This window comes from Bos indicus, chromosome 10 (genome assembly GCF_029378745.1).
Source record: "Bos indicus isolate NIAB-ARS_2022 breed Sahiwal x Tharparkar chromosome 10, NIAB-ARS_B.indTharparkar_mat_pri_1.0, whole genome shotgun sequence".
In the NCBI taxonomy this organism is placed as follows: domain Eukaryota; kingdom Metazoa; phylum Chordata; class Mammalia; order Artiodactyla; family Bovidae; genus Bos; species Bos indicus.
In genome coordinates, this window is record NC_091769.1 from 86,714,031 (window position 1) to 87,270,692 (window position 556,662).

The 556,662-nt window shown below is 43.7% G+C and overlaps 4 protein-coding genes, 3 long non-coding RNA genes and 1 other non-coding gene across 21 annotated transcripts; 5 read left to right on the forward strand and 3 right to left on the reverse strand.

The window, feature by feature from the left end:
- Positions 1-2,718: 2,718 nt before the first annotated feature.
- ERG28 (ergosterol biosynthesis 28 homolog) lies at positions 2,719-13,151 on the reverse strand. 2 transcript variants are annotated; one of them, XM_019969288.2, is made up of 5 exons: positions 13,000-13,151; positions 10,507-10,670; positions 7,827-7,917; positions 4,802-4,920; positions 2,719-4,675 (listed from the first exon to the last, which is right to left on the reverse strand). In XM_019969288.2, exons 2-5 carry the CDS (start codon positions 10,637-10,639, stop codon positions 4,596-4,598), a joined length of 423 nt encoding a protein of 140 aa, XP_019824847.2. In that variant the 5' UTR covers positions 10,640-10,670; positions 13,000-13,151; the 3' UTR covers positions 2,719-4,595. The 2 variants fall into 2 exon arrangements, with proteins under 2 accessions (XP_019824847.2, XP_019824846.2); XM_019969287.2 differs by lacking the exon at positions 13,000-13,151 and adding an exon at positions 12,812-12,833.
- A 15-nt stretch (positions 13,152-13,166) lies between these two features.
- On the forward strand, positions 13,167-330,980 carry TTLL5 (tubulin tyrosine ligase like 5). 12 transcript variants are annotated; one of them, XM_019969275.2, is made up of 35 exons: positions 13,167-13,297; positions 15,231-15,399; positions 21,297-21,403; positions 34,629-34,711; positions 35,995-36,101; positions 39,537-39,667; positions 44,836-44,918; positions 52,315-52,384; positions 52,809-52,893; positions 64,301-64,402; positions 66,179-66,270; positions 67,059-67,166; positions 78,811-78,892; positions 80,443-80,504; positions 81,972-82,066; positions 84,545-84,586; positions 94,020-94,133; positions 94,388-94,479; positions 108,930-108,992; positions 114,022-114,060; positions 119,606-119,763; positions 120,701-121,007; positions 126,157-126,277; positions 128,994-129,140; positions 130,239-130,342; positions 132,885-133,012; positions 136,245-136,328; positions 136,900-137,295; positions 144,274-144,461; positions 167,244-167,398; positions 229,013-229,208; positions 250,519-250,736; positions 275,820-275,902; positions 279,825-279,947; positions 330,328-330,980. In XM_019969275.2, the coding sequence occupies exons 2-34, from the start codon at positions 15,326-15,328 to the stop codon at positions 279,944-279,946; spliced, it is 4,038 nt and encodes a 1,345-aa protein (XP_019824834.2). In that variant the 5' UTR covers positions 13,167-13,297; positions 15,231-15,325; the 3' UTR covers position 279,947; positions 330,328-330,980. The 12 variants fall into 12 exon arrangements, with proteins under 12 accessions (XP_019824834.2, XP_019824833.2, XP_019824835.2 ...); XM_019969274.2 differs by lacking the exon at positions 13,167-13,297 and adding an exon at positions 13,458-13,613; XM_019969276.2 differs by lacking the exon at positions 13,167-13,297 and adding an exon at positions 13,458-13,613 and having other exon boundaries at positions 144,277-144,461.
- Positions 330,981-334,130: 3,150 nt separating this feature from the next.
- Positions 334,131-367,254, reverse strand: TGFB3 (transforming growth factor beta 3). 2 transcript variants are annotated; one of them, XM_019969289.2, is made up of 8 exons: positions 367,117-367,254; positions 357,722-358,933; positions 348,643-348,806; positions 348,018-348,147; positions 342,074-342,181; positions 339,309-339,474; positions 336,558-336,711; positions 334,131-335,383 (listed from the first exon to the last, which is right to left on the reverse strand). In XM_019969289.2, exons 2-8 carry the CDS (start codon positions 358,197-358,199, stop codon positions 335,225-335,227), a joined length of 1,359 nt encoding a protein of 452 aa, XP_019824848.1. In that variant the 5' UTR covers positions 358,200-358,933; positions 367,117-367,254; the 3' UTR covers positions 334,131-335,224. The 2 variants fall into 2 exon arrangements, with proteins under 2 accessions (XP_019824848.1, XP_019824849.1); XM_019969290.2 differs by having other exon boundaries at positions 357,722-358,551; positions 367,117-367,241.
- Positions 364,185-468,056, forward strand: IFT43 (intraflagellar transport 43). Its single transcript, XM_019969291.2, has 9 exons — positions 364,185-364,319; positions 367,190-367,282; positions 408,992-409,056; positions 439,436-439,468; positions 440,104-440,150; positions 466,735-466,807; positions 467,049-467,124; positions 467,603-467,665; positions 467,795-468,056. The coding sequence occupies exons 1-9, from the start codon at positions 364,266-364,268 to the stop codon at positions 467,912-467,914; spliced, it is 624 nt and encodes a 207-aa protein (XP_019824850.2). The 5' UTR covers positions 364,185-364,265; the 3' UTR covers positions 467,915-468,056.
- Positions 409,063-429,561, forward strand: LOC139185123 (uncharacterized). Its single transcript, XR_011568667.1, has 2 exons — positions 409,063-422,532; positions 429,162-429,561. It is a non-coding gene; the product is annotated as an uncharacterized lncRNA (long non-coding RNA).
- Positions 468,057-488,805: 20,749 nt separating the features above from the next.
- Positions 488,806-489,476, forward strand: LOC139185164 (uncharacterized). Its single transcript, XR_011568690.1, has 2 exons — positions 488,806-489,115; positions 489,261-489,476. It is a non-coding gene; the product is annotated as an uncharacterized lncRNA (long non-coding RNA).
- Positions 489,477-515,662: 26,186 nt separating this feature from the next.
- On the forward strand, positions 515,663-520,295 carry LOC139185386 (uncharacterized). The gene is made up of 3 exons (XR_011569019.1): positions 515,663-516,092; positions 517,467-517,555; positions 518,773-520,295. It is a non-coding gene; the product is annotated as an uncharacterized lncRNA (long non-coding RNA).
- Positions 517,245-517,317, reverse strand: TRNAW-CCA (transfer RNA tryptophan (anticodon CCA)). Its single transcript has one exon. It is a non-coding gene; the product is annotated as a tRNA-Trp (tRNA).
- Positions 520,296-556,662: the final 36,367 nt, after the last annotated feature.

The window sequence follows — 556,662 nt, forward strand, 5'->3', positions numbered from 1 at the left end:
ACATACATCACATCCCTTTTGAAACTCGCCCCATCCCACCCCTCTAGGTTGATACAGAGCCCCTGTTTGAGTTTCCTGGGCCATATAGCAAATTCTCGTTGGCTATCTATTTTACATATGGTAATGTAAGTTTCCATGTTACTCTTTCCATACATCTCACCTGCTCCTCCCCTCTCCCCATGCCCCTAAGCTCTATGTCTGCTTCTCCACTGCCGCCCTGTAAATAAAGTCTTCAGTACCATTTTTCTAGGTTCCATATGTGTGGACTAGAATACAGTATTTCTCTTTCTCTTTCTGACTCACTTCACTCTGTACAATAGGTTCTATGTTCATCTACCTCATCAGAACTGACTCAAATGTGTTCCTTTTTATGGCTGAGTAATATTCCACTCTGTATATGTAACAGTTCTTTATCCATTCATCTGTTGATGCACATCTAGGCTGCTTCCATGTTCTAGCTATTGTAAATAGTGCTCCAATGAACAATGGGATACATGTGTCTTTTTCAACCCTGGCTTCCTCATGGTATATGCCTAGGACTGGGATTGCTCGGTCATATGGTGGTTTTACTCCTAGTTTTTTAAGGAATCTCCATACCATCTTCCATAGTGGCTGTATCAATTTACATTCCCACCAACAGTGCAAGAGTTCCCTTTTCTCCACACCTTCCCCAGCATTTATTGTTTGTAGACATTTTAATGATGGCCATTCTGACCAGTGTGAGGTAATATCTCATTGTGGTTTTGATTTGCATTTCTCTAATAATCAGTGATGTTGAGTATATTTTCATGTGTCGGTTAGACATCTGTATGTCTTCTTCAGAGAAATGTCTGTTTAGGTCTTTTCCCCCTTGTGGGTTATTTTTAAGATGAGGCTGCAGAGGTTACACCTGGGCTATTTGGGGACCGCAACTCAGTGCCTAACACGGGACTGGGACTGCTTTCCACACAGCATCCACATGAGGACAGTGTGCCTGCTGCCAAGCGTGGACAGCGTCACCCGAGTGTGCCTGCTGCCAAGAGCCCACTGTGGTTTCTGGCTGTAACTCCCAGGGTGGCTGGCATGTCTGTTCTCCAAGCACAGCAGTCGTGCAGCAGACTGTCTGGGCCGGAATCCAGTTTTGTTTTCTGCAGTTCTGGATTGTTCCCCTTCTGTCCCTCTTCCCTTCGTAATGCATTCACCTTATGTGCATTACAGGAATGGGCTGCAGTCATCACTTTCCTGGACATTTCTTCTCTAGCGAGCTGACTGCATCTGGGGCACTCTGGCTCCCTCTCTGTCAGCAATCCTTAGGCAGACAAACAACGTTAGGATTCCACTTGAAATCACCTGGGACGGGAGCCAAGCCTGGGCTGTTTGAGAACCCTAATAGCCAGAGTAGCTGCCAAATACTCTGTTTCATTTCTGTAGATCCTCTGGGATCTTGCCTTTATTTATTTGGAATCACATTTCCTTGAGGCATACCTAGAAGACCCATATCGTCTTGTGCTTTCATTCATTCCTTTCTAATCTGGGCTCCCTGCAGGCCTCCATCCGAACATTAACTCTCTGTAAGATCACTGCTTTTCTTACTGCCTCCTACAACAGCTGGTAAGGGAAAGATAGTTTGTACCACGGAGCTCTTTTTCTAGGTGGGGACACGAGGCCTGGAATTGCTACAACCGCTTTTGGTACCATGAACGAAGCCAGCCTGGGAATGAAGCCAACACAGGAGGGCAGAGTCAAAAGAACTCCAGAGAAATGCAACTGAGTCCTGATCAAACCATTCCTGAAGCCTATTATCCTCTTTCCAGTTTTGTCAGCCAATGTTATCTTTATGGCTTCAGCTAGTTTAAGGAAGATTTTGTTCCTTTCACCTAAAGAGCCTTAACTGGTTGGGAATGCCCTTCACAAGCCCCCTGCTCCCTTTCCAACTCCTCCCTTTCACTTAGGAACGTCACCATTCTGTAGTTTAGTGACCTTAGTCCTTGAACAGACTAAGTGCTGCTAGGTCTGCCCTAGACACTGCCTCACATATGAAGACATATGACCTCTGTGATTCAACTCAGATCCTACCTCCTCAGATAGGCTTTTCCCAGTGATCTGAGTTCTGTACCTCCCTCCTCGTCCGAATCACGGTACCTGGTTTTCTAGAGTCTTAGCACTGTCTGGGGTTTTCTTTCAGGTGTGGGCTTGTTGACAGTCTGTTTCTTGACCCCAGGGACATTGCCTGGGTCATTCATTTTCCCTTCCCAAGTCTCTGGCATGGAGTAAGTGTTCAATAAACACTCGCTGAAGTGGCGAATGGGTTCTCACATCTATACACAGTGTGTGAGGGTCCAGCCACTGTGGAGGTGCTCAGGGCTGTATTTGGACAGCAGCCGTCTGCTCCAGTGCCTTGTCCTTGGGCTCCACTGTTCTTTTCATGCTCATACAGCTGTTTCCTGTATGTTGTCTGATTATGCTTTCTCAAGAACCTGTTTCTTCTTTGCGAAGGAAACTAGAGAGGGTTCTGGCTGTTCAGTTGTGTGCTCAGAATTTGGAAGGTGGGGATAGAGGAGGATTTGACTTCATGAGAAATGAACAAGAGACTAAAGGCAGCCAGGTTTACCTGGGTCTTGTGCTGTCCTACTCATTATGGTGTATTTGATCTGCAGAAAGCTGGGATCTTCCTCTGCTGGGCCTCAGAGGAGGGCAGGGGCACTCTGGGATTAGAGGAGGCCAAAGTACCAGGACGGATCAGAGCAGAAGGCTTCTCTATTTATTACAAGTCTCATTACACAAATACAGCTGACTGGAAGGTCTAAAGACCCTTCCAACCCTGATCCACCTGTAGGCACAAGGACAGGGGCCACACTCCCTGGCCGGCCAGCCCTTCTTAAAAGAACTGCTTGTCCCCCAGGTGGTTCAGAGTCTTGGGTCAAGCAGCAGAGAGGAACCCAACCTGGATGGACAACCCCTCAAAGCAGTCCTTGGTGGCAATGCTCTGGGCAAAGTAGCAGCTTGAAGTTTCAGTTTGTATCTTCCAACCATACCAGTCAACAGTTAGAAATAAAATGAAAAAAGGAGAAGGCTGGAAAAGTAGTGCTGGAAGAGGACGTGGGTGCGGGAAGAGCACACAGTGGGCTTCAGATATATTGGCAGTTCCTTGATTTGGACAGATGTACGTCATTCTAAAATGCTTCTTTCCGTTTAGTTCAGTTCAGTTGCTCAGTCATGTCCAACTCTTTGTGACCCCATGAACCACAGCACGCCAGGCCTCCCTGTCCATCATCAACTCCCAGAGTCCACTCAAACCCATGTCCGTTGTGTCTGTGATGCCATCCAACCATCTCATCCTGTCGTCCCCTTCTCCTCCTGCCCCCAATGTTTCCCAGCATCCGGGTCTTTTCAAATGAGTCAGCTCTTCACATCAGGTGGCTAAAGTCTTGGAGTTTCAGCTTCAACATCAATCCTTCCAATGAACACCCAGGACTGATCTCCTTTAGGATGGACTGGTTGGATATCCTTGCAGTCCAAGGGACTCTCAAGAGTCTTCTCAAACACCACAGTTCAAAAGCATCAATTCTTCGGCGCTCAGCTTTCTTCACAGTCCAACTCTCACATCCATACATGACCACTGGAAAAACCATAGCCTTGACTAGACGTACTTTGGTGACAAAGTAATGTCTCTGCTTTTGAATATGCTGCCTAGGTTGGTCATCACTTTCCTTCCAAAGAGTAAGCATCTTTTAATTTCATGGCTGCAATCACCATCTGCAGTGATTTTGGAGCCCAGAAAGATAAAGTCAGCCACTGTTTCCCCATCTATTTGCCATGAAGTGATGGAACCAGATGCCATAATCTTAGTTTTCTGAATATTGAGTCTTAAGCCAACTTTTTCACTTTCCTCTTTCACTTGCATCAAGAGGCTCTTTAGTTCTTTACTTTCTGCCATAAGGGTGGTGTCATCTGCATATCTCAGGTTATTAATATTTCTCCTGGCAATTTTGATTCCAGCTTGTGCTTCATCCAGCCCAGCGTTTCTCATGATGTACTCTGCATACAAGTTAAATAAGCAGGGTGACAATATACAGCCTTGATGTACTCCTTTTCCTATTTGGAACCAGTCTGTTGTTCCATGTCCAGTTCTAACTGTTGCTTCCTGACCTGCATATAGGTTTCTCAAGAGGCAGGCCAGGTGGTCTGGTATTCCCATCTCTTTCATAATTTTCCACAATTTATTGTGAACCACACACTCAAAGGCTTTGGCATAGTCAATAAAGCAGAAATAGATGTTTTTCTGGAACTCTCTTGCTTTTTCCATGATCCAGCGGATGTTGGCAATTTGATCTCTGCTTCCTCTGCCTTTTCTAAAACCAGCTTGAACATCAGGAAGTTCAGGGTTCACGTATTGCTGAAGCCTGGCTTGGAGAATTTCATTCTTTACATACATTTAAATGGCACTGACTTTCTGTATGCATGTAATATCTTAAAAAATTTTTAATTAAAGAAAAAAAACCCCAAATGTGAAAGGCTGTAAGTGGATGATGGAGCAGAAATGAAACTGAAGAGCATAGAGACAGAAGAGGCGAGTAAAGGCGGGAGATGACATCTTGGACATGGGGATGTTGGCCTCAGTTTCTCTTCTTCTGTCTGGATCCTGGTTCTGCTTCTAGGTGCCGGAGCCCCACTAGCATGCCCAGGATTGAGATACCTTAAATACAGACAGACAAGGTTAGTGGCTGACATAAGCACCATGCTTGCTTAGATTACTTGTATAAGGCTTCTCCTTAGGGCTGGGATGGCTCCTGTGGGAGTTCCAGGGTCACTCGATGCTTACTTGCCACCATGAGGGGTGCCATGACGCCAATCGTGGGAGCCGCGGTCCCAAATACAAACAACTCACAGAGGAAGTGCCCCAATGCGAGGAAGAAGGTCCAGAGCGTGATGTAGTAGAGCCTACAGGGGAACAGACAGAAATGGGATTGTAGGTACAGTTTGTTCAGTGTGGAGGAAGTAGTCAGACTTGAAACACACAAATTAAAACCCAGGAAATGACTACGGCTAAAGAAAAAGGAGACTTGGTCCCGCGAAAGACCTGGCTGCTGCTGCTGTTGCTGCTAAGTCACATCAGTCGTGTCCAACTCTGTGCGACACCACAGATGGCAGCTGCTAGATCACATCAATTTTATTCACCTCTAGGGCAAAACTGAAGCCTTCAACTGCTAAATCGAGAGGAGAATGACCCAGCCATCCAGAGTGGCTTTGCAAGTCTTAGCAAGGTGGTGAAGCCAGTGATAGCAGAGTCTGGACTACGGCAATCCTAGATAGTGTAGACAATTTTGGATCAATCACATTTATGTATTCTACTTACTCAAACTGGCTTGACTCTAGTCCAAGCCTGCTTTTCAAGTGTCTGGCCAGGGGCTGGTCAGTGCTCATCTGATGGATGCCACTGAATGAAGGGCATGAATGAGGAATGGGTAGCAAGGGCCTGTCTGGGACTTTTAGATGATTTTGCAACATTGGCTGCATCTTAAGATACTCTGCATCTTAACCTAGCAAAATGGTCAGATGGAGGACACAATGACAACCTCACAGGAAGATAACTTGTTCCTCAGTTTTGACAAGGAGGTGGAGAAGACAGAAGTTATAGGAAGATGGACCACTTTGATAGCTGGTATCTTTCTTCTTTAACTACGAAATTTAAAAATTATGAAATACTTCAAACATACAAAAAATCATTCATAATAGAATTTACCCCTATACAACCAATACCCTACTCCATCAAATCTCACTATCTTGACATTTTTGCTTCAGATACCTTTTTCCTAAGAAATAAAATATTACAGATTTCAGTTAAAACTTCCTGAATGTCTTTTTTCTTTCAAGTGAAAGTTGGCTTATTTAGAGAAATACCTATTAAATAGGAAAAATGCAGACTGTTTCAGAAAGTGAGAACAGCTGGGAATTGACTTCAGGTTTCTGGTTAGGGAGGGAATATGATCAGAGAGCATATCAGAAGCACAGGGACAAAAAATCCAGGCTTTACAAAAAAGTTGGAAATGGAAGTCAGCATTTCTGGCTGTCCTGTGTTGGGTGGAGGGGAAATGAATGGGTAAGAGACCTAAAGTTAAGTCTCAGCTGTCCCTGTTCATCCCCAAAGCACAACAAAGAAAAGATACACCCCTTCTACTTGTCAGTCATTCTTCATCATGGTAAAGGTCGTTAAAATGATTATGCAGTCCTTACTCCCTCCCAGTCACCCTGAGAGGAAAAACAGATCCACGAGTCTCATTTTATACATGAAGGGACTGAGATGCAGAGAAGGTCTATAATAAACTTGCTGTTTCAAAGCTATTACCAACAGAAATGAGACCAGAGCCTATTTTCTAATTTTCATTCTTGGGCCTCAGAGTGTTTCCACTAAACCTTGCTGCTTCCAAAAATACATATCAATCTAGAACAAGTAGACCATTGTTTCAGGTTCAAAAGTATGAAAAAATAAAGCTGGAGAGATCACAGTGCTAACAGCCCTCAAATCCCACTTGTCCTAGTCTTCTCAGTTTAAATGAACTGAGTCCCTAATATGCAGATCTACAGAATCAGCAACAAAAATCACTGCTTCCCAGGGCTACTAGGAGGAGACTTCATCAAAGTCATGTGGAAGCATCTGGTATAATAAGAGGGGCTCAATAAGTATCACCATCTCCTCTCTTGCCCAGATGCTGAGAGTCTGGCTAACACACAAGTATTTTGGTATGAAGTTCTTTTGGTGGCCTCACTTGGGGACCTGAGCAAACTTTCCACCTCAGTTGCGGTGATGATTGGTGTTGTAAAGACAGCTCGAGCCCTGTCCAGCGGCCAGTTCAGATTACAACACTGTCTAGCCCAGGGGCTGCGACCGCCTGCACCTGTTCCACACGAGTTGTATGACGGAGAATGAAATGGCAACCCACTCCAGCATTCTTGCATAGAGAATCCCGTGGACAGAAGGGCCTGGTGGGCTGCTGTTCATAGGGTCCCACAGAGTCAGACACAACTGAAGCGACTTAGCATGCATGCACTGGATAAGGAAATGGCAACCCACTCCAGTATTCTTGCCTGGTGGGCTACAGTCCATGCGGTCACAAAGAGCTGGACATGAGTGTGCACGCACACATGCACGCAGTCTGTGTGAGCCCTATGAAGAGGCAGAATACAGAGGAGTCCTCGGTTCTCTGTGACCCTCACTTCATGACTCTGTGTAAACAAACAGCTGTTTACTGGTGGGCTCTTGACATCATGGATCCTGATTTCTGTTCATCCCTGCCTCTCAAGGAGGAATGTGAGTATAGGTGCCATGGCCTCTCTAAAAAGAGCAAGCACACTACCTCTTTAGTGGAAGAAAGGCTGACCCGTTAGTACAGAAGTAGAGGGATGTGATGCAGGCCGCTGGATCACACATAACCAGTTTGCTGTGTCCATTTCAAAGAATTGTTAAGCTTTAAAGACCTTCAGGCCTGTTCTGTTTTCTAGCCCTGGAAGGGATGGTACCTAGTAATCTTTTATCTTCACATCTTAGGTTACTGTATCAAATCATAGACCATATGATGGAATCATAGTCCATCATAACTGCCTCTTGGCCCTGGGCATTTATTAGAATCAACTGAAGAAATTTTATCAAATTGCCCAGACCTGGATACCATATCAGTTAAATCATACACTCTGGAGACGGGCCCAGGAACCCCTGGTATTTTCTAAAGCCTTGCCTTGTTGATTTTCATGTACTGGCATTGATAAATAAGTCTCCGAGGGAGGAACACAATGGCTCTGCTTAGCACCCATTGCCAACGCAGGGAGATGCTGTTCCCTCCTTTACATACGTTTTGTTGTGAATGTCAATGGCGCAGAGGCAGCGAACCACTGATGAGAGCAGCGTCCAGATTCCATAGGTCCGAGCTTGGAGGCCATTCACTGTGCAGCAGAAACAAGCAGGAGTGTTGAGAAGGGTGCGTCAGGGTTCCCTCCAAACTCCTCCAACTTCACTGGAGGAGTCAGAGAGCTGAGCCTGCGATCCCCTTGGCTGGGCAAAGTACAGGCTCTGATGCTGTACGTGCAAACTAGAAGGGATGCAAAGAATTCCGGAAGGAGAACTGGTTCAGCTTCTCTTCCAACGCCTACAGTTGGGCGGGCGAGTTCCAAGAGTAGAAACCCAACAAACAGCCCACTTAGACAGTAACTCCTGGGTTAGTGGTTTATGGCTCTGCCTGGAAGCCGCTCTAGTATTGGTGAAGCAAGCGAGTCTGAATCAGGATAAGTGTGGAGGAACACGGTGGTGAGCGGTCTGTCAATACAAGATGCCTAGGAGGTCAGCAGACTTTCAGTGAGGCTGATGCGGGACAGAACACAAAAATACTGAGCAATACTGAGCCCTGTCTAGAGAGTCACACCTGGTCTTTAAGAGACCCAGGTCCCTGGATCTCCTGAATTCAGATCTATATTATGTGAATGAAGCCCTAATGAGGCTGGTTTCCTGTGCGTGTGGGAAGGGAACAAAGTTCCTGTGTTTGCTAGGGCCACTCTGCTCTTGCTAGTTTCATTCTGGCACTGCTGTGACAGTATCTTCTCCAGAGAGTGTGAATCATAGTCCATCGTAACAGTGCTTATTGACCCTGGGCATATATTAGAATCAACTGAAGAAATTTTATCAAATTACCAAGACCTGGATACCAGATCAGTGAAATCGTATACTCTGGAGGTAGGCTGAAACCCCCCTGGTATTTTCTAAAGCCTTGCCTTGTTGATTTTAATGTACTGGCATTGATCTACGGTGAAAAGCAAAGATACTTCCTTTGCTGGTCTCCTGAGCAAGAGAAATTTTAAGGGACAAGACTCACAACTGAAATGTCTTTCAGGATTTTCCTTTAAGGATTTTTGAGCCTTTGGAAAACCAGACAGAAACACCAAATTCATAACCCCAAAGATCTTTAGATGGTAGTCATTTTCAGAAAAAAAATCCCATATCCCAAACTAATATTTAACGGTTAGTCTTGAAGTGAAGTCGCTCAGTTGTGTCCGCCTCTTTGTGACCCCATGGACTGTAGCCTACTAGGCTCTTTGGTCCATGGGATTTTTGAGGCAAGAATGTTGGAGTGGGTTGCCATTTCCTTCTCCAGGGGATCTTCCCGACCCAGTGATGGAACCCAGGTCTCCTGCATGGTAGGCAGATGCTTTACCATCTGAGCCACCAGGGAAGTCAGTCCTGGAGGGCCATATATATTTTTTCTTTTTACACTCTTTATAAAGCATTTTGATAGCTCTTCTGATGGAAAGATAGGAAATTTCTCTATTCTACTTCTATATATCTCACTAAGGGTGAGATATACAAATGGAGTATCTCAGTAATCCTAACCAGAGTAGGCATCAGGTAAAATTCTTCTACTGGATGCTCCAGGGTCCTGGTATCACCAGCAAAGTACCAGGAGGTCCCGAGGGACCTATTTCCGGGCTGTGTGTGCATGCATGCATGCACAAACTAACAAACACACTTCTGCTCAGCTATATGCCCTTTGACAAATCACATAACCCCTGGACTTTTCTGTCTCAGCTTTAAATTCAAAGGGCTAGGTGAGATGACCTCTAAAAACCTGTGAATCTATACAGAGTTGCTGGTCCACTGGAGGACAGCACTGGAGGGTGAAAAGTGGAATTGTTTCACCCACTTTTCCAGGTTCTCTAAGCCTATTATACTTGAGCTTTGTTCAAAGTGAGGCTTAGCCTATTTACTTTCATTTTATACCCAAATGTTGCAGAAAAATGAGCTAGGTCAGAGCCTGAATCTAGGTTACCTATAAATGTGACATAGAATTGTCGCTACTATGAAACGGTGCTGCAGCTCAAGCCACCCCACGTATCAAAGCAGGGAAGCGCAAGCTGAAATGTGCAGCCACTCTCCAGCAGAGAGGCTCAGGACGCTGGGGAAAGCCATCGTGGGCCTGTGGAAGTTCATGTGGGAAACCAACCTGGAGGGATTTTGGATATCTAGTCAGGGTCTGTGTCATGGTTTGAGAAGACCTTGGATGAGTAATTCTCCATATGCAATGTAGGGTATAAACCATACGGCCCATGACCTGATTTCTGAAAGAAGCAACAGGAAAACCTTCATGGTTTCCTCATCAGGTATCAGAGTCATCAGAAGTCTGTCTCCTCACTTGTTCTTGTAATGGTATTTGTATAGACCAGCTGCCAAGGGCAGTGTAAAATGAAGGGAAAGGTATTCAGAGAAGCTTGTGGGCAAAATGGACAATTGTTATCCACCACATCTGTTACTCTAGTAGCTTAGGATCACTAGCTTAGGCAAAATCAGAATCACCTGCCAAGTTTCTAAAAAGAACTTCCTATGACACATCCAGGGGGTGAAAGATTCAATAATTAGGTCTGGAGAGGGAATTGGCCACCTGTGCTTTGTTTGATTTTAGTTTTTCACAGTTATTGTGATGTACAGCCAGGTCTGGGGACCACCATAAGCCACTACCACAAAGGATGAGGTGTTTGCTTTCTTACCCAGGTCTGGCTTGCCGGTATAGAGCTTTTCATAGAGAAAGGTGTGGTCTCGGAAGCTCTGTAGTGAGTTCCCTGCGGCTACGATGGATACCATCACCAGCCAGCTTCGTAACATGTTTAGGAATCGGCTCATGGCTCCCCTCCAACCTGAGAGGGCTTTTTGCCTTGGAAACAAAAGCAAAGGGCAGGAGACAATAGATGGTTAATATGCTTCTACCATAAGCTCTGTAGTTAACCTGTGTCCCATTCATGAGAGCTGTACTAATCCTACTTTGTCAGTGATTTCATAAACTTCTCTCCCAAGTGCCGGAGAATTGTCTATCCCCAGGCACCCTTTATAGGGTTGGCACACTGCCTTTAAATATCTACCTTAAATCAAAGTGTGCTGACCAGAGTAAAAAGACTAAATAATGCAGTGGGTGGAAATGACAAACCCAGTGGGAAAAATGGAAAGAAAGAAACAGAAGATAGGGAGGTGTCCAAACGTCACTACAAAGAAATAAAATGGAATTTAGTGTAAGACTCACAGAAATTGGTCTCAATATTTCATCATACTAATAGTGGTGAGTCAACAGTATACTCTGAAATAAGTAGCACCATGCTTATGTTTGTCTAAGGAATTTCTCCAAAATATTAGCCTAAATCAGTACTCTCTTCTCTTGGCTAGAATTAGTCCCCTGGGATCTTTACTTGTAACCTGGTGTTTCACGTCAACCTTTTGTACTGCAAGTAGCTCAAAGGTGATTATAAATCTACTGATAGATACCTGCCTGGCTACTGGTGAGCGATCCTTCCAAGGACAGACAAGCCTTCTATGTCTGAGTGGCATGTATGATTTGAGGGCATTATTAACATGCTTTAACTTTTCTATACTTTGGTTTTCAGGGACATCATGCTTCATAAATTAGGAGAACAATATAAAAGTTACAAATTAATAAATTGTTGTGAGTTCACAAATAGTAAGAAAATTAGATGGAGAAGGAAACAGCAATGTTGGTGTTGGGTTGCAGAAGAATCTACAGTTATTGAGGACTTGTATATGCCATGCACTGTGCCAAGCACCTATCATATATTATCTCATTTAATCCTTAAACAAAGTTGGTAGACACTATTAATATTTCCACTTTATAGATGAGGGATGGCATAGAGATGTTTAGTGACTTGCTTAAGGTTACACAGTCTATAGATGAAAGAGCTCAGATAAAAACCATGGTCTATTGGTCTCCAAGATGTCTCACTGAGCATATTTTGATGAAGTTTCCATTTCTGTGAGAGACAAGTGAGCCGTAGCCACCTGTCTTCAAGTGGTACAGAAAATACCATCAGGCTATGTATTTTTTATTTAAAAAACAGAACAAAATGTTCGATCAACCATGGCTGAGCACAGATTTCAATCATCTTGGTTTAAATAAAAACCATGTAGATAAAAATCAAATCATGGAAGTGCTTCTTCTCATCTTTGGTATGTGACCCATGGTTTATCTATTGTCTGGTTAATTTTTTGAACCTTAAGTGGCGATAAATTATCAGGCTTCCTTTGTCACTTTGACAGTAGGCCTTTTGGAATGGTCCTACATTACTCAGCTGAAACAAATATTAAAGTCAGTAATGGCAGAAGTGTGATGCACCAAAAAACACAGCAAGTTCCAGAGATAGAAGGGTCAGTGGATGAACCCCTCAGTGCAAATGGATCACAAAGCTGGACTCTGTTAAAGTCCAGAGAGAATGAAGCTCTAATGGAATCACAAGCAGTTTCAGCATGGGCCAAGACATACACACTCCACTCCCCCCACCATATTGTTTTCTCACCGTGCCTCACCAGGAGCCTTAAGCTCTCAGAGTCAGAAAAGCTGTATGGATGACCTCTCTCTTTGACAGAACTTATGCCCATTTCACAGAAATTCTCAGAAACTCCAGAAGATAGATGATGAAGGCAGAGCCTGAGCACTCTTCCAAACTGCTCTGCCAGTCCCTCAGCACGACTTCCTCAAAGCTTTTGAGGGCCTGTTAGAGTATCCAACGTCTATTCTCAAAATTTACCCAGGCACAAGCCAGCAAAGGTAAGGTGGTTTACTAGAGTCAGGTGAGAGTTTCCTTTCCTGGGCTCACTTTTCAGTAGCTGTGTGACTGTGGGGAAGTAATTTACACTTTACAGCTTAGATTTCCTTACCTGCAAAATGGAGATTAAAATTACCTATTCCAAGAGTTATTATAAGAATTACTTTAGAAAGCAAAGGTTCCTAGTATTGCGCCAGGCTCAGAGTGGCCACTCATTTGTTCATCGATTCACTCGTTCTGTACCTACCAAGCTTCCTTCATTTTCCCAGCTTCGTCTTCTCTTGGTCTCTGAAATCTCTTTTCCCCCTACAAGGTTGCCTCCCGGGTATCTTTCTTCTGTCCCATCTCCACTGCTTCAGGCTGTGCGGATCCTCTCCATTAGAAGCCACACAGACACCCACCTCTCCCCCCCACCCCGCCCAACATTCACCCTACCTGGCGACAGTACTCTCAGCACAGCAGCAGTAGTAGCAGCAGCAAAGGAACTGCCCTAGCACAGCTCCAGACCTGAGTCTACCTGAGCCACTTGTCCCCGCCCCCACTCTCAGCCCGGCTCCGGCATTGGTTTGTTGCGATCAGCCCTCGTTCTGATTGGCTGTTTAGGTTATGCTCGAGCAGGCGATGGGGCGTGAACCGCTTTACTGCCAATCAGCGGTTGCCGATCCGCAAACCTCACTCCCAGCACGCCGCCCTTGCAGTGAACCCTCCTGTTGAGCGCAGCGAAACACTCCAGGTTCGGAGTCAATCTTTTGGGGGCGGAGGGGGAAAGAGCAAGAAAAGTAAGTCAAGACTTCTATGGGGAGCGGAGCCCTGTGCCCGCTCGGCGCGGCGGTGACGACAATTGTACGCGCCTGAAGCTAAGCGTCCTCCGCGCCGGGGCGCAGGCGCCTGCGCAGTGAGTCCGAGCGGGCGGTTGCTGGTTGGTTGTTGTAGTAACGGGGGAAGCCGCCTTCGGCTGCGGCCTTGAGCCCGGCTGGGGAAGGAGGAGGGAGGTAGGCGCAGAGCGCTGTCCCTGCCTGCCCGCCCCGAGCGATGGGAAGATGAAACAGGTAAACGCCTGCGCCCGCGCTCTCCTCCCCGAAGAGAGGGGCGCCCCGAGTCCGGGCGGGCGCCGACCACTGCACTTCCCTCTCCCTGTCCGGGACAGCTGTTGGCTTCCGGGCGCGCTGGGCTGAATCGCAGCGGCTGCGGCTCCCCGCGTCCTTTCCGTGGGGAGCATCTGAGGACTTCCCTGGGAAGGGCTGAGCCATGGGTGTATCTGAGAGCCTTATCCCTTTAGGGAGAGGTCACTACTCGGGCAAGTGCCCTCAATCTTCCGATCGCCCTGTCTGTTACTGCCCAGCTCGCAGCCTAGGACAGGTTGGCATCCCTTCGTCGCTTGGAGGTTTAGTTTCTTTTGTATGAATTTAAGGGACTTCCCAACATTTTGGGAAATACTGAGAAATCCTGTTGGGGATACTCGGTAGAAAGCCTTGAGATTGTTCCATACTGCCCATTTCGCTGAACATGTGTAGGGAATCCTTGTCGGAGCTGGCTTTCCTCGCCCCCTGTTTAGATTATCCCATATATTAATGCGGAGAAGGCAATGGCACCCCACTCCAGTACTCTTGCCTGGAAAATCCCATGGACGGAGGAGCCTGGTGGGCTGCAGTCCATGGGGTCGCTAAGAGTCGGACACGACTGAGCGATTTCACTTTCACTTTTCACTTTCATGCATTGGAGAAGGCAACGGCAACCCACTCCAGTGTTCTTACCTTGAGAATCCCAGGGATGGGGGAGCCTGGTGGGCTGTCGTCTATGGGGTCGCACAGAGTCAGAGCGGACACGACTGAAGCAGCTTAGCAACATAGCAACAACATATATTAATGCATAGAAAAATAAGGTTTGGAAAGATTCAATGGTAATCTTTGAGTAATAGGATTATGGTCATTCAAACATTTTCTTATCTGTTATTTCTAGTCCATCCTCAAACATACTATGAAGTGTACCTTTTCTCTATTAAAGTATTATAATTAGAAATGGGCTAATTTTAATGTCTATTCGATATTCGGATAATAGTTTGTGGTTTTCAGTAAGGGAGAATAATTTTTGAGAGCGTTTGTAAGGACAGACCCCTCTCCCCTCCGCCCACCCCCGCTGCTATTTACAACCTTGATTCAGCAGAATATATTCATTTTTTGCTTGTATTTATTTCAGTGGAATCATGATCGTATTTTATATATACTCTAAAGAAATATTTGGAAGGATCTTAAAAGTTGTGTTTTTCATTTTAGCTCATGTCAGGTTTTGCTATCAAGGAACCTACGTTTTAGGTAATCAGCCGCATACCTCAGATTTTCCTAAAAGTTAAGTAACCCTATCATTTTGGTGCACATTAGATTTAGTATGTAACTACTGCATACTACATAGTATGTAACTTTCTTACATACTACATTTAGTATGTAAGAAACACAGGAAACTTAATAGCCTCTCTTCAAATACACAGAGGACAGACAAAAAAAAATCTTGATCATTGTGCCATATGTGAGGCACTGTGAAAAAAGGTAAGTTTCTAGAGGCTGGACCCTATTTACATAAATATCTGTTTTAGTTACATAAAAGATCGCCGTTAATAATGAACATAAAGACAGCTGGGTTATGTTTCAGATCCTTTGTCTCTCTTGCAGGAATCTGTGCCACCCAAATTGTTTGATCCAGTGAATGTGCAAGGAAAGGTCTCTGAGGCCCCCGTCTGCTGACTGCATGACAAACTCTAAAGGAAATGCCAGTTGTGATGGCCCGGGACCTGGAGGAAACAGCATCATCCTCAGAGGATGAGGAGGTGGTAAGCCAGGAGTAAGTAATAGCAAGCCTGCTTTTGACCCTTTGCCTTCATGTTGGAAGATAGTTCTCTCTTATTTTACTCCTCTCCTCTTTTACCAATATCCTTCCTTTGGTGTTATCTGACTCTGGTTTTAGTCTCCATACATGGTCTAGTTTGGGATCTTTTTTGTGGGGACCATCAGCTATCTGAAATGAGATAAGGCTCTGTTTCTGGCGTCATGAGTGAACATCAGCCCTAGATGGTACAGGTAATAGCTCTTAATCAACTCTTGATCAGAGCTCCTTACATAGGAGATTTTGAAATTTTTAGATACCTAAGAAAAATAGGTCTCCCAGCACTGTGACATTGGTTATTTTCTCCAAAGCCTTTAGGATGATAATAAGTTATTTGAATAAGTGTGGGACAGGCCATTAGAATTCTGAGGCCTGCACTGTCCATGGCTTTCTCAAGTTCTTTTAGATAAGAGTTAAGTTTCTTCATTGCTGGATTCTCACAAGAATATAAATGAAGACAGTGCTAAGTGTAGCTGCTATAGGTGATGGTAAGGGCTTTAACTGCTGTATCCCATTTAACAATAACATCTGAAGATTTTATTATTCCCATTTAACTAAGCTCAGCCCCATACATGTCAAAGAACTTCCTTAGGGATGCATAGAGATTAAGTGATAGGTTGAGATTTAGACCTAGATTTCCATGATTTTGCAACTCTTAGATATTTTGCCTCCTTTAATATTATTACATGACATAGACAGCAAAGAGAGAATCTGGCTTAAAGATAAGGTTAGTTTTTAAGATTCTGTATAAGTCCACTAGGATTCATGTGCTATGTCATTTGAAAAGTGGAGATAATTTCTGCCAGGCTAAATCGAGTAGAATGGTTAGTTCAGTCGCTCAGTCGTGTCCGACTCTTTGTGACCCCATGAATGGCAGCACGCCAGGCCTCCTTGTCCATCACCAGCTCCCCCAGTTCACCTAAACTCATGTCCATCGAGTCGGTGATGCCATCCAACCATGTCATCCTCTGTCATCCCCTTCTCCTGCCCCCGATCTCTCCCAGCATCAGAGTCTTTTCCAATGAGTCAACTCTTTGCATGAGGTGGCCAAAGTACTGGAGTTTCAGCTTTAGCATCAGTCCTTCCAAAGAACACCCAGGACTGATCTCCTTTAGAATGCACTGGTTGGATCTCCTTGCAGTCCAAGGGACTCTCAAGAGTCTTCTCCAACACAGTTCAAAAGCATCAATTCTTCGGTGCTCAGCTTTCTTCACAGTCCAACTCTCACAGCCATACCTGACCACTGGAAAAACCATAGCCTTGACTAAACGGACCTTTGTTGGAAAATCAAAGTACCTTTAAATTATAAAGTGCCATACAAGTGATAAAGCATTATTCCTGCTGGATTTAATATTGATTTTAAAGTATATTTCTTATAATCCAGCAGAAGGTTATATTATTTAATTAGAAAAAAATTATTGAAGCATTAGTAAAGCTTTGGGGAAAGGCTTTTCATCACTGTTAGGTCATAGAAAATAATAAGAGATTTGTTATTATTAATGTATTTGGGTCATTCTCATTCAGGATAATTAAATGGATAATTTCCTCTGGGCACTTTGCCATCTTGTGACTTTTTCTGTGTGCTGCCTCTTAGCCGTTTCTCCACATTTTTAACTTCTTCTGCAGGCATCCGTCTTTCTGATTCAAGATCTTCTTTTAACTTTTACTTCATGACTGTCCTTTTTATTAGTGGGCTTATAGGTTGGGCCCAACAAGTATCAGATTGGATTGTATAAAATTGCTATTTAGGTAAGTCAAACACAGTCAGAATATTGAGAGCTTTAGATGCTCAACATGATTTCTGTTTATTTTAGATGACTCAGACTAATTTTATTCTAGTAGGTGCTCAATAAATACTTGCTGCCCGAATGACTAAATGAATGAATATATGGCATGTTTGTTAATGTATTTAGCAAGATCATTCATTTAGAAGGTAAAACCTAAATTTTGCTTTCTAAAGACAGCGACATGAGGACTGTTTTTAGTTTGCATAAGCTCCCTGTCCTTGGGTTGTGTCTGATTAACACTTGTAAGTGGAGGATACAAAGGGATATCATAGATACCTAGACCACCACTGGGAGCCTTCACCATTTGGTAACTGAATGATTGCTTGAGGGTAGAAGCTTGCCAGATGTGGTCCATCCTCATTATACCAGATGAGAAGACTGTAATCACAGGGGATCTAGTGGCAGTTTTAGTAACTGCCATAACTTGAAAGTAGTGATAAATGTCAATGTTATTTTGAGATGTCTGCAACAAATGTCATATGGTACAAAAAAGCTATCATTTCAGATGGAGTCGAAGGGGCAGGTAATGCTAGTAGTACTGTGGTTTGTTGCCTATATTCACAATTGAGAAATGCTAAATTTCTAGTAGAAGTTAGTGAAAATACAGGTGTAATCCCACCCCACCTCACCCCAGTTCAAATTGATGGACATTTGCTCCTCTTACTTTTAAACTCCTACTGTTGAGTTTTGATTATTAATGTTCCATCAGCTCATGTCTATGAAACACTTGTTTTATACTTTAGGAATCTTAAAGTCAATCTTGTTCACACTTGGAGGAACATGCTTACATTTCTAAAGTTTTGCAAGTTCAAAGGTCTTAAATCATCTAGGATGTTGACTTGATCCCAAGATGTCTCTCCATGGACATCTGCTAGATCTGCTCAGATCCCCAGGCTGTATTAAAGTATTCATGCTTTGCAATCCTGGACATTAGAGCTAGAAACTGTCCAGGCATCCTTGTTTTGGACGACATTCTTTGCAATAGTAAATGTAAAGGGGCTCTTTTTCTATATTTTCCTTGGGGATCCCAAATTATAAATTTATACATATAAATGTGGAAATGTTCATTTGGTATATAGGTTCTTTAGTCCTTAAAAAATATCTAATTCTGATTGTAAAAGCTGGCTTTACATCAGTTAAAAAGATCTTCAACAAATGATGGGCTTCCCTCATAGCTCAGTTGGTAAAGAATCTGCCTGCAATGCGGGAAATCTGGATTTGATTCCTGGATTGGGAAGATCCCATGGAGAAGGGAAAGGCTACATACTCCAATATTCTGGCCTGGAGAATTCCATAGACTGTATAGTCCTTGAGGTCGCAAAGATTCAGACATGACTGAGCAGCTTTCATTTTCAACAAATGATTATACAGCGAGTGCTACAGTTCAGAGAAATACATCTCTGTGGGCTGCAGGAGCTGGGGAAGGCTCCAGGGAGGTGGTGAGATGAGCTGGGCTATAGAGAGTGGGATTAGGTGAACAGAGAAAGTGGGGAAGGCATTTCCAGCACAGACATTGGGATGAATGAGGCTTAGAGGCTTTGAGTTATGTAGGCTGGATCCCAAGAGTGAATAATATCTATTCCTCATGAAATAACTGTTTAAAAACCAAAATGTTCTTAGGCTTTCAATAAAGTAAGCCATAAAACTAGTCTACTTTGGTTACTAATCCAAGTTTTTTGTTCTTTCATGTCTGTAAAAGTGTAATTTCTTAATATGTCCTGGTTTCTGGTGTAAATGAATATTTAAAGTCCCAATTTTCAGTTTCCTAATCACTTTGAATCTTTTCCCTTTAGCGCCAACTGGTGGGAACGTGCTTTTAGTGACAATGCAGTGCCTGCCTTAAGTATTTTTAGTTTGACCTTACTGAATTAACAATTCATCTGCTACCTGTTTTCTCTTTTCAGAGGTTGTAAATGAAAAGATTCTCTGTCAGGGATGTGACTTTCTACAGACAGTATGATTCAGGCCTTGGCTCTTGTTAGCTGTGTGTGCTTATTGTGTTCCTGACTCTTGTCAAACATTTTTACCTTTTATCAGTAATGCATCATTTGTAGGTGCTAAGGCAGATTGGTGCCAGTTTGCAGTTAGAGGTGGATTGACAAGGAACTTTAGTCCATTTCCAAAGTTTCTATCTAAAGCTTGATAGCTCAACCTGCTTATTTTTACCTCTATCCTCTGACTTAGATGTGTAGCGGGAGAAAAAAAAAAAAACATTGAAAGGGATCATAGGAATTATCTGGTCCCTTTTACAGGTGTTTAAGATGGTACTGTGCTTAGTCGCTGAGTCGTGTCTTACTCTTAGTGACCCTGTGGACTGTAGTACACTAAATTCCTCTGTCCGTGGGATTCTCCAGACAAGAATATTGGGGTGGGTTGCCATTTCCTCCTCCAGGGGATCTTCCCAACCCAGGGATCAAACCCAGGTCTCCCACATTGCATGCAGACTCTTTACCATCTGAGCCACCAGGGATGTTGATTAAGATGGAAAAGAAAGCAAATCACACACATAGATACACACACAAATCCTTCTTGCACCCTGTAAACACCATTTCTCTCAAATGGTCACTGTCACCCAAGTCAAATTGCAGCAACATTAAACATGCACTTTCCATTTCTAGAAAACAGGGAATGAACTAGGTGTAGCAGTCTCTGCTTTCTTCACTAAATCTCTTGGCAACTCATCCTAAGTGTAAAGCTGCCTCACTTCTGAGAATGGTAGACTGGCAGCCTATACATTCAAAGCGTGGATCTGTTTCAACCTGTGTTGGGAGTGTCTAACTTGGCCCTGAGGTTTGTGGTATGGCTTTTTTAAGGGGTGTGGTCATGTGAGTTTTTGAGAGCAGCCTGAATCTTTGGATTAATGATAATAATAATAATAAATGGATCTTATTCCATACAAGATACTGATTAATTTCAATTCCTCAGGGGTTCAGTTTAAAATGTTTATGCAAAATATCACTGAAATGGGATTATGGAGATAGAAGAGTGGAAAGAACACAGACACTTGGGTCAGATGCCTGTTCCCTTGCACAACCAGCTGTATGACTCTGAGGAAATTACATAACCTCTCGGAGACACCTTTTCTTCGATTCTAAGTACTGGCAAGAGGATTACATGAGATAATTTGATAGCTCTTAGTGTAATTCTTGACACATAAGAGGGATCCAGGCCATTTCTTTCCTTTCCTGCCTCCCTGCACTAAGGCAGTTGAAGATTTTTCTAATCTGTGAATAAATACACATTTGAGATTGATTTAACAGAGATTCTGGAAGGTAAGAGAAAGTTAGAGGTCCTCTTCTGGAAGAAAATATTGTTCCATTTAGTATAGGCTTGCTTTCAAACATATAGTCTTAATTGGAATACTTGTATTTCTTTAGGTTTCCTAGCTCAGACTGTTAGGATGGGTCCTCAAATTGGCTTAAAAAGGGACTATACGGTGTAAAAGGGGTATGTCAGTTATTGTGATTATTTTAGTTTTTAGTTAGGATTCTTGTCTGTCCTGGGGACTAAGACATAAATTGTCCTAAATAATAAACGGAGTGTGTTAACTCATATTTAGGAAGGACTTGATTCTGTACCTGCACGTTTGCCACGCAGGGTCTCATCTCTCTCATTCAGCCAGGCTCCCCCTGACTTTCTCCTTTGCTCACAGTGACAACTGCACTTCCAGACCTCATTCTCTTACACCGTCAAGGGGAGGAGGCCATCTCTCTACAGCTGCTGCAGAAGGGGAAGAAAGCATCGCTCTCCTAGAGGGCCATACTGTCTCCTAACACACTGTCTCCAGCTGCTTCATGTCCTCATCCCTGAACCAGTACCTATAACTAGGGTGTGGAAAACCCTGATTGGCTGACGTCAATCGAGGCCTGTCCCTGCCCCAGGGATGGAGTTCATCTGGAACGGACCACGTGATTGAGAATGGGAGAGAACTGGTTTCCCGCAGCGCTTTTGGAATGCTTGTTCCAGAAGAAGGGGAAAGTTGCTAAGCAGCCAACCCCGGTGATCTGCTTCAATTGTCAATTCAGAGTTTGAGCTGTGAATTAATAAAGCCTTCTGTTACGGTTGTAGAGATCATCCATGCATCATGTGGACTGGAGGCTGCAGGAGAATTCCAGTTTTGGTATTCCATGCTGAGGCTATTCTGACAAAGGACAACAATATTCGAGTAATTGGAGGTAGGTATGATTTTCCCCAGAGAGGGCAGGGCTGGTCATGGCCCTGATAACCTCGCCTTGGAGAAAGTGATAACCACATTTAGGGAAAGGGCCTTGGTCAGGAGAAGACTCTCATGATGTTTTATACTTGAAAGGATTATTTATGATTCCTTAAATTGTTTTCTGCATATTAAATTTTTTTCCTTGTTTTTTGTTTTTAGAGTTATGTGTACAAGTGTTTATTTATGTTTTTTTTTCTTTAGAGATCATTGACATACAGCACTGTAGAAAGTTTAAGGTGTGTGGCATGGTGGTTTAACTTACATGTATCGTGAAATGATTATCACACAAAGTTTAGTGATAATTGTTTTCTTCAATTATGGTAAAATACACATAATAAAATTATTGTTTTCATCGTTTCAGTGGACAACTCAGCGGCATTTGGTACATTCGTAGTATTGTGCCGCCGTCATCATTTACTAGTTCTAGAACATTTTCATCTAAAAGTAAACTCAGTATCCACTGAACAGTCATTCCACAACCCCCTCATCCCAGCTCCTGGAAACCACTGGTTTTTCTGCCTCCATGCTGTTACCTAGTCGGGATATTTCTTATAAATGGTCCCACACACCATGTAGCCTCTTGTGTATGGCGTCTTACACTTAGCATAATATTTTCAGGGTTCATCCATGTTGTAGCATATATCAGAACTTCATTCTTTTTGTGGCTGAATGATATTCCATTGTACAGACATGCCAGATTTTGTTTATCCATTCATGAGTTGATGGATAAATATGAAAGTAAAAGTCGCTCAGTTGTGTCCAACTCTTTGCAACCCTGTGGACTGTACGGTCCATGGAATTCTCCAGACCAGAATACTAGCATGGGTAACCTTTCCCTTCTCCAGGGGATCTTCCCAACCCAGGGATCAAACCCCGGTCTTCTGCATTGCAAGTGGATTCTTTACCAGCTGAGCCACAAGTGAAGCCCAAATAATATTCCGTTGTACAGATACACCACATTTTGTTTATCCGTTCATCAGTTGGCGGATAAATGTTTCCATCTTTTGACTCTTGTAAATAGTGCTACTGTGAACATTCATGTACAATCTTTTGTTTGTTTTCAGTTCTCTTGGGTATATACCTAGGAATGGAATTGCTGGGTTGGATGGTAATTCTGTGATTAACTTATTAAAGAACTGCCAAAGGATTTTTCACAGTGACTGTACAATTTTACATTCCCACCAGCAATGGTGTGAAATGGTATCTTATTGTGGTTATGATTTGCATTTCCCTATTACCGTCATTGAGCATCTTTTCATGTCCCCTTTGGCCATTTACATGTGTTCTTTGGAGAAATGTCTATCAAGGTTTTTGCCTATTTTCTAATTGGGTTGCTTGTCTTTTTGTTGTTTAGTTGTAAGAGTTTACACATTCCGGATACTAGAACCTTATCAGAAAAATGATTTCCAAATATTTTTTCCTGTTCTGTAGTTTGTCTTTTCATGCTCTTGATAGTTTTCTTTCGTGGCAAAAGTTTTTCATTTTGATGATGTTCAGTTTATCTACTTTTTCTTTTATTGCTTATACTTTTGGTGTCGTATCTAAGAAATCATCGCCTAACCCAAAGTCATGATCCCTATGTTTTCTTCTAAGAGTTTTATAGTTTAAGCTCTTACATTTAGAGTTAAGCAGTCTTTTGATGCATTTTGAGTTAACTTTTTTTGCATACTGTGAGATAAGGGTCCAACCTTCATTCTTTTACGTGTGGATAATCCCTCACATGGGTAGTTGAAGAGACTGTTCTTTCCTTGTTGAATAATCTTGGGACTATTGTTGAAAATCAATTGACTATTGAACGTATGGGTTTATTTCTGGACTCTTAATATTCTGTCATTCTGTATGTTTATCCTTATACCAGTGCCATGTTATTTTTCTGACTGTATCTTTGAGCTAAGTTTTGAAACTGGGAAATGTGAGTCCTCTAAGTTTGTTCTTCTTTTTTAAGTTTTGTTTTTTTTTTTGCTACTCAGGGTCCATTGCAATTCCATGATTTTGGGACCAGCTTTTTCATTTCTGCAAGAAAGGCTGTTTAGATTTTGGTAGGGAGTACATTGAATCTGTAAATTGCTGTTGGAAGTGTTGCCATCTTACGTTTAAGTCTTCTAGTCCATGAGCATGGGATGTCTTCCTATTTATTTAGGTCTTCTTTAGTTTCTTTAGCAATGTTTTACAGTTTTTAGTGTGCACGTCTTATAGCTCCTTGGTAAACATTATTCCTCGGTATTTTATTCTTTCTGATGCTCTTGTAAATGGAATTGTTTTCTTAATTTCATTTTTGAGTTGTTCATTGTCAGTGTATAAAATACTATGAATTTTTGTATACTGATCTTATGCTGAACTCATTTATTAGCTCTGATACTGTGTGTGTGTGTATTCTTTAGGATTATTTCTATGTAAGATCATGTGATCAGTAAATGGAGATTTATCAATCCCTCCGTCCCTCCCTCCTTCCCTTCCTTCCTTACCTGCCTAGAACTTCCAGTACAGTGTTGAATAGAAGTCATGAAAATGGGCATCTTTGTCTTATTCCTAATCTTACAGGGAAAGCTTTCAGTCTTTTACCATTCAGTTTGATGTTAGCTCCAGGGTTTCATAAATGCCCTCTATCATGTTGAAGAAGTTCCCTTCTATTCCTTAGTTGAGTGTTGTCTTCATACAACACTATTGGATTTTGTCAAATGCCTTTTCTACATCAATCAAGATGATTCTATGTCTTTTTTCCTTCATTTTATGAATGTGGTATGTTATGTTGATTGACTTTTGTATACCGAACCAGCCTTGCATTCCTAAGCTAAATCTCACTTGGGCATAGTATATAGTCCTTTTAATATGCTGCTGGATTTGGTTTGCTAGTATTTTATTGAGGATGTTTGCATCTATATTCATAAGGAATATTGTTTTCTGGTTTTCTCTTAATGCCTTTATCTAGCTTTGGTATCAGGGTAATGCTGGGCTCACAGAATGGGCTCCTTCCTCTTTGAAAGAGTTTGAAAAAGATTGGCTTTAAATGGTCATCCCTCATTGGTAAAGAGTTCCAGTTGGTAAATAATCTACCTGCAATGAAGGAGACCTGGGTTCAATTCCTGGGTCAGGAAGATCCCCTGGAGAAGGAAATGGCAACCCACTCCATTATTCTTGCCTGGAGAATCCCATGGACAAAGGAGCCTGGCAGTCTACAGTCCGTGGGGTTGAAAGAGTTGGACACTACTTAGTGACTAAATCACCACCACAGTTCTTTAAATGTTTGATAGAATTCACCAGTGAAGCATTTAGTCCTGGGCTTTTCTTTGTTGACAGGTTTTTGATTACTGGTTCAACCTCTACTTGTCTGTTCTGTTTCTTATTGAGTCTGTTTTGGTAATCTGTGTGTTTCTCTGGGCTTTTTGCACATTTTATTTAGTTTATGTAATTTTGTTTGCATATAGTTGTGTTCTTTTGTAATCCTTTTTGTTTCTGTTATACAGTAGTAATATCCACCCTTCATTTCTGATTTTAGTGATTTGAATCTTTTCTTTTACGTCATTCTAACTAAAAGTTTGTCCACTTGGAGAATCATTTTAAAGAGTTAGCTTTTTATTTTGCTTATTTTTGCTATTGTTTTTCTATTATTGTTTGTTGCTTAGTCGCTAAGTCATATCTGACTCTTTGCTACCCCATGGACTATAACACGCCAGGCTCCCTGTCCTTCACTGTCTCCTGGAGTTTGCTCAGATTCATGTTCAATGAATCATTGAGTCAGTGATGCTATTTAACCATCTTATCCTCTGCCACCCCCTTCTCCTTTTGCATTCAATCTTTCCCAACTTCAGGGTCTTTTCCAGTCAATCAGCTTTTTGTATCAGGCAGCCAAAGTATTGGAGCTTCAGCTTCAGCATGAGTCCTTCCATTGAATATCAGTCCTTCCTTTATGATCGACTGGTTTGATCTCCTTGTAGTCCGAGGGACTCTCAAAAGAGTCTACTCCAGCAGCACAATTAGAAAGCATCAGTTCTTTGGCACTCAACCTTCTTTATGGTTGAACTCTCACATCCATACATGACTACTAGAAAAACCATAGTCTTTATTTCATTTACCTTCACTCATCTTTGATTTTAAGCAGTGCTCTGAATCCTGGTCTTAGCCTGTAGCTGTCTGCAAAGGTCACATCCCACACATCTGAACTTTTGTTGTGTGATATAGTGGAAAGCATCTTTACATGGGTTCTGAGTCAATACTTCAGATCCCAGCTTTGGCATTTACTAGTTGTGAATTTTGTGCAATCACTTACAGTCTCTCAATCCATTTCATTATTAGTGAAATGGAGATAATAGCTACCTTGCAGGCATTGTGAGAATGCGATCACGTTATGTTTAGCGCATAGTAGGCACTCAGAATCTGTGCTGCTTACTCTATTTGTTGAACAAGATCTACTCTACTGTGAGTGACTCTAACGTCTGTCCTTGCCCCACAGTAAGCCAGAGTTCAGAGGAGGATTAGCACCTGCTTCTGGGATTTGAATTTTCCTCCCTCCCCAAGGGTCCTGGCATTCTAATCCCTTCAGCGAGTTGCTAGGTTACTACTTGAAGGCACGTGATTCATTCATGTTCACAGAAGTTGAAGTCACTGAAGATTTACTAACGTTTGTTGAGAATCTCCCTCTAAATATGGTTAGAGTCAAAGCATCAAAGGTAGGTTAAAAACAGCAGAAGTAAATAATCCTTCCCTCAAACATGTTTCTTTTTGGTTTGCTTGTCACACAAATGAATCCATGTATTCTGTAGCAATAGGCAGACCCTTCTTTTCTAGAATACCTAACATTTATTGGACATTAGCATCCATTGATGTAATCATGCCATTATTCAAGCAGTCGCAATTTTCTAGAACCTATAAGTTTTTAGATTTTTTTCCTATGTTTTAAAAAAAGCCACTAAACTTGTTTTGTCAAACATTGATTTTGAATTTTCTATATATTCCTAATTCCTTGAGGTTTAATAATTTTCTTCACCTTCCTTTATGAAAAGACCAATTTGAATGAGTTTTATTAGTTGCTTCCTGAGATTTCTGGGTTGCTAAACACTCTTGGTCTGTTGGTGTTTTTTTTTTTTCCCTCTGTCTTAAAATATAGCTGACATAGATCTGCTCAAATAGTAATCCTGGGTTAAATCCCCTTGAGAAGTGTATCTGGGGCATTAGTTATCTCCTGTTGATCTTAGAGTGTGAGATTCCAACCTTTTTTTTTCTGTTATTAAATGTTTTATTGAATTCACTGTTAATATTTTTCATACAATAAGATTTCATATGCTTTATTTGTGAAATATTCCAGGAATATGTTTTTACTCACCATATCCATGTTTTTCCCAAAATTACATGCTTTGAATATTTAAGCGGAATTGCATTTTAGAGGCAACAGATATTTTCCCTTTAAAGTAATCTTTTCCTGGAATGAAGCATTTTGTGTTCTGTCCCTGAATGTGTCATTTTCATCAGTTTGCATTTGTGTAGACTAGCACTGTCCAACAGAAATGTGGTGTAATTCTTCAGTAGCTTTATTAAAAAAAAAAAAAAAGGCAGAAACAGGTGGAATTAACTTTAATAATGTATTTTATTTAATCTGAAATATCATTTTCACATTTGCTCAGTATAAGAAAATTGTGACGATATTTCACATCCAGGGTGTATTTTGCACTTTTAGTACCTCGCCATGTGGTACAGAGTTCTCACTGGAAGCATTTGGTCTGTGTTTAGATTTCATAAATGTTATAGTTTGAAATTATAGTAAATTCCTATGCTCAAGTTGTTCCAAATAAGTTTTCCAACTTGTACTGAGACCAAACTGAGTATGAGTTTTAAAATTAAAAATTAATTAAAGTTAAATAAGATGAAAAATTCAATTCCTGTGTCATACTAGTCACCCTTGCGGTGCTCAAGTTACATGTGGCTAGTGACTGCCAGAGTCAGTAGTCCAGGTAAGGACCTAGTCTTCTGACAGGGAGGCAAAAACACACTGTGTTGCCATTGAAAGGGTTATTCTTGAATTCTAAAGTAATTTTAAAAAATGTTAGTTTTATCTTCCTTCTAGTTCCACAGACTCCTTAGGGCACATCACTAGGTGCTTCTGAGCCGGCAGTTAGATTATAGGCTCCTTGTTTGTCTCTGCTGTGCTGCAGTTCGTTCTGGGACTTGCCGGTTGTCCTAGTCCTTCAGATTGTCTTTTGGGATGCATGTGAGTGGTTGACGAGACAGTTCTACAGTCTCATAGTAGAATTGATGCGATGTGTGTTAGAGTCTTAGGTGTTGGATATTTGGCAGTTTGCTCGCCCTGCCTCTTGTTTTTATATGGAAGAAAACATGGCTGAGGTCGTTGTGACTTGAGCAGTTGGTAGATTCAGTTTAGAGTTGCAGTTCTCCACTGGATTCTGTCTGGGGAGAGGAGCCCAGGCTTATCAGGTATTGCTCTTTTATTTATTTATTTTTGGCTGCACTGGGTGTTCATTGCTGCTTGCTGCTGCTGCTAAGTCACTTCAGTCGTGTCCAACTCTGTGTGACCCCATAGACAGCAGCCCACCAGGCTCCCCCGTCCTTGGGATTCTCCAGGTGAGAACACTGGACTGGGTTGCCATTTCCTTCTCCAAAGCATGAAAGTGAAAAGTGAAAGTGAAGTTGCTCAGTTGTGTCCGACTCTTAGCGACCCCATGGACTGCAGCCTACTAGGCTCCTCAGTCCATGCGATTTTCCAGGCAAGAGTACTGGAGTGGGTTGCCATTGCCTTCTCCCATTGCTGCTTGGGCTTTCTCTAGTTGCGGTGAGTGGGGGCTGCTCTCTAGTTGCGGTGTGCGGGCTTCTCATTGTGGCTTCTTGTTGCAGAGCACGGGCCCTAGGGGATGGGCTTCAGTAGTTGTGATTCATGGGTTTAGTTGTTCTGTGGCCTGTGGGATCTTCCTGGACCAGGGATCAAACTGATGTCCCCTGCATTGCAAGGCAGACTCTTAACTATTGGGCCACCAAGGAAGCCCCAGATATTTCAGAAGAAGCCCAAGTGTATAATTTACTATGTATTCTGTGTATCAGTATATATATTTGTAGCTATTTTGCAGTGTGGTTTTTCTTTTTTCCACTATACAAAATTTTTTCCTATGTATCAGCAAACTTTTTTCTTTTTCTTTTTTTGGCTACACCTTGTGGTTTGTGGGATCTTAGTTTCCCATCCAGGGATTGAACACAGAGTGAAAGCCTCAAGTTCTAGCCACTGGACTGTCAGGAAATTCCCTTATCAGCAAGCTTTCTTATTCTAAAAGCTCAACATGTATTAACTGATTCAATGCTTTTAGCTACCCTGGGAGATAAGTTCCTTTGTTATCAACCTCATTTTATAGGTGAGGAAATTGAGCATAGTGAAATCACATAACTTATTTAAGATGACAGGCAGGAAGTAGCAGAGCCAGAAGTTGAACCTTGGCAGTTTGACTCCAGAGATACTGTTTTTCCAAACACCTTACTGATCATCTTCCCTGTGGCCTGGGGCAGGCACTGTAGAGCAGGCGAGAATCAGGTGCAGTCCTGGTCCCCAGCAGTTGATGTGTGCTTAGTCACTCAGTCGTGTCCAGCTCTTGCGACCCAATGGACTGTAGCCTGCCAGGCTCCTCTGTCCATGGGGATTTTCCAGGCCAGAATACTGGAGTGGGTAGCCTTTCCCTTCTCCAGGAGATCTTCCCATTTTCCCAACCCAGGGATCGAACCCGAGTCTCCCACATTGCAGGAGATTCTTTACCATCTGAACCACTGGAGAAGCCCAAGAATACTGGAGTGGGTAGCCTAACCCTTCTCCAGGGGATCTTCCCGACCCAGGAATCGAACCAGGGTCTTTTGCATTGCAGGCAGATTCTGAGGCTTGGGCTTTTTACATGTAAAACTGGGCATGTCAGTGATCAGTTACTATAATGAAAAAGACCTGGTTTTCTTTCATTTTTCTGAACATTTTATTTAAAAAAATAAAACCTCCCACGTTATGAGAATAGTACAGTGAATTCATGTATACTGTTTCCCTAGTTTCATAATTATTAACATTATTATTAGCATTTTGTCATGTTTGCTTCTCTCTCTCTTTCTGTCTCTGAACCATTTGAGAATTAGTTCAAGTACATCACGCCTAAATACCTTATTCAACATGTTTATCCTCAGAACAAGGGATCCTCTCTATAACCAGAGTACATTGATAACCCTCAGGAAATCTGCCATTGCTGAAACTCTCTTATCTAATATATAGTCTCCGCCCAGATTTTCTTATTGTTCCAATTTTGTCCTTTATCTTGCCCCCCCCCCGCCCCCGCCTCCCAATTGAGTATCCAATCAGAGGTTGCATATCGTTGTCATATTTCTTGAGTCTCCTTTATTATCTACATCCATTTAGTGGATTTTTTTTTTTTTGTCTTTCATAGCATGGACATTTGTAAAGATTCCAGACTAGTTGCTTTGTGGATGTCCTTAAGTTTGGGCTTGTCAGATTGATTTCACATATTTAGATTCAGGTTAAAAAAGTTGAAAAAAAATTTTCAGGACTATCACTTAGTGAAGTCATGTGGCACTCAGTGTATCACATTAGGAAGCATATAGCATCATTTTATTGCATGATTAGTGATGACAAGTTAAATTGTTTGGTTAGATAGTGTTTACCAGATTGCTTCATTCTAAAGGTGCTCTTGCCTCTTGTTATAAGCATTCTCTGTAGTGATGTATTGAGATGTCTGAATAACCTATTCTCCACTAGCCTCTCACTCATTGGTGTTCATTGATTTTTGTCTGAATCACTTACTATCACAGTTTTTGTAAAATAGTGATTTTATATTTCAGTTTGTCCTGCTACATTTATTAGCTGGCTTTTCTGTAAAGAAGAGCTTTCCCTTATATGTAGACAGAATAATAATCTTCCAAAGATGTCTACTTCTTAATCCCCAGAACCTGTGAAAATGTTACCTGACTTAGCAAAGGGGAATTGAGGTCATAGATGGAATTAAAGTTGCTAATCAGCTAACCCTTAAGATAAGGAGATTCTTTAAGTGGGCCCGATGTAATTACAAGATAGGCGTGGAATATACTGCTTTATCAGAAAGAGGACAGTCACTAAGGAGACGGAAGAAGCGTCACCCTGATGCAGTGTGAGAAGGACTAGGCCTGCCATTGGTGGCCTTGAAGACAGAAGAAAGGGACAACCAGCTAGGGAATGGGGGCAGTCTCCAGAAGCTGGAAGAGGAAAGGAAACGGATCCTACCTGGAGCCAGTAGAAAGGAACGCAGCCCTGCCCATGCCTTGATGACGCTTGTATTGGATTTCCGCCCTAGACAGCTAGTATAGCTTTCTCACCTTCTGATCAGTGTGGATTCATGGGTGGTTTTCTTTTTTATAAGTGAGTTAAAAATCTATTTCTGTCAGCATTCATTCTTACATTCCAATTGCCTCAAATTTGGCTTTGGGGAGCCCCTTCAGGACCCTGTGGCGTGTTCTCAGCCCTGTGACCGCCCTCTTTCTTGGCATAGCAGTGTATTCCACGCTTACCTCGTGCTTTCCTTCCCCAACTTGAAACCAGGACACAAACTCCAAAAAACCTTTTAAATTTATTGTGATCATTGTATCTCCAGAAACTGAATATGTACCCTGGATTAAGCTATGTCACAATCTTAATGAATATACAAAATTGAGAAAAACAGTATGAGTAAATTAAAACTTCAATAAGTAATAAACATAAAAGTAGAAAAAATAGAAATCCATTTCTTAATATATGAATTGTGCATTTACAAAATTAGTTGGATCGTTTATCCATAGTTGAATATTACTTATTGCTAGAGTGAAACAGTTCAGCTAATTCCTCTTCGTATTGATCGTTTTTATAGAGATAAGCTCTAGGAAACTTTAGAACACACGCTCTTGAGCATTGTACTGTGCTGTTTCTTATATTATACTTCCCACTGCTTTTCTTATAACAATATTGTAAAGACAATATAACAGTGATTGACCATTAGGAAAACTCCGTACCTGGGCTTTACAAGTTTGCTGTGGGAATGAGAAGTATGGAGTGTCTGGCCTTATGGTTCCAGTCCTCCTGTGTCTGCTTGGCACGGTGTTCCTGCTAGGGCTGGGCAAGTGGCAGCAGGGATTTATGAATGTTTTCACATAAAGTTATAAAAAGAAATGCTTATCTTTGACTCTTGAGGCTGAATTTTGTTCCAGAGCCTGTTCATATGTTTCTGTATTATACTCACTCAGAAATTGTTCAGTGTGCAGTCCTTTAAAAAAAATTCATTCTGCCAAATTCTTCAGTTCAGTTCAGTTGCTCAGTCGTGTCCAACTCTTTGCGACCCCATGAACTGCAGCATGCCAGGCCTCCCTGTCCATCACCAACTCCCGGACTTCACGCAAACTCTTGTCCATCAAGTTGGGGATGCCATCCAGCCATCTCATCCTCTGTCATCCCCTTCTCCTCCTGCCCCCAATCCCTCCCAACATCAGAGTCTTTTCCAATGAGTCAACTCTTTGCATGAGGTGGCCAAAGTATTGGAGTTTCAGGTTTAGCATCAGACCTTCCAAAGAAATCCCAGGACTGATCTCCTTTGGGATGGACTGGTTGGATCTCCTTGAAGTCCAAGGGACTCTCAAGAGTCTTCTCCAACACCACAGTTCAAAAGCATCAGTTCTTCGGCACTCAGCCTTCTTCACAGTCCAACTCTCACATCCATACATGACCACTGGAAAAACCATAGCCTTGACTAGATGGACCTTTGTTGGCAAAGTAATGTCTCTGCTTTTGAATATGCTATCTAGGTTGGTCATAACTTTCCTTCCAAGGAGTAAGCGTCTTTTAATTTCATGGCTGCAGTCACCATCTGCAGTGATTTTGGAGCCCAGAAAAATAAAGTCTGACACTGTTTCCACTGTTTCCCCATCTATTTGCCATGAAGTGATGGAACCAGATGCCATGATCTTCGTTTTCTGAATGTTGAGCTTTAAGCCAACTTTTTCACTCTCCTCTTTCACTTTCATCAAGAGGCTCTTTAGTTCCTCTTCACTTTCTGCCATAAGGGTGGTGTCATCTGCATATCTGAGGTTATTGATATTTCTCCCAGCAATCTTGATTCCAGCTTGTGCTTCTTCCAGACCAGCATTTCTCATGATGTAGTCTGCGTATAAATTAAATAAGCAGGGTGACAATATACAGCCTTGACGTACTCCTTTTCCTATTTGGAACCAGTCTGTTGTTCCATGTCCAGTTCTAACTGTTGCTTCCTGACCTGCGTACATGTTTCTCAAGAGGCAGGTCAGGTGGTCTGGTATTCCCATCTCTCTTAGCTAACAATTTATAGTGATGTGTAGAAAGAGATTGAATATAATGGGCCAGGGAAAATGTTAGTCTTTCGGGGTATATAGAAGCCTCACATGATTACAGACATTCTTCTTAGCCAGGAGTCACAAGCGCAGAGTGCTCTCTGGGGCCTGGCAGGAAATGGCTAAGGCAGGCCAAGTGGTGAAGGTGCTGAACCCTGGACAGTGAGGGTCTGTACTGACAGAAGCATGTGCACGTCTCTGCTTGACTGTTGCCTTGCCAAAGGGAGAGCCCAGGGTCACCAGGGTTTTCAAGAGAAGTCCAGAAATCTATATTTTTATATGAATTCCTCTAATTGCAAAAGATTAGAAAATAATTTAATTTTTTTTTAATTTTTAAAAAATATTTTTAATTCATTTATTTGGCTGCACGGGGTCTTAGTTGTGGCACACGGAATCTTCAGTCTTTGTTGTGGCATGCGGTATCTATTATAGCTCCCTGACTAGGGATCAAACCCGGGCCTCCTGCATTGGTGTGCATTGGTGGTGTGGAGTCTTACCCACTGGATCACCAGGGAAGTCCCTCGATTTTATTTATCTATTTTAACACATTAAAATTTTTTTTTTTTTTTTGGCTGTGCTGAGTCTTCCTTGCTGCACAGGTTTTCCTCTAGCTGGGGTGAGTGGAGGCTACTCTCTAATGGCAGTGTGCAGGCGTCTCATTGGGGTGAATTCTCTTGTTGCTGAGCATGAGCTCTGGGCCATGAGGGTTTCAGTAGCTGCGGCACAAGAGGCTCAGTGGTTGAGGCTCCCAGGCTCTAGAGTACAGGCTTCATAGTTGTGACACACCAGCTTAGTGGCTCTGTGGTGGCATGTGGGACCTTCCTGGATCAGGGGTGGAACCTGGGTCTTCTGCATTGGCAGGCAGATCCTTTATCCCTGAGCCACCAGGGAAGCCCCCCTCAACTTTTTTTTTTAAAGCACAATGAGAACAAAGAAGCCAGGTCTGCAGATTGGTTTCGATCCGCACATCACCAGTTTATCATGTCTCTGGTCTAAGATATGCTGGTGATCAGAATTGTTGCACATGGGGCTATCTAGAACAGGGCTTCCTAGCCTTTTTTGGTGTAGTGAGTGGTGTTGGCAGTATGGGGAAGCCTGTGGGTCTCTTCTCAGACTAATGTTTTTTAGGTGTATTTTAAAGATACACAAGACTACAAAGAAAATAAATTGTATTGAAATATAGTCTCAGAATATTTTTCAAAACCAAGTTTGTGATATGTATGCTTTTTATTAGTGTGCTAAATAACATGACTTAGTTGTGGGTCTGTTAACTCTATTAATTTTTAAATACTGTGAGAATAAGTGATTTTTTTGGGGGGCTGTGCCTTGCCGCTTGCAAGTATCTCAGTTCTCCAACCAGGGACTGATCCCAGGCCACCGCAGTGAAAAACCTAGAGTCCTAACCACTAGGCCACCAAGGAACTCCTGAGAATAAGGGGTTTTCTAAGATAACTGAACAACTGTAGAAGAATCTTAGAGTACTTGCTGTCTCTGGGCGGCAGGGTCACAGGCACTGCTAGTACCATTCCGCTTTGCTGCTTACATTCCTGATTGAAGGTACTGTTAAATTGGAACTAGAAATTACTGAAAACAAGGATGTCATTTCTCCCCCCACCTCCACCCCATGTTTTGTGAAGCCCCATGGACCTCAGGTTCTCTGGTTAAGATCCCCTTGTTCCAAAATAATCCACTTATTAGTAGCATAAGGATAGCAGTATAATGTTATTTTGTGTAATTACGATACGGCAGCCACCATATTACTGTTTATCTCTTTTATGCCTTTCTCCACAGTTAACTTTCCTGTTATTGAACTTGATTCTGTTTTTCTTTAGAACGTTATCACTTGTCTTACAAGATTGTACGAACAGACAGTCGCCTGGTACGCAGCATTCTGACAGCCCATGGATTTCATGAAGTAAGCTCATTTTCATTACCTTACCTGATTTGCTCAAAAGCTGAAAGTCCCAGCTACCTAACTGACTATGATCTAACAAGGCTAGCTCTAGAAAGTACATGGGACCCCTACTTAGAGATGATGCAGAATTTGCATTGACTTTCTGAGTGGCTTTACCATGAAATACATGGAAAACATTTCCACAAGATTGTGTGGGTTTGTTTTTTTTTTTTTTTTTTTAATTTTTTTCCTTGCTATGTTTTTAGGCATGGGCTAGAGGCAGAGATGTCCATAAGGAATTGTCTAATACTCAGTTAGAGCTCTTTGATTATAAGCAACAGAAACAGACTCTGCCTAACTTAAACCAAAAAGGAAAAGGAATTTGTAGTAAAGATGTGCATAAAGTGGCTAGCAGAATCAGAGGAACAGCTGAAAAAGCAGGCCTTTGAAAGGGAGACTGCAATAGCCCTAGGGATCTGGCAACAGAAGTCTTCAGGACCACCTTTGCTGCTGTGGAATTAATTGACTCTATTCATTGTCCTTATGCCTTTCTCCACTCAAGAGCTGTATTCTGGAGATGGAATGATTGGACTAGCTTGAGTCAAGGGTCCACTCCTTGGGGGAAAGGAGGGGTGGGCGATTGGCAGATCCTTTAAAAGAAAATTGGGAAAATGGGGATGTTGGTATCAATAGGGACAGGTAAAAATGCTGGACAGACTTTCATTGTAGATATTTTGAGACAATTGATAAAAGTCTAGTTGTTCACTTCTTATCTTACATTGAGATGTGAAGTAGACATTTTGAGGAAGTTCTGATACCAGTTTATATCCTGTCTTTGTTGATCTTTTATCTACAGGGTTTAAAGTGGTACCTGCTACATCAGAGGCAGAGGATACATAATTGTTGAATGAATGAACAAATGAGTTCTAGTGAATGAATGAATTCTGAGTTGGTATAAGGTTTTAGATCTGATATCACTTTATACTCAGCATCTGCAAGGACAGTCTGATAAGGGAGTCCTCATCTCTTACTTTGATATGTAATAATATTAAGAGGTATCATGGACTTCTATAAAAGAGTTAATTCTACTCTTTGTAGGTAGTACTTGCCCAACTCTCACAGTTCTTTAAACTTGCTTATGCCCGTGTTCTTACACTCAGCTTTTTTGTCTTACTAGGCTCAGATCCTAATGGGCCCACCCCCATGAGTGCTCTGTGGGTGAATAATCTCTATGGCTTTTTCTTCCATTTTTCTTCCAGGGGCTGTCTCTGGTGGTTCTTATCTTGTCTTTTTATCTGCCTTAGGTTCATCCGAGCAGCACTGACTATAACCTAATGTGGACAGGATCCCACCTGAAGCCCTTCTTACTTCGTACCCTCTCTGAAGCACAAAAGGTTAATCACTTTCCCAGGTAATGCTCTTGCAGCTACTTTGCTCCATTTAAAGGTACCTGACATCGAGGCATGTAGCCAGCAGAGCTAATTAACATCTTTTAAAAAAAAGGAAGTCTGTGATATAGGGCAGCTGTGTATAAATCAAACTGAGGTGTTCACCTTCTTGGATGTAGTTGAAGACTTTGTGAGGGCTCTGTAGGATGGATGGTTTTAAAATACACTACTCTGGATTGCAAATCCCATAGATTCTCTTTCCTCAAATCGAGCTGCATGTGAGCCCCTCAACGTGGCTAGAGTCTCACCTCTCACCTCCTTTTTCATTTACTGTTTTTCCCCTTTATAAAAGAATAGCCCACCTAGATTCTTAATATGTATATTATGCAGAGATGTAAAACTTTCCAGGGTTCCAAACATGGAATGAAAAAAATTGATGTTTACTCCAGATAATAGTATAATGAATCTTTTAGCCTGTTAGTGATTTCCATTTCTTTGCTTTTTAACAGAGTTAAAGAAGGACATGATCAAGTTGTCAGCTGATAAATCATTAAATATAAATTTTAATGATAGGTCGTCTTTTGGCTTTTGACTTATAATTAGTAAATAGTTCAAAGAATTGAGGATCATTGCTGTATTAAACTTCTTCCAGTCAATTAGGTTAATGTCAGCCTCGAGAGGCAATCCTGCTTGGTAGCTAGAAGCAGGAGCTCTGTAGCCAGGGTACCTGGGCCCCGATCTCAGCTCTGCTGACTGATCTTGGGCAGGTGAGCTTTCTGAGCTTCAGCTTCCTCATTTGTAAAAAGAAGATACTAATAACACACACTTTGTAGGACTATAGTGAGGATTTTAGATATCAAGATCTGAAGTGCTTAGAACGTCACATGCCTGCCTCATAGTAAACACTGTATATAAGTGTTAGCTATTCTGTTTCTCAGTGTTTACATCTGTGAAAGAGGAAACAGGAATAGAATTGATGCTGAATCCCCTGCTTTATTCTAGCAGTGAGTAATATTCAACGACAGAGAGATACATGGCCTGCTGGGGAAGAGGGCAGGTAATCTCATCTATCTAATGAAGAGATGCAGATCTAATAAAAATTGTGTTAATTGCTCAGTGGTTATGTTATATTTTATTTCCAGGACTTATGCCCCAGTTACTCACTCAAGAAGTTTTCTTTTCAATCACTTCATGTATTTTACTCCTCATTTTTATGAAATGAAGTTTTCTTCTTGATTATTCAGTTCTACTGTCTCATATTTAGTTAATGTGTATAAATACCCAGCTTATGCTGTCTCCAACATCAAATAATTTCTTCATCATCTTAGATAAATGTGTATTTTAAATCTTTTCAACAGGTTCCAGTTTTATTTTATATTTGAGCTTCATGGGCAGAAAATAGTTTAAACCTTAGTTTCTTCCTTAATGTCTGGAAGATGTGACTGGTTTTCTAAATGGGTGACTGGGTAGTTGAAGTAAATCAGATGCAGCTATTTTAAAGAAATATTTAAACAGTCTTAAAATAGCCCACAGTAGAGACTGCATTCCTAATGCCTGTTAGTAATATATTATTTATTTCAATAGCTTTTGAAATACGCTGTAGGTATATAGGAATTCCATCTCAATTTGAACTCAGTATTCATAAATTCTAACCTGTTTTCTTGACTCCTGTTTGAATTGTAGGAGCTCAGCTGACTCATGTACAAGAAGAATGCAAACACTTAAAATGTTTCCAATATTATTGTGCGCTCTTTTAATGTAACTTTTTATTCTAAATAATTGTAGACTTTTAGAAAAGTTGCAGAAATAATACAGAATTCCTTTGTTTTCTTTACCTGGTTTTCCTTTTGTTAACATCAGTTATAACCATAGTGTAATTATCAAAATGGAGAAATTGATTTTTGTTTGATATATATTATAATCAAAAGTTATAGTCTTTATGGTGTTTTGATGAATTGTGTACTGTGTTCCTGTAATGATAGGTCAATGTATGGATAACAGACACAGCCTTATGATCACAGGAAATTAAAAAGTATTAAATACAATTTGTATGCACATTTTTCTTATAGAAAAGGTATAATATAATGTAAAAGACACAAGTATTGAATCTGTTATGGTAGGCTAAGCTGTTTGTGGGAAATGTAATGGAAGAAGTAAACGGAAGGACAAAAGTGGGGAGTCATGTCTGGGTGGGAGTATGAGGGTGGCTTTTGGGGTGCTGGGAATGTTCTGTGCTCAGTGGTGGTCACACAGACTGAAGTTTAATGCTCTGCATTTGTGACTTGTTTATTTTCCTGTTTATATGTTAATTTCAGTAAAAAATGTAATATTTTAAAAAAGTGAAATATTTACTGATGAGGAGAGCCTTTCTTTTATAATACTTAGAAAATGCACAGTGGCTAATGAATCCTATTGTTATTGAGGTTCCCTTGAATATACTTAAAAGAATACTGTTATAGTTTTATTTTAAAACTATATTTGCCATTCGTTAGATCCTTTGGAACAATTTAAGTTTATGATGAAAAATCTTACATGTCAACTAAAAAGATATGTGGTTTCCCAAAATTTGTATCAGGAGTACCAAGCAAAAATGTTTGGAGACCACTAATACTGGGTAGCTGTACGAGAATGTGTTGTTTTTCTTATCCTCTGGTTTATTGTTTCTAATTGCTTAATGATAAGCGTCACTGGGGGTACATTACAGTCACAGGTCTTAATTGCAGATTCAAGGAATCACCATTTCCAGAGAAGGTGTATATTTAAAAAGCACCTTCCAGGTGCTTAATCTTTCTAGGTAAATATATTCCTAGAAAGTTATATATTTTAAAAGCAGTGAGTGATCCATATCTCAGTCAAGTTCAGAAATCACTGATTTAGACCAAATCAGTTTTTTGGACCATCTGTAGCAAAATCACCTGGAGTGCATGTTTAAATGCAGAATCCTAGACTTCATCCCCCAATTTTGGGAGATGTGATCTCGGAACATTCATTTTTAAGGAACTTTATGAGTGATTCTTATGCACACTCAAATTTGAGGACCTCTGCTCTAGATCCAAGGAGGACAGTGGGTAAGGAAGAAGTGTTGGTGATACCTAGATCTTGCAAAGAAACCTTTGATTTTAAGAAATCAAAGTGAAAATTTTGAACTGAGCAACAGATGGAATGTGTTTTTAATGGTTACAGCAAAGATTCTTGGATGGTCTTTAAATAGTGCAACAAACCAGAGACTCATGAGTGCGGTCATGGCTAACTGAAGCCCATCTTTGTAGTTTGCCAGATTCCAGTCCCTGATCGGTAGCAGTGATTGCCCTGGTTTTAAGGTGATCATTTCCTTGACAAAGTGATAGATTGGGGTATAAGACTGTCCTCAGTAACTGCTCATAAACTGGGAACTCTTTAACATAGGAAAACCTCTGAGTCATAGTTTACTGAAACGGCAATGCTTTTATGAAACTTAGGTCATATGAACTAACCCGGAAGGACCGACTGTACAAAAACATCATTCGAATGCAGCATACACATGGATTCAAGGCTTTTCACATCCTCCCCCAGACCTTCCTGCTGCCAGCTGAGTATGCGGAATTCTGTAGTAAGTGCTTGACTCCTGGTGCCCCATCCCTCATCCCCATTCCCAGCAACTGAACTTGGAGCAGAGTTATTTACTCCCAAGGGCTTTTCAAATGCTTAAAAAGTTGTTTCTTGAGTAAAACAGGTGCAGAGATAACTTTAACACTGTTTTATGCTGAGTATGTCTGTGTGTGTTTATTCTTAGTAAGCTTGTCAGTGTCAGGTATGTAAGGACACACTGGGGTGTCATATAAATGTGCTCCTGTCTAGCATGGAAAGTCCTTCTTCACTGGTGAGTTAGTGCCCATGTAAGGAAGAATGTACTTCTGCGTATGAACCACAGAGGCACCCTTTTTGGTATCTCTCTTCCTCTTGTCATTTAAGGAATGTTTGTCACCTCAACTTTTGGACATGTGTGACTTATGTTCTTCGGGGGTACAAGTATCACGCATCTTTTAGTGATAGGGTTTAGAGGTGCCAGTTTGTCACCCTGTTTCCTTGGAGTTTAGACTAATTGAAATATATTCATGGGAGTGAGATAGCAATGCGGATGTCTGCTGTCTTGCTGGTTAAGCTAGATAGGAATGTGTGGCCTGCATACAGGTGTCATTGTTTCTTTTGCCTTAAAGTGAACTTAGACCTCTTTATGTCCAGACAGAGGGGACAGGCTATTTCAGGTTTTGCTCCTTGGTGTGCAGAGCCTGTCTCTGCACAGGCTTAGTGCACAGAAGAGGCATAAGTACAGAGAAGGAGTGAGGCAGGTCTTTTGGGAGAGTCTAAATAGAAGCGAAGAGCTGACTCATTTGAAAAGACCCTGTGCTGGGAAAGATTGAAGGTGGGAGGAGAAGGGGACGACAGAGGATGAGATGGCTGGGTGGCATCACTGACTCAAGGGACATGAGTTTGAATAGACTCTGGGAGTTGGTGATGGACAGGGAGGCCTGGCGTGCCGCAGTCCATGGGGTCACAAAGAGTCAGACACGACTGAGCGAATGAGCTGAACTGAAGTAGAAGCAGTGATAATAGCTGATGAACATTTTCCTTCTGTTAAGCCCTCTTCTAAGTGGTGCCTTACTCTGAGGTAGGAACTGTTACTACTCCCAGCTTTGTAGGTGAGAGGACTAAGGTACAGAGAGGTTAAGTATCTTTCTGTAGATTATACAGCTGTTTGGTTCCAGAAGCCAAGCTCCTCACCACTGTGCCTTGTGGCTAAAGACACTGGGCGTGTGCACACAATGACCATCTCTCAATACCTCCCTTGAGAGAAGCCACTTCTGTGAGGGAGATCAGATTTGACACAGGATAGACGGATAGTTTTCTTCTCACTAAGTCTGAGAGAGAGACTCTTCCTCTATTATGAGGAAGCATGGAAAGAGGAAGAGAAAGTTTGCTCTAGACTTCCTGGCTTTGATTCTGTTAGCCTGTTGGACTTTGAGTCTGGTCTGGTCGCCCAGTGGGGTGTTCATCCTCTGGGACTCGCGTCAGGGGTGGTCACAGGCCTCCTCCTTCACCTCGGAGAGGCCGTTCCTCTGACAGCACCTGTTGCCCGTGCTGGGACTAGTGGCTCAGTGTTGGTCCACAGCAGGCTTTGGAATGGGTCAGAACAGAGAATTCAGTACATGAATTAAGGTAACTTCAGAGCAACAGTGTACTCAGAGCTGAACATTTGCAGTTAGGGATTTTTGTTAGGGGTTTTAGCCACGATACCAGAACCTCCTGTGTCTTACCTTTCTCCTCTGTTCAGTGGGACTGTTACCTGTATGAATGTTATAGTGCTGGGATGTTAAAGTAGCTTGATACATGGAAAGCACTTGGAGTGGGGCCTGATAGGTACATAACACATGTTCAATAATATTTCCTATTTCAAGTTATGTTGAGATGCATTGTTACATAAAAAAAGTAAAAAAATTATGTAGGAAGCCAACATGATAGCCTAAAAATGCCTCAGCTACCATGTCAGCAATGTAAAAGGGTTCCTGACAGTGAACACCTCCTGCTGTTGAATCCCTAATGAGAAATCAAAGTCTAGAATAATTCTGTATTAAACACTAAAGGGATATTAAGTTGAAAATTCCCTTCTCCCTCTCCACTAGTTCCTATTCTGTGGTTCTTCCCCACCCTTTGGAGGCCGGTTTGAGGGCTGAATGCTCATTCAGAAGGTTGGATAGAGTTAGAGTGCCCCATCTGTTCAAGCCTGACCTGTTTTTCAGTGGAATTGCTACTGCGTAATATTCTTCAAATTCTAATGGGTTCTGCATTCTAGAAGGGCAAGAGGAGTGTCACGTTTGGACCTGGTGTGGGTTTGAGGTGCCTGCCGGCTTCCACGTGGTGATGTTTTACAGGCAGTTGTAAGGGGAGTTTTGAATTTTTGCCAGGGATATAGATTCTTGAAGTTGTAGATGTGGAGGTGGATATGATTACCATGGACGAGAAAAAGAGAGAGAGGAAGAACCACAGAGAAATCAGAGGGGAGAGAGAGGTTGAAGATACGAGCAAAGGAATGAGATCCCAGACGAGACAGGAGAGAGTTTGATCAAGAGCGCGAGTAGAAGGGTGAGTCTCTCCCCTAAAAGGTGGAAGGAAGGAAGCTAAGTGGTCATCGAGATAGCACTTTTCAATGGGAGGGAAGCAGGTGAGTGGGTTTATGTTACAAATCACCAGCCTTCTTGGTGAGGAGGGCGATGAGGACACATACCAGGAATGAGGGGCCTAGGGATGGGTTTGGGTGTTTGAGGGGCAGAAAGACGTGTGAATAGCCTGCAATGGGCCTTTGGAAGAGAACTGGTGAGGAACATGAGGGCTGCCTGAAGATGCTAGAGATACCAGTCAAGGCGGGTCTCATGAATTTGTAGCTTTCTGTTCTTATAAGGGAAAACCTGAAATGCATCTTTGCAGAGCCCAAGCCCACAGACCAAACACTGCCTCAGAAGATGAAAAAGCCTGGATATTGCCAAACTGTTTCCAGTAATTAGAATGTGAGGCTTGGAATATACGGACCAGATCTTGCTAGATTCCCAGTGCCACTGCTGCTAGTGTAATGGTGTGTGGTACAGTTGGAGGTCTGTGACACCAAACATTCTAACCAAAAATCTTGCCAGCTGCAGCCTCATCCCCCGAGTGGACAACTTTTCTAAACAGGAAGAAGGAAACAGCAAGGCAGACAGGGTGGCGCCAATATCAGAAAGGCAGAGACCTTACCCTACAGCCCAGCAGATTCCTGGTTACTCCTCACGGGCCAGAATTGTGTGCTCTGGCTATCTTTAGATGTAAGAGAGGCAGAAATAATTCAAAGGAATGGGCAAAACTTTGATGTCAGCCAGTTAATTGCAGATGACTGGATTTCATAGCAATCAGTAAACTTATAGAATCCTAATAGTAGGATTATGAGAGATCTCATAATTTGAATTTAAAGCCTGCATTTTAAAGATGAGACTGGATAATTAGAGCTCAGATCTTCCTACTCCTGGTTCAGTGCTTTTTCCATTAGACCGAGCATGCTGCCACCCTAGGAGCTAGAAGGCACTGGAAAGAATTGCAGGCCCCTGGTCTAGTATATTTCGTCCTGACAGACTGCCCAGCTCTTTGCCCTGCCTCTGCTTCTGATGCACATTTTTGCAACCTGTGAAAGAAATCAGTCCTTGTTCTGAAATACAACAAATCAAGGAGAAACACCTAGCATAAAGGACAAATTTTTGGTATTTAAGATTTTGAGAATATGATAAAAGTGAAGCACCAATAGAAGCAGCAACTTCTGATAAGGCCCATCCACAAAGTAAGGTTTGTTAAAAGTGTTAGATGGCAGAAGTTGCATTTAGCTAGATTTTCCCTGTTCTGAAAACAAGCTTTTTCTTCATTCATTTGTTCCCAGAGGGTTCTGTCTCCAGTGAGGTGTGGTCATTTTCTGTGGCATTCCTGTGTTCCCCTCCTTCCTCTTTGTGAATGTCTGATTTCTTGCTTAGTGTCTGGCTTTCTGCTGGGCTAATCTCTGTGAAGGTGAAGACTATCTGCATTCCACACACTCGAGAACTGCTTGACATGTGTTGGGTACTTAGAAGTACTGAATGAATGAAGTTTAAAAAATCTTTTTGTTTTCTTTTAATAGTTCCTTTTGTTTTCAATCTATTGTAATCTCAGAATTTGGGGATAATGGCAAAATTTGGGGATACATATACATATATTCAGTGGCTTCACTTTATAGAGATTAATAAAGGTTAATTTGTCTTATAACTGTAAATATGCCATCCATTACAAGACTCTAAAATTACATAAATTATATTTTTTGAAAGGTAATATAGTCATGGCACAAGAGAAGTACAAAACGATAATCAGTGAAAAGCCTTTTTCCTCCTCTCTTTCTCAGTCATCTAGTTCTCCCCAGAAGTTATCAGTATAGTATTTATACATATCCTTCTAAAGATATTCTGAGTGCTTACTAGCACATGACTTGAGTGTGTTTGTGACCAGATGGAGTGTATGATAACCAGTGCCTTGCACTTGACTTCTTTTCACTCAGCAGCCTGTCTTTGAGCTCATTGCCTCTCATTAATAACATTCTCATTTGTGTGTCTGCTTAGTATTTCATTATGTAGAACAGGTGTCTGGAAACTCCAGCTTTTGTGTCAAATCTGGTCCCATGAACTAAAAAAATGGTTTTTACATTTTTAAATGGTTGGGGAAAAACAAATCAAAGATGAATAAAATTTTGTGGCATGTGGAAATCATAGGAAATTTGGTGTCCATCCATAAAGTTTTGGGGGACCCAGCCATGCCCCTTTGTTTACATATTCTTTCTGGTGGCTTTTGAGCTACAGTGACAGAATTGAGTAGTTGTAATAGATTGCATGGCCTGCAAGATTCTTGAAGGTGGTTTGTGACAGTAATAGACTAACATCTGAATATGTGCCTTATTTTGTCTTCATCTTCTCATTCAAGAAGGGAAATGATGGAAGAAATACATTATGTAATTTTGCTGTCTCCTTTTTTCTCCTTATCTCTTTCCCTTCTCTCTCTATCTTCTCATTTTTAAGGCTAGTCCAAAAATACAGGTTATTTTAGCTGCTGTCCTTCACTTGGAAATTTGGAAAATTCTTTGGGTACCTGAGTAGATAACCATGTTGAAATTTGAGATAATAAACTCATGTCCTTTCTTTCTCCCCCCACTTTTTTTTTGTCTTCCAATATTTTGAGCAGATTCATATTCAAAGGACCGGGGACCTTGGATCGTAAAACCAGTGGCCTCTTCCAGGGGGCGGGGCGTCTACCTGATCAACAACGTGAGTTTGTAATGGGGGCACACTTGACTCTGTTTGTTCTTCCCTTTGTGTTAGCTGAGTGTGCGTTCAGAAGTGTACTTTGAGGGAGGGCATGAGTCTACTGTTCACCTTACTGGCAGTAACCTCCTCCCGTGCCAGCAGTTACTCTACAGCTAATGTCACTTGATTGAATTTGGGGGGAGGGCAGCCTTTACTGTCAACAGAAAAGAAGTACTTTTTCTGCTTTCAGCATTCTGTCTTGCAAATTCCTCCACACTAAGCATTAGCTGGTAGCACGTACATTTAATTTCTATCGTGGGGAGAACTGTGGGTTCCTACCCTCAAGATCATCAAGCAAATTAACCTTAATTTAATTCGGCATGGCATCCTTGTTGCTCCTGCCAGCCCCCCTTCTTCCTCCTCATCCGCTTCTTTTTTCAGAAGTCATCAGTATCTTGATTCTTTGCCAGATCCTCATTAAAAGTTGTTTTTCAGTTGGACAGATATACAGAGTAAATAAAGTCTTAACCCCAGTCTCACTCATTAGACTTTTAACAGTAGTTAGTAACTCAGTACAGTTGATTTGTGTTTTATCTTTTCTCAACTTTACATTTTGTTTCTTAATTCTCAGTTTGATATTCACTGCACGCATATCGCCTCCTATCCTCCCTTCCACATTCCATCTCTAAGTTCAATTACTTTTTTATTGTTTTTATATTTTAAAGGTTTATCATGTTTACATTCTCTTCAATAACTGTGATTCAGTTTCTCTGCTTTATAAGTTGAGTAAAAAATTTAAACTTACGGAAATTTTACAGATGGGAATTCTGGAATTTAATCAATATTTCTGTCTGGGTCTTTGTTCATACTTCCTTCTGCACATTTGGTCAGCCCTTTCAGTTTAGAAACTAGTGATTTTTCTTTATTTCAGGGAAAATCATTCATTTTTGTCTTGTTCTCCTTCTGAAACTCCTTTTTGAAGCATTTTGGATCTTCATGTCAACTTTTTTCCATTTTAAACTCTCTGTCTTTTCCCATCATTATCTTCTGGATCACCAGTTTGAGTGCGATCCATTTTATCATTCATTCCATCTACTGTATTTCTATATTGGCTCTCATAATGTACAAAAACTCTTATTTTCCGATTTGCCTTTTTTTTTTTTTTTCTGGATAACATCTTGTTATTGCTTAATAGATGCAGTTTGCCAGCTGGTCTTTCTGACCATACGGATTGAAAGCTTTTTAAAGTTCTCTTTTGTTCCATGACTTTTCTTGGGCCCTTTTTTTTTTTCTCTTGAAATTGTGTTCTCTCAATTTTAGTGACCTTCAGTGTTGAGTCATACTAATGAACGGAAGAGTAGACTGATTGAAATTGACGGCCGGCCTGGGTTCCCCCTGCCATTGTATAGGACTGATTCCCTGGACAGGAGGGCGGACTGAGCTTTGTGGCAAGGGCAAGGCCTGTTGACTGTCAGTCTGCACCGTAGGTTGCTGTGGGTGAGGATCGTTGCCTCTTCCCTCTCCCTTGCCAAAACAGGACTGGTCTGATTGTGGATTTAAAGGAAGTAAAGGAGGAAACAGACAGAACAGGCTCCATCTTGAAAGCAGGACTCCATCTTGGGCTGGACTGTGGACTTTGAGCTCTATGCCCAGTATCTATGGAAATGACATACCAACTGGAAAACCAGACCCCCTGGATGGAAGAGCCCCAGGGCTCCTACCTAGACTCTCCCTCGCCTAAACAAATACCCTAATTATCTGTGTAACCGAATAGAATCATAAATTCTATTATGCTTATTGGGGTATGACCACAGGCCTATTGATAATTGTCCACGGTTAACTACCTAGGCTTAAGGCATACGAGTCACGAGTTTAAGGCATATGAATCATGGGTTAACTTTGATTGTTGCTTTCTTTTCCTTTGTTCATACTAGTTTCAGGGAACTTGGGGAGGTAGGTTTGAGTAAGTACACTTAGGATTTATAAGGTTTTCACAAAAATTGGTCGGGTTCCCTGCACTCCACTATCTGCATTGCCCTTCTGGGTGAGTTTGTTTCCCGGAACGCAAGGCTATAACAGAGGAGTTTGGCGATTTCCCTCTGGGGCGGCGCTGCCCTTCCCCTGTTTTCCCTTTTGTGTCTGCCACGGGGTTGCAGAGTTCCCCTCCTCTGTCAGATCCCTGCGCCCACGCACACAGACGTCCTCCCGTTAGGTTTCATTCTGAGGGCTAAGCTGTGGCTGTTGAAGGCCTGTTGGCCGCAGTGTTTTAAACACCATTTGTTAATTAATTATCCTATTCTTGTCCCTTGGCTCCCTCCTGCTCTCCATATGCGTGTTCACTGCCAGCTTGGAACATCTCAGATGCCTTCTTGGGAAGATCACTCTCCCCTCTGTGATATGTGGGGCTGGGTCTTCCTCTGCTGTTTTCTCAACCTGTTCCCATCTGCTTTCCGTCTTTCAGGATTTCCTTAAACCTTTGGTCTTTTGTTGGTTCCTTTAACTGTTTCTAGCTTTGTTATTTATCATTTCATTCTTTTAAAAATATCTTCTCTGTCCTTCGAGTGGGACCCTGGAAGGGAGGAGAGCTGGAGATGGATGTTGTGTGTGCAGTTGGTACACCGTCTCAAGTTTCCCAATTCTCTTTCTCTGCACACGATCTGAGCTACTTTCTATATGTGCAGAAACTGATTTTCTGAGGGGTCTTTCACATGGGAAAATCCTCAAATTCAGTCTGGACTAAAAACTGTACAGTAAACACTGATAGCCAGACCTTTTATGCTGGAGAAATACCGGATGTGGTTCTGATGCAGTAACTGTGCAGCCCCAGGCCCAGGCTACAAGGCCTGCTCCTTGCCCTTGGGTCACTCCGGAGGGCTTCTGCCCCGGGTCTTTTGTGGACAGAAGGCCCTGGTCATATGCCGCAGAGCTCTCTTTTCTTGTTTCTGTTCTGACCTTGGTGTGACGGCTCCTGTCCAACAGCTTTTCCTCCAGCTCCGCGCCAGGAGCTCCAGTGTTGTTTGAATCTCATAGACGGCCCTCGTTTGGGTTTGGGTTTGAGCTGCCAAATGGAATTGCTATTGAAAGTCAACTGTGGTACAAGTTAGCTTTTTATTTTCTTAGACATGAGTCAAAAAGAATAGGATCTATTCCCAGCTCATCTGGGACGTTTTTCTCTTGGAATGCTCTTTTGCCCTAGTGATTTGTTATTTTAAAATCAACATCATAAAGAATAGAAAAGTTAAACTTTCCTTGGTGGGGCTGAGAACCCCGTGCCCTGACTCTTCCCTGTCTCATAAAGGGGGTGACAAGTCTTTAGAGAAGGCGCGTTTGGCAGACTCTCCTCCTGCCTCCCACCTCTGCCTGGACTAACTCCCTGGAGACCCCCTGCAGAGATCAAAGTACTTGGCGGGACCCTTTGCCTGCCCCCTCTCCCTCAGTGAAGCTTTGGAATGAGTCTGATTCTTTGAGGTCTTTGGTGGAGGTGCCAGACAGAAGCCTGGGGAGATGCCAGCAAGCACCAGGGGAGCTGGCAGCATGTGGATGTAATGGGAAAATATTCCCAATTTTTCTCCAGATCTGGAATTTTATCACATCTTACCCAGACCTACAAACCATACAGTTAATACGCTCCTCTCCCTCCCTACACACACGCACACACACACACACACACACACACACACACGGCCTCACCATCTCCTCTGTTCCATACCTGGATCCTTTCCCATGGAATATGTGACCCATTAGCCAACTAGATGAAGTAACTCTTTCCAAGGCTGCTGCCTGCTTTCCTTTTAGACTCGAGGGGAATGGAGAGGGAGGGCTCTGCTGGAGGGTCTGTGAGCCCCACTAGTGTGAGTGGGTGAGGCGTGCAGGGTAGGGCAGAGTTAGGTGTGAGGGCCAAGTAAAAACACCTTCCCCTGTCTTCCCACTGGAGCAAGAAGGGCCTCTCATTAAAAGTTCCCCATAATAGTCATAACCTTTTGGAAAATATCTGCAAATAGCCACTTTTGCCATTACGAGAATAGGACAAAGGATAGGAAAAGCATTCCTTGCACGTAACACTGAAGAGAGAGGAGTGTGAGCTCCTACAGGTGGGAGCATCTTGGCTGGTCTCTGTGCTGGGCTCTTTAACTCTGGAAACACAGCATAAAGGAGCAGAGTCGAGTTTGCTCCAGCTCCTTCAGTAACCGTGACTAAATGCCATATTTTCCCAATTTAGTATATTCAAATCAAGGAGGGAAAAGATCTGGTGTTTTCCGATTAAGGTATGGATTTGATTATGGAAATCAAGTTTAGTCATCCTTGTCTCACACATTATCCTTGGTAAATACGATACGCATATCTTCTCTGAAATTTTGAAGTATCAGGAGAGTTATGGTTAGAAGAGTATTTAGGTCACTGTTCACCCCTCTGTTTGTGAATATAATTCTCCACAGCTCTCTTGTTTCTGTCTGCTCATACGCTCTCCATACGCTCATAGGTCTCACTGTTCAACAGATATTTAGGACGTCCCTGCTGCCTGCCAGGTGCCAGCCTGCCTGAGGAGTAGGATCATCTCCTAATTCTTATGACTCTTTATTGTGGGAATAGGGATTGTCTCCTAATTCTTACGTCTCTTCATTATAACTGAGTGCACTGAATCATATGAGTGGTATATGGCATGCTATGAGGCATGCTATTGGATTGTGGTACTCAGTAAATGGAACTACACAGATACTGTTGAGTTTGCAGTACTAATAATAACTGATATTCCTTGAGCATTTACTATGTGCCTACCACTGTACCTCCCAAATACAATCTCACTTAGTCTTTTTTATGAGAATCCTAAAAGGTCGTTACTATTCCTTCCTTAGTAAGTGAAGATTTTAACTCAGGCCTGCCTGGTTCCAGAGCATACCCTCTTGACCGCTGTACCGTTCTATCTTACAATAACTTAACAGATACCATGAGCTTTAAAGTCAAATTAGAAAAATGGATGTGTTTCCCGACAATTCAGATTCTTGCTTTAGCATACTTAGGAGGGCAATTTGAGCTTAGAATTTACATCATTTAAAATGAGTTAATTGGGGATGGATGAAAATATCAAGAAGATATTTGGATGAAAATATGAAAAAGGCTTGAAGATGTTAGAGATTTCATTAGTTGCTTATCTGTATATTATAGTATACAAAAAAAAAAAAAAAAAACTGTATTCAAAACCATTCTTGTGTGAACTTACAGTTTAATTCCTCATGCAGACAGAAATGAGAGGTATAGACCATTGAACAAGTTATCTGAACAGTGTAAGAGGTTATGTTCTGCATAACTCAAAGGACAAATGTATATAATGAGGAAGGAAAGAGAGGAAATGAGCGTGGACGTTAGCTAGAGTGTCATAGAGTGAAGACCATTACCAGTGTCCTCTCTGGTTCCTAGGAAAGCTGGGTGGTGAGATTGGGTGGTCAAGTATCCATTGTAGCCTGTAGGTGTTACTTAGTAGAAAAAGAGCTGCAATTGTTTACTTTTAGGTTTGGAACACAGCCTGTAGCTTGCTGCTTTGTACTGTGATTGCATCAGTTCTTACACCCTAAGCTGACTCAAAATAGAGATAGTCTGCGTGAGAAACTGATCAGGAAATGGTGTGGGTGACCAGAGCCAAAGCATGAATCAGTAGTGATGTTGTAGTGTCCGTATGATGCATAGAAATGGCTTGTGAAGTTGTGTTCTGAGTGAGATGGCAGCAGTGGGAAATGAGAGGGAAATCTTATCATCTTCACCCCGGGGTCACAAAATTATCCTTTTAAAAAAAAAACAAAACTGTAGTACTTAGGATAACAAATACATTTTTATAAAGACAACTTTTGAATTGGGGGGACAGTTATTTTAGGTCAGAACTTGGGAGAAAAGTTGAAAATAGTGCTTAAGAACTGAGTTTCTGAGGCAGACTGGGTTCAAATGGTGCTCTATCACTTCTTAGCTGTGTGACTTTGAGCAGTTTCCTAACCCTCTCTGACTCGCTCCTCATCCATAATATTTGGATGGTGTTAGACCTACCATGTGGGTGTTAGATGATGATTAAATGAAATAATACTTGTGAAGGATAAGAGCAATGTTAGCACATAGCAGACGTTCGGTACGCTTGTAATTTTTTTTCCTGCTAATGTTAATAGTGTGTCTGTTGCTGCTACTATAGTTGTTATTTTCACAATTATCATCAGAGACGCTTTCCTTTTCGAGTCCTTTTGTCCCGTACGGATTGTGGTGACTGACAGCTGATTTTTTCTGTCTTCATCTCACTTGGAGTTGTTCTGTTCCAGATCTTTAATCAAGAATCTACAGTAATTTCCTGTTTCCCACTATGTTCAATCTAAATTCCTCTTACCAGGGGTTTAAATCCCTTTGCCAGTGGGGTCTTCCTTTCTAATTATCTAACCATATTTTTCATTATTTCCCAATTGAATCTTTTAGCCCTAGGTCACTGAATCTGCCCACTCTCCTTTCTACCTGGGCTTTGTCTTTACACACCGGCCTCCTTTCCTTTCCACCGTGTGCTTGCTAGCTTTCAACACTCCCTTCTGAACCTACTCATCCTGAACCAGCCTTCCCTGACTGGTCCTCCTGGCAGGTCTGCATTTCCACTGGGCAACCTCACATCTCACACCTGTAGACATGCTGCTTTGTGTTCTTTTAAATTCTGTATTTTGCTCTCCCTCTCCCCAGTCATCAGACTCTTTGGGAGTAGAGCTTGGGCTCCGTGAGGGCAGGGATCTCATCTGTTTACTTCATCACTGTATCCCCAGTGCCTTATGCAGCACCCATCAATACTCATCATTATTTATTGTATAGGCAATTCTTTTTCATTGAAAAAAATCTTTAAGAGATCTAGTTCAATCTTTACTTACAGTGGCACAGTAAGCACTATTAAGTGAATCAATGAAACATCCATCCCATTTCACGGGGAAAATGCCAGAATCCTTTGTAGAAAGATCTGTAAATTTCTGAGTAACTTGATGAAAGCCTTCCTGTAAGAATAATGGTGGTATTTTAAAATATCCAATGTGCTTTATTTACATTGGGAGAATGCAAGTTTTTATTTATTTTTTTTAAGTAACTTTTATTTTCTTGGTATTTAAGTATTTAATATCATGTATAAAAATCTTTAGAGCTGTTTAGATTCTGTTTATTATGGGAGAGGTGCTGTGTAAATCCCTCCCCGCGCCACCCCCCCCCCCCCCCGCCCCAATAACTGGATTCTCACAATGTTTATGGAAGTGGTATATTATATGGCCAACTAATGTATGGGTAGCTTAGAGGAAAACTTTTCTTAAAGTTTTAGTTTTCCATATTATCATTTCTCAAAGGTTAAGAACTTAGCTTCTTTACAGTAAGCTAGGTTTCCTTTGCATTTTGACCTTTCAGTTTTCTCTTTGCTCAACAGCCAAACCAGATTTCCCTGGAAGAGAACATCCTGGTCTCCCGTTATATTAACAACCCCCTGCTCATAGATGGTGAGTTGTGATTAAGCCTTTGACTGGATTGGGCTAGATCTCACCAAATTTTTTTTTTTTTAACATTTTTATAGTCTTCTCTAGTAAGTGTTTATTAAGCTAGTGTGAAATGCTTGGCAACTGTGACTCCAGAGATGAAGCTGGTTTCTTACCTACCTCATGGGATTACTTTGAAGATGATTTTGAGATGATAAAAAACAGTGTGTTCTCTTGTTATAATAGTAACAGATATGTATGGAAACTATATATGTTTATGTGGTATAATCATTATTTATCCTCAAAGGTAAGGTGTGTGCACAGTGTTTGTTTCCTGGGGGAGAGGACTGTTTTTTCTTTCACATTTCTCTGTTACAGTTGTCCTGTTCAGTTCTGTAACAAAACCAAGAGCTTAGTTTTTCCCTTTGCACCCTGTTTTTTTTTCTAGATTTCAAATTTGATGTGCGCCTCTATGTGCTCGTGACTTCCTATGACCCTCTTGTCATCTATCTCTATGAAGAAGGACTAGCTCGGTAAGAGACCCTCGGGTGTAGGGTGTTGCTAATGTGAGTTGACCCACTGAAGAGTGTGTTAAGGTCAGGTCATCGTTCCTGTTGTATTCAACTCAGGAAAACAGGAGTGTCCTCAGAGGAGCTTCAGATTACAGAAATCAGTCTTAGTTTCATTCACAGTCTCACCCGCATATCCATGCACGTGAATAAGCCTGTATATGTACACGCTTACCTTTCCCAGCTGGGATCCAGGATCATATTGTGCTCTCATGCAGCGGTGATAAGGTAGGAAAATTCTCGGGCCACTATGCTTCACAAATGTTCTAGAAAGGAAAAAAAAAATCCCACATGTATATAGCTGTTATATACCGGACATTTATTGTAATGCTCACAACAACCTTAAAGTTGAGGTAATTTTGTAGCTGAAGGAACTGAGGCTTAGAGAGTTAAGGAAACTTGAAGTCACTTCCCTGACGTCTCCAACTGGTTGACAGTGGAGAGGGCATTTAAACCCCTGGATCTGACTCCAGAGCTGAAGGCTTGAGCTGTTTCATGACCTCTTGTATTTAAGAGAGGGGCATTAGCCACTTTTTTTTTTTTTTTAATTTACAAGTCTTTAATATATTTTTAGGGATTTTATACACACACACACACACACATATATTTTTGTTTTTCTTGAGGTACTTTGTAGGTTTTAAGGTAGTGTGACTTACAAAATAAAGTTCAACTTAATTTGAAGTTTCACTTCCTGTATCCATAAAATTTTACAGCTGACAGTGTTATTTTAGACCCCTTAAATCGTTTAAAATAAGGATAAATTTGGTGTGTTTGTGTTCTTTTCATATATATATATATATATATATATATATATATATAAAAGCTAAGTCGCTTCAGTTGTGTCCGACTCTGTGTGACCCCGTAGATGGCAGCCCACCAAACTCCCCCGTCCCTGGGATTCTCCAGGCAAGAACACTGGAGTGGCTTGCCATTTCCTTCTCCAGTGCATGAAAGTGAAAACTGAAAGTGAAATCGCTCAGTCGTGTCCAACTCTTAGTGACCCAATGGACTGCAGCCTACCAGGCTTCTACATCCATGGGATTTTCCAGGCAAGAGTACTGGAGTGGGGTGCCATCGCCTTCTCCGATATATATATATATACTTTTTTTTCCCCAAGTAGCTTGCTCTGAAGTTCCTTATATAGTGTAGTACTTTAGGAGGTGGTTTGCATCTGTAAAAAGCATGGCCTATACGTATTTCTGTGTTTTAGAAAATGTACTTCAAAGATGAGAAATACCATGAATAAAAGAAGGCTATCCATATAATTATTGGTGTTTTGACATATATTATTATATTCTGGTAACTGTTCTTTTAGAATCATATTTTAATTATTTTTTAGACTTAGACGTTTTTGATACATCCTGTGACTAGGGTCCGAGGGCGAGAACACTCAACTGGATTCTAACTGCTTGAGCCATGTCTTCCCTTTACCTCTAGGTGGCACTGACAGCATTTATAAGCCCGGTCATATTCTTTACTAAGATTTTTGAGTTTAAATCCTGGGAACACTGATGGCCACTGAAGCACCCTAGTTCTGATCTCTGGTTCCTTGAAAATTGAGGGGGAGAAAAACGAAAACATTTCTCAGTGTTTAGATAAAGGGCTGAACCAGGTATCTGGGCACAAACTACTAACTCTAATCATATTTTCCTGGAAAAGTTTTCTGTAGTGTTTTGAGACACTTATGCTCTCAGATTCTGATGTATAGGGATAAAAGCTGAGTATATTACCTAGAATGAGAAGACAGTGAAATGGGCCCCTGACTTCTGCTCAGGTGTATAAAGTGCTGAGGGTCCCTTTTGTAATCTGAGATGTCTGAGCTTCCCTCCTGTGTGTGTCATGAGCTTCTTCACCTCCACTCATCCTCATTCAACTTGTCTCCTGTACCCTTCTCAGGAACTGATTATGTCCTGCCATAAACTGGACTTCTTTTTTTTTTTTTTTAACTTTTTATTTTGTATTGGAGTAAAGCTGTTCAACACCCCACTCCAGTACTCTTGCCTGGAAAATCCCATGGATGGAGGAGCCTGGTAGGCTGTAGTCCATGGGGTCGCTGAGGGTCAGACACGACTGAGCGACTTCACTTTCACTTTTCACTTTCCTGCATTGGAGAAGGAAATGGCAAGCCACTCCAGTGTTCTTGCCTGGAGAATGACAGGGACGGGGGAGCCTGGTGGGCTGCCGTCTGTGGGGTCGCACAGAGTCGGACACGACTGAAGTGACTCAGCAGCAGCAGCAGCATAGCTGTTTAACAACGTTGTGATAATTGCAGGTGAACAGCAAAGGAACTCATTCTCCCCTGAACTCACCTCCCATCCAGGCTGTCACCTAATGTTGAGCAGAGTTTCGTGTCCTATAGTAGGTCCCTGTTGGTTATTCACTTTAAATACAGTCGCATGTATATGTCCGTCCCAAACTCCCTAGCTGTCTTTCCTCCTGCAATTGTAAGTTCTAAACTGGACTCCTTTTATTTTTAAAATTTATTTACTTTTAATTGAAGGATAATTGCTTTATAGTCCTGTGTGAGTTTCTGCCAAACATCAGCATGAATCAGCCATAGGTATACACATGTCCGCTCCCTCCTGCGCCTACCTCCCGCCTCCCTCCCCATCTCACCCTTGTAGGTTGTTACAGAGCCCCAGCTTGAGTTCCTGAGTCATACTGAGAATTCCCATTGGCCATCTATTTGATGTATGGTAATGTACTAAACTGGACCTCTTTTTTTTTTTTTTTTTTTTAAGAGGGTTCATGAGAGCCTATATTTGTAAATTTTAAACCAGCTGTGACTGTCCATCATCATATTTCTATTAAATGTCATTTACTGTGCTTGTTGCAGAATTAGGATGAGATGACCTGGGTAGACACCCGTGGCCACACAAAACAATCTTCGTGTTCTGACATTCTTGTTCTTTGGTAGTTGGGGGAGGAATCACATAGAGCGTGAGGAGCAGCACTGAATATCTAGTCTAGACTGGGCTTCTTGAATGGGGAGAAGGCCTCAAGGTTATGCTCACTGTTTCTCCAGGATCTCATCGCGCTGTGTTTTGCATATTATTCCAAAGGTATTTCACCCACAATATTAACACCCTCTCTATTGGTAAAATTTGGTGTCGTTTTAAGCCTCAGTCATTCGGATATGAAATGAGAGCAGTACTGATATTTATTATAGAGTTTACTACAGACATGCAAGTGCTTTGGCTGTTGGGTGTGCGTTGGAAGTCAGAAACCACTGACCTGAGTAACTCTTGTCTCTTGCCTCCAGCTGGAACTGAGTATATATATGTATATTTAAAAAGTGGACGCTCTTCCTCAGAATAATTTGGAAAACAACTTTGTAAAAATTTGGATTAAATTGAACAAAAAAAAAATATGAATTTTCAAGGCTTTGGCTTATTTTACCTGAAAGTATGCTGCTGCTACTGGTGCTAAGTCACTTCAGTTGTGTCAGACTCTGTGCGACCCCATAGACGGCAGCCCACCAGGCTCCCCCGTCCCTGGGATTCTCCAGGCAAGAACACTGGAGTGGGTTGCCATTTCCCTCTCCAATGCGTGAAAGTGAAAAGTGAAAGGGAAGTCGCTCCGTCGTATCCGACTCTTCGCGACTCTATGGACTGCAGCCCCCCAGGCTCCTCCGTCCATGGGATTTGCCAGGCAAGAGTACTGGAGAGGGGTGCCATCGCCTTAGGTGAATGTGAAATCCTTACAATGGTTCATTATGATAGGCTATTAGTCCTGGGAGGGTGCATATGCTCTGCACAATAGCTTCCATGTGCCTAAGTCCCTGTGTCTTAACCACTGTGTATCTTGGCATTCATCTGTTGCTTTTTAATCCTCAGAAGCCGTTTGACTGTGTCATTACATTCAACAATAGTCTACAGCATCTCCAGCTCTGCAGCCTCTAGTAATCTTGGGTCACGTGTGTTTTAAATAGACATTACTGAAGATAATCAGTTCGGGATGAGATCACTAGACCATTTTACTTTGAGGCTCAGCAAGAAAAACCATAATCTTTCCTAAAGAGACAGAACCAGTGGCAATGTAATTGGTTTCCTTCTTTAGAAAAGAATGATTTTATCCCTTATCACTTCCATTTGGGGCCTCAAAATTCATGTTTAAGTGACAGAAAGATTAAGTTCTTTTTGCAAGACAGTTCTGTGAAAAAAGAATTTTGTGTAAATTCTTTACATTCTTAAATTTGCTGAAGAAAAAGACCCAAAGTAGGTTCTTTCTAGGTAAATCATTTGATTTGTCCTTGCTTTGTTTACATAGGAAGTAGAAAAACTCTCATCATTTTCTTATATGTGAGCCAATTATTGAGACTTTAAAAAAAAACTGTGTTAGTGGTATCTGAGTCCAGCATTTTGCCCCGTCCTAGTTGTGAGTTTGACGTGTGTGTTGCTGTTTTGCACCAGCAGGGGACACTCAAGTTTCCAGAGAGGGGTGCAGTTCTCTACCGAAATGCTGTAGGTTCTTTTTCCTGTCAGAGGTGGAATCCAAAAAGCCTTTGTCCTGGATTTTACAGTTTTAGGTGGATCCAGTATGTGGTCTAAATGATTGGACGAGGCCCTTTTGGAGACAAAACTAATAGCCAAATTTTCACTGAAACAGGAAAAATAAAAAGTTAGGGGGAAAAAAAAAAACCTTAAAACCAAATTGAGTTGAAAACCAAATGTGCTATCCGGTGACCCAAAGATAGGTAGCGCTGGCCACTGGGGGGAAATGAAAGTGTCCATCCAGGGAACCAGGAAAGTTCCACTCACGCTCTGGCCTGGGAGGAGGGGACCCTGACAAGGCCCAAGTCGGGGACCGCCCCTCTTCTTCCTCGGCCATATTGTTCAGTGGAAATTGAGAAAAGATCCCAAAGCATTTGAGATGCCTCTCCCTTCCTCCCCCACCCCCAGTTCCTTCTTCAGTAGCCTTCCTTGCTAATTAACACTGGCTCCGCTGGGATATTTACCTTTTCTCTGCTGGATTCCTGTGGTTTTGAAAGAATTCAGGTACTTGCCGGTTGCCAAGGAATTCAGATTACCTCACAGGCTGCACACTGTCCAGAATCTGCCACCGCAGTGAGAGGGGGGGAGAGACACCAACCAGGGGGAGAAAACCCTCTCCAGCGCTCATTGTCACCCTCCCTGGCAGGCCCCGGCTGTTTGTGAAGTTTGAGTCATTTCTGGCTCCGAAGAGCAGAGGATCAGGCTGGTAATCCCCTCCCAGACGGCTCCGCAGGGCGCTGCCTAGTCATCGCAGCACTTTGGCAGTCTCCGGCCGCAGCTGGTTGACAGCAGATCAGAGAGCTGGTGGGCCTCTCGTTCTCTTCCATGAGATTTTTCTGGGTCAGGCCGGGATGAAACCCAGTGGCTTCTGGCAAGACTGCCCGAGGTGCCGTCTCTTCATCCTCCAGGCCTTTCTGGCTCTGAACGGGTTCCACCTGCTGAAAGATAACACGTGTGCCACAGCCAGGGTCTCCTGAGAGCTGGCCTCCTCTTACTTTGTGCAGTGGTGGTGAATGTTTGTTAGAATATGTAGCTATCAAAGCGGGGTCGGGGGTGCGGTTTTAACTGTCCTCCATCTGGATTCCCTGTGACTCTGACTACGGTGTCATATTCATAGAAGAACAAAGTAGTTTTTGAATGAGGGAAGAGAGTTTGCAAAAGACCCCACTAACTCTGATTTCTTTTCCTGTTTGAGTCCCATGTTGGTCAAGTTCCCAAAGGAGCAACTCCAAGTGTAGCTTTAGTTAGTGCTCATCAGGTACCTGCTATATGTCTAACGCCGAAACCCTTTCCTTCACATTCACACTCAGGAGTTTGAGACAAATTATTATCATTGTCTTGATTCTTACTGAGAAACATTAGAAAGCAAAAAGGAAATGTTTTTGATTTAAGAATGCATTGTCAGAATAAAGATTATATATGTTTTAGTGTCACAAAGTAAAAAAAAGAGAAAAGGGCATATAGTTCTCTCTTCATCTGTAGGTTGTGAAATAGTACCAGGGTTTCAGATTTGGCAAAGAAAGCAGACATCCCCCTACCCCACTGCCTCCCTTTTTGTTTTCTACTCTTTCTTTATTTTGGTTTAAAGGTCAAGGCTATGGAATTCTGTCTTGAGGTGGTGGTTTAGTTGCTAAGTCATATCTGACTCTTGCGGCCCCATGGACTGTAGCCTGCAAGGCTCCTCTCTCTGTCCATGGGATTCTGCAGGCAAGAATACTGGAGTGGGGTTGCCATTTCCTTCTCCAGGTTCTGTCTTGAGAACTGTTCCTAAATCTTGATTTCATTAAGAGGGAGGTTCAAGACTTAATTCATGATGTAAATTTCAGTATGTGTTAGGAGAGAAGTATTTATAAAGTTGTTGTTTATTTGCTAAGCCATGTCCAACTCTTTGCCAGGCTCCTCTGTCCATGGGATTTCCCAAGCAAGAATCCTGGAGTGGGTTGCCATTTCCTTCTCCAGGGGATCTTCCGAACTCAGGGATCAAACCTGCGTCTCCTATGACTCCTGCATTGCCAGGAGGATTCTGAGCCACCAGGGAAGCCTATCTAGTAGGGTAGTTTAATTCTAGTAAAGAAACTTGTTGAAGCTTTCAGACCTAAATAGAGTGAAGTTTGATATGTAAGAATCTAAATCACAAGTCACAAACCAGAATGCTTACAAGGACATTCACTGAGTAAGTTGGCTGGTTGGAGACTGGAGAACGGTAGATCACATGTCCCACCCGAAGGGCCTTTACTGTTTGTTCGTTGGCAGTAAGTAACTGATGTGCAGTAATGCTGGTACTACGGTCTGAATGTGATCTCCCAAGTTCATATGTTGAAATCCTAACCCCTCCCCTGCAAGGTATTAGGAGGTGGGGGCTTTGGGTGGATTAGGCCATGAGGGTGAAGCCCTCACGAATATGATTAGTGCCCTTTTATGAAAAAGGTCCTGGAGAGATTCTTTACCCCTTCCACCTTGTGAGGATACAACAGGAAGGTGCTCTCTGTCTGCCTGCATCTGGACCCTGGACTTCCAGCCAATGGAAATAAATTTCTGTTGTTTATAAGCTTCACAGTTTATGGTATTTTGTTATGGCAGCCTGAATGGACTAGAACAGGTGGTATTGCCAAATCTTCTGGCTGTTTTAAGGGAGGCTGAAAAAAATCTAGATTTTATTATTAATTATTAAAAATAAGAGAAACTTATTTTTGTTGATAAAAGTTTTTAGACTTTTAATTTTGAAGCCATTTTGATGTTATAGAAAAACTGTAAAAATAGTATGAAGGACTGCCTTTTCCCTTTCGTCTGAGAACCTCATTCAAATTTGGCCAACTGTCCTGATAGTTTTCTTTATAATACAAGGGTCCAAATTCTGGATCACACATTATATTTAGCTATCACGTCCCTTTAGTCTTTTTTGATCTGGAATGTTTACTCTGCCTTTCCTTGACTTTCATGACTAGCATTTTTGAAGATTTTTTTGTAGAATGGCCTTCAATTTGGGTTTGTCTGTTATTTTTTCATAATTAGACTCAGCTTATATATTTTTGGCCAGAATGTCACAGAAGTGATGCCATGTTCTCACACATTAAATCTGATGGTATATGACAATTATTTAGTGGTGTTTGACACTTAGGACAACATCTGGCAGATTTCACCACTGTAAAATTGCTTTGTTTTCCCCCTGTAATTGATACACATTATTATCTTATGAAGAGATACTTTGAGACCATGTAGGATGTCATTCCTCATCACATTTTCACCCAATTTTAATATTCATTGATGTTTCTTGCTTGAATGAATGATTACTATGATGGTTGTCCAGTGATGAATTTCTAATCCCATCATACTTTTACTTTTATTATTTGGCATTTTAGCCCCAGAAAGAGTTTTCTCTCCATCCCATTCATGTATTCATTTGTTTATATACACCAATGTGGACTTAAGGATTCCTATGTTACTTAATGGGTTATAATCCTTTACTCTCTTGATTTATTCTGATGCTGAAATTGCCACAGATTTGGCCAGTGGGAGCTCCTGTAAGCTGACTTTGGTGTTCTTTTGACGTGTCCCTTCATTCTTTAAGCACAAGATATTTCAGGCTCATCTTCTTTCTCTGCCCAGCCCTGAGTCAACCATTATCTCCAAGGAGCAATGATTGCTTTTAATGGAGGATCAGGTGTGTGCATGCTCAGTCATGTCTGACTCTTTGAGACCCCATGTACTGTAGCCCACCTGGGGCCTCTATCCATGGGATTATCCTTGCACGAATATTGGAGTGGGTTGCTATTTTCCTCCTCCACGGGGTCTTCCCTACCCAGTCATGTCTAACTACGACTCCTGCATCAGCAGGCAGATTCTTTACCACTGAACCATCTGCTGCTGCTGCTGCTGCTAAGTCACTTCAGTCATATCCGACTCTGTGCGACCCCAAAGATGGCAGCCCATCAGGCTCCCCTGTCCCTGGGATTCTCCAGGCAAGAACACTGCAGTGGGTTGCCATTTCCTTCTCTGATTCATGAAAGTGAAAAGTAAAAGTGAAGTCGCTCAGTCGTGTCCGACCCTCAGCGACCCCATGGACTGCAGCCTACCAGGGTCCTCCATCCATGGGATTTTCCAGGCAAGAGTACTGGAGTGGGGTGCCATTGCCTTCTCCGACTGAGCCATCTGAGAAGCCCCTTAATGGAGGATAGTATTTGGAAATCCAGATACAGGTGCTAGATATGCTCATAGTTCTCAGCTATGTCTACTCTTAGGTTCGTGCAATGCACAGACCTAGGAAATATGTGTATAGATATACCTACGTGTACAAATACATAGACATTTACATCTTTATTTTTTTTGTATATCTCTGTATTGAAAAGCAAGAGTTCAGGTGAACACCTCCAATTTTACCTCAAAACTACCGGATTCGTGCTCATTTTTCCCCTTTCCATATTTTTTGCCTTTTTTTCCAACAGCGAGGAATCTGACTTCTGTTATCTTCAACACACGTATTTACTCAGTTCCCTCATATGTAGCCAATCTCCAACCTTCCTGTTACCACTCCATTCAGATGCCCTCCTTGAGTGAACTTTGACCCCTGTCGGGCCACCACCCTGCTTAGATAACCTCCTCCTTGTATTGCCTCTGGGCTGCCTTCCCGTCCTGTCCACCATCTTCCTCACGTGGGCCCTGCCTGCCACTGGACTTGAGGAAGAAAGGTCTCAATTTTAAATGATGGCCAAGTTATTCAAGTTTTAAAACAAAAAACAATCTGTGTAGGTTGATCAGAACTTGGTTAGTAGGCCAGATCTGAAGTTAGTAGGACCTTTGGTCTAGAAATAAGAAGAAAATGTGGGAAAGTGGTTATCAGAGATGAATAGGGTCTGTTCCATCCTGCTTCAGTGAGGACCCTAAGAACCTCCTGGGACGGGAGGACAGAGGTCACGTGCGCCTGCCTTTCCTCTCCATGGTCTTCTCCTTTCCTTGTTCTGCTGACGGAAATAAACAAAGTAGCACTTTGGCCCTTTTGGGTAACTTCCACTGGGTTCAGGTTTTTCGTTTTTGTTTTCTCTTATTCTTACTTCTGCTTATGCTCTGTAGAACTGTAACATAAATAATCTTGTCCTTGCTGAGTTTTAGAACATAAATGCTCCAGCAAAAAGGAAGACTAGGAAGAAGAAAACTTTTTTTTTTTTTTTTTTTTTAGAGATGTAGTCCTACTGAAAAAAGGAGTGTAGGGACGACAGATATGTTGGGTACCAGTTTACGGTTGACTGCCAGGCCTTTGCCAATCTTTTCACATTGTTGACCAAATTAGATCAGATACTTGAATTTAGAAGAGGTGAAAAACCTCTTTCTCTGAAGCAGAACTTTTTTTCCTCCTTCTAAATCATTATTTTGGGGGAGAGATGGCAGGAGGTATGTCTCTGTGAGGTAATGTCTGGTTGAGGCAGGCTGCCTCTGCAGGGCCTGCATGGGCCCCCCTCACATTGCACAAGAATTCAGAGAATGACTGGTTCCCTCTTCATTGAAGAATCTCTGAAGAAGAAAGGCGGGGATATATAGGTAAGGTTTACTCACCATAGAATGACGTGGCTGAAGTTAAGTGATAACTACCGGAAGTTTCTGGAAAATCTGAAGTCCTTCTCACACAGTCAAACTCTTGTCCCTTAGCTGTGCATGCCTGGTCAACATTTTCTCTTTGTCCACATCCTTCTTCCTGGCCTCATGTTTGTTTATTTTAGTTTTGAGGGTTTGTCCTTTTTCCACTCTTCTTTTTTGGCTCTTGTATATTTCCAGTATGGGGAATTAAGGAACAGAGATAGTGGGTGAGTGAGAAGAAATAGAGGAAAGGAGAAATTTTAAATGTTGCCCTTTAATGTGGTAAAAATTCATGTTGACTTCATAGTCTGAGTAAGCACATGTAAATAATTTGCAAATCATATGAAAATAAACTTGTGGCCTTCCAGGATTTTTTTTCACACGCTTGGCTGTGCCTCTTGGGACAACTGCTTTAGTGAAGGGGGTGATATGGTTAGAGTGGTATGTAAACAGGGAACGATATATTTACCATAACCATTCAACTCGAGTGTCCTTTTGTTGATGTTGAGCATCACTGGAAAGTTTTCTCTCTCCTTGGCTACTTCCTTCAGAGGCACATATATTTTATACTTCAGTCTTCTTTTGACAACAGTCCAGAATATCGGATTGCTGCTCTGTTTTCAGTGGACTCCGTGTTTAATCCCTCTTTTTGCCTTCATTCCAAATTCAGGAATTAATCCACTCTATGCTTACATTTATGCCATTCTGTAGACCTAGCCTTTGTATGCTATTAATGCTGCCATTATTTTCTTAATTTTATAGATCAGTTTGTTTTTTTTCCTGTGGCTCTGAGTTCTAAGTCTATATATTATTATGTGTCCTTTTTTTCCTTTTGGCATAATGTTTTCCAAAGAATGCCTTAGTACCAGGTACTATTGTATAGACACTCAAGTGTTTCTTGACCAGCTAATGTGCCCTCATCTGTAGCATCCTATACAGTTTCCCTGATTGTGAATAAATTTGTTTTCATTTTAATCCTTCCTATCAGACTAAGATTTTATATCAGAAAACATCCATGGTTAAGAACATGGATTTTGGAGTCAGTGTGATTTGGGGCAAGTTACTTAATCTTCCAAGTCATATTTTAATGTTCATATCAAAAAAATTAGACATACCAGTCCCTACTTCAAAGAATCGCTTTAATGGTTGAATTAAATGTGATGTTATACATGAAACACTTAGCGCGGGAGTTGGCACTTAATAAGCACTCAGGGTTTGAGCAGATGCCACCCTCTCTTTATTAATATCTCATTGACCCTATGTTTTATTGAAACCCTATTGTGATATTTAACCTCTGTCTCTTTTATCAGGTTTGCAACTGTGCGATATGACCAAGGAGCCAAGAACATTCGGAACCAGTTCATGCACCTGACCAATTACAGTGTGAATAAGAAGAGTGGAGACTATGTTAGGTACTGACTGTGCCTGAGCTAGGAGCCAGGGAGGTCAGCCTCAGAGGCAGATGCTGAAGTGCACTGGAGGAAAACTTGACTTTTATATACTTGTGACTTAGAGTAGAGCTGTTAGAGTTGTTTCGTGTAGTTTTGAGGCTCACCTGCTATGGCTTCTCTATTGATTGCCCAGCCACAGTGTCCTGTTTCTCCACCAAAATATGCCTGCCTTCCCAAGTTTTGTCTTCCTCATTGTTAAGTTCCCTCACTTGACTTAGGGGTGGGAATTTTCTAGGCATATGGAACTTTTTAGAAGTCAAGAAGTTAGGTCATTTCAGCACTTGGCAAAATGTATCAAAAGCTTCAAAAATACTGTGCCCTTTGACCCAGCAATTGTATTTCTAGGAACTTAACCTTAAGAAATAACAAAGGGCATGCACACAGGTTCAGAGACAAGAATATTCATCCCTGTACATTGTCTGGGGGAAGAAGCAGGTTACTATACAGTGCACGCAATTTCACTTCTTTTTTGAATACATAGGATAACTAAAGCTGATTTTTTTCCCCCTTGAGGGAGTGTGGGGGAGAGAAGAAAACTAGAAGGATAGATTTTAAAATGTGAATAGTCCTTAACTATAATGGATGGGATTATGGGTGGAGGATATCTGTCGTCTTCTCTGTGCTTTTATGTATTTCCTAAGTTTTTCTAAAACATTTTTATGATCAGGGGAAAAATGTTAGGAATAAATTAAATAAGAAAAGAAATGAGGCCATCTCAGAAAAAGATTCAGTGGAACAGAGTACCAGCCCAGCTGTGTGGAAATATTCTTTCTGCTCTGTTTTCTTTCATCCTGATAATTTTGCCAGAAAGTGGAAAAATAAAAAAGAAACCCAAACAGTTACTTTCTACTGAGACTAAAAATAGGTCCCTAGAAGGTCCAAGGAAAGAAAGAAAGGAATCTGGAAGTGATGGCATAGTTGCCAGAGCTGTATAGATTTCATTGAGTGTCCTGTGACCGGTGTTTGGAATTGGTGGAAGGTACAGTATCCTGGACTTTGGAAGATGGGCAAAGATGCAACTGGTAGGTTGAGGGCTGGTGGTGGGGAATAAGGGGGCAGCTGTAAAATACAGGTTTCAGATTGCAAAACCCTTCCAGCAGTCTGGGAATGTACCCTGTTTGTGGCTGTAATAGTGGTGTACTTCATTGCTTCAGGTGTCGCCCTGGAGAGTTCTCCCTTGGGTGATACCTCAAAAGGTATCCCCAAAAAAGCCATGTCTACCACTTGACAGAAGGGAGCTTGCTTCAGATGCCAACACGGTTCTGTTCAGGGTTAGCTCATTAAAATGCTACACAAGATTAGCTCACTAGCCAAGAGACTCAGTTCTGGTCTGAAAATGGCATTAGAGGTGGTTTTGTGGGCACGTGTGACATTTACCTCAAAGGCCAGTTAGTATCCCAAACCATTTCAGTCTATCAATGCATTGTGACCATTCTTAAATTTGTTCACAGTCGCAAATTTGTTCTACTCATTCATGATGCATCATGTTTAGTTAAGGAGGATTTTGCCTTCTTTTTCCCCAACCTCCTTCATTAAGGTGAGCTGTTAATATATGCATTTTCATTTCGATAAAAGAAACTGGTACAAAGGCAGATATGACAAAAAAGCACCAAGAAAAAAAAAATGGGTGAATGGAAGTCAGCAAAGGGAAGATTTTTCTAAAGACTATTTGGAAACTCTTATTTCTAGAGGCAGGCCTAGTTGCCTCTGTGACCTTGATCCATGAATCTGTTTTAGCTGTGATGACCCGGAAGTGGAGGATTATGGGAACAAGTGGAGCATGAGTGCTATGCTCCGGTATCTGAAACAAGAAGGCAGAGACACAACTGGTGAGTGCCGGGCCTGTTCCTTCCTGACTTCGCTTCTTGCGTCACGGCACTATTGCCTCTTACCAGGAGTCTTTCTCTCTACTTCTGAAAGTGTCGCTGAGATGTCTAATGGGATCATGGTTCTTAGTGCTAATTTTTCCTGCCCTTTACAAGACAGAGAACAACGGGCTTACTTATCGTGGCTCCCCAAATCCCTTTTCTTGTTTCTAGTTTGGAAGACAACTTTTTCCTTAGTCTTTAGTGAGTTTGTCCTTCTTGACTATCAAAGTGCTCTCACTAAACTACAGTCAGCTTTTTAGATTGATATAACAAATTGTCCTACCTCTGCATTGGCCCTGAGTTCAGATTTTCCTCAGGCAGTCTCTCTCATTCATGTTGTTGAATTAGTGAATGGACGGGGTCAAGTTTGAGTACAAGGGCTCTGAATCAAAGTGGACACTATCACTGAGCCTTGAGCAGAATGAGAACCTGTGCCTGCAGGCCTGGTTCAGTCCACAAAGGGCAGGGCGCGAGGAGGAGAATAAGAAGAGGGGAAGGCTCCTTTTCCAGTCTGTCTCTTGTCGTTGGAGGCCACTTGAGTGCCTCCCCCAGGACCTCCATTCCTGCCTGCATCCCTCTGTTCACATACATGCCTTGTCCTGGAGCACCATTCACATGGAGCACCATTCACATGCCACGTGAAGACTTCTTTGAATGAGCACGTGTGCTTTTATAATTATACTGTGTTCTGGAATCCAGTCCTAATCCATGCATTATAGTGTTTTGTTTTTTTTTTTTTTCCTCTGTAGCACTGATGGCCCATGTAGAGGACCTGATCATTAAGACTATAATCTCTGCTGAACTAGCTATTGCCACAGCCTGTAAAACCTTTGTTCCTCATCGGAGCAGTTGTTTTGGTAAGAAGACTCAAGAAGCTTAACGTATTTTGTGAAAAGGGGCTCGGGAAGTTGGGATGGGATCCTGGGTAGAGAGGCTTAGTGATTCTACAGGACTCAAAGGTATGTGGTGGACTTTTGTTTCTTTTCTAAACTCACGTAGCATATGAAGAGGCCAGTGGCGAGCTTAGTTGGAGGTCCCCTGAGGACTAACCAGCTTTCTGTGTGGGAAGCGGGGATTGGAACTAAGAGTGTGGGTCTCTTTGTCAGAGTGCAATCAGAAAAAGTCTGCAACGGACTGTACAGGAATCCAGCTCTAACAAATATATTCCAGAGCTCTTTGGCAGCCAGACTGGGAACTGTTCCAAGAAGCTCTGGCTGGTACCAGTATGTACTTTCTCCCATTTTCCAATGACTCCTCCTCTTTGTTTCAGTCTTCTTTCTAGTGAGTTCCCCCCCACCCCACCCCACCCCACCTCTTCTTTCTTCCCTTTCTCCTCCTCCACCCCTCCCCTCCCACCCTTAATTCCCCGATTGCACAGAGAAGGAGCAGGAAGCAGTTCACAACTGCCAGACGGGGAGCCTGCTGCCCACTGACCCTCTAGCTGTGACTGTGGCACTGCGGGTGCCTGCACCCATTTGCTGTCTGTGCGGCTGTGACTCCTTGGTGAAGGCTGGTACGAGTGTCTGTGCAGTCACACAGACTTTCAGCAGGTGGCAGGCTGCGTTAGTCAAACACAGGAGGCTCATTGATGGGGCGGATAATTAAAGGAATACAGTAGTAAGACTGTGAGAGCCCCAGCTTGCTCCAGAGGCAGGATACCAGACAACTAAAGAACACGCGTGTTAGAGCCTGACAGACTGAGTTTGAGACTCATCTACACTCCTGATTTTCAGCAAATTACTCTAATCCTGTTTCCTCGACTGTAAAACGGCAATAATGAGGGTACCTACCTTCTGAGAATACCCTGAGATCGAATGAGATGACATGTGCCAAGCACTTGGCACTTATCAGCCCTTAATGTACTCCATAAAAATGTTTTTTTGTTATTTTTATAATTAGGCATTATAATTCTTGATCTCTTTAATATTAGATTATCATAGCAGTCTGTACTTGAGGGGCATTCAACAAAGGGAATACAAATTGAGACTCTGAATAGAAGATGGTGGATAAACTAGGACCTAAAATTATATAGGAAAAGAAGAGGTTACGATGTCTGTGTATCTCTTTTAAAATGCAAATATGTTCGTGTCTCCTAAAATCCTTTAGCGGCTCCCTAGACAATGGCAGCCCACTTCAGTACTCTTGCCTGGAAAATCCCATGGACAGAGGAGCCTGGTGGGCTGCAGTCCTTGGGGTTGCTAAGAGTCAGACATGACTGAGCGACTTCACTTTCACTTTTCACTTTCATGCATTGGAGAAGGAAATGGCGACCCAGTCCAGTGTTCTTGCCTGGAGAATCCCAGGAACGGGGGAGCCTGGTGGGCTGCCGTCTATGGGGTCGCACAGAGTCGGACACGACTGAAGCGACTTAGCAGCAGCAGCAGACCTAACTTACGAATAGAAACTTAGTAGGGCTTTGAAGTCTCTAAGGATCTGACTCCAGCCGACTTTTCTGGAGTATCATTTCCCCGCTTACACCTCAGAAGCCAATGGGGTCCCCGCGTACTCCGTTCCCTTGGGCCTCTGCGTAAGTGCCACTGTCCAGCTAGAAGATGCCCCTCCTGTTGGCCCTGCACACTCCTGTTTGTATCTTGAGACTCGACTTGACGTGCTCCCTCCAGAAATCCTGGCCCAGCCAAGCGCCCTCCCTGCTCATGCTGCTCTGTATGTGTTCCTCTGTGTTCTCTTCCTATCAGTAGCTGCCGAGCTTAGCATCTTAGTAGTCCCCATGTCTCCCCTTCCCCTCCGTCTCCGCTTCTGCTGAACCAAATCTTTTACCCTCTCCCTGGCCTTTGTGGCTCCTCTCCTCACCCTCTGCCTTGCACCTGCTTTTATCCTATGCCGGAAATATCTTTCTCCTGTTACTTTACCTGAAAGATGACAAAAGATGAAATGAATGATGAAAGATGATGAAAGATGAAATATCTTTCTCTTGTTACTTTACCTGACTTCTTTCAAGATGAAGTCAAGTATCACTTCTTTGGTGATGTTTTCCTAAGTCTTCCCACCACAATTAGCCTCCCTGACCCCAGTCTTCTGTTCAGTCTTCAGGAGCCCCTTCATGTCCTCTGCTTCTCCTTTATGTGTCTGTCTCCCTGAAGATGGCAATAATGTCTCCCTTGCTGTTGCTCCTTTTGTGCACAGCAGCATTTTTTTGCTATTGGAGGATGTCTGGAAAATGTTTGTTGAATGAATGATTGGTTCTTTGCTTTAATTGCCTTGTGGTGGCCCAATGGATCTGATGTAGTCAGGACTTAGAGCTCCTAGAAATTATTGCATTCTTTTTCAGGAGGGGGCATGGGAAATATAATTCCAACTGCAAACACCTTATTAGATTAAAAAAATAAGTATTTCTTTTCCATATCTATGTGGCTTTTCTATAAGAGTAAATTTCTAGTAGCTCTTATTGTGAAAATCTTGGTTCTAGAAATCATCAAAAGCTCTTCTGAATGTTTTCTATTTTATTTCATTACCTGATTGCCTTTTGGAAGCTTAAGAATTTCTTGATTTTAATGGCATTAGAAGTTCTGATGAGAAATGAGCAGTGACTTTCTCTGACTCAGTGAAATACCCTGTAAGACTATTTCATCAGCCATGGGTCTCCTTCCTGGCTCCCTGCTTGTGTTCAGTTTTAATAAACTGGGTGCATCTGGAGTTTTTTAAACTGTTGACTGTCTTCTTGGCTTTTGTGGTTCTAATTCCACTTCCTGTCAGCCCTGGGATTTTGTGTGCCTTATTAACCTCCCCCCATCAGAAGTGATTTTGTATACGTGTGTGTATTTGTGTGAATCTCTTTGCCTCCCACTGGTTCCCAACCTCCCCTGGGGTTTAAGTTACAAGGAATAATCTGGTTTTTTTTTTTCTCCTTCTCTTTTTCATTTGTTTTAGAGTAAACAGGAATTGAGAGCTTCCCAGAAGAATTTGGCTTGAACAGGGCATTGGTGTTTTAGAGGAAGCCAATAGTCGGGTGATGGGGTTCACTATATTCTTTGGGTGGTTGTTTCTGCCCTTCCGCATTATGTGATTCCTTGCCAAGAGCACTCCATTAGTATCTAAGTGTCTCTGGCCTATGACTGTAGTGTCCAACAATGTTTCCAGGTATCTTCAATATTCCCGTTCCTTTGTTTTCTTATGCTGGTAACTTTTCTCAGTTCCTGCTGTGTTCAAGGTGTAGATGATAAGGTGGTGGTTTAATCAAACCAAATTTTACATGAGACAACATACACAAATACCTGCATTGTGTTAATAGTATTTAAAAGTAGACCTAGGAACCTTCATAAGCTCCCAGAAACTTAGCCACTTGGTGCCTTTTAATAAATTTGTACATCTGGAAAGGACCTCAGAGAATAATTAGTCTGAATAAAGAAATTGGGGCCCTGAGAAATTAAGTCCCTTCCCCCTGGAGCTAGTGAATTGGAGAACTCAAATGAAAGAGACAGCTTAAGAGAAAAGGGGTCAGAAGAGGAGTTTTGGCAATCAAGTCATCTTGGTCATAGGGCTAATGGTCAATAGGATTTTTGATGCCTCTCCCAATAAAACAAACTTTTGACAGTCTTAATATTTGCTGCATTTAAGATTTTGAAAATGTGGTACCATGTGAAATATATGCTACAAACAACAACCCTTTAAATATGCTTAGGAAATTGGCAATGTGAGATAACTGGCTATGAGAACAGCTTTTTTTTTTTTAATTTTTTTTTGAGCAGTTGGAGAAAAGCAGCCAAGAACAACAGGATGTTAGCTATCCTTTAAAGATGCTGCTGCTGACAGTGGTTTCATCTGTGTGTATGAGGATGGCTGAAGTAACAAGCTATGACCCCGGTCCTCTCTAGCCCAAGAGCGTATGAACCAGCTGTTCTGCCACTTGTGAAATTGATCAGACTGGCCTCATTTAGGTCAGAGACTGGTGATTTCCTTGTTCAGGACTAACTGTGCTCAATATAAGGACTTCCCTCATAGCTCAGTCGGTAAAGAATCTGCCTGCAATGCAGGAGACCTGAGTTCAGTTCCTGAGTGGGGAAGATCCTCTGGAGAAGGAAATGGCAACCCACTGCAGTATTCTCTCCTGGAGAATCCCATGGACAGAGGAAGCTGGCAGGCTACAATCCATGGTATCACAAGAGTCAGACATGACTTAGCGACTAAACCACCACCGCCATGTTCAATATACCCTATTTTGTGGAATGTATGCTGGTTTGGCCTTTTATTGATATTGTTTAAGACTATTTCACAGGGTAATTATGCTGACGTTCTTTTTTTTTTCTTTTCCAAAATTTATTTATTTTTTGGCTGCACTGGGTCTTCATTGCTGCTTGGGCTTTCTCTAGTTGCAGTGGGTGGGCTTCTCTTGTTGATGAGCATAGGCTCTAGATGGGCAGGCTCAGTAGTTGTGACTCACAGACTTAAGTTACTCTGCGGCATGTGGAATCTTCCCGGACCAGGGATCAAACCCATGTCCCCTGCATTGCAAGGCAGATTTTTTTAACCACTGGACTACCAGGGAAACCCCTAAGCTGACATTCTTAAAGTAGGGCTGTTCATAAATATTTGCTGAAGGACTGACAGTGGGCAGCATACATTTTATAATGTAAACTACTTGACCAATAAAAAAAATAATGAAAGTCATCAAACAGTTCACTTTTTGAGATAATTTTCTTTTCTGGCTAATTGAATGCTTCTGTTTAGATGGGAAGGGAAGTTTACTGTAGAAGGAACTTAAAAGAAAGTACCTACTGTTTGTCAGGCACACTTCGTTGGCTATTTCCTTTAGTCCTCATAACAGTTTTGTTGGTATTTATTACTCATGTTTTATAGACAAGGAAAAAAGATTCAGAGAGGTTAAATAATTTGTCCCAGGTCATGCTGTTAATAAATGGCAAAGCCAAGTTTGAAAGCCAGGTCTCTCTGGCTCACTCTCCACCCACATAAATACAAGTTCTGGTGCGTCCAGCCATTTTTGGCACGCCTCATATCCTGGATTCTCCCTCTGCTCTCCTGTAACGAGATCTCAGGAAAAATGATATCATCCTTTTTAGCAGATCAGGCCTAAAAAAGGCCTCTTTCTGTTCTAATCAGCAGTGCGTGTGTACGTGCGTGCGTGCTCAGTCGCGTCCAGCTGTTTGTGACCTTGTGGACTGTTGCCCACCAGGCTTCTTTGTCCATGGAATTTTCCAGGCAAGAATACTGGAATGGCCTACCATTTCCTACTCCAGGGGATCTTCCCAACCCAGGGATCAAACCTGCATCTCTTGCATCTCCTACATTGGCAGGCAGATTCTTTACCACTACACCACCTTCTAGATACTCCCTTCAAGTCCACCTTTACATATGGTAGCCAGATACCATGTTGATTTATTGGACTAGGTAACAAATTGGCTCTGGGCTTTTTCTTTTATTTAGTTCATTTTTCTGTGGGATTTTCGTATGTTTTTTTTTTTCCCCAAATTTTCCTGCTGGACCCCAGATAGAGTCTTCCTTCTTAGATTTTTAATTCCAATCCAAAGCAAGGTGAAAAGAATTTCCATTATACAATAGCATTTGACTGACAGCGAGCACTGGCTAATGTCAGCACTTTGCAATTTCAAAGATTACAACTTCAGCTAGGACTTTTTTTCTGGGGAGTGTTAGTAGGTTGATTTCCAGAACTAATGGTATGACATGTTTAGTAATCTTCTTAGGACTTGGATGCACTGTTATTTTCTCTGTTAAATCTTTTTTTTCCTCCTCCCATTCTATGCCTCTTTTTATTAAATTTCTCCTTAATATGTAAAAATCTTAATTAGAATTTCTCCTATTTCTTTGTAATTGGTGACTTTATTATGAGTATTAAGTCTTCTGGTTAGGGTTATTTTTAGGAAGTAGCTGCAAATTATTTTGTCTTTCTCAAAAATTGTAGTGTTTTACATTAAAAAAATTTTTTTTCTTCTTTTTTTTAAATCATTATTTCTTGATTGCTTCCTGTGTGCTTTGTATAGTACAGGCTGTTTGATATAGAGCAGTGAATGAGACATGACCTCTGCCCTCAAGTGGTGGAGATAAGCAGAAATGAAATCACACATTTCAGGGCAAGTAGTAGAGTGACTCAGGTGCCCTTGGAATATCCAAGGAGTTACCAGCTCTATGCCTCGGGGAGCCAGAGAAGGCCATCCCTAGCAGAGGGAATATGACATGCAAAATGCAGTGTCAGGACAGGAAGTGGCATGTTTTGAAATGAAAAGTTCAGTGTGACTAGATGTAGCCTGAGTTGGATTAGGTGGTGAGAGACAAGGTTGTAGAAGTAGTTTAGGGCCCCTTTGTGAAGCACTGCGCTCGGTCACTCAGTCCTGTCCGACTCTTTGCGACCCCATGGACTGTAGCCCTCCAGGCTTCTCTGTCCATGGCATTATCCTGGCAAGAATATTGGAGTGGGTTGCCATTTCCTGCTCCTTATAAAGCACTGGCATGTATAAATTCATCCTGTAGACAATAGACAGCTATGGAGTTTTTTGAGCAGTGGAAAAACAGGATTACTATTTTTCCTTTAACTTTTATTATGACTTGACCTATAGCTTTGTATGACAGAATTATAACAGAGGGAATACTGTATAACATTATTGTGTTGTAGTTCAGTCGCTTCAGTCATGTTCGATTCTTTGCGACCCTGTGGACTGTAGCCCGCCAGGCTCCTTTGTCCTTGGGATTCTCCAGGCAAGAATACTCGAGTGGGTTGCCATGCCGTCCTCCAGGGGATCTTCCCAACGCAGGGATTGAACCAGTGTCTCCTGGATCCTCCTGCACTGTAGATGGATTCTTTACTGCTGAGCCGCCCAGAAAGCCCCATGAAATGACTATAGTCCTCCAGGAACCAGCCTGACATTAGAGTCTGTTGCTGGGCCAATTCACTGCCTGTCTTTCCATCTGACTGTTAGATTTGTGTCTTAGAACATAATTCTGATGGCCATGTGGAGAATAGACTACAATAGGGAGAGACTAGTGCTAGGGAAATGATGGGCAGTAGGAGGAACACAGTGACAGTATACACTTAGCCACATGACCCAGCACTCCCATTCCTAGGTATCTACCCAAGAAAAACGAAACCATATGTTCATGCAAATAGCTTTACACGAATGTGCGTAGCAGTTTTATTTATAATCGCCAAAAATTGGAAGCAGCCCAGATGTCTATCAGCCGTTGAATAGATAAACAAATTGTGGTCTATAAAATGGAATACTACTGAGCAGTAAAAGGAATGAATTACAGTATTGACATGTGTGATGATGTAGATAAATCTCACACGCCCAGTGCTAAGTGAAAGAAGCCACTCTCAGAAGGCCACGTACTTTGTGATTCCGTTTATTTGACTTTTGGAAAAGGCAGAAATCAGATCATGATTGCCAGTGGACCGGGAGAGAGCATTGACTGCAAAGGGACAAAGGGAACATTTGTGATAGAATTGTTCTACATGTTGGTGATGGTGAGTAACCATACATTTGTCAAAATTCATCAAACTATAATTCAGAAGGGTGAACTTTATTGTGTGTAAATTACACCTCAGTAAACCTGTCTTCAAATAAGAAATAATGATAGATGGATGAACCTCAAAAGCATACTAAATGAGAAAAGTCAGACTCAAAAGAGTGTATCCTGTATGCATCCATTTGTATGAGACTCCAGAATAGGCAAAACTGATCCCTGGTATAACAAATAAGAATAATAGTTTCTGGTGGTGTGGTGACAGGGAGCAGGGTATTTACCAGGAAGGGGAATGAGGGATCTTTCTGGGGTGATGGAAGTGTTCTGTGTGTTGATACGAATGTGGGTTTTATGGATGTATCAAGACTCATCAGATAGCACACTTAAGATCTGTCCATTTCATTAAATATGTAAATTTTACCTCAAAGGGGAATATAGAAAATAGACTAAAGAGAAACAGAGAAAGAGATATGATAATGTGTTGTATTTGGCAGGTGGTGAACAGTGTCTCTAGCACAGGTGACTAGTGTGTGGGGTTTTCCAAGGTGAAGAACAGTGGGAAGCCAAACAAAGTTTTGGGAGAAGATATCGAGCTATGTTTCGTTGAGCGTCGAGTACCTGTGGGATATCCTAGTGAAGTTGTCTGGATGGCATTTGGATTTACGGATTTGTTGTCCGGGAGACACCTGACTAAAGACAGAGATTGGAATGTCATCATCATAATATTAATTGCAGATATGAGAATACATGAGAGCAGCCAAGAAGACCTAGAACTTAGAAGGGAAGAGACCTGAGGATGCTACCCTGAGCAAACCTACCAGTAACTAGCTGGGCAGAAGAGAAGGGACGAAAGACAGAGAGAAAGAACAGTCAGACGAGAGCAGTGTCCTGGAACCAAGGGCGAGGAAAGTTCCAATAAGTAAGGGGTGGTCAGCAGTTTTCAGGTGCTTGGGCTGAAAGCAGCAAGGCAGTCTTTGGGATCATAGCGAGAACAGTCGGTTATTAAAGAATGGCAACAGAAGCAAATTGCTCTGGGCGGGAGAGTCAACAGGCATTAAGAAACGAATGCGGCTAAGTGCAGATTGCTTTCTAAGAAACTGCTTGGAAGAAACAGGGGGATAAGGGCGCTGATGTAAAATGTGATCTGGAGTCAGGCTGCTTCTTACCATGCACCAGTTAGATTTGCAAGTTTGTTTTGTTTTGGCTGGGGTTGAAGGAACTGTATCTCTCCAAGGAAAATTTTCTTGGGGAAACATTGTTGAGTAAGGTGGTAGCAACAGTCCTTTGAAGATACTTGTTTTTCGGTCACGATGGAGACAACACAGAGGAACCAAGAAAGTTAGCTCTCAGAACTGGAGAAGCCTAGTTTGCCTGCACCTTTTAATGACAGGAGCACTGGTGTATGTCATCATGGATAACTGAATTTTTGAAATTGTAGACACTGCTGCTAAAACATACATCGAAAGGTGAGGAAGTTTAATATTCTCCGTGCAACTTATTGATGCTTTTTACCTTTTAAAATCTGTAATGTCCAGAGAAAAGACTAAGCCTAAGTTAAAAGATTTGCTCTAAGGACTCTTGTAGCCTGCCAAGTAACCAAATGGTTTTGATTAAGCCGAGTTGATCGTTGTAAGAGATAAGCCTGATACGAGTGCTCTCTTTGTCACCCCGGTCCTCTCCTCCAGTTCCAGCCTCTCAGGTGACCTGGGCTTTGCAGTGTGCTACGATGCTGGCACACATCTGTACATCTGTGTGTACAGATGTTGGTTAGGTTCAGAGTTGATTCTGAGATCATTTGGCCCTGGTGGACTTTATTCACCTGAGTTGGCGATGGACAGGGAAGCCTGGAGTGCTGCAGTCCACGGGGTCGCAGAGAGTCGGACAAACTGAGCAACTGGACGGAACTGATAAAGGCTGTTGTCTCTCTTTGGGTTTTTTGTTTTTTTTTCTTTTCTCTTACTTTCCACATTACTGGTTTCTCAGCCTTTCAACTGAGAGTCTTGGACTTTGCCTCTAAATTTGAGAGAGAGTTAAGTAAATATGTCGGCTGCTTATTGTGAGGTGTTTAAATGACGGGTCTTACTGCTTGTTTTTCTGAGTTCAATTTGTGTTCATTTGTGGCTGATTCTGCAAATCTGATCGATATGTGCATCAGTCATTATTCTTGTCCTGTTCCTTAAGCTATTATTATTATTAATTTTACCAGTTTATGAAATAGTTGAATCCTGTGCTTCAGCTTTCAAAAACTGAAGAGAAGGTTTTTCTTGAATCAGACTCCTATTGTACTTTTCTCTGCTTGTGTAATGTTAACATGGATTTGTAGTTTTTGTAGTTTTTTCCTCTTAAATGCCTTTACTAGTGCTGTATCACAGAAAGATTTTTCTCAAATTAAAGGGGGAATATTCTATTAAATGATTGAGGATTGGATAAAATAGTCAGAAGAATGTACTGGCCATAAAAGCTACGAGTATGCTACCAAAAAAAAAAAGATAGGTAAAGGAGCTTCCTTTTCTTTACACCTTTAAAGTTTTGATAATATATGATTTTGGTGTAGTTACATGAGGGTGAATCCTGTCTCAGACTCTCTTATAATTTGTGATTATTTTTGTAAATTAAATGGAATCCTAAATAAGTACTATGGAAACCAACTCCTTCCTGAAAAACTTTTCCTGAGAGAGAATTTAAAAATGCATATCTACCTGAATCTATGTTGCATAAGTAGGAATTCTGTTTATACATTAACTGAGCATACAGATATCGACAAATGGTGATTGATAGAGGATAAGGGAAGCCAGAGTGTGCTAATAAATATGAGGGAGAGAGATGATCCTCTCAGGCTCCATAGGGAGTGAAGGGCAGGGTGGTGAGGAGGGCCTGGGTCCCTGGATTCCCATTGCACCACACTTCCATGTTCCAGAAGGAGTCTTTGGCATCATCTTTTTAGAAATTCCCATTTGTTCTTCTGTGTGTCTGAGAGGATTGAGAAATGGAGAAGTTCTTGAAGTAAAGAAATCTGCCTCAAAATGAATTTCTGGAAAATACCTGGTTGTATTCCGTGGGTGTGAGCTGTGTGGCCTGTGACCTCTGGTCGAATTGTCAGGAAGCTAGTCTTTTCTCTTGCAGAGAAGGTGTGTGCAAACAGTTTATTTGAGGGACACAGAGTGGGATGTTGGAGAATGAGTGGGACTTTGGAAAGTCTGATGCATTCGATGTGTGTATACTGAGGAGGACTGTGGAGAGGGCCTCGTTAATGATGATAACGAGAGTAAAGGTTGCCAGCTAAGGTTCCAAGTTAGCCTCTCATCCCTGCATTCTGGGAGAAGAGCCAGCTCCTGGTTCTGGCTTTGTAACAGTTGGGGACTTAAGGGACAAGAATTAGCAAAGGAAATTTGATCCTTGGCTCCTTCCCTTCTTGTGACCTGTCGTAGTCCTGCTTGGCTGCCATTAGCCCCCTCCTTTCTCTTCTGTCTTTCTATGTTGGGCTGGTATATTTTATTTTCTATCTTCAAAGGGGAATTGGAACCTTAGAGGGGAAAGAACAAATAGATTTCTGCCTTTTGTGTGTGTGTGTGCTTTTTTGTTTTTTTTTGACCTAGGTTGTGAAAGCAAGGTCTTGGTTTAAAAAAGTGTGATGGGAAGATCCTAGAGAGATGCCTTCAGTAGATTTTCCTGTTTTCAGAGTGTGGTGGAGAAGAACAACCCAAAACAAGCCCAGCAGCATTGATATTAGATGCACTTGCTGCATTCCTTTTCCTGACATTTTTTTAGCCTTCTGCACAGCACCAGAATCATGCTTGCTAACTTTTAGAGTCAGGTAACTTTCTGTATAGAACTCAGAAATGTCGAGTGGATAATAGAAACCATGGAGCATTATTATCTCTAGAACTTGATTAATTTCTCTTGGATTTGAAAGTTTTCTGCATCTACTGTCTCTGGATACTCAGCAAGTTTCTAGGCCATTGATGGAAGTTGACTGGATTGACTTCCAGATCTTTGTTTGGTTGTGACATGGAAAATGATTTTGTGTATTGTGTTATGTTGTGTTTCTAGAACTTTATGGCTTTGACGTGCTCATAGATTCTACCCTGAAGCCATGGTTGTTGGAAGTGAATCTCTCTCCTTCTTTGGCCTGGTAAGTAGTCTGTTCCACCAACTAGCAAAGGACAAACCTTCAATAAGCGACACTAAAACACTTTTTTTTTGGTCATTTCTCTTGGCACTAGGAGATTTTTTTTCCCCCCTTCTTTATTAGATTGAGATGATTAGAATTTCTAAATTTGGGGGATTTGTGGTATATTATCAGAGTCCGTATCGCAACCATGGACCTCTGTCTTACTAGTCAATTTGCAGTCTCTGTTTACTGTCTTATTGGGCTTCTAGGGATGCTTCTTTCATTTTTATCTCCACTGCATTCCCTCTCACACTTTTTTTAAGCTTTTAGGTGTTCAGCTAAGGGTAAAGAAATACACGAGATATATTTTCTTTGTTACCGAAAGTTTATACATGCTCTAACCCACACATATCATAAAGGTATAGAGCTGGGCCTAGGAGTGTGTAAATAATATCTGGTCCTTTTACGCTGTCCATGTCCTGGTGTTATCTATCCAAGATTAAAGTCTAAAATCTTCAGACGTTTTAAAAAATTATTTTTAACCTGTTGTTTAGAAGAAGGAAAGAAACTTATTTTCCAATACCAGAGAAGACTCTGCTTCTATCTGTGGCTACAACCAGAGTTTCTGTTAGTTATATGCTTCTCTAAACAGCTAGAAAACCCTAGAGATTTATGCCAGAGACCACCCAGCTGCTGCATTTTTAACAATGAAAAATGTTGGCAAAATGCCAAGTAATCAAATAAAGACAGACTGACTACTTGGTTGGATGGGAGTTTGGCTTCACCCCAATTATAAGCTGTAGAGCTGGATAATACAGATGCTTCAGATGTTGTCCTACACTTAGGTTAAGTCAGTGTTTTGTAGATTTCCTGGCAATGCACATCATACAGTATTAGAGAGCCCCAGGGTAAGGGGTTAGAGGAGTCTGGTTTCTGGGGGAACACCTCAACCCCAAAGCCAGCATCTCATCATCACCACAGGGAGGCCCCACGCTTTCAGGCTTTCTTGTTTCTGTTTCCATGTGGGTTCCTGCTGCATCGTCTGGTGGTACTTTGCTACAGTTTTTTTTTTTTTTTTTTGCTTTAATTTGCAAGCACACAATCTTAAGAAGGTCAGTTTAGAATGGAAAATGAAGTCTTAAAAAAGTACAAAGATAGCCCAAGTTCCTTTTCTTGCATGTGAATGTGATTTGATGATCACAGCAGTAAAAAATAATTTGGAAGATGGGCATGCTCATAAAAGAGCATATTAAAAATCTGAACCTCTAAAATCCACAGTGATAATACAGCAGTGTTCATGACCCTGTGCAAACAAGACCTTCTGGAATAAAAAGGTTGAGTGTCAGTGGGTCAGCGCCTTACAGCTGGGCCTGCCTTACAGAGGATGAGCTTGACACCAGGCTTTTATGTCTAGAATTTTTGCCCAGATTTTTCCCCCCATGGATTTGATGTACTTTAGTGTTGCTCCTCACTGACATTTGGTAGCTCTTTTATATTGAGGGCTGTTAAGGGCAGCTATTCTCTTAACCTATAAAATTATCAATTGCTCTTTTCTTTCTTTATTCTGTTAGTGATGCACCTCTGGACCTAAAAATTAAAGCCAGTATGATCTCAGATATGTTCACTGTTGTAGGTGAGTAGTATTCTTTTCTGAAGACTCATAAATGTGAAGTAGAGCATCCATTTTGTCAGACTCTATATGTGTTGCCAACTGGCAGTTCCTCAGCCATACTGAATGTTTTGTACTCAAAAATTATATTTTCAGGGAAGTGTTTATATGTTTCTACACCCCCTGGCTCCTCCTTCCTGAGGCTGAACCACAGCTAGGGCTGAGACCTAATTCCTGGAGCACAGGAATCATGAGCTGAGGAAGAGAATTAAGCAAAGATCTGGAGAAAATAAATTTTGCCCTGAGATGATATAGTGAAACCCACTGAAGAGGCTTTGTTACCAAGGAGACTGGCTATGTTTCTGCTATGCAGTCTTTACTGGTGTCAACACAGTCTTTTCTATAGTAGTTATAACTGAAGCAAGCCAAGGAAAAAATCCCTTTGTGAGTAGATAAAACAAAACTTTGAGATGGAGATGGGCTGCCAAGTGGGTATGTTGTGGGTTTAGGGTTGTTGTTGTTGTTTTAAGTACCCCAAAAAACACATAATAAGACGCACTTGAACTAGCACTTGATGTACCAGCAAATGCTGTAAAACTTTGCTCCCCCTTTCTGCTTGGATGAGAATCTGCTTCTTTTTAGGAAATAAGTGAGATTAGCCGAAGCCTAATTTCTTAAGCCCTGGAGAATCTACAACGTGTATTTTGGAACTTGCCAGTAGTAGACCACTTTTCTTTTTTTTTTTTTCTTTTTCTTCTTCTTCTTCTTATTTTATATATTTTATTTTATTTTTTAACTTTGCAATATTGTATTGGTTTTGCCATATATCAAAATGAATCCACCACAGGTATACATGTGTTCCCCATCCTGAACCCTCCTCCCTCCTCCCTCCCCATACCATCCCTCTGGGTCGTCCCAGTGCACCAGCCCCAAGCATCCAGTATCGTGCATCGAACCTGGACTGGCAACTCGTTTCATACATGATATTATACATGTTTCAATGCCCTTCTCCCAAATCATCCCACCCTCTCCCTCTCCCTTTTAGACGTTCCAGAAGTGGATCCTATAACAGGACAAGACCCCTCACTTGCTTCTGGATTCTCCTGGTAAAAACCAACACTGTTATTTTCCAGTCACCATCCAGGAAGCCACTTTAAAATAATTTGTCTTTATTATTTTTTTTTTAAGTGAACTTTTACTCTGAATGTCATCGAAAGTCTCCATCTCTTTGTCCATCAGAATCACATTTCGGTTCCCAACAGGGAAGGCTGACTGATCTGCATATTTTCCTTTCTTGTTCACTCCAGTCGTGATAGTTCAAAGTTCAAGTGGAGGATGTGTATGGGAGAGTCATGCCTAAACCTCTTCAGGATGGAGCTCTATCAGATTTATGGCAGTGAAACTGAGCTTGTCCATCGAAAGGAAACGTGCAGCTAAACCTTCTAATTTCTTAGCAAGTGGCAGTTTTAATGTTTCCCGTTCCCCATTCAGGGTTTGTGTGTCAAGATCCTGCCCAGCGGACATCAACCCGGCCAATTTACCCCACGTTTGACTCTTCCAGGCGAAACCCTTTCCAGAAACCTCAGGTAAGCAGTTCCAGCAACAGAAAGCCCCAAGGAAGCTTATTGTAAAGTCGCAGCTGTTGTCAATAAGTGAGCTGAAGCACTATGATTAGAAGGTCACTTACAGCAGGAGAATTGGGGGACCATTCTAGACAGGAGGCAGTTATATTCAGCCATGGCGAATAGCTTACGCTTTTAATGCTTTCAAACCATGTTACTTTCTGCTTTTTGTCTTTCTTTTCTTTTGGCTTCCTTTTTCATTATCTTTCTTTTTTCTTTCTCTCTCTTTTGAAAAATTGCTCCCAGTCTTTCACATTGATATGCTCATAAATGAGGCACAGAGAGGGATTCTGCAAATTTCTCGTCAGTACTCTGCTGCATTCTTTATGATCTTCAGGCTAGCTTTGCAGAGAAGATGCTCAATTGAAATAATATCTTCTCTACATGCGATTCTCTTCACAAGGACCCTCAGTGATCATGAGGTGCTGATTGAATTTAAATGAGCTAAATGTCTGCAGAGAGCTTGGCGGGCATGTCTGAAACCTCATTTGACCCAGTGTTGCTCCAGTCTTTGTGTACTCTGCATTTTTGTTCCAGGTAAACCAGTCAGCTGTCTGATGGTTTATCCATTCCATCATCTGATCAGTCCCTGCCCGTCTAGACCCGGCTAGTTTCCACTTTTGTTTCTTTGCCTTTAACCTTTCGTCTTATCCAAAAGGTCCCCTTTCCTCCTCTCTTCCTATCTGGACTGATTACCTTACCTGCTCAGAAGTTTGGAGACCCTTTCTTACTAAACCCATTCCACTCTGTCATGGCCTTTTCTTTTCATTACAACATTATTTACTGGTTCTCAACCGCATTGTTTTGCCTTCGTTGATTTGTTGCCTTTAAATTGTCCAGTACTCCTCTGTGAGACTGTAAGCTCTTTGAAGGCAGAAACAGCTGCTATTTCTCCCCATTCCTCCTCTTTCCCTTATTTTTTCCCTACTGCGTTCATCCCACTTCCACTTTAGCCCTCCATCTCTCCCTTTTTCCCTGCCACTCTTCTTCCTTTTGTTTGCTGGCCTCATTTAGAGTACTGCTACTTCTGTTTGCTAAGCTTACATGCATTATTTATTCAGATAGCTTTTCATTAGAACAGGGTTTGAAACCTCAAAATGCGCCTGAGGATTGCAGAGTAAACAGGGCCAGGTATGATACACAAGTGCCGTGACTGCAGCCAAGTGGGTAGTGCGTGCTTCACATTAACAGGGCAACTCTTACTTCTGTGCTTTAGCTGATCACTGCTGTGAGTTGTCAGATGTTCTTACTTTCTAGAGAAATCAGGAATCTTATTTTAAAATACTGACAACAAGTTCAATTTAAAAAATAATACTTTGCAGATGAAACATAGTATGTCGGTGAGGTGGATTTACTTTGCAGGCTGCCTGTGACCTCTTGCTTTCAAATTATTCCCTATTAGTATCAGTGCTGTAGTATAGAACAAGGTGAACTCTATTTTAAGGGGTATTAGATTAGAAGTGAAATCATGCAGCAGTGTTGTACTTGATCAGTTGTATGTGTGTGTGTGTGTGCGTGTGTGTGCTCAGTCGCTTCAGTCGTGTCCAACTCTTTGCGACCCCATGGACGGTAGCCCGCCAGGCTTCTCTGTCCATGGGATTCTCCAGGCAAGAAAACCGGAGTGGGTTGCCATGCCCTCCTCCAGGGGATCCTCCTGACCCAGGAATCAAACCCTCACCTCCGATGTCTCCTGCAGTGCAGGTGAATTCTTTACCGCTGAGCCACTGGGGAAGTCCTGATCATTAGTACATTACAGGTCAAAGGGTTTTCTTTAACTTTTAACAGAAAAGTAGAGGGTTTAACCTAGGTGTACTAGGAGAACTGAATTGAGGCAATCACGCATGTTCCTTTAAATTGTTTTCTGCAGTATCTGTGAGTCATAGGATTGTGTATAAAATATTACGAATGTTTCTCTGCGGCTTTAACAGAGTTTCTGCAAGTTCCACTCTAGGAGTAGCTGTATGTCAATCTTGAATGAATTGACCCCTTTTCTTAGCTTGCCTGTCAGCTTTTATTGGTGACTTTGCAAATAGTGAAGAACCTACTAGCTGTGTGCTCTGCTAACTGGTAGGTAACAGCGTGACTTTATCCATGAGCAGTCCACGGGGTAATTACTTAAAGGCTTAAGAAGCTGTAGATTAGTTCCATGTACTGTGTGAGACCATTTTACCAGGTGGACTAATACCTTCAGGATCTTCAGTACGTTACAGTGGGATTGAGTTCTCAGTGGTGAGAAGGTGAAGCTGGAATGATTATACCACAGGAGAATGCGGTGTGAAAAATAATAAATGCTCTAATCTTTCAAGTGCAAAATATAGGGCTTTGGCTTTTGTTCTCTGCTTGGAGATTATTTTTTTCTTTTTTATATTAGATGTAGGAGTTGGAAAATACAGGCATGTTAGGAGAAGATAAGGCTTTATTCCATTTTTCTGTCTTTTATAGCGTCCAGTATCTGCACAGTTTCAGTCATCAACCGTCAAGCAGGTAAGTTCTGGATCATGTGGAGAGTTCATTCAAACTTTTATCTCCATTCCCCAAATGGAAAGCCTTTTAGCTTCACCGTTTCACAGTATATATTTCATGCACCTGCTCCTTGAATAGTTTAACAATGTAAAGTAGAATAAGTGAAAATGAATGCTGAGATCTTTTCAGATGTAGTATATAAAAGAGGTTGCAGGGATTTCTGAATCCTCTTTTTCTGATAGTGATCATGCTGTGATGGAGGCAGCTGAATCCAGATGATAAACACAGTTTAGAGGCATATCTATGGCTTTGACTAAAATATTCCAGAAAGGAAATACCATCGTTCACAAGTCACCTTTCATTTGTTCAGGGGTCTTATGAAACATACCCTTGTCAGGAGCTTAATGTTGGAAATGTTTTCACATTGGATATTGGGCTATATTTGTTTGTTTGTTTGTTTTTTAACAGAAGCCTTTTCTTATATGTAGTGATATGTAGTCATGAATCTTAGAAACGCTGCCATCATTACTATCTTAGTTACTAACTATAGAATAAAGACAGAATATTTGATCTCAGTCTCTGAATGATCAGCATGTGTCTTCCTTCTGTTCGTGTTAGCAGTATGTGAGATACACTGTCGCTTTCCTCTATGCAAATTTTTTTTAGCATCTTTTTGAAGTGATAGGATAGTAGTGAGGGGACTGCTCCTGCTATTTGATGCGTTGATGTGAAGGATGTAGATGTTCCCATTCATAAATGCGTCACTTGCAATTATTAATCCTTCAGTAAAAGGCTCCCGTATATATTTATTTTGGCGTTTGTACTCTGATACAGATTCTTTCAAGCTTGGAAGCTTGAATTGTAAGTTTCTAGCTATTATTTTTGATAAAGTGATTTACATGGTATATATGAATTCAAGAAATGGAAAAAAAAAAAAGACCTGCTGTGTTGTCTAATACTTGGTAACTGATTAGCATAGTTTTGTAATACAAGTTTTGTTGTTTAACTGGTGGAATTCAAAACTCTGTAATGGTGTTTTGTATTTAGCAGGTACCTAAGTGTGCAAGCTCCTCTCCATGGCAAACAAAAACACAGACAAAACCCAAGGCTGTTGCTTTCAAAGACCTTATACTCTACCTATCTCTTGACCTAATCTCTTTAAGGAGAACATTAAAGTACTGTTTCATAGCTTCTGAACTTGACTCCAAAGAAGTGTCTTTGATATGGAATTCTAATCTTAATGTCCCATTACCCGTTTTAATTCTGTTCTACCTCCATTGCTTGAATAGTCATAAGTTGCAAACAACCTATGGACAAGCGAGGTCTCACTGTAGTGGTTAGGTATTTCAGCACAGCTCACATGATACAAAGGCTTGTGACTTTACTGGGGCAGTCTTAAATGTATTGAATTCTTCACTCTTATTGTCCTTTGCAATGTTCTCCTGTGTCCCTGTCTTTCTGTTAATGAAACACTTTCAAGTCTACAATAGTTTCATCAGAGCTAAGTGAAAAAAGAAAAGAAACTTAGCTCTGGCCATTTAGACCGTAAACATTTCTTTTTTTGGTGCTGTCAGATTGTTGAAGATACATTTTTTTACTTGTTGTCTGATAATTCCTTTTTAATCCATTATCTTTTTCTGCATTTCTCCCTTCTCTTGAAGGCCTATGGTTTAATATTTTTCACTCAACAGAAATTATATTTTAGTGTTCCAAGGCAGGCAGTATTGTTTTGTGGAAGGAACAGGGACTTTGAGGTCAGATAGACCTGGGTTCGAATTTGAACTCTGCCAGTCACTAACTCTTAGACCTTCATCAAGTTCGTTTATGCCTCAGGCTCACTTCCCTCATCCATCAAATGAGGGTGTGTATTCAGTCGCTAAATTGTGTCTGACTCTTTGAGACCCCATGGACTGCAGCATACCAGGCTTACATGTCCTTCACTATCTCCCAGAGTTTGCTGAGATTCATGTCCACTGAGTCAGTGATGCTATCAAACCATCTCATCCTCTGCCACCCTTTTCTCCTTCTGCCTTCAGTCTTTCCCAGCATCAGGGTCTTTTTCAATGAGTTAGTTCTTTGCATCAGGTGGCCAAAGTATTGGAGCTTCCACTTCAGCATCAGTCCTTCCAATGAATATTCAGGGTTGATTTCCTTAAGAATTGACTGGTTTAATCTTGCAGTCCAAGGGACTCTCAAGAGGCTTCTCCCACTCCTTTCTTACATAATTCCATTTGTGTTTTACACAAATTACATTACAAATGAGGGTAGTAATACACAAATGGAGTTATGCTGACAAAGGAATGATCAAACATAGGGAAAATACTTGGGATAGTTTTGGACACACATATAACCCTCAGAAGATTTAGTCCCCTTCACACTTTCAAGTCCTATTTTGATTTTTCCTTTTTCCATTGTCAGTATCTGGTGTTATTTTGATATTCACTTATTTGTAGTCATGTCTTTTCACATTTACTATCGTCAAGAAATGCAAATCAACCCAATTAATTTATTATTCATCCTCCCAGACACCAATACATATTCTAAATTCAATTCTTAATCAGTACCCAGTCACCTCCTAATTTGGTTCACCTCTACTTATCTTACCTTATAGTTGTCTTTTAACTGTGTTCAGCTTTTATTGGTGTATTTTATTTATTATATCATGATACTGAGTCCTGATTGGAAATAAAACTAAAAGTAAAAATTCTATGAAATTTTCACAGATGCTTCTCTAACATCCAGAGACATTAAATATTTTTGTGCTTTTCCTCCTTTTTGTTATTTTGTCCAAAAATCAAAATTTTAAAGCATGTTTTAAAATAAAGCAGTCTCCGTACTACTATTCTTTATGAACCCATTAAACTCTAAATGTTTATGGATTTTTTTCTTTTAATATTTGTTCCATTATTTTACTAGGGATTCAAGTTAGACTTACCAGGCGGTAATCACCAGGAGCATACTTCTTACATTTTTGAAGATTGGTACCTCATTTGTTTTTTTCTAATCCTCTGGTACCTCCTCAGTTCTCCATGATTTTTCAAACATAATTGTAAGTGGTTTTGGTAAGTTTTTTTGTTTTTAAAGCCAGTTCTGTTAATAACAAGATGCATGTCTCTCAGACCTGCTGACTTAGGTTTATTACACATTTTCAGATGCTACATGTCTCTTTCTTTTACTGTAACACACACCTACTTACTTGCTTTCTTCCCTGCACCCCCCCTGCCCCCCCCCGTAATTTCTCAGTAGTGTACTTCCTGTTATCATTATATTTAAGACTTCTCTGTTAGCCATTTTTGGTCTATTTCCACCCAGATTTGTTCACATGTGGTCTTTTTTTGTTCATTTTCTTTCATTTGATATCAGTGATTCATTTCACTTCTTAAACTTGTCCTTCTTATTTTCTGGGTGGCAAGATGCATCACATATAAATTGATCTATTTCTAATCCATGTGTTTTTAACACAGAATTCCAAACTTTGTAAAATTGCGTTGGGAGATTTTTTTTTTTCTCTGCATGTGTTCTCTTTCAAACAGATTTTTTTTTTAACCCCTCAATTTTGATATCTTTGAGGATGCCTCACCATTTTTTTATTTTCTGCGTTCGTCCAGTTTTCTCCTAACTGGTACTTTTCAGTTCTTCCCCAGCAACAAAAGTTAGCTGTGTACGTGTTTCTTCCCTGGGTGTAGTTCTGTATCCTGAGTTGTACTAATGATATTTTAACAACTTAGATGCGTGTTGCATGGCAGAATTCTTACTGCGGCAGTTAAAAGTGTGTCTGAGAACCCAGTAGTTTAAATCTTGCGTCATCTAGCCAGAGGCAGTGGTTCTTTTTACGTTCAGAGGAGCCTTATTTCCTTAGTGTAGTCAGTCAATTCATTGCAGTATGTGGATTTATTCTATCTACTACCCGGAGAATGAAGCTGAGCTTTTGTGTCCAAAGTCAAAACCACAGAATGGCTTGCATTTAAACTATTTTGCTCTTATTTTTGACAATCCTCATGGCCTTTCAAGTCAGCCTTATTTCTTTTTTCTTTGCTTTTAATTTCTAAGTATCTCCTTGGTACTCATAAGCATTTTTCTTCTTTCTTTTTTTCTTTATTATCCTTTCTTCTCCCCTTTTTCTCTTACCTGTGTCTGTAATTCATTTGTTAAGGCTTCATTTCGTTAATAAGTATTTGTAGGTCTAGAATAGTAATGCTTTGCTGTTCCTGTATAAATACGTTTCTCTATGAACCAGCACAACAGATATTATGTAGATTAAAAAATTGCTGTCTAATTTCAAATTTATTGAAAAGCTGAGGTTGGCAAAATATTTTTGACTTTCTAATTTGATTATTTTCCACTGGCTTCTCCAAAGACATAGGACACCTGGGTGGATGTTAGAGAAGCATCTGAGATACCTAGATTTCAGGAGCTATATCTTTTCACATTTCTCCCCCTCAGCCTTCTTCTTCTTCTTTTGTTTTTAATATTTATTTGGTTGTGCTGGGTCTTAATTGCGGCATGTGGGATATTTCCCAACCAGGGATCGAACCCAGGTCCCCTGCGTTGGGAGCACAAAGTATTAGCCACTGGACCACCAGGGAAGCCCCCCTCAGCCTTCTTAATAGTTGACACTGAGATAAATGGGTGAAGAGATTAAAGGAGTTTCCAGCCACGTTTTTTTTTTCCTCTTGAAGTAGCATTGACCTTTTCTTTGCAGCCTTGTGGTATTTGTGGCAGTAAAAGAATAAAGACCTTGGTTCATGGAAGTTAACAGCTGGAGCATTCATCTAACAAGCACCATTACCCCCTCCTTTTTCTAACCTCCCGAGTACCCCGACCAGGAGCACCTGCTTGAATTCCTACACACCCCACTCAAATAACACTCACACAGGCATGCAGTGGCTTGAGTTAGGATTGTGTACTGTGAGTATTGTGAATGTGGGTCGGTGACAACTCTGAAAATGACTGGGAATGTTTTGAGGTGCTCATTCTTTGTGGGAGCAGGCTTAGATGAGTAGAGGAAGATTGCAGCAGCATCATAATAATCTCAATCTTTGGAAGCCAGCAATATCACTCTATCAGGAAGCAGTTCTACAAAAATGAAAATTAGGTCCTAGGAAAGCAAAAAAAAAAAAAGTTTAAAAAGATAAAAAAAGAAAAATAAACAACAAACAAGCAAAAAACCCCTAATGAAGACAAGAGGTTGAACAACAAAAACAAAAAAAGACAAAAAAGCAGAAAAAAAAATTTTTTTTAATTGGTGGTGCTCATCAGATGAGTGACTTGATCAGTAGTGACTTGATCCATGTTCTTATAAATATGACGATTCCTTAAAACTATTCTGATAGGCAATAACTATTTCTTAAAATACTTCTATCAGTGACCTTGTAATACAGTTAATCAGCATTTTAAAGTAGCATTCTTTCTATTCTAAAATGCTTAATATTTATTTTTATTTATATCATTAAAATGAATGCTTACTTCACATTCTCTTCTTTCATAATTTCAGAGGACTTTAAGATATCTTTAACTAGTGTGAGGTGATAAGGCAACTTGACTTTGGAGGTTTTACTGCCAGTGGCTTTCTGATCCAAGTCATGTTGTGACATGTGAGGTAGATAAGTCTTTTTGCTGCTGCTGCTGCTGCTGCTAAGTTGCTTCAGTCGTGTCTGACTCTGTGCGACCCCGTAGACGGCAGCCCAGCAGGCTCCCTCGTCCCTGGGATTCTCCAGGCAAGAACACTGGAGTGGGTTGCCATTTCCTCCTCCAATGCATGAGAATGAAAAGTGAAAGTGAAGTCGCTGAGTCGTGTCCGACTCTAGCGACCCCATGGACTGCAGCCTACCAGGCTCCTCCGTCCATGGGATTTTCCAGGCAAGAGTACTGGAGTGGGGTGCCATTGCCTTCTCCGTAAGTCTTTTTAGGAAACAGTAAATAATGTGTGAAAATGACAGACATCCTCAAGACACCCATTTAATATTTTGGCTTTTCCAAATTATATGCTAAATAAGAACTCACACTTTAAAGATTTTTAAAAATGATTATATTGATTCCCTTCCTAAATTTTTAAACTTTCTTCTTAATTGCCCTGTAATCCCAACATGTGCTGTGTAATTCCAGGGATTAGAAGGGAGTTGAATTTTTTTTCCAAAATCCTCTGCAAATTTTAATTCTAACCATGGTTGATCTGTGTGTCAGCGCATTATTTATTTGTTCAAAAAATATTTATTGATCTCCTGCTCCATGCCAAGTAGTGTTCTAGATGCTAAAGATACCACAGGAAAAGCTAAAGAGAGAAAAGTTCCTGCCTTCACTCATTGCTTGTATCTGCTGATTTAATAATTTTTCTTTCATGGATTTGCTTATCAGAAAATCTGTGTTTTATAATTCCATGCTGGTTTTGAAGATTAGTATATATTGGTCTCCCATGTATCCAAAGATAAATCCAATCATGGTTATTTATATACAGGTAGACATTAGTCTGTATGCTACCATAACAAAATACCATAGACCGGGTGACTTAAACCACAGAAATCTATTTCTCACAGTTCTGAAGGCTGGGAAGTTCTAGGTCAATGTGCTGGCAAGATAGGTTTTGTTCTGAGGCCTCTTCTCTTGGCTTTAGATGGTCATCATCTTGCACTGTGCTCTTTGTGTATTTTCAGGCAGAGAGAGAGAGAGAACAAGCTCCCTGGTGACTCTTGTTTACAAGGCATTTATCTCATTAGACCAGTGCCTCATTCTCATATCCTCACCTACTTACCTCCGAAAAGCCCTGTCTCCAAATACCATCACATTGTGTGGGTTAGAGCTTCAGCATGACTTTTGGGGCAACACAAACATTTAGTTTAACAATGAGTATTGTTGAGGAGCTTCTCTTGTAACTTAGTTGGTAAAGGATCTGCCTGCTGTGCAGGAGACCTGGGTTCAATTCCTGAGTCAAGAAGATCCCCTGGAAAAGGAAATGGCAGCCCACTTTAGTATTCTTGGTTGGAGAATTCCATGGACAAAGGAGCCTGGCAGGATATAGTCCGTGGGGTTGTGAGTTGGACACGACTTAGCAACTAAACCACTGCCGTTGAGTGTAGCTAAAAATGTCAAGAGTGAGTTGTCAAAAAGCCTTTCCATAGATGTACACAAAGAGGAAAATAAACAATAGTTTCTGACAGTAAAATTTCTTCTCCGGTCAGAGTTACTTCTTGGACTCTTAGAGAGACAAATTGCACCCCCATTTCTTGGATTATTCATTCCTTATTCCCACTTGGCTGATTTAACTTGGCTGATTTAGTTATCAGCCAAGTTATCAGTTTTTTTTAAATAATAGTTTATTTTCACGTTTCATACATCTGCCTTCCTTTGTTGCCTTTATATTTCTCTGCTCTCATAACATCACAATCACTTAAAACTTTCATTCTGCGACAACCTTCCTGATCATCATTCAGAAGCTGAAGTCACCCTGCTCATCTTTGGGGATCTCATAAGGAGCATGACTGACTGGGGTGCCTCCTTGGAGTACCCAAGGCAGTCATCCTAGATACAAGTCTCTTGAAGTCCAGCAGCTACAGTGTTTCTCACGTCATAGCCTTGCTCGCATTTCTTTTCTGCATCACTGATAACTCTCATCTCAATATTTACCCCTCAAGTTCTGAAACATCCTACTGTCCAACTTTGTCATCGGTGACATAGCAGATTGCTTATTGTTTTTCTGTCTTATGTCTCACTTTTCCTAGCTCTCCTTCCCGAGTGTTAAAAGAATATAGTGACTTCCTGAAATAAACACATATCTAATCTTCAGTTCAGTTCAGTCACTCAGTCGTGTCCAACTCTTTGTGACCCCATGGATCGCAGCACGCCATGCCTTCCTGTCCATCACCAACTCCTGGAGTTTACCCAAACGCATGTGCATCAAGTCAGTGATGCCATCCAGCCATCTCATCCTCTGTCGTCCTCTTCTCCTCCTGCCCCCCAATCCCTCCCAGCATCAGGGTCTTTTCCAATGAGTCAGCTCTTCGCATGAGGTAACCAAAGTATTGGAGTTTCAACTTTAGCATCAGTCCTTCCAGTGAACACCCAGGACTGGTCTCCTTTAGGATGGACTGGTTGGATCTCCTTGCAGTCCAAGGGACTCGCAAGAATCTTCTCCAGCACCACAGTTTAAAAGCATCAATTCTTTGGCACTCAGTTTTCTTCACAGTCCAACTCTCACATCCATACATGACCACTGGAAAAACCATAGCCTTGACTAGACGGACCTTTGTTGGCAAAATGATATCTCTGCTTTTTAATATGCTGTCTAGGTTGGTCATAACTTTCCTTCCAAGGAGTAAGCGTATTTTAATTTCATGGCTGCAGTCACCATCTGCAGTGATTTTTGGAGCCCCCAAAATTAAAGTCTGACACTGTTTCCACTGTTTCCCCATCTATTTCTCATGAAGTGATGGGACCAGATGTCATGATCTTCGTTTTCTGAATGTTGAGCTTTAAGCCAACTTTTTCACCCTCCACTTTCACTTTCATCAAGAGGCTTTTTAGTTCCTCTTCACTTTCTGCCATAAAGGTGGTGTCATCTGCATATCTGAGGCTATTGATATTTCTCACGGCAATCTTAATTCCAGCTTGTGCTTCTTCCAGCCCAGTGTTTCTCATGATAACTCTGCATATAAGTTAAATAAGCAGGGTGACGATATACAGCCTTGACGTACTCCTTTTCCTGTTGGAACCAGTCTGTTGTTCCATGTCCAGTTCTAACTGTTGCTTCCTGACCTGCAAATAGGTTTCTCAAGAGGCAGGTCGGGTGGTCTGGTATTCCCATCTTTTGAAGAGTTTTCCACAGTTTATTGTGATCCACACACTCAAAGGCTTTGGCATAGTCAATAAAGCAGAAATTAGATGTTTTTCTGGAACTCTCTTGCTTTTTCCCTGATCCAGCGGATGTTGGCAATTTGATCTCTGGTTCCTCTGCCTTTCCTAAAACCAGCTTGAACATCAGGAAGTTCATGGTTCACGTATTGCTGAAGCCTGGCTTGGGGAATTTTGAGCATTACTTTACTAGCGTGTGAGATGAGTGCAGTTGTGCGGTAGTTTGAGCATTCTTTGGCATTGCCTTTCTAACCTTACATTGAAGTTATTTTCAGATTTTTTCCCCCATATTTTTCAAACTGTTAGATTTATGTTAAAACGAAGATTAGGAGTAAGTACTAGCTTAGGAAGCCATGTGGGTATCTTTCTTTTTTTTGTTTGTGTCTGTTTCAACCCATAGTGTTTTCGTTCTGTCCTTTTTTCTCTTCTTTGAATTTACTAGCTTTCATCTGTTTGCCAGGATTTCAGGCTAAGAGATGTATTACAGAAAGTGGGCTTTGGATTTGAGCTTATACATGTTATGAAACATAATGGTATTGAGGGACTGACTAGAGGGAAGTGAAGAAAGACGATGGCAATACATTTTCTTTTTCTTTTTTCTTCTCCCTAGCGTTCCCGTCCACTCTCCGCCAGTGATGCGGAAATGAAAAACCTTGTGGGCTCAGCACGGGAGAAGGTGCCGGGGAAGTTAGGCGGTTCTGTGCTTGGTCTGTCAATGGAGGAGGTAAAGATGACTCCATCTCAGGCCTTTGTGGGTTAACATAGGGTTCAGTGAAAATTAGTGATTCATAATATTCACGACAGTCCTGTCTTACACGGAACATGGGAGATATAGCCTCTCAAAAACAGCATCTTAAATGGAATTAATTTCTTCCTTCATGCTTCTTGCATATTCTTGGGTCATAACTCTGTCCTGTAACCACATGGATTACATTTATCAAAATAGGTGCTCATTTTATTTTCTCTTCCTCCATGTAGATCAAAGTTTTACGGAGGGTGAAGGAAGAGAATGATCGGAGAGGTGGATTTATTCGCATATTCCCCACATCAGAGACATGGGAAATATATGGGTGAGGTGACTACCTTTTTTTTTTTTTAATCTGTACTTCAGGTCCAGAGAATTGAATTAATTGTGATATAGTATCATCAGTGCTCTCCACTTGCTGCTTTTCTTATCTTAATTATTTGTAACAATAATGAATATTACTCCACCAGAGAACTAAAGCTTTAATGATAATTTAATCTACTTGTGCATCATTCCTCCCTTTTTGCTAGTTCCCTGCTTCCTTCCTAACTAGCCCTCTAACCCAGAATTAGATACTGTCCTAAATTTTGTGGTTGTTATTACCTTGATTTGAAAAAATTTTTTTTTACCTTCTGTAAGTGTACTTAAACAATATACTGTTTATTTTTAATCATTGTTGAGATCAAGTTTTCATGCAATAAAATGCATCCATTTTATTTTGTTTGGTGATGAATTTTGACTAATATAACTATCAATTTCATCACCACAATCAAGATATAGAACATTACGTTACCTCCAGATGGCCTCTCATGGCCCTTTACAGTCAGTGCCTCTCATTACCCTGAGCCTCCAATAGCTACTGATTTGCTTTTTATAGCACTATAGTTTTTCTAGAATTTTATACAAATAGAATCATACAGTATATATTTTTCGATGTCTACATTCTTTTGTTTGGCATAATTTTGAGAATTGTCCATGTTGTGTGAAACAGTGGTAGTTCCTCCCTTATCATTATTATATACCATTTCATTGTATGAATATAGCACAGTTTGTTTATCTCCTCACCTTTGTGGAACACTTGGATTGTGTCCAGTTTGGGGCTGTTGTGAAGAAAGCTGCTGTTTCGAACATTCATGCACAAGTCTCTGTGTGGATACATGATTTTGTGTTTCTTGAATAAATACCTACGGGTGGAGTAAGTGGGTCATATGATAAGGGATAAGAGAAAGAACCATTTTACATTTACCAGTGATGCACTGGCAACCCACTCCAGTACTCTTACCTGGAAAATCCCGTGGACGGAGGAGCCTGGTAGGCTGCAGTCCGTGGGGTCGCTAAGAGTTGGACACAACTGAGCGACGTCACTTTCACAGATTGGAGAAGGAAATGGCAACCCACTCCAGTGTTCTTGCCTGGAGAATCCCAGGGATGGGGGAGCCTGGTGGGCTGCCGTCTATGGGGTTGCACAGAGTCGGACACGACTGATGCGACTTAGCAGCAGCAGCAGCATGGGAGTTCCACTGGCTTCCTGTCCTTGCTAGCAGCTGGTATTGTCAAGCTTTTTTAATTTTAGTCATTCTAGTGTGTGTGTGTTTGTGTGTGTGTGTATAGTGTTTCTTTGTAGTTTTAATTTGTTTTTGTCTGATGAACAATGATATTGAGCATTCATGTGCTATTGGCCATTTTTGTATCTTTCTTTTTTCATTTTAAATTTTAAGATTTTTATTTTTTTATTTCTGTGTTATAGAGGACCCTTGATATAAGTCCTTTCCCAGATATTTTCATTGTGAATATTTTCTCCAAGTCTGTGGCTAGCCTTTTTGTTTATAACAGTGGCTTTCAAAATACAGAAGTTTTACATGTTAATGAAATCCAATTAACTAATTCTTTTTTAAGATTTTTGCATTTTGTGTTTTCTAAGGCTTTACCAACCCCAAGTTCACAAAGCCTTTTCTCTTTTGTTTTTTTCTAGAAGTTTTATAATTTTGGCTTTTATATTTAGGTCTATGATATGTATTGATTCAATTTTAGTGTATGGTGTGAGGTAAGGGTTGAAATTCCTTCCATATGGATATCCATTTGTTCCAGCACCATTTTTTGAAATTACCTTATTGAATTTAACTTGGCATCTTTGTTGAAAATTAATTGAAATATATATGTATCCATTTCTAGACTTTATTCTGTTTCACTGATCTATGTTTTTGTCTTACTATCTGTAGCTTTATACTAAGTCTTGAAATTAGGTAGTGTAAGTCTTCCAACTTTGTTCTTTTTCACAAGTATTTTGACTATTTTGTGTCCTTTGTATTTCCAAAGAAAGTTTAGAATTTTTTTGTCAGTTTCTATGCTGACTTTTGGTTGGCATTACCTTGAACATATAGATTAATATTGGGAACGTGGATATTTTAACAGTTACTGAATTTTCCAAATCCATAAACATGATATATCTCATTTCCCTATTTGTTTAGGACCTCTTTGCTTTCTTTCTCTTAGCAGTGTTTTATGGTTTTCAGTGTAAATCTTGAACACATTAAACTTATTGCTTAGTATTTCATGTACATGTTATTTTTAACAGCTTTGTTGAATTATAATTGATATACAATAAGATTTGCATATTCAAAGTGTACTATTTCATAAGGTAACATATGTATGTATAAATGCCTGAAACTACCCACCACAGTCAACACAGTGAACATATACATCACTCCCAACTATTTCTTTGTCCCCCTTGGTAATTCCTCTCTCCTGTTCTTCCTTTCCCTGCCCTACCTATTCCTGTCCCAGGTAGCTACCGATCTGCTTTCTGTCAATAAAGAGATATTTCCTTTTCCTAGGATTTCATATATGGAATTCTGTTGGTTGTCCTCTTACTTACTGATCTTTCTTTTTATCTGGCAAGATTATTTTTTGATCCATACATGTTATAGTATGTATCGGTGGTTTGATTTCCTTTTATTGTCGAGTGGCATTTTGTTAACAGGCATATATCAGAATTTGTTTATCCTCTCCTCTGTGGATTAACGTTTAGGTTCCTCCCAGTTTTTTGGTTATTGTAAAGAAAGGCTCTGTGAGCATCTGTATAGAAATTTTTGTATAAACGTGCTTTCGTTTCTCTTAGGTAAATGCTTACTTGTGGAATGACTGGATCATATCATTGCACATGTTTAACTTTTTTAAGAAACTGCCTTATGGTTTTACCATTTTGCATTCCTATCATAAATGTATGAGAGCTTCAGTCTGTCCACATCCTCATCACCAGTTGGTATGGCCAGTTTAATTTTAGCTCCTCTAAGAAAGGTGTAGTGATATCTCATGGTTTCACGTGCATTTTCCTAATGATTAGTGATGTTGAGCATGTCTTCATGTACTTATTTGCCATTTGATGACTAGATATTTTGCCCATTTTTAAAATGACTTTGTTTTCTTTTAATTGAGCTATGAGAGTTCTTTTTTTTTTGGATACAATTCCTTTATCAGATGTGTGCTTTGAGAAGATTTCCACCACCCCTCCCTCCGCCTCCTCCACCCCCCACCCCTGATACGTTGCTTGTCTTCTCAATCCTTTAAATAGTAGCTTTTGAGGAGTAGAGATTTTTAATTTTAAGTCCAATTTTTTTGTTTTAATTACTGTGCTTGGGCATCTAAGAAATTTTTGCCTATCTCAAGTTTTCTTCTAGATATAGTTTTAAGTTTTACATTTAAGTCTGTTCCATTTTGAGTTAATTTTTGTATATGGTACAAAAATTATGTACCATGTATATAAATGGATCATAGTTCTTTCTTCTTCCAGATGGATATCCAATAGTTTTTGCACCACTTTTTGAAAAGACTACCTTTTGTCCATTGAACCGTCTTCTCACTTTTGTGGAAAACTACTGTTTATTCTATTCCACTGATCTTTTTGTCTTTGTGCCAATACAGTACCACACTGTCTTGATTACTGTAGCTTTGTAAAAAATCTTGTTCTAACTTTGCTCTTTTTCCAGGTTGTTTTGGCTATTCTAGGTCATTTGCACTTCCATTTGGATTTTAGAATTAGTTTGTCAGTTTCTACGAAAAAGCCTGCTTGGGATTTTGATTGGCATTGTATTGGCTCTCTAGATCAGTTTGAAGAGAATTGACGTCTTAACAATATTGAGTCTTCCAGCCTATGAACAAGGTATATTTGTCCATTTATTTAGGTCATCTTTAATTTTTCTCAGCAGTGTTTTGTGGTGTTCAGTGTTCAGATCTTTTACATTTTTTGTCAGATCTATTCCTAAGTATTTAATATGTTTTGATTCGATTATAACTGATTTTGTTTTTTTAATTTCAATGTCTGATTGTTTGTTGTTAGTATATAGGAATATAGTTGACTTTTCCATATTGACTGGGGCTTCCCTGATAGCTCAGCTGGTAAAGAATCTGCCTGCAGTGCAGGAGACCCTGGTTCGATTCCTGGGTCTGGAAGATCCGCAGGAAAAGGGATAGTCTACCCACTCCAGTATTCTTGAGGTTCCCTTGTGGCTCAGCTTGGGAAGATCCCCTGGAGAATGGAAAAGCTACCCACTCCAGTATTCTGGCCTGGAGAATCGCATGGACTGTGTAGTCCATGGGGTCGCAAAGAGCTGGACACGGCTGAACGACTTCACTTTCACGTGTGTCCTGTAATCTTGCACTGCCCGGGGCTTCCCAGGTGGCGCTAGTGGTAAAGGACCTGCCTGTCAGTGTAGGAGATGTGAGAGATGAGGGTTTGATCCCTGGTTCGGAAAGCTCCCCTGGAGAAGGGCAATGGCAACCCACTCCAGTATTCTTGCCTGGAGAATCCCCTGGACAGAGGAGCCTGGCGGGCTACAGTCCATAGGCTACAGCCCATAGTCCATTGCACAGAGTCGGACACACGTGAAGCAGCTTAGCACGCACGCACACAATCTTGCTAGACTCACTTGTCATTTATTGAAGGTTTTTGGAGATTCCATAGGATCTCCTACCTAGTTGAAAATATTGTCTGTGAATAAAGACAGTTTTCCTTCTTTCTTTCCAATCTGGATATGTTTTATTGCTTTATTCTTGCTTGATTACATTGGCAAGAACCTCCAGCACAGTGTTGAGCAGGACCAGTGAGAGCAGACATCCCAGTCTGGTTTCTCTTCTTAGGGTAAGCATTCAGCCTTTCATTATTAAGTATGATGTTGCTGCTGCTGTTGCTGCTGCTAAGTCACTTCAGTCGTGTCCGACTCTGTGCGACCCAATAGACGGCAGCCCACCAGGCTCCCCTGTCCCTGGGATTCTCCAGGCAAGAACACCGGAGTGGGTAAGTATGATGTTAGTGTTAGGTTTTTCGTAGATGCGCTTCATCAGATTGAAGGAGTTCCCTTCTATTTCTCTTTTGCTAAGAGTTTTTATCAGAAATGGATGTTCAGTTCAGCTCACTTGACTTCAGTCGCTCAGTCGTGTCCGACTCTTTGTGACCCCATGAATCACAACACGCCAGGCCTCCCTATCCATCACCAACTCCCGGAGTTCACTCAGACTCACGTCCATCGAGTCAGTGATTCCGTCCAGCCATCTCATCCTCTGTCGTCCCCTTCTCCTCTTGCCCCCAATCCCTCCTAGCATCAGAGTCTTTTCCAATGAGTCAGCTCTTCGCATGAGGTGGCCAAAGTACTGGAGTTTCAGCTTTAGCATCATTCCTTCTAAAGAAATCCCAGGGCTGATCTCCTTCAGAATGGACTGGTTGGACCTCCTTGCAGTCCAAGGGACTCTCAAGAGTCTTCTCCAACACCACAGTTCAAAAGCATCAATTCTTTGGGCCTCAGCCTTCTTCACAGTCCAACTCTCACATCCATACATGACCACAGGAAAAACCATAGCCGTGACTAGATGAACCTTTGTTGGCAAAGTAATGTCTCTGCTTTTCAATATGCTATCTAGTTGGTCATAACTTTCCATCCAAGGAGTAATCGTCTTTTATTTTCATGGCTGCAGTCACCATCTGCAGTGATTTTGGAGCCCCCCAAAATAAAGTCTGACACTGTTTCCACTGTTTCCCCATCTATTTCCCATGAAGTGATGGGACCAGATGCCATGATCTTTGTTTTCTGAATGTTGAGCTTTAAGCCACCTTTTTCACTCTCCACTTTCACTTTCATCAAGAGGCTTTTTAGTTCCTCTTCACTTTCTGCCATAAGGGTGGTGTCATCTGCATATCTGAGGTTATTGATATTTCTCCCGGCAATCTTGATTCCAGCTTGTGTTTCTTCCAGTCCAGCGTTTCTCATGATGTACTCTGCATAGAAGTTAAATAAGCAGGGTGACAATATACAGCCTTGATGTACTCCCTTTCCTATTTGGAACCAGTCTGTTGTTCCATGTCCAGTTCTAACTGTTGCTTCCTGACCTGCATACAAATTTCTCAAGAGGCAGATCAGGTGGTCTGGTATTCCCATCTCTTTCATAATTTTCCACAGTTGATTATGATCCACACAGTCAAAGGCTTTGGTATAGTCAATAAAGCAGAAATAGATGATTTTCTGGAACTCTCTTGCTTTTTCCATGATCCAGTGGATGTTGGCAATTTGATCTCTGGTTCCTCTGCCTTTTCTAAAACCAGCTTGAACATCAGGAATTTCACGGTTGACATATTGCTGAAGCCTGGCTTGGAGAATTTTGAGCATTACTTTACTAGTGTGTGAGATGAGTGCAATTATGTGGTAATTTGAGCATTCTTTGGCATTGCCTTTCTTTGGGATTGGAATGAAAACTGACCTTTTCCAGTCCTGTGGCCACTGCTGAGTTTTCCAAATTTGCTGGCATATTGAGTGCAGCACTTTCATAGTACCATCTTTCAGGATATGAAATAGTTCAACTGGAATTCTATCACCTCCACTAGCTTTGTTCGTAGTGATGCTTTCTAAGGCCCACTTGACTTCACATTCCAGGATGTCTGGCTCTAGGTCAGTGATCACATCATCGTGATTATCTGGGTCGTGAAGATCTTTTTTGTACAGTTCTTCTGTGTATTCTTGCCACCTCTTCTTAATATCTTCTGCTTCTGTTAGGTCCATACCATTTCTGTCCTTTATCAAGCCCATCTTTGCATGAAATGTTCCCTTGGTATCTCTAATTTTCTTGAAAAGATCTCTAGTCTTTCCCATTCTGTTGTTTTCCTCTATTTCTTTGCATTGATCGCTGAAGAAGGCTTTCTTATCTCTTCTTGCTGTTCTTTGGAACTCTGCATTCAAATGCTTATGTTTTTCCTTTTCTCCTTTGCTTTTCGCTTCTCTTCTTTTCACAGCTATTTGTAAAGCCTCCCCAGACAGCCATTTTGCTTTTCTGCATTTCTTTTCCATGGGGATGGTCTTGATCCCTGTCTCCTGTACACAATGTCATGAACCTCATTCCATAGTTCATCAGGCATTCTATCTATCAGATCTAGGCCCTTAAATCTATTTCTCACTTCCACTGTATAATCATAAGGGATTTGATTTAGGTCATACCTGAATGGTCTAGTGGTTTTCCCTACTTTCTTCAATTTCAGTCTGAATTTGGCAATAAGGAGTTCATGATCTGAGCCACAGTCAACTCCTGGTCTTGTTTTTGCTGACTGTATAGAGCTTCTCCACCTTTGGCTGCAAAGAATATAATCAATCTGATTTCAGTGTTGACCATCTGGTGATGTCCATGTATAGAGTCTTCTCTTGTGTTGTTGGAAGAGGGTGTTTGCTATGACCAGTGCATTTTCTTGCAAAACTCTATTAGTCTTTGCCCTGCTTCATTCCGTATTCCAAGGCCAAATTTGCCTGTTACTCCAGGTGTTTCTTGACTTCCTACTTTTGCATTCCAGTCCCCTATAATGAAAAGGACATCTTTTTTGGGTGTTAGTTCTAAAAGGTCTTGTAGGTCTTCATAGAACCATTCAACTTCAGCTTCTTCAGCATTACTGGTTGGGGCATAGACTTGGATGACTGTGATATTGAATGGTTTGCCTTGGAAACGAACAGAGATCATTCTGTCTTTTTTGAGATTGCATCCAGGTACTGCATTTAGGACTCTTTTGTTGACCATGATGGCTACTCCATTTCTTCTGAGGGATTCCTGCCCGCAGTAGTAGATATAATGGTCATCTGAGTTAAATTCACCCATTCCAGTCCATTTCAGTTCGCTGATTCCTAGAATGTCGACATTCACTCTTGCCATCTCTCGTTTGACCACTTCCAATTTGCCTTGATTCATGGACCTGACATTCCAGGTTCCTATGCAATATTGCTCTTTACAGCATCGCACCTTGCTTCTATCACCAGTCACATCCACAGCTGGATATTGTTTTTTCTTTGGCTCTATCCCTTCATTTTTTCTGGAGTTATTTCTCCACTGATCTCCAGTAGCATATTGGGCACCTACTGACCTGGGGAGTTTCTCTTTCAGTATCCTATCATTTTGCCTTTTCATACTGTTCATGGGGTTCTCAAGGCAAGAATACTGAAGTGGTTTGCCATTCCCTTCTCCAGTGGACCACATTCTGTCAGCTCTCTCTACCATGACCCCCCCATCTTGGGTTGCCCCACGGGCATGGCTTAGTTTCATTGAGTTAGACAAGGCTGTGGCAGACACACTGAAATGGATGTTATATTTTGCCAATTACTTTTTCTGCATCTCTTGACATAATAATATGTTTTTTCTCTTTTGGTTTTTTGATATAGTGAATTACATCCATTTTTTAATGTTAAACTCAGCATTGCTTTCCTGAAATAAACTCCATTTGGTCTGACATGTATCCTTTTTACAGACTATTGAATTTGATTTACTAAAATGAGATTTTTACATCTTTGTTCATAAGAGATACTGATCTGTGGTTTTATTATAATATATTTGGTTTCAGTATGAGGATAATGCTGGCCTCATAGAATAAGTTGGAGAGTGTTCTCATCTCTTCAATTTTCTGGAAGAATTTATGGAGAATTGGTATTTTTTATTTCTTGAATGTTTGGTAGAATTCACTAGTGGAGCTATCTGGACCAGAAGTTCAATTTCAGTTTCTTTAACACATGCAGGGCTATTCAGATTATCTCTTTCTAGTTGAATGACCTTTGGTAGTTGGTATCTTTTTAAGCATTTGTCCATTTTATATATGTTGTGTTGGTAAGCACAAAATTATTCCTAATATTCACCTATCCTTTTAATATTGGTAGAATCTGCAGTGATGTTACTTCTCTCATTTCTGATATTGGTAATTTAATTCTTCTCTCTTTTTATCATATTCAGTCTGGCTAGAGGTTTATCAATTTCACTGATCTTCTAAGGGACCCAGTTTTTAGTTTCATTGTTTTCTATTTCTTATACATTGACTTCCTTCTAATATTGTTTCCTTTCTTTAACTTACTAGGGGACTTCATTTGCTTTTTTTCCGCCCTAGTTTCTCTAGATAGAAGCTGATGTCATTGATTTGAGACCTTTCTTCTTTTCTGTATGTGTTTAAGCGCTATAAATTTCCTACCAAGTACTGTTTTTGCAGAGTCCCATATATTTTGATTGTTGTATTTTTTGTTTTTATTCTGTCTTTGGCCTATGGACTATTTAGAAATGCGTTATTTAGTTTTCAGATATTTGGATTTTTTTCTAGAGATTTTTCTGTTAATGATTTCCAATTTACTTCTTTTGTACTCAGAAAATGTACTTTGTGTAAGCTGAATCTTTTAAAATGTACTGAGACTTGTTTTATGGTTCAGATGACTTGTCCTAGAGTCGGACATGACTGAAGCGACTTAGCAGCAGCAGCAGCAGCAGCAGCAAACATAACATGTCCATTGAAAAGAATATACATCCTGCTATTTATTGTTGGGTGGGGTGTTCTATAAATGTCTGTTAGTCAAAGTATTGGACAGTTCATATGTTCTCTATTTTACTAATTTTATCAGTCATCAAGAGTGTATGTTGAAATCTCCCATTGTAATTGAGACCTTGTCAGTTTCTCCTTTTGGTTCTGTCAGTTTTGCTTCTCATGGATTTTGGAACTCTGTCATTAGGTCCCTCTGCAATAGATTGGTTATGTCTTCTTCATAAATTGACTTATTTACTGCCATGAAATGTCCCTGTTTATCTTTGATAATGCTGTTTGTCCACAAGTCTGTTTGTCTGCTTAATATACTTGCTTTAGCTTTCTTTTTTTTTTAAGTTGTGTAGTATAATGATTTGACTTACATCATGGAATGATTATCACAGTAAGTTTAATGAACATCCATCAGCTCATAGCACACAAAGTTAAACAGAGAAGAACTAAAAGTAAAACTAAAGAACTCTTAGGATTTAGTCTCTTAACAATTTTTATCTATAGCATATAGAAGTATTAATTCTTTTTTACATGTTGTACATTATAACCCTAGTACTTCCTTATCTTGTAACTGGAAACTTGTACCTTTTGACTGTCTTCACCAGTTTCTCCTCCCCTCACCTTTACCCATTCCAACTTTCTTACGACTAGTGTTTGCATGCCGTATCTTTTTTGTGTGTGTGTGTGTTACTTTTAATCTCTCTGCGTCTTTATAGTTAAAGTAGATTACTGTCAAAAAAAGGAAGTCCTGCCATTGTGGCAACCTGGATTAACCTTAAGGAATAATGCTAGCTGAAATAAACCAGAACAGCAGATATTGTATAATCTCACTCATATGTGGAATCTTGATTGGAAAAAAAAAAAAAGTAGAACTGATAGAAACAAAGAGTAGACTGATAGTTGCCATGGACTGGTATGGGGAAATGGGAAATGTTGATCAAAGGGTACAAATCAGTGTTAAGATGAATAGACTCTGGGAATCTAATGTACAGCATGATGATGTGATTGGATTTAATGTGCCACATTACTGTCTGTTTTCTTTTTGTCTAATGTGTTCTTTATTCCCTTTTTTTTTCCTCCTGTCTTTTTTGGATTAATTCATTCCTCCTGCTTCTTTGTTGTGCTTTTTAAAAGTGTGGTTGCTCTAGGGTGACAATATACATCTTTTACTTACCACAGGGCACCTTGAAATAATGTTATATTATTTCATGTATAATTTAGGGATTTTACAACCTGTATACCTCCATTCTTCCCTCCTGTCCTTTGGGCTGTGGTTGTCATGCATTTTATTTCTATTTAAGTTTTAAATACCATAGTGCTTTGGTTATTTTTGCTTTGAACAGTTTAAGGAAATATAAATAGGAGGGAAAGTCTCATAATTATGCATTTACTATCGTTTCCATTGCTCTTCTTTCTTTTATGTTGATCATGTTTTTATCTGACATTTTCTTCCATCTGAAGAACTTTTAGGCTTTATTTTAGTGCAATCAATTCTCTCAAGTGTTGTTTATCTGAAAGTCTATCTTATATTTTCAATTTTGAAAGATTTTTTTCATTGGTTTTAGAGTTCTGGGCTGGCACTTATCCCCTGATACTTTAAAAGTGTTGTTCTGTTGTCTTTTGGCTTGCAGTTTTCTGATTAGAAGCATGCAGTAATTTTTTCCTTGTTCTTTGGTGCATAATGTGGCTCTTTTTCTCAGCCTGCTTTTTAGATTATCTCTTGATAACTGATTCTCAACAATGTGATTATGATATATGCCTTGGTGTCATTTTCTTCATGCTTCTTCTGCTTTAGATTCATTGAGTTTCTTGGTCTATGGAGTTATATATAGTTTTCCTCAAATTCGGAAAACTTTTGGCAGTTATTTCCTCAAATTTTTTGTTTGTTTATTTGCTTTTTCCATTTCCCTCCTCTCCTTTCAGTACTATTGTTACATGGCTCTGTTCATTTTTTTATATTCTTTTTCTTTCTTCATTTTGGATGGTTGGTTCTCATTTTATTCATCTTTGAAGGAATTAAATCATCTGCAGTGTTAAATCTTCTATTAATTCTAATCAATGAAGTGTTCATTTCACGTATTTTATTTTTACCTTTAGGACCACCATCTGTTTCTCTTTATATCTTCTTTTTCTCTTTTGAAAAATTATTTTCATGATTTCCTTTAGACTCATGTGCATATATTATGTTTATAATAGCTGTTGTAAAATCTTGTTCTATTATCTCTGTCATTTCTGAGTCTGTTTCTACTGACTGATTTTCCTTTTGTCAATGAGTTGTATTTTTTCTGTTTCTGCGGATATACAGTGATTCTTTTAAAACTGAATGTTGTAATTGCACATTGTAAATGTTGTATGGTTGTGTTTGGATTTTATTGCTTCTTTAAAGCCTGTTGAAAGTTTTTTTTAGGCTAGAGACTTAAGTTACTTGTAGATCAGCTTAATCTTTTTCAGGCTCATTTAAACGTGTTTTTATGGTTTGTTTAGAATAGCTTTTTGTCTAGGTCTAGGATAATTCCACTACTGAAGACTCTTTGGGGGTGTCTGTTAAATGACCCCCATGTTCAGTGAGATCTCTCCATTCTGGCTGGTGGGAACTCAGATCAATTGGCAGCCTTGTATGTGCAAAGTATTCAGCTTACACTTTCTCCTTAATTTCTTTACTCTGACAGTTGCTCCTTGCACAGCCTGTGCACTTTTTCACCCTGTGCCTGAGTAGATCTGAATTCATCCAAAGATTCAAAGGGTCCTTTGTGATGATTTTTTGGTTTGTTTTGATTTCTTCTTATGTATAGCTTCTTCCTTTCCAGGACATTGCTCTGAAAATTCTAGCACTTCTAGAACTATGATCTCTGTCTTGTCAACACAGAGACTCTTGGATTTTCCTTGAATTCCTTCTCTTTGCGTGTTGTCTGGAATTGCCTCTGGTAGGAAGGTGGCACAGTCGGGGGCTCCCTTCATCTATCTCCCCTTTCAGGTATCACAGTCCTGCGCTGCCTATTGTTTCATATGTGCAAACAGCTGTTTCATGTATTTATGCACTTTTCTAGCTGTTAATGGTGAAAGAGCAAGTCTTACGGCAGTTATCATCTTATATGTAGAAACAGAATTCTGTTGTTTAGTTTGTATTGCTTTTGAACTTTTTCTTTTAAAAATGGCATGCTTTATGTATTCTTCCTTTTTTCATTCAATATTATATTATTAAGTTTTATTTTGTTACATGTAGCTTTTGAATTCATTTATTGTTTTTCAGTGCTTTATTATATTCTTCTATGACTTTATATTGCTGTTAAATTTCCCATTCTCTTTTTGATGGTATTTGACAACTTCCTGGTCTTTTTGCTGTTAAAGACAGCTGTGCTGTAAATATTATAATGTGTGTTTCCTGGGTATATCTATGAATGGAATGTATCTAGAGCAATAAGATAAGTGAATGTTCAACTTTAAAAGATAATGCTAAAAAAAGAAGGTAATGCTCAACTGTTTTCTGAGAAAAGTGAAAGAGAGCACCAAGAATTTTAAACTAATTGAGTTACCTTCATGTAGCATGGAAAAGATGCACTTATCTGCTAACAAATATTCCTTTTTTATTAATGTATGCTTATTGAATATCAACAAGTATTTAGCAGTATGCTTGGTGCTTTGAGTGTGAAACACGTGTTAGTTGGGATCTCTGTTCTTTGAGAGTTAGCAGCATGATTAGAGAGAATTTATTTATACATGTAATAGAAATAGCTCATATTTGTATTGCTCCTTGTAATTATAATGTACTTTATACACATCTTCCTGGTGGCTCAGATAGTAAAGAATCTGCCTGCAATGCAGGAGACCCAGGTTCAATCCCTGGGTCAGGAAGATCCCCTGGAGAAGAAAATGGCAACCCACTCCAGTACTCTTGCCTGGAGAACACCATGGACAGAAGAGCCTAGCGGGCTACAGTCCATGGGGTCTTAAAGATTCAGACACGACTGAGTGACTAACAGTCACTCACTTATACACATCATTGTTATTCCCATTTTAATGATAAGGAAAATAAGGCTCAGTAAAGTAATGTGACTTGTCCACTATCACACAGTGAGACTTGATGCAGGTGTTTTGACTCCAGATCCTAGTTTTCCCTGCTGCATCATGCTGCTTTCCAAGAAGAGAAAGTTATTCTACGAGACAGCATATGACAGGTCCCTCTGGCATGCAGTGAAGGCGAAGGAAGAAGGCCAGAACAAGGGAACCTCTGTAGACTTGCAGCAGTCCTCTCAGGGAAGGCTTCTTGTAGCATAGTGGACTTGAGCTGCTTCTTGAAGAGTGGATTATGGATAAGTAAAGAGGGTGTGAGGAGAAGGTGTCCAGACAGAGGCAAAAGTGTCAGTGGGAGGTGTGGTATGAGAGGGTTATAGGAGACCTGTCTGGACTTTAGGACCCCTGTTGGGGAACTGTAAGGAGAAAGGGTGAATGAACGGATGGTATAGATGACCCAGGTTTTGAAATCTTGAAAGAGAAAGTGTATGCCTCTTGCAGTTGGCATCACGGAGCCATTGAAGCCTCTGGAGAAATAAGATGATGGAAACAATCTGTCAGTATTTTCATGCCCTTTATGCATCTTCCATTCCAGCTTCATTTGACCTCTTTTCTAGCTATCTTTGATTTTTGGTGGTGGTTTCATTTTTGTTTTCCGGTTTTATTTTCTGAATTTAGTATACAAGCTTTTATTAATCCAAGAAATCCTGCCTTTTCTTCCTTTTTATTTTCGTATTATTAAGTCATCTATATTCTTTTCTTTTATTGTATTTTCTGCTATTCTAGTTTTTTTATCATTTTAGTTTGAGCAAATAGCTCCTCCTTTGTCACGTTAGAGACTATATATATATTTTTAGAAAACCTGTCACTTTTGTGCTTGACTTGTGTTTTATTTCTATATTTTTCCTCTTCAGTTAAGCTTTAAGAAATAACCAGTTCCTATCTTTGTCTTTTAGGTCCTACCTTGAACACAAGACCTCCATGAACTATATGCTGGCAACACGTCTCTTTCAAGACAGGTGGAGATTTGCTAATCTTATAAATTTAGTAGGACTAGATCATAAAATTAACAGAAAGTAAATGCAAACAAAGAAAAGAGGTTTTATGAAACTCTTCAGGAATATTTGATAGAAAGAGCTTTATGGAAAACACAACATAAAACCTCATTTTTTTTAGAACTCATTAACTCTCAGCACTTTGTAATATTTCTAGACGCTACAGATTAAACCGTAAAGACCTTAACACATATCCTAAAATTTTTCCTCCTTAAAGGAAGGCCCTTTCTCAGTGCCTTTTTGCTTTAGACACACTTATCACAGACATGATTATCTGTCTTTCTAGACTAGACGAGACTAAAAGGATCAGATTAGAAAAGCTACAGGAGAGGTAATTCACAAAATAAATACAGTGAGAGTTGTAAGAAATGACAACTGATAACCTCAGTACAAGGGGAAATAGGGCAGAAATGATGGAAAACAGACGCCGGAATTCAAATAGCACAGCAGTCAGGGACTCCTTAGTCCCACATACTTCTGTTGCCCCCGAGACATAAACTGCATTGCAGTACAGTTCAGTAATTGACCAACAAGGAACCTTAGGTATTTAAAGAAGTCTGTATTATTTTCAAGGTGTGTATGCTTTTTATGTGGAATTCTTAAAAAGAGATATCCCGATTTCAGCCACTTCTTGTGATTTCATTATCCATCATCAGAAACTGTATGGGATTTCCAGTTTCTCTCTGTAAATTTGTGGTTATTACCATTGATTAAGTAATTACACTGTGTAGCTTCCAGTGAAAAAGATATTGAGATTTACTTGGACTATGTAGAAACTCAGTTCTTTATATATAACCTGCTCCCAGTTCCCTACCTGCTACCTCCTCCCTGGAAATTTTTACAAGCCTTCTTTATTGTTCCGGTTCAGACACTATACTAAGATTTGTTCTGGTGTGTTACTTTTCAGTATTTTGCTTTTGCAGTGGATGAATCCTTTCAGTCTGAAGGTTTCAGTCTCTTAAACTGTGGGAAATATTCCCCGTATCCTGTCTTTCCTGGGGACCTTCTGTTAGATGAAATTTGGATCTTGTGCTATATCCTCCATATTTCTTTACTTTTTTCTCATAATTTTGGTCTCATGGTCTCTTAGCCTTAAATTCTTGGAGCTTTTTTGAACTTTGTCTTCTAAAAATTCTAAATTGATCTTTAGCCTTACCTATCTTGTTACTCAGTACCAGCACTGCAAGAGGATTGTTTGATCTACTTCTTTTTATTTTGGCAGGTACGATTTTAACATCCAACAACTGCTTTTGCTTTCTGACTAGTTTTCATAGTTTATGGATGTAATATTAAATTGGTTGTGGTACCAGTTCCAATGTGGAGGAGGTAGGAGTTTCCCCTACAGCACCAGGCAATTGCAACATGTTCAGTTCTGACACTATCTACCTGGAAATCAGCGTCAGATTCCAGGTTAATGGTCCAGTCCTACAAGAGTCTACCCCGCCCACCACAATCCCCCCACCTTACTTTAGATGCTAATCACAGCCCAGGTTGTTACCTTTATTTCTGACCTACTGGCTGCATATAAGAGATTTCCATGACCCCTTCTGTGGGGGGGGATATTCAGAAGAATATTCAACTCATTGGATCACCAGTTTATTATAAAAAGGTGTATATAACTCATGATGGGAAAGCCAGATGGGAAAGATGGGAAAGACACTTAGGGCCCTCTCCAGGCGCACCATTCTCCCCACTTCTCCACAAGCTCAGCAACTTGGAAGCTCTCTGAACCCCATACTTCCAGGTTTTTATGGGGGCCGCATGACATAAGTGTGATTGGTTAAATCATCGACTGTTGGTAATTGAACTCTATCTCTAGCCCCTCTCCCCTCCCAGAAAGTCAGGGGGATGAGACTGAAAGCTTCAACCCTCTCATCACAGGGTTGATTCCTCTGGTGACCAGCCCCCATCCTGAAGTGATCCAAGGACTTTCTAAAAGTCACCTCATTAGCATGACAAACGATGCCTTTACCACTCATCACTTAGACATTTTAAGGGTTTTAGGAGCTCTGTGCCAGAAACAGGGATGAAAACCAAGTAAGTATATATATTTCTCACTATAAATCACAGTGTTACAAATATGTTTTTTTTAATCTCTCTAGCATAATTATTGAAAGTTCTTTTCTGTTTTTTGCACTATTTTGAATTCTTCTGGATTATTTCTCCTTGTTTATCTCATTCTTTCTAGTTTATGCTCTTATATTTCCTGCAACATCGGGTGATTTCTAATTGTCCAGTCATATTTATAAGTAATGGACTGTTTGTTTAGGATTGGTAATTTGCCTGAGTTTCCTTAAAGGTTGTGTCAGTCTGTTTGTGAACTGACATAGAGTCTATGCTTGAGGCTTGATTGCTCTGTAATTGAGCTTCTTATGAGGGAGAAGAAAGGTAGAACAGGCAATCTGGAAGCCACTACCAAAATTAGGAAGCATTCTTTCTGGGGCAAGCAAAACAGTGAAAACACTTGAGATATAATAACATACGTGCTTTTTTCATTAACACATTCAATAATGTGTTAATAGTAGTAGGCCTAGCAGTGGGACTAATAACCACCATAGTTTAAAAAGTGTGGGAAGTGTTGGCAATATTTTGAGACCCCTGGAACAACTCTAAAGTAACATGAAAAAATTGTGTTATTTCTTTTGGTAACAAAATTGCACTTACACAACTACGGATGATCCCCTACATGTATATGATGCTGAATTTCTTTTAGAGGATTAATTTTGGTTTTTTTCCCATCCAAATTGATATCTTCCTTGACTTCTTTCTTTAGGCTCTAGTAGCAACTCCTGCTTATAAAGCATTCTAAAAACTGTGATTCAAAAAACATGAATTTCTGTTTAGCAAAGAAAGGCCCTTATGATTTACTCTTCCTACCTTTTTAGCCTAATCTCCGCTTTTCAGTACCAACCCATGGCCAATTAGACCATATCTACTGCTCTTTCATGCCTCCTTATCCTTACATTCCATTGGAATTCCCATACATTCCCTTGGAGTGGCCTTCAGTTTACCCTGAATTCTTTTTCTAGCTATGTCATTCATCCTCTTACCCAGGCTAGAAGGAAGTTCTCCCAGCCTTTCTTATCCCTCCATTGGATTTAGATCGCCATATTGTACATATTGTATTATAATTGCCAGTTAGTACTAACTACTCTTGTCTACTTTCAAGTTGGCCTTTAAGAGTAGATACTTGGTTATATTCCTCTTTAACGGTATCAAAACCTATCATGAAGCAGGCACACACACAAACATGCGTTAAAAAAATTAAATTATGTTTGTTGCAAGCCTTACATCTTCCATTAAATCTGTTCTCTTCAATCTGAATTCATGTTTTCTCTTTTGCAAATCCTACTGTATTATTGTCAGAACTACTTTCAAACTAATTCTCTAATCATTTCATTTCATAATTGGTTCATTTTGCATGCCTTCCCTGCCCTCCCCCTTCATGCTCCACTCACCCATCCTGCCCTGGCAAACAGTGTCTTACCTGCTGTCTCATGGCACGACAGTAGTTTTAACTCTGGCTGTATTTTAGCAACATCATATTTGTGCTACATGTGTGTGCTAGTCCGTTTCAGTCGTGTCCGACTCTTTGCAACCCCATGGACTGTAGCCCACCAAGCTCCTCTGTCCCTCGGATTCTCCAGGCAAGAATACTGGAATGGGTTGCCATGCCCTTTTCCAGGGGATCTTCCTGACTCAGGGACTGAACCTGTGTCTCCTACAGCTCCTGCATTGCAGATGGACTGCTGAGCCACGGAGGGAAGCCCATTTGTGCCCTAGCCAATCCCAAACTGAAGTCTGTACTTATTAAAAAGCCACCCCGGTGACTGTCATGTGAATGCACGATTGCAAATTACAGAGAAAAACCATTATCTGATTTTAAAAAGTTAAAATAATTTTGAGACTTTCTGATAATAAGTTGACAGTATTAGGACACTGGCACAAATAGAAGACATGGGGAGGAAAGGATAAAATGTTTTGGTGGAGACAGATTTTTCAGATGATTTTTTTCTGTAGATAGAGTATCTTGATATTGATTGCATCTGTCTCTTTTTTAAAAGATCAATACCATAGGTTACATGTTGTATGATTGCATTTATATAACCATTGTGAAATGATACAATTTTAGCATGGAGAACAGATGAAGCCAGAAGTTAGGTAAAAAGTGTGTGCTTATAAAACGGCAACATACGGGATCCAGTGGTGATGGGGTTGTTCAGTATCTTGTCTGTGGATACATGAACCTACACAGTGATAAAATTGTACCAAACTAAATATACACATTCATAAATGAGTACAAGTAAAGCTGGGGAAATTTTTTTAAAAGTGTGTCAAGTGAAAGGAAATTGAATGACAAACAGAAGCCAGTTTAAATGTGAATGGCACTTCCTGTGGTTAGAGCCCAACTCTAGTTTAGAAACAATGAGGAACATCTCTTTTTTTAAGGAGATTTTTTTTTAATTGTGGAAAATCTATTTATCATGAGCATCTTTTTTGAACCCCCATGAGAACTGAGATGGACTTCCTTCCCTAATATAGTTCAGTGTAAGTAGAAAGAGTCCTGAAGTCTGAGACCAAAGTTGTGGGCTCAGATTTAAACTGTTTAAAGCTCTGACATTGAGCTTGTCACCAAATGGTCTTATCCTGCTCATTTTTATAAACAGGGCTCATATTATTATTGTGAACAGTAAGTGTGATTAGATTTGTGGCTATATGTACAAATGCAAGTAATTGTTAGAATTTTTCTCTATAATTCATTTGTCCTCTATCTTTTGTTTTTTTATTGATCTTCCCTAAAGGTTATGGTACTCTGTTCTTTTCTGAGCATGTTCTCGATTCATCTCTCTGCTTCTACCCCAAGATGCCTTCCCTGGCATAATTCCATGTTGAAGCTCTGTAGTATAAATCTCAGGAGTGTGTGTGTGTGTGTGAATTCAGGAGAGAGTATCTGTGTAGTGCTCTAACCCACTTGTCCTTTCTACTCCTGTAGGGGAAACCCAAGAAGAAGCTTATTGACAGGAAGAACACGGTAACTGATTTTTAAAAGTTGAGAAATTCTTTCCCTGTGCATAATATGTGGCCATGCACAGACTAAGCATGATACCTTACATAACCATTTTCAGTATTGAAGCACTATTCTGTGGCAAACTTTTTACAAACTAAGTTTGGGATTTATATTTTTTAACTACAAATATATCATTTCAATGATAGTAGTTGTGTTTGGCTATGTGAGAGAGCCCCAAGTCTTCGTGAGATTTCAAGATCAATCTCAGGCTAAATTCAAAGACAAGGTTATGTTTTGGCCTTGGCATACCTGGGGCATACAGTATGGGACTTTGTACCATATAGCACTGAGCGGAACTACTTGCAGTTTACCTTGTAACTAGAAGTGTGCGAAATATCTGTGGCTCTTAATTTTGGCAGAAGAGAGGAAGGGCTTAGAAGAATGACTGGGGTGGCCTTGCCCAACTGAAAACTGCAGCCAGAATAAGAACTCTTAACCCTAAATACATACCTTTCAGTTTGAGAGATTGCATACATCCCCTTTGTGCTGTTTCTCTTCAAAAAACACAGTGATAATAAGAAAGAAACTCCTATATTTAGCTTTTTCTTTTGCATTTAAAAATTTAAGATAAATTTGGTTTTCTCATCCAAATCTTTTGAAGCATAAATCTGATTTTTCTTTAAAGGAGGAAAATATGATAGCCATTTAATTTAGGGAAAACTGAGAAAAATAAACTTTTATAGTTTGTTTCTAAATGAAAGTCATGCTTAGCTTATAAATTTTCTCCAGTTATTAGTCAAGGAATACATTTCATAGATATACTACTGTCAATTTAGAAATTAGGGGAAAAAACTTCAACAACAAGAATATTTATTTAAACGTTGGTGGGTTTTGTTCTTTAGGACATTTTATGTGTCATCAGAACTGGTTTTCTGGTGGTATATAAGCAAATAAAAGGTTCATTTAAAAAAATTAAAATTATTAAGAGTATGTTCTTTGACTGCAATGAAGTTAGAAATCAATAACAATAGAAAATATCCAGATATTTTGGAATTAAACAACACATTTCTAACTAATCAATGGCTCAAAGAAGAACTCATGAGGAAAATTCAAAACGATCATGAAAATAGAACATTAAAATGTGTGAGGTGCAGCCAAAGTACTGTTTGCTTGTGTGTGTTTGGGGCGGGGGATGGGGGGCGGGGGCGTGTGATTTATAACTTTAATACTTGTACTAGGAAACAGGACTAGATCACTGATCTAATGTTCACTTTTATGAAACTAGGAAATGAAGAGTGACCAAAAGTAAGTTGAAGAAAAAAAATGATAAAGGGCAGACCAATTAAATACAAGACAAACAATAAAGAAAATTAATAAAAATCCAATAGCAGAATTGATAAACTCTTAAGTAGATTTATCTAGAAAAAAGAGAAAACACTGATTGCCAATGTCAGATAGTAAAGTGAGGCTATCACTATGGATCCTACAGACATAAAAAGAATATTATGGGAATATTATTATTATTAACAACCTGATTTCACTATTTTGACAACCTGAATGAAATGTCTGAATTCCCTGTGGGGAGAGAACTCTCAGTAAAACTGATACAAACTGAAATAGAAATTTTGAATAGCCCTATGCTTAATCAGAATATTGAATTTATAAAAAAAAAAAAAAAAACTTTCCTACAAAGCACACTGCAAGTCATTTCACTGGTGAATTGTATCAATATTTGAGGAAGAACATATACCAGTCTTAAAGAAATTCTTTCCAAAAAAATAGGCAAGGGTTCTTCCCAATTCATTTTATGATACCAGAAGTGTATGGCATGAAAACTTGACAAAAACATTTTAAAAAATTATAGGCTTATATCTACATGAACATAGACACAAATTTCTTAAAAGAATAATAGCAAATAGAGTTGATTAGTATATGAAAAGGATAATACAGATGGCTAAAGTGAGATTTTCCCCAGTAAGGCACAGTTGGTTTAAGGTTTGAGAATTAGTCAATTTAATTTCCTATATATTAAATAAAGGGGAAAAAAACCCAATGATCATTTTATTAGCTGCAAAAAGACCCCAAACAACCCACATATGTTGAATTGATAAAATTAAATACATGTTATGAGAAAAATTCTTAGTAAATCAGGCATAGAAGAGAACTTCAATCTGATAAAGGCCTTCTATGAAAAACCTAATTCTAATGTCAAACTGAAATATTGAAGGCTTTACCCCTATGATTAGTAATTAGGCAAGATGTCTGCTCTTACCACTTGTATTTCCTTTATGGTAGAGTTCCTAAACAGTACAGTAAAATGAGGGATAGAAAAAGAAATAAGAGGTATACAGATTAGAAACGAAGAGGTTAAAATCTTTCCTCTTAGATGACATGATCAGGTTAGTAGAAAATTCTAAGGCATATACAGAATGATTATAAGAACTTACAAGTGCTCTTAGCAAGGTCTTGGCATATAAGGTCAAAATTCTTAGGGGTAAATTTTACAACTATGCTTACTATCTATATATTAAAAACTCCGGAATGTTACTTAAAGAGACTAAAGAAGATCTAAATAAGTACAGTGATATGTCATGTTCATGGTTTAGAAAACTTAATATTGTAAGCATTCATTCTCCACAAAATGATCTAAAGAATATTGTAGTAATTTTTTGGTGGAAATTGACCAACTGTTTTTTTTTTTTTTTTCAGTGTATTTAAAAATGCAGAGGAGTTAGAATATCCAAAGTAATCTTGAAAAAGACCTAAAGTACCTGACTTAAAGGAATATTATGCTGTAGTAATGAAAACTTACAAATTTATCAGTGAAACAGAATAAAAAGCCCAGAAATGGGCCCTTATGACTTTAAACAAGAGGCCTAACGTAATCCAATGGGGAAAGGAAACTTGGAAACTTTTTAACAGATGGGGGTGAAACTGGATATTGTATTTTAAAAAATGAACCTCAACCTCTATTGCCCACAAAAATTATAGGTGATTCATAGACATAGACATAAAAAATATTGCTATAAAACTTTGTGAGTGAAATTATCTTTGTAACTTTGGGCTTGGCAGAAGTTTTTAGATATGACACAGAAAGCAGTAAGCAAAAAGGAAAAAAATGATAAGTTAAATTTCCTCAATAATAAAAATTTTGTTTATTAAAAACACTTTTAAGAAAATTATTAGGCAAGCCATAGTTTTGATCCATCTCAAAAATATGCTAATAAATGAGTTCATACTATATTATTCTATTTTTATGAAGTTGTAGGACAGGTAAATCCAAAACGTGATGAAAAAATTCAGAACAGTTTCCTTGAGGAGTATGAGGGAGGGGTTTATTAGGAAGGGATGTGAGGACTTTCTGAGGAGGTAGAATGTTAGAATTTGGGTTGCATAGCTCTAGGTCTTATCAAATGGACATATGGACATTTAATATTTGGGTATTTCACTGTATATTATTTTTAGGTTACAGAAAAGAGAAGGGAAAAAAGTTCAAAGCCCTATAAAGCAAATATTGACCTCTAGATCCCAATAATTTCATCAGTTAAGTGTTTAGGAGTGAAGTGCATTGATGTCTTTGTGCAACTTTGAAATGCTTAAAAAATTAAGTGGATGGTATTTGGATAGAAAAAGAGAAGATTAAATATATATGTGATGAAATAAATATAGTAAAATATTCATTGTAGAAACTGGCCAGTGGGTATACAGATGTTCACTGTATAATTCTATTTAAATATTTCATAAAATGTTAGAAAGATAAAAGGAAATAGATGTAGATAAAAGCTATTACAATTTATTTATAAGGAGTTCAATTGTTTATTAAATCAGAAGTATTTATAGTATGTTGGGTGTATGCTGAGCAGTCTCAGAAGTGTCACTGACCAGTGAGAAAAGACAAGCGCGGGCCTTGCCCTCAGAGAACTATACACACAGTTCTGTCTCCTCCCCCAGCGCTCCCTACTGCCATGCCTTGTAATAGTGGTGAGTTGTATGTCTGTTCAGGGTTCCTTAGAAGCTTATAGTTGTTATTTTAAACATCAGATTTGTTTTATTTTCTTTATTATTTAATTATCTAAAACCATTTTCACAACTGTGTGTGGGGGGCTAACATTCAGTTGTTGAGATTATGATAAACTGGGGTTGAACAATTTTTAAAAGTTTATTAATTTGCTTCCCTTTTCTGCCCCCGGTGTCAGGACATTTCCAGTTCTTAGCTCAATTTCCTGCTCTAGAGAGGAGGCCTTCAAAATATTTATGTCCAAACTATCCAACCAGAAATCCCTAGAAGTCTTAAATAGACCAGAAGACACAGCCTTTCTATCATACTCAGGGACTGAAAACTCCTAGGGGAATGACGATGAATTATGACCTCAAAGTGGTCCTCAACCTTTTGGTACCGGGGCGGGTTTTGGGGAAGGTGATTTTTCCGTAGGTGGGGTAGAGGGGATTGTTTGGGGATGATTCTGGTGCATTGCATTGATTGTGCACTTTGTTTCTATTGTTATTATGTGGGCCCCACCCCAGATCATCAGGCATTAGACCCCCGAGATTGGCGAGCCCTGTTCTAAAGAGTTCACAAGAGAGAGAGTTCAGAGCCAACCAGTTAGATCTTGAGTTCTGGGTGCACAGCATTGGCTGCCTGCTTTCCAACACTAATGTGGATACATCTTTTCTGACTTGGTGACCCAAGAACCCTGTCTCTCTTTGGTGACCTGGATTTCTCTGCCTGTCCTATACTCTGCCCAGTCCTTGTGTGGAGGGCTGATGATGCCTGTCACTTCCCTAATTTTATGATTTTTCTGATGCCTAGTGTAGCTGTGGCTGTCCCTCTCCCCATCCATGACCTGATTGAATTTGGCATTGTCCCCCATCTGTTGCCTTCCCTTGTCTGTGCCTCTCACCCTAACTCCTGACCTGTGCTCAACACCGGGGGAGTCCCTGCCACCTCTCCCCAGCTCCTCCTCTAACTCAGTGTGCTCCGAGGGAGACGTCCCTCCTGTTGGAGTGCTTGAGACTTAACGCGTCCCAAGATCATAGTGACTTTTCACAAGGACGCTCTCTGCCCGTGAGTCTCATTCAGGTCTGTCCTGCTCTCATCACAGATTATCAGCTCTTTCCTCAACAGCTGCTAAATCTGTATTCATTAAATACTGCCTACTTCAAAAGAATGTTTGTATCATTCTAAGTTATAATGAATAAATAATAAGTACACCTCTGGCCGTCCCTCAGCTTAAGAACTGAAGTGTTGCCAGTATCTCAAGTCATTCTAGGCTTGGGAGTTGGTAGCACTTTATGGTCTCTGCACTGAATAGTCAGCCCGTATTGTTGAATAGATAAAAATGCTTAACCATTGTCTTCAGACATTTTTTTTTTCACAACATTTAACAAATTCAGATAGGCCATTAGTGAAATTTTAACGTAGATTCCAATATTCCCATTTATTAGCCAGACATTTCAGAACTCATGAGAGTAACCATGCCTGGTCTGACATCATGACAGAGTTCTATCAAGCTTAGTCTTGAATAAAAGAACTTCTGAAAGTTCTAGCTGCCATGTTTTTTCCTCACAGGATGGCGATTGATGGAGCACCAGAACTGAAGGTAGAGAGTATGAATTCAAGGGCCAAGCTGCACGCTGCTCTCTATGAGAGGAAGCTCCTGTCTCTGGAGGTGCGAAAACGTAGACGACGGAGTGGCAGATTAAGGGCAATGAGGCCAAAATACCCAGGTACCTGCCGGGGAGCCTTCACCAAGCTCCAATATCTGTGTCCTGTCAGACTGATGTAATCAGCTTCTTAACTAGTACTTAATGAATCAGGACTTCCCTGATCACATACGCTTACTTTTTTTTTTTTTTTGATATATATACTCTTTTCCTCTGAAACTCATTTCAAAAAAATCATTCTTCCATTCTATAATATTTGTGTTGAAGACTATCTGAAGCACATACATGTGGGCTTTTGCTCTTATTCCAGCATCATTTTGCTACCTGATACTTAGCTTAAGTTCAGTGGAATCCCCGAGCATTCTTATTTGGAGTTTTCATGATTAGGTATGAAGTCCAATTTATCCTTTGGCATTTGCTGAATGGTGTAAGTATTTTAAACACAAACAGAAAAGGGGGAATTTCTTTCTCTCCCAGAATCTCCCATGTTATAGATCTATTTGTCACTGACAAATTGACTTCTCTTTCTCCCTCCTCCTTTTGTTTGTTGAGTGCCTGTGTCAGCCACATTAGTCACTGCAGTTTTACTGACAGATAAAAAAAGCCGTGGCCCTTGTCTTCAAAGACCTGCCAAAGCCGTGAAGGAGAAGGAGAATGGATAAACAAAGGGTGGAAAGATATCCCCCTGCTCTGTGTACCTCCATGAAAAGCATCCCTCTAGAAACTTTTAACACACTGTTGGGATTGCTAAAAAGTTTTCTGCCTAGAGATGTGAGACAGCCATTGGTATTGTGATGAGAAGCATCGTCTCTAATGAAGATCATTAGTAGGTTTTTAGAAGGTATAAGATTGGAGAGGGGCGTGTGTGTGCTGTTAACATGGTGCATTATTTGCCATCCGATTTAGAAATGGGTTTTTACTAAAAGGATAAAAGGAAGGTATTGGGAGAGAGGAAAATTTAATCCTTTTTTCAGCAACATTAGTGATTCTTCGCATTTAGTGATTACCCAACCAGCTGAAATGAATGTTAAAACTGAGACAGAGAGTGAAGAAGAGGAAGAAGTTGCATTAGACAATGAAGATGAAGAACAGGAAGCTTACCAGGAGGAGTCTGCAGGGTCCCTTGGAGAAAATCAAGCCAAATACACACCCTCACTGACTGTTATGATAGAAAATTCACCCAAAGAAAATGCCGTGAAGGTTCCTGAGTGGAATAACAAAGGTGAACAATGCTGCAAAATTGAAACTCAGGAGCCAGAGCCTAAATTTAACCTGATGCAGATCCTGCAAGATAATGGCAATCTTAGGTATGTATCTTTCCTAATTATTCTGGTAAAACCGAAAGCAGGTCATTTGTACTGTGCACCAGGGTATTGTGCTAGTGGCTTTATAGCCATTTTTCATTTTTTATGCACAGGATTCCTGTGAATTAATGAATGTGATTTGATATTATTGTTATCAAGGAAACTGGGCCTTAGAGAAGTTGCTTGTCCAAGGTCTGGAGCTATGAATCAAACCCAGGTCTTACTAGCTTAACAAATATTTTGGGGGTTTTAGTGTCAATGACTTAGAAGTACAAGGTGACCCAAGACAAGGAGCTCAAATCAGCTCATGGCTTAGTGTGGGGACATTTAAAGAGAGGGGGCTCTGACCCCAGTATGGACAAAGGGCTCTTTAGGACCCAGGAAAAGGAGTGACTGGTCTTGCCTGGGAGGGCTAGGGAGAGGTTAGGGAGGAGACAAGATCTGAACCAGGACTTGACGGATGAGTAGGCTTTCAGGATTTGGGAGATGACAGCTAAGTGTGGGAGTGCTAGTAGAGGGAATAAAGGCGCAGAGGGTGATGGTACAGTCGTTCATTCAGTCCCTTGACAAATATTTACTGAGTACCTGCTCTATATCAGGAATTGTGCCAGACTGTGTAATGTTACAGTAGAGACCAAGACAGGCTCGTGAAAGTCGCAGGTTAGGGGGGAAGGCTGACAGTAAACGAAGAAACAAGGAAATTTCAGGCAATAAGAAGTGCTGTGTAGACAATAAAATAGGGTGTGGTATTAGACTGCAATAGGGCAGAAATTTCTTTAGATTATGGTGCTTCAGACATGGAGAGGTAACCTTTAGGGTGAGTCCTGAATGATGAGGAGGAGTAAATCATGTGAATATTAGGTGGCAGAATATTCCAGGCAGAGCAGCAAGTATAAAAACCCTGCAATTGAAATGAGCTTGGCAAGTCTGAGGAATATAGATTAGTGGTGTGGAGTTATGTGGAGAAAAGGGTGTGGTAAGAAGTGAGACTAAAAAATTGGATGTCATTTGATCATAAAGGGCCATAGAGGAGCCTGGACTTTTTTCTAGATAATTTTTAAGCAGATGAGTGATATGGTCAGATCTTGATTTAGGAAGTAAATTCTGGTCTCATTGTGGGATAGTGATTGATAAGAGGAGAAGTAAGGGTAAAGATCGAAGGCAGGAGGAGAAGGGGATGACAGAGGATGAGATGGTTGGATGGCATCACCAGCTCAATAGACATAAGTTTCAGCAAGCTCTGGGAGATGATGAAGGACAGGGAAGCCTGGTGTGCTGCAGTCCATGGGGTCGGAAAGAGTCAGACACGACTGAACAGCGACAAAGGGTAGAGCACTGAGTTAGGGGCTGTTCAAGTAGCCCAGAGCCGGGAAGATGAAGGCCCTATCAGAGCAATGGCTATAGGAGTGAAGAGGATGGGATGGAGTTAATGAAATTTGCAAGTTAAAGTTGCTAGGGCTTGGTCTTTGTGGATGTAAGAACCCCACAGAGCCTATATTTTTGCAAATTTGGTCACGTGATATTGCAGCCAGTCAATATAAGGAGCACAGGAGTTTGTTTCATGATAAAAATAATGTGTTTTGTTTGGGACACAGTGAGGTGGAAGAGCTCTAGGGTGAAAATGTTCAGTAGATAGGTGAAAATACAGCTTTGTAAGTCGGAGTTGAATAGGACTGTACAGCTTCAGAGTGGATGAACTTGTTTATTTCAGTTTAGTTCGGTAAACATGGACAATGAGAAAAGGAAGAGAATTGAGGCCTGGAGAAAACCAACATTCTATAGTAAGAGATCAGGAAATAGCAGTTAGAGAGATGGCTATAAAGTGGGAGGAGACAGGGTGGTAAGCTACAAGAAGAGAGTTTCAAGCTAAAGAGTGAGTGCCTCGGGCAGCCCAGTTTAGAATGAGGCCTCTGAACAGTCTCTTGCATTTATGACATGGGTGTGGACTTTGTGGATAGAAGAGAAACTGAGCTGAGTAAATAGGAAAGCAAGTGTGAAATGGCTTTTTCAGAGGGTTTGACAATGAATGAAAGGAAGGTGAGAACTCATCAGAGAGCAGGCTAAGAGAAAAAAGATTTCTTAAGATAGGGATTCTGGAGCTGATTTATAGATTAGGGGGAGGATTTGATGGTAAAAGAATGAAAGATACATACAGGAATGGATATATTGTCGTATAGGAAGGTAGAAAGAGGCCAGTGGAGGGGTGCCTCGCCATCTTAAGTCAGAAAGAAAGTACTAGGCGTGCGACCATGCCCAGTCATGTCCAACTCTTTGTGACCCCATGGACTGCAGCCCACCAGGTTCCTTCGTCCATGGAATTGTACAGGCAAAAATACTGAAGTGGGTTGCCATTTCCTACCCCAGGGGATCTTCCTGATCCAGGGATTGAACCCCCGTCTCTAATGTCCTTTGCACTGGGAGGCAGATTCTTTACCACTGAGCTGCCTGGGAAGCCCCTAAAGCACTGTGGGTTGAATGCAATGATTAGAAGTTAAAGAGTCAGGAAGTGTAAGTGTTCACGCACAATGGCCTTTATTTTCTAAGCTAGAGGTCACTTCTTAAAGCGCAAGGCTGGAGGGTGCTGTTGGTGTTTAGGGGGTTGGAGGGTAGGTTGAGGTTTGGAGTGGTGCGTGGAGAATGAGCATGGCTCCATTAGTGGAGAGCACACTGAGCTCTGTCAGAAGACTTGGCTGTGACTTTTCATTGCTTACCAGCTGACTGTGTGATCACGGGCAAGTCAGCGTGTCTCAGTTTTCTTTTCCATTAGGCCAAGTGATCAGGTTAGACATGGACAGGTTTTTCAGACTGGGCTCTCTAGAGGGGAAAGAAGAATCCACTGAATGAAATGGAACATTTCAAAACCACTGAATTATATTCTAAGGTCCTTTTCAGCAGTAACATTCTACTTAGATGTTGTAGAAATAAATTAGTTACTCCTAAATCTCACACATCTCACTTTCAATGAGTAAGCTGTTATAATTGCAGGGTGTGTTCGTATAAATCAGTGGTTTTCAAATTCTGTTCCCCTGAGCTGCCTCTCATTGTATGGGATATCTCAGCGGCTACTGAGGGATCTGAGGGGTGGTCCGTGACAAGGCTTTAAGACTCCAAGCCCCAGCCCACTAGTTGTATATTTTGTATCCCGAGGATCTACAAAGGCTTTTATGTTTTAAAAATAGATTTCTCCAGTGTAAATCATTCTAGCATTTTGGCTTGTTTGTTGCAGATTTCTAGCTGACCAGTATCTCCAACACCTTAGGGCACAACCTCAGGATTAACATCTCACAGATCTCTGTAGTAAGGTTTGTTGTTGTTGTTTAGCTACGAAGTCATCACCAACTCTTTTGTGACCCCATGGAAGTTCTCTTAGTGAGGTTTTTAGAAATGGAAAACTCAATACTTGTTCGTTTGATTTACAACAATGATATGCCACAAAATAATGATTGAAATCTCAACTTCCAAGCAATAATTCCTTTGTCCAAAGACTTCTGTATTTTAATATTAGAGGAATAATCGATAAAATTGGGTATGCTGCTACATTTGCAGGTATCTGAAACATGACACTTGTAGCTCATTATATTGCAAGTGAATTTGTTGGCCAAAGTGGAGAGGTTTTTTGTTTTTGTTTTTTTTTTTCCCCTTCACTTTGACTTGAAAATAATTTGTTGGAGGGAAAGCTTACGGGAATGGTTGAGAGGAAAGTGATATATGGTCTCCAGAACAAGGATTTTAAGTGTGGCCTTGATGAGAAACGTTTGAAAATACACATTTCAAAATCATATTGTGCTCCCCTACGCTGCTCTTACTAGTGACGAAGGTGCAGCTTTGTGTTTCACAAACACAAGATCTGCTTGAAAGGCAGATCTACCTCTGTCCCTTCCGACACACACACAGAAGCTAGACAGAGACCCTCTAGGATTTCCAGTTTACTCTGGACCAGTCCTTCGTCCTGACCTTGGGGAACAGTGAGTAGAGAGCATTCAGTGACGGCATGTGTGAAAAGTGTAAACAGAGCTTGTGTTGGGCTCTAATCCTCACTGACGTATTTTTGGCTAGTATGTCAGAAGGCCGAGCAGCTGAAGTAACCAAAAGCTCTCCTGAAGGAAAACAGATCTCCCGCAGTTTGCAGCTGAAGTGAAAGTCACCAGTGGTTTCTTGGTACTTCTGTCCGCTGAAGGCTAGCTTGGTCAGATTCCCTTGTTGCCTGCCTAGGGCCCCAGCGGAAGTCAGCGGGGTTCTTCAGCGTTGTTGCTGAGGTGCTCTGTACTGAATGTACACGTGTCTTTTTCCCACCAAACATCTGGGCTCGTCCTAGCCCGTCAGTGCCTCTGCGCCAGGCTCTGTTGGATCTCGCTCATTTGTTCTGGGCTCCAGCCACTCCCGTCTTGCGGTTGAGAAAAAAGCCTGACCTTAAAATTTGGTCTCAAAAGTTCCTTCGTAAGATTTATCTCTTTGCAGCTTTGGAGGATTTCGCACACCCAGAATCAGTTGCCATAACAAAAGCCATCCTTTTGTAGTAACTGAACTGAACTGAACTGAAAGGGTCCATGGCACTAGTGGTAAAGAAGCCGCCTGCCAGTGCATGATACGTAAGAGACGCAGGTTGGATCCCTGGGTTGGGAAGACCCCCTGGAGGAGGGCGTGGCAACCCACTCCAGTGTTCTTGTCTGGAGAATCCCATGAACAGAGGAGCCTGGCGGGCTACAGCCCATGGGGTCACATAGAGTCGGACATGACAAAAGTGACGGGACACACATAAGCACAGAGGCAGAAAAGCCTTTCTGTATCAATACAAAGGTTCTTACGAAAAGTCAGTACTTTCCTGTCCATTTCCTCAAGAAAGTTGTTTAAAAGTTCAAAGAGGTAAGAGTAGAAAAGATGAATCTCTTTTCTTGTTTGATTTTTTTTCCCCCCATGTGGCAATAATGAGAAAATAAGTAGAATTCTTCATCTCTCATTCTTTAAATAGAAAAAGCAGAAATCTCATGTGCTGGGTAGAAGGAATCTTTATTCAGTGACTGTATGATGGGCTTCATTTTTCGTAGCCATCCTAATAGAAGGATCCTCAAAGGCCACATTGAGAAAGGCAAGCACGCATTTGGTTGGTGCACCATTCTGTCTCATAACGGTGTGTTGTTTTGGATTTCTGTAGCAAAGTGCAGGCCCGAATAGCATTCTCTGCCTATCTCCAGCATGTTCAAATCCGCCTGATGAAAGACAGTGGAAGTCAAACGTTCAGTGCCAGCTGGGCTGCCAAAGAGGATGAACAGATGGTGAGGTTCTTCTTGTTGGAACCTTTTTAGTTTCCCCGTTTTTCTTTCTCTCTATGCCTTCCCTCTCTTTCTCCCTTACCTCCCTCTTTCTTTCTTTATTCCTTTCTTTCTTTGTTCCCTATACTAAGGTACAGAACAGTATACTTCTGGAGAAGGAATCCTTCCATGGTGTAGCTTATAGATTTCTCTTACTTTACTATGAATTAAATCTTGAATCTGGAGCCACGCTTGAATCTGGAGCAATATGCGTTGAGGTGTCCGTTTTCTTCATTCTGAAAATGGAAACTGAGTCCTCATTAGACGTCAGGCCTATGCAAAGCCCTAGAAGAAGATAACAATTTTCAGGGTCCTTTCCCAAGCAGCTTCACATTGTATTAACTCTTTAAGATAGACACTGTCATCCCCATTTTGCGGATGAGGAAACAAAGACCTAGAGAAGGGGGGCCTGCCTGTTGTCCTGTAGCTCGTATGTGGTGAACCTGGAACTTAGACTCAGGTATTACAGTTGTGCATGATTTCCTGTTGTCCTGTAGCTCGTATGTGGTGAACCTGGAACTTAGACTCAGGTGTTACAGTTGTGCATGATTTCCTGTTGTCCTGTAGCTCGTATGTGGTGAACCTGGAACTTAGACTCAGGTGTTACAGTTGTGCATGATTTCCTGTTGTCCTGTAGCTCGTATGTGGTGAACCTGGAACTTAGACTCAGGTATTACAGTTGTGCATGATTTCCTTTTGCACTGTTTCCATGGATCGGAAGGCATTTGATTTCTACCCTAAGGGGTGGAGTTACCTCTTTCAAAGTCAACACTTTATCACAGGCCCTCTGAGAATGTACCATCCTCCAGTTAAACTTTTTTTTTTCTTTACTAGTTGTTTCTTTATAAAATTCTTAGATTACTGAAAACAAACTTGTGTAATGATTTTTACTATACGTAAGTCATTCGAACCTGCCTAAAATTTAATATTCTAGCAAGGTTTTCCTTTTTGGATCAGAATGACAGGAAGCCTCAAGCTCTTTGGAAAGGTCAGTGCTTATAGAAGAAGCCACAGCCATTCTTTACTTTTTTACCATAGAGATCTGTCACTGAAAGGAGAGGGACCTCTAAGTCTAAGAAAGCTGCCTCCTTTGGCCAGCTCACGGTGACCCTACTGTAATTTTCAGTTCTCCGCATATGAGAGGCATACAGTATGCTGGGCTTATTATAAAAACATGATGGATATCCCAGAAAACAACTCGTGAATTTAAAGTAGCCAATGCAACCCAGAGATAAAACCTTGTGTGTTGTGAATAATTCTTCAACCATCAGTGGAAAATGTTAGCTCTGCTCTTTCCAAGTGGAAAATTGAAACTGCCTTTTTGAGAGTCAGTTTGTCTGCTCCACTGTGAAAAAATAATGTTTTAGTATAGCAGCTTAAACCACCCTATAGTAAAGACAACAGAGTGGAACTATGAAATCCAACCCTCTGGTAATGAGACTATTTCTTTATGTTGGAGTAAATTGGCACGAAAGAACAATGAACCAAAATCAAATTCAAGAAGAAAAGAAAAATAGCTCAGAAGAGAATAACCATTGCAGCTGCTGGCTTAGAATTCACCCAGGATTTCAATGGGGCTTTTAATAGGAATATTTAGGATTATCACTGCAGAACTTAGTATCAATTCTGTGCATTCCCAAATGAAAATCTATCTAGACAGCAAAACCTCACCCATTACCTGGTGATTGTGGCAGTGGTCTTGTTTATGAGGAAGGTGGGTGTAGAATTGCCTTCTCTGATCCAAGTTGAATGATCTGATTGCTATTCAGATTTCAAAATCCTTTGCCCCATCTCAAATGAGGTGTATCTCTTCTACCCCTTAATGACTTTTCACTGTGCTCCCCTTGCCAACACACAACTCTAAAAGCATGCTTATTCTTGGGGAAGAAAAAAATCAATAAATAAAAAGCTATTGCCTTTCAAGCTTAGTAACAATTCTTTCAGTTTGTCACTAAACGTTTTAAGTCAGGAGTTTCTCCTCTTCACGTTTATCCTTCATTATCCATTCATTCCTTAACCTCTTCGTTCCATTCCCTTTACTGTTCTGAAAGTAGTTGTGGTCATTTCTCAACTCAGCCTCTTGGAAGCTTGTGACATGGGTACCTTCCTGCCTTGGCTTCCATGACACTGTTTTCTCCTGGATTTCTTCGTGCATTTCTAATACTTCTGTCATGGTTTGTTGTTGCTGATTGTTTTCTGATTCTTCCTCCTCTTTCCTACCTCGAAGTGTCAGTATTTCTGTATTCCTTCTCTCCCTTCTCGTCTTTGATGACTTCCTGTGCTTCCAAGGTTTTAGTTTCTGCTACCTTTGTCTTTTCCTAAGCACTTTGCTCTGATCACCCTATTAGAAGTGATGGCTGCGGTTTGGATTATTGTAGTACTATGTATATATGAGTAGTGGTACTTTTACAGCTATTACTTTATCACATAGATATTTGCATACAGACTTGATTTTTATTTTCTTATTGTCAGCTTATTAAGGGAAGATGCTACATTTGTTTTGTTTTGTTCTTGTCTGGCTGTATTCTTATTATACCTAATATGTTTGCTCTGGGTCTCATTTGTTGAAGAGTGTAGTATACTTCTTCTTAGCTCTCGATTGTATAATCCCCTTGTAGCTCGTCTTCTGTTGCTTAGCACAGTCTCTTCTTTTTCTCCCCAATGACTCTCTAATTTATAGGAGCTAGTGGTTCGTTTCCTCAAGCGAGCATCAAGTAACCTCCAGCACTCACTGAGGATGGTATTACCCAGTCGGAGACTGGCACTTCTGGAACGCAGAAGAATCCTGGCCCACCAGCTGGGTGACTTTATCTCTGTGTACAACAAGGTAGGTGGTTCATCCGTTAGTCCTGTGCTTTGGATCACCACCCACTGTCAGAAACAGGCTAGAAGCCTCTGTCCAGCTGGGTGAAGAGGATCTTTTTCCCTTCTAGCATCATCGTGTGCTGTGTATGACGGTTATGGGGAGTTAGACCTCACTCCTTAACTCAGCTCGTCTGAAAAGCTACTTATTACTTGTGAAGGCCCAGAGGCCATAGTTCACTCTCATGCAGAAGCATATTCCTTTTGAGTGCTGTTGTATCTGAGATGAATCCTGGGCTGTGTGAATTTGCATTGTCATTACTGTGCCTGGAGACAGTGGTGAACTGACTATATGAGAACAAATTTGAACTGTGGATTTAATGGAATGACACAGTCTTGTTTCCTGAGAGAGTTATACTTTGTCCTCTAGAACATTTTAGATAGTGACTTCGTTTTACAACCAAGCCCAGAAAATTGACTATTTAGTGAAACTAGTTGGCAAAGCATCTTTTATCCAAGGGTCTTAGAATACTTTAGAAATGTCATTTTGGAGTGGGAGGAGCTGGGAGTGTGCCCATTTTTCAGAGAGGAAATCTGAGTCCTGGAAATGTAAATAGCTTTTGTGGAATGTGTGGAATGGTCAGTACAAGATCAACACGACAAATCCATAGCTGCATAGCTACTCTAGCTCTGTTGAGAATTTTGTCTTATGTAAGTGAAGAATTTATGCAATTTGGATGCTGCTGTAGAAGTGTCTTCCAAGTCTGAGCTTTCCTCCTCCTAATTGTGACAAAATAACAGTGTCTCTATTGTCATGCTTCAAGTGTGACCACAGACATCAACAAGGTCTTTTTTTTTCACAGGGCTACCTGAGTATATAAGTAAAAACATGATAAAAATTTATGTTTATTCTGCAACTCTGAGTTAGAAACTTTAAAATGTTTCATGAAATGATGGCAGAAAATAATATACCAAGTTTATAGGTGGCCAAAGGACATTGAAGAAGTGGATGTCTTTTCTATAAAGACAAATTGACCCAGTGATAATGAAACCAGATGATGAATTATGCTTTTATCAGGAGTCAGTTTTATCTTGTTTTTCTTTGGGATTGGGGACTGGATAGGAAACAGAACAAATGGCTGAAAAGAAATCAAAGAAGAAACTTGAGGAAGAAGAGGAAGATGGGGTGAATTCGGAAAACTTTCAGGAGTTCATCAGACAAGCAAGGTAGAAGACATTCTTCACTAATAAACTAGAATCTTATTCTGTCTTCCACACTGCCCCATTGAATTCCCAATATTCTCTTGTTTCTAACGTGGATGTGAGTACAGTCACTTATAAGAAGAGAAAAAGGTTTCATAGTCTTTGTGTCTCCATATCTCAGCCAGTTATTGGCAGTTGTCATGGTTTCAGTTATCAAAACACTGCTGCTGGGCATCTGGGCTATATTTCTAGACAGCCTTCAAAGTACACACCACTTAAAGTGCTGAGGGAGCACTTTGGAAATTTGAAGTTAGAGGCTTCTAGTGTTTACTGGATCTGAATTTATTCCTGCCCTACTGATGCAGTGGAGATGACCACATTTTGCCTACATTGAGTGGGTTGAGGAGTTGGCAGTTGTTCAGTACTATGAGGGTTATGCCTAATTTATATAAAATAAAACAAGTCCTTCATGCTTAAGGTTAGCCTTTAGGGATGGAAAATATCAACATTCAGCTCTCTATCTTAATACAAATTAGCCAGGCCACTTTGTCCATTTACAGTGTGTTTGCAAAGGAAGAAGTAATAAAGGCATTTAATTTTTAATTTTATAAGACCTGTCCTTTTTCTTAAGTAGAGGGCTGGACAAAACTACTAAAATAAAGCATAAAACATGTGTAAATCTGCCTTAGTTAGTCTTCAGTCATCAAAGTCCCAGTGGGGAGAAAAGCAGTAGAAAATCAACTCTGTTGATTTGTGACGTTAAGTCAGGTGGTGATTTATCAACCACCAACATAGTGTGATCTGTGTGTAATACTCTGTATGCAGCTAATTATAGCCCCAGGATCATGTGCTTAAACGTACAACAAACAAATACATCATTTTATAGGAGTTCATAATTGTGTAATGTTATTTTGTTGACATTCTTAGGTCTTGAGGAATACGGTTGATAAAGCAAGTGTAGAAACAAAGCAAGAAGTAGTTTCTTACCTCAACATTATGCAAATAGCAAAGAAAAAAAGGCTGGATTATGTTCAGAAAATGGCTCTACTTTTAAAGTTAAAACATTAATTTCTAGTTCTTCCTAGAGATCTTCAAAATCTCTGAAATATAAAAAAAAGAAACTAAAAAGCAACCTTTTAAGAAGTGAAGAGTGTTTCCCCTACCAGGCCTATTTGGCTGCTAAAAATTAATTATACGTACTGTTAACCAGTGATGTCGACTTGGAGATAAAGTATTTTAGAACATATTTACTACTGATGGTGGGTTGTGCTGATGGTTGGAAATATGCAGTAGCATCAGTTCTTTTATTACATTTGAGGTGGGACATGGATACCTGTGTGTGTCAGCGTTGGCAAATTCAGTTTACCCGCAGGAGTCAGGCAGGAAAACATGTTATAAAAAGAGCAGAGAGTAAGACAGGAGGTAGAGAGCAGTTGGTGTCTTGGCCCACCTCGGTCTTTCCCTTTTCTGGGAAGGGCCAAATGAAACACACTGATAGGCAGAGGCGCTCGTCTGTTTGCGCCCTCAGCTTTAGATCTTTGCGGTTTCTCGAGTTGCTTTCTGGTGGCTCTTTGCTGCTTTGGAGACCTTGGAGTTTACCCTGAGATTCACAGAAGCAGTTTCTGGGATTGTCACTGCAGTGTATTCTGAAGCTGGGATATAGGTTCCTTGTAATGATGCAGGAGTATTTTGCTTATTTGAAGGTCACTTATCTGGAATGTTGACAGGCTCTGTGAAAAAAATGCAAAGGCCATTGAGGAGCTGCTACAGGTGTTAAAAAACCCAGACATGATATGTTTACTGCAAGAGTTCTAGTAAACAGGCCCTCTTCTATTTCCTTATGCTTTTCATTTTGTGGGTCTTCATAAAAAATGCATATAATTTGTATATTTGAAGTTACCTAGAGACTGTTTCAATCTCCATTGTATAGATGGTAAGGGAAATCTTCCCTGGATACCCTAGTGAATCTCCTTATTTATGACAAAGTGACTCCTTTAGTGAATATACTCCAATTATCTAGAAGTGGTAGGTGGACAAACTGTCAAGCTCCACATAATAAATATTTCTGACTTAGTGAACTCCATGTGGTCTTTATAGCATATTCTTCTTTAAAAAATGTATAAACCATTCTTAGCTGGGAGCCATGCAGGAACAGACTGCTGATCAGTTGTGGCCCACAGTTGGTTCCTGGTTGACCCCTGATTTAGGACGTAGAACTTTCTGTATTGTAGCTACTGACTACTTGAAATGTGGCTATGTAGCCAAGGAAATGGATCTTTAATTTTAATTCATTTAAATATAAATAGTCACATATGACTAGTGGCTACCATATTGGACAGTGCAGATCTAGAAAATTCACTGTGGAATAAATAAAACCTTGTTGTGCTTTAAAATTTTCTGACTACTTCATTTATTTTCCTTTTTAACTACCTATTAATAGGGAGTTTTCAGCTTGTGCTTTTCATTTCCCCCTTCTTCAGCTTACTCCATTTCCATAATAAAGTCTGGTGGAAAGATTTTCCAGAAGAGCTTCCTGTTCTGACCATCCTTTTTCTCCCCATTTCAGTGAGGCTGAACTGGAGGAGGTGTTGACTTTTTATACCCAAAAAAACAAGTCTGCGAGTGTCTTCCTGGGGACGCACTCAAAAAGTTCCAAAAACAGCAACAGTTTTTCTGATAGTGGGGCAAAGGGTGGTAAGTATGTTGGTTAATTAATGAAAAATAAGAACAAGTGAAAAAGTGAGATGTGCAGAGGAGAACCAAAAATAATATGTTGCTAAGCACTAATAGACTCCAAGGTGGTGGAATTTTGTAGTTGTGGGGGTGGGAGAGTGAGGAAGCCGTGTGTTTTTGTCCTAAAAGTGGAAGAGGGTTATGTTCAAACTTTTTTTTTTCCTATGAAAATTAACAGTAGAGAGTTCAAGACAAGCTAATAACAGCTAACATTTTGTGAGAACTCATGTTACTGTCTATTGGACATGATCTTATTTTTTATGGAGTAGGTGCTATTATAAAACTTCTCTACGGATGAGGAAACAGAGCTGAAAGAGGTGGAGTGACTTGCTCAGGGGCGCCCAGCACTGTCCAATGGAGCAGGAATCCAAACTTTAGTCTTCCTGACTCAGAGCTTGTGCTCTTAATCTCCGTTCTTCTGCTTCTCCTGATGATTACTTCTCACTCTCCTTACGTTTCTTTTGCTTCCTCCAGCTTATCACCATTTGCATTTGGGGTATGAGAATTCTTTGTTGTGAGGGATTATTCCCACATACCTGGTGGGATGTCTCATATCCTTAGTCACAAGCCCTAAATGCTACTGTCTTCCTTCAGTCATTGTGATAACCCAGTGTTCCCACAACATTTCAAAAATTTCTCACTGTTGGGGAACTCCAGGATTGGGGATTTTGAAACTGACGTGGACCAAACTATCCAGCCCATGTCATATGATCTAAAAAAAAATAACAGCAACACTCAGTTATAAACAAAGCTTGTGCTTCAAGTATAAGATGCATTTAAAATCTAGATGGGAGCATAAGACACAGATAATCAATATACTAATTTTGTAGTATGCTAACCACTAGATTCAGAGATGTAGACTTCTTTGCTACTCTTAAGGTGATCATAGCCTAATGTGGAAAGAGCCAAGACAATTGATCATCTAAAATGTAGGGTACGTTTTCCTGAGGAAGCAGTGTTAATGTTTTCAAAACTGATTAGCTGCAGGGGCTAGTCTAAAAGCTTGTCTAGCTCACTGTATAATTGAAGTATTATATTAGCAAAAATCCTTCTGAGTCCACCCTCTTCTTTGAGCTTTCCTAATCTAAGTTCTAAAGCTAGTTTATTCATGTTTTCATTCATTCCTTTTACATATTTTAAAATAGACACCTATTAAGTGTCAGACGTTATGATAATAGTAGTTGCTAGAGAGAGCGGGAACCAGGACCGTCACAGTTCTTGACTTTATAATATTTATTGTCTGCTTGATGAAGTCGTATGAGTAAATTCAGGAAGAAGGTTGATAGAATCTCTGAAAAGATCCTATGACAGTGTTAGGAAAGGGAGACTGAGGAGTTTTTGTAATGGAAGGGGAACTGTGTACTAACCTAGGGAGGTGAGGTCCTAGCTTGGCATTCAGATAGTAACTTCTCCCCTGGCACTGTTGGGGAAGCCCTGACAACAGGTACTAGCAGCACCTGTTTGTACAGGTGGATCCTCAGAGATTCTGGGGTTCATGTGTTAAGGACTACCTTTATGTAATATAGTTAGTCCCCTACATAACGAATGAATTCCAGTCTGAGAGCGTGTTCATAAATCCAATTTTATTTGTAAGTCCAACAAAGTTAGCCTAGGTTCCCAACTAAGTACCATAATAGGTTTATAATACTTTTCACACAAATAACACATAGAAAACAAACACAAAAAATAAAGCATTTCTAATCTTATAGTTCAGTGCCTTGAAAAAGCACAGTACTGTACAACAGGGCTTCCTTGGTGACTCAGTGGTAAAGAGTCCGCTTGACAATGCAGGAAATGCAGGCTGGATCTCTGGGTCGGGAAGATCCCCTGGAATAGGAAATGGCAAACCACTCCAGGACTCTTGCCAGGGAAATCTCATGGACAGAGGAGCCTGGCAGACTACAGGCCATGGGGTCTCGAAAGAGTTGGCCATGACTTAGCAACTAAACAACTGTACAGCAGCTGGCATACAGGGGCATGTTCGCATCTTTGAAAGTTTGCAACTTGAAGGTTTGTCTGTAGGAGACTTACTGTAACATTTATACCTAGCAATTCCAATGAAGATTAACTCTGGGCAGGCAGTAGGAAGGCCTCAATCAAGGGAACAACATTATGACATTTGATAGTATTTGTTCTTGTTTCAAACATGAGCCAACAAGTGTGTGACAGTATTACCACTGCTGATAGTGGTGGAAAGAAGAGAATTCATATGTCCTTATTCTTTCATTCTGAAAGATGATCTGTAAAATGGCCTTTCTTAAGTGTTTGTATGAACTTGGCCCTGAGAAAAGATTTTGGGACTATTTCTCTAAGTATATATGATTAGCTCTGGCTGTTCTGTTTCAAAATTCTGTAGTAGGAAAAGAAAACCTGATTTATTACAGTGGAAATTTATGTTACTAGAATGACTTTCTTATTGAATATGCTGATTAATAAGCAAATTCACTCAACTTATTCAAGGAAAACTGAGATTAAGATACAGAGCTGTTGTGATATTCAGATATCATGCCAACAAATACTGGGGCTGTTATTTTCATCTCTTGGCAGTTCCCTGTCCGTATGTGTTGTGACTTGTTTGCTCCAGTGTGTACCACCAACCAGTTTAGTCCCTTAGTTCTGCAAATTTGAATTCTTGACAGAGGCATCTTACTGCCCTGGCATTCATGCTAACTCGTTTCAGTTGTGTCTGACTCTTTGTGACCCTATGGACCATAATCCGCCAGGCTCCTCTGTCCATGGGATTCTCCAGGCAAGAATACTGGAGTGGATTGCCATGCCCTCGTCCAGGAAATCTTGCAAACCCGTGTCTCTTACATGGCCCGCGTTAGCAGGCGGGTTCTTGGCCACTAGCGCCACCTAGGGGAGCCCCTTTACCGCCCTCACTGTCTTTCCCAGGCAGGTCCTAGTTTGTTGGCAGTCCATGGATCGCTGCCCTGGCTTTCCATATCTTTCCCTGGTTTGGTCAGCTGGAACTGGGCTTTGGGCTAGCTAGGCTAGTTTGGAATCATTTGCTTGGTGTCCCACTCAACAGGGATATGGACATGGCCATCCTTGGAAAAGTGCAGTGAGAAATGCAATAGTTCTTGGCACTGATTACTAGTTGCGTTATATTCTGGAAACAAAATTATGTGTAGAGTGGTGCTCTAGTGTTTGATTAGTGACAGAACCTCAGCTCAGTATTTATTTATTTCAGATCATCCTGAAACGATGGAAGAAGTGAAAATAAAGCAGCCCAAACAGCAACAGACAACAGAAATTCACTCTGATAAATTATCTCGTGAGTGACTTCAAACCTGCATAAATTTGTTACTCTCAGATAAATCTCTTAATAAAAAAGAAAACTCATCAGATATTAAATGATTTTAGGGCATGCAGCGTTACTCCAGAAAGCTCATTTTTCTTTGTTTTTCCTTCTCTCTTAGAATTTCCTTTTATCTACCAATAACCTATTAACATCTTTCCAAGGAATTTTTTACTTTCTTAATGTTTAAAATTCTGAGCACTTGTTTCTAGAAGGGTGAAAATCAGAGGGAGAGGAGTTAGCTCTCATTACCAGAAACTTTGTCCTGATGCCCTGACGTTTATAAAACATCTGTTCCGGTTGATGGAGGTAGTTGCAATGCCAGCTTTTAACAAGGACTAGAAATGAACTATTTCTAATGCCAGATTGTCTCAGTGGGCAAAATTCATTAAGTTCATGATGGCTGCTCATTAAAATTTGTATTTTTCATGGTATCTGTTTCATGCTAAGGTTAGATGTTTAAAAATGTTCATGTTTACATATAGAGACTATGTGTTAGCTTTTCCTAACATGATCTGTTTTTGTTTGTTTGTTTTTATTTTAATAGGATTTACCACTTCAGCAGAAAAAGAGGCTAAATTAATCTATACCAATTCTTCTACTTCTTTCTCTGGTCCTGCTGCTACCCTTCTGCAGAAAATTCCCAACACCCACTTGTCATCTATTGTTACCACCCCTGACCTCTCACCAGGGCCAGGCCACCATTGTCTATCTCAGATCCCTCCAGCTATCCCCAGCATGCCTCACCAGCCAGCAGTTTTACTGAGCACAGTCCCTGAGAGTGCTCCTCTCTCCATGCATCCTGGGACACAGAACGTACCAAGCCCCGCTGGCCTGCCACGCTGTCGATCAGGCAGTTACACCATTGGCCCCTTTTCCTCTTTCCAAAGTGCTGCACACATCTATAGCCAGAAACTGTCTCGTCCCTCTTCAGCAAAGGCAGGTGAGTGAGAAAATGAAAGGGAGTCCACAATGTCAGCTCCTCCCCAGCCCCAATAAACACAGAATGTCATCTCTTCCCTTTGCTTTTTCTTTTGAAAGATAAAGGGATGCAGGCTGTGACTAAGGAAAAGTCTTGCATTTGGTCAAGTGACATTCATTTACTGATAAGAAAATGCAGCGCTTTCTTTTAGGTACTGAAGATAAAGAGATGAATAAAATAGGGCTTCTGTTTCCTGGGAGCTTACAGCGTGGTCAAGAGATAATTGTGATATCTGTCTTTTTGTTGTTGAGTTGTAAGTGTTCTTTATATATTCTGGGTACAAGTCCCTTGCCAGGTGCTTGATTTAGAAGTGTTTTCTCTCATTCTGTTGTTTGTCATTTCATTTTCTTGATGCACAAAAGTTTTTAATCTTGATGAAATCTAATTTATTTTCTCTTTTGTTGCTTGTGCATTTGATATCATATCTGAAAAACTATTGCCTAACCCAAGGTCACAAAGATGTCTGTTTTTTTAGGTCTTTTATCCATTTTGATAGAATTTTTTACATGGTGTGGCATAAAGGTCTTAACATCATTCTTTTGCGTGTGAATACTTAGTTGTCCCAGCACTATGTGTTGAAAGAGTATTATTTCCCTGTTGAATTGTCATGGCACTCTTGTGAAAAATCATTTAATCTCAAATGTAAGCGTTTACTTCTGGAATCTCAGTTCTGCTCCACTAATCTATGTATCTGTACTTACGCCAGTACCACGTTGTCTTCATTACTGTGGCATTAGAAATAGCCAATATATACTTCTATTTTCCTTTATTTAATTTTTATTGGAATATAGTTGCTTTACAATGTTGTATTAGTTTCTGCTGTGCAGCAAAGTGAATCAGTCATATATATACATATATCCACTCTCTTTTAAAAAGATTCCCTTCTAACGTAGGTCATCAGAGAGCATTAGGTAGAGCTCCCTGTGCTGTACACTAGGTTCTAGTTAGTTATCTGTTTTATACATAGCAGTGTATATATGTCAATCCCAATCTCCCAATTTATCCCATCCCCTCTTCCGCACTTTGATGTCCAAACATTTCTTCTCTACATCTGTTTCCCTGCTTCTGTTTTTCAAATAAGATCATCCATACCATTTTTCTAGATTCCTCATGTATGTGTTAATATATGATATATATTTGTTTTTCTCTTTCTGACTTAACTTCGCTCTGTATGACAATCTCTAGGTCCATCCACATCTCTACAAATGACCCAGTTTTCTTCTTCTTTATGCCTGAGTAATATTCCATTGTATATTTGTACCACATCTTCTTTATCCATTCCTATGTTGGTAGAGATTTAAGTTGCTTCCATGTCCTGAATAAGTAGCCAGCATATATTTAACTGGTATCCGATTTCAAATGAAATGGATATTATAATATGAAATTTGAATCAGAGATACTAAATGGTCTATTTTAATGTCATAAATATAAATATGTACAAATATGTGTATTTCTGCTAATTCTGAGTGATTATTCTTATGGTTTAATCTTCTAAAATCAATATAATAATAATCAATTATGTTCTGATTTTCTCCTGTGTGAAAGAAATTCAGTAAGGTCAATGCCTCCAATACCTTGTGTTATCATTAGAACTTCTTTTTTAAACCTTTCTTTTTCATACATTTCCCAGAGAATGGTAAGGAACGGAAGAAGCTAGTCAGTTTGAAAATATTTCCTAATTTCCATTGTGATTTTTCTTGACCCATGGGTTGTTTTTATTGTTTAATTTCACATAGTTGGCATTTTCTGTTTTTTGTAATTGCCTTTTAGCTTATTTCCACTGTGGTCAAAAACCATACTCTGAATGGCTTAAACAGTAGTGGACAATAATATATAGATAATAATATATAGTTGACTACAATAATAGCCTATAGGTGATTGGAGTCAAATTTTTCTGTAGTGATTGAATAGTTTGGCAATGAGGTTAAAATATTATTTAGACTTTTTCATGATATATATGCTGTATCATGTTTCAGGGGTCACCACTGAAAAAATTAAAATATGAAAACTTAAACATTTGGGAAGACAAAGAATTGGGCCTGGGGAAACACCTATAGACATAGAAGCACAGAAAACACAGAGCTTAGAAAATGCAAGAAATGGAAGCTTGAAGATGGTAAACCAAGTCCTAATATATGAAGAATCAAATGAATATAAATGGACTGAACTTGTTAGTGTCAGATTGATTTTTTTTAATCCAACTATATGTTGTTTAGCAAAGAAAGACGCTTGTAAAAATAAGGACATCGAATGGTTGAAAGTAAAAGGATGAAGAAAGAAATGCCAAAAAGTCTAAGTTTAAATAATATCTTAACCTCATTCCCAAACTGTATTCATCATTTCAGTAGATGCAGAAAAAGAATTTGATAAAATTCTGTACTCATTCATGATAATAATTCTCAGAACACCAACCAGAAAAAAGTGGTATAGCTATATTAATATATGCTGTTTACTTAGCGTGAAAGTGACCGTTGCTCAGTCATGTCTGACTCTTTGCAACTCCATGAACTATACAGTCATGGAATTCTCCAGACCAGAATACTGGAGTGGGTAGCCTTTCCCTTCTCCAGGGGATCTTCCCAACCCAGGGATCAAACCCAGGTCTCCTGCATTGCAGCTGGATTCTTTACCAGCTGAGCCACAAGGGAAGCCCTAACTTAGTATATATTAACTTATATTAGGCTTTAAGAGATAAAATTTTCTTCACAGATACAGAGAGTAATTACATAAAACAGAAAGTCTGGTTCAGCAGAAAAATAATAGTTCTAACTGCACCTAACAAAATAACCTCCAAATAAGTAAAACAAAAATTGATACACCTGCATGAGGAATCTGTAAATCCACTATGTTAGTGGGAGATTTCCAATGATTTCTATTACTAATAGATAAAGAAATTTTATAAGTCAGCAAAGAAAGAGGGTTTGAAGATATCATAATGGAAATAAATGTAAAAGTTTTAGAGTTGAAAGATAATGAAAAAACTTCCATATTTAAATGTGTGGAGGGCAATGAAAAACAGTATTTGGAGGGACATTTACTACCTAAAATACTTATTTTTGAAAAGGAAGGCTAAATATCTGATCTCAGATGTTATAAAAACAGCAATATTATAAATCTAAATAAAGGAGAAAGAGAAAAGATATATTAAACAGCAAAGACAAAAGTAAAAATTACAGATTTTAAAAATAAAGTAGAGAAAATATCAAAGCCAAAAATTCTTTGAAAAGCCTAAGGTGGTGGAGCAACCTTTGGTGAGATTGATCAGGAAAAGAGAGAAGACATGGATAAATGATATGAAGAATGAAAAGCACACAGAAAATACAAATTAGCTTGGGTGAAAAAAATATTAGAATACTGTTAACTACTGTGTTCCAATAAAATTGAAAATCTACACGAAATGGATAATGCCACCAAAAGTATACCATAAGAAAAATTGGCTCAAGAAGCAAAGAAAGCCTGAATGATATTGTAACTATTAACATAACTTATACAATAATTTTCACAAGGAAAACTTGAGCCCCAGATGATTTTATAGATGAATGTTGACAGTCTTTCAAGGGAGTGATAATTCCAATCTTAAACTTGTCATAGAACATGGAAAAGAAATAATTATCCTTAAATCATTCTGTATGGCTAGTTTAATCTTGATAACAAAACCAGTTATGGACAGTATCAGGGAAATTACAGACTAGAATCATTTATGAACACAAATGCAAAAATTCTAATCAAAATATGAGCCAACCACATCCTGCAACAAGTGAAAAAGATAAGGTCCCATGAACAAGTTTATACTGGGAATACTAGAGGGTTTAAAACAGTAGAAAATCTATAAATGTCATTTGTCACATCAGCAGATTAAAGGAGAAAAACTGTATTCATCATTTTAGTAGATGTAGGAAAAGAATTTGGTAAAATTCTATACTCATTCATGATAATAACTCTCAGCATACTAGGAAAAGAAGGAAATCCTCATTAAAAAGGGTATCCACCAAATCTCACCATAGATGTTAATATAAATGGGGAGATACTGAACGCATTCCCTTTAAGAGAGAGAAGAGAATGCCTACTAGCTTTGCTTCTATTCAGTGTTTTACTGGAGGTCAGGATCCAGCGTAACAGACAAGAAATTAAAAACATAAGCATCAAAAGGCAGGAATTAAAATTTACTTATTTATTTACAGATTATATGTTATCTATATAGAAAACTGAAAATAAGCTATCGATACATTAGAAATAATTATTTTAGCAGTATAGATGGCTCTAAGATCAATATTAAAAATCTGTTAGCTGACTTTTTAGAAAAGACCCTGATGCTGAGAAAGACTGAAAGCAGGAGGAGAAGGGGATGACAGAGGGCAAGATGTTTGGGTGGCATAGCTGCCTCAGTGGACACGAGTTTGAGTAAGCTCCAGGAGATGGTGAAGGATAGGGATGCCTGGCGTGCTGCAGTCCATGGGGTTGCAAAGAGCTAGACGTGACTGAGTGACTAAACAACAACAGAGACATACATAATATAAAATTTACCATTTTGTCTATGTTTCAGTGTACAGGGGCATTAAGTACATTCACACTGCTGTACAACCATATCACCACAAAAACGAAGTTTTTAAAAAATCATTTACATGAAGACTATAAGCTGTCTAGGCATAAATTTAGGAAAGACTTATAAAGAAGTTTTGTAAGACTTTGTTGAGAGACAGAGAAAACATAAATAAATATATAAATAGACTGTGCATGGATGGAAAGACTTAATATCATAAATGTTTTCATCAAATTCGTCTCTGAATTCAATACAATCCCAACCAAAATCTCAACAGCTGCATTGTACTTGACAAGGCTCATCTAAAACGATACTGGAAAGGCAAAAGACCAAGGGTAGTGAGAACCTACTGAAGAAGGAAAAATGGTGGACGAATATCTTGATAAGAATATGAAGATATGATGATTAAGAAAATGCAGTATTGGAAAAGGTGCAGAGTGACCAGTGAAGCAGAATAGAAAGTTGGAAACAATCACAGATAGATGAAACTTGGATATATGACAGACGGAAAAGGATGCATTTTTCAATAAATGGTGCTGGGACAACTGGTTATCCAAACAGGATCAAAAGTGAAATTACATCCCTGCCTCATACAATCCATATAATCAATCTCAGATGCAAACTTTAGACTCTAGGATAGATTAGACCATCTTTAATAACTTATGGTAGGAAACAAAAGTAAAAACATAAGCAAGCCTCCTTCAGAAAGAAAAAAAGACAACCCAATAATGGTATCGCAAAAGAGATAATGTGCTCAACATCGTTATTAATCAGATGAATATAAGTGAAAGCTACAGTGAGACCTTCCACCCTCTTAAAAGAGGGAAGAATTAAGATATTTGACAATACTAAGTGTTGGAGGGGATACTGATCAGCAGGAAGCCTTGTATTTTGTTTGTGGTAGTGTAAAATATACCGTTTGTTATTATCACATGAATTTGTAAATTCTTATACTCTCTGACTCAACTTCTAGCCACATACAGAAGAGAAGTTCTTCTACACATGCCCTAGGACATGTATGCAAGAGTGTTCACAACTGAACTGTTGACAATAGCAATAAGCTTGGAGTAACCAAAATAACCATCAATGAGGAAATAGAAAAATAAGTTGTAGTGTATTTCCAAAATGGAATACCAAGCACCATGTAAAGTTAATGAATTTCACCTGTACTGAGAAAGGATAAATATTAGAAGTATGGTATTAACAAAAACAAGTCCCAGGAAACTACTACAGTAAGATACCATTTTTATAGAGCTCAAAAACAAGCAAAATTAACTGTATTTTAAGTATGCCTACACACACAGAAATGAAGAATAAAACTATTTAAAAAAAGAAGGGGATGAAGGATAAGGGGAGATTAAGAATGAGAAGGAACCCATGGGTTGATGCATGTTAATATGACTTAGGTAGTCAGTTCATTATATGTTTTATAACTTCTACATCTATTGTAGATAGTATTTTATATGTGTCAAGTAATATAATAAAGCAGTGTCATCAAATTGTATATACAAGGATGATCATGGTTATATAAGCACTAATAAGACAGAAAGGAAACACATTAGTGTTTCCACTTTTCTGACTTTTTAATTTTTTTCTAATGGATTGTGTGACTTACCATAGAACAAATATGAACCTTGATTTTTAATTAAATAATTTCTTTTTGCCAAAATTTCAGTGCTCAAAAACAATAGATTTCTCTGATATTATAGTTGAAAGAAGAAACTGAAATCTGAAAGAGAAATCAGTTGAAATTTGATGATATAGGATTATTACTGTTTTTCTAAATAAATTCAGTTCTGCTTTTATCCTTCTTTTCCTTTTTGAGCTTTGTAAGGAGGATTGTGGGGCTTCCCAGGTGGTGCTGGTGGTAAAGACCCACCTACCAGTGTAAGATATGCAGGTTCAGTGCCTGGGGTGGGAAGCTCCCCTGGCGGAGGCCGTGGCAGCCCGTTCCAGTATTCTTGCCTGGAGAATCCCTTGGACAGAGGAGCCTGGTGGGCTGCGGTGTGGATGATTTGACAGTGGGCTCAACAGACTACTGACAAGTACTGTCACATAACAAGAAAAGCAAGAATCACAACGATTTTCAAGGCTGCACTTTTTATATTCATTCATTTTAGGATCAATTATTCCCCACTACATATGATGAAAATCCTTTTTTTGTGAAGGATTCATATTATACAAAAACATAGTTATGGATGCTTGTAACAAATTGGTGATAGGAAGAGATCCTCGGGTATAATAAGGGTATGCGTTTACTTTTGTGAGCTTTTGAAGATAGTTCCTTGCTCCTCTTGTTGTCAAAGATCCCTGGGATTCAGTGAACTACCTTTTGGTTGTCATCATCCTAAGTTTTTCTAATCTTTTTTTCCTAAGTGGATGAAAGCTTTTCTCTTTAGCAGGTTCATGCCATCCAAACAAGCAGCATTCAGGAGTGGCCAGAACCCAAAAGGAGGGAGAAGATGGCTCTTCATACAGCAAACGATACAACCCAAGTATGGTTACGGCCGAACTTCAGCGGCTGGCCGAGAAGCAGGCAGCCAGGCAGTATTCTCCATCCACTCACATCAGCCTCCTCACCCAGCAGGTATGGCAGTTTGGGGTGTCATGGAGCTTTTAACCAGTGGATAGGGTTAACTCCATGGTTCTCTGCCATTCCTGTCTTTACTAATGCCCATATGCTGATGCTTATTGAATGAATGTTCACTGGTTTTTTGAGCTAAAGAATGTTAGCTAAAAGTGTTCCTCTTCGGCTTTAAAGGAAGGATTTCTGTCACAGGTATTGCAAAGTTAAGTCTGCTGCTAGCTGTGATATACCTATTTCGTGGACAAATAAACTCGAATGTTCAGTTGTAAATACACTGTTAAACGATCTTTAAAAATAACTTATTTCATTGGTAAAAATTGCCAATGAGTTGTAGTCTTAGAAATCTTTTTACCAGAATGCCATAACATTACCTTTTACTTTTTTAACTGTACTACCTTTCATCTCTTGATGTCAGGATGTTTTCTGGGCACTGATTAATGAGTTATTTCAAACCATATCATTCTCCCCATTTTACAGATGGGGGAAACTGAGGCTAAAAGAGTGATATAATCAAGGTCATCCAGCAAGCTTGATGGATACTGGGATTTTGACTTTTACGTTGTATGTATGTTGACTAGCTTTACAACACAGTAAAGTTAAGAACTATAGGATTCTTTTAGCCCTTCTTGCTGATTATCTCTATGGTATTTAACTGGAAGCAGAAGCCATATTTTTTCCTTTTTCTTAATACAAAATGGCATCAAAATCCTCCAAAGGAATTATTATAATTCAAGTCCAAAGTTATAGTTTTCTGCATCTTCATAGTGTCATATTCTTTAATTGGTGACAGCTCTCTGTGCTGTGTGCTGTGCTGTGCTAATTTACTTCAGTCATGTCTCACTCTTTGCGACCCCGTTGTAATCTGTCTGCCAGGCTCCTCTGTCCATGGGATTCCCCAGGCAAGAATACTGGAGTCCGTTGCCATGCTCTCCTCCAGGGGATCGAATCCACGTCTCTTACGTCTCTTGCACTGGCAGGCAGGTTCTTTACCACTAGCATGACCTGGAAAGCCTGACAATCCTCTACTGATAATCAAATCTAGGAAAAAAGTGAAGCCATAGACTACTTCAAGTGCATGTTAAAAGCAGGCAACACACTGCTCCCTGGTGGTGCCCTACTTCTCTGTGTAACATTATGGGCCATAATTCAAGCTTTACTTCCGCCTCATCTCAGAGTGTGAGGTTGTAATGAATTTTCTTTTTCAAATCTCTAATAGTTGAAAGGGAGTAGGTAAAAAGCCTAATGTGAATTAGAAAGTGAAGAATCTTGTACAGGCAGTGTTGAGACTTGAAAGTAATTAATAGTTAGATTTTAGTGACAGAATGATGTGAAAAGAAAAGAGAATGAGAAGGAACTGTGAAATGTGCAGAGGCTATGAGGAGGGGAAGGACCGGTGACCCGCGACACTGCTCTTACTGGGTCACGGCCTGGAGCATGTTTCTAATTTTAATGAGCAGCTAGACGCGCTAGACCTCAGTTGCGACCTAAATCAAAGTCCTTAGGATTATCAGTGGGAGTGAGAAACAGATCGATGGGCCTAGATCTGATAGACAGAGTGCCTGATGAACTATATGGACGGAGGTTCATTACATCGTACAGGAGACAGGGAGCAAGACCACCCCCAAGAAAAAGAAATGCAAAAAAGCAAAATGGCTGTCTGAGGCGGCCTTACAAATAGCTGTGAAAAGAAGAGACGCTAAAAGCAAAGGAGAAAAGGAAAGATATACCCATTTGAATGCAGAATTCCAAAGAATAGCAAGGAGAGATAAGAAAGCCCTCCTCAGTGATCACTGCAAAGAAATAGAGGAAAACAATAGAATGGGAAAGACTAGAGATCTCTTCAAGAAAATTAGACATACCAAGGGAACATTTCATGAAAGATGGGCTCGATAAAGGACAGAAATGGTGTGGACCTAACAGAAGCAGAAGATGTTAAGAAGAGGTGGCAAGAATACGCAGAACTGTGCAAAAAAGATCTTCATGACCCAGCTAATCATGATGGTGTGATCAGTCACCTAGAGCCAGACATCCTGGAGTCCAAAGTCCAGTGGGCCTTAGAAAGCATCACTAAGAACAAAGCTAGTGGAGGTGATGAAATTCCAGTGGAGCTATTTCAAATTCTAAAAGATGATGCTATGAAAGTGCTGCACTCAATATGCCAGCAAATTTGGAAAACTCAACAGTGGCCACAGGACTGGAAAAGGTCAGTTTTCATTCCAATCCCAAAGAAAGGCAATGCCAAAGAATGCTCAAACTACCACACAATTGTATTCATCTCACACGTTAGTAAGGTAACGCTCAAAATTCTCTAAGCCAGTCTTCAGCAATACATGAACCTTGAACTTCCAGATGTTCAAGCTGGTTTTAGACAAGGCAGAGGAACCAGAGATCAAATTGCCAACATCTGCTGGATCATCGAAAAAGCATGAGAGTTCCAGAAAAACATCTATTTCTGCTTTATTGACTATGCCAAAGCCTTTGACTGTGTGGATCACAATCAACTGTGGAAAATTCTGAAAGAGATAGGAATACCAGACCACCTGACCTGTCTCTTGAGAAATCTGTATGCAGGTCAGGAAGCAACAGTTAGAACTGGACATGGAACAACAGACTGATTCCAAATAGGAAAAGGAGTATGTCAAGGCTGTATATTGTCACCCTGCTTATTTAACTTCTATGCAGAGTACATCATGAGAAATGCTGGGCTAGAAGAAGCACAAGCTGGAATCAAGATTGCCGGGAGAAATATCAATAACCTCAGATATGCAGATAACACCACCCTTATGGCAGAAAGTGAAGAGGAACTAAAAAGCCTCTTGATGAAAGTGAAAGAGGAAAGTGAAAAAGTTGGCTTAAAGCTTCACATTCAGAAAACGAAGATCATGGCATCTGGTCCCATCACTTCATGGCAAATAGATGGGGAAACAGTGGCTGACTTTTTTTTGCCTTTTTCTACTAGCTGTGTGATCTTGGGCAATTCACTCAAATTCTGTACACCTCACGGTCTTTATTTGTTGATGGGGAAAATACAACAAGGTCATGAAGGCAGTATGCAAAAACCTTTCTGTAAAGTCTAAATGCTGTATGCTTGGAAAGGATCGCTCTTTCAAAACTGTAGAAGGCTCTTAATAACTAAAGGTTTGTGATTTGATTTGAAGTCAGTTTTTGGATAAAACATTGTGTTACCAAAATGAATGTTGCTGTTGAAAAGTTCAAGTTATATGTTATTTGTGTTATTTCTCCTAAGAGAAAGTAATTCCTTAATTTGGAATTTGGGGAATTCTTCTATTGTTCTTTTCCTGGTAAATAATAACATGTTGTAATGACTTAATATGAGCCCTGGAACATCTGTTTACTAGCCATTTCCTTTTGCTCCTAGCTGTGTTTGAAACAAAGTGCCTTGGTTGCTTATTCACTGAGGCAAGTGATAAGATGTCTGTGGTTCTGGTGAGAGGCACGCCTCCAGTCAGAATGTGCTGAAAGGTCCACTCTCCTCTCCGGACTTGGGGTGTGAACCTTTAGCTCAGCTCACCAGAAGCAACTCTGTGTACAGTAATTCCTTCAAATGTTTCTAATTTCCTCTTATCTGTCATTAGTTTCTTACTTTCAATTCCTGTTTTGCGTCTGTGCTTTTTTTCATGAATATTTTCTTTGCTCCATCCCTGTTCTATAGGATATATTCTTTCTGTTATAGTTTTTTAATTGGTTATCTTCTTGTTTTATCTTTGCTAACTTCCTTCTGCATTCTATAGTTTTTGGTATTTCCTCCCAATTTCTTGAATTGAGTACTTCCCTTATTTTCACTCATTTCCTCTCCTTTTTTTTTTTTTAATTTAAAGCTGTGGATTTTCCTGTGGGTCTTGCTTGAATTATATGCCATGTTGTTGCTCAGTTGCTAAGTCGTGTCCTACTCTTTGTGACCCTGTGAACTGCAGCACACAGGCTCCCCCGTCCTTCACTATCTCCTAGAGTTTGCTCAAACTCAAGTCCATTGAGTCGATGATGCTATCTAACCATCTCATCCTCTGTTGCCCCCCTCCTCCTGTTGCCATCAATCTTTCCCAGCATCTGCCTTCAGTCTTTCCCAGCATCAGGGTCTTTTCCATTGAGTCAGCTCTTTGCATCAGGTGGCCAAAGTATTATATTCCATAAGCCCTGATATATATCTCTATATTACTTTTCTTGGCAAAGCATCAAGAGATCTTCCACTAAGTAAGGTATGCTGATTTTAAATTTTCATGCTATTTTGGAAGATGAGTATTAAAAAAATTGAAATTTGGGGCTTGCCTGGCAGTCCAGCAGTTGAGACTGTACTTCTGTCACAGGGAGCATGGATTCATTCTCTGGTCAGGTAACTAAGATCCTGCATGCTATGTGGCATGGCTCCCCTCCCCTGAAAAATTGAAATTTGAGGGAATTTCTGTAAAAGAGTTCCTTTATTTTGTCTATGGTTTCAGCTACTTGCCCATTAAAGCTTTTAGTTGCATTTTCCATAAAACTTTTTATTCAAATGCATTCTTTTAACTCATTCATTCAAAAACATTTTGTTACAGTCTTAGGAGTGTTCCAAACCTTAATGCTAAGCCATAGGGATGATACAAGACAATAGATCTCAGTGTGAAGTAACTCACAGTGTGGAATGGGAAACGGCCACATAATACATGATAGAATGTGTTACGGAATGTACTGCATGGGATATGCACCGAGGTTTCTAGGGAATAACAAAGCCACCAGAGGGTACCTAACCCAGCATGTGGGTGGGAGTGGGAGTGCCAAAGCCGCCTTCTTGGAAGAGATTACCCCTACACTGAATCTTAAGGGTAGGCAGGTGGGTGGCAGAAGAAGGGTGGGGCAGGCTCCAAAAGAAAAGCTTGCATGTGTGTACTGGAGAACCAGGAAGCTGGTGGTTAGCAATGTTGGAGCATAGGGAGTCAGCAGAAAGCAGCTGAAACGGACGCCGGAGGAGAAGACAAGGGCTGATTCAAGGAGCGCTTTGAATGACCTGTGAAGGAACTCGGCTCTTTATCTCAACAATGACCAGGAGCCACAGAGACAAATGGGCCTTGCCTTTTAACTGTCTCACTTAGGTAGCTGGGAGGAGGATGGGTTGCAGGATGAAGCAATGGCATTCCGTTTTCCTCCCTACTCGCTGGTGAAGATGCTGAAGAACAGTGAATTAGCCAAAAGAAAAGAAAGCAAAGTACTCAGACAACCTACAAATTTGATTATAAAACTTTGAGTTGCCCATCATTTCCATTAGAGGCTAGATTCTTAACAAATTTATTTGTCTAAAAACAGGACTTCATTTATCTTGTAACTACTTTTACTATTTCTGCTATGATTTAAGCTTATTTATAGCCTAGAGCATACAAGAATATTGAATTTGCCCTGCCACCATGAAGTGGCCACCGTGGCCACTTTGGAAGTGTTTGCATATGCTTGGAAACTAGAGTTACATATTCTGCATCTAGGATTATTCAGCCTAACAAATCTGAGCAGAGAGAAGGTCAGATTTAGTTCTTTCCCTTGACACATGAGAAGCTGGTTATCTTTGGGGGCTGGGATCCTTTGGAAATGAGTGCGTACATCCCTGAAAGCAGGGTGCTCTAAAAGCATCTTTCGCTGGTTGGGGAGAGAGCCCTGTGGTAGGTAGCTGATAGCGTGATGCTGGAGTAGCAGCTTGACTATGAGATCTCACTGTCTTTTCCTCACCCCCGTGCCAGGAGAGGTGTGCTTTACAACTGCAGCCCTCTGCACACACAGAAGCAGCCCTCTGTGGTTACCACTGTCAGTGAACAGAAGAGTGTGGCAAAGGAGCCCAGCTCTGCAGTGAGGAGAGGGAGGCTGGGAGACAGAGGGAGCACTGGCCTCTCTGTGCGGGCCAGTGTGAGATTGCAGGACCAGCTATCACTAGGAGCAGCTCCAGCTCTTCCAGCCTGGGAGTTTAATCAAAGGAATAACAGCCGACCACCCAGGCAAGGCTCCGGTGCTAGCGAATGTGCTGTGTCAGGCTGTGTTCCCGGCCAGCCAGTGCCCGGGCTGTGGCCAGGCCTCCTGGAAATATGCTGACAGATACATGGGAGGGAGGAGATGCTTTTTACTTCTCCATTTTTCATTTAGATGGAGAGGAGAAACGAAAAAGCATTCAATGTCTTTTTACTTTCATTCCTCACCCTGCCCCTTTCCCGCCTAGTCCTAGAGAAGGGTGTCCGCCCAGGTCGAGAACGTTGGCTCACACCGCTTACCCATCCGTTTGCACTCAAGGAGTTCTTTGATCATTTCTTCTGCTTCAGCAGTTTCCATTGTGATCCTGCTCATTTCTTCAGGGTCCAGGGTGGACCTGGAGTAGATCTCAATTTCAGAAATTGCTATTTGAAGGTGAAGCTGGCAGAGAGGAAGCACAATTTTTTGACGTGGTTACAGGTGTTTTCCAGGATTGACGCCAGCGGCCCCCAGTTATCACACGCTTGGGCATTCAGTACCGGAAATGCTCTTCCTGCCTCCTGACCGTATCTGACACGTTTGAACTATTGTCCATTTGTGTTCTGATTTTGTAATTTTTTTCCCCTAAGTGTGGCTTCTTTGGGTCTGTATTTTTCTGGGTAGAAAAGTTGTGCTTCTTTGTGTCATATACTTCCCTTTTCTCCATTTCTAGAAACCGAAAAGGGTACATGGAAAAAACAGAAGCCCTTGGGTCAGTGAGACTTTGGACAAGTTATTTAAATTCCCTGTGCCTTAATTTTCTTCTGTGTCAAGTGGAGTGATTACAGTGTCAAGATGAAGTCTCCTGGACCCTTGTGCCTCCCTGCTCTGAGTCATAGTACCAGTTGATCCTATCACTTCCCCAGCTCTTCTGTGTCTCTTCAGGCTTTAAACCCCAGATTTTCCTTAGGTTGTTGACCTACTGATGGTCCCTTGTTCTAAAATAACCTTTTTTTTTATCTCTTACCATTTTGACTCTTTCTCAGAGGCCTTCCCAGGTGGCTCAGTGGCAAAGAATCCACCTGCCATTGCAAAAGACATGGGTTCAATCCCTGGGTTGGGAAGATTCCCTGGAGAAGGAAACGGCAACCCACTCCAATATTCTTGCCTGGGAAATCCCAAGAACAGAGGAGCCTGGCAGGCTACAGTCCATGGGGGTCGCAAAAGAGTTAGACATGACTGACCGACTAAACAAAACAGTAACTCTCAAAGGTCACTGATGACCTTGGAATTGCCAGCTTCAGTCACCTGTTATTAATCCTCATTCTCTTTTAGTACATGGCACTATTATTGACTGCCTCCTTCCTGAAAACTCCCCTTAGCTTCTCCAGCCCTTGGGTAATTCCTTTGAGAGCTGATCCTATACGTCCCCCAAAAAAACTAGACTCCACTTTCCACATTTTTAAAAACCCACTGGTATTTAGGCCTGAAATGTGTAAACTGACAACAGCAGAGTCTTTCTGATTAAAGAAGGGGGTGCGGCCTGGGCATCTGTTTCCCCCTATTCTCACAGGTATCCTTCAACATGCATCTGAATTCCAGAGCTCACCTGAACTTTATGCCTCTCTGTAGTGCCTCCCCTTGGGTAGATTTCCTCTTCCCATAGCTTCATCTAGTACTGGTCTGCAGATTGCTCCCAAATATAAGTCTTTAGTTTGAACCTGTTTTCTGAGTGTCATGTCCAGATTTCCAACTGCCTGCTAGACATCTCCATCCAACTGTATGGCAAGAACCCAGAATATTCAATGTACTTTTTAAGCATGTTTTGAAAATACTCAAAAAATGTTCAGTATATCTAATACTTATCTGTTGTTCTCCCCTTTTCCCCTCTATATCAGTGACACTGCTCTTCTCCTAGGGGCTTCAGTACAGAGCCTTTAGTTTATCAGCTTTTCTGTTTCCTCATTCTATGTCAGGGCAGTTGTTGCCAGTTCTTGTTGAGTCTGACTCTATAATTTCTCTGATATGTATCTTCTCTGTTTCACATCTACTGTTCTGCTTAAGGACTTAATTATCTCTGGACTGGATCACTACAGTTACCTCCTAAATGGTCTCCCAGCCATTCTCCTCTATTCACCCTAGTCTTTATTCTAAAGGAATCTTTCTAAACCACCAGTCTGATAATGATACTCCTTTGCTCAAGAATCTTGAATGGAATCCTGTTATCTTCAAAGGGAAGCCCCAGCTATTAAATGTTATTCAAAGCCTTTATGTAGAATCTGGCTCCAGATTACTTCTCCAACCTGTCTCCTTCCCATGACAGAGGTTTTTGTGCAGTTCATCCAGAATTTTCTTAGTCTCTGTTCCTTAATTTATGCTATCTTCTCTTGGGAAACGTTCCCCAGTCAACAGGACATGAACCGAGAACTTTCAGATGTACAAGCTAGATTTAGAAAAGGCAGAGGAACCAGAGATCAAATTGCCAATATCCGTTGGATCATAGAAAAAACAAGGGAATTTCAGAAAAGCATCTACTTCTGCTTCATTGACTATGCTAACGCCTTTGACTGTGTGGATCACAACAAACTGAGGAAAATTCTTAAAGAGATGGAAATACCAGACCACCTTACCTGCTTCCTGAGAAACCTGTATGCAGCTCAAGAAGCAACATTTGGGACCGGACATGGAACAATGGACTGGTTCAAAATTGGGAACTGAGTATGTCGAGGCTCTATTTTGTCACCTGCTTTTTTAACTTATATGCAGAGTACATCATATGAAATGATGGGCTGGCTGTAGCATAAGCTGGAATCAAGATTGCCTGGAGAAATATAAACTTCAGATATGCAGATCATACCACCCTTATGGCAGAAAGCAATGAGGAACTAAAGATCCTCTTGATGAAGGTGAAAGAGGAGAGTGAAAAAACTGGCTTAAAACTCAACATTCAAAAAACTAAGATGGTATCTGGTCCCATCGTTTCATGGCAAATGGATGGGGAAAACGTGGAAACAGTGGCAGATTTTTTTTCATGGGCTCTGAAATCACTGCAGATGGTGACTGCAGCCGTGAAATTAAAAGACACTTGCTCCTTAGAAGAAAAACTATGGCAAAGCTCGTCAGTGCATTAAAAAGCAGAGACATCTCTTTGCTGGCAAAGATCCGTCTAGTCAAAGCTATGGCTTTACCAGTAGTCGTGTATGGATTTGGGAGTTGGACCTCTCACAGGCTGAGCACCAAAGAATTGATGCTTTCGAATTGTGAAGCTGGAGAAGACTGTTGATAGTCCCTTGGACAGCAAAGAGATCAAACCAGTCAATCCTTAAGGAAGTCAATCCTGAATATTCATTGGAAGGACTGATGCTGAAGCTGAAGCTCCAGTACTTTGGCCACCTGATGCAAAGACCCAACTCATTGGAAAAGATCCTGATGCTGGGAAAGATTAAGGAAGGGAGAAGGTGGCGACAGAGGATGAGATGGTTGGATGGCATCACTGACTCCATGGACATGAATTTGAGCAAACTGCAGGAGATAGGGAAGCCTGGCCTGCTGCAGTCCAGGGGATCACAAAGAGTTGGACACGACTTACTGACTGAACAACAACAACACTATATGTAACTATATACGTTTGTCCAGGCTCAGTGTAAATGCCACTTCTCTCAGAGGCATGCCATTTCATTCGCCACACAGTTATTTGTGTTTGTTCAGATAGCTCTCTCCTTTAATGAACAGTGAGCTCTTTGGAGGCAGTATCCTTTGCTGCCTCAGAACCTAACTCATGGGTAGTACTCAGTAAATGTGCTAATTCTACTGGACTATAAGGTACCTGGTTAAGGTGGAAAGTGACCATGTCCATTTTTTCACCAGTTTTCCCAACCTGGGTATATAGTGTGGATTTGATACTTATTTTTAAAATAAATGAATGAATAATCCCCTGCCACCCCATCCAGACGTCATCTTTCCATTGTCTGTATCTGTAGCCCTTCATTAGTCATTCCCTATAACAAAATATGTTATAGTTTTGCATCTCTTCTTTTCTATTGAGTTATAAACTATGTGATGGTATTCTTTCTAATCCATCACCCAGCACTTGGTATGCACTTATTACATGCTTGCTAAATTAAAAAAAAATTTCTCTTCTGTGTTATATTGGTTTTTACATTTGTTTTAAAAAACTATTCCTCTTCCATTTTTTTTTTTCAATACACCTGCCCTTTATAATAAAGTAGGTGACATTAGTTGAATGTCTGCTTTGTACTGGACACTGTGGTAAGTACTTTATATGCATTATTGTCTCTGTAACCTTATGAAGTAGAGACTTTTTTTAACAGATGAAGAAAATAGCTGAAAGCATAGGCCACTCTGCTGAGGTCACACAAATGGCAGGTGACGGCACCAGGATGCAAACCCAGATCTCTCTGACTTTATACTCTTTCCCTCGGTGTTTTTCTGCCTCTTCTCATTCCACACAGGACTCTCACCTCTCCTTAGACTCTAGTGACTCAGCTTAAGGCCACTGTAGAGTTGTAGCCAAGCCATCAGATTGTTTGGTAGTGAATTCAGGTTCATCACTGAGCAGCCTTCTTAATCCCTGGAGATGCAGTGAGAGTAGATCTGTTTATCGTGGTGGCGGTGGCCTCCATCGACTCAAAGACTGAATAATGAATTAGAAGTACAAGAAACGGATCTGGCCATCTTGTAAGGTTTTCCAGGAATGTCTTTGGCAATTCTTGATCTGGAACTCTTTGTAGATTTTGGAACACCAAGTGTCTGTGTGTGTATGTATTTCATGTAAGTGACAGCGTTTATGAGAGAAGACATGGCAAGACAACTGAGTTCTAATGCAACAGAGCTGCAGAGGTTCCTTGCCTTGCCTAACCCCTTTGAAAGTGAGATTAACACTGGAACTCTTATCTCCTGCTGATTAGAATATAAATTTCTTGAGATTCATTTTATCAGTATCCAGGAACAGGAGACAAAGGTCATGCCTTAAAACATGTTTGTGGTCATGGCTAATGATTTAATACCTGCTCAGGAAGTGCCCTTTAAGGATGATTCTTTTCTTGTTTCTTAATTGAATATATTCTCTAGTATTTATTCAGTGATGCAAATCATGTAATTAAGTACAGATCCAGCACTTTGCGTTTTCATTTATCTTGAGTGAAATAGATCTTGGTCCAGTGATTTTTTTTTTTTTATTCAAGGATTGCCTTTTGTTCCAGCGACATATGGTAAAACAAGTCAGCTAGGACTCACCACTACATTTCTCTATTCCAATTCAGGGCCCCATGGTCAGGGGAATGAAGGGTCCATGACAGACTGAGTTGATCCCATCGTATTCTGATGAGCCTTTGTATGTGAAGGACACAGAGAACGTTGTTCTCAAGATGCTGCTGTGTAGTTCAGAGTACAGTGTGAATACAGCTTTAGAAAAATTAATCTTCGTAGCAGTGATATGAAGTGAGTCTTAACCTTTTTGGAGTGAGAGATTCCTTTGAGAATTGAATGTAAATTACAGTTTTTGTCCTAAAAAAAATGTGCACTCAAACTTAGAAATGTACATTAATTTTAGAGAGTTCATAAACATTTCCTCCCCCTCTAGCTTAACTCCTTCATGATGCCTGGTGGACCCAAGGTCTCCAAGTTGAGAACTCCTGAAAACTTTTAGGTAGTATATGATCACTAATATCAGTAATTTGGCCAAAAGTGATTGCTCTAAATTTGTGATTATCTTACCTTCAGACATTCTTTGTATATTTCAGTGATACAACACCCCCCCCTCCCCCAGGCCATAATCTCCATGAAGGCAAGAATTTTTTTAATTAAAAAAAAAAAAGATTGTTCATCTTCAGTGCTCAAAAGAATGCCACAGAGTGTCTGATAAATATTTGTTGGATTAATTAAATAATCTTGTGGAACCCCATCTCTAGACCTCATTAGATGACTTAGTTAAGATTTTATGGACCATGCTATAATGAGGAGACTGATCTATGCCAAGATTATAAGCTGCATTGGGAATGCTCTGCCACTGATTTGTTCTTATGTTAAGCTATTACCAAGTCTTTGATGTTGAATTTCCATCTCCATTTTGATAAATAAGATACATGAAATTTGCAGACAGCCTTAGTGAACCTGAGGTTGCTTGAGTGAATCTCAAATGGAGTGTTAGCTGTTTGCTGTTTCAGTGTCGTGAAAAGCAAATATAGTATATTCATCAACAAGGAATAAAATCTGTATGTCTAAGCTATTATTCGACCCATTTGAGAACTTTGCCCAAAACTTCAAGAGCGGGCAGAAATCATCTCTCAAATTATGCAGGTTGATAATAGCAAGAGCAACACTTATCTCTCACTCTAGTCACTGATTATTTCATTTCCCCTTATTCCAAAGCAGTCCTTCCCTTATGGTATTTTTAAAGAGAGGTAATTTGGAACCTTTAATTTCCTTGCAAGCCTTCCAGTGACATGAATCACTTTTTAACTCACTGGTGAAACTAGCTGCTAGTAGGAGATTGAGGTGTGTTTGTGAGGGTTATTTGAGACTAGATGAGACCCACTTCATTTATATAAATACTTTTGTGCCTACTGGGTAAACTCTAGGGATACAAAAGGGAATAAGATGCAGTCCTTGTCCTAAGGGAGCATGTAATTTGTGGGGCAAGATAAGTGAATAAACCTATAATTAGAATACAGTGCAAAACATGGCATGAAGCTCTTCAACTCTACCATTATGCTCTTGAAACAGTGTAATGGTAAGGATCCTTTATAGCTGAGGGAACTCTTCTGTGAAAAATAAATCTAACATTGAAAAGTAAAGCGCAAGGTACTAGCAACAAGATTTCAGGATCCAGCTCTACTGATGTGGTGTGAAGGACCTTCCTAGGGCTAATGGCGAAACCCAAAATAGCCTCTGGTTTTTCAGTTTCCAGGTTGGGGATAACTCCTGCCTGTCCTGGCACAGCTGTATCTGTCCTTGCTGCTTGTGTCTTCCCAGGCACAATGAGACACCTCGGTGCTGTGTTAAGATGAAAGTCTTGTGAAAACCCACAAGCCCCAGTTAGAGAAGGGTTTTTGCCACTACATTTGTAGACAAGCCATATCAGTAGAAATGTAGAACCCAGGTGCCTGCTGTAAGTGGAGAGTGTCTCATTCTTGAGGGATTGATGGCACATGCATGCACAGTGGTTCAGTTCGGTTCAGCTGTTCAGTCATATCTGACTCTCTGGGACCCCATGGACTGCAGCACGCCAGGCCTCCCTGTCCATCACCAAATCCTGGAGCTTACTCATCATGTCCATTGAGTTGGTGATGCCATCCAACCGTCTCATCCTCTGTCATCCCCTTCTCCTCCCATCTTCAATCTTTCCCAGCATCGGGGTCTTTTCCAATGAGTTGGTTCTTCACATCAGGTGGTCAAAGTATTGGAGTTTCAGCTTCAGCATAAGTCCTTCCAATGAATATTCAGGACTGATTTCCTTTGGGATGGACTGGTTAGATCTCCTTGCTGTCTAAGAGACTCTCCAACACCACAGTTCAAAAGCATCAATTCTTTGGCCCTCAGCTTTCTTTGTACTCCAACTCTCACATCCATACATGACTACTGGAAAAACCATAGCTTTGACTAGACAGATCTTTGTTGGCAAAGTAATGTCTCTTCTTTTTAATATGCTGTCTAGGTTGTTCATAGCTTTTCTCTTTTTAAAAGTCTGTTTCCCAGTCCTGTGTTAAGTTCTGGCGGCTCTATGGTGGGGTTAATGGCGACCTCCTCCAAGAGGGCTAATGCCATACCCAGGTCTACCTCACCCAGAGCCCCTGCCCCCGCAGCAGTCCACTGCTGACCCGTACCTCCACAGGAGACACTCAAACACAGTTCTTTCTCAGTCTCTGTGGGGTCTCTGGGTCCTGGTGCGCACAAGGTTTGTTTGAGCCCTCTGAGCATCTCTGGTGGCACATGCATGCACAGAAGTGCTGCTGCTGCTGCTAAGTCACTTCAGTCGTGTCCGACTCTGTGTGACACCATAGACGGCAGCCCACCAGGCTTCCCCGTCCCTGAGATTCTCCAGGCAAGAACACTGGAGTGGGTTGCCATTTCCTCCTCCAAAGCATGAAAGTGAAAAGTGCAAGTGAAGTCGCTCAGTCATGTCCGACTCTTAGCGACCCCATGGACTGCAGCCTACCAGGCTCCGCCACCCATGGGATTTTCCAGGCAAGAGTACTGGAGTGGGCTGCCATTGCCTTCTCCAAAATGCACAGAAGTAGATGCTAGTTAATGTTGATATGGTAGGGGATTCAATATTGCAGTAGACACTGGCAACTTGTTTTTTTTCCATTAACCTGTTTTGTCTTTTCAAATATTTGCCTAAACCTCACTATCCTTAAACGTCAGTTTGTTTGTTTTTGTTGTTCCATGGTGGATCTAAAAGTTATTGGTCATTAAACACTGACTGCAAGAGAACTATGGCTGGAATCCAGATTCCATAGCAGCTAACTTGAGAGTCAAGATTCCCAGAGATGATCTCCCAGGCCAAAGCATCTCTTAATCACTACAAGATTTTTGGCTCCAGTCTCCTGAGTAGGAATCCTAGCTTTGGTGACATGGGCTGGATGAGCCAATGTCTTCTTTTGCCTCCAGGTCTCAGGCCTAGACAGAAGCCATCTAGTCTGCCTCCTAGGCACGTCGCTCCTGGCCCACCTCCTTGTCTTGATCCTCAAATCATTTTCCTGTTGGGGGGTGGGGGGCGTGGAATGATAAATCTAAGGAAAGGCGCATTTTCCCATGAGGCCCTAGAACAAAGCTGGCCTAAGATGCCCACTCTTGGACCTTCCCTTCTTAAAGGGTGGGCAGTGCCAACTTGCCTTGCCAGCTGTTTGGGAGGATGCAATCCAAAAGAGGGCTGATTCAAAAGAAAATGTGAACACATGAACTTGAGAGCTTTTATCATCTTACTACAAATGCCGCTCTCCAGTCCAACGCCCAGCACTCTCCTTCAGCCTTGGGGCGGGGTGGGAGGGGGGATGAGGAGAGACCAGCAAAGCATGTCCTGCATCCCATCCTTATTATGTCTCGCCTGACCGTGCTGACTCTCAGCCAGATTTCCCTGCTTCCCCACAGTCCTGGCATAGCCCTACTCTGTCAGAATCTGCGAGCCATCTTACTGCTGTCTACTAGATGAAGAGAGTAGAATTCAGGGACCTCCCCAAGGTGTTCTCCTATTGGTTTCCATCTTCCATTGCTCTAAGCTTTAGCCGAATTAGAGTGTCTTTCTGTTTCTCAGAGACTCTTCTTGCTTATCTGTCTCTGCATTTTTAATCCTGCCTTATCTTTTCTCCTTGGAGCCACCACCATTCCACCAGCCCCAAACCAGTCCTCCTACAGATCATTTTAGGACCAGTTCAACTGCCTTCTTTGAATTTCCTTAATGCCTTTATTACAGCAATTACCATATCCTGGAGGCCTTTAATATTGCTATTTGTCTGGATGTTTTTCTCACTAGATTACCAACTCCTTCATGGCTTAAGGGCAGAGGCCACATTTTAAGAGTATGGCCACCCATACTCTTAAGACATTACCCAAGGCTTTGCAGCAACAGAGTAAATGTTTATGAACTTAAATCTTTGAGTTTTGGACTTCTTTTGAGCATTCAGGACTGTAGCATTTCTCAAGCATGCCTGCAGAGCAACAGTGATCTAGTTAGGCCTGGACCCGATCCTTTTTGGATACCAAAAGGTTATGTGTCTGAGTGGGTGGTAGGTATATTCTGGGAAGCCATCAGGGCAATGCCATCATATTTTAATTACAGCACTGGCTGTAGCGCTACTTTGAGCAAACAGCAGTAACAAGCAGTAACACTTGGGCGGGCCAGCCACCGGAAATTGGCCTCCCTCTCTGTTGCTGCTACCCCTTTTCTCAATCCATCACCTGTATTTATTCCCGCAGTAATTTAAACACCTGTCTAGATGGAATGCGTGCAATGTGTCCCTACCCCACACATTCAGATGTTTGCTCACCTGCCTTATTCGGAAGGTTGGCTGTAAAATAAACAAGAGTTTTGGTACTGAAAGAAAAAACACCCTGAGGTCAGCGTGGCAACGGACATGAGGAAGGGAACGGGAGTGGAACTTCTGCAGAAGCCTCTCCGAGAGAGTGGGAGCAGAGGAAAAGGAGGGGGAGGAGGAGAGCAAGGGGTGAAACATCTGCCAGCGGACCCTAAGGCTCAGGTGGGCCTTGGCACGCACGCACGCACAAGCTCGAGACTGGATTCTCCTACAGGCTGTCCTTCACTTAGAGAAAGGCAGGGGTGGAAGAATATTTAACAAGCTAATTGTTATGAGGATTAAATATCTTGGTTTGTTTTTTATACATAATTTTACTTAGTTGATTGGGCTTTTCTCTGGTTATGGCGATGGGGCCACTCTGGCGTTGGGGCATGTGGGCTTCTCATTGCGGTGGCTTCTCTTTGTGTGGAGCACAGGCTCTAGGGCATGCGGGCTTCAGTAGTTGAGGCACATGGGCTCTGTGCTCCGAGGCGTATGGGATCTTCCTGGATCAGGGATCAAACCCGGCTCCTCCATTGGCAGGCGGATTCTTTATCATTGAGCCACCAGGGAAGCCCTTGTCTTGATTTATTTTTCATGACCACCATTTTTCATGGCAGCATGATAAGCTAGATTTGAAGTTCCCTGAAGCTTGTTCCAAACTGTTTCATCCACTTTTGCATCCTCGGCATACTTGACATTATGCATGTTCATGTTTGAGCATCCAAATGACAACGAGACATAGTAAAGCCGCAAAGTTCTTGATGGAATTGTTTTCTCTCCTCCTTCCCTTTGGTTGCTTTGTATGTTGCTCCCCACTCCATTAGGGCATTTCTGCTGGTTTTTGGACGATCCCCTGAGCTTTATGGAGGACTAGATTTGAAAGGTTCCTCTTCCCTGTTCTTTCCTTTCCCACCATGCCCTGTAGCAAGTGCTTCTCAAGCTTAAAGATGCACGTGAATTATCTGTGGCTCTTGTCAAATACAGATTTCTGTTCACTGGGGCTGAGATTGGGCTGAGTCTGCATTTTTAACAAACTCCTGGATAATGCAAATGCCAGTCCACAGACATAATAGTAAGTTCAGGTTGAAAGTTATAAGGCAGTGGGAATAACTCAGTGGTTAAAACTGCAAAATCAGGAGATTTTGTATCAGGGAAAACAGGAATTGAAACTAGGGGCTTATAGATAACAATTATTTGTTCTTGAGCAAATTATTTTACCTCTTAATCTCAGTTTCCCCATCTATAAATGAGGGCAATAATTGTACCTAACAGATGTGTCTTGAAGATTGAGTTAATTGTCTAGAACAATGCCTGGCAAAAACAAAATACTGATTAAAGTTAGCCATCATTAGCGCTAATCCAACTTTGTTGTTATTACTGTTATTGTAAAGGAACCTGAAAGATTTCGTATTTGCTTAAAAACTAACTATGGCAAAACATTTTAGAGATCCAAACATAGACTTGTAAAGTTCTTATAAGCGACATAAAGATGTTGATGTCCTTTATCAGTAAGACATGTTCTTTAACTATCCTGTCTTCCAGACCCCATGCAACTCATGGCATAAACTCGTGAGTTGACCAGCCTAGGTTTAGTAGCATAGTCTCTGATTATTAGCCCAGAGAAGCCAGCTGGCCCAATGGCGACTATGCTGTCAAAGTCACTTCAGTTGTGTCCGATTCTGTGCGACCCCATGGACTATAGCCTGCCAGGCTCCTCTGTCCATGGGATTCTCCAGGCCAGAATACTGGAGTGGGTTGCCAGACCACCTCTACCTTAATCGCCTGATCCTCCTCTCTCAAATGATGAACCTCTGTTTTGTGACTGGTGCTGTGTCTTTATGTGCTGTGAGCCTTGTCATTAAAAAAAAAAAATTCTTTAGTAGTGACATGTTACCCATTTGTTGCAAATCAGGTGTAATTAAATGCCATTTTCCACTTTCTCTTCATTTTATCAAAGCTGGTTTTGTTATGTTAGCTGGAGAAATGTAGATGGACAGGGAAGCAAAGGGAGCCTGTGACAGGAATAGTCATCATCATTCCGTCCCTTTAAGGAAGAAACTGCCAGGTGTGAACTCTAATTGGCTTATAGAGTTTCTTAAGACCTGCCCTGCCCTTTGGTCAGCCCTATCCTTAGTCAAGACAAGGTGTAGCAAGGGCCACCAGAGTTGATGCGTGGGTCTGTTTTAGTTCAAGGAATTCTTCTGCCTATTCTAGAAAAAACCGAGAAGCTAAAAGAAAGAACTAGAGACATTCAAAACTCATTTAATCTGGAGATACTTTGCTTAGACTGAACTTAGGCAGGCATAAGTCTGTACTCATAGGATTCAGCCAGATCTGGTCAAGGCTCTAGAGCTGTGCTGTCTGATAAGATGGCCACGGCCTTCATGTGGCTTTCAAAATTTAAGTTAAATACAGTTTACAATCCAGTTCCTCAGTCACACTGGTCATATTTCAAGTGCACAATGATCATCTGTGGCCGCTGACTGCTGTATTGAACTGTGCAGTTTATAGAACATGTCCATCACAATGTGTTCTATTGGATAGTCCTGTTCTAGAACGAGGGTTGAAAATAGTTGTCTCCCCTGTCAGTTCTGATTAACTGGAGACAGCTGCCTGGAGGACTGTGTAAAGAAGACTCGGAGGCCATAGCTAAGTGAGCCCCAAATTATTGTGTTACTCATTAGCAATGTATGTCCTGGGAAGACGGAGCTGGGTGGTATGGAGGTAACTGTGTCCTTGGATACTGAATGTCTTCTAGACAAAAATCACAGAAGTAAGAGTTGAATATTTAGAGGGGCAAGTTGTTATTATTTAATAGAGATAGACTCCTTTTTTTTTTTTTTTAAGTGGGAATCCTTTGCATAGAAAGATGAGAACCTTCAAAACTTTTCTTATTCCTTACATACTCTCACATTTAAGCAGTGGTCTTTTTTTGCTATCTTTCTCAAAATAAATTAAGGATGCTTTGCTTTTATGTAGAAGGAAATAATAATGGCTATCAATTCTTGATTTATCCATGAAATGCAGAGTGGATGTTACATGAAAAAATAAAATTCACTACGAGTCCAAAATTAGTTTTATGTTTGTACCATCTCTTACTTTATCTGCCAAGAAACAAAACTGATTGAGGATGGTTTTGTTTGGGGCTTTTTGTTAGTCTGTTTCTCTAATCTGCTGTGGTGAAGGGTGACAAGTGGGAAATAAATTTAAGGAAAAGGAGAAAAAGCTGGAATAGTTAGGTATAATCAATTCCTGTATAATCACTATTTTCAGAATTTGAGGTCTGTATCCGATTATATTTTCAAAACTTTCTAGTAATTAAGGACAACTAAGACTGTTTCCCTATTTGTTTCAAAACTGGAAAATGGCTTTTAAAACAAGAGTACCAGTTCTGCAACTGTTATGTGGCCTTGAACCAATGACTTACCATAACTTCTCTGACCCTTAGTTTCTCCATATCTGAGAAGGGAGTACTCAGGGAATTTCCTAACAGTTCAGTGGTTAAGACACCCCTCTCCCACTAACAAGGGGCTGAGTTCAGTGCCTGGTATAGGAACTAAAATCCCAGAAAACCACATGGAGTGACCAAAAAACAGAGAGAGAGAGAGAGAGAGAGAAAAGAGTATCACAATATCTATGTGAGTAATGGAGGGAGATAAAAACCTCACTTATAAGTACCTGGCACTTCTCCTGCAAGGACTCAGATGTTAAGCCATAGGATTAGGATAAAGTATACCACATGCATTTGGAAGAGGACTTTCTCTCTTTTCCTCTTGGCCCTGCCATCTAGTCGATGTGTTACCTTTATCTAATTATTTGCCTCTTAAGACTTCAGTTGCCTCTTCTGTAAAATGGGAGTAACAATAGACATTTCTTGAAAGGCTGGCTCAGGGTTAAGTGAAATTGTGCACATCAAGATGATGCAAGGGCATCTCAGCTGCGGGTCCCCAACTCCTGGGCCACAGACCTGTAGCAGTCCATGGCCGTTGGACCGGGGCTGCCCAGCAGGAGTGAGTGGAGGGTGAAGTTTCATCTGTGTGTACAGCCGCTTCCCATGGCTTGCCCTACTGCCTGAGCTCAGCCTTCTTTCACATCAGCAGCATCAGATTCTCATAGGCATGAATCCTAACCCTAAAGTCAAGGCCGAATATTCTGAGATTGCCACAAAATAGAGTGCACAATAAATGTAATGCGTTTGAATCACCCCCAAAACCCATCCACCCCTCCCCCAGTCCAAGGAAAAATTATCTTCCACGAAACCGGTCCCTGGTGCCCAAAAGGCTGAGGACTGCTGAGCTAAGCCCATGGCACATGGTGAGCATTCAGTAAATGTTAGCGATTATGATGAAAATGATGGCTCAGTCACTAAGTTGGGTCTGACTCTTTCAACCCCATGGACTGTAGCCCCCCAGGCTCCTCTATCCATGGAATTTCCCAGGCAAGAATACTGGAAGGGGTTGCCATTTTCTTCTCTATGGATCGTCCTGATCCACGCAGTCTCCTGCGTTGCAGACAGATTCTTTACTGGCTAAGCCACCAGGGAAGCCCACGATGAAGACAATGATGTTTCAGTTAAAGGCAGTCTGGCCAAAAGAGAGAAAATGTACCAAGTCTAATATCTCTTCTCCTTCCCATTCACTCATGTCCAAGCCAGAAAGTTTATACTAACCATGGTAAAGTATGTCCATTTTGTTTATTTTATTGCTGTCCCACTATAAATTATTAATAAGCCTTTTTTATTAGGTTTTTGGCACAACCGACTAAGACAGTAATTGGAGAAGCTGTTAGTTATCAGAAAGACCTTTCTACTTGGTAACGTCTTTGTAAGCTGTAAGCTCATGTCTAATTTGAAAAGCCTAATCTTTAGGGCCAGGGGTCTAATTTGAGAAGCCTAATCTTTAGGGCCAAGGGGGTTAGTGTTGGGGCAAGGGTGAGCTGAGTCCTGCGGGAGCCCGATTGCCTGGGCACCTTTGTTGCCTCTCGGTAGGGTGCAGGAAGAGGGTCAAGGCCCTTCGGGGGGGGGGGGGGGCCAGAGGGCACTGCCGTCACCTGCTCGCTGCCTTCCCCCTTTTGTCAGCGTGGGCTTTCTTCTCCCCTGGTAGCGGCAGAAAGGGGCCAAAAATACTTGAGTCTTTGGTGGGAAGACACAGGCCTGGGCAGTTGTCGCTTACTGAATTCTATAACTAGGAATGAAGCACTGAAGTGCTAAAAATGACTTATTTTCTTTCAGATTAAAAAAAATCCTATTTGTGTCAAAATTGTTAGCTTCCTGGGACACTTTTCTTGGACTTTAAATCTCCTCACGTCACTCTTCCCTGTGTCTCCCCCTCAGCACCCTGCCTTCAGCCTTGAGTCCCCCACCCCTTTTCAGCACCCTCTGTGCATCTTATTTGAAATGCTTCTCGAAGCCTCCTTTTCTGATTCCACTCTCCGCATCCAGGTTTTAAGCTTATCAGCTCACACCTGTATTTTTCATAATAATGTACATTTTTTTCCTTCTGGATTATAAAAGTAACATATCCCTTTTAGGAATGTGTATCCGCATATGTGTGCATTTAAGGAAATTTGAATCTGCTCTCTGTACAGTTTCATATTGTGATTTCTTTTTTTTAATTCAAGACGTCGGCATGTTCCTAAACCATTAAGTATTCTGCAAAAAATTCTGGTGGATACATAACATTCCCTTATATGTTTAGAGCAAAATTTATTTAACATGTTTATTTAACATAATTTATTTAAATACTATTAGCCATTTAAATCTTTCCTTTTTCAATATTAAAAAGGATGCTTGTTCTCAGTTTCTGTTCACAGTATAGTGTAGTGAGGAAGAACAGGGAATTTGGAGTTTCAGACTATGGTCAGATTGTAGTTCTGCCATTTATTCCTGTTTCCTTCTTTGTAAAGTGGGGATTATAATAGTACTTGCAAATAGAATTATGAATGAGATGTATGTAATATACTTGTTTACTCAGAGCTTGGCACATTTTAAGTTCTGCTAAATAGTAACTACTATTATAATACCTCATTAATGATCTGCAGTTGTTTTTTTTGCATAGTTCCTATAACTTAGACTATAGCATCAAAGTGTACAAAAATTTTGATACTTTTAATAATATGTTGGCAAATTTACTTGTAGAAAGAGTCTACCAATGAAAGATGTGTACTTACACTACACATCTAATATCACCCTTGGCATTGTTAGGTACTATATTTTTTATTAGTATATGTCAGTGTAACACATAAAAGTGTTATCTTGTAATTTACATTTCTTTGACAATAGAACTGAATAGTTTTAATTGTTTAATTGGCTAATTATATTCAATTTTTGTAAATCACTTATTGAAGTCAGTGCCCATTTTTCTATTGCCTGGGCAACTTTTTTCTAAATCAGTGACTTTATCTAATTATTATTTATAACTAAACTTTATTGAGCATTTAGAACTTTCGTATGAGGACACAAGGGTCAGAAAGGCTAAGCACTCTGCCTGATTTTTAGAACCTTGCATGACACAGTAAATACTTGGTAAATACTCACCCTCTTTGTTATTAATCTTTTTATTTTACTGCACCTAGCGTAGTATGGTGCTTTGCATGTAGTAGGTGGAATAAATACTTGTTAACTTATATTGACACTCGGGACCCTCACCTCTGCTCTTGGATGTGCACCGAGGTCACACTTTAACGCGTGCCTTTGTCACAACCACTGTGTCAGCCCAGATGAGCCAGCATCGCCTGAACCTCTACGTGATTTCCCCAATATGTTTTTAATGATGCTTTTCTAAAACTCTATAAAGTCAGTCTATTTCCCTCACTTCATTTCTAGGTCACAAACCTGAACTTGGCAAGCAGCGTCATAAACAGAAGCAGTGCTTCAACTCCCCCCACACTTCGGCCTGTCATCAGTCCCGCTGGCCCAACATGGTCGATACAGTCAGACCCCCAAGCTCCTGAGAGCCACTCCACCCCTCCTGGAAGCAGGTATGTAAGGGGCGTGGAGCCAGCCTGTGGGTCACACACAGGCAGCCTGTCCTACGCAAGTCATTCCCACTTTGAGTTGCCTGCACAGACACCAGGAAGACGGACACCTCTCTCCATGTGTCCTAATCCTCTGATGCTTCGATATAGGGCCTCGTTTTACTTGTAAGACAGTTTTTGGCCAAATCAAATGAAAAGGAAATTTCTGATACAGTTTAGCAAGTTTACTTCCAGGCTGAAGGAGCAAGACTTTTTACTGTGTTGTTTTTGTTTTGTTCTTAATTGAAGGGTAATTGCTTTACAATGTTATGTTGGTTTGTGCCTATACAACCACACATGAATCAGCCATAAGTATACATATGTCCCTTCCCTCCTGAATCTCCCTCCCACCTCCCACCCCTCTAGGTTGTCACCGAGTGCTGGGTTGAGTTCCCTGTGTTATACAGCAGCTTCTCACTAGCTATGTGTATTACATATGGTAATGTATGTTTCAGTGTTACTCTCAATTCACGCCATCCTCCCTTCCCCTCGCTGTGTCTGCAAGTCTGTTCCCTATGTCTGCGTATTTATTCCTGAGCTGCAAATATGTGCATCTGTACCATTTTTCTAAATTTCATATATGCATTAAGATATACTTATTTTTCTCTGACTTGCTTCACTCTGTATAACAGGCTCTAGGTTTCTCCACCTCACTGGAACTGACTCAGATTCATTCCTTTTTATGGTTGAGTGATATTCCACTCATATATGTACCACAACTTCTTTATCCATTTATCTGTCAGTGGAGATCTTGGTTACTTCCATGTCCTAGCTATTGTAATAGTAGTGCAGTGAACTTTGGGGGTGTATGTGTCTTTTTTGAATTATGGTTTTCTCAGGGTATGTGGGCTTCCTAGGTGGTACTAGTGGTAAAGAATCTACCTGCCAGTGTAGGAGACACAAGAGACATGGGTTTGATCCCTGGGTTGAGAAGATTCCTGGAGCAGAAAGTGGCAACCCACTCCCGTATTCTTGCCTGGAAAATTCCATGGACAGAGGAGCCTGGTGGGATACAGTCCGTGGGGTCACAAAGAGTTGGATGTGACTGAGCACACACACTCAGGTTATGTGCCCAGTAGTGGGATTGCTGGGTCATATAGTAGTTTTATTCCTAGTTTTTTAAGAAGTCTGTGTACTGTCCTCCATAGTGGCTGTATCAGTTTTCATCCTCACCAGCTGTGCACGAGGGCTCCCTCTTCTCCACATCCTCTCCAGCACTTTTTGTTCGTAGATTTTTTGATGACGGTGGCCTTTCTGACCAGTGTGAGGCGATGCCTTCTTGTAGTTTCGATTTGCATTTCTCTAATAATGAGCAGTGTTGAGCATTTTTTCATGTGTGTATTAGCCATCTTCTTTGGAGAAACGTCTGTTTAGGTCTGTCCATTGTTTTGATTGGGTTGTTTTTCTGATATTGAGCTGCATGAGCTGCTTGTATATTTTGGACTAATCCTTTGTCAGTTGCTTCATTTGCAGTTATTTTCTCCCATTCTGAAGGTTGTCTTTTCACCTTGTTTTTAGTTTACTTTGCAAAAGCTTTTAAGTTCAGCAGGTCCCGTTTGTTTTGATTTCCGTTACTCTTAGAGGTGGGTCTCGGAGGATTTTGCTGCAATGTATGTCAAAGAGTGTTCTGCCTATGTGTTCATCCAAGTTTTATAGTTTCTGGTCTTACATTTAGGTTTTTAATCCATTTTGAGTTTATTTTTGTGTGTGGTGGTGGGAAATGTTCTATATTCATTCTTTTATACATAACTGTCCAGTTTTCCCAGCACCACTTATTGAAGAGACTGTCCTTTTTCCATTGCATATTCTTGCCTCCTTTGTCAAAAATAGGGTGCCCATAGGTGTGTGGGTTTATCTCTGGGCTTTCATCTTGTTCCATTGATCTATATAATTTGTTTTTGTGCCAATACCATACTGCCTTGATGACTGTAATTTTGTAGTATAGTCTGAAGTCAGGAAGGTTGATTTCTCTAGCTCCATTTTTCTTAACAAGATTGCTTTGGCTATTCGGGTTCTTAGAAATTGTGAAATATTTTGTTCTAGTTCTGTGAAAAATGCTATTGGCAATTTGATAGGGATTGCATTGAATCTGTAGATTGCTTGGGTAGTAGAGTCATTTTCATAATTTTGATTCTTTGAATCCAAGAACATGCTATATCTCTTTGTCTGTTTGTGTCATCTTTGATTTCTTTCATGAGTGTCTTATAGTTTTCTGTATACAGGTCCTTTATCTCTTTAGGTAGGTTTATTCCTAGGTATTTTATTCTTTTGGTTGCAATGGTGAATGGGATTGAGTCCTTAATTTCTCTTTCTGATCTTTTGTTGTTGTGTATAGGAATACAGAGGATTTCTGTATGTTGATTTTGTATCATGTGACTTTACTAAATTCATTGATTAGCTCTAGTAATTTTCTGATAGGATCTTTACTATCTTTCTATGTATAGTATCATATTATCTGCAGGCAATGAGTGTTTTACTTCTTTTTTTCCAATCTGGATTCATTTTATTTCTTTTTCTTCAGTGACTGCCATGGCTAGGACTTCCAAAACTGTTGAATAAGAGTGGTGAGACTGGGCACCCTTGTCTTGTTCCTGATCTTGGAGGATGTGCTTTCAGTTTTTTTACCATTGAGGATAATGTTTGCTGTGGATTTGTCATATATGGCCTTTATTATGTTGAGGTAGGTTCCTTCTATGCCAGTTTTCTGAAGAGTTTTTATCATAAAAGGGTGTTGAATTTTGTCCAGAGCTTTTTCTGCATCTGTTGAGATTATCATATGATTTTTATCTTTTAATTGGTTAATATGGTGATCACATTGATTGATTTGCATATATTGAAGAATCTTTGCATCTTTGGGATAAACCCCACTTGATCATGGTGTATGATGCTTTCAATGTGTTGTTGGATTCTCTTTGCTAGAATTTTGTAGGACTTTTGCATTTATGTTCATCAGTGATACTGGCCTATAATTTTCTTTTTTTGTGATGTCCCCTTGTCAGATTTTGGTATCAGGGTGATGGTGGCCTCCTAGAGTGAGTGTTCCTCACTGTGCAGTTTTCTGGAAGAGTTTGAGAAGGTTAGACATTAGCTGTTCTCTAAACGTTTGACTGGCTTCCCAAGTGGTGCTTGTGGTAAAGAACCTGCCTGCCAATGCAGGAAACATAAGAGATGCGGTTTGATCTCTGGGTTGGGAAGATCCCCTGGAGAAGGGAATGGCAACCCACTCCAGTATTCTTGCCTGGAGAATCACCATTGACAGAGGAGCCTGGTGGGCTACAGTCCATAGGGTCGCAAAAAGTCAGACACAACTAAGGCAACTGAGCATGCAATCATTTGATAGAATTCGCCTGTGAAGCCATCTGGCCCTGGAATTTTGTTTTTTGGGAGATTTTTGATCACAGTTTTGATTTCAGTGTTTCTGATTGATCTGTTCATAATTTCTATTTTTTCCTGGTTCAGCCTTGGAAGGTTGAACTTTTCCAAGAATTTGTCCATTTCTTGTAGGTTGTCCGTTTTATTGGCATATCAGTTCAGTTCAGTTGGTCAGTCATGTCCGACTCTTTCTGACCCCATGGACTGCAGCATGCCAGGCTTCCCTGTCCATCACCAACTCCCAGAGCCTACTCAAACTCATGTCCATAGCATCGGTGATGCCATCCAAACATCTTATCCTCTTCCTCTGTCATGCCCTTCTCCTCCCATCTTCAATCTTTCCCAGCATCAGGGTCTTTTCAAATGAGTCAGGTCTTCACCTCAGGTGGCCAAAGTATTGGAGTTTCAGCTTTAGCATCAGTCCTTCCAATGAACACTCAGGATCTCCTTTAGGATGGACTGGTTGGATTTCCTTGCAGTCCAAGGGACTCTCAAGAGTCTTCTCCAACACCACAGTTCAAAAGCATCAATTCTTTGGCGCTCAGCTTTCTTCACAGTCCAACTCTCACATTCATACATGACTACTGGAAAAACCATAGCTTTGACTAGACAGACCTTTGTTGGCAAAGTAGTGTCTCTGTTTTTTAATATGCTGTCTAGGTTTGTCATAGTTTTTCTTCCAAGGAGCAAGTGTCTTTTAATTTCACAGATGGAGTCACCATCTGCAGTGATTTTGGAGCCCCCCAAAATGAAGTCTGTCACTGTCTCCATTGTTTCCCCATCTATTTGCCATGAAGTGATGGGACTGGCAGGTCAGGTCAGGTGGTCTGGTATTCCCATCTCTTTCAGAATTTTCCACAGTTTATTGTGATCCACACAGTCAAAGACTTTGGCATAGTCAATAAAGCAAGGGAACATTTCATGCAAAGATGGGCTTGATAAAGGACAGAAATGGTATGGACCTAACAGAAGCAGAAGATATTAAGAAAAGATGGCAAGAATACACAGAGGAACTGTTCAAAAAAGATCTTCATGACCAAGATAATCACGATGGTGTGATCACTCACCTAGAGCCAGACATCCTGGAATGTGAAGGCAAGTGGGCCTTAGAAAGCACCACTACGAACAAAGCTAGTGGAGGTGATGGAATTCCAGTGGAGTGATTTCAAATCCTTAAAGATGATGCTGTGAAAGTGCTGCACTCAATATGCCAGCAAATTTGGAAAACTCAGCAGTGGCCACAGGACTGGAAAAGGTCACTTTTCATTCCAATCCCAAAGAAAGGCAATGCCAAAGAATGCTCAAACTACTGCACAATTGTACTCATCTTACATGCTAGTAAAGTAATGCTCAAAATTCTCCAAGCCAGGCTTCAGCAGTACGTGAACCGTGAACTTCCGGATGTTCAAGCTGGTTTTAGAAAAGGCAGAGGAACCAGAGATCAAATTGCCAACATCCGCTGGATCATGGAAAAAGCAAGAGAGTTCCAGAAAAACATCTACTTCTGCTTATTTAACTTATATGCAGAATACATCATGAGAAATGCTGGGCTGGAAGAAGCACAATCTGGAATCAAGATTGCCGGGAGAAATATCAATAACCTCAGATATGCAGATGACACCACCCTTATGGCAGAAAGTGAAGAGGAACTAAAAAGCCTGTTGATGAAAGTGAAAGTGGAGAGTGAAAATGTTGACTTAAAACTCAACATTTAGAAAACCAAGATCATGGCATCCTGTCCCATCACTTCATGTATGGATGTGAGAGTTGGACTGTGAAGAAAGCTGAGCGCCGAAGAATTGATGCTTTTGAACTGTGGTGTTGGAGAAGACTCTTGAGAGTCCCTTGGACTGCAAGGAGATCCAACCAGTCCATCCTTAAAGGAGATCAGTCCTGAGTGTTCATTGGAAGGACTGATGCTAAAGCTGAAACTCCAATACTTTGGCCACCTCATGCGAAGAGTTGACTCACTGGAAAAGACTCTGATGCTGGGAGGGATTAGGGGCAGGAGGAGAAGTGGATGACAGAGAATGAGATGGCTGGATGACATCACCGACTCAATGGACGTGAGTTTGAGTAAGCTCCAGGAGTTGGTGATGGACAGGGAGGCCTGGCGTGCTGCAGTTCATGAGGTCACAAAGAATCTGACACAACTGAGCGACTGAACTGACTGAACTGAACTGATGGGACTAGATGCCAAGATCTTAGTTTTCTGAACGTTGAGTTTTAAGCCAGCTTTTTCACTCTCCTCTTTCACTTTCATCAAGAGGCTCTTTAGTTCTTCACTTTCTGCCATAGTATTTCTACATTGCCTGTTGTCACTTCTTCTTTTATCACTTCTAATTTTGTTGATTTGATTCTCCTCCCTTTTTTCTTAATGAGTCTGGCTAATGTTTTGCCAATTTTGTTTATCTTCTCAAAGAACTGGCTTTTAGTTTTATTAATCTTTGCTGTTGTTTCCTTCATTTATTTTCATTTATTTCTGCTCTGATGTTTATGATTTCTTTCCTTCTACTAACTTTGGGGTCTGTTTGTTTGGTTTGTGTTTTTTGGGGGGGGGGGTTCGTCTTTTTCTAATTGCTTTAGGTGTAAGGTTAGGTTGTCTATTGGATGTCTTTCTTGTTTCTTAAGGTAAGATTGTATTGCTATACACTTCCCTCTTAGAACTGCTTTTATTGCATCCTATAGGTTTTGGGTCATCATGTCTCCGTTGTCATGTGTTTCAAGGTCTTTTTTGATTTCTCTAATAACCTATTGGTTATTTAGAAGTGTACTGTTTAACCTTTGTGTATTTGTGTTTTTCACAGTTTTTTTTTCCTGTAATTTACATCTAGTTTCATGGTGTTGTGGTCAGAAAAGATGCCTGATACATTTCAGTTTTCTTAAATTTACTGAGGCTTGATTTGTGGCACAATATATGATCTGTCCTGGAGAATGTTTGCTCCTTGTGCACTTGGGTGGAATGTCCTGAAGATGTCAGTTAGGTACATTTGGTCTAATGTATCATTTAAGGCTTGTGTTTCCTTAATTTTCTGTCTGGATGATTTGTCTATTTGTATAAGTGAAGTGTTAAAGTCCCCTAATATTATTGTGTCACTGTCGATTTCCCCTTTTATGTCTGTCGTGTTTGCCTTATGTATTGAGGTGCTCCTTTGTTGGGTGCATAAATATTTACAATTGTTATGTTTCCTTGATCCCTTGATCGTTATGTAATGTCCTTCCTTATCTCTTGTAATATTCTTTATTTTAAAATCTGTTTTGTCTGATATGAGAATTGCTACTCTGGCTTTTTTAAATTTCCATTTGCATGGAATATCTTTTTCTATCCTCTCATTTTCAGTCTATATGTGTCCTAGGTCTGAGGTGGGTCTCTTGTAGACGGCATGTATATGGGTCTTATTTTTGTATCCATTCAGCTACTCTGTATCTTTTGGTTGGAGTGTTTGATTCATTTATATTTAAAGTAACTATTGGTATATATGTTCCTATTGGTATTTTCTTAATTGTTTTGGGTTTGTTTTTGTAAGCCTTTTCCTTCTCTTGTGTTTCCTGCCTATAGAATTTCTATTAACATTTGTTGTAAAGCTTTTTTGGTGGTGCTAAATTCTCTTAACTTTTGCTTGTCTGTAAATCTTATGATTTCTCCATCAATCTTGAATGAGATCTGTACTGAGTAATCTTAGTTGTAGATTTTTCAGTTTCATTACTTTAAATATATATTGTCATTCCTGTCTGGCCTACAGAGTTTCTACTGAAAGATCAACTGTTAACCTTATGGGATTTCTCTTATATGTTACTTGTTGTCTTTGCCTTGCTGCTTTTAATATTTTTTCTTTTTGTTTAATTTGTGTTAGTTTGATAAATATGTGTCTTGGCATGTTTCTTCTTGGGTTTATCCTGTATGGGACTCTGCATTTCTTGGACTTCATTATTTCCTTTCCCATGTTAGGGAAGTTTTCAAATATAATCTCTTCAAAAATGTTGTCAATCCTTTCTTTTTCTGTTCTTTTCCCTATAATTCAAATGTTGGTGCATTTAATATTGTCCCAGAAGTCTCTGAGACTATTCTTTTCATTCTTTTTTTCTTTATTCTTCTCTTAAGTAATGATTCCTACCATTATACCTTCCAGCTCACTTATTATTCTCCCTCAATTATTCTGCTATCGATTCCTTCTAGAGTATTTTTAATTTCAGTAATTGTGTTATTACTGTTTACTAATTTTTTTTCTTCTAGTTCCTTGTGAAATGTGTTAAATGATTCTTGCATTTTCTCCATTCTATTTTCAAGATTTTGGATCATCTTTGAAAGGTGAATGTGATGAAGCTCAGTTGTGTCCAACTCTTTGCAACCCCATGGACTGTACAGTCTTTCTTCAGACCAGAATACTGGAGTGGGAAGCCTTTCCCTTTTCCAGGGGATCTTCCCAACCCAGGGATCGAACCCAGGTCTCCCACATTGCAGGTGGATTCTTTACCTGCTGAGCCACCAGGAAGCCCAAGGATACTGGAGTGGGTAGCCTATCTCTTCTCTAGCAGATCTTCCTCCCAGGAATCAAATCGAGGTCTCCTGCTTTGCAGGTTGATTCTTTACCAACTGAGCTACCAGGATCATCTTTACTGTCATTATTCTGAATTCTTTTTCAAGTAGTTTGCCTATTTCCTCTTTGTTTATTTGGTCTTGTTCCTTCATCTTTGTTCCTTTGTCTGCACAATATTTCTCTGTCTTTTCATTTTGTGTAAAATACTGTGTTTGAGGTCTGCCTTTCCCTAGGCTATAGGGTCATAGTTCCTCTTGCTTTTTGTCTCATGGATGAGGTTGGTCCAGTTCCTGGTGTAGGCTTCATGTATGAAGGCACTTGTGCCTGAATTCTGGTGGGAGGAAGTGAGTTTTTTTCCTCTTGATGGGCAGGGCCATGTGAGGTTGTGTATTTTGGGGTGTCTGTGGGAAGCCTGTCTGCTGATGATTGGGTTGTGCTTTTGTTTTGCTTGTTGCTGGGTAAGGTATCCTGTGCTAGGTGCTGCAGGCAGTCAGGTGGTGCTGAATCTTGATACAGGTGGAGGCCTCTGTGGGAGTTCTCACTGATTAATACTCCCTGGGGTCAAGAGTTCTCTAGTGTCCTGTACTCAACACTCCCACTCCAGAGGCTCAGGCCTAACTTCTGGTCGGGCAACCGAGATCTCGCAAGCTGCTTGTTATGGCATTGCTGCTACTGCTGCTGCTAAGTTGCTCCAGGCGTGTCTGACTCAGTGCGACCCAATAGACAGCAGCCAGGCTCCTCTGTCCCTGGGATTCTCCAGGCAAGAATACTGTAATAAAAGGGATTAAAACAAACAATAAACAAACAAACAAAAACCCAAGAGACTAACAATGAACCCCAGACAAATGATAAAAGCAAAATTAGACAAATAAAAACAAAAACAAAGGAACATACACACACACAACACATACCGCACACACGAAACCAAAGCTTATCAAAGAAAAGAAAGTTCAAGAGGCGAACAAAGGAAACCAAATAATATCAACCAATTAAAACAAAACCAACTAAAACACAAAGCAGAAAACAAGACCAAAGCAGAGTGTCAACTGCGGAATAAAGCGAAGAAAACAAAAGAAACAAACATGGTGAAAAAAGAAAAACAAATAGAAAAGCAAAGTTACGTCAAAATATATAAAGAAGATACATGCATATTAAAGTAAAACTTCAACAAGAAAAACAGCAACAACAACAAAACACAAAAAGCTAAAATAGAAATATAGAAAAGAAATAAAAAGTATATTCAAAAAGAGATAATAACCACAGCAACAGAAAAAAAAAAGAATATTCAGAACCAACTATAGAAGGAATAAAAATCATAAGAATAATAATAAATGTTTTTCTCAGGTCTCAGCTGTCAGCATTCTCACCCCCCACGCCCACCTTCGCCTTCTTAGGAGGCCCTTCGGTACTCAGGAGGACTGGTCTCTGGACCTTCTTTGGGGACAGTTCAGATTCTAATCTGGCCCTACTCCCACATGTGCTTGCCTCCAATGTCCAGAGCTGCCAGAGCTAGAGAATTTTCTTTTGTAGGAGTACTCATTATCCTTTTGTATGTCCATAGACAGAGAGTCTACCTAGTTGCTCTTGTGGGTTTAATTTACAGCTTATACAGCTTTTAGAAAGTTTTTTGATCCTCTTCCTTAGTCACTCCATCCCTGGAGCTTAAGTGTGGTTTTATCCCCCCTCTGCATGTGGGTCATCCACAGGAGTTTGCTTCTGAGGCTTCCCTGGAGGCCTTGAGTCTGCCCCAGTGAGGACCAGGCCTGGAGGTGGGACAGCTGCTTGGATCGCATGGACCCCGGCAGGACCAGGTGTGCAGGGAAGCCAGTGCCCATGGGTGCAGGAGATATGGTGCCATTGGGATTGTTTTCTAGCCTCCAGTGGCTCTGCCCCAGTGAAGGCCGAGCATGGAGGTAGTGCAGCAGCTTGGATCGCAGGGACCCCAAAGGCATATACTGTGTTTAATCCTTTGCTCATAGTCAACGTTTTCATGTATTGACATTTGATATTTTCTCCTTGTCTCATAATTCTTTTTTATACCTTGTATTATGCTGTGTTTCAGTAACTTTGGACTCTTTTTTCTTTTGAAGCATATATTTGTTTTATGTATTTTTATGTAGGTTGTCTAATTAGACTCTCTGGACAGTGTTCATTTGGAAAGTGGGAAGGAAATTCCCTCTATGTAGTTGAGCAAAATGGGGGAGGATAAAATGCAAATAAATTCTGGCCATAAAGTCAGCAACTTCTACTTTAAAAAAGAAACCACTCTATTGAAATCTAGTCTCTGTCTGTATTTTAAGTCTCCCTGTATAAAAAAAAAGAAGAAACAGATTCCCAGTACATCTTGGCTCTAATGGCTATTAAATATGGGTTTAATTGTATCTGTCCCTGAGTCAGATGAACTAGAGAGTAATGTGACTGTTACGATGAAGTATTCCAACCAGCTGAAAGATACTGTTCCCTCCAAATAAAGAGGCTCTACCACACGTGTCCCACCGGGTCCCCACCCCCAGGCCTCTGCCAGCCAGCCGCCACTCTGGATGCTCCCCTGCCCTGAGGAGGGGTGACCGAAGGCTCAGGCATGGAGGAAATACCTAATTGTTGTCCAGGTAGTTGCTGCCATTAGAATGATGACTTAAGGAACTAATTTGGGAAGCAGAGCCTCTGCCCAGGAAGCAAGATAAACATAAGCACATTACATCATGCTCGGGTACAGTGTCTTTCATAACCAGTGATCGTTGTGGTCAAGGGTGAAAAGAACCATCTCGGTTCAGAATTAGGAAGTGTTGAAGACCACGAGGCAGGACTTTTGAAGATAGGCCATCCTCCCACATGCTTCTCTTCACAGGAGAAGTCTGTCCTTTGGTGATTTACAGTTACAGAGTAACCACATTCCTAAAACATAAGTCGTAAAAAAGAAATTCTGTTTATGCCACAGAGCTTTATTTTCCATATAAAATATTTCCAAATATTCCATTTTCATTTTACAATCCAAACCTTGTTTCTACGGAAAACACTTTCTCCACAGTCTTGGATATATTGCCTTTATCCAGGACTGCAGTTGTTTTCCATGTGATAAACAATGTCAGGACTGTACATTTTGGACAGACACAGCATGCAGGATCAGCTCCTCAACCACGGATTGGGAATTCCACGCCCCTTGCAGTGGGAGCACAGATTCTTAACCACTGGACTTCCAAGGGAAGTCCTGAGTTTTCGTATTTTTTATAGTTTGTATTTGGAGTAAAAATTATGGCTGGGCTTAGAGCCTTCTCTTGGTGACACCTGTTAATGCTGAGACACAGAACAATGGAGGGATCCGTCCAGGTCAGAGGCAGGACCTAGGGCCCAGCGCTGTGAATGGCCTGCTCCCAGCTAGGCTCTGCTCATGGGCTGTGGTAGAAACGGCACATGATACAATCAACGTCACAACCACTGGCGCCAGAAAGCAACCCCTGCAAAGTTCCCTGGTCTTTCCCTTTGGGGGTTAGTTGCACCATAACATCCCTCCCTTCACCTCTTCTTCAAGTTCAAGGTCAGTTTCTAGGCCCCATTCTAGTCCAAGGTAGCCCTAGAAAATCTTCCCCTACCCCCAAACAACCTCTGGTTGCCAGGACAGCCTGGAAGCTCAGCTTGTGAGTTCTAATTCCATGGGGAATTCCCAGAGCTACCCACCCACAAGCAGCCCTAAGTGAATTCTCAGGTGGTCCTTCCAGAACTGGCGATGACATGGGCCCCAGCCAGACCTCCCTCAAGCATTCTGCTCTGTTCCAGGCCTCAGTTTCTTTATTTACCTGTAAGTCACTGTTTTGTGAATATTTATTTAGTCTCTTGTTGTTCCTTCCTTAGTAGTAAGGGTGACTAAGTTTAATGAGGAAGGGCTTAGTAGCTTAGAGTTGTGAGTTTTATTACTGGTTTTAACACTAAGTGACCCTAAACTATTCATTTAATCTTTTTACTGGATAAGCATACTTACACATAAACTGGCCTGTTTTGAGAGCTTTTAGGTTGTCCTTAAAGCACTTTGATCTCCCTGGAAGTGGGTGCTGAGTAAATAAAAGGTACTCTTACGTGTACATCCACAAAAGCATCGGTGGATTCCAGTGCTGATAAACTCTCATAATTCACTCGACCAGGGGCTGCCCTGTAAACAGTGAAAAGATGTAAAGAGAATCCACTGCTGGCTGTACTTTTCATCTGCATATTGGAGGATTCAGTGACTTGGTAGCCACAGGAATGAAAACTAGTGACTCACAAGAGCTCTGCAAATAGTGTTATTTTTCATTTCCCTGTGGTGTTGCTATTGTTCTCAATTTTATGGATCACACAAGTTTTCACCAGACAACCTTGTTCTTCCCCCGCTGTTTTGAAACCATCCCAAGTATAGCCCAGGGCTGTCGTCTCCCATTGGGTCAGTGTGAGCTCAGCCCAGCTCCTCAAATCCCTCGGTTCCTCTGGTCTGTCTGGAGTCCCTGTTGGAGCTTTGTTGTGGGAGAGGAAGGCAGAGAGCCCACGCCTTGCCCAGACAGTCTGAGGCCTGGCCGTGGAGCTTGCAGTTCCCTAGACACTCAGAGTTGGACTTGGCCAGCCATTCCTCTGTTACTTTTCAGAGGTAATAAGTGAGATTAATTGCAGGCCAATCTCCAGAAGAGAAGGTAGTCAGGGCCAAATGCAGTCACATGTTTAGAAACCTGAGGTGTGCCTCTGAACAAGGCCGACTGAGAATGATACAATCCACGATGCAGGTACCAAGTGTTCGCAACCTCTTTTTTTCTTAAAGGGGTTGTATTTGACTCTTATAATACTGATGATGTTGTTGTTATTTAGTAGCTCAGTCATGTCCGAATATTTTACGACCTCATGGACTGCAGCCCACCAGGCTCTTCTGTTTGTGGGATTCTCCAGGCAAGAATTACTGGAGTGGGTTGCCATTCCCTTCTCCACAGGATCCTTCTGACCCAAGGATCGAACCTGCGTCTCCTGTTGCAGACAGATTCTTTACCACTGAGCCACCTGGGAAACGCCCCCCCCCTCCCCCCCCCCCGCCCCCGCCCAGATGCTGATACCTGGCTATTAAGCTTTTCTTTAGCCAGTGAAATGGCTAGGGTTTTTCAAGCTACCTTTTAATTATCCATTTTTCTGGGCACTCGGGGAGTTATTCAGAGCTGAGAATTGATGTCGAGAGGCACCTCCTCGTTACTGCCAGCCTTGCACGGAACTGGACCACGTCAGGGAGGAGCACTTTCTAGGTGAGGAGTGCATCTTTCTTTGGGAGACCTGGAAGGGTTACTGTAAAGTTTTGGCTGCTGCTTGGAATGATTTGGGAAGAACAGGGCCTCAGACAGCTTGGCAGGAGCCTGAAGCTCTGTTTTTTTCCAGTCCAGCCCTTCCTTGTGGATCGAGCTGTCAGGGAATCCCACGAATGTCTGGCTTCTGCCCCTTTGTATGTTTTTCCAGCATTTGTCATTGAATTATTTTTATCCATCTCTGGCTTTTTCACACACACAACCTGGGGATTTGTCTGTTCCTCGATGTTAAAGGTGCGGGGGAGGTTGAAGGCACAGCCCTGAGTCTGTTCCTCCTTTTTGTGACATCTTGGACCTAGACTGCTTGGCTGGGTGGCTTGCACTCTGGAAAACAATTGTATTTTAGAATTTTAAATTCAGTCCTGGGGAATGGGGTACAATGAAGCCACAAATCTTGGAAATTTGGGTGCTATTTCACATTACCTTGTTCTTCTGCCCGCTTACATTTAAATAATAAATTATAGTCTGGGCCCTTTCTTTTACCTAATTTTTTGGGACCAATTTCCAGAGGTTTTGATACCAGTTCAGCTAATACTTTTCTGCCTTCTTTTGGATTATTTTTTTATGAATGTTGGTAGAGACTCAGGACTCTGACTTCCCACCTTTTCATTTTTAGTCAGTCTTCAGAAATACTGTTTATTTTCTTTAAAAATAAACCCTCTAATCATTTTCTGTGTATTAGGCATTGTGTTAGCACACACAACCTGGAGATCTGTCTGTTCCTCGATGTTACAGGTGTGGGGGAGGTTGAAGGCACAGCCCTGAGTCTGTTCCTCCTTCTTGTGACATCGTGGACCTAGGCTGCTTGGCCAGGTGGCTTCCACTCTGGAAAACAACTGTATTTTAGAGCTTTACAATTTAGAGTTCTAAAACTGTATTTTAGAACTTTAAAGCTGCTGTGGAGCACTGACAAGTAAGACAGAATTGCCCTGCCCCCGGAGCCCGCTGGCCAGGGGCTGTCTGACTTTAGCCTAGCACACCCCACTTCGTTGTTGTTTCTGTTGTTTAGTCTCCACGTCGCGCTCGATCCTTTTGTGAGCCCATGGACTGTAGCCTGCTAGGCTCCTCTTCCCAGGCAAGAATACTGGAGTGGGGTGCCATTCCCTTTCCAGGGGATCTTCCTGACCTAGGGATTGAAGTGGGTCTCCTGCACTGCAGCTAGATTCTTTACCACTGAGCCACCAGGGAAGCTCTGCAGGGCACTGGGTAGGGTCTAAAAGACTTTCAAGACCTGTTGTTGGATGACTAAAAGGCTACCATCCAGCGGCAAGAAGGAACCACATCCACGTGGAACAGTTAGGAAGCCGCGTTGGGCAGCATATGACAAAGATTTAAGTTTGTGACACAAGCAAGTGAAAGAAGGGGAATGCAGAAGAGGATGTAAAGATTGACCCTGTCACACGCTAGAATGTGGCTGAACCTGAGGACATTGTGCTGCATGAAATGAGCCAGTCACAAAAAGACAAACACTGTAGGATTCCGCTCCTATGAAGTATCTAAACTTGTCTAAATTGTAGAAACAGGAAGTAGAAAGGTGATTGCCAAGGGCTGGGGGAACTGAACATGGGGGATTAGTGTTTAATGACTATAGAGTTTCAGTTTTGCAAGATGAAAAAGTTAGATTTTTTGCATAGCAGTGTAACCATACTTAACACTACTGTACTCATAAAAATGGTTAAGACAGCAAATTTAAAGTCATACATTTCTTTAAACCATGATAAAGAGACTAGGAGGAGGAAGATATTAGGTTTTAAAAGAGAGTCCCATAGTTAGGCAAAAAAAAATTACCAGAATGCTAAGGCTTTGCTTCCATTCTCTCCCTTTGTTTAGGGAAATTATTCTGGAACCAGTCCTTTAAATGCTTCTATTGATATATTCTTTAAAAGCATGTTAACTTTATAGGAAAGGGGTCCATCAACCCCTATTAGCAAGATGGCATGGTGTAGTGAAAAGAGAAGGGACTTTAGGATTTGCGTTACTGAGTGTGACCTCGGGCAAGTTAACCTAGCTTCTCTGAGCCACAGTTTCCCTGTGCAGATGATAATACCTACCTCATTAAGTTGTTTTAAGATTTAGTTGAGTTGTGTATGTCAAAGTAGCCAATGGAGTGCTTGGTTTGGGTGTAGGTTCTTGATACCATTTACTTCCCTTCCTGTGGAAAAAAAAAAAAGGAGAAGCTTAAAAATTGGACTTGCCTGGGATCTGGGATTCCTGCACTCCTTGTTTTAGTATCTAGTTTAGAGGAAACTGGCCGTGAGCCACAGGCAGTGCCCTGTGGAGTGGTGTTGCAGAGATGCGGCCGTTGCAGCTGAGGAGTGGAGGGTATCAAAGTGGGGCCAACAGGAGAGACTCTTTCTTTTCTTTGACCCCTCTGTTGAAGGGTGACTTCTTTCTACTCAACAGGCCCTTCCTCTCTGCTATCTTCTCCCCAATGTTGAAATTTCCATTGCGGCTCAGTGTTCCAGCCAGTAAACACTCATATTTTCCATCCATCCTGGGGGTCGAGCTTTGGGAGAGCTTTTCTCTGGAGGAGTTTGGAGCTTATAATTTTGTACTTTATCCTGTTATATAAACAACACTCTGTAGCCAAAGAGCACAATCACAAAAAGAAACCACTTTGGGGGTGGTGGTGGGGGGGGGCGGAGTGCGGCCTAAAAGCCAGAAGGAAACTCTCGCTTGTTCAGAGTGCTGCCGAAGTGATAGTTCTCTCCTTGTCCTCCTTCCCTTCCCAGAAAATGAGGTTTACCTGACCGCCTTCCTCCTGAGTTTTAGCTTTTGCCACTCCATCGCCTCGAGTCTCACACGCCTCTGGCACACGCGTGATCAAGGCGCGGAGTCCTCTCTGCTGCTTTTCTCGCTCAGCCAGACACGCAGCCTCTCAGGCGTTAGCTCCGTGTCAGTTCAGGCCCCGGGATGGTCTCCAGTTTCTCCGGCACCCAGAGAGCCGAGCGCCATAGGCGTCTGTGCCAAGGCCAGCATGACTGGACTTCTGCCTCTTTGAAGGAATGTTGGTAAAAACTTTGGAAGTGTGTCAAAGCTCGCTGGCTGGACCTCATACCGGGGCCTAGGCAAAGGAAGTTCGGGAATGTTTGGGCCCAGACTCGGGCGTGAAAGGCGGGGGATCTTTTCTTATCTACAAGTCAGGATAAAACGCAGCTCGCTTTGTGGTTTGCCAGTGTAGCATGTTTCCAATTTAGGTTGCTTCCCGCCCCCACCCGCCCAAGCATCTAAGGTAAACCACCTTACGTACAGTTCCTCAGGATTAACGTGCACACCTGCACACTCAGACACATACAGAGTCATTGTTAGCGGCAAGACCCTTTCCTTTTTAGCCACTCGCTTTGTAATTTGATATCCATCCACAATTGATGATTATTTTGGTTTTAAGAGGACTGAATGACAAAAATCCATGTACAAGGAGAATGAGACTCCTTTCCTAGAATTAGGAAGTTTTATCAAAGTTACTTAATTCATGTTTCAGTTTAATTCTCATGCAGTTTTTCTATCATCTTTCCCATGGAACTGGTTACCAGCCCTGACAGAGTTGCAAAGATGCACAGTGGTGAAGAAACACTGTATCTTTCTTTCTGACTGCTGTAGAGAAACACTGATGATCCCTGTTAGAGCTTACTTAATGTTGACTCCACAGTTAGGACAACCAGCTGGCTTCCCTGGAACCTTTAGCTAATAAAGACCTCAACCTACCCTCCTGCCAGTCTTATTGCTAAAAAACCCTCAGCATGTTACTGACCAAATACAAAGAAAATATCAATTCTTTAGAGTCGGACACGACTGAGCGACTGAACTGAACTGAACTGACTGAGGGTTTAAAAGGCTGAAAGGAAAAAAATCCCTCTTGACTCTATATTTTAATAAAATCATAGACTTGTAGTATCGAATCCCAGGAATGGAGGAGCCCGGTGGGGTCACACAGAGTCGGCCACGACTGAAGCGACTTAGCAGCAGCAGCAGTAAAGATTCTCTCATCCCTGCAGCCATTTTTCAGAGCAAAAGTTTGGTGTAAGTTCTGGTTTGGGTGTAGGTTCTTGGTATCGGTTCTTTTTCCAGAAAAGAGAGTAACACAGAATTAGACTTGCCTGAGATACAGTATTGCTACAGGGCTGAGTTTAGATGCCGCTGGCCACTGCACATGTGAAGTGTCGTATTGTATCACAGTAGACAAAGCAGTTATACCTAATCTCTGTGGTTTACCTTACTTGATTTTATTGTGAAGTGAGGCTCCATATATTAAAATTTTGATTACAAACTATTAAAATGCTTGTAAGGAAAAATAGAGAAGCTCCACTTAAAAGGTAACATTTTAATATGGAACCAAGTGTTCTTTGGGAGATGAGAGTAGGGCTGGAGGTGAGAGAGGCAGTATATGAGAGTTTAGGAATTCAGAGTGTCACAAGGCAGGCCCAGGTGTTCGTAATAAGTAACAGTAGACCTCTTGTCCTAATTGGACCATTCTTATGCTTTAGAGGCAATAAAGGGATGTTTTTTAGCTTTCATGAATTATCAGGCTAAGACTTGTATTAATTTGGCTTCAAAGCCAATAATTAATACCGTGTTTGCCTGGTTTTGTAAAAGAAGTTTTACTGTCTTTATGTGATGAAAGTGAAATATGGATGCATCTCAGTAATGTGACGATAATCTAGAAATCTTTGGATGAGAAAATCGGGCTTTCTGGTACCACAGGTAAGGAAGCCGCAGCGGAGTGGTGGTAATAAGTAGGTTGTACTTAAAGGCTACAGGAAATAAAATTATGTTCTTGTGTAGTTGGGTTGCACCAAGGAAAATTGAGTAGATGAAAAAATCTGCCTGTTATTAGTGTTCTCAAATATCTTGCTAGCTGCTTGAACCCAACACTGACATTTGAAATACAAGACCCTAAGAGAAGAGTTTTGTTACCTTCTTCACCAAATATTTAGTATATTGAAATGCTTGAAAAGAAAGGTGAAACTGGTAATAAGTAATGTTCCAGCTGGGAAATGGCTTCATCTGGTAGTTGTTAAAACAATGTTATCCTTAAAAAGTTAACATGTTACCGAATATCTCCTAAATGCAAGGCAGGGGGCTGACTCTGAAGGAAGTAATAGACAGGGTCTCTCTGTCCACAAGGAGGAAATTTGATAGTCATTTAAGTTATTAATACAAGCAGTGTAAGGCAGTATGTACTTAATTGTAGACAACGAGGACTATGCTGTGAGCGGTACACCTTCAGAGGAGAAAGAGGTCACTCTGACTGGAGAAAGTGGCCAAAGCTTCATGGTAAAGACGTGTGAGGTGACTCTGAAAGGGCAGCTAAGGCTTGGGTAAGCAGAGAGGCCAAAGTTAATTAAGAGAGAATTGCACGCTTACTTTGTGCTTGACTCTATGTGAGCATCTATGAGATCAAGAAATGTGTGGCATACTCACGTACGTTTGAGCTGACACTCAGCAGGATGGTCTGGAGAATACTTGCCTGGGAGTTTAATTATTTTTGGCACATGAAACACAGAGCAAGTGATTAAAGTGGAGGGTATGTGGGATCAGTGTGTGCGTGTGCTAAGTTGCTTCAGTCGTGTCCGACTCTTTGCGACCCCGTGGATTGTAGCCCACCAGGCTCCTCTGTCCACGGAATTCTTCAGGCAAGAATACTGGAGTGGGTTGCCATGCCTTCCTCCAGGGGATCTTCCTTGACCCAGGGGTAAAACCCACGTTTCTTACATCTCCTGCATTGGCAGGCAGGTTCTTTACCACTAGCGCCACCTGGGAAGCCCTTATATGGGCTCAGAGGAGCTTGCAACTCAGGAAAGGCCCTAGAGATGGGTGGAAAGATCAGGCTCTGCAGAGGAAGGGTTTAAATACAGTCCTAGATTATGTATAGGCTACAGACTGGTGCAGGAAAGGGGAGGGAGAAAAAGAGAGGAAATGTACAAGGGGTTTCAGGCATTTTCAAGGGGCAATCAGGAGGAACCAGTCTGGCTGATAAAATGTATTAGTTTAAAGTGATAGAAACGGAAATCAAGCTGGGTCCTAACTGTAAGAGAATTTTCAGTTCATTCAACTATAAAAGTCTAGAAATTGATGTTGGGGCTTATGAAGCATCAACTATACTTTCTGATTCCTCCAGGTCACAAGTAAGTAAGAAATTATAGAAAACAAAATCAAAGCTAGCAAAATACTGATTTATTACTTATAAAGATAAGCTGGAGATTATGTCTTGAAAATACGGTACAAATGCGCTTCTACTTTTCAAGGCTAAGCTTTTCTAATTTGTCTTATTTCTTTTAAAGATTTTCTTTCTATTTTTTTAATTCTGATGATAACAAAAATTTTAAGGAAGAAATAAAAGGACCTTCCAATGTACCACAAACACAAAAAGAAGAACAAAACAAAAAATAATTTTCAAAGTGAATACCTGTATCTGGCCCCAGTCTTCCTTTCCAGTTTTATTCTTCACATATTTAGTTCCAGCCAGATGCAATGGATCAAAATGGTACATTTTCCTATCCTTATACCGTTCTGTGATGCTTATCCTGTTAGTTTCCTGTGATTACTTCATGAAAGTGTAAGCTGTCTTATTCATTGTTGTATCCCAGTGCCTTGGTAAACAGTAGGCACTTAAACACGAAGAACAAATATTAAGTAAAAGAAAGAATGGATGAATGAACAGACTCCCTGCTCTCACCTGTGTCTTTCCTCCTACAGGGCTCAGTTCAGCGTAGGCTTTCTGCAACCTTCCCTGATGACATCCCAAGAAAATATCATTAGACTTTCTCTTCCTTGTATTCCTCATCCACCAAACGCATGTTCCTAAAAGATATAATTCAGAGGAAGCTCTGGCTTAGTGTCCAATTTTAATTCCCCAAGAACTGATCTTTGTGGCTCTTCCTAGCCTGATTCTCTGAACACTAGGGAAGGAAGCCCTGTTTCTTCTCCATTGAGTTCAGAGCTCACACAACCACCTTCCCAAGTCACCAGGTCCTCTTCAGTTCTTTCTAGTTATCTAAGATCAAAAGTGCCCTACAATCAAAAGGCCCTCTGCCTTGGGAGGGAGGGGGCGGGGAGAGGTGCTCTTGGAAGAGGCAGGGTGTGAAAGAAGAGGAAAAGGCAGAAACCCTTATTTTTACCAACATCCACCCCACCCCACCAGACCCACGGAATCTTGAGAGCCATTCCTAGAAGGTACTTAGGAGTAAAAGGGCATCAGGCATCTTTGACAGCCCAGTATAGGATGGCTGTCTCTTTACTTTCAGCCTTTTCACACTGGTTGACTAATAAGTTGGGATGTTTACTGAATATGTGTATGTGTGTAATGTTTCAGATTTTTGGTGTTCTTAGGAGTAGTTCCTCTCTTCTCCCTGTCCTCTATATGATAGACTTGTATTCGGCCCTCCGTATCCACAGGTCTGCATCCATGGATTGAAGTATTTAGGGAAAAAAAAAAAAATTCAGGAAGTTCCAAAAAGCAAAACTTGAATTCTCTGTAGTCCAGTAACTGTTTACACAACATTCACATTTTATTAGGTTTTAGAAGTGACCTGGACTTCCCAGGTGGCACTAGTGGTAAGGAGCCTGCCTGCCAATGCAGGAGACTTAAGAGACGTGAGTTCAATCTCTGGGTCGGGAAGATCCCCTGGAGAAGGGCCTGGCAATACACCCCAGTATTCTTGCCTAGAGAATCTATCTGTTTACTTCTGCTATCACACACACCACTCCTCCTTGTATTATAGTTATCTGTATACTTGTCTCACCTCCTGTATTGGAGTGTAAGCTTTTGAGGGGCAGAGACTGAGTCTTGCAAATCTTTACATCCTTACACTTTGCTGTAAAAAGTGTTCAGTAAACGTTTGGTGAATAAGTGGCTAGATCAGTGCTATCCAATATGGTAGCCGCAAGCCACATGTGGATTTAAAAATGTTTAAATTAATTAAAACTAAGTAAAATGAAAAATTCAGTTCCTCATCATACTAGCCACATTGCAAGTACTCAAAAGCCACAAGTGGCTCATCGTTACCATACTGGGCAGCACAGGACAAGATGGTTGACCCAGAAGGTTCAAATATGTGATAAAGACCCAAACTTGTCAGCAGAAAGAAAAAAAAAAAAGTACAAAGAAAGGCATATTCTTGATTAGGCTCTTTTGTTTAGATCTAGACATTTACCACAGATGCTGTTCTTGAACTAATTTGTGGTACTGGAAGGGGCATATTTTAATACCTTGGGAATCTCAAAAGCTCAGAGCTTCTGAATTACTAGTGTTTAACCAATTACTAGTGTTTAACCAAGAGCTGGGCTGGCTGAGAGGAAGGGACTTTTTAAGCAGATCCTAACATCATCATTTTATTTTCTGGGATATGCCCATGACTAGATGGTGGGGAGAGGTCTTGCTTCCCTCCACTTACCCAGCCCCCAGTCCCCCACCTGCTTGGCTGGCAGTTCTGACTTGGCTTATAGAGTTGCTATAGCCCGGGGAACAGAGCCAAACATGCGGAAGTGGTTACGTGTACCAGCTCCCAGGGAAGCTGTGGCTAGCAGAGGGAGTGGGTGGGGTCCTGCCTGATGGCTTTTCAAAGAAGCCAAATCTTTGAAGTTTTGTTTTAGCAGCTGCCAGGTATGCTGTTTCAGCACTTCACAGATTCCCTCACTATGTTCCCATATCACATTTTTTTCTTTACTATGTGTGCATAGAATACACAATGGAACTTGCGTGTTGGGAGGGTAAATATAAAATTGTGGAGTAAGGTGCTAAGCATACCCACCCCACTCCCCACTTTTTTTCCCTTTTTTCTGTGACTGCTGTGAAATAGCCCTCTTCCATTTTCAGCTCTAATCTTTTCTGATCACTGCCAAAGGAGAGGCAAACAAGAGTCTTCTTCCATTTTGGAAAAATAGTAAGTTTTGAAAAATTGGAGTTCCTCCATTTCTCTGAGGATTTAGAGCATCACTCTGACAGTAGAACATCTCCCTTTTCCAAAAGAATGCGTGACACCCCACCTGACCCCCCAGCATGCAATCCTGACAGCTTTTGGACTCAGAGTAAATTTCCTGAATGTAGATCTTGTTCACCAAGACAAAACAATACCTGGTTTTACAGGTATTTGTTTTCAGTTTTGTTAAAGGGTTGCACTTGCCTCTGCTGTGCTGGTCAGGGGGCAAGGACTGGCTAGGCAGAGCCGCCCTCTGAAGCCCACTCTGAGGTTTTTCTGCCTCCTTGCCCCTTTGCTTAAGTCATCCTTTCTCCTGTCCAGTCTGCAGTTACCCCAGACTTTTCCTGCTGGCCCCAGATTTGCTCCTTCCCCTGAACTCCACTCTTGTGGCGCACAGCGTCTTCTCCCTTGTGTCCGTATCTTCTCTGCCTTTGCTCTTGCTCTCCTGGACTGTAAGCACTGTAAATAAACTGTAACTGAATGAAAGGCACAGGGTATGTTTTATTCCTACACAAAAGAATCCTGGACCAGGACAAGAAGCCCCGTGTGCCAATTTCAGGCCCACTTGGAACTTCTGAGCTGGAGGTAAATCACTTGACTGAACTTCAGCCTCATGTTGCCAGGTGAGAAGCAAAGATGCTCAGATTGTCTTGGGGGTTCAGTGAGATGACCCTTGTGAACATGCTTTGGAAATTACGGAGCACGACACACGACTGGGTCTTTTCAGTATTAATAATACTTCTTATTGCTGTAAAACTGTAATGTTTGCTCATGCTGCTGACGATGCAGGGTCTATTCTCTCCCAGAGCTGAGGTACATCCCCAGTTGAAGCCCACATTACTCAGCTTGGCACAGGTTTAAAGCGTTAAATGGCGCATCCCAGGCACACTCTGTCATCACCTCTCTTTTCAGTCTGCACGTTCTTCCTTTCAGACCTGTGGGGTCATTGTTTTTCTTACTAGTCTCTCCCTTTTGCTCCTCTCAGGCTCAGGCTGAGCTGTCTCTTTTAATCCCCCTCAGTTCTTCGAGAAACACAGTCATCCCAACCCCTTTCCCTTTGGGCTGGAATTTCCATGCTGGTGGATCCTCCTCTCAGCATGGCGACCTGCCTCCCGCCACTCTGCCCATTGACAGCACTGGGAGCACTGGGCCCCGTCCTCATCCTCCCCTGTCCAGCCCCCCATCTTCATTCTCAGCTTGGCTCAGGGTCCCTTCCTGTTTTCTTCTCTCTTCCCCTTGCCTTTCTGCCAGGCTGTATCCCTTTAATCCTCCCTTTCCATTTCATCTCATCTTGCATTTTCTTTTCTCTAGGCTCAGACCTTTCATCCAGAAAGGATGGCCCCCCTTTCAAGACTCTGTTTGGTGCATTTCCACATACCTGTCACCTTCTCCATATCACCTTAAGGCGTCTCCCTCCCAGAAAAAAGTAAATTAAAAGAACATTGCCATTTATTACTACTGTCATATGGCTTCAGAAAGTCCAAACCCTTTTATTTTAGAATATCTGTGCTCTTCCATTTAAACGTTATGACCTAGTGTTTGAGAGCAGGTGTTCTACGGAGGCAGACCCATTTGGATCCCTCCCCTTTTTAGCCAGATAATGTTACCAGCTATGTCACTTCGGGCAGATTCTTTGAAACTATTGTACTTATCTTTAAATGAGGATAAAATGCTGAAAATTCCTAGGTATGTCCTAAGGAGCAACGGAAAATTAAATGATATAGGAAAGCATTTTTACAGGGCCTGCCAGAGAGTAAGTGCTCCATAAATGAGAATTAACTGTAAACATATCCACACATTCTATCCATACCCTGTTTTAAAGGTATTAAAAATTGAGGCCCAGAGAAATTAAGTGGATTGTGCAAATTCTCCTGCCTACCTGGTGGTGAAATCAGGACGAGAACCCATTCTAATTCTCACCCAGTGACGTTTCCATTTGATTCCACTGAGTCCTCAAAGGGTAATTCTAGTTTCCTTTCTTTGGGTGGAACATGGGACTCGTCCAGAGAGAGGAATGTTCATAGTTTCATGCATTTGTTCATTCAGCAAACACTGCATGACTGTGACACTGCCAGGCTTTGAGTGGACAAAGACCAGAATGATGACTAGCTTTAAATGGTCAGTCCAGTGAATGAGAAATAGTCATTGTGAAGAACAGTCACAGTACCAAAACTTGCCAATGAAAGGCATCCTGGCATTTCAAGGAATAAGCTTTGTCAGAGGAAGACCCCAGTCGATTGTACAGAGAATGGATTATTGTTTTTCAGCTAAGTGAGACTCCCGAGCCTGTGTGAAGGCAGGGAGGAATGGACGAGCATGCCTGAGGGCAGTGTCGCGGGAGTGTGGTATGCACGTGCGGCGGTGTTGAGGGTGAGATGGAAGAGTTCAAGAACCTGATACACCATGCTAAGGGGGTTTTATCGCATTATCTGCCCTTTTTATTAATGTCAGCTGAAGAAGTGAGCTGAGTTTTGGAAGTTTGTTTTTCCTTTAATGTTTCTGGGGTTTTATATGTAATATTTCCTCTGTCTTTGCTTTCCTTCATTCGTATCTGGCAAATTCTTGCCATCGTTCTGGATAACCCTTATTCTCTGCACCTTCTACTGTCGTCCCGCACAGAGGCCACCTGCTTGCCCAGAGCTCTGTCATTTACATTGTGTTACAGGTTTTCCAAATAAGTCCAGACTTACTCATCTTTATACTTCTTGCTCTTAATGTGGCATCTGTTGTGTGTGTGCTCAATTGCTCATTTGTGTCTGACTCAGTTGCGACCCCATGGACTGTACCCCACTAGTCTCCTTCGTCCATGGAATTTTCCAGGCAAGAATACTGGAGAGGGTTGCCATTTCCTACCCCAGGGTTCTGACACATAGTATCCACTAGTTTAACATATGCCAAATAACTTTAAATATCTAGGTTCATAATCACAGACCAGACTTCCACCTAGGCAGCTCTTCCCCTAATACTGTCTTTGGTACCACAAAAATTTAGGTGAATTAGGTTAAGACTTTCTCCTTTAACCAGCCACAGCTCAACATGCTTGCCATCTTTAGGATTTGCGCTTTGAGTTTCTCTAGACAAGAACCAACCCACTCCAGTTTTCTTGCCTGGGAAATGCCATGGACAGAGGAGCCCAGAGGGCTACAGTCCATGGGGTGGCAAAGAGTCAGATACGACTGAGCACACACAGACAGAGAGGAAAAACACTAAGCTGATTAAAAACCTGCTGGGAGAGTGGTTGTCACTTGTTTTGCATTTGCAGCACACATCCATATGCTAGCATTTTCCTCAACACGCTTGAAGGAGTTAAAAGACTCAAAAAACAATTCTCAAACCAGGTGAATTCCACGTGGTGGAATCGGTTTTAAAGTAGAGCAGTGTCTCGCGGTGTCCGTGAAAGTGCTGCGGTTTCACTGCTTTCCTGGTCATTTCTCAGGGCTGTGTGGAAGGGCGAGTGGTATGATTTATTGACTGCCCTGTCTGTACTTGAATATACTCATGAGGAAAAGTCACGGTAAAGACTCTGCCTGCAATGCAGGAGACCCGGGTTCAATCCCTGGATGGGGAAGACCCCCCGGAGGAGGGCACAGCAACCCACTCCCATATTCTTGCCTGGAGAATCCCATGGACAGAGGAGCCTGGTGCTCACAGTCCGTGGGGTCACAAAGAGTTGGACAGGACTGAGCGACTACCACTACTACTACTACTAATAGATTTGAAAATACTTAGGAGGAAAAGTCTCCTAGGCACACACACAGTATCTGTATTTGGCACCAGCTTGATGTTACATTTCTCCTCTTACTGCACATACACCTTGCACTACGCCATGCCACCAGCTGCAGCCAGCTCAGGACTCATCTGCCAAACCCAGCTGTTAACACCGTGCTAACATATGTCATTAAATTTACTTTACTACTGGTCACACGCTACATACTTGTGAAGTTTTCTCGGTACCGAGTAGTTGAGCATCTCCCTCGTAAGGCGTCAATGAAGAGATGCCTCGAATGCAGCAGCCCAGCATCGTGGTCATGCCCTGACACACACTTTGCTAGGACGGCAGGCTACCCTGATAGGATAACATGTTAAAGCAAATTTCTCTTTTCCTTTTCAAATGTATCTAAGTAGTTGCAGAACTGATCTATTGCTGTGTAATAAATTACCTCAACCTTGTAGCAGCCGAACAGTAAATGTGTCTTTTCTCAGTTTCTGTGGGTCAGGGACAGAGGGGCAGCTTAACTGTGTGGTTCTGGCTCCGGCGCTTTTCACAAGGAGGCAGTTTAGAAGTCAGCCAGGAGGGCTGCTGTCGGGGAGGGCTTGCCTGGGGCCAAGGATCCCCTTCTGTGATGCTGATCCTCACGTGGATGATGAGCTCAGGCTGGCTGCTGGCAGGAGGCCCCAGTTCTGCAGCAGATGGACTTCTCCACAGGGCTGCCTGTGTGTCCTCATGACATGGCAGCCAGCTTCCCCTGGAGTGAGTGACCTCAGAGAAAGACAAAAGCCATGTGTCTTTTATGACCCTACACAGTCATTTTTTAAAAATTTTTTCATCATGGACAAATATACATAAAAGTTACCATTTTTAAGTGTGCAGTTCAGTAGCATTAACTCCATTGCATTATTGTGCAGCTATCCCCACCATCTACTTCAGGATCTCTTTTCATCTTGCAAAACTGAAACTCTGTGCCAATTAAAAAATAACTCCCCATCCTCCTTCCGTCAGCCTGTAGCAAGCATCCTTCCACTTTCTGGCTCTGTTAAGTTTTGACTGCTCTAGGTACCTCGTGTGAGTGGAATTTATACAGTATGTATCCTTTTGTGTCTGGCTTATTTCATTTAGCACAGTGTCCTCAGAGTTCCTCCACGTTGTGACATGTGTCAGAATTTCCTTCCTTTTAAGGCTGAATAATGTCCATCATATGTATATCCCACAGGTTGTTTATCCATTTATCTGTCGATGGACTCTTGGGTTGCTTCTGCCTTTTGGCTGTTGTGAATAATGCTGCTATTGTCATGGATGTACAGATAGTTGCTCATGGCCCTGCTTTCATCTTCTGGGTATATATGCAGGTAGAATTGCTGAGTCATATGATAATTCTTTTTTTTTTTTTCCCCAAGCGTAACTAATTCACTTTATCTTTCTTGTATAAAAACTCTACATGCTGACCATGGCTGGGCTTGGGTCTTCTTCACAGAGACTCTGACATAGCTCTTAGGTCAGTGAGTTCCTGAGAGGGAGGCTTAGTGAACATGATCTCTTTCTAGATGTCAAGAGGAGTAGCTGTAGCTGTTTGAGATGGCATCAAAGGTAGATGTGGTGAAGTTGCTAAGGGGGCCAATGCAGCCCCCCAGACAAGGTATAGTAGTGATTGACACTTGGCATCAGTTTCTTGGACACAAGAGCCCGGAGGCTGCCAGTGGTTTTGGTGTTTGGGTGAGATACAACAGCACAGACCACAGTGGCTTGTCACTTTGCAAAGGACAGTGTGGGGCTTGCTGATCTTGCTTGCTGAGTAGCCTTACTGCACAGCAACAATGGAGAGCTTGGCCAGGACAGTGGCTCTGGGGATGGCAGTGGCTGCCTCCTTGGACTGCTTACCCAGATTGACACATAGTCAGCCCTCAGTGGCAAGGGATGTCTTGAACCTGGTCTGCTGGCCAGCATGGGTCTGCTTTTGCGCGGGTGTCCGAAATCGGATTGATTATATTCTTTGCAGCCAAAGATGGAGAAGCTCTATACGGTCAGCAAAAACAAGACCAGGAGCTGACTGTGGCTCAGATCATGAACTCCTTATTGCCAAATTCAGACTTAAATTGAAGAAAGTAGGGAAAACCACTAGACCATTCAGGTATGACCTAAGTCAAATCCCTTATGATTATACAGTGGAAGTAAGAAATAGATTTAAGGGAGTAGATCTGATAGACAGAATGCCTGATGAACTATGGACGGAGGTTCGTGACATTGTGTACAGAAGACAGGGATCAAAACCATCCCCATGGAAAAGAAATGTAAAAAAGCAAAGTGGCTGTCTGGGGAGGCCTTACAAATGGCTTGGGGCTGGTGCACTAGGACGACCCAGAGGGACAGTATGGGGAGGGAGGAGGAAGGAGGGTTCAGGATGAGGAACACATGTATACCTGTGGTGGATTCATTTCGATATTTGGCAAAACTAATACAATACTGTAAAGTTTAAAAATAAAATAAAATTAAAAAATAAATAAAATGAAAAAAAAAAAAAAGAAAAGTGAAAAGCAAAGGAGAAAAGGAAAGATATAAGCATCTGAATGCAGAGTTTCAAAGAATAGCAAGGAGAGATAAGAAAGCCTTCTTCAGCGATCAATGCAAAGAAATAGAGGAAAACAACAGATTGGGAAAGACTAGAGATCTCTTCAAGAAAATTAGGGATACCAAGGGAACATTTCATGCAAAAATGGGCTCTATAAAGGACAGAAATGATATGGACCTAACAGAAGCAGAAGATATTAAGAAGAGGTGGCAAGAATACACAGAAGAACTGTACAAAAAAGATCTTCACGACCCAGCTAATCATGATGGCGTGATCACTGACCTAGAGCCAGACATCTTGGAATGTGAAGTCAAGTGGGTCTTAGAAAGCATCACTACAAACAAAGCTAGTGGAGGTGATGGAATTCCAGTGGAGCTATTTCAAATCCCGAAAGATGATGCTGTGAAAGTGCTGCACTCAATATGCCAGCAAATTTGGAAAACTCAGCAGTGGCCACAGGACTGGAAGAGGTCAGTTTTCATTCCAGTCCCAAAGAAAGAATGCTCAAATTACCACACAATTGCACTCATCTCACACGCTAGTAAAGTAATGCTCAAAATTCTCCAAGCCAGGCTTCAGCAATATGTGAATCGTGAACTTCCAGATGTTCAAGCTGGTTTTAGAGAAGGCAAAGGAACCAGAGATCAAATTGCCAGCATCTGCTGGGTCATGGAAAAGCAAGAGAGTTCCAGAAAAACATCTATTTCTGCTTTATTGACTATGCCAAAGCCTTTGACTGTGTGGATCACAATAAACTATGGAAAATTCTGAAAGAGATGGGAATACCAGACCACCTGATGCCTCTTGAGAAATTTGTATGCAGGTCAGGAAGCAACAGTTAGAACTGGACGTGGAACAACAGACTGGTTCCAAATAGGAAAGGAGTACATCAAGGCTGTATATTGTCACCCCGCTTATTTAACTTATATGCAGAGTACATCATGAGAAACGCTGGACTGGAAGAAGCACAAGCTGGAATCAAGATTGCCGGGAGAAGTATCAATAACCTCAGATATGCAGATGACACCACCCTTATGGCAGAAAGTGAAGAGGAACTAAAAAGCCTCTTGAGGAGAGTGAAAGAGGAGAGTGAAAAAGTTGGCTTAAAGCTTCACATTCAGAAAACTAAGATCATGGCATCTGGTCCCATCACTTCATGGGAAATAGATGGGGAAACAGTGGAAACAGTGTCAGACTTTATTTTTGGGGCTCCAAAATCATATGGTGATTGCAGCCGTGAAATTAAAAGACACTTGCTCCTTGGAAGAAAAGCTATGACCAACCTTGACAGCATATTAAAAAGCAGAGACATTACATTGCCAACAAAGGTCCGTCTAGTCAAGGCTATGGTTTTTCTAGTGGTCATGTATGGATGTGAGAGCTGGACTGTGAAGAAAGCTGAATGCCGAAGAATTGATGCTTTTGAACTGTGGTGTTGGAGAAGGCTCTTGAGAGTTCCTTGGACTGCAAGAAGATTCAATCAGTCCATCCTAAAGAAGATCAGTCCCAGGTGTTTGTTGGAAGGACTGATGCTGAAGCTCAAACTCCAATACTTTGGTCACCTCATGTGAAGAGTTGACTCATTGGAAAAGACCTGATGCTGGGAGGGATTGGGGGCAGGAGGCGAGGGGGACGACAGGATGAGATGGCTGGATGGCATCACCGACTTAATGGACATGAGTTTGGGTGAATTCCAGGAGTTGGTGATGGATAGGGAGGCCTGGTGTGCTGCAATTCATGGGGTCACAAAGAGCCGGACACGACTGAGTGACTGAACTGAACTGAATCTTCAAGCTCACCCTTTAGGGTCGTTTTTTCTAGGAAAAAAATCCATGGTTTCAGAGAAGAGATATATTTCCTGCAGGGATTTGATCTTCTTATCCGTGACCCAGCAGCCTGGCCTGTTGACAAGGAGCCACTCCTTATCCTCAGCCTCCCCTTAGTGAGCTCTGTGGCCTTGGCTCCGATCTGAGCATAGCTGCCACTGTGGAAGTTGCTGTGGTCACCTCCTGGCCTCCTAGAACACCAGCACCATCCACCATTTAGTGTTTCCTTGGAGTAGAAAAGCAATTCTATTTTTAATTTATTCTTTATATATTTGGCTCCCTCAGGTCTTAGTCGTGGCACTGGGTCTCTGCTGCGTTGCGGAGCCTCTCTCGTTGTGGTGTGTGGGCTCAGCAGTTGGCAGAGCACCAGCTGAGTTGCTCCCCAACATATGGCATCTTAGTTCCCCAACAAGGGACTGAACTCTCATCCCCTGCATTGCAAGGTGGATTCTCAACCACTTGACCACCAGGGGAGTCCCTATTTTTAACTTTTTGAGAAACTTCCAGACTTTTCCAGCGCAACTGCACCATTTCAAATTTCCACCCACAGTACACAGGCGTTTCAGTTTCTCTACATCTTGGCCAACATCTTTTGTTTTTCAATAGTGGCCATCCTGATGCGTGTGAGGTGGTATATCATTGTGGGTTTTGATTTATGTTTCCTGAATGGTTAGTGATGCTGAGCATCTCTGCATATACTTCTTGGTCATTTGTGTAGCTTTTTATAGAAAAAAATGTCTATTCAGGTCCTTTGCCCATTTTTAAATTGAGTTTGCCTCTTTTGTTGTTGAGTTTTAGGAATTCTGTATATATTTTGGATATATTTGGATTATCAGATATATGATTTGAAAATTTAGAATATTCTCCCATTCTGTGGATTGCATTTTTACTCTGTTGATAGTATCCTTTGATGCACAAAAGTTTTTAATTGTGATGAAGTATGTTGTTGTTGTTTTTTTTTAATTTTTTCTTCTTTGTGCCTTTGGCATGTATCCAAGAAATCATTGTCAAATCCAGTGTCCTGAAGCTTTTGCCCTTTGTTCATTGAAGTGTTTTATAGTTTCAGCCCTTATGTTTAGATTTTTCAAATACACTATTATTTTTGCAATATCCTACTGTTTACACAAGCCAGCTCCATTCATTGTGGGAGAGGATTACCCAGGATATGAATACCAGGATGTGGGGAGCATTGGGGGCCATCTTGGAACTGGTTCCTACAATAATTCAAGTATATAGTTTTAAAAGTTTAGCAATTCTATAAAGTTTATAATGCAAATGGGAATCCCCTACCCCTCTTCTCCCATTGCTACCCAACCTTAATTTCCACACTCCAGAGATAACTGCTTTCAACTTTTTTTTTTTTTTTTAGCTATTTCTTCTGTTATTTACTTTCATATTTCTAAATCATGTTTATCTGCCATCTGAGGGCTTTTTATTTTATATATTAGTTATAAATTCGTATCTGAAGATGGAAGTTTAACATTCTTGTTCTACTTTGTCCTGCCCCAACCCCAACCACACATACACACACACACATACACACACACAGTTCCCTTCTTCCATCCTTGCGGTAAACGCATCATATGGTTTGACCAGTGTTTGCTGTTTGCGTTATCACAACTCTGCCCTTGGAAACTTTGGGACCTTTTAGAATCATCATCGGAGAAGGCAACGACACCCCACTCCAGTACTCCTGCCTGGAAAATCCCATGGACGGAGGATCCTGGTAGGCTGCAGTCCATGGGGTCACTGAGGGTTGGACACGACTGAGCGACTTCACTTTCACTTTTCACTTTCATGCATTGGAGAAGAAAATGGCAACCCACTCCAGTGTTCTTGCCTGGAGAATCCCAGGGACGGCGGAGCCTGGTGGGCTGACGTCTATGGGGTTGCACAGAGTCGGACACGACTTAAGTGACTTAGCAGCAGCAGAATCATCATGTCTTTTTTCCCGTTGATCCATTTCTCTGTCATTTTGTCTGTCTTGGTACATATTGTGAAGTTAAGAAATTTTCCGAGTTTCAGATTTCTTCCAGGTTAAGACTGTTTACATAGGGCTTTGTGGGGGTGGGGAGGACATTCACACACCCACACATATACACATATACATACACATATACACACACATATACATACATACACACCTACATGTATATATTATATATGTTCCTATTTTCTATTGACTGAAATATTTATGTTCATACTTTATAAAAATTAACTGTAAAAATAATACACGTAGCCACATCATAAAATAATCTAACAGAAATATATATAGATTATGAAGCGATAAAGTCACCTCCTCAGAGGTAGCCACAGTTCAAAGGTTGATTTGTATATTTTTCTATATATTGTTCTGTGACTTTTCTTCCTCCCTAGTGTCGCCATGTTTCTCCAGTTTGTTTGTATAAGCTTATCTTTGTATTTGGCCCTGCAGGGCAGCCTGGGGGATCTCAGTTCCCTACCCATGGATCAGACTGGTGGCCCCTGCAGCGGAGGCACAGAGTCTTAACCTCTGGGCCACCAGGGAAGGCCCTGTATTAGCTTATCTGAATATTCTTAACCACTATGTAGTCTTCCAAAAGATGACTGTACCGTAATTTATTTTGCAACTCTCCTGTTAAAGAACACTAAGTTGCATGCAATGTAGGCGTCTTCAGTGAATGCTTCATACGTATCTTTGTACACACCTGCAAGTGTTTCTATCGAATACATTCCAAGAAGTGGAATGTGTTGGATCGAATGAGATGTACACTTTGAATGTGTATAGATACTATAAAATTGGCCTCAAGAAGGACTCTCAAATGGCTGTGCCACTAGCCCCTCCAACCCGCAGTGTGCTCTTTCTCCCCACACTTGCCAGCATCTGTTCCTTGGACTATCACTTCTTCCTTTTCTGTAAATTCTCTGCTCTTTTTCTGCGGATGAAATTAGGCAAAGACCTATCTTCAGATATATTATCTTAGAGATGCTTTGTTTTGGGGCAAGAATATAGCTGAGATGGGACTGAGAAGCAGGAGGCTAAAAGAGTTCTGTCAGTGGGCTCTCTGTCAGTATCAGTTAAGACCAGGAAGAATCCCTGTGCCTTAGCTTCTTTCCCGAACCCTGCACTGCTGAAGTGCTTTTCCCTCCTGCTTTTGTCTTCGACTGATTCCATCCAAGGAGGCTTACCCTTTCCCCTCCCTCAGTCCTGGATAACCAGAAAAGTCACAGAAGCCGGCAAACTGAGTGGAGGGAAGCTTAAGGAAAATATGAAAAAGGAAGAAAAGTGTTTGATGTACTTTTAATATAAAATGTGGAAAAAGGAGAAGCAGGGTTGGGGGGTGGGGAGAGAGGGCGGAGAGAGATTATTCACGGTAATGGGAACCAAATGTTGGCTGGGAAAGCTGCAGCATTCTCACACTCTTCCTGTAAACCCACAGCTTTTCAAAGTGATAATAACCGAGGGCCAACAGCACAGGACACGCCTTAACCCTTCCATACCTGGACAGCCCCCTGCTCAGCTGTTCAGAGGCCGTGTCTGCTTTGAAGCCCTGGCACATGGCTGATGACCGTGTTCCTCTTGCTGTCAGACAAAAAGAAGGAAGGTGGAGGCGAGTAACAAGACAGTGAGGGAGCACCCGCTGGCTGCTCCTCACAGTGGGCCCCAGCACTCTTTCTGCAGGTTAGGCTTTACTAAGCAGCAGCTTGCTTGACCAGTAGCTTGCCGGTTTTGGGTGATGATGTTTTCTCCCATTGCCGGCCAGAGCTAATGAGAACCCCCATGGACAGACAGGCAGTCTCCATCGGTAATGATCCCACGACATGAATGGCCTCCGTTGAGTCCAGAGTCCACCCAGTAGCCCATGTGGAAGTCCGGGCGCTTGTCTGGAGGCCCCGACCTCTGTTTCTCTTGAAAGTCCGTGCCTGCCACTGTGGAATTGAGATATAAAGACTGTCTGCAGCTGAAGGGCACTCCCTGACCATGCGGCCTGCAGATTGGCAAGGATAGGCATTTGCCCCTCGGCCTGGCCATTGGTCTAGGGACGGTGAGTGAAAAGGGGTGACAGGAATGTGTTCCCTGGTCCACCTGGCTGTTACTTCCGTCTTGACTTGAACTTTGTCCAGGTGCCTGTAAAAGTCTGATGTGTCCAAGAAATGTCTTTTTTTTTCTGTCAAATAGTCACCATTTCAAAGGTGAGACAGTGGCAGCAGCAGGCAGTCGGCATCACAGGGCAGACAGGTGTTGGGCTCTGCTGGTAACTGGGCAGCTCCCGACCTCTCCAGCAGCAGTTGTCGCGGCTGCAGCATGAAGGCAGTCAGTCTCTGCCTCCTGGCATGTGAAAGGTTTCAGTGAGGTGTAAGGCACAGAGAACATTTAGCACCCTGCCTGGCACCTACTATTGTCTGTCTTCGTTGGTATCCTCATATTACCCACAGCTAAAACTGAAACATCTCTTTTTTTGCAAATGTTTTCCCAGAATCATCCTTGGGATGATTTTGTAGTTTTATGTTTTAAATTTAAGTAAATGTTTTGAATGATCCATTTTGAATTAATTTTTAAGTCTGAGGCTTAGGTTGAGGTCCTTTTTTTTTTTTGCCTGTGAATGTACAACAATGCTCCAGCACCATTTGTTAACAGATGGCTTTAAACAGATTATCCTTCCTCCATTGTATTGACTTTTCTTATTTTGTCACATCAGTTGAGCATTTTATTGTGGGTCTTGGATGATTTTCAGTCACTTCAGTTCAGTTCAGTCGTTCAGTCGTGTCCAACTCTTTGCGACCCCGTGAATTGCAGCACGCCAGGCCTCCCTGTCCATCACCAACTCCTGGAGTCCACCCAAACTCATGTCCATCTAGTCGGTGATGCCATCCAACCATCTCATCCTCTGTCATCCCCTTCTCTTCCTGCCCCCAATCCCTCCCAGCATCAGAGCCTTTTCCAATGAGTCAACTCTTCGCATGAGGTGGTCAAAGTATTGGAGTTTGAGCTTCAGCATCAGTCCTTCCAAAGAACACCCAGGACTGATCTCCTTTAGAATGGACTGGTTGGATCTCCTTGCAGTCCAAAGGACTCTCAAGAGTCTTCTCCAACACCACAGTTCAAAAGTGTCAATTCTTCAGCACTCAGCTTTCTTCACAGTCCAACTCTCACATCCATACATGACCACTGGAAAAACCGTAGCCTTGACTAGATGGACCTTTGTTGGCAAAGTAATGTCTCTGCTTTTGATAATTTTAGTATTCCTAAAACAAAGGTCTATGGGCTTTCCTGGTGACTCAGATGGTGAAGAATCTGCCTTTGAGACCTGGGTTTGATCCCTGGATTGGGAAGACCACCTGGTGAAGGAAACAGCTACCCACTCCTGGAGAATTCCATGGACAGAGGAGCCTGGCAGGCTACAGTCCATGGGGTCGCAAAGAGTTGGTCATGAGTGAGCAACTTTCACTTTCACTTTTCCAGTATTCTTGCCTGGGAAATCCCGTGGACAGAAGAGCCTGGCGGGCTATAGTCTATGGGGTTACAAAAGAGTCAGACACGACTTAGTGACTAAACAACAACAAAAACAAAACAAAGGTGTGTAACAATAATAATTTGTTATAAAATCTTTAGCGAAGACTATTCTGGGCTTCCCTGGTGGCTTAGAGGGTAACGCATCCTCCTGCAATGCAGAAGACCCAGGTTCAATCCCTGAGTTGGGAAGATCCCCTGGAGAAGGAAATGGCACCCCATTCCAGTACTCTTGTCTGGAAAATCCCATGGACGGAGGAGCCTGGGAGGCTGCAGTCCATGGGGTCGCAAAGATTCGGACACGACTGAGCGACTTCACTTTGACTTTGATTTTAGGTTCCAGTTTTCTGTTCTTCATTGTACCTTTGTAATCATACAGATTTAGGTTCAAAAATGGCTCTTTAACTTACTATGAGAGAAGTTAAACCTGAGTCATTTAACCTAAACTTCAGTTTTCTAATCTCTAAAATGGAATAGTAATAATACCTTTCTCAATGGATTGCTCTGAAGACCAACTCAGATAAGGCATATAAAGGGCTGGGCTTGACATTAGGCATTTGGAAAGCCCTCAGGCTGATGTTGGGCCTCCCAGGTGGCACTAGTGGTAAGGAACCTGCCTGGCAATACAGGAGATATAAGAGATGCCAGTTCAATCCCTGGGTCGGGAAGATGCTGTGGAGGAAGGCATGGCAGCCTACTCCAGTATTCTTGCCTGGAGAATCCCATGGACACAGGAGCCTGGCGGGCTACAGTCCATGGGGTCACAAAGAGTCAGACACAAGTGGCTTCACATAAGCTAACCTTGGTAATAGTAACGAGACTTGGCTGTCTCTGTGTTTGGCCGTCTTCAGCCATACTCACTCATGCCCCTTGCCTTCCCCAAACCTTAACTTGTATCCTTTTCATTATATTGCTTATATTTCATTCTAAGTAGCTTCATCATGAACACGAGTGATTCCAGTTAAAGGTACTGCACTGTGCTTTGCTTAGATGGCAGTTTTGACCAACTAGCGTTTATGTTTCTGAATAAACAAGAGTTCTGTCTTACCAGCCTTAACTGCAGGGTCTCTTTGCTCTCCACCATCCCCACTGTTGAGCCACGCTGGGTTTCCTCTTGTTTGCTGCTCTTTCACATCCTCTTTTCTTCTACCTGCAGCGTCTTCTAGTTGTCAAAGTGCTGGCCATCTTCTGAGACCATTTCTAGTTTGACATCTTCCTTGATTTCCCCTGTGGGAAGCAGCTCCCTCCTCTTGTCTTCTAAAGCCAGTGTCCTATTCCCAGCACAGTGGCATACAGAGTATAGGGAGAGGCGGGAGTGTTTTTCCTAATTAAAAAAAAAATCACATGTTTTAAGTGCATAAGTAAAATATATCCAGCGTGTTGGCATTAACATTAAATGATAAAAACGGGATAGTATAATCACAGCGTACTGGAAGAAGACTGGCATGAGACATGCCAGAGTGCTCACCCCGTGAAATGGGACTATGGGTGACATTTTTTTCTCCTCCTTTACTCTTGTCAGTACATATATATTTTTATGATCGGCATGTATTAATTTTTCAATTGATCTTTTAAATTTTTTATTTATTTTATTTTTGGCTGTGCTGGGTCTCCATCACTACGTGTGGGCTTTCTCTAGTTGGTGGCGAGCGGGGCCTATTCTTGGTCGCCATGTGCTGGCTTCTCATTGCTGTGGCCTCTCTTGTTGCAGAGCACAGGCTTTAGGCGCGTGGACTCAGTAGTCATGGCTCTAGAGCAGCGGTCCCCAACCTTTCTGGCATCAGGGACGGGTTTCATGGAAGACAACTTTTCCGCGAATGTCGGGAGGTGGGTCTTGTTGAGGCGATACTGTGAGGGATGAGGAGTGATGGGGCGCCGCTCGCCTCCTGCTGTGTGGCCTAGTTCCTAGCAGGCTGTGGACTGCTACCGGTCCAAGGCCTGGGGGTTGGGGACGCCTGCTCTAGAGCCTTCCGGCTTTAGTAGTTGTGGCGCACAGGGCTTAACTGCCCTGAAGCATGTAGGATCCTCCTGGTCCAGGATCAAACCCGTGTCCCTTGCATTAGCAGAACTCTTTACCACTGGCCACCAGGGAAGTCCTTAAATTGATTTTTATATTGCTTAAATCACCCTACAACGTGCTATCAATTCAGAAATATTTCTTCCTTATTCTGAAACATTGAGATTCTGTTCTACCATTTTTTTTTAATTTTATTTTTAAACTTTACAATATTGTATTAGTTTTGCCAAATATTGAAATGAATCCACTACAGATATACATGTGTTCCCCATCCTGAACCCTCCTCCCTCCTCCCTCCCCATACCATCCCTCTGGGTCGTCCCAGTGCACCAGCCCCAAGCATCCAGTATCGTGCATCGAACCTGGACTGGCAACTCGTTTCATACATGATATTATACATGTTTCATTGCCATTCTCCCAAATCTTCCCACCCTCTCCCTCTCCCACAGAGTCCATAAGACTGTTCTATACATCAGTGTCTCTTTTGCTGTCTCGTACATAGAAGAACAAAAGCAAGGGAAGGAGAAAGGGACTAATATTCACTGAGTGCCCAGCTCGTGCTAGATCCTGTGCTTTGTATGATTTACCCTGTTTACTCCTGAAAACGTGGCTGTAACATGGGTATTGTCAGCCTCAAGTTCAGATAATGACATAGCCTTAGAAATGTAAACATGTGCGTTCAGCTCTTTCTCTTTTCTAAAAGCAGTTTTCTTTTTATATATTTATTTTTGGCCGTGCTGAGTCTTTGTTGCTTCGCAGGCTTTTCTCTAGTTGCGGTGAGTGGGGGCTACTCTCTAGTTATCATGTGCAGGCTTCTCATTTCAGTGGCTTCTTTTGAGCACAGGCTCTGGGGTGCAGGCTTCGGTGGTTTCGACACATGGGCTCAGTAGTTCCGACTCCTGGGCTCCAGCACACAGGCTTAGTTGCTCCTTGGCATGTGAGATCTTCCCAGGTCAGGGATCAAGTCCATGTCTCCTACATTGTCAGACGGATTCTTTACCACTGAGCCACGTGGGAAGCCTGAATTCAGCTCTTTCTGATGTGAAAGTTTATGTTTTTTTCATTGCTTGACCTTCCCTACTTGTGGGAAGAGGAAAATCAATACCAGTCTTTTCACAGTGGCATTTCAGGCTGGTCTAGACCCATTTATTAGTGATGATAAGGTGCGAAGGAGAGGTGGAAATATTTCTGAAAATAAACTATCATTGATGAAATGTAAGAAACAGTATTCCTGTGGACAGACGTGAAGACAAATGTAGTAGCTGGAATGTTACAGTTCAGCATTACAGATACCTTTACCATTGTCTGTGAGTCTGTATTCTTTTTTACTTTTATCAGACACTAATGTCATGCTTTGTATGTGGGCTGCTGCTGCTGCTGCTAAGTTGCTTCAGTTGTGTCCGACTCTGTGCGACCCCATAGACGGCAGCCCACCAGGCTCGTCCCTGGGATTCTCCAGGCAAGAACACTGGAGTGGGTTGCCATTTCCTTGTCCAATGCATGAAAGTGAAAAGTGAAAGTGAAGTCGTTCAGTCGTGTCTAACTCTAGTGACCCCATGGACTGCAGCCTACCAGGCTCCTCCGTCCATGGGATTTTCCAGGCAAAATTACTGGAGTGGGGTGCCATTGTATGTGGGCAGAAAGCATCAATAGACTAAAGAAGCTAACTCTAAGTATATGGCATTTACAATTTGGATTACATTTTTGTTTGCTTTGTATGCTTATTCTTCTGGATATAACTTAATTTCTGTCACAGATTAGAACCAGTAGCTCAGACAGATTAAGATGGCTGGTTTTAATGGTGGGTAATTCATACAAGGGAAATGTCATGACTCTAGGGAATGGAAGTTGTAGATTTTTTTGGTCTTCTTGGTTTCTCACAATGGCCTGATCACACAGGTGCTGCTCAACACATCTTATAAATGTGATTTGCCATTTTAGCTACGGTTTAACCAACACATGTTTAACAGCTACGGTATTTTAGAAGAGAACCATCACTTCTTGGACTTTTGGCTAAGATCAAACGCAGAGGGGAAAAAACCATAGTATCATGAAGAGGATGTAGAGAAGAAGTAGAGATAAAGAAACGTGTCCCTTTTAGCCTCCAGACCATTTATGGACTCAGTGTGTGGGGAATGTGGCCATAGACAGACACAGAAATGAATCATACATTTCTTCATCAGCAAGTGTAATGTCTGGAATTTGAGTTCTAAAGAGTTTTGATTCACCCCTAAAATACAAATTCTGTATTCCTGGTTTTATCATTTTCATACTACAAGTGATTAGCTTCTCTATAACAAGAGGATGCAATTTATCATGTAGGAACATGGCCTGCCTGTTGATTTGTGAGAAGTCCAGGTTACATCCCATTGAATCTCAACAATAAGATGATACACAAGAAATAAGAGTAGCAAATGGTAACTTGTAGTACTTATGAATTGCCAGGCCCTACATGCTCTATGTACTTTAACTTATTTAATAGCTAACTTTTATCCTGTGCCAGCAACTGTTCTCAGAGCTTCACACATAGTAACTGATTTAGTGCTCACAGATCCCCAGTGAGATAAGTCGTTATCGTTTCCGTCTTACAGATGAAGAGACTAAGCACAGAACAATGAAGTGACTTGCCCTTAAATGGCACCTTGGTGACTGGCAGTCAGGATTCAAACCCCAAGTGGTATCAGAGTCTATGCTCCTAACCTCTGGACCAGAATCCCTTGAATGGCTTGTTAAAACAGAGATTGCTGGGCCCAGCCTCAGAGTTTCTGGTTTCCGTCAGCCTGGGCTGAAGTTCTGCTATTTTCTCTTTGAACAAGTTCCCAGGTGATGCTGTGCTGTTGGTCCAAGGACCACACTTTGAGAACCACTGCCGTATGCTATTGCTGCCTCCCATGGGGCTGGTAAGAAATTAGTGTTCAGTGTAAGCAGCTGAGGACTAGGATAGTGAGTTTTAATGATTTGGTCTTCTTGGAGGTAGGTGCCTGCATTTCATGGCAGCGGTAACCTTGAACGAAACCCCCCTAGTAAATCTTGAGGACAGCAAATTTCAGTAGACTTGTCGTGACACAACAGAAGCAGGTACTGTTGTAGCCTTGCCACGGACTTGATGAATAAGAGACCAGTTCCTGTTGCAGTGAAGAGTTGTTTCCATAGTTTGGTAGGTAGCTTGAGAATGGGCTCTTCAGATGCAGTGTACACACACACACACACACACACACACACACTGCAGCAAGAAGTCTTGACTGTTACACACATTTTATTTTCCCCTCTTTGGCCCTGTGGCTTGAAAAGAAAATCTCCTTCCTTGTGATTTCCCCAGCATTCTCCCTATTTTATAAAAATATCATTATTTATAAAGAAAGGAAAAGAACAGGTAGAGAAGGTTTAAAACAAAAACAGGATGATGAAAAAGAAGAGGATAGGAAGGAAGGAAGGTGGAGTTCTGGAACCATCTCCCGTTTCCCTTGGCCAATTGAGAAAGGGGGCAGAGACAGGTTACTGAAGCCAGAAAAACTGTGGACGTGACTGTTCCAAGCTGCCTGCTGTTTTGCTTCCCAGGAAAAAGAGGAGAAACGAAAGGAGCCCTAACTGATGTGATGGGGCAGGAATTCTAAATGTGTGACACTTTGTAAGCTGTTTGTGTGCACTATGTTTGAACCCAGCCACAATTCAATGTAGAAGTTCTTGGAAATTGGCGTGTCAGTTGCCCTAGACAATCTGCACATTAGCTTTCACTTTGAAAACTTTTCCTGGCTTGTCTCTGCAGGCTGTGAAAGCTAGGTGATGGTGGTCCAAGTTTACAAGGGCCAGCTGTGCTCGTGTGTACCTGTATTGTCACAAAGGCATCAGACTTTTCCCTTTATTTGATAAAAATCCTTCTGAGCTGGGTTCAGTCTTCCTTGTTGAATGAACTGGTGTCAGGGAGTTCTCTTTTGGCTTTCGTAAAGGTCACCCTTTGCTCACTTCTTTTTTAGTTCACAGCTCCGTTTTTCAGGCTTCATGTGGTATGCTGGTTATGCCAAAGTAAAGAGCTGGATCAAAGACATTTCTTGTTAATCAGGCTAAGCATCCATCTGTCTTTGCAGATCCAGACTGGTAACAGATACAGGACTAAGGAGTCACCATCGACATAACCGGCTGATTCCCAGAATTCTAAGTTGTCTTCTAGAACAGTGCTGTGAACTTAACCTTTTAAAAGGGTTGGTTTTGTATCCAGTCTTGTGTTCCATAAAACTTGCCCCCAGATTTTCTGCCAGATGTACTGAGAAATCCAACGTTGTCCTAATTTCCTCCTCCTGGGGATCGTTCCATCAATCATGGAGTGGTACGAGTGTGGAGACAGCAGAAGTCTGGTTCACATTCTAAATCCATTGTCAAGTCCAGCTGGCTGGGATCTCACTGTACTTTAAAAGGGCCAGAATATCAGCTCTTAGCTTTTTGACTGGATACTTCTTCCCACATGTATGTCATGGTCACACAGTATTAATAAAACCAGAGTTAAAGTTAGCCAGAATAACCCCCCTAGACATTTTTCAGACATCACTACTGTTTCCTTTTCCTTTTCTATATATCTGCTTATTGAATGAATGATCAGAAACCTCCCTGCTCAATTGCTTATAATTCTGTATTTCAAAGTATGTATCTTACTTGGATCCTGCTCATGTTCTTAATCTCTTTGAGTCTTGCTTGTTTTTTTTCTTTTCTTGTGATTGATTTTGAGCCACCTTATTTTAATATGTTGTCCTGCTTCCACTTTGAGCATGTGTAGTAAACAGTGCAACTCTTTGTGACCCCATGGACTACACACTCAATAGAATTCTCTAGGCCAGAATACTGGAGTGGGTAGCCTTTCCCTTCTCCAAGGGACCTTTCCAACCCAGGGATCGAACCCAGGTCTCCCACATTGCAGGTGGATTCTTTACCAAATGAACTATCGGGGAAGCCTATAGTAAGCAATAGATAATAGATATATTTTTAGGGTGTCAATTGATATTATATTGATATGAGTAACCCTTATCTTCTTTTCAGGGCATATCTTATCCTATCCAAATCCTTTATTCCTCAAAGAAAATGAAATTCACAAGGGTCAAGCTATTGAATCAATCTTATTTTCTGTACTTAATAATTGAATTACTTTGTCCAAAGAGGAGCAGTTCTTATGATTACTCATATGTGATTTACAGTTCTAGTCCTGTGATTATGATTCAGCATATTATTTCATGTGCAATGAAAGAGCTCATACTCTGGGAACAGAAGGGAAGAGATATAAATAAATTAGATGCTGAATATATAAACTGGTAATTGAGATGTCAGTTTCAGGCCAAAATCTGACAGATTAGCAAACCAGTGATTTGGCAGCCCTTAAAGAAGGAGAGGGCTTCCCAGGTGGCTCAGCAGTAGAGAATCCACCTGCCAGTGCAGGAAGTGCAGGAGGATCAGGTTCGATCCTTGGGTTGGGAAGATCCCCTGGAGGAGGAAGTGACAGCCCACTCCAGTATTCTTGCCTGGAAAATTCCATGGACAGAGGAGCGTGGCGGGCTACAGTCCAAGGGGCTGCAAAGAGTCTGACAAACTGAGCACACACGCATGAAAAGAAGGAAAAGGGAATCACTGAAGTCTAGCACTGATTCATAAAAAAAATTAGTCATGCTAGACTAACCTTATTTTCCTTCATGATGGAATTACTTTAGAAAGAGAAGATTGGGAGGCAAAAAAAAAAAAAGAATTACCGTAACCGGGTTTCAACAAGGCATAATGAAATCTTGTGAGCACAAAAGAGAAATGTGAACATGATAATACTATCATTAGGAATCCCTGGTAAATAAGCAGCTATACCAAACAGCAGATTAGTTTGAGAACCAAGTCTCTGAGGACAACAAATCTCTGTGATTGGCTCACTAGGCCACCATTATTAATCAATGAATTAATTTGTCAATTTATATTTATTTAGGTGCCTACTAGGCACTTATATATCTAGAAGACATACTAAGCTTACTTTCAGATGACATGAAGTACAGTGGGATACTGAATACTTTGGATGAAGATCAGAATTCACAATGATTTAAACAGGTTAGAATGATGAGTTTAATTCATGGAATTTAATAAGAAAAAACATGAAGCTGTACACATGGTTTTAGAAATTCAAGTGAAGAAGGCTTAAGGGTTTAAATTGACTTTAAGTGTAATAGAAGTTAACCATTGAGTAAGAACTGCCAAAACCAGAACTATCATGTGGGAAGGTTTTCACAACCTATTGCCAGATTGAAAGAGCAGATTATGAAGCAGATACTACAGAATCACTCTGTGTGGGGAAATACAAAGGAATTGTGTATATCAGAATGTTGACGAAATGTTTATAGTAGCTGTCTTTGGTTGTTGGAGTGCAGATAGGTGACTTTTGTTTTTTGCTTTTCTTTTTGTGTTTTTCAGGTTTATGACATTTGTGAGTATATTGCTTTTGGTCCTTAAAAAAAAAAATGCTTTTGCAAAAGGCACTATATATAGCCAGTGCTGATAGCTTAGGCTTTTATTAACAGAAGTGGGGGAGGGGAAGGAGAGTGGTGATAATCTCCATCATCCGTCAGTGCCTGAACAGCTGTCCTCCCGTAACAGCATTATTAGTAAACACCCACTTCCCCGCAGGGGCGGCACCCTGCCTGTGGTCATAGCATTCTCCCACTGGCTTGGTTTGGAGCAGCAAGGTCTCCATCATGAGGAAGCGACGTCAGGTAGGGGCTGCCATGCAGCGGCTGTCTGTAGCTGGGGAGACCCAGCTCGAAAGCACTGAGGACTCCTGAGTCCTTTTTTTTTTTTTCAGATCCACTAGGTTGACTCCCCCGTTTATCACCCAGGTTAAGCCATGTGGACACAGTACTCAGTCAGGACGTTACAAATATTTCTTTGCTCCTTTTCCTTCTGAGAAGTAATAGAATCGCTCACACCTTAGCATCCTGATTGCTTATTTTCGCAAAGGTTTGGGTTGATTTTTCCACAGAAAGAATGTTAATAACAGCAGCTCACATTTATTGAGCACTTATTGTGTGTGCCAGACATTTGTGCAATGCTTTTAGACAGATTATTACATTTAATTCTTGAACCAGCCCTGTGAGAGGTGAGATTGAGTTTTACTCCCATTTCACAGCCCAGGAAACCAAGGCACGGAGAGGTGTTGAGCATGTTGCTTTAAGTGGTAACGCCAGGATTTGAACGTAGCAGTCTTGTTCAGGAGCCCAGCTCTTCGTCACCAAGCTGTGCTGCGCCTGTCCTGAGGGTCGTCCACTTGGGAACCTGTGGGGCGGATCCAGGGGCACAGGGACTCTGCTCTCCCTCTAGAATTCTCTCACCCACCCAGCTCTTGCATTGGTTTTTGATTCCTTTCCAGCATCCAAAGCCTTTTATTTCTTCTTGCCTTCTTTCTTGGATTATTTCTTTAATCCTTTCCCAAGAGCCTTTCATCCTCTCAAATAAACAAAATATTTAAAGGTTTTTAAGCTTTTCATCCTGTTCTCAAGCAGGAAGATCAGCCTGCATTTATAATTTCATATAGTTCTGTGCTTTTTGACCTAGCATATAGGTCATCAAAAGTTCACATAGTTCTTCCAGATAGTTTCTGAGCTTTTCTGTACCTCTCATACTGCCTTTATTGTACTACAGCTCTTTCTGCATAAGAACCATCTCAATATAACTCCATAGATTCAAAACAGGAAAAAAAAGTGTTTAGTCTTATCTCAGGGAGCAAACTCAAAGGTAAAAAAATAAAATTTTAGCCTTCAGCACTTGCATTTTTAGAGATCTTTTAAAATAATTTTCCAAAACAAAAATTCTCTAAGTAAGGCACCTGTCACCGTGAATATAAAATCTCAAATTCATTCCACTTAAGTAATTTGAGGCACAAATTTCATGTGGCCAGCTGTTACTGTTCCTAGTCAGCAGTGACTAACAACAAGCCTTAAGACTTACTAGACAGTTTCTGTATTATTTATTAAATTGATATCTACATGCAATTCAACTTTTATTCTTTCACTAATGAAAGTAGCTCTCAGTCATTCAATGGAAGCCTTTTGTAAGCAGACTTTTTCTTGGAGACTACACTATGTCATTTTAGTGTTAAACTTAATTATCACTGACCTCTTGACTATATATAACTTTTAATTTCGTAGTATATCTTCCGGTGTAAGCTTCCAGGGCCCATGAGTTTTTCTGCCTTTCAACCATTTACCATCATTACTGTCACTCTGCTTATGTATCTCTCACTTCTTCAGAAGTTCTCGCCCGTTTATTTGATCCTTCAGGGGCTAAAGTACCTGTTCTCACTGTCAGCGTCATGTTGGCCAGCTCCCCTTGAGTCACTGTCAGGGCTGTTCCTCCGATGCTTTGAACCTCTCTGGAAGCACCACCTATTCCATAGTTCTGCCATTCCAGACTTCCCTTCACTTCCTCATCTTCCCTGGAAAGTGAGAAGAAAGTGTTAGTCACTCACATGTGTCTGACTCTTTGCGACCCCCTGGACTGCAGCATGCCAGACTTCTCTGTCCTTCACCATCTTCAAGAGCTTTCTTAAACTCACGTGCTTTGAGTCAGTGATGCCATCCAACATCTCGTCCTCTGCTGTCCTCTTGTCCTGCTGCCTTCAATCTTTGCTAACATCAGAGTCTTTTCTGAGTCAACTCTTCATATCAGGTGGCCAAAGTTTTGGAACTTTCAGCTTCAGAATTAGTCCTTCCAATGAATATTCAGGATTGATTTTCTTCAGGATTGACTGGTTTGATCTCCTTGCAGTCCAAGGGACTCTGAAGAGTCTTCTCTAACACCACAGTTCAAAAGCATCAATTATTCAATGTTCAGCTTTCTTTATAGTCCAACTCTCACATCCATACATGACTACTGGAAAAACCATAGCTTTGACTACACGGACCTTTGTCGGCAAAGTAATGTCTCTGCTTTTTAATATGCTGTCTAGATTGGTCACAGCTTTTCTTCCAAGGAGCAAGCGTCTTTTGATTTCATGGCTGCAGTCACCATCTACAGTGATTTGGGAGCCCACGAAAATAAAGTCTGTCACTGTTTGCACTGTTTCCCCATCTCTTCACCTTGTAGTAATGGGACCAGATGCCATGATCTTAGTTTCTTGAATGTTGAGGTTAGTCTAGCATGACTTATTTTTTCATGAATCAATCCTGGTCTTAAGTGATTCCCTTTTTTCTTTGTGTGCGTGCATTCTCAGTTGTGTCCAACTCTTTGCAACCCCAGTCCTTAGAAGCCTCCGATGACAGAATTAACAGACAAAGATTTTAAAGTGGCCAATGTAACTATGAACAAGGGTATAAAGAAAAGTAGGCTTTAATGAATAAAAGAAAATTTCAAGACAAATTTATAGATGGAAATTGTGAACTGAGAAAAACTAATGTCTGTAATCCAGAATAAACATATTAGCAGTGTTGAATTTTCCAATCAGTCAAGAATATGGGATATCTTTATATTTACTTAGGTTTTGTGTAAGATTTCTCATTAATGTTCATAAAATCAATGTATATACCTTATACATTTTCCAGTATCTTTATTTTGAGATATTTGGTATATTTTTATGAATTTTTAAATTATATTGCTTTTTAAAGTTTCATTTTCAATTAATAATTACATTGAAATTTTAATTGTGTATGACTAGCATATAAAAATATGATTATATTTTGTTAATGGACCATATATATATATATATATATATTTATATATAGTTGGACTATAAAGAAAGCTGAGTGCTGAAGAATTGATGCTTTTGAACTGTGGTGTTGGAGAAGACTCTTGAGAGTCCCTTGGACTACAAGGAGATCCAACCAGTCCATCCTAAAGGAGATCAGTCCTGGGTTTTCATTGGAAGGACTGATGTTGAAGCTGAAACTCCAATACTTTGGCCACCTGATGTGAAGAATTGACTCACTGGAAAAGACCCTGATGCTGGGAGGGATTGAGGGCAGGAGGAGAAGGGGACAACAGAGGATGAGATGGCTGGATGGCATCACCGACTCAATGGACATGGGTTTGGGTGGACTCCAGGAGTTGGTGATGGACAGGGAGGCCTGGCGTGCTGCGGTTCATGGGGTCACAAAGAGTTGGACACAACTGGGCGACTGAACTGAACTGAGCTGAATGGACCTTAGTTTCTGCTGCTTTGCTCCATTTATTAGTTCTTCCAGTGCAGTGTTTTTATTAAAAGTTGTAGAGTTTTTGGTGTAAGAAAATATATCTATAAATAATGGCATTTTTATTTTTTCTTATGACACTGACTGGGTCTTATATTACTAATTTTAAGAACAAATGTTTTTCCTTTATTCCTGATCTAGGAGAAAAAATGCTCAGTGCTTCACCAATAAGTCTCATGTTTGCCATAGGTTTTTCATAAACATCCTTTATTAGATTGAGCAACTTTCTTTCTGTTCCTAGTTTATTGAGAGTTTCTGTCATGAATAGACGTGAATAAATTTTGTCCAGTGTATTTTGACATCTTATCATATGATTTTTCTTCATTTTCTTAATGTGATAAATTACGTGATTGATTTTTTTTAACCTTAAATCACTCTTGTGATAAATACCACTTGATCATAATATATATCCTATATATGAGACAGATAGATTGATTATAATTGCTAATATTTTATTAAAACTGTGTGTGTGTTCAGGCATATAGGTCTGTAATTTTCTTTTCTTGTTTTTGTCAAGTTTTTTTTTTTTTTTTTTTTCTTTTATTTCAGAGGGAGGTTCACATCATAAAATGTGTTGGAAAGTTTTCCCTTGTCTTCACTGACAGATTTTGTGAAAGACTGAAATTATTTCTTCTTTAAATGTTTGATAGAATTCATTGAAACCATCTGGACTTGAAGCTTTCTTTGTTAAGGTTTTTGACTACAAGTCAAATTTATATATTTAGATTTTCTCTCATCGTGTCCCTTTCAAAAAGGATTTCTTTCCAAGGGTTTTTTCAGTTTATCTTAAGTTGTTGAGTATTTGACAGAGTTGTTCATAATATCGCCTTATACTTTTGATATCTGTATTCTCTCTATGATGTCCCCCTTCTTCATTCCTGATATTAATAATGTACGTATTTTTCCCTTATGATTAGTTTGCTTGAATATCAATTTTCAATTCTTTTCATATAGGCAACTTTTGCTTTTGTTGGTATTTCCTATTTGCCCATTTTCTATTTCATTGTATTAAAAGGTTAACTAAAGTACATTATTAATAAATTTTCAAAGAGTTCATTTGAACAAACGTTGAATTTAATTGGGTAGCACCAAACTAAGTGGACTTCCCTGGTGGCTCAAATGGTGGAAGAATCTGCCTAGAATTCAGGAGACCTCGGTTTGATCTCTGGCTTGGGAAGATCCCCTGGAGAAAGGCATGGCAGCCCACTCCAGTACTCTTGCCTGGAGAACCTCATGGACAGAGGAGCCTGGCGGGCTACAGTCCATGGGGTCGCGAAGAGTCAGACACGACTGCTACTAACATACTTTCACTCAAATTGAAAATGGTTTGGAGTGCTCCACTGGCAGAGACTAAGGGGAAAGCTTTTTTTTTTTTTTTTTAAACAGAGCAGACTCTTAAGCAGAGTAAGCAAATTATTTGGCTATAGCTTAAGGGGTTGCCTTACTTGGAAAAGACTACTTGGCTGTTTATGATTCGTTGTTCTTAAATGCATTTTCTCAAATGTCAGTGCATTGACTCCAGTGTGGGTTTTGGTTTGCTTATGTTGACTGCCAAGGCATTAATGCCCCCTCAGTCTAATGGCTTCCTTGTTTAATTACTTTATTAGCTTCTGCTCTTATTATTTTATTTTTTATTCTTTTACTTTGTGTTTAACTTGCTTTATTTTTCTAGCTTCTTAAAGTGGCAGCTTAGGACATTGATTTTGCATTACACATCAATGTGTAAAATCAGTATAGTATTCAGTTCAGTTCAGTCGCTCAGTCGTGTCCGACTCCTTGTGACCCCATGAATCGCAGCACGCCAGGCCTCCCTGTCCATCAAAAACTCACGGAATTCACTAAAACTCAAGTCCGTCGAGTTGGTGATGCCATCCAGCCATCTCATCCTCTGTCGTCCCCTTCTCCTCCTGACGCCAATCCCTCCCAGCATCAGAGTCTTCTCCAGTGAGTCAGCTCTTCACATGAGGTGGCCAGAGTACTGGAGTTTCAGCTTAAGCATCATTCCTTCCAAGGAACACCCAGGACTGATCTCCTTTAGGATGGACTGGTTGGACCTCCTTGCAGTCCAAGGGACTCTCAAGAGTCTTCTCCAACACCACAGTTCAAAAACATCAATTCTCTGGCGCTTGGCTTTCTTCACAGTCCAACTCTCACATCCATACACGACCACAGGAAAAACCATAGCCTTGACTAGACGGACCTTTGTTGGCAAAGTAATGTCTCTGCTTTTGAATATGCTATCTAGGTTGGTCATAACTTTCCTTTCAAGGAGTAAGCGTCTTTTAATTTCATGGCTGCAATCACCATCTGCAGTGATTTTGGAGCCCCCCAAAATAAAGTCTGACACTGTTTCCACTGTTTCCCATCTATTTCCCATGAAGTGATGGGACCAGATGCCATGATCTTAGTTTTCTGAATGTTGAGCTTTAAGCCAACTTTTCACTCTCCTCTTTCACTTTCATCAAGAGGCTTTTTAGTTCCTCTTCCCTTTCTGCCATAAAGGTGGTGTCATCTGCATATCTGAGGTTATTGATATTTCTCCCGGCAATCTTGATTCCAGCTTGTGCTTCTTCCAGCCCAGCATTTCTCATGATGTACTCTGCATAGAAGTTAAATAAGCAGGGTGATAATATACAGCCTCGACGTACTCCTTTTCCTATTTGGAACCAGTCTTTTGTTCCATATCCAGTTCTAACTGTTGCTTCCTGACCTGCATACAAATTTCTCAAGAGGCAGGTCAGGTGGTTTGGTATTCCCATCTCTTTCAGAATTTTCCACAGTTGATTGTGATCCACACAGTCAAAGGCTTTGGCATAGTCAATAAAGCAGAAATAGATGTTTTTCTGGAACTCTCTTGCTTTTTCCATGATCCAGCGGATGTTGGCAATTTGATCTCCGGTTCCTCTGCCTTTTCTAAAACCAGCTTGAACATTTGAAAGTTCACAGTTCATGTATTGCTGAAGACTGGCTTGGAGAATTTTGAGCATTACTTTACTAGCATGTGAGATGAGTGCAATTGTGTGGTAATTTGAGCATTCTTTGGCATTGCCTTTCCTTGGGATTGGAATAAAAACTGACCTTTTCAAGCCCTGTGGCCACTGCTGAGTTTTCCAAATTTGCTGGCATATTGAGCGCAGCACTTTCACAGCATCATCTTTCAGGATTTGGAACGGCTCAACTGGAATTCCATCACCTCCACTAGCTTTGTTCGTAGTGGTGCTTTCTAAGGCCCACTTGACTTCACATTCCAGGATGTCTGGCTCTAGGTGAGTGATCACATCATTGTGATTATCTTGGTTGTGAAGATCTCTTTTGTACAGTTCTTCTGTGTATTCTTGCCACCTCTCATTAATATCTTCTGCTTCTGTTAGGTGCATACCATTTCTGTCCTTTTTTGAGCCCATCTTTGCATGAAATGTTCCCTTGGTATCTCTAATTTTCTTGAAGAGACCTGTAGTCTTTCCCATTCTGTTGTTTCCCTCTATTTCTTTGCATTGATCTCTGAAGAAGGCTTTCTTATCTCTCCTTGCTATTCTTTGGAACTCTGCATTCAGATGCTTATATCTTTCCTTTTCTCCTTTGCTTTTCACTTCTCTTCTTTTCACAGCTATTTGTAAGGCCTCCCCAGACAGCCATTTTGCTTTTTTACATTTCTTTTCCGTGGGGATGGTCTTGATCCCTGTCTCCTGTACAATGTCATGAACCTCCATCCATAGTTTGTCAGGCACTCTGTCTATCAGATCTAGTCCCTTAAATCTATTTCTCACTTCCACTGTATAATCATAAGGGATTTGATTTAGGTCATACCTGAATGGTCTAGTGGTTTTCCCTACTTTCTTCAATTTAAGTCTGAATTTGGCAATAAGGAATTCATGATCTGAGCCACAGTTAGCTCCTGGTCTTGTTTTTGCTGACTGTATAGAGCTTCTCCATCTTTGGCTGCAAAGAATATAATCAATATGATTTCAGTGTTGACCATCTGGTGATGTCCATGTGTAGAGTCTTCTCTTGTGTTGTTGAAAGAGGGTGTTTTCTATGACCAGTGCATTCTCTTGGCAAAACTCTATTAGCCTTTGCCCTGCTTCATTCCATATTCCAAGGCCAAATTTGCCTGTTACTCCAGGGGTTTCTTGACTTCCTACTTTTGCATTCCAGTCCCCTATAATGAAAAGGACATCTTTTTTGGGTGTTAGTTCTAAAAGGTCTTGTAGGTCTTCACAGAACCATTCAGCTTCAGCTTCTTCAGCGTTACTGGTTGGGACATAGACTTGGATTACTGTGATATTGAATGATTTGCCTTGGAAACAAACAGAGATCATTCTGTCGTTTTTGAGATTGCATCCAGGTACTGCATTTTGGACTCTTTTGTTGACCATGATGGCTATTCCATTTCTTCTAAGGGATTCCTACCCACAGTGGCAGGTCATCTGAGTTAAATTCACCCATTCCAGTCCATTTGAGTTCGCTGATTCCTAGAATGTCAACATTCACTCTTGCCATCTCCTGTTTGACCACTTCCAATTTGCCTTGATTCATGGACCTGACATTCCAGGTTCCTATGCAATATTGCTCTTTACAGCATTGGACCTTGCTTCTCTCACCAGTCACATCCACAATTGGGTATTGTTTTTGCTTTGGCTCCATCCCTTCATTCTTTCTGGAGTTATCTCTCCACTGATCTCCAGTAACATATTGGGTATCTACCGTCCTGGCGAGTTCCTCTTTCAGTATCTTATCATTTTGCCTTTCATACTGTTCATGGGGTTCTCGAGGCAAGAATACTGAAGTGATTTGCCATTCCCTTCTCCAGTGGACCACATTCTGTCAGACCTCTCCACCATGACCTGCCCACACGGCATGGCTTAGTTTCATTGAGTTAGACAAGGCTGTGGTCTGTGTGATTAGATTGACTAGTTTTCTGTGATTATGGTTTCAGTGTGTCTCCCCTCTGATGCCCTCTCGCAACACCTACCATCTTACTTGGGTTTCTCTTACCTTGGACGTGGGGTATCTCTTCACAGCTGCTCCAGCAAAGCATGGCTGCTGCTCCTTACCTTGGACAAGGGGTATCTCCTCACTTCCTCCTGGCGGTGAGGAGATACCTCCTGACCTTGAATGTGGAGTAGCTCCTCTTGGTCCTCCTGTGCCCACACAGCCACCGCTCCTTGGACGTGAGGTTGCTCCTCTTGGCCACTGCCCCTGACCATATAGTATTAATGCTATATATTTCTATCTAAGGACTCTTCCCTGAAATTCAAATTTTGTTTGGTTGTGTTTTCATTACCATTCAGTTTGATGCATTTTCTAGTTTCTCTTGTGATTTCTTCTTTGATCTATAGGTTATTTAAAGTATGCTATTTAATTTCCAAATATTTGGGAATTTTCTAGGTATCGTTTTGCTAATTGATTCTTAATTTAATAGCATTCTGGTTAGAGTATACTCTATGTGATTTGATCTTTTCATTTTTATTCAGATTTGTTTTATGACCTAGCGTTTAGGCTGTCTTGTGTATGTTCCCCATGTACTTGAATACACATTCTAAAGTTGTTGGGTTAGTTTTCCATAATTATCGAATAGACTGAATTGATTGAGGGTGTTTTATAAATGTTTAAGTCTAGGTTGGCACTTTGTAATTTTTGTTTCCCTTTCACCACTTTAAAGATAACTAAATATTTCTGGCTGTCATTTTTTAATAAATCATCAAATCATTTGCACTGTTGTTCCCTTGTATGTAAAAATACTACTACCACCGAGCACCTCGCCACCTTGGCTGCTTTTAAGATTTGTGTCAGCAATTTGACTATGATCTGCCTGGGTATGGGCTTCTTTGTATGTATTCTGCTTGGGGTTTTGTTCAACTCCTTAGGTCTGTAGGTTAATGTTTACCATCAGTTTTGGAAATTCCCAGCCCTAATCTCTTTAAATATTTCTACTGTCCCATCCTCTATCCTCAACTACTGGGATTTCAATTTTGTACATATTAGATATTCTACTGTGTCCAGTCTGCTGTTAAACATTCCAAATGCACTCCTCATCTCTGATTTTATATTTTTTTCATTTCTAGGATTCTTGTTCAGTTCTTCATTTAATAGATTTCATCTCTCTATTGAAATCCTTCATCTGTTTATAGGTGTTGCCCATCTTTTACCCAATACTCTTGGGTACCCAATAATTTATAACTGTTATTTTGAAGTCCACGTTTGCTAAGTCCAACATCTGTACCGCCTCTCTGTGTCCTTCCACTGACTTTCTCTCACGGGTCATGTTTTCTTGCTTCTACATGCCTTTTATAATGATTAATTGTATGCTGGACATTTTAGGTAAAACCATAGGTGTAAGTAAATAATATTTACACCTCACCCCCCCAAAAAAATGTTCATCTTTTTCTCAGGTTTCCAGTATATGGAAAGGAGGCAGAGGGAGAAGGGGTTAGCCAATTTGATAATTAAGCTGGGTCTAGACTTTGTTGTAACTTTAGATTTGTTTCACCTCTGGCTGCTTTGGGGGGCAGAATGGAATCACCAGTAAGATCTTTTTGTGCAAAGAATTCTGAAAAACTGATATTGACCACTATGAATATGACACCTTCCTAATACTTAAAGACTGTTTTTTGGTGAGATTGGAGTGATGGATACTAATAAATACAGTTTTTTAATATTGTGTAATGAAATATGTCTACATTTGGAAGGTCTGCATAACTCAGTGAACCAGTATTTCTAAAGATTAATGCTGTATATTACAAAAGTCTTGTATGGATAAAAAATCCATTCAAAATGCTAGATAGATCAACAGAGTATGAAAAGCTCATTGATTTGGTCTCGGATTTTACATTACTAACTTTTAGACTGTACTACTTGTTGCGTTTTGGTCAAGGTCAAAGAATAATATCCATCATTTCTCTGAAAGGGACTTTAATCAGTCCTTGCACACAGCACCACCCCTCCCAAGCCTTCTGTGTCCCCATGAAGTTGATGGAAGAGTTGATGGGTGGGTACAGACTTATTCTGTGGCTAGGGCTTCTAAAATAACCTGCCACGTCCAGGCGTTACAAGGTTGTCAGAAGTTGAGCTGGTAGATCCCAAAGGGGAGATCTTAGGCCCCATCTTTGACACTTTCCATTCCTCCTCGTCCCAGGGACCGTCCGAAGAGCTTGTCACTTCCTGTGGTTATATTCATTTAGCATTTTGTTCCTCAGCATTCTGTTGGTTTTGAAATAAGTATAATTTAGCAGTGTATTCAGCTTACTATTTTCATTAAGGTATAAGTAACTTTCTACTTGCTCAGAAGCAGAGGTCCATCAGAAACTCTTAAATGTTTTCTGGGTTTTTTTTTTACCTTTCGTTTATTTACAAGAGAGGTTATATTCAAGATGCTGAATGCACGAGCTACAATAAAATAGAGAGCTATTTCATTGTTTCTGAAAGTGGAGGGTAGGACTCCCCTTTGGGATCATGAGTTTTAAGGAGCCCCAGAGGCCTCTCCAGTTCACTCTTGCTCTCCCTTGACCACTGTCTAGAATAGAAAAAGGAAGCCATTATATTTACATGGATGGAAACCATGTTAGAAAACTGGGGAGAATGTTAGGACAGAAACAGGCAGTATAAACAGAAAGTCCTCTGTTTGAGATCACCAGTGAAGAGTGGAGGAAGGTAGACTCATGGCTGCTTATAGATCACACGTTCAGCCTCTGAGATGATTGGCTTTGATGTAGGATCGGAAAGTAGGTTTGAGCAAAAAACTGACTACCTGACAGGGTAGATTATATAGGTACCCCCTTCACTATTTTTTTAAAGTATTTTTTTTTATTTATTGGCTGCACCGGGTTTTAGTTTTATAGCATGTGGGATCCAGTTCCCTGACGAAGGATTGAACCCAGTCCCGCTGCATCAGGAGCATGCAGTCCTAGCCACTGGACCACCAGGCAAGTCTCCCACCTTCACTATTTAGTGGATTGAAGAGGAGATGGATCCATCCCTCCCCAAATAACTTGTCTCAGTCTTTAACATAAGGAATTGCAATACAATTATAATAACCCTTTGGATTCACTGTACATCAAGGCTTTCCTTTTTGGTATTAATAACTTGGAGCACTTTTGACCTTACAATGAATACTCATAACTAGATGGTGCTAACTTTGTAACATAGAATCCTCTGGTGGAAAATGATCAAATTTATGTTTCTATATACTATAATACCTCAAAGAACTATAGGGCAGCAGGGAAATGGAATTGTTTAGGAAGGAGAAGAATAATTATAACGGTAGTAGTTGTAGTGGTGATATATTTTTGTAACTCTTCCTGTGTGCCTGTACTTTGACTTGTGTTCACTCTTAAGTCTGCATGATAACCCTATGAAGTGTTGATCGGTACTATTATCATATCCCTATTTTACAGGTGAAAGTTTAAGAATTATAAAGCATAGAGAAGTTGGATGTAAGAAAAGCCAGAGTAGTGTGCCCTGTCTTCTCTTCTTATCCATTTGGTCTTTGTGAATATGACCCAACCCCAGCTGCCCTGGGAGGGATCAAGAATGGGACACACAACATTCCATGCAGAATCACACCAATTTTGCCCTTGAAAATAACCCCCATGGCCAAGGGGGTTCCCCAGCACTATTTGTAATGCCTCTCTGAGCATGTAGCATCCTTATTCTGTCCAGCACCGCTTTGTTTTCTAATTATTCATTTTAATATATTTACTTACTTGGCTGCAGCAGTCTTAGTTGGGACACATAGGATCTTTAATTGGAGCGTGTGAACTCTTAGTTGCAGCATGTGGGATCTATTTCCCTGATCAGGGATTGAACCTGGGCCCCCAGCATTGGGAGTGCAGAGTCTTAGTCACTGGACCGCTAGGGAAGTCCCTGGCCAGCACCGCTTTGGACAGCTTGTGGGAGCTCTTCCCTCATTCGTAGGACTTTTGGCACTTGCAGCGCCTTTCCAGCACTTACTGTGTGCCACGACTACTTTGTTTGAGATTAAAAATTTATAGGCAAAGAGAATGGAGCCTCTGCTGTCCATGAATATCTGTAGATTCCATAGATAGACATTCCACTGTCTGCAGTGGGTGTAGTGTCATGGAAGTGGGTAGATACTCTTTCTTGTGAAGAAGTAGTAAGATTCTTTCCAAAAAGCACCTCCCTCAGTCTTCACATTGTTTCTCATTAGAAGCATCAGTGGCATAGTTTCCCAGCACAAGGCTGACTCTTCCTGGTATTTTTGGGCATTTAGCACCTCTACCTATTAAATGTCAGTAATCCCACAGCCCCACTATTAGGACAGATGAAAGCACGCTTGCCAGCACCCTCAAGAGGGCAGAGGCATCCTTGTACGTGATTGCTCGGGTTTTGCTTGAATGGGGTGGAAGGACCTGGGGAAACGTACTGCAGAATCACACTGCACAACTGTCGAGTTCCTCCATTTCATCGCTACCCTGTATACTCTTTTGAGACATCATATTATTCTTGGGAAATCGTTACACTGAACGCATATCTTTATGATGAGGGCAACAGCCTGCTCAGGAGATTTTGCTTTGCTAAAGACCTATGTATTTTACTAGTTTCCTCCGAGTTCCGGATAACTAGCATCCATTTGATGGAACAGATACTAAACCAGTGGGAAAGATACAGCCCTGTTGACCAGAAGTTGGAGGGTGGGACATGTTGCGGGAAGGGCAGTGATGGTGAGAACGTTTAGTCCTGCAGTGCTACGGTGTATTAAAGAAAGGAGGAAAGACAGCCTTCCAAATGACGAGGCTAGTAAAAGAAAGAATGGTTTAGAGAAGTCTGCGGTATTGTTGGCTGTTAGCTACATAGGTAGTCAGGGCAAAATACACCATAGTTCGCTTTGAATCTCTGAATTCGAATCGAATATTCAACAGAGCATTCTCACAGCTAACTCTTTTAACTCTGTTTATCCTACTCTATAAATAACATAAAAGTATAAGGAAGTTATTTATAGGGAATGTATATAATATTATATTTTAGTATTGAGCAAAGAATAACATAAAAAATGAACTTTATAGAGAGTAACAGAATCTCAAAATTTTGGTGGAAGTAGGAAATGTATTTGAGAAACTTGTAGCTGCCATGGAAAGGACTATGTAGATATATAATCTCACTAGGGGCAAACCCAAGTGACAGTGTAGCTGGCATCCTCCGTGGCAGTGATGACAATACGTGCATATTGCAAACCCCGAAGTCTTGTGCTTTGACTGTGAGACACCGAGGTCTGAGTAGCACCCACTGGAATTCAAAGCAAGCAGGTTCCTCATGGCCCTTACCACATGGCCTTACACCGCTGAGCACTCATGCACGTACCTACTGTTGCACTGCAAAAATTCCTTCCTCTTTGCTAAAAACCTCTACTTACTAAAGAAACTTCTTTTTGTGAGTTGGAGACTGCTTTTGTTATTGATGAGATTAAAAACAGCCTTCACTTTAAAAATTAATCTTGTTGCAGCCTGTCCAATGTGTATGCAGTCAGATGGATAAGCCTTCTCTTATCCAAAGGCCCTCATTTGATCTTCTCTTACTACTGTCCTGCCCCGTATACATGGACAGACCCTTGCTTCATGTCCATACCCCTGAGACTCTGTCCCTGGTCATCTCCTAATAAGACTCTCTGGTTACAAGAAGACATTAAAGTCAATGTCTGCTAGAAATATTTGTTATTAAAGCAGTTTTTGTAATAGTAACAGCACTGGTTCCAGGAATAACCGGCTGTTACTGATTTTTTTTAATATTTTATTTATCTGTTTATTTATCTGGCTGCACCAGGTCTTAGTTGCGGCATGAAGGGTCTTCGATCTTCATTGTGACATATAGAATCTTAATTGTGGCGTGCCAGCTCTTAGTTGTGGCATGTGGGATCTACCTCCCTGACCAGGAATTGAACCCTGGGAGCACGGAGTCTTAGCCACTGGACCACCAGAGAAGACCCTAAAACAGTTTTTAGAAAATAAAACCAATTTAGCTAGCCCATAAGTTGAATTCTGAAATACAATCTATATTGTTATATAAACCCTTTAGTATTGAATCCCTGAGTCTGGACTGCTTCTTGTGGCTAGAACCTTCTGTAACCAGCAGACCAGGAATGGAAGCAGAATCACAACTGATGAATTGTCTGACCTTTGGTCCAATTATCGTAAGTGATAATTTCATTCTAGATTCAAATTCCTGCCTTAATTGGCATGGAGATCTCAGAGTTATTCAGCAGGCGGTTCCTGCAGTATCATGTCTCTTCCCCTGTGTTCATTGGATTGGCTTGCTCCTGCTTTTCATTGTACCTGGATGCCCTGCTCCATTGCCCTCCCTTCCACTCAGAGCTCCCTCAGTTCCCTTCTCTATTTGTTGTGTCTTTGTTAGTAAGCTTTTCTCTTCCCTCACTAATGAGAAGAGAGATAGTTGTTTCCTCTAGCCCCTCACTCCTGAACTCTGGAACTCCTGTTTGACTCCCACTCAACACTTTGCTTTGTGAATAACATTAACATTTTATCCATATACTGGAGTTTATATTTATGCACGATCATTGATCTCCACATTTCTCCACATCTCCAGAAGCCCCTTGGGAAAGATTATGTCTAGCAACTGGTACCTTGAGGTAATTCAGGAGGGATCAGGAAGATCAAATGTCAAAAAAAAAAAAAGAAAGAAAGCTAATAATAAGTAAGCTCTGAGCTTTCTGGTGCTGTTCTCCAGGAAGATTAGCCGAAAGTGCGTAATTGTGCAACTGCACTGTGGGAGCCCAACTGTGGGAGGAGGTGTGCAAGGGATGTGACATAGCAGAGGTGAGATCACGCGAGTAGAAAACCTTTCATCCATGGACTTCAGAGTACACTACACAGACTTTCCCTTAACAAGGTGTCTGGAATGTCTTTGAGAGGGGTAGGGAAACCAAAGCAGAGACCCGAATGACCACGCTGAGAGAGAGGAGGTCCCCGGCAAGAGAGGAGTGTGGGCTTCTGGCCTCGGCAGACGACCCACTTTGCTCCCCACACCGCTCCCCACCCCGCCAGAGCTCTTCTGGGGTCACCAAGACCCAGACTGTTAATAACCAGGCGGCCGGTAGGTCAGGACTCAGGAAGATCTGTGTCAGCTCACCCCAGTCTTGTTGCATCTCTGCCACTGAAATGACCATTAACACCAAAGGATATTTACAAAGGAAAGAACAACATGATGATTTAAATCACTATGAATAGGTTTCTTGAATTAGGCACTGTTTTATTTCTCTAAGCCCCATTCACCAAGGTTTGGGGATAAGGTAGTTCACCATGAGGCTCTTCATGTTTCTTCTGTGTACAATTTTCTGGTCACTATAATTCTAAAAGGAAAAGAAAAAAAAAAAAATACTAGGTAGTTAAAGAAGGTTCAGAGTTGAATAGCCAAAACTGTTAAGGAGATGGAAGGATTTACAAATGATTGTTCTAAAAATAAATAGACATCTTAAAAAAAAAAACCAACTGTGACAAAATAATACATGTAATAAAATTTGCTACTTTTAAGTGTCAGTTCAGTGGCATTTAGTACATTTGTAATGTTGTGCTTCCCTGGTGGCTCAGGTAAAGAGTCCGCCTGCAATGCAGGAGACCCAGTTTCGATCCCTGGGTCGAGACGATCCCCTGGAGAAGAAGATGGCAACGCACTCTGGTATCCTGGCCTGGAGAATAGCATGGAGAGAGGAGACTGGCAGACTACAGTCCATGGGGTAGCAGAGTCAGACAGGACTGAGCGACTAGCACTTCCACACTTTCACTTTTTCACAACGTTGTGCAACCATCACTGCCATCCACCTCCAAAGCTTTGTCATTGTTTATTGCTAAAACACAATACGCATTAAACAATATCTTCCCCATCCCTGTCTCCCCAACCCCACACAACCACTATTCAACTTTCTGTCTGCATGAATTTGACTGTTGTATGACAGATCATGCAATATTTGTCCTCTTCTGGCTGGTTTATTTCAGCTAGCAGTAATGTCTTAAATGTGCGCAAGCTAAATGTCAACGTGGCCGGAACCCAAATGAGATGAATTCAGAATAAGAAAAAAATGTGTCTTCTCACACCAGTTATGCTGTCCCATGATATGAGATATTAGCAGATACTTCACAATATGTGGCTAAGGAAAACCAAGAATCCTGTATCATTCACCCATATGCTTTTGAAGTCGCTGTTAGTATGATTGTGCTTCTGTTGTCACCTTAAAGTAACTAGCCCTCCTGCATTTGAAGCTCTCAAGGCTCCGCTTGGGGGGGTCCTTTTGGCCATTAGAAGTGAAGTCGTTCAGTTGTGTCCAACTCTTTGCGACCCCATGGACTGTAGTCTACAAGGCTCCTCTGTCCATGGAATTTTCCAGGCAAGAGTACTGGAGCGGATTGCCATTTTAAAGGGGAGAGAAAATGGCTATTTAAATTATTTAACAGTCTGTGCCAAGGCTTAGGACAAGTGCTGCTAATAGAATGGAAAGCAGAGCCACCCACCTTTGTCTTCATGGGGCTGCGGTTTAGTAGGTAAATCAGATTTGTAATTCCAGACTGTGTTCAGTTCTATCAAGGAAAAATAACAGAGGTGTTTCTCTCCTTGCCTTCATTGTGCATATAACCATTCTAAAAAATCTGCTTTCTTTTCTCTTCAGGAGCCTCCAGACAGGTGGCTTTGCCTGGGAGGGAGAGGTAGAGAACAACGCATATAGCAAGGCTACAGGGGTGGCCCCCCAGCACAAGTACCACCCCACAGCAGGCAGCTACCAACTCCATTTTGCCCTACAACAACTAGAACAGCAAAAACTTCAGTCCCGGCAGCTTCTGGACCAGAGTCGAGCTCGGCACCAGGTAATTCAAAATCAGGCTTTTCCATGTGCTAGTATCTTCCTTCTGTTAAAAAAAAAATTTTTTTTTTTCCTTTCATGAGAAGTGTGGAAATAGTCTCTCAAAAGTTTACCAGTGCCACCATGGCTTGAATGGTTGGTTCGTGGGGAAATCTACAAACAAGTCATGTTCTGAAGCCATCCATTGGCTTTGTTGAAAGGTGATGCTGAACCAGTTTTAACATCCTTTCTTTCATTTCAGAGTTTCAGCACAAAAATCTCTTTTGTAATATTTACCCTTTCTGTTGCCTGATCTTATTCAATGATTTCTCAAAGGTTCTAATTCCCAGATACCTAAAAGCCAGCGTTTTAAAATAATTTTTTTGGTCTATAAAAGTGAAAGTGAAGTCGCTCAGTCGTGTCTGACTCTTTGCGACCCCATGGACTGTAACATACCAGGCTCCTCCATCCACAGGATTTTCCAGGCAAGAGTACTGGAGTGGGTTGCCATTTCCTTCTCCAGGGGATCTTCCCGACCCAGGGATTGAACCCAGGCCTCCTGCATTGCAGACAGACACTTTACTGTCTGAGCCACCAGGGAAGTTCACAGAGAAAGGATGACTTCACACACAAAAAAAATCAGGTCATGAAGACTTAAATTTTTCTTGATGATTTGGGATTATCATTAGAATCAGTTACCATGTTTTTCCCTGCTATCATGGGCTACCCTTGTGGCTCAGCTGATAAAGAATCCTCCTACAAAGCAGGAGAGCCTGGTTCAATCCATGGGTTGGGAAGATCCCCTGGATAAGAGAGTAGCTACCCACTCTAGTATTCTGGCCTAAAGAATTCAAGAGTCGGACACGACTGAGTGACTTTCACTTTTCTTCACCACGTTTTTCATGTTCTGCTTGTATGAATCCATACTGGTTCTGTGAGCTTCCCTGAAATTTATGTGAAGAAATATATTGGTTAATCTCTTGTCATTTGCTCTTATAAAAATGTAGTATGTAGTGTACACTAATTTGTGCAAAATTAGTATTCACTCAAAGGTAACATTCCCAAAGGTTTTTTTTTTTCCTTCTAATAAAGCAATTATCATTGTGCTCTCTATTATCTTTTCAACTACCATCCAGGTCCATAGGAATTTTTATTTTTTTCAGTATCATTCATCACTTGAAAATCTTTATCTGTGGTAGTATAATCTGTATATTATATTGTGTTTAGTCACTCAGTCATGTCCAGCTCTTTGCTGGACTGTAGCCCACCAGGCTCCACTGTCCATGGGGATTCTCCAGGCAAGAATACTGGAGCGGGTTGCCATGCCCTCCTCCGGGGGATCTTTGCAACCCAGGAATTGAACCCAGGTCGCCCACATTGCAAGTGGATTCTTTGCTGTCTGAGCCACCAGGGAAGCCCGTATATTATGTTGATTCTTTGTAAGAAATCGTAAATGCCGGCATTTGTGAAGTCTTTTTTTACTGGAGAAAAATTCTGACTTCTTTTTTTTTTTTTTTTGCTTTTTCCCCCCACTTTTATTCAAATAAATACAAAACCTGTATACAACTTGATTAATCACACCATCTCTCTTTCTCAGACTGGTGCACTTAGATTTTAGACAGGCACTGCTGTGGTCACAGCATGGCTGTGCAGGATTTATTCTCTAATCTGAAATGATCATTTCAGATGCACAGGCCAAGAGCCACTTGTCAAATGAGCCATGGTGGCACCTGTCCATTTGAGATCGACAAACATAAGGATAAATATCTTTTTAGGTATAAAATACATATCTTTATAATGTACCTTTGGATAAATGTAATTGTTTTCTCCCTGTCTTTCCCAGATCAGGCACTTGAAAATGAAAAATTTCAGGAATGGGCAAACCAATTCACTAAAATTCACTAAAATTTGATTTCCTAAAAATTCAAACAGTATGGCATTTGCCACTAGAGTTAGTAAGACCAATAATGACAGACATTTTTGATGTGCTAGAGTTGATTCAGAAATGTACAAGTTGGAGAAATTTCATTTCTTGTAAATTAGTTACTCTCTCTGAAATTCTGTCTTTAAGATTAAGTAGTAGCTTTAGTTTGAAACTGGTTTAATATCACTTTTATTGGGAAAAAAAGAGAGGCTTGGCCTCTTGTGCCCCACATATTCACTTAAATATTATTTAATGGCTTTGATTACTGATAGTTTGGTTTATAAGGAACTAAATAATTTAGGCAATTACTTCCTCTTATCTAAAACCTGTAGGGTGAATGCAACCTACAATCATAAATGCCGGCATTTGTGAAGTCTTTTTTTACTGGAGAAAAATTCTGACTTCTTATCTGTAAAGCTGGAATACAACATCATCCCACTACCCTCTGTCACGTAGAAATTTCTTTATTTAAGCAGTCTTTGTGGAGGATTTCTCTGGTGGTCCAGCAGTGAAAAACGCACTTTCCATTGTCGGGGATGTGGATTTGATCCCTGGTCAGGGAACTAAGATCCTACCTCCTATGGAGCAACTAAGCCTGCACACCACAACTAGAGAGCCCTGTGCCACAACTAGAGAGCCTAGTCAGCGCAACAAAAGAAGCCTGTGTGATGCAACGGGGACCCACTACAGCCAAAATTAATAAATAAAAATAATATTTGGGATAGCAGAGACATTTAGGCCAGTTTTTGAACTTTTTTTTTTTTTCATTTTGGCTGCACTGCCTGGTTTGTTGGGGATCTTAGTTCCCTGATCAGAGATGGTAGTGAAAGCAGGGAGTCTCAAGCACTGGACACCCCACCCACCCAGGGAATTCCCTAGAGCTTTATTCAGGGTCTTAAGAATTCCAGTTGAGGAGACAGATTTGGGTAATACCAAAAGATTATTCCCAGGAAGAGAAAGAGTCAGGGGCTCAAGGCCAATGCCACAGGGTTAGAGTTGTTCTGTGCAACCCTGACACACGGAAGGAAATGTTTGTCCTTAAAGGATAGGTGGTTATGAGTCATTTTAGGGTAAAGGACCAATAAATAAATAGACTGTCACAAGTTATCTTAGAGGATAAGGGTCCCCTAAGCATCCTGAGTTTCTGGAACACTGGGCAGATGTTCTGAATGCCTGTGTTAAGACAAGGAGCGGTTGAGGTTCAAATTCCGTTCCTGCTGAGATGTGCAGAAGCCACACGTCCTCAGTGGCCTCCTGGCTCCATTTTAGAGAATGCTCTTAGCAGCAACTCCATTTTTATTTTTTCCCACAGTATATCTTAGGTTGTTTTTTTTTAATCTGTGTAAATTTCTTAAAACTTTTAAAACTTCTGAACCCCATGCAGTTTGGATTACTTAAGAATGCCAATTTAATCAGATGCTGGATAGTGGAAATATACATAGCCGTATTTCCCTTATTTGAGTAGAATCTAGACAGTTGGTCCCTTTTAATGCTCCCATACCCTGAAATGGTGGATGATTAAAAAAAAAAAAAGGGGGGGGGGGGGAGGTGATTGCAGAGCACTGAAAGTTTTGAGGGAAAAGGCAGTTTTGCTGATTTTCACTTTTAGAAACTGCTTCATTTCTAAGTCCTTCTCATTCTTTTGATTAGCTTCCAGCAACTCACATTCCTTTGAAAACTCAGAGTACTGCTATTCTTGTGTGGATTTTCTTTTTTTTCACTGAGGATTATACTGACCTAGTTTCACTGAACTATGAAGTATATGGAAAATATGTTTTTTAGAATCTGTCAGAATACCTGTTTTAGGGAGAAGTCAGAACTCCCAAGAAGGGAGTTAATCTCGTGTCTCCTGGAGAGGGAACAGAACATCATTTATCATAATTTTATATATGTTTATAACATCATTTTATTTTTTCCCCCTGTTCTTCTAATCCACAGTTGATTTAGGTAAAAATGAGTAGGGGTGAAGTTTGGGACTGTGGGAGAGAGTGAAAGAAACTACATTCTATTAGCCTGAAGAGTTTATAACTACTAAAATAGCAAATAAGTTATTAAATGTTATAACATGAAGATATTTAGTAACTTAGAGCACTTTATTTCAGAGGATTTTTAGAAATACTCCACAGAAAGAGCAAAGCCTTATTAGATTTTTAAGCCTCTACTTTTAGCTCAGCTTGTGATTATACCTTTATAAATTACAACCAAATGATTGCCTGAAAACAGGGTTTGCCTTCTCTGTGTGGCCTATATGTCTGTCCTTGGGTTACCCCTTTAGATAGAGATGATTTCTCTGATGAACTTCTTATGCTTTGGATTCAAGTTGCTAAAGTGTAGACAGCCATTGATACAAGTAACAGTTTGGTTAATTGCCTGTTTGAGAGCTGCTGCTGCTGCTGCTGCTGCTGCTAAGTTGCTTCAGTCGTGTCTGACTCTGTGCGACCCCATAGATGGCAGCCCACCAGGCTCCCCCGTCCCTGGGATTCTCCAGGAAAGACCACTGGATTGGGTTGCCATTTCCTGCTCCTGTTTGAGAGCAGTGGATAGAATTGAAATCTGATTTACCTAGTACTCATTCACAAGAGAAACATGTTTATGGACTAGGACATTAAAAGGGACCTTATACAGTATTGTGGGGCTTCCTTGGTGGCTCAGACAATAAAGAATCTGCCTCCAGTGCAGGAGACCCTGGTTCGATCCCTGGGTAAGGAAGATGCCCTGGAGAATGGAATGGCAACCCACTCCAGTATTCTGGCCTGGAGAATTCCATGGACACAGCAGCCTGGCAGGCTACAGTCCATGGCGTCTCAAAGAGTTTGTCACGACTGAGTGACTAATACATACACATACTATACTGTATTCTAGTCTACTGTTATACATGGACCGTGTCTTTCATAGTGATCTCCTAAAAATAGTGTTGGAAAAGCATGCAGCCTTTCTTGCATTGCATTCAAAGGAAGTTGTCTATCCCTTTTGCACTTAGCTTTTTGAAGCTTTCGGGAAGGAAAACTGATTCAGGATATGAGTTTGGAAATGGGCATCTCTAACCATTCATGCAGTGTAAGCTTTGATCCTCATCTCTGTCTAGAATTTCAATCATAAGTCTAGAAGTTGCCATGTTACTGACTCACTCATACAAAAGACTGGTCCTATAATATGGACCTGGGAGAGGAAACTCACCTAGAGCCATTGGCAGAGGCTTCCAGGGCCAGAGGCACAAGGAAATAGGTATGATCCGGTCATTTGATAGAGAACATGATAAGCAAAACAAGATAAAATTGAAACTGTGAGCAGTTTATAAAAACATGGTTCTAAATCAGAGCAGAGGTCAGCAAGCTTTTCCTGTAAATGGCCATAAAGTAAATATTTTAGGCCCTGCAAGCTGTACATAGGGTCTGTGGTAACTACTCAGCTCTGCCAAGGAAAATAGCCATAGACCATGTAAATGAATGAGTATGGCTGTTTTCCACTAAAACTTTCTTTACAAAAACAGATGGCAGGGGGCTTCCCTGGTAGCTCAGTGGTAAAGACTCCATCTGCCAGTGCAGGAGACACAGGTTCCCTCTCTGACCCGGGAAGAGGGCTCATGCTGCAGAACTAACTAAGCCCGTGCACCACAACTGCTGAGCCTGTGTTCTAGAGCCCAGGAGTCACAACTACTGAGCCCACGTGCCACAACTGCTAACGCCCATGTGCTCTAGAGCCCTGCTCCACAGCAAGAGAAGCCACCACAGTAAGCCTGCACACCGCAACTAGGGGGTAGCTCGTGTGCAGCCACAAAGACCTAGCACAGCCAAAACAGAATGAATAAATAAATAAAACAGTTTTAAAAATGAAAAACATGGCAGGCTGGATTTGGCCTGCAAGCCCTGGTTTGCAAACCCTTGGTTTTGAGCACCAGAACTCCTTGAAGGGTCTGGTAAAACATCAGTTGCTTCTCTGACACCATTTCTGATTCAGTAGGTTTGGGATCAGTTCAGTTCAGTTCAGTCACTCAGTCGTGTCCAACTCTTTGCGACCCCATGAACCACAGCACACCAGGCCTCCCTGTCCATCACCAACTCCTGGAGTCCACCCAAACCCATGTCCATTGAGTCGGTGATGCCATCCAACCATCTCATCCTCTGTCATCCCCTTCTCTTCCTGCCCTTAATCTTTCCCAGCATCAGGGTCTTCTCAGAGAAGTCAGCTCTTCACATCAGGTGGCCAAAGTATTAGAGTTTCAGCTTCAACATCAGTCCCACCAATGAACATCCAGGATTGATCTCCTTTAGGATAGACTGGTTGGATCTCCTTGCAGTCCAAGGGACTCTCAAGAGTCTTCTCCAACATCACAGTTCAAAAGCATCAATTCTTCAGTGCTCATTTTTCTTTATAGTTTAAGGTTTGGGATGGGTGTCAATAATTTCCATTTCTAAGTTCCCAGATGATGCCAAGACTTCTGAGAACCACTGAGCTAGAGAGAAAGAGATTAGAAGTATCTCCTTTTCATTATTTGTCCTGTGTCTTTTGGAAGGGAGGCTGGTTTTGTTAAACTTAGTGTTGCCCTTATAAAACTTGAGGCATTTTTTTTTAAATAGGAACTTTGTTTCCATCTTTTTCACTTCATCTACCACAGCTTCCTTATGAATAAGTTTTCCAAACTTGAAAACTTCCTGTTCATTCCTCTTATCAGGGTACATTTTGCCCAGCAACCACTGCTCTCAGGATTCCAGTTTTATGAGGGACGAGAGATAAGTAACGGCGCAGATTCCTCCCTCTTGGTTTAAGTAAGAATGGCCAACACATAATAAGCACATATGGTGGTCCAAGCAGTATTCTATGTGCTTTAAGGTATATTCATTCATTTAAAATGGGTTGCAGGATGGCTGAGGAAGTCGCGGGATCTTGGCCGTCTAAGGGTGGTTCAATGAATCTACGTCTTGATGTATCCCAGGGTGTCTTCTCTCTGGTTTCTCTCACTGCTTCCCACTTCCTTCTCAGACTGGCTTCCTGCCCTCGAAGAAGAAGGATTAAAAAAACAAAACTTCTCTGTCAGCTGAGCAGGGGGACCTTCTTGGGCAGCGGTGACTGCTGGTGACATCAGCCTGAGTGGCCCTCCCTGCTGGGGTCTGCAAGGAGGGCTGCGCCAGCTGTGAGGCCGACTGACCTGATTCTAATTGCCAACATGGAGCTGATGTTATTCTTGGCCCAGGGCAGAACGATTACTCAGTAGTTTCTGTTAAAGTGATTCTTTGTTAAAGCTCTGCTCCCAGCCCCCATCCTCTTGCCCTCCCACTCTCTCTCTACCTACTCCAGTCTGGAAAAAAAAAAAAAAAAAAAAAGCCCCAAAAGCCAAAAAATTAAGGATATTTTGATGGTGGAGGCAGAACTGCTGATATTTCTTTTAACAACAGAGGGAGAGAGGATTTTAAGTACACCTTAATTTTTCACTGGTTTCCAAAGCCCTTCAATTTTTAGTAGATGTAATTTTTAACTTTGCAAAGGAACTCAGGGTAGGAGAAAACCTTGCATCCTCAGTTCCTCTGGTTCTTCCTCTCTGTCTGCCTTCCTTCCTCATCCTAAATCCCCAATTTCACCTCAGCTAGGTTCGGTGAGGGCCAATAGAGACTAACGTCCCGAGACACGCAGGGCGGGGGAGCAGCTCAGTATCCACTTGAAGGGGTCTTTCAGTACGATAGCAACATCTTGGGTGCCGTGTTAGCTTTTTGCTAACGGCGTGTGTGTATATAAGCACAGCCTCACAGGTGTGGGAAGGATTCCCATATAAACCCAGCCAAGTCTTGTTATTCTGCTCCTAAAAGTTCATTGCATGTGTCTAGAAAAATTGTGCATACACACCGCCCGCCCTCCCCCCGCAACCCCACTTCAGCAGTGAGCACTTCAGCCTTCTCCGCTGTGTTTGTGTTGTGGGGGAGGGAGAGGCAGCAGGCACCCGGGCTTTTCCAGGCAGCCAGCAATAACATGCTAGCTCCTCAGCCTGACCCAGGGAGAGCCAGCAAGCAGACCAGCTCTGCAGGGGGAGTCTTTCTAGGTCTTTCCAACAAGAGTATCTGGGAGGACGGTTGGGCATGGGGATTAGGGGGGTGGTCTGGGCACAACCTCAGGCCAGTGCTTAAGTTCCTGGAGCGGGCTGATTTGAACTTCTAACCTCCTGCTGCTCTGTTTTGTTTTGTGTTGTTTTCATTTGGTTTGGGGATCTTTTGTTCAATTTTATACTTCCTTCTGACCTTTATTGGGAATTCATCTAGCTTGTTTATAATTATGATTGTCTTAGAGCCATTTGATTTAGCAGATTTTGCCCAAACTAACCTCTTCTTCCATAATGACATGCCATTCAAAATATGTGATAATACACCTAAAACCGCATTCAGCTGTTCAGAAACAGAACTGTGGACAGGCTGTGGAGTCAGATAATCCCGTTTCAACCTGAGCCCATGACCTGTGCCAAGCTCTTTAAACCTCCTTGAACCTCGGTTTCTTCATCTCTAACGTGGGGATAATAATGTGTATCTGTGGGTTTTCGTGAGGATCATATTCCTCAGGATGTTTCCATGTGCCCAAGCACTAAACCTGCAGTGGTATTTGTATAATCACAGTGAATCTTCACAACTGCCCTCTTATGAAAACTGAGCATCACGTATGTGGCTTTCCCAGGCTCAAAAAAGTGACAAATAAATGGAGGAGCTGGGGTTTTTTAATCCAGGCAGGTCAGCCTCCAGCATCCAAGCTCTTGGCTATCATGCTCTGTTACATCTCTGACAATATTCAGGCATGCAATAAGTAATAGATGTATTATCACGCTTCTCAGTGGCACACCTTAGAAAAGCTGTTCCAGGGCTTAAAACTCTTAGAAATGGCCACACTCTACCTTCCGTTGTACTTTTATTATTTAGGAACAATGTCAGGGACCACTGAGTTATTTGGGTTTTTTATTGGAGTATAATCACTTTACAATGTTGTGTTGGGTTCTGCTGTACAACAGCGTGAATCAGCTATGTGTACATATATCGCCCCTTCCCCTTTCGCCTCCCTCCCATCCCCCTCTCCCACTCCTCTAGGTCGTCACAAAGCACCAGGCTGAGCCCCTGTGCTGCGCAGCGACTCCCCACTGGCTGGTGTTTTACATGTGGTGGTGTGTATATGTCAGTGCTCCTGCGTCAATTTGTCCCACCTTCTCCTTCCTCCACTGTTTCACAAGTCCATTCTCTACATCTGGGTCTCTAATCCTGCCTTGCAGATAGGCTCATTGGTACCATTTTTCTAGATTTCATATGTATACATTAATATACTGTATTTGTTTTTCTTTTTTTTTTAAATTTTATTTTATTTTTAAACTTTACATAATTGTATTAGTTTTGCCAAATATCAAAATGAATCCGCCACAGGTATACATGTGTTCCCCATCCTGAACCCTCCTCCCTCCTCCCTCCCCATACCATCCCTCTGGGTCGTCCCAGTGCACCAGCCCCAAGCATCCAGTATTGTGCATCGAACCTGGACTGGCATCTCGTTTCATACATGATATTTTACATGTTTCAATGCCATTCTTCCAAATCTTCCCACCCTCTCCCTCTCCCATAGAGTCCATAAGACTGTTCTATACATCAGTGTCTCTTTTGCTGTCTCGTACACAGGGTTATTGTTACCATCTTTCTAAATTCCATATATATGCGTTATTATACTGTATTGGTGTTTTTCCTTCTGGCTTACTTCACTCTGTATAATAGGCTCCAGTTTCATCCACCTCATTAGAACTGATTCAAATGTTTTCTTTTTAATGGCTGAGTAATACTCCATTGTGTATATGTACCACAGCTTTCTTATCCATTCATATGCTGATGGACATCTAGGTTGCTTCCATGTCCTGGCTATTATAAACAGTGCTGCGATGAACATTGGGGTACACGTGTCTCTTTCCCTTCTGGTTTCCTCAGTGTGTATGCCCAGCAGTGGGATTGCTGGATCATAAGGCAGTTCTATTTCCAGTTTTTTAAGGAATCTCCACACTGTTCTCCATAGTGGCTGTACTAGTTTGCATTCCCACCAACAGTGTAAGAGGGTTCCCTTTTCTCCACACCCTCTCCAGCATTTATTGCTTGTAGACTTTTGGATCGCAGCCATTCTGACTGGCGTGAAATGGTACCTCACAGTGGTTTTGACTTGCATTTCTCTGATAATGAGTGATGTTGAACATCTTTTCATGTGTTTGTTAACCATCTGTATGTCTTCTTTGGAGAAATGTCTATTTAGTTCTTTGGCCCATTTTTTGATTGGGTCATTTATTTTTCTGGAGTTGAGCTGTAGGAGTTGCTTGTATATTTTTGAGATTAGTTGTTTGTCAGTGCAACTTATTTCACTCTGTATGATACGCTCTAGATTCATCTACATCACTACACGTGACTCAATTTTGTTCCTTTTTATGGCTGAGTAGTATTCCATTGTATGTATATACCACATGTTTATCCATTCATATGTCAATGGACATCTAGGTTGCTTCCATGTCCTGGCTTTTGTAAATAGTGCTGCAGTGAACGTTGAGGCCTATATGTGTCTTTTTGAGTTATGGTCTTCTCAGGGTATATGCCCAGTAGTAGGATTGTTCTTGCAGCATCCTGAAATATGTTCTATGAGTTTGAAGATTCAATGTGTGGGTTGTTAATAACATAGGAATTATCTCTTCAGTGATCAATTCGTCCTTTCAACCCTGTTTTTGTTATTGGTTATATTTTTTAAATTTTATTTCTATGCTGGTATTTTTGAGAAGGCTATCAGGAAACACGACAGGTGTCTGCAGATGTTAATACCACAGGTGACACTTTTGCATGATTGTATCATGCTTGCTTTCTCAATAGATTTCATAGAAATCTGATTCTTAATGCACTGTTACAATACAGACATCAGTTCATTATGCTGATTCATTACTACTAGTAATAGAAATCCCCTGGTTATTACCAGAGTGTTTTCTAAGCTGTTGCTTGGAAGGAGGAAGGTGAGAGCAAGGAAATAGGTGTATAGTGAGTGCCTTTTGTATGCTAGATGTAGTATTATCTCTGTTCCACTAATGAGGAAATTGATGCTCAAAAACTTTAAGTAACTTCCACAAGGTTGTACAGCTAGCTTTATTGCAGTTATAATAGACAAGCCAGGTCAGAGGGTTCTAAAGCCCTTTTCTACTCCCCCTCCCTCCCCCATGAGTGACACTGCATTTTCTCCTTGTTTTATACATTTATCATCAGTCAGATAAGGCATTCGAGTTTTATTGTTTCTGCTGCTATACAGCCATACACACAAATATGAAAGAAAAGGTCAATACAATGAATCAAAACTCAAAACCCCACTTGGTCTAGTTGTGCTCAGAGACAGCTCTTCACCTACCAGCTGCTTGGGATTGGCCTTGTTTGCCACATACCCTTAAAATGTGGGTTCTGCTGCAGTTGCCTGGTGGCCAGTTTCCTTCCCTCCCCTCACTCTCTGACCTCTGGCTTTTTTCTGTTTTTCTGTGGGCATATGAGGGACTCACAGCAGTAACTTTGTGTGAAATGATGAAAGACGTCGTCTTTAAACATAAAGAACCCCATCCATCCATGATGGATGCAGCCACAGGAAAAAAACTTAATAGCTCTATGACAGCAAAGTTTATATAAGATAAACAGTAGGTCAATGTGTGATATTCTGAGCCAAATAAAATAAACTATACATTTGAAGACAAAGGCAAGTTATTTAGAAACTGAATTTAAAGTTGTAAAGGAACATAGAGATTACTTTGTCTAATTATTTCATTTACTCATCAGAAGATATGAGGCAAACACATTATTAGGAGAACAAGGACACTGATATAGAAATAATTCCCTAAAACTACTAGTAAATAAAAGATAAAAGAGACAATTGAAAGTAAGGCTATGAGTTATTTTTTTAACCAGTTGAACTCTCAGTCTGGGGTCATGGGTGATCTTTTGAGGTTACCTTTATTTATTATACATGCACACACTCATATTCTTGCACACTTTAACTTTCCAAGTAAGTAACAAAGGTTTGCTTATGCACAAATTTTTTTCAACCATTTTTTTCTTGGAATAAATTAAGTGAAATCTCTGTCTTTTAAATGCATCTGGTAAAAGTTGAACACATTGCTAGGTTTGCTTTAATTTTGCTTTGGAAGGGAGATGGATTTAACTTCAGTGGAGTTGATGTAAAAAGGGGGTGCTGCTGCTGCTAAGTCTCTTCAGTCGTGTCTGACTCTGTGCGACCCCATAGACAGCAGCCCACCAGGCTCCCCCGTCCCTGGGATTCTCCAGGCAAGAACACTGGAGTGGGTTGCCATTTCCTTCTCCAATGCGTGAAAGTGAAAAGTGAAAGTGAAGGTGCTCAGTCGTGTCCAACTCTTCGCGACCCCATGGACTGCAGCCTACCAGGCTCCTCCGCCCATGGGATTTTCCAGGCAAGAGTACTGGAGTGGGGTGCCATTGCCTAAACGAGGAAGGCAGTGTAGTGTAGTGGGGCCATGGAATAAGACTCCTCCCAGGACTTGCCATCATGGACAGACCATGGAAGCTTTTTGTGCTCTGATTTCTCCTGTAGATGGAAGTGATGATGGGACCCGCCATAAATGGTTGGGAACGTTCTATGATACAATATGTAAAGCACTTAGAGCAATGCTGACCATGCTAAAAGCTCCATAAAAATGTGTTGCTCTTACTGTTATGTATTACTTTGTTTTTCATTGTGGTAAGAAACACATAGCATAAATTTGCCCTCTCAGAGATTTTCGTTTATTGTGCAGTATTTTTAACTGTTCACGTGGTTGTACAGCAGATTACTAAACGTTTTCATCTTGCGTAACTGAAACTCTGCACACGTGGAGCAGCTCCAGCCCCCGCCCAGCCTCTGACATTCACCACTTCACTTTGTGTTCCTGTGAATGTGATTACTTTGGATTCCTCTTATCACTTAAATCATGTCATATTATTTTTTAGTGACTGGTTTATTTCATTTACCATAATATCCTGAAGGTTCACCTATTGTAGTTTAGGGCAGGATTTCTTTATTTTTTAAGGCTTAATGATACTCTGTCATATGTATATACATTTATCCATTCATCAGTCTATAGGCATTTAGATTGCTTCCACATCTTAGCTACTGCAAATAAGACTTCAATGAACCTGAAGATGCAGACATATCTTCTATTGTATATTACTTTTAACCTTAAATGTACCTATCTGTGGGGCTTCCCAGGTGGCTCAGTGGTAAAGAATTCACCGGCCAACGCAGAGACTCAAGAGATGCGGGTTCAGTCCTTGGGTCGGGTATATTGCCTGGAGAAGGAAATGGCAACCCACTCCAGTATTCTTGCCCAGAAAATCCCATGGACAGAGTAGCCTGGCGGGCCACAGTCCATGGTGTTGCAAAACTGGACATGATGGAGCGGCTGAGCATACATGTACATGTCCATAGCATTATAGCTCAACTTGGGGTTTTAGTCAAACCCCTCATGCCAGAAGGAGAAATTGGTTTGAATGATATTTAAGAAGGTGGTTTAGAAGTTCAAGGCTCATAAAATACTAATTAGCTACATTTTTAAAAACTAATATTTACTTATTTGGACAGCAGGAAATTATATGCAAATTATTGCTAGAGAGAGACGTGAGGAGAAAGAGTAAAAAGAGTGATGAATAGTACCATGGTAAAATGGTTAAAAAAATATGTTTGTCCAAAAGCATAAATGTCTTATAAACATTAGAGAAAAAGAGAAACAGCATTAGCAACAAGTCAGGAGCCAGCTTTCCATAGGACATGTTGTGTTTACTTATAATAATCAAGGAAAGGTAAGGCAGATATTCTTCCAAACATACTGATGGAAATATAATTGGTACAACCTTTACAGAGGGCAATTTGAGAATATGTATTAAAAAAGATGTAGAAGCAGCAGCAGCCTTCTGATCTTAGCTATTCTGTTTCAAGGAAATTATTTTAAGGAAATGATCCAGCATATATCAAAAGGTAGAAATAACATGATGTTTATCACAACACTGTTCTTAAATAGAGAATTAACCTGGCGAAAACTTCTGTATGTGTGTGTGTGTGTGGTTTCAAAATGAAAGGATAAAATTTTAGGGGGCCTACTTTTTCCTACTTAAAAATGTATTGGAAACTTAGTTCCTTAATTGCGTATATAGATCTACTGTGTTCGTTTATAGTATTCTACTGTTGGTGACTTAAATTATGATAAACTGTAATACAAAATGTTATTTAGTTGCTAAGTCATATACGACTTCTTTTGTGATCCCATGGACTGTAGCCTGACTCGCTTCTCTGTCCATGCAATTTCCCCGGCAAGAATACCAGAGTGGATTGCCATTTCCTTCTCCAGGGGATCTTCCCAACCCAGGGATCGAACCCATGTCTCCTGCATTAGCAAGTAGATTCTTTAACCACTGAGCCACCAGGGAAGCCCAGTAGAAAATAGATAGCCATTAAAAACAGTGATCTAGATCTACCCTTATAGGTATGGAACCAAATGCTCAAGATCAATATTTGAATGAAAAAAAAAAGTCTCAAGAAAATCAGATATCATATACCAATTTTTGTAAGCCCACAGAAATACTGTATAATATGCATAGAAAATAGGTGATTATACACAGAAAAAAGTCTAAATATTACTAGAGGTTATCAGAGAACAGAATTCGAAATGACTTTTAAAACAGCTTTCCTTTTTTTTTTAGTGAACGTGTTTCAAAAAAACCATTAGTCTGCCAAATATTTCTGAGCATTGAGGGAGGAAAACATAGAAAGCACTGCAGAGTCTACAGTCATTGGAGTCCAAATTTGCCGTCAGAATATAAGCCTCTCCCAATGTACGACTGTCATTTGGTTGGGTGATGGGGCTGCTAGTGAGGGAATGTCTTGAATGTGATGTCTGAGGGCTGGGCAGCTTTGTGACCATGGGCTGCAGCCCTGGCCTTAGCCAGCTGCCTCCTAGTAGGACTTTGTAACACACACCTAGCCCAAGATCTGTTCAAGTGTCTCAATACTACTGATAAATCAACCGAGAGACACTGTTGGTATCTTTGTATGCTTAGTTGCAGGAAGTCTGGAGCCTGTAAGTATATTTGGATATCTTTTTCATGGCCTGCATTGTTGCTCAAATGTTGTTAGGTACAACTGATTTAGGGGCTGCCTGAAGCACAGTGTTTTCAGTTGGTTGGTGAATAATACTCTCTTCTCAATTGTTCTGTCCCAGTAAGCACCTGTATTCACATCCTTTAGAATAGGTCACTGGAACTACTAAGAGCCTTCTTTCCTAGTTGCTAAAGGAGAAAAAATTCTTAACTGGTTTTAGAAATGGGAGGGAATGCCAGAGGACTTCCAGATCTCTTTGGCATCTCAAAGTCCTGTCTCAGTGCCCAGGTCATCCATCTCTGTCTGTATGAACCAGAGCATCTTCAGGGTTTCTGCGCCATCCCTGTTGAGGTCCTGGCATTACCCACTGCTGGTTGCAGTACCAGAAGTTGTACTCTTTATCTTGCTCAGCTTTCAGACTTGCCCCAGCTGACAAACACTGTGAAATGAAGACAGCCAAGAACTGCGTATAGGATGGGATGAAGACCTTTTGGAAGCTTGATTTTGCCAAAATAGATATAGCTACCCTTACCCTCTCCCTGGCTTCCCTGGTGACTTAGACGGTAAAGAATCCACCTGCAGTGCGGGAGACCTGGCTTCGATCCCTGAGTTGGGAAGATCCCCTGGAGGAGGGCATGGCAACCCACTTCAGTATTCTTGCCTGGAGAATCTCCATGGACAGAGGAGCCTGGCGGGCTACACAGTCCACAGGGTCACAGAGTCAGACACAAGTGAGCGGCTAAGCACAGCACTATCCCCCTGCCTTTCTCTACAGCATTGTATGGTTGCATGTAATGTGTTCTTTGCGTTGAGCAACTCTCAGCCTGGTTGTAGTAAAGATGAGTGATTAGCATCTTACCTTCTCAGGCAGATAAACCATCCAGTACTTGAGTTGCCAGAACTAGAAGCTATGTTATGGGAACTTTATCCAAGTTAGGATAAAATCTCACATGGGGAGAATGATGCCTAAAATGTTTGCTGTTCTGATAGCAGAGAAAAAGGGATACAAAGTGACGTTAACCCACTCAAATAGAGATTCTTATTTGCCTGTTTCATCTACCTTAATTTTTAGAAAATGAATTTAGAGAGTTATTTCACTGCAGGGAGGCATCCAGTTATACTCCATCACCAAGAAGGCTGAGTCAGGACTGAAAGGGGTGTTTCTCTGGAAGGCATTAAAACACACACATACACCACACAACCTCCCAGAATTTAATCTCTGAACGGTATTATCTTTCAAGTAAGAGAACCCAGATCTTGCTTCCCTGTGACCTTCCAAGTTGCAGTCTGTGTTCTGTCTATCACAGATTCCTCCTTCCCACCCATGATTACCCTTCTGTTGTGGGAGAAGGAGGGCCTTTCCACTCTTTTGTCTGGGGCCAAGCCAAGCCTCCAACTGTGGTTTTCTCTGAGTGTCCTTGCCGAAGCATCGCTGTTTCCCACACCCAATAAAGAAGCAAAGGCCTGTGTTTGTTGACCAGGTCTTGAGTGGAGGCTGGTGCTGATACAGCTTTCACGTTCCCAGGACAGTGACTGATGACAGCGCAGGCCCCACCCCTGGGTTAGCCCACAAGTGCAGAGTGCTAACACTCTGTCCAGACCTCACAGTTCTTAGGAATTACATGGCGAGAACTTTATATAATGCTCCTGTTTATTTATGAATGAATACCAGGACAAAACAGTTCACATAATCTGTCATAGTGGTAGACTTGTAGGATTAGGGTCAATACAGGCTGTGGTTGGGGAGGTGGTAGGTGGGGGTTGGGGAGGCTGATTTCTGCCAATATTCTACACACATCTATATGTCTTCTTTTATCTTTGCCTGAGTACTTTCTGGTTTTCTTCTCATCAGTTTTGATTACTTTAATCTCATTCCACTTAGCCTTGGCTTTGGTGCAGCACTTGGGAACTTGTCTGACACATTACTGACTTTGGGGAATTTTGGATGGCATAGAATTACAATAATTTCATTATCCATTCAGTTTATGAGTATATGATCCCCAAATGACAAATGAGAACCTAGAAGCTTTTTACTGTATTTGGGAAGACTCTCTGCTATTTTTGAGATGCAGTTATATTTTTATTATATTGAAGCTGAAACAAGCTTGACTCTTTGGTAGATTGAGAATTGTATCTCAACTCAGTTAGGATTCCATTTGGCTGCATATAATAGAACACTTCCCACCCATGGCTGTTTAAACAAGTTAAAGATTTATTTTCTTTCCCTTGTATAACCAGGTATCTAGAGATAGAGGTGCTCCTAAAGTCCGTGGTGCGGTCAGGAACCCATGCTCCTCCTGTCTTTATCCTCTGCGATCCTTAGCAAGGGACTTCCACCTTGGCTGCTTCTAAGTAGAGGGCCATGTTCTGGGTGAAGAACAACAGTAAAGGGCAACAGCTGTGCACCGGGCAGCCCAGCCTGCCCCCTTTGAAGAGTTTTCCCAGAACTGCACCTGGAAACTTCTCTATTTACCATTCAGAACCAGGTCACAGGGTTATCTCAAGGTACAGGAGGGACTGGGAAATAGAATGTTCTAGGTGGGCACATGTTTTTACCCCAAAAAAAAAAACCAGGATAGTTTTGGAGGGAAGAAAAGAAGAATTATTAGTATCCAGGCAAGTGAGTCTCCTAAGCAATAAATTCTCCTGGTTTATTTTGTGGTTTTGAGGTAAAGACTCATCTTATTACTATGGAACAAGTGTCTGAGGTCCTGCCACAGTATGTGCGTCTAGGAAGGTGAATTTATTTTCATTTGGAATCTGAAGAAGGGCTTAACTTATGTATTGTGGCTGAGTGTAAGCTGAAGGCACTTTCACTATTCAAACTCCAGAGAACGGTCCTACTACGAGATTGCATCTCTATGTAAACACAAGCTTGTCTATTTTCTTGTGTAGGAATTTAGTAGTTGGTATAATATGAGGTGTTTTTTTCTTCACTTGTGGAGTAAATGTTTATTAAGCACCATTTGTACACAAGCCAGTCTTCTTGACACTGTTAGTGAAACAAAAATTAATCTGGTACAAAGGCAGGCATTTCCAGTATGTATTGTCCAGACACAGAAAAAAGTATGTGTATAAGTGGCTGTGATACAAGGTAATTGTGCTAAATGTGATAAGACAGATACGAATGCAGTTTTATAAGCGTTTAGAAGAGAAAAAGGCTGTTCTGCCAGAAAGAATTGCGTAAACATGATCTGGGGAACCTACACATGTGCTTTCAGTTTATGAGTTTGCTTTTGCAGCTAGTGAGCATCGTCATAAGACTGGAAAAATATGCTGGAAAACATGGAGCCAACCACCATTCACAAGTCACTGCAGATAAGCAGACTTGCATGTCAGCCACCGCTTGGTTCCTCAGTAAACTGAGGTGGTAGTTTGGGAAGGAAGGGGGCATTTCAGTTTCTGCTGTGTGCCTGGGGCTTTGATTTATTTCAGGAAACCTTTACTGAGTGCCTGGGCTGCGTTTACTTATTGATCTTCATCTAATCCCCCACAGTCCAGCCGAGTGATTATAATTGCTGATGAGAAAGCTAAAGCTCAGAGAGGTTAAGTAACTTGAAAGGTCACCCAACTTATAAGTGACAGAGCCTACATTTGAGTCCAGGCACACCTGACTATGGGCTTCCCTGCTGGCTGAGATGGTAGAGACTCTTCCTGCCATGAGGGAGACCTGGGTTCCATCCCTGGGTTGGGAAGATCCCCTGGAGAAGGGAATGGCTACCCACTCCAGTGTTCTTGCTGGAGAATTCTACGGACAGAGGAGCCTTGCAGGGTACAGTCCATGGGGTCGCAAAGAGTTAGACATGACTGAGCATGTCTGACTTATCACGCCTTAACCACTTGTCACACCTGACTGTAGAGCCATGTTCCTTTCCACTTCCGTGAGCCTTTGCCTATCGCTGATGACCTGATCTGGTCTTGAAGCCATAGTAAGTGTTGAACAGTCAATTCCTTCTTCAACACAGTCTAATGGCGAGTCCTTGAACCAGCTGGGCTTCATTTGATATTTTGATTTATACTTAGAAAGTTAATCTGTTGCCTGCTCACATCTTATTAGAACTTGACTTACTTTTGACTTTTCAATAATTTATTTTTAGAATAAATAACTACATTTAGATGGTATAAAATTCAAAAAGACACAAACGATATATAGTCAAAAATTAGTTTCCCTTTACCCCTAACTCCTAGCTAACCAGTTCTTTTCCATGGAGGCTGCCAGTTTTTGTTTTTAATCCTTTCAGAACTGTTCTGTGCAGATACCAACATGGTATATATCTTTGTGTGTGTGTATTGGCATATAAAGATATGTTTATTTTTATATATAAAGATATATTTATTGTCACCACGGCAACATGTATTGAATAGATATTCTTCCTGATGGCAGTTCCGTCACTGTGTGAAAACCTAACTCAATAAAGAGTGTTTTTATTTCCACGAGTTCTTCACTAACAGTGGTTTTCCTCCTCTGCTTCTCATCCAGTGAATGTGTTTATAGAGGGCCAGAGTAGACCTCGTCAGCCCTCATGGTCAGTTCCGGCTTCCTCCCCACCCTGAGTGAGGCATCTTGCAAGCACTCTTCAGTCTAAGCTCATTTATTGGGAGGTCATGGGGTCACCCTTTCCTGCCACCCTCCTTCCTTCCAATTGAATCTCTCCCACAGATTTTTTAGGCCCTTAGATATGGTGCTTGAAAGGAGTGGATTTCTTTTTGAGCCAGTTCTGCAAGCTGGCCTCTGCTGCACGCCTTGGTTACAGATGGCCCACGCCCTTGCTCCCACTGCCCACGTCCCCGTGTGCAGCCCCGTGTACACGCTCTGCAGCCCTGCACGCTAGGCTTTGTTCTGGACTCAGGTCTTCCTTGGCGCCCCTCCTCTGGTCAGAGGTAGAGGTGAGTGAGCCACTCTTTCATACCCTCTCTGGTGGCTTCCAGAGATGAGGACCATTTCAGTCCAGTTGGTCTGTAAGAAACTGCCTTGAGCGTCCACCTCTGAAATCGCTTTGCTCTTTGTCAAGCCTCTCAACCACACACATTCCCTCCACACAAGACTGCCGACTACCCCTCTTGCCCCGTGTCTGCCCAACCAGGGACCTTTGGACACATTTTCCTGAAATGGGATATTCCAAGGCATTAGTGTAGAAGGATTGGTTAACACTTCTTTACTAAAGCTACTCAGTTCATCTTTTATATCTCAAAAACTAAAATTCGTAAAGGACAGAAATACTGCCAGTGTAGTTTACCTAGAAGGTGAATGTCTCCTGAGAACATTTGATATTCCTTCAGTCCTTGCCACGAGAAAATGACATTTCTCCCATTGCCTCTTGAAATGTAGTGCCTATAGGTAGAAATCAATTGCCAGAAATCCTTTTAATAAAAAGTCCTATGTATTTTTTCATTTATATTTTCTTCCTAATACCCTTTTATATTTAAAGCTTTCATGCCTACTGAAAGCAGTGTTAACATATTTCAAGAATCAGTAACAAAATTTGTAACACACACACAAAAAACTATTTATAATGAGGCAAATAAGTTGCAAGAGTTGTTTTAAGCCTCTCTCTGAGGAAGTGTACAATTAAATTAAGTGTACATCCTTCCTACAGGTATGTGTTGGTATTTGTGATGTCTGGATGGTGATTTTGGGATCTTTATTTAGTATCTGTTGGCTTACCTTCTAAGCGAAAATACCCTTGTTGTGATCTTGTATTCATGTATAATAACCAGTATTCATGTTGTAATTTTACTTTGAAAGTGTTTCCAAGTGTAGGTCTTATGTTAATCTTTAGGTCATCAAGATGTTACTACTCCACACTGGATCCTTCTGTTTCCTCAAAGGTGCAAACCTTCCAGAGGAGTTCAGAGTTCTGAGTGGGCTGGAACTGAGCCAGGTTCAAGTCACTTTTGTTCTCTGCCGTATTTTTAGTACTTGACATCCGACAAGAGGCGTTCATTAAATTCCTGTTGAATTTAACAACGAAGGGAAAGACTAAGACAAGGGGAGACCAAATGCTTCTCTAGTTCATGTCTATGGGCGATTCATAGTACCCAGCTGCCCTGAGTCCTAGCCCAGGGCACTTTCAACAAGACCATCTCCACTCTCTGCTAAAAGAGATTTCCCTTCTGTGAGTCTACACCTGCACTGGCATTATTGGAGGAGGTGTTTTTTCTTTAAAGTTGCTTCATTTGAATGGTTTCCCTTTTCCTTTTGTCCTCCCCTCAGGATTGCAAACCTGCTATTCACTTACAGCAAACAGACTGTGAAGGATATCTCCATCAATCTTCTGTTTTTCTTTTTCTCTAGGCGATCTTTGGCAGCCAGACACTACCTAACTCCAATTTATGGACAATAAATAATGGTGCAGCTTGCAGAATTCCAAGCGCCACAGCCAGTGGCCAGAAGCCAACGACTCTGCCACAAAAAGTGGTGCCACCTCCAAGTTCTTCCTCCTCCCTGGTCCCCAAACCCCCATCCAGTCACAAACAAGTCCTCAGAAAGGCAGCATCCCAAAGGGCTTCCAAGTAAGTTTTCGAAATTCTTCTGTTCAGTTCCTTCTGAGTTGTATCAATTCTGTGCTGACGATGCTCTTTATTTATGGAGGCTCAGACAATGTGTACTGCAGTGTTGAAAAGAACACCTGATGGGGAATAAAGGCCAACTGTTTTCTCAGCCCTGGCTGTAAGCTAGAATCACCGGGGGAGCTATTACAGCATGGCCAGTGTCGAGGCTGTCCCCCTGTGAGAGGGGCAGAGGCTGCTTTTCTAAGTTTGCCAAGGGTGATGGCGAGCACTGCAGCTGGCAGGTTCAGGGTCGTTGGCAGCTGCCGCTTGTGGCCTCTGGCAGGAGCCTCAACCAGACGCAACAGCTGGTAACGGCGCTGAACTGTGGACTTGGAGGAGGGAACTTCCTCCGGGATGTATTCTTCCTTCAGTCGTTCTACAGAGTTAGATCTTTCCAATTTCATGTAAAATCCAACACTCTTCCCTCGCTCCACCCTTGTTTATTTGTTTTTAGGCATTTGAAAGGGAAGACATAGGATTGAGATTTCATAAGATGAATTAACTTCATTGACATTAGTCATCCGGCTCTGTGGAGCAACGATGTTTCTAATATCTTTTGTCATCTTTCTGTCTTACCTGAAAAAAAAAAGACATCTCTGTACCCGCATCACATACATGTTTTAGGTCACATTCTTCACACTACCCCCAGCCATTTTCCCTAGAAAACTAGAAATGGACTGATTTAAAAAAAAAAAAAAAAAGTGTTGGTTTTAGCAGCTCCTGTCCATTTAAAACTGGGGGACTTACCAAAGCTGTCCAAAGCTGTCGGACTTACCAAAGCTGTCCGGAGGAGGAGGCAATCCCTGATGGATGAACACCTAGAAGAGATTTGTGTATTTCTCTTGCTGTCCTTGGGGTTCCCCATTCATTTGTCCTTCACAAAACCAACTCGAGTTATAAAAAGGAATCCTAGGGCACAGAAAAAACAGTTCGTGTTTTTGCCCCCTTGGATAATGAATCAAATTTGGGTTGAAAAGCAATCCCTTGTGGTTGTTTTAATTATACTGCTGCCAGATTCGTTTATTCAGCAAATATTTATTCAGTGCCTACTAAGTGCCAAGCACTCTTCTAGGAATAACTGGCATCGTAATAACTTTAGAGAACTCTCTGGAGCAGTAGACAGTTCAGTTTGTGGTTGAGAGCCGATGGCACGACAAGAAGGATGTGTGGCCCCTCTCGGTTCTTTAAGGGCACAGCCCCCGGGGCCTGACTGTCTGTGTCAGACCCCTCTTCACACTTTATTGATGCGAGATCTTTAACAAGTTGCAATTTACTTAAACTGTTGGCTTCAATTTCCTTACTTGGGGACTTCCTTGGTGGTCCAGTGGTTAAGAATCCACCTGCCAACGCAGGGGACTCGGGTCCGATCCCGGGTCTGGGAACTAAGATCCCACTTGCTGTGGGACAGCTTAACCTGTAAGACATGACTACTGAAGCCTGCATGCTTAGAGCCCGTGCTCGGTAACAAGAGAAGCCACCCCAGTGAGAAGTCCACTTGCGGCAACTAGAGAGCGCCTAAGACAGCAATGAAGAGCTAACACAACCCCCTACAGTTATTTTTTCCCTTGTTTTTGGAGATAATATCTGTTTCATAGGACAGTTGATAAAGATGAGCAGACTTAAAATATGTAAAGTACATAGAACAATATCTGGCACACTTCAGACCTCTGTAAGTCTTAGTAACCATCATAAGCGTTCCAAAAGCACACACTCCTTCCCAGGTTTGAAAAGCCCACAGTTAGGCGGGGAAATGAATGTTGAATTGACGAGTGTGCTGTTTGCCGTGGTCTTTCCAGTTATTGCTGAGATGGCCTGTGGTGGCCGATGAAGTTCGTGTGCTGGTGGAGAGGGGGGCTCTGTTGGCAGGAGCGAGGCCAGACATTGGAGGACCCCACTCACTGCCCTGAACTCACTACTGGCAGGAGAGCTCTTCAGACTTCTCAGATGGAATTGCAGCTCTATGGACAGGCTTTGCTCTGCTGCATTTTTGTGGTTTCTTGCCTCTGACAGGCAGGAGTGTGGGAAAACCGGAAGCAGCTCAGCACCAAAAAAGCACAAAAGAGGAGGGGAAAACAGGATTTCTTTAGAATTTAAAAAGTATAATCCAAGTATCAAAAGGCATGCTGTTGAGGCGTTGTTCCAGGAAATAGTTTCCAATTTGCCTTTAAAACTCTAGCACAAGTCTGTGAAGCTAAATAAGTTAGCGCTAGTGGAGACCTGAACATCCTCTCCTTTACATGAAAAATGCAGGGCTTGAGGACCCCCCTGTTTTCAACCTGCTCTCAGGCTTTTAGGAAGAAGAATAGCACTATTTTTCTCTGAACTGACTCAGTGAAAAGTTCTCCCTAGGAAGCATCCAGATAAAGTTTTTTGAAATAATCTTTTCATGTAAGAATTATTTTAGATTTATGGAAAAGTTGTAAAGATAGTACACATAAAGATACGTACACCCAGTTTTCTCCATGTTAACATCCTATATTGCCATGGTACATTTGAAGATACTGCAATACGAAGAAACTGTCGCCCATACATTACAATCAACTAAACGCCATACTTCATTTGGATTGCTGAAGTTATTTTTAATCTAGAGAAACCTTTCATGGCTTCTGAAATCAGGATCCTAAGTATCAGGTGACATATTCTTATTATTGTTCCAAAGTACTTGTTCCTAGCCAGCATAGCAAGTTCCTTGACATCTGTGTGATTCAGTTTCCTGTTTAAAATAGAAATGATAATAGTACCTGCCTCATGGGGTTATTAAGAGAAGTAAACGAATTGATGAATGTCAAGCACAAATACAGTGCCTGGTACGTGGTAAATACTAAAGGAATTTTAGGTGTTGTGGTTAATACTAAGACGATACTCCAAGAAATTTTCACGTAATTTTTTGCTTTCTTCCTACAAAATGTGTTGCTTCATTTGCTTGAGCTTATTGCCACCCTGATTCGGGCTTGGTTCATATTAATCAGGAACTGACTCGATGGACGTGAGTCTGAGTGAACTCCGGGAGTTGGTGATGGACAGGGAGGCGTGGCGTGCTGCTATTCATGGGGTCGCAAAGAGTCGGACACGACTGAGCGACTGAACTGACTGACTAACTGATCAGTTATGACTGGCGATACTGAGTCACACTCAGGAATGCCATAGTTGTCCCAAGAGACACAACTAATGAGAAGTTGTAATGAGCTTTTGACCGTGCCAAGCCCTGTGTTTTTGGGTTGAACTTCAAACCTCTCCTAGCGCAGAAGTTGGCACTGGACGAATATAGAAGCAATTTCCAAGAGCATCAAAGTTTCCACATCCTAGAGGGTTGAATTTAGAAAACAATAGAACATAAAAGATGGAATGTCTTTTGAATTTTGGTGCAAAGGGAGTTGAGAATCGGAACAGTGGGGTCCTATTTCTTTATGATAATAGTCTAGTCACTTTCCCTCTAAAGGTTTCAATTTCCTAACTGTAAAACAAAACTCACTGTCCCCACTGAATAATTAACCAAAATAACTTGTTTTCAGTCTGTTCTGTTGAAAGCTTTTTTATGAGCACGTTTGTTTTTTAATCCTGACTCTTTACAGCCATTTTCCCCATCCTTTCTTGGCCCAGCAGTTCTTTGTTATAGTTCTTAGATTCATAGACTTTTATTTCCTTTAGCTAAATCTCACTTGTCAATTCTGTGAAGAGAATGATTTAGATTTTTTTTTTTTTTTGCCTTTTCCACAGTGCCAATACCCTTTTTTGATTTTCCTCTCTAATGTTTGTAACACTTCATAATTTAGTACCAACTTCAGATCCTCCTTTCAAAACTATTTGTGGTATTTCTTCCAAGCAGGCAGCTTAACTAGGAAGGATGACAGCCGCTGAACAACTACATGCATATGAACTATCTCTTCCTTGTAAAAGACTCTTTTTTCAGAGCCAGAATCATACTCTCCAGGAAATATACAGAAAGAAATCTGAGAAGATCAGTGTTTGCCAGGGATGTGGGCAAAACTCAGAGACTAGAGATGAATTTGAAAAGGCAGGGTCAAAGCTGTTTACCTTGGGACTTTCCTGAGAAAAGAAAACTGCACGAGAAACACCAGACTCAATGAAAGGGCTTTTCTTTAAATAGCTGGAGTTACCTTTCCTTGCCAGGTTTTAGTATATTCTGCATCAGAGTGACCTCAGTAGAATTTGAAGCCAACTGCTATTCTGTGTCAGCACCCAGGACAGTGGTGTTTTGCTAAAGGCTGCTAGGGATTAGGAGGCAGGAAAGCTGTCCCAAACCCAGGAGCATGTTAATCCAAACACCAATTAATGTGACCTCAACATTTGGTCAGCAGTGTGATGGAGATGCTCACATTAATGTCAGAAAAATATAAAAATAAAGGATCAAGAAAAAAATATGTTGTATCTTTTTAACAAATGAGTCATGAACAGGAGGCAAAGTAATCAGGAGTTAAAATGGTCCAAAAGTAGGGTCTTGAGGTAAGCATTGAAGATGTCATGTAGGTTATTAACCATCTTTATCAGCTTTTCAGTCTTATTATGTGTAGCTTTGAGAAATATGATTGAAGCTGTAGTGTATCCATCCTTAAATATGAGATTTCTAATTTATGCACTTCCCAAATAATATAGTCATAGACTCTTAGTGTTGAAAGATAAAAACCTGGAGGAAGGCGCCGTGCACGGCTTTGGGTATAGCAAGGTACACAGATGGACAGTGGCAGAACCAAAGCCAGAATTCACATCCCCTACTGTGCTAACCCCATACTCATCCCAGTAGACTGCTGATTTCAGAGACCCCCCACCAATCAATTCACATCCATTCTGTGCAGCAAGGGACAGATTAATCATCCTAAAATACTGCCTTTGGGAAAATGCAGTGTCAGCACTTAGAAACTTCCTTTCCACACTAGTTTTGCCACTTAAATGGCCAATGAAATGCTCAAAAGTAGGAATAGTTAGTGCCACCCTCCTAGTGAGGTGTTGGGGAAATGTCTGTTAGATGCAGCACAAGAAGGATTGAAGAACCTCATCGAGGGCTTTATACACTGCCTGCCTGTGGGAGCGCAGTGTAGGAAAACACTGGCAGCCCTGAAACACACCAGACAGAGCCCTCTCACTCTAAGCGGGCAGGCCTGGAGACAGAAAGAGCTGGGGGACAGGTGACGAGTCACCACTCAGACTCTCTTTCCTTTACTAGCTCTCAGCATTTGGACCTCAGTGGTAGCCTTAGAAGATCTTAGGATTTGCTTTGGCCATGATGACAATGACATCAGTCTGAAAATAGGTACTCTAAATCACATCTAACCAGTTGTTATCATTGGAATTATGTATGGTCCCATGGGGAGAGAAATACATGAGACTCATAGAATGATGAATCTTCCTTTGGTGATTTTATACTTAGATAATTTAAATTAAAATCTTACTTTTCATTCATCCTTGCTGAGATGTTAAAATGGTAATGTGACTGTTGGGTATTTCCCATCTCTCACTTCCCTTCTATCTTATCTGATTATGAAAAAAATCCCTTTTAAAAAGATTTGAATAGGGACTTCCCTGGTGGTCCAGTGGTTAAGAATCTGCCTTCCAGTCCCTGATCCCATATGTGTGGGGCAGCTAAGCCCAGCGCTGCTACTGCTGAGCCCGCGAGCTCTGGAGCCCACACGCCACGACTAGAGAGAAGCCCGTCTTAGGACAGCTAAGACCTGATGCAGCCAAATAGATAAATTAAAAAAATTTTTTTAAAGATTTGGATAGAAATTTAAAATAGCCTTTGATAGAATTCATATCAGTTCCTCTGTGATCCTCAGTCCTTATTGGCAAACTTGACTTTCTTCTCTGAGGATGAGCAAATATTTTAAAATCTCGGGGCCTGGAAATAGTATAGCTTTAAAGAAAGATCCATGGAGAAGATTCAGAGGAGCTGTCAACCTCCAAAGTAAGTTTAATCAAGAAAGAAAACATTTCAGAAAAATCCCTAGTGTGCATTGGTTGTGTAGAGCTCAAAAAAGCTATCTGAGAGCAAGTAGTCTGGGGTCAGGAAGGATTGAATAGAAACAAGAACACCTGAGTGAAAAATTGGATTAAACATGGTGAATAGAGATTGGGTGCTGTAGAAAATGGAATTAGTGAAATTCAGGACAGACTGTTAAAATTCTGCCAAAATTCTGAAGAAAAAAGTGTACAAAGGTAAAAATGATGAGAGAAAAGATAGATTCCACCTAAAATAATGAATTCCAAAAGGAAAATAGAATAGTCATTATTACAGGCAAAACAGATCTAACCTAAGGACATAAAGGGTTTTGAACAGTATAATTAATGAGATTAAATTAATAACATGCAATTTTATGCCCTGCAGAGCTCCCATGGAATATTTTTCAAAACTATTTTGGTATAAATCCTCAAAAAACAGAAATTATGCAGTCTCCATTCTCTGACCACTTTATAATAAAATGAGATTTTAAAATCTGGAAGTCACTCAGTCGTGTCCAACTCATCGCGACCCCATGGACTGTAGCCCACCAGGTTCCTCCGTCCATGGGATTCTCCAGGCAAGAATACTGGAGTGGGTTGCCATTTCCTTCTCCAGGGGAATCTTCCCTACCCAGGGATCGAACCCTGGTCTCCCACATTGCAGGCAGACGCTTTAACCTCTGAGCCACCAGGGAAGCTCCTTAAAATCTGGACAAATGCCTAAATAAATTTAGAATGTTAAAATACTCTTTTAAGTAGTTTAGATCAAAATTATTTTGGAAACTATGTTAAAAATAAGAATTGTACATATCAAAACAAGACAGAAAAGCCCATTCTAGACACTGAAGTTTTCCAAGAGAGTAGAACTTAAATGTTCTCACCAAAAAGAAGAAAGAGAAAGGGAAAGAAAAAGGTAAATATGTAAGGTGATGTGTGTGTACTAAGTCACTTCACTTGTGTCCGACTCTTTGGAACCCTATGGACTGTAGCCCACCAGGCTCCTCTGTCCATGGGATTCTCCAGGCAAGAATACTGGACCAGGTTGTCATGCTCTCCTCTAGGGAATCTTCCCGACCCAGGGATCAAACCCACCCCTTACGTCTCCTGCATTGGCAGACGGGTTCTTTACCGCTAGCATCACCTGGGAAGCCCTATGTGAGGTGATACGTGTGTTAAATAACTAGATGGGGGAATCCTTGTGCAGTATATATGCCGAATCACCTCAATGTACTTTGAATAACTTATAATTTTGTCAAGTCAATAAAGCTGAAATAACTTTTTAAAGGTAAAAAATGAATTACATATATCAAACTTATGTTTGAAATGTAGGCAACAGTGTGCTTAAAGCTAAACTCATAATTATTTTGTGTTAAATATGGAAAGATTGTAAAGGAATTAACCAAGATACAAATGGCAAATTAGCTTCAACCAATAAACTGGTTTCAACTCATTACAGCAGTGTCATGTTAAAGAGAATTGAGGACTTCTCTGAGCTCAGCAGGAAAGAGTGCTGTGATAGATTAGTAATGTCTGATGTTGAGAGTGGTGACTATGCAAGCCACATATTTGTCATACCTGAACTAAGCTTCCATCTCTAAAAGCTAGAAAAGGGTCAATAAAACAAAGCTAAGAAAAACAGATCAAAGGAAATCAAGAAGAAAGCAATATAAACTGAAAACAAACAGCAAAATTAGCTAAACCCAAAACATTTTTTAGTTCAGGGTAGGGGGACAGGAAAGCAGAAAATAATTTTCACACAGTTCTGCCAGAGAGATAAGAGAATTAATAAAAGTTTTAAAAAGTAGATATAGGGGAGATGGAAAAATCAGGAGAACGCTGCACATAGTTATAGGCTACTAAATTTTCAAAACTGGATGAAAGATATTTTGAAAAATGTGAACTCTCAAAATTGGTTCTTGAATAAAAAGAAAACCCAAGTAGAACACAGTAGAAGTTTTTAAACTATCCAAATAGGTACTTCAAGAAATAGGGTACACGCATAGGCCTAGGAAGCAATTTTAAAATATCGTCTCTAAAGTAGCTCTTTGAACCTTTCTTCTGCACTCTCTGGAGGCTTCCAGTTGCCTGCAAGATAAAGTTGAGAGTCCTTACTCTGGACATTGAAGCCCTCTATGGTATATTCTCTATCTTGTCTCTAGTCTGCTCGGCTCCATTCATTGCTCCTACCTGCCCATGTCATGCTCCCTGCACAGAATGCCCTTCTCCATCTTCAGTCGAAGTCCTGCCTTTTATTCAAGATCAGGTTCTAGTTTATCCCCTTGATGTAGCTTGACCAACTGCCCCACTGTCAGCTCCTCAGCTGGCTCTACTATCTGCGTCCTTGTCTTATTTTTCCTTTTCCTATGTGTTCTGCTTTCTATTAGGGACAGATGTCTTGTCTTTGTCCTTTTATCATATAAATATTGAATGTCCATTGCTATGCATTGTTCTGGATGCTGGTGATAACACCGGTGGACAAGACAGATATGAGCCCTGTATTCGTGAAGATCGATTTTGAGAGAGGAGAGAGTTCGGTCCCCAGCCCCTGATAGAACTTACATTCATGATAAGTTCTCAGGAAATGGTAGTGGAGGAGGTGGTGGTGAAGGTGGAGATAGTGGCGACTTAGTATTTTCCATCAGGGTGAATGCATCAGGGACCACTAAGTAACTAAGATCTCTTCATTAATTATTTAGACCACGGAGAGTATGGGAGGCTGTGGAGTACAACTGCTAATAGCCCAAGATTTGAAATTAGATTTGAATCCTGGCTCCTTCACTTAATTGACTGTTATTTAGGGATATCTCTAAGCTTCTGTTTTGTTATCTGTAAGATATTATCTACATCATGGAGTTGTTCTTGGGTTTAAAGGAGATCATGTGTTTCCCTGACATATAGTAAGTGTCCGTTGCATGCTGGTTGGTGTGGTTTGTAATTTCTGCTGCTGTTACTATTCCCTGTTAAATCTCATTTTTGTTGTTACTAAACTGATGTTCATAAGTGTGATATGGCTCTAGCTAACCAGGCTATGGAAATTCACACACATTCTGATTTCCTGAACACTAATAACTCTGATGGCTATTGAAGGTGAAGGTTTAGTTTCAAACAAAACTAATGATTAGATTTGGACTTGCTGACTTCCAGTTAAGTTGGCTCCATAAGTTTATGCTTAGTATTCCCTCTCTGCTTCAAACACAGCAGTGATAGATAAACAGCTTAAAGAAGAAAAAAGAAACAAGGGAAGCATCTCCATGGCCCCAAAGTGTACTTGCAACAAATAGCAATCAGTGAATGAGGCTGAAGCAACAAGCTTTGTGAGCCCTGCTGTGGAAGCAGGCAGTGGCAGCCTGGACCTCAGCTCCCGTGGCATATTGGGGCCTGAGAGTGCCCTACCCAAGAGGCGAGACTCATTCATAGAACACAAAAGAGCGAGTTTTTCAGTTGGAGATGATACTGCCCCCAGAGGGCATTTGGCAGTGTTGGAGTCATTGGTTGTGAGTTGGGGGAGGGGTGTTGCTGCTGGCATGTACTGAGTAGAGTCTAGCGGTGGTACTAAAAAAACTAAAAAAGGTATCCTGCGAAGCGTAGGACAGTTTCCCATAGTGAAGAATTATCTGGTCCAAAATGTCAGTATACCACACTTGGAAAATCCTGAGCTAAAGAATGCTATAGGGCCCCGTCTGTAGGAGACTGATAGAGCAGACATGGACCCACTGGCTGAGGCTCCATCTTTACATGAGGCCATGAGCCTACAGAGTTAGAAAGATAATGAAATGCCTTCTGAATTTCTATTCATCTCTGTGGCAGAGGCACCAAAATACCACTGTAAAGTCTGGTTCTAGATTGGAGTCAGGGGGACTGGGTGGAGGCAACTGTGAAGTCTTCCGACAGGGAGGGATGAACAAGTGGAGAGACAAAGGGGGAAAGTGATTCCTATTCAAACTGAGCCTGCAAACCAGAACTGTAGAACACAGGAATAAATCTAATATTAAGAAAGATTGCCTGCAGAATCAAACCTGAACCATGAATTCCTCACAGATGAAATTAATGTTTTGAATGGTGAGACATATTTGATCATGTATCTAGCCATATCTTGTGGAATATGACATGTGAGTCTAATAGGAATATCAGAAGAGAGAGCCAAAGGATAGGTGAACAAGCAATACTTTAAAAAATAATAACAGAATTCTCAGCTAAAGATATGGGTCTTCACCTTAAAAAATCATTCTTTGCACCAAAATAAATGTACCTCTAGCGACATCATAGTGTGTCTGCATAGAAAGTGCAGACCATCAAGCATAAGTGGGTAGTCTAATGTATTACCTGAAAGAAACCTACTTTTAACTACAAAGAAAAAGAGAATAGCAGCAACCTTCTCTTCAGAAGTAATAAGTGGCAGAAGACAAGAGCTAATAGCTTGAAAGTGTTGAGGTAAAGTAACTTGCAGTCTAGAATTCTATATATAGCTAAATTATCATTCAAGAAAGAAGGCAAAAAATAATAATTTGAGATATTCGAAGTCTAAGAGTATACCCATGGCCCTCACTGAAAAAATTAGTGAAGATAAATGTGAACACAGAATAACATGAAATAATGAAGTACAAAAACTGTGAAATGTCTGTACACATTAACAACTATAAAAATAATTGTTGGTTTTCTTAAAAGGATTAAACACGTTTATGACAACAACAGGATTCAAGGACAAGAGTATTCAGTGGACAGTAAATGTGTGAACACATCTGTGTCAAGTTCAAGGGCAAGATGGAAATACTGAATAGCTTTAGACTTTCTTAGAAAATAGAAGCTAAGTGATACATATACAGTCTGCTGCTTTCAAACCAACAGAGGGGGAGAGAAGGGAATGTAGAAACTTTATGAATCCAGTGGGAGGCAGGAAATGGGGAAAAAAGCAAAGGAAAAAGATAATAAGTGGAAAATTAAAACTAAGATAAAATAAAACACATGAGTAATCCCAATGAATGTAAACAGATTATACTCTTCTATTAAAAGATGTATTATCTAATTCTGATTTTTAAAACATGCAGTTATAGGCTGCTTAAAAGATATATCGAAAGGAAAGTCTCAGAAAGGTAAAAGATTGCAAAGAGATAAGCCATGCAGTACTAATTAGAATGAGAACTGTCTGCTGTGGCTCAGTTGCCAAGTCTGTCCAGCTTTGCCGCCCCGTGGACTCCAGCCGGGCCTCCCTGTCCTTCATTATCCCCTGGAGTTTGCTCAGGTTCATGTCCATTTAGTCAGTGATGCTATCTGATATCTCATCCTCTCCCGCTGCCTTCTCCTTTCGCATTCAGTCTTTCCTAGCATCAGGGTCTTTTCCAATGAGTCATCTCTTCTCATCAGATGTCCAAAGTACTGGAGCTTCCACGTCAGCATCAGTCCTTCCGATGACTGTTGACGGTTGATTTCCTTTAAGACTGACTGGTTTGATCTCTTGGTAGTCCAAGGGACTCTTAAGAGTCTTCTCCAGCACAATTCAAAAGCATCAATTCTTTGGCGCTCAGCCTTCTTTATGGTCTTTATGGTCTCACGTACATACATTACTACTGGAAAAACCATAGCTTTGACTATGTGGACCTGTGTCAGAAAAGTGATGTCTCTGCTTTTTAATATACTATCTAGGTTTGTCATGGCTTTCCTTACAAAGAGCAAGCATCTTTTAATTTCACAGCTGTAGTCACCACTGTGATTTTGGAGCCCAAGAAAATAAAATCTGTCACTGCTTCCACTTTTTCCCCTTCTATTTGCCATGAAGTGATGGGACCAGAGGTATGATCTTAGTTTTTTGAACGTTGAGTTTTAAGCCAGCTTTTTCACTCTTCTCTTTCGCCCTCATCAAGAGGCTGTTTAGTTTCCCTTCGCTTTCTGCCGTTAGACTGGTGTCATCTGCATATCTCAGGTTGATGTTTCTCCTGGCAGTCTTGATTCCTGCTTGTGCTTCATTCAGTATGGCATTTCACATTATGTACTCTGCACTTAAGTTAAATACACAGGGTGACAGTATACAGCCTTGGCGTACTCCTTTCCCAATTTTGTACCGTCAGTTGTTCCCATGTAAGGTTCTGACTGTTTCTTCTTGACCCACATCCAGGTTTCTCAGGAGGCAGGTACGGTGGTCTGGTATTCCCATCTCTTTAAGAATTTTCTACAGTTTGTTGTGATCCACAGACAAAGGCTGTTGAGTAGTCAAGCAGAAGTAGATGTTGTTTCTGAAATTCCTTGGATAGCCATAGGAAAAGGAAATTAAACAAAAAGCACTGGTAGGGATAAAGAAAAGCACTTGTATGCACTTAACATAACTTCAAAGTGTATAAATCAAAAAATATAAATAAAAAGCTATCTAAGAGAAATTCACAAATTATCATAGTGAGTGATTTATTTAAATATACTTCTATTGGTAACTGATAAGTAACTCAAAAATTTCTGAGGATTTTGAATACTTGAAATACAGAATTAACTGTTTGCTTTAATAAGTGGCTTTTAATCTTTTTGACAACCACTCATAATTTACAAATACATTTTATATGCAACCCAGTAAAAATATCTATATATATATGAAGTTGAAGTTTCACATAATACTTTTAAAAATGCTGATTGTGTCCCCTAAATTAATTTTACAAACACCCCTTATGAGTCACTACTCATGGGAAAATATGAATAGCTATGCATCGTCTCTTGGGCCCAAAAGGGATAATATACATTCTTTTAAAGTACGTGTGGAGGACTTCCCCGGTGGTCCAGTGGCTAAGACTCTGTGCTCCCAGTGCAAGCAGCCCAGGTTCAATCCCTGGTCGGGGAACTAGACACCACAAGCTGCACCGAGAGTCTCCTGTTGCAACTAAAAATTCTGCTTGCTGCAACTAAGACCTGGTGCAGCCAAATAAACAGATATTTAAAAAAATAGGTAAAGTATACGTGGAATATTTATGAAATTTCAGTACATACTGTGTCATAAATGAAGGCTCCACCTATTTCAAAATAGCAGTATCACACTTTATAATCTCTCTGTCTCTCTCTCTCTGTTCAGTCGCTAAGTCGTGTTCAACTCTTTTGCAACTCCTCCCAGGGACTGTAGTCCACCAGGCTTCTCTGTCTGTGGGGTTCTCAGGCAAGAATACTGGAGTGGGTTGCAATTTCCTTCTCCAGGGGATCTTCCCAGACCAGGTATCGAACCCGCGTCTTCTACATTGGCAGGCGGATTCTTTACCACTGAGCCACTTGAGAAGAATTACATATATAATTTATAATTATACTTAATTTAGAAATAATAGTTTTTTTAAAGGCCCATGTGTTTACAAGTTTTTTAAAATAAAGTATATAATAGTTATTAAAGAGGTAATCATAACAAAAATAATAATCATTAGAACTGAATGGCCATGAAAGTATGACATATCAGATTTGTGGGATAGTCAAAACTGCACTCTAAAGTAAGCTTATAACCTTAAATACATTTATTCCAAAGATATGACAGCTTGAAAATCAATGAGTTAGTCATTTAACTTGAAACGCTATAAATGAAACAACAGTAAATTAACCAAAATCAAATAATAAAAATACAGAAATCACTTAGAACAACCTGGCATGTGGGAGAACAGTGCCTCAATCAGTGCCTGGCACATATTAGGTGTTCATTAAAAATTTGGTGAAGCAATGAATGAAACAGCAAACAAAAACTCTCCAATGATTAATAATTTTTTAAGTGAAAAGATACACATAAATAATATTAGGAATGAAAAGAAATGTGACAAGAAATAAAAGTGAATTTGTAAAATGTGTTCTGTGCACCAATAATACACAAATTGACTTCACTAAATTGTTTCTTGAATTGGTTTTGGAACCAGAGTCACATTAATAATGTTCTAATTGTTATTTGCTAAGGATTGGAATGTTGGTGTCTGTTTGTGAAATGTGTATATCATCCCTGGACAGGATTACACATACACCTATCTGCACATAGATATGTTGTATGGAGAATTAGAAGATAACTAATGTGTGTGAAATGTTTGCTAAGCAAAGTTGAAGTCTTTTGGCGGGAGGTGGGAGAGGTGGAATTCAATTCTTTAACCTAATTTGCATCTTAGGATTTCTTCTGTCCTTTGAGAATTGAAAGTGTTGGTCACCAATATTTTATAAAATTTATCAAGTTTGAGGATGTTTCTTTTCAGGACCTTGATAAATGCCACCACAGCTGTTTGCCACAGCCCTGGCAAGATCAGCTTTTCTAACTCTACTCTTTCTGTAAAATCTTGAGCGTTTTCCTTTTGTGGGTCCTCCCTTCTATGGAAAGGTCATTCCTAACATGGTGGCTTGAATCCAAGATAGACTTTCACTAAACCATTGAAATAGAAAACTAGTACCTCTACGTTAGAGATGTGGAAAGTCTTGAAATATAGCACCAGACCACAGTCAACCTTGTGAAGTAATGATCAAAACAGATCTTAAAGAAAGAATATCACTTTCAGGAAAAGTTTCCACCGATCAAAATAATGGTCGGAGGCAGGGAGAGGAAACCACAAATAAAGGAAATACAGAGTCACCCTCACCAGCAAAATGGATAATGGGGATTTTACCCATTATAACCCTCCTTGGTGATGGCATGTTACGTAGGCCTGCTATATGATGTGATCTTAATGGTGGTGGAACTCCTAGCCACCCATTTAATCATCTTCTATTCCCTAAATGGGCTTCCCTGGTGGCTCAGAGGGTAAAGAGTCTGCCTGCAATGCAGAGACCTGGGTTCAATCCCTGGGTTGGGAGGATCCCCTGGAGAAGGAAATGGCAACCCACTCCAGTATTCTTGCCTGGAAAATTCCATGGACTGAGGAGCCTGGTAGGCTACAGTCCTTGGAGTCGTGAAGAGTCGGACACTACTGAACAACTTCGCTATTCCCTAAGTAGAGACTTGCCCTAGAAGAAATCTCTCAAAATAATAAATGCAGACATATTTCCACTTACAGAGACACTGTTTGTTTGCAGTGTATTATTGAACAGCATCTTTGAAAGGCCTATTCCCCTCAGTGCCAGGATCTTTCTTAGACCTCAGGAAAATGGAAGAGGCAAAAAGAGTAGAAAGAAATGGAGCAAGTGAATCGAATTCTGGGTTAGGAAGTATGTATCTAATATTTGAGGAACTCTTAGGTACTAACTTTGAATATGTCCCAAGGAAATTTCCTTTCTATGTTGAGATGTCACCGTTAATAGAGTTCTTCTAATTCATCATTGCTACTAACGTAGGCACCTGTCTCATTTCGCTTTTTTGAGGTGGCTCAGTTCATCAGGAATCCTGCCCTTCAGCAGTTTTTGATAATTATAGACAGTTCATCTGCAGAGAAGGGTCTGAACTAGGCCAGTTACTGCAGCTGAGATTGTAGTAAGCCCACGTCTAACTCTTCTTCCATCTCCATAACTTTCACCATTTCCAGGAATAACAGTTGAGGAACACTGCAGAATCAGTCGTCCCTCACACTCTCCTTGGTTTCAACTATAGCGTTTGTGATTCATCCAGCCCAGCATTTTGCATGATGTACTCTGCATATAAGCTAAATGAACAGGGTGACAATATACAGCCTTGTTATACTCCTTTCTCAATTTTGAACCAGTCTGTTGTTCTGTGTCCAGTTCTAACCATTGTTTCTTGACCTACATACAGGTTTCTCAGGAGATTGGGAAGTCCTATGTTAGATTTATTGAGACTGCTTCTCAGTCTCAAATGAGACCTGTCTTCCAAAGAGAGTTTGAAAGTAATTTTGACTAATTTTAATTTCTGCCTCATAAGTTACCAACAATTACCTTTTGACTTTAATAGTGAATTGCTGTTAAGTTGCAGGTTCTGAACATCTCATGGTCATTCTTCTACAGTTTAGCACTAATAATCCATGCTGAATTAGAATCAGTGAGTCATCCAACTTAATATTTCTTCATGTAGGGGACTTCCCTGGTGATCCAGTGGTTAAAAATCTGCCTTTAAATGCAGGGTGGGATCGCTGATGGGGAACTAAGATCCACATGTTGTGAGGCAACTAAGCCCTCATACCACAACTACCGAGCCTGTAATCTGGAGTGCACATGCTCGATGGAGATTCCCCATGCCATACCTGAGACATGACAGCCAAATGAATCATATTTTTTAAATGCTTCTTCATATGGATAGGCCCATAGTAAATGCAAAGACTGTTGATATTCCTGTGGTTCTTCAGTCCCTGAGTTAACTCTGACTCTTTGTGACCCCATGGACTACAGCACACCAGGCTTCCCTGTCTTTTAATGTCTGCTGGAGTTTGCTCAAATTCATGTCCGTTGTGTCTGTGATGCTGTCTAACCATCTTATCCTCTGCTGCCCCCTTCTCCTTTTGCCTTCAATCTTTCCTACACGCAGAGTCTTTTCCAATGAGTCATTTCTTCTATTCATATGGCCAAAGTATTGGAGCTTCAGCTTCAGCACCAGTCCTTCCAATGAATATTCAGGGTTAATTTCCTTAAAGATTGACTGGTTTGATCTCCTTGTGGTCCAAGGGACTCTCAAGAGTCTTCTCCAACACCACAGTTCAAAAGCATCAATTCTTCAACACTCAGCCTTCTTTATGGTCTAACTCTCACATCCACATAGGACTACTAGAAAGACCGTAGCTTTGGCTATGCCGACCTTTGTCAGCAAAGTGACGCCTCTGCTTTTTAATATGCTCTTTATGTTTGTCATAGCTTTCCTTTCAAGAAGGAAGTGTCTTTTAATTTCATGGCTGTAGCCACCATCTGTAGTGATTTTGGAACCCAAGAAAATAAAATCTGTCACTGCTTTCACTTTTTCCCCTTCTACTCGCCATGAAATTATGGGACTGGATGCCATGATCTTAGTTTTTGAATGTTGAGTTTTAAGCCAACTTTTCACTCTCTTCTTTCACCCTCATCAAGAGGCCCTTTAGTTCCTGTTCACTTTCTCTCATTAGACAGGTATCATCTGCATATCTCAGGTTGCTGATATTTCTCCCAGCAGTCTTGATTCCAACTGTGATTCATCTAGCCCAGCATTTTGTATTATATACTCTGCATAGAAGTTAAATAAGTAGGGTGAACAGCCTTGGCATACTCTTTTCCCAATTTAGAACCAGTCTGTTGTTCCATGTCCAGCTCTAACTGGACCTCCCGTACAGGTTTCTCAGGAGCCAAGTAAGGTGGTCTGGTATTCTCATCTCTTTAAGAATTTTCTACAGTTTGTTGTAGTCCACATAGTCAAAGGCTTTAGCATACTCAGTGAAACAGAAGTAGATGTTTTTCTGGAATTCTCTTGCTTTCCATATGATCCAACAAATGTTGGCAATTTGATCTCTGGTTCCTATGCCTTTCCTAAACCCAGCTTGGCCATCTGGAACGTCTTGGTTCATGTACTGCTGAAGCCTAACTTGAAGGATTTGAGCATTACCTTACCAGCATGTGAAATGAGCACAATTTTACAGTAGTTTGAAGATTCTTTGGCATTGCTCCTCTTTGGGGTTGGAATGAAAACTGACCTTTCCAGTCCTGTGGCCACTGCTGAGTTTTCTAAATTTGCTGACATATCGAGTGCAGCACTTTAACAGCATCATCTTTTAGGATTTGAAATAATACATCTGGAATTCCATTACATCCACTAGCTGCTTCCTAATGCCCACTGACTTCACACTCCAGGATGTCTGACATTAGGGGAGTGACCACACCATCATGGTAATCTGGGTCATTAAGACTTTTTTTGTATTGTTCTTCTGCATATTCTTGCCACTTCTTCTTAATCTCTTCTGCTTCTGTTAGGTCCTTATCATTTCTGTCCTTTATTGTGACCATCCTTGTATGAAATGTTCCTTGATATATTCAGTTTTCTTGAAGAGATTTCTGTCTTTCCCATTCTGTTGTTTTCCTCTATTTCTTTGCATTGTTCACTTAAGAAGGCTTTCTTATCTCTCCTTGCTATTCTCTGAAACTCTGCATTCAGTTGGGTGTATCTTTCCCTTTCTTCCTTGCCTTTCTCTTCTTTTCTCAGATATCTGTAAAGCCTGTTCAGACAACCACTTTACCTCCTTACATTCTTTTCTTTTTCTTTGCGATTATTTTGGTCATTGCGTCTTGTACAATGGTACGAACCTCCACCCACAGTTCTTCAGGCACTCTGTCTGGCAGATCTAATCCCTTTAATCTATTCATCACCGCCACTGTATAATCATAAGGGATTTGGTTTAGGTCTTTTTTCCCCTACTTTCCCTACTTCCTTCAATCTAAGCCTGAATTTTGCAATAAGAAGTTCAAGATCTAAGTCTTCATAGAACCAGTCAACTTCAGCTTCTTCAGCATTAGAGGATGGAACATAGACAGTGGATTACTGTCAGGCTGAAAGGTTTGTCTTGGAACTGAAGCAAGAACCTTCTGTTGTTTTTGAGATTGCATCCAAGTACTGCATTTCAGATGTTTTTGTTGACTATGAGGGCTACTCCATTTCTTCTAAGGAATTCTTGCCCACAGTAGTAGATATAATGGTCATTTGAATTAAATTCGCCCATTCCTGTCCATTTTAGTTCACTGATTCCTAAGACGTCGATGTTCACTCTTGCCATCTCCTGCTTGACCACTTGGAATTTGTGATTCATGAACCTAACATTCCAGGTTCCTATGCAATACTGTTTTTTACAGCACTGGACTTTACTTTTACCACCAAACACATCCACAACTGAGCATCATTTCTGCTTTGGCTCAGCCTCTTCGTTCTTCCTGGAGCTATTAGTAATTGCTATCCACTCTTCCCCAGTAGCATATTGTACACCTTCCCACCTGGAGGGCTTATCTTTCAGTGTCATAATTTTTTGCCTCTTCCTACCGTTCATGGGGTTCTCACAGCAAGAATACTGGAATGGTTTGCCATTCTCTCCTCCAGTGGACCACATTTTGTCAGAACTCTCCACCATGACCCATGTCTTGGGTGTCTCTACATGGCATGGCTTACAGCTTCATTGAGTTACACAAGCCCCTTCACCATGACAAGGCTGTGATCCATGTATTTCTAAGTAAAAATAATGCTGCTATATTAATAATTAATGTTTATTTAGCCCTAAGTGTGATGCCTGACGCTGTACTAAGATGTACTTTACATCCACCATCTTATTTAATTCTTAACAACGTTATGAGATAGGTCCTGTTATCTTAATGTTAAAGCCCAGTGATTAACTTAGAAAGAACCGAGGGAACATATACTTACCTTCCTATGTAAATATTTCCTAAAATACAAGTACTCCCTATGAAAACAGCAAAGAATCATCAGATCAGCAAGTACAAGTTAACATGCAGGCTCTAGACAAGCAGTGTTTGTCTCATTTAGGAGTGGGTTGTCCAGAAGTTGAAATGTATTTTCCAAGGAAGTGATATTATAATCACAACAAAAGCCTATTTACCCCTCATGTGCCTAAAGTTGTGATAACATAAACCCAAACCATTTTGTATACAGCGTTTCCATGGGAAAACTTACTCTATGCTTCCACTTGGATGTCTATGGACATATTTCTCCTCCACTGGGGAGAAGGGGACCTCATGTGAGAAACAGTAGTTGTTTAGTCACTAAGTCGTGTCTGAAACTCTTTGTGACCCTATGGACTGTAGCCTGCCAGGCTCCTCTGTTCATGGGATTTCTCAGGCAAGAATACCGGAGTGGGTTGCCATTTCCTTCTCCTGGGGATCTTCCTGACCCAGGGATCGAACCTGTGTCTCCTACATTGACAGGCAGTTCTTTACCACGGAGCCACCAGGGAAGCCTGGCTGAACTTTAGAAATATTCTCCTGACGCCTGTGGTGGGGGGCTGATGGAAGGAGGAGGATGGAAAGGTGGGTGGAACTGGGTACAGAGGGGACAGGGGCAGGAGATCTTGGGTGAGGCCAGCAGGCAGCCTATAAAGATGAAGTGTAGGGTAGAAATTGCAGAGAGGAGCAGAGAAAGAGAACGCACTAGCCCTAAACCCCAGGGAGTCGTCTCCCGAGTAGCCCTCTGTCCCCTGCTTTGTTTCTCTTACTGCCTCCACGTTTCTGCCTGCCCACTTGCCTTTCTACTGCTACACTCAGGGCTTCCTCCGTGACACTGGGATCAGCCCCTTAACTTTTCTTGACTCAGTGGCTCCTAACGCAAATGAACAGGCCTTTAGATTTTTAACATTTTTTAAAGGAAAGAGCCCATCCCAGACCCTCCAAAACTTTTTGTTTCTCACTTGGACCTAGAAGAGCAAGTATCAGCCTTACAGGTGCTTTGGATGGCTTTGAGGAGTCCATGAGGGACTGAAATAAAATGCACCAGCATTCCAGATGTAGGTCTCCAAGGCGAAGGCTTGGAAAAAGGAAAGCCCTCTGCTCCTTCCTCTCCTCCTTGCATCTATGCTTCCCCTGTCCTCAGAAGTGGAGAGGGGTGGGCAGGGCCCAGGTCGCAGCTCACTGCAGGGGAAGGGCTGTAAGACAGCATGATCCTGGAGTGTGATTTCAAGTGGCCTGTCTCCATTGGGGGTGTTGGGACCACCTGGCACCTAAGCCTCTACCAGGCGCTCCCAGAGCTCCTTACACCACCTTGCTCTGTACCCACCAGTCAGTGTTTCCCTGACTTCTCTGGTGGTACCAATCACCTAGGCCCCTGGGGGCTGTAAAAAAAAACCTAAGTTTTCAAGGCCTGTCTCAGACCACTGAATCAGAATCTCCAAGGGAATGGTCTGGAAAGCTGTGTGGTTAACAAGTGACCACAGGTGATTCCTGTCAAGGATGTTTGGTGAGCCCTGCTGGTCTTTAAAGGCTCCTAGGATTAGGATATTGGAGAAGGCAATGGCAACCCACTCCAGTACTCTTGCCTGGAAAATCCCATGGACAGAGGAGCCTAGTGGGCTGCAGTCCATGGGGTCGCTAAGAGTCGGACAGGACTGAGCGACTTCACTTTCACTTTTCACTTTCATGCATTGGAGAAGGAAATGGCAACCCACTCCAGTGCTCTTGCCTGGAGAATCCTAGGGACGGGGAGCCTGGTGGGCTGCTGTCTATGGGGTCGCACAGTGTCGGACATGACTGAAGCGACTTAGCAGCAGCAGTAGCAGCAGGATTAGGATATTCGAAGACCCTTTCTTCCTCAGAATCATTACATAGCCGTTTCTTTTCTGCCAAAAACTCTTTCCCGTTCCCTACTCTTGGTTCATGCCCACTTCTCCTGTCTTCATGACTTGGTTGAAGTATGATTTCCTGAGAAAGGCCATCCTGGACCACTGTGCTCACCATCTCAATCAGGTTCCCCATCGTATTCTCTCATAACGCCTTGTGCTTTTCCTTCTTAGCGTTTATCACAGTTTGTATCCTATGTATTTGCCTGGTGTCTACCTTCTCACTGACACTGAGCATAGAGAATGCTTAGTAGGTAATTTTTGCATGAGTGAATAAGTGGAAAAATAGTGTTGGGTGAAGGTGCTAAAGCTTGGGTTGTATGCTGCCCAACAGATAAAAAACTGAGTATACACGAACTCGACTCTCCCATGTCAGTTCAGTCACTCAGTCATGTCCGATTCCATGACCCCATAGACTGCAGCACACTGGGCTTCCCTTTCCATCACCAACTCCCAGAGCTTGCTCAAACTCATGTCCATCGAGTTGGTGATCCTATCCAACCATCTCTGTATACTGTCACCCTGCTTATTTAACTTATATGCAAAGTACATCATGCGAAATGCTGGGCTGGATGAAGCATAAGCTGGAATCAAGATTGCCGGGAAAAATACAGTTTGTACAATCTGTCATCCCCTTCATCTCCTGCCTTCAGTCTTTCCCAGCACCAGGGTATTTTCCAATGAGTCAGTTCTTCACATCAGGTGGCCAAAGTATTGGAGCTGCAGCTTCAGCAGCAATCCTTCCAATGAATATTCAGGACTGATTTCCTTTAGGATTGACTGGTTTTATCTTCTTGCAGTCCAAGGAACTCTCAAGAGTCTTCTCCAACACCACAGTTCAAAAGCATCAATTCTTCAACGTTCAACCTTCTTTATGGTCTAACACTCACATCCATACATGACTACTGGAAAAATCATAGCTTTGACTAGACAGACCTTTGTTGGCAAAGTAACATCTCTGCTTTTTAATATGATGTCTAGGTTGGTCATAACTTTTCTTCCAAGAGCAAGTGTCTTAATTTTATGGCTACAATCATGATCTGCAGTGATTTTGGAGCCCCCCAAAATTAAGTCTGTCACTGTTTCTACTGTTTTCTCATCTATTTGCCATGAAGTGATGAGACTGGATGTCATGATCTTCATTTTTGAATGTTGAGTTTTAAGCCAGCACTTTCACTCTCCTCTTTCGTTTCCATCAAGAGGCTCTTTGATTCATCTTTGCTTTCTGCCACAAGGGTGATGTCTCTGCATATCTGAGGTTGTTGATATTCCTCCTGGCAATCTTGATTCTAGCTTATGCGCCCAGAATTTCACATGATTGCATATAAGTACTTTGCATATAAGTTAGATAAGCAGCGTGACAGTATACAGACTTGACGTATTCTTTTCTCAGTTTGGAACCAGTCTGTTGTTTCATGTCCAGCTCTAACTGTTGCTTCCTGACCTGCATACAGATTTCTCAGGAAGCAGGTGAAGTGGTCTGGTATTCCCATCTCTTGAAGAATTTTCCACAGTTTGTTGTGATCCACACAGTCCAAGGCTTTAATTAACATAGTCAATGAATCAGATGTTTTTCTTGAATTCTCTTGCTTTCTATATGATCCAATGGATGTTGGCGATTTGATCTCTGGTTCCTCTGCCTTTTCTAAACCCAGCTTGTACATCTGGAAGTTCTTGGTTCATGTAGTGTTGAAGCCTGGCTTGGAGAATTTTGAGCATTACTCTGCTAGCATGTGAAATGAGTGCAATTGTGTGATAGTCTGAACATTCTTTGGCATTGCCTTTCTTTGGGATTGGAATGAAAGCTGACCTTTTCCGGACCTGTGGCCACTTCTGAGTTTTTCAAATGTTCTGGCATGTTGAATGCAGCACTTTCACAGCATCATCTTTTAGGATTTGAAACAGCTCCACTGGAATTCCATCACCTCCACTAGCTTTGATGCTTCCTAAGACCCACTTGACTTTGCACTCCAGGATGTCTGGCTCTAGATGAGCGATCACACCATCAAGATTATCTGGGTATGAAGATCTTTTTTGTATAGTTCTGTGTATTCTTGCCTCCTCTTCTTAATATCTTCTGCTTCTGTTAGATCCATAACATTTCTGTCCTTTATTGTGCCCATCTTTGCATGAAATGTTCCCTTGGTATCTCTAATTTTCTTGAAGAGATCTGTAGTCTTTCCCATTCTTTTGTTTCCCTCTATTTCTTTGCATTGATCACTTAGGGAGGCTTTCGAATCTCTCCTTGCTATTCTTTGAAACTCTGCATTCAAATGGGTGTATCTTTCCTTTTCTTCTTTACCTTTCACTTCTCTTCTTTGCTCAGCTATCTGTAAGGCTCCTCAGACAACCATTTTGCCTTTTTGCATTTCTTTTTCTTGGGGGTGGTCTTGATCACTGCCTCCTGTACAATGTCATGAACCTGCATCCATAGTTCTTCAGGCACTCTGTCTATCAGATCTAATCCCTTGAACCTATTTCTCACTTCCACTGTATAATCGTAAGGGATTTGATTTAGGTCACACCTGAATGGTCTAGTAGTTTTCCCCACTTTCTTCAATTTAAGTCTAAATTTGGCAATAAGGAGTTCATGATCTGAGCCACAGTCAGCTCCTGGTGTTGTTTTTGCTGACTGTGTAGAGCTGCAAAGAATATAATCAATCTGATTTCAGTATTGACCATTTGGTGATGTCCATGTATAGAGTCTTCTCTTGTGTTGTTGGAAGAGGGTGTTTACTGACTCTCCCAGGTAAAATTTTTACATGTCAACTGAAATCAAGGTAGACAGGCCCAACAAATAAGTGTATTTATGGGGTAATGGGTCAGATTACTTCTAGAAATTTTAAGTGTATAACAGTGAGTAGGACTGAAGAAATCTCTGTCTTCATGGAGCTCACGTTCTAGCAAGGATGACAGATGTTAAGCTCACAGCTACCCCATAGTCCCATGGTTTTGGCAGGGGCTTTCCTGGTGGTCCAGTGGCTAAGCCTTCATGCTTCCACTGCAGGGCATGCAGGTTTGACCCCTCAGAAGTTCTGCATGCCATGAGATGCAGTCAAGGAAAAAAATTTTAAAAGAAAAAAATATATAATTTTGGTAAATGCAATGAAAGAATGACAGAGCTGTAAGAGCCTGTGGCAGGAGGACCTGGCATAGTCTATAAGGCGTCAAGCCAGTGAAAGAACTTCTAAAGCAGGCGGCTGGGGAACCTGTGCTGGAGAATCTAAAATACTCTGTCCTATCTCTTGTCAAAACTTGGTGTGAGGGGAGCTACCTCTATATGTGGTTTCTCAACCTTGGCACAGCTGACATCTTGGACTAGAATACTCTTTGGGGGCACTTTCCAGGGGCACTGTGGGAAAGGCTTAGCACCATTCCCAGCCTCTACCCACTAGATGCCAGCAGGCCCCGCAGTTGTGACAACCACAAATATCTCAGCATCACCAAGTGTCCCTTACTGGAGGGTGGGGATAGAGGCCTAAATCCGCCCCTCCTTCCTCCCCCAGTTGAGAACCACTGTTGCACATAAAACTTTTTTTTTTTTTTGACGTCTTTACTTATGATTTGTCTAAGTCAATACCAGGAACTTAATTTACTCATTCAGTAAACAAGTTATCTGTTGAGTGCTTATTAGGTGCAGGCGTTGTGATAGGTAGTGGGGGGCGGGGGACACAGTCATGATCCAAGCCTATATTTTCTTGAAGCTGTATTCTAGTGGGGAGAAATGGACAATTTTAAAACATGTAACACTTCAGAAGAAGGGGATAGGTTGATAGTACAAGTCCTTTCTGATAAGATGACATCTGTACTTGAAAGAAGTCTTAAAAGAAGCTGGGAGGGGGGCAACCCCAGAAGCAAGAGGCAGTGCCCCTGAAGGGCTGTAGTTGACCTCGCCTTTCTGTCTTCAGGTCTAACCAAGCCACTTGTGTTTCAGAGGGGCCTCCGCAGAAGGGCAGCTGAACGGACTCCAGAGCAGCCTTAACTCTGCAGCCTTTGTGCCCATCACCAGCTCCACAGGTTAGTCTGGGCAGGGCATTGGGGAGGGACTGGGCCCACCCTTCTCTCCTCTGCCTCTGAGGAGAGCTCCAGTTCAGAGAGCGAAGCCTCCCAGGCTTCTGAAGCGTTGGCAAATGGGCATGTAGTCGCTCTCTTCTTTCAGATGATACATTTTAGGATAAAGTGGTTTTTCTGAGCTTAGTTTGGGGTAGGTGAAATTTCCCAGTCTGGCAGAGTGTTATCAGATTTGTAGCATTTAGTAAAAATTGCCTGTATTTGAAAAAACTTGCCAGTGTTTTACCATTTATATGGTGTTTCCACACATAGTATTAGCATCTTAAGTTAAATCTTCACTGCAGCCCTGTGAGGTGTACCCTGTCCCCTCCATGTGAGCAAACAGAGGCTCAGGAAGTGGAGAGCCTGTGGGAGCTGACCCGTGGGTGCAGATCTGGAGCTGCTCTCCACTGCTTAGAAAGTGGAGAGCCTGTGGGAGCTGACCCGTGGGTGCAGATCTGGAGCTGCGGTCCGGGCTGTGTGCTGCCTGCTAACACCACGGTCTTGCCAGGTAGTAGCTGAGGGCCTCAAGCCTCTCAACGTATGAGGCAGCACTGGCCCGGGGATAGTTTCCTGTGAGTAGCAGTTCCTGCACTCATAAGTAGTCAGAAAATTGAAAGGAAATCCACTATTCGATTCAACAAGTATTTATTTTTGAACACCTCCTGTGGAGAAAGTAGCATGCTGGGCAGTGAGACACATGAAGAGTGAACTAGGCCTTCCCTGCGGTCAAGAAGCTTAGAGGCTCAGGGAGAGAGAGGTTGACGGGATGTGGATGCGGGAGGGAGTGCCAGGCACTGGGGACACAGGGAATAATAGAAGACAGTGTTGCTGTGTGTCAGGCACACCTCTGGATGCTTCACATGCCATAACTCATCTGTTCACAAAGCACACGTGCCATATGGGGGCTGTATTCCCTGTTTTACAGCTGAAGAAATACAGGCACAGACGGATTATGAACCATAATCCAAATTCCCACAGTTGGTCAGTGGTGGAGCAGTATTTGAACCCAAGCAACTTGGCCCAGGCTCTTTAGGGATAGAAGAGGGCTTCCTAGAGGAAGACACGTCTAAACTGGGGTCTGACTCTGACAGATCAGCCGGGAGGGGGGAGGCCTGGGGTGGAAGGAGGTCCAGGAAGAGAGACCAGTGTGGGCAAAGGCCAGTGAGGGAAGGGGGCTGGTGGTGAAATGGTGTTGTGTTCTGGGAGCCCCCCTGTATCAGTGTGGCTGGGAACTAGGGCCTCTGAGCAGAGGGCTTAAGGGCAGGGTGCAAGGGTGTGTGTGTGTGATACAATGCACCTTAAAATGATGACAAGATTGTTAAGGAATCTGGTTCGTTTGCCTGTATCATGGGGATAATTATTAATACATATACCTCATAGGCTTACTGTATATAGAGGAAGGCTCTGTAACTGCACCCAAGTCAGATAATAATATGAAAGAGTATAGATTTTGTTTTCCACTTAAACTCTTCAAACCTAAATTCAAGAAATAGTTGATGGGTATATAACTACCCCTCCCCTTTCCCCCTAAAAAGAACTCCTAGAACATGATAGTTATTTTTAAGGAGGTTAAATTTTCACCTGGAACTCTTATGGCCTGAGTAGTGGGAGGTGAAAAGAACCATGACCTACCTGGAATGATTTCCATGAGATAGAGCTCTTAAAGCCTCGGCAGCTCTTCAGATTTGCTGAGGCTGGAGAGGTTTACAAAGCTTAGGAGATCCAAGAAACCTGCCTATTTCATTTGCATGTCTCCTTGATACATTAAGTATGAAACTGAACTCTTTGCATGCACTCTGGCCGAGGAAGTTGGAAATTTGAGCGACCAGGCAGGTCACACTTCCAGCATCTTGATCATGAAGTAATGTTGACTGACTGTTGACGGTACTTAGAAGTTTCTGTAACAGTTGTACTGAATTTGGTATCGCTGTAAAACCACAGGACAAGGGGAAGTTGCACTCCTGGTTCTCCTAAGCTTCTCTTATCTATGAATACGTCTCTCCATGCTTCTAAATGAAGATGAGCGCGTTGTCTTCCCGTTTTTTTTACACGGGATTCTGCGGACTGCTTTTGTCTCCAAATGACTCTGGGCCTCCAAAGTCCTTTGAATTTGTTCTCTTCCATGACTCGCTTGGGGTTCTTGATCCTTAGAGAAATGCAGATGAATGTGCGGTAGCTAAGGTTCAGGCATTTTCCAGACTTCCCAATAAATGTTTTACCTTAGCAATATAATAATAACTAAATAACTACCTGGCACTTCAGTGTTTCACCCACAAATTATCTGTTTTTCTGTGTTACACATAGATTTAAAGGCATTATTCTGGGGGTTCAGAAGCACATCCTATAAAAAGGAGGAGGTTAGGCTGCTATTAAAAGCATTTTTCTTTAAACCCACAAGAAGGGAGAACAAGTCAGAAGGTTTGCACATCTCTTTGAGAGTTGGGAAGTTTTCCTGTACAGGGCTCACTGAACTGCCTGAGAAAGGTGTTTGAGCTCCTGTCTGGTCCAGTTAACTCAGTGATTGAGTCCATGAATGTAGCAGAAGTCTGCTTCCTGACCTCTTGCCCCCCTCCCCAAGTCTAGCCAACCAGGCCTTTAAGCTGTGAGACCCTGCTCGTCAGGCCATCTGAACAAGATACAGTTCATCCCAGGGTGCTGTTGAAAAACCACTCAAAAGTCCTTTCCCACTGACGGTGGCATAGTGACATTCTTTTTGTTATGAACTTTAAATGAGGTAGTGAACGGGAACGCTCTTAGCAGAGTGCCTGGAATGCACCGTGAATGTTACTTTTCCTTGACTTCCCTACCTCCAGCTATATTCTGTGTGTGCTATAGAAGGGAAGGTGTAGAGTCAGCAGATTTGGAAATTTGAGAAGGAAGCCGGAATGAGGGCCTTTGGCTTAAAGCCAAAGCCACTGGCCCTCCTCCTTTGTAAGCATGGTGTTCTTCTTGAGTTCCGAAGTGGTAACGGTGAACGAAAATAGCAGAGCGCGGCAGATTAGATAACTGGCATTTCTCTCGTGCTGATTTGATGGTGTAAACCACCATTGTTGTAGGGCCTGAAGCCACACCAGCTGCCCTCATCCCTGTCCCTCTGCTTCCTCCTAAGCTTTTCCTGTCCTGGAGCCCAGCCTCCATATACACTCCCCCAGGCTTTTTTTTTTTTTAAAGCTATTGTAGATCTACAGTCAGAGAAAGGGACCTTACCTGGCCTTTCGAACACCAGTGTGGGTTTCATTTACAAGTAGTGAGAAGCAGTGTCCTCTGCTAAGCTTTGGCCATGTGGGCCCTGGTAAAATTCTGTGCTGCTTTGTGCTTTTCGCGTGGGGACATGGCAGCAGCACCTCAGTGGGCCTCTGCCCGCCTGCTTTGTTGTCTCTGGGACAACAAGGGAAAGGAACTTATTTCAATACAAAGTAAAGCCAGTGGAAGTCAAACCCTAAGGATCTAGAAATCACTTTGACTTTCAAATGAAATTATTTGCCTGGCTGCTCTTGGCAGGATGACCTATTTTTCACTCTCAGATTCTTATTCTTTTCACATGCATGGTACAGTTGTTGGAGATCCAGGGTGGCTTTGGAATATAATAAATTAGTAAAAATAAACAAACCCTTGAGATTCTTGCCCTAGTGTCTTATACACTTCACTGCTCCCAAAACGTTGTTCTCTCCCCAGAGCCAGAGGGACAAGAATTTGGGTTTATTACCCACTCTTAACATGGTTAGAAAGCAAGAGAGAGAGGATAGATTCGATGTTTGGCAGGAAATGGGGCTCCAGCATCAGGGTGAACAATGATCCCCTAAAGCCTAGTTTTAGATTTGACCTCTTGTCCTTTCAGCCAAGATTAAATAAAGTGTTAAGTGGGGGTTTTTCTTACATTTTTCAGGATCTTTGGAAGCTCCCCAGGTTATTTTCGCCAGATCCAAACCCTTGCCCACACAATCTGGAGCCCTTGCTACAGTTATAGGACACAGAAAACCAAAGTCGGTGAAGTCAGGGCCAATTTAAGGTAACAGTAAGAAATAAGAGCTTATTTTTTTTTTTTATTATAACTTGCTGACTTTATGCCACAGCAAGAGTATTAATAGCTATCAAGAGAAGTGATAGTTTCTCAAAATGACAAGGAAATTGGCATTTTATAAAAACCGAAGCTCAGAAGGACTCTCCAAAATTGTGGGTCCAAGTTAAGCTACCGCTATCTTGCGTCTGTGTTGACCTACCAGTAGGTGGCGCTGTGGCAGTAAGAAATCTCCTTAACTCTTATGGAGGCTTTTGGTTAAAAGTATGGGGACGTTAAGGCCAATCAAAGAAGAAACTAAAACCGTAATTGAGTTATTCACAAATAAAATGTAACAGGATATGTTGAAAAGCATGATATTTGAAGACCAAATTGCAGTAGCATCTAAAGAAGATGAATATTTATTATTAAAGAAGACTTTTAGACTACAGTTGAGTAATTTGTGAATTGGACTTTGAGATAATAGGAGATAGGCAAAGAAAAAAAATTATTTTTTAATTTTTTGGCGAGATTGATTAATTATGCTTCTTTCTGAGTTAAGATAAACATATACTATAACTGGAAGAAAAACAAAACTATAACTCCATCCTACCACTTGTCCCAAAAAAAGCTCCTTCATTGAAGGAACGCCCTGACTTGATCTTGTGAGGTTATACCCACACTTCACCAGTGCTACCCGCCCCCAGTATTTTGTTCCCCGCTCTCACTTCCAGAAAATTCTATGAAACCACAAAATTTTGATGATTCCTTTCCTCTTTGCTCTACCCTACACACTAAAGCATTAATGGCACACCTGCTATGAGCTTAATACTCCTCTTACCTCTAGTGGAATATTTATAAACTTATTTGAGAAGCATTATTCATCAAACTACCCCAGGAGAGGCAAAGGAGGGAGGAAAATTATTTACCCACCACAGGATTCATTTACATTGGATCAGAAAGCTTCAAATATCTTTCCCCAGCCCATCTCAACTCTTTCCAAAAAGGAATGAGAAGAGAGGAGGGAACACCAAATCCACGTCTTGGTCATCTACCAAAATGTACCAGAGAAACCGAAACCAACCAGAGTGCTGTTGGTAATGCTTACCAGTGTCCTGCAGTTCTGATACTAAGCAGCCTATCCAGTGAGGAGCAACGCATAAAATATAGAAAACTAAAGCGAGAAGGTCAATATTTCCTTCAGGAGACTGGCAGCCAGGAGAATGAATGTGACATCAAGCTCCAAACCAAACCAGCGGCCTGCCAAGAAGTACTAATGTCCCTCCGTTTCCAGGACTGTGAGACTTGGACTTGCCTCGGTTGTAATATCACTTTCCTTGAACCTATTTCATTAGTAGCCCTTACAGTCCACCCAGAAGATACATTGGCAACATAGGCTCATCAGCAAAGAAGCCCCAGGAAAGAGCTTGTCTCTCAACACTTAAATCTCCGTTGGAGACACAGATCCCGCTGAGCCTGAGCTGTACCTAAGCTAGGGGTGGGAGGTGGGGGTGAGACCACACGCCAAGTGTGTATGGGCCCAGAAGACAGTGGGTGCAGTATAACTGCGGGGGGGCCCCGGGGGCAGGCCGCCAGCGCAGCAGATGGCAGTGGGCTGCCTCTCCTTGAGCAGAGGAGTTAGGTAGTTTACAAAGTAAGGAGGCAGAACCCCAGGAGTCCACAGCCCATCACCCAGACATGTGCTTTATTCCCATTTAAATGCAGTGTAGACAGAATCACTGCTTGGGCAGAGGTCCCTTTAGCCACAGTCATGAAGGAAGATCATCACCAGCTCTCCATATATGGGTTTAGAGAGGCAGTCAAGTTAAATTCAAGGATTTTGATACGTGTTTGCATAGCATGTTATATAAGACTGAAAAAATACCAGTTCTTATCAAAAAATGAGAAAGATGTGCTGAAGGATACTGGGGACTCAAGACAGTTTAAGATCCTCAATATGCTGCCCCAGGCAAGTGGCATATTTAAAAACATGCACTGTTCTGTGTCTTCGTAGATTCTTTATTGTCAACTTGCATCCATTCATCTCAGAGTCAATTATGTCAACTCTATTTTCTTGATGCTTTGGCATTTGGGGACCTTACAGACTGCCCCTGCCAGGCAAGCTAGTGCCTAAAGATAATGACAACTTGCCCACATATGTGCCTTTCATATACAAACCAGCCAATCCCAAGTTTATATCCCCGACTACCTCCTTATCTAATTCTTCCATGGCAAGTCAAAATTTCCCTTGCCCTAAGTCACTCTGGGACCAGGGACCAAGCAAGTAGATACCACCCCTATAGCCCAAAGCCCTCCAGAATTATTTAAACTAGCCCATTTTAAGCTGTTTACCCTGCCCCGCCTCACCTTTCCCAAGGAAACTCCAAATAAGGCTCTGGCCTAGACTTTCCCCTCACCTCTGTCTTCTGAGTACACTGACGTTTGCCCCTGGATGGCGGACATGACCCCCTGTCTGGGACCTACGACCAAAATCAACTTCGTCCTGCCAGGCCTTGTTCATACCCGCCCCTTAACCGTGCTGACTTCAGCACACCATACCCAACATGTACTTTCTTAGAACAGACATCAATAGGAAGAATAGCTTTGATTTGTTGTACAAGGAACCAGGAAAAAATCTGAATCTAGGTTTGTATCACCCAGTTCTAAGCAACTGGTCTTAGTACTTCATTACAGGCTGTATTGCACAAGTGATGTTTGAACAGTAGGTGTTTTCTAGTCTCAATCTGGCTGCAGCCACACAAGAAGGATGTGGGTCCCTCTACATGGCAACATCGCCTGGCTGCCAGCCATTGAAATTTCATGCTTTCCTGTCCCGAGGCCTCTTTCATTTCATGTAGTAACTCTTTCTACATTCAGCAACAAAACTCAGGCATAGCTGAACAACCTGGGTGGAAATAGGGGGTAGGAAACAGCCCGTCTTTCAGTTTAAGGGGAAATGGTGGGGGGGTGCTTCTAAGAACCCACCCAAAGGGGGTTCATTTGCCTTAAAGAAAATCAGGGAACTCTGCTTCTGAAAGGGATTAAGAAATGGACTACTGAGATAACATCTGAAAATGGATATTGTCTCTTGCTGAGCTGGCAAAGTCCCAAGAGAGGAGCGATGATTCTTCAATTGTTAACAATTACTACTTTGTTATAAACAGAGGAGGGAAGTGCGGTGGCTCCTTTCTCAACTTACATTTGTATTAAGGAAGCACAATCACCTTCTGGAAAAAATTTGCCTGGCACCCTGGACTGTTAGAGCTCTACCTACCACTGCATCTTGTAGCAGGTTTGTGCTGTCCTGTGTGGTATCCATTCACTTTGGGTGGAAAAAGATCCTGTTTATTCTTGCAGTCCTGAATTGGGCAGGCAACCAGCATAAAGTTACCTTACCCTGGGAGCCTTTATACTTTATCGCTATAAGTCATCAATCTATACTCCGTGGTTATTCCTCCAGTGAACCCACACACCATGCTTCTGGATTCAATGAGATGCTTGTTATAGGCACATACCTTTGCTCTGCCATCCTTTTATCCTTAGGACATAATTGCTCCTAAATGTTCTAAAGAAAGAAAACGGCATGCTAAGCCATGCCTGTCTTTGGAAAAAGCAAGTTTTGCCCGTGGAAATATTTACAGCTCTGCTTGCCCTACCTGTAGAATTTGAACTGGGTCCCAAAGAGTGTGTAGGTAGGTAACGCAAGGTGTGGAGAATGGTGAGTTGAACTATATTGCCCTGTGGGCATGATTCACATTTATATTTATTCTGTATTCTTTCAAGTTAGGATTATAAGGCAAAAGACTCAGATTCTCTTAAGTCCCCAGAATGAAGATCATCACTAGTAAAGCAATGGTCTCTTACAGTTCTCTGATCACACCTTTTGGACATGCAGTATGTCCATTTGGGGCTTCTGTAAGTATCAGCGAGCCCTCTTCTCTTGAAACCTATACCCAGGTTAACTGGTTATGTGATACCAAAGGGGAGCAGCTTGAATGTGTGGAATGTCCCTTCAGCTTCATCAATAAAACATAGCACGTGTCCCCAGTATAAAATGGGGTATACCTGAGAAATCCAACCTGGTTGTCAGGGTGTGAAGGAGAAAGTCAGCTGGGTAGAAGCTGCTGTTTCAGTGTTGCCTGTTTGTTGGTGGCTTCTGTTGTTGGGCAGAAGAATCACTCTTTTTCTTTTTTTGGATCAGTTGGATTAAAAAGTGACTTTCCTCCCTGCCATTCACTTCTGGTTTGCTTCCCAGGGAAATTAAGATATGTGACAAGACATTTGATGAGTTATTTTTTAATTTTTTATGGCTGAGCTTCAAATCTCAGTAAATAATGAATCATTCATAGTTAATCTGCAGACATTAAAATATGCAATTTCTAGAAATGTGACTTCTCTCAGGCCTTGTATTTTCTATTTACTCATCCTTTCTACTGTTCTCCACTGCAAATCGCCATTATTCCTGGTACCTATCCTTACCCTCCTCTTTTCATGCCGAGGATTTAGGTTGTCTACAGTAGCCTTTTGATTATCGAGGTGAGAGAGGCCCTCAGTTTACCTCTGGTACAGAAAGTTATTCAGAGAAGGAAATGGCAACCCACTCCAGTGTTCTTGCCTGGAGAATCCCAGGGACTGTGGAGCCTGGTGGGCTGCTGTGTATGGGGTCGCACAGAGTCAGACATAACTGAAGCGACTTAGCAGCAGCAGAAAGTTATTGTACATAAGCTCAGGGGAGAGACAGTCTCAAAAGTCAGACCTCATGAAAACCTGCAGCCTTATCTGGGACAGTTAGCAGCTATGGTGGCTAAATGATGAGTCTGTTAGGCCATCCCTATGACCAGGTCATCTATTGTCTCCTCAGCAACTAGCTTTCATTGTTCTCGGGTGAACAGCTCGTGACCCTTACTTGTGGCTCGACCTCTCTGTGTGATTCTTTCTCTCCCCACTTGCTGCGTTCAGCTTTAAAAGACAGAATCAGAATATTTTCCATTCACTCATCTAGCAAAGTGTCACTGGTGTGCAGAACTAAAGTTAGGTAGCTGCTGCCTTTCAGATGTCAGGCTGCTTCTAGTGTTAGCCTGATTATGTGATTAAAAAGTTTCCAGTCTATGCACGGCTGGCAATTTTCGTCAGCTGAGATTGTAGCTAGGCAGATACAGCATAGACGTCTCATCTCTAGCAGAGTCTTAAAAAATATAATACCATGTGCAATAAAATAATAAAATATAAAGAGAAAATCAAGGCCAAGAAGTATATATTTCAAATTTTTCAAATATCAGACCAAGTAAAATTACTATAACTGAGGCTGAATCTGGTTCTGAATCTCCTAACAACCAGGACAAAATGGGAAGTGTGATGAATAAAAGTATATAATTCTCATTACCAAAAAGGGAGAAATACCCTGGGGGGAAATTAAGCTTCTTCCTAGCTCTTACTCCAAAACCTGTGTTTTCCTACTTTACACAGAGGACACTGAGCGCCCCTGAATGAATGATAGTGCCCTCAGCACCCTAACACAACAGAAGTAGGTCACACTGCTTGGCGTGACCAACAACGAAGGCAAAGTATTTCAGTGCATGTCAACGAAGACAGTTTTGTGAAGGACAGAACTAATATAATCTAAGTTTCTTTGTGGTCCGACAAAGTCCAAGTGTAAAGGATTGGTTATTTAGAGGACTGGATGGATAGCATATGCCACAGACAATCTGAAAATACAACTTCTTACAATATTGATTGCTTAGTAAGAGCTAGTTGTACTCTTAGGCTAAAGTCCAGACACCTGGTCTTCCACATTGCTGGTTGAAGATGCCTCTGTATGCTTTGGAAAACAGGTGGCGCAGGTAACATTTTGTGAGCACTGTGGAGGCTAAGTGATATTCTCACCCCATCATACGGCATATTTCTTCTCTGTGCCTTTATTTGTATGTAGTTCCCTCTGCTTGTGCACCATCCACCTCCTCTTGCCCTTTTGCATGCCCGATCTGATTTAGATGCTTTCTGACTATGCTTGAGTGGAACCCTGTGATTACCTCTACTAGAATATGACACTTGCAACATTCTAATATCCTCAGGGATCACTTGACTGGTTCCCCCATTGGACTATAATTCCCTGGAAGGCAAGGATCAGCTGTGATTTGATGCTGAAACCCCAAGGCTTAGCACAATGACCAGCCAGCAGTAGGGACTTAAAAAATTCAGATTGAATAGATGAATGAGTGGAATTTCATGTTTCTGTCTGTGTGTATTCTTTTGCCAACATCTGGAGTACCTATTCACCTGTACAAATGTTTCTTATCCTTTAAGGATCCAGTTAAGTTTTTTCCCCTCCAATAATGCTTATTCATGTAATTAAATTTATCTTGCCATTTTTAAAAATCCCTAGAGCACTTATATTTTATACCACGAAGTTCAATGCTTCAAGTACTTTGTCATCTTTTTTCATTACTTACTTCTGGAGCAAATTGCCTCTTTCAGTAGGACCAGAAATCCTTGAGGGCAGGATTATGTTCTGTAAATTTCTTAAACTTCTAGCAATATCCAAAATGCATTACCTTGTAGTATCAGCCCTTAAGAAAAAAAAATACTTAACACACATAAAATTCTTCTGGAAAATAGTTTATGCCCTTTATTCTCCTCACTTTAAAGTAAAATGCCTAAAAAAAAAAATAAAGTAAAATGCCTAATCTCAGAAGATTACAATGAAAATTTTATAAATAAAGCATTTTACTATTAAATAGTCTTCAAAACTAAAATCACCTACCTTATAAATTACCTAGTGTTTTAACCTATTTCTTGCAGTATTTTAAAACTACTTCCTACAAAATAAAGAATGACTAATCATTACTTTTCAGATAACAACCTCATACACATTCATAACGTTGCCATATTCAATTACAGTGCAGAATTCAGGATAAAGATGTTCTGTTTTAGACACATCAAGGATCTCTTTATAACAATTAAAATGAGGTATAGTTTTTCAAAAATATTATCCTTCAGCTTTTTTTCCTTCTGTACTAACTAATTGGAGCTCTTTAACTTTATCACATAAATCAGGTTTTGCTTCTCAACACTGAAGTGTCTTTTTTATTCTTTTCTGGACTCTCCATGAATTCTTTTTTTTTTTTTTTTTTAATTTGGCTGCTCTGGGTCTTCTTTGATGCATGAGCTGGGTACTCTGTAGTTGCAGTGTGCAGGCTTCTCATTGCAGTAGCTTTCTCTCGTTGCAAAGCACATGCTCTAGAGCATGCGGACTCAGCAGTTGTGGTGCATGAGCTCAGTTGCCCCACATCATGTGGGATCTTCCAGACCAGGATCGAACCCATGTTTCTTGCATTGGTAGGTGAATTCTTAACCACTGGACCACCAGGGAAGTTCTCCATGAATTCTTTAGGCTCCTCTTAAATTGTATAATACCTGACATTGGATACTATAATATTAGTGCTCTGCTTAGTATTGATTATATTTTAAAATTGGTCATTATGGTTCTCAAGTCATATGTTACAGTTTTTATTTATATTTATATAGTATTCTCAAAACCAAAACTTAAAGTTCTCTCAGCCCTTATTACCTCTTACGTTCCCTGCTTCCTCTTCCTTCAAGTTCAGTGCCATATGCCAATATCACTGGCATCATCAACAATAATACCTAACTTTTGTAAGAATTCCAATGTAAACTGAAAAGAGCATAACTCTGAAGTTAGAGTGACCTTTCTGGGCTCTGCCACTTCCCACTTGGCAACCATGGGCTAAATCACATAACCTCTTTGAATCAGTTTTTTCATCTGTACTTTGAGCAAAAAAGCATCAACCTTAGGAATTCCCCGGTGGTCCACTGGTGAGGACTCCATGCTTCCACTGCATGGGGGACAGGTTCGATCCCTGGTTGGGGCACTAAGGACCCACATGCCCATGTGACCAAAAAAAAAAAAAAAATCTATCTTGCAGGATTGATGGAAAGATTACAGATTGTGTCAACAACAAAAACTAATCAACATGATTTATAAAGGAGCAAAGGACTGGAAATAGGCATTTCTCCAAGGGAGATATGCAAAGGGCCAATAAGCACATGAAAATATGCTCAACATCACTAATCATAAAGGAAATACAAAGCAAAATCATAATGAGATATTACCTTATACTCATTAGGATGGCAACTATTTACAAAAATATATATAGAAAATAACTAGTTTTGGCAAGGAAATTAGAGAAATGGAAATCTTGTGTATACCATTGGTGAGAATGTAAAATGGTGCAGCCTCATATGGTGCTTCCTTAAAAAATTAAAAACAGAATGACCATATAATTCAGCAGTTTTACTTTTGTGTATATACCCAAAAGAACTGAAGGCAGAGTCTTGAACATGTGTTTGTATGCCCATATTCATAGCAGCATTATTCCCAATAGCTACAGGGTAGAAACAACCCAGGTGTCTATCAATGGATCACAGATAAAATGTAGTTATACATATACAATGAAATGTTATTATTTAAGGCTTAAGAAGGAAAGAATTTCTGCATTGCAGCGTGAATGAACCTTGAGGACATTATGCTGAGTTAATTAAGCCAGTCAGAAAATGACAAATACTGTATCATTCCACTTATGTGTGAGACCTAGAGTTGTCAAATTCACAGAGACAGAAAGTATGGTTGCCAGCTTTTTTCTGGTGATTAGTGATGTTCCACATTTTCTCAGATAGCTATTGTCCATTTGTATATATCCTTTGGAAAAAGTGTTTATTCAGAAAACCCTGAAGACTCCACCAGAAAATTATTAGAGCTAATTAATGAATATAGTAAAGTTGCAGAATATAAAATCAACACACAGAAATCCCTTGCATTCCTATATACTAACAGTGAGAAAACAGAAAGAGAAATTAAGGAAACAATTCCATTCACCATTGCAACGAAAAGAATAAAATACTTAGGAATATATCTACCTAAAGAAACAAAAGACCTATATATAGAAAACTATAAAACACTGGCAAAAGAAATCAAAGAGGACACAAATAGATGGAGAAATATACCGTGGTCATGGATTGGAAGAATCAATATAGTGAAAATGAGTATACTACCCAAAGCAATCTATAGATTCATTCAATGCAATCCCTATCAAGCTACCGATGGTATTTTTCACAGAACTAGATCAAATAATTTCACAATTTGTATGGAAATACAGAAAACCTCAAATAGCCAAAGCAATCTTGAGAAGGAAGAATGGAACTGGAGGAATCAACCTGCCTGACTTCAGGCTCTATTACAGAGCCACAGTCATCCAGACAGTATGGTACTGGCACAAAGACAGAAATATAGATCAATGGAACAAAATAGAAAGCCCAGAGATAAATCCACACACTTATGGTCACCTTATCTTCGACAAAGGAGGCAAGAATATACAACAGAGAGAAGACAATCTCTTTAACAAGTGGTGCTTGGAAAACTGGTCAACCACTTGTAAAAAAATGAAACTGGAACACTTTCTAACACCATACACAAAAATAAACTCAAAATGGATTAAAGATCTAAACATTAAGACCAGAAACTATAAAACTCCTAGAGGAAGACATAGGCAAAACACTCTCTAACATAAATCACAGCAGGATCCTCTATGACCCACCTCCCAGAATATTGGAAATAAAAGCAAAAATAAACAAATGGGACCTAATTAAAATTAAAAGCTTTTGCACAACAAAGAAAACTATAAGCGAGGTGAAAAGACAGCCTTCAGAATGGGAGAAAATAATAGCAAATGAAGCAACTGACAAACAACTAATATACAAAATATACAAGCAACTCCTGCAGCTCAATTCCAGAAAAATAAACGACCCAATCAAAAAATGGGCCAAAGAACTAAACAGACATTTCTCCAAAGAAGACATGCAGATGGCTAACAAATACATGAAAAAATGCTCAACATCACTCATTATTAGAGAAATGCAAATCAAAACCACAATGAGGTACCATTTCACGCCAGTCAGAATGGCTGCTATCCAAAAGTCTACAAGCAATAAATGCTGGAGAGGGTGTGGAGAAAAGGGAACCCTCTTACACTGTTGGTGGGAATGCAAACTAGTACAGCCACTATGGAGAACAGTATGGAGATTCCTTAAAAAACTGGAAATAGAACTGCCATATGACCCAGCAAACCCACTGCTGGGCATACACACCAAGGAAATCAGAACTGAAAGAGACACGTGTACCCCAATGTTCATCGCAGCACTGTTTATAATAGCCAGGACATGAAAGCAACCTAGATGTCCATCAACAGATGAATGGCTAAGAAAGCTGTGGTACATATACACAATGGAATATTACTCAGCCATTAAAAAGAATACATTTGAATCTGTTCTAATGAGGTGGATGAAACTGGAGCCTTTTATACAGAGTGAAGTAAGCCAGAAAACACCAATATAGTACACTAACGCATATATATGGAATTTAGAAAGATGGTAACGATAACCCTGTATGGGAGACAGCAAAAGAGACACTGATGTATAGAACAGTCTTTTGGACTCTGTGGGAGAGGGCAAGGGTGGGATGGTTTGGGAGAATGGCATTGAAACATGTATATCATCATATGTGAAACGGATCGCCAGTCCAGGTTCAATGCATGATACAGGGTGCTTGGGGCTGGTGCACTGGGATGACCCAGAGGGAGGGGATGGGGAGGGAGGTAGGAGGGGGTTCAGGATGGGGAACACATGTACACTCATGGCAGATTCAAGTCAATGTATAGCAAAACCAGTACAATATTGTAAAGTAATTAGCCTCCAAAAAATAAATAAATAAAATTTTTTAAAAGGTGTCTATTCAGATTATCTGCCCGTTTTTAACTAGATTGTTTCATTTTACTGCTATTGAGTGGTATGAGGTTATATATATATATATATGTATATGAAAGTTTTGGATATTAACTGCTTATCAGATATATGACGTACAAATATTTTCTCCCACTCCATAAGTTGCCTTCATTTTGTTGATTATTTCTTTTGCTGTGTGGAAGTTTTTTAGTTTAATGTAGTCTTACTTGTTTATTTTTGCTTTTGTTGCCTTTGGTGTCAAATCCAAAAAATCATCTCCAAGATTGATGTCACTTCATGGCAAATAGATGGGGAAAGGTGGAAATAGTGACAGAGTTTATTTTCTTGGGCTCCAAAATCACTGGGGACGATGACTGCAGCCATGAAATTAAAAGGTGCTTGCTATTTGGAAGGAAAGCAATGACAAATGTAGATTGTGTATTAAAAAGCAGAGACATCACTTTGCTGACAGAGGTCCGTATAATCAAAGCTTATGGTTTTTCCAGTAGTCATGTATGGATGTGAGAGTTGGACCATAAAGGAGGCTGAGTGCCAAAGAATTGATGCTTTTGAACTGTGGTGCTGCAGAAGACTCTTGAGAGTCCCTTTGACAGCAAGGATATCAAACCACTCAATCCTTAAGGAAATCAACACTGAATAGTCATTGAAAGGACTGATGTTGAAGCTGAAACTTCAATACTTTGGCCATCTGATGTGAAGAGCTGACTCACTGGAAAAGATTGTGATACTGGGAAATATTGAAGGCAGGAAGAGAAGGGAGCGACAGGAGGATGAGATGGTTGGATGGTATTACTGACTCAATGGACATGAGTTTGAGCTAACTCTGGGAGATAGTGAAGGACAGGGAAGCCTGGTGTGCTGTAGTCCATTGGGTTGCAAAGACTGCTTTGGGTAATATGAGCATTTTAACAGTATTAATTCTTTCAGTCCATGCACAGAATCTCTCTCCATTCATTTATGTCTTCTTCAGTTTCTTTCATCAACATGTTATAGCTTTCATTGTACAGGTCTTTCATCTTCTTGGCTTATTCCTACGTAGTTTATTCTTTTTGATGCAGTTATAAATTGGATTGTTTTCTTAATTTCTCTTTCTGTTGGTTCATTGTTAGTGTATACTAATTCAGCTGATTTTTGTATGCTGATTTTGTATCCTTAAATTTTATGGAATTCATTTGTTCTAATAGTTTTTGGTGAAATCTTTGGGGTTCTCTATATACTTTATTTTGGGGGGCTCCAAAATCACTGCAGATGGTGACTGCAGCCATGAAATTAAAAGACGCTTACTCCTTGGAAGGAAAGTTATGACCAACCTAGATAGCATATTCAAAAGCAGAGACATTACTTTGCCAACAAAGGTTCGTCTAGTCAAGGCTATGGTTTTTTCTGTGGTCATGTATGGATGTGAGAGTTGGACTGTGAAGAAAGCTAAGCGCCGAAGAATTGATGCTTTTGAACTGTGGTGCTGGAGAAGACTCTTGCGAGTCCCTTGGACTGCAAGGAGATCCAACCAGTCCATTCTGAAGGAGATCAGCCCTGGGATTTCTTTGGAAGAAATGATGCTAAAGCTGAAACTCCAGTACTTTGGCCACCTCATGTGAAGAGATGACTCATTGGAAAAGACTCTGATGCTGGGAGGGATTGGGGGCAGGAGGAGAAGGGGACAACAGAGGATGAGATGGCTGGATGGCATCACCGACTTGATGGATGTGAGTCTGGGTGAACTCCGGGAGATGGTGTTGGACAGGGAGGCCTGGCATGCTGCGGTTCATGGGGTTGCAAAGAGTCGGACACGACTGAGCGACTGAACTGACTGATATACAATATGTCATCTGCAAACTGTGATGGTTTCATTCTTGCTTTTTGATTTGGATGGCTTTTATTTTTTTCTTGTCTAACTCTTCTGGCAGGGATGGTATTGTATCACATAAAAGTGAACATCTTTGTCTTGTTCCTGATTTTAGAGGAAAAGCTGTCATTATTTTTTTGCTTTTCACTATTGAGTATGATATTAACATGGGCTTGGCATAGTAGTGTTAGTTGCTCAGTCATGTCCGACTCTTTGCCATCCCATGGACTGTAGCCCACTAGGCTCCTCGGTCCATGGGGATTCTTCTGGCAAGAATACTGGAGTGGGTTGCCATTCCCTTCTCCAGAGGATCTTCCTGACCCAGGGATCAAACCCAGGTTTTCTACATTGCAGGCAGATTCTTTATCATCTGAGCTACAGGGAAGCCCAAGAATACTGGAGTGGGTAGCCTATCTCTTCTCCAGCAGATCTTCCCAACCCAGGAATCAAACTGGAGTCTCCTGCTATAGCCTTTATTATACTGAGGTATATTCCCTCTGTAGTCACTTTATTGAGAGTTTTTAAGTTGGATGGATGCTAGTTTTGCTAAATGCTTTTTCTGCATCAGTTGCAATGGTTGTATCATTTTTATCCTTCATTTTTTAAGTGTGATATAGACACTGATTTGTGAGTGTTAAACTATCCTTGCATTCCTGAAGTAAATTCCACTTGATCATGGTGTATGATCCTTTTTATGTATTATTGGATTCTGTTTGCTAATATTTTGTTGAGGACCGTTTTCCATCTGTTCGTCAGGCCTGTGATTTTCGTTTTCTGTGGCGTCCTTATGTGGCTTTGGTATTGAAGTATTGCTACCCTTGTAAAGTGAGTGTGGAAGTGCTCCTCTTCTGTTTTTTGGAAGAATTCTGAAGGATTGGTGTTCTTGTTTCATAGACTCAGTGAAGCTGCCTGGTCCTGGACTTTTGTTTGTTGAGAGGTTTTTGATTATTGATCCAATCTCATTTTATGTTATGAGTATTTTACTCCACATTACAGAAAACTATAGAGTCTGTATACAGTGCACCTCGTAGTGTTTGGTACATGATAGGCTCTTGATAAATGGTAGTTCTTACTGTGGTGTCACCATTCAAGGCACGTGGCTTCATTATGATCCTTGAAGTCATATTACTGTTAAATAATATTTAAAAAGTTAGATTCCTTAGAAAGCAAACTCTTTAAGATGTACATTAGCGTGCAGGAAGTTTATTAAGGAGTGCTCTTGGGATCAGCACCTATAGAAGGGAAGGGAATGGAAAGAAGCAGGATTGGACAGTGGGAGAAAGTACACTGTGATGCAGTGACAAAGGAGGCCTCAGCTGGCCCCCAAGGATGCTATAGAACTGAAATGACCTTTCAGATTTGTGAGTCATGGTCGGGGGGCTAGGGCACAGTTTACATACTTCCTTTCTGCCAACCTGTCCTTGGATATGGGCTGCCTGGGACAAGAATGTAACCTTGAGTAATGGGGCCGTCACTAGAAAGGGCTGAGGGTAGCAGTGGAGGTGGGGAATGTCTTTCATTCCTGCAGAGGAGGGGAGTGAACATGCATTATTATAGCAAAAATTTAGAAGTAAAACTCAGGTTTTAGTGCCTCCGAGTCCATTCAGGCTCATTTCTAGTCCTCTGTATTCATGAGTAAAATTCCCATGTTATATCTTTCACATTGTTAAAGCAATAACTAGGGAACTTTCCATTGAGTATAGCATTTCTTTTCAAATCCTTGGTGGTTAAGAACTAGTTATTTTCCTTTTTAAGTCCTACATGGACTGTTACTTTAATAAAATACATACACAAAAAAATTTACTGGATAAATAAGAAATCATATAACAGATATGCTCAAATTTATTATCAACAGATTCATCAGACGTAAAATTGCTGTGACAATTTGCTATAAAGGTTTTAACTGCCCACTTTCAATTTCTAAACTTATCTCATTGTAACCTAGTAACAAAGAGTTCTCAAAACTGGTACCAATCTGGGACTCCACTCTAAATAATTCTGGGTTACAGGATTCTTACAAATGATTGTTGCTACTGCTGCTGTTTAACCACTGAGTTGTATCCAACTTTTTGCAGTTCTGTGGACTGAAGCCCATCAGGCTCTTCTGTTCATGGGATTTCCTAAGCAAGAATACTGGAGTGGATTGCCATTTCCTTCTCCAGGGGCTTTTCCTGACCCAGGAGTTGAACCCACATCTCCTGCTTGGCAGGCAGATTCTTTACCACTAAGCCATGCTGATGTCCTTCTAAATTGACATTGGCAATATATGGGTTAAGTGAGTGTTATTCTTCAATCTAGAGATCTGATCTTTTGCTATTCTTGAGGAATCCATAGTTCTCGTCAAGCCTGGCCTGAATCTAGGAACACCATCAGCATCACAGGTTTCAGGTATAAGTAGTTCTAAGGCCATTACCTACCCAAGGATCTAGCAGATGAAAGAAACAAAGACTGTTTCTTGTTTAACAAGGTAAGAGTCATCAGGCATCTTCTATTCCTGGAACTAGGAAAACTGACTCATCTCCTGTGATCCTCCTGGGACATTTGATGTAAGGGTAGGGAGGTAAGAGGACAGGGAAAGGAGGTCTGACAAACAGGGCATGTCCTTCAGGAAAGAAGTAGAAGTAAAACAAAGGGGTCGTGATACATTCAAAGGGTTTATAAAGCTTTCTTGTCTAATTTGGGGCGTATGACCCAAGTACAAGCCATGGTTATAACTTCAGTTGATCTGTGAATCCCCTGAAATTGTATACAGAATATCAGGTGTGCTGCATTTGTGTCTTTTGGATAGTGTTCTCAGAATAACCCCAAAACTCATAATCATTGACTTAACTCCCTAGCTTGAAACATGGGTTAGATTTCCCCACGTGCAAGGATTCAAAGTCAAGTTACCAAACATTCTCACTTGGATCTACTGTACTGCTTTCTTAGTCCATCCACCCTTGCCATCTCTCTTCTTCCTCCTTTCCATTCTCACATTATTGTGAGCATTTCAAGATGCAAACTGTTTCTGACATACACATACACGTACTACCTGAAGCCCTTCAAAAAAAAAACAAAGCTTACCACTGTTCTTGGGATCAAAACAAAACAGGATAAAAAGTCTTACATGACCTGTCTACCTTCCATTCTTAGCCTCTACACCACCTTTCTCACATGCTTTCTCCTCACTAACCATCCTGGTCTTCTCTGAACTGCCCACACTTCCTCAGTCCACAGAGCCTTTGAGGATTCTGTTCCACCTGACTGTTCTTTCCTTACCCTCAGGTGAATTTCTTTTCTCTGGTCTCTCTGATTAGGGCATGTCCCCCTTTTACAGCAACTGTATAGCTTCTCCTTTGTAGCATTTGTTACAGTTCCTTTGTGATCTCCTCTTAGTGTTTGTCTTTCTCACTAGACTCTGAGTTCCTTGGGGACAAGGACTGTGCTATTCACCCTTACATGCCCAGGGTTGAGCAGAGAAACTATAGAGAAAGCTTGCCATGGTGTTTATGAGTGGGTTAGCAATTTCTTCTTCACTTAACAGAGAAAATTAAGGTGTAGACACTAGGAAACAGCCAAGTTCACATAACTGACTGATGACAAATCTAGGCTTTGAGCCGAGATTTGACTTCTAAGCCCTTGCTGTTAACTACTGTAATCACAGTACAGCTGCTTTAAAAAGTGAGAGAGGTTATTAATGACCCCTGTCTCACTTAAAGAAAAGTTTATATGCTTCAGAAGGATATTATATTCATTAATATATATGCACCCAGTTCAGGAGTACTTACTTCAATATGTAAAGCAGATACTTAACAAATAGTACAATATTAAGGAACTTTAATACCCCACTTTTATCGATGAACAGATCATCCAGACTGAAAATCAGTAAGGTAATAGTGGTCTTAAATGATACAACAGACCAACTGGACTAAATAAATATGTACAGGACATTATATCAAAAACAGCAGAATACACATTCTTTTCAAGTGCACATGGAGCATTCTCCAGGATAGGTCACACGCTGGGCCACAAAACAAGTCTCAGCAAATTTAAGAACACAGAAATTATATCAAGCATTTTTTTCTGACCACAGTGTTATAAAACAAGAAACCAACTGCAGAAAGAAAAATGGGAAAAGAACAAACATGGAGACAAAACAACATGCTACTAAAAAAACCAATGGGTCAATGAGGAAATCAAAGAAGAAATCAGAATTTACCTCAAGACAAATGAAACTAGAAACACAACACTCCAAAATCTATGGATGCAGCAAAAGCAGTTCTAAGAGGGAAGTTTATAGTGATACAGACCTTCCTCAATAAATAAGAAAAATCTCAAATAAACAATCTAACCCACCACCTAAAGGAATTAGAAAAAGAAGAACAAACAAGTCCCAAAGTCAGCAGAAGAAAGGAAATAATAAAGATCAGAAAGGAAATAAGTAAAATAGAGACCAAAAAAACAGAAGCAATGGAAAACAATGAAATCATGAATTGATTTTTAAAAAAGATAAATGAAACTGATACTCCATTAGCCAGGTTCACCAAGAAGAAAAGAGGATCTAAATAAAAATAAGAAATGAGGAGAAATAACTGATACCACAGAGATACAAAAAATCATAAGAGAATACTATGAACAGTTATGTGGCAACAATTGGACAACTCAGAAGAAATGACAAGTTTCTAGAAACAAAGAACATGTCAAGACTGAATCAAGAAGAAATGGTCAGTTTGAACAATTACTAGTAGTGGTATTGAATTTGTAATTAAAAAAAAAAAAAAAAAACTCCTGGCAAATAAAAGTCTAGAACTGGATGACTTCACAATAAAATTCCACCAAACACATAAAGAAGAGCTAATACCTATTCTTCTTAAACAATTCCAAAAAATTGAAGAGGACAGACCATCCCCAAATTCATTCTACTAAGCCACATTACCTTGATACCAAAACCAGACAAAGACATTTAAAAAAAGAAAAGAAAATTACAGGTCAATATCTTTGATGGATATAGATGCAAAAACCTCAACAAAATATTAACAAATCAAATTCAACAGTATATAAAAATGATCATACAACATGATCAAGCTATATTTATTTCAGGCACACAAGGATGGTTCAACAGTTGCAAATCAATCAGTGTGATACAATTCTTGTCACTTCTGTTTATCATAGTATTGGAAATCCTAGCCACAGCAGTCAGACAAGAGAAAGAAAGAAAAGTCATCCAAATTTGACAGGGAAGGAGTAAAACTGTCACTATTTGCAGATGACATGCTTTTATATATAAACCCTAAAGTCTCCACCCAAAAAACTATTAGAACTAATATATGAATTCAGTAAAAATTGCAGGATATAAAATAATATACATAATTCTGTTTTTTTCTAATATACTAATAACTATTAGAAGGAGAAAAGTTTAAAAAATCCCATTTAAAATTGCATCAAAAAGAACAGAAATGAACAACCAAGGAAGTGAAAGACCTACTCTTAACACTATAAAACATTGATGAAGGAAATTGAAGGTGATACAAAGAGATGGAAAGATATCCATTGCTCTTGGGTTGGAAGAATTAATATTGTTAAAAGGCCATACTACTCACAGAAATCTACAGATTTAATGAAATCCCTAGCAAATTACCCATGACATTTTTCAAAGAACTAATAAACTAAATAATCCCTAAAATTTATATGGAGCCATAGAAGAGCCTGAATTGCTGAAGCAATCTTGAGAGAAAAGAACAAAGTTGGAGGTATTGTCCTTCCAGACTTCAGACTATACTTGCAAAGCCACAGTAATCAAAACAGCATGGTACTGGCACAAATCGATGGAACAGAATAGAGAGCCCAAAAATAAACCCATGCACCTATGGTCATTAATCTACAACCAAGGAGACAAGAATATACAGTGGAGAAAAGATTATCCCTTCAGTAAGTCCTGGGAAAACTGGACAAGTACATGTAAAACAGTGAGATTAGGATATTTCCTCACTATTCAAAAGTCAACTCAAAATTAAAGACCTAAATGTAAGACTGGAAACCATAGGACTCCTAGAAGAATACATAGGCAGAATACTGTTTGACATAAATCATGTAGTATTTTTTGGATCTGTTGTCCCCTAAGGATAAAGAAAGAAATGCACAAATAAACAAATGGAACCTAATTAAACTTAAAAGCTTTTGCATAGCAAAGGGAACCATTGACAAAATGAAAAGACAACCTACTGAATAGGAGAAGATACTTGCAAATGTTATGACCAACAAGTGGTTAATATCCAAAATATATAAACAATCCATACAACCAAAAAGACAAATAGCCCAATTAAAAGAAAAAATGGGCAGAAGATTTGAATAAACATTTTTCCAAAGACATACAGATGGTCCACAGGCACATATAAAGATCTAAATATTGCTAATTATTAAGAAATACAAATAAAAATAACAAAGAGATATCACATCACACCTGTCAAAATGGGTGTCATCAAAGAGAACACTAATAATAAATGTTGACGAGGATGAGGAGAAAAGGGAACCCCTCATACACTTGCTGGTGGGAATATAATTTGCTGTAGCCACTATGGAAAACAGTATGGAGATGCCTCAAAATCTAAAAATAGAAATACCATATGATCCAGCAATTCTACTCCTGGGTATATATCCATAAAAACTGAAAACACTAATTGGAAAAGATACAAGCAGCCCACCGTTCATAGCAGCACTATTTAAAGTAGCCAAGATATGGAAACAACCCAATTTTTCATCAACAAATGAGTGGATAAAGAAGCTGTAGAGTGTGTGTGTGTGTATTACTCAGTCATAAATATATATGCCATAATATGTATATAAATATACTCATAATTTATATTTCCACAATCATATGAGATTATAAGAATATAATATAATCATATGAGATTTATCTCATAAATCATATGATTTGTGACTCATAATCATAAAGTCATATGTATATATATATTAGTCATAAAAATAATGAAATCCTGTCACTTGCAGCAATGTGGATGGACCTAGAGAATATTATGCTGAGTGGAATAAGTCAGACAGAAAAAGATCAATACCATATGATATCACTTATATGTGGAATCTAAAAATAAGCAAATGTATATAGCAAAGCTAAACAGAATCACAGATACAGAAAATAATCTAGTGGTTCCAGTGGAGAGACAGAGGGGGAGGGGCCAGATAGTGGTTTGGGATTAAGAGATACAAACTAGTATGTATAAACTAGATAAGCAACAAGGGTATATTTTTCAACACAGGAAATTAGAGCTATTATTTTGTAATAACTTTTAGTAGAGTATAATCTATGGAAATAACAAATCGCTGTGCTGTACACTTGAAACTAACGTAATATTATAAATCAACTATACTTCAATTTGAAAAAAAAAGAATTGAATGAAGGTGAAAAAATATATATGCTTCGAAAGACACCATAAAGAAAGTGAAAAGAGCCCACAGAATGGAAGAAAGCATTTGTAGATCATATATCTGGCAAGTAAACTCTATTCAGATTACATATGGATCTCTTAGATCTCAACAATAAAAAGACAGATAACCCAATCTTTATTTTTTTTTTTTTTTTGAAAAGAATTAAACCTGTGACCCTGCAGTGGAAAGATAACCCAATCTTTAAACTGAACAATGAATTTGAATTTTTACAAATGGCCAATAAGCACGTGAAAAGATGCATGGTTAGTCATTAGAGAAGTGCAAGTCAAAACTACAAAAAGAGACCACTTCACACCCAATAAAAAGTCAGGTAATAAGTGTTGGCGAGGATACGGAGAAATTAGAACCCTAGAGTCTTGCTGGTGGGAATGTAAAACACAACTGCTTTGGGAATAGTTTCTTGATTCCTCAAACAGTTAAGCACAGCGTTACCACGTGACCCAGCAGTTCTCCTCCTAAGTATTAATATATATCCAGGAGAAATGAAAACGTACGTTTATATAAAATCTGTACCTGAGTGTCCATAGCAGCCTTACTCAGTAACCAACATGTAGGAACAACCTGAACGTCTATCAGATAATGAATGAGTAAACAGGGTGGTGTGTGTGCAATGGAACATGTCTCAGCCATAAAAAGAATGAAGTCCTGGGACATGCCTACCACATGGGTGAACCTGGAAAATGTAATGCTAAGTAAAGGACTACATACTGTGGATTCTATGATGTGCAATGTCTGGAACAAGTCTGTAGAGACAGAAAGTAGATCAGTAGGTCCCTGGACTAGAATAGGGGAAGGGGGACTGAGGAATGACTGCCAGTAGTCATAGGGTTTTGTTTTTCGGGGTGGTTGTTTTTGAATAATAAAAATATGCTAAAAGTAGGTGGGGTGATGGTTACACTACACCCTGAGATACACTTTAAATGGGTGAATTTTATTAGTGTGTGAAATAGATCTCAGACCTTTAAAAAGTTAGTAGTTGATACCTAAAAAGTAAAAAACAGAACAAAAAGCCTTCAGTGTAAGCAGTCAAATTGTATTGACTTCTTACTAAAGAATTTAACAAAATTCTTTAATTAAACCTTGTACACAAAGTATTTATTCGTGTTCATTAATTCAGCAATTAATTGGCTGCCTTCCTTGCCCTAGGTGTGCTCTCGAGGTCCTAGGGAGAAAGATGCCCGGGCTTAGCTTTGTCTCCTCGTTTTCAGGCTTCCGAGGAAGGTGGTGTGCCTGGGGACAACAGCTGTCTCTGGCCTGGCCTCACTTGCTTTTTCCCCGTTTGGAAAGGTGTCGGGTATTTCCGTTGCCTTAGTCAGCATGGAGCAAGGAGGACCCTGATTATAGTTTCAGAGCCTTAAGCTTCACCTCATGCTCCAAATCCAAGACAGAGCAGCTGAGAATGGGGCTAGCCGTGCCACCAATTGCTTCTCCCCCATTGTTAATCCCTTTAATTCTGCCGTCCGCAGGCACCCCTCCCTTCACACTGTCCTGTTGCCCACTTGTGATATGATTGAGCAAGTGGTTTTGGCTTTGAAAGGTGATTCTTAGAGACACCTCAAGTGACCCAGCCCTCTGGCTTGCGGGGATGCTCTTGATGTTCATTGCCATGGGGCACCAGAGATCTTCTGTGGGCAGATACCACTTGCAGTCAAGCCTGGTCTGAGAGAAGGTAGCTGCCGCTGACTCGCCTATGGTCCTGGCCTCAGTGCTGGGGTCACGAGAGGGAGCAGCCTATCAGTGAGAAGTGTAAAGAGTGAGAAGCTGCCAGTCTCTTGGTTCTTACAGAAGAGTTTATGATACTTGAGTTCCAAATCACTTTAAGCATGGAACAACTGGCTTTGTGATGATTATATACGTACGTGTGTGTGTGTGTGTGTATTATCTGCTTTATTCCTGCTTTGCTGTGTCATTCCCTGGTCAAGACATTATAGTTTATTTTAAAGTTTGTCTATCTCTTTCACAAACCTTGAGTCCAGGAGTTCGTGATGGACAGGGAGGCCTGGCATGCTGCAGTCCACAGGGTTGCAAAGAGTCAGACACGACTGAGCGACTGAACTGCACAGAACTGAACTGAGTCTTTACGACCAAAAGGGGGGGAAAAATGAGTCACTTTTCAGTCTATATGTCCTTTTTTCACAGAGCCCTAGAATTAAGCTAATTCTAATTTCTCCCTCTTCTCAAACTGGTGAGTTTATCAGCATCGTAAGATGTTTATTACATTTGCAAAAGAATGCTTCCTGATGGCTTCTGGAAGGAGAAATCCAGCTGGGTTTTGTGGGGGTAAGAGCTGGTGCTGGGCCTTACCCAGCCATTGCTGTCATGCGTGCCTCTCCAACCCCCACCCTCGTGCTCCTGGTGCCTGCAGAGCCTAAGGAAAGCCTCTCCACCCCTCCCGGGTTCTCCCCTCACTGCATTCGGAAGGGGAGTAGCAGGAAATGGAATCTGCCCCGGTCATGGGATTTTTTTTGAAAGAAACAAAGCACGATCTGATGAAGAGCAGGTTAATCCTGCTATTTCATTTCCCTTTCAGAAAGGGTGGGGGCAGGATTGTGATATGAAGTATTTGGTTTCACATCTGTTCCAGGAATTATCCCCGGCATAAATCCACTTTTCTTCTAAGCATCCTAAAGCATCCCAGGGAGCTCCTCCTCCCAGAACACCCTCCCCGCCTCTAGAGTTTATTTCACGGCCACAGAGCAGCTGACAGGCTCCCCAAGAAATCATCCTGTCATGGCTAGAGCAGGAGGGCATCTCTGAGGGCATTCTGAAGTCAGAATGTCTGTGGATCAGCGGTACCAGTTCTGTGCTGTGCTCTCCAGGAAGTGTTTAGGAGAAAAAGTGCGGAGCACACCAGCAGTGTGGTATAATATAGGAAGAGGACCCAATTTAAAAATCAAAGGAACTAGCTGTCATCTCACCTTGGCTGCTATTTGTGTGATCTTGAGCAAGTCACTAAACCTCGTCAGGCTCAAAGCCCCCGTCTGTGGAATTAGGGCAGTGTCTCCTAGCGTGTGCTCTGCAAAATGCAGGTCGTCACGGTCAAACAAATTTGAGAAATGCCATTTATTCTATGCCATTTCTTAAAGAGGCATAATATGTATTAGTCTGTTTAAAGGCTGTGAGGAATCTTTCAGTAAAGAAACTTGTTTGTTTTTTTTTTTCCCATCATTTCTCAAATTTATCTGACCTGAAGTTGTTTTTTCCTAGGATGCTGATTACTATCTTGACACTGAAAAATGAAGTTCAACTCCAAAATGCTTCAAGTCTATATAATCTGTAACATGTTATGCTTAAAAACCTCAATAAAATAACTTTTCAACTTTCAAATCTTATTCATGGGAAAAGGAAAAACAATTTCACATGTGGCAAGGTGACTTCTAGTTTTAAAAACTGAACTTAAGGGCCAAAGCAATTACTCAAAGAAACACAGGCTTGTAAATAGAGTTTTGAAAACGTTTTCTGGAACTGCTATTTTCTCTTTCTACCTTTGAGATGTTTAGCATTCTAATGTGGCCTTCGAGTGTGTGATGGGAACTTTCTATGAATAATTACGTTCAACACTCTAGTAAGTACATGTAAGGAGTAACAAAGTGAAACACAAGATTCCCAACCTTGATTCAGACTAAATATATACACAAGGAAAAACAACTTCAGAGTGAAGCAAAATACAAATTCATATTTTGACAAATGTTAATATACACAGATGGTCCCCAACTTTAGATCATGGAACTCACAGTTTTTTCCTTTTACGATGGTCTGAAAGCAATACACATTTGGTAGAAACCATACTTTAAATTTTGAATTTTGGTATTTTCCTAGGCTAGGTATTATCCTCTCTCGTGATGCTCGGCAGTGAACACAGCCCCCAGTCAGTCAGGTGATCATGCGGATCGACAGCTGGTGTACTTCCAACCATTCTGAACCTAGACAAACCGTCTGTTGTACTGTACTTTAAGTACAGTTAGTCAACAAATTACATGAGATATTGTTGTTTAGTTGCTAAGTCACGTCCAACTCTTTTGTGACCCCATGGACTGTAGCCCAACAGGCTCCTCTGTCCATGGGATTTACCTCTCAAGAATACTGGAGTGGGTTGTCATTTCCTTCTCCAGAGGATCTTCCTGACCCAGAGATCGAACCCGCATCTCCTGCATTGGCAGGTGGATTCTTTACCACTAAGCCACCAGGGAAGCCCCAAGATATTCAATACTATATTCCAAAACAGGCTTTGTTTTCACCGATTTTGCCTGATTGCAGGCTAATGTAAATGTTCTGAGCATGTTTAAGGTAGGCCAGGCCAAGCTATGATGTTCAGTAGGTTAGATGTATTAAGATGTATTAATGTAAATAAAACATGAAACCCAAAATTCAAGGAATAACTGGATCAAGGGTGAAATGGAAGATATATGAAGGAGAAATGTGAAAGTAGGATCAAGCAAAGCAGTAGTTTTAGTAACTTAAGAAAGTAGTGACTTCACCTGATATAAAATTATTCACCTGGGACTGAAATAAGGTCTGACTAAGATCAACTATAGCCAGACAATACTAACATCATTTAAAACAAACAAAAAAAAGCTAATAATAAACCTTGTAAGGAATGAATAAGAATGGTTTACTTAATCATTCAGTTTGAAGAAATAGCCACATCTTTAAAGTGTTCCTCTTTAATGAGTTTTAGATAAGGTTGGCTTTCCTCTTTCTCATCTCTCTGAAAACTTCTTAGTCACTTTTATAAAGCTCTTTATCCTTTGCTTACTTGTGGATTTTCATTCTTTAGAATCCTGCCTTTGAGGGAGGTTTATTACAGGGCCAAGCAAGGAGAATGGGTGGCTTATGCTCAAAACGCCTATGGTTTTGGGGGAAAGTTTTTATTGGCAAAGTTTGGGGTGAGATCTGCAGGGTATATGACTTTCTTCTGATTGGTTGGTGGTGAGGTAGCACGGTGGTACTCCAGGAATCTTGTGCTCAGCCTGAGCTTACCATCCACCACCTGGATGTGGGCCTTAGTTCTTTCCCGTAATTTTGGCTGACCTCCATTTGACAGTTCCAAACCTGTACCTCCAGCCAGGGCCTTCATGTATGGCCTCACAGATGAGTTGTGCAGTGCATAATTCTGGAAATGCCATATGCATAAAGCATGTATGTCGCAGCCCTTCTCCAGCCCAAACTTCTCTCTGGATGTCTGTATCCCAGATACCTCTACATTTCTCTCCTGATTGTCTCACAGTCATCGCAGACCCACCACATCCAAAACTGTGCTCATCATCATCTTGGCCACACTCCCCTTATGGCCCCTCCCTATTTACCTTCATTAAATGAAGCCAGAAACCCAAGAACCATTCCAGCTACTCCCATCAACCCACACATCCCACTGGTTATCAATTATTATACTTTTCCCTTTAAATACCTCTCAGATCTTATGTCTAATCTCATTCATTTTCTCAGACTTAATGTATCACTTTTTGTTTGAATTACTGTGGTGTTTTCCATACAGGTCTCTTTGCCCTCAACCCCATTCTGCTTTTATCCTCCGCACTGTTCTTAGTGGTCTTTTAAAAACAATTATAATTATGATACTTCCCCACTAAAAGTTTTTCAAAAGCTTTCCTACAAGTGCAGAATCCTTCAGTGGGTAACCAAAGCCCTTTGTGGTCTACTCTCTTCTCTATCCATGTTTTCCACTACTCTCCCAACACGTACCTGTAAATTCCAGTCATTCTAAACTATTTGCTGCACACTTCCGTGCCATTGCACAAGCTGTTTCCTCTTTGCAGAAACCCATTCTCACCTTGGCTAACTGCAGCCACGCTTCCACTCCCAGATCTTGTCATCTCTTCCAGAGTCCTTCACTGACCACAGGACCCACTTCCTCCTCTAACCATCAACTCCTGTAATACCCTTTGCCTTCCTCTGTAATGGAATTTTCTAAAATATGTTATTTTATTTTACTCATTGACTTCTATCACTAGATTGTAAACCTGAGAATTAAAAATTATATCATTCACCTCTGTATCACCAATACTTTTCATAGTGCTGGGCACTTAGCAGGTATTCAGTAAGTGAATTTGGGACAAATGGTCAGTTTCTGTTACTATTATAAAATGTAACATTCACCAAATAAGTCTCTGGACAATGTTAGATCAACTATACAGTGTTCACATTTTGTAAATTTGGAACATTTTAGTAACTATTTCTATCCTTCTTTCTGTCCATTGGACTTCTTGAGAGGAAGAGAAAAGACTTCATGAAACTTCACCAGCTTCAACCAGCTTTTTCCTGGTGTTCAAGGGCTATGTTCTTTCCTTCACCCAGAAAACCATATGGGGAATAGAACAGACATACAGTAGAGTACCTATCTTTAATTGGCTTAAGATATTAAATCCACTACTTGTTAACTCTAGAAAGATGAGATTTAATTACAGTATGTAAAATAGATAGCCAATAGGAATTTGCTGTATGTCTCAGGAAATTTGAACAGGGGCTCTGTATCAACCTAGAGGGCTGGGATGGGGAGGGAGAGGGGAAGGAGATTTAAAAGGGAGGGGATATATGTATACCTATGGCTGATTCATGTTGAAGTTTGACAGAAAGCAACAAAATTCTGTAAAGCAATTATCCTTCAATTAAAAAATTAATTTAAGAAAGATAAAGTGAAGTCACTCAGTCGTGTCCGACTGTTTGCGACCCCATGGACTGTAGCCTAGCAGGCTCCTCTGTCCATGGAATTTTCCAGGCAAGAATACTGGAGTGGGTTGCCATTTTCTTCTCCAGGGGATCTTTCCCACCCAGGAATCAAACCCAGGTCTCCCGCATTGCAGGCAGACGTTTTACCATCTGAGCCACCAAGGAAGTCAGATTTAAATACAAATCTTCTAAGATTGACCCAGTAGCAAACTACAGGGGCGTATGTGCCCGTACCTTAGGCACTAATCATTTCCAGAATGTAGCTACTCGCTTACACCTACACAGCCCCCAGAGGGGTGAAATGTAAAGTGTCAGTTAGCTGAAATTCTTATTTTTTTAATTTTTTTACCCATAACTTCAAGGAGGAAAGATGCAGATAGCAAATATGTCAGGTGACTGTAGTAGGAAATCCTGGACTTGGATTCTATTACCATACTTACCACTTAGTAACTGTGCAATCTGAAACAAGTTAGTTAACTCCTACAGGCTCAGTTTCATCATCTGTAAAATGGAAATACATTCATTTAGAGGTAGTTTTTGAATGCCTACTGTGTATCAGGTGCTTTGCTTGGCACCTGAATTACAACAGCTGCAACATCTTCTTCATGGGCTCACTGTGAAAACTAGCTGAGATATTGCTTGTGAAAATATTGTTTTGTTTTGTTTCTTATCAAGCAACAAATAGAACAGTGTCAGTCTTCAGAGACTGGGGCAGAAAAGTAGACTGATTCATTTGCAGCAAGGTTTGAAGCAAAGAAAAATTGGGCCTTAACCCCATTTAACAAAGACGTTCAAGTAGCCTAAATATTCTTTGCCCAAGCAACCCAGCTAAGACTGGTTTTTCTTTGTTGGTACGTGAGGTTATTGTTATTTTTATCTATTGCCGCATAACAAATTTTACCCCAGAATCATGGCTTAAAAGAACAGGCATTTATTGTCTCAGTTTCTATGAGTCAGGCTTCCTAGCTTAGCAGGGAACCTCTGGCCTGAGGTTGCTTGTCAGGTGGGAGCTGTGATCTCATCTGAAGGCTTAGCTGGGGGATCTGCTTCCAGGCACACTCACATGGTAATGGGCAAGCCTCTTTCCATTCAGTCCTCTCTGAAGGACCTCTGCATGAACTGAAATGTGACCCCATTACAGGTTTGTATGTGAAATTTTAACTCCCCCCAGAACCTCAGAATGCGACTATATTTGGAGATAGGGCCTCCACAGGGGTTGTTAAAAGGAGACTCTTGGGGTGGGCCCTAATCCAGCCCAACTGGTTTCTTTATAAGAGGGAATTTGGACATGCAGTGAATCATCAGGGACCCTTTGAGGACCCAGGGAGAAGGTGGCTATGTGCAAGTCGAGGGAGAGGCCTCAGAAACAAAAAGACCACACTTTGATCTAAACTGCCAGCCTCCTGAACTGTGCGAAAATAAATTTCTGTTGTTTAAGCCAACCGTTCTGTGGTTATTGCAGCCTGGGCAGACTAATACATGGCAACTCGCCTCCTGTGACCAAGCAACACAGGAAAGAATAAGAAAGCACCCAAGGCAGAAGCCACTGTCTTTTTATAACTTAACCTTGGAAGTGACATCCCACAACTTTTGCTGAATTCTCTTCGTAAGAAATGGGTCAGTAAGTCTGGTCTGTACTCTGGAAAGGAAATTACGTAAGGGCATGACTACCAGCAGGCAGGCATCACACAAGGCCGCTGTAAAGACTGCCTACCACACCAGTTTTGTTTTGTCTTTAGTAAAGGAAAAATAAAAAGTCAGGAGATGGACAAATTGGCAGTTTTTACATGGCAGATTCAGCTTCATCAACTACATGAACACTCCCTTACTGATGCAGTCTTTAGGCCATACTACCATTCTGTGGATGATGCTGTGAAAGTGCTGCACTCAATATGCCAGCAAATTTGGAAGACTCAGCGGTGGCCACAGGACTGGAAAAGGTCCGTTTTCATTCCAATCCCAAAGAAAGGCAATGCCAAAGAATGCTCAAACTACCGCACAATTGCACTCATCTCACACGCTAGTAAAGTAATGCTCAAAATTCTCCAAGCCAGGCTTCAGCAATATGTCAACCGTGAACTTCCTGATGTTCAAGCTGGTTTTAGAAAAGGCAGAGGAACCAGAGATGAAATTGCCAACATCCACTGGATCATGGAAAAAGCAAGAGAGTTCCAGAAAAACATCTATTTCTGCTTTATTGACTATGCCAAAACCTTTGACTGTGTGGATCACAAGAAACTGTGGAAAATTCTGAAAGAGATGGGAATACCAAACCACCTGATCTGCCTCTTAAGAAATTTGTATGCAGGTCAGGAAGCAACAGTTAGAACTGGACATGGAACAACAGACTGGTTCCAAATAGGAAAAGGAGTACGTCAAGGCTGTATATTGTCACCCTGTTTATTTAACTTATATGCAGAGTACATCATGAGAAACGCTGGACTGGAAGAAACACAAGCTGGAATCAAGATTGCCGGGAGAAATATCAATAACCTCAGATATGCAGATGACACCACCCTTATGGCAGAAAGTGAAGAGGAACTCAAAAGCCTCTTGATGAAAGTGAAAGTGGAGAGTGAAAAAGTTGGCTTAAAGCTCAACATTCAGAAAACGAAGATCATGGCATCAGGTCCCATCACTTCATGGGAAATAGATGGGGAAACAGTGTCAGACTTTGTTTTTCTGGGCTCCAAAATCACTGCAGATGGTGACTGCAGCCATGAAATTAAAAGACACTTACTCCTTAGAAGGAAAGTTATGACCAACTTAGATAGCATATTCAAAAGCAGAGACATTACTTTGCCAACAAAGGTCCGTCTAGTCTCAAGGCTATGGTTTTTCCAGTGGTCATGTATGGATGTGAGAGTTGGACTGTGAAGAAGGCTGAGCGCCAAAGAATTGATGCTTTTGAACTGTGGTGTTGGAGAAGACTCTTGAGAGTCCCTTGAACTGCAAGAAGATCCAACCAGTCCATTCTAAAGGAGATCAGCCCTGGGATTTCTTTGGAAGGAATGATGCTAAAGCTGAAACTCCAGTACTTTGGCCACCTCATGCGAAGAGTTGACTCATTGGAAAAGACTCTGATGCTGGGAGGGATTGGGGGCAAGAGGAGAAGGGGACGACAGAGGATGAGATGGCTGGATGGCATCACTGACTCGATGGATGTGAGTCTGGGTGAACTCTGGGAGTTGGTGATGGACAGGGAGGCCTGGCGTGCTGCAATTCATGGGGTTGCAAAGAGTTGGACACAACTGAGCGACCGATCTGATCTGATCTGATCTGACCATCCTGTGAAGCTAAGATAGTTCTGATCTGGCTGATAGAAATTTTTGACACTTAGGACAAGTTTTTCTGGGAGTGAAAAAGAGCACTTATGGAGTTGATTGAAGAGAAATGGTACAGTGGAGCCTGAAGTCTATGTCTAATACAGTGCTTCTCAACCAGCAGTGCATAGCAGTGGGGAAAGAGGAGGGTAGCGACCATAAGTTTTAAAAAGCATGTCAAGCTATAATATAATTTTATGTATGGAGAGTGATAGGAAATTTATGGCTTTCATAAAACAAACTGCAGAAAGTAAAATCTTTTTGGCTGGCAGAGCATAGGTTATAAAAGGTCGAGAAACTGCTGTAATCACTCTTTTATTGTTAATAGACAAAAAAGAGGGATACAAGATAGTGGCTTAGAAGTGGGCATGCAGTGAACCATAAAACCCAGAAAGAGGATACAGTTTAGAAAATGCAGTGAAAAGTAATAAAAATGATTAGTGGGAGGTACGGATTAGTTTGGAAGATAAATATAAAGTAACAGACATATTCAGGAGCCTTTGGAGAACGAATAGGAAGATCTTTACAAGAGAAGGATGGATGATAGTTAAAACTCGAGCTTTAGTTCAAAGGATGCAAGGGACATCTGCTTTGTGGTGATAGTGAGTTGACGTCTGAATCCTCAGAAACTACGCTGAGTTTCCAGTAGCTTTAGCCTCTAAAATTAGTAGCATTGTCAGCTTGGGTGTCTCATGTTTGTCTAACCATCAGCATCTAGGTGGCAAAGCTGTCATTATTCCCACTCACAGGCAAACCTCTCTTCACCTGCAGCCCTCTTTTGGTCTCTAAAATTATGCTAATGTGAGGCTAAACTCTCCCTTTACCTCCCAGAGGACTCTAAGAGTTATCACTTGTAATAACGTCTCCAAATATTAAGCTCTGGTAATCTGGCTCCTGCTTTGCTGGAACTCCCCTGTGGGTGGCCCTTTGTTTTAAGAGAGGAAGAGGCTGTTTCCTGTTATCTCCTGGTTGCACCATAACAAGATGACAGACTGGTTCTAGGGTCCATTTCAGTTTTCCTTATAAAAAACTGTGGAAGCAGACAGTGGGAAGATCTCACAAGATGACCCATGCTGAAATGGTGTCTTGGAATTTCAGTAATATTTCTATGGGTTACCTAAAGAGTTCTCCTAAAGTAGATGTTTATGATGATATGGAACAATTTCAGAAATGTATTGTCAAGTGAAAAACTTTTTCAAATTCTACTGTGGGTTATGCTCCCATTTGTGTAAAAAGGGGAGAAGGAATATATGTTTATCATGTATTTGTTTGTATGAAAGTGAAAGTCGCTCAGTCGTGTCTGACTCTTTGTGACCCCATGGACTGCAGCCTGCCAGGCTCCTCTGTCCATGGGATTCTCCAGGCCAGAATACTGGGGTGGGTAACTGTTCCCTTCTCCAAGGAATCTTCCCAACCCAGGGATTGAACCCAGGTCTCCCACATTGCAGGCAGATTCCCTGCCGTTTGAGCCACCCGGGAAGCCCCTCATTTGTTTGTGTGGGCATAGACTATTCTGAGAAGGATATAGACATACATAGCAATAACGGAGTCTAGAGGAGAAGAGACACTTTTAACTCTATACCCTTTTGTACTGTTTGGTTGTTTGTTTTTTTCAAACCTGTGCACAGATTACTTTTTAAAAGCACAAATAAAAGGAGTGTTTTAAAGAGAAAGACCCTGGGGAATTCTCTGGTGGTTCACTGGTTAGGACCCCAGCTTTCAGTGCCACGGGCTCAGGTTCAATCCCTGGTCAAGGAACTAAGATCCCACAGGCCATATGATGTACCCTCAAAGGGGGAAAAGAAGACCTTGAAGAAATGAAATTTAAGTTTTTATATAAAAGCCTTCAAATTCAGTCATGTCCAACTCTTTGCGACCCCATGGACTATACAGTCTACAGGCCAGAATACTAGAGTGGGTAGCCTTTCCCTTCTCCAGGAGTTCTTCCCAACCCAGGGATCGAACCCAAGTGTCCCGCATTATAGGTGGATTCTTTACCAGCTGAGTTACAAAGGAAGCCCAAGAATACTGGAGTGGGTAGCCTATCCCTTCTCCAGGGGAGCTTCCTGACCCAGGATTCAAACTGGGGTCTCCTCCATTGCAGGCAGATTCTTTACCAACTGAGCTGTCAGGGAAGCCCAGTGTAAGCCATTTTAAATTGAACCTTGATAACTGAGATAATATAAGTGCCATTGAAAGAATGAGAGCACCCAGCATTGTGGATGAGTGGGGCAGATAATACTATTCATATTTTATTTTTATGAATTGCATATTTAGATTTTTTCTCCCAGTTTTATTGAGATATAGTTAACATACAGCATTGGACAAGTTTAAGGTATATGGCATAATGATTTTATGTAGCTCCAATACTTTGGCCGCCTGATGCAAAGAACTGACTTAAAAGAAAAAAAAAAAAAAAGAACTGACTTATTGGAAAAGACCCTAATGCTGGGAAAGATTGAAGGCAGGAGGAGAAGGGGACGACAGAGGATGAAATGGTTGGATAGCATCACCGACTCAATGGACATGAGTTTGAGCAAGCTCCAGGAATTGGTGATGGACAGGGAAGCCTGGTGTGCTGCAGTCCATGGGGTCTCAAAGAGTTGGACACAGCTGAGCGACTGAACTGAACTGAAAATGATTTTACTTACACACATCATGAAATGATATCATAATAAGTTTAGGGAATATTTATCACCTCATATAGAAATGAAAGAGAGAACATTTCCTCCTTGTGATGAGAACTCCTAGGATTTCCTCTCTTAACAACTTTTATATGCAACATCCAGCAGTGTTAATTGTATTTACCATTTGTGTGTTACATCCCTAGTTCTTATCTTATAACTGGAAGTTTGTACCTTTTGCCCACCCTCATCTAATTCCCCTTCCCTCCACCCCCTGCATCTGATGACCACAAATCTGATCTCTTTTTCTGTGTGTGTGTTTGTTTTTGAAGTATATCTGACCTACAACACTATGTTAGCTCCTGTTACACAAAATAGTGATTTTGGTATTTCTTTACATTTCAAAATGATCGCCATAATAAGTCTAGTTATGTCTCCATGCAAAGATATTGCATAGTTATTTGCTTCATTCCCCACACAGTACGTGTTTTGACTTCCCCACCCTCGCATTTACCGGTTTTATGGTGGGAAAGATTGAAGGCAGCAAAAGGAGAAGGGGGCGGCAGAGAATGAGATGGTTAGCATCATGCATGACTCAACAGACATGAAGATGAGCAGGGGAGCTTGGCGTGCTGCAGTCCACAGGGTCGCAATAGTCGGACATGACAACTTAGCAACTGAACAACACATCACATTATACATCTTTTTGCTTTGTGTATCCCTTAACAACTTATTGTGGCTATAGATGATTTTACTACTTTTGTCTTTTAACCTTCCTACTAGCTTCATGAGCTTCCCTAAGTGGCTCAGATGGTGAAGAATCCGCCTGTAATGTGGGAGACCTGGGTTTGATCCCTGGGTTGGGAAAATCCCCTGGAGGAGGGCACGGCAATGCACTCCAGTATTCTTGCCTGGAGAATCCCCACAGACAGAGGACCTGGTGGGCTACAGTCCCTGGGGTCACAAAGAGTTGGACGCGACTGAAGCAACTAAGCAAGCACAGCACTAGCTTTATACACAGCTGATTTACTACCTTTCCTGTATATTTGCCTTTACCAATGAGATTTTTCCTTTCATAATTTTCATGTTCCTAGTTGTAGCCTCTTCTTTTTCACTAGAGAAGTCCTTTCTTGTGAAGCTGGTTTGGTGGTACTAAGCTTTTTGGTGGTGCTTATCTGTAAAGCTTTTGATCTCTCTGTCATATCTAAATGAACGTCTCTCCAGGTACTCTTGGTTGCAGGGTTTTCCCTTTCATCACTTGAAAGTTTCTGCTGAAAAGTCAGCTGATAGTGTTACGGAGTTCTTCTGGATGTAACTTGTTGCCTCTCCCTTGCTGCTTTTAATATTCTCTATCTTTAATGTTTTCCATTTTAATTATAGTGTGTCTTGGTGTGACCTTCTTTGGATTGATTCTGTTTGGGAGAGTCTGTGCTTCCTGGATAGTATTTTAGAAGTCAGATTCAGATGATGGCTGAACATTAAATTCAGAAAAGTCTTCTCAAAAGCCAGGGAGAAGTCAAAACTGGATGTAGAGTTTAGCAGTGGTCCTTAGAGCTACCTGTCAGTGGACAAATTCTCCTGAGGGAAAGGAGCAACAAAGTGCGAAGGAGAAAAGGAGCCAGTGGAGGAGTCCAAGGAACCAGCCTCGAGAGGAGGCACCTGGATATTTCATAATCTCAGAGAACCACGTAGGAGAGGTCAAGAAGGTGGGCATGATCGATGAACTCAGATGCTAAGACAGGTGATATTTAATTCCCTGTGAATAAGATTTTGTTAAATGTGGTCATTTTCATATGAGTACTGTCCTGTAGATCCCTTTACAATTTTCAGAATGTCTTCATGTGAATTATCCTATAAGAATCCACTGAAGTACACAATTTCTATCTAACAGTAAAGAAAAGGAAACTCAGAGAGATGGTAATTTTCCTAAGGTTACTGCTGGTACCACTTACTTTCTCCACATGATCAGTCTTGGGGAAGCTGAAGGCTGGTTCAGAGATGCCCGGGGTGGGAGGTTGTTCCCCTCTGGCGCCCAGGAGGCTTGTCATCCCAGCGCCTGTGCGCTCATTCAGTACCTCCTGGGAACAGTATTTGCTGGCCTCTCTCAGCTTCCTGTGAACTGCTGAGGAATTTGATTGTCTAGACTCTAGAGCAGTGGTTTTTAAACTGTGGGTCATGACCTACGAGTGGGTCATCAAATCAATTTAGTGGGTCACAGCCGGACTCACAAGAGCCTGCGGTGCCTGCCTCTTCTTAGTCCTGCCTTCCGTGACTTCACGTTGCTTACTTGAACTCAGCTGTGGTGGAAAACAGCCAGCAACACGAAGTCGGGGCTTCTGTTTGCTTATTTTACCCCAAAGGGCCAGTTGTTAAACATTTACTAGCATACCACTGGTGGTAATGGTCAATTCTTCCTCCCTCCCCCCACAATGGAACAGAATGGGGTAGAAAGAAAAAACACCCAGTTCCATCTATGGTAAAAGTAAGAATTGTTCTGTGAGACTTTAAGTCATAAAGCTACTTATGGGTGTGTTCACATGAGATGTAGTTTTTATACTCTGCGTTGCAATTTTTAAAAAGCTTGAAAGTCACTGGTTTGGGGTCCCTTCATTTACTTTTCTCAGGTAATTGAACATCTGCTCTTCTCCTGATCCTTGGTATCCAGTAGCTTTTTTGAAGTAATGCTGCATTTACTATAGGAGGAATGAGACTGAAGTTTTATCAGGCTAAAAATAATTGTTCTAGAATAGGAAAGATCCCTCTATACATCAGTGCTTTTGAACTCAAAGCTATATAAAAATTTCTTCTTAAACCTAAGATTTTTTACAGTGATCATGAATTTTTCTTATAGTCAGAAAACAATAATCATTAAATTCCAAAGATTAGAAGGTTAGTAAATAGAAGAAATCAGATTAAAGTTCATAGCATTGTGTTACTCTGCCACTCTTCATTTCTAGAACTCTCTATAAAGAAATTAAATCCTTTTTTAACTTTTTATTGTTACTGTATTTTTTCTTAATTTTATTGAAGTATAGTGATTTACAGTGTTGTATTAATTTCTGCTGTACAGCAGTGATTCCCTTACCCACATGTATACTTTTTTATATTCTTTTCCATTTTGGTTTATTATACTACACTGAAGGTGGTTCCCTGTGCTATACAGTAGGGCCTTTTTGTTTATCCATCCTATACATACCACTTGGCCTCTACTGATTGCAAACTCCCAGTCCGGTCCTTCTCCCCTTCCCTCTGCCCCTTGCCAACCACAGGTCTGTTCCCGTGTGTCTGTGCGTCTGCTTCTGTTTTGTAGGTAAGTTAATTTGTGTCACATTATAGATCCACATACACGTTATAATCATGTGGTGTTTGTCTTTTTCTGTCTTCACTTAGTGTGATCATCTCTAGGTGCATCCATGTTGCTGTAGATGTCATTATTCCACTCTTTGTATGGCTGAGTAATATTCCATTGTGTGTGTATATACAGTATCTTCTTCATGCACTCATCTGTCAGTGGACATTTAGGTTATTTCCATGTCTTGGCTGTAAATAGTAATACTGTGAACATTGAAGTACATATATCTTTTCAAATTATACTTTTGTCTCAGTATATGCCCAGGAGTAGGATGGCTGGATCATATGGCAGTTTTGGGGGGCTTTTCTGGTAGCTCAGCTGGTAAAGAATCCACCTGCAGTGCAGGAGACCCTGGTTCGATTGCCAGGTCATGAAGATCTGCTGGAGAAAGGATAGGCTACCCACTCTAGTATTCTTGGGCTTCCCTGGTGGCTCAGATGGTAAAGAATCCACCTCCAATGCAGGAGACCTGGGTTCAATCCCTAGGTTGGGATGATCCCCTGGAAAACGGAATGGCTACCCATTCCAGTATTCTTGCCTGGAGAATTCATGGACAGAGGAGCCTGGTAGGCTACAGTACATGGGGTTGCAAAGAATTGGACATGACTGAGCAACTTTCACTTTTTGTGGCCACTCTAGTTTTTTAGTGTACCTCCACACTGTTCTCCATAGTGGCTGCACCAGTTTACATCCCTACCAGCAGTGTAAGGGGGTCCCTTTTCTCCATATCCTCTCCAACTTTTATTATTAGCAGGCTTTCAAAACTACAAGGAGGTAATACCACCTCACACCAGTCAGAATGACCATCATTAAAAAGTCTACTTAATTAATTAATTTCTTATGCAATTAATTACTCTTATGCAAATCAAAACTACAATGAGGTACCACCTCACACCAGTCAGAATGGCCATCATTAAATTTGCATAAGAAATCAATTATTTTCAAGGTAAAAACTTTCTTTGAAACAAATCATTTCCCTTTTAATAACTTAGTGGTCTATTTTATAAATCCAAACTTATTTACAGGTATATTATATATAAACATTTTACATATAGATATTATATATGTCCATCAGCAGCCAAATGAATAAGAAAGCTGTGGTACATATACACAATGGAGTATTACTCAGCCATTAAAAAGAATACAAATCAGTTCTAATGAGGTGGGTGAAACTGGAGCCTATTATACAGAGTGAAGTAAGCCAGAAAGAAAAACACCAATACAGTATACTAATGCATATATATGGAATTTAGAAAGATGGTAATGATAACCCTGTATGCGAGACAGCAACAAGAGACACAGATGTATAGAACAGTCTTTTGGACTCTGTGGGAGAGGGCAAGGGTGGGATGATTTGGGAGAATGGCATTGAAACATGTATAATATCATATGTGAAACGAATCGCCAGTCCAGGTTCAATGCATGATACAGGGTGCTCGGGGCTGGTGCACTGGGATAACCCAGAGGGATGGTATGCAGAGGGAGGTGGGAGGGGGGTTCAGGATGGGGAACACGTGTACACCCATGGCAGATTCATGTTGATGTATGGCAAAACCAATACAATATTGTAAAGTAATTAGCCTCCAATTAAAATAAATAAATTTATATTAAAAAATAAAAATTTAAAAAACATATAAAAATATCTAAACATATATAAATATATATATATATATCTCAGATATACTTAAGTGAATTATGCTTCACAGCTAGATAGTTGTAGATAGATCGTAGAATTTTTAATAGATCCCAAGCAGTTTTATTTAGATCAGCCTTGCAATTTTTAAATTTTCAAAAAAAAAGGAAATTATTAAATGTTCATGCCAAAAAAGGGCTTCCCTGGTGGCTCAGATAGTAAAGAATCTGCCTGCAATGAGGGAGACCCTGGTTCGAAATCTGGGTCAGGAAGATCCCCTGGAGAAGGGACAGGCTACCCACTCTAGTATTCTGGCCTGGAGAATTCCATGGACAAGAGGAGCGTGGTGGACTCTAGTCGATAGAGTCGCAAAGAATCAGAACACAACTGAAGCCAAAGAGCAAGCAGCACGAGCATGCCAAAAAAAAACCTCTATGCAAGTATGTTAAATAGTCTGCCCTTAGTATACTCGCTATCTGAGCTAGCAAAGAAGCTGCCTGCAGTGCAGGAGACCTGGGTTCGATCCCTGGGTTTGGAAGATCCCTGGAGAAGGGAAAGGCTACCCACTCTAGTATTCTGGCCTGGAGAATTCCATGGACTGTATAGTCCATGGGTTCGCAAAGAGTCTGACAGGACTGAGCAACTTTCACTTTCACTTGAATGTAGCTAAAAAAAGAAACACTTCTGACTGAGTGACATCTGAAAGTCATTCTCATAGATTTGTATCTTTCTGTTCCATGCTGTAACTTTATCACACTCATCTTAGGGTTTATTGTAGTAAGAAAATGAACCCGAATAAGCGTAATATGGTTTCTACAGGTCTGTAAGAATGAAATATACGTTCAGAGTTTCATTGAGTACAATTTTCTGAGAAGAATTAGGCTTATTGTCTATGTGACTTTAGTTCTTTACAGGAGAATTCCTTTAAACGGCAATTAAAACTATTCAATGCTCATTTGCAAGTAGGAAGTACATCTGCCCCCATGGATGGTCTCTTGAGCCCATGTTGGTGTTGGCATCAGAGAGTTACACCAGGTGCCTGTATTTTTTAGAAAGGCAGGAGCGTTTCTGGGAGGGCGTGAGAGTCTGATGGTGCTGCTGTGGTCGGGCAGCTCCCTTCTCCCGCGTGACTGCTTTTCAGCGTCACTCGGGGGCTCTTTGCTCTGAACAAACCCCTCGCAGCTGTGCCTGGTGCGCCTGTGTGTCACCCGGGCAGGGCTTCCTGAAATGGATCTTTGCTTTTGCATCTGTGTTGTTCACTCCTGCATACTCGAGCTGTGCCCAGGAAGGTAGGGGGGAGGCCAGCAGGTTGGCCCTCACTCCCCAGCTGTCTCCTTTCCCCTGTGTCACTCAGGATAAAAATAAAGTGATTCATTCACTCTCTTTCTTACCAAACCAGAATGCTGCCAGGGTACTACCAGGGCGACTCAGATCAGTTGGAAAGGCCTTAGGGGCAAATCTAAGGCACAACTTTAAAAACTTTGTGCATTTAGGTAATTTTAAAAATTAATTTTCTCTTACTCACTTCAGACCTTGCGGGGAGAAAGATCACTCTAGTTATATCATGGTGGTTGAGGTCTGGGCTGTCTTTATTGGAATAGAAGTCCTGATGATGTTCTGTCTTTTCTCAGTTAGAAAAGCCGTGATCAGAGGATCTCACTGGAAATCTGCACCCCTTTTCTTGAGACAGCTGACGCGTGGTAGAGCGCTGGTCTGGAGCGTGATTGCTGCTTGTCACTACCAGGCCTTTTGCCGCTTGAAGAAGCACAGTCTGTATTGTCAGTTGGGAGCCTTTTGCTTCCCACTGGGAACTGTGCTACTGATCATTTCCACAGCAGTCAGCAGGGCGTTTACCATGCGGTCCCCCTGTAAATACTCGCACACCAAAATACTAGGAGCTCGGGCCACATAAAGATTTGTAAGACACGGTCTCTGCCCTTAAAAGAGCGTCGCAGGGGAAGTGAGGGAGGGACATGTACAAGACACAGTCCCCTCCCCCTACCCACCCCCCAGAAAAGGTGCAAGAAACTGTTTGGGGCAATTTAGGGAAGTCTGTCAAGCATTCTGCTCGGGGAACGTGTGCTTCTAAAGTGAGCGCGGAGGGTGGATCTGCTGGGCCGCCTCTCCTCCCAGGTGCCTCCAATGGCGTGGTTCGCCTTCGCAAATGTTGCCGCATGTTTAAAAGTATTTTTATTCACTGTATTAAAGTAACAGAAGGCAGTTACTTTAATCTGGTGCTAGGCTGGAAGAAAAATTGGGTTTGCTGGACTCTGATAGTTGCCAAACCAGTATAATGTAGTTTACAGGTGCTTTATGATTTTCAAAAGTAACTCTGATGTTATGCCGGTGTTGCTTCTTGACTTTAGAACTAACCTAATAAGATGTAACTTTATTTGATAAAAGCCAAGTGTATAAATAGATAGTATGATCCATAGACATTTGACCAAAAAACACTAAAGCATTTCCACACTAGGACATCAAAGCGAAAAAGAAGATGGGATAACTTCAATAGCTGTTTTTGTTTTTGTTTTTTTTTTTTTTGAAGTCTTACAAAAAAGCACTGGGCTGTGATCATGACCACAGAGGCAGGGAGGGGAAAAATGCAGTAACATTATCATTCTATACCCTTCCTGCCCCAATTATCCAGCACCAGTTCATCAGGCAGGAGAAGGGATGGAAGCAGCTCTCGACCAGAATTATGGCAGATGTAAGGGACAGCAGGCCAGTCTCAAGGTGAGAGTCTAACTGGAGACCTTTCACATAAAGATGGGACCCCACAGGGCTATCTCCTCCTTGGAAAGTTTAACCAGAAATAAACGACCCCCCCCCCACCTGACCTCCGCTGCTCAGGCACTGAAAGAAATTGCCTGTCTTAAACCTTGGTGGGGAGTGAGATGGAGTAGGGGACTCTCCCCTGTCCATTTACAACCCTGTTCCCTAGGTGCTCCAAAAAACTTCAAACTGAGAATTTCGTTTAAGTAGTCCTAAGCTAGTAGTGGCCCAAGGCACCCAGTAGAATTAAATACTTTTTTTTTGTTTTCTGGAGAAATCATCCTTCAATTCAAATCTCAAATAATTCCCACAGGTAACGTTTTAAGAACCATGGTATCACAGTTTAGCAAAGAGGGAAGCATGGCGCCGTAAGTAAAAGTCAGCAAAAGTAACAGCTAACAACATCAGACCTGTAAAAACTAAGATATTGAAATAACTAGACGTACAATTAAAAAAATATTTCTCAAAGACAAATATTGTATATTAATGTATATTTGTGAAATCTAGAAAGATGGTACTGATAAACCTATTTGCAGGGCAGCAGCAGAGACGCAGACATAGAGAACAGACTTATGGACATAGGCAGGCAGGGGGTGGGGATGAATGGAGAGAGTAGCGTGAAAACATATGCACTAACGTGTAAAACAGCCAGTGGGGATTTGCTGTATGACTCAGGGAACTCAAACCAGGGATCGGTGACATCCTAGAGGGGTGGCATAGGGTGGGAGGTGGGAGGGAGGCTCAAGAGAAAAGGGACATACATATATACCTATGGCTGATCCATGCTGATGTGACAGAAACCACCACAATATTATAATTATCCTTCAATTAAAAATAAATAGATTTTTTTAAAAATAGCTAAAAACAAACACACAAAAAAACTTGCTCATATGTTTAGGGAAATTAAAAGAGGGAGTGAAACTATGAGTAAAACCAAGAGATTAAAATTATGACCAAATAGATTTGAAAAAGAACTAAGTAGCACTTTCAGAATTGAAAACAATATAGTAATTAAAGTTTAAAAATCAACAGATGGGCTTCAGTACAGATTAGATCCAGCTGAAGAGAGATTCAATGAGCTGAAGTTGTTTTTAAAGAAACTATCTGAAATGTAGTACAGAAAAAAATAATAAAATGGTGGAAAACCAAGCGAGAAGCCCTAATAGATATCTAATTGGAGTTCTGGAAAGAAAAATGGGACAGGGGCAATATTTGAAGAGTTAATGGCTAAAAGCTTTCCAAAGCTGATGAAAGATACACAAATTGCAGCGAATCGCAAGAAATCCACACCTAGACACACCATACTTAAACTTTAGAATAACAGAGACAAAGGAAAGGTGTTAAAAGCAGCTAGAGAAAAAAGAAGCCTTACCAAAGGATGCCAGCGTACTTCTCAACAGAGATAGTGGAAACCTTACCATTGATGACAAGAAAGAATTACCAAACCTAAAGCATGTTTAAAGCATTTCACAGATGAGAATTAAAAAAAAGACACTTTTTAACATACAAAATCCTGAAGAATTTGCCCCTAACAAACCGCCACAAAAGGAAAGAACCTAAAGAACGTATTTCAAATAGAGAAAGATGATACCGAAAAAGGTTTTAGATGCAAGGAGGAATTATGAGCAAAGACTGTGTAAAAATATGGACAAATATAAACATAATGACCAGTGAAGTAATAATGATGTTCTTGTGAGGTTAAAAGGGAGAGGAAGGGAATGAAAATATCCAACATCAATATCATATAAATCAAGAGAGAAGGTATGATCAGAGTCAGAGGCATCTAACCCGACATGGTACAATGAAAAGATGAAGATATTGATTAACTTCAGCCATACATACTTTATACAAATGCAGAAGTGAGTAGAGTAATTACTAAAAGATTACAAATGTGAAACTTCCAAAATAGTAGAGAGGAAATGAGATGATAAAAATGATAAATCCGTAAGAAAACACAGAAAAGGTGGAACAAATAGCACGATTTAAGAAATAAATAAAAATATTAGTAATTACGGAAATGTGAATGAACTAAATGTTCCAGTGAAAGTCAGAGACTGATTCATTGGACACATATTTACTGAGCATCCACTATGTGAAAATTCCGTGGACAAAGGCGCCTGGCTGTCTGCAATTCGTGGGGTCACCAAAGGCTCAGACACAACTTAGCACAAAACCACACTGTGTGCCACACACGGGGGTCAGCACTGGCACACAGCTCAGAGCAGTGGACAAAAGGACCAAGAGTCCCCAGTGGGAGAGAGACGGGAAACCAAATAAGGAACACAAATAGTACGTTAGATAGTGGTGAGTGTTCCAGAGAAAAGTGAAGCCGTGAACGCGAACAGGGAATGAGGAGAAGCACTATTCTGAACAGTAGTCAGGAGGGGTGGCGTTTGAGTGAAGACCTGAAGGGGGTGAGGGCCTGAACTGGTGGTGATGAGGGAAAGGAATTCCAAGCAGAGGGAACAGCGCGAGCGCCTGCCTTGAAAGGGATCGTGGCTGCCGCGTTTGGGAAAGACAAGCAGGCCAGTAGGGAGCAAGGAAGAGTGGGCACAGATGGGCCTCAGAGATGATGAGGGGTCAGATCCCGAAGACCCCACAAGCTAAGGAAAGGACCTGTACTTTCCTTTTGAGGGAAGTGCAAGCCGTCAGAGCGTTTGGGGTAGAGGCGTGCAGGAGCTGACTTTGGATCTAATATCATCTCTGTGGCTGCTGCATCAGACAGGGCAAGATGGTAGCAGGGGAGGTGGGGAGAAGTGTTCAACCAGAAGAGGATATATTGTCAGCCTCAGTTTTAAGCAGCCACTTGTAGACTGTTTAAAAGTAGAGATACATCTCAATCATAAGTATATAAAAAAGCATGAAAGGAAAAGTTGGAAAAAGATATACTAGGAGGGTGCATTATAGTCATCAGACAAAATAGATTTTAAGGCAAAAAGTATATTGAAAAATAAAAGGGATCACTACATTTTGGCAAAAAGTTCGAAAGATTCACCAGGAAAGTAACCTTTCCTTGTGGGCTTATTTTAACTAGCATATTGACTGATTTTTAAAATTAAATAAAATGAATAGTTATAAAAATATATATACATTGGGCAAAACTTAACAGAACCACAAAGAGAAACAGACAAATCCATCTTCGTTATGGAATGTTTTAATGTGACTCAGTAATTGCTAGATCAAGCAGTCTGAAAAACTTGAAAACATTTTAGGAAGTTTGAACTACTCAGTTAACAGACTTGACATAATAGATATTTGTAGAACATCATGCTGTGTAAGTGCATAATAAACATTAGTATCTGTAGAGACTATGTAGTAGGCTTTAAATCAAAGACCATCTTCCTTGATCACAGTCCAATAACAGAAGGATAAGTGGAAGAGTCTCATGTGTTTAGAAATTAAGAAAGAGTTAATTCATCAAAAAAATCGTAGTTAGGAAACACTGTTTATCAAAACCTGAGGAATATTAAAGGCAAATTTATTCTAGGGAAAGGGGAGAGGCTGAAAGTTAATGTGCTAAGTGTCTGACTTAAGAAGTTAAAAAAAGAGCAACAATATAAATCCAAAGATGATAAAGATAAAAGAGGAAATTAACAAAATAGAAAATAAACATGGGGTTGTGAGGAACAAATAAAGACATTATACATCCTTCAGAGATAAAACAGATGGTAGGAAGATACTATGAATAACCTTGTTTTGATACATTTTTAAAACTTTGTTGAGTTGGATGTGTGTGCTTAGTCACTCAGTGGCGTCCAACTCTTTGTGACCCCGTGGACTGTAGCCCACCAGGCTCCTCTGTCTATGGGAATTCTCCAGGCAAGAATACTGGAGTGGGTTGCCATGCCCTTCTCCAGGGGACCTTCCCAACCCAGGGATTGAACCCAGGTCTCCCACATTGCAGGCTGATTCTTTACCATCTGAGCCACCGGGGAAGCCCAGGAATACTGGAGGGTAGCCTGTCCCTTTTCCAGGGGATCGAACTGGCATCTCCTACATTCCAGGAAGCTTCTTTACCAGATGAGCTACCAGGGATGGATACAATTTTAGTTATTTAGCTTACAAAAATTTACTAAATATAAAGCCCAAATATTCTTTTACTTATTAGAAAACTGAGTCAAGAACAAGTCTTCTCAGAAGCTCAACCCTAGGCTTTTATAGTTTTACTGGACATTCAAGAACCACATATACGAATCTTCTATGAACTGTTCCAGAGTCAAGGAAAAGGGGGAACACCCTAACTCTTATCATCTTAATATCAAGACCTAACAAAGACAGTCTACCCCAAAAGTTCTGAAATTATAATTTCTTAATTGTGGATATAAATGCAAAAAAATCTGGCTACAGCATTAACGAACTGAGCCCAACAATGTTAAAAAAAATCATGATCAAGTTAGGGCCACCCAGAGCTTCAAGGATTATGTCATATTTAAAAATTGACTCGTAATTTTCTGCAGTAACAGATCAAAGGGGAAAAAAAATCATATGCTGCTCTCAATGGATACAGAATGAGCATTTGATAAATTCAGTACTTTCATGACTTAAATAAAAAAAATTCCTAGCTAACTCAGAAAAGAACCTAATAATAGAATATCTCTACAAAAAGTCAACAGTAACTATCATACTATTAGTTGGGAAACCTTGAAAATATTTCCTTTAAGGTGCAGAACAGGACAAGGGAACCCATCACTTCTATTGAGTGTTGTACTGAAAGTCCTGGTCAATAAAGTAGCACAAGGGAAAAAGTGAAGAAAGGACTGAAGAAAATCTGTCATTATTCTCACATAATGCATCTGTCTGATTGGAAACCCAAAACAAGTGTTCAAGTAAATTTTTAGCTTTATAAGCATTTTCCAAAATCGATTACAGATTATAGAAAAGATAGCCTTTGTATCGGGCTCCCCAGGTGGTGGTAGTGGTAAAGAGCCCGCCTGCCAGTGCAGGAGACATAAAAGACGTGGGTTCCATCCCCAGGTTGGGAAGATCCCCTGGAGGAGGGCTTGGCAATCCACTCACGTATTCTTGTCTGGAGAATCCCATGGACAGAGGAGCCTGGCGGGCTACCGTCCAAGGGCTCATGACAAAGAGTCAGACACAACCGAAGCTACTTAGCACAGACCCTTTGTATCAAAGTTATAATCATGAAAACATATAATATACCTAGGGAAGAATCTAACAAAAATAGTTAAAACCTAGTGTTTAAAAAGTTACAAAGCCCTATGTAGAGTCACTTAGAAGAAAGAAAAAAAAAAAACAGTGAAGAGAGATACATGTTCATAGATTAAAAATCAGTTTGGTAAGATGTCAGTTCACTCCAAAATTGATCTGTAGACTGGAGAAGAGGATATTAGTTGTTCATTTTTTAAAAACTTAAATTGATTCTGAAATTTACCTAGAGAAGAAAAGGCCAAGTAATAACCCTTCCACTCTTACAGAATAGTAATGAGAGATAGGGGCCACATGTGACTTGTCTTACACATAAGCAGAATTATTATCAAGGTAAAGAAATTAAGAAAATGTGGTATTGGCACAGTAAACTGTGTTTCTTCTACATGGAAACAGTGTATGGTAGGAAATACTGCAGTTAAAGGAGGAAAGGGTAGATTTTTCAATAAATAATGCTAGGAAAATTTGTTATTGTGTAATAAAAACTGAAAGTAGATATGTGCTTGATACTGTACACAATTTTAGTTTGGATTAAAATACTTAAATACAGAAGCAAAAGTGTCCATATTTTATAAGACAGTATATGACAATATATAATGTAAGGAAATGCTTTCTCAAGTCAGATCCCCAAAGTGCAAACTAGAAAGGTGAAAACTGATCAAGTTGACTTTGTTCAAATTAAGAACTTCTAAGACACCCTATGTTGGGCGGGCGGTGGGGGGGTTTGATTTGTTTTCCTTTTATCCTTGAGTCCTTATCTACATGAAATACATGCTAAAGTATTTATGGATAAAATGATGTGTTATCTTGGGTTTTCTATGAAGTATTCCAGAAGAAAAAGCATGCACGGGGAGAGAGAGAAATGAAATAATTGTAGGATGCTGATGGTGATCAAAGCTAGAGGATGGGAACAGGAAAGTGTCTGATACTCTTCTAGTTTGTGTGCATGTTTGAAATTTTTAATTTAAAGAAGAATTTTAAAGAAATTATCTGTTTTTTATGGTGACTGCCCTGGATATTCTAGAAGTCTTAACATTTGAAACGAAGTCATTTTCTGGAAAGGTCGCTTGTTAAGTGTATATCTGAAAATGCAACCTAATTTTTACCTCGGAATAAGACTTTACTTATAAATTAATAAATCATGAAACAAGCTCTATAAAAAAAAAGATACTCTAAAGAGATTGAAGAAACAAGTCACAAACTCAGTGAGGGTGTTTGTAACATACCTTCAAAAACTTACTGTCCAGGTATTAAGCAAAGAACTTTAAAACTCAGTAAGTAGTTTCTTAGATATGACATCAAAAGCATAAGCAACAAAAAGAAAAGAGATAGACAAACTGGACATCATCAAAGTTTTTACATTTTGTGCTTCAGAGGACACCATCAGAATGAAATGGCAAACCACAGACTGGGAGAAAATACTTGCAATTGTATATATAATAAGGGACTTATATCTAGAATATGTAGAGAAGTCTTACAACTCATTAATTGAAAAGACAACTCAGTTTTTTAAATGGGCAATGGTCTGAACAAGACATTTCTTCACAGAAGATAAACATGCAAATAGCATATGAAAACATTCTCAACAGCATTAGTTTCTAGGTAAATGCAAATCAGAACCACATCAGAATATCATTTCATACCCACCAGGATGGCGATATTCAAAAAAAGACAATAACAAGTGTTGATGAGGATGTGAAGAAGTTAGAAGCTTTATACTCTGCTTGTGGAAATCCAAAATGGTGCACCTACTTTGGAAAACAATTTGGCAGGTCCTCAAACCATTAAACATAGAATTACCATTATAACCCAGCAATTCTACTCTTATGTATGTAACCCAAATGAAGACATATGTCCAAACAAAAACTTGAACTTGAATGTTTCACTTCAGTTCAGTTCAATCGCTCAGTCGTGTCCAACTCTTCGCAACCTCATGAATTGCAGCACGCCAGGCCTCCCTGTCCATCACCAACTCCCGGCGTTCACTCAAACTCATGTCCATCGAGTCGTGATGCCATCCGGCCATCTCATCCTCTGTCGTCCCCTTCTCCTCCTGCCCCCAATCCCTCCCAGCATCAGAGTCTTTTCCAATGAGTCACCTCTTCACATGAAGTGGCCAAAGTACTGGAGTTTCAGCTTTAGCATCATTCCTTCCAAAGAACACCCAGGACTGTTCTCTTTTAGATGGACTGGTTGGATCTCCTTGCCAGTCCAAGGGACTCTCAAGAGTCTTCTCCAACACCACAGTTCAAAAGCATCAATTCTTTGGCACTCAGCTTTCTTCACAGTCCAACTTTCACATCCATACATGACCACAGGAAAAACCATAGCCTTGACTAGACGGACCTTTGTTGGCAAAGTAATGTCTCTGCTTTTGAATATGCTACTAATATGCTATCTAGGTTGGTCATAACCCTGTGTGTTTATAGCAGCATTATTAATAATATCCAAGAGGTGGAAACAGCCCAAACATCCAGCAACTAGTGAGTGAGTAAATATAGTATATATACACAAGAGAGTATTACTGAGCCATTTCAGGAATAGAATACTGATACATTCTTCAGTGTGAACAACCCCTGAAAACATTATGGTAAGTGAAAGAAGCCAGACACAAAGGACTACATATTAAAGGATTCCACTTAATATGCAGTGTCCAGAATGGGCTTCTCTGATGGCTCAGCGGTAAAGAATCTGCCTGCAAGGCAGGAGCTGCAGAAGATGCAGGTTCAACCCCTGAGTTGGGAAGATCCCCTGTAGAGGGACATGGCAACCCATTCCAGTATTCTTGCCTGGAGAATCCCATGGACAGAGGAGCCTGGCAGACTACAGTCCGTGGAGTCCTAAAGAGTCAGACACGACTGAGGCGACTGAGCACACAGAAGAGGCAATATTAGATAGATAATAATAGACAGAAGAGCCTGGAGTGCTGCAATCCAAGGGGCTGCAAAGAGTCCAACACAACTTAGAGACTGCACAGCAACAACAGAACAGGCAAACCTACAGAGACAGAAAGTAGCTTCATGGTCACCTAGGGTTAGGGGATGAGGTGTATGGGGGTGACGGCTAAGAGATGTGGGTTTTCATTTCCTTTCAGTGAAAATGTTCTAGACTTGATTGTGGTGATGGGTGTACTCTGAATATACTAAAAGCCACTGAATTTTACACCTTAAATGGATGAATTGAATGGTATGGAATTATATCCCAATAGAGCTATTTACAAACACTAAAAAGCAATAACTCAATTGGAAAATAAGCAAAAGGCATGTCCTGGAATTTTGTTGAAGTGTATGTGTAATACTAGATAAACTTGAAAAAATGCTCAACCTCATTCCTAATCAGGCAGATGCCACAGTAGGATACCATCGTATCTCAGTTGATTCACAAAAATTTTATACTCAGGCAATACCACTTTTCCACATGTAGAGAAGGCCAGGGGGTGGGGGAAGCTCTTACCCTGTCAGAGGGGGTGTGAATTGGTACAACTGCATTCAAAAATAATCTGGCATTATTTTTAGAGGGTTGGAGATGCAAGTATTTATGACCCAACAATTCCACTCCTAAGTATCTATCTAAAGAAATTCTTCCAGTTGTGTGCTGAGATCACATGTAAGAATAGCCACATAACAAAATAGCATTGTAAAATTCAAACCTACATAAAGCTGAAATATAATGTTTAGGATATGAGTATATATAGTAACCAAACCTGTTTTTTTTTTAAAGCAAACAAGGGAAAGATAAACCCAAAATTCAGGGTAGTGGGGATGGGAAAGAATTAAGAGAGTCTCACTGGAGAAGGAAATGGCAACCCCCTCCAGTACTCTTGCCTAGAGAATCCCATGGACAGAAGAGCCTGGTGGGCTGCTGTCCATGGGGTCGGACAGAGTCAGACACGACTGAAGCGACTTAGCATGCGTGCATGCACTGGAGAAGGAATGGCACCCCACTCCAGTGTTCTTGCCTGGAGAATCCCAGGGACAGAGGAGCCTGGTGGGCTGCCGTCTGTGGGGTCGCACAGAGTTGGACATGACTGAAGCGACTTAGCAGCAGCACGGGGGATTTGAGGTAGTTCTTTTCCTAAACTGGATGGAGGAGTGTAGGGATATTGGGGGCTAGCGCAGGGGATACAAGGCCAAGTGTTACCTGATAACCCCACATGGAAAGAAGATTTAGACAAACTGGAGCATACATAGAATAGTTTTTCCACGCAGTTCAATATCGAATGCTAAAAATGCTGACTCTGAGGTTCGAGAAAAGGGTAACTTGTATTGAAGAAGCAAAAGGGATAAATGTTGTTGTGGGGGAAGAAACTAAGAGGACTACACAAAAAAACAGCAGCAGCAAAATGAGAGTGTTTTAGAACAGGTGTTTCTGTTTCTGTTCTGAGAGTGTTTCTGTTTCCAACAAAAGTAGATAAAAAGAGCTCAACCCGGTGCTCGGTGACAGCCTAGAAGGGTGGGAGGGAGGTTCAAGAGTTGGGGGACACGTGTATACTTATGGCCGATTCATGGTGTTGTATGGCAGAAACCCACACAACATTGTAAAGCAGTTATACTCCGATTAAAAAATAAACTTAAAAAATTATTAACTGAATAGTTTTCTACTTCCAATGACCTTCATTTATCTGGGCCACAGCTACTTTATTCTTCAGTAACGCTAACTTATCCAAACATTGCCAGAGATTAGTACAAGCCCACGTGGTCATGTCCGATACTCAGTGGTTGACTTCCTCTCTTCCAGATCCCATTCACACTAAAAGATGAAGCACAGACCCGAGGAGGAGGAACCTGCTCACTGCTCCACTCCCCCTGGGTGCCTGACTCCAGTGAAGCACTCACCAGTGCTGCAAGGGGTCCAGAGTATTTTTTTGCTGCTTCAGTCCCCAATGCCTTCCAGCAGAAGTGGCAGTAGACTGTTGCCCATCAGCCAGTCCAGGCTTGTTCTGAGATGACAGGGAAACGTATCAGCTGGGTTTTGATGGAACTTGGCAGTGGGGACCTTCAGCGGATGCGATATATACCCCATCTGAGCACACGTGTATCTTTTCCCTCTTTCCCCCCCATTCCCCCACCTGCTTAGGTCTTCTCTGCCCCTCTCCTGCTACCACACAGATGATATAAAAGAGGCTCTTTGGCTATTTGCATTTTGCTTCCTCTTCTTTTCCAGACTTTGCAGTATTAAGCTTTACCTCCTACAAACCTAGAATCCCAACAACGTTATCTACCAAAGCTGTTCTTCCCTTTCCGGAGGGTTTGGGAGAAAGGGGGGGCTTGCATCACAAGTTTCCTGGGGCGTAAAGACAAAGTCGGTGTGCCGCTGACCACATGAGCCACGGTAAATGCACCCTTTGGAATTAACTGATTTCTAAAATTAATAAAGTAAGTCTATTTTTATTTTTTTTTCCATTTACTAATTTCCCAACAATCAGTATTCACAAACAAGACTGAAATGGGATCAACTTCTCATTTTATTTCATTGCTGGGCAATTTTTTAAACTTTGGTTAAGAAATGTGAGCTCTAAAAGAGATGCTTCATTCTTACATTTGGTTTCAGCAGATGGTGGGTCCAGGCTCTTCCCCAAGGGAAGTTCCAGCACCTGGGGTGCTGGTGCGTGTGCACGTCTCCATTACCAGACCGCAGCAGACGGGTCCTCCCATGGCGTGTGGATTTGTATCCAGTCGCACAGTGTTTACCCAAACAGTTCTCAGGATGATACAGCTCAGCCCTGCTTCCTGCTTAGCCTCTGCTTTCATGCTTCCTCATCCATCCTAGGTGGACCCTATCCAGGTCTTCTCTCTGGCTTCCACTGGAGAAAAGGTTAAAAGGTGACTGCAGAGCCCACTAAAGGTTGACTTAGCTACCGCAGGAAGCTATTGGAGGAGAATCCAGCATCTGGGGTTTCTACAACAGGGTGGTAGAGATTCAGCACTGAAATCCTTAAAAAAAAAGGACACCCAGAAAGGCGGAGAGAAGAGGGGCTCTGTTGCCTTCTTGGTGAATGAAAACAGGTCTGAGAACATGGAAGCCTTCTCTTTCTTCATGAGGGATGAAGTCTGTCCGTTGCAGGAGAGAAGAGAAGAATGCATTCAGATGTTCCTGAGACTTCTGAGTAGTTTGAGGACCATCTTTGCTAATTTGGTTATGAATTGATTAGTAGACAAATTAGAATTCCCCCATAGCCCCCTGCTGATGTGTAGAACTGGGAAATAAGGTGTTTGGGGAGACGTACCATGCAGTTCTTACAAAAGAGCATAGGAAGGTATGAGTCCAGTAAAAGAACTTCTCGACCAATTAGAGTGTTTAAAATTGCCCTAGATAACCATCAGAACTGACTCCTCAGGCTAATTGCTTATTGCATTCACCACGTGCTGATCAAGTGTAAGACCAGAACTCCAGAACTCCAGGTCCCTTCCTTCATTTACCCAAGTATTTTAACGTCCTTATTATTGGTACTGGACTTCTCTTGGTAACAAACTGAGCAAATCATATGATCCTCCCTCTTTACCCTTAAAGAACAGAGCCCCTCTTTACCCTTCCCCTAAAGAGGCACATATTTTAAAAGATGGACAGAAAAATGGTTTGGGTTTCTGTAGTCCTGTAAGTGACATGTGGAACAGGGAGGCTGGGCTTCAGACCCCTGCCCATATTTGTATCAGCTAAGATAAGAATAGAGCCCTAACACAGAAAGAAGATTTGGAATCACAGCAGGGCTGTTTTTCTTTGGGATCCTTCAGGAAACACTGCTCATGGCCTTAGTTTATTGGTGTGAACACAGAGGCCAGTGTTCTAGTGATGTCTAATGAGGTTGGATAAAAAGGAGGGTTTAGAACTTCCCTGGTGGTCCAGTGATTAAGAGATTGAGACTCCATGCTTCCACTGCAGGGGGCTTGAGTTTGATCCCTGGTTGGGGAACTAAGATCCCACATGCCGTGGTTCGGCCAATAAATAGCCAGGGATGGGTCGGGGGTGGGGGGGCAGTATTCTAGGGCCTGTAAGATTATTTCCCTCTTCTCAGTTAAGCCTCAAGGACCAACAATATCAGCTATAAGGCACCACTTCTCAAAATACAGTTTCTAGGTAGGCTGGACCTAACCCAGCCATAACAACATCTCTAAAGCTGCAGCCTGAAATTACATGTTTTAAATAAGCACTTGGGTGATTCTTTCACCCACTGAAATTTGAGAAGGACTGCCATCAATGAACAGACTGAAAATCTGGGCTGGCTGTAGCCATGGCTGATGAGCTAAGCATGCTGTATCTCCTCTCCAGACCCACAGGCTCCCTTTGGTAAGACAGGACAATCCCACCAGCGCTGATTTTACAGCCAGGACATAGTTCCTGAAATAAGAGTGGAAGTAAATGGGTGTCACATGGGATGGAGTGTGATAGAGGAGCCCTCAGAATTGGCTGGGCGTAGACAAAGCAGGGGAGAAGGCAATGGCACCCCACTCCAGTACTCTTGCCTGGGAAGTCTCATGGATGGAGGAGCCTGGTGGGCTGCAGTCCATGGGGTCGTGAAGAGTCGTACACGACTGAGCGACTTCACTTTCACTTTTCACTTTCCTGCATTGGAGAAAGAAATGGCAACCCACTCCAGTGTTCTTGCCCGGAGAATCCCAGGGGCAGGGGAGCCTGGTGGGCTGCCGTCTATGGGGTCGCACAGAGTCGGACATGACTGAAGCGACTTAGCAGCAGCAGCAGCAGTAGACAAAGCAGAAGAGTCTTAGTGACCAAATTCATGAGTTTAATTTGGGACAACTCAAGAAGGAGCAAGGTGAACACACAGAGACAGACACATACATACAGGCACTAACATATTGTACACATCCTACACCCTCAAATTTTAGCTTCAGAAAGTCTTTTCTTTTTTTAACCAGTGGTAATTTCAGTAGAGGAACACGCTAGATGGTTCCTCACTTATTGTAGTTGATTGCTTCAGGTGGACATGAAACCACAGTAGAATTGTGCGTTGCTCAGGCACCCGTGACCTCACATGAGAGACTGAACGTGGGGCTGTGCTTTCCTTGGCCTCTTCCATTCCAAAACTCCCTGACAAGAGGCCCATCCTCTGAAAAGGAGGCCCCGGTGAGCTCTTCTAGGGTCCACCTGAGGACAGAATCAGCCTCATATTTGTGGGCTATTTGCCACAGACAGTTTCTCTCATTCTCACCTGAATTTATAGTGAATACACAAGCCAACACATTTCCATATGCAAAAATCACACCGGGTGATTTTTGCCCACAGTTAAATGGAGGTCAAATGGAGATGATTTCTGCCCAAATCTCAGCCACCACCTCTGTGTGTCTGAGGATAATTGCTGCGAGAAGGAACAAAACACAGACTGAAGTACAGCCCCCCCTCCCCCCACCATGAACTCCCTGAACAGGGCAGAGGGCGGGCAGAGGGCAGCGCAGTGCACACTGTCCAGGGAATTCACAGTCAGCAGTGCCTCAGTGTTTGAGAGTCTCGGCCTTCAGATTCCAGTTCCCTCTGATCATTAGATGTGGGCATGGCATTAAGAAGGATACCTCACGAGTCAAGACTTACACCTTAGAATAAGGCTTTTATTGTTTAGAAACAATCTTCCAGAAGATGAAACGATCCAAGATTCCCCAAAAATTTTATACAAAGATTTTGAGAGTAATATTTGTATTTGTCTTTATACCTCAGTCTATGCGTCTGGGGCCAAGTCATTGTGTGGCACGCGTGCAACTTCCCTGCATGCCTCTCACGTCGTAGCACCTGCTTCCAGGAACACCAGAAGAACACGGGGTCTCGGGGTGGGGGGTGGGGGTCAGGAGGGGAAACCCATGATGCCCCAAGGCTGCAGAGACCCAAACTCCAGTCGTGTGCGCCCTGACCTGGAAGGTGTCTAGCCAAATGTCCAAGGAGAAATAACGATCAAGGAAGAAGGCGAGAGGAGGAACCCAAGGAGCAGACCAGAGAGGGTCAGTTCCCACCCTCTACCTCGGAGTTCTGCATATCCATTGGGCCCAATATAGTTGATGACCCCCAGGACCTGCGTTACCTAGATCTTCTCCCGGAACAACCCTCAATGCCGATTGACGTCCAGGGGACAATTTGCAAAACTAACAGACTTGTCCTTAATCCCAGGTAAGTACGAGATACAATTCCGGGACTTTTGTCTTGGGAACCTGCCTAAAGAAAGATGCTTGCCTGGTATAACGTGATCCAGATGCCCCTCGAGCAGACGTGGGTCAGCGATGGATGAGCAATCTGACCTCAGCGCCAAGGGTCTTCCAGTCTGGTCCTGTCCAGGCCATTCTCCACCCCACCTTCCCCCGTAGGGTGTCCCGAATCCCGTGAACCCTGCAATGTGTCGACTCAACCACCCCTCTTCCTCCATCCCCACCACCTCTGACACGGAAAATCCATGTCTCCTGAAGAAATCGACCTTCCCCTAACCAAACCCACACTTGCTTTACTACAGTGATTCTCAGACCCAGCAAGAAGAAGAAATGTTCCAGAAGGGGAACCCCCGTCTCAGCCATCATCTGCCTGGAGCCGGAGGTCGCGGGCCCCAGGCCTCGCAGTGAGGTCCGTCGCTGCTGTGTTTCCCGAGGGGCAGGCAGGCAGGCAGTGGTAATCCCTCCTCTCTCCCTGTGGAGGTCGGGCCTCAGCTGCACTTGCAGGACTTCACCACCATGTTAGACAGCTGCTCCACTTTGGGGGTCCTCCCGACATAGTACAGGATGGTCAGGGGCTCCAAGTCCTGGGGTACGCAGCAAGGGGAGGCTGAGGCTTCAGGGTTCAGAGTGTTGTACAAGCCCAGCACCTGGGGAGAGAGGCATCACTAAGAGGCTGGGAAAACCGAGCTTCAAGCCGGGGTCCCAGGGACTCTACAAGGTCTTGGGGCTGCTCCATAGTCTGCGTGCTTAGTTGCTCAGTTGTGTCTGACTCTGAGACCCCAAGGACGGTAGCCTGCCAGGCTCCTCTGTCCATGGAGTTCTCCAGGCAACAGTACTGGAGTGGGTTGACATTCCCTTCTCCAGGGGGATCTTCCTGACCCAGGGATCAAATCCGGGTCTCCTGCATTGCCAGCAAATTCTTTACCGTCTGAGCCACCAAAATAGGCCACTGATGTTATTTCAGAGGACCTGGCGGAACCCAGTTTGGGTGAGTGGCAGGTTGCTGCTCACAGGAATGCAACATACGGCACTGGTCTGAGCATTACTGGTTTAAGCATGACCCCCACAACCAAGGGACTTGGAACTGATCATGAAATTCTCTTGGCTGGGAAGAAACATGCCTATGTTGGTTCCTCCTAGCTGTAACTGGTCACTTTGGTGAGGAGCTATGAGGAAATATGCTTCACAAGTTACGGCCCTCTCTCGGATTCCCCTGGAGAGAAAGACAAGCTAGCTTCAGACGTCGACTTCCCTCTCTCTTGTCTCTTCCCTTTGTTTCATGTTGGCTTCTTCTGTGTGTTTTACGTTATCTTTTAAAATAACTTCTACTTTCAAGAGAAAAGAATTATTAGAGTTCTTTATCTGATCGTAGATGGAGAGGGAAATGGCAACCCACTCCAGTATTCTTGCCTGGAGAATCCCAGGGACAGAGGAGCCTGGTGGGCTGCCTTCTATGGGGTTGCACAGAGTCGGACACAACTGAAGCGATTTAGCAGCAGCAGCAGCATCTGATCATAGAAGTCTTTTGGCCCCCAAACTCTCTGACATATGGAGTGGCATGTGACAGCTAAGTAATTCCCATAGTACAAGAGCAAATAAACAACTTAAAAGTCTGGTTGAAACTATGCAAGAAAGTTATAAAGGGTAGAATGTCACCCACTGGAGTTGGGCCCAAATCAGAACCTTCACCATAAGGGATTTTACACCCCAGATCATCATCCATCCACTCATTTAACATGCAGCCCATCATGCATCCTTTTTAAACAAGTGGCCTGGTCAGCTCAGCCCCAGCACCCCATAAGGCATGACCCTGTACCATACCGTGCTGTGGGTTGTGTCTGAGCTGCGGAGGTATGGGCATGGGCCTGAGCAGAAGTTGGCATAGTAGCCCTTAGGTTCATGGACCCATTTCCAGCCCAGATCCTGTCGGAAGTCAATGTAGAGAGGACGCACACAGCAGTTCTCCTCCAAATTGCTGCAACAATTGAAAAATAAATTACTAAAAAAAGAAAAAAAAAACTGACAAGGAAATCACTAACATAAAAACTCCACAAGTGGCCCTCATCTGGGCACCTGGAGTCCTTCCTGGTCATCATAAGAGGTGGCTCTGGTCAGTGGGACCCCAGGTTCAAGTGCACTGAGCTGTATTAACCATAAAAGCATTTTCCTCTGTTGAAGACCAGAATCCCAAGGACATAGAAGGTATAGATACATACATAAATAATATATGATGGAGAGAAAGAAGGCAAAAGTGGTCCTGTCCCTTTTACATCATGAATCAAAATAAAGACTTGAAGTGTTCCACCTAAAACCAAGCCCTAAGGGTTATTAGCCAACTCAACTTTGTTGAGCTGGTTTTACTGTTACCTCCCTAATGTGCACGCAACCAGAAATGAACTCTAAGCTCCGGCACTTACACGCTATAGTAAATGACTGCTCGGTCCAATTCTAAAGTCTATTGAATCAAAATGAGACACATCCTTCCATTAGACTCATGATTCCTAGATTACCCCCAGTGTGACTCTCAGGCCACTTTAGTTCTGTTGCCTGCAGGATTCCATTTGGCAACACCCCTTGCCAAGTGGGCATCTAGCTTGTGCTGAGACCTAGACACTTGCTACTTCCAAAGGCAGCTATTGGCCAAAATCTGACTTCTTGTGGGTTCCCTGGTGAACCATGGTAGACATTCTTGTTTTTATACTCAAGAGCCGTTCCTACTCCTCTTCTCTCTTGCCACCTCCCATTACAGTCTGGAACACCAGATATTTGTTTTCCTGGCCTCCCTTGCAGGTAGAGATTGTCATACAACCCTGCATAGATCAATCAGACAGAAGCAGAAGTATGTAGTGGGCAAGGGCAAGTTCTGGCAGATATTTGATTCTTTATAAAAGTCAAAGATGAGGGACCTCCTTCGTGGTTCAGTGGCTAAGACTCCACACTCCCAATGCAGGGGACACAGGTTCAATCCCTGGTAAGGGAACTAAATCCCACATGCCACAACTAAAGATCTCACATGGTGCAAGGAAGATCAAAGATCCCGTGTGCTGCAACTAAGACCTGGTATAGCCAAATAAATATATAAATGTATTTTTTAAAAAGTCACAGATGGAAAAGGAAAGCTGCTGGTTCTGCTACTTCCCTCCTCCTCTTGTCTTGAGCACAGACAAGATGCCGAGAGCTCTAGCAGTCTTGCTTACGCTTATGTGACCATAACCAAGGGGGTGACAAGCCAACGTACTTGGCATGGTAGACTGGAAAGAGAGAAAGCCTGTGTCCTCAACAGCATTAAGCAAGCAGCCAGACCAACCCTGGGGCTGCTCCTACATACTTCTTATGAACAGGAAATCCCCCATGGCTTAAGCCACTGGCCCTTGCAGCCAAGATCATCCATTCCTATCTGATAGGAGAGCCACACAGAACAAATGGACATGCCAGCCTTCAGACAGTTGGAGGCAACCACTCTGCCTTCCCTATACACTCCGTTCCTCACTCAACATCCCCAGTTCATTCTGTTGTTCCACAATAGGCCTGGTTTTAGATTTAAAAATCTCCTAATTCATTCTCCCCAGTTCCATTCAGGCGTCCTCCTCTCCAGCCAAAATGACCCATTCATGCACCTTCCTTTATCGGAAGTGCTTCCTCCTCCCATAACCCTACATACCCAAGCCTCACTCATCCCTGAAGACCCAGCTCCAGTTCCACACCCTTCTGAAGCCTTCCCTGCATCCACAGATGAGCTCCTTGTCCCAAATTCTTTTCTAAGATTATTTTTTTTAATGTGGACCACTTCTAAAGCCTTTATTGAATTTGTTACAATACTTGTTATTTCTGTTTTGGTTTTATGGCGAGAGGCACATGGGATTTAGCTCTCCGACCAGGGATTGAACCCACACCCCCTACACTGGAAGGTGAAGTCTTAACCACTGGACCACCAGGGAAGTCCCATGTCCCAGCTTCTTAAAGCATTTTATCCTTCAGACCTTCCCATGGATGTGGTCATTGTCTATCTTTAAGTAATCACTGTCTGTGCTTTTTTACCCTCCTTCCTTATAAATGAGAAACTACTCTGAAATAAGAGAAAATGGATGCTCTTTTTTGAACCTCTTTACAATGGCTGTCCAACTATTTCCAAATTCATAAATTCTCTAGCTCACTTCCCCGTTGCAAATGTAAACTTGTCTTATTTTCGCTCATCCAGTAGCATCCTTGGACCCTTCCTAGGCAACTGAGCCTTTAATGGAAAACTCTGCATTAATCTCCCTGCCACACAAGCAGACCTTAAGAGTATTTTAAAGCATGAAAACCATGGAGAGACCAAGCCTCTAATCCAAGTCATCTCAGCAACACTCTCGTCCTCCTTTAGTTCGTCCAGGCCTTTACAGGACTGTGCTGCAGAAAAACAGTGGGGCTCCCAGAAAAACAGATTTGTAAGAGGTTCTAAATCTCCATTCCCCAAGGTGTGTGTGAAAAGCATCGAGGGCCCTCAGTTGCACAAGGCTTAGGTGTGGGGCAACAGGCGAGCGGTCAATGTTGTTTCAGGAATTCATGGGTCCTGAGTGCGCCCAGGCTTACCGGAAGCAGTAATTGGTGTCCAGGGCCCGCTTCTTCCTCTGACTGTGGCCTGGGCTGTCTAGCCGGTTTGGGGGAATCATCATGAGGATTAGATGAGGGATGTGTTCCTTCTTCTTCTTAAGTCGCCCCAGATCTCCGCGGCCCGGATCATCATCGCTGTCCACACCTGCAGGAGGAAGGAAGGTGATGGTCTCCTGTCTGGGAGGGCAGGGTGGATGCTACTTTCTCATCCCATCCCCACCCTGTTCAGGAGGTGGGACGGTGGGGTATTCAAGGAAGGCATGGGTAAGACACAGCTTCATGCTACTGTCCAGCTGCAGGAACGGGAAGACCCAATGGAAGAACTGGTATCAAGGGACCTGCAAGACGCCTGTGCTCAGATGCCCTCGTGACTCCTGAGGGTAATCCTCCAGAGGGCACAGCCCCTCCTGGGATGCTTCCTAGAGAATTTACAGAGATTCCTGAAGCATCCTTGTCACTACGAGGCTCTAACACATTCCTTTGAGTTGTCGGTTTAGATCCTGAAACTTAGAGCTTGAGGCGTGAGTCTCCTCTCATAATCTGAACTGGTCAAGATGGCATTAAGTCCCCCTATGCTTTCCAGATGTCACAATTTAAGACAGTTTGAATGGGAGCCAGAGGAACAAGAATCAACAATTGCTAACGTTCGCATCAGGCCTTCCCTGGTGGCCCAGACAGTAAAGAATCCACCTGCAACGAGGGAGACCTGTATTCGATCCCTGGGTTGGAAAGATCTCTAGAGAAGGGAATGGCAACCCTCTCCAGTATTCTTCCCTCCAAAACCCCATAGACAGAGGAGCCTGGCGGGTTGCAGTCCATGGGGTCACAAAGAGTTGGACACGACTGAGGGACTAACACACACACACAACATTCACACTGCACTTATAGTTTCAAAATGTTTTCTCTATAAAACTCAGATAGGATCACAAGGTGTATGAAAACAGCAGAGAAACTCCAAAGGAAACCTGCTAGTTCATCTGCAAAGCCTGAAAACTGAATTTGAGTCTCAACTACAAGAAGATCTATTTTGACGGCCAGCTGCTGGCGGCTGTCCATCTCCACCAGGGACAGGAATGGGAGAAGTGAGATTTGCGTGGTAACAGGATGGACAGGGAGGCCTGGCGTGTTGCAGTCCATGGGGTAGCAAAGAGTCGGACACGAGTGAGCGGCTGAACTGAACTGAGGAGGGACACGGGCCTCACGCATACATACTAGGACTGGGAGATCGAAGGCAAGCTGGGTCGCAAGTTTCTGTTTCTGAACATCTTTATGAACAAGATAACTATTGACTGAAGTGGGAGGATTTCATCCCAATTCAGAATGTAGGTAAGGACTTCAAAGGTCTTTTGAGCTGTGAGGTTCTGTGATTAGGATGTCAAATTATTTGCTTTAAAAAAAAAAAAAAAAGCTCTGTTGCACATGGCAATACCGAGCCAGCACACTCTAGAACCCAACCCATGCTCTGCAACAAGAAAAGCCTGCACCTCAGTGAGAAGCGCTTGCATCACAACTAAAGAAGACCCCACATGCCACAAGTAGAGAAAGCCCGAGTGCAACAGCAAAGACTCAGTTCAGTTCAGTCGCTCAGTCGTGTCCGACTCTTTGCGACCCCATGAATTGCAGCACGCCAGGCCTCCCTGTCCATCACCAACTCCCAGAGTCCACCCAAACCCATGTCCATCGAGTCGGTGATGCCATCCAACCATCTCATCCTCTGTCTTCCCCTTCTCCTCCTGCCCTCAATCTTTCCCAGCATCACAGTCTTTTCAAATGAGTCAGCTCTTTGCATCAGGTAGCCAAAGTGTTGGAGTTTCAGCTTCAGCATCAGTCCTTCCAGTGAACACCCAGGACTGATCTCCTTTAGGATGGACTGGTTGGATCTCCTTGCAGTCCAAGGGACCCTCAGTACAGCCAAAAAAAAAAAAATTTGGTTCAGAAATAAAGTTCATGAAGGACTTCCCAGGGCTGGGGGTCAAGAGAGGCCCTGAAATGGGTACCTGTTTCCAGATACATCTCTGACCTTAGGTTTTAAATTGGTTAGTTTGACTTTGACAAACCACTTGGCCTCAGGAGTGCCTCTGTGAACCCACAACAGGGCTCCACAAAGAAAACATAATTTCTCTGAAATTCAGAGACTGTCTAGGCTCAGCACCTTGAAAACATACTGGAAAACCAGAAATGTCTCTCAACTATTTTGCCCTCTCCATGCAAGCACCCTGAGGCCCGAAGCAGCTCAAACCCAGACGACACGCCTTGGGTGGGCTCTGCAACATCTGGAAAGCCCAGCAGTCAGAGAGCTCATGCTCATGGCCACCAAAGTTCATTTCTTTTAGGGGAAGTGAAGACAACTCTCATTTGCTGAGTATCCAAGCACTCTATTTCACATATGTAAGCTCATATAATTTCATGACAGCCCTATGAAAGAGGTACTCTCACCCCCAGTTTGCTGACTGAGTACAGAGAAGTAGACCAGCTTGCCTATATGATTTCAGAGGTCTTATCAGCACAATACTGTCTTCCAGATGCTCATGCACTCTCTACAGAATAGGGAGTTCTTGCTTTGAGGACAAAACAGAATATGGAAAAAACCCAAAAGAACTTTCTGGCCAACCCGATACAAAACAGTCAGCCATCTCTGTGAGGGAGCTTGCTTCCTCTTCTCAGGGTCTGGCCAGGGGTCTCCTGTTTTATCTAGCTTTATTAACTCCCCCCACCCATCCTACCATAAACATCCCTTTTGTTACCTTTGAATTTGATTTCCATCAGCTCTTGAATGTTTTCCAGGATATCCCCATTGGGCTGAAAGGTGTGACAGGGACAGTGGATGCTGATTTCCAGACCTAAGTTGGATTCTGCAAAATAAGACACAGAGCTGGTGAGAAAAGCAGTCTGCGTGATGAAGCTCGCAGCCCACATACCCACGTAGCTGTCTACCCACAGCCACACACGCACGAGCCAAGGTCTCTCCTGCCACACACAGTCATGGGGCCAGAGTGGACTGAGGGTCACAGGAGACAGAAAGTGCTCCCAGAGCTATCGAGGACCTTTATGAGCATGTTGCCTCGTATTTCTGTTGTGTTATATGTCACCAAATGGAGACATAAACTAGTGGGCCTCATGCAGGAGAATTTTAATAGTCATCTATTTTTCCAAGGATGGTATTAGGGAAAAGCTGTCACCAGCCTAGTAGGGCGAAAGAATGAGGGTGCAGGAAAGGAGGAGGGAAACAGTCACCCCCCGCTCCCCGACGTGTCAGCTGGGAGAGGAGACTTTCAACCAACCCGCTGAGAAAGGATGGAGCAGAGAGGAAGAGGAACAAGAGGTGACAAGTGTGAGGAAGCCTGGACTGCCAGGGTTTGGTGACTCATATTCTGGGGCTAAAAGGCCAGCTCTGGCCCTTTCTCCTATTGGCTGTGGGATTAGGTATTTTGGTAACTAAAACTGGAAAAGCAAGGAAATTACTAAAAGGGGTTGAATATAAACTGGAAGGAAGAAAGGGAGAAAAATAAATGAAAAATTTGAACTGAATCCAGTAGTTTTGTACAGGGAAACCAGGTTGAGTCTAGGATCGTGCCAATTCTGGTGGGTAAGAACCAGGGAAGCTCTCTTGATCCAGGGCAGTGCCCAGGTATGGGAGGACGTGGGCGATGACCTCTGAGCTCAGGGTCAGCCTGAGTTCAGAGATGCACTGCTGTCTGAGATCACCCTAGTTCTATGTGAGCATCCAGCCCTGGGGCCAACCTGGAGTCTTCCCGAAATCTGATGTCATCAGGGAAAACCCCAAAGAGTCCAGCCCAGCTCAGCATCCTTCTCATGGGCAGAATGGCCCAACCCCAGAGACCGCAGGCAGCGCTGGGCAGACCTGGATGTCCCAGTTCTACTGGTTAAAAACCAGCTCAAGGGGCTTCCCCAGTGGCTCAGTGGGAAAGAATCCGCCTGCCAATGCAGGAGATACGGGTTCCATCCCTGATCTGGGAAGATCCCACATGCTGCAGAGCAACTAAGCACGTGGGCCACAACTCCTGAGCCTGTGCTCCAGAGCCCGGGACCACAACTCCTGAGCCTGTGCTCCAGAGCCCGGGACCACAACTCCTGAGCCTGTGCTCCAGAGCCCGGGACCACAACTCCTGAGCCTGTGCTCCAGAGCCCGGGACCACAACTCCTGAGCCTGTGCTCCAGAGCCCAGGACCACAACTGCTGAGCCCACTTGCCTAGACTACTGAAGCCCGTGCCCCCTGGATCCCATGCTCTGCAACGAGAGAAGCCACCACAATGAGAAGCCTGTGCACCGCAACTAGAGAGTAGCCCCTGCTGTCCACAATTACAGGAAGCCCACACTCAGCAACAAAGATGAGCATAGTCATAAAAAAAAAAAAAAAAAAAAAAAAAAACACCAGCTCAGTCCCTTCTTCCATAAACTCCAGATCCCAGCTTTATCTATCCCACCCTAGTCATGGCAGCATCTGGGACACATTGACACCTGCTGAGCCTTCTGTTCCAGGTGAGCTCTGGTAGGGAGGGGAGGAGTCAACATAAGAAGGATGCTGAGCCCGAGATGGAGAACTAGAAGTGAACAGAGAGGGAGGCATAAGGAGTGTACTCTTTCTGGTTTAAGGCAGGTAGTAGGAGCTGGAGTAGCTGAAACGGGCTACATAAAACATAAAAACATAAAACTACATAAAAAATAGTACACTTCTATTACCCAGAAGAATTTTCAGTCCAGGAGAGACTGAAAGTCCCATGGGTCTGTGAGTTAGAAGGGTGAGATGCAGACGTGTTGGGGAGAGTTAGGGTTAGGGTACAGGTGGTGAATGTGAGATGGTGCCTGGCTTAGCTAACAGGCTCCATCTAGGTAGGAGGCTCACAGAATGATGGGGACAATCACCAACATTTGTTGAGTGTTGCTGCCTACATGCTCTAAGACTCTGCATGCCTTAACTCATGTATGCTGCTGCTGCTAAGTCGCTTCAGTCATGTCCCACTCTGTGCGACCCCATAGATGGCAGCCCACCAGGCTTCTCCGTCCATGGGATTTTCCAGGCAAGAACACTGGAGTGGGTTGCCATTTCCTTCTCCAATGCATGAAAGTGGAAAGTGAAAGTGAAGTCGCTCAGTTGTGTCCAACTCTTAGTGACCCCATGGACTACAGCCTACCAGGCTCCTCCATCCATGGGATTTTCCAGGCAACAGTACTGGAGTGGGGTGCCATTGCCTTCTCCCTAACTCATGTATATAATCATACTAATCCTACAGAGCAGGGACTGTTATTTCTCCCCAACCATTATCCACATGAGGACACTGAGGCTCAGGGAAAATTAAATGGCTTGATGGGGGTGTCCAGGAAGTGGTAGAACCAAGATTAAAACACAGGCAGCCTGACATCACAGCCACACTCATGACTGTTCGAAACAAAGAGGAACAAAGAGGGCCCAGCAGGGACCACCAAGGAAGATGCCCACCCAGTCACTGAGACACAAAACAGTTGTGTTTTCCCAGTGTGCCCCTGTCCTGAGCCGAGGCACTTGGCGTGCTCCCCACCCGCCCTGCTCGGGGAGGCCTGGCTGTGCACACAGAGCCAACACATTGGACCAATTGCACAAGAGGGTGCGGACTGGGCCCCCAACCCTGGAGAGGGCTCCAGCTGGCTCTTAGCCCAGAAGGGAACTGGTGCAGAGCAGGCTCTCTGATGTTTGCTGAACTAATACAAGACTGGACCTGTGACTCAGTTTCCTCACAGTCCACACCGCCGACTCCTCCATTTGCAGTCCATTTACCACTTTGTTTGGGGCCAAGAACCCTCAAGAGACTCAGAAACTCTGCAGAGTAAAGGTCTGTGTCTGACTCCCCCGAACACGGGGTGGGCAGCATCTGCTGGAGTGGGAACGGAAGGTTCCAGGGAAGAACTAACCTCAGAATTGGCAGCGGTGTGGATGGTGGGTGGGACACCCATAGGTTTTATTACGAAATTATCTTTTTTGATGTCTCAAGGAGGATGGAAATCATTCTCAATGCAAACTTCTCATTGAGTTCTGCAGCTGTGAAAATAAGAACTCTAAGTGCCGAGGGCTTCAAAGAAATCCAGGTGGAGCCGATGAGAATCAGACAGGGAGCTAAGAGATGAATTTCCCCGCCTCTCTTCTTTGTAGCCATGTTGAGTTCTAGGCAGTGTGCTGGCTGAGTCAGATTTCCCACGGTGCTGCCGTCAGCTGATGCGCCTGGGTTCTCCGAGGTTTCCTCCTTTCGTGTGCAGCTGGGGAGATCCGATGGGGTTCCCAGTACCCTTGGAGCTGAGGCAGGACCTCCAGCCCACCATCTGTCAGCTCAGCCACCAGGTTATGCCCCTCAGATGGGAGCCTGCACACTCAGATGCCGAGAGAGCCCAGCAGGTTATGTGAGCAAAGTGAGCCAGTGCGTCATGCTGAACTGGGGCTACCAGCCTCACTCATGGAGAACACTGGGGAATGGTGGGGCCTGGGGTGACATGAAGACCACATGCCCCACCTTCAAGAGGTGGTCCTACTCATCTCTGATGGATCGTTACCCATTTGTCAAGAAAAGTCGAATGTCTAGGTTTTATGTGAAATCTCCAGACATTAATTAAAACTGTTATGCTATGCTAAGTCACTTCAGTCGTGTCCGACTCTCTGCGACCCCACAGACGGCAGCCCACCAGGCTCCCGCATCCCTGGGATTCTCCAGGCAAGAACACTGGAGTGGGTTGCCATTTCCTTCTCCAATGCATGAAAGTAAAAAGTGAAAGTGAAGTCACTCAGTCGTGTCCGACTCTTAGCGACCCCATGGACTGCAGCCTACCAGGCTCCTCCGTCCATGGGGTTTTCCAGGCAAGAGTACTGGAGTGGGGTGCCATTGCCTTCTCCGTAAAAACTGTTAACCGCTAGTTAAATTGAAAACAATACATAGGCCAACATGTTTGTGATCTCTGCCTTCGAGCATTAACCCTTAACTTCCTAAACCATCGAGGAGGACAAGGAAGGCCCCACCTGTCCCAGGGACTCTGGGTATCCATATGTGGGTGGACTGTGGAGCCACGGCAGCTGATGAAGGCAGAAAATTCTTCGCAAGGGGGATACAAGGAACAGACAGGACTGCCTTAGGTGCCCTCGCCCCACTGAGCACAGACCAGGAAGTGCCACCAAGTAAAGAAGAGGAGAAATAGTGGAGTGTGATGTCCTGAGTCCCCAAGACTGTTAGTCAGGAAGTTCAAGTTCTAATCCAGGCTCAAAGACTGGTCGAGCCACTTAACTTCTCTGGGCATCCATTTCCTCACCTGACCTAATAGAAGCTCACTCTCCCATAACGGGCTTCCCAGGTGGCGCAGTGGTAAAGAATCCATCTGCCAATGCAGGAGGCATAAGACGGTTCAACTGCTGGTTTGAGAAGATCCCCTGGAGTAGGAAATGACAACCTATTCCAGTATTCTTGCCCAGAAAATTCCCTGGACAGAGGAGCCTGGAGGGCTACAGTCCACGGGGTCGCAGAGTCGACACAACCGAGTGGCCACACACAGCACTCACATAATGAGCCGAAAACTTGGAGGTTCTCTGAAATACAATGGATCTTTAAAATGGCTCTGTGAGGCATGCAGGGAAGGTGAGGAAGCAGAACCAGTGGAGGAGAGATTTGGACCATAGGAAGTCTGATATGCGTACTAGACAGCCCTATTTGTATGACTGACTACCAGGCCTTTCAAACTTAATCAACAAAATAGAACCTACCTCCAAACCTGCTCGTCTCCCAGGCCTCCTTATTTCAGTAAGAGTTACCATCTGGGTATTCAGTCCCAAATCTTCAGAGTCATCTAGACTCCTCTTCTGTCCTCTCACCCCACACCTAATCAGCCCAATCAATCCTATTGGCTCCGCCTCCAAAATACAGAACCAACCCAAAATACAGAGCAAACTGCCCCAGCCAAAGCCCACAGTGCTCTCACGTGGGTTGCTGCAGTGGCCCCTAACCTCTTCCCTTGACCTCGTGACAACCAGAGGATCTTAAACCAAATCACCTCACCCTACATTCCCAGCCCTGCTTGTAACCCTCCTAGGACATCTCTTCACACTTGGAATAAGTTCTAATGCCTGACCACGGCCTGGCGGGTCCTATATTTTGGCTCCTGGTCCTCTCTGAGCCCCGCAGCTCCAGTCACACCAGGCAGTCTGCTGCTGCCAGAACAAACTGAGCCTGGGTCTCATTGCTTTTGCTTTAGCACATCCTTTATCCTGACCTTCACAGACTGGCTCTTTCTCATCCCTCAGACCTCAGTGCACCAGCTCCTTCTTCACAGAGACTCCCGCTGAGCATCTGATGACGGGCCCTACCCAGGCACTAGCACTGCGCCCTCTTTCCGTTCTTCCTGGTACTCATCACTGTTGGAAAGTCTTATTCCTCAGCATTTATTTGTTCACTATGTGTCTCTCTCACCAGAACAAAAGCCCCATGAGACCTGGGACCCTGCCTGTCTGGTTCACTGCTGAATCCCCAAGGGCCTGGCTTGGAGCATTTACTCAGTGTCAGTTGAATGAAGGAATGATGGACACACAGCAAGTTAATGGCTAAGCTGGGCTTTGAACCCAGATCTGTTGTCTCCCCTAGTGCCATCCCCTTCCCTGTGTCATGAAGAAAGAAGGGACCAGAGGTTCCTTCCAAAATGTTCATCCTGAGTCAACCTACCTCTCCGCAAGAGCCATTCACGCACAGTGTCTGTGACGTCGAAAGACAGCCACTCGCCAGTGCCCCGCGTGGGCAGGTTCTTGCCATCGATATACCGCTGCTTGGCTATGTGCTCACCCGGCTGGAGGATCTACGGGGCAGAGGAAGGAGTAAGTCCCGAGGCCAGGACAGGGCACCTGAGCGTCACGGTGCAGCAGGATGGGGAGGGGAACAGGAGCCAACTAAGACTTCTGAAATGCTCTTTCGAGCTCCTCAGTTAAGTCTTAATCCTCTTAAGCAGCAGTCCCCAAACTCTGACACCGGGGACCAGTTTCATGGAAGATAACTTTTCCACGGATCGGAAAGGAGGGGGGTGGTCTTGGGATGTTTCGAGTGCATCACCTTTATCGTGCACTTTATTTCTAATCTAATGCCGCCAGCCGCTGATCTGACAGGAGGTACCGGTCCGTGGCCCAGAGGTTAGGGACCCCTGTTCTTAATGACAGACACAGGTATAGAAACTAAGGCTCAGAGAAGGCAGGATTCACACCCAGGCCTGCTGCACTCCGAGCAGAGCGCAGGCTCAATCTGGCAAAGGAACTGACTTCTACCCGCCATGTGGTGTCTGTCCTGGGAAGAGGTTCACCTGGAAGAGCTCAATCCTCTGCTCGCTGCGCTTGGAGGCAGGGTTGGGCATCCGAAAGACCCGGAATTCTGCTCGGAACAGGTTGGTTTCGTTTTTCTCCACTGAGGACACGTTGAAGCGGAAAATCTTGGAGGTGATGCCTTTCGGGCAGACGGTCAGGTCATCTAGGAGGCAGAGCATTGGGGGAGGGGGGAAGCACAGTGTGAGCGACACCCATGGGGACAGTGTGCTGTCAGCGGACACTCATCAAGGGGCTGGGGGGCCCACCTGTGACCTCGCTAGAGCCTTGAGGCCTCAGACCTACAGGTAAGAAATGGGAGGGAAATTCTCAGTGGCCCGGAACCATACACAGGCCTGATGGAGAAGCAAGGCATGGAGCCCCACCCAGGACATGGCACTGACAACTGGCCCCTCCAACCCCTTTCTCATTATCTCCACTCTGGCAGGCTGTCCAACCTGCTTTCCTACTCCTTTAAAAAATACAGATTCTCCAACAGCATCAGCAATTTCCCCTAGGAGTTTAATCACTGCATAGCTAGCTGATTCATTCACGCCTTTTTTTCATTCAAGCATTTATTCATTCATCAGACGTGCATTGAGCAAATGCTACATGCCAAGCACAGGCTAACGCTGGGAAGCAAAAATGAATAGACAAGGGAAATCCCTGGTGGGCCAGTGGTAAAGGTCCACTGTCTACTAAGGCAGGGGACATGGATTCAACCCCTAGTCAGGGAATTGAGATCTCAGGTGTCTGGGGAGAAAGAAACTAAGCCCAAGCTCTGCAACTATTGAGCCCACGTGCCACAACCAGAGAGCCCACGCGCCACAGCGAAAGATCCCACACGAAGCGATGAAGATTCTGTGTGCAGAAACAAAAACCCGACACAGTCAAATAAATAACATTAAAAAAAAATGGACAGACAGGGGCCCTGCCTTCAGGGAGATTAACATTCAGAGGTGGGGCTATTAACAGAGGTTGTTTAGTGTGTGGACCAAACAACAGGACCAGAGAGAGAGCAGTAAGGGTCTTTGGAGACGCTTGGAAGTCGCTGTTAACAGGTCAGAGGAGGGAGAGAGTGACAGAAGGAGAGGAAAATGCAAGTGAGTAAGAGGGACCTGAAGCAGCCAGGCTGGAGCCCATGAGACAAGGTCAAGACAGTTGATTGGGATCTACCTGTGGGGAGGCTGAAACGTCAGACCAAGGGGTTGATTTTATATCATCAACAGTAGGGAGTCATGGAAAGTGACACTTTAGCTCTAACAAGATAGCACAGGAGTGGCAAAGAGCCCATGTCTAGAGCCTGGCAGACCCCCAGATGCTTCTTCACTGCGTGTAAGCGGGTCCATCACCATTGGCTGCTAAGGATTATTTTCCCTGACTGCACACGCTATGCCAGCCTCTGCACCCTGCTGGCTCCTGCACCTCTGTCCACAGACAGAAGACAGCACATGCTCTTTCCCACTCCTATCAGAGCGAGACAAGGGAGACAAAAAGATCCTGCCTTTTCTTTACAACCCCAAGGTCTGAGCAGCATTAACACCCCAGAGGAACACTTTCTACACAAAGGGTAACAACAGCCAGAACTTGAAATTCAAGCTCAGAGACCCAGATTCCACACATAATGAACATGGCTGGAACAAGCCCATAATCACCCCAGGGGTGGTTTAGGAAGTCATGGACAGGGCGGGAGGATCAGAGGCCTGGACACAAGCACACGTGCTACTGAGCTTTAGGAAAGGATGAGTGAGTGTTTCTGGAAACTGCCATCTGGTGGGTCTGACACTGGCTCTTAGAAAATTAATGGAACAGATGTTGGGAAAACAAATGTGTGAATGCCAGTTAATGAAGCCCTGATTAATAACTGGCTCTGAAAGAATGAACACTGCCAACGATTCCCCTAAACCATTTCAGATAGAACCAGAAAGAGGGATCATGATGGCAGTTCAGTTTTTGAGTTTGAAAGTCTGTAATCCCCTGGATATAAGTAAGCTCCTCACAGATGTGAGTGTTGGACCATAAAGAAGGCTAAGCACTGAAGAATTGATGCTTTCGAACTGTGGTGCTGGAGAAGACTCTTGAGAGTCCCTTAGACAGTAAGGAGATCCAACCAGTCCATCCTAAAGGAAATCAGTCCTGAATATTCATTGGAAGGACTGATGCTGAAGCTGAAACTCCAATCCTTTGGCCACTTGATGTGAAGAGCTGAAGCATCTGAAAAGACCCTGATGCTGGGAAAGACTGAAGGCGGGAAGAGAAGGGGATGACAGAGGATGAGATTGGTTGGATGGCATCACCAACTCAATGGACATGAGTTTGAGCAAACTCCGGGAGATGGTAAAGAACAGGGAAGCCTGGCAGTCTGTAGTCCATGGGGTTGCAGAGTGGGACACAACTGAGCGACTGAACAGCAAAGCAACAAGACTAGTACCTCCAGTAACTGTTGCAAGAGGGGATAAAAGGTATCTCAGCGCAGTGTGCACATTGCTATAAAAAGGAAAAGAGAAACAAGATAGCCTGAGCCAGTGAGGTGAGTCAGAGTGGGGACAAAATAGTGGGGAGCCAGGAGATGGGGGAATGAGAAGCCAAGAGGATCTTCAGGACACCCTAGTCACCTCTCTTTCTTTGTTTCTTCCAGTTCATCCATCAGTTACTGTTCCCCAAGATAGACTCCTCTTGGTGGGAATTTCAGGGAGATTTCAAGGAAGTGGGAAAAGTCATTTTTAACTCCTTAGGATCTACAGATTTCTAAAAGACTCAGAAGGAATGTTAGGGGTCCTCTAGTTCCTCAGGGAACTAGGAACCGGGCTTCACAGCAGGAGGTGAGCAGCAGGGTGAGCTAGTGAAGTTTCATCAGTTTTTACTGCCGCTCCCCATCACTCCCATTACTGCCTGAGCTCCACCTCACTCCCATCACTCCCTGTCCGTGGAAAAATCATCTTCCATGAAACTGGTCCCTGGTGCCAAAAAGGCTGGGGATGGCTGATCTAGTACAACCCACTTCAGATGAAGAAATTCATGCCCAGAGGGGTCTTGGCCAGGGTGACACATAAATTAGTTGACACATGCAAACTGACACTAGCAAGCAAAGCTCAGACACAATCATTAGTGGGAGAGAAAATAAAATGTAAACACAAACTCCTTGACCATTAAATCCACTGAATACTAACAATGCCTTAAATATTCCATGGAATGAGCCAGAGTATAAATAAATAAAATGTAATAACACTCTCTTACATTTCATAGAACGTCTATTAACTCACCTGACCCTCTAATGATCCTTGAGGAGAATAAGTAAAATTTACCATTTTAAAAAGAGAAGCATGAACATCAGGAAGGTTAAATCACTTTTTCAAGATCACTCAGCTGAGGGCTTCCCTGGTGACCCAGTGGTATAGAATCCGCCTGCCAATTCAGGAGACACGGGTTCGATCCCCGGTTCGGAAAGACCTCATATGCCATGGAGCAACAAAGCCTGTGTGCTACAACTCCTGAGCCTGCGCTGCAGAGCCCAGGCGCCGCAACTCCTGAGCCTGCGCTGCAGAGCCCAGGCACCGCAACTACTGAGCCCACGCGCTACAACTACTGAAACCCATGCACTCCAGAGCCTGTGCTCTGAGACAAGCCCGCACACCAACACGAGAGAGCAGCCCACACTCACTGCAACTAGAGAAAACCCCGCACAGCAACGAAGCCCCAGTATGGCCAAAAATCAACAAATAAATAAAGATTTTTAAAAAAATCATTCGGCTAGTAGGTGGCAGAGGTGGATTTGAACCCAGGTCTCTGACCTCATTTACTGAAACAGAGAATCTGGAAGTTCGAGGGCACCTCAGAGATCATCTACTGGAGGGATGGTTTCACCAACAAAGCGTAGCAGGATTCCATGAAATGGGCCTAGAGTACCAACTTAAGCCTCAGACAAAAGCCAGTTCCCAGTCAGTTTGGTGATTAAGCCCTGCTTCTGCAGAACACTAGTATTATTGAAAGCTGGATGAGGGGGTCCACCTTGACAAATTAAATTATGACCAACTTTTTCCATTGCACACACAGTATATGTATTAATGGGTGCCATTTTCTCCTTTTTTGCTATAGGGAAAGAAAAATAAACAAAGAATATTCATGCAGAGTATTCATGGAAAAGCCTGGAAACAGCTGACCCTGTTTAGACCGTGCATTTTATTTTTTTTTTAATGTTTCAGACACCTGGGCTCCTAGATGTGCCTCTGCGGTGTCCATCATTTCTGCTAGTAAAACTGCTGCCGGCTCCAATGATGGGACCACATACATCAGTGTGGCGGTGTTCCTCCACCCCAGCTGTTTCCGAGAATCACCTGGAGAGTTTTAAAAACAGATGATGTCTGGACCTGCTCTCCAGAGATTCTGATGACCTCGTTGGAGTGAGGGTGGGTCCAGAGCTTCTTTTTTTTTTTAAAAAAAGACTTCCAGATGATCCTAAGATGTAGCCAGGATTGAGAACCATAGTATATAGTGCTCTGCAAAGGGTACTGTGGCATCCAGATGCCCTGCAAGTTTGATAAACCACAACTTTAAGGATTTACCCTTTAAATGTTAACCCATTAAAATACTGTTTGGCCAATGCATCATTTTATAAAATTTTGAATTAGAAGCCAGAAATGTTTTAAGCCCAGGTAGGTTAAAAACTTGGAGAAGGAAATGGCAACCCACTCCAGTGTTCTTGCCTGGAGAATCCCATGGACGGAGAAGCCTGGTAGGCTGCAGTCCATGGGGTTGCACAGAGTCGGACACGACTGAAGCGACTTAGCAGCAGCAGGTTAAAAACTGGGAAACTTCACGGAAAGATTCAGATTTTCTGCTCTTCTGGGAAGCAGTTAAGATCTAGTCGAATTGGACCCACATTCCCAAATTCAAAAATCTGCAGGAGCTGAGCAGTAGGTCCCATCTTTTCATGGGATTTTCCAGGCCCCTCTCCCACCAGCCTCCTCTATACAGTCTGTTCTCTCTGTGACCCTGAGGCCAAGTGTCCTGTGAAGTTTGTTGTGGTCCCTGTGCTGCAGCTTTTCCTCCAGATTATCTGCATCAGCTGCCTGGTTTCTGTAGGCACTTGTGTTTGCAGCCCCTCTAAGGAAGGGTTTTGTCCTCTTTCATTGAGTCTTAAGCATCAGTGCACTTACAAATCAATAAGGAGTGTGTTAAAAATACAGATTCTCCAAGATGACACTGCCCCCCTCCCCCAGAGACTCTGACTCTGTAAGGGTGGATTGGGGCCTGGGAATGGACATTTTTCACATTTACCTAACCTCTGGTCCACACTTAGAGAAACACTGACCTAGCGTGCCAAGGGCACTGGCACTTAGAACGAATGGGTTCTTTCAATAGGAAATATCTTTTAATTTTCAGAATGAACATGATCTAAAAGTAGCATCCAGAAAAGAGATGCTAAAATATCAAGTTCTCTCTTTGCTCATGAATTCTGGTTTGGCTGGTTGTCTCAGCGCCAGACCTTGGATAAAAACAAGAGTCTCTTGCCAGACACAGATAATTACAAGCCAGAAGTTAAAACAACACCCACACTGGTAAATCTTGATAACAAGGATGACAAAAGAACTGAAAAAGATGTGTGGATCCCCACCACGTGGGTCAGAGAAAGCCTCCACCCACCTCCCATAGCAAAATCCTGGGGAATATAAAGGAATAAAATATATATGAGTCTTGTCTTCACTCCCCAGCAGAGATCTGCTGAATCATCCCAGACGTATATATACTGGGTAGGCCAAAAGTTCATCTGTAACATCTTCTGGAAACACCCGAATGAAATTTTTGGCCAACCCAATAGAATTGTTTCAGCTGAAAGGGAGTTTAGAGGTTAACTTTACTGATGAGGAAACTGAGGGTCAGAGAGGTGATTTGCTCACTTCTACACAGTGTAGCTGCTTAACCTGCTTGGGATTCTTCAGCAGATAAAGAAAACACTTCCAGGAGAATGTCTGTGGCTATATGAATCTCCCAGTCATAAAAATAGGCAGAGCTAAGAAAGAAAACACCCAGTGATCCCTCTATGCAATGTGTCACCAGGGTTACAGGTTCCTATGCCTACCTGCTTGGTCCAAAATGTGATTCATTCATGTGTGTGTGTGTGTGTGTGTGTGGTAGTCACTCAATTATGTCCAATTCTTTGTGATCCATGGACTGTAGCCCACCAGGCTCCTCTGTCCATGCGATTTCCCAGGCAAGAATACTGGAGTGGGTTGCCATTTCCTTTTCTGGGGATCTTTCCGACCCAGGGATGGAACCTGGGTCTCCTGCCTTGCAGGCAGATTCTTTACTGTCTGAGCCTCCAGGGAAGCCCAATTCATTCATATTATAAACCAAACTTCTCTTGGAGCCTAAAGGTTAAAGGTAGGACTTTATATGTATTTTTACAGTTTGCATTAGTGCTTAACAGCATGCATTCTGTAGACAGAATGTCTAGGTTACAGCCCTGGTTCTTTAGGGCTGTAGCACTTAACTGAGGCACGTTATAGTCTTCTCATCTGGAAAATAGGGAAATCAAGGTACCCATCTGACAGGCAGAGCCAGAGAACGGTCTTATCCTCTTTGCTCTCACCTTGGTGCCCTTTCTGTGCCTCTGGTGGTTACTCCTTCTTCCACTTTGCCCTCCAGGCACCTCTGTCTGCTTGCCCCAACTCCTGCTGCCACTTTCCTCTGAGAGCCTGTCCCACTGGGTACCGGAAGGGGCTGGGAATGATGAGATGTGGAAGGGATGGAATCCCATCAGTCCAGCAGCCAGGGCTCTGGCACTCAGACCCCAGCCCACCCTCGTGAGTTCTAGACACGCTTCCCTCTCCCCAGGCCTTGGAGGGTGGCTCTGCTCCCTCTCGGCATCTGTTAGACGTTTGCATCTGCCCACTGCCTTCTTTATAATTAGCGTGTGTTGCGCGTCTGCCTCTCTGGGGCTGGCTCAGCACCTGACCAGCTGCAGGGCGGGCCGGGCCTGCGTCTGCTCAGCCTCTGTGTCACCTCCACCAGCTGCACAGTCTGGGCCTGCTTCCTGTTTGCACCTGCAAGCCTCGCTGGCATCGCTCGGGTCCCATAGGGCCCCAGATCCTCCATGATATCCCAAGTAGTCTCCTGCTCACTGTGCCAGGTTTCCTCCCGGCCTGATCACAGCTCCGTGGCCCCAGGGCCAGGGCCACCCTCACCTACTACAGTTTCAAGGAAGGTCCTGCTGCTGCAGCCCAGAGCTGCCCAGCATCCTGTGCCGCCCTGTCCTGGAGGATCCCAGGGCTGTCCACTAATTGTGCTCTGAGTCTTTGCACACACGTTCACCCGCACCTGTGTGCCCTTGCGTCTCTCTGGCTCATTCGTTCTCAGCTTGGGATTCCAGGCTGGGAGGGCCCGGGTGACTCAGAATTCCTCCTCCCTGGGACTCCTCCTCCTGACCCGGATCCTTAAGGTCCCAGTCCTTCTCTCCCGCCCTGGACTTTCCTCACACCTCTCCTGCAGGTCTCAGCTTTCCACCCTCCTCCCACGTTTGGCCACCACCTCCTGCCTTTGTGGGTGCCCAGGGTGCTGGGGGTTTATCCAGGCATTCAGCTGCTGGTACTGCTGGGAACCACAAGGCCCTGGGAGACCAGGAGTCAGCCCAGCCTGGAGGACCCCGGGCAGGGAGCACCTCCTTCTCCGGCCTCTGCCCCACACGGGAGCTACCTCCCAAGGCAGCCACAGGAAACCAGAGTGGGAGCCCCTCGCCAGTAACCACAGGCTCCTGGGCCTGGCATGGGCAAGCTCCCAGCGAGGCCTTCCACACCTTCTTCCAGAGCTGGTGCACCCCTGGGCTGCCCACTCCTCCTTCTTTCTATCCAAGTGCCCCAGCGGACCACCCTCACCTGGCCGCACCATCCCACTCTCCCACCCCCACTCCTGACATGGCCCCCTCCCAGGTGAGCCTCGGCTACCTCGAGGTAGCCTGGCCGTCGAGGACACCTGCTGGTAGGAAAAGCAAACAGACCTGCTCCAGAGCCCCCAGGCCTGTGAGTGTACTCACATTCCTCCTTCCCGGGCTGTCAGTTTCTCAGCATCTGCCAAATCTCTCTCTCTTGTATTGAGGTTTTTTAAATCCCCGTTCAGTAAACACACATGACTTCCACACGTGTACAAACACACACACAGACGGCTCACCCAGGAGCCTCCCGGCTTCTCGGCACAGACAGGAGCCTCCTGGGAAGACACGCTCCCAGACACATGTCCTCTGTGCACCCACGGCCACACCTCCCACCCTCTCTTCCCCTGACACGCAGACACAAAAGGGCTGCCAGCAGCCATCTACATGTCCAGAGCCATATCCTCGCTTTCCCCCACGTCCACGGGCCCGGAGGATGCCCATGTTGTGCACACGAGTCCGTCTATGGGACAAAACCGGACAATGCATCGCTGTCAAGCACACAGCCGTGTGAACATAGGTGTGTCCCCCATCCCCCCACGCACACAGCTCACGTGGTCGCATGCGTGGCGTGGACCGAGGGCCTAAGCAATCAGAGGCTGCCTCTTGCTTGGGCTTCAAGAAGCTGGACAAGACATGAACTGGGGGCAGGTATACGCTTCTTTCCCAGAACTGGAAAAATGGAACGTGAGACGTGTCACAATGAGGTGTATACAGCAGGGAGGAGACCAAGGTTTCTAGCCTCTTGGAACCCTGCGGGCTCTCTTAGAAGAGCACCCAGCCCTGCCCCTCTACAGCTCTGCACGCTTCCAGTTACCTGTCTGACCACACGTGCCACAGCACAAAAACGGGACACTGTCACTCCAAATTAAAATCCCTCAGCGATGTGATGTGAGTTTCGCTACGCCGCTCAACTCCAGGGCTCCTGGCCTCCCAGCGGCACTGGGCTCTGAGCAGAATGGCTCTGTCTCCCCCTCCTCACCCACCCAGCCCCAACTGCGCATCGCACCTCGTGTGTCCCCCAATCCCTGGTGCGGGGCATAGCTGGGGCACCCTGCCCTGTGGTCATCGCTAGGCAACCCCCGTCCTCTGTGGAGCTCCCCACCCCAGCTCAGACCCTCCAGAGCAGACACCCCCAGCGGGGAATCTGGACTTACTGTGCTCCTCCAGCCCCTGGATCATGTCGAATTTATAGATTTCTTTGGCATAATACTCCGACTCGGTGTTTGCTTGCGTGCAGACGTCTCCCCTCTCCCCATGCACCTCCTCCAGTAGCTCTCGGGTGCTGTTGTAAAGATCCAGGACCTGGATGGGGACACTGGCCAACCCGGATGGATCGGGGGGACTGGTGAGCCTGAGTTTGCTCAAGATCTGTCCCCTAATGGCTTCCACCCGCTTCCTCTTGATGTGGTTGAAGTCCAAGGTGGTGCAAGTGGACATGGAGAGGCTGACCGTGGCAAAGTTCAGCAGGGCCAGGACCACCAGAGCCCTCTGCAAGTGCATCTTCAGGCGGGGGCCGGGGAGAAAGGCCGCAAGGCCTGGCAGGAGGAGACCCCGGCAGTCGTGCAGAAGGAGGGAGGAAAACCAGGCGGCCTCCCTAGATCCCGAAGACTGAGGCTTGGCAAGAAGGTGCATGAACTCACTGCACTGCGAGAGCTTCAGGACTTCCAGGAAGCGCTGGCAACCCTGAGCGCGAAGAAGCCGACTGTGTGCCGTGAAGCTCTGGGTTTCTTCTCCATGTGTCTAAACAGGTTCTGCTGGGCTCTGACTTCTAGCAGGCCAGGTGGAGGGCAAAGCAGAGGGCTGGGAGGGGTGGCAAGGCAGCTGGGAGTGGGAAGGGAGCTGGAGTTTTTCCTTAGGTAAAAATAAATAGAGCGGATATCTGATATTGCCAAACGCCGCTTGGCGATGGGGAGAAAGTGGGTAATTTTAAAGAAGGAGCAGAAGGACCATGGCTGGGTCCCCAAATCAAAATCCTTGCCTTGCCCTGAAGGAGAGTAAGAAAAGAGGATGGAAAAGAAAAGAGAAAAAAATTATTAAAAAATAAAAATCACCAGTGAGTAGGTGGGGAGAGGCAGGGCTAGGCGGCTGCTGGCCCAGCTCAAGGTGGGGCGCAGCGCAACACACACTTGTCTCTCAGGCACACCATTCATGCTTTCTCTTTTGTTTACACTTCCTCGGGGGGGCTTTCTAAATGACTTTGTTCACGCTGCCTCTCATCTTCATTGGCTGGGATGTGGGCTTATGTTTGCAATTGGAAGGCAGGGGGGGTACAGCCCCTGGAGAGCATCCCCAGTTAATCCACTTGGACGCCCAGGTCACCAGCACCTCGTCTTCTCCCTCGGCCTCTGCTTCTGTTCCCTGATTCTCTTTAAAAAAATAAAAAAAAAAGAAAAGACAAATAAAATAGAAGCCAGTTCACTGCACGCCTCCTCCGGAAAGCTGTTATTCCTTCTTTCTCAGGCTTCTTCCCCTATCTCTCGCCTCTCTTGCTCATGCCCTTGAACTTGGCTTTCGGATTCCCTCCCTTTCTCTCCCTCCAGCTTCTCTCTGCCTCTCCCTCTCGCTCAAGCTCCTCTCCCCCTCTCTCTCTCTCGCACACACTCACATGCACACACACTGCTTTCTCTATTTCTCTCTGCTGAAATTTTATACCTCCCTCCCATGACGTTTCTGGCCCCGGGGCGGGGGGCGGGGGTGGGTGGTGAGCGGCGAGGAGGGGGCGAAGAGAGGTGGAGAGTGGAGTGGGTGGGGGGAGGGACCCGAGCACCACGCAGGCTCCTTTGCTGCACGATTTTAATGTTTTAAACAGGCACAGGAAAAGCCGAGCCCATTTGAAAAATACTTTGCGAGTCCCTCTCGATCGACGTGGTAACTGAACTTTTTCTCTCCTCCCCCCTACCCCCCCGCCCCTTGGAGTTACTCCGGCTACACGTTGACTGTTTTTCTGGAAAGTTACGGCCGATGAATCCCCTCCCCTCCTTCTCCCCCAACTCCTTCGCCCTCTCGCCAGCTGTCAGTCGGTCCTCTCCTCTCAGCTCCCTCCTAGACGCTCCCCCCTACCCCAGTCCCCCGTCCCCCGGCCTGGCAGGACCCTGGGCATGGGCCTGGGCACGGCTGCCGTGCCCACCCCTCGGGGCTGGGGTGGGAGAGGTTGACGCCCGGCCTCGGAGCAGGATTGGAGTTAGGTTCAGCCCCGCAGCTATCCTGGCCCCGACTCTTCATTGACAAGACTGTGCAGTCGGGTGGCTCCCGGAAGCTTGGAGATGCTCCAGGGGCCTTGAAAAAGGGGTGGCGTTTTCCGGCAGACCGAGGGTGCCCCCTGGCGAGGCGAGACCGCCAGTGACAGAGGCTCGGTGGGTCGGAGCCGCGAAGGTCTGGAGGGCTGGATGGGGGGAGGCTGGATGCGGGGAGGCTGGATGGGAGGGACCTTGAGGGGGGAGGGGAGGGAGGAGCTGGAGGGCTGGGGGGGTGCGGGGGGGAGCTGGAGGGCGGGGGCAGCTGAAGAGAGGGCTGGTGGGGGGGGTGGTTAGGGGCTGGTTGAGGGGAGTCTGCGGGGGTGGTTGGGGAGGTGTGTCATGCCGGGAACCTGGGGAGAAGGGCTCGAAAGAGGGCGAGGAGAAACAAGACGGGGTGCCCTGGGGAACAGCCTCTCTCTCTCTCTCCGGGCCCCACGTGCGCACACGGGCACCTCTCCCTTCCCCGAGCCCCGCTCCGCCGTCGCTCTCGCAGAAATGTCCTCCAGATGTGCGCGGCCTCCCTCCCCGGCCGAGGGTTCCGCGGGGAGCTGCGCCAGCCAGCGCGGAGTCAGCAGTTGGCCCGAGCCCATTTCCCAGATGGGTGAGGGGAGGGTTTTTTTGTTTTTTTCTTTCTCCTCCGCCTTCGTTCCTTCTCTCAGCCTAAGTTTCTAGGTCTTTTCTCACCAAAAGTTTCGGGAGGGCAAACCACAATGCCAGCGCCCTTTCCACCCCACTGCCCGCTCACCCCCGACCACCCCACCCCGCTCCGACACGGGATAATCTCCGAATTGATGGCTTTCCAGGGAATCGGTGCTGCTCCCCGCCATCCCATCCCACTCCGCCCCAGCCTGCCTGACCCTGGATCCTAGGACATTAACGGAAAGAACGTTCTCTGCATCCCCAGGGCTGTGGTTGATCAGCTTAAGTTGAGGAAATGAAGACACAGACCTGTTTAAGAGGCTTCACTGCTTGTGAGGGGTGGAGGTGATATTTAACACGGGCTCTCTGGTTTGGGAAGACATTATTTTTATTTGCATAAGAAATGAGGGATCCTAGGTGTATGGCACCCTACTCCAGTATTCTTGCCTGGAAAATCCCATGGACGGAGGAGCCTGGTAGGCTGCAGTCCATGGGGTCGTGAAGAGTCGGACACGACTGAGCGACTTCACTTTCACTTTTCACTTTCATGCATTGGAGAAGGAAATGGCAACCCACTCCAGTGTTCTTGCCTGGAGAAGCCCAGGGACCGGGGAGCCTGATGGGCTGCGGAGTCGGACACGACTGAAGCAACTTAGCAGCAGCAGCAGCAGGTGTAAAAAGGTTAAAGTAACTTGCGTTTGAATTACTTTTAGGTCATATAATCAGGGGGAGTCAACACTGAGATTGGGACACAGGAAGTCTGTTGCCAGCATCTATTCACTTAAATGTGCTGTGCTTAGTCGCTCAGTCCTTTCCAACTCCTTGTGACCCCGTGGACTGTAGCCCACCAGGCTCCTCTGTCTATGGGGATTCTCCAGGCAAGAATACTGGAGTGGGCTGCCATGCCCTCCTCCAGTGCACTTAAATATTATGCTCTATTTCCTCTGGAATTCAGCTATCATTTGAAAAATATTTTTGACACTTACTATATGCCAGGCACTGTTCTAGGCTCTGTGGAGGCAGCAGTGAAAAAAACCAACCAAATCATTCCCTTAAGGACTTTACATTCTAGAAGTGGAGGTAGAACCATGGGGAAGGCAATAACTGATTTAACATATGTAAATAATGTGGTGTGATAAAAGGTAAGTGCCATGGTGGAAAATAAACCAGAGAAGACAGAGTGCCCAGGTTAAGGGGCTGTTGCAATTTAAAATCAGAGAAGGCCTTACTGAGACCTTTAAGTAAATACTTGCAAAATGGGAGGGAAAATTATTAAAGTTATATCCTTCTGGATACCACCTCTACCAGAGTCCACAGGGCAGGGCTCTGACACGTGTATTTTCAACACACTTCACTGGTGATTCAGGTGCTCAGCAAGGTTTGGAAGCCACTATTCCAGGGCTTTTTTCTGCCCAGAGTGAGCATCTTTTGCTTTCAGGAATTTGGGGAAGAAGTGGGAGTGAAGGTTTGGAAACTGGTGGTGGTGATGTGGCTATAAAAAGTGGAAAGAAAATAGAAATGGAGTCAGTATTGCTAAAAGAGCTCTCTAAAATGGAACCAGAAGGCCATTAAGGAAGTATGAATTATGCGAGTCTCAGCCTGAGTAAAACCTAACCTTCTGTCCACTCACTGTCCTAATGAAGGCATCCAGAAGATCTGCCAGAAATTCAAGATACTTATCAGACCCCTATCTTATAATAACTTGTGACAGCCTGTTTACTTATCACTTGTTTTTTGGTTGCTCAGTTCTGTCCGACTCTTTGCGACCCCATGGACTAAAGCACACCAGGCTTCCCTGTCCTTCACTATCTCCTGGAGCTTGCTCAAACTCATGTCTATTGAGTCGGTAATGCCATCCAACCATCTCAACCTCTGTTGGCCCCTTTTCCTCCTGCCCGCAATCTTTCCCAGCATCAGGGTCTTTTCCAATGAATCGGTTCTTTGCATCAGACCCTTACTCTAAAACAATTCTTGATTCCTTAAAGACAAATATTTCCTTTCTAGCATCAGAGAACAGCGTCATGGCCTTTGCCTTTGTAATCTCCTTTCCCTTCCTCTTTCCTGGAACACTCTTGATTTTACCAGAATCTGTGTCTCCCGAATTGCAATTTTCAGACCCCTACCCCCTCAATAAAGCTCTTTATTATTTGCAGCCTCCATATTGATTACAGTTTGACAGCAATTAAAAGAAATGGGAAAATCCTAAGATTAATCCCTTCTTCCTCATCTGGCACCAAGGAAGAAGGGAACAAGGGCTTCGCTGGAGCCTATATTTCATCCATCTTAGATCTTTGGCAGTGAATGTTTATTCAGGTTAAAATCTAACAGGGTATTACTCTCACTGAGAATCAGAACTCATGAGTAAAAGGTTTTAGGGGTAATCTCTAAGAGTCACTACAAGGGAGGAAGCTGAGAAAGTTCTGCAGGGCTACACAGGTAGTATCTGCCAAGCTAGGATGAGGTTTCAACTCTTCTGACATCCAGGCATTACTGTTGTTGTCACGGGCATGCTAGCACATAGCCCTACCCAGTAAACGTGTGGATAAATGGTTGGACCTAATCATTTATTAGGGATTGAAGAAATCCTACATTCCAGTTTTAGGGTTGGTAATCCCTCTTACACATCTTTGGTTTTGAGAAGCCATCTAAAGCCTTACCCCTAGGATGATGCTGGGGACACTTCACTTTCAGGGCCATGAACTCAAGTTCTGGGGTCCCAGCTGGGAGTCCCCAGTACCAAGGATTGGTCAGTGTTATTGACGTAGGGAACCTTACATGTAGAGTCAATGAAGACTTGATAGTCCCATTAGGCTGGGAATTTGGGGACCATCTTCCTCTACTGGCCCAGGAGACTGGCTGGCACCCAGTCAGTCTCAATACACGCCAGAGAAAAACACCAGTAAGACCTGGTGTCAGAAAAGCATGTGGCTCTGCTGCTTAATACTCAGGTGATTTTCCTCAAGGTACTGTTCTGTACCTCACTGTCTTCAATTGTTGGATAGAAATACTACTTTTGCTCACTTCATGGGGGCTTGGAGGGGTTATTTGTACTTTTGAAAGTTATATTTGATGTGTTGGTTCAACTGCTCTGTCAACTTCTTGAAGGCAGAAATTAAGTATATTGCACTTTTCATTGTAAACCATTTATTAGCACCTGACCCTCAGGGTGTCCATCCAATGGAGACAGTATAACTTATCTTGTCTCCTACAAAGTTGTTATGCATTTTCCATGCGCTAATAACTGTGAAGTTCCTCTGTACATTGACAAGAGCTATACACATGAAAAGGATGAGAATAGTTACTACTATTAATAATAGTGCTTTGCACTTTACAACTTACCTATTTGAACAGATCTACACAGATGTAGGCCCTGATGCTGGGAAAGATTGAAGGCGGGAGGAGAAGGGGACGACAGAGGATGAGATGGTTGGATGGAATCACCGACTCAGTGGACATGAGTCTGAGTAAACTCTGGGAATTGGTGATGGACAGGGAGGCCTGGTGTGCTGTGCAGTCCATGGGGTTGCAAAGAGTAGGACATGACTGAATGACTGAACTGAACAGAGGTAGGCAGTTTCTAAAGACTAAAACTTTTCACTGTCCCACAGGAGCACCCTCATCAGGATTTAATATGTGGAGATTCCTTCCAAATGTCAGAAAAGGTAGGTTTAGGAAAGATTTGGTTTAAATTTGAGGATGGCACATGCACTCCAGGAAACATTGAAGCGGACCCTTTAAGTCCTAGAATGAAAGGGCGGAGCCGTCGTCAGGGACGCGACTGAGCGTCTGGGTTTCCAGGAAGTGACGTCAGGCAGCCGCAGAGATGGAGGACTTGCTGGACCTAGGCGAGGAGCGGCGTCGCGGCCCGGCCACCTCCGTGAGGACCGACTCGGGGCGGGGATCGGGGCCAAGAATTAGCGGGTGGGGAGGGGCGACCCCGCCGGCCCTGGCTTTCCTGAGCCGCCTCGGCCCAGCCTGTCCCTGGCGCCAGGAGCCAGCAGGCTCTGAGCCTTGCGGGGGTGAGGCCGGCGAGGAGGCGGCCTCCCTCGCTCCGCCCCTGGGGCAGCGGTGAGCTCCAATGCTGGCCTAGGGTTTGCTTTCTTTAAAATTCTCAAAGACTGGAAAACAGATCCTTCCCCTGCCGGCCTGTGAGAACGGTGGGAAATTTCCCAGTTTCTCTCCGCTTTCTGGAGCTCCAACTTGCCAACTTCCCAAGGATGGACAGATAGATCTGAGAGTGACTGGAGGGGCCCTGGCGAGGGTCACACTTGCACTCATGCTAGAGCTTTTTCCCTTGACCATGTCATGCCTGGAGTTGAAGTAAAAAACGTACTGTTTTCGAGTGGAAGGAGGGAAAGGGGTTAGGGAGGGCCTTTCTTTCAACTCATCCCCAGGGGAGGTGGGCGTTACCTCATTTTTAAAGATCGAGGGCGTGGTCGGAAGCGAGATGGGGAGCCCAGAGGTCAGAGGGAGTGTAAAGCTGTTGCATGGGTTGCATCAATTTCCTTATCTCTAGAATGGAGATTTATGTCTCCTTCAAGGAGGTGAAGATGAAATGAGATGTGCCTGGAAAGCATTTAACACAGTAACTGGCATATGCTGACTTATTAGAAGAGGTTAGCGGCTGTTGCTTCTGAGGTCGTGATTTACCCAAGGTTATAGCCCGGTGTCGGGAAGATCCCCTGGAGGAGGGCATGGCAACCCACTCCAGAATTCTTGCCTGGAGAATCCCATGGACAGAGGAGCCTGAATGGCTACAGTCCATAGGGTCTCAAAGAGTCTGACACAACTGAAGCGGCTTAGCACGTATATATATATAGATAACTGAGCTAGATTCAAGACCCAAGTTCAGTGTGTGTGTGTCTTAATTCCATCATGGGCTCACCAAGCCTTTTTACCTTTAAAATTACTGAAGATCAGAGTCACTAAAAGATTGGCCCACAAGTCTTTAGTTTCTGCTGTGGAATCTCTACATGTCTTGAAGTGCCCTAATAACATCAGATAGCCTCAAATTGCTAGAGAGGAGATATGAGGAATGGGAGCAAATTGTTCTAGAAAGAAGCAGGTTGCTTGACTGACCAAGGAGAATATTATGTCATCAGGCCTTTCTTGATATGTGTATTTTTTAGTGCCGGGAGAAAATGAGTGTAGTTACTCATTTATTCTTTCAACAAATATTTACTGAGCTCCTTCTGTGTATCAGGCATTGATTGTCCTAGGTGTTAGAAATATAACAGTGAAAAGAAAAACTAAGTCCCTGCCCTCATGGGGCTTCTGTTTCAGTGGAGGAAGATGGGCAATAAAGACACCATACATTTAAAATATATAAAACCAGGTAGTAATGTAGTTTCCCTACCAGTCATTCCTATGGATTTATACAGGGTCTTCCAAAAGTTTAAAACCTTAAAATCCTTGCCAAATATACTAGAGAAACCATCTATAAACAGTAGAGACAAGATCCTTGAAGTTTTGTTTGACCACAATCACTCCGTGTAATATGCCATATTCAGATACCCAATACATGGAAAAGGGCAGCCACAGGTGAAGGAGTAGAATTGTCTACCTTGGGAAGAAAATGAGCTGCTTATTGTCCAAAATATTGTTTCTGTCATTCCTGAAATCTAAATGATTGATTAGAATTTCATGTGTAAACACTACATGAGGGTTTTTATGCAGCTCTCATGTAACTTCTCTCAATTTATTGATGCAGTCAGTTCTTAGAACATCTTAGAACTGAAATTCCAGCAGGGCACAGAAAAAGCCTTCAGAATTTGAAGGCAGAAGATTTTGCTCTTATGTTTATCTGCCACTTTATTGCTTTCCCGGGTCTCAATTACATCATTTGTAAAATGGCCTCAGTCCCAGTCCCTATTATTGTGAAATCAAATGAAGCTACATCAGATGAGATCTAAAAATGCTTACAGTAATGCTGTATTTTTTTAAAGAGCAAAAAAAGAAAAATATAAACATTTCAACACCCTCCAGTCTGCCCAAATAATGTTTGTATGTGCTGGGAGGCATTGGAGACACAGATGGAGCCCTCCACCCTAGGAGGGCTTTGGGAAACACCTGCAAATGGTTCCTTTGATGACTCAGAATTTGAAGTGTTCTGATTCCCAAAGCTGATGTCTCAAAAAATTCTTGTAAGAGCTTTCCTTTAATGTCTGTAAGTACAAATCCAATTAGCATATACGTCAAAGGAAATGCTATCTGTATTTCTCTGGTTTCAGTTTCCATGGAATTTCTTCCCCCACCAAGCCTTTTTGATAACTATTTTCATGCCAAGCTGCAGCTTTGAAATTAGGCCCTCCTGAAATCCCACATCGGGACATGGGAGCCTTGACCATACTCTGCCTGAGCTGTGGCATGAGCTGCCTGTCCATTCTAGAGGAAGTTCTAGGTGCATTTCTTTGGGTAGAATAGTTCTATGGCCATTAAAAGAAAACATTGTGATCAACGCATGAATTTCCTATTACCATATAGAACTGACTTTGGGCACTTTGTTTGAAGGGTTTGGAGTATTTTCTAAGTGATCAACACATGGGTTTCTTGCCCTACCACATAGAACTGACTTTGGGCACTTTTGTTTGAAGGGTTTGGAACATTTTCTAAGTATGTTCGAGTTGCTCAAATCCCATCCACCCCATGTCATCAGAAACCCAGTCCTTGCTTACCTTGGCAGAAATGTCTTCCTCATAGTGGCTCAGAGACGTTTGAGTCAGCAGCACCTCTCATCTCTCCTTACAGGGGGCCAAGATGGGGCGCCGAGCTCAACAGGAGTCCACCCAAGCCGAGAATCATCTCAGTGGCAAGAATTCCTCTTTGACTCTGACTGCAGAGGTGGGTGCTAAAAAGTTTTCAGCTCTTAACAGTTGGCAGTTACTCAGTGAGCAAGGATTTGGCCTTTCATATTATTATTTTCTTTTTCTTTAATGTCAGCCTTCCTCCTATATTGATTTGGGAATTCCCTTCCCCAGCCTTTGTCCTATTAGCAAGAAATGAAAGAGTAGCTGTTTTCTTTTGATGCCAGACTAGTTTCTCTGCATTGCTTTATATTCCCAGTGAAGAAGTTTTGTACGTTAACTGAAGCAAGGGACTGGGAGCTTTCAAAATCCAGCCAAAATCCGGGTTTTTATTCCTGCCAGATAAAAGCCAGTGAGGCATACTGGTGACGTAAAGTTGAATTACACAAGTGGACGTTTTGTTCTCAGTGGTGACCTGCGCTTTCTACAGTTTTCAGGCGGGAAGGGAACCCGTACTGGTACTGGCCTTGCTTTCTTGGAAGCTTTTCCAAGTGGCCTGGAATCGTGGGAATTTATCCAGCTTCTCCGCAGAGGGTGGGTAATCTTGATGAGCAATACTTTTGATGCCAGAGCACTATTTTTGGCAGTTTACTCAGGACTTCTTTTCACCCTCCTCTGCCCTATGTGAAGAAACTTCTGCCCTTTTCTAGAGCTGGCTTCAGGGTAATTCTCACTGTCAGCTTTTCCTCACTTCTCCAGGCTGACTTAGGGCTCGTACTTCTCAATTGCCATGGTACCTGTTTCAGGCCCTCGTTTTCTGTTTATGCGTCTGGCCCACTAGAGAGTGAGTTTCTGGGCAACGTGCAACATGGCTACTCAGTTGCCCAGCTCATTAGCCTACAGTGGGTTTATGAGGGCAGCTCTGCTGGGAGGCCTGATGGACCGGGTAGGTAGGTGAGCACAGCATGCTGGGGACAAGACAGACACACTTGACTTACATATCACATAAGTAGGAATATCCTTCACTTTCATCAGAAATAAGTTCTCTACCATGCTTTCAAGCACTCCACATGGGCCTTTCAGTTTCTCTTCTATTTTCTCACTGATTATAGAAATACGGGTACAGAGAAGCAGTTTCCCTCTCAGATAACAATTTTTTATTGTTGTTTAGTTGCTAGATTGTGTCCAACTCTTTGCAGTCCCACGGACTGTAGCCCACCAGGCTCTTCTGTCCGTGGTGTTTCCCAGGCAAGAATACTGAAGTGGGTCGCCATTTCCTTCTCCAAGGGATGTTCTCAACCCAGGGATTGAACCAGCCTCTCCTACATTGGCAGGCAAATTCTATACCACTGAGCCACCCAGGTGACCCCAGATAACAACCATGCCAACACAGAAAAACTGGCGGCTGACTCTTGGCCTCATGGTCAAGTAGGGAGTCAGTAGGGAGAGGTCGGGGAGGGACTGTGGAGGCCACAGGTAACCACACTTGGAGTAACCACTTCCTGGTCACAGCCGCTGATGTCTGGAGAGTATAGGTCCCGTACTGCCAGCTCTTCTGATTTTCCAAGAGACTCTGGCAGTCTGAAATTTTATGTAAAAGCAACACATTTTTAGAGATCAGTGACTAATTATAATAATTAAATCACTATATGGGCTCTATTAGGCCTGAGGGTTGTCAGTTTGTGACTTTGACCATAGTGCCTCCTTTATAGAGCTTATTAGATTAGCCAGAAAGTTCATTCGGATTTTTCCATAAGAGTGCATGGAAAAACTCAAATGAACTTTTTGGCCAACCCACTGTATTGTATTCTAATTGTTTATCTTCTTGGCTTCCTCAGATGTTCCCTTTTGGAAGGCGAGGGGTGTTTAAAAAAAAACAAAACAATTTTTTTTTTTTTTTTTGGCCATGCTGCATTGGCATTTGGGATTTTAGTTCCCAGACCAGGGATCGAACCTGTGCCTCCTGCAGTGGAGTCGCAGAATCCAGTCACCACTGGACCGCCAAGGAAGTCCCTATCCCCTTTGTTTATCACAGTGCCTGGCACAGAGCAGGCATGCAGAGGGTGAGTGGGGTGAAGTTCATAGTGTGTGATGAGGGCCCTTGGAAGCTGAAGAAGAGCGTTACAGGGTTGGGGTGGCAGGTAGTGGGACATTGGAGGCATAGTGAAAAGGGTACAGTGGAGGGGAGACAGTGAAAGAAGAGCTACCAGACCCAAGCCTGGATCTCAAGAAGCTTGAACTGCAGTGGTGTATGTCTGTGAAGAGAAGATGAGCCAGCCAGTGACCAGGGTAACGGACGTCTGTTCTTGCCCTTTGGCCACTTCAGCCTGTGGGCCAGGGAACATCCATCCCACACCCAGATCATCAATTCATTCATTTAACAAGTATTTATTGATGCTTACTGTGTGCCAGGCACTGTTTTAGGGGCTTGGCGTATTTCAGTGAACAAGAGACAAATCCCATATAGTAATGGAACTTACATTTGCATGCTCGCTGGCAGTCACGAAGGCTAATTACAAGCCAACCCCATTGTGGAGGAGGTTATAAGGAGGAGCCACCTTAAGTGGCGAGGTGAGTGAGCCCAAGATGGGCCGAGGTGTCCTGATGGGAAGTCCTTTGTGGCCCCACCCCGGATCGGCTTCCGGGCTGGGGTCACTAGGCAGGTTTGCCCACTTGCCTTCCCCTGAGCTCAGGTGAGAGTCAGGGCTGTGAGCACCTAAGTCCAGAATAATGCACCTATCAGCATGTCAGCCTTTTTGGAATACCTACTTATTTCCACTGAGCCATGTACTCTTTTTTAAAAAAAAAAACAACTCTGGGCCTTAGTATTTTTTCTGGGAAAACATGATGAAAAGTCATTCTGTTCTTTACCTACCTGGTGCCTCTGACAGCAAAATGCCAGTAAGAATTCCAGGATTCCTTCTCTCCCTGAGTTAATTGAGGTTTAAAGCAGTGTGGGCAGCCTCCCTCAGGCCAGATGCACACTGTGCTGTGTGGGACTTTTTGACTGATTCTTTCTAAAATTAGATTTCTAAGACTTGTGTGTGTGCCCATTTACATTCCAGTTCTGAATATATTACTTGATATATTTATTTTTGTCCTCTCACTGAGTATATTCTAGGATGAAGCTATTCATGAAAACATAAATATGGTACCTGGGGGCTGTCAGACATACTGCAATTACTTTTTAAAAAATTTTTTTAATTTTATTTTTGGCTGCACTGGGTCTTTGCTGCCGCACACGGGCATTCTCTAGTTGCAGCGAGCAAGGGGCTGCTCTCTGGCTGTAGTGTGCGGGCTTCTCATTGCAGTGGCTTCTCCTGTTGCGGAGCACAGTCTCTGGAGCGACATGTAGGCTCAGTAGTTGTGATCCATACGCTTAGTTGCCCTGTGGCATGTGGAATCTTCCTGGAGCAGGGATTGAATTCCTGTCCCCTGCATTAGCAGGCAGATTCTTAACCACTGGACTACCAGGGAAGTCCTGGAGTTATTTTGGATCCATGTAGTAATTAGTTCCAGAGAAGGCAATGGCACCCCACTCCAGTACTCTTGCCTGGAAGATTGCATGGATGGAGGAGCCTGGTGGGCTACAGTCTATGGAGTCGCTAAGAGTCGGACACGGCGGAGTGACTTTACTTTCACTTTTCACTTTCATGCATTGGAGAAGGAAATGGCAGCCCACTCCAGTGTTGTTGCCTGGAGAATCCCAGGGACGGGGGAGCCTGGTGGGCTGCCGTCTATGTGGTCGCACAGAGTCGGACATGACTGAAGTGACTTAGCAGCAGTAATTAGTTCAAACAAATGATGATTTTTTTACTTTATTAATTTTTCAAAATATTATTTATTTTGTTGCACCTGGTCTTAGCTGCAATCTTTTAGTTATGGCAAGCAAACTTTCAGCTGGGGCATGCAAGGTGTAGTTCCCTGTCCAGGGCTCACATTGGGAGTGTGAAGTCTTAGACACGGGGCCATATGAGAAATCCCAAATGATGACTTTAAAGTGAGGTGGCAGGCGGGGAACTCATACAGGAAGTCTGGCAGCGGTCTGCTGAAATAGAGGGAACACAGGCTTGGCATCAGAAAGACCAGGGCTCGAGCCTGGACTCTGCTAATTGCCTGGATCTTGAACAAACCCACTAAGCTCTCTAATCCTCCGTTTCATTATCTGTCAAACAGTGGTAACAACACCACCAGGTTGATGTGAGGATTAAGTGAGATATGCGTTTAAAAGCACTTTAATAAACTTAAAGGCACAGAACAAATGTTCATTCATTCAGTGAGTGGTGAATAAGAATATTTGGACAGAGCTTTGCTCTTGTTATTGAAGGGCTGCAGAGAAGGAGGATGTGAGCCTGGTCTCTTTTAGAACTGGAAGTCTTTCCAAGAGTTGCTACTCATTTATCCACAGGCTGACGAGTAACAATATGAAGCAGGTTTTTTGCTTTCTAGATGCAGTGGGCATTCCTCCCAAAGGGTGGACAAGGACACAGGCCTCAGGGTCGGACAGCCATGGGCTGGAATCCTGTCTGTGCCACAGGTTAGCTCAGTGGCTCAGCAAGTTTCTTAACCTTTTCAAACCTCAGTTTCCTCATTGGTAAAATGTTGTCGTTCATTCGCCAAGTTGTGTCTGACTCTTTGACCCCATGGATTATAGCACACCAGGCTTCTCTGTCCTTCACCATCTCCCAGATCTTGCTCAAACTCATGTCCATAGAGTCGGTGATGCCATCCAACCATCTCATCCTCTGCCACCCTCTTTTCCTCCTGTCTTCAACCTTTCCCAGCATTAGGGTCTTTTCCAGTGAGTTGACTCTTTGCATCAGCTGCAGCATCAGTCCTTCCAATGAATATTCAGGGTTCATTTCCTTTAGGATTGACTGGTTTGATCTGCTTGCTGTGCATGGGACTCTCAAGAGTTTACTCCAGCACCATAATTCAAAAGCATCAATTCTTTGGCACTCAGCCTTCTTTATGGCCCAATTCTCACATCTGTACATTACTTGAAAAATCATATCTTTGACTATACAGACCTTTGTCGGCAAAGTGATGTCTCTGCTTTTTAATATGCTGTCTGGGTTTGTCATAGCTTTTCTTCCAAGGAGCAAGTGTGTTTTAATTTTGTGGCTGCAGTCACCATCCCCAGTGATTTTGGAGCCCAAGAAAATAAAATCTGTCTCTGATTCCACTTTTGCCCCTTCTATTTGCCATGAAGTGATGGGATCAGATGCCATGATCTTAGTTTTTTAAATGTTGAGTTTTAAGCCAGCTTTTTTACTCTCCTCTTTCACCCTCATCAAGAGGCTCTTTAGTTCCTCTTCACTTTCTGCCATTAGGGTGGTATCATCTGCATATCTGAGATTGTTGATATTTCTCCTGGCAATCTCGATTCCAGCTTGTGATTTATCCAGCCCCGCATTGCACATGATGTATTCTGCATATAAGTTAAATAAGGAAGGTGACAATATACAGCATTGACATACTCCTTTCCCAATTTTTAACCAGTTTGTTGTTTCATGTCCGGTTATAACTGTTGCTTCTTGACCTGAAAACAGGTTTCTCAGGAGGAAGATAAGGTGGTCTGCTATTCCCATCTCTTTAAGAATTTTCCACAGTTTGTTGTGATCCACACAGTCAAAGGCTTTAGTGTAGTCAATGAAGCAGGAGAAGATTTTCTTTGGAATTCTCTTGCTTTTTCTGTGATCCATCAGATGTTGGCAATTTGATCTCTGGTTCCTCTGCCTTTTCTAAATCCTGCTTGAACATCTGGAAGTTCTTGGTTCGTGTGTTGCTGAAGCCTAGTGTGATGGATTTTGAGCATTACATTGCTAGCATGTGGGCTTCCCTGATAGCTCAGTTGGTAAAGAATCCACCTGCAATGCAGGAGACTCCGGTTCAGTTCCTAGGTTGGGAAGATCTGCTGGAGAAGAGATAGGCTACCAACTCCAGTATTCTGGCCTGGAGAATTCCAAAGACTACAGTCCATGGGGCCGCAAAGAGTCCGACTTGACTTGCTAGCATGTGAAATGAGTGCAATTATGTGGTAGTTTGAACATTCTTTGGCATCGCCTTTCTTTGGGATTGAATAGGATGGCCAGAAAGAAAAAACAAGATAAGCATGTGTAAAGTAAGCCCTTAACCCAGTCTGACACATAAGTGCTCATTATATTATTATCTCTCCAGAGCTTGGGTATTCTATTATTGTGCCTTAACCCTCTCTACTGAGGTTGAAAGCTGGTGGCCTTCAGGCTAGTCTTAGCCTATAGTCAAGTCTTCTTTGATCCAGACAGAGTTAAGCACTTTTTAAACTTGGGTGTTATCTTTTGTAAATTAGGAAACTTTATGTGAAAATCCAGATTTGGGGCTCCTCTTTGAAACCAGGCTGGCATTCCCCCTGGCAGCAGTTGGCCTGAGCTGATTAAGGTGCTTGCTTCCACATGGCCTGCCCTCTCCAGCTCACGCTTTCTTACTTGAATACACCTGGTCAGATTTACTCACATCTGATGTGCCTGACTCCTGTTTCCATTTGAGTTTAAAACTCCTGCTCTTTTAGGATGGATTGATTTTCCAGGTATCCTTATGTATCTATGGGTATTAAATGTGACTGCACACATCAGAAACTCAGCCGCGGGGCTTGGAGCAGACGGGAGTGGTTTTCCTCACAGCAAGAAGCCCAGTGGCGGGCAGGGCAGGTGCGGTCACGGGGGACGGCCCTGGGTCGCCCTCGCCCCTTCTGGATGCCCGCTCTGCCCTCTGGAGCTTGTAATGCGTTCTCGTGATTGTTCACATCATAGTCGGTCATTCCCCACCGATGTGATCTGTATTCTAGGTGAGGAGAGAGGGAAGGGGGGAAGAGTCCAGGGTCCTACCAAGAAACTCTGTGCCTTCTTGACAGGAAAGTGATAGCCAGAGACTTCACCAAGTAGACTTTCCTAGTTACATGTCATCGGTCAGAACTAGGTCTTAAAACCACTTTAAATTTCAAAGGAGTTTTTCAGCTGGGCACGTTGCCATACCCATCACATTGGGGTTTGGGGGGTTAGGGAGAAGAGGAATCACTGAGTAGGCAATTTATGACATATCAATTAAAAAAAGATGTATGCAAAGATTTTTTTCTCCTAGGCTTGGGTATAAAAGGAAAGAATTATTTTTAGTAGCCAAAAAAAGAAAAAATAATCCACATTCCTCTCCAGTTTTCTAATTTGGGGTTGTATAGAGTTCAGAGAAAATCTGTATGCCCCGAAGTTCCAAGATACTCGATGCACTTGCCAGTGTTGTCCCTTCTCCACCTTTTCCTTCTTCCTGTTTTATCTGTAACCATTCAGGATTTTCTACCTGTAGAGTACCTGTGACTCAGCCCAGGTAATTAGACTCTTCCTCCCTCTCTGAAAGAAGAGGAAGGGTCTCTTTAGTTGCTTGCTGATGCTGCTGCTGCTAAGTCGCTTTAGTCATGTCCGACTCTGTGGGACCCCATAGACGGCAGCCCACCAGGCTCCCCTGTCCCTGGGATTCCCCAGGCAAGAACACCGGAGTGTGTTGCCATTTCCTTCTCCAATGCATGAACGTGAAAAGTGAAAGTGAAGTTGCTCAGTCATGTCCGACTCTTCGTGACTCCGTGGACTGCAGCCCATCAGGCCCTCTGTCCGTGGGATTTTCCAGGCAAGAGTACTGGAGTGGGGTGCCGTTGCCTTAGTTGCTTGGTCAATCTGCTGCTGCTGCTGCTAAGTCGCTTCAGTCGTGTCCGACTCTGTGCGACCCCATAGACAGCAGCCCACCAGGCTCCCCCATCCCTGGGATTCTCCAGGCAAGAACACTGGAGTGAGTTGCCATTTCCTTCTCCAATGCATGAAAGTGAAAAGTGAAAGGGAAGTCGCTCAGTCGTGTCCGACTCTAGCGACCCCATGGACTGCAGCCAACCATATAAATTTTTAAAAAATTTTAAAGAATTTACCTGTCTAATCATACTGATGAACCAGAAAGATGAGCTTTTTCAGTAGTTTTACTAGCTCGGAGTTGACTATAGAGTCCTGTTGGATTAGGTAATGCACATAAAGGTCCCTGCACACAGGCACCTCTCAAGAAGTTGTAAGTACTTAGAAGGTTTATGATTGCACCCCTCGTGTGTGTGTGTGTGTGTGTGTGTGTGTGTGTGTGTGTGTTTGCCACTTGTCACCAGTCAGGCTTAGATCACTAGATGCATGGTTCAGTTAGCAATTCAGGTTGGTGTTACAACTGTGGACACTTTAACTGGTGCCCTGATAAGCATCTCCACATCTGTAGTGAATAACTTTCTCTGGAAGAGCAGCCCTGGGCATTAAACTGGATTTCTGTTCCTGAATTTCACCGTGCGTCAGTTCAAATGATACTGCGCCTACTCAGCCTCAAGAAAAGACCTGGACACTTTCTCCTGGGAAGTGACACTGCCGTACACTGAGGTTGGGGAAGAGGAATCTCGTGGCAGAACCTCTCAGGACTGACCTGTTTTTTGTTTGGGGGGATTTTTTTTTTTTTTTTGGCTGCCTGGTGAGGCCTGTGGGATTTTAGTTCCCCAACCAGGGATTGAATGTGGGCCCTCAGCAGTGAGAACACAGAGTCCTAACCACTGGACTGCCAGGGGATTCCCTTGCCTGTTTTCTCAATGAGTATTTCTCAGCTGGGTCTAGACCAGTTTGTAGCTTAGCTTCCATTTTGCAGATTGTCCTTGTAATAATAATAATGATAGCTGACACTGGAGCAGCTGCCAGTTACACACACTGTCCTATTTAAGCCTTGTGGTCAGTCCTGAAGTAGGTCTCATTTTAGCTCCGAGGACACCGAGCCTTCAAGGAGTCGAGTGACCTATCCACAGTCCTTCAGCTAACATATGACTCTCCTCTCTCTCCCTCCAGGCAGGTGCTTAATCACCACTTCTCTTACCTCCTGGATGGTTAGATGCACAGACGTCCCAGTATAGAGAAAGACTTTTGGAGGGAGCTGACAGACTTTTGGGTTTTCCTCTTGGAATCCTTTTGGCGAGGATGTGAGTTCTCACTTGATCATCCTTATTCGTCCACTTGTCTGGAAAAGCGTTTGAGACACAGCTGTTCTCTTTTCTCTTCCTCCTCCGGGGCCCCCCTCCCCGCTCCCCCCGAGGCCACCATCCCTCTGGTGCTCCTCTCAGGACGCAGAACTGAAATTCAGCCAGATTCTCTTGCAGGAATCTGAGCAATGCTGCTGGGCTCATGTTCCCAAATTAGGCCAGTTTCCTCATCCCCCAGCAGCTCCTCTCAGCTGGAGCTCCCCTGGCAAATTGTATTACGTCTCTTGCCCTCCGCCTATTCCTCACTGGTCTGCCAGCAGGCAGTTATTTTCAGCCCAGCTAGGGTTATCTGCTGACCCTTTTTGGTGACATTTTTTCTTCTTTCTCACAAAAATAACTTTCCTAGATTAGTCACATTTTTCAGCCTTTTTCGTAGTCCCTCTCCAACAGGCTGGGTTGAATGATGCTTCTGACAACGTCGTTCAGAGAGGAATACAGGGGAATCCACCGTGGACCTGTTCACAAGGAATGTGTTTTCCACTCTTGTCTTCAGGTCACGTTCCGTATGCCCGACTTTTGAACTCTTCCTCGGAGATGGGCCCGTGTGCTTCACCGACCCATCCCTGGGGCTGCTCACTGTGTAGGCGGGAACGTCATCCCCGGGGGTAGATCACCCGGTTGGGAACAGCATTCACGATTCCCCTACAGCGCTTCCCCGGGCTCTGTCAGTGCCCCAGGGCACTGCCGCACGCCTCCTGCTTAGTTCAGTCCAGTCGCTCAGTCGTGTCCAACTCTGCGAACTCATGGACTGCAGCACGCCAGGCTTCCCTGTCCCTCACCAACTCCTGGAGCTTGCTCAAACTCAAGTCCATCGAGTCGGTGACGCCATCCAACCATCTCATCCTCTGTCATCCCCTTCTCCTCCCGCCTTCAATCTTTCTCAGCATCAGGGTCTTTTCTAATGAGTCAGTTCTTCACATCAGGTGGCAAAAGTATTGGAGTTTCAGCTTCAGCATCAGTCCTTCCAATGAATATTCAGGACTGATTTCCTTTAGGATGGACTGGTTGGATCTTGCAGTCCAAGGGACTCTCAAGAATCTTATCCAACACCACAGTTCAAAAGTATCAGTTTTTTGGTGCTCATCTTTCTTTATGGTCCAACTCTCACAGCCGTACATGACTCCTGGGAAAACCATAGCTTTGACTAGATGAACCTTTGTCACCAAAGTAATGTCTCTGCTTTTAAATATGCTGTCTAGGTTGGTCATAGCTTTTCTTCCAAGGAACAAGCGTCTTTTTTTTTTTTTTTTTAACTTTACATAATTGTATTAGTTTTGCCAAATATCAAAATGAATCCGCCACAGGTATACATGTGTTCCCCATCCTGAACCCTCCTCCCTCCTCCCTCCCCATACCATCCCTCTGGGTCGTCCCAGTGCACTAGCCCCAAGCATCCAGGAACAAGCGTCTTTTAATTTCATGGCTGCAGTCACCATCTGCAGTGATTTTGGAGCCCAAGAAAATAAAGTCTCTCACTGTTTCCATTGTTTCCCTGTCTATTTGTGATGAAGTGATGGGACTGAATGCCATGATCTGGGTGTTTTGAATGTAGAGTTTTAAGCCAGCTTTTTCACTCTCCTCTTTCACTTTCATCAAGAGGCTCTTTAGTTCTTCTTCGCTTTCTGCCATAAGGATGGTGTCATCTGCATATCTGAGGTTATTGATATTTCTCTCAGCAGTCTTGATTCCAGCCTGTGCTTCATCCAGCCCAGCATTTCACATGATGTACTCTGCATAGAAGTTAAATAAGCAGGGTGACAATATGCAGTCTTGGCGTACTCCTTTCCTAATATGAAACCAATCCGTTGTTCCATGTCCAGTTCTAACTGTTGCTTCTTGACCTGTATACAGATTTCTCAGGAGGCAGGTAAGGTGGTCTGGTATTACCATCTCTTTAGGAATTTTCCACAGTTTGTTGTGAACCACACAGTCAAAGGCTTTGGTGTAGTAAATAAAGCAGAAGTAGATGTTTCCTTCAACTATGTGTAAAACTGGCTTCGTACAGAAAGGTGGTGCTTGAAGAGCACCTAAAATTCCTTCCCTTTCCTATGGGGAGGGTTAAGTCAGAACTACATGGGAGAGTTTATTTAGCTCAGTGCTCCAATAAGTTAGCTATTGTTACTATCTGTACAACCTGAGAAGTAGAAACAATGATCATTTTATCTTTAATCTCAGCTCTGCCAATTCCTCAGTGTCTATCCTGGACAATTTGCTTAACCACTCTGAGCCTGTTCCTCATCTGCTGAATGGAGCTGATAGTAATAACTATCTTCTATGGTTGCTGGTAGATTAAATAAGAGAATGTAAAAAGCTCTTAGGACAGTGCTTGCCACATGCTAACTATTATTGTCATTATTTGTGTCATATTAAGAAGCAGAGACATTACTTTGCCAACAAAGGTCCATCTAGTCAAGGGTATGGTTTTTCCTTTCTAGTCAAGGCTATGGATTTGAGAGTTGGACTATAAAGAAAGCTGAGCCCCAAAGAATTGATGCTTTTGAACTGTGGTCTTGGAGAAGACTCTTGAAAATTCCTTGGACAGCAAGGAGATCCAACCAGTCAATCCTAAAGTTAGGAGATCAGTCCTGGGTGTTCATTGGAAGGACTGATGTTGAAGCTGAAACTCCAATACTTTGGCTACCTGATGTGAAGAGCTGACTCATTTGAAAAGACCCTGATGCTGGGAAAGATTGAGGGCAGGAGGAGAAGGGGATGACAGAGGATGAGATGGCTGGATGGCATCACCAACTCAATGGACATGAGTTTGGGTAAACTCTGGGAGTTGGTGATGGACAGGGAGGCCTGGTTCATGGGGTTGCAAAGAGTTGGACATGACTGAGTGACTGAACTGAACTGATGAGAATTAAAAAGTATTCTCAGTTTATCCTCAGATGCAGTTCTGTTCATGATACAGAGATTTTCTTATTTGCTAATACCTTTTCATCTTCTTTTCACAACCTGAGCCTCTGTCTAAAGGTTGGCGGTCTTTTCAAAGAATGATCCTTAATTGCTGACTTAACATCATTTTGTTGTTCTGGGGCACATGGGTTGAAAATGAAGAGGGCAGGAATGACCTTGGTGATCTCAGTGACCTTGGAGTAGAGGGTGACATCCATTCATTTCTTCATTCATTCACTTATGAAACTTGATTGAGAGCTTTCTGTGTGCCAGGCTTGAAGCTGGCAGTATGGTGATAAACCAGACATGCTCCCAGTCCACTTAGAACCTTCCTCTCAGAGCTGCAGAGAACTAACTGACAGGTTGGGGTGAACACAGAAGGATATGGGAATGCTGTCACTGAACGCTTTTACTCTTAGGGACGTCTGGAAAGGTGGTCTAGGAAAAAATCGTGTTTGAGTTGAGACTTGAAGGATGAGTAGAAGTTAGCCAAGGGAAGGGGTGGGCCAGAGTGGGCCAAGGAAGGGAGAATACTTCAAGTAGAGGCCTGAGCACATGCCAGGTTTTGGAGATGAGGGAGAGCATGGCACATCAGATTTGTTAGTGGAGCAGTTGACCATTCAGGCGATGGAGTGGTGGTCCTCAGTGACTTTTGCAAGCAACGTCACGTTTTTCCAGTATTCAAAAAATAGCCCCCTTGCCTTTTTTGAAAATGAACCATATAAGGCCAGCATTTCTTGTTTGACACTGAAATAATTGGCAATATCATGAGATTTAGATTCTGACACTTCAATATTTTTCAATGTTTCTTGTTCATTGATGCATCTTCAATGCAGCCATTGCACTTCTCTCCCTATGCATGTATGTTGTCTGAACTTTTGAGATGTGCTTAAGTATAGTATTGATGGCTTGGAAACTCTTCTGGCTCATTCTTTATAAGGAAGGGCTTAGTGCCTGTGACCTCTTACTACTTTGTTGCCTCAAGAAAGATGAGAACCCTTGTCTTTTTCTTCTCAGCATTCCTAACTTGCATATACACGATTGTCAAACATAGGTCGAATCAACTTAAAAAATAGTCGCAACCTAAAAGTTCAGTCACAACCTAAAAAGTTATAGTTTGTTTGGCAGGAATTTTTAGGGCTTAAGCCTGGGAGGCAGCATTTAAGTAGCCCTGAGACAGGGCTCCAAGGAGCCAAGTGGAGGAGCCAGGTTATATAGAAGTTTTGCAACAAAGGGCAGGGAATCTGAACATCAAAAATTTTTATTAATCAAAACCAGATAACGCAAGTTAAGGAATTTAGTGCTTTTCTATGTATGGGAAGATGCAAGAGTCTGGGCTCACTGAAATCATTCCTTTCATATGCATCTCAGCTATCTGGGGCCAGCATCCTGTGTTTTTTGATATCTGGAGCTTCCTCACGGTAGGGAGTGGCTGAAGTCTGATGGCTGCTACGTCGCAGGTGTTCTTCTTGAGTGCCTTTAGGGCTCACCAGCTCATATTCAGTCAGTTCAGTTCAGTCGCTCAGTCGCATCTGACTCTGCAACCCCGTGGACTGCAGCACGCCAGGCCTCCCTGTCCATCACCAGCTCCCAGAGTTCACTCAGACTCACGTCCATGGAGTTTGTGATGCCATCCAGCCATCTCATCCTCTGTCGTCCCCTTCCCCTCCTGCCTTCAGTATTGGAGGGTTGCGCAGTTATCACTGATGACTGTGACATCCTTGTTTACTGATGTGGCAGGAAATAATCCATTTCTCAGTCATATCTGACCTGTTTGCTGTGGGTCTCACTCTACTGTAATATTGGAATTTGGTTTGACTCCTTGAAGGAGTAGACTACTGACTTATGTTAAGAGATTTTCTTTTTCTTTTTTTTTTTTTGTACATGAAAAATTTCATGGTAATAATACTTTTGTTGTAATGAAAATTGACTTAATATTTCAAGCAAAGTTCCCAGAGCAGACTTCTGAGAATCTTTGAGTGTACTTAGCATTCTGGTAGGAAAAAATAAATTGAGAAGTAAAGAAATGGGTTCTGTTCAGTTGCTCAGTCATGTCCAACTCTTTGCAACCCCATGGACCACAGCATGCCAGGCTTCCCTGTCCATTACCAACTCCTGGAGCTTGCTCAAACTTAAGCCACTATAAACTCTCCTGGGCTGAGTCATTTGCCTCATGACTGGTCTCTCCTTTTAGGGTGAAAGGATGAAATGGTTAGATGGCATCAGCGACTCAATGGACATGAGTTTGAGTAAACTCTGGGAGTTGGTGATGGACAGGGAGGCCTAGTGTGCTGCAGTCCATGAGGTCGCAAAGTCAGACACGTCTTAGCAACTGAACTGAACTTTCTTGTTCTCCTGTAGGTCAGCTGCGGTGGTCTTATAAAATGTACATAATTCATTTCATACTCAGAGCCATTTCAAGGACACCCATTGCCCTCAGGGCGAACAATCCCAAATGCTTTGCCCCTTTGTGATTTGGGCCTTCCTGTGTCTCTACCCCCATCTCACACCTGCTTCCTTGTGGCAGTCACAGGGAGTCTTTACTTTGCTCTATGATTCTAGTTCCCTAGAGTACTGTAATTCCATAGGATAGAATTCTCTGGCATACTTATCTAGACTCTTTGCTGGGCTGACTCAAACCATTTGGTGGTGTTTGCGGGGTTCCAAAGAGCTCCAATACCGTAGTCCTTCATGTCTCAGAGAAGAATTCAGCAAGAGCAAAGTGGTGGATAATAAGTAATTCATTAGGCTAGGACACTTGAGAGACTTACAAGCGGGCTGGTGAGAGGATGCTGTGCCCTGAGAACCGTACTGGGCTACAATTCAGTCAAACAAAAAGTGGGGAGAGGGAAAAGAACGTCTTTGTCATTCCTGAGTAGGTGTCCTGCTTCCCTTATCAGCTCCTCCTCCAGGTCGAGCAGGGGGCTTTGTTGGCCCCTACACAGTCAAGCAGGGTCCACAAAGTGCTGTTTTTCATGTTTGCAGAGAGCATGTCCTAGGGATCATCAACTCACTGAGCTTACTGGGCAGAATGTGGGTTTCATGCCATTGTTTTATTGTTTTGGAGCATGTCCCGTGCTTCGGCTGCACGGTTTTGTGCTTAAGCAAACCTGTTCTTCTGAGTCATCATTAACTTGCTGGGGTCTCCTGTTTTTTTTGCCTTTTTTTTTTTTAATTTACAATCTCCTAGTGGGATTAACTAATCACTTACATTGTCCCTCCACTCTGTCCCTATCAACTCCAAGGTCTTCAAAGGGTTCAGCTTGAATATCCTCTTATTTAAATGAGAATATTCTTATTTAAATTAGCGCCCTGTATTGTACTCTCTCATAGTACTTTATTTTTTTTAGTTTCCTACATTTCCTCTATCACCTCACCTGCAGCTTGTCACTGTATGTCTTTGGCATTGTTCAGGTGCGTCTCCCTCACTACCTGCTCTTTCCAGGAGTTCCTGTTCTGCTCCCATGAGCTGCACCTTGTAGGTCCCCAGTCCAGTGAATGGGGCCCAGGTGTGTGTGGGGGGGTGATGCGTTCAGTTCAGGGATAAAGTTAGTTTGAGGGGCCTGTGAGACCACTAGCTGGAGGTCAGTCAGGAGGCTTTGACTATGGGACCTGTGCTTTGGACTGGGCTCCGAGCTGGAGCCAAAGGTTTGGGAGTCGTTGCTATTAAGGTGGTAAATGAGAACCCAACTCTAGTTAAAGGAGAGTCAGTAGAACCCGAGGAACACCCACATTTAAGCCACACATAGCCAAAGAAAAGCTCACAAGAGGAGACCGAGGAGGATGGCCAGAGGGGAGAGGGCAACAGCAGGTCCCTTTGGCGTCCAGAACCAAGATAAGAGAGAGGGTCAAGGACTCAGGGGTCAAGAGCGATTCATGCCCTTAAGAGGGTCCAGGAAGACCAGACCCTCCCTCTGGAGCAGGATCTATTTGATTGAGCAACTGAGACTTCCCTGTACTCACAGGGAAGCAGTCAGAGAGGGGCGGCGTGCACCTGATGCAGTCCCACACGCCCCACACCAGGTAGGTTCTCAAATATTGTTGAAAGAATTGCATGAATAATTATGACACTCCCCATCTCCTTCCCAGATCTTTTTTCTCCTTTTCTTCTGTTATTGAGCATTCCTCTGCTTCTCCCTTTTTCCCTCTTCTTTCTCTTTTTCCTGTCTCTTCCTGTTTTTCATTCTTTACCAGTGATAACAGAGAACTCCATCCCCTATACCACCGCCTTTTGCCCATCCATTCTTACATATTTTTATTGATGTATTTATAAGAGCACTTTATCCTTTCATTCATTTATTCACTTATTATTTGTACATTTCATATACACTTTCCAATGCAAAAATGAGTATGATAACTCCATATCTAGTTATATAGACCACAAACTTTTGTTCAGTTGCTCAGTTGTGTCTGACTCTTTGCAACCTCGTGGACTGTAGCACACCAGACTTCCTTGTCCTTCACTATCTCCCAGATTTTGCTCAAACTCATGTCCATTGAGTTGATGATGCCATCCAACCATTTCATCCTCTGTCACCCCCTTCTCCTACCCTCAGTCTTTCCCAGCATCAGGGTCTTTTCCAGTGAGTCAACTCTTTACATCACATGGCCAAAGTACTAGAGCTTCAGCATCAATCCTTCCAATGAATATTCAGGGTTGCTTTCCTTTAGGATTGACTGGTTTGATCTCCTTGTGGTCCAAGGGACTCTCAAGAGTCTTCTCCAACACCACAGTTCAGAAGCATCAGTTCTTCGGCGCTCGGCTTTCTTTATGGTCCAACTCTCACATCCATACATGACTACTGGAAAAACCATAGCTTTGACTATATGGATCTTTGTCAGCAAAGTGATATATCTGCTTTTTAATATACTGTCTAGGTTTGTCATAGCTTTTCTTCCAAGGAGCAAGTGTCTTTTAATTTCATGGCTGCAGTCACCATCTGCAGTGATTTTGGAACTCAAGAAAATAAAGTCTCTCACTGTTTCCATTGTTTCCCCATCTATTTGTGATGAAGTGATGGGACTGGATGCCATGATCTTAGTTTTCTGAATGTTGAGCTTTAAGCCAACTTTTTCACTCTCCTCTTTCACCTTCATCAAGAGGCTCTTTAGTTCCTCTTTGCTTTGTGCCATTAGGGAGGTGTCATCTGAATATCTGAGCTTATTGATATTTCTCCCTGCAATCTTGATTCTAGCTTGAGCCTCATCCAGTCTGGTATTTTGCATGATGTACTGTGCATAGAAATTAAGAAAACAAGTGACAATATGCAGCCTTGACGTACTCCTTTCCCAATTTTGAACCAGTTTGTTGTTCCATGTCCAGTTTTAACTTGCTTCTTGACCTGCATACAGATTTCTCAGAAGACAGGTAAGGTGGTCTGGTATTCCCATTTCTTTAAGAAAAGTCTATATACTTGGCTGTGATCCACATAGTCCAAGGCTTTAATGTGATCAATGAAACAGAAGTAGATGTTTTTCTGGACATCCCTTGCTTTTTCTATGATCCAATGGATGTTTGCAATTTGATCTCTGGTTTTTCTGCAGACAAAAGAATTATAACATAGTTAAGTGGCATCAGTGGGAGCATGGAAGGAGCAACTGACCTTGCCTGGGACTTAGGAAAGGTGTCCCGAAGGAGGTGACCTGGGAGGTGGGTTGCAGTAAATGAGGAGAGATTTTTCCAGTGAGAAAGAAGGGCAGCAGAAAAAGCTATACCAAGACCCGTATCTCTCAGGGGCCTGGTGTTTCCAACACACAGCGAACAACTCAGTGTCTTAGGAATGAAGGCCTGGCATTCCAAGTGGAGGGGTTTGGTTTATTTTGTATGTTGTGGGGATTCCACAAAGATTTTTAAAGCAGGAAATGATGTTGCTGACTTCGTTTTCTAGGAAGGTGAGTCTGGCAGCTACGTGGAGGATAGTTTAGAGGGGGAGGGCTTGTTGGCAGGGAGTCTGGTGGGAGGGAGGCAGTTGGAGCATCTCCTCCTGAGATGATGAGCCATGAAGCAGGCAGGGTTCCCAAACTTCAGGCATTCCCAGACTGTTCTGGTAGTTTGGGTATTCACATACCACTAGCATGAGTGTTAACAATTTTCTTTAAATCAGCTCCCTGTTTATATTTAAAGACATTTATTTTTGAACGGAAAGTGCCGTTTGTGAAAGCTATATTTTTTTCCAATACATATTAAAATGCACACATGGCTGTGTGTTTCGTTGTTGTTTTTCGGCTATGCCAGGTCTTCACTGTGGTGCACAGGCTCTCTCTAGCTGCGGCACAGGCTTCCATAGTTGTACTGTGTGGACTCTAGTTGCAGTGTGTGAGCTTAGTTGCCCCCCCCAGCATGTAGGATCTTAGTTCCCTGACCAGGGATCGAACCCTCGTCCCCTACATTGGAAGGCCGATTCTTTACCACAGGACCACCAGGGAAGTTCCACACGTGGCAATTTTTAAGAGGCACGTCTGTGTACCACCCCCAGTCATCTTGCTTACACCATTGGCATGTGTACCCTACTCTGGGAAACAAAAATTAAAGACTGGCAGAGAGGTGAATAGGCCAGGACAGTGCTCAGAGGCATTTTTCAAGGAAGATGGGTAAGAGGTGGTAACAGATTGGCTGTTGGAGGTAGGAGGGGAAGGCAGGTCTTGTGTGGACTCCATGTGTAGCTGAGAAGGCTGAATGGATAATGATCTTTCTGAGACCGAGAATTTAAGTCTCAGCAGTAGGGGGAGCAAAAAGAGATGATTATTTTAATTTTGGGCCTGTTGAATGTGAATCACCTTCAGGATTTTCAAAGAGAGCTGCTGAGTAAACAGTTGAAAATTTGGTCTGGAGCTTAAGGGAGAAAGTTGGAAATGAGTGTTAATAGGTGTGGGAGTGACCAGCATATATTAATATCATACATTCTGGAGTCTCTAAGAGGAACATATAGAAAGAGCTTCTGATTCTTTTCTATGGCGCAGGGACCCTTCATTATTTCTAGGTGCAAATGTGTGATCTGAAGCTGAGAAGAGATACAATCAGATTTGCATTTTAGAAAGAGTACACTGACAATAATTGGTCAAGGACGGATCCAGGTTTTGTAGTCCTGAGACTTACACAATTTAGAGACGTTCTTTAAGAAATATAATTGAAAATTATGAATTCAAAATAGATATGAAAGTGAATACTTCCTTGTAGTGAGAATTCACAGCCAAGTTACTAGGCCTTGGATTTTCAGATTTCTTTCTTGGAGTTCTTATCAGGCAGTGTATCTGAAATGCTTGTGTAGATTTGGCTCCTGATTGAGAGCTTGCTTCTCATCTTCATCTGGAACTCTCTGGAACTCCTAGGGACCTGTGCATAGGTGGAGTATATAGATTAGAGAAAGGAGAGACTGGAGGCAGGGAGCCCAGGTGGGACCCATCTGAGAGAAGGCAGAGTTTGAGCTTCTGAAGCCTTTGTTTGCACGGTTGTGCCCGTCCCTCCAATACCCCCCAGCACAGTATTGACACAGTGAAGGCAGAGTGTTGGCTTGATCCAGGTTTGGGGCAGTTCTAGGGGACATGGAGGCCATGAACACCATCAGGACCATGGCAGTGAGCTGGGTTGATGGGGAAGGGAGAGAAACCAAGAAGGAAGTTCCTAGATCCAGAGGGAGGAGAAGGCTAGATATTTCACATTGGAGCAGTTTCAGGTGATAACGAATTTGGGAAAGTAGCAAGGTCATTGGCGTTTAAAGGGTCCAGGAACTGTGAAGCCAAGCATTAGATGTTGCTAATTAGATTGTTGCACATTAGATTGTTGCTAATTAGATGTTGCACATTAGATTGTTCATATGAGCATTGACTTTACATCTGAACATCAGTGGGGCTGGTTGTGGCCCAGGAACGCCCACATTTTTGCTCAGTGTGCTCTCAGGCAATTATTAGTGACAGGAATGAAGAAGGGAAGAGAAGTCATATAGTTGAACAATATGAGTTTCAAAGGAAATGTTCCGTAGTAATTTGAAAGAGCAATGGTCTAGAGGAACTTTGGGGAGTGAGATGGGAGGGTTATCTTGGGACCCTGAGGGGGTTTTGAAGAATGAGCTGGCCCTACCTGAAAGAGCTGCAAGAGTAATGAAGTCTATGGGGGAAAGCCAGGATTTAAGAGAGGCAAAGAGATGGAAAGTCTGGGCTGTGAATATGGAACGTCTGATCTGCTCGGGAACCATAGGATTGTGGTCGGAAAGCCTCATTGAAATCATTCGCTAGGCTAGATTTCTTCTCATTATGTAGCATGTCAATAATTACTGAAAAGGAGCAGGATGGTCGTAAAATATTCTTTTAATCATGATACTTTACAGGAAAAGGGTTCTGCCTAATGTTGAATGTCACTGGCGATAGACTGAAACATTTCTGGTCACATGCCTTTACCCAGTGTAATAGAGAATTATGTCACTGTATTTGGCTGATTGCTTTTATATTCCATTTTAATCTCTCCGTTGGCTTTTCAGGTATAGCTTTTTGAACTATTTTTTTAGTGGTTGCTCTAGGGATTAGACTATGCATCCTTATCACTGGCTAGATAGTATTATATCACTTCACATGAAATGCGAGACCCTTGTGACAGAATAAATCCATTTGTCCCTTTATTCTCTGTACTAGTAATGTCATACTTTAAAAAAATTGCGTACTTTATAAACCCCGCAATACAGTTGCCATTTCACACGGTTGCCACGTAGAGAAATTAAGAAAAAAAGGTAGTCTTTTATATTCACCCACATGGCCTTCCCAGGTGGCGCTAGCGGTAAAGAATCCAAGATGCTTTCCCTGGGTCGAGACGAATTCCCTGGGTCGAGAAGATCCCCTGGAGGAGGAAATAACGCCTCACTCCAGTATTCTTGCCTGGAAAATTCCATGAACAGAGGAGCCTGACAGACTACATAGTCCTTAGGGCTGCAAAGAGCTGGACTTGACTGAGTACCAGTATATATATAATAAATCCTTACCTTTATAATTGTTCTTCATTTCCTCCTGTAGATGCAGATTTCCATCTAAGTGTTGATACGACCAAAACCTTGGCTTTCTCTGCCCACCAAAGCTGAATAAAAAAATACAGAGACAGGGTTTGGAGGAAATAGAAAGATGGCTTTAATCCACAGCCGGTGGCGGGGAGAACACTGCAGGCTAGTGCCTCACGATCTGTGCCCCCCGCCCCCCACCGCCCTCCCCCTCCCCATAGGTAGGGCTCACAGTCTGGGCGAAGGGATAAGAGACAAAGAAGTAAGAATCTAACATTCTTCTTCTTGCCTTGCTGTAGAACAGCCGTAGCTGGCGTCAGGTTGCCCGGTAATTGGGTCTGGCAGTCCTGGAAATGGGTCCGTTTGTCTCCGGTTTATTCCCCTGCAGCCTCCTTTCTGAAACGCAAAGAGCTACAAGGGGTGGTCTGAAGAGAACCGGATGAAGGCACAGGATGTAATTAGCAGGAGTTAAAGGGTGCAGGGTGTAACTTACCTAGTCAGGTAGTTGTGAAGTAAACAAATTTGGTTACCAACTACAGATAAGAAATAGCTAGAGTAAAAATTTGGAGTGATGAGGCCTATTCGGTGTTCTTTTTATCTATGTTCTCAGGAAAGGGAAAGAAAAGAAAGAAAAACTGGTTCTTCTTTTTCCCTTTTCACTGCAACAGTGTCATTCTGTTTAGCCTGAAGAACTTCTCTTAGTACGGGTTTGCCAAGAACAACTTCTCTATTTGCTCTACTAAAAATATTTTTATCTTACCCTCATTTTTGAAGGATCTTTTCTATCAGTATGGAATTCTGAATTGAGAATTGTTTTTGCTTTCAACACTAAAGGTTGTCATTCCTTTGCCTTCATTGTTTCTGATGATTGTTCTCCATTATGTAACTCTTTTCTCCTCCCTCTGATTGTATTAAAGGCTTTCTTTTTATCTTTGGATTCCATAGTTTGACTTTGATGTGCCTAGGCGATTGGCTTTATATTTATTCTGCTTGAAATTTGCTGCAGTTTGTAGATTTAGTAAATCAGTATGTCTCACCAGGTTGGAGAATTTTAGACCGTTACTATTTCCAATATCTTTTCTGCCCCATTTCCTCTCTCCTTGCTGGGACTCCAGTTGCCTGTTTGTTAAACTGCTTGCTATTGTCCCATAGGTTTGTCCTGTGTTTTTTGTCCCTGAAGCATGGTTTATTTTCCTCTTTCCTTTATCTTTTTGTTTTTCAAATTGGGTATTTTCTGTCAATCTGTCTTCAAGTTCACTGATTATTTCTTCTGCTGTCTCCAATTTGAACTTTTCATGTCAGATACTGAACTTTTAAATTCCACATTTCCATTTTTTTTTTTTCCATAGCTTCTGTTTCTTTATTAGATTTCCCATTCGTTCATTCATTAAAGCATCTTTTAAATCCTTGAACATATTTATTATAATAGCTGTTTTAAAACCATTGTCTGTTAATTCCAGTATCTGGGTCATCTTGGGGTCAGTTTTTATTGTTTTTACTTTTGGCTATAGGTCATGTTTTCATGTTTCTTCACATGTCAAGTAGTTTTTTTGGTATGCAGGATGTCGTGGATAATAAAGCCTAGAAACTCTGGGTTATGTTATCTTTCTTTGGAAAGTTTTGATTTTTGTTTGAGCAGGCAGTTTAATTATTTGCAGATCACCTTGAATTTATGAAGACTGGTTTTAGTCTGTGCTAGGTCAGGTCTATTTTGGTTTTGGCCTTAATCCCAGAGCAAATACCATAGACCCAGGACATAGAGTTTACTCCTAAGGTGTGGTTTTTCTGGAGTATCAGTGGAAAACCCCGAGGTGTGTACCAAATACCTTTAACTTGAAACTCGTATTCCAATCTCTGTCTTGCCTACAGGCTGCAGCAGCTGAAATATTACCTTCATTCATTTTTTTAAAAGCCCTACTGCAATTGCTTTTCACCAAGTTTCTTGGAGTCTTCTCCATGGATGTGTAGTTCAGGTATTGACTAAAGGATTTTAGGGGAGTTCATATGCAGATTTGGGGCTCCCTCCTTCCCAGGATTTCTCCTGGTCTATTTTTAGTGACTCTGGCAGCCCCAAATTTGTCCTCAAACCAATAAAACTACATCTTTCTGCTTGAATTCTAGGTGCTCAGTCACTGCCCAGACTGGAGAGTGCACTTTCAAAGGGAAAGTCCATTTAAACACGGATTTTTTTTTTTTTTTACCCAGTGCAGTTCTTGTCTTTCAAGGGTCAGATCCCTTCCAGTTTCCCCTACAGCTTTTGTTTGCCCTCCAGGACCTTCAAATAGTTGTTTCATATATTTTGTCCAGAGTTTATATTTGATATCTATGTGAAGGTTAGTTGAACACAAACTGCTCCTGCATTATTGGATCCAGAAGCTGCAAATTGCTTTGAGATTGCTTCAGAAAACACTGTGGTTGTTTTTGAGTGGTACTGTTGGCAAGAAAAGAATGAGAGTGGTTGTTGAAGAAACAGATTGTGTCTGTTTTCTCTTGAGATAACTGACATGGGCATTCAGGTATGTTAGCTATTGGGACAGGAAGTATTCTGGTATCAGTGGTGAATTGGTAGTGATGATCAGAAACATTGGTAGAAAAGAGGCCCAGAGACCTGGGATTCCGTCACCTGGATGGAAGCGCTCATCCTTGCATGTTCTGTCCTGAGCACTCTGAAAAGTCAGTCTGGAAGGGACTCTGGAGTTATAGATCCAGAGAACAGGAGATGTTTGTCTGAGGGGAGAGAGCCAGGCAAGGAAATAAATAGGCGAGGGAGATTAAAAGCTACCAACTTCCAGCTGCAAAATACATGAGTCGTGGGGATGAAATGTACAGCGTGAGGAGTATAGTCAATAACCATAAGACCTTTGTATGATGACAGATGATAACTAGACTCATTGTGATGATCATTTTGAAATGTATACAAATATCAAATCACTATGTTGTGTAACAGGAACTAACATAGGTCAGTTTATACTTCAAAAACAAACTGTTAGAAATGGAGATTAGATTTGTGATTACCAGAGGTGGGAGTGGGAGAGGGAGTTGGAAAAAGGCAATCAAAAGGTACAAACGTCCAGTTATAAGATAAATAAGTACTAGGGATTTAACATGAAAAGTGCAAGTGAAAGTTGCTCAGTCATGTCTGACTCTTTGCAACCCCATGGACTATACAGTCTATGGAATTCTCTAGGCCAGAATACTGGAGTGGGTAGCCTTTCCCTTCTCCAGGGTATCTTCCCAATCCAGGGATCGAACCCAGGTCTCCCACATTGCAGGCAGATTCTTTACCAGCTGAGCCACCGGGGAAGCCCAAGAATACTGGAGTGGGTAGCCTATCCCTTCTCCAGCAGATCTTCCTGACCCAGGAATCAAACTGGGGTCTCCTGCATTGCAGGTGGATTCTTTACCAACTGAGCTATCACATAGAACATGATAAATATAATGAACAGTGCTATATGTTACATATGAAAGTTGTTAAGCAAGTAAATCCTGAGAGCTGTCATCACAGGAAGAAAATTTCTATTTCTTTAATTGTGTATCTGTATGAGATGACAGATATTCATTAAACTTGCAGCGATAATCACTCCATGATATATGAAAATCAGATCATTATTCTGTACACCTTCAACTTATATGGTGCTGTGCATCAGTTAAATCTCAACAAAACTGGAAGGAAAAAAAAGCAAGGCCTCTAGAGTTGGAGAGGTTGACAGGATGCTATATCAAGGGCAGGGGTTCTTCATGTAAAGCCTCAAACCAAGTAGGAAGATTTATGGGGTAAGTGAACCCAGGCCGTGCCTTTTGCGTCAGGCTGCTGTCATCTGGGAGCAGTCAAACAGATGGCTTTCAGCCTTTCTTGTGAGAGAAAGGGTGGGAAGGGAGCCTGAGAAGTCATCCTCGGGCTTGGCCTGAAAAGCTGAAGAAGAGAAAGAGTATAGGACTCCTTAACACTGGTCTATAGGAGGACTTTTTTTTTTTCCCTAAAATGAGCAAACCAAGAACAATGTAGCATGTTTTTCATAAACTGAATTTATTCAGCTTAAAGGATTATTATTTATTCTGGTTTATGTCCTTCCTAATTTGGGGAGCTTGAAAAGCTCCCTTCTTTAATGAAATAGTGGTGAGATGAAATGGTGTGTGTGTGTGTTTTAAGATTCTCAACAAAATTAAAAACTGTAAACTCAGTGACATCTCTCAGTCTTGTCCGACTCTTTGTGACCCCATGGACTATAGCCTACCAGGCTCCTCCGTCCATGGGATTTTCCAGTCAGGAATAATGGAGTGGGCTACCATTTCCTTCTCCAGGGGATCTTCCCAACCCAGGGATCCAACCCCGGGTCTCCTGCATTGCAGACAGGCGCTTTACCATCTGAGCCACCAGGTACCACCAACCATATCTGCCCCCGCTTGCCCCCCCTCCCCAAATAAAATTTGTCATTTGAAGTATTGGCTGTCCATGAAATCTAAAAGTTTAGGAAACACAGTCCTAGAAGGTTACAACAACTTTTTAGGATTGCCAGAGTCACTTGCCATGTCGCGGGGCTGGGGGTTGTAGGGCTAACTTGCCAGCCATGACCTTGCACTCACCCAGATTATCTCCTCCTCTCACCTGCGGGACCACAGCAGGATAAAGAACTGTAAGGCGAGGTCTGTGATGTCTGTGGTCCCAAGGTACTGAATGGAGTAGGGGCTGCAGACGGGCATTCCTCTCTGCCTCTCACAGTAAGGGGAATATTCCCAACTATCCCAGCATACCCTACCATAAGAAGATCCAAGCCTCGTATCTCAGTGCTCATCCTCAAACTGCCCACTTCCGACGACTCACGGGTTAACACTTGCTCCTCGGTCCCCCCAACTTCTTTTCCATCATCGCCCTTGAGGGGTCATGAGAGATCAGGTTTCCTAAAGCAGAGAGGTTACCATTTCCTCCTCTGCTCTCCACTTGTTCCAGGTCATCCCAGTCTGGATTTCGTTGAGGGAGCGAGTCTGGATGGTGCTTATCCAGAGTCACGGGTGCTGGGAGGGGTCGCTTCCTGGAGGGCTGGGCACTTCCACCCACAACGCTGTGCATCCTTCCGGTTACATACATGCCGGATGGGTTTTAACAAACTGACAGGCGTTAAGGGAATGACACAGACATACAGGTCTTGATTTATGATAAAAGTTAAAAGGAATGTTTATTCTGGCTGAACGGAAGAAAGTCTGGGGGAAACAAGGGCGTTTCTTGACAAGTGTATGGAAGGCACAGACCTGAGAAAGCTGATTTCGAATGACCAGAAGGGGTATAATTGAGATTAAGAGTATGCCACCCAAATTAGGAACATCCAGGATGAATTTCAAGAACGATTTGCGGGCTGAAATCTGTTCTCTTTGGATCAGCCTCTCCAACAAATGGCTGGCGGCCCTGTTGCATGAGTCATTTGAAGTGGGCAGTTTGATGACTGTATTGAGATATGGGATTTGGGCCTTTTTACGATAGGGCGTGTGGGAATATTGGGGGAAGTATGACACCACGAGAGTCATCGCCAGACACTGTGGTTGTCTGAACATCGCACGGATCTCCCAGTGCACAGAGGAACTGTGGCTTCCTCCTCTTGGTTCAGGCAACTTTAAAGCATTTCTCTCTGTTCAGAGAAAGTGGACTAAAGTAGGAGTTGGATCCCTGGCGTGAACTTGTGCACGGCAGTCCCAAATAAGAGACGCTACTGTGTTTACCTCCCTCAGACTCCCCGTTGTCTCAATCCTGGGCATTAATGAAGTGTCTTTTGTTCGTTTGTTTGTTTCCTCCAAAGGCTGCATGTGTGCAGTCATGTCTGACTCTTTGTGACCCCATGGACTGTAGCCTGCCAGGCTCCAGTGTCCATAGGATTCTCCAGGCAAGAATACTGGAGTGGGTTGCCATTTCCTCCTCCAGGGGATCTTCCCAACATAGTGATTGAAGCCGTGTCTTCTGCATTGCAGGCAGATTTTTTACCATCTGAGCCACCCGGAAAGCCCCCAAAGATTGCATTTCATTGCTTTTATTTTTTTCTGATAAATAATATAGCATTTATGCCCAAGTTTGTCTCCCATGTTTACAACGGGTCCCTAGAAGAGCACAGACCGCTTTCGTTCTGTGCAGAGGAAAAAGAGACTTAGTGAAGTTGTGACTAGCCCAAGGCTTCCGTAGCTAGAAAGGATTCTAGAATCTGAGCCCAGGAGCACCCCTCCTTTCCCTCCTTTCTCACTCCTCCCTCCCCTCCCCCTTAACCTAACCCTTTCAAATTATAGCTTTGCCTCTTTATTTCTTTCTGCCAAACTCTTGTCTTCCACCTAGTCACTCATTCTTCAAAGCTACTGCTCTGTTGGGGGGTTTCCCAGGTGGTGCTAGTGGTAAAGAGCCCTCCTGCCGATGCAGGTTAGATGTAAGATGCGCCGGTTCAATCCCTGGATCAGGAAGATCCCCTGGAGAAGGGAATGGCAATCCACTGTAGTATTCTTGCCTAGAGAATCCCATGGACCGAGGAGCCTGATGGGCTACAGTTCATAGGATCGCAGAGTGGGACAGAACTGAAGCGACTTAGCATGGCACAGCACTGGACTTTGGTATGTGCAGGATATCTGTGATGGGCAGTAAAGAGACAGTTACTTTCTTGGTACAGAGATTTATATTGAATTCAGCCTTAATCAAGCTGAATGCAAGCTGTTGTATTTTATTTTGGGTTTTAATCCTGACTTTACTCTTAACGCTTCCCTCAGCTTGCCTCACTAAAGAGGTAAGGGTCAGACCAAGCCTCTTTGTCTTACTGAACATATTTGTATTATCAGTAGGTACAGATTTGGTTCCAAGACACCCCTCTTCCACTGATGGATATCCAGATCCACAGATGTCAAGTCCCATAGTCGGCCCTCCGTATCCATGGCTCCTCATCCATGGAATCAAGCAACCACGGATTGTGTTGCTCTGTATTTATTGAAAAAAAAAATCTGCAAATCAGTAGACCCACACAATTCAGACCAGTATAGTTCAACGGTCAACTGTACTTTGTGCCTGGAAGATATATGAAGGAGATGTTCCTTTTGGTTTAGACTTCCCAGGTCTTACCCTTGTCATTGATCTAGTCTCTCTTGTACTTGGGCACTTTGTTGCAGCCCAGACAAATTCTTTTCTGTAGCCGCTGTGTTCTTTCAAGCCTGTGCTAGCTGGCATGCACTGAGCATCTAGGGAGTCAGATACCATCTGGTTTAGTGCGAAGCTTTGGTGTCAAAAAGCAAATTGGATTTGAACCTTTGCTCCATTTTGTACCGCTCAAGTGATTTTAGGTGAGTTAATGTTATCTAAGCCTCAGTTTTCCTCTTGAGTAAATTTGTTATGAGGTGATGGACAGTTCAGTGGGTCACAGGGATTCTGCAAAGTAATCCTACTAGAGCTTTGGCATAGAGTAAACCCTCAGTAGGTGTTGGCCATCATTACAATTATTTGTTGTTCTGTTGCTCAGTCATATCCGACTCTTTGCGACCCCATGGACTGTAGCATGCAGGCTTCCCCGTCCTTCACTATCTTCTGAGCTTCCTCAAACTCATGTCCATTGAGTCAGTGATGCCATCCAACCGTCTCATCCTCTGTCACCCTCTTCTCCTGCCCTCAGTCTTTTCCAGCATCAGGGTCTTTTCCAATGAGTCTAACTCTTTGTGTCAGATGGCCAAAGTGTTAGAGCTTCTGCTTCAGCATCAGTCCTTCCAATGAGTACTCAGGGTTGATTTCCTTTAGGATTGACTAGTTTGATCTCCTTCCTGTCCAAATCAAATGATAATTATTAGCTATAGATTAACGTGTTGCTTCTCATTGCTTCGGTTGTCTCACCGCTGATGAAGTCTTTGTGCGTACGTAGTCTCGTTTCTCTCTGTAACCTTGTGTTCTTTGTTTTATGTCCCCTTCCGCTTAATACAAGTTCAAATTGATGGTAAACATTTCATGTCATCATTTACATCTTTTTGCCTAGATACCCTTTCCCCAAATTGAAAAATAACAATTTCACAGATTCAAAGAATCACAGAATTATAGAACTGGGGGGAATCACCTCTATTATGAATTAAAATCCAGGATCATGAAACTAGTTAGTGGCAGGGTCAGAAACAGAACCCAGATTAGAAGCAGTCTAGCCTAGTATACTTTCTACCACATTTTTGTTTCCTTAACCAAATTTCATGTATGCATGTATACACAATTAAAAGATGGTAGACTGAGGGGTGGGGGTAGGAGGCATGGGGAGGCACTTTTATTTATAAATGCATTCTCCCATCACATCTAGCCCTGGCAGGGATCTGACCTGATCTTTTGGGTGTAGAGTTATATTCTGGCCTTCAGGATGCTGATGTTAGGAGTTTCCAGCTCCAAAGTGGAGAAGGTCTCTGTTCCTATTTGGCACAGGTCTTCCTTGAGCAGATCTACCCATGAACAACCCTCATACTGGAACTCTCCTCCTCACCGCCTGCCTTTTTTCCCTTTTGTTAGCCTAAACTTCATGCATCCAGTTTTTCTGTTTTAGCTTTTACTTTTCATTAAAATTTGAAACATCTGGAAAAGTAGAAATGATAGTACCGTGGAAAACATACACCCACCACCTAGGTTCAGCTGTTTTCAACATTTTCCATATTGGAAAGGTATTAGCTATTTAAACCATATTATACCATATTAGGTATTTAAAAAATACCTAAAAATATGTATTTACACGTTTTACATGTAACTTTTTGCTGAACTATTTGAGAGCCACCATCATAAAATGCCACTTAAGTAATTTAAGTGCACAGCTCTGAGAAATAGGGACATTTTCCTCGAAATCCACAACTCCACACCTAACAATATTAGCAATTCCCTAGTGCCATCTATTACCCAGACCATGTTCATTTCCCCCACTTGTCTCCAAAACAATCTATTACAGTTAATTTTTTTCAAACTAGGGTCCAATCAAGAACCACTCCACTAAGTTTCTCTCTCTCTTAAGTCTCTTTTGTTTTGGAATAGTCTCCTATTTCACCCCCTCTTTTTAATGGTGTTGACTTTTTGAAGAGTTGGAGCCCCTTATTTTCCCTCGTGCTGGATTTTTCTGGTTCTTTCTTCCTTAGTGTCACTAAACTTCCTCCTGTCTGACCTGACCTGCAGCAAGCAGGTTAGAAGTAATCAGATTAGAAGGCTTAATTGCATTCCCAGTGAAGGCTCTGTGGCAACAGTTTTTTCTGGGTGGTACCATGTGCCTCTAGCGGCAGTACATTGGTCCTCACCATTCACAGGCTAAGTTTGATCCCTGAGTTATGACGCCAATAGATATCTCTTGTTAAGGAACATTTTTCTCCCTCGCACCTGGCACACACTTTGGGGTGATTCTTTGGCACCAGGAGAATGTACGATTCCCTGTTAATCAATTAGTTAGTGGCTTTAGCATCTCTTGGTGGTCAGGTTTCTGTCTCATGCTTAAAATAGATCTTGCATTTTGTTAGGTCCGTTACAGCCTGAAAGAACTACATTTCCTCATAAGGGTTCAGTTATAAGCTCGGATGGCCCATTACCTGCCATGACCTTAAACCCACGAGGGGAAAACTCAAGTCTGTGGTGAATTAGTTGTCAGACCCAGTGTGAGGCTAGAGGGAGAAATTGGCAGAGATGAAACTGTGGAGGACTTCCCTGGTGGTCCACTGGTTAAGACTTCACCTTCCAGCGCAGGAGGTGTGGGTTTGATCCCTGGTCCGGGCGCTAAGCTCCTACATGCCTTGTGGCCAAAAAACCAAAACATGAAACAGAAACCATATTGTAACAAGTTCAATAAAGACTTTTAAAATGGTCCACATCAAAAAAAATTTTTTTTAAAAGAGATGGAACTGTGCATGTGGACAGATTTGAAGAACACACACCGCCTCTACAGCGTATGCACATATTAATAAGGGTTAATCTTCTCTTTTATGAAGCACATAAGCTTTCCTGCATCTTTTCTCAGGTTGCTGGAGAAAGGAAAGGAAGTTTGTTTCTAGCTAGGGTTGAACATGGGAGGTGTATGGCCCCTAGAAGCTGGAAGATGGGAGATGTGAGGTGTGCAGTGGATCCTTGCTGAACAGAATGTCTTTTCTGTTGGGAATTCACGCATACGTTTGGACTGGCTTTTTTGAAATAGGATGCAGTTTGGAGTTTGGACTGCTTCGCACTGTGGGGTTTCTCCAGGACTTCTGAGAGTGTGTGAGAAGTTTCTAAACTCGAAAGGCTCCTTTTTTGGCACTGCAGTGTCTTTTCTGTTTCGGCATCTTAAGAATCTGGGGGAACCATATAAAGATCAGAAACAAGTCTAGCCCTCGAGGCTCCCTGTGACTTGGTAATTCCAGTTAGTTGAATCCTTGCCCATTCGGATGAGACCATATAAAGTGGCCGTTTCCTGAATTTCCTGCTCTCTGCCTCCTTTTTGTCGAAAGCTGGTATTTCAGGACCGCAACCACTGGTCACGTGCTTCCAACCCTTTACTCGCAGTCATTCCTGCGCCTGTTTATTTTTGGAGAGAGCACATTTTTGCTTCTCTCCAGGAGCTATGCGGGGTCCTGGCCCCTCCGTCCATCAGGCGGCAGCCCCGGCAGGCTGTGCCGCTTTCCCACACTCGAGATATGACTCCAGCTTTTAGGAGAGAACGCGAGGGATGTACTGCCTCAGGGCTACCGTCACCCACTCCTATTTTGTCCCTACTGGTGTTGCACATTTTAAGACTTTCTTTTTTTAAAAAAAAAAATAAGTTTGGGTAACATTACCTGGCACTAAATCTGCCAAAATTGGAAATCGTTTGCCCAGCAGATGTCTTGGGGCTGTGCCTCTGAATTTCAGAAGTGGAGCAATGTGAAGAATAAACCAGGGCTTTTGAATTCTAGGTCTGGGTCCTCTCTTCATTTTTAAGATCCATTTGAGCCCTATTCTGTCTCACCTATCCAGGGTTTTAGGTTTTTTTCCCCCTCTTTCCTAACACAGGGCTAGGAAACAGATTTCTCCCAGAGCCATGCTTCATACAGATTGGTAGTGTCTCCCCAAGTGCTTGGTCAAGGAGGATTGCGGTGTTTGTGGGCTCCATGAAAAAGGTCACCACTGTCTTAGACTGAGTTTCTAGTTTCAAGGATGGGGCAAGAGTCAATTCCTTTTTCTTTAAATGCCTAGGCCTTTGCACCGAGACCTCAGACACACACGATTTGAGAAATAATAAATTACACATTCATGTCTCCTCTTGTCTTACCCACACCTGGTGGGCAGGACCTCCCCTGGTCCGAATGGAGGGCTCTGTAATGAAGGGTGACGGTTTCTCAGAGCTCCCTGTGAGGACTGGGCTCTGACCGTGCGCTGGGGAGAGCATTCCAGCTCCCAGAGTGCCCCCAGCATCTTCTCTGTCACCGTGGCTGGGAGAACGTAGCAGTCCTGGCAGCTGATTCTAAAAGGAGCAACGGTAGCATCTCGGTTTAGAGTGTGTCCCGTGTTTCAAATTGTCCTGGAGAGACAGCTCAGGGCTCTTTCTGAAACAGTGCTAACAGGTGTCTCCATGACATCGTCATAGCTTTTACGGAGAGGAGCCAGGCTTTCAGGGGCTAGACTGTCTGCACAGAAGAACCCACCAGACCTTTTAAATCATACTGTGAAAAGCCAGTCATTGCTTACATTTTCAAACAGATCGTTTGCACCTGATTTTAAACTACTCCATTATGATCAAGTCGCATCAGCTTTCACTTCCAGCCAGCACTGTATATAACGGCTGCTGAGGACCTTGGCTCCCCACCAGGACGATGATCGGGGAGCAGCATCTGCTACAGCCCCTGTGTTATGTGCTGTCCTGGTAGCATGGCACCTTTTCGAGTTGCTTCTGGATTGCTTTTCCTTTTCATTTCTGCTCATCTCCCCAGTGCAGGGTAAGCCCCACTTACCCCGTAAAGCTTCTGTCAGTCTCCTCGTCCCCAGCACTGCCCATCTGCTACGGTTCTGTGTAGCCTTCAGGTCTGTCTTGCAAGCTTATGCGTGCTGCTCAGAGCACTGCCTGAATGATGCCCCAGGAGAGTGTGGCCCAGTAAAAACCACCCCTGCTGCTGCTGCTGCTAAGTCCCTTCAGTCGTGTCTGACTCTGTGCGACCCCATAGACAGCAGCCCACCAGGCTCCCCCATCCCTGGGATTCTCTAGGCAAGAACACTAGAGTGGGTTGCCATTTCCTTCTCCAATGCATGAAAGTGAGAAGTGAAAGTGAAGTCGCTCAGTCGTGTCCAACTCTTAGCGACCCCATGGACTGCAGCCTACCAGGCTCCTCCATCCATGGGATTTTCCAGGCAAGAGTACTGGAGTGGGGTGCCATTGCCTTCTCCAAAAAACCACCACAGGTGATGAGAAAACGGCAAAATTCAGTGGAACCGCCGCATGGCCGAGGGCTTCCTCCTCAGCTGCACCTTTGGACTCTGGATGAAGCATCTCCCTGGAAGGACGCCCCAGTTCCTCCATCCCTGATGCCTGCGTCCCCTCTCTAGCGTGGCCTTTGTAGTTTCAGATTAAGCCGGATGTCCACCACGTAGATTTCTCAAAGACCTGATACACCCTGAGTTCTGCGTCTTCCTGGCCTCACTGGACTGGGGTCTCATTTGAGAACAGGGATGACTTCTGCTTTCTCTAACTCACCTGGTGTGTGTAGGGCAGCACTCAGCTCTCCACAGAGGAGCAAAGTTGAATTCTGGGAAGGAGCCTTTATCACTGGATCATGTACGGATGTGAGGGTTGGACCATAAAGAAGGCTGAGCACCCAAAAATTGATGCTTTTGAACTGTGGTGCTGGAGAAGACTCTTGAGAGTTGGACAGCAAGGAGATCAAACCAGTCAATCTTAAACTCAGGGAAATCAACCCTGAATATTCACTGGAAGGACTGATGCTGAAGCTGAAGCTCTAGTACTTTGACCACCTGATGCAAAGAGCTGACTCACTGGAAAAGACCCTGATGCTGGGAAAGTTTGAGGGCAGGAGGAGAAGGGGACGACAGAGGATGAGATGGTTGGGTGGCATCACTGACTCAAAGGACATGAGTTTGAGCAAGCTTCAGGAGATAGTGAAGGATGGGGAAGCCTGGCGTGCTGTAGTCCATGGGGTCACAAAGAGTCAGACATGACTGAGTGACTAAACTGACTGCTGCTAAGTTGCTTCAGTCGTGTCCAACTCTGTGCGACCCCACAGTCGGAAGCCCACCAGGCTCTCCCGTCCCTGGGATTCTCCAGGCAAGAAGACAGGAGTGGGTTGCCATTTCCTCCTCCAATGCAGGAAAGTGAAAAGTGAAAGGGAAGTCCCTCAGTCGTGTCCGACTCTTAGCGACCCCATGTACTACAGCCTACCAGGCTCCTTCATCCATGGGATTTTCCAGGCAAGAGTACTGGAGTGGGGTGCCATTGCCTTCTTAGTAGAGGTTAATTACATTTGTCTCATGCAGATAGGGTATTTGTGGGTGGCCATAATAAGACTCATTAGGAAGATTTACAAAACAATGTTTTTTCTTACCCTTGGACTCAGGGTACTAAATCATGAGCTTAGGGATTCCCCATCAGAAAAGACAACCCCCCACTAAACACCCAAGCCCTACCTTGCAGAGAGCTGAGTTCTACCTACCCCCATCTCCCAGCCACTTCAGTGCTGTCTCCCAAGTGTAGCCAAGACTCCTGGTGGGGAGCAGGGAAGGCCGCTAAACCCTGCCCATTTGGTGTAGAGAAGGTCTTTGTAACTCTTAGTGATCTCGAGGAAAAGCAGCCTATGCAGTTTTTACAGCATTTTGTCAGCTCCTGAAGTCTTCAGTTATTAGTGCACAAGTCCCTTTGATTTGGGGACGAGGTGTTAAGGTCTTCTGGCTGTGGAGGAGTGACTTGGATGGTGGTCTTTCTGTTTGGAAGCTGCTGGGTTAGCAGTTGCCACGGTTTCAGAATGGAAAGATGAGAGGAACCGTGTCTTTGTGTGACCTCTGGACGGAAAGGATTCTCACTCATCCTCCCAATGGCTGTGACTTTCTGAGGTTTGTAGTTGAAGAGGATAAAGCAGATCATTTTGGGTTTGGGAATCTTGTGAAAGTGAAAGTCACTCAGTTGTGTCCGACTCTTTGCGACCCCAAGGACTGTACAGTCCATGGAATTCTCCAGGCCACAGTACTGCAGTGGGTAGCCTTTCCCTTCTCTAGGGGATCTTCCTAAGCCAGAGATCGAACCCTGGTCTCCCGCATCGCAGGCAGATTCTTTACCAGCTGAGTCACCAGGGAAGCCCTGGGAATGTTAGGGAACTTTATGAACCATATGATGGATTAATCATCAAAATGACAGCTCAGGCCAGGCTCAGAGGAATCTTGCCCCCAGATGGTGTGGTGTATTTTATTACACGTGGTCTAACCTTTCCTATATTGACATTAGTGATGCTGCTGCTGCTGCTAACAGTAAAGATCCAGCACTTACTATGTGCCAGGCCCTGCTCTGAGCACTTACCATGTAGTCACTCGTTTAATCCCTCAACAGGTTAGTGGTTTCTCAAGTGAGTGCATCTTGACCTCATTTGATATCACTTATACCCCTTTTCCCTGCTGCCTAGTCTCTCACAATCCTTCCCCAGTTTGGTGTCTGCATCTCCTGCCCCCTTGTCACCCACACCCCATGGCAGAAAATGGAGGCGGGGCTGTGACACACAGGTTGAGGAACCTTGGCGAGGCAGCAGGATCCCTCTCTTCTTGCAGGCTCTCGGTGGAAAAGCGCCGAGGCAGCAGGATCCCTCTCTTCTTGCAGGCTCTCGGTGGAAAAGCGCCAGGTAGATCTGGGCCTCTTGACCCTGTGGGCACCATGGATTTCACATGGGTTCCTCCTGTCCTTCCAACACCCGGAAGCCCCAGGGGCAGGCAGGGCGCCTGGGGAAGTGAAGCAGGCCTAGGGTTAGGCACAGGCACACCTGCGGTCTGCACGCTGATGCGGTAAAGAGATCCCACTTCCAACCAAGAAGTATATGCTCATTCCCGTTTTTGTCAAAACACTGGACACAGCTTTCATTTTCCCACTTCCTGTTGTCATAGGAACCGGAGGGAATGCTGTACTGGAAGAGAAACAGCAGCATGATCGCCATCGTAATAGATGTCCACTGGCACTTGACGGGGCAGGAAGGAGCCAGGCAGGGTGGGTGGGGACTGTGGCAAACCGGAACGCACATGTCCAGTCACCAGAGGGCGGCTGCTGCTCAGCCCCAGAGCCACTAGAGCGTCCAGTTTTCCGAGAGAAGTCGGAAACTGATGTTTTGTGTGGAAATCTTGCAGTTTTTAAAATAGTAATTTAAATTTAGAAACAGACAAAAGCCACTGTATGGCCAGACCAAACTTGTGGTTCCTAGTTTGTGACCTCCAAATTCATTAATGCCCCTTGTCACAAGATGGTCCTACCCTTAGGGTAAAGGAGAGTGGGATGTTATCTGCAAAAGCATAGGGAAGAAAGCTGTGAGCCAGATTGGTTTAAAACCTCCTGGAGGCACCTGATACGGTTCAGTTCCAATCTCTTTAACCTTTGCAAGCACAATAAGAGCTGACCAAGACAAGGTTCCCGATCTCTGCTTATACACAACTTTGGCTTGTGTCCATTTGGCTTTATTCTGATTCTAGCTGGTCCTTACAGTTCCAGCACTTGGTGCGGTCCGAGCAGCCTAACCTCTGAGCTTCAATTCCAGATTTCTGGGACCAAGAACTGGATTGTTTCTGACTGGGTCTGACTAGTGCATTGCTAGTTCACTCAGCTGTGTCTTAGGAAGGAGGGGTCTTGGGATGAAAGGCTTCTCCTTGGGACAGGTGAGTGTGGGTGGCAGAGACACCAAAAAAGGATGTGTGGACTGGGAATTGACGGTGGGATCTCTTCCTTCATCTTCTGTGGGTGCCCTGCTGAGAACCTAAGCACTAGTTCACTTTCTACTCCCACATTTTTGTCATTTCTGAGAGTACAAAGCGCCATTACCCAAGATTGTTTTCTCTAAAGTACTGCCTAGGTTTCTCGGGAGTTATGTCTTTTGGATGTAGGCTTTCCAAGTCTTGGCTTCTCCTCCATCAGGCCTTTCCAGCAGGTTCTTCCTCTCCCGACAGAAAGGCCCAGTCTCCCGATGGCGCTCATCCTTGGCAGGCTATGGGAGAACCAGGAAAGGGAGTGCATCTTGGTGTAAAATAAAAACATCAGAAGTTAAATGTATTTCAGCACATTGAAGGAATGTTTTCTTAAAAAGCTGCAAGTTAGTTGCAATGGTGAATGGGATTGTTTCCTTAATTTCTCTTTCTGTTTTCTCATTGTTAATGTATAGGAATGCTAGGGATTCCTATGTATGAATTTTGTATCCTGCAACTTAACTATATTCATTGATTAGCTCTAGTAATTTTCCGGTGATGTCCTTGGGGTTTTCTGTCTAGAGCATCATGTCATCTGCAAACAGTTTTACTTCTTTTCCAATCTGGATTCCTTTTATTTCTTTTTCTTCTCTGATTTCTGTGGCTAGGACTTCCAAAACTATGTTGAATAGTAGTGGTGAGAGTGGGCACCCTTGTCTTGTTTCTGATTTTAGAGGAATAGCTTTCAATTTTTGCCATTGAGGATAATGTTTGCTGTGGGTTTGTTGTATATAGCTTTTATTATGTTGAGGTATGTTCCTTCTATGCCTGCTTTCTGGAGAGTTTTTATCATAAATGGGTGTTGAATTTTGTCAAAGGCTTTCTCTGTATCTATTGAGATAATCATATGGATTTTATCTTTCAATTTGTTAATATGTTGTATCAGATTGATTGATTCGCACATATTGAAAAATCCTTGGATCCCTGGGATAAAGCCCACTTGGTCATGATGTATGATCTTTTTAATATATTGTGGATTCTGTTTGCTAGAATTTTGTTGAGGATTTCTGCATCTATGTTCATCAGTGATATTGGCCTGTAGTTTTCTTTTTTTGTGGCATCTTTGTCTGGTTTTGGGATTAGGGTGATGGTGGCCTCGTGGAATGAGTTTGGGAGTTTACCTTCCTCTGCAGTTTTCTGGAAGAGTTTGAGTTGGATAGGTGTTAGCTCTTGTCTAACTTTTTGGTAGAATTCAGCTGTGAAGCCCTCTGGTCCTGGGCCTTTGTTTGTTGGAAGATTTTTGATTACAGCTTCAATTTCCATGCTTGTGATGGATCTGTTAAGATTTTCTATTTCTTCCTGGTTCAGTTTTGAAAGGTTATCCTTTTCTAAGAATTTGTCCATTTCTTCCAAGTTGTCCATTTTATTGGCATATAGTTGCTCATAGTAGTCTCTTATGAGCTTTTGTATTTCTGTGATGTCTGTTGTGATTTCTCCATTTTCATTTCTAATTTTATTGATTTGATTCTTCTCTCTTTTTTTCTAGATGAGTCTGGCTAATGGTTTGTCTATTTTATTTATTTTCTCAAAGAACCAGCTTTTAGTTTTGTTGATTTTTGCTATAGTCTCCTTCAATGAAAAGAATAAAATACTTAGGAATCGATTTACCTAAAGAAACAAAAGGCCTATATATAAAAAACTATAAAATACTGATGAAAGAAATCAAAGATGACACAATTAGATGGAGAAATATACCATGTTCTTGGATTGGAAGAATCAATATAATGAAAATGAGTATACCACCCAAAGCAATCTATAGATTCAATGCAATCCCTATCAAGCTACCAATGGTATTTTTCACAGAACTAGAACAAATAATTTCACAATTTATATGGAAACACATAAAATCTTGACTATCCAAAGCAATCTTGAGAAAAAAGAATGGAACTGGAGGAATCAACCTGCCTGACTTTGGACTATACTACAAAGCTACAGTCATCAAGACAGTATACAGCACAAAGACAGAAATACAGATCAATGGAACAAAATATAAAGCCCAGAGATAAATCCACACACCTATGGATACCTTATCTTTGACAAAGGAGGCAAAAATATACAATGGAGAAAAGACCATCTCTTTAACAAGTGTTACTGGGAAAACTGGCCAACCACCTGTAAAAGAATGAAACTAGAACACTTTCTAATACCATACATAAAAAGAAACTCAAAATGGATTAAAGATCTAAATGTAAGACCAGAAACTATAAAACTCTTAGAGGAAAATATAGGCAGAACACTCTCTGACATAAATCATAGCAAGATCCTCTATGACCCACCTCCCAGAGTAATGGAAGTAAAAACAAAAATAAACAAATGGGACCTAATTAAACTTAAAAGCTTTTGCACAATGAAAGAAACTCTAAGGAAGGTGAAAAGGCAGCCATCAGAATGGGAGATAATAATAGCAAATGAAACTGACAAAGAATTAATCTCCAAAAATATGCAAGCAGCTCATGCAGCTCAATACCAGGAAAATAAATGATCCAATCAAAAATGGGCCAAAGAACTGAACAGACATTTCTCCAAAGACATACAGATGGTTAACAAACACATGAAAAGATGCTCAATGTCACTCATTGTCAGAGAAATGCAAATCAAAACCACAGTGAGGTACCATCTCATGCCAGTTAGAATGGCTGCCATCAAAAAGTCTACAAACAGTAAATGCTGGAGATGGTGTGGAGAAAAGGGAACCCTCTTACACTGGTGGTGGGAATGCACACTAGTACATCCACTATGGAGAACAGTGTAGAGATTCCTTAAAAAACTGGAAACAGAACTGCCATACGACCCAGCAATCCCACTGCTGGGCATACATACCAAGGAAAGCAGAATTGAAAGAGACACGTGTACCCCAATGTTCATTGCAGCACTGTTTACAATAGCTAGAGCATGAAAGCAAACTAGATGTCCATTAGCAGATGAGTGGATAAGAAAGCTGTGGTACATATACACAATGGAATATTAGTCAGCTATAAAAAAGAATGCATTTGAGTCCATTCTAATGAGGTACAGAGTGAAGTAAGTCAGAAAGAGAAACACCAATACAGTATATTAATGCATATATATGGAATTTAGAAAGACGGTAATGACAACCGTATATGCAAGACAGCAAAAGAGACACAGATGTAAAGAACAGACTTTTGGACCATGTGGGAGAAGGTGAGGGTGGGACAATATGAGAGAATAGCACTGAAACATGTATTTTACCATAATAAAATAGATGACCAGTGCAAGTTCAGTACACAAAGCAGGGCACAAAATACACGAAGCAGGGCACTCAAAGCTGGTGCTCTGGGACAACCCAGAGTGGTGGGGTGGGGAGGGAGGTGGGATGGGGGTTCAGGATGGGGGAGGACACATGTACACCCGTGGCTGATTCATGTCGAAGTATGGCAAAAACCACCACAATATTGTATACTAATTAGCCTCCAATTAAAATAAATAAATGAAAATTTTTTCCAAGCTGCAAGTTAGATTTTAAGCAACAAATTGAAAGGATATTGCAGTGATTTTAGCACCAGAGACTGCAGACTACATACTTCCCGCAAAATTTGGCCCACTTCTTGTTTCTGGAGAAGGAAATGGCAATCCACTCCAGTGTTCTTGCTGGGAAAATCCCATGGACAGGGGAGCCTAGCAGGCTACAGTCCATGGAGTCTCCAAAGGGTCGGACACAGAGCCTTTGCAACCCACAAAATCAAAAATATTTCCCACCTAGCCCTTTTAGAAAAAGTTTGTCAATCACCATTTTAGTCCACTTATCTAAAAATCTCCTCAGACTGAGAACAGCAGTTATGATTATGTGAGGTTCTTAGAAAACAGAAAATTGGTAACTCAGCAGTCCTAGATGAGTCCTGGGTCATTCAAAATAGGAAAGGCTTTTGCTCTTTTGTCCAGTGTATTTCAGTAGATTGGTCAATTCCCACCTTGGTATTTTTAGTTGAAATAATTAGACAAGAATTCCTGGACTTGGGTTTCTGAATGTATCTATTGCAAGTGAATGCTTCTTGCCCAAATAACTTAAGTAGATTTTTAACCCACCGATTGAGTTTTATATCTTTGAAGCAAGCCTGTCTCATACTTTTCTGTTTGTAAAAGTGGTATAAGTTGACTGGTAAAAAAAAAAAAAGAATTAGAAAATGTACACATAAGAAAAAAGAAAAATTGCCTTAATTCTATCACTGGATTTCCTCTCAATCATGTATGGTATTATGTATATGATTTTCTTTCACAAAGTCAGAAGCATGTACCTACTGTTTTGCAATATGTTTCAAAAAGTTAACATTTATATCATAATGTAACATTATATAACATTTATATCATTAACTCATATCATTATTCTTTTTAACAGTTTCTCATTATTGTATAGTATTTTCACGTGTGTATTTCGTGATTTACTTAATTCCTTGTCGATGTCCATTTTGATTGTTTCTGAGGGCTTCCCTGGTGGCTCAGACGGTAAAGAATCTGTCCACAATGCAGGAGACCTGGGTTCAATCCCTGGTCGGAAAGATCCCTTGGAGAAGGAAATAGCAACCCACTCCAATATTCTTGCCTGGAGAATCCCATGGGCAGAGGAACCTGGTGGGCTGCAGTCCATGGGGTCACAAAGAGTCAGAATGACTGAGCGACTAACCCCCTTGATTGTTTCCAGTTATTCCCTATATTTAAAAATGACATTACATTTCTCACTGATTATTTCCTTGCGATAAATTCCTGGGGTTAGAATTGTTGGCTCAGAAAGTGCGAGCATTTCTAGGGCTTTCAGTTGACAGTGCCAGACTGCCCTCCTGGTATGAAAGGTCTGAAAGCACGCAGGTTTCATAGTATTGTGTTTTGATTCAGAAGCTTTTGGTAGGTTGAAGGAGGGTTTAGGTGACCTTAACCTCAGCCCCGGTTTGCTGGAACGGTGATGCTGAGTGACTGTTTTGTGGCTTCTGTCCCTTGCAGGTTCCCCCTCCCAAGCCACCCCGCCGGCAAGGACGCTGGGCAGAGGCCTCCGTGAAGGTTTCCAAGTGAGTGCCAGCATCTCAGGGTTGGGGTGGAACGGGGAATGCTGTGCTTCTGTGTCGTTCTTCTGTTTTCTTATAACAGCTCTGTTGAGATGTAATTCCTATACCTGACAGTTCACCCATTGGAAATGTACAGTTGAGTCGTTCTTAGTGTATTCAGAGTTGTACTGTCATCACCACAATCACTTTTAGACCATATTTATCACCACCTCTTCTTACCCCATACCCATTAGCAATCACTGCCCTTTTCCCCGCAAGCTCCCCTGCCCTAGACAACTACCAACCTGTTTTCTGACTCTGATGCCATTTTTGGGCATTTCGTGTAAATGGAATCATGTGCCATAAGTCCACTGCATGCAGGCGAGTTCCATTCTGAGAGCTTGTTCAGAAGTCCAACAGAGTTAGCCTAGGTACGCGCCTAACACACCCAGCTGCATAGTACTGTACTGTAACAGGTTTATAACACTTCTTACACAAACAATACATACATAAAAAAACAAACAAAAAATAAAACATGTTTAATCTTATAATGTAGTACCTTGAAAAGCACAGTAGTGCAGTTCAGCAGCTGGCACACAGGGACTGGCACACACGTCTGCATCTTTGAAAGTCTGCAACTTGAAGGTTTTATGTTGGGGACTTACTGTATTATGTGGTCTTTTATGAGTGGCTTCTTCCACTTGGCGTAATGTTTTAAAAGTTCGTCCATATTTTGACATTTGGTGTTCTTCTTTAAGTTACTTTTCTAAACAGATTGGAATTGCCTGTTAGTTACTGCTGGATTACAAATCATTTTGGCCTTCAGTTCCCTTGTACTAAGTCTTAGATGAATGGTCAACCAATACACATATATATGTATATATATTTGCTGCACTTGGCCAACAATATAGTTTAACTAAAGATAAACTCAGGAGAGGAATTTCCTTTTCTCAAAGAATAGGTATTACTTTTGTTCTGAATTTCTTTCAGCAATTGTTGCCTTGAAAATAGCATTATCAAAAATATTTTTTCCAGTGTTCCCCTCTTCCTCCTCTGTTCCTCTCCCCACCTCTAAATATAGACACACACCACACATATGCTTTCTTCTCTCCTGAAGCATTTGAAAACAAGATGCAATCATCATGATATTTGATCTCTGAATACTCTAGCATGAATCTCTAAAGACTGACATTCTCCAAATAATCACCGTATAATTGTCACATCTAAGAAATTTCATAATGATTTAATAATATTTAAAATATAGTCTGAATTTCCCCAGTTGTCTCCACAATGTCCTTTATAGTTCCAGGAGCCAATCAGAGTTCATATATTGTGTTGGTAGTTCTATCTCTTTTTAGAATCTTTTACACTTTAAAATATTTCCAGCTCCCCTTCCCCACTACCATAACTTCACCCAATGTATTGACTTTTTTGAGGAATCCAGGTCAGTTGTAGAATGTCTCACATTCTGGATTTTGCTGATTGATTCCTCATGATTAGATTCAAATTAAGGGTTTTTGGCAAGAACAAATGATACTGTATACTTTTTATTGTCTCCAAATGATATAGAAAAATATACTTAGAGATATCCTACTCCCATCTTTATTCTTTTCACCTCATTTCTATTCATCTCCTATGGGTAACTTTTTTATTAGTTTCTGGTTTACCCTTCCTATACTTCTTTTTGCAAAATAAATAAGTGTATAAAATTTTTAATGTATCCTTATTTGTTTATATATACTAAGACTTAGCAAACTGTGGCCCACAGGCCAGTCCTCTGCTTTTTATGCAGTTTTTAAAGGTTCCATTGTAATCATTATAGAATATTGGCTATCTGCCCCTGTGTTGTGTGATACATCCTTGAACCTTACACCCAGCAGTTTGACCTCCCACTCCCCTTCGCTGTGTTGCCCTTCCTCACCACCATTCCCCACTGGGAACCACTGGTTTGTTCCCTGTGAGTCTGCTGCTTTTTTGATATATTCACTAATTTGTTGTATTTTTTTAGAATCCACAGATAAGTGAAATCACACAGTATTTGTCTTTCTCTGCCTGACTTCTTTCACTTAGTATAATGCCCTACAAGTCCATCTCTGTCACTACAAATGACAAAATTTTGCTCTTTTTGTGACTGAGTAGTATTCCATTCTGTGTGTGTGTGTGTGTGTGTGTGTGTGTGTGTACACCATTTTTTCTTAATCCAGTCACTTTGTTGATGGACATTTAGGTTGCTTCCATATTTTGGCAATTGTAAATAATGCTGCTTTGAACATGCTTTGGGGTGCATGTATCTTTTCAAATTGGTGTTTTTGCTTTTTGAGTGTATACCCAGGAGTGTAGTCGCTGGGTCATATGGTAGTTCCATTTTTAGTTTTTTTTTAGAAACCTTCAGTTTCCCACAGCGCCTGCACCGATTTATATTCCCACCAGCAGTGTGTAGGGTTTCCTTTTCTCCACATCCTTACGAACATTTATTGTTTGTGTGCCTTTTTTTTTGATGATAGCCATTCTGACAGGTATGACAGGTATCTCATTGTGGTTTTGATTTGCATTTCCCTGATGGTTAGTGATGTCTAGCATCTTTTGATGTGCCTGTTGGCCATCTGCATTTTCTCTTTGAAAAAAGTGTCTGTTCAGTTCTTCCACCCATTTTTTAATTGAGTTGTTTGGTGTTTTTTTTTTTTTTAATGTTGAATCTTATGAGCTGTTTATATGTGTTGTATATTAACTGCTTATTGGTCCTGTCATTTACAAATATTTCCTCCCATTCAGTTTGTTGTCTTTTCATTTTGTTTATGGTCTCCTTTTCTGTGCAAGAACTTTTAAGTTTAATTAGGTCCCATTTTGTTTATTTTTGCTTTTATTTCCTTTGCTTTAGGAGATCCAAAAAAAAAGCATTGCTGCAATTTTGTGTCAGAGTGTTCTGCCTATGTTTTCCTCAGTGAGTTTTATAGTATCCGGTCTTACATTCCTGCCTTTAATCCATTTTGACTTTATTTTTGTATATGGTATTAGAGAATGTTGTAATTTCATTCTTTCACATGTAGCTATCGAGTTTTCCCATCACCCCTTGTTGAAGAAATCGGCTTTTCTCCATTGTATATTCGTGCATCCCTCGCCAAAGGTCAGTTGACCATAAGTGCACAGCCACCTGTTTTTATAGATCATGCTTTCCTGGAACATGACCATGTTATAAACCTACATTTTATTTATTTGTTTTTAATTGAAGTATAGTTGATTTACAGTGTTGTGTTAATTACTGCTGTACAGCAAAGCGCCTCAGTTTTACATAGATACACACTTCTTTCTCATGCTCTTTTTCATTATAATTTATCCCAGGATATTGAATATAGTTCCCTGTGCTGTGCAGTAGGACCTTGTTGTGTATCCATTGTGTGTACCCGTCTGATAATCCCAAACTCCCACTGCGCCCCTCTCCCACCCCCTGCCCCTTGACAACTACCATTTTAGTTTTTATGTCCCTGATTCTCTTTCCACTTCATAGATGGGTTCATTTGAGTCATATTTTAGATTCTGCATGTAAGTGATACCACATGATACTTGTCTTTCTTTTTCTAACTTCACTTCGTACGATCATCTCCAGTTACAGCCGTGTTGCTACAAATGGCGTTATTTCATTCTTTTTGTGGCTGAGTAATTTTCCATCGTATGTAAGTGCCACATCTTCTTTATCCACTCCTCTGTTGATGGACAGAGGTTGTTTCCCTGTCTTGGCTATTGTGAATAGCGCTGCGATGCATCTTTCTGAAGTACAGTTTTGTCTGTGAATCTGCCCAGGGGTAGGATTGCCGGATCACGTGGCCATTCTGTTTTTGGTTTTCTGAGGCGCCTCCATACTGTATTCTGCATTCCCATCAACAGTGTCAAAGAGCTCCCTATCCCCACAGCCTTTCCAGCACTTACTGTGTGTAGACTTTTTAATGATGGCCATTCTCACCATCTGGCATAAGGCGGTACCTCCTTGTAGTTTTGATTTGCTTTTCTCTAATAATTAGTGATGTTGAGCATCTTTTCATGTGCCTACTGGCCATCTGTTTGTCTTCTTTGGAGAAATGTCTATTTAGGTCTTCCGCCCACTTTTTTGATTGGGTTGTTTGTTTTTTTGTTGTTGAGTTATATGAGCTGTTTGTGTATTTTGGAAATTAAGCCCATGTCGGTCACATTGTTTGCAAATACCTTCTTCCATTTGTGGGCTGTCTTTTCATTTTGGTTATAGTTTCCTTTGCTGTGCAAAAGCTTGTAAGTTTGATTAAGTCCCATTTGTTGTTGTTGTTGTTGTTTTCAATTGCATTGGGAGACTGACATAAGAGAACATTGGTATGTAAATCTACATTTTAAAAATTAGATCTCTCATCCATGTGAAATTAATTCTGGTGTATGATATGAGGTGTGGATCCAGTTTTATTTCTTTTTCCTAAGTGACATTTGTCCCATCATTTATTTGAACATTCATCCTTCCCCACCTTCTCCATAGCCAACTTCTGTTCATGTGCCTGGGTCTGTTTCTGGACTCATGATTCTGTTCCAGTGGTCTTTCTGTTCATGTATCATTAAGTACCACACTGCTCCTTGCCGAACATAACACTCATTTTTTCATGTTGCTGCTACTGCTGAGTCGCTTTAGTCGTGTCCGACTCTGTGCGACCCCATAGACAGCAGCCCACCAGACTCCCCCGTCCCTGGGATTCCCCAGGCAAAAACACTGGAGTGGGTTGCCATTTCCTTCTCCAACGCATGAAAGTGTAAAGTGAAAATGAAGTCACTCAGTCGTGTCTGACTCCTAGCGACCCCATGGACTGCAGCCCACCAGGCTCCTCTGTCCATGGGATTCACCAGGCAAGAGTTCTGGAGTGAGGTGCCATTGCCTTCTCCGTTTTTCATGTTAACCAAGTACAAGAAGTGGAGTGAGAAGTTCTAGTGAAAAGCTACTAAGTTATTAGGGGATTCTTGTGTTTGTATTATCTGGAATTTGTTTTGAAATATGGAAATGAGACAAATCGTATATCTGCTTCTTAGAAGGGGGAAAAAAAAAGGGAATCTCATATTAAGTCCTCCATGAATATATTAAAGATTTTTCCAGATCAGATCAGCTTCTCCTGGGAGGGAGGCACTTTTCCATTTCCCGTGTTACTTTTCAAAGGATTTCCTTGTTCAGCTTCCTTGGTCCATGACCCAGTCCTGACCACTCAATGGCAGTGTGCCCAGGGCTTATCCACCAGCCTCCTCTTCTCTGTCAGCGCTCACTCTTGGCATAATCTCCGTTCAGTCCTGGGTGTTCTCCCATCACCTGCACACTGTTGACCCTTGCACAGAGTTTGTATCTCTATCCCAATCCTTCCACTAGCATCTAGCCATCCACACCTCCTTTCTACTTGAATGTGCAACTCAATCCTAACGTATCCAAATTTGTCTTCTTAATTTCTGCCCCTTCCGCCCCTTCCACCCTGTCCCCTAGTCTGCACCTCCCCAAGCCTCCTCAGGTCTCCGTAAATGGACTCCACCTTCCCTTTCACTCAGACTCTGAACTTTGGGATCACGCTGGACCCTTCCGTCTCCACTCAGGTTCAGTCCATCAGCAAACCATGTTCATTCTAAACTTCAAGCACACCTGTCGTCTGCACTGCCAGCATCATTCCTGGCGCTGACTCGAGCCAGGCCCTCCTCCCTGCCTCCCTCTGCCTCCTTCAGTCTCAACTGCAGGAGCCAGAATGACCTCTTTACAGCATAGGTGAGGTCATTTCACTTTTAACAGCTCAGAACCCCCCAGAGGCATCTCCCCGCAAAAGTATACCACACAGTCTTTCCCATGGCTTCCCAGGCTCCACGTGACCTCACTGTCTGTAGCACCCTTCATCACTGTTCCCCACCTCCTGCTGGGAGAGTCACCGCCTGACATACGTCCATATACATGTGTATGGTGTGTGTGTGTGTTAGTTACTCAGTCGCGTGTTGCTCAGACTCTTTGCAACCTCATGGACTGTAGCCTGCCAGGTTCTTCTGTCCATGAAATTCTCCAGGCAAAAATGGAGTGCATAGCCATTCCCCTCTCCAGGGTATCTTCCCAACCCAGGGATAGAATCCAGATCTCCTGCCTTGCAGCAGATTCATTACCATCTGAGCCACCAGGGAAGCCCGCACATGTGCATACACATATACACATATTGTCTTTTTCTCTCTACTGTCTTATTAGCTCTGTGGGAGGAGACATACACTTGTTCACATGCCCCCAGGTCCCTCAAACAGTGCCAGTCCACAATAAGCTCTCAGTGACTATTTATTGAACACATGAATGATGAGATCAGTAGTTCTGAGGGGTCACTTACTGTGTCAGTGTGGGACCTGAACTCGAGGCTGGCAGCTCTACTGGGGAGGTGATGCTCTGTATGAAGAGCCTGAACCAAGGCAGTGGTATGAGCGTGGACAGAAAGGAGATTTGGAGACATTTTGGAGAAAGAGTTAACAGACGTGCCATTGGTTGGGTACAGGGCAGAGGGCAGAGTTTAAGGTCATTGCAAGGTGCCTGATCTCGCTGCCTGGTTGGGTAGTGGTGTCATCAGATGAGGAAGGCAGAAAGAGAGACTTGACTTGGGAGCCGGTGGCAGCGAATATAGATCATTTCCTCAGTGTAGGAGTCTAGGGGAGAGGTTGAAAAGCAGTTGCAATTTGAGCCATCTGTACAAATAGAAGACAAGGACAGAGCCTTGGATTTGGCTGTTTGGAGATTACTAGGGGCCTTTGAGAAAGTGATTATAGTGATTTGTGTTGGGGCCAGAGTCAGTTACAGCATGTGGAAGAGGAAGGTGGAAGTGAGGGGGTTGGGAACAGTGGTACAGGCTACTCTGAGAAGGTGCGGACACAGGTGGGACAGTATTTGGAAGGAGGAATCTGTGTTGAGCCTCATGTGTGTAATACCTGGCAAAGAGTGATTACAGTTGAAAGGGAGGTGGTGTAAAGAAGTAGGATCCTGAGGGATGGGATAAAACCTTCCAAGAAAGGCTAACTAACCTTGGACAGGAAGAGGCAGGGACATTTTTTTCCTTCAGGACAAGAGGGGGTTTGGAAAGGCCTGTAAGTTATCAAGAAAGGCTGAGGGAAGTAGGGAACTGGGGGCTACTTCATTTTTAACTGACCTCTTTTTTTCCCCTTCTTATTTTCAAAGTGGGAGGGCAAACTTGAGTGTTAAACTTGGTCAAGCAAAGGAGAGCTGGCATCTGGAGCCTAGTAGAACAGATTGGAAGCAGAAAGAGGAAAGGGGATCAGCTAGCCATAAGAGAGGCAGTTGCTGGGCTGCATTGAGGGCCTGCCCCATGAAGCTGGAAACATGAACTCCTGCTATTTGCAGGCGCCTCAGGGAGTCCAGAGAGTTAGTAGGCTTTCTGCCCCGCAAGAACTTGGGTCCAGTTGAGGAGATGAGGCATTTTCATGTGCAAAAATCAGGATCACCTAGAGCACATCATAAGTGAGAAACTAATGGAGTGGCCCAACCTCTATGATGTGACGTCAGAGGAGAGTAATCATGGTGGTCAAGGAATCCCTTGAAGAGGAGCTGGGGGTCAAGCTGGGGGAATTCTGGTGGGCAAAGAGGATCATGGGAAAGGATTAGTGTAGGTGTAAGTCTTGGGGGTGGGAGCAGTTACCATATTGTCAGTCTGGTTAGAACAGAGAAGTCACACTAAAAATAGTGTGCCCTTAAATTCTTTGGGGATGTGCTAGTCACTTGTCTCAGTCAGTTCAGGCTTCTACAACAGTCTCATAATCAGGGTGGTTTAAACAGCAAACATTGGTTTCTCACAGTGCTGGAGGTTAGAATTTTGAGATCTGGATGCTAGCATGGCTGGGTTCACATGGCCTTCCTTGGTGCGTGCGTGCACAGAGATCTCATGTCTCTTCCTTATTTTATGAGGGCACTAATCCCATCATGGGGGCTCCACCCTCATGATCTCATCTAACCCCAATTAGTTCCCAAAGGCCCCACCTTCAAACACCATTGAATTGGGGATTAGGGTATCAACGTTTGAATTTGGGGGGCCATAAACTTTCAGTCCATAGCTGCACCTTACCTGTGCATTACACCAACCATATTGGGTAGATTCTAGTTTTTAAGGTATCCCAGTACAAGGCAGGGAGAAGGAAGATGAGGCTTAGAGAGGCCTGTGTTGTCCCCAGTGGGAAATAGGGAAGAGGCTGTTTACTGAGAGGCTCACAGCCCACAGCCACAGGGGTGTGAATTTCTGGGATAACTTTGTTTTGTTTGCATAAACCTGTCCAAGCTAGAAAGCAGGCATATGTTGCCCACCTCCCTGGCCAGAGCTGTTGGCTGCTGGAACCCAAATACTCACCCCTGAGCCACTTAGGGAAGGGCTGTATTCAGGAATGGCCCGAGACCTGGAATCACTGCCTGTTCCCTCTCCCGACACCCCAGACATAGCTATGCCAAAGAATCCATCTTGGAGCCAGGCTGGCCTCGGCTCTGAAGTTGTCTGAGGTGGGGTACTTGTACCCAGTGGGGAATAGAGCTGAACAAGAGTCAGCTAGACTTGGGAAAGAGAGGAAGGAAAGGTAGTCTGATTAAGTTTTGTCTCAAAGTGTCTGTTTTTGGGTTTGTCCCTGCATTGATCTGCAAGGGAATGAGGCAAGTAATGGCCCCTCGGGGACTTTCAGGACTTTGCTCTCAATGTCAGCCGTCATTTTCAATCACCCTCTCCCTCCCAGCCATTAATTTTGGCCCAGGATCATGGGGACTTGTCCATCTATCACTCCTAATTGACACTAAATGATCTGTCAGTTTATTGATGAACGGCAGGAGTGGAATTGTCACAATATATTTTACTTTCTAACAACTCCTCCTGACAATTTTACCTTGTCCATCTCACTCTCCTCACATAAATCTCCATTGGCCGCTCGTTCCTTCTCATGGGCCGTTCTGGTGCCAGCCACTTCCACAGCATCTGCACGCGTCAAGGACATCAAGATGGCGGTAGAACAGCCCGTGTGCTGGTCCTGAGGTTGCCCCCTTCCCTCCTCCTTCTCTCTTTCCCTCTTGCTTTTTTTTTTTTTTTTTTTTTAATGGCAGAGATGTTCCAAGAATACTAAAGGGCTTCTGTCCTCTCCCTCGGTGTCATTGCCATACCAGAGTCTCTTTACCTTCTTGTTAGCAGCGAGTAGTTAATTCTTATTAGGCTACCAAAGTGTGAAAGGCAAAAAATTCAGAGCCGCCAGGCTCCTAGATCTGTGAGCACAGTTGCAGACCTGTGTTCTGTCCTGTTTAAAGCAGCTCTGTTCCAAGCTGGCCATCCCCATAGAAGTCAGTTTCTTAGAAAGATGTCGCCGAAGGTGGGTTAGCTGGAGCCTGCCCACTGGTGTGCTGTGTGCAGGATATAGGTGGGCCTTTGGGGCCCGGCTTAGAGCTGCCAAGGACCCTGAGCTGTCACCAGCGGCCACAAGCAGTCTCATCTGTCCAACCTCAGTTTTCTATTCAGCTTTTATTAAGTGCCCCCAAGTCTTGAAAGAGATGGGGAGGTGCTGGGCTAGATATATATAATGGTATATAGTTACTGTGGGTATGAAAAATCCTTTATCCTTTATGAGGCCAAGGATGAGCAGAGGCGCTCGACAACATATTAAAATGTCATTGCCCTCCTCCCTCCTTCCATTCCTGTTGAAGATAATTTTTGTTAACTGATAGGGACTGTTTTTGTTTATTAACCATCCTTCCATTATCATGCCTATCAAAATTAATAATGGTTCCTTAATGTCATCTGATAGCTAGAGTATATTCATGAGCACTTCCATTGTCTTGATGTCTTTTTATGGTTGATTGTATAACAAAAAGGGCAAATCAAGGTCCTCACCTGTACATAGTCATTAGATGTCTTTAGTCTCTTTCATTCTGAGCCATCCCCACCCCACACCCACCTCTTCTTTTCTCCCACGCCATTGATTTTTTTTTTTTCCTTTGAGAAACTTGTCCTACAGGGTGGCTCACATTCTGGATCTGGCCTGTTGATTCCTAGTCGTGCTGTCTGACTTGCTCCTCTGGCCCCCATGTCCCAGTGAGGCTGGAAGTTAGATCTAGGTCAGCTGATGGTTAGACACAGACTCACCATCTGGCAGAAGCGCTTCCCAGGTCGTGTTGTGCACATTCCGCTGCATCTCATCCGTAGGCACAGGTGTCCCAGCTCCCACTGCCAGTGAAGCTGTGATGGGTCCTTGGAGTCAGGGGTGTGGCCTCCATGTTACGTGGCCCACCAGACGCCCACCTACTGGTCAGAGTATCCACTGATGACTTGAGCTGTGATTTCATTAACAGGTGTCATGGTAATTTTCTAATTTTCACTCATAGAAAATTAGAAATTCTTCCATAAAATACTTCCTCTCCAACTCTTTGGTTGCCTGAAATACAATTCATTATACTTTCATCCTGCTTTTTCCCCTACTCCATCCAGTCTTTTTAGTTTGAAAATTTTCAAATCTATAGAAAAGTTGCAAGAATAGCACAACAAAACATCCTTCCCATTGCTGATGTTTTACCGAATGTGGCTCTTTCCTCATTTTCTTTTTTTTTCTTTTTCTGAACTGTTTGAGAGTGGCAGCTGCGTTTGCATTTGCATTACTTACCACTTGACATATACAGGTTCTCAGTATATACGTGATCACTGAGTCTTTTGGACATTTCTTACAGAGCTCTAGTAATTAAAAAGGGACCAGATATCCTTGAGCCCTTGACCTTCAGAATTTTCATCAATAGATACGATTTTGTTTAGCAGTATGGAGAATTTCTTTTCCACATGCTGCCCTGAGCCGTGTGCTGCCCTGGGATCCCAGAATTGGCATGACCTGGCAATGTCTTCAGGCGTCCTGAGCACCACGAGTGAACATTTATTTAGCTCTCAGCGAGGTTGATCAAGTATCAGAGATGAGTGTCCAGTGTTGGATGAAATCAGATGAGGCCATTACACAAGAGATGGTTGAGAAGGGAAGTCTTGATAGGTTATTGTGCATCCGTTTCCAAAAGCTGTGCCCAGGGCTTGGGCGCCATGGCCCTGTTACTGAGGATTTCGGAGATGCCCATGTGAGCCCCCTGCTTGAACCTCTGTCTTGTCTTTGTCTTTACTGCTCCTGCCTGCACATGTGCTTTTCCTCCACGTGGCTTCTGAGACGCGACAGATTAAAAAAAGGTGGCTTCAGGACCAAGCAACAACATACCTTTTTAACGTACACCTTCCATTTGTTCGATCTGTGTGGGCTCCCAAAAAAGGAATTTCTTGCCTTGCTCTCAAGCTATGTTCAGAACCTGGATGGAAAGATGATAAAGGACAATCTAGATAACTTTTTTACTTGAATGAACTTAGAGAATTCACAGGGATTTTTTCGGCTTGTTGATTTATTTGTGTAGACCATTGAGAATTTCATTGCGTTGTTTATCGCTGTAAATCATTTATGTTCAGTCGAACCTGAAGATGAAATAGATACCAAAGCTGCATCCATTAACATAACGAGTGAAAAAATATGTCCTCAGGAAGTGGGGAAGAGTGTGTGATTTGTTGAGCTCATTCTGTCCTTACCCTCTCTTGTCTTCAAACACTTGTACTGTGTTGGTGGCTGGTAGGTAGCGGGCATGAAGGCAGGACTCTGCTGAACTGTCCTCTCCGACTGAGCCCCGAAGTGCGCACAGCTGTGAGGTACTCACTGCAGGTCACTCTCCATGGGCAGAGGTGAAGGTGAGCGTTGGTTCATGCTGCAGACACAGGGACAGACTGCTGCGCCTCGGCCAGTGCGTGCCGCCAGGTCTAACTCTGGTCGACAGAACCCCTTTTCATAGTGATGATATTCTGCCTCTTTGTGGAGTAAGGTCTGTTTGACCTTAAAACTCAAATGTAGCAAAGTTGGGAAAGGTGGCTCACTTTGTGAAGACAACTGTGACAGAGAGAAAGAGTAGGATGCAGAGACAGTGCAGATCCTTACGCTGTAGACACTATCACTGCACCTGTCTTTTGAGGCATCAGAACTCTGAGTGTTTAACTTTATTTATTTTAAATAAATTTTATTTTTCAACTCTTATTATTTTTATTATTAGAGTATAATTGCTTTGCGATGTTATGTTAGTTTCTGCTGTACAACAAAGTGAATCAGCTATATATATAGGTATCCCCTCTCTCTTGAGCTTCCCTTCCACATCCCCCATCCCACCCCTCTAGGTCATCACAGAGCACCGAGCTCAGCTCCCTGTGCTATGCAGTAGCTTCCTGCTAGCTGTTTTACACATGATAATGTATTTATATGTCAGAGCTACTCTCCCAGTTCGTCCCACCCTCCCTGTTCCCCGTCCTGTGTCCACAAGTCCATTCTGTACATCTGTGTCTCTATTCCTGCCCTGCAAATACGTTCATCTGTACCATTTTTCTAGATTCCCTGTATTTAAAAAATCATGGTATAGAATTCAAAAGATTAAAGAGACTGGGATCATGAAATTTGCTAAGACAGTAGATCTTAAATATTCCCACTCTGCATGCACACAAATGGTAACTGTGTGAGATGATGTATGTATTAAGTTGATTGTGGTAAACGTTGTACACCTTAAATATATATAATCTCTGTCTGTTATGCCTCATTAAAGCTTAAAAAAAAAAGGCTGGGATATAAAAGGAAAGTTTCTTTCTCTATTTTTTGTGCCCCCCCCCGCCCCCGCCAGATACTCAGATCCCCTTCCTGTGTCAACCACTGTTCACTAGTTTTATTGAGTTTCCTGCCAAAGATACTCTGTGCATTTTACAAAAAAATAAGTTAATGTGCTCTATAACTACACCCCCCCCATAAACGGTAGCCCATCTATTCTGCATTTTTCTTTTATCATATAAGAGTATTTCTTGGTGATCTTTCTGAATCTCAATACAGAGTAGACCTGCATCATTTTTAAGGGCTGCATAGTACTCCAAAATTTCCTGTCTCGATAGAAGTAGTCATGAGCAGACAATAGACATGATATTCTCCCAGGCTGTAAAAGGAGACTTGTATTTTTTATTCATGTAGTTGCCATAACATGACTCTGTAGAAAATATCAAAGGCTTATATGTACTGTAAGGAGTACATATAAATTCCATAGGCTGGAGAACGAATAGGAAGCATATATCGTTTTTTTCATTGAAGATTGAGAGAGGCGCATTTTCATGCGTTCCCATCTGGATTGATGAAAGTGATGTTCTGTGTTCTGTTCATTGCAGTTTAGGGGCCTGGATGGCTCGTCTAGTGTCACAGAAGCAGTTTACTTATGCAAATGACTAAATATGAAATAATTGGAATCTTGCAATTCTGTCAAGTGCCTCCCAGTTGAAGGTGATAGCAGTCTGTTCCCGTAAGCCCCACGTGGAGTAGCATTTGGATACTTCCCTTCCCGCTCTGAAAGGTGGAGCAGTCTTCAGACTACTGGGCTGCTACTAAGGCTGTCTGGACAGCCCTGCGCAGGCCCTCCCTGGAGCAGAGGTGAGTGCCTGGTGCTCAGGGAGGTGGGGAGGGTGCGTGCAGTGACTGGAGATGGGCCTGCCGCCTGTGCGTGTGCACCCGGGAGGGGACGGCTGAGGCCGGAGGCTGCACGGTGCCCAGGAGCCGCGTTTCTAGGGCCCACGTCAGCAGCCCTGCTTCCCAGGTGCCTGCGGGGAGGCCTGTTGGAAGGGCTGCCTAAGACTGCAAAGTAACAGGCTGAGATCCATCCCTACCCTGCCCAGAGCCTGCGCCCAGCTTCCCTCATGCCTGCAGCTTTTCTTGACTAGTTAAACTACCCTTGAGTTTTATCTTTATGACTGAAAGCCAGGAGCAATTCTAGAATAGGTTCTTGGCATGTCCTGTGAAGGCTTTGACTTTTGGTACTTGGCAGTTTCTAGTTTTGCAGAGGTGCAAATTCTTGTGTGACTGGAGCTGGGAACCAGGGGTAGGATCATAAAAGAGGGAGTCTCTGAGGTTCGGGAAGGGATTGACAGGCCCACAGAGGGGTCCCTTAATTTATAGTAGCCGAGAAAGCACAGCGTCCTATGGAATGCTCCTGTGCCTCTCTGGATTATCACTTAGTGCAGAGATCTTGAAACTAGAAAGTGAAAGTGAAGTCGCTCAGCCGTGTCCGACTCTTTGAGACCCCATGGACTGTAGTCCACCAGGCTCCTCTGTCCATGGACTTTTCCAGGCAAGAGTACTGGAGTGGGTTACCATTTCCTTCTCCAGGGGATCTTCCCAACCCAGGGATCGAACCCAGGTCTTCTGCATTGTAGACAGACGCTTTACTGTCTGAGCCACCAGGGAAGTGAAATTAGAAGCTTCTGTCCAGATCCTTTCAGATTCTGGTGCCTTTACAGTGCTGCCCTCGGTTTGCCTGAACTCCTTCCACTGCTGGGGGATTCAATGGAGACATTTATATTTTTTTTAAGTCTTTTGTAGTTATATAAGCAAACCAAGGACACTTTAATGATATAAAAATTCAAACAAGACATGAAGCTAAATTTGCCTGAAACTATCATTTCCTCCGATCCTAGTCATCTCTCTAGAAGTGGATACTCATAACAGTTCATTGGTATCTGTTACCAACAATAGATATATTATATAGTTTTGCACAATAGATACACTTTCAGAAGTATATATATGTAGTTGTCTCTCGGGATCCAAGGGGGACTGCTTCCAGGACACCCATAGGTATAAAAATCATCAGTGTTTAAATCCCTTCTATCACATGGCATGGTATTTGCATATAACTTAGACACATCCTCCCATGTACTTTAAATCATCTCTGCATTACTTATGATTCTTAATACGATGTAAATGCTATGTAAATAGTTGTAAATGCAATGCAAATGCTATGTAAAGAGTTGGCAGGGTGTGGCAAGTTAAAGTTTTGCTTTTTGAGATTTTTTTTTTCCTTCAGATATTTTCAATCCGTGGTTGGTTGAATCCGCAGATGCAAAACCCATGGATATGGAGGGAGGACTGTGTGTGTATGTGTGTGTGTGTGTGTGTGTGAGTACACATATATTACACATAAATACACATATATACAAACACACAATATCCCCCCCACCCCCGCCATGTTTTTTTAAACAGTTCCTCTTTAGGAAATTTGCAGCTCCATCCTCTGACCCAGATTCCACCTTCTGGGGCCACACTGCAGAACCGCGTGTAGACAACCCACACGTCATGCCCAGCCCTCTTGTTGTATGGATGGGAAAACACACAGACACACGGTGCTTATTGTGGCTTTGGCGCTGGCTGCTGTGCTAAGCACAGTTGTCTTAATTTATCCTCAAAGTACCCTCCCCACCCCATTAGGTAGGTTCTCTTATTATCCCCACTAAAAGACAAGGAAACAAAACTTCAGAAAGGCTGACTAACCTACTCATGGTCACACAGCCAGTAAGAGCCCGGCAGGATTTGAACTGGGTGAGTCTGACCGTGGGTCTTGCTCTTCTTCTCTGCGCCTTGACACCTTCTGTTTCGTGCCCTTGACCCCTGGTGTTGTGTGTGTGCACTGGCGGGAGTCTCAGCGGGTGTCCCCTGAGGGCAGAGCAGCACGCGGTGAACGCGTGACCCCCGGCTTCCCTGGCTGCCTGCCCGCAGAGATGGTGAGCACAAAGGATGCGGTCCACACAGGCCAAGGCCACGCCAGTCACACGGTCAACAGACCCAATTGGGCTGTGGTTCAGTTCAGTTAGGCATCAGAAACGTTCGTTCCTTCTAAGCCTGCTGTGCCCTCCAAGAACTGGATCCGTCCCCAGGCAGCCAGCTCGGAAGCCGGTTCTAGTTACAGGTTTCGGCCGTGACTCCTGCCAAGGCCGAGGGCAGAGTGGTCTATGGGCTCTCAGCCCAGAGCAGGCACTCCAAGCATTCATGAAATGAAGGCAGGCATCTGCCTGGGAGGTATTTCCCCTGTCCATCTCCCCCATACATCCCCCCCACTATCCCCCTCCTTCCAAGGGTCACTCCTTCCACCCCACGCCCCCCACCCCTCCCCGTGCCTGCTGGAAAGGGTCACTCCTTCCACCCCGCGACCCCCACCCCTCCCCGTGCCTGCTGGAAGCTGAAACATCTGCCTGTGGTCTAGTCCCATCGCCATGTCTGTCACCCACTCCCCTGTCACCCTGGCGCAGGCGGGTCATGTGGACTGTTTGGGCTGAGGCTCCTAAGGGCTTTGGACTAGGTGATCTCGAAGCTCCCCATTTCAGCTGTAGGATGTCACAATCCTGGGAAATCCCAGATGTTCAAGCCCTGTGGCCCCGGGATTTCTTTCCACCGAGCTCTGTCTGGGAGAAAGCGGGGCAGTCCAGCTTCTCCTGATGCCCCCAGCTTCACACCCTTGGGCTCTGTCTCTTCAGCGTTAGAGCTGAATGGTCTCTAAGGCCCTGCACAACTCGGAAAGAGTGTCTGCCAGTCTGAACTGTGTTTTCTGGACAGCCACTTGAGACAAATCATCTGGGTGCATAAACCATGGAACAGTTGACAGACCCCGAGACGCCGCATGCCTCCCAGGCACAGGGGCCAGTGGAGGAGGCCTGGGTGTGCCCCAGTGTACTTGGAGTAGGCAGAGCCCGGGGGAGATGGAAGCCCATGGTCTGCCTGGAGAAGTGAAGGAAGTCAGTGGACAAGGCAGAGAAGGACCTGCATGCAGGGCTGTGAGTTGCAGGCATGTGCTTTACCAGGAGCCTTGGATGTGTTGACAGCTGCGACCGGTGGTGCAAGGGACACACAATTACACCTCTCTTGAATGCTTTTCTGATGTGGCACCATCTTGGGGAATTTGCAGATGTAAAAAGACGCCTGTTTCTCCCATAGAGGCCTCCTCTTAAGGGCTGCCCCAGCTCCACTCTGTATAGTGAGTGCTTCTCTCTCTAGGCTGGATGGAGTTGCGGAGAGGCCTGCTCAGCTTTTCCCTTGAGTTTGACATCCCTTTTTTTTCTGGCAGATTTTGGTGATGTGACTCATCCATTTCCTGTGAATTGCTCTCCTCATGTGTCCATTTCAAATCATTGCTTTCTCTTATGAGACTGTTTATTAAGGTTACCTAATTATGATTTCATGAGGGTGGTTTTTCCATAGGATATGTGTTCTTCCTCACCTGGAATGACTTCTCATTTGCCACTAGTTTTGTTGTATTAGTGAGGTTGAATTCATCTGAGGTTGAATTCATCTGCAGGCAGCAGCATACGTGTGTGCTCAGTCACTCTGTTGTGTCCCTCATGGACTCTAGCCCACCAGGCTTTTCTGTCCATGGTGTTATTGTGGCAAGAATACTGGAGTGGATTGCCATTTCCTCCTCCAGGGGATCTTCCCAGCCCAGGGATTGAAATCCTGTCTCCTGAGGCTCCTGCACTGGCAAGCAGCAGAGAACCATATTAGTAGAACTCTAAATGGAAAGAGGTTTATGTCAGAAAATAGGAGGTCCAGAACTTCGTGGTCCAGGGCTGATGTGGCAGCTCCGTGGTGACAGCAGGGATGGAACTCTTTCCATCTTCCTGCCCACCATCCTTTGCATGTGGGCCTTTGTCATCATGCTATGCCTCATAGTGGTATAATGGCTGCTGTGCCTCTAGACCTCACCTCTGCTTTCCAGGCAAGAAGAATGGTGGATGATATGGAGGAGAAGAAAAAGGGTTCTTTATTAGTAAGAATTTGTTTTTTGGAGGTGAGGGGGTAGAATATGCTTTCCACGGACTGCTGCACCTTTCTCATTGATCAGGAATGTATATGCTCACCCCTCAGTGCAAAAGAGGCTGAAGAGTGGAATATTTTTAGTTAGGCTCATTACCAACTAAAGCAGAATTAGGGTTTGAGTTGAGAGGACGAGGACAGGAGTTCTGAGTAGGCACCATGCTGTTTTCTGTGGTCGACTCCATCAGGCCGAGAGACAGAAACCACTGGTTGGGGTTCTTTCTGAGACTGTGTCATGTGATGTAGAGAGTCGGGTGTGCTAAGGAGCGTAAAAACAGTCTCACCTAATGCTGGGAGCTTCTTAGAAGTAGGGAATCATTGGGAAAGGCCTCAAAAGGCAGAAAAAGTTGCTTTTGAGACAGGGATAAACAAAAGTGGCTGAAGTGAAGGAAGGGAGCCAAGTGGCCAAGTGGCAGAGGAAGTGGAAAGCAGGAGACGGACAGCGTGAGAAGGGTGTGCACCGAGAAGGCTGAGGATGAACCTGGAGACCGAGTCAGCATCGGGGGAGAGTTAGCATCGGGGAAGCGGCGGGCGGCTGGCGTGAGGACTTGGGGGGTGTAGGTGGCGGGCGGCTGGCCAAGTGGGGAGAGTGGGTGTGTCTCATTCCCCGACAGTTTCAGCCAGAGGCAGCAGTAACCTGGGAAGCAGGGGAGCGAGGGGGTTAGAAGCAGAAAGTATGGAGCAATGGCTGTGCACACCTAGCCAGCACCCATCTCTGGGCAAGGGTTCCACTATAGGATTGAGGAGGAGAAAGACAGTGTCTTGAGCACAGGGAGTGGAGACTGGAGTTAAAAGCATCCTCATTATCATCGTAATGGAAGTAGCAACGGCTGTTCCCCGTCTCATCCTGTGTGCCAAGTACTGTGCTAAATACTTGATGTAAATTAACTCACTTGATTCTAATGACAACCCCGTGAAGCGAAATGTGGTACTATCACCAGTTTTGCAGGGTTTAAGTGACTTGCCCAAGAGCACACAGCCAGTGAATGGTGATGCTCGGCTTTGAGCCCTCTGAGCCCCGGGGCCTCCAGCCCTCTGGGAGCCGGAGAGCAGAGGGTTGACTTCTGAGGTGCCCTGTTGGGAGGTCCAGAGGGTCAGCAGGTCCTTCTCTCCAGCTGCTTAGAGGGAAAGAAAGCAGAAAGGAGTCATAATCAGGAGGAAGTGAGCCACCGAGGCGCTTAGCAGAGGAGTGGGAAGGGGAGGTACAGGCTCCCGGTGAAGCTGGGAGAGTGTGGCAGGTTTTGACAACACCTAAGAAAAGAGGCTTCCCTGGAGGCTCAGATGGGAAAGAATCTGCCTACAATGCGGGAGACCTGGGTTTGATCCCTGGGTCAGGAAGATCCCCTGGAGAAGGAAACGACAACCCACTCCAGTACTCTTGCCTGGAAAATTCCATGGACAGAGGAGCCTGGTGGGCTACAGTCCATGGGGTCACAAAGAGGCGGACATGACTGAGCAACTTCACTTCTTCAAGGAAAGAGGGCTTCCCGGGTGGGCTCAGTGGGTAAAGAACACACCGGCAATGCCGGAGACGCAGGAGATGCGAGTTCAGTCCCTGGGCTGGGAAGATCCCCTGGAGGAGGGCATGGCCACCCACTCCAGTATTCTTGCCTGGGGGCATCCCACCGACAGAGGAGCCGGGTGGGGTATGGTCCCTAGAGTTGCAAAGAGTCAGACACGGCTGAAGCGACTGAGCACACAGGGAAAGGGAAGGGGGGACCAAGGAGGAAAATGTCTTCAGGTCTTCAGTAGGAAGAGAGTCTGTGTGAACTTTGTTGTCTCTAGGAATGACTGCATAAGGGAGAAGGGTCCCCCAATTCCTTTCCCCGCTGTTCCTGTCCTCTTTCCCTGCCCTTCTGCTCCCTCCCCACTTTCCTCTTTGGTTTTGTTTTCCCCACGCATTGACTTTGGGAATCTCCAAACCAGCACATGACAGTGATTGAAATTTTAGGGCTGGATTAAACAGCTGTGGGGATCAGGAAGATTCCCCTGGAGAAGGGCGTGGCAACCCACTCCAGTGTTCTTACCTGGAGAATCCCGTGGACAGAGGAGCCTGGTGGGCTACAGTCCATGGGGTCGCAAAGAGTCAGGCACGACTTAGCGACTGAGCACACAGACCAGGTGTGGGAAAGGGGCGGCTTGGGAGGTTGTCAGAGTAGGAAATAGTTTTCATGGGAACAGACTCGGGGGGTGGGCGGTGGGGGCCAGTAGAGGCAGGGTCAGCGTCATTCACAGAGCTGAGGAAGGACCCGAGAGGTCACGAGGTGGCCCCTTCGGTTTGGAGGTGGAGGAAATGAGGCCTGGGGCGGTTAAGTGGCTCAGGGGTGGAATCTTAAGACTTAGAAAAGCCGGCAGATGTCACCTTGCCCCGCTGCCCAAGGTCGTCCAGCTAATTAGTGTAATAGAATGTGCCTCTCGTTCTGCAGCCATGCCATCCTCAAACCTGGAGAGCGGCAGGCATTCATCTCAAGTTCATGAAAAGGCCGTGCACTACGCTATTTGTGCAACAGCGCATCTGTGAGAATAAAACCCGTCTTTACTGCGGTCCTCCGGGACCCTCGCAGAAATGAGATGTTGATCATATGAAGCAATCTTACTGAACAAAACAAAACAAAAAAAAACTTTCAAGGAAAAGAAGTTGTGTCCCCTGAGCCAGCCCGTCTGCTAAAGGGGGATGCACTGCTTTGCAGAGTGAGCCGGCTGAAAGCCAGCAGGGAGGGACGGGGGCGCCTGCCATTGGTTAGAATTCTCCCGGCATACATGATCTCCTTGTTCTCCCTTTGATGGATTCAGTCTCTCAAAAATAAAATGCATCTGTGAACATCATACCTGCCTTTTCCCTTCTCTTTTTAGTCCTTTATTGAGAAGTAACTGAAAGCCGTTTTCGTTGTCGAAGCCACAGCCCGGGCAGACATAGGTATAATTTATGCACACGAAATAGAACCCCTTTTGTATAAGCTCGGTTCTTTTCTGGTCTGGTGGGTCTGCTGGTGGTTTTACTTTTTGTCCCGTCTTCCCTCACCACCGCTGGTTACTGGGGGCTAGGCCTCTTTCTCCTGGTTTCACAGCAGTCATCGCACAAGAGGCCATATTGAGAAGTGCCAGAGTGTCCTCGGTTCTGTACCAGGGGGTCACTGGGTTGGATCCGGAGCCTTCCAGAAGGCTGCCCCACACAGTACCCTGCCAGGCCCCGGGAGGGCCTCGCACATCGGCAGTGGAGGGGGCCACCTCTAGCGGCAGGTACCACTGCACCACCTTCCCTGTGGGTAGCTTCTCACTTGGGTGAGTCCCAGTGTGATTGCGGGCCTGTGGGGGACCACAGGATGCAACGGAAAGGCAGAGAGAACAACTAGTGAGTGACCAGAAGGAAGTCTCCACCGGTTTCTTTATTATGGAGAAGAAAATTCTAGGAGAAGTAAAAGACCCTGATCATTCAGTGTAAATCATCTCTAGTTTTTTAAAAAATGGACTGAAATAAAGGTTTTTAGAAGCACTGATGAAAGTTTGCCCCCTGACTTTGCCAACCAAGGTCCATATAATCAAAGCTATGGCTTTTCCAGTAGTCATGTATGGATGTGAGAATTGGACCATAAAGAAGGCTGAGCACCAAAGAATTGATGCTTTTTCAACTGTGGTGCTGGAAAAGACTCTTGAGAGTCCCTTGGACTGCAGTGAGATCAAACCAGTCAATTCTAAAGGAAATCAACCCTGAAGATTCATTGGAAGGACTGATCCTGAAGCTGAAACTCCAGTACTTTGGCCAACTGATGCAAAGAGCCGACTCACTGGGAAAGACCCTGATGCTGGAAAAGATAGAAGGCAGGAGAAGGGATGACAGAGGACAAGATGGTTGGATGGCATCACTGACACAATGGACATGAGTTTGGGCAAGCTCGGGGAGATAGTGAAGGACAGGGAGGCCTGGCATGCTGCAGTCCATGGGGTCACAAAGAGTCGGACATGACTGAGCAACTGAACAACAGCAAAAACTGACTTGTGGAGCCGTGATTTCCACTTACTTTGGTTACCACGTCCTGTGTCATTTCACTTTTCGTCCTTGTGGCTACATTTCCCAAAGACCAGCCCTAAGTCTTAAAGTTACTGTCTTTCCCATCGGCTTTCAGCCCCCTCCAATTGTATCAATGGGAAAGTCGCAGTTTGCACCTAGTATTTCCTTAATACCTTTCTAACCTTGCTAATCTACCTTTTTAACAAAGGAGGAATATGCCATAGGCTCAGACTTTGGCAAATAGCAATATGTAGCTATAATAAATTTTGTGTTTTGTTTAAGCTGTATTTTTTTTTTTGTAACTACTTTCTCTATGGTTGGTAATGCAGAATTTCCACTGAGAATGTAAAGTTTTCTTTTAAGTAAATTAAAAGTAAGGAGTCAACGTATAAAGTAGTTGCAGGAAGTCCACTTACAGCAAACTGCGTGAGGGTGGCATCTGAGCGTGGCGGATTTTTCGGCAGCACTTCTTCCCAGAGATTTTTCCTCCCCATCCTTCTCCAGCAGGAAGGATGACCGAGTGTCGTCCACTTAACCCTTCGTGCTGCTTTTGCGTTGCCAGATATGTGGTAGGTGGCCTACTGTTCATTGTACCCCCTCTCAATCGTCTTAGTAACTTGAAGGGGAAAAAAGGAGCCCAGCGAAAATGTGTAGCCCGCGCCCCCCCACCCCGTTCCATCCCTGAGCGGTATCAGCGTCTGTGTTTCTGGGGTTGATACCTACATGGAAGAGCATCTTGTTCCAGTCTGTCAGCACGTCCAGCCAGTTCCTCCGCCCTTCTCATTCTCAGCCACCACCCTTTGTATTTCAGTCGCACCAGCTCCCCTGCTCTTTTCTGAGTACACCTGGCCCTTTTGTGGCCCCTGCCTTTATTCAGGTTTTTCTCCTCCTGTGACTTTCCTGCCAGTCTCAAGCACGTTTTCTAGGGAGTCTCTCCAGCGTCACCCAACCAGAAAGATTAGTTCTGTCTTTAGTGCTGCCATGATTTTTTGCTCTGACCTCACTTGTTCTTCTGGGCTTCCCTGGTGGCTCAGACGGTAAAGAATCTGCCTGCAGTGCGGGAGACCCAGGTTCAGTCCCTGGATTGGGAAGATCCCCTGGAGAAGGGAATGGCTGTGCACTCCAGTATTCTTGCCTGGAGAATCCCATGGACAGAGGAGCCTGGCAGGCTACAGTCCATGAGGTCACAAGAGTCAGATATAATTGAGTGATCAACACACTTGTTCTGTTAAATCTGGGCCGTAATAGAAGTAGCAGTAGATGAGGGAATGTTGGTTTCTAGTTCCAGCTGTGTGTCCAGCTCGCCTTGGGTCTGTAATGAAGTCGTTTTGCATCTCCTGGTCTCGTTATTTCCTCACCTATAAGATGCGCAGGTGGGATTTCAGGCACTGAAATTTCAGGCACTGCGGTGGGTAAGACTTCTGGAGGCATTACTGCCATCTCTATAATGTTCTTTTTCTGAAGCCAAATTGTAAAATCCTGAGCAAAAGATCCACAAATCCCAACACCCACCATTTGTTCTAAACAAAATAGTGTTCATTCAAGGTACCTAAGTTCTAGAGGTGTGAACTCTTCAACTTTTTACTTTATTCATATAAGGCATATACATACATAGTATATGTTCCAATAATTATTTTTAGCTACTAAGACTGTTTCTGTATATTTCAATCTTTTTTTTCCCTCCTGATAAATAAATGCTTCTCTTGAGTTTGAATCGGAACAAAGATGTTGTTTTGAATCTGACCAGCAGGGGGCAAACTTCACCCAGGAATTGCCTTGTAATTCCCTATCCCTTCCACTTGGTATGGCTTGGGAGTCTACAGACAGGATTTGGAGATTGTTCTTTCGTCTTTCTACTAGACACCTTATTTGCTGATAATGCCAGTAAGCGCTAACTGTACTCTAAGGTGATCTAAAACTACAAAGTGCCAGAATTTGGGTGCTGGGGAGTTCTCGTTTGTTTTTAAAAAGAAAGGAAAACGAACAATACCTAGAAAAATATTCTAGACACTAAATGCATGAATGACAAGAATTAGGAACCCAGGGGGAAAGAGGGGGTTTCAACTTTCAGGAGAGATTTTCAATAAAGAGAAATCTTTTAGCCAAAGAAAACTTCAGTTCATGAGAACTATCTGGTTGTTAATCAGTATTGTAGGTATGGGGACACTTGGAGCAGCGGGACCCCAGTTTAGTGGTCCCCTGCCTGATGCTGAATGGACCTGGTAGCCGAGATTACAATGGAAGATTTCTCGTCTGCTCAGATTCGGATTTTTGCTGTGAAGGCTCATTTGCTGGGTCATACAATTTATAAAGTAGAGCCTCGATGTTGGATGTCCTGGTGATGTGTTATATGACCTGGGACAAATGACCTCCCCTCTCTCACATCTTGGTAAAACTGACCTCAGCGAGGCTTGTGAGATTTTTATTGGACCTTTAAGAATTATGAGAGTTGAAAACCTCGCAAGAAAGTGGTATTTTGCCTGCTTTTCCTCCAGAGGAGTGATATGTTTTGAAAATATAAGGTAGCTTTAGCTTCACTTCAGCTGGTCTCTCACTCCCGCTCTTGCCCTTGCTAAGTATTTATGAATTTGGTCCCTGGCTGCAGAGTTTCTTCTTTTTATCATGGGAGCCCTGTAAGCCCCTTACAGTGGCTTTAGCGCTTCTCTCATGGGCCACAAGTTGTACTAGTAACCACTTGTCCAAACCCTTCACATCCCTCGCCGTTTAGAGACCGTGGCCCAGGCAGGGTGGGCTGGTAGAGTGTCTTCCACTGGGCGCTTCCATGTCCAGCACTTTGATCTGTTTTAAGCCTGTGCTGTCTTGCAGCAGGGAGGTGAGTCTAGGGTCCAATATGTGCTGTGGATATTAAGAGACTTCAAGGACACTTCCCCCCATTTATCCCAGTTATGTCCCCTGCTAAAATAGGTTAACGGTGTCTAATTAACCACTGAACATTGTCATGCCGCATAAAGATAGCATCCTGGCTGTTCTCTGAGCCGTGGTGCTTTATCTCCATTTAGATCTCTGCGGTATTCCATTAAACTCGAGAGCAACATTTTAACTGAGATGATGTCTACATTAGAGCCGCCTTTCACCCTTCAGCACGTGACCCGTGTAGGCAGCAGCTGAGGCCTTCTGCCTGACGCAGGAGGGCAGGCAGAGGAGATGGGCCGCACAGGCCGGGAGGGTTTTCACACTGAGGTCCTTTTCTGCCGCTGAGCCCCAGGGTGAAACCGAGCATCCGAGATCGGGCTGTGGTTCTGTGTTGCTGCAGGGGAGATGTGCTGGAAGCCGGCAAGCTTGTCCTCCACTGACCAAAATCATGCCCAGTGCATGTCAGCGTGGTCTCTAAATGTCAAAAGAAAGGAACTGCATCTGAACAGAGGAAGTTTGGGAAGGCGAGGACATGGAGCGAAGGGTGACCTGGCTAGATGGGGTCTCCTCTCTGCCATTACACGAGCTGTGAGGTTGTAAATAAAAATTCACGAACAGTGACGCAGAACAATTAAGCCAACATTAACTACCCCCTGGTACAAAGCTGTCGTGCTCCTCTAAATCAGAAGTCTTACAGTCTATATCCTCATCTCATCGTGGAAAATATGAATTGAATTTCAAGCAGAATGTAGAATGAGCCCTTCCCCTGGTCAGCAGAGCTGCCTGCGTGCCTGTATCACGTAGGGGTTAAGAACTGGAATTTGTATTCTGGCCCGATCACTTTCTAGCTGGGTGACTTTAGTCAGATTAACTTTACTTCTCTGAGCTCCAGGTTCCTCATCTATAAAAGGGAGCACGTGAAAGAAGATAATGTGATAAATAAACAAGGTAATATGTAATGCTTACATAGTGTTATATAACAGGGATATATAAATAAGAGTGCCTAGCACCCAGGGACGGGGGAGCCTGGTGGGCTGCCGTCTATGGGGTCACACAGAGTCGGACACGACTGAAGTGACTTCGCAGCAGCAGCAGCAGCACCCAGCAAGCTCTATAAATGGTAACTGTTGCTGTCATCAGTCATCAGCTTTACAGGTCTGTGTGGGCGAGGGCCTGGGAAGGGTCTTTTCCCTGAGAATTGAGGGTGAATGTGTGGAGCTGAGGAGGAAACACCAGTGTGTGGATGGTAGAGAAGTGGGGGTGAACACCAGGAGGGGACTGATTGAATGTGGAGCTGAAGGACTGGGCTTTAAAGAAAAGTAAGGAAAAACCAAGGGACTTTTCTGTTGGTCCAGTGGTTAAGACTCCTGTCTTCCAATGCAGCGGACACAGGTTCGATCCCTACTCAGGGAACTAAGACCCCACATGCTGTGTGGCACAGCCAAAAGATAAAAACAAATAAAAATAATTTAAAAATAAACAAAACCAGACCATGCCCCTAACCTTGAAGTCTCCACCTGGGAACTCAGTGTTTAAAGAACAGACAGCTTCTCATGAAGCTGAGCGATCTTAGTGACTTGTAAAGCTCCCCACAGAGAGGGCCATGGTTTCCCTTCTTGGCAAGTTACCTACCAGGTCCAGCCATCCCTCGCTGCAAAGCATTAGACCAGGGTGCCCTTACTCCCGTCACCCTGTCTCCCCAAGGTGAGAGGTGAGGGAGAACATGTACTCTCATTGTCTGGAGTTAAAGCTTCATTCTGCAAAATGGCCAAAGCAATCAGCAAGTGATGGAGTAGCTCTTAAAAAGAAACCTGGCATTTAATTAACTTTTCAAAGTGCTGGTTCAGCAACCTCTGTGTTTTACATTTTGAATATTGAACAAGCATCTCTAATCGGACCTGAATTGCTTCTGGGCCTCCCCGGGTGGAGGGCGCCTGCTGAGCTTTTATGAACACTGGGGAATCCCAGCTGAGTCTGGGGAACGCCAGTTCAGGGTCACTCGGGAATGGAGCCTTCAGTCCATAAGGCCGTTTCCTTCCTCCCCTCAGCCTGTCACTTGTGTTAGGAGAAAGGGCTTCCTTGGTGGCTCAGGTGGTAAAAATCTGCCTGCAATGCAGGAGACCCAGGTTCGATCCCTGGGTTGGGAAGATCTCCTGGAGAAGGGAATGGCTACCCACTCCAGGATTCTTGCCTGGAGAATTCCATGGACAGAGCAGCGTGGTGGGCTACAGTCCATGGGGTCGCAAAGAGTTGGACGTGACTGAGCGACTAACACACAGGGGAGAAAGTAGGCAACTCGGAAGGACGAGGCAAAAAGGCTTACCTCCTGCTGCTTAGCAACTAGTGAGTTCAGCCTGCTCTCTGACATAAGGTTTCAAGTAGTGATTCTCACATCCATGACTAGGTTCCTTTTCTAGAAATTACTCGCTTGGGGGGCCTGGGGTGGACACCGCAAAAGCTTCCCAGGGCTGATTCTCTTGTGGTCCACTGGTTAAGAACTCCTTGTGTAAAGGATTCTGTCAAGCTTTCAATGAGCTGTCTGTTGTCTCCTGTAAGTATGGAAAACATGCGAGCCCAGTAAATCCAAGCAGTGTTCAGGGAGCCCAGGGGACAGCTAAGAATCAGCGGGTACCTGCTTTTGCAAGGGCTCAGGGCAGTGCATTTGGAATCGGGGGTGCAAGGTGGGCGATGGGGAGTCTCGTTTCAGCCTCGCCACCGACCGGCTCTGTGGCATGGACAGAAGTGCACAGCGCGGCACCCACGGTCCCAGTCTGTGTGTGACATGATGCTCCCGGAGCCTGCGGCTGCCTCCTTTCCAGAATGACTGCTGATATGCACGAGAGTCTCTGAAAATCCCAAAGCGTGCTGTGTCTCTACACAGTGGGCTCCCCAGTATGATAACTGCCAGGCTCCCAAACCCTCACAGCACTTCTGGGGGAGCCCGGGGCAGAGCTGGCCGCCACTCTGCAGTCCTCCTGCCTCAGGCTTGTCCCGGCTCACACCGCGTCCCTGGAAATGTGTCTGCGAGGACGAGATGACCCAGAACCCGCTGTCCCCTCTGTCAGCCTCCACCCACCCACACAGCCTGGGAGAGACGGGACTGCAGCCCCACGTCCTTCCTTCTTGGGTTACCTGCTGGGCGGTGATAGAACACCACGTGTTTTTTTTTTTTAACCTGTCTCCAGCAATTTTAAAAATGTACTCTCCATCATGACTGGGTATATCCATATATAAACCTAAAAAAAAACTTACATAATATTTATCTTTATGATTTGCAATATACCCTCTTCACTATTCTTTGCTATTGAAAAAAAAAGAAAGATTAAAAAAGAAAGGCTGCTGGTGATCCTCTAAATGGGTTTCACGGCTCACTAATGGGTCACGACCTGTGGTTTGAAAATCCTTGTGCTAGACTTCATGTCACTGCATGGCCTGAGGTGCCTTTGGGGATTGACTGGTCAGGTATAGTAACTCTGTGAAGTGGGGATCGTTTCAGAATAGCCGCTTGACTTATATCACCGAGGAACAGAAGTTACTTGCATAATCACGGTTCTGTGAAGAAATGTACCCTCTGCCTGCTCTCCTGAAGCATGCTTCCCACTGCCTTTTGCTTTCTCACTTTTGGTAGCTGCACAGCTACGGGAAATGCTTCACTTGCTTCTTCAAGCCGGCACCGCAGGCTCAGTGATAAAGAGCTAGTTCAGTTCAGTTCAGTCACTCATTCGTGTCCAACTGTTTGCGACCCCATGGACTGCACAGCACTTCAGGCCTCCCTGTCCATCACCAACTCCCGGAGTTTACTCAGACTCACGTCTGTTGAGTTGGTGATGCCATCCAACCATCTCATCCTCTGTTGTCCCCTTCTCCTCCTGCCTTCAATCTTTCCCAGCCTCAGCTAGTAGGGACCCCCAGTTCTAGGAGGGCAGAGCTCAGGCTTGCAGTGGGGAGGGCGCTGGGCACAGCCCAGCTTCCCCGAGTTTTCCTTAAGGGAATGTAAGTGCAGTGTTGCCAGTGTTCATATTTGAAGAATTCAGAAATCCAGGGGTTTTTTTTTGTACAAAATAAACCAATTTGGACACCAAATTCATGTTAAAACAGAACAAAATGAAACCAAACCAAAATAATCAGTGATGTGGCGCAGCCCAAACTTACCTGAAGCTTGGTATGGCCTGACAGTGGCCCACTGTTCTACAGGCAGGGTTTCACGCCATTTCTCTGGGGCCCCACACAGGTTCCCACTAGGCTTTCCATCTCCCGAGCAGAAGGCTCGCCCAGAACCTGCTGTTTCTGGCAGGAGAGATGGAGAGACAGACAGACAGACAGAATGCCACCTGAGGACATCCCCGCCCTCCATCCCTGGGGGCTGTGGTCTCTAGTTCCAACTCCTTCCCTGCGGGATGCAACGAGATGCAGGAAGATACTGGGCTACCCTGAGAGTGGGGTGGAGCAGGACGTGGGTTCAGCAGCAATTACACCGATTCAGATGATGAGTGAATAAATGGCAATTAATCAGCCTTCCCCCGAAGAGTAGCCTTATCATTATGGTTTCCTTCCGGCCGAGTCACTGCTGCTGCTTCCTCTGGCACAGGGCTTCAGAAAGAACGATTCTGTTAAGACTCCTGAGGGTAACCAGAGATGGCACTGCCCCTTCTGTAGAGCGGGAAGGTGCAGGCCTGGGCGACCACCTTCCTGAAGCCTGTTCCTCTCCTCTGATCCCGGTTTCCATACAAGCCTTCCTGCTGCTGGTGACAGGACCGGCTCCTTCGGACAGCAGGTTTATAGCGTTCATCTTCACCACGACAGTCAGAGGCAGTGGTCCCAGGGTTTACTTTACCTTTCCCCTCTCGGGGAGAATTATTTGCATTTTTGCAGAAGGTGCCGGTTGGTCCCGAGGTCACTTTTCCTGGGGAGGGACTTCTCAGGCATCCTGCCTCCCAGCCATTAAGGCATCGCCATCACCCTGTGCCCGCATGGATCATGGTGATTGATTTCTGACTTAAAAGATTTCATAAAGAGAACAAATACTCTCTTATCACAGAGATTGTCACACATACAGAAAAGTAATCTCGGTGTAATGCACGCTCAAATTCCCAGGAATTCTAATCCAAGCAGGTCACTACTGAGCCTCTGAGAAACTCTGGTCTTAAGTCTTCTAAGTAAGATTGGCTAAAGGGTGACGACTGTTAAAGTTAAGATGTATTCCCCCTCCCCTAGACAGCCGATCCAGAAATCTCTCACTGCTGGGCCCAGCGATCTGCATGTCTGACAAGCTTCCCAGATGGTCTGTACACACGTTCAGGTTGGAGAACCCGGGCCTCACATAAGCGTGTGAACAGGCCACCATCACTCACAGGGCCTTGCGGTCCTTCCCGTGGGGGAGGCAAGAAATCAGGAGCCTGAACTGCACGGCTGGTTCATCCCCTTCTGCTCACGGGGAACTACGTGTGTTAGCAGAACAGCTCCAAACGAGACCCACGGCCTCCGTCCTAAGAGCATGCTCCTGTAAACTGATCAGTTAATTGTTGAAAGAAAAAGAAGGCACAGTATCATCCACACCGCTTCTGAGTTTTGAGCTTCTCCTTCAATTTAAGCACTCGAGCTCAACAGCTTAATGTGGCGACACGCTGAGAAAAGGGCGTAAGAAGGCATCACCGTCACTCGCTCATCGGTTGTGGGCCTTGGTCTATAAAGAGGAATCCAGACAGATAGATCACTTGAGTTATTCTCATTTTACCCCACTTTTGAAACACCCCTCCAGTGTCCCACCCAGTGCAGAGACTAGCAGTTTCTCATGAACTTTGTCTCTCTCTCTTTCAGGTCACAAAGGAGGGCTTCTGAAGAAATACAAGAGTATGTTTCAAGTATTCTCACGGCATCCTGTGTGACCCTAGTCCGCCATGCGGTCTGTGTGGTCCTCATCAGCTCAGCCTTTGTTGAACGCAGCATCCGAACATAGACAGCAGGGAGCGGGCTGGGCTCGGGCTGGAGATCAGAGTGATAGTCAGGGGCTCAGCGAATGCTGCTTCTGCAGCTGAAGGGCTGGACTCTGGCATGGATGGCCATGTCCTGTCTCCCACGCCCTGGGTCTTAGATTGTACGTTCAGGTGTCAACAGGACTGACCCTTAGGTTCTGCTTTATTGATGAAGATGGGCAGAAGGAACACCAGCCTTCTAATCCTAGCCTCCTCCCCAGACATATCAAAGAGAAAGAAGGCAGGTTTCTGGGTCAAGACGGAGTGTGCAGGTAGGCGGGAGGAGCATCCTTTCGCAGTCCGTGTGATGCTGCTGGTGGGATGGTACAGCTTGTGCGCCTTGCACAGCAGACCAAACTGACGAAGCAGGCCTGACAAAGCTGGTGGAGGAAGGTGGGTCCAGAGACATTTTCACCTAGGAAAAGCAATGGAAGCCATCAAAATATAATAGGTTGTTCCTTCCTGTGTTTCAAACTCACTTCCTCCTTTCTTTTCCTTTTTTTTTGGTGACAGCCACCGCCTCAGACAGCAGAGCCTGGATAGATCAGATGACGGAGGAGGTAAGATGCCCGTGGAGGAAGTCAGAAGGGCTTCCAGAGACGTCCCAGAGCATCTCCTGGGCTACAGCCAAGGTGCCACTTGCTGCAGGCCTTACTGGACACATCCCTGTGGCCTCGTCCTGGCCTGTGGGTTGCGTCTCTGTGCCTGGCCGAGTGCTGCTGCCCCTGCCTGGGGTTCCTCCCCACTTCCTTATCCATTAATCCTCCTTGTCCTTCAGCACTCGGCCAGAAGCATCACTTCCTCTGAACTGTCTTCTCTTGCCATCCCACCCGCCGTCTCTGACTCAGGTGTTGTTTCTCCCTGTGCCCACAACCTCCTGGGCAAACCTCCATTGTAATGACCACCCCCCACAGCAATAATAGCTGGTACTTATTGGTTCTTTATTATTAGTCTCAGGCACAGTTCTCCCAATTTATAGATGCTGAAGCATTTCATTTTCACAGCAGCCCTACGAGGTAGTACTGTTATTATCCCACTTTTATATTTGAGGAAACTAAAGTACAGAGCGATGAAGTTGCCTGTGGTCACAGGGCTGAGTGACCGTCATGCTTTAACGCTTTATTGGCTCAGTTGTTCTTCCCACCAGGCTCTAAGCTCCTTGATAGTGGACACCTTGTCTTGTTTATCTTTGCATCTCTAGTGCATGGCACATAGTTGGTTAAAGGCTGATGCTGTAAATAAGGGAGAAACAGTGCTTCAGCGGCTAGCAGCCGTGTCACAGCTGAAGCCCGTGTTCAGAACTCGAAAAGACATAAAGTTTGTGTGTACCTTTTGCAGGAAACCTACTAGAGGGGAGGTTATCTTTAGGACCTGAATGATCAAAGCCTCTTTTTTAACTCACATATTTACCATTTCCTCAGTCTGTTCCTTTGTGTAGAACTCAATTTCCATGTAGTATCATTTTCCTTGTGCCTGAAGCGCTTCATGTAATGTTTTATTTTTTTGTAGAGCGGGTCCTCTGGCAAGAAATTCTCTGAGTCTTGTTCGTCTGAAAAATGTCTTTACTTTTCACCAGATAAAGGATTCTGGGCTGACACCTCGGTTTTCCCTTTTAGTCTTTGAGGTACTTGGTTCGTCGTCCATTGGCTTGCTTGTCTGCTGAGAAGCCAGTGGTCCTCCTTATCTCTGCTCCCCTGTATGCACTGTCTTTTTGTCCTGCTTTTAAGACTTATTTTCCCTTATCTGTTATTGTCAGCAATTTGGTCACTATGTGCCTTGTTGTGGGTTACTTTGTGTTTATCCTACTTGAACATCTTGAGTCTGTGGATTTGTGGTTTTCATCAGATTCAGATCATTGTGGCCGTTGTTTCTTTGGGTTTAAGTGAAGCGTGGTTGATGGGCCGTGTTATGCTGGTGCCAGGTGTGCCACGTATTGATTTGATGTTTGCCCATTAATGAGCTCATGATAAATCTGTCCCCACGCAAGTTACTATGATTTTATTGACCATATTCCTCATGCTGTATGTAACTTCCCAGCGGTTTATGTACGTTATCCCCAGAAGTTTGTGCCTCTTCCTGCTGTTGCCCAAGTTCACCCCGCCCCCTGCTCTGGCGGCCATCTGCTTGTCCTCTGTGTGTTTAAGTCTGTTCCTGTATTGTGTTTGTTTTGTGTTTTAGATTCCACACATACGTGAGGTCATATGGTGTTTGTCGTCCTCTGTCTGGTTGATTTCACTTAAGCCTAATACCCTCCAGGTCCATCCCTGTTGTCACAAGCAGCAAGATTTCATTTTCTCATGGCTGAGCAACGCTCCACTGTGCATGTATATATATACACATATGCATGTTTGTGTGTATATGTATTCTGTGCTGAGTCCCTTCAGGCGTGCCCGAGTCTTTGCAACTCCATGGACTATAGTCCACCAAGCTCCTCTGTCCATGGGATTTTCCAGGCAAGAATCCTGGAGTGGGTTGCTATTTCCTTCTCCAGGGGATCTTCCCAACTCAGGGATTGGAGCTGGGTCTCCTGCATCTCCTGCACTGGCAGACAGGTTCTTTACCACTAGCACCGCCTGGGAAGCCCTACATATGTATATATATACACGTAAGTGACTTAGCACACAGCGTGAGCACATGCATATATATATATATATATACACACGCACACACACACGCACATGCATATATATATGCATACATATATATATATATATATGTATGTGTGTGCTGTGCACTAAGATGCTTCAGTCATGTCTGACTCTGCGACCCTTTGATTGTAGCCCACCCAGCTTCTCTGTCCATGGTATTCTCCAGGCAAGAATACTGGAATGGGTTGCCATTTCCTCCTCCAGGGGATCTTCCTGACCCAGGGATCAAACCCTGTGTCTCTTAAGTCTCCTGCATTGGCAGGCGGGTTCTTTACCACCTGGGAAGCACCACCTGGGAAGCCTTATGTGTGTGTGTGTGTGTGTGTGTGTGTCTGTATACACACACACACATATATATACACACCATGTCTTCTGTATCCATTCATCTATCAGTGGACACTTAGGTTGTTTCTCAAATCCCAGCCACCTAAACTTTGACCTGTGTCTCCTCAACCCTCCAGACTGCCTGTGCCTGACTCGGGGTTCCCTACCCTGTACCAGTGCCTGGGAAGCACCTCTAAGCGGAAGCTAGGGTGACTGCAGGGCCCACTGCATTCATTTCCTGCCCTCAGGGGTCCTGGTTCTGTGTTACCTCTTTCCACTGTGTGAAAGCAGCTGTTTCTCGTATTTTTTTTCTAGTTTTCTGATTGTTTATAACAGGAAGGCAAGTCTGGTACCAGTTACTCTCTCATGACCAGAAGTGGAGTTCCAAAGCCTTCTATTAACTAACCTTTGCATGTGACTAAGGTGAAGGAGAGAACTGAATCTGGGGAACATAGATGATTCTCTGTGCCATAGCTACCACACAGGATCAGGGTGAGAGTCATATAGGACAATTGTGAAATATGCTAGGAGGGTGATTAAAATACAGATTCACAGAGTTGGGGATGGATGTGTGCACACTGCTGTATTTAAAATGAGTAAACAACAAGGGCTTACTGCATAGCACAGGGAACTCTGCTCAATGTTAAGTGCTGGCTTGGGTGGGAGGGGGCTTTTGGGGGAGACTGTGCTTAGTGCTTAGTTGTTCACACGTGTCCAGCTCTTTGTGACCCCTTGAACTGTAGCCCACCAGGCTCCTCTGTCCATGGAATTCTCCAGCCCAGAGTACTGGAGTGGGTAGCTGTTCCCTTCTCCAGGGGATCTTCCTCAACCAGGGATCGAATCCAGGTCTCCCACACTGCAGGCAGATTTTTTACCATCTCAACCTGGGGAAGCCCTGGGGGAGAATGGATACATGCATATGTATGGCTGAGTCCCTTTGCTGTTCACCTGAAACCCATCCCGACATTGTCAATTAGCTACACCCCAGAACAAAATAAAAAGTTTAAAAATACAGATTCCCAGGCCACTGGCAAAGTAGAGGCTGGGATTGGGGCCCAGGGAATCTGCATTAATTTAAGTAAGCTCCCTAGATAAATATTTTGCACACTGACATTTGACAGCCCTGCTGTGATGCCTCCAAAGCCAGGACTGAGGACTGGAGAGGGAGTCGTGTGCACAAGTACTTCCGTCTCATCTCATCCCAAAGGGGTATGAAGGTAGAAAGGTAGTCACTAGAGGTCAGGAATTGAGTCTGCACTTGCTCTAAGGGTTAGTAAGAGCCCCTGAGTCTCCTTCTATCATTCTTCAGCCCTTTGATTGCTTTTCCGTTCTCTCTCATCAACAAGGTCATTTATTTTTGCTAGATATTCCGCCTCAGCTCTTCTCACTCAGTTCGTCTCAGCTGCCAAGCTACTCCACCCGCTATTAATTCCCGGTGGCGCTGGTCAACAAGGTACCCTGCGCTTCTGTCCCCAGAAGTCTGTCTTCCCAGACGTGTTCCTGGGACGTCCTCTGCTGCCGCTACGGTGACAGCTGTGATGCTCACTGATTGGTGGCTTCTACCACACTTTGGGTCGGCCTGGCCTCAGAGGCTCTGTTGCTTCAGCCGTTGGTTACACAGGGCCGCAGAACAACCAGGAGGATGTGCCAATGGGCTCAAGGAGGCAGGATCCCTACCAGGTGGTCAAGGTACAGTGTGCTTGGAAACTGTGATGCTGATGACACTGGGGTGCTCGGTGAATCCCTGATCTGCAGAGGGTTTACTCAACTGGAACTCTTCACACCTCTTCCCACCCTAGCTTGGACTTCTTTTCAACTCCCCTCAAAGGACTTCTGAAATCCTACCTTCTCCATTTTTTTTCAATTGGGAGAAAAAGAAAGTGTTAGTCACTCAGTCGTATCCGACTCTTTGCAGACCCATGGACTGTAGCCCGCCAGGCTCCTCTGTCCATGGAATTCTCCAGGCAAGAATACTGGAGTGGGTTGCCATTCCCTTCTCCAAAGGATCTTCCCAACCCCAGGGGTCGAACCCGGGTCTCCTGCATTGCTGGCTGATTCTTGATGGTCTGAGCCACCAGGGAAGCCCTCAGTTGTGTGAAAATGCTCCATTTCAAGGAGTAACTATATCACAGCAAAACCCTCTGAATACTGAAGTTTACATACACCACACATGCATCGTTAGAAGGCAATGCTGGTTGCAGTTGTGGCGTCATCGCGTTAGAATCAAGTTGTTGCAGCTTTTGGCGTCTCTATACGCCATGTCGCCCAGGCCTGCTGTTTGACGTGTTGAGAGGTTGAGGCCTAAGCATTATTGTACGGCATCATCGGGCTGAACAGGGACTCAGGTCCTCTGACCCCAGGGGCGCTCTCTGTCCTCGTGCCGCGGCCTCCTCCAGCCCCACTGCCCTCACCAGCATTACCAAACATTTCCATGTGCCAGCTATCAAGCCTGGTGTTGCACATTTTTTTCTCATCTAATTCTCAAAACAAATCTGTGGGAGAGGTTTTTTTTTTTTTAATATCAGTTTTATTGAGGTCTGATTTGCATATGATAGACTGCATTCATTCGAAGTGCACAGTGTGAATTTTTACAGCTGTGTATACCCAGTGAAACCTCCACCACCATCAATGTGCAGAACGTGCCCATCACGCCCGGAAGTTGCTCTCACTCTCTTCAGTCCATCCTCCCTCTGCCCCTGTCTCTAGGCAACTGTGATCTCTTTTTTTTTTTTGTCATAATAGAGTGGTTTGTAGTTTCTAGAATTTTAGACACTGAATCATACATATGTATGCTTTTGCGTTTGACTCTTTTCACTCATTAGAATGATTTCGAGATCCATCCAGCTGGTTGCATGTATCATTAGCCAGTTCATTTTTATTGATAATATTCCATTGCGTGGGTACATAGCACATTTTTGGTTATCTTGGTTATCTATTCACTTGTTAAGGGACATTTTAATTGGTCATCATCCCCATTTTAAGGATGGGGAGGCTAGGGCAAAGAAAGGCAACTTTGCCGAAGGTCACACAACTAGTAAGTGCCAACACCAGGGTTTGGAAGGCAGCTGTGTTCACCATGTGTTACTAGCACAACGCAGCCCAGCACCAGGATTTGAACACATATCTTGGCCCCAGAGTCCTTGCTCTTGGCCCCTGGGCTGTAACAAATAGCACGACCCTCTCCTGTGTTGGCATCTCCTTGCACAGGTCGGTTGTGTAAGTGTCAGCTCCCCAGTGTGTAAGACACAGTGCTGGCATGATTGACAGGATGCCTGATGCAATTCCATTAAGGAAGGAGAGAAGAGAGTTGCTGTTTTCGGAGAATACCTCTGGTGTTCTTTTCCCTTTCATAAACTTGGAATGTGAAATTTGTGATTTGACCTTTATTTTGGCTCCAGGACTTTGAAGCAAAAAAAGCCTTTCTTGTCAGAGTACACTTGATGTTACCTTCTAGGAGGTATGTCTCTGCCCTGGCATAAATCTGTTTTCCATGTGGTTATCCCTGAGTCCTTTAATGGAAAATCAGTTCATATGTTACACTTCACACTCGACTTAGTCCATTTCACCGTATGTGAATGTTTAGAATCCATTTTGCAGTAGGAATCATATGTTACATATAACTAGTCTCTAGAATTATCTTTGCTCAGAGAATTACTTGGTTGGCTAGTTAAGCCTGCTCCTTTGAACTTAGAATAACCAGTGGGTGGGGAAACTCCATGAATGATTGCCCTGAACCTGGACATGGACATGGACTCTCATTCAACAATGACGTTAAATAGATCTCTGGGCACCTGTGAGGAAACCTACTGGTTCCCTTAATAAAATCACATCTGGGGGCTTCTCTGGTGGCTCAGTGTTCAAGAATCTGCCTGCCAATGCAGGAGACCTGGATTCGATCCCTGATTTGGGAAGATCCCACATGCCTCAGAGCAGCTAAGGCCATGTGCCTGTGCTCTAGAGCCTAGGAGTTGCAACCTTGGAGCCCACGTGCTGCCACTGCTGAAGCCTGCACACCCTCGCCCCCGTGCGCCACAGCAGGAGAAGCCACCGCAGTGAGAACGCTGCACACAGCAACCAGAGAACAGCCCCCGCTCCCCGCAACTAAAGAAAAGCCCACGCAGCAGCCAAGACCCAGCACAGCCAAATAAATAAATACATTTTTTTTAATTAAAATAATCACATCCAGGTTCTTTGAGGTCATCAGTGAGGTGTATTCTCACCTTGGAAGGGGCTACTCCTCTTCTGGTACTTGGTAGGGCTGTGTGATTGACGAGCCATCTCGAAGGAGAAAATGAATTACCAGGAATAGAAGTGAGGAGCCAAGGTCCAGGGCCTCCTCTGAGCATCTTGGAGATGAACCTTCACCGAGGAAAGCCAGGGGGTCTTCATGAAACGTCTCCTGTGGGCAGTGCTGCTCCAGGTCTCGGAAATGGTGGTGAGTGAGACAGTCCCTGCCCTCCAGGTTTCTTTGGTCTGGTGAGACATGCCCGGCCTTCTTTCCTCCTCTTCTTTTATGTAGACTTTGAGGAGCCATGTCTCTTGAGATATATTTCTCATCATTCAGCCTCCCTAGATCACTCTTCAAAAGATGTTTCTGCTTTTATTTTTTTTGGCTATACTGAGCAGCATGTGGGATCTTACTTTCCAGTGAAGCGTCAGTCATGTCCAACTCTTTGCGACCCCACAGAGCCCACTAGGCTTCTCAGTCCACGGAATGTTCCAGGCAAGAGTACTGGAGTGGGTTGCCATTTCTTTCTCCAGGGGATCTTCCCAACCCAGGGATTGAACCTGGGTCTCTCGCATTGCAGGCAGACGCTCTACCGTCTGAGCCACCAGGGAAGCCTCATATACCCTAAGTGTATTTGCTCAAACCCACCTCCCCAGATTCCTTGAAACTAGTCTGGACAAGGTAAAAGAGAGATAGGATCAAAGTTAACGCATGATTCATGTGTCACAAGACTAGATAAACAGTGGATATTTATCAATAGGCCTGGGGTCATATCCTCATAAACATAATGGAATTTACCACTTTGTTACAGAGATAATTGGCATATTCTTTTAGGCAAGGGAGAGTCCAAGTACAAGTCCTGAGGCCCTTTTATCCAGGGGTCTGGTTTTCCATGGGTATGCCATTCCTACAGACACCAGGCAGAAAGTTCAGAGTCCACTGGGCGGGTGACCATGCCTGTAGCCTAATGTTCGCAGCCTGGCCTAAGATGGAGTCCAGCTCTGTCTGTTTCCTCCTTCATTCCCTCCTCTTGATGCTCTTAACTCACTTCCTTTCCAGACCAGGGATTAAACCTGCATCCGCTATATTGGAAGCATGGAGTTTTGACCACTGGAGCGCCAGGGAATTCCTGGATCTCTCTTGATACCTGGTGCTCCTCCTCCTTCCCTGGGGAAGAAGCTGAGGGAGAGAAGAGAAACACATCCTCTTGTTTATTGATGTTTCCCTCAGGCTTCTGAGGGAAGAGAACAGAAAAACAGAGAAAGGAAGGAGCTATTGGGATGAGACGTGTTTTTTAAATGAGAAGCAGAGAGTAAGTGCTGGGCAGAGGTGGTGTGGGGATCTGTTGGTTAACCAGAGTGTACTGCAGAGGGACTGTTTGCAAGACCAAGGCAGGCTGTGAACTCAAATGTTTCTAGGGGCTCAGCAGATAATATAAACACTTGAAACAGCAGGCGTGTTTGACCATAAACAATGGTGAGGCCTGTGGTGAGCTTGGAGGGGAGATGGCATGACCTGAAAGTTGTCAAATTCATATTTTAAATAATGACAAGTTTTAAACGTCATTGTACAAACAGAACAAAATGCATCTTCAAGTTGGAGTAGGCCTTTAGGAAGCGATTTGTAAATCCTTTGTAAGACCTTGCCAACATCCATTGGATCATAGAAAAGCAAGGGAATTCCAGAGAAACATCTGTTCTGCTTCATTGACTACACTAAAGCCTTTGACTGTGTGGACCACAACAAACTGTGGAAAACTCATAAAGAGTTGGGAATAGCAGATCACCTTACCTGTTTCCTCAGAAACCTGTATGCAGGTCAAGAGGCAACAGTTATAACTGGACAAGGAACAATGGACTGGTTCAAAATTGGGAAAGGAGTATGTCAAGGCTGTATATTGTCACCATGCTTATTTAACTTATATGCAGAATACATCATGTGAAATGCCAAGCTGGATAAATCACAAGCTGGAATCAAGGTTCCTGGGAGAAATATCAACAACCTCAGATATGCAGATGATACCACCCTAATGGCAGAAAGCAAAGAGGAATTAAAGAGCCTCTTGATGAAAGTGAAAGAGGAGAGTGAAAAAACTGTCTTAAAACTCAACATTCAAAAAACTAAGATCATGACACATTCAGTCCCATCACTTCATGGCAAATAGATGGGGGAAGAGAGGAAACCGTGACTGATTTTATTTTCTTGAGCTTCAGAATCACTGTAGACAGTGACTGCAGCCATGAAATTAAAAGATGCTCGCTCCTTGGAAGAAGAGCTCTGACAAACCTAGACAGTGTATTAAAAAGCAGAGATACCACTTTGCTGACAAGGGTCTGTATAGTCAAAGCTATAATTTTTCTAGTAGTCATGTATGGATGTGAGATTTGGACCATAAAGAAGGCTGAGCACCTAAGAATTGATGCTTTTGAATTGTGGTGATGGAGAAGACTCTTGAGAGGCCCTTAGACAACAAGGAAATCAAACCAATCAATCCTAAAGGAAATCAACCTTGAATATTCTTTGGAAGGACTGATGCTGAAGCTCCAGTACTTTGGCCACCTGATGCGACAAGCCGACTCACTAGAAAAGACCCTCGTGCTGGGGAAGATTGAGGGCAGGAGGAGAAGTGGGTGACAGAGGATGAGATGGTTGGATGGCATCACCAACTCAATGGACATGAGTTTGAGCAAACTCCAGGAGATAGTGAAGGACGGGGAAGCCTGGCACCCTGCAGTCCATGGGGTCGCCAAGTGTCATGACACAGCTGAGCAACTGAACGACAGCAAACAACAACATAAGACCTCGGAGGGCTCTGCTCTAAAGGGACACTGAACTTTGTTAAGGAGACAAAACATGAAAAATGAAAATCCAGACAAGGATTAAGTAACTAAAGTAGCAGTGTAGTGAGTGGCAGAGTTAACAAGTGGTTATTGTTATATTAGTGATTTCCTTGCTAAGTGCTTTGAAGCATGGGCTGCCGGCCCTTCAGGAAGAAAGTAGAACTTGCTTGGGTCCTGTAGGCTAGATAGGATTAGGTTAGGCAGAGAAACGGGCACAGCCTTCCACGGTAAGCCACCTGGCATCAGGAGTAACTCTGCTTAGAGGATGAATGAGGAGTTCACCGTCACCAGGAGAGAAGCTGGTTCTGCAGATCTAAGCCCTGATTCTGGGCTATTCTCAACTACTCGTATTCGACATCCTTATGTAAACCGCCTTTCATGAAGTTTGAAGATTGCCAGTCATCTAATTTGCTGATTCTGGGTAGGCTCGCAGCTAGAACCGATAAAGTGCTTCAGGGAAGGTAGGATTCGTGGTTGTGGAGACCATAGTAGACAGCTCTGTGCTCAGTTGCTCAGTCATGTCCAGCTCTTTGTGACCCTGTGGACTATAGCCCACCAGGCATCTCTGTCCATGGGATGTTCCCAGCAAGAATACTGAAGTGGATTACCATGCCCTCCTCCAGGGGATCTTCCTGACCCAGGGATAGAGCCTGTGTCTCCTGCATTGCAATTGGGTTCTTTACCGCTGAGCCATGGGGAAAGCCCTGTAATGGACAGCCAGAGCCCCCAAATGATCTCAGGGTCCCCAAATTGTAGGATGGCTGACCTTCCTTTTAGTGGCTTAATTATCCATCCCTATTCTTAGAATCAACTTTTTAGTTTGCCTCACATCTGGAATAGAGTTGGATCCAGTCTCTACAGGTGATACTGGGCAGGTAATTCACTTATTCATTTCTTTAACCACCATTTGTTGAATACCTTCTATGCACGATGCTTGGGGCTGGCACTGGGGGCATGATGGTGTACAAGAAGACATTCTCAGTCCTTACCCTCATGCAGCTTACAGTCTAGTCGGGGAAGGGGATACTAAGCCAATAATCACGCATTAAATGAGTATGGACAGATTGTAGTCTAGTCTGCTGAAGGAAGAGTCGGGTGCCATGAAAGAGAATGATGGGGAGACCTGATTTGGGTTGGGTGAGGAGGGAGGACCTCTCTGAAGAAATGGCTTTCAAATGTCAAAACTTGGGGGACATGCAGAAGTTGCCAGCAAAAGCGGGGTGGGTGCTGGGGGCTAGGGGAACCCTGGTAGAGGAGCCAGCAGGCGCAGAGTCCAGTCACCTCTCTGACACCAGAAGCATCAGAGAATAGAATTCCCAGGGCTGTTCGAGCTCTAAAATCCAGCTCTCAGAAACTGAACTCCGAGGAATAGTAAAACTTGAAACATTGAGCAGCACACAAATGGGAGAGAAGAACTCTGTCTTTAGAAAAGATGAACAGTCTTCAGATTGAGAGAATCTCTGAAAACACAATTAGATATGGACTCAACTTTCAAAAAGCTTATCTCCCAGGTAAATTCAAATTAGGAAAGAACTTGGTTTAAAAAGTGGAAAGTCTCTGAAAACAGGAGCTCTGAAAAAAAGAATTAGCTCTTTTGGATGTAACCATCGCATCTTGGCGTCATCCAGGACTGCAGGTGGAATTTTCAATAACTCTTCCTGGCAGCTCCCACGCCTCTGGGGCATGCTGCCTTCTCACTGGAGAGGGTGGCGCTCTTTGTATCCTGGGGTCCAGTTTTGACAGAATCAAATACCTCAAAACCTCAGGAATAATAAATCCCATGGCCAACCCAAAAGTGTGTAATTCCTAAAGGACAGGCGGAGTTGAGCCACTTTTAGCCAGGGGCAATTGGGGACTTAATTCTGCGAGTGTAACAATCTGGATGATCTGAGAGCTCTGAGTTTAAGGGTAATTGCTCAATTTTCTATCCATGTCAACAGGGAAAATAGGTAAAAGTGGCTGAACACATCCCAGCAATGAGGTTGGATGAAATGTGAGATGCCAGACTGTCAGCAGAATTAGAAAAACGCTATCTGCAGTAGGCTATTGCTCTGTTGCCCCTCTCCCTGTTCATCTCTGTCCCCAGGCTTTCTCTGGCTCTTTTGGGCTCTTTCTCATTCCTTGCTTAATTCTGCCACCGTATCTTTCATCCATTCTCCTGCAAACAGCAGTCAGTCTTAGCCCAAGCAGTTTTCATGCGGAGAAAGAGAGAGTGGGAAGAATTCTTTTAATGCGGATAAATTGGAACCCTGATGTCTCAATTCTTTTCTCTTGCTTAGTCAGAATGTTCCATTATATTGGCATTCACTCCTTAAGCTTAACACAGCGCATTGGACTTCTTAGGTGGTACCCAAACCTAGTCCCTTTGCCTCCCTAATTTTATTTATTTATTTTATTTAATTTGGGGCTGCACTGGGGCTTTGTTGCTGCTTGCGGGCTTCCTCTCATTGCGGTGCGCAGGCTTCTCATCACTGTGGCTTCTCTTGTTGCAGCACACAGGCTCCAGAGCATTTGGGCTTCTGTAGCTGTGGCACATGGGCTTCGTTGCCCCATGGCCTGCGGGATTGTCCTGGACCAGGGGTCAAACCTGTGTGCCCTGCATTGGCAGGTGGATTCTTAATCACTGGACCACCTGGGAAGTCCTGCCTCCCTGATTTTTTTAAAAAACTATTCTAACCCAGGTTCCTTTTAGCTAAACATAGAGCAGGAAAGAGGGCAGGGGTGGAGTGGGGTGGGATTCATTAATCCCAGGAGTTACTGTCCTGTCTGCTGTCTGTGCCTTGTTAAACTTGCTGTTGTTTATAGTATAGTAGGTGTGAGATTGGAAAAGAAGTCCTTCTTACAGGAAAATGGGATTCATAATTAATGTGTGTGTTTGCCGAGAGCCAGGCTTTGTGCTGTTTTCCCTGCAATGCTAGTCAGTCCTCAGCATTTCTACGAGGAGACACTGTGATCGTTACCCTTTTCCAGGGAAAGAAATTGAAGCCTTGGGAAGTTAAATAGCTAACAGAGGTCACATAACTAATAAACAGAGATGTACTTATTTAACAACCAGCTCTCTGCGGTGGGGAGGGGGCAAAGTCCTCATTGGGTTCCTAGGTGGCGCAGTGGTAAAGAATCCGCCTGCCAATGCAGGAGACCCAAGAGACTAGGGTCCGATCCCTGAGTCAGGAAGATTCCTTGGAGGAGGAAATGGCAACCCACTCCAGTATTCTTGCTAAGAAAATTCCATGGACAGAGGATCCTGGTGGGCTACAGTGATTGAACACACACATACTCCTACCATGGCTGGTTTCAAGCTCCCAGCATGACACCAGTGACCACAAAACTGGGAAGAGATGAACAGTAGCACACCAGCATATCATGTTTCCATCACACCAGTCCTTTGGATGGAGGAGGAAATGGCAACCCACTCTAATATTCTTGCCTGGAGAATTCCATGGACAGATGAGCCTGGCGGGCTCCATAGGGGAAAGTTAAGTCCATGGGGTCGCAAAGAGTCGGACACGACTGAGTGACTAAACGCACAGTCCATTGGATGTAAATAAGTTCATAAGCATAGGTAAAGTAAAATGCAATAAAACTTAGAAAATGGCAAGTTTTGAGTATTACCTTTGTTTTTAATATAATTTGTTTAATTACGCTGTGTTGTGTTGTGCTTAGTCGCTCAGTCATGTCCGACTTTTTGCGACCTGTTGGACAGTAGCCCCCAGGCTCCTCTGTCCATGGGATTTTTCAGGCACGAATACTGGAGTGGGTTGCAGTTTCCTCCTCTAGGGGATCTTTCCAACCCAGGGGTCACACCCGCGTCTCCCGTGTCTCCTGCACTGCAGGCAAATTCTTTACCTGTTGAGCCATCAGGGAAGCCCTATTTAATTAACTCCAGGAGATAGTGAAAGACAGGGAAGCCTGGCATGCTGCAGTCCATGGGGTCACAACAACAATATATAATTTAATCTTTAATAATGTTTCTGCGTAACAACCTGCATGCGAAATTCCCAAACATTTTAGACAGCCCGAACTGCTCCAGAACATCACCTCTAGTAAATGACAGAGCTGTAGCTGGGACATGGCCTTCAAGACTCCTGATCACCTGCTCTCAGCGCCTTCCTCCTTACCATCAAAGCGCTAGGTTCGTTTCTCCAGCCTGCTTATCCGGAAAGCTGGCCTCCACTCATCTTCCCAGCGCCCTGATGCAGCTTTGCTCTCCTTTCCTGGTTCTCAGATTACCCTGCTGGCCCTGTCCTCGGCTCTGCCGATCCTCTCTCTCTGAAGTCTTGTCAGCAGCACCCAGGCTGAGTAGAGAAAAGCCAGAGAAGTTAGGTCTTTAAAGCTGTGTGGCATGAACAGAACCTTCAGGTTGGACCATTCCTCCCCCATCTTATGTTTTATTTTCTATCAGATCCATTGGGATTGCTTTTTTATTATTACATTTTAAAATATTCACCTGTTCATTCAATCTTTGTTGCAGTGAGATCTTTAGCTGTGGCATGTGGGATCTAGTTCCCTGACCAGAGATCAAACCCAGGCTCCCTGGATTGGGAGCAGAGTCTTAGCCACTGGACCACCAAGAAGTCGTGAGATTGCTTTTAAATAAGGAATTCTTGCGCCTCTGCTAGGTCTTCCAGAGAGGAGCTCCTGTTTTAGGGTGAGAGGAAAGAGAGTCTTATGAGGGTGGCAGTGTGAGCACCAGGGAGTGTGGAACACTTAGAAGAACAGAGACCCCACAGGGTGCTCCCTGGGCCGTGGAGGGCTCTGGTTGGAGCTCTCCCACCAGCGTCATCCTTGAGACGCAGCTGAGGGTGAGCAAATTGACGTCACGGAGACTTGGGACATCTCAGACGCTGTATGGGACGTCAAAGATTCCCCAGTCAGGGGTGTCAGATTATAAGGTGCGAATACGGAGCTGAGTTCGCTGTGGGCCACAGGAGGGATCTGTGTAGGCTCATTGCATTAGAGAAAATGAACTTTCCATACAGCGATTCTCCTTTCTTAGTATTTATTTTAGCTACATGAGGCCTTAGTTGCAGCATGAGGGATCTTACATTGGCCTTCAATATTTCATGGCATGTGGGATTTTAGTTTCCCGAACAGGGATTGAACCCGGGTCCTCTACCCTGGAGGGTGGATTCCTAACCACTAGACTACCAGGGCAGTCCCCTATACAGTGATTCTCTAAACAAAAGACCCAGCTTGCCTTACAGACACGTAGGTGGTGTATCTAGCTGGAATACTGGGGAAGACTGCTCCACAGGCCAATGTGACAGGTGTTTTTTAAAAATTATACCATGAGATATATTCCAGTGGACACCCCAGAGATAAGGATGTCTTCGAGATAGAAGGCACCTCATTTTGGTGATAAGGAAACTTGGGAGCAGAGCTGACAAATAGCTGCACTAAGTCAGCAGGTCAGGGGCAGAGCTGGGACCCAGCTTTCCTGACTCCTGATTGGGTCTGCCCTCTGGTTCAGCTCTGCACAGCAAGAGTCTGGATTTGGTTCTTCCATGATAGACAGTGAAAGCCACACTCCTCGTAGGGAAATGAACTCTAGTAGATGGAAACTCTTGAGGCCCCAGTGGCCGACTTCACGGCTCCCCATTGTGGGTTTGGCCAGGGCTGGTCCCCAGAGCCAATGAGACACCAGAGAAGTTACAGGGAATTGGCCTGAAGTTTCATTAATGCGGCAAGAGAAATTGTTTTAACTTGGTTTTGTGTTCAAGGTCCCATGATCCCACCATGGGAAAAACATATGCCATCACAGAGTAGGTATCTGGGAGCTGATGGACTGTCTTGACTCAGCAAGCTTAGTAGAGACTGGTTTGGCTCTGTTCTCCTTGCCTCTCAAAAAGGCAGTGTCAGGGCAGGTTTTGGAAACAGAGTTAAGCTTGGACCAGACTTCGGTTGTTCTGCTTTGTCCCCTCAGTTGTCCCCTACCTCCCCTGGTCCAGCTGCCCAGCACAGCCTGGAGCGTTGACCAGACCTCCCGCTCACTGGCAGAGCCGGAACAGCGTCCTCTAGGCCCCTTGGCGGTCCCCTGCCATGTCTGGGTCACACCAGCCTTCCCAAACTCTCCAGCACGAACATCTCTACCCAAAAGGCAGTTGCCAGTGACCAGTCTCTGGGGCTCCAGTTTCCTTGTTCATGTGAGCAGCTTTCTGGGATGTCCCTGTCTGAAGAGGTGGGATGGGGAGGATGAAGCAAGCCTTGGACCACACATGCACAACCGTTGTAAACGAAGCAGTCTGTGTTGACCTTCCTCCAGGAACACAGGGAAGGCTCCGTCAGCATCCCACGGTGCCGTAGTCTGTTTGGAGGAATGTGATTAATAATAAATCTTCCAACATTAGGCACTGACAAAAGCAAAAGAGAGCTCACCCTCCCTGAAATAGCTATGGAGACCTGGGTGTTTATTCTGTAACTCCTTGGGTTCTTTCCCTATCGAATACAGAAAAGAGGATTGGGATAGGACAAAGCTAATCCCACTTAGCTTTGTGAGACAGTCCTAGGTGTGACTGTGGGCCACGGTCCCACTTTGGGGAGAAGCACAGGTCCTTCTCCACACAGCTGTGAAAGGAATGATGGATGAAGGAAGAGAGGAGACGAAGCCAGTTTGGTGCGAACCACTGCCCAGGGACATCTTAGGCTCCTTAGATTTTTATGTGATTAGAAAGAAATAGAGGCTCGATGCCATAGGATGTCTGTTTCAAGCGATGGGGACTGTATAGAGAAGAGGCATGGTGTTCTCTGCAACTAAAAGAGACAGATGGATTTGTAGGAGTTGCTCCAAATAGTCTGTAACTAAAGCCACAGTCAGCTGTGGCCTGGGGACTGCATTCTCCAAGCAGGTGGCCGTGGTGCCCTTACTCGTCTTGAAATCTGACAGTCAGACAACACTTAGGTGAGACGGGAAGGAACAGGCTTGATTGTGCATCTGAGGTTGGGACTCAGCATGTCACTTGGGCCTCAGTGTGAGAAGTCTTCCCTTCTAATACCTGCAGATAAGCAAAGCCTAGGTATAGCAGAAATCCAGGGAAGCGGTGATAGGGGACCCTCTTACCTTAGCGAGATGTGAACTTGGTATGGCCAACCGGTAGGGTCTTCCTTTCCAGTTTAGGTCCTCCCAGCTTTCTAAACATGCCCAGATGTCTGCCATGTGTGTGGGTATACTCGCCTATACGTATGCACACGCAGGAGGGCAGATATTGGGAAAAATGATTCCTGAGTCCATAAGTGTGGTTGACGGACTGGGTTTACCTAAAAGACCCTTTAAGAGAAAGCTCTTGAAAGATGATTACAGAATTGAGACACCATCATTTAAAAGTGCCCGAGGCAAACGCCTTTGAAAATTGCAGCAGCGGAGGGACAGAGAGAGAACCAGGCAGCCCTTGATTGTTGGGCTGTTCCCTCAGGACCCGTCGCCCCCCCTCCCCCTCTGTTTCGCATCTGATAAGAGAGAGAGCAGCGGTAAGACTCCTCATCTATCTTATGAAAATCCGATTCGGAATGGCTGTGATCAAAACCAGCTGGCTGTCACCAGCAGTGGCCTTGCACGGAGGAAACCGCTCAGAAGCCGTTCCGTATGTGGGGGTGTCACGGGTGGCACCGATCAAAGGAGCATTTTTTTAATAAATATATATAAGGAAAAACACAAAACCTAAGGATTTAGAATAAAAGCAGTGTAGTTTGTCTTGTTTTTTTTTTTTTTTCCAGCATAACACGAAGAGGATGAAATAGAATCAGATATGCCTGGTTTCTAACACTTCTAGTGGCGGCTCTGAGAAGGCCGCTCTCTGTCACATTCAGGTATTTGCTGTGTCTTGGGCCTTGTTGAAGAGAGCGGAGAGGTCCTCCCTTTTCCATCCCTTCCAGCCGCTTCATCCTTTTTCACCTTTAAAGGCCCTTAGCCCTCGTCATCCTTAACACGTCTCTCCGGATCAAAGCTGGAACTGCCGTGAAGTGCCGAGAGCTGCTGGCAGTAACTGGGAGCCTCCCTGTTCATTGTTTTAATTTCCTTCAAGTAGTAACCAGTGTATCAAAAAAGTGAAGTCGCTCAGTCGTGTCCGACTCTCTGCGACCCCATGGACTGTAGTCTACCAGGCTCCTCCATCCATGAGATTTTCCAGGCAAGAATACTGGAGTGGGTTGCCACTGCCTTCTCCAGGGGGATCTTCCTGACCCAGGGATCAAACCTGGGTCTTCCGCACTGTAGGCAGACGCTTTACAACCTGAGCCACCAGGGAAGTCGTTCGCTAGAGGTCACCCCTCTCAGGTGACACTGGGCTCCTTCCCCGTGTTAGGCCCCTGGGCTGAACGGGGCGTTTCCCTGTGGAGAACCATCATTGGGTCTGCTTTGTCTGTCAGGAGCACCACCTTTAATTGCTGCAAAGGGTCAGTCCTGGTTAACGACCCTTCGCGTGGTCCATAGGGACTCTCCCGTAGCCCATGGTGGACTGGCTGCGATGACCGGGCAAGTCTCCTGGGGTGTCGCATTCCAGGCTCCTTCTGGAACGTGCTACTGTCCCCTCTGCAGGCGATACGATGAGGCCGGGCCTGCATGCCTGAGGCAGGCCACAAGCTGAGTCAGCATTCAGCACAGCCTCCCGTCTGCCCACCGTCCAGCCAGCACCACACCCGCTGAGACCCGGCTGGTCTCAGACACAGACTCAGTCCCAGCCCTGCTCTCACGGCCCAGCGTCAGCCAGGACGGTTGCCACAGTGTGGGGGCTGGACGGAGCAACCGGCTCTATTTTCTTTTCTTTTTTTTTTTTTTAGTCTTTATTGGACTGTAATTGCTTTACAGTGTTGTGTTAGTTTCTGCTATACAACGAAATGAATCCGCCGGATGTATACATCTATCCCCTCCTTTTTGGATTTCCTTCCCGTTTAGGTCACCACAGAGGGTTGACTAGAGCTCTCTGTGCTATACAGCAGGTTCCCATTACTTATCTGTTCTTTGCACAGTAACGTGCTGATATATACGTCAGTGCCAACCTCCCAGTCCATCCTACCCTGCTCCCCCGTTGGCGTCTGTATGTCTCTTCTCTACGTCCCTGTCTCTATTTCTGCTTTGCACGTAGGTTCAACACCAGCTGTTTTGATGTTCATCTTGAAGTCAGTGATCTCCTTCCCCAGCAGCACGAGGAAGGGGGTTGGTTGGGTAGAAGCACGGAGACTTCTCAGCATACGTGGGATATGGATGAAGCCCCCCACAGCCCCCGCCAGCCAGCCCCTCAGGAGACGGGCATCTTCTTTCTGTCCCTGGCACTGATTTCCTCAGGGACCTGCTTGTGCTCCTTTTGCTCATAGTCAGAACCTGTTTCTCAGCCCCTGCAGTGGGCGCTCTGGCCAATGGTGTCACAATGTTCAGCCTGTCTTCTCTGAGGGCCACCCGTCTCCTCCCGGTCGAGCGGCCCAGCTGGGTCAGGGGGACTCACCAGGGACCGGTCTTCATGAAGCAGACCTGCCCAGGATCCGCAGGTGCCTTTTTGCCCTGGAACCCGAGTCCACCCAGGGACTGCAGGGGCCCAGAGCTCCTCTGAGAGCATCCTTTCCCCTTGTTCCTTCGGGTGTTTGAAGCCTGTTGCCTACTGCTTTCCCCTTTTCTTTTCCCTTAAAAAAAAAAATGCTCCATTTTTTCACTTAGAAAAAAAAATTATTTATACGATTGAGATCCACTAATTAAAGCCATTTTCTGGTATTTGGTTACTGGAGCGTTTGATGTCTCTCTGACAAGACCATGAAATGCACGGAGTGTCCACGGGGACAGAATTTGCTGAACACGGCTCTTTGTAAATGAGGGGACACAGTGTCGCAGCAGCTCATGAATATGAAACGCCCATGATGCCACCTCAGTGGACTTGGGAACACAGATGAATCCTGTCATGTGCTAAATGAGACCAATTTCTTTCACTTAACTTCATCTTCAATCAGACCTTCTTCCATTTGCCTGTTTAAAATTCCCCATACGTGATGCAGAAGGTAACAGCATTCAGTAAAACAAAGTTTTGCAGCTGCAGAGAAAAATGATAATGATCTCAGGCTTAAAGTTGCCATCTCCTAGAAACATGGACATTCTTTCAAAAGCTCTTGAGCTCTGTTGAAGGTCTGTTGACTTTGAACACACCATTGGGGGTTGTCTCAACTGCTCTTCTTGGGGTGTCCCCCCTGCAGGGTGTCAGGTCCCTTTCAGGTGGGTTGGTTGTTGAACATGGCTGTGCCTTATAAAGGGTGGACGTGAGCCCTTGGCAGCCCACAAGTGCTCTGCAGTGGCCGGGGTACTGCTGGAGAAGCAGTTGTGTGGGGCTTTGTGGGTCCTCTACCCTGCGGAGCCGGGGTGAGGTTAGTGAGTGAAGCGAGAGGGACAGATGTCATCAGTCAGCATCTAGAAGGACCAGGCCAGGTAGGCCGACCCTAGTACCGTTTACTAAGGCATCAGGATCAGAATGTGCTGAAGTTTAGAAGAGACTTCATGTAGCTCTCTAGAAACCCTTCTGGCCACAACTACAGAATCCCATTCAGAAATCCCCAACCAAGAACCATCAGCACAGAGTAGAAGCTAAAGAAATGCAGAGAGAAGCAGCTCTCTGCCTGCACCATCCTTGCCTGGATGGGACCAGGGCCCGGGTCAGGGTGTCTCCTTTGTTCTCTCCTTCCTCTGCAGGAAGATTTATGCTCCAGGGAAAGAGCCTGAGTGATGCTCAGGGTGCCCTCATCACAGGTGGAGTCCAGTCCAAGAAATCACCTTCTGTTCTTGTACCAAAACAAGCAGACGACAGCCAGGTGTGAAGGCAGGCTCATCGCAGCGACCTGGGGCCAGGGTTTTTGCAAGAGGCAGGCAGGCTTCTTGCTGTCAAGCCACAGGGGCTAAAAAGGATCCCACTGGGACTTCCTGGGTACTTAGCATTTTAGTGCGACGGTGTGATGGTATTATTCATAATGAATGGATTTCAGGGCAAATGGCAGCTTCTCACATCTTTGAAATCAGTTGTAATTGATCCTGCTGGTGTTCCCACATTTCTATTATTTATTTAAGCACCCCTCATTTATTTCTGTGGTTTCATCTGGTGGTTGGTTGGTTGGTAGGCCTGTTGGCAGACTGATGTACTGGTATCAATGAGTTTTCCATTTGGCAACCTCTCCCTTTGGAATTAGTTCCTACTGTTGTTGCTGTACATCAACAAGCCTTTACTGGGACTCCCAGAAAGTGGAGTGAAAAGACTGGGGCACACCAGAGATCGAGAGGAAGCTCAGGGAGATTGGTGAAGGACAGTGTGACCCAGCCTCAGGATGGAAGCCGAGGGGTCCGTACGGACCATATTTGAGTGACTCTTCCTCTGTAACTTTGTCCCCACTGCTCCATCGTTTCTTGTATATGCACAGGCCCTTCCCAGCAGGCCTTGCAGCTCTCAAGTAAGGCAAAGCCTTTGCTATGATGCCATCAAACCCAGGAAGTGTCTAAGGATGGCTCTTGGTTGTTCTTGTGAAATGAACCCTGCTTAAGCAGCTCGGAGACTCAATAGCACTTATCCTACAACCGGAATGATCTAGAGAAAATAAACATGGCATCCTTCTACGGGTGTGGCTTTCAGATTTGAGAGATGTTTATTGATGTCAGTTCTGTTCGATTGTCCTTTAGTCTGCCCATCTTTGGGAATGCAGAAGTGACTGAGACACAGTCTTCACCCTCAAATAGGAGGTAGGCCGAGGGAAAATTTCACTTACTCCACCTACAGCAAGGTGATCAGGTCCATCTCATGGCCTTGAATAAAGTATCATGGAAAGACAGAGGAAGCTCTGAATTCTGCTTTTGGCTTCCCAGATGATCTACAAAGGAAGGGATGTGCATTTTACTTATTCTGTTTATTTGTCATCATTTTGTAAGTGTATAGACCCTCCTACTGCAACTTGTTCATGCTTATTCAGTCCGTCTTGGTTTGCCCCTAACGTGCCTCTGGAGGGGTCTTGCCTGTAGCAGGCACCCATCAGGCGCGTGTCTCCTGGCTGGTCGATGCAGGTTCTTCCCCACCTGGCACCTGATGCCCTCTCTCCTGCCTTACTCTGTGCGGCTCTCCCGAGCCCTCCACATCAGGCACACCAGCCTTCCTCGGAGAGTTGCTCCTTGTCTCCTGGTGCCTTTGAGCACGCTGTCCCCTGCCTGGCTTAGTGCTGTTTGTCCTCCAGCTGCTCTGTCCAAGTTCTGAGACCTCCCCTCACCCCTCACACCACCCCTCAAAATCCCAAGTTAGATTCTCTCTGGATGGAATTAAGTGCATTATGCAGCATCCATTCAGTAGAGTGCTAGCCTGCCAGGCTCCTCTGTCCATGGAATTCTTCATGCAACTCTACTGGAGTGGGTAGCCATTTGTTTCTCCAGGGGCTCTTCCCAACCCAGGGATTGAACCCCGGTCTCCCACATTGCAGGCAGATTCTTTACCATCTAAGCCATTAGGGAAACCCATAGAATACTAGATGGCCATTTAAAAGAATAAGATGAATCTGTACACTGAAAAGGAAAGATAAAAATCAATCATAGGATGTTGGATATGTAACATGCCACTTGCGAACATTTTTAAAAGGACAAACGTGCTGTATATGCAGAAATTCCCTTCAGTAATCATATATGAGAAATGATTAATAGCAGTCACCTCTAGGGAGATGACTGGGGTTCATATAAGGAAAGGATGTCTTCCATCTTAAACTTTCGAATTTGTAGCATTTGAATTTGTTACCACATATGATGTTACTTTTACCTGGTGGCTCAGATGGTAAAGAATCCGCCTGCAATGCGGGAGACCTGGGTTCGATCCCTGGGTCAGGAAGATCCCCTGGAGAAGGGAACAGCTACCCACTCCAGTATTCTGGCCTGGAGAATTCCATGGACCATACAGTCCATGGAGTCACACAAATGCAGTTTCCCCACTGTGTGGCTAATTGGGCACCACATGGGGCCCAGAAGCAGGTGAACAGCAAATGAGACGGCTGACCTGAGAGGCCCAGAGCAAAAGCCCAGCAGGGAAGGCCCGTGTTATTAAGGAGCCCAAGTGGAAGAGAGTGGCAGGTGACCTGTTGAGGGGGGGCGCCCTCTTTGGGGACCAAGATCAAGGATGAGGGCTCCGCTCCCAGGGTGCTGGCGTGTCAACCCTCTTGCCTCGCCAGCCCCTTTCCTGGGGGTGTCTGAGGTATCTCAGCCACCTCCTCCTCGTCACGGCTGGTTTAACGCCACACGACCAGCAGGGGAGGGAGTCTCTGGGCTCTCGCGTGTTGGTCCATTTTCCTTTCTGTTCCAATGGCCTTGTTGTAGGCAATGGTGAGGGAGAGACTTAGCTTAGTTATGGTTCCTGGAGGCAGAGGAATAACCGAAAACAGAGGACCCTGAGTCTCCAGGCAAAACAGTTTGTCCCAACTCTAGGCGGTCGTCTCACCCCTCCACTAGCCAAAGCGGCTTGAAGTCACTGCACCTTTGCAAAGAAAGCCTGAGGGCGGCACAGGCTGGGAGTCGGGGGTGGTTGCAGTTGAACTGGAGTGGGAAGCCTGCTCTGTCTGTTCCTAATGCCTCACTCCACGCAAACTGCTCCATCTTGCTGAGCCTCAGTGTCCTCTGGAAAATGAGGCAAATGGGCAGGATTAAATGCGAAAATGAGGATAAAGCCGTATAGCTTCTTTCCATGCTCAGTGTTTTATCTGTCAGGAAAGTAAGGATAGTACAGAATATTTATTAGGTGCCCAGCATAGCGCTTAGTGTTTTATAAAAAGTGTCCCATGTATACCTTACAGCAACATATGAAATGGGTGTAGTTATGCTCCCCATTTTACAGCCGTAGAAACTGAGGCATCCAGAGGGTAAAGTCACACAGCTAGTCCGTGGGGGAACCAGGCTGTGAATGCCTCCAGTGCCTGCACTCTTAACCACCAGACAGGAGTCCTGCCCACATGCTTAACAAGGCCATTGTTTCTGTTAACATTCTTATTGTTAGCAGCATGGAAGAAAATGAGACTAAAGTCAGTAGAATGAACTTTCACTGGTGCTGGAGCAGAGTCCTTTATTCCTCTTATCATCGTTATTAAAGGTATATCGTCGCATACACCTTGGGATGTTAAACTCGACACCCTGAATCAGACCGGGTCTCCGGACCAGGCCTACAGGTGACATAGCCATCGCTGACTGCAGACACGGCTGCATCGTTCCGTGCAGGTCATTTTGTAAGGAAGCGGATTGATTTCTCAAGCCCATTTTCTTTTTCTAGGTTGGTTCCTCATGATATGTGTGTGTGAGAGAGAGGGGAGCGGGACGAGGGGGAGAGAAAGAGGCCAAGAGGACAGAAACTGTTGGGAACGTGTCACGTATTCATAAGCAAGCCCTTGTTTGTGACTGTACATCAGAAACTGTAAAATGAGGAAGTTCTTTGAAATTTGCCCAAGACCTGCTCCACGGCCACCTGTTCCTCCGGGGCCGGGAGTTGGATGGCCAGGCTCTGCAGTGACGAGCTCAAGCTGTCGCTGCACCAGAATGCTCCAGCTTGCCTCGGCCTGGCTGTCATCGCTGGCTCCATCCCACTCCGGTGCTTCACTGGGCTCTGTCGGGCACCAGGCTTCCAATTAGAGAGAGACCCCACTGTGTGGCCAGCGCCACCCGCGTCCCTCCAAGCGGCCCCTTTGCCAAGGCCCACGCTGACCTCTGCTCTGGCGCAGATGGGGCCAGCCCCACTCGCTTTCCTGTGCATTTGGAGGAAGGAGGCAGGGATGAACGGGGAAGCCCTTGGGGACCTGGAGCGGACTGCGGGCCGAAGCACAGCTACTTGGTGCTGGGAGAAGCTGGGCAGGGTTGACAGGGCCCAGAGGCTGACATTGCAGAGCGAGGGAGGACTGGGGAAGACCCGATCCTGAGCCTGAAGCTCAGCAAAGGGGGGGCATTTTCTTACCAGCTTCTGAATATTCATCTCAGGCTGGGCCCCACGCCGAGCAGAGCCAAGAGTAGCCTGCTGTCTCACACCAGACCTGTCATGGTGCTGATGGCACATGGCTCGGCCAGCTTCCTCCCTGCCTGGCTGCAGGGCCCACGTGGTCTCACCAGCCTGGGAGGCCCCTCACCCCAGACTCAGGGACGGTGCCATCAGCCAGCAGTGGACTGGATCCGCTCAGAGCAAGCTGAATTTCTATTAGCATAAAAAATAGAAAATTAGAGAATTCCATATCCAATTCTCTAGCAGGATAGAGAGATACCATCTAACCTCTGAACAGCTTCTTTCTGGATAGAGGACTTGCAGAGTGTGATTCATTATTTCTGGGCTGGTGTGTGCGTCTTCTTTATTTCCCTTTTATCAGCCATTTCTTTTTATTTTCATCCTCTAACTCTCTGTCTTTCTCTGCCTGTCTGTTTCTCTCTCGTCTTATTTTCTGTGTCTCTGTCTCTCCCTCGCATGTTCTCTCTCTCTCTTTCCAGGTACAACATCTATAACTCTGCCATCGGAAGCAGTAATAAAGACACCAGTCTGGGAACTGACATTTATATATACTCAGGCTAAGCTTGACTAGAACCATTGCAAAGTCTAAATAATGAATAGCCTGAAAGTGGGAAGGGTCCTTTTCAGCTGCTCTTGGAATGATTCTGTATCTCTTTTAAAAAAAAAAAAAAAAGTTAATTTAGTCCATAGAAGCAAAAAGGAAGGGTGTCTTCACTATTCTTGCCTCTCTGGAATTTTTAATATTCGTAGTTGGTTTGGGACTTCCAGGACTGTCTCTCCCTGCTTCACCTTTTTTTTTTTCCCTGCCCCATCTCTTTTTATCTCTGTGCAGACTGGTTAAAGCAAAGAAACCCCCTCTGCCAGTCAGTGATACTCCCTGAGAGAAGGCAGTCCTTCTCTGGGATGTTCAAGAAGATGCTGGCTTTTCTGCCGTAAGCAAGTTGCCGCTGTTAAGTGATGCGCCGTCTCTGTTTCTCCCTTTGCATGAGCTCGTTAGATTGACGAAAGGAATGGCCTCTTGTCTCCTCCTGTGTCTGTATGTCCGTCTCATACAGAGAATTCAGAAAAGAAGAATCTCCAGGAGACAGCAAGGGAAGTGTCATCTTTAGAATCAGCATTGTTTAGGATATTAGACCTGGCCAATGGAGACTCGGGCTTCCCTCGTAGCTCAGTTGGTAAAGAATCTGCCTGCAATGCAGGAGACCCGGGTTTGATTTCTAGGTCGGGAAGATCCCCTGGAGAAGGGATAGACTACCCACTCTAGTATTCTTGGGCTTCCCTTGCGGTTCAGCTGGTAAAGAATCCACCTGCAATGTGGGAGACCTGGGTTTGATCCCTGGGTTGGGAAGATCCCCTGGAGAAGGGAATGGCTACCCACTCCAGTATTCTGGCCTGGAGAATTCCATGGACTGTACAGCCCATGGGGTCGCAAAGAGTCGGACACGACTGAGCGACCTTCACTTTCACTTTGAATGGAGACTCTGATCCTGGATGCTGCCGGGAAGCCAGGTCACATCATTAGGTGGAAAGTGACTTTGCAGATACAGGCTCGGGGCTGTGACGGTTGTGAAGACTAGGACGAGCTGATGCACACGTGGGCCTCGGGCATGAGGAGGTGCACTCGTGGAGACGTCCGCCTGGTGACACAGCGTGTCCCCCACTCCTCTGTCTCTGACCGTGCCACACTCACTCAGCTCCTCTTTTCCTTCCTCTCCTCTAAGTGCTTCCCCCCAGGGCTGTCCAGGACTTCTCATTTCTTTACATTTCTCCTTGGAGAGCTACTCCCATGGCTCCTAACATGGACCAAATGTCAGGACCAGCCGAGAAATCTTAGGGAAAAATTCAGCCTCCCAGGCCCTACCCAGGAAACTTTTAATTCCCGCAGGTTCTGGGGTAGTAAAACCTGAGATTTGGAAATTGTTGAAGTTCTGCCTTCGATTCTCATGCACACCTCAAGTTCAGTTCCACCAGCCTGAATGGGGGAGTGGGGGTGCTGGAGGCCAGAGACCATCCGAGTGTCCATTCTACCCAAAGCCTGTAGCCCTCACGGTGGCCAGGGTATTGAAGCTGCTGAGTCATCAGTGGGGAAGTGGGCTAGATCCCCAGTCATGCTGCTGACAGTTTTGCCTACCCTCTGGTTGCAGATATCCCTGTTATTCCGGACCTGGAGGAGGTACAGGAGGAAGACTTCGTCTTGCAGGTGGCAGCCCCTCCCAGGTATGTTATATTCGCCTGAAGCTGGAGGGAGGCTGGGGACCGTGCCAGGCGCCATCAGCAGTGATGCTGCCCCCTTGGGGAGATCCACACGTCTCTAGTGACGGGCCCAATCCCAGGGTTCCCATTTATTGCACACTTTTTCCCCATTCTGGTCCTTCCCAGCTGCCCAGGAGGCTCTGGGGACGGCGGCCTGGCAGCGTTGCTGGCATCGGTTCCTGCCCACATTCTGTCTTTCCCACAGCATCCAGGTGAACCGAGTGATGACCTACCGTGACCTGGACAATGACCTCATGAAGTACTCAGCCTTTCAGACCTTGGTGAGTGGACAGCTGCTACACAGAGGGGCAGGCGCCCATCGACATCCGCGGGGATTTCTCAGTTTCTCCCAGGCCTTGCAGCCCCTTCTCCGTGAGGCTCTGAGGCTGCCAGGCGACAATCCCTTTGCCAGAGGCATCCTCCTCGGGTATAGAGCATCCCTGGACCCAGCCTATCCCAGTGCTCTCAGGGCCAGTCTCCCCCATGCTCCCGCCTGCCCTCTTGGCATCAGTAGATGTGCTGTGCCATGCCTGCCCCTCCCTGGTGTTCACTTTGCCCCAAGGAGTGCCCAGCCATAGGACATCGTGGTGTCCGCCCCAGCTCTCAGCGGCCGTGTGGTCCACCCACAGGTTTGCTGTTTCACAAGGTGTTCCTGCAGGGCTGGGTTTGGAGAGTTGTACCCCACTCAACTTGGTCCCCAGAGGTCATTGTCCAGAAGCCCCACGGTACACATACCCCCTCCTGCCCTGACATTCACAGGATGGAGAGATTGACCTGAAGCTCCTCACCAAAGTCCTGGCGCCGGAGCACGAGGTTCGAGAGGTACGTGGCAGCAGCAGGTCCTGCCCCTCGGCCATGAGCAGCGGGCCCCAAGGCTGACCTTGGTGGGAGGCTGGCCATGCCCGAGGGGAGGGCCTCCCCCGTCTCACCCCAGGATGCTGCTCCCCGCAGGACGATGTCAGCTGGGACTGGGACCACCTGTACACGGAGGTGTCCTCCGAGCTCCTCAGCGAGTGGGACGCACTGCAGACAGAAAAGGAGGGCCCCGTGGGGCAGCCCGCACACACCTGAGCCGGGGGATTGCTCTCCCTGCACACGCACACCTCCGCTCTGGACTTGAGGAAAAGGCCATAAACCTAAAGAAGCTCGCAAGAGGCTCAGGATTTTTATATATGGACTATTTCGTAATAAAAATATTTTCTCTTGTAAGAAATTGCATTGTTCTGTGGCAAGAAATTGCGTTTGCTCTGTTGCCCTCTCTTCCATTCGTTTGCACCGCCCTCTTGGAAAAATCCGTCAAGGCTGAAGGAAGGCATCTTTTGAGCCACTGATGGGAACTCGCCCCATCGCTGAAGAGCATGAGGGAAAGCTAGGTGGGGGAAGGGAAGGCTTTGTGCGCCTGGAAACCATTCCGTTCACAGAGGCCACAGCAGCTCCAGGGCGCATTTCCTGCTGGGGTCCTGGGGAGGGCCTGGCTAGACACCTTTCTCCCTTTGGATGGTCAGTGACATTGGTGACATTGCACTGTCTCCTTTGTGCTTTCAGGGCCACTTAGCTGAGAAGACAGCACACAGAACATGCGATAAGGTGACCCCATTGCCCATGTCAGGGTTTGGTGGCTCTTCTGATAGCGTGCCCCTTCCCTCCTGCTTCCTGCAACCCAGGCCTGGAGCTCCCAAAGCACGTGTTTCCCTTTGTCCCCCCAGGTTCCCAGGGCCCTGTTTCTCGTTCTCATTAGCAGAGGGCAGCTCGGCAGCCCTGAGTTGTCCACAAAAACTCTCAGGGAACCCCAGGCCTCTCCCCCGATTACCCCCAACCTTTCCGACGCAGAGCTGTTTATCTCCACTGCTCTCCCCCTACTCCAAGCATCATCACCGCCTATTTCCAACGTATGCTAAGATCTGGAGCAGAGCCCAGCCCTTGTTCGAAACAGAGGCATCTTTTGTTTTTGTTTTTCTCTTTCTCCCCAAGACATCCCATCCGAGGACAGGACGTCTCCCGCCCGCTTCTAGGTGCTACTTCGGATCAGGCCTGTGCAGGCTGGCGGCCGCTAGCCAAGGTCCACTCCAGGCTGTGGGGAGCCCTGAGTGCTGCTCTCATCCTGCCTGGAAAGCCCTTCATTAAAATTCAGGAAAACAGAGGCTCAACACTTCAAAAACCCACTAGGGGGTGATTTTGTCTGACTAAGGTGCCCTTCCCCCGGTGAACCACCGGGCTCGGCTCAGAGCAGGCAGAGAACACGTGTCTGTTAATTATAAACTCAGGGATTCAGGGGCTTTGGGGTCCTGTCTCCTCCTTTTCCAGAGTCACACTTTTAGCCCAGACGGCCCCTCTTTGGAATAATTCCCGTGGTCACTGAGAAGTTTCCGTCCAGGCTGGTTTTTCTTGAGCCTGCAAGATTCTGAAACCCAAAGGAGGAAAGGCTGTCTATTTCTAGTACCTTAACCCCTGGCAAGTTCAAGTACCTCGGGACCCTGGTAACCTTGGAGGTCTTCCGCCAGCAGCTCGCGCGGGGGCTGGGTTTTGACTCCCTCCGTTTACTTCTCAGACAACTTCTTTATATGCCAGCCAGCCCACCCAAGACTTCAAGGGCCTCCCAAGAAGATGATGCGAGAGGCCCGATAGACTGGACAAGCTTCGACAGGTACCCAAGCGTGGTTTTCTGCAGACATGGTGGGGTCGGGGGGTAGGGGGCGGCGAGGAGGCATGGAGTGGGCCTCCTTCATGTGGTGGATTGATGGGTTCCTTTCTGGTTTCTCCCAGACTGGCTCATGTCAGAGAAGCCCCAGCCGGTACCTGGCTAAATTTGGTGTGGGTGGTAGCCACAGAGCTGCAGTTCATAGGCTGGGCCCTGGTGGGAAAGTTCATTCATGAGATTCTGGTAGAGACTATGTAGTAATACATGCCAGGTGCTGTTTCAGACTCTACAGACAGGGAACTGGACAAGCAAAATTATCTTCCCTCAAAGTGCTTCTGTTCCAGTGGGGGAGATGGACCAGTAAGTAAGAGAGGATGTCAGCTGGTCATCTGGTGCTGGGGAGAGGAACTCAGCAGGCCAGGGAAGGGGCTGCTGGGCTCAGGGGGTGCAGGGTTAGGTGGGGCCATTAGGGGAGGCCTCACTGAGAAGGTGACATGCGGGCAAAGATTTGAAGAAGGTATAGGAAGGAGTGGGACTGGTACCTGGGGAAGAGTGTTCCAAGGAGAGAGAGCAGTATTTGCAAAAGCATGTAGTGCAGTGGAGGCCTGGCTGCTTTGAGTAGCAGCAGGAGGCAGTGTGCCTGGTGGGGAGGGGGCCAGCGGAGAGGAGATGCTGTGTCTTGCTGGGGGGCCAGGCTCATCACAGAAAAGGCCTCTGCACATGTGTGGTCCGCTCCCTCCAGTGACACGAACACCCTCAGGCCTCCATGAGCTCACCAGGCAGCCTTTGGAAAAAGTTTCCTCAAATGCCTGCAGGACCCCTTTATGCCTCGGCCTGGAGAGAAGGGTTAATGCCACATCGAGGGAGAGAGGAACCACGAGCTCTTCAGACACGGAATAGAGGTCCAGAGGCTGTGGTCAGCTCCCACAGGCCGGGGCCTGCTGTGTGCAGGGCAGATGGCAGCCCTGTGAGACCCCTGCATGGGACGCTCCCTGGAAACCTGTAGCTCTGATGAGAAGCAAGGCCAGCCTGTGGCTGAACCTGAGGTCATCTCTACCTCTTTGCTAAACCCGATGGCACCCCACTCCAGTACTCTTGCCTGGCAAATCCCATGGACAGAGGAGCCTGGTGGGCTGCAGTCCATGGGGTCACTAAGAGTTGGACACGACTGAGTGACTTCACTTTCACTGTTCAGTTTCATGCATTGGAGAAGGAAATGGCAACCCACTCCAGTGTTCTTGCCTGGAGAGTCCCAGGGATGGGGGAGCCTGGTGGGCTGCCGGCTATGGGGTCACACAGAGTCGGACATGACTGAATTGACTTAGCAGCAGCAGTACACCCCCAGACAGGCTTCTGGAACTACAGGCTCCACATGGAAACCGCTGCTAGTGCCAGTCCAGGGCTGCCAGACCACGGGGCGCTGCTGCTCACGGAAGTCAAGGCCTTTGTGAGGGTGGCTCCTGGGAGCATGGCTGCAGGAGGCTTGAATGAAAGGATTTTCGAGATAAGGAAGCTTTAGCATCCTTGCTGTGCTTCTCCAAGCAGTGCTATGCTTCCCCCTACCCGGGGTGGGGGGATGGTGGGGGGAGGCAAAGAGTCAATGGGCAAGGAGATGCATGAAAGGGGGAGGGAAGGGAGCAGCGTCCAAGAACACAGCTTCTGGAGTCAGGCAGTCCTAGGGTCCAGGCCCAGTTCTGCCACTTAGTCGCTGTGGGTCCTCGAGCAAGCTCGTTTTCCCTCTGACCCTGTTTTCTCATCTCTAAAATGGGGATAATCTTAGGATTGGGATGCCCAGTGAAAGCTGATGGCTGTTAGAGTTTGGAAATGAACGGGGTAGGAAATGAACCTCGGGAAAGTCACACTGGGTATTTTACTGCGACAACAAGCACCTGCATCTCGCGAGGGGCTCCCACCTCCCTTCCCCCGCCGGCATCCACCCTCCCTTCCCCCGCCGGCATCGTCTCTCAGCCGTGGCTAGATAATGGTTTGGCACTGGGGTTGTTTTGTTTTTATAACAACTTTATTGAGGTATAATTTGCAGGCCTTAAAATTTACCCCCTGAAAGTATGCCATTCAGTGATTTTAGTGAATTGATGGAGTTATGCAACCATCACCATAATTCTGTCTCCGGAACATTTTCATCATCCGCTAAGGCTCCCTTGTGTCCGTTTACAGTTAGCCTCCTCTTCCACGCCCAGCCCCAGGCAACCACTCATCTGCTTGCTCACTGTCAAATGGTCTTTTCTGGGAATTTTATATCAGTGGAACTCATATTACATGTGGTCTTTTGAGTCTGGCTGTTTCCACTTACCATATTTTCAAGGTCCCTCCGTGTCATACCATGCGCCAGCGGTTCATCCTTTGGATTACTGAACGTTCTTCTCTTAATATGGACACATACTATGTTATGCTTGACATTCCACGGCTCTCGAACATTTGAGTCATTTCTAGTTTGGACTTAAGAATAAAACCCCTGTGGACATCCATGTCCATGTCTTTGTGTGGACAGATGATTTTCATTTCTCCAAGGTAGATTCCTAGGAGTGAAATTGTTGGGTCATATGGTATATTTAGGGTTTCCCTAGTAGCTCAGATGATAAAGAAACTGCCTGGAATTCAGGAGATACGGGTTTGGTCCTTGGGTAGGAAAGATCCCCTGGAGAAGGAAATGGCTACCCACTCCGGTATTCTATGGTATATTTCTGTTTAACTTTTAACTGCCAAACTTTTCCAGGGCATCAGTTTTATTTGTTTGGTTTTTCAGTGCTTTATCGTATCAGGATTAATTCAGTAAAAATTAAGATTTTTTCTTATCTCCTTCCCGTAAGTTTTTTCAAAGGTCACTGCCAAGTTTATAGGAGGCACAATCTCCTGGTTCCTCCCTCCCTTCCTTCTTCCTGTCAGTTCTCTGCTGAGAACACAGAGCTCATCTGTCCACTCTCCCCACCAGCCTATAAGCTTCTCCAGGATAAGTCCGGGTGTTGTTTGAGTTTCTTTCCAGGCTTTTGCATATTCCAGGAGTTCAAAGTCAAATAAGACACGGCCCTAAAGACACAAGATTCCTCTGTGTTCTCAAAGCATTGGTTTTGAAAAACACAGAGGCTTTCCAGACGAGTGCAGGAACCCAAATAATGCACTGTAAAGTGCAGATGAAGGAAGAGAGAGGGAGCTTGGTTTGTCCACCAAGAAATGCAGAAGGGGGTTGGTGTGCTTAGAGGGGTCAGCGTACTGCAGCCTGTGGCCCAAATCCAGCCCGCCACCTGCCTGTGTAAAGTTTACTGGAACATGGCCACGTACCTTCATTTACATACTGCCTATGGCTACCTTGGGGCTACAGGAGCAGAACTCAGTTGTGACAGAGACCACGTGGCCTGCAAAGCCTGAATTATTTACTCTCTAGCCCTTTACAGAAAAAGTTTGCCAATCCCTCCTTAGACAAAAGAGAAACAACAAGAGCCGCAGGCTTCCCAAGTTCAGCTGCTTGTCGCCATTCAGAAAAGCAATCACAGCAAGAGTGAGCTGAGTTAGATGGAAAGAAAGGCTGGAAGGATGGGGTGATTCTGGGCTCCTAAGAGAGACAAACTTCCCTTAAGAAAAGGAAAAAACAAGCAAAAAAAGCCCCTCATCATTTCCAGTTGGGACAGAATCTATCAGGAAGCAAAAAGCTGGAAAGACCAATTAGGCTCTTAGCCTTTGGTCCTGTTTAAGGCAGGAGTGGGGTCGAGGGGGGCAGACTCCAGGACTCAGATACCTTGGGCAGCAGGCTCAGAGTACTGGTGAGAAAGCCCAGTGGCAGGAGGTTAGGAGCAAGGGAGGAAGGGAAAGCCTGATTTTTTTTTCCTTTGGTGAAGCAGACATCTGAGAGGAGGGGTGTTGGGAGCAAGTGGAGGAAGAGGCCGCCCCTCTCGTGGCTGAGTTGGAGTGAATTAATTCCCGGCATATGTTCCCAGCATCTGTCATGGTGACCTGGACCGGAGGGGTCAGCAAGAGAGGGGACCGTGCCAGGGCTGAGCATTAGCCCTGAATTCCCCAGGGCTACAGAGGCTCCTGGCTTCCACAGAACGAGGGCTGGCCAACTCAGCCCGGCAGCATCTGCCGCAGCTGCAGCATACAGCACTTTGCGGGGGAAGTGGTCCCCCGCCAGAGAACACCTGCTGGTGAGGGGCTGGGCGAAGACCAGCAAGAGCCCTGCAGAAGGCTGTCTCTTCCAGAACTCTCTCTCAGGCTGCAGGAGACGCCACCCACCAGCCACAGGTCCTGCCGGCAGATGGGATGGTGCTGGGAGGGGCGGTGCACAGGGATAGGGCGCCCTCCTAAGTACCAGTCCCAGAATCTGCACCCCCCTACCTCCTGAGTACTCTTCAGCCTGCTTGGTGCTTAACTGTCCCTTGGGAGTCAGAAGTCAGCATGGAGGGAGCAAGGCAGGAGGGCACAGAGGCTGAGAATGGAGACGTTCCCAGGTTCAAATCCCTGCGCTTTCCTGTCACAGCCTCAAGGGCTCAGGCGGATTCCCTGCCTCCCTGTGCCTCGGTTTTCTCATCTGTAGAAAACAATTCCTGTCTCAAAGCGTTATTGTGTTGTTTTAACCATGTACAGTGTCTGGCACATGAAGCCAGCACTCAATGGAGCTGAGCTCTGATCACGCTGGTTGGACAGACAATGCCCCCTCGCCCGGATGGCTGCATATTCGGCACTGATTACACATGGGCATCTACCCCAAGGTCATGAGCGGGAGGCCCACAGGCTGATTTTGACCCACAGGACGTGTTTGATTTGGCTAACGCAAGATTTTTTTCATTGTTCGGTTAATTATCAACATTTAAAATGGAAAGGTTTTATTTTAAACCTGGATTTCCAGCTTCTCTTATGAAATTGGGAGATCTGTCTACCAGGCCACAGTCCCTGAGGCAGACTGCCATGAGCAGAGAGGCCAGAGCTCCGTTGAATAGGGGCAGGTCAACACACCCCACTCCGCCCTCACTTACATTTCTGACCACACTCTCCAGGCACTGACTGCAAGACCCTGCCCCATCTCCTCATTTTGCCAATGAGTATGAGAGTGGGACCATAAAGAAGGCTGAGTGATGAAAAGTTGATGCTTTTGAACTGTGGTGTTGGAGAAGACTCTTGAGAGTCCCTTGGACTCAAGGAGATCCAACCAGTCCATCCTAAAGGAAATCAACCCTGAATATTCATTGGAAGGATTGATGCTGAAGCTAAAGTTCCAATACTTTGGCCACCTGATGCAAAGAGCCAACTCATTGGAAAAGACCAGGATGCTGGGAAAGATTGAAGGCAGAAGGAGAAGGGGACCACAGAAGATGAGATGGTGAAGGACAGGGAAGCCTGGAGTGCTGCAGTCCTTGGGGTTGGCAAAGAGTCAGACACGACTGAGTGGCTGAACAACAATAAATCCTGTTCCCCAAGGGCATTCATCCAAGGTCATGGGTATTGGAACCTGAGTCCTGACTTGCAGAGCAGTGTCCTTTAGTCAGTAAGCAGGCCCCTGCCTGATGGACACGCTAAAACCACATGAGCTCTGGAGGAGGTCCAGTGTTACCTACTCTGGGGTTATCCCCCTCTGATCAGAAATCTAACCTGGTGTCCAGTATGGGTTTGACGAGAGTTTGAGCAGAGTTCTGGGATATTTCCAGGGCCAATAACTGGACCCTCAGTCATTTGCCCTCCATTGAACCATTTAAACTCTGACCTGCAGCTGATGGCATCTGCGCCTGATAAAGGTCCAACTCAGCAGGAGAACATTAGCAGGTTTGCCTTCTTTCTGTGGCTGCCACCAGTGCCTCAGTCATGCTGCAGAGGTGTGATGGAGATGAGGCTGCCGGGGATGCGTCTGGCTTCCAGGCCTTCGGGGCAGGAGAGCCCACCCCGGCTGCCAGCCGCCAGGGTCTCCATGCCGAGTTCAGGAGGACAGACAGTGTTGGTTGCACCCTTTGGGAAATTTGCCCAAGAAGTGACGTGCCTTTGGGATCTGCTTCCAGGTCCAGGCTGTGAGCTTCCCAGACCGTCGCTGAACCTGATGTGGTTCGGGGCTTGCAAGTGCAGGCCAGCACAGGACTAGTCTAGAGCAGTCTTCCCACCAGACCTCCTCCTGGGGCTGGTGGCAGCTTTGTCAGAGCTGCACGGCAGTCTGAGATCCTTGCTATCCAATCCTCCTTCCTCTCCTCTCTGTCCACAGCTGTCAGCCCTTCATCCCCGCCTGAAGCCTCTTCCTGTCGCGTCCTGCATCTTTCCCTCTTTATCTTTCAGTCTGGGTGTCTGCTTCCCTCAGGGCCCAAACTGTGGGCCTGGGGTGGTCCAGCTAGATGTGGTGGTCCAGCCGAGACTCTGGAGCAGGGCTGAGAGGAGGCAGCTGGTTAGAGGAGTGGGCAACGGCTTCTCCAAAATCCAGATGCCTCCCAGACCCCCGTGGCCTGGCTGGGGTGCAGTGGGTTTGGGATTCCTGGAGAGGGACGGGGGGAGGTTGGCCAGAGCTCAGTCCCTCTCACTCATTTAAGTGCCACCGTAGAACCTAATCCAACCGAGGAGGAACTGAAACCCCCCAGCAGGTATTTGATGAAAGAATCTGGTGTCCTCTCAGCCAGAGGAGAAAACAACTCCTTCTTTTTTGCTGAGGTCAGGCCTAAAGACTCTATTGGTGGCTTTATGGGCAGAGAACAGGGGGTGTTGCGGATACCAGGCCTGCCAGGAGACTGGGTGTGCCCTCCTTTGGAGTCTGAGGGGGGTGGTCATTGATGAAGGTGGGAGAAGAAATGCCACTTAGACGACTGTGCCCCAGACCTCTCTGGGGCAGGGGCCCGGTAGACACGCCACCCTTGCACACAGCTGTTGAGATGGCGTGCTCTCCCTCAGCAGAGGGGAGGCTGCTGGAGGCTTTGTGAAGGGCCAGGCTTGTTCTGACGGAAGCCGAGGGGGCAGTCCTACACTGTACCTGAGACGCATGTTCTCCGGGGTGCTCACGCAACTTTAAGGACAAAGCAGTGGAACCAAGACTGAACAAGAAAGCTACCTCCTAGGGTGTAGTTGGAGGAGAGAGCACTGGCAGGGGAAGCTGAAGCAAAGAGGAAAAATTAGTATAGCCTTTGGGCTTCCCTTGTGGCTCAGCTGGTAAAGAATTGCCTGCAGTGCGTGAGACCTGGGTTCGATCCCTGGGTTGGGAAGATCCCCTGGAGAAGGAAATGGCAACCCACTCCAGTATCCTTGCCTGGGAAATCTCATGGACAGAGGAGCCTGGTGGGCTGCAGTGCATGGGGTCGCAAAGAGCCGGGCATGACTGAGTGACTAACACTTACTTCTTTAACTAGAAAACAAAATAAATAAATAAAACCCAAACCTAGGTGAGGCAGAGGAGGGCAGGGGGGGGATACTACATGGAGGTGGGAGGGAATGTTCTAGGGGGATGGAAATGTTCCATAATTTGATTGTGCAATTGGTTACATGTCTGTTTATAAAACTCATCAAAGGATTCATTTAAAAAAGGGTGATTTTATGGTATGTCGATTGTACATCGGTGAACTTGATTCTCACCGTTGTCCCCTCCCCCCTTCAGGTAGAGGAGGCAGCCAAGTTTCTGCAGCATCATACAGTTTTTTCAACGTCCTCTGTGCCCTGGCACCCAGCAGCCTGGCCGCCCCTGAGAACCGGTTCAGGAAGCAAAGAGGCTCTGTGGAAAGGCCACCTCAGCCCCCGCCCCTCGGACTAGGAGTCTACTCAGACTCCAGAGCTGGCTTCACAGTCTTATCTGCAGTTTAGTTTTCCATGAGTTTCCGTGGAAAGAAAAGCCAGCAAGTCTGACTACCACAGGTAGTCCGATGTGAAGGAAAGCACAGGCATTTGGGACTCATATTTGACTTTCTAATGGAAGCCCAGGTCCACTGAGCCTGGAGTAAGGGAGGACACAGGGAACCTTGAAGACCCAAGACCGATTAAAACAGATGTGACCCCAGAGAGAACAGGGTATGCCATCTTTTGCATTGCAATAAATCTTTTGACCTGGGGGATGAGCAGGGATATAGGAACTTTGGATGCCAGCTCTTTAAAATAAAAAAATTTCTTTTTTTAAAAGCTCGCAAATCCCATTTTTAAAATATGATCTTTAACTTGCACATATTCATGAAATTATATACATAGATACATAATCACTACATTTAAAACTGTATATCTAAATATAGTGAATATCCTGCCCCCTTCCATTCCACAGCCCTCCCCAGAGGTGACTGTGATATCATTCCAGAGATTTCTGCGCACGTACATATACATGGACATACAAATAGAGATCCAGAGCTTAGTTTTATTTAGGTAGTAGGGACCATTCTGCAAGGATGGCCTGGATTTTGCTTTCTCTGCTCTACAGCACATCTTGCAGAACCTTCCTTTCGGTACCTCTCTCCGGCCTCCTTTTCAATGATGGGCGTTATTCTGTAGATTCTCTTGCTCACAGTTCCATCCCCTCGTCAGCCCTTCTACGCAATGATCATTCAGACGGAGCCGACTTCCTTCCGCCCTGACTGCTCTGAGGGACCTGCTGCCTTCCAGCACTGGCTCACCTCTAGTTCCTTCTGCCAGACTCCCATCAAGCCCCTGAAAAGACAGGCAGCTCTTCTGTTCATTCCAGCCACCCGCCAGGTAAGAAATGGCAGAGGGAATAGCAGTCCCCTGGGATGGCTGGTTCAGGACAAAGGGGGCCTTAGGAGAGTGATTGTGAGGCCACAGGGAGAAGGCGCTGGTGGAAACAGAGGAGTCCAGTCCGTGTGGGGGAGGGTGAGGCTGGGCCTGTCCTAATCAGTCCCACAGTGGGAATTCCCTGTTGGCCTCTCGATCGTGTGTCTAACTCACTGATGAGCACTCTGGGGCCAGGCAGTGTCAGGCGCTGTCCCCTGAGATAGCTTTGTCCCTGGCTAAGACTAAGAGCTAAGCGCCCCCTGTGTCCCTGTTAGCATGTGTCCCGGTTCATGTTTATGTCCAGCCGTGGCTATCATTTATTAAAAAAACAAAGATTATGGCCTCCAGTCCCATCACTTCAAGGCAAATAGGTTGAGAAAAAGTGGAAGCAGTGATAGACCTTATTTTCTTAGGCTCCAAAATCACTGCAGATGGTGACCACAGCCATGAAATTACCAGACTCTTGCTCCTTGGAAGGAAAGCTATGACAAACCTAGACAGCATATTAAAAAGCAGAGATGTCACTTTGCCGACAAAGGTCTGTATCGTCAAAGTCGTGGTTTTTCCAGTAGTCATGAATGGATGTGAGAGTTGGTCCATAAAAAAAAAAAAAATGAAGAAGAAGGCTGAGTGCCGAAGAATTGATGCTTTCGAACTGTGGTCCTGGAGAAGACTCTTGAGAGTCCCTTGGACCACAAGGAGGACAAACAAGTTAATCCTAAAGGAAATCAACCCTGAATATTCATTGGAAAGATTGTTAAAGCTGAAGTTCCAGTACTTTGGCCACCTGATGTGAAGAGCCGACTTATTGGAAAAGACCCTGATGCTGGGAAAGATTGAGGGCAGGAGGAGAAGGGGGTGACAGGGTGAGATGGTTGGATGGCATCACTGACTCGATGGACATGAATCTGAACAAACTCTAGGAGACAGTGAGGGACAGGGGAGCTTGGCAGGCTGTAGTCCATGGGGTTGCAAAGAGTGAAGACACAAGTTAGTGACTGAACAACAACAATAATAGCTATCATTTATGAAGCCCTTACCAGGTTTCAGGCAAAAGATGCAATGCTCTCTGTAGGGTATCTCACTCAACCATCTCAACTCAACAAGGCAGTACTGCGATTGTGCCCATTTTACAGGTAAGAGAAAGTAAGGCTTAACCTAGGGCTTTCTCATTTCATCTTCATCAAACACTGGATGAGTTGGGGAAGAGTCCATTCCTGTTCGGGGTACATCCAGTGTTCTGTTGGTTCCTTCTCCTGACTGGGGCTGCAGCAAGGTTCTGACCCCACACGGGGGTCTCCTCCGTGAGGGGCAGTTTTTGTACCGCAGCAATGCCAGAGCCTTGAAGCTCTGCCCATCACTCAGCAGGACAGGAGCACTGGGCACAGGACGACAAGGACGTCAGGTTTTCTGTCTGCCCACCTTTCAGTGGGCTGTTTAAAGTGTTACCCTAGAGTCTAGAGGCAAAACGACAATACTTGCAAGCCAGGGCTTCTCAGAGGCGGCTGCCTGGCACGGCCCGCCTGCCTCTGAGGACTCCGCAGACCTTACCCAACAAACAGGTTCCCAAGCCTGACCTGCAAGATTACAGACCTGGCAGGGGGCACCTGAGTATATGCACTTTAAACTATCACCTTGCCCACCTCCGACCCTGTTCAAGAACCATGCAAACTGACATCTCACAGACTGCAGTCTGCACTCACAGTGTATTGGCTGAAACAGTTTAACAGTTTTCTTGACATTTATGTCTTTCCTGACAGCATATAAAAATCAGGAGCATCACAGGAAAAAGCAAACAGACCTCCGCTTCTTGCAAAGATCCGGTAGTACCGAACCCGCCTTCCCATACTGCGCACCCTGGAGGCGCCCCCAGGCCTGCCTCTTCTTTGCTTCCGTGGACACTGTGAGTTTGTGACCCCTGGCCAAAGGAGATAGCAGTGCTTGTATCTGTCAGTGCCAATGCCAGGCACCAGGGCATGACAGCATGGCCGAAGCTGGTGCAACTTCCTCCCTGGATGTAGGCCTGCCTTTGTCCCGCTTTGCAGAGCTCACATGGAAGGCATCAATTCACCCCTCCCCACCCCTCTTCTCTCTCTCCTTTGGCAGCAGCTGCCAGATGTGTTTTCAGAATGATCCAAGCATGACATGTACCCCCTGCTCCAGGTAGATACCATCCCTGGCATATAAGATCAGTGTTTCTAAAAGCAAAGTTCACGGACTACCACAACAGATCCTCCTGGGAAGGCATCCAAAATGCTGATGCCTGGCCTTCACCTTAGACCTGGGGGATCAGCACCTCTGGAGTCGGGCCTGGGAATCTGCATTTTCAATGTGGTACCCCCAGGTGATCCTGATGCATTGCATGGCTTTAAGATCTGCAGTCATCTAGAGGGAGGAGAGTGAATATAGCTTTAACTGGGCCCTGGGTCCAATCGGCCTCCTGGGTCTTTGGCCTCCTTGAAGGAAGAGAGTCCTTCCCCCAGCCCCGAGCCTCCACCACAAACCCTGCTCCCCATCCCCAGGGCATCAGGCCCCCAGGGCTCATCTCTCTATCAGATCCCATCTCCTGTCACTTTCAGAACCAGTTCATTATTCCTTTATTATTCTTGTTCTCCAGCTTATCATTATTAATAATCATTCTAGACAGGCCAGGGTGCTGACAACTCCCCCTTTGTCCATTCTTTCTGTCTGTTTTAATCCTGCCTGCTTATCTGGCATTAACCTGATCTTTTCCCCTGTTTAATTAAGCCACGTTGGGCAGCCCACTACTGCCCACGTGGAAATGGGCATGATCAGTTCTCCTGATAGGCAGGGGATGGATGGGCTCGGTGGCCTGGACATTCCACTTTCCCAGAGGGGCCTGAGGGCAGGGGCACACGTCCCAGGCAGGGCCACACTGGGCCTGGAAGGCTGGGGAGGCATGGCTGGTTGATGACCAATGCTCATCAAAAGCAGTGCTTCTCAGAACGAACTTATGGTTGCCAGGGGCAAGGATGAGCGGAAGAGGTAGTTAGGGAGTTTGGGATCGACATGTACTCACTGTTATATTTAAACTGGATAACCAACAACCCTACTGTATAGCATAGGGAACGCTGCTCAGTGTTATTACATATGTAGCAGCCTGGAAAGGAAGGGAGTTTGGGGGAGAGTGAATACATGTATCTATCTGTATGGCTGAGTTCCTTTGCTGTTGACCTGAAACTAGAACAACATTGCTGATTGAATATGTTATTCTTGTTGTTTAATCGCTAAGTCATGTCCGACTCTTTTGCAACCCCATGGACTGTAGCCCACCAGGCTCCTGACCGGCTGTACTTCAATATAAAATAAAAAGGTTGTTTTTCTGTTGTTGTTGTTGTTGTTTTTTTAGAGCAGTGCTTCTCAAACCTTTTAAAGCACTTCAAATCAGTGCTTCTCAAATCCACCTGCAATGCAGGAGACCCCAGTTCGAGTCCTGGGTTGGGAAGATCCGCTGGAGGAGGGATAGGCTACCCACTCCAGTATTCATGGGCTTCCCTTGTGGCTCAGCTGGTAAAGAATCCGCCTGCAATGTGGGAGACCTGGGTTGGGAAATTCCCCTGGAGAAGGGAAAGGCTACCCACTCCCGTATTCTGGCCTGGAGAATTCCATGGACTGTATAGTCTATGGAGTCACAAAGAATCGGACACGACTGAGTGACTTTCACGTTCGCTTTTCTCAAACCTTTGCCTCAGAATCACTGGGAGGTCCTGTTGAAAAGCAGATTCCTGGACCCCATCAGATCAGATCAGATCAGTCGCTCAGTCGTGTCAGACTCTTTGCGACCCCATGAATCGCAGCACGCCAGGCCTCCCTGTCCATCACAAACTCCCAGAGTTCACCCACACTCACGTCCATCGAGTCAGTGATTCCATTCAGCCATCTCATCCTCTGTTGTCCCCTTCTCTTCCTGCCCCCAATCCCTCCCAGCATCAGAGTCTTTTCCAATGAGTCAACTCTTCGCATGAGGTGGCCAGAGTACTGGAGTTTCAGCTTTAGCATCATTCCTTCCAAAGAAATCCCAGGGCTGATCTCCTTCAGAATGGACTGGTTGGATCTCCTTGCAGTCCAAGGGACTCTCAAGAGTCTTCTGCAACACCACAGTTCAAAAGCATCAATTCTTCGGCGCTCAGCCTTCTTCACAGTCCAGCTCTCACATCCATACATGACCACAGGAAAAACCATAGCCTTGACTAGACGAACCTTTGTTGGCAAAGTAATGTCTCTGCTTTTGAATATGCTATCTAGGTTGATCGTAACTTTCCTTCCAAGGAGTAAGCATCTTTTAATTTCATGGCTGCAGTCACCATCTGCAGTGATTTTGGAGCCCAGAAAAATAAAGTCTGACACTGTTTCCACTGTTTCCCCATCTATTTCCCATGAAGTGATGGGACTAGATGCCATGATCTTCGTTTTCTGAATGTTGAGCTTTAAGCCAACTTTTTCACTCTCCTCTTTCACTTTCATCAAGAGGCTTTTGAGTTCCTCTTCACTTTCTGCCATAAGGGTGGTGTCATCTGCATATCTGAGGTTATTGATATTTCTCCCAGCAATCTTGATTCCAGCTTGTGTTTCTTCCAGTCCAGCGTTTCTCATGATGTACTCTGCATAGAAGTTAAATAAGCAGGGTGACAATATACAGCCTTGACGTACTCCTTTTCCTATTTGGAACCAGTCTGTTGTTCCATATCCAGTTCTAACTGTTGCTTCCTGACCTGCATACAAATTTCTCAAGAGGCAGATCAGGTGGCCTGGTATTCCCATCTCTTGAAGAATTTTCCACAGTTTATTGTGATCCACACAGTCAAAGGCTTTGGCATAGTCAATAAAGCAGAAATAGATGTTTTTCTGGAACTCTCTTGCTTTTTCCATGATCCAGCGGATGTTGGCAATTTGACCTCTGGTTCCTCTGCCTTTTCTAAAACCAGCTTGAACATCAGGAATTTCACGGTTCACATGTTGCTGAAGCCTGGCTTGGAGAATTTTGAGCATTACTTTACTAGCGTGTGAGATGAGTGCAATTGTGTGGCAGTTTGACCATTGTTTGGCATTGCTTTTCTTTGGGATTGGAATGAAAATGGACCTTTTCCAGTCCTGTGACCACTGCTGAGTTTTCCAAATTTGCTGGCATATTGAGCGCAGCACTTTCACAGCATCATCTTTCAGGATTTGGAATAGCTCAACTGGAATTCTATCACCTCCACTAGCTTTGTTCGTAGTGATGCTTTCTAAGGCCCACTTGATTTCACATTCCAGGATGTCTGGCTCTAGGTCAGTGATCACACCATCATGATTATCTGGGTTGTGAAGATCTTTTTTGTACAGTTCTTCTGTGTATTCTTGCCATTTCTTCTTAATATCTTCTGCTTCTGTTAGGTCCATACCATTTCTGTCCTTTATCGAGCCCATCTTTGCATGAAATGTTCCTTTGGTATCTCTGATTTTCTTGAAGAGATCTCTAGTCTTTCCCATTCTGTTGTTTTCCTCTATTTCTTTGCATTGATTGCTGAAGAAGGCTTTCTTATCTCTTCTTGCTATTCTTTGGAACTCTGCATTCAGATGTTTATACCTTTCCTATTCTCCTTTGCTTTTCACTTCTCTTCTTTTCACAGCTATTTGTAAGGCCTCCCCAGACAGCCATTTTGCTTTTTTGCATTTCTTTTCTATGGGGATGGTCTTGATCCCTGTCTCCTGTACAATGTCACGAACCTCATTCCATAGTTCATCAGGCACTCTATCTATCAGATCTAGGCCCTTAAATCTATTTCTCACTTCCATTGTATAATCATAAGGGATTTGATTTAGGCCACTGAATGGTCTAGTGGTTTTCCCTACTTTCTTCAATTTAAGTCTGAATTTGGCAATAAGGAGTTCATGGTCTGAGCCACAGTCAGCTCCTGGTCTTGTTTTTGTTGACTCTATAGCGCTTCTCCATCTTTGGCTGCAAAGAATATAATCAATCTGATTTCAGTGTTGACCATCTGGTGATGTCCATGTGTAGAGTCTTCTCTTGTGTTGTTGGAAGAGGGTGTTTGCTATGACCAGTGCATTTTCTTGGCAAAACTCTATTAGTCTTTGCCCTGCTTCATTGCGTATCCCAAGGCCAAATTTGCCTGTTACTCCAGGTGTTTCTTGACTTCCTACTTTTGCATTCCAGTCCCCTATAATGAAAAGGACATCTTTTTTGGGTGTTAGTTCTAAAAGGTCTTGGAGGTGTGCATAGAACCATTCAACTTCAGCTTCTTCAGCATTACTGGTTGGGGCATAGACTTGGATTACTGTGATATTGAATGGTTTGCCTTGGAAACGAACAGAGATCATTCTGTCATTTTTGAGATTGCATCCAAGTACTGCATTTTGGACTCTTTTGTTGACCATGATGGCTACTCCATTTCTTCTGAGGGATTCCTGCCCGCAGTAGTAGATATAATGGTCATCTGAGTTAAATTCACCCATTCCAGTCCATTTCAGTTCGCTGATTCCTAGAATGTCAACATTCACTCTTGCCATCTCTCGTTTGACCACTTCCAATTTGCCTTGATTCATGGACCTGACATTCCAGGTTCCTATCCAATATTGCTCTTTACAGCATCGCACCTTGCTTCTATCACCAGTCACATCCACAGCTGGGTATTCTTTTTGCTTTGGCTCCATCTCTTCATTCTTTCTGGAGTTATTTCTCCACTGATCTCCAGTAGCATATTGGGCACCTACTGACCTGGGGAGTTTCTCTTTCAGTATCCTATCATTTTGCCTTTTCATACTGTTCATGGGGTTCTCAAGGCAAGAATACTGAAGTGGTTTGCCATTCTCTTCTCCAGTGGACCACATTCTGTCAGATCTCTCCACCATGACCCGCCCATCTTGTGTTGCCCCATGGGCATGGCTTAGTTTCACTGAGTTAGACAAGGCTGTGGTCCTAGTATGATTAGATTGACTAGTTTTCTGTGAGTATGGTTTCAGTGTGTTTGCCCTCTGATGCCCACTTGCAACACCTACCATCTTACTTGGGTTTCTCTTACCTTGGGCATGGGGTATCTCTTCAGGGCTGCTCCAGCAAAGCGCAGCCATTGCTCCTTACCTTGGACGAGGCGTATCTTCTCACCACACCCCTTCCTGACCTTCAACGTTGGATAGCTCCTCTAGGCTCTCCTGCGCCCGGGCAGCCACGGCTCCTTGGACGTGGGGTTGCTCCTCCCGGCTGCCACCCCTGGCCTCAGGCGTGGGGGTGTGGGGTAGCTCCTCCCGCCCGCCGCCCCTGACCTCGGACGCGGGGTAACTCCTCTCATCGCCGCCCCTGACCTCGGACACTGGTATCTCCTCTCGGCCGCCCCCCTGACCTCGGACGCAGGGTAGCTCCTCTCGGCCGTTCCTGCGCCGTCGCAGGCTGGTACTCTCGGCCGCTGCCCCTGACCTCGGACGTGGGGTAACTCCTCTTGGCCGCCGCCCTTCGGGCATGGGGTCCTCCCGGCTTCTGCCCCTGACCTCGGACGTGGGGTGGCTCCTCTCAGCCGCGCTTAGCGTGCCGGTCGGTCGCGGCCGCCTGGGATTCTAATTTGGTAGGCAGCCATGAATCTGAATTCCTCCTAGTAAGCCCCCACGTGGTGCTGTTGCGGCAGGTGTCAGGACCACACTTTCGAGTAGCCCCGCACGAGCGGGCTGACCTCAGCTGAGTGACAGACCCCGGCCAGGCCCAAGTGTGCCTTGATGGGCGTGGACTGAAGAGGAAGAGACTTGAGCAGGGGGAAATCCCTGCAGTTCCCACATGTGCGGTGGGGAGGGCCTGAGCTGAGGGGAGCTCAGACTGAAAGGAAAGGGATGAACGTGGATTCGACACCTGGCCTAGAGCGGCAGCAGGGTCTCAGTGACAGAAGGGGCAGTGAAGGAGAGACGTGAAGATTCCTCCATGATTTTGAGTAACTGGCAGCACCGTGGTACTTGACAGAAATAAGTACAAAGGGAACACGTGAGGGTGCGGTGGGGATATGCCCAGGTCGAGACAAGCTACAGAGCTTGCAGCACCTAGTGAAAAGTGAAAATGCGGGGCCTATTATTCAAAAATTCAGAATTTCAAAGTGAGGACCACAGAGCATTAGCCCAGTGTTGGGATCTTTTTAAAGTGCAGGGCTGCTAAGATGGATAACTAACGTGAACCTGCCGTAGAGCACCGGGAACTCTACTCAAGTGCCCTGCGGTGACCCACGTGGAAGGAAACCCAAAAGAGAGGGCATATATGTAAACATGGAGTTGATTCACTTTGCTTACAGCAGAAACTGACACAACACTGCAGAACAACTATACGCCGATAAAAATACTAAAAATAAAGTGCAGAGCTCTGTGGCACTACACGGGCACACGCCAGGAAGCCGCCTGTCTGCGGTTCCCCACAGCAGCGTCACAGCCACACAGAACCGCCACCATCCTGGGGCCTGTCGGTTACTGCCAGTCTCTTCAGTGATGGGAACGTCCACTCCCGATGCCACAGAGACCAAATGAGAGGTCACGGGGCCCCAGAATCGCAACTGAGCCTCTTATGAGGAGAAAGGCCCAACCAGGAAAACACGCTAGGGTCATAATACCTCAAAGAAGTTGCTCGTAAGACGCAGGGAAGGGTGCCATGGCCAGTATTTATGCAAAGTCACCACCTTGAGAACTTGAGGTCTGTGGATGCCTTTACCTTTCCAGGCATTGCACAGGGAGTCCTTTCCTGTATTACTTTATCCTTGCAACTGCCCCATAAAGTGTGTGTTATTGCCTGTCTCTTACAGATGAGGAAACTGAGGTGCAGAGAGGTACAGTCACTTGCCTAGTGAGGGAGGGAGCCAGCTGCTGGAGCCTGAGTGTGCGTCTGGGGCTGGGAGTGGCTCAGTGCAAACAACCAGAGAACTAGGGGGCTGATGCCGGTTGGGGTGGCGGAGGGGGGACTGCCAGGGGACAGAACCACGCATGTGCCTGGGTGTCACAGGGAAATGCATAGATACCCAAGTGCCCACCAGAGATAGAAGGATTTAGAGCAATTAAAATGTTTTGCCTGGGAGCTGTTTGGAGCCTTTTTTTTTTTTTTTTTTTGAACTGAGAGTTTTCTGACTTCAAGGTGTTAACAGGCTCTCTAAATGGTTTTGTTTTTTAATTGCAGCAAATGACTGTGGAGCCATTAGATTTTTGCCTCTCTGCAGTTGTTTCTGAGCCCTTTCAGTCCTCCTCCTTCTATTTATTCTGTTTAATTCAGTCAGGTAGCTCCGGGGCAATGGAGATCAATACTCCTCTTTGATAGAAAAAGAGTCAGGTTTGAAACCTAGAGATAAAACTGACACATTTTGTATAAATTTAATTAAAAATGCACCTTCAGTGGCTTGTTGCAGGCACAAAGCCTAGTGTCTCTCTCTCCGACCCCCTCACTCTCCCCCTCTCTTTCTCCCTCACTTCCTTTGCCTGTCTCCCTCTCTTTCCTTTCTTGTTCCTAACAGGGAAATCTCTAAATCTGCCTCACCGCAGCCCCTTTTCATGGTTTTGGACTTGAAACTTCCGTGCTGAGGGACGATAAGGCAATGGGGTAAAATTGGAAGCTGATCAGCCCGGCCTCCTTTTCCCAGAGTAGGCTGGGGAGCGAGATTCTGCCAGGAGAGGACTGGGGAGCCCTGGGCCCCAAGATGGGTTTGCTTTTCTATTTAAAACCTTTTTTTTTTTTTTTTTTTTTTTGTACCATGACCTGCAGACTCAGAGGCTCCATCAGTCCAGAGCCTGCAGCCCCTACTCCTGCATCTCTGTCTGTGGCTATGTCTCTCTCCCTCTCTAGATGGTTTTGACCTGCCTGCCATTGCAGCTACTGGCACCTCCCTAGGCCCCCATGGGTCCCCGAGAGAGCGGGGAAGGTGTAGAAGACCCCAGCCTTCAGTACCCGTCTCCAGCAACCCCAAGGCCACAGCACCCATTTGTCTTGTGTTTTACAATCCACCCCTTCACCTCCTTCTCGCCGGCTCTCCCCCTATCGCTCTCTCAATCCCATTTGGCTCTCCTCATTTTTCACTTGAGTGGGTTTCCTATCCCCGACTCGGCTCTGGCCTCACTCTGCTCAACACCAATAAAACACACTCAACACAGGTGGAACAAGGTGCCCGAGCCCCTGTGACAGATGGCTCGCCAGCCATCTAAGCGCAGCTATAAATCGGCCTTCCCATGACTGGGCAGGCCCGGTCCCCGCAGCCGGGCAGTAGGGATGGGCGGCCAGCGGACCAGCACTTGGCCAGCACCCCCAGGCCTTCCCAGGATCACAGGCGTCCGGGAGGGGGCAGGGTGGCCGGTGGGAGGGCAGGGACCCCTGACATGTTTACACCTGTGGCTTTGGCTGGAGCCACTCAGACTTCCACTGGTTTTGGCCTAGAGATCCACTGGCGCTCTTCATGCTTCCACGTGCCAGGCATCACGCTGAGGCTCGCCATCATATTGTCTTTAATCCTCCCCAAAACTCTATGGGGTGCAGTTACCATGACCGTCCCTATCTCTCACAGATGAAAACCCTGATGTCGGTCTAGCAAGGTCACAGAGCTTGCCCAAGGTCATCTGGCTTGTAAATGGCAAGCCAGGAGGGCGGACTTCCGGGACTCAGGGCTCTTCAGGGACTGCGACTCAGGAACTGGGGCTGTTCATCACCATGTCCTGTGTGCGTGGCCCAGGGCTGGGCATGTCCGGGAGCAAGATGTAATCCTCCTCCGGGGTTTCTGATGTCGCGCTTGGGGCACTGTGGGTCCTGCTGGAAGATAATGGATTCACCACTGGTTTCCTTCTCTGCTTCCTGAGGGTCCTCCTGCCGGCACCACCAGCCTTGTACAGGGGAGCTGTGTTGCATCTTCACCCCAGAACCAATGATGAGAGGTGGGGAAGCCTCCTCCATCCGGGAGTATTGAGGTTGCCGTCAGCACGGAGGAGCACAGGGAGCAGTAAGGGAAGCCCCCAGGAAGGCTGCTCCAGCCCCTTCTCCTGCCCGGGGAGCCACTGGGGCTTGTGGGTCTGTAACCTCACACCCAGGGCATCGGGTACTGCGGGGATGCGACTTGTTTCAGCCGGTCTCCTCTTTGGCTTTAGGTGCCTTTAATTGCCGCAAATGCAAGTTCAGACGGGAGAGGCAGGCATCACCCTTCTGAGCCACCGGACCTTCCTCTCTCGCCTCCTTCGTCGCTGGCCGATCACAAACACCGGGCGCTTTGTGTCTAAAATAGCCGAGATAATTGAAACGGAATTCGGAATCAGGGCCCTGCAGGCAGCACTTGTTGAAAGAAGAAATAAAGATCGCGTGGGTCACGTCTTTTGTAATTTGCGTTTAATAATCGTACCAGAAGGTGCCGGCCGCACGGGGAGAGGCGGCGCGTGAGGCAGCTCCCAGCCCCCCAGCCGCCCTCCCTCTACCCCCGCGCCATCCCCCCACCCCGCGCCGCACCGCCCCCCCACCGCGCCGCACCCCCCTGCGCCGCACCCCCTCCCCCGCCCCCGTTCCCCGCCGAGCGGGGAAAAGTTCAAGAAGGAAGCTCACAAGTTGGAGAAAGTTTTCTCCAAGGGGCGGTGGCGGGAGAGAGGGCACGGCTTGGGGCGGGCCCGAGAGGCTGAGGTGAAGGCCATGCCAATGTGCTGGGTGCCCTCTCTTCCCACCCTGCTGCACCCTCCGCCCACTGGAGGGCGAGGTGGATGGAGCTCAGGGGAGCCATGGAGTGATTTTGAACCGGCAGCAGTGGGGCTCGCTTTGATCTGGGCTGCTCCTCGGTTTATTACTGGGTTTTGCCAGCCATACGTGGAGCTGGGGCCAGTGCTGCCCTTCAAGGGGCCGATGCTGCCTCCAGGCTGTGGGTGTGCATGCGTCAAGAGTGTCTTTCCTTTGGGAGCCCGCCAACCCATTAGTCCCTGGAATCACAGACGGTCATGTTAGTCTGTTGAAGCCACGCGACCCGGGAAACAAACTCACTCAGAAGGACAATGCAGATAGTGGAGTGCAGTTTATTACACCCGCGGGCCCAAGGCAGAGCCTCCTCTTAGCCAAGGACCCTGACCAGTTTTTGTGAAAACCTTTTATACCCTAAGTGTATGTGCCCAAACCCACCTCCCCAAATTCCCTGAAACTAGTCCGAACAAAGGAAAAGAAAGATACAATCAAAGTTAACTGGTGATTCATATGCCTTAAGCCTAGGTAGTTAACAGTGGACAATTATTAATAGGCCTGTGGTCATACCCCAATAAGCATAATAGACTTTATGATTCTATTCAGTTACATAGATAATTAGGGTATTCTTTTAGGCCACGGAGAGTCTAGATTCGAGCCCTGGGGCTCTTCCATCCAGAGGGTCTGGTTTTCCAGTTGGTATGTTGTTTCCATAGAGACTGGGCATACAGCTCAAAGTCCACAGTCCGGCCCAAGATGGAGTCCTGCTTTCAAGATGGAGCCTGTTCTGTCTGTTTCCTCCTTCAGGTCCTCAAGGAATGTGCCACTTCTACACGAATACGACCGCCTTTCCTACCCACTTCACGTGCTGTTCATTCATACCTCCACTGCCACCTCCAAAAACATTTACCCCATCCCATCCCTTGTAAGGCTGCCCTTTCCTGTCTGCAAGAACCTGAGGGCTGGGGACCTCAAGGGCTCCCCGACTGCCCATGTCATCATGGGCTGGGGGAGGCTTTGAGGAGCTCAGGCTTGGAGGTGGAGAGACAGTGCTCTGAGCTGAACTGGGGCCTCGCAAAATTCCTATGTTGGGGTCCTGACCCCCAGTACCACAGACTGTGACCGTGTGTGAAGATGGGGATCTTTGAGAGGCAGTTAAGGTAATGGGAAGTCCAATAAGGGGACCCTAAGCCCAAATGACTGATGTCCCTAGAAGAAGACAGCAGGGATGCTCGTACAGAGGAAGGCCATGTGAGGTCACAGGGTGGCCATCTGCAAGCCAGAGAGGGAGAGCTTAGGAGAAACCAACCTGTCAGCACCTTGATCTGGGACGTCCAGCCTTCTAAACTGTGAGAAAGTAAATTCTGGTTGCTTAAGCCAGCCAGTCAGTGTGGTATGTTGGTCTGGCAGCCCTAGCAAGCTAACACAGAGGGTGAGATGCAGGGGGAACCTTGCCTGTGATGCTCCTCGCCCTGGGTCCCCTCCCTCCCTGGCCCAGACATACATAATGTGGGCTTGAAAGTACCAAAGACGGAAACTCTAGCCGCTTCGCTTTCCCGATGGGGCAGAATCTAGATGACACGTGACTGCCAGAAGGGACTCTGCATGCCAGCCTTTGCCCAGGTCCTTCCTCCAAGGCTCAGTGCTGCCCACTCTCAGGCCCTGGGGATGGGATGCTTGCAGATCTATGAGGTCCAGCTTCCATCCCTTGCTCCTGCTCTTAGGCCTCATCCCTGTTTGCCATTCCTCAGAAAACAGTATCCCATGTTGGTGACACAAGGGCATTTGCAGAAGCCAGATTCCTGGTATAACTAGAATCACCCAGTCAGTAAAGTTCCATGGCAAAGAGTTTAAAAAAAAAAAAAAAAAGGAGGCATGAATAAAGAGCTTTCCAAGGTCTGAATGTCTGATATGAGCAATGTGTGTGAATACTCCCAAGGACCCTGACACAATGGACACTGCCCTCTCAGGGAAGGCCTGTGGCCACAGGCTTCGTGGAGGCCAGCGGAGCATGCTCTGACTCTGGGCTTTCTGTGACATATGGCTTGGACCTTCAGAGGAGCAGGCACTGGGCAGCTGAGGTGACCCAGGGCTAGGGGTGGAGGAAGAGGTGGCAGCAAAGGATGCAAAGGGACCAGCCGTGTCCTCAACTTTTCAGCTTGGAAGAGCTTTGGGGAGATAAATCATGGACCTGCTGACATTCCGGAGGACCGCCTCTGCTGCCAAGACCTGACTGTATGCTCGCGAATCTTCTCATTTTAGTCCAAGCTGGTGGGGGTGGGTCAACGGTGGTATCTCCATTGTATGTAGGAGGTATCAGGTTCAGAGAAGTTATGTGCTTGCTCGTGATGGCACAGCTGAGAATGGCAGACGTGCCATTCAAACCCAGGACTCCTAGTCTCCCCATCCAGGCTCTTCTAGAGCAGGAGTTGGCAAACTGCCACCTGCTACCCATTTTCACGTGGCCTGTGAACTAAGAGAGGTTTTTGCATTTTTAAATGGTTGGGGGAAATGAAAAGAAAAAAAACAATACTTAAGGACAAGTGAAAATGATGTAAAATTCAACTTCCTAATGTTCGTAGTTTTATTGGAAGACAGCCGCACCCAGCTGTTTACATACTGTCTGCTGCTTTCGCCCTTCACTGGCAAAGCTTTTTGGTTGTGACAGACTGTATGGTCTTCAAAGCCTCAAGTATTTACTTTCTGGGCCTTTACAGGAATGGGCTTCCCAGGTGGCGGAACGGGTAAGGAATCTGCCTGCCAGTGCAGGAGATGGAAGAGACATGGGTTCGATCCCTGGGTCGGGAAGATCCCCTGGAGAAGGAAATGGCAACCACCCCAGTAGGCTTGCCTGGAGAATCCCACAGACAGAGGAGCCTGACTGGTTACGGTCCATGGAGTCGCAAAGAGTCAGACACGACTGAAGTGACTTAGCACGAGCACAACCAGTATTCCTGCCTGGGAAATCCCAGGGACAGAGGAGTCTGATGGGCTATAGTCCATGGGGTCACAGAGAGTCGGACATGCATATACCACAGATATATTTGCCAGCTTCTGTTGTAGAGTCATGTGACTTGGGAGATGAAAGAGATTTTAGAAACTACAGTCAAAAACTTTGACTCTCTCTTATTCTATCCACCATTTTCCAAATAAGCAGGACAATGCCTATTGCATCTGAGCAGCTGTTCCAGGCTGCCCTCGGGGGTGGGTCTCCCACCGAGCTCACAACCACCTATACCCTGGAAAGAAGGACCCTGCTCCATTGTTGTCTGTGCCTGATGCTTTCCTGGGGCTCCTTAGGCACCAAGTTAGCTGTGTCCCCAGGCTCGAGACCTTAGCCTCTGGGCACCAACTTCTGGGGTCCAGATGTGACCATCACCTGGCTGATGAGGAGGGGCACATGGTGAAACTTGGGGTACACGTGGGGCAACAGTGTTGTGGTGCATGCAGGGTCGGGTCAAGTCCTGGCTCTATAACTGTGACTTTGGGCAAGTCATTTCAACACTCCGCACCTCCATTTCCTCACTTGGAAAATGGAGGAAATAATAGTATTTACCCTATGGGGTTGTATGAAAATTAAATGAATCAGTGCATATAAAAGGCTTGGAATGGGGACTTCCCTGATGGTCCAGTGGTTAAGAATCCACCTGCCAATGCAGAGGACATGGGTTCAATCCCTGGTCTGGGAAAGTTCCACATGCTGCGGAGCAACTGAGGCCGCGTACCTGGAGCCCACGTTCTGCAACAAGAAAAGACACCACAGTGAGAAGCCCATGCACCGCAGCAGAGTAGCCCTCGCTCACCGCAACTAGAGAAAGCCCTCTCGCTGCAACAAAGACACAGTGCAGTGGGAAGTAAATACATTAAACGTTTTGAACAAGTGCTGGAGTGGCGCTTGGCACACTGTGTCGTGCTGGGTGATGGTGGGGCTGCTGGTAGTTAGCAGCCCTGTTCAGCCAGCTCATCCTTCCAGCCCTACTAGGCACTGTTGGTGTTCAGTCGCTCAGTCGTATCCGACTCTTTGTGACCCCACAGACTGCAGCACGCCAGCCTTCCCTGTCCTTCACAATCTCCTGGGGCTTGCTCAAACTCCAACCATCTCATCTTCCGTCTCCCCCTTCTCCTCCTGCCCTCAGTCTTTCCCAGCAACAAGAAAAGACACCGCAAGGAGAAGCCCATTCTCCCCCAAACCCCCCTCCTCATCCAGGCCGCCATATAACATTGAGCAGAGTTCCCTGTGCTATATATACAGTAGGTCCTTATTAGTTAAACATGTTAAATATCGCAGTGTATACTTGTCTTTTTGTGTTATTCTTGATACATTTGTGTAGGTCTCAAGTATTTTATGACATATATATATATTTAATGTAGGCAAGGCTGATTTTGCAAAACCCAGTAGAATTTTGGAGGCTGTAAAATGTACCAAGAAGCCCCATGGATGGATGAATAGGGACAGATGCATTGGGTGGACAGCGTGCTCTCGTGGTGTGTGGGCACGCCTCTGACACTGCCCCTTCCTCCCTGCCCACTGGTGTGCATCCCCAGCCCCTCTCCTGGCATCTTCGCCTGTGCCTAGCAGCCCTTCCCCATCTGCTGGCTGTGTTGTTCCTTGCCTGGCCATGTGTCCTCTCTGGGCTGGGGAGGCAGCAGAGGCTCTGGCCCCCCTCCCTGGTGAGGCAGAGGGGCTTTGGAACATGTGTTTCTGGGAGGCAGACACCAGCTGGCTGGGGAGACATTTGCATATTCAACAGAGCCCCCCAGAGCCAAGCCAGGATTGTGAAGAGGAGGCTGTGGCAGGACAGGGAGAAGGAAGGCTCTGGTCAGCTAGGGGTCAGGCAGAACAGATTTCAGATTGGAGAGACAGATGGTTAAACCGGAAAAAGGGGGAGGGAGCAAATCCCAACTCACACACAGAGAGGCATTCGAGACCCCTGAAACATCTTACGTCTTCACAGGGCTTTGTGGGTTTTGAAGCATTTTCATCTCTTTCATTTGATTCCTCGTTGCCGTCCTGCAGAAGAGGCATCACCGTCATCCCCATTTTACAGATGAGGAAACTGAGGCTTAGAAAAGTTAGACCCCTGGTTGAAGACCACAGGCCCAGTCCTTGGGGAATCCTGGGATTCCTGGTCTTCCTCCATCACAGAGCCAACTGAATTTGCCATCTCCACTTGCTCACCTTACATTCTTCTCTCAACCTCTCCAGTGGGGTTTCTGACCCCTCCACCGCATTGAAGCTGTTCTTCTCTAGATCAACAGCAACCCCTCTTGATACCAAATTATGGTCACTTCTCTGTGTTCAATTCACTTGGCCTCTCCACAGTGTATTACACAGGTACCACTGAATTCACTCTTCTTTCTGAGACAGCCTCCTCCTTGGTTGCCATGACAACACAGGCCCCAGTTTCCCTCCCGCTTCCTTGGCTGCTCCATCTCTGTTCCCTGTTCTCTGCTCCACCTCCTAAGGTTGGAGGGCTCCTATCGGCATTCTTCTCTTTCTTTCCTCTCTCTCGACTTGACCCTGAGCCACCTAGGGCAGCCCTGCCACTTTAAGTGTCATCCATGTCTGAGGCTCTCAAGTCTATTTCTGCAGCGTTGCCCTTGCCTCAGGCTGCCTTGCATGGTGGTCAAGAGGACAGACTCCACAGTCAGACTGCCTGGAATTGGGTCTCAACTTAGCCATTTATTAGACTTCTCAGGTGGCTCGGATGGTATAGCATCTGTCTATAATTTAGGAGACCTGGGTTCAATCCCTGGGTCGGGAAGATCCCCTGGAGAAGGAAACGGCACCCCACTCCAGTACTATTGCCTGGAAAAACCCATGGACGGAGGAGCCTGGTAGGCTACACTCCATGGGGTAGCAAAAAGTCAGACACGACTGAGTGACTTTACTTTTCACTTTAGCCATTTATTCATTATGAGACCTTGGGCGACCTTTGTATGTGTCGGGCTTGCCATCTTTGAAAAGGCAGTGTTGAAGTCCTTTATCCCGTAGGGCGATTGTGAGGATTAAATGAAATGTAAATGTCTTAGAACATTGCCTGACACTTAATAAGTGCTCGATAAAAGGCAAGACATTGTTACTTGGCATCTCTTCCTCCAACAGGCCAAGCATCTTCCCACTCCAGAGCCTTTGCACTAGCCCATCACTCTATCCAGAAGGTTCTTCCCTAGATTTTCCTAAGGTTGACTCCTTTAAAAAATTTTTTTTAAATTTATTTTTGGTTGCACTGGGTCTTCATTGGTGCATGTGGGCCTTTCTCTAGTTGCAGAAAACGAGGGCTACTTTCTGGTTGCGGTGCTCGGGTTCCCATTGCAGTGACTTCTCCTGTTGTGGAGCATGGGTTCTGGGGCGCTGGGGCTTCAGTAATTATGGTGCTAGAGATTAGTTGCTCTGCAGCATGTGGGATCTTCCCAGACCAGGAATTGAACCCATGTCCCCTGCACTGGCAGGTGGATTCTTAACCACCGGACCCCAGGGACATCCAAGGCTGACTCCTTTTAATTCAGATTCCCCAGCCACCCAGGCTGAAGTAGTCTTCTATCACCTCACCCCATTGAAATTTTTTGCCTGGCATGTATTTGCTATTGGATATTTTCTTGTTCATCTTTATTCATTGCTTTCCCCATTAGAACACAGTCCTCAAAAGAATGGAGATTCTATTTTGTGCGCTCCATCTCTCCAGTTCCTAGAAGGGGCACATAGTAGCTCACTGACTTGTTACATGAATGAAATCACATGAGGTCTATTCCAGCCTGAGAACGGCCCGACGTGGCTGTCATGCACTGCCATTCCTTGTGATGGGCAAATGGGGAAGAAGACGTTTCCACCTGAGAAGTGGGTGGGAAGACCTTTGCTTATGTCTCCAAGCCCCAGAAATGTTGGAGGCCTCATACTGTCCCCCAGCCCTTCCCAAAACACCATCACAGCAACCACACTCTCCCTGTTTTGACCCAGCCCTGCAAATCCTCTCCATCCCTCCCCTGGGGCTGGAAGGCTGGTTCTAGTGTGCTCAATGCTGTGAGAGGCCCCAGGGAGCTGTTGAGATTTGGTCCCCACTCCTGAAGACCCTATGAACCAGAACCTGAGTTAGGGTGAGGCAGAGATCAGGGCCAACCTTGGAGAGGATATTCAGGGCTGTGGGACTCAGAAGGCAGGGGCAGGAGTGCAGAGGGCAGGGCCTGGGTCCCTTCCAGGGTCCAAAATCCCCCTCAGGACGCCACCTCCCAGCACTGGGTATAAGGATTGCCGACAGACTGCTTCCTCCAGGTCCGAAGGCACTTGATCTCAGACTTTGCCTTCTCTTTTCTCTTCTCTTCTTTTCTCCAGGACTAAGAACAATAAGTGGACAGTGGTGATGCTGGGCCGCCTACATTTGGGCTGTGCAACTGACCCTTTAAGTTCAGGGTGATTCTCCTCACTTAGGAGCCAGGACCATGCTCATGGTTTTTTTGTGTGTGTGTGTGTGTTCAATCAAGACCCAGCACCCTTCGTAGGCAAAACATTTTCCAGATTTTTCCAGAAAGCAGAGGTGGCAAATCCCTGGTCTCATTAACTGAGCCATTCCAGCCAGGCTGGTCAGGTGTGGGTGCTGACTTTTGATCTAGAAACTCTGGTTGTGGACATCGAAGGGATCTAGTGTTCTTGGGCACCATGGGAAGAAAGTGTCTACAGAGAATGGTAATGCAGAAGGCAGTGGCCCTGGAATGTATACCAAGTCTGGGAGCTCAGAGATCCAGGTGGATGGCTGTGAGGGAAGATGGGCTAGATGGAGGGAGCAGAGATTGTCCCCCATACCATATAAACCTAAACATACAGAGGCAGGACAGCAAGAGCCTTCTGGGGAAAAATCAGTGCGTTCATTTTTACATTTTTAAATATGTTACAGCCTGTTCACTTCATCGTTACAAGATAGCTGCAGCAGCTCCAGATTTTCAGTTCAATTCAATCGCTCAGTTGTGTCCAACTCTGCAACCCCATGAACCACAGCACGCCAGGCCTCCCTGTCCACCACCAACTCCCAGAGTTTACCCAAACGCATGTCCATTGAGTTGGTGATGCCATCCAACCAGCTCATTCTCTGTTGTCCCCTTCTCCTCCCGCCCTTAATCTTTCCCAGCATCAGGGTCTTTTCAAATGAGTCAGCTCTTCGCATCAGGTGGCCAAAGTATTGGAGTTCCAGCTTCAACATCAGTCCTTCCAATGAGCACCCAGGCCTGATCTCCTTTAGGATAGACTAGTTGGGTCTTCTTGCAGTCCAAGGGACTCTCAAGAGTCTCAATAAAGGACAGAAATGGTATGGACCTAACAGAAGCAGAAGATATTAAGAAGAGACGGCAAGAATACACAGAAGAACTGTACAAAAAAGATCTTCATGACCCAGATAATCACGATGGTGTGATCACTCACCTAGAGCCAGACATCCTGGAATGTGAAGTCAAGTGGGCCTTAGGAAGCATCACTACGAACAAAGCTAGTGGAGGTGATGGAATGCCAGTTGAGCTATTTCAAATCCTGAAAGATGATGCTGTGAAAGTGCTGCACTCAATATGCCAGCAAATTTGGAAAACTTAGCAGTGGCCACAGGATTGGAAAAGGTCAATTTTCATTCCAATCCCAAAGAAAGGCAATGCCAAAGAATGTTCAAACTGCCGCATAATTGCACTCATCTCACACGCTAGGTCCTCAGATCTATCTAGAGGAGCCTCTTTTCAGATTCCCCGAAATAATAGACTCGTTGTGTCCCATTGGCTTTGACTGAGGCAGGTCCCTGTTTATAAATCAGCTGGCGGAACAGGATGACAGAAGCTGGAATTGGCTCTGGACTAGATTACCAGCTCTGAGTTGGGGCTGCAGAGGGCTGAGACCGGAGGAGAAACAGTTCCTCAGAAGGGAACTGGGATACAGGTATCAAGTTGGAAGAAAAAAATTTTCCTTTTAAAAAAAATTTTCTATCACTCACACAATGGCTTCTTTTCCACTCTGAATATCTGGTCACTTCACATAAGGACAATTCAAGAACTTATTCCCATGGACTTGCTTGGTGATCCAGTGGTGAAGAATCTGCCTTCCAGTGCAAGGAACGTGAGTTCAGTCCCTGGTTGGGGAACTAAGATCCCACATGCTGCGGGGCACCGTGCCGTAACAAAGAACCTGAGCACAGCAACGAAGACCCAGTGCAACCAAAACAAAGCAAAAAAAAGGATTTATTCCCCAACAGGAAGGTGAGCCAGAGCTCTGAGGCCTCCAAGTTCTCTATAAATATTTATTGAATTGAAGGTATGTTCTAGGGCCCAGTGGTTGATGGCAGGGAGACGGGGTGGGGAAAATAAGGCGATGGTATGTTTCTCTCTTCTTCTCGTCTACCTTCTGGTTTTATTAAGCAACTATATATTGACTAAATATATGGGTTTTTGTTGATAGCTCTAGGATGGCTGTTGAATCAACATAAACAAGAAACTATACTATTTCTGCTCTTTCTAAACTGATTGATTCCGATCTTTCCTCCTATTTTGTAGGAACGTACAGCATATATAGTAAAATTGGGTTATGTTCATGGGTTTTTTTCTTGCCCAAGCTTCTTTACCATAAAGAGTCCTTTTCACATACAGTTTCCCAACGTGTTTGACTTGCTTCTGAAGAGACAAGTTGTCAGGAGGCGGCCAGAGTGGGAGAGAAGCTAGACAATTAGAAATGCTCAAAGGAACCCAGACTATTTTTCTTGCAGAAGAGAATCTTCTTCATTTCTTCTCCATGTTTTCATTTTTATTTTATTTATTAAACTTTAGTTGATTTACAATGCTGTGCTAGTTTCAGGAGTACCACTTCAGGTTCTTTTCCATTATAGGTTATTAAAAGATATTAAATGTACTTCTGTGTGCTATACAGTAGATCCCTGTTGTTTATTTTATATATAGTAGTATATATCTGTTAATCAGAATTTGTCAATCCTAATTTATCTCCCCTCTTTCCCCTTTCATAACCATTCGTTTGTTTTCTGTGTCAGTGAATCTATTTCTATTTTATAAAGAAGTTCACTTGTATAATGTTTTTAGATCCCACATATAAGTGATATATGGCCTTTATCTTTGACTTACTTGGTATGATAATCTCTAGGTTCATCCATGCTGCTGCAAATGGCATTATTTCACTCTTTCCTGTGGCTGAGTAGTATTCCATTGTATGTATATGCCACATCTTCTTTATCCACTCATCTATCAATGGATAGATATCATGTCCGACTCTGCAACCCCAGGGACTGTAGCCTACCAGCCTCCTGTGTCCATGGGATTTTCCAGGCAAGAGTACTGGAATGGGTTGCCATTTCCTTCCCGACCCAGGGAACAAACCAGAGTCCCCTGCGTTGCAGGCAGATGCTTTACCATCTGAGCCACCAGGGAAGCCATCAGTGGGTATTTAGGTTGTTTCCATGTCTTAGTTATTGTACATGGTGCTACTCTGAACACTGGGGTTCATGTATCTTTTTGAATTGGTGGTCAGGTCTTTTCTGCATATATATCTCAGGAGTGGAATTGCTGGATCATACAGTAACCCTATTTGTAGTTTTTTAAGGAACCGCCATACTATTCTCCATAGTGGCAGCACCAATTTACATTCCCAATAGTGTAGGAGAGTTCCCTTTCCACCACACCCTCTCCAGCATTAATTATTTGCAGACTTTTGTTTTTTTTTTTGTTTTTGTTTTTTTTAATTAATTTTATTTTATTTTTAAACTTTACATAATTGTATTAGTTTTGCCAAACATCAAAATGAATCCACCACAGGTATACATGTGTTCCCCATCCTGAACCCTCCTCCCTCCTCCCTCCCCATACCATCCCTCTGGGTCGTCCCAGTGCACTAGCCCCAAGCATCCAGTATCGTGCATCGAACCTGGACTGGCAACTCGTTTCTTACATGATATTTTACATGTTACAATGTCATTCTCCCAAATCTTCCCACCCTCTCCCTCTCCCACAGAGTCCATAAGACTGTTCTATACATCAGTGTCTCTTTTGCTGTCTCGTACACAGGGTTATTGTTACCATCTTTCTAAATTCCATATATATGCGTTAGAATACTGTATTTATGTTTTTCCTTCTGGCTTACTTCACTCTGTATAATAGGCTCCAGTTTCATCCACCTCATTAGAACTGATTCAAATGTATTCTTTTTAATGGCTGAGTAATACTCCATTGTGTATATGTACCACAGCTTTCTTATCCATTCATCTGCTGATGGACATCTAGGTTGCTTCCATGTCTTGGCTATTATAAACAATGCTGCGATGAACATTGGGGTACACGTGTCTCTTTCCCTTCTGGTTTCCTCAGTGTGTATGCCCAGCAGTGGGGTTGCTGGATCATAAGGCAGTTCTACTTCCAGTTTTTTAAGGAATCTCCACACTGTTCTCCATAGTGGCTGTACTAGTTTGCATTCCCACCAACAGTGTAAGAGGGTTCCCTTTTCTCCACACCCTCTCCAGCATTTATTATTTGTAGACTTTTGGATCGCAGCCATTCTGACTGGTGTGAAATGGTACCTCATAGTGGTTTTGATTTGCATTTCTCTGATAATGAGTGATGTTGAGCATCTTTTCATGTGTTTGTTAGCCATCTGTATGTCTTTTTTGGAGAAATGTCTATTTAGTTCTTTGGCCCATTTTTTGATTGGGTCGTTTATTTTTCTGGAGTTGAGCTGTAGGAGTTGCTTGTATATTTTTGAGATTAGTTGTTTGTCGGTTGCTTCATTTGCTATTATTTTCTCCCATTCTGAAGGCTGTCTTTTCACCTTGCTAATAGTTTCCTTTGATGTGCAGAAGCTTTTAAGGTTAATTAGGTCCCATTTGTTTATTTTTGCTTTTATTTCCAATATTCTGGGAGGTGGGTCATAGAGGATCCTGCTGTGATGTATGTCGGAGAGTGTTTTGCCTATGTTCTCCTCTAGGAGTTTTATAGTTTCTGGTCTTATGTTTAGATCTTTAATCCATTTTGAGTTTATTTTTGTGTATGGTGTTAGAAAGTGGTCCAGTTTCATTCTTTTACAAGTGGTTGACCAGATTTCCCAGCACCACTTGTTAAAGAGATTGTCTTTAATCCATTGTATATTCTTGCCTCCTTTGTCAAAGATAAGGTGTCCATATGTGCGTGGATTTATCTCTGGGCTTTCTATTTTATTCCATTGATCAATATTTCTGTCTTTGTGCCAGTACCATACTGTCTTGATAACTGTGGCTTTGTAGTAGAGCCTGAAGTCAGGTAGGTTGATTCCTCCAGTTCCATTCTTCTTTCTCAAGATCGCTTTGGCTATTTGAGGTTTTTTGTATTTCCATACAAATTGTGAAATTATTTGTTCTAGCTCTGTGAAGAATACTGTTGGTAGCTTAATAGGGATTGCGTTGAATCTATAAATTGCTTTGGGTAGTATACTCATTTTCACTATATTGATTCTTCCAATCCATGAACATGGTATATTTCTCCATCTATTAGTGTCCTCTTTGATTTCTTTCACCAGTGTTTTATAGTTTTCTATATATAGGTCTTTAGTTTCTTTAGGTAGATATATTCCTAAGTATTTTATTCTTTCTGTTGCAATGGTGAATGGAATTGTTTCCTTAATTTCTCTTTCTGTTTTCTCATTATTAGTGTATAGGAATGCAAGGGATTTCTGTGTGTTGATTTTATATCCTGCAACTTTACTGTAGTCATTGATTATTTCTAGTAATTTTCTGGTGGACTCTTTAGGGTTTTCTATGTAGAGGATCATGTCATCTATTTGCAGACTTTTGGATGATGGCCATTTTAACTGGTGTGAGGTGACCCCATATTGTGGTTTTTTTTTTTATTGGAGTATAATTCTCATTGTAATTTTTATTTGCATTTCTCTTATAATTAGAAATATGGAACATCTTTTCATGTGTCTGTTGGCCATCTGTATGTCTTCTTTGGAGAAATGTCTATTTAGATCTTCCCTGCAGAAGAGTTTAATTTTTTTAACTTTTTATTTTATATTGGAACAGTTTATTAATAATGTTGTGTTAGTTTCAGGTGTACCACAAAGTGATTCGGTTATTCATATACATGTATCTCTTCTTTTTCAGTTTTTTTTTTTTTTCAAATCCAGGGGCTCTTATATAGGGCACTAACTGCATTCCTGAGGGCTCCATCCTCATGATCTAATCACCCTAGAGACCCCACCACCTAAGATCATAGTAATATGCCCATCTCTGGAACTGAGGGATGGTCATGGTCACCTGAAACAAAAGGACAAAATTCAGTTCATCCACGAGAAACCCAAGGCTTGGAGGGTTTCAGCGATTTGCCTGAGTTTAACCAGCTTACAAGAGAGGGAGCCAGATTCTCAAACAGTCTGACTCCAGAGCCTGCCCTCTTTAAAAAAAAAAGTATTTTAAAAGGAATATATACACACAGTAAAAATTCCAAGCCTCGGAAGAAATATAGGCTGTGCTGCTCATAATTTTTGGAGGCTTTGTGAGGTGGACAAAGCCAAAAAAAAAAAAAAAAAAATTCCAAACAGTGAAAAAAGGTGTGTAGTGAACAGGAAGCTATACTTCAAGCCCTGACCCTGGTCCTCAACTCCCCTTTTCTTCCCTGCAATCATTCATCCAGGAGGTGTCATCACTTCTGTGCTTTATTATGCTGATCCAGAATAGTCTGTCATCTAGATCTAACATGTCCCCACTTCCAGGGATTTTACCCCACGCCCAGTTTATTATGAGGTCTTTCCATTGGGGCTGGCAGGAACACAAACTAGTTCCAGTCGGATGTGAAGTTGAGAAGCTGTTGGACTTACTGCTTTGCAGTGGTTCTTTCTCAACCTCTAGTAGCTTCTCACACATGTTCTGACCAGTTCTCATGCAATAACCAGAGGGAATCCCTCTGCAAGTTGCAGGAGCTTTCTTAGAAGAGTTTTTAATCGTCAAAGATATCGTAAGAAGGCTCCATGGAGTTATCTCATATGACTCTAGGAAGAAAGCCAGACTTGATAGTTCAAAGTTCATTGGAGGCAGATGACAGCTTAGCATAAAGAGGAATTTTCTGTGACTAATGGATGCTACAGATTGGAATGGGATGTGGTGATAGAGGCAGTGGGTTTCTGCCATTGGAGGCATCCCTCCTGAAGCTGGATGTTGTAGAGAAGACTCAGACATCAGGACCTTTGAGGGTCTTCCTGTCAAGTTCTTCAACTGTGTGGATGGAAGTGCAAATGAACAGGAAGACACAATAAAGGGGAGCCTCAGCGTCTACCTCCCACCCCTGCCCTCAATCCTGAGATGGGGGTTTCAGCTAGTTCCTGGGTAAGAATAAAAGGTGGATGCGTGGTAGACCTGGGAAGGCCCAGGGCTTGCTGGACAAGCCATCTCCTGCACACACAGCCTGCACACATGCGTGGACCCTGAATACACAGGGGTCCTGCACCCACAAGTACCCTGCCCACACGGGCTTCCTGCTCATGCACACTGACTTGTCTCTGCCTCCCATACTATGCAGCCCCAGATGGGTGCCCAGAGGGCTGACCATGCCCCGGAGCTCACCAGTGTCCTGAGAAGTCCCCTGGTGAGGTCCAGGCTGAGGGAGGGTGAGGCACAATAGAAAGGGGTGGCCTTTGGATGACACTGATCTTGACTTGAATCTTGGCTCTGGTACTTTCCCCATATGTGCCTCCATGTCTTCATCTCTAAAATGAAGAGACCAATACCTACTGTAGAGTCTTAATAGGAGACTCATGGGAATCTTGGACAGCCTAGAAGGGGAAACCGAGGCTGGGGGACTTTCAGACCCCTAGGTCACCCAGCCTTGGGTTCTGTTTAGGGCTCCCTAGCCCAGCTGAGTGCCCTGGCCAGCACGCGAGGCTGTTTCTCACCCCTCAGAGAACAGCCTGTGCTCTGGGTCTGCAGTTGCCCTGGCTTCCTTGGTTCCCACGAAGTCTTGCCCCACCTTTGCCCACTCTGGGCTCTGAAGCAGGGCCTGGTGGCAGCCAGCTGGGCACCTGAGCTCTCTGCCAGGCATCCATCACTAGAGGTCACTCTTCCTCTGTGTGTGTAGACTGGAGGGCAGAAATAGGGCTGCTGAGTGGGTGCCCAGGCGTCTCCTGGGAGGATTCATCCAGGTCCACCTGGCCAGGAGTGAGCACACCAGCCCTTCCCATTGTCTGGGCCTGAGAGGTCATGAGCCGTTCCCCTCCTATGAGCCAGGCCAACTGAGTGCCTGAGCTTGCCCAGGTGAGGTGGGAAGGCTTCTCTGATCCCAGGGCAGTCTAGCTAGCTGCCTAACCACTTCTGGTTCCCCTGGGGCAGCTACAAGGCAGGGACAGGTCTGAGGGGAGAAATCACAAAGCAGGAAGCCTGGACTTCCACCTACTAGTCCCTAGGCCTTGTTCATTGTGGCCTGCGTTGGAGCTCACTTTTCTCCCAGGGCTGGCCTCACTGAGTACTTTGTCTTCTCCCAAAACACTGCCCCAGTGCCTGCCAGCCTGACAAGCCCTTTTCTACCACAGGGCCTTTGCACTTCCCTCGGTCTGAATGCACTGCCCCAGGTCTTCACATGCACTTTTGTCTGAGATCAAATGCCACCTCCTCAGAGAGACATTCTCTGATCTCCTAGTCTAAATAGCCGTCTCCCAGCCTCACCTTGTTACCCTTTATCTCACCATCCTGACTGCCTCTTTCATGGCATTACCTCCACGGTAAGCACCTCCTTACTGTCCTTGGTTATTGTCCACTCCCTCCCACCCCCACCAACTGCTGCACCTGCTCAGTAAATATTTGTTGGAGGAATGAACTGAAGTCTTAGAAAGCAGACAGTTATTATTGTCCTATCTTATGGATAAGGAAGGTAGTAAGAATAAGAGATTTATCAAGACCACATAGATAGGAAATCATTGAGCCGGGAACTCCGTCCCAGGTCTTTGAACTTGAAAATTATCCCATCCCCCTGTCCCCCAACTCCCAGTCTCTGTGAAGTTTCATGATCTGAGGCCATACACCCCATAAGTATACCCCAGCAGAGGGTCAGCGGGCCCAGGCTCATTCTTCTCCACCCCACCCTTGACTATCTGGGCTGAGAGTAGGTGCAAAACGATGAGGCAGAGGAAAATGAGGTATGGGTTGAAGGTCGTGGAGTGGCTCAGTGACAGCACACAGTCTCTCAGGGGATCTGGGAACCCCGGAGCCCCCATGTTGTATTTTTCTTAGGAGAAAATAAAAGGCATGTATGAGGCGGCACAAACCTATTTTAAGATGAAAAGTACAGAAGTGGCCACATTTCAGTACTTAGAGTTGCTTTGCTGCACTGGCTGTGGCGAGCACTCAGCCCTGCCTGAAGACAGCCTCAGGACCTCTGTGGGCCTCCACGGTTTCCTGGGGCCCTGGGAACATTTGAGAATGTGGACTGTGTAACCAGATTTTCCTATTTCCATTGGCCTTTTCTAGCCGGGATTTCATAGCTAGGCAGTAAAATAAGAGTTTGATTAGACTAATTTTTTCATCTCCTTAATTTCCCAAAAATGACTGGACAAGTCTTCCTGCCCCCAAACTCCTGCCCTGACTTCCCACAGAAAAACCTACCTAGTCTCAGATACACCACTCACTTGCGAGTTCCCCATCACCCTTAAATTTGAATCCTGGCACGTGTTGTCTGCCAGGCTTGGAGTGAATGTGAAAAATGAAAGTCGCTCAGTCGTGTCAGACTCTTTGCGACCCCATGGACTGTATCCATGGAATTCTCCAGGCCAGAATACTGGAGTGTGTAGCCTTTCCCTTCTCCAGTGGATCTTCCCAACCCAGGGATCAAACTCAGGTCTCCTGCATTGCAGGTGGATTCTTTACCAGCTGAGCCACAAGGGAAGCCCAAGAGTACTGGAGTAGGTAGCCTATCCCTTCTCCAGGAGATCTTCCGACCTAGGAATCAAACCAGGGTCTCCTACATTGCAGGCAGATTCTTTACCCACTGAGCTATGAGGGAAGCCCCAGGCTTGGAGAGGTGGGCCTAAATATTATTAGGGAGACTGCTGGTGGTCAGGGGCTGATGGAGTCTCCCTTTTCCCAGCAGATGGCAGAGAAAGAAAGTTGGTTAGCTCTGGGGCTGACAGCGGCATCATAGTGGTAGGAGAGCGGAGTTGGATCCTTGCAGACCTAATGTGAGACTTCCAAGGGCAGAGGACCCCGTCCACTGAGGGAAGCCCAGCCCAAACCAACAAGCCTGAAGTTCATGGGACCAGCCTGCCCTGGCTCTGCTTTGGCCTGAGCCTGATCGGAAGGGCCCTGGCCTAGGAGCCCAAACACCTGGGCACTAACCTCAGTCCTCCCCTGTAACTAACTGTGGCCTCAAGGGTTATAGGCTCAACTGCTCTGAAAGCTAAGAGAAATGACGTAACCTGTAACAAATGGGAGAAGGGCATGGCAACGCACTCCAATGTTCTTGCCTGGAGAATTCCATGGACAGGGAAGCCTGGCGGGCTACAGTCCATGGGATTGCACAGAGTCAGACACAGCTGAGCAACTAACACACACACACACACACACATACACACACACAACATAACAAATAATATACATGTATAAATAATTCTGCTGCAGTAAGAATCATTGATGCAATAACGCATGTGACTAAACTTTGGCAAAGACTAAGTGCCATGGAAACAGATGGCAGGCCCAGGCATTCACCTCATGCTTTCCTTCGTGTCTTCTGGGCTGCAGCCAGTGGGTCAGGCGTCAGAGGCAGGGGCTGGGCTTTCAGCCTCAGTGCCGTCCAGGGGGAACGCCCAGACGGTTCCCCCGTATCCCACTCCTCTCTCTCTCCCCTGGCACACGTGGCGGGGGGTGGTTACTTCTCTCCATCCTCTCAAAGCTGGGCAAGGTGCTAGCTAGCATTAGTTCTGGCCAGTGGGTTGTGGGCAGGAGTGCTCTGTGTCGCTTTCAGGCTTGAGCACTTGTCCGCTGGACCCCCCAGCTGTGCTCCTCACCGCAATCACAGAAATCTGGTCTAGACGAGTTTCCTCAGATGGGTTTCTGAATAACCTCAGTGAAAGAAACCTCCAGCCAGCTAGCTTTGGGCATGGAGATGCAAGAAATGAATCGTTATAGTATTAAGCCCCTGAGGGTGTGGGGGTTGTTTGTTACAACAGCACCATCCGGCCTAACCTACTGATAAGAGGCTCCATCAACCAAGTTGCTCAACGTTGGGATCCGGGGACCTATGGCCTCAGAATCACATGGAGCAGCTCTGTTAAAAAATGCAGGTTCTCAGGCTCTGCCCCAGATACCCGGAGTCAGAAAGCCCAGGGATGAGGCCCCCAGATTACAGTGACTTCATCTCCAAGGGCAGCAAGTGTACATCCCACGCCTGGGGAGTGTTAGGGAAGCCCTCTGCTCCTGCTGGGGGCTTCGCTGGCTCAGATGGTAAAGAGTCTGCCCGCAATGCAGGAGACTCAGGTTCAATCCCTGGATCAGGAAGATCCCCTGAAGGAAGGCATAGCAACCCACTCCAGTATTCTGGCCTGGAGAATCCCCATGGACAGAGGAGCCTGGCTGGCTACAGTCCATGGGGTTGCAGAGTCGGACACAACTGAGCAACTAACCCCTCTGTTCCCACCACCTCATTTGCTTCCTCTGGGTCTGAAGCAGGTGTGCTCTCTGGTCGGGGCTGGGTTCTCCAGGTACTACCAGGCTCAAGGCCTGAGAGGTCCCTGCCCTGGGCTTCCTGCCGCCTCTCTCCTCCCACCTGGCAGCGAAGCAACTCCCCTGGGCCAGGCGCTGGGGGAAGGGCTCACAGAGGGAGAGCGATAGAAACCCTCCGTGATGGATTGAAGGAGACGAGACCATTCCCGGCTGGCGGAGGAGTTGCGGCTGCAGTGACAGGTGGCGATGTTTGTGCTCTGAACCTGCAATCTCAGCTAATGGGAGAGATTGAGGAGTTTGGAATGAGACACGGCGTGGGCCACAGCCCCACGGGCCAAGATGCTGCTGGCATAGGCCGCGTGGCTTCGTGGGGTTCCTGAAGGAGGGAGTGGGTGCCACATTCCTGGGCAGGGGAGAGAATGTCTTTGGCTGCCTATGAGTGTCAGGAGGACCAAGCTGGAGCAGCAGGTGAGAGAGCATCCTTGTTTCCCTCTGAGCACTGCCCTCCCAAGCGCCTCCCTCAAGGGGCTGCTGTGCCCAAGTTCAGGGAAGCCCCACTTGGGGTGCAGGAGAAAGAGGCAAGGCTGAGGTCCAGAGCAAGCCTCGAGTAACTCCTCCTGCTTGCAGGGAGCCTCCTGTGTCCTTCTGAGGGGCAGCCTGGTTAAAAGACAAGAATCAAAAGCCCCAAATCAGAGAACGGCTCATAAACTTCCCTTCGCCTCTTTCTTAGGTTTGAAGTCACATTGTCCACAGGGTCAGATTCCAACTCTTTCCTCCTCTTGTCCCTGGACAATGAAATTCACCCCCCTGGGCTTCAGTTCCCTCATCTGTAAAATCTGAACAGAAAAAACATAATTTCTTGGGAACATGGCACTAAGGATTGAATAAGACAAGGTGTGAGGCAGTGCCTGTGAATCACCTGAGGACCTTGTGAAAAATGGAGATTCTGACTCAGCAAGGCTGGGGTAGGGCCTGAGTGCCTTTATTTGTAATTAGCTTCCAGGTGATTTTAGTAACAAGGATGCAGACGATCAGAGCAAGTGCCTGGTTCATGGTGGGTACGCAAACAGTGGTGCTTTGGTTATTATTGTCATCACTGCCAGTAGTGATGTCATCACTGCCAATGGTGATGTCATCACTGCCAATGGTGTTGTCATCACTGCCAATGGTGATGTCATCACTGCCAACACAAATCAGGTGAGACTGCCCCTTCTGCGCCACGCCCTTCTTCACAGCTTCCTGTTCCATTTAAGGTTTCCCTTGAGAACACCTGGACACAAATTTTGGAGGGGCCCAAAGTGGGGTTTATAGATCGCCTCACCTGCAGGGCCCCACCACGGGTGGCCCAGTGGCCAGCCTGTTCATTAGACGTCTTTAGACCCAGGGTCTGATGAGCTTAGTCACTGGAGGCCTCGACAGTGGGTGTTGCCCAGCCACTTTCTCACTCCTGTCATCACAGCTGCCCAAAGGCTTGACGGAAGTCATTACAGTCCCTATCCTTCATCCCAAGAGAAGGCACTTGCCATCCTCTTTCCTCATGGGAGGGGAAGAGGTGTCTGGATTCCACCAGCAGCAGCATAGCTCAGTGATTAAAAGCTTGGGACCTTGGGCAATTTGTGTAATCACACAGAGCTTCAGTTTCCTCATCTGTAAAATGGGCTCACACTACCACCATAGCTTTGTGGTGAACATAAAAGGAAACAATGATTGTGAAACCCTTTTCACATGGTGTGCACCAAAGGCATGTCATTTTATGATCATTAAATTCTAGACCCTGCCTCCTCTTCACCCACCATCAAAAGCTGGTCCTAGAACCACCTGAACTGTGGTGGTAAATGCAGTTTTGAACTGGCTCTGCTTTAACTTGGTGGTTCCCATCAGTTCAGTTCAGTTCAGTCACTCAGTCGTGTCCAACTCTTTGTGACCCCGTGGACTGCAACACACCAGGCCTCCCTGTCCATTACCAACTCCCAGAATTTACCCAAACTTTTGTCCATTGAGTCAGTGATGCCATCCAACCATCTCATCCTCTGTCGTTCCCTTCTCCTCCTGCCTTCAGTCTTTCCCAGCATCAAGGTATTTTCCAGTGAGTCAATTCTTCCCATCAGGTGGCCAAAGTATTGGAGTTTCAGCTTCAGCATCGGTCCATCCAATGAATATTTAGGGAAATCCTGATTTTCTTTAAGATTAACTGGTTGGGTCTCCTTGCAGTCTCAGGGACCATCAAGAGTCTTCTCCAACACCACAGTTCAAAAGTGTCAATTCTTTGGTGCTCAGCTTTCTTTATAGTCCAACTCTCACATCCATACATGCTGTTGCTGCTAAGTCGCTTCAGTCGTGTCCGACCTGTGTGACCCCATAGACGGCAGCCCACCAGGCTCCCCCATCCTTGGGATTCTCCAGGCAAGAATACTGGAGTGGGTTGCCTTTTCCTTCTCCAACACATGAGAGTGAAAGTGAAGTCACTCAGTCGTGTCCGAATCTTTTCAACCCCATGGACTGCAGCCTACCAGGCTCCTCCGTCCATGGGATTTGCCAGGCAAGAGTATTGGAGTGGGTTGCCATTGCCTTCTCCCATCCATACATGACCACTGGAAAAACCATAGCTTTGACTGGATGGACCTTTGTTGGTAATGTCTCTGCTTTTTAATATGCTGTCTAGGTTGGTCATAGCTTTTCTTCCAAGGAGCAAGCGTCTTTTAATTTCATGGCTGCAGTCACCATCTGCAGTGATTTGGGAGTCCCCCAAAATAAAGCCTCTCACTGTTTCCATTGTTTTCCCATCTATTGCCATGAAGTGATGGGACCTGATGCCATGATCTTAGTTTTCTGGATGTTGAGTTTTAAGCCACATTTTTCACTCTCCTCTTTCACTGTGGTTCCCATAGTTGGAGCCAAGTTAAGCACAGTGGAAACATGGAACCAGAGGAGCATCCCAGCTGTTTGTAGCTGTGGCTCAGGTCAGGAGGGCAAACCATGGGGAGGGGGAGAAGGGAAAAGAGGAGGAGGAAAAGGGGAGCAAGGGGTTAATTTTGGAGAGGTTGCTGCAGGGCCACCCTCAGCTGAAGACTGGCCTGTTCAACATCTGGGGAGTGTGGGAAGGCTCAAGATGGGTGGTGGTAGCAGGAGGACCTGGAGAAGGTAATGGCACCCCACTCCAGTACTCTTGCCTGGAAAATCCCATGGACAGAGGAGCCTGGTAGGCTGCAGTCCATGGAATCGCTAGGAGTCGGACACGGCTGAGCGACTTCGCTTTGACTTTTCACCTTTATGCACTGGAGAAGGAAATGGCAACCCACTCCAGTGTTCTTGCCTGGAGAATCCCAGGGACGGGGGAGCCTGGTGGGCTGCCGTCTCTGGGGTCGCACAGAGTCGGACACGACTGAGGCGACTTAGTAGCAGCAGCAGCAGTAGCAGCAGGAGGACCAGAGACGGATGCTGAAGGCTTGACACCTAGATCCCCTGCAGCCCTCTCCGAGGACACTTCCTGCTAGCCTAGCTCTTCCAAACCCTTCATTCCATTTGTATTTGTGGGAAAATACACATCTTAACCATTTTAACCACTTTCTTTTTTTTTTCTTCTTTTTCTTTACTGAGGTATAATTGACATACAATTTTATATTAGTTTCAGATGCACAGCATAATGATTTAATATTTGTATGTGCTGTGAAATGATCACGACAATCAAGTTTGGTTAATTTCCATATCATACACAGTTACAGATTTTCTTCTTGTGCTGAGATATTTTAAGATTTACTCTCTTTGCAACTTGCAAATGTATAATACAGTATTATTTACTATAGTCGCTCGGCTGTATATCAACCTCCCCACGACTTGTTTTCTAACTGGAAGTTTATACATTTTGACTCCTTTTGCCCCTTTCATGCTCCCCCACCTCTGACAACCACCAGTCTGTTCTCTGCATCTATGAGCTTGGTTTTTTCTTTTGGATTCCACATATAATTGAGAGTGTATTGTCTTTGTCTGACTCACTTTCCTTATCATAATGCCATCAGGGTCCATCCTGTTGTTGCAAATGTTAACATTTCATTCTTCTTCTGGCTGAATAATATTCATAATAATATTAATAATGTGTGTATATATGTTGGACCGTCTTTGTATTCCTGGAATAAATGTCATTTGATTGAGGTGATGATCCTTAAAATATATTGTTGAATTAGGTTTGCTAATATTTTATTGAGAATTTTTCCATCTTTATTCATCAGGGACTGTTGTTTAGTTGCTAAGTCATGTCTGACTCTTTTGTAGCCCCAGGGACTGCAGCCTGCCAGGCTCCTCTGTCCATGGGATTCTCTGGGCAAGAATACTGAAGTTGGTTGCCATTTCCTTCTCCAGGGGGTCTTCCCAACCCAGGGATCAAATTTGTGTCTCTCGCATTGGCAGGTGGATTTTTTATCATTGAGTCACCTGGGAAGCCTATTCATCAAGGATGTTGGCCTGTGACTTTCTTTTCTTGAGGTATCTTTTTCTGGTTTCTGCGTCTGGATAATGCTGGCCTCATAAAATGATTGGTAAGTGTCCCTTCTTGTTCTATCTTTTGGAAGAGTTTGACAAGGATTGGCATTAATTCTTCTCGACTCTTTGATGGAATTCACCACAAAGCTGCCTGGTTCTGGACTTCTGTTTATTGGGAGGATTTTGATTACTGAGTCAATCTTCATGCCAGTAGTTTGTTTATTCAGATTTCCTATTTCTTGATTCAGTCTTGGAAGGCTTTATGTTTCTAAGAATGTATCCATTTCTTCTAGGTCATCCAATCTGTTGGCATAAAATTGCTTGCAGATCATCATCTATGTCTGTGGTAACAATTGTAATGTTACCTCTTTCATTTCTGGTTTTGAGTCCTTTCTCTTTTTTTCTGAGTGAGTCTAAAGTTTTGTCAATTTTATTGAACTTTTTAAAGAAACAGCTCTTAGTTTTATTGATCTTATATTTTTCCTCTTTATTCTTTTTTATTTCTGCTCTGATCTTGTTTATTTACTCTACTAACTTTGGGCTTCATTTGTTCTTTTTCTGGTTCCTTGTATAAAGTTAGGTTGAGATTTTTCTTGTTTCAAGTAAGCATTTTTATTTCTATTAACTTTCCTCTTATAACTGCATTCCATAAGTTTTGGTAGGTTGTATTTCTGTTTTCATTTGCCTCAAGGTATTTTTTAATTTCTTTATTGACCCATTAAGGGCTTCCCTTGTAGCTTAGTCGGTAAAGAGTCTGCCTGCAAAGAGGGAGAGCCAGGTTCAATCCCTGAGTCGGAACGATCCCCTGGAGAAGGAAATGGTAACCCAGTAGTCATTCACTAGCATGGTGTTTAATCTCCACGTGTGTGGCTTTTCTAGTTTCCTCCTTACCATCGATTTCTAGTTTCGCACAGTTGTGATCAGAAAAGCTGCTGCAGTGTTTTCTGTTTGTGACTCGTTTATTTCACTTGGTCTAATGTTCCCAAGGGTCACCCGTGATTGTATGTATTGTTTTTAAGTCCAGGTTTAGTAGTTATTCTTGGAAGCTGGAGTTGGCCAGATACAAGCTAGTCGTCCAAATCCAGAAGCAGTGAACTCCCGTGGCTATAAGGTGTAGGAACAGCTCCCCTACAGCAGCCACGATCACCTGTAGGAGGCTAGTGTGAGAGGCTGCCTCCCACCTAGCATCTCATTTGTGAGGAATCACTTCCAAGAAGCTGGAAAATGCTGAGGGTTGCAGTGTTGGTTCCTGAGGTCAAGTTCACGTACTTGCTACCTCCAAAGGCAGTGCTGTACACTGATGGAGAACCTGAGTTCTGGGACCAGGCAGCCTGGGAGTGAATCCTGCTACTGTTACTTCCTATCTGCTTGTTTCTTTATGAAGTGGAGATGATGACAGGGTTGATGTGGGAATTAGATGAGATGGCCTCTCTAAAGTGCACAGCCAGGCCTGGCCCAGAGGAAATGCTTGGTAGAAGCCGGAAATGACTGATTTTATCAGCATCTCATGGGTTAAAGCTTCATCTCCATGGCTTCTGAGGTCCAGCTTGAACTGAGATAAGCAAGATACAGTTGTTCCCAGGCTAGTTTGGTGGTTTTCAATTTCTGTATATTTGTAAAGAATGGAGCCCTTTGGGCAAATTCTTTTGTGTAGCCTCATACTAGGATGGAAAAGGAGATTCGCTCGCTCCTCCTGGGGAGTAGAAATTCTGGTCCTCCTCGAGCATGCACACCCACCTACAGACACGTGCCGTCCCTGCCTCACTCTGTCCCTCCATCTCTCTCTCTCTCTCAGTTTCCCCACGGCCTCCTCCAGTGGAACCCCTGCAAAGGCCGGGGAGGAATGGAGTTGGAAACCACTACCTTGTGGGAGGCTTCCCTTACGGCTCAGCTGGCAAAGAATCCGCCTGCGATGCGGGAGACCTGGGTTCCATCCCTGGGTTGGGAAGATCCCCTGGAGAAGGGAAAGGCTACCCACTCCAGTATTCTGGCCTGGAGAATTCCATGGACTATACAGTTGGACTTGACTGAGTGACTTTCACACACACACTCACTCACTCACCTTGTGGGAAGACCCCTCCTTGTGGAGAGTCCTGGAGGGGCGTCTAGGTCCCTGTAAAAACAGGGCAACACGGCTCAGTGGAAGGAAGGGCGAGGCCTCTGCTTGATGGGGCTTCAGTTGCATCACGGGCAGGCTGGGCTGAACTGGGGGCTGCAAGGAAGGAATGCTGTGGGTCCCCAAGTCCCTTTGTCTCACCTTCTCTTGGGTCTTCACAGAACACCTTTCTCTCACTTCTCAAAAGGAAAATATCTTAAAAAGCAGAGTCTCTCATGGTGGGTCTGAGGTCACCTTCCTGAGCTGACAGTGTGTGTTTCTAGCACTGACTGATGTTTCTAGCACTGGTTGAGCCAAAAAAAGGGGCGTGTCAGATATGAGTTGTGAACGTGTGTGTGTCTGCAGGTGTGTGCATGTGTGACTGTATGTTCCCGTGTGTGTGTCCATCTACATGTGTATGTGTCTGTGTGCCTCTGTGTGTGTGTCTGTGCCTGAGTGTGTGTTCACATGTGCGTCTGTGTACGTGTGCCCAGAAAAGTCCTCACGCTCATCACATTCCCTGCAGAACTTGTGTTTACTTCACTAATTCACTCACTCGTCCAGTCACACATTCCTTTAGCACTCTTAAGTAACGAATCTTAAAATGGTCAATTCTAATTCTGTTAAGTGCCTCCCGTGGTGCCATAAGAGCACATGCCCATGTTACTGTGATGTCATAGGCCCGGAGTTCTCTGTAGATCTCTCTGATCCCGAGCATTGCCAAGCAGCTTACCACCTGGTTCCTGCACCCCTTGAAGTTCTGTGGGTGATCCCTGAGCTTTATTTATTTGCAGAGCCCTATTTCTCACCCTGGAGGAGGGCATGGCCACCCACTCCAGTATTCTTGCCTGGAGACTCCCCATGGACAGAGGAGCCTGCCAGGGCTGTGGTCCGTGGGGTTGCAAAGACTTGTGCATGACTGAGCGACTAAGCACAGCACGCATTTCTCACCCATCCCTGAGGTATCGGGCCACCCCTGAGAACACGGCCGTCCCTCTTGCTGCCTTTTACCATGTCGGCACACAGATCCCATCAAAGCGTTCCTGTGTCAACTCCAGGTGTGTGCATGTGACTCTGGATAGGTGTGTCTTTATACCCCTGGACGTGGAAAGGTGGGCTTTTGGGTGTGAGGTCTGTGTGGGGTATCTCCAAATGTGTGATTGTAACTCTAAGCTGAGTCTAGGCCTGGACCCACTCCCAACCTGCCCCCAGAAGCCCCCACTGTGTTGTCCTGCCAGTAATTACAGCAGATAAACTGCTCCAGTTGAGGGCTGCCATCCCCGGCTGGCTGCCAGCCGTGCAGCCCCAGGCTGCGCTGTGGGAGTCCATTCATTTTAATAAGAGGTACACCCTGTGTTATTAAGAAGAGTGTTTATTACTGTCGCTGCGCACTGACAGCAGCTTCCATCATCGTTAAACAGCAGATGGGGGGAGGGCAGGGGTGCTGTGCACTGCGGCTCTTCCAAGGTACCCGCCCAGCTGGGGAGGCTAGGGAGGGTCTTCTCTCCCCTCCCTTGCCCCAGGACTGCATGGCAGTGCCCTTTCTAGCAAGAACGAAGCCATTCAGCTGAGCCTCACTCTGGCGGTGGGGGCTGGCGGAGGTGGGGATGGGGGAACAAGGCTTAGCATCCAGATGCTGCCCCAGAGGAAAAGAGGGCTGCGGTTTGGGTTTGTCTCTAGGGCCAGACAGGGCGACCCATTGGCCCACCTGCCAGGCTCCTGGTTTTACCTGGAACGCCCCCACCCAGGGCTTTTTTCAGTCACTGAGTAAATGAAGCCTTGCCAAACTCCTTACCCTTCCTGCTGTCTTTCAGGATGTTTGAGGTGGACAAGTATTAGGCGCAATCATGAGAAATGTAATGAAATAGAAGGAACAAAGTTTCCTAAACATTCTTGGTTCACTATACTCTTAGGGTCTCGATCTTTTTTTTTTTTTTTTTGGCGATACCCCTGGGTCAAAAGAAATACCTAAAAGTTGTTTTTCTTAAGTAGTTAGGTCTAAATAGCTGAAACATTTGTGTTTTCACAACTGATTAGCCATTTGGGAAAAAAAAAAAAGGCACACACAAACTTAAATGTTAAAAGTTATTGTAATTTATTTGGCTGAGCCTGGTCTTAGCTGTGGCATGTGGGGTCTTCCATCTGCATTGTAGCATGCAGGATCTTTAGCTGTGCCATGCTGACTCTTAGTTGAGGCACATGGGATCTAGTTCCCTGACCAGGGATCGAACCTGGGCCCCCTGCATTGGAAGCCTAGAGTCTTAGCCGCTGGACCACCAGGGAAGTCCTGACATAAACGTAAACTTAAAAAGATTTTATTTCATTGTTAACTGTAATCACATACTGATGGGATATATGTGCCTGTTGGACACCGCACATCTTCTCAGACTTTGGAATAAGATTGACCAGTTCTGCTTTGACTTTTATTGTAGCAACCACTGAAAATCCAGCTTCTTGAACCTCTTGCGACCACTGTAAAGAATGTAGTATGAGCCAGCGCTGAAGATGTGAACTACCTCAGGTTGGTCATTCACGTCGTGTTTGGCAGATAGCAAGCATTTCCTCCACACTGGCAGATGCTGACTGTTTGCTGGGAAGGTTTATAGCATCCTGATGCCCCTGTGCGTGTGGCTTCAGTGTGGAAACACAGTTTGAAAACCATGGTACTAGAAGACCTGGGTGCAAGTCCCAGTTGTTTGTTTGTTCATTTACACATCTATTTATTTAGCGCAGTTTCAAGTACTGACTCTGTACGTCTAAGAGCTTTATAAGTATTAACTCATTTAATCATCATAACAACCTTATGGGATAGATGCTACTGTGTGATGATTGATTTATGTGCCAACTTGGTGAGGCTCTGGCAGCCAGTTGTTTGGGTAAGTACCAGTCTAGATGTTGCTGTGAAGGTATTTTTTAAGATATAATTAGCACTTAGACTTTGAGTAAAGCAGATTACCCTCTACGATGTGGATGGGCCACATCTAATCAGTTGAACATCTCAAGACCGAAATTTCCTGAAGGAATTCTCAAGACTGCAACATAGAGATCCTGCCTGAATTTCCAGCCTGCTGCCCTCCTTAAAAGCTGGAATTCAAAACTGCAACATCAACTCTTAGCTGAATTTCCAGGCTGCTGGCCTGCCCTATAGATTTCAGACTGTCAACTCTCAGAATTACACGAGCCTAACTCTCTCTCTCTTTGAGAGAGAGTCTAGCCTTGACTAAAACATTATTATCCTCATTTATGTATAAAAACACTGTTCAGCTACTAACTAGTTACTAACTAGCTGTGTGACCTTGGACAAGTCTTTTTCTCTTTGGGCCTCTGTTTTATCGTAGCCAGATGAAGTTGGACAAGACGAATTGAAGGTTACTTCCAGTGCTAACATATGGTCTAGGGGGTGCTGTGCCGTGCTTAGTTGCTCAGTCGTGTCTGACTCTTTGTGACCCCATGGACTGCAGCCCTGCAGGCTCCTCTGTCCATGGGGATTCTCAAGGCAAGAACACTGGAATGGGTTGCCATGCCCTCCTCCAGGGGCTCTGGGGTGTGGTGGTGGATAAATAGGGCTATCATCCTGCTTAGAAAGTCATGGTAGGCCTTGTTTATTGGCTACCCAGCAGCCATTCCTAACCCACTTATCCCTTGCCATCACTCTCTGTACAATATAGATACTCCAGTTCCTAGCCTTACTTGTAGCTAGGGAAAACCATGTAACTAATATATTTTATTACCCCATAGGAAAAGGAAGAGAATCTACTGTCTTTGTGCCTCTTTGAAGGCCATGATATCTGGAGCTTCAGCTGCTGCTGGTAAGTCACTTCAGTCATGTCCGACTCTGTGCGACCCCATAGATGGCAGCCCACCAGGCTCCCCTGTCCCTGGGATTCTCAAGGCAAGAACACTGGAGTGGGTTGCCATTTCCTTCTCCAATGCATGAAAGTGAAAGTGAAATCGCTCAGTCGTGTCCGACTCTTAGCGACCCCATGGACTGCAGCCCACCAGGCTCCTCTGTCCATGGGATTCTCCATGCAAGAGTACTGGAGTGGGGTGCCATTGCCTTCTAACTATGAGGCATCAAAAGCTAAGGATGGCAGAACTGAACAGAGAGCGTCTGGGTTCTCAATACGCGGTTAACCAATGCTCAACCAGTCCTGAGACCTGCCACCTCTGAACTTCTTGGTTAGACCAATCCTTACGATCAAGCTGTGGTGTCTGTGTGTTCTGTTACTTGTGGGTCACAGCATTTTTAACTGATCCAAGTACCTTCCTTTATTGCTTAGCTTGGTTTGGTGAGTGATCAAGGGCAGGGTCCTGACTTTGGGGATTGTTTTTTCGGGTCTCAAGGAAACTGAATTTACTCTTCTTGATTGAGTATAACTTTGACTCCAAGCACAGAGACACTAATACCATGTTGTCCAAAATTTCCAATAGGTGGTACCACACATTCTTGATCAGAAAGATTGATAGTCCCCAGTTTTAGAACACTACACTTATCAAGTAGATGGATTTGGAGCTCATAGAAAGGAATGTGGGTCACAAGGGGTCATCATTGTTTATACCAGCCAAACCTCACTTTCTGTGTTTTATAATACCGATGAGGGGAAAGGCAGAGATATCATTCTTGTATGTCAAGGCATTTGATAAAACCTATCACAAGAGGCGTGGGGCCTGGTACAGAAAATGGGGGTTGAATAATAGCACAGCTCTAGTTCATATCTCTTGATTAATCAAGGCCAAGCTGTCTGTTTAGCCAACACCTTCATATTACTCACCATGTGCTAGGTCCTGTTCTAAGGGCTTTACAAATATTAGCTCATTTAATCATCATGACAATCTTTTGAGATTGGTTCTATTGTTAGTCTCACTAAAGAGCTCTAATCATTGAACTGATCAGGCTGGATGAAGTCTCTAGAGGGAGGCCATAGGGCTGTGCTCTCAATCCTGTCCTACTAAGCTTTATATGACAGGGACTAGAATAAAAAAACATATGACCAGAGTTTCAGACTGCCAGAACTAACTTTTGTTAAATGATTCCAATGAACTGCAATGATGAGGCTGAAATGATTAAGCTTAATTGAATAGTGTTCAGTTCAGTTCAGTTCAGTCGCTCAGTCGTGTCCGACTCTTTGCGACCCCATGAATCGCAGCACGCCAGGCCTCTCTGTCCATCACCAACTCCCGGAGTTCACCGAGACTCACGTCCATCGAGTCAGTGATGCCACCCAGCCATTGCATTCTCTGTCGTCCCCTTCTCCTCCTGCCCCCAATCCCTCCTAGCATCAGAGTCTTTTCCAATGAGTCAACTCTTCACATGAGGTGGCCAAAGTACTGGAGTTTCAGCTTTAGCATCATTCCTTCCAAAGAAATCCCAGGGCTGATCTCCTTCAGAATGGACTGGTTGGATCTCCTTGCAGTCCAAGGGACTCTCAAGAGTCTTCTCCAACACCACAGTTCAAAAGCATCAATTCTTCGGCGCTTAGCTTTCTTCACAGTCCAACTCTCACATCCACACATGACCACAGGAAAAACCATAGCCTTGACTAGTCAGACCTTTGTTGGCAAAGTAATGTCTCTGCTTTTGAATATGCTATCTAGGTTGGTCATAACTTTCCTTCCAAGGAGTAAGCGTCTTTTAATTTCATGGCTGCAATCACCATCTGCAGTGATTTTGGAGCCCAGAAAAATAAAGTCTGACACTGTTTCCACTGTTTCCCCATCTATTTGCCATGAAGTGATGGGACCAGATGCCATGATCTTAGTTTTCTGAATGTTGAGCTTTAAGCCAACTTTTTCACTCTCCTCTTTCACTTTCATCAAGAGGCTTTTGAGTTCCTCTTCACTTTCTGCCATAAGGGTGGTGTCATCTGCATATCTGAGGTTATTGATATTTCTCCCGGCAATCTTGATTCCAGCTTGTATTTCTTTCAGTCCAGCGTTTCTCATGATGTACTCTGCATATAAGTTAAATAAACAGGGTGACAATATACAGCCTTGACGTACTCCTTTTCCTATTTGGAACCAGTCTGTTGTTCCATGTCCAGTTCTAACTGTTGCTTCCTGACCTGCATACATGTTTCTCAAGAGGCAGATCAGGTGATCTGGTATTCCCATCTCTTTCAGAATTTTCCACAGTTTATTGTGATCCACACAGTCAAAGGCTTTGGCATAGTCAATAAAGCAGAAATAGATGTTTTTCTGGAACTCTCTTGCTTTTTCCACGATCCAGCAGATGTTGGCAATTTGATCTCTGGTTCCTCTGCCTTTTCTAAAACCAGCTTGAACATCTGAAAGTTCACGGTTTACATATTGCTGAAGCCTGGCTTGGAGAATTTTGAGCATTACTTTACTAGCATGTGAGATGAGTGCAATTGTGCAGTAGTTTGAGCATTCTTTGGCATTGCCTTTCTTTGGGATTGGAATGAAAACTGACCTTTTCCAGTCCTGTGGCCACTGCTGAGTTTTCCAAATTTGCTGGCATATTGAGTGCAGCACTTTCATGGCATCATCTTTCAGAATTTGAAATAGCTCAACTGGAATTCCATCACCTCCACTAGCTTTGTTCGTAGTGATGCTTTCTAAGGCCCACTTGACTTCACATTCCAGGATGTCTGGCTCTAGGTCAGTGATCACACCATCATGATTATCTGGGTTGTGAAGATCTTTTTTGTACAGTTCTTCTGTGTATTCTTGCCATCTCTTCTTAATATCTTCTGCTTCTGTTAGGTCCATACCATTTCTGTCCTTTATTGTGCCCATCTTTGCATGAAATATTCCCTTGGTATCTCTAATTTTCTTGAAGAGATCTCTAGCCTTTCCCATTCTGTTATTTTCCTCTATTTCTTTGCATTGATCGCTGAAGAAGGCTTTCTAATCTCTTCTTGCTACTCTTTGGAACTCTGCATTTAGATGCTTATATCTTTCCTTTGCTCCTTTGCTTTTCGCTTCTCTTCTTTTCACAGCTATTTGTAAGGCCTCCCCAGACAGCCATTTTGCTTTTTTGCATTTCTTTTCCACGGGGATGGTCTTGATCCCTGTTTCCTGTACAATGTCACGAACCTCATTCCATAGTTCATCAGGCACTCTATCTATCAGATCTAGGCCCTTAAATCTATTTCTCACTTCCATTGTATAATCATAAGGGATTTGATTTAGGCCATACCTGAATGGTCTAGTGGTTTTCCCTACTTTCTTCAATTTAAGTCTGAATTTGGCAATAAGGAGTTCATGGTCTGAGCCACAGTCAGCTCCTGGTCTTGTTTTTGCTGACTGTATAGAGCTTCTCCATCTTTGGCTGCAAAGAATATAATCAATCTGATTTTGGTGTTGACCATCTGGTGATGTCCATGTGTAGAGTCTTCTCTTGTGTTGTTGGAAGAGGGTGTTTGTTATGACCAGTGCATTTTCTTGGCAAAACTCTATTAGTCTTTGCCCTGCTTCATTCTGTATTCCAAGGCCAAATTTGCCTGTTACTCCAGGTGTTTCTTGACTTCCTACTTTTGCATTCCAGTCCCCTATAATGAAAAGGACATCCTCTTTGGGTGTTAGTTCTAAAAGATCTTGTGGGTCTTCATAGAACTTCGGCTTCTTCAGCGTTACTGGTTGGGGCATAGACGTGGATTACTGTGATATTGAACGGTTTGCCTTGAATGGTGTTACTCCTTTGTTTTTAAAATCCTCATTGTGATAACCAAGAGGTGGAGGTTGGCAGACAAAGGGCAGTACAAGACCGGGGTGTGTTAGTTGCCTGCAGGCGCAGGGGGCCAGAACAGCAGTGTGGTCCCGAATGGGACCCTGCATGTCTGATAGAAGTGGAGTGTCCAGGAGTCAGGTAGGACACATTTGGAACCCACTTTTCACAGATGATACCACCTGTGGGAGACTCAGTTCTACTCTCTGAACTACATCCCACAAGGAAAGAAACATACCAGAGAACGCACAGAGAGAGAATGAGCAGGATGGCTAGGCCTTGAAACCATGACTACTACAGGGGGCCAATCTCCATCTTCCCATGTTCTGTAAAGTGCTCCATGATTTTCCTTCAGGGACTCCCCCCAACTCACTGGGCATGTCATATAGGTGGGGCCAATCCCCGGAGGTGGGTGTATGACCTGGGCCTGACCATTCAGAGATCTCCATCTTCCTGGACACAGGGACTGGTTAATGGGTGGACATGTGACCCAAGCTCAGTCAGAGACAGTCCTACCCATGGCTTTTTCTGGAATTCTTGGGAAAGGGGAACTCTTTTTCATGGCATTTACTGAGTTGGTGGGATTTAGGCTGAGTCTACCCAGATGCCTCCATATCAGGAGCACTTACCTGAGAACGATGTCAGTGTAGAGGAAGGCAGAGCTGAGAAATGGGGACAGGCACCTCAAAACACTGTTTGTACCCTTGGGTCCCCTAATGCCTAATCCTGGATCGTGCCAGTTTCATGAATGAATAAATTCCCTTTAGGGTCAGTATTTTGTCCCTTGTGATCCTGACCAATACAGCAACTGAGCCTGTTGAACCTGACAAAGGGTCTTCAAATCCTTCAAATGAGAGGGCCACTTCCATGTGGGTACTGAGAGCAGCAGAAGAGTCCATGGTGGTGGTAAGAGGACCTCACATATTTGGGCTCCAGGAAGATGAGAAAGAGTTTTCTAAAGGCAAATACACTCCACAAGGATGGAATAAACCATCCCTCTGAGATGGTGAGTCCCTTGGCCCCAGAAGGTGTCAGCAGGGGCTGTGGGACTCTCTGTGTTGGAGTTATCATGAAGGCTGTTTGTGCATAAAGGTAGAGAATTGGACCCAATAGCCCTTGCAGTCTGAGATATGATGATCCAACTATAAATGTGTAGTTGAGTGTGGTGGGGGCAACAATTCATTAGAATTATGGTCTGGTGTACTTTGCCAACAAAGGTCCATCTAGTGAAAGCTATGGTTTTTCCAGTAGTCATGTATAGATGTGAGAGTTGGACCATAAAGGAAGCTGAATGCTAAAGAATTGATGTTTTGAATTGTGGTGTTAGAGAAGACTCTTGAGAGTCCCTTGGACTGCAAGGAGATCAAACCAGTCAATCCTAAAGGAAATCAATCCTAATATTCATTGCAAGGTGAATAATATTCATGCTAATAATATTCATGCTGAAGCCAAAGCTTCAATACTTTGGCCACCTAATGCGAAGAACTGACTCTTTAGAAAAGACCCTGATGCTGGGAAAGATTGAAGTCAGGAAGAGAAGGACAACAGAGGATGAGATGGTTGGATGGTATCACTCACCCGATGGACATGAGTTTGAGCAAGCTCCAGGAGTTGACGATGGACATGGAAGCCTGGTGTACTGAAGTCCATAGGGTCACCAAGAGTCGGACACAACTGAGAGGCTGAACTAAACTGAACTGATGGTCTGGTGGAAAAAAAGACATCTGAAATAAAAATCTCTGGGTCCTCCTCTGTCTTTCATTGACCAGTTGTGTGGCCTAAAGCAAGCCAGTTACTCTTCTTACTCATGTTCTCCAGCTGTCCAAATGGGGATGATGCCATTTGACATCTCAGGGAGTTATTCTGAGTCTCAAATGCAGTAAAAGCTATAAAAGGTTCAAGGAAGTTAATGTGCTCTCCAGACAGATGTAGGAGGTGAGGCAGAAACTGTCCTCAAGAAGGATGGAGGGTCTGACTGGGACCACCTAGGAATCAGGCCTGGGCTTCAGGGGGTTCCTTGGGGTCAAACTATCTATAGGGAAGAGGCAGGTGATGTAGATGACTGGAACCATGATTAAGTGTGATGGCAGGTGTCTGTGGAGTGTGGACTGGAATGAGCCAGTACTGTCTGAAGAACTGCAAATTCTAATTTGATAAAACAACTCCAGACTAAACAAAAGACACCCATGGGCCCTAGCTTGCAGCCCCACAGCGAAATGAACAGGTAAAGAAAGACTTGAGAGGCGGCTGGTGTCGTAATGAATGAGTGAGTTTCAGAATCAGCAACTCATCCCCACTCGAGGGTTTGCCTGTGGGAGGGGGATATTCCTGCCCAGCTCAGGGTTCCAGGCCATTGGGTACCCATTCCTTCTCAGATGCCTTAGTGAGAACAGGTTCTCTCATGCTAATTAGTGAAGCTTGAAAGGATCCCGATGAATCCTGCACACAATCCGCCAAGTCACCCCCTCAATGTTCTCTGTCCAGGGAACCTCTTACCAGGTAAGGGGCACCACTCCGGGCTCTCTCTAGAGAGCGAGCTCCAGGCCTGTGGATGCTCCTGCCCTCTCCCCTTCCTGGAAGAAGCTCCTGACCAAGCTTAGGGACCACCACCCAAGGAGCAGCCAGGCCAGGGGCTGCTTGGCTTGAGGTGGGTTCCCTTCCTCCTCTCCACTTGCAGGCTTCCCTTGTAGCCCAGTCAGTAAAGAGTCTGACTGCAATGCAGGAGACCTGGGTTCAATCCTTGGGTCAGGAAGATCCCCTGGAGAAGGAAATGGCAACCCACTCCAGTATTCTGGCCTGGAGAATCCCCTGGACAGAGGAGCCTGGCAGGCTACAGGCTATGGGTCACAAGAGTCAGACACGACTGAGCAACTAAGCACTCCTCCACTTGCAGATGCAATAAACCAGCCTGGGAGCCAGCTGCCCTCCCCTGTCCTGCCCCCTCCGGGGACATCAGGGTGGATGTGACATTGGGGCTCCTGTAGAGGCTGCTGGCTTTGGCAAGGTTGATTGGGACCCACACGTCAGCCGGGGCCACTTCCTCATCACCGAAACTCTGCGCCGAATAACAGGACCACGGAAGTCTGCTATCGAGGGCTTGGGGAGCGCACTCCATTACTCTCCTTTATTCACCAGGGAGATTTATGTGGCCTATCTCCCTTCCCTTTGTCCACCTGCGAGGCCCTATAAGTCATGTCCCCGGGCTGACAGGTCACAGGGCCCGTGCTGCTGCTCTGTCAGAGTGAGTGATGCTGGGGGGTGATTAAAAGAGAGGAAGGGTGAAAGGTCAGCAGCAGACGGCATGATGGGAGTTGGGGATGTAATTATTACTCCTGTGACATACTGCTGGCTTGTTCTCCCCCTTCTTGTAATAGACACACACACTTGGGTGCAGCTCAGAGAGAGGGGGAGGGCGAGACGCTAAGAGGCACTGGCAGGGCCTGCCGGAAGGGGTCTTGGATAATGGGCCTCGCACCTGGGCTCAGAGCACAGGAGATGGAGGAGCATCAGTGGGCTCCCCCACCCCCTCAGATAGCAGCTCCCTCCACGCAGTGAGGCAGTTCCCCAAGACCTCAACACAAAGGCTGGGACAGAGAAGCAGTACTTGCCGTGTGGTAGTGATTGCTGTTAGCTCTGAAGGAAATGATTAAGGAATGGCACCCAGAGAACAAGCTGAGAAGGTAATGAACAGAAAACTCCCCTGAATGGCCTGGACTGAGGGGGCTCTAATTTTCCAGACAAATGGGCAATTCCCACTGGCATATAGTCAGTCAGGGACACAGGCAACCAGGAGATACCACACCCCCACCTGCTCGGGAACCTCTCCTGCACCCACTTGCTGAAGTGCCTGGAGTTTTACCAAGGAACTTGGTGGCTCATATGGTAAAGAGTTCGCCTGCAATGCAGGAGACCTGGGTTCGATCCCTGGATAGGGAAAATTCCCCTGGAGAAGGGAATGGCTACCCACTCCAGTATTCTTGCCTGGAGAATCCCAAGGACAGAGGAGCCTGGCATGCTACTCTATGGGGTTGCATAGAGTCGGACATGACTGAGCAACTAACACTTTCACTCACTGCTCCAGAAGACTGCTGTGGCCTCCTGGGAGGTGGGAGGGCCAGGCCCAGGACTGCTCGGGGCTTATTCACACACAGCATGACATGTCAGCACAGGTCAGTAGGGCACGTCAATCCCGAGAGTAAGTTTTCATGGGGGTAGGAAAGGGATATTCCAGCGGGTGAATTTAGGGGGAGGGGTGGTCCTGGGGAGACCAGGCCTTACCCAGAGTAAGGTAAGTGTGTCCTGGGGTGGGGCTATAGAAGTCTTCAGAGGAAACCCTCAGCTGCACAGCTCTGTCACCCAGGCTCAACCACTCCCTGACTACAGGACAGTCACAGCTTCCAGATGGTGCCTTGCTGGGTGGGGTACTGAGCCTCTCTGATTGACATTCCTGTGTAGTTCCCTGTCATACTGAACCTGGGCTGGTCCATGACTGGTGGCCAAAGGAAGGTTGTACAAGTTCTAGGCTCAGGTCCAAAGAGGCCCTTGAGAGCATCTACTTTCACTGTCTTGGAGTTCTGAGCCACAGGGTAAAAACTGTTTAGGTCATACTGTTAGAACAGTCACATGCAAAGAAGGGTCTAGAAGATGAAAAATTAGGAGTAAAGAAAAGTTGCAGTGTCCCAGCCATCTCCACTGAAGGGCCAGGCATGAGAGGAAGGCTTTGTATCTTTCAGCCCAAATTCCAGCCACAGACCAAGCCCAGGTGAACCACATGGAGCAGAGATAAGCCATCCCAGCTGAGCCCTGCCCAACCAGCCCACAGTATCATAATCATTAACACGGTGCTTGTTTTAAGCCATGTTGCTTTGAAATGGTTTGTTATGCAGCAAGAATCACATGGGCTGAGGAACCTGGTAGGCTGCAGTCCATGGGGTCACCAAGAGTCTGACACAACTGAGTGACTTCACTTTCACTTTTCACTTTCATGCATTGGAGAAGGAAATGGCAACCCACTCCAGTGTTCTTGCCTGGAGAATCCCAGGGATGGGGGAGCCTGGTGGGCTGCTGTCTATGGGGTTGCACAGAGTCGAACACGACTGAAGTGACTTAGCAGCAGCAGCAGCAAAGGGCTCTCATCTGTGGTCCATAGAGTCATGCTCCCTTGGCTCCTTGCCTCTTGCTACCCTCCCCCAAAGAAGTCCAGGTGAAGACTCATTATTGGAGCAGATGCTCCTGCACCAAGTAGAATTCCTGCCCAGTGTTGTACCAAGGGCTGGGTAGGGAGCTGGTTCACCCTGAGTGCAGGCATTTAGAACTTAAATCAACAAAAGGTTTTTTTTTTTTTTTTTTTTTCCCCCAAGGAGGAGTATTTTATCACTGCTGCTGCTGCTAAGTCACTTCAGTCGTGTCTGACTCTGTGCGATCCCACAGACAGCAGCCCACCAGGCTCCCCCATCCCTGGGATTCTCCAGGCAAGAACACTGGAGTGGGTTGCCATTTTCTTCTCCAATGCATGAAAGTGAAACGTGAAAGTGAAGTCACTCAGTCGTGTCCGACTCTTAGCGACCCCACAGACTGCAGCCTACCAGGCTCCTCCGCCCATGGGATTTTCCAGGCAAGAGTACTGGAGTGGGTTGCCATTGCCTTCTCTGATTTTATCACTGGTATAGTTTAAAATCACTAGAGCATGTTAATAATAAAAAGCAGGCTGACTTTCAATGATGTGTCTTTAAATTCTTTATGAAAATGCAGCCCTTTACTGTGGTACCTGGAGCAGACTGTGCTCAGCACCCCATCCCTGGAATGTCACTGGTCCACCCTCATGATGATGTGAGTCTCAAGGGGAGAGAATTAGGAAGAGGTTGAATAGAGAAATGGCCCTAAAGCCCCAGGAAGGAAGGACAATGAGGTTTTCTTGGGCCTCTGTCAGACTCAGGGCTTTTGTGGGTATTATTGCTTTTAATCCTCAGGGGAAGTCTGCTGGCATTTTGTCTCCTGGACTGGCAGATGGGTTCTGTACTGCTAGTGCCACCTAGGAAGACTGTTCAGATGGCACTTTGACATAGGAATACAGGAGGCTCTCCAGGTGGGCGGTTCGCCCGAGCTCAGAGATCGAGGAAGTGCTGGGGCTGCGTGTGGACACAGGTTTTGGACTCTGGACCAGAACTAGTCCGGATGGAGGGAAGAGTGCTCCCCTGGACGAGGCTGCGGTGTCCTCTGATGGAGGCTGCGGTGGCCTCTTCCTCAACACTTCAGAGTTTTCCTCCACTTTTCACAGCTCCCACAAAAAGAAAAATCTGCCTCTTTCCTTTCCCAGCATTGACATACAGTGCAGTGGTTAAGTGGTGCTGGAAATCTGGGTTCAAGTCCTAGCTCTGCCCTATGTGACCTTGGACCAATTTCTCAACCTCTCTGCCCTTGAAACAAGATTAACAATTGTCTTTGCCTCATTAAAACTGATGGGAGACTGAAATGAATCAATACATATAAAAAAATGTAGACTCTAATGTTAGTAATCCAGTGGATAACTATCCATTTTTAGTTATCCAATGACCACTTATACAGCGTGATGGGCGGGCATGTTAAGAACTTGACAAATGTTAACTCATTTAATTCTTCTTACAACCCTGTAATGTGGGTACCATTATTTCCCCCATTTAACAGATAGGGAGGCCCAAGACCAAGAAAGGCTAAGTGACTCCCTTGAGATCACACAGCTAGCATGGGGCTTTCCCAGGATTCAAACTCAGATGTGTCTGCCTCCCAGGTATGGATTTAGCATGTACACAGAGCTGTGTTTAATAATGTCAGCTATTATAATTTCACTAGGTTTCCCTGAATATACTCTGGGATTCCTCTTTCTCTCTATTTTTCTTGCACAGAAATTATAGTAGGAACCTTTTGGTATAAGTAATCATGTGAAAAAAAAAAAGCAGGTACCATTTCCTACCCTTTAAATAGGTAAATATTTTCAAGTGTAATGATATCAAGTATTGGGGCTTCCCAGGTGTCCTAGTGGTAAAGAACTCACCTACCAATGCAGGAGACATAAGAGACATGGGTTTAATTTCTGGATCTGGAAGATCCCATTAAGGTAAGGCATGGCAACCCACTCCAGTATTCTTGCCTGGAGAGTCCCATGAACAGAGGAGCCTGGTGGGCTACAGTCCACAGAGTCGCAAAGAGTCAGATACAACTGAAGCGACTTAGCACGCATGCTTGCAATATCAAGGATTATCAGGAATTCGGGCATACATACTGCTGGAGGGAGAATAAGTTGTAAAGCCTCTTGGAAAGGACTGTTTGGGAGAGACAATTAAAACCCTGCATTCCTTGTGACCCACGGAGCCACGTCTATTCTAGAGAAACCTGTGCACGTGTGCACCAGCTGAGAAGTGCACACTGTCCACTGCTGCACCAGGTAGTGACGAACCAGGAACAACCACAGTGTCCACCAACAGGGCATTGCCACACGGAGGACAGAACCACATCCTGCCCCGCCCACCTCGGAGTGCCAGGAGGCGGTGAATAGAATGCGGTAGCTCCAGAGCCTTCACATGGGAGGCTTTCTAAGGTTCCATGATTTTTTACCCATTTATCCAACCAACAAATGTTTACTGAGCACCAAGTATGTGCCAGGCACGCTTCTAGATCCTGGGGATGCAACTGTGACCATGGAAGTTCAAGATCAAGGGCAAAATCCCTGAGCACAAGCTTCTGTAGAAAGGTTTTCTGTAAAGATAAAGTCACACCACAAAACAATGATATATATTTTCTATGGGTATTTATATATGGATGTAAGTACATAGAAAAAGAACTGAAAGTTTATACCCCAAACTGCTAATGGCAATACCTCTGAAGGATCAAGAAGATATCAGGACTTAAGCTTGGGCAAACATTAGCAGCAATATATATTTTTTACAATGATAATTTATTACTGTATTACTTTTATAATTAAACGTTAATACTAAAATGGGGGGACTCTACCAGGGAGTGGGGCTTTCTTGTTTATTTATTATTAATTGATTTATTCATGGCTGTGCTGGGTCTTCCTTGAGGTGCACAGGCTTCTCGTTGCTGCACGTGGGCTTTCTCTAGTTGTGGCGAGTGGGAGCTACTCTGCAGCTGTGGTGCGTGGGCTTCTCATTGCAGTGGCTTCTTTTGTTTTGGAGCACAGGTTCTAGGGCATTTAGGCTCAGGAGCTGTGGTACATGGGCTTAACTGCCCCACAGCATGTGGGATCTAAGTTCCCAGACCAGGGATCAAACCCATGTTCCCATCTTTGGCAGGCAGATTCTTAACCACTGGACCACCAGGGAAGTCCTGGGAGTACGGCTTTCTATGATGTAGACCTTAATGTCTTGGTTTGCTCAGGTTGCAGTAACAGAATACAGTGGCCTCGTGGCTTAAACAACAGACATTTCTTTCTCATTGCCCTGGAAGCTGGGAAATTCAAGATCAAGATGCTAACGGATTCAGTTCCTAGTGGCAACCCAATTCCTGGCTTGTAGAGAGCCACTTTCTCTTCACAAGGGAGAGAGCTTTCTGGCTTATCTTTCTCTTCTTATAAGGACACTAATCCCATCATGGGGTGGACCCAACCCTCATGACTTCATCAAAATCTAAACCCAAAGTCCCCACATTCAAATACCATTACACTGGGGGTTACGACTGCCTATGAATTTTGGAGAGTCACAAATATAACACCTGAGTTAGAATCCCAGCCATTTACTATGTGGCTTTGGCAAATTATTATTCTCTCTCAAACTCTGTCTCCTCAGCTGTAAAAATGGGGCTTGCATCCCTCACTTCTCTGGAGTGTGGAGAGCTTTGAAACACCCATATGAGAAATGGAAGACTTACACATTTTTCATTTTCCTTCTGACTTGAACCCTGCTCCCTGCTGACCCAGCACATAACATACTCCTGCCAACTTCCCTCACTCACGCACATCACTTTCTGTCCTTGGGCCTCTGCATCAAGGTTTGTGAATGGGGGAAATACAAAGTGTGTGCCAACGTCCCCCAGCCAAAGCCCTCAGGAATGTACCTGCAGTTGAGCAAAGTTGGACATACTAACTTGTTGCCATGATGCAGAGTGCACACCATGGCGCACTGTAGGATGTCTGGATAAGGAGGTGTTAGAAATAAACTATTAGAGGATTTGGACTCAGGCTAGGTGATACAGGGGAGGCTTCAAGGAATTGGGACTGTGCTCTGGGTTAGTTGCTGACAGGAAGATGGGCTAATTCTATGATTGGGGTATTTTTATGAATCTTATCCAGAAGACAAGACTAGACCTAGGCTAAAGCTATGATTGGTAAAGAAGCAGCAGTCATCCTGTTGGCTAGGTTAGAGAGGCGGCTGGTCATTTTGTGCTTTGGATAAGGTTCTTGTTTTTATCTATGTTCAGGCGTGATCTTGAAGTGGTCTTGTTTTCACCCTGGTTCACCGTGGCCAGGGAGTGGCTTTGTCTGACGTTGGTGTTCTGTGAAATTGTTTGCAATCCCCAGGAAAGCGCCATGGTCTAGCTGTGAGCGCCAGGCCGGCTCTTTGATGTCATAAGTATGATGCCAGCAGATAAGGACGGCATCCAGAGGCTGGGGTTACCAGGAAAGAGAGAAGATGAGGAGGTGAAAGAACCAAAAAGCCTCTCAGGCTTCGCGGGGTAGACAGGGGATATGGGCCGTCCGGGGGTCAGACTCCAGGAAGGTCCCGGGCTTGGAGGAAACCCTTGGGAGGGCAGAGGGTGGAAAGGAGTCAGGCGGGAGCCAGCGGATCCGGATCGCGCCAGCGGGCCGGGAGGTGGGTGGGCGCGGCGGGAGCCAGTGCGCTCACCTCGGAGGATGGCCGGGCGGGCCGGGGAGAAGAGGAGGGGGAAGACAGCGTGACTGCGTCTGATCTACAGTGACGAGTACCAATGTTAACTGTCACCTCTCATCTCCAAACTAAATCACACCTGGAATTGGAGGCGCCGAGGAGCTGATAGAGTCAGCCTCACAGAGGCGACAAGTCAATCAGCGCGGAGATGCGCGCGGAGACACCGGCTCCCCGAGGCCGGGCGCCTTCATTCATTCTGGGATTTACACTTGTCAGGCTGCCGCCTGAGGGTGGGCAGGAGGAGGGGTGGGCAGCAGGCTGGTCTCACTTCAGGTCCACTTACTTAAGACGGGATGACTCGTGGCTTTGGCGGCTTTTCACCTGGGGAGCCGGGCAGACTGAGTCCACTGGCTCTTGCTGACTTTCCACTTCACCCTCTGGGTGATTCCCCTGGGGGTCAGTGGACTTCAGGCTCAAGGAGTGAGTGGGAAGAAGCCCAACGGTGGGAAGATTAGGGCAGATGGACCCCACTGGGGCAGGCATAGTGGTTGCCCAAGGGACTCTGTCAGGCTGAGAGCATCTGAGGGCAAAAAAAGAATTCTGTCCTGGGCACCAGGTTATGTGTTTGGGAGGGAGCCGCGTGGCCTTGTGGGGAATAGATTTAAATTGACTACTTTGGAGCAATTCTGTCTGTGGTCAAATGAAATGGAAAAGATCTTTAGTTTCCCTTTCATTCGTTCTTTTGCTCATTTAATAAGTGATATTCAGTCAGGCTCTGTGTGAAGTGCTGGGAAATCAAAAACACAGAGCCCCTAGATCCTATGAGAAGGGGGAAAATTAAAGTGCTAAGAACTTCTCCGGTTGCCACTTCTGTCTTAGTCAGGGAACCTATAGTTCCCCTCTGTCACTGACCACACCCTGCCCACCTCAGTGTGGTCCTTTATAGAGTGCTTTTTTTTTTTTTTTCACATATAAGCATAACTATGTCAAGTGCTGTGCCAAGGAAAATACCTGGAGATATAAATTCCAGCTGGAGAGAAAAACACTGTGTTTCCATTGCTGTTTAAACATCTACTCTATTTCCGTCACTGTGAAAATAATGTAACTTCATTACAGAACATGTGGAGCAATAGAGAGAGGGAAAAAAAATCACTCCAAAACAAACATTTTGGTGTGCTTCCTTCTAGTCTTTTTAAAAAAATGTTTTATTTTATATTGGAGGATAGGTGGTTTACAACGTTGTATTATTTTCAGGTGTACAGCCAAGTGATTCCGTTATACCTATAGCTCTTCTTTTTCAGATTCTTTTCCATTATAGGTTGTTACAGAATATTGAGTGGAGTTCCTTGTGCTATATAATAGGTCCTTGTTGATTATCTATTTTATGTATAGTAGTGTGTGGTTCTTTCTAGTCTTTTTTCTTATATATCTTGAACTTTTTTCCCCTCAGAAGTGCCTAGCACAGGGCATGGCCTATCTCACTGAAGGTGCAGGTAAGCTGGAAGCTTTATTTTCTCCTCTGACCCCCGTTCAGAGAAGTGCCTGAGGACAAGACTTCATTCTGCCTGGTGCCCGGGCACAGAAATGGTGATACAAGCATTCGGCAGGCTGATCTCTTAATCCAGATTGGTGTAGTCATTTGAAACTGAAAGCAGCTCCTTTTTATGTCGCCTGCTTCTCAGCATTAACTTCTCTTTGATGTAATTTTTGCTTCCGATGCTCTCTCCCTTCATGGGTTAGATTAGTGTGAAATTGGCCTGGCTCCTCCAGAGACTGCAGTGCTAAGCTTCAAATACTTGGTCCTTATTGGAAATCCTTAACCCACATCAGGGGAGAAAAGTGGCAGCATTACTTGGGAGTGTGTGAGTGGGAGGATGGGGAAGAGGACTGGGTGTAGGGCAAGAGGGAGAGAAATGCATGTTGGCAAGGGGAGGACAGGGAACTTGAGATTCTTCTCCATTTATGATTGCTGAAGAACCGATTACCTTAATCTTGGGGAAAGGGAGAAGGAATAGATCTTGCATGCCTGCTCCGTTGCCAAGTCATGTCCAACTCCTTTGGACCTCATGGACTGTAGCCCACCACGTTCCTCTGTCTATGGGATTTCCCAGGCAAGAATACTGGAGTGGGTTGCCATTTCCTCTTCCAGGGGATCTTCCTGACCCAGGGATTGAACCCTCATCTCTTGCATCTCCTGCATTGTCAGGCAGATTCTTTACCACTGAGCCACCTGGAAAACCTGGAACAGATTTTCGGTAACTTGAAAATGAGTTAATATAGGGGGCAGAAAGCCTGTTTGGTAACCTGAATGTCTGCCTGGAGCTGTCCAAAAGGCTTGGTGCTGAAAGGATGAAAGAAAGTTGATAATGTTTGGGAATATTACAGGGCAATGTTACTAGACCCTGGGATTATGTTCCTAGACCTTTTCTAGACCCCTGGGATTATGCCTGCTCCTATGGGTATTTCACCTGGCTCAGATGAAGCATGTGCAAGTTGGTAACACCCAGTTACAAACATTCCATGAGGACTGGCAGGACTGGGTCTTTTCACCAGTTCTCCCCTGCTCTCTTGCCTACCTCCCAAGTGACAGAGAAGAATGGCATCTTGTAATTGGGCCAGACTGCTCCAGGGAGGTACTCAACTGCAAGGGAGACTCAGCTGAACACCTGACCCGGGGGAGGATTTCCCCCGACTTTTAAGACAGAAGTGAAGGCGGGGGGTGTGTGGGTGTGAGGGGCTTTTGCTGTGATTTGGACACATCCAGACCAAAGAGCAATGGCATCCTACTCCAGTACTCTTGCCTGGAAAATCCTATGGACAGAGGAGCCTGGAAGGCTGCAGTCCCTCAGACCATGGGGTCGCTGAGGGTCGGACATGACTGAGTGGCTTCACTTTCACTTTTCACTTTCATGCATTGGAGAAGGAAATGGCAACCCACTCCAGTGTTCTTGCCTGGAGAATCCCGGGGATGGGGGAGCCTGGTGGGCTGCTATCTATGGCGTCGCACAGAGCTGGACACGACTGAAGTGACTTAGCAGCAGCAGCAGACCGAAGAGATGCTCTGAAGAGATGCACCTCCAACTTACTCCTCTTTAACAACGACCTCAGACCCTCTGTCCCCAAATTCAGATTGCCACCTAAGGATATCATTGGAGAACAGAAACTGCCAAAGATGATTCTGATGGCCAGGCTGGCCCACACTGCCCATAGAGGAAGCAATCACTCAACATCAGGGTGGTCTTCAGACTCTCCCTTCAAAGACAGTTTAGCTCCAGATAGTTCAAGTTTGTCATCAGCCAAAACACTTTCCCCCCTGCCATTATCATCTGGCTTTCCGTGCCAGACTAGCCTTGACTTCTACTTGTCCTCCACTTTCTGTTTTCTTCTCACAATGCTTCATGCCCAAGCCTCCACCCAGTATGTCTGAGACCTTTCTTTTCCTTGGCCTGATCTCTGGTCCTTCCCCTTATTCCTAGTGGATCCTTCCAGCCACTTTCCCACTGACCTGGGCCCTGACTTTGCTCTCTCCTTCCCCTAGCTTGGTACGCTTTTCCCACTCAGCGGCCCTACCTGGTCTGTGCAGAGTGGAAGGGCCTTGGCCCACTTTGGTTTAGCCTTGTGCCTCCTTGTACATGGGCCCTCCTCTCCCCTTCTTGAGTCTGCAAATCACTCCTTCCAGTGTCAGCCGGCAAATTGGTTTATCCTCCCCCCAACCCGGCTTTCATTACCTTGCCGAAATGAAGCGATATCTCCTCGGCGGAGGCTTCCCGTCCGGGCGGCCGCTGGCATAATAAATGAAGACAAAGTGCCGGCGGCATAGACCATCTCTCCCACCGCACCACCAGCCGCTGCCAGCTTCATTATTCGCTTAAGTTGCCGGAGAGAATTACTTAACCCTGACCCGTGTATTAGGGGCCTGTATTAATGCCGCGACAGGCGCTTCTTACGGCAGAGAACAATTTATTAGTGCCGAAACAGGCTGCTTTTCTCTGTCATTTTTCCAATCTGAGCTTTGAACACACATCATTAAACTTGTCTGACTCTCTCCCCTTCTCCATCATTCCTTTTTCATTTTTTTTTTTAACAGAAAGCACCGTAGAGAATGGAGATTGTTCTGAAAATCTCCAAGTGCCTGGCCCTCTTGCTTCTCCCCTACTTTTCACCCTTTTCTGCTTTTCATCTTTCCAGTTCTTTTCTTGGCCTCTTTTTGGTCTTGATCTCTTTGCTGGTGGATTTTAGAGTCAGAATATGATGGAAGAGAACATTTGGTTCCTGGAAGAGAATCCAAATGTTCTTTGGATGTGGAGGCTGGGAGCAGAACCACCACAGCTGTCTGACCCTCCAGTTGTCTCTTCCTGAGATTCCTTGGCCAGAGGCAGCCTCTGCCTGTCTCTACCTCCAGCTGGGACCATCTTACTGTGAAAACAGGCATTGGCGTTGATTCTGGGAGGTAAAGTGCCGCGGTGTGAGGAAGGATGGGCAGGTTTCCTATTTGTCATGGGGACTTTGTCATGTCCACATTTGGAAGGGAGGTTTGGGAGGGGTTGGGAAGCACCTAGAGCTGGTCACACAGGGTCTGAAAGCATGCTGAGCCCTGGTGCAGTGGCTGGCCACAGCCTGGGAGGTTGGCCACTGGGCTGTGCTGCCATGGGGCTGCATACATGGCTCTTTCTGACCAGACTGTCAGTTTCCAGGTGCTCCCATCTTTGTGTCCCCATGTGGCTTTGTCTCAGTGCCTGAGCACAGTGTACAGCTTCTTCGTCCTCCTTGGCTCCTGGTCTTCTGGCCTCACACACACGCACTTGTCTTTAATACCACTGCTGCCCAGAGCCACGCGGAGCCATCACTGATGGGGCACTTGCCACTTCTCCCTGGTGATCATCTCCTGTCCTTCGAACTGGGGACACACATGGCCACCATCTTTGTTTGTGTTCCCCTGAAAGCAGAGCTTGGGTAGACTTGGGAATAGATAGTTTTAGAAATGACGTCAGGAAGCAGGAGTGAAGGGTGAAGAAAATGAGAGTGATAAATAGGAAACTGAAAGGGTGATTATTGAGAGGGCTGTTATGAGGAGTGGGGTTCAGCTCCATCAGGCACTCTGTACTGGGTTCAGAATGCCTCCCAGAATTGTGCTTCTGGAAAGGCTAGGGTATTTGTCCACAAGCCTCTGTGCCCCATTGGCTAAGGGTTGGCCCTGGGGCTATATACTCTTCCACGCTTTTAAAAAAAAAATTTTTTTTTTTTAATTGAAGTATGGTTGATTGACAATGTTAATTTCTGCTCTACAGCAAAGTGACTCAGTCATTCACAGGTATACGCTTAAACTCTCCCCTGCTTCTCCACCATGCTTCTGTGTTAATGATGGGTACTGCTAAGCACCTTCTTCCTGGAGAAGTCCCTAAGACACGAAACTGGAGAGAAATGTGAGGCTCTGGCTGGAGGTAGGTTTGGTTGGGGTGGGTTCACATGTATCTGGTGAGCACAGCTATGGCTGAAACCAGAGGGGGTGGGCAGGAGAATGGGAGGTGACACCAATGGCATCTACCCCTGCCACCCTTTCACATGCCCACCTCTTCTCAACAGCCCCCCTCTCTCAATCCCCACTTCCCTGGGCCTCCAGTGGGACAGAAATGCTGTCACAGACTAGCAGGGAACAAGTGAGGGATGTAAACAAGTGAGGCAGAATGGGAGCAATAAACAGGAACCGGTGGGGACTGGCATCAGAGAGTAGAGGCAATCTTGTAAAGATAACAACATAATTTTTAAACCACAGGCCACTAGACAAACCTGTAATGGGCTGCACAATTTGACCTGTGGACTACCAGTCTAGCATCGGGATGCATGAGTCTTTGGAGAAGGTGTGTCTTTTGCAAAGTTTTCACTCACCGTTTTGCAATTTTCCCAACTCTGGCTGATGGCTTTGGGAACCATTTGGAAGTGAGTACAGGGAAGAGGGGAAGAGAGGGCAGAAGAGCAGGAAAGCCCATCTAAAAGGCCAGTGGCTTTCCTCCTCACATCCCAGTTCTTCCCAAATTCCCTCGGCCTCCAGATCCCTGCCACCCTCCCTCCCACTTAGCTCAATAGCTCTTGAAAGTTCTCTAATCACCTCTTTGCTTCCTGCATTAATGAGCCTCTCATCTCACTGATGGCAATCAGAATATTTGCTTATGAAAGGGACACGGTTAATAACACGATTGCTCCCCTCCGCCTTCTTCCTTCCTCTCCTTTCCCCTCCCCTTCCCTCGCCCTCCACACAATTCTCTCAATTAACGATAGGCAGAAATTAATTTTTTCCCTCAATCGAAACAATTGCAGGGAAGGCGGATTGCCAGCGTCGCTTCAGATAGGGACTGCTCCCAGCAGAGTGTAGAGAAAGGAGGGGAGATGGAGGAGATAGGCATGGCCCTATCTGCAGGCACAGGACAGAGTAATACAAATGTTATCCTTAGAAATGTACTTAAAGAGGATATGTTTATAATTCGGAGGGGATTTTCAGGGGCTCTCCTGCCCTCCCTCCCTCTCCATTCCGTGCACTTTGGAATAGCAGAAACCAGAGTTTGTTGGGGATTTTGCCCTGCCGCCTCTGTGAGCAGAGCGGGCCTGGGATGAGCAAGATCAGGTTAGCTGGGGCCTGTATCGGTATGGTCCATGGGACCCGGGCTTCGGGCATCACAGATATCACTGACTTAGTGGCCAAACGCCAAACACCAAGTGTCAAATCTGGCTGTGGTGTCGACTTTCCAGGTGAAGGCTTGCTAATTTACCACCTTTACTCATCCCTTCTGTGCCTGCCTGGACTTTTGGCTTAGGCCTCCCTCCCATCCAGCTAGAGAGGCAGGCATCTCCATGGAAGCCAAGATCATATTCTGGCAAGGTGGTTTTAAGAGCACAGAGTCTGGAGCAAGGCAGCCTATGTTTGAATCCCAACTCTGCTGAACAGCTCTGTGACCATAATACTATTGGTCAGTTGTGTTCCACTCTTTGCGACCCATGGACTGTAGCCTGCCAGGCTTCTCTGTCCATGGGATTTTTCAAGGATGAATGCTGAAGTGGGTTGCCGGTTTCCTCCTCCAGGGGATCTTCCCAATTTAGGAATCAAACTCATGTCTCCTGCGTCTCCTGCATTTCAGGCAGAGTCTTTACTGTTGAGCCACCGGGGAAGTCTCTGTGATCATAGGCAAGTTACTTAATCTCTCTGTGCTTTGGTTTTCTCATATGTAAAATGCAGATCACACCTACCTCCTAGGGCTGTATGAGGATTAAATGACTGAATGTCATTTAATGACATTTTAATTTAATATAGTTTACTTGGAATAGTACCTGAGAGGTAGCAGGTACTATTTATATGTTTGGAAAGATATTCCCATTTGAATGCAGAGTTCCAAAGAATAGCAAGGAGAGATAAGAAAGCCTTCCTCAGCGATCAATGCAAAGAAATAGAGGAAAACAACAGAATGGGAAAGACTAGAGATCTCTTCAAGAAAATTAGAGATACCAAGGGAACATTTCATGCAAAGATGGGCTTGATAAAGGACAGAAATGGTATGGACCTAACAGAAGCAGAAGATACCAAGAAGAGGTAGCAAGAATACACAGAAGAACTGTGCAAAAAAGATCTTCACAACCTAGATAATCACGATGGTGTGATCACTCACCTAGAGCCAGATATCCTGGAATGTGAAGTCAAGTGGGCCTTAGAAAGCATCACTACGAACAAAGCTAGTGGAGGTGATGGAATTCCAGTTGAGCCGTTCCAAATCCTGAAAGATGATGCTGTGAAAGTGCTGCACTCAATATGCCAGCAAATTTGAAAAACTCAGCAGTGGCCACAGGACTGGAAAAGGTCCGTTTTCATTCCAATCCCAAAGAAAGGCAATGCCAAAGAATGCTCAAACTATCGCACAATTGCACTCATCTCACACGCTAGTAAAGTAATGCTCAAAATTCTCCAAGCCAGGCTTCAGCAATACGTGAACCATGAACTTCCAGATGTTCAAGCTGGTTTTAGAAAAGGCAGAGGAACCAGAGATCAAATTGCCAACATCCGCTGGATCATGGAAAAAGCAAGAGAGTTCCAGGAAAACATTTATTTCTGCTTTATTAACTATGCCAAAGTCTTTGACTGTGTGGATCACTATAAACCATGGAAAATTCTTCAAGAGATGGGACTATCAGACCACTGACCTGCCTCTTGAGAAACACATATGCAGGTCAGGAAGCAACAGTTGGAAGTGGACATGGAACAACAGACTGGTTGTATATTGTCACCCTGCTTATTTAACTTCTATGCAGAATACATCACGAGAAACGCTGGGCTGGAGGAAGCACAGGCTGGAATCAAGATTGCCGGGAGAAATATCAATAACCTCAGATATGCAGATGACACCACCCTTATGGCAGAAAGTGAAGAGGAACTCAAAAGCCTTCTTGATGAAAGTGAAAGAGGAGAGTGAAAAGTTTGGCTTAAAGCTCAACATTCAGAAAACGAAGATCATGGCATCTGGTCCCATCACTTCATGGTAAATAGATGGGGAAACAGTGGAAACAGTGTCAGACTTTATTTTTCTGGGCTCCAAAATCACTGCAGATGGTGATTGCAGCCATGAAATTAAAAGACGCTTACTACTTGGAAGGAAAGTTATGACCAACCTAGATAGCATATTCAAAAGCAGAGACATTACTTTGCCAACAAAGGTCCATGTAGTCAAGGCTATGGTTTTTCCCGTGGTCATGTATGGATGCAAGAGTTGGACTGTGAAGAAAGCTGAGCACCAAAGAATTGATGCTTTTGAACTGTGGTGTTGGAGAAGACTCTTGAGAGTCCCTTGGATTGCAAGGAGATCCAACCAGTCCATCCTAAAGGAAATCAGTCCTGAGTGTTCATTGGAAGGACTGATGCTGAAGCTGAAACTCCAATACTCTGGCCACCTCATGCGAAGAGTTGACTCATTGGAAAAGACCCTGATGCTGGGAAGGATTGGGGGTAGGAGGAGAAGGGGATGACAGAGGATGAGATGGCTGGATTGCATCACTGATTCGATGGATGTGAGTCTGAGTGAACTCCGGGAGTTGGTGATGGACAGGGAGGCTTGGTGTGCTGTGGTTCATGGCGTCGCAGAGTCGGACACGACTGAGCGACTGAACTGAACTGGACTGAACTGAAGGAAGTAAAAAAACACACACAGGAGACAAACCTGTGCTCTGGTGGCAGTCAGGAATTTGCTATTCCTGACTATTCATTCAACAAACATTTACTGCATGCTGATCCTATGGAGGATATAGACATTTTAAAGATTTGGTGACCCCTACACTTGAGTCGTGAACAACCAGAAGGTGGGCAGAATTCACCATATAAAATTGGTGTCCCAAGTGCTGTGAGATTTCAGAAGGGGGAGGGAGGGAAATTCTGGCAGGACGGGGCAATCAAGGTGCGCGTCATACAGGCGGTGGCAGCCGACCTGACTTTGGAGAGCAAGTTGAATTTCTATAGGTTGAGAAAGGTTGCTGCGGAGTCGAGCCGGGGTGGGGGCCAAAATGCGAGTATCCAGTTCTAAGGCCTAGGAGTCGGACAGGAAATTTGGGAAATCGGGTGTGTGGGGAGGATTCGAGGAGAGTAGTCCCTTCTGTCATCTCCGCCCTTCTATGGTCATTCACCCCAGCTCCATCCTGTCCCAACTCTCCTCTTTCTCTCAACATCCCAGAAAGATTAACTTCTCTCCGTGCGAGAGAGGAAGTTATCACCGCAGAGAAATTAAGAGCGGTTAATGATGCATCCCTCCCCCCGCCCCTCCCACCCTGCAGGCCTTATCTGGTGGCGGAGCCGGACAATGCGGCCGGTGGGGAAGGGGAAGAAAAGGAGAGGGAGAAATGGAAAACAATAAATATTAAGTGCAAGAAAAAGAGAGAGAGCGCGCGCCGCGCTGATCCCACTTGTTAGATTGAAGGCGCCTCTCCAGAGGGGGGAAGGATCCAAATTGCTAATTAGCGCCTCTGAAAAGGCCCGGCTCTGATATGCGCGCCGCTGAAAGGCCGCCGTTAATGAAGCCGCGGCGAGCCCGCTTCCCTTTGACCAGCCTTCATCCCTCCTCCGAGCCCCGGGCCGCCGGAACAATGAGGCGGGGAGCGCCGGCTCCCCCAGGCCTCGCCGGGACGGCCCGGGCAGCGCGCGCGGGGAGCGGCGCGGCGCCCGCGAAATGTGGAGGGGGGAGATAAGGCCGAGCCGAGGGAAGAGGCTCACTCCCAGGGGCCCGGGGAGAATTTGCAGTTATTATGAAGGAGATGAGACAGATTAAAAGCCCTTGTGTTCGCCGCTTTTGCCCCTTTATTTAGTGGCTTCATCTAGGAGATGAAAGAAGTTGGAAATGACTTTCTCTGCTTTGCGCCGCCACCGCCGCCGCAAGAAGCTTCATGGTACATTTCTTGACTTTATTCCGTCTTTTGTTTCCCTCTTCCTTGCCTTTAACCCCTGAAACACTTCACTGTGCTGCCACAGGCGCGGGGGGGGGGGGGGGGGGGGGGGGGGGCGGGGTGGCAGGAAGCAGGGACTGGTCCGGGCCAACCTCATGGACCACTGCTGGCCAGACCTTGTGACTTCCGGCTGACCTCTGGGGAGGCAGTGGCTTCCATCTGTCTCTGGAAGGCCCCAAGAGGAGGCTAGATGACTCGTTATCCAAGTGGGGGTGGGGGGTGCGCAGAGACCCCACATAATGCCTGTTCTCAGAAAGCAGTTCAGCATTGTGTACACTGAAGTCCACAGCCAGATCACCTGGGTTCAAACCCAAGCTCCGCCACACATGACCTGAGACCTTAGGCAAGTCATTTAACATCTCTATGCCTCGGTTTCCTATCCGTAAAATGCGGACGCTGCTAAGACTTAAGGGTAGGAGAGCTCATTGCATTACTATCCTGGTGTTTCATGCCTCCCTTTGTTAATGCCTTTCCATGCTGACTCTGGGCTTAGCCACATCACTAGCTTTGGCCAATGTTTCAATTATAAGCTTGACTGGAGTAGAGTCATCACTGCATGTTTCTATCTTAGAATGTATAGTTCCGTGCATACCTCTCTTAGAACACTACCACCGTCATGAGGATATGGGCTTCCCTGGTGTAAAGAACAGGTTCCCAGACTATAAAGAACACTTCTGCAATTCAGGAGACCTGGGTTCAATCCCTGGGTCAGGAAGATCCTCTGGAGAAGGGAATGGCTATCTACTCCAGTATTCTTGCTGGGAGAATTCCATGGACAGAGGAGCCTGGTGACCTACAGTCCATGAAGTTGCAAAGAGTCAGTCATGACTTAGCAACTAACACACATGAGAATATACCAGGGCTAGACTCTGGTCATGAGAACATGACTGTGCTTGAGGCATGTGGAAGACAGTCAAGTTGTCCCAGATGAAGATTTACTAGAGCAACCATCTCCCTGCTGATTGCAGGTACATGAACAATCCCAGACGAGATCTGCCAATCCTCCCCAGATGGGCAATCCTAATCAGTCAGCCTATAGACTTGTGAGAAATAATAAGTGGATGTTGTTTTAAGCAACCAAATTTTGGAGTGACTTGTTATGCAGTATTATTCTGAAGTGGATAACTGATACATAAATTGGTACTTAGAAGTTTGATGCTGCCAAAAACAAAAATAAAACCCAAGGCAAAGATACAAACACTGGCTTTGGGATTGGAAAGCAAGTAGGTAGGCTGGGAAAGATGATAAAGATACTGTTATAGCAGGAAAAAAGGTAGCCCATATTATGTATAGTTAAACAATCAGTAAAACTTGTCTGAGGTAATTTGGACAGTAGAAAAATTACTTAATCAACTTACGGATTTGAGTAGTGAAATTTCCAGGTAGAGTATTGAAATGATCAGCTGGCTCTTTCTAAGAAAGAGGTGGACTATAAAAGGAAACAACTAGCTTGTCAACAGAATTTAGAGGGAATAGGAGCAACCCCACGCCCGAGGCCAGGGGTGGTGGCCGGGAGGACCAACCCCATGTCCAAGGAGCCATGGCTGCGTGGGGGCGCAGGAGGGCCTAGAGGAGCTATCCAACGTTGAAGGTCAGGAAGGGCGGCGGTGAGGAAATACCCCTCATCCAAGGTAAGGAGCAATGGCTGCGCTTTGCTGGAGCAGCCGTGAAGAGATACCCCACACCCAAGGTAAGAGAAACCCAAGTAAGATGGTATGTGATGCAAGAGGGCATCAGAGGGCAAACACACTGAAACCATACTCACAGAAAACTAGTCAATCTAATCATACTAGGACCACAGCCTTGTCTAACTCAATGAAACTAAGCCATGCCCATGGGGAAACCCAAGATGGGTGGGTCATGGTGGAGAGATCTGACAGAATGTGGTCCACTGGAGAAGTGAATGGCAAACCACTTCAGTATTCTTGCCTTGAGAACCCTGTGAACAGTATGAAAAGGCAAAATGATAGGATACTGAAAGAGAAACTCCCCAGGTCAGTAGGTGCCCAATATGCTACTGGAGATCAGTGGAGAAATAACTCCAGAAAGAATGAAGGGATGGAGCCAAAGCAAAAAGAATACCCAGCTGTGAATGTGACTGGTGATAGAAGCAAGGTGCGATGCTGTAAAGCGCAATATTGCATATGAACCTGAAATGTCAGGTCCATGGATCAAGGCAAATTGGAAGTGGTCAAACAGGAGATGGCAAGAGTGAATGTCGACATTCTAGGAATCAGCGAACTGAAATGGACTGGAATGGGTGAATTTAACTCAGATGACCATTATATCTACTACTGCGGGCAGGAATCCCTCAGAAGAAATGGAGTAGCCATCATGGTCAACAAAAGAGTCCAAAATGCAGTACTTGGATGCAATCTCAAAAACAACAGAATGATCTCTGTTCGTTTCCAAGGCAAACCATTCAATATCACAGTAATCCAAGTCTATGCCCCAACCAGTAATGCTGAAGAAGCTGAAGTTGAATGGTTCTATGAAGACCTCCAAGACCTTTTAGAACTAACACCCAAAAAAGATGTCCTTTTCATTATAGGGGACTGGAATGCAAAAGTAGGAAGTCAAGAAACACCTGGAGTAACAGGCAAATTTGGCCTTGGGATACGCAATGAAGCAGGGCAAAGACTAATAGAGTTTTGCCAAGAAAATGCACTGGTCATAGCAAACACCCTCTTCCAACAACACAAGAGAAGACTCTATACATGGACATCACCAGATGGTCAACACCGAAATCAGATTGATTATATTCTTTGCAGCCAAAGATGGAGAAGCTCTATACAGTCAGCAAAAACAAGACCAGGAGCCGACTGTGGCTCAGACCATGAACTCCTTATTGCCAAATTCAGACTTAAATTGAAGAAAGTAGGGAAAACCACTAGACCATTCAGGTATGGCCTAAATCAAATCCCTTATGATTATACAATGGAAGTGAGAAATAGATTTAAGGGCCTAGATCTGATAGATAGAGTGCCTGATGAACTATGGAATGAGGTTCGTGACATTGTACAGGAGATAGGGATCAAGACCATCCCCATAGAAAAGAAATGCAAAAAAGCAAAATAGCTGTCTGGGGAGGCCTTACAAATAGCTGTGAAAAGAAGAGAAGTGAAAAGCAAAGGAGAAAAGGAAAGATATAAACATCTGAATGCAGAGTTCCAAAGAATAGCAAGGAGAGATAAGAAAGCCTTCTTCAGCAATCAATGCAAAGAAATAGAGGAAAACAACAGAATGGGAAAGACTAGAGATCTCATAAAGAAAATTAGAGATACCAAAGGAACATTTCATGCAAAGATGGGCTCGATAAAGGACAGAAATGGTATGGACCTAACAGAAGCAGAAGATATTAAGAAGAGATGGCAAGAATACACAGAAGAACTGTACAAAAAAGATCTTCACAACCCAGATAATCACGATGGTGTGATCACTGACCTAGAGCCAGACATCCTGGAATGTGAAGTCAAGTGGGCCTTAGGAAGCATCACTATGAACAAAGCTAGTGGAGGTGATGGAATTCCAGTTGAGCCGTTCCAAATCCTGAAAGATGATGCTGTGAAAGTGCTGCACTCAATATGCCAGCGAATTTGGAAAACTCAGCAGTGGCCACAGGACTGGAAAAGGTTCGTTTTCATTCCAATCCCAAAGAAAGGCAATGCCAAAGAATGCTCAAACTACCGCACAATTGCACTCATCTCACACGCTAGTAAAGTAATGCTCAAAATTCTCCAAGCCAGGCTTCAGCAATATGTGAACTGTGAAATTCCAGATGTTCAAGCTGGTTTTAGAAAAGGCAGAGGAACCAGAGATCAAATTGCCAACATCCACTGGATCATGGAAAAAGCAAGAGAGTTCCAGAAAAACATCTATTTCTGCTTTATTGACTATGCCAAAGCCTTTGACTGTGTGGATCACAATAAACTGTGGAAAATTCTGAAAGAGATGGGAATACCAGACCACCTGACCTGCCTCTTGAGAAACATGTATGCAGGTCAGGAAGCAACAGTTAGAACTGGACATGGAACAACAGACTGGTTCCAAATAGGAAAAGGAGTACATCAAGGCTGTATATTGTCACCCTGTTTATTTAACTTATATGCAGAGTACATCATGAGAAACGCTGGACTGGAAGAAACACAAGCTGGAATCAAGATTGCCGGGAGAAATATCAATAACCTCAGATATGCAGATGACACCACCCTTATGGCAGAAAGTGAAGAGGAACTCAAAAGCCTCTTGATGAAAGTGAAAGAGGAGAGTGAAAAAGTTGGCTTAAAGCTCAGCATTCAGAAAACGAAGATCAGGGCATCCGGTCCCATCACTTCATGGGAAATGGATGGGGAAACAGTGGAAACAGTGTCAGATTTTATTTATTTGGGCTCCAAAATCACAGCAGATGGTGACTGCAGCCATGAAATTAAAAGACGCTTACTCCTTGGAAGGAAAGTTATGACCAACCTAGACAGCATATTAAAAAGCAGAGACATTACTTTGCCAACAAAGGTCTGTCTAGTCAAGGCTATGGTTTTTCCTGTGGTCATGTGTGGATGTGAGAGTTGGACTGTGAAGAAGGTTGAGCACCAAAGAATGGATGCTTTTGAACTGTGGTGTTGGAGAGGACTCTTGAGAGTCCCTTGGACTGCAAGGAGATCCAACCAGTCCATTCTGAAGGAGATCAGCCCTTGGATTTCTTTGGAAGGAATGATGCTAAAGCTGAAACTCCAGTACCTTGGCCACCTCATGTGAAGAGTTGACTCATTGGAAAAGACTCTGATGCTGGGAGGAATTGGGGGAAGAGGAGAAGGGGACGACAGAGGATGAGATGGCTGGATAGCATCACTGACTTGATGGACGTGAGTCTCGGTGAACTCCAGGAGTTGGTGATGGACAGGGAGGCCTGGCATGCTTTGATTCATGGGGTTGCAAAGAGTCGGACATGACTGAGCGACTGATCTGATCTGATCTGATCTGAGAGCTTTCTGAATTGAAAAATAATCTCTAGTCTCCCAAGCCAGTAAAATATTTTCAATGTAATACAGGGCCTGGGACTTCTTTTTCTGGCATTAATGGAGTATATGCTTGTGCATGTGAGTACGCTCAGGTGTGTCTGACTCTTTGAGACCCCTTGGACTGTAGCCCACCAGGCTTCTCTGTCCATGGAGTTTTCCAGGCAAGAATACTTAAGTGGGTTGCTATTTCCTATTCCATGGGATCTTCCCAACTCTGGGATCACATCTGCATCTCTTGCATTGTCAGGCGGATTCTTTACCACTGTACCAGCTAGGGACTGTATTTACTCCCACCTTAAATAATTAAAGGAATACAAAATTTTCCAGTATATAACAAAGTAAAATTAGTTATGTCTGGAAAGCAATTTAAAAAATTACCAGGCACAAAGAAGCAGGAAAATACAATTGTAATGTAAAGAAAAAACAATAAAAACGGACTCAGAATTACACAGATGACAGAACTATTAGATGAGGATATTAAACAGCTTTTATAACTATATTTGATGTTTAATGAGGTAGAAAAAATATAAGCATATTAAGGAAAAACATGGAAGATTTTTTAAAGCCCCAAATCTAACTTCTAAAAATATACAATGCCTGAGATGAAAAATGTATTGGGTGAGAGTCACAATAGATTAGATGATATAGAAGAAACTATTGTGACTCTGAAGACAGCAATATAAACTATCCAAAATAAAGCACACGGCAGGGGCGGGGGCGGGGGCGGGGCGGGTGGTGGTGGAGAACAGAACACAACAATAACAAAAAGAAAGAACAAAAGAACAACTTGAAGCAATCTAAAGTATGTGTAACTGGAGTCCCAGAAGTAGAGAGCAAGAGAGGGGAGAAAAATAATATTTGAAGAAATAATAGCCAAAAACTTTCCAAATTGAATGAAAATTATAAGCCCATAGATCCAAAAAGGTCAATGAATCCCAAGGACAATAGACATGATGCAAAGAATACTAAGACACATCATAGTCAACTTGCTTAAAACTAGAGATACAGAGAAAAACGTAGCAGCAACAGCATAAAGGTGTTTTCTGTAAAAGGCACAAAGATAAGAGTAACAGCAGACTTTATCCTGGAAATAACACAAGCCAGAAGACAATGGGGCAGTATCCTTAAAGTACTGAAAGCACCATCAGCCTAAGATTCGATACTTGGCAAACCATCTTTCAAAAATGAAGATGATATAAAGCTTTTTTAAAATTTTTTCAGACAAACCTGAAGGAATCATCAATAACATACCAGAACTACAAGAAATGTTAAGGGAAAATACTTCAGGTAGAAGGAAAATTTATACTACATAAAAATCTGGATGTACACAAAGAAATGAAAAGCACCAAAAATGGCATTTGTGAAATTATAATTCTCTTACCTAATTAAAAATAAAATCTGTAAATGATAACTGACTGTTTAAGGCAAACAAGTAAGAGTGTATTGCGGGGAACTTCCCTGGTGGTACAGTGGATAAGAATCCACCTGCCAATGCTGGGGACATGGGTTTGATCCCTGGTACGGGTAGACTGCACATGCCATGGAGCAGCTAAGTCCATGCACCACAACTACGAAACCTGCGCTCTAGAGCCCTCCAGCCACAATTACTGAGCCCACGTGCTGGAACCGAGCCCAGGCATCTACTGGCAGCCTGTGCACCTAGAGCTCGTACTTCGCAGCAAGAGAAGCCACTGCAACGGCCCACGCACCACAACAAAGAGTAGCCACACTCGCTGCAACCACAGAAAGCCCACTTGTAGCAACAAAGACCCAGTGCAACCAAAACCAATTAGTTAATTTTTTAAAAAGAAGGTTTTTGGGGATTTCTGCTATATTTAGAAGTAAAATGTGCGATAGCAATAGCACAAAGGCTAGGACAGAGGAAATGGAGGGGTATGGTTGTATGCAAGGTGTAAAGTGTTATAATATTACTTGAAGGCAGAGTAAAATAAGTTAATAAGTTAATAATCCTAAAGCAGCCACTAAAAACATAAAAGAGGTATAACCAATAAACTAACAAAGAATATAAAATGAAATAATAAAAAGCACTTAATCCAAAAGAAGGAAGAAAAAGAGGGAATAAGAACAAAGAACAGATGGGACAAATTGAAAATATATAGCATGATAATAGACTTAAATCTGTTATGGACTGTATCCCCAGGTTCATACGTTGATGTATTAACTCCTGGTACCTCAGAATTTGACTATATTTGGTAATAGGATCTTTAAATAGATAATTAAGTTAAAATGAGACTGTCAGTGTGAGCCCTAATCCAATGACTGGTGCCCTTATAAGAAGTGGAACTTGAGACAGGGACATACTTGGAGGGAAGACACTGTGAAGATAAGAGTGAATACAGCCTATCTATAAGCCAAGGAGAGAGGGCTCAGAAGAAACCAAACCTCCTCACATCTTGATCTTAGACTTCAAGCTTCCAGAATTGGGAGAAAATACATGACTGTTGTTTATGGCACCCAGCCTGTGGTACTTTGTTATGACAGCCCTGGCAAACAAATATACTTTGCAGGTATGATTAAAGTTAAGGATCTTGAGATGGAATGATTATCCTGAATTATTCATGTGGGTGCACATGGGTTCCTAAAAACAGAGAACCTCTCCCAGCTGTGGTCAGAGACAGACATGGTGGCAGGAGGATCAGAGAGATTTGACATTGCTGGCTTTGAAGATGGTGGGAGGGCACAAGCTGAGGAATTTGGCAGGCCTGGCAAAGCTAGAAAAAGCCAAGAAATGTGCTCTCCCCTAGAGGCTTCAGAAAGAAACAAGCCATGATTTTAGCACCTTGATTTTAGCCTAGTGAGATCCATGTGGAACTTCTGACCTACTAACGGAATTGTAAGATAATAAATTTGTGTTGTTTGGAGTCACCATGCAGTGATTTGTTTTAGCAGCAACAGGAAATTAATACACACACCAACATCAAAAAGGATACTGAGAAGATGAAATAATGAATTTAAAGTCTTCAGCACAATGCCTGGCCCATAGGAAGCCTTTGATAAATGCTACCTTGACAACCTCCCAAATTCAATGTTGTTGAGGAGGGTGAGTGAGAGAGTAAGAGAGCTGGGCCATAGATAGAATTTGATAAGCCGCTGCCATCTGCCACCTGCCAAAGAGAAGGTGTCAGAAGGGCTGGGGCCAGGGAGGAGGGCAAGTTTCAGGGAGGCACCCATTTTTCAGGTAAATGCAAACACTTCCTGTCCTCCCTGGTAGACACTGCTTCTATTAGTATTAACAACATCCCTTCAGTGGCTATTGGAATATTTGGGGGAAAGATTCAGAATGTCTTGGATCAGTTTAGAGAAGCTCTGAACAAGGAGACGAATTGTTCAGTTCAGTCGCTCAGTTATGTCCAACTCTTTGCGACCTCATGGACTGCAGCACACCAGGCCTCCCTGTCCATCACCAACTCCCAGAGTTTACTCAAACTCATGTCCATTGAGTCGGTAATGCCATCCAACCATTTCATTCTCTGTCGTCCCCTTCTCCTCCAGCCTTCAATCTTTTCCAGCATCAGGGTCTTTTCAAATGAGTCCGTTCTTCGCAGCAGGTGGCCAAAGGATTGGCGTTTCAGTTTCAGCATCAGTCCTTCCAATGAATATTCAGGACTGATTTTCTTTAGGATGGACTGGTTGGATCTCCTTGCTGTCCAAGGGACTCTCAAGAGTCTTCTCCAACACCACAGTTCAAAAGCATCAATTCTTCAGTGCTCAGCTTTCTTTATAGTCCAACTCCCACATCCATACATCATGCATGCATGCTAAGTCGCTAACTAATCCCATACGATGAGTTCTAAAAAGCATGCTGCTGCTGCTGCTGAGTCGCTTCAATTATGTCTGACTCTGTACGACTCCATAGACAGCAGCCCACCAGGCTCCTCCGTCCACAGGACTCTCTAGGCAAGAATACTGGAGTGGGTTGCCATTTCCTTCTCCAACACCCATACATGACTACTGGAAAAACCATAGCTTTGATGAGATGAGTTGTGAAGGAACACAAAAGCATAAGAAAAGACAATCTCCTTGTTCTTATGATATTTATAGTGTAGTGGGATGTGACAGAGCATAAACAAATACACACAAAATAAGGTTAATGTTGGATTATGAAATAGGCCATAAGTGAAATAAAGAAGACGATGAGATAGAAAATGGCTTTAGGGGAGGAGGATTTCTTAAGATGGTATTAGAAAAGGCTTGTTTGTGGAAGTGACATTTTAGCCAAAACTTTAAAGATGAGGATATTCCATGACCCTCACCTGCAGAGCCCTAAAAGACAGATATTCTTGGTTTCAGGAAAGCATATGCCAAGGCCCTGGGGTGGGAGTGGGGAGGCATGGAGGGAGAGTTTATGGGCTGGTACTAGGAGTATGGGGCAGGGACTATATCCTAGGTTGTGCAGGCATGCAGAGGACTTTCAGGTTATTATAACTACATGGAATCTGATGAATCAGCCAGTGGAGGTACTTGTTTTTTCCTCTGTGGGAAACAAAGAAGGAAGAAGCCTGTTGTTCCTTACTGGGTGCAGATCTTTTCAGCTGGTGATTTGCTCATTCAACTTGAAGTTCCATCCTGATGGTCAGTTAAGGGAAACTTTTTCACTTCCTCTACTCCATAATTCGGAGAAGGCAATGGCACCCCACTCCAGTACTCTTGCCTGGAAAATCCCATGGATGGAGGACCCTGGTGGGCTGCAGTCCACGGAATCGCTAAGAGTCAGACACGACTGAGCGACTTCACTTTCACTTTTATGCACTGGAGAAGGATATGGCAGCCCACTCCAGTGTTCTTGCCTGGAGAATCCCAGGGACAGGGGAGCCTGGTGGTCTGCCGTCTATAGGGTCACACAGAGTCGGACACGACTGAAGCAACTTAGCAGCAGCAGCAGCAGCTACTCCATAATTACTAACATTTTTAGAGTGCTTAATTTGTGTTGGGCTCTAAATGAAACATTTTGCATTATTTAACCTCCACCCGAGAGATGAGTATGTTTTGTTGTTGTCTCTTGTGACAGACAGATGAGGAAGTTAAGCCGTCAGGGCAGGACACAGCTTATCATGTACGGAGCTTCACTCTTGGTTTCTCTCCCGCCTCCACTTTACCTGCTCCAAGTCTCCATAAACCCTATAATCAGTGCTTGCTTCACTTAGCAAGCGTGATGGCCTTTCCTGACACCTGTTTCTAATTGTCCTCTTGGTCTCTTTTCGTAAACGTCACCCTTCTCTGGCTTCTACACACTGATTCTTTTCCACTGCTCTCTGTCCTTTGACCGCTTTGCCCTCTGCGGGTTTCTTCTCTTGTATCCTCTTTCCTTGAGTGGCCCTGCCCATGGCTCCCACTGTCACTAGCTTTCATTTAAATTTTCTCTTAAGACTGAGACAAGCAATTCTAATTTCCTGTTCTGGCATAGTAAACAAATATTTACTTTTGTCAACTGACAGTAGTTAGGGAGCACCTACCAAGTACAAAGGACTGTGCCTGGAATTGGTGGGACTGCAATGGCTAGGAGACTCTCTGGGGCAGTGCAGTAGGCTTCATTTTTGCTCACCCAGCTGTATCTCCAGAGCTTAGCGTAGGGCCACATGTGTGATAGGTACTCAGTGAATATTTGTTGTAAGAGTAATTTGGCTGGGGAGGCAAACTTGCACAGAATTGTCTCAGATTCAAGGCTGAGTGAAGAAATGTTGTAATGAAGATACCAGCAAAGAAAAAAAAAAAGATGCCAGCAAGTTCTGAGAGATCCCAAAGAGTAGGCAAGCACAGTGAAGACGTCATGGAGGTGACACTGACACTGAGCCTTTAAATCCCCTCAAACCCCAGGGGTGTTCAAGAAAAAGCAAGCGGTCTGGTGTGCCCAGCATGACACAGGAGATAGTGGAAGATGAAGTGAAACGGTGTTTCGGGAATCTCACTCTGGTGCCGATGTAGAGAATGACTTTTGGGGGAGAGAATGGAAGTGGCAAGACCAGTAAGGAGGCTGCTATGCCATCCACAAGAGAGGCTGCCTACCCAGATGTGCCCAATGGCAGACAGAAAGCAAAAGGGGGAGGGTGGATGCAAGAATACTATCAAAGTAGAATCCTTAAATCTTGGCATTTATTTAGATGAAGAAGTATTAAGGGGGAAAAAAGGGGGCTAATGGCTAATTTACCTGGGTAACTGCATGATGGTGGTGACATTTCCCAAACTGGGAACAGTGGGGGAAGGACAAATATGATAGGGATTACGGAAGAAACTAAGATTTGTTTTGACATCTTAACCTGGAGGTGCTGGTTGAGAAAATAAGTGGAAATTATCTAGCATAAATCTGAAACCAAAAGCTGGATTTCAAGAAATGTAGGAGCATTCATTGCTGATGGAGGGAAGTGACACTATGGGAGCTGATATGATTTATGGGAGAGAACTTCACTTAAGCAGAAAAGAGGCTGATGGCTGCGGACACCTCTTGAACATTTCCATCTTTTTGTCCTGTGGGAGTCACAAATTCAGCATGTCCAAAGTGGAATTAATCATCTTTCTACCAAACTTTTTTATCTCCTTGACTTCTCTAGTTGTGCAAAAGGCACCAACCCCTCTGTTAGCCCAGTATTCTTGGGCTTCCCTGGTGGCTCAGCTGGTAAGGAATCCGCCTGCAATGTGGGAGACTTGGGTTCAATCCCTGGGTTGGGAAGATCCTCTGGAGAAGGGAATGGCTACCCACTCGAGTATTCTTGCCCGGAGAATTCCATAGACAGAGGAGCCTGGCAGGCTACAGTCCATGGGGCTACAGTCCATGGGGTTGCAAAGAGTTGGACACAACTGATTTTCACTTCACTCTGTTAGTCACTCTGGCTCAAAGTCATCTTTGTCTACTCCCTTCATTCTTTATACAATGTTTCACCTATAGAAAATTCTGAAAACCCATAAAAACAACATGTAGGAGATACAATAACTTATAATGGAACTATTTTGGATGATAAGCAATGTATTATTCTGGTCATATTCCTATGCAAGTATAGATTTAATTTCCTTTATGCATGAATAGTCTCATACTCTACAGTTTTAAAGAAACTTTCCCCGCAACCCCCCCCCCCGCCCGGCCCCGGCCCGCCCACTTTCTTCTTTAAAGGAATGTTTTAAAGTATAACCATTGTACAGAAATGTACACAATCAGAAACTGATGACTTTTTGTGAAATTAAATATTCTTCTATAATCACTGTCAAAAGGCTGCAAGGTATTCCATCCCATAGACATACAGTAGTTTAGATAAGTAACCCCTGTTGTAGGATTTCTGGCTTTTTTCTAGTAGTCTCATGCCTACCTCCCACAATGCTCCTGTCAACTACAAATTGCCACTTGCCATCTACCTCTACAAGGATTAAATCATGCTGACTTTCAACAATCCCTGAAAGGAATTCAGGGTGGAGGGCAGAAAAGAGGCACTCTGTGCTTTGGGAAAAACTGGCAGAACAAGTCTTCAGATGGTTAAATAATTTCACAGTCGACTTTATGAGCCCAGTTCTTGTATCTCCTTATATCCAGAGAAGTCCTAAAGTCCTTCATGGTGATGACTGCTTCTGGTGACTAGGAGAAACATTCTGCCAAACAAAAGAAAACGTGCTTGATTGCATGTGCTCCCCCTTTACCAAAACCACATATACACCTTCCCCTCTACCTCTTTGGAGCAGTTTCTCAGAGCTATCTGAGATGCTATCTCCTGGGCTATAGCCCTCATTTTGCCCCAATAAAACTTAACTCACAACTCTTACGTTAGGCTTTTTTTTTTAAGTTGGCACTACAAGGATTAATTACCTGTACATTGTCCATTTCTAATTTTTTCTTTAGACAAAATTCATAGAGGCAGAATTTTCAGGGTCAAAGTTATTTAAAGATAAACTTAATTTCACAATAGCTTTAGGTTTCCAGCAAAATTCAGAGGTACTACTGTTCCCACAACCCCACACTCAGGTCCTCCATTATTAACATCTCACATTAGTAAACATTTGTCACAATTAATGAACTAATGTTGCTGCTGCTGCTAAGTCGATTCAGTCGTGTCCGACTCTGTGCGACCCCATAGGCAGCATCCCATCAGGCTCCCCCATCCCTGGGATTCTCCAGGCAAGAACACTGGAGCGGGTTGCCATTTCCTTCTCCAATGCATGAAAGTGAAAAGTTAGAGCAAAATCACTCAGTCGTGTCCGACTCTTAGCAACCCCATGGACCGCAGCCTACCAGGGTCCTCTGTCCATGGGATTTTCCAGGCAAGAGTACTGGAGTGGGGTGCCATTGCCTTCTCCGAACCAATGTTGGGACATTATTATTAACTAAAACCCATAATTTATCCACATTTCTTTAGTTTTTACCAAATATCCTTTTTCTAATCCAGTGTCACATCAGGATATAATATTACATTTACTTGGTATGTGTCCATAAGCTCCTCTTGGCTGTGGCAGTTTCTCAGACTTTGTCTTTGAAAATCTTGAGAGTTTTGAGGAATATTGGTCAGACATTTTGTAGAATGTCCCTCATGTGGGGGCTGTCCACTTCTTCCCTTTTATTGAGACTGGGATTATGAGTTTTAGAAGGAAAGGCCATTTTTGTCATATCCTCACTAGTGCACATACTATCAACATGATTAAT

Coding starts and splice junctions, on each gene's coding strand:
- TGFB3 (XM_019969289.2), bottom strand. CDS start 358,199: ATGCACCTTCTTGCCAAGCCTCAGTCTTCGGGATCTAGGGAGGCCGCC. Junction 348,807..357,721: donor CCAGGGGCTGGAGGAGCACA/GTAAGTCCAGAT, acceptor TCTGCCTCCTAG/ATGACCTGACCGTCTGCCCG. Junction 348,148..348,642: donor AGAGGATTGAGCTCTTCCAG/GTGAACCTCTTC, acceptor TCTGCCCCGTAG/ATCCTCCAGCCGGGTGAGCA.
- TTLL5 (XM_019969275.2), top strand. CDS start 15,326: ATGCCAGTTGTGATGGCCCGGGACCTGGAGGAAACAGCATCATCCTCA. Junction 82,067..84,544: donor ACCCTTTCCAGAAACCTCAG/GTAAGCAGTTCC, acceptor TGTCTTTTATAG/CGTCCAGTATCTGCACAGTT. Junction 144,462..167,243: donor TCAGCCTCCTCACCCAGCAG/GTATGGCAGTTT, acceptor CTTCATTTCTAG/GTCACAAACCTGAACTTGGC.
- ERG28 (XM_019969287.2), bottom strand. Junction 4,921..7,826: donor ATTGACATTCACAACAAAAC/GTATGTAAAGGA, acceptor GTTCCCCTGTAG/GCTCTACTACATCACGCTCT. Junction 4,676..4,801: donor GGCACCCCTCATGGTGGCAA/GTAAGCATCGAG, acceptor TCTGTATTTAAG/GTATCTCAATCCTGGGCATG.
- IFT43 (XM_019969291.2), top strand. CDS start 364,266: ATGGAGGACTTGCTGGACCTAGGCGAGGAGCGGCGTCGCGGCCCGGCC. Junction 466,808..467,048: donor CAGGTGGCAGCCCCTCCCAG/GTATGTTATATT, acceptor TCTTTCCCACAG/CATCCAGGTGAACCGAGTGA. Junction 467,125..467,602: donor ACTCAGCCTTTCAGACCTTG/GTGAGTGGACAG, acceptor TGACATTCACAG/GATGGAGAGATTGACCTGAA.